This window comes from Mesoplodon bidens (genome assembly GCF_964165515.1).
Source record: "Mesoplodon bidens genome assembly, chromosome: 8".
Taxonomy (NCBI): Eukaryota; Metazoa; Chordata; class Mammalia; order Artiodactyla; family Ziphiidae; genus Mesoplodon; species Mesoplodon bidens.
The window spans coordinates 64048137-64624852 of record NC_138165.1 but is presented as its reverse complement, the minus strand read 5'-3'; the positions used below and the strand labels follow the sequence as shown (position 1 = coordinate 64624852).

Sequence of the window (576716 nt, the reverse complement as noted above, 5' to 3'; positions counted from 1 at the left end):
CATAGAGGGAACTTTCCTCAACATAATAAAAGCCATATATGACAAACCAACAGCCAACATCATTCTCAATGGTGAAAAACTGAAAACATTTCCACTAAGATCAGGAACAAGACAAGGTTGCCCACTATCACCACTATTATTCAACATAGTTTTGGAAGTTTTAGCCACAGCAATCATAGAAGAAATAGAAATAAAAGGAATCCAAATTGGAAAAGAAGAAGTGAAGTTGTCATGGTTTGCAGGTGACATGATACTATACATAGAGGATCCTAAAGATGCTACCAGAAAACTACTAGAGCTAATCAATGAATTTGGTAAAATAGCAGGATACAAAATTAATGCAGATAAATCTCTTGCATTCCTATATACTAATCATGAAAAATCTGAAATTGAAATTAAGAAAACACTCCCATTTACCATTGCAACAAATAGGATAAAATATCTAGGAATAAACCTACCTAAGGAGAAAAAAGACCTGTATGCAGAAAATTATAAGACACTGATGAAAGAAATTAAAGGTGATACAAAGACATGGAGAGATATACCATGTTCTTGGATTGGAAGAATCAACATTTTGAAAATGACTCTATTACCCAAAGCAATCTACAGATTCAATGCAATCCCTATCAAACTACCACTGGCATTTTTCACAGAACGAGAACAAAAAATTTCACAATTTGTGTGGAAAAACAAAAGACCCCAAATAGCCAAAGCAATCTTGAGAAAGAAAAACGGAGCTGGAGGAATCAGGCTCCCTGACTTCAGTGTATACTACAAATATACAGTAATTAAGACAGTATGGTACTGGCACAAACACAGAAATATAGATCAATGGAACAGGATAGAAAGCTCAGAGATAAACCCACACACATATGGTCACCTTATCTTTGATAAAGGAGGCAAGAATATATAGTGGAGGAAAGACAGTCTCTTAAATAAGTGGTGATGGGAAAACTAGACAGCTACATGTAAAAGAATGACATTAGAACACTCCCTAACACCATACACAAAAATAAACTCAAAATGGATTAAAGACCTAAATGTAAGGCCTGACACCATCAAACTCTTAGAGGAAAACACAGGGAGAACACTCTATGACATAAATCACAGCAAGATCCTTTTTGACCCACCTCCTAGAGAAATGGAAATAAAAATAAATAAAGAAATGGGACCTAATGAAACTTAAAAGCTTTTGCACAGCAAAGGAAATCATAAACAAGAAGAAAAGACAACCCTCAGAATGGGAGAAAATATTTGCAAATGAAGCAACTGACAAAGGATTAATCTCCAAAATTTAGAAGCAACTCATACAGCTCAATATCAAAAAAACAAACAACGTAATCCAAAAATGGGCAGAATGCCTTAATAGGCATTTCTTCAAAGAAGATATACAGATTGCCAACAAACACATGAAAGAATGCTCAACATCATTAATTATTAGAGAAATTCAAATCAAAACTGCAATGAGGGTGCTTCCCTGGTGGCACAGTAGTTGATAGTCCGCCTGCCGATGCAGGGGACACGGGTTCCTGACCTGGTCCCGGAAGATCCCACATGCCGCGGAGTGGCTGGGCCCGTGAGCCACGGCCGCTAAGCCTGCACATCCGGAGCCTGTGCTCTGCAATTGGAGAGGCCACAACAGTGAGAGGCCCATGTACAACAAAGAAAACAAAAACAAAAACAAAAAACTACAATGAGATATCATCTCACAGCGGTCAGAATGGCCATCATCAAAAAATCTACAAACAATAAATGCTGGAGAGGGTGTGGAAAAAAGGGAACCCTCTTGCACTGCTGGTGGGAATGTAAATTGATACAGCCACTATGGAGAACAGTATGGAAGTTCCTTAAAAGACTAAAAATAGAACTACCATACGACACTGCAATCCGACTACTGGGCATATAACCTGAGAAATCCATAATTCAAAAAGAGTCCTGTACCAAAATGTTCATTGCAGCTCTATTTACAATAGCCAGTACATGGAAGCAACATAAGTGTCCATCAACAGATGAATGGATAAAGAAGATGTGGCACATATATATTATGGAATATTATTCAACCATAAAAAGGAATGAAAGTGAGTTATTTGTAGTGAGGTGGATGGACCTAGAGACTGTCATACAGTGAAGTAAGTCAGAAAGAGAAAAACAAATATCATATGCTAACACATATATATTGGATCTAAAAAAAAAAAAGGAAAATGATCAGAATAACCTAGGGGCAAGACGGGAATAAAGATGCAGACCTACTAGAGAATGGACTTGAGGATATGCGGAGGGGGAAGTGTAAGCTGGGACAAAGTAAGAGAGTGGCATGGACATATATACAGTACCAAATGTAAAATAGATAGTTAGTGGGAAGCAGCCACAGAGCACAGGGGGATCAGCTCGGTGCTTTGTGACCACCTAGAGGGGTGGGATAGGGAGGGTGGGAGGGAGGGAGTTGCAAGAGGGAAGAGATATGGGGACATATGTATCTGTATAACTGATTCACTTTGTTATAGAGCCAAAACTGACACACCATTGTAAAGCAATTATACACTAATAAAGATGTTAAAAAAAAACATAGTCTATACAATGTCCTCCACACCCCACATCAGCCATAATGAAAGGAAATAAAATCTAACAATGCCCAGCTAGACTTTGGTTCACACAAAAAACATATTTTTTAGTGAGCTTTCCTGATACTCTCTTGCATAACTCCAATCTATTTGCTCTCCTCCTATCTGCCATTGAGCATGTGGCTCTCGCCACTGGTACGGTTCCTCTTGACAGGTGCAACAGTCTCTTTCTAAACACCATTGTTATTCTTTTCTAGATGACAACACTCATTCTTTCTCCCCTCTCTCTCTTTTTCCCTCCTTCCTCTCCCTCTTCTCCTCCCCTTTCCTATCTCTCACCTCCCTGTCATTACATTCTTCTATCAGGAATAGAAAATCCACTGTAGTCTCTTAAAGGACAGTTAAGTCTCCCATTGTTGACTACTGCTATGTCACTGTCCATTGATGACAATGGCATCATGGTATCCAGGTTGTATGGTAGTTCTCAGAGAAATAAGAAAGTGTATCTTTACTTTTTATTTTTCTCAGGCAGTTCCAACATAGTATGTTTTTATGAGTGGCTAAGGGTTTATAGTTTTATTTTTGTGTGTGTGTTTTTTTTAAAGTTTTGCTTACATATACCCCTGTATCCCAGTATGATTTTTGCTGAATTACTGATTTACTCATAGGTCTCAGGTCTTTATTTCCTGGGTGGGTCCTTTCCTAAGAGACAGCACATTTGCAGTCACATCAACTTTCTTAGATCAATATACCAGTTTAGCAACAAGCCTCGATATACCTAAATCCTACTATTGGACATAACTGACTCAATTTTTAACCTTTTCCAACATACTGTTTTTTGGAAGGGGGAGATATCAAAATATATCAATGTCAAATAGAGGATATGCCTATGTATATTTCTTTAGAGATTTACTCATTTGTAATGCTCCAAACTGGTAGTTATCATTTCCTAAAGAGTTTTCAATCCTTGTTATATATTATAGCTATTTCTTGGGGCATAATAGAACATCACTGGTTTATAATATAATCAATGTCAAATTTGTCTTAATATTTTCATTATCTTCTCAATAATGATATTCTGTTTCAACTTGAATTTTAACTACTGAAAAGTAATGTTAGTGGTATTCATAGAAAAGTAAAATTTCCCATTTTCTCAGTAATATGAATTCTGATAGCAATAACATGGCATATAAGTCACTAGAAAATTATAAAGAAGATTCAGAGGTAAAGAAAAAAACCTAAAATTCCTTAAATATAAATTATAATAATTGATGGACATTGGTGTATACAAGTTACATTTGTTTGAACAATGACATTTTAATATTTATATGTTCAACATTTGTTATACTGCTTATATCTCAGTATAAAAAGAAATCATTCTAAGCTGCCTGTTTTTCTCCCACAATGGTATATCATATTACAATGTCTTTAATTTTTTTAATCAAACACCCTGCTACGGAGTTTTATAAAGCAATCCTTTTATTTAAAGTTTCTTACTAGTGAATATTGTAGCCATCTCAAACTTTTTTTTTTAGTTTCTCCTTGAACCTTTAACAGCACCAAAAACAAAAAAGGAAAATGCAAAAACAACAACAACACACTTCAGTTACAACAGCATAATTTACACAGACTCTCAGGAAAAATATTAATAAAAAATCTACTCTGTGAAAATAATTGGTTTTGTAAATGTTTATGGCACTTGTTACCTAAGAGTCTACACATAATGGTCATGTATTTTAATTCATATAAATATATGTTTGTTTGTGTTGATGTTTTCATCATTTCTTCATTTTTATTTGTTTCAAATCGATGTTCTTATACAGAATCTCTAAGGATAACAACTAAAGATAAATGTAAAGTGAAAAGAAAGTATGGATGTAAAGAAAGAAACCTAGGTATACGAGTGCATTAAGGAGACTTGGGAGGAATAAAGGGATCATTTATGGGCAGTAGAGAACCCATGGCATTGCACGTTTATGCTCTGCTAAACTGCACAGTGTTGAAAAGGATTTTCAAACAAATTCTTGTATCAACTTTGAACTAATGTTTATATTAATTCTTCTTTTTTCAGGGTACTTGGAAAATGAATTTTTCATTAACATTAATACAGACTGTTTAGAATAGTTGTTAAATTGACAGGTACTACATTTTGTCTTTTATAATGTGCCTTTCCTAGAACAGTTATTTTGTTTAGTATTTTACAGTATTCTATTCTTTCTTTTTCCCATTGGCCAGCCTGGTATAATAAACTTAATTTGTCCTAATTCTAATTGTGTTTGAACTTAATTTGTCCTAATTTTAATTGGGTTTGAACGTTTCAGTACTATATCACTTTCCTTTAAAAAACATATGTTTATTATAACAAGGCACTGCTTGCCATTTAGTTTCAACAGAAGAAAACATTTACTGTATCAGATTTTACACTATGAACACCTGCCAAATTGTTTGTGTACAAAATATCAGTTTTTTAAAAAAATCTTAAATAATAATGTATATTAAATCTCTCAATTCCATAATAGGTGGGTGGTTGTTCTTAAATTTTCTCTCCACAATAGCTTAAAAAAGCATTTGAGCAAAGATCCAGTTACATCCAGTTTAAACGTGATTGTTTGAAATTATTTCATTCTTTCTTCACATCTCTTGTACATCATGATGTTGATCCTACTGTTTCATTGTCAGGATATGGCTTGATACTTTAAGAAGCAGTGTGTGATGAAAATTTTTTTAAAAAGAGAGAATAATTTAAATGACATATTTCCATCAAGGCAAACATGGTGTATGTGTATGTGTATATATATATGACTTATTTTATATACATAAAATAAATTTGTATATGACTATATACAGATATGAATTTATACTGTATTAATCAATGATTATGTATTCAAATTAATTTTAAATTATGAGGGATACTTAAAGATAAGTTAGAAATGTAAGTTAATAAAAAAATTTACTGAAAAATACCCCATAGAAATAGAAGAGAAAGACTTAAGTCTTTAATTGTCCTCTATCTCCAATAATTAAAAATTCTATAGCTTTGCTACAGGACTTTCTTCTGAGTCCCAATGATATATAATCAACTATCACTGGATATACCACATAAAACTCAAAATAAATTTGTAAGAGACCACTGCATGTATTGGCACATTTTATACTTTATTATACCTATTCCTTATTATGAACTTACATTTAAAAAAGAGCTTACATTGTAAAGCATTTACTAACTTGAAAGCATTCTTTTAACCAATGTTAGAAATGTTCAACCCCATGAGATCAGTCCTCTTATTATCTATATTTAATTGATGTGGAAATTGATTTAAAGATATATTAATTAATTTGCCCCAAACTACACAACCAGTAATCTTTAGGAAGATAGCAGTAGTCTCTAAGGAGAAAAATTAAATATCCCCTTTGTTCCTTGCTTTTGTTCTAAACCAAGTGACCACTAAGGCAAAAGGATGCTAGACAGATGCTACATCATTGATTTTGTTCATGATTAAAGCCTAAGTTGGAGGACATGGCTTATGTTTACAGGCAAGTAGATATACTCATAATAAACTCCAGGGTTGGGCAGTAATGTACTAAGGCAGATCTCAACTTTGAAGGAACTTTAACCCAGTTAAACTGATGTCAGGTCATGGAGGAATGAAGGAGACAGCTTGCTCATTTCAAAAAAATTACTGCCAAGAGGAAACTTAGGTGCAACCAAACTATATATTCCCACTGTATCATTTCAAAATTTGCCAATATGATTTTCTACCTCTCTAGGGACAAAATGAGTAAAGGATCAGAGAAAGGTTAAAGGAGTCAAACAAATAAGGTTCTTTTCACATGGGAGAGGGGCGGATCTCCAGAAGTAAAGAAGAGTTGTTTCCTAAGTATGATTATTTCACATTGTTTTTCCTTTTTACACTTTTCTGCCCTCCCTTTATGTTCAGGTGATGACTCCACCTCATACTTCATCAAGAAATATTAATAGCTAACACTTACACTTACCTGGGGCCAGACACTGAGCTTTGCATACATTAAGTCTTTAATGCAGTGGGAGCACTCAGGCAGAAACTGCATAATGCCAAATCTGCAAACTTCCCTTCCTACTTAACGTAATCTTCGTTCTTTAATGTTGCAGTTTATAAACTTTTCTGCTTCTATAACAGGTCAAACATACCCCTCCAAAGCCATGCTCATGCTTTGGATCAATCTGCCTTTATTTTCTCCAGAACTTTGCTCCTGAAACTATGTTATTTTTATGACTAAATCTTTAATAATGTCCTTACTCCTCAGTCACAAATATCACATCTCCATTCATAAAAATAATTTCCCTCAGATTTTATCATTGAAGGGGTGACAGAACTCTGTTGCCATTTCCTCATCTCTTTTTTGGCATTGATGTAGCCCCAAATAACTTCCCTGTCAGCCACCTTAGTAAAACTAATCCTGTCAGATGTGTCAGGGTGTCAGCTTCCATAATGTAAAACCCTGTGAATATTTTTCTTTTGGCATGTTCCTTAAACTTAGCATGTCTCTTTAGAACTTTATGTCTCTTGGTACAGGTCTCTTTCTTGATGTGATGTGTTGACGTGACAGTATTTTCTTTTTTTTTTCTTTTCACTAACCATTTCTTAAACCTCTTTGCTGAATCCTCTATCTCATAATTAAAACTCAATGTTGAGATGTTCCAGAACACACTTCTAGGCCCTCCTCCTAAAGGCATCTAGGTACATGTGTTTTTAAACTATTTGTCTCTTGAAGCCTTCTACTATATGTTTCAAAACACTTTTTCTAGCTATTTCCTTTGATATTAGCACACATCATACATCATATGTGATTGCCCTTCCCTCAGACCTGCTTGTCCCCACATTCTTCCTATATTACCAGATGGCTCTACCATCTACACAGACGCCAAAGCAAAAGCTCATGAGGTCTTGATTCTTCTTTTTAACTAAACTATCATGCCCAGTACAAACGCAAGTCCTTTCAGTTCTATCAAAACATAACTCCAACCCATCTTCCTTCCATCTGCACTGCCACCTTTTTGGTCTATGTGACATGAATTACTGCAATAGCCACATAACTGGATTCTCTGCTGTCCTCCCTATTTTTGCAATCAGTCAGTCCTTCACAGGATTTTAAGAATGACCATTTAAAAATGTATTTTGTTACTTCTGTCTTAAAAATCCTGCTAATTAGAGAAAAATATAGACAACTTTTTAAGAGTTATATGATTCCAGTTATTTAGCCGCTGAGTAAATTTGGGTTTTCACATGACCTCATATTCTTTGGCACCCATATATGTTCATATAGGCCTTCCCTGGCCACCCATTCTATAGTATTCCACCCATCAAGTCACTCTAATACATCATTAAGTTTCTTCATAGCTCTTATTTACTCTCTGAAGTTAGTGTTTTGGTGTATTTTCCTTTGTTTACATATTTTGTTTGTCTCTTCCCACTAGAATATAAGATCTAAAATGGCAACAACATTATCTGCTTTCTACATTACCATATCTCCAGTGGTAAAACAGAGCTTGACAGGTGATAGGTACTAAATAATATTTTATTGGGCAAATGGATGAATATGCGTATAACAGTAATTGGAAGAGCATCCACCAAAATAGCTTCACTTTTGCTAGTGTTGTGCAAAAATAATTATTGATCTTTTAGCAATGCACTAATGTTTTTAGAGTGAAGGTGTTAACACTCTACTCATGTGCAGCTGGAAGGCATATAATACATGTACTTATAATATTAATTTTTGAAAAAAAATTATTTTAACTAAGATGAGGGATTACATGAAAGGATGTATAAAAAATGAAAAAAATCAAACAAGATCAATAAGGTTATTAAGTTCTTGAAGAAAAAAAACACTGGAACATAAGATATTTATTTATTGGGTATATGCTTTGAGCCTTCTGAGAAGATTTTTATGAGTTATTCATCATAAACACAATGATGGACAATGTTAAGCTGACATCCACAAATTGTAGGTGTTTCTAGTGCTAGTGATACTTAAAGACAGTATGAAAAATATTTAATATATTAATATTTGTGATATGCAATATGAATTTATAATAGTAATTCCATATAAAAGCCAATATGGGACTTTCTGAAACCATATTTCAACAAAACTGAACATAACCAAAATTTTAAGATTAAAAATTAAATTGAGATTTCTTCCATTACTTCTATTTTCATTTCTTACACATATAGTTAAAAAAAACACTGATTAAATCATAGCTTTGTTTATGTAAATTGCTGTAATAAACAAACATGTCTCTATTATCTAATTATCTATCTACTATTTGCCTATCTATAATCTGTCTGTATACTTATCTATATTTTTTCTCATTCTCATCCCTGTTTTTAAATAACATATTATATTAACACAAATGATATTGCCAAAGGGGGAAACTACTGATTTATGATTGACTGTAATGCTCAGTTTTTGTTTGCTCCCCTTTCTTTAGAAATATATTCTCAATTTCCTCTCGGGAATATCACCCCCATGCACGCTCACACTTTGAATTTTTAGGTAGAGATAACCCTAGGAGTAGACTCAAATGGCTTATTCCATCAGTATATCCCGTCCTCTGGACAAAAATGATTGGAATGAATTAAAATCCAATCAGAAGCAAAGACCCCCTATGATGAAAAAATAGTTTTTATTTGGAAAAGGAGCATAAAAATAGGAGATACATGGAAGTTTCGGTTCCTTTGCTTCCAGGATATAGAGAAAAAATATCAAGTGCTGGAGGAGCTTGATTATAAATTTTCAAAGAATCCAGGATGAAATGATGGAGGGAAACTTAGCTGCAAAAATAATTCTCACAGACAAACTAGTGAAAATGAAAGTTGAGGAAGTAACAGTAATATAAGCATATGGAAAATGAAGTAAAATTTCCTTATAGAATAATCTTTGAAGTTCCATGCTGTAATGGAATTTAGTGCAACATGTAACTAGCAACTGCATATTCCATAATATTTTCATCAATATTTCTTCTACATAGCTAATTATCCATGCAAATTAGTTAGGATTAGACTAGACTTATAAGAAGGATTAGACTAGACTTATAAGAAGGAAGGCAGAAATAAAGAAATAAATATTCCTACTCCCAGAGATAGCTATCAGAGACAATATTCACTCTCTTTTCTAGTAAGAGTATGATACATTCCACTCCACTGTTCTGTGGCTTGCAGTCCATCCCAGTGACATTGGATTTAGCCATGGCTGAGAGCAGATTTAATGTACACAACATCTGAACAGATAATTTAAGAATTGTTGCATGTTTCCACCAGATCTTTTGCTCTTTTTCTTCAGGAATGAAAATATAACATGGAAAGTAGGAGCTTCTAGATTCTAGATAAAAGACACGTGGAGAAGACCAGCAGCTCTTCCAGGGTAACCGTTAGTTGATATGTGACATTTGTCAATATATATTACTGATATTTTAATGTTATGTGTTACCATAGTAGAGATGACTAAATCTAGAGCTTTCTAAGAACTTGATGTAGGCATCTGAATTTTGTTATTGCTTTGCAAGACATTAACTGAAATAGATGACATAGATGGATAGATAGATAGATGAACAGACATATAGATAGATGGCTAGAGACAAAGCTAAATATAATTGTGAATAGAATAAATTTTAACAGGTCAATTTAAATTTTTTTATTGCCATGTTTAATCAGTCACGGATGGCCATCAACTATATTTTCTTGAATACTCCAATGAATTTCTTAATTGTTCTGGAAAACTACATTAAATGAAAGTCATAATTTAGCCATCTGGATGGATCCTATTTTGTATATTCCTGCATTAGTTAGACAGCATGTTTAAAGTAAGAAAGAGACTTTAGATTAACACAGTGGGCTTAAAACCTATCTCTGATGTTTTTGCTTGGACATGTTATTAACCTGCTCTGAGGCAACCTTGTCATTTCTGAAATGAGAATAATGTTTACACAGCATAGAGTTGTGAGGCTTCAAGGTCATAAGAGGGGCCACTAGCCTAGAGTTTAGTGTTTCAGGAGTTCTCCCTGGATAAAATGATGTCTAATTTAGGCAGAATGAGTAGGTAGAAATTGGCTGGATGAATATGGAGTAGAAGAGAAGAGGCATGTTCCTGGGAATGGGAAATAGATGGATAAAAGCTTGGGATAAGAGAGAATGAAATCCCCTGTGGTGTGCCTGTAGTGTAAAGTTCAGAAACAGTGAAAAGCAATCAATAGAAGAGGCAGCAAGAATAGAGACTTGTAAGCTAAATTCTAGAGTTTAGACATTAATCTAAGTATAAGTAGATGTCACTGAAGGATTTTAAGCTTCTGACAAGATCAGATTTTTTCAAAGAGCTTTCTCTATTCAAAATGAGAAAAATTAATTCTGAAAAAGAAAGACTAGAGGCTGACAAACTAATTAGAAGCTGCTGCAATGTAAAATTTTCCTGAGCAGCTTCACAACATCACCCCTGGGGAGAGGTAGATGAATTTAAAAGTAATCTAAAAGGTAAGCACTGTGGGAATTTAATTTGTGGGATGGCCCGTGAGGGAGAAGGAGGACTCCATGCACAGTGCCCATGTTTCTAGCTTGAGCAGTAGATTATCTCACTGAGATTATACATTATACATTATGCATTAGGAGAATGATCGTTTGGAAAAGAAGTTAAAAATCTCAGTTGCTTTCCACTTAAATTTGAGGTTCCTGCAAAAGATTCCAGTGGAAATGACTAAAGTTCAGGAGAGAAATCTGGTGAGGACAGATTTGAAGCCATAGGACAGGATTTTATCATCTATGGAGACTGGGTAAACTAGAGTGGAAGGGAAAACACTTTACAATAAAGCAGTTAAGAATAAGTCTGTAATGATTTAAAAGAGGAAAATGGAAATGCAAATAATTATGAAAAGATTCAGGAGAATCAGAAAAAAATCATTCTAATTTGACTTGAAACTAGGATGACTTGTTTTCAGAGGAGATTGGGTAATACTTCAAATGCCGTGAGAGAAACCTGGGAATGTTTTTGGGGTTTGAAATAAGGAGGCCACTGATGGTCTTGCTTACAAACATTTTGGAGGGTGGGAGAAGATGGGTGGGAAGACAGATTACAATGGATTAAAGATTGAGTGTTGCTTGCAAAGTAATTCTGATCTACCAGTTACCAAGGATTCTCAGATATCTTTGCATTTACTTGAGCTCAGATTCTTATGGGTAATTTTTTTTCTTTTACTGTCATAGCACCAATTGACACATAGTTTGCTATTACTCTTAGCATCCATCTTTGTTTCTCTACTTTTATACATACACAAAGTCATATGACTACTTGTGGTTTTGTTCATTGTCTATCTCATCTATCTGTCATCTACCTATAGTCTTTCCATTTGTAATGTAAGTTGTATATAATTAAATTTAATGTATTAAATTATTTTTTAATTGACATGACAAATTTCATAAGTTCATTTGATCACAAATAAATAATAAGTGTTTTGATAGCCTAGGCTTAATACTTTACTTATGTTTTTGAGTATTGTGATTTGTTGCTATCACTGCATTTTATTGCAATTTTCAAATGGTCCTGAGAATTCAAAGCTGGACTAATAAGAATAAAGCATAACTAATAAATAATATGTATTTAAGCAATACACGCAATATGCCAACACATATAGTTTTAAACCAACACTATTTGGTTAATATGAAATAAAGTATAATGGCCATCTCAAGGCATGTGCAGTACCCAATTAATAAAAAGAAAATCAGCCCCATCATGTCTATTGAACTATTGTATTAAAATTGCCTTAATATTGTAAGAGAGACAAAACTTTACCTCTACCTTCTTAGGGTCTCTGACTGGGCCTAAGAAGTAAAGCAACATAAAACAGATTAAGAAAAGAAAAGCATACAGATGTTTACATGTATGATACATGGGATTCCCCATAAAAAAATGAAGACCCAAAGAAGTGGCTCTGCCTAAGTGTTTTTTTATTTTTTATTTTTATGAGGTTAAATGAAGACAGGCAATTGTGGAAAAGTAACTAAAATGTATGAGGAGAGTAAAGAAAGGTATGAGTTATTTTAACAAGCCCTGTTTGCACACATTTCTCAGGGCCTCTACTCCCCATCTCTGGTGATAAAAATGTCTCTTTCTTCCTGGAATAGAGAAGGCATCTTTCACATGGGAGTTTTATCTCCTGCTTTTAGGTAAAAAGACGGAGGTCAGGGTGCTCCTCTTGCATCTGCTGTTTTTCAAGTGTCTTTAACTCAAAATAATCCTTATGCCAAAGGGGCATATATTAAGGTGCCACCCTTCAATATTTAAGCATCGATCACGGAGAAGAGATATTTCTTAAGCTAAATGTTGTTTATTTTTATATTAAACTTTTGAAAGAATGACATTTTCCTGAGAAGTATTTTAAAAAGTGTCCATATTAAATCTCCTGGCTTGTCTCTCATTCTGCCCAACTCTCTTAGGAGAAATCTCATTAAGAAAATGAAATTGCTCTTAATTCTATCACTATAGACAGCTCTGGATGACATAAAATTAATGCTGTCCCAGTACACATCTAAAATGCAAACCAATCAAGCTTTTTTGCTGGTGAGTCATACTTAACTGACAACATTCAGATAGAATGAATGATCTTTGACAACTTTAATGTAATACCTCGACATCCTTCAAGCAAAAGACGTAACTCTGATGGCTTCTTTTTAACGTGAACCGTATTCTAAATATTACCAACATATGTAACTATGCATGGTGACTTCTACATCCTTGGTAAAGTATATTTTGTAGATATTTATTTCATTAATGTTTTTGTTATAGCCATAGATTCAACTGCTAGTAAAGATTATTTTTTAGAAAAACTCTTCTAGAAAATGTTCCACTTTGTCAGTTACACAGGAAAGGGTGATGGGAAGGTTTTGTTTTGTTTTGTTTTGTTTTGCAGTACGCTGGCCTCTCACTGTTGTGGTCTCTCCCGTTGTGGATCACAGGCTCCGGACGTGCAGGCTCAGCAGCCATGGCTCACGGGCCCAGCCGCTCCACGGCATGTGGGATCCTCCCGGACCGGGGCACGAACCCGTGTCCCCTGCATCGGCAGGCAGACTCCCAACCACTGTGCTACCAAGGAAGCCCTGGGAAGGTATTTTTGATTACTCATTCTACAATCCTCCAAAGACTCAGAAGGTTTTCCCAAGTTTCTCAGGTTATATTTATGTACACATGCAATATATATATATATATATATGTGTGTGTGTGTAAAGTATATAGTTTTATTTTAGATAATCATACAAAAAATTCACATGAACATTTCCTGAATCATTTGTATAAGCAATTTAAATCAAATGTTACAAAGCAATTTCTGTTGCTGTGTTGTCTTTTCATTTATAGTTATATTGATCTTATTAGTACCACCTTAGTGTACCTGGTAAAATGTATATGAAAACATAAATGAAAAAAGGACAGAGGTGATTTTTAATGTAAATTATATATTCTGAATGAGTAAGGTCAAAAGAAGCCATGATTTGCTAGACAAACGTTTTGGCTTTGCAATGTTTTAAGTAGAATAAAGGAGTGGGAAAATTAAATCATCACACAATATCAAGAAGTGTAGATATATAAAATTCAATAGAAACTTCATTGCAGACATCAGTGCCATATATACTGTATAAAGAAATGTAATTACAGTAGAACAACACCCTCAGTCCTATTAAATTTATGTTACTTTTATTTTTAGGTTTATTATTTCATGTGTTAATAGTAAGTAAATTAATCATAGTTTTATATTTCTACATAATTAATAAATATTATAATAAAAATAATTTAAAGTCATGCTGATGAGTAACAAAATAGTTATCCCTTTAAAGTGTATTTCATACACTACTCAGTGAAGATAGCTTACATAAATGTCAACATGGAACAGTTTAGCAAATGACCAATAGGCTTGATCTTTCCATTCTGCATTTTTAATAAAAATAAATAAAATAGGATAACAAATGGTGGGGGGTGGAGTGTTTTTTGACCTCATTCTCAACCTTAATATTATGTACCAACATTGGCTAAAATCAATTATTAATGGCCATTTCCACATTATCCAACCAAAAGTTCTCACCTTTGTGAAAAGGCACTACCCATGTTTGAGCTTTGCTAGAGGACATAAAAGTGAAGAAAAGTAAGTGAACTGACTCAGTAAATAAAACATCACAAGGCATTATTCTTCTATTCACATAATTTCAGACTATAATGCTCATGTTAAGATAAAACATTTTTTCTTTTGTTTTGCTTTGTTGCAAGCTCAATTTGTTCCAGAAACAGATTCTGTTCCTCAGCCTTTTATATCAGACTAGCAGAACTCATTCTATATCAAATATATTGAAATTTTATATAGAGGTCATGTTATGATAGACAGAAGAAAATGATATTTCAGGCAATTTCACAAGTGATTCTATAGAGATTTCTCATTTAAAACTCAACCAGAACCATCATGTATACCTGACCTCCCTCCAAGAATCCCATTTGAATGGAGAAAGAAAATTTAAAAATTAATAACACTACAGCACCAAAAAATAAAATAGGAAGTATGCCACTGATAGATGAAAATATTTAAGGAACTTCTGGGAAATAGCAAACAGATGACCCTTGATTGAAAAAAATTAAGATCAAGAAAACTATAATCAAAATTGGCTAGGACATAGTGGAGAATGCTTCCTGCCAGGAGAGCCCCAAAGAAACTCATTGTCAAGAATATAGTGAACAATCAGCCTTAAGTTTATCATCAAGAAATAATGGATGAATGGACAGTTTGAAAAACAGGGTGGGACCTTTGCCGACCCTTCAAACCCAAATCTCCAATTAAAGCAAGCAAAGTCACAGGGAAAAAGGGAAATGTCGGTGAGAAGCAGGAGAAATTGTATAGGCAGTGAGAGAGATTTGTAATCAGGCCTGAGGTAAGTTCCGAATTTTAAAATTGATGTACAATAAAAAAGACAATGGGCTTCCCTGGTGGCGCACTGGTTGAGAGTCCGCCTGACGATGCAGGGGACACGGGTTCGTGCCCCGGTCTGGGAAGATCCCACATGCCGCAGAGTGGCTGGGCCCGTGAGCCATGGCTGCTGAGCCTGTGCTCCACAGCAGGAGAGGCCACAACAGTGAGAAGCCCGCGTACCGCAAAAAAAAAAAAAAAAAAAAAAAAGACATTGTTTCCTGTGCATAAGTAAAACCACAAGGCTTATGAATTAAAGTCTTTGGGGCACTCCTTTTCCTATTATCTGCATATACTTCCTAAAGAGAAGTGTGCTAATCAGAATACCCTAATCACTCCTATGCAGAACCCTACATTTATAATTTACTATTTGGAGGGGCCAGGGTCATGGAATGAGATTTATACACTTGTCAAGAAATTCTTTCCCTCATCCCCATATTGTGTAACCTTATTTATTATCCACAAATAGTATACCAACAATGATTACTAAACATTTGAGGCAAATAAGAACATAAACAAATAATCCATAATAAGAAACTAAACAATCAACCACACAAGAGGGTTTGAAAAGCAGTTATAACATGGAAACAAAAAGTTTTGTAAATAAACTTTCAAGTTTAGAACAGCTTAAGATTTATAGAATTATTGGAAGATAGTGTAGACATTTTCTCTATGGTACACACTCAGTTTCCCTGTTATTAATATCTTATATGAGTATGGTGCATTTGTCACACAATAAGTATATTATTAAAATCCATACTTTATTATAATTTCCTCAGTTTTTTTCCTAATCTATTTGTTTTTTTCTAGGATTCAATTCAGATTGCATTATATTCAGTAGTTATGTGTCCTTAGGCTACTTTAGATTGTGAAACTTTTTCAAAATTTCCTTGACGTTTTGAGTTTTTTTATGACCTTGACGGTGTTGAGTATTACTAGTCAGATGTGTTATAGAATATCTCTCAATTGGGATCTGTATGATGTTTTTCTCAAGATTGAACCCAGGGTGTCTTGGGAGAATGACTATAGATGTACAGTGCATTTTCATCACATCCTATTAAGTATGTATTCTATCAATATGACTTATCACTGTGATGCTAACCTAAATCACGTGGTTTGAGATAGACTTTGTCAGGTGTCTCCACTGTAAAGTTACTTTTATTATTTCTCCTTTCCAAACTGTACTTTTGGGAAGAAAGTCACTATATACAGTTCAAACTTAAGAAGTAAAGACTTATAGTCTAACTCCTAAAGGGAAGAGTATCAGAAAAATTATTCTGCACAGGATATTTATTTATTCTCTCTCATTTATTTATTCTATCATTGATAGATATCAGTAGAGACTCATGGACATTTATTTTGTACATTGGGATATAATCCAATACTACTCATTACTGTTGTTCAAATGGTTACCTATTTGGTCATTGGGGAAAGTTTCGGTGTTCCTGTATCCCTTTGATATGTTTGTTTGTTTGTTTATTTATTTAAACACTTTTATTTGCTGGCATTGCAAGATGGTCTGGTCTCATCCTGAATTACTGCTCTAGTCATAGAAGTAGCCATATTTTCTAAGGAGTTATATGATTGTAAACTTACCCTCATGTATGCATGTTAAATGTTTCTGTATGTAACCAAATGTAGCTATATTAAACTAGAGTTCATGCTAATGACTCCAACTTTAATTCATTACGCCTAAATCTTTTTACCTATTTCCCCTGCTTATCTGTAACCTCCCATTCCAACAGAAAAACGTCTACTGTCACTCCCACCCCTACCCAATTAGTTAATAGTTCAATTCCTTATTCAGGTGTACTGATTTCAGAATTATTATCCCATACTCTGCTGAGGTGGTGGAGGGTTGGGGAAGAGCATTATCCATTAGAGCAGATGTGTTTATGTGCAGTTCCTTTTTCCTTTATTACCACTTATTTCCAAAGTTGCTTAGGTCAGTACCTTATTCCCTCACTGCCTTAGATTAGTTTATTTCATATATTTGTAATACATTTAGATCATTTTGCCACAACCTGTGTCATTCTAGGACACTCTGACCTCTTAAAAAAATATATATATATATTTTAATTTACATGGATTCAGGTTTACACTTTGTACTGTAAATTTCAACATGTTTTGATAAATGCATAGGATAAAAGTATCCACAATTAGAGTATCACACAGGACAGTATTATGACCTTAAAAAAATCCTGTATTTCAGCTATTTAACCCCCTCTTCGACTTCCAAGCCCTTGTTAACACCTGATCTGTTTACTGTCTTTTTGTTTTGCCATTTTCAGAATGTCATATTATTGAAGTTGTAAACTGTGTAGCTTTTTCAGACTGTCTTTTTTCCCTAGCAATATGAATTTAAAGTTTCTCCATGTCTTTTCATGGCTTGATACTTCACTTCTTTTTATTGTTGAATAATATTCCATTGTATAAATGTACCATAGTTTGTTTACCCATTAACCTATTAAAGGACATTGTGGATGCTTCCATTTTGGGTTATTATGGATAAAACTTCAATATATATTTATATACAGACTTTTGTGTGGACATAAGGTTTCAGCAGAATTGGGCAAACACCAAGAATGTGCAATTGTTGGATTATATGGTAAGAGCATGTTTAGTCTTGTAAGAAGCTATCAAAATATCTTCCCGTGTGTCTGTAGCATTTTTCATCCCACCAGCAATGAATGAATTTCCTGTTGCCTGAATCCTTGTCAGCAATTGGTATTAATCAAATTTTGGATTTTAACCAATCTAAATGGTGTGTACTGGTATCTCATTTTAATTTACAATTTTCTAATGACAAATAATATTGAACATTATTTCATATGCTTTGCCATCTTTATACCTTCTCTAGTGAGGGATCTGCTCAAATGTTTTTGCCCATTTTTTAAAATTGAAGTATAGTTGATTTACAATATTGTGTTAGTTTCAGGTGTACAGCAAAGTGATTCATATATATATATATATATATATATATATATATATATATATATATATATATGTCTGTATATTTCCGATTATTTTCCATTATAGGTTATTTACAAGATATTGAATATTTTTCCCTGTGTTATACAGTAAATCCTTGTTGCTTATCTATTTTATGGATAGTAGTTTGTACCTGTTAATCCCATACTCCTAATTTACCCTCCCCATCCTCTCCCCTTTGATAACCATAGTATGTTTTCTATGTCTGTGAATCTGTTTCTGTTTTGTATATGGATTCATTTGTATTATTTTTTAGAGTTCGCATATAAGTGATATCATATAATATTTGTCTTTCTCTGTCTGACTTACTTCACTTAGTATCGTATTTTCTAAGTCCATCCATGTTGCTGCAAAATGGCATCATTTCATTCTTTTTTATGGATGAGTAATATTTCATTATATATATATATAAATATATATGTATATATATATATATATATATATATATATATATATGCCACATCTTCTTAAACCAATCATCTGTTGATGGGCATTTGGGTTGTTTCCATGTCTTGGTTATTGCAAATAGTGTTGCTATGAACATTGGAGTGCATGTATCTTTATGAATTAGAGTTTTCTTCTTTTCTGGATATATGCTTATGAGTGGGATTGATGAATCATATGGTAGCTCTACTTTCAGCTTTTTAAGGAACCTCCATACTGTTTTTCATAGTGGCTGTACCAATTTACATTCCCACCAACAATGTAGGAGGGTTCCTTTTTCTACCCACTCTTTTAAGCACATAGTATTTGTAGACTTTTTAATGATAGCCAATCTGACTGTTGTGAGGTGATACTTCATTGTGGTTTTGATTTGCATTTCTCAAATAATTAGCGATTTTGAGCATCTTTTCATATGCCCATTGGCCATCTATATGTCTTCTTTGGACAAATGTCTATTTAGGCCTTCTGCCCATTTTTCAATTCGGTTGTTCAATTTTTTACTGTTGAGTTGTATGAGCTGTTTGTATATTTTGGAAATTAACCCCCTGTTGGTGATATCATTTGCAAATATTTTCTCCCATTCCGTAGGTTATCTTTTCATTTCGTTTATGGTTTCCTTTGCTGTGCAAAGCTTTTAAGTTTGATTAGGTCCCATTTGTTTACCTTTGCTTTTATTTCTTTTTTATTTCTTTTTCCTTATGAGACTGATCTAAGAAAATATTGCTACAGTTCATGTCTGAGGATATTTTGCCTATGTTCTCTTCTAGGAGTTTTATGGTGTCACGTGCTCTATTTAGGTCTTTAAACCATTTGAGTTTATTTTTGTGTATAGTGTGAGGGAGTGTTTACATGAGACTGTCCAACTTTCTCATTTTTCTCAATTTTTCATTATTGTTTATTTAACACCTTAACAATCAATTGCTTTACAAGCATTATTCTTAACATAGTTTATTACACAAACTATTATTATTTATTCAGAGGAGATTAAAAATGTTAAGGTGTTTCGATCGTTTCATGTCTTTATCTATTAATGCTAAGCCTAGGCTTATGTTCAGAGAATATAAAAAGTATTTCCTGTACTATCTGTATAATTTCTCATTTTTATTATTGATACAAAATGGAATTATGTCTGTATCCAACAAAATTGTGTCTATAAAGTTTACATAACATTTCAGATAAATTGTCAAATGTCTTAATGATTAGCATTCATCACCTCATAGAAGTTAAGACATACCTGATTTGATGTAACAAAAATTGTTCATGATGAAGTTTCTTTGGTACTGAGACTCATTTTTCCTTATGGTTGGTGTTCTTGTTATCTTCCATGGGCATTTCAAGATCCAGTCTCCACTCTGATCTATTTGTGTTGCCTCAACAGCTTTCTTTCCTTCTGGCTTCTGATGTGTTGCCCAATGGAATGCACCTTACTAGGGATTGATTATATACTACTTAGTATCTCTCAGTTCAGACTCAGTTGTCTGTCTGTTCCCCAACCAGAAATCACAGGTTCTGTCAGATAATCCTCTTCACCTCTTCAAACCTCTCTTCTGCTCCCTCCCCTTTTCCCTTTTCTCACATTCTCTCTCATTCTCTCTCTCTCTCTCCTATTTTCTCTCTGTCTCTCTCTCTGTTTCTCTTTCCCTAGTAAAGTGATCTTATTTGTTACCTAGACAAAATTGACTGTAAATGTTTTCAAAAATATTAAACATACTTTCCCACATTTCCATGAAAAAAAGAGGAAATGAATCAAATTTTACTCAGAATAAAGAGTTGACAAAATTCCTCTATATCATAAATATTCTTTTTTTTCTTTTTTCTTTCTTTTTTTTTTTTGCAGTACACGGGCCTCTCACTGCTGTGGCCTCTCCCTTTGCGGAGCACAGTCTCCGAATGTGCAGGCTCAGCGGCCATGGCTCACAGGCCTAGCCACTCCGCAGCATGTGAGATCCTCCCAGACCGGGGCACAAACCCATGTCCCCTGCATCGGCAGGCAGACTCTCAACCACTGCGTCACCAGGGAAGCCCAAATATTATTTTTTATTATTTGGGATTGTAAAAGATCTGTTCAGTTTGCTAAAATTGTCAAAGAATATTTAAAGAAGAAAAGATGTAAATATATATACTTAATTAATTTGCTCCTACTTACTGTAATGATCTTAGTAAGTCACTGTGAAGATGACTTTCTCTACCCATAATGTATGACTGTATAATAATTGCCAATTTACAGCAAAACTATCATTACAAATATAATGATATAAGAATCACAATGCACTGATAATATTTTGATGTATCATACTAGAAAATAGAATATTCTATGTTACTTGCATCTCATGCTTTGTTTACCAGATATAACTCTAAACTAATAAATGTTGACAGTCTTTATGGTAGAAAATGTGTTCATTTAGATTCTAGCATACAGAGAACTTAATATAAAAGGTATATTTAAGCAGTGTAAGTTGTTGGATACTTTCAAATTGATTAAAAACAAAGAACAAATGCAAAAAAGAAAAAATATCATGTGTCATTTGATTGAATAAGCAAAAAGGAATTATACCTCAATTTAAATCAAATCCTATTTGAGATATAAAAATTTCAAATTTTCTTTCTTAGCTGAATTTATTCTTTGTAGTTCTATAGTACTCATATTAACAATTACCTTGAAATTCAGACCCTGAGACTTATGATTCATGCCTTTTATTAGCTACTGAAAATGTAGATTTATATGTAAAATAATGTCTAGATTGAATTTTAACATGAAATATAATTTTGAGTAGTGCTATATAATCTCAGGCTTAGGAAAAACTAAAGGACTTTTAGAAATTGGAAAAACCAAAGTCCCTGTTAAGATTACCAATCTAACTTCAACAACAAACTAAATTTTTATTAACCATTGTCAAACCTTGCCCCAATCATCATTATTACTATAAATCTCTCTTAATTATGGTACATTGGAAATTGGCTGCTGGCTAGTGCCTCCTTCTAATCCTTTTTTTTTTTTTACCATAAAAATAGTTTAAAATCAATTCTTTACATTACTTAATCCTTCAGACTTAATTAAATTCTGAAATACCATTATCTGATTTGTATTATGTTATAACAGTGCTATCCCATGGGTTACATTGCTGCTGGCTATTTTTCCAAAACTATTTTTTATGGATACTTTGAGCTTAATTGCATTGTCAAAAATTGGTTATATCTTATTTTAACACAAATTTGACAAGTGTGATTTTTCTTCACCAATAATGTAACAAAGTAAAAAATGGGAGATAGCCTTCACAGCCACCACAACATTGCCCAGGGGGCATAACAAGTAGAATATCAAAGCCATAGAAATGCAAAGTGTGAATCAGGGAATTGTTTCATCATCAGCTAAATAACTGGCATAGAGAATTAAAATTTATTGTTCTAATTATATTGTTTACACTGAAGACTTTTTAAATATTTTGCATGATCCATAGTTAGTATCAATGACATTTTAGGCTCTTCCGTTTCTTCCAAGACTGCTTTATTTCCAGTGTAAAAAGGTGTTAAGCATCTAATTCGGCAGGTCTCAACTATCTAATTCTCTTCTGTTTACAGTAATGTTGAAAATTTTAAATTTACATTTTATATCACATCTTGAAAATTTTTATTAAATATATCCACATGCATATAGTATTTCATTTAAGTAGTTCTTTTATTTACTATCTAGATTATATTCTCCTAAAATTAGCTCTGGCTATTTGCAATGGTCTATAAATTTTTGTAATCAACATTAAAAATATACTGAAATATTCTCAAGTCATTTGCCATAGAAAAAAGCTAAAACGAAGAAACAGAACAAAAATCTAAATAAGAAATAGAATATACATTTGTTAAACAGAGACTATTTAAGCTGTCTTTGAAGTGATTAAAGTAGCACATGAAAGTGTTTAAAGTAGAAATATTAGAATGTGTTGATATACTATTAGTACTAATATACTATATAATATTGATATACTATATCAATCTATCCATTGATATACTTTTCCCCCTAAATCTTAAATTAGCCTGGTTATAAATATTTAGTTTCCTTTCTTAAATAGATATAGTCATGTTTTTATTTAATTTCAAAAGGAATCATATTTCTTATTCAAGTGTCCTTTGGGAGACCTTTTTGTAATGTCATATTTTTTTTAAATGTGTGTGTTCCAAATTCAGAGACGTTAGCACAATACCAAAAAAAAAATTCCAAACTAGAGATGTAGTGAAAAATAATAACTGAGAGCTGGAAAAAGCCTTAGTGGTCATGTAGCCTACCACCCTCATTTTACAGCCTGAGATTGGAGAACAGCAAGAGTACCTGATGTTCATCAGATCAGGAGAACAAATTAATCATAAATCTAGGACTTGAACTCACATCTCCTAGGGACCTGACACCTAGAACAAGCCCTCCTTCCACTCTACTAGTCAATGATAGTAGTATTTATAGTTATGTATGACTAAATTTATTCTATACATTCTTCTGTCTTTGAATTATATTTTTAATTAGATACCTTAATCACATTATTTTAATATAAATTTGTAATTTAAATTTAACTACAAGAAGCATGAAAGATAGATTGTGTGTTAAAATAAAGGCATATTAGTTTTCAAGAGGGTCATAATTTGAAAATACAGATTTGAGTAAATCAAATATAATCCATGTTAAGGATACAATATGCTAAAGTTCTAATATTCACCAGTAGATCTCCTTGGTTAGTAGTTGTAAGTGGACAGTGGCAAATTTTGGAAACTGTCAAGTCATTCTGTTTATCATTCTCTGCTGAGTCAGTTAGGGGACAAACCAATTTCTATTAATTATAAGTAAAATTAATTTTCTATTAATTATACATAAAATTTTTCAATCTGATACATTTAGGGCAACATATTAAATTTCTTGACATATTTTATGTTCCCTGTGTTTGCATCCCAAATTATTCCAGTCTAGTATCCCACTTTTTGCAATTCCTTTTCAATGTATAAGTACTAATTGCTCCTTTTTTCTTCTTTAAAAGAAAGTCAGCTTTATTAATTTATAATTTGCATACCAGCTCTTTAATGCAGGAAATTTAATGTATATATTAATGGATGAACAGATAAATGGAAAGACATACTTGTGCACATAAGGTAATACTGTATAAATAATTTACTTATTTTTTTATTCTTTCTACATATAAGAATCTTTCTGCCATTAGAGTTTTATCATTCATAATGGCTGCATGTTTTTCCAGTGTATGCATTTACCTAACTTATTCAATTATTTCCTTTTTTTCTGTACTTTTATATTATTTCTAGTTTGAGCAATTGTAAGAAAGTGTTGAATATCTTTGACCCTATGTTGAGGGCAGCATTTTGCATTGTTTTCTTAAAGAAATTCCCAGAAGTAGACATTTGGGTTCAAAGGAATGGTTCATTTAATATTGTTGCTAAATTATGGGAAATGATTATCTCAAGCTATTATTGATACTTTATTTGCCTTAAAGTTGATCTATATTTAGTTTAACATTTAATTTAATTACAAGATAATATTCAATAATTAATTGTTCATTTCTTGGTTACTTATATAGCTGACAGTTTATGAGCTCTTTGAGTTTGTTTATTCACATTTTTCTTTAACATATTGAAAACCCTATTAAGGATCAAGAGATATTTTTAATGTGTGTAAGATGTTGTTTTTCTTTCCTTTACATGTTGTTTGATAACCCCAACTTTTATATCAATACAATGTTATGATCTCTATAATGTCTGTGGGTTTTATAATCATAATTATTTTAAATTTTTGATATTGGTTATTTGTGTCTTATTTTTTTGATCAATTTCTCCAGAGGTATGTTAATTCATCTATCTTTTAAGTAACCTACTGTAAAAATTTGAATCCTTGAGTGAAATTTTTTAACATACTTTTAAGAATTTAACTCAAATTTGGAATATTTCCCTTCTATTTTCTTTAGATCAAATTTCCTGTTCTTTACATTTTTGAGATAGTTGCATAGGTCGCTGATTTTCAGAATTTTTGTCTTTTAATATATAACTGTGTAACTATAAAATTCCCTTCAAGTACTGATTTACTTAAATTTAATGTTTTGATATGTTGTATTTTCATTATCATTTTTTATTTAAAAAAATAAATTTCATTAACACAGGCTTCTATCATCTCTAGTATAGTATTTAACTAACAATGTTCTAATTATTTACATATGTCTATATTTCATTCTATATTATAAATATCTTGAGGACAGTACTATAGAGAGATGCTAGTCCAAACTAGAACCTGTCACATGGAAAATGTTGGGGTGAGACTGGGGGGTCACTCCTTACCCCTTGATTTAGGGTTCCAAATGAAGGACCATCCTTTAAGACAGCCATGTCCGAACTTACAGAATATCCTCTTCACTACACCTCCCACCCTGAGAAAAGAAAATGATTTACATATTTGATGTGTTTTGAGATAGAACTTAAAATGTATGTCTCAGTTCTTTCTCTTTTCTACTTTTACACTTCTCCTGTCAACAGAGAACATATATTCTCACCTCACTGGTATCTTAAAGTTAGGGGTAGACCACTTTGGACAGCTAAACTGTCAAGCTTTTGCTATACTTGGATGCATAAGTCTTCCTATATTAGTTCACAAATTCATGTGCCTAATGTAAAATACACGTTCTCCAGTCAATCTTTATTAGTAATAAAGTTGATATTTTGACCCCATCTGTCTAGACTCAGGGAAGAAAAAGAGGATCATTATTTAATATTAGTCCTATCCAATCATAGTATCCAATGCATCAGGCATGAATATTGAAAAATAGTGAATAGGATTATAGAAATAAAACTTGGAGGATGAATTTAGACTCAGGTTTAGTAACCATATGCTACATGGAATTCTAATATTTTTCAGGTCACTGTAAATCACAGAAGGTTTGTACAAAGTTGAGTGACTATTTTGGTTTAAGAGTACAGCTTTTTAGGTTGTTAGTATGTTGGATGCTGCAGTTGTTACTAAATTATATAGGTACAATTCTTACCAAGACATATACGGATGTGGCAAGAGTTGGGTTCTAAGCAAAAATTAGTTTTCCATTTTCATTGCAGGCAGATAACAAATAAACTTCAACAAAAAATTTCTGTTTTATTGTGTTTCTCATTCACTGTGCAAAATAGAGTCTGAGTATTATTATTTTCCAAATTTGTTGTGTATGCAGCCAATAATGTATTAATCTTATGTAAGTTACATTATAAATTGCTCCTTTATTTTATACATAAACCCTTTATTTATACATAAATTTAAAGTAAATTTATATAAATTGCTCCTTTAGCTATATCACACATGAAAGACTAACTTAAAATTTTAGGTTATGAAAGAACCACAACCAAGGAAACTACATCCATGCACCTAGTTTAAGAAACTCTTATGTATCACCATCAATGTGATACATATGAGTATATATCACATTCTCTCTGGCTGAGGCTAAGCAGAGTAAGAAATTTGGGAGAAGGAATTTTGAACCATATGTGCTATGGGCAACTAAAGGCACAAGATAATTAATTTTGACATCAATTCCCTTGGTCTGTACTTGGGAATTTAAATTTCAAAGAAATTTTTATTTTATCTTTACCATCTCCCTAGGAACTTCATAATGGGAGACAGTCATTTTAAAACGTGGTAAATTCTAATGCCATTTAATCTTATGGCAATCCTCATGATGTACTATGTTCCACATATATGTTGAACCAAATTTGGGGTGAGAAATGGAATAGACTTGAGTATAGAATAACTTTGGAGTTAGTTTATTATTGCTCCTTACTGATTGGTGGCAAAATCGTTTGAAAGCAAAATTTTTATTGCCATCAGCAGTCCCAGAAGGAGCCCAAGAAGAGAAGAGCAGGGCTTTCATTTATTTTCCTACAGCTAGAAGTCAAGTCTATCTAATTCAGCTGGGGATATCTTTAAATAAATGCATCCATTTAATTCAAATTTTCTCCTAAAAGTTACTTTTTTATAAGTAATAAAGCTGATAACTTGTTATCTATCAATTAGATTCCTTTCTCTTTCTCAGAAATTAGGTTAAGAAAATGGGAGTCATGTAGTTATTGACTCTGTTTGATACACAAACATTTGCCTCATCTCAACTTTAAGGAAGTTGTTGAATCACAAATTAAACACTTCAACATAGACTGAAGATTCCCAGATAAAATGTATTTAATGAGAAGACCATGAAAAAAAAACATGGGGTGACACTCATATTTTTGATGTTTGGAATTTGGAAAGCATTGGCTTTTCTACTCCTCAAATCTCCAAATTAATGGACTCCTACTCAATTTTGAGAATGCCTCTGTTAGCACAGTTGTACTTCATTTTACCTATATTTTCTCATTGATTAATTCTTTCCTGAGGTTTTCCTATTTATTTTTCTCTTTCTTTTGTGATAAAGAAACAAGCGTATATTCTGACTTTTCCTAGTTTCTTTTGCTATATCTTCAGGTATTTTAAGCATTTGATCTCCCTTCCAAGCTATTTAAGATAAGCAATTTATTGCATGTTTTGCATAGCACAGCAAGCGTCATCAGATTTCCACCTTCAATATCTATTTGTAAGACACATATTTTAGGATTTTGCTATAGCAGTACCTCAGTACCTCCAATATCAGATTTCTTGTTACATGAAGGAAATGCCATTGTAACAAAAAGATTTCAAATATGACTTAAATAAAATGGAGATTTATTTTTCTCTTGCATGACTATCCATAGGACAGAAATTCAGAGCTTGCCCTACCATCTTCAGCATATGGCAGTCATCTCTGTATACTAAGCATAAGCTCTAGAACACTTCACAGTATCTAGAAAAGGAGAAAGAAAGAGGTATCTAATAGTTTTCTTTTAGAGATTGTGAAGAGATTTGGCATAATTTCTGGTCATAAGCCTGTGGCCAGAACTTGGTCACATGGCCAAAATTAACCATGAGCAGTGCTGAGGCATGCTGTTTCTAGGGAAGCTACCATCTTCCCAGAAAAAACTTGAGGAAAGACGAAGAAAATAGATAATGAGTAGATAATTGGCTGTCTCTGCACATGCTGGAACTCATTTATTTTGAGTTTGTCTTTATACTTCCTTGTTTACAAATGTGATTGTATAAGCATCTTAAAAATTGAATGACAAATAAATACAAATTAACACTATTTATTATGAACAGAAATTCAAAGAAAACTATTTTGAGTTGATATCTTTAGTTATGTATTGGAGCTTGGTGAAAATATTAGTCTTTCTGTAATCAACACAAGTTAATATTATGTAGTCTAATTATTAAAAGTTTCAGTTAATAAATATATTTCATTGTTTTCCCCCACCTTTTTGTAAATATTAAATATTTTGCTTCCCTGGACAAATAGTCACACATCTTTAAATTTTCTCCATATCTTAGTTGACAAACATTGTGACCTCTTTTATTATCAGTATTCCTTTGCAACAGACTTTTTGAAGTTTGTGAACTCTTGACTATAAGGTATACCTACTACTGACAATTTCTCATGTGATGCTTATGCCTCTGTTCTAGGGACCACAGTTTGACAACCACTGACACATAGAATACAATTTCTTCAAAGTTCTACTGGTTGTTACTTTCTCTGTGACTTTTTCCGCAGTCAACTGGCTTCCTCTACATGTTAACCTAACTCTTATAATGTGACAATTTTTCTCTCTCCAAAAGAGGTACTGATATACCTCCTTTGAAGTAAAATTAATTGTAGAGTTTAATAAACAATGAGTTCTAGTACATCTGGGGTCATTTTGTTTGATGTTGCCCATGAAAAAGATTATTTGACATTTTATGATTACTTATTCTTGCAAGCTTATTCTTACTTATTCTTACAAAAAGTGTTTCATTAATTTTGATATAAAAGTAAATTGATTGTTATACCACAATCAAACCATCAGATAGAGTTCTACAAGTAAAAGAAACTGTTAGATGGTTAGTGCTAAAGGGAGCTATGGGAAGAATACAGGAATTGGCACACAAAATCAAGAAGCTTGGAGAACCAAATTTGGATATAGGAAAGAGCCAGCCCATCAGAAGGGTAGATAAAAAAGAGCCATCAGAAAAACCTCATAGCAAGTACACTCATTTCATAACACTGACGCCCTGGAGGGATTAAAGAAGCCTATTGTTTATCAGTCTTTATGTCTCTCTACTTGGATTGAGTAAGAGTGTGGGTAGAAGTGGAAGATGTTTACAAACATACTACCAAAATAAGAGGAAAGAATGAAGCTAAAAATGGTCCAACCACATCGATTATAATTCAAAATGAATTAATTCTAGAGAGTAAATTAGGATAGTTTTAAGGAGGAGGAATGACTTTAAGGCAAACAAAACAAACAAGCAAATAAATAAAACTCAAGTTTCCACTACAGTACATTCTTATGGCTGCTGAACAAATTAACAATCTTTTCCAGCACATATACTTCTGCAATATTCCCGTGTGATACAAGGCACTTATGCCATGTAAAACAAAAAAACATATCCTTTTTATAAAAGAAGACAACCTAAAAATGATATAACTTTGGGATGCTAGTTCCAGGGCTGTCATGTGACAGGATAATGTGGATACTCCTACAGGTCTTCTCATCTAATAGTAATAATAGGTGTAATAAAAATAACCATTATTTACTGAATATTAAAAATTTACCAAGAAATTTTATAGCACTTATTTTTTATTGTAATAATTCTGAATACTATTTTATAGATATAGACTCTGAGATGCAGAAAGTCTCTTCTCAAAATAACTCATTCAAAGTCACATAATTAGTAAGTGGCACGGAAAACATGAGGTAAATTTAATTACTACAATACAGCATATATACACAACAGGATGTGTGGAGAGGTATAGGAGAAGAGAGAGAATAAGTTAAATTTCATGACTAGATAAGTGGCACAGCAAGGTAGTAAATATTAAGTAAATGAGCTAAGACTATACTCTCATGTCTGCAACTGACCATCTAAATATAGCCGATACAGTATTTGTCATATCCTTCATCCACTCCATATCTTCTTTGTCCAGAAAGTGAGAAGATTGAAATGTTTTTGTCTAATACAGTAACCCAAACATTCATTCTTAATGAATCTGAGCCCAAGTTTGTGCTACCTGAGTAGGTTTGAAGAAGCTTCTGATGATTGTTTTCATTGAGTCTTATTATAAAGTGAAACCTAGAGGATGCCTAAATATTCATCCATATCCTTTCTACCCCCAACTCTATAGACATAGCTCTGATAATCAATCACTATAATATAAAGTATAACCCAGTTTTTTGACCCAGGTATCTTGTGGCATATAGCCACTCCAAATAGCCTGGTGATAGCCTTGTCATCTAATCCAATGGAACATACCATAATTTTTTATCTGGTAGAAATATTCCACTTATAAACATTAAATTCTATAATTGACTCAGAGTGACTAGGACAGTTTTTTAAAAAAGAAAAAAGCGGGTGTATTTGAAATATTTAGGACACCCTGCCCTCCATATTATTCAGTGGTTTATGGAATCATTCTTCAGGACAGCATTTGAAACTCACTAAGAGTTGTCTTCCATTTAACACTGTTACTAAAACACTGGGTCATCCAGTGTTTTCGAAAGCATCTGCTTCTGGGTGATGAGATGCATGATAAGGCCATCGCATAGATCACAAACGTATTAATCTATTGGCTTACATTTCGTCACTGTGAATGAGGTTCATGTTTCAATGTTTTGTTGGGTGTAGCATCATAAAGATATATGAGACTGTCAATAAATACATGAATGGCAATACTTGCAAAAGCAAAACGTCTGGCAAAAGCAAACCCAGATTTCTGCTCATTACCAAATTGCTTGCTGGACTTACTGACATCTGATGCCATGCTTACATTTAGAGATATGAGCAATGGTATCTGAAGAAAATTATTAGGGAACATTTTCATGGAGGTCATTATTAAACATTTCCTTATTAACACCCTCATTTTTACAAATGACATTTAGAAAGTTATAAATTTTACTGGCATTGTAATGCAATAACCCTCAAAATTAAACCCTAAATACATTTTTCAGGAATTTTGATATTTATTATGTCTGTAAGACAAGAGATTACTTTAACAAATTCAGAGTTATATCTTAACCTCTCCAGTACGACAGTCTGCTTCATCAAAGCATCTAAGCCAAGAAAGCAATAGAAAGAGTGTACAAGAGGGAAGTCAACACTTTGTAACCTAATCAAAGAAGTGACATCCTATCACTGTTGTTTTCTATTCTTTAAAAGTGAGTCACTAAGTCCAATTCATTCAAATGGAAGAAGTTACACAAGAGTGTGAATATTAGAAGGCAGGGTTATTGTGGTCCATCTTAGAAGCCTGTCTACCACACAAACTGTGCTTCAATCAATAAGGCTAAAGAAACATGGTCCAGTACATCAAACGGCCTGCTAGAGTTACTATAAAATCTTTAAAATGCCTTAATATAGTAGACGAATATGAAGTTATCTCAATCTGCATAGCCATATTAATTAAAAATATATGCATAATGCATTTTAAAGTAGCCTTTACAGTCATTCACACTTTCTATCCCCCCAAAAAATATAGGATAGAGGAAATAATTATTATCTATATATTTTCAGTAGGAGACACTGAAGTCCAAGGATTGACTACGGTTTTAAGCTGAGTGGTGTACAGAACAACAGAGACAAGCTAAAAAAAAATAATAAAACAATTTTTCAGTATCATTACTTGATTATAACCAAATTAATCATGACTAACAGAAACATTAATCAAGCCACATGTAAAACAAATTATATGCTAGAGAGATTTACAAATGAGTCAAGCTTAGACTAGCTTTTCAAAATTCAAATCCTTATTAAAAGATCTTTATCCCAATAGATTTAAGTAAAAGACAAGTAGGACAATAAGTACTTCCTTTATCCTAGAAAGAGTTGAGGGTTAATGGAGGATGGGAGCTATAATTTATTAATTTAACAATATAGGCAAATTAAAATGCTTACTCTTACTTTTTTGGAAATAAATCATATAACCATGCAAAATAAATTTTCCTAGAATTTGTGACAGGAAAATATACCTGTTCTTCCTCAAATATTTTCCTATAGCTTTACCAATATTTTACTCCAAGAAATAGAGAAATATAAAACTTACCTATATAATTTTGTCTTTGGGAATAACAATCTAGGAAATAGTGGTAAATACATGTAAAGTACTTGAAACATCAATTTCTTTTCTAATCGACTTATTTATCACATTCTTAGATTTAAGAAACAATTTTAGATAATATAGATTAATAATTCCTAATAAAAAATTAAAAGCCATTACTTTTAAATAACAGGGATTTTGGTGTTCTGTCATTTTAGATACTGTTTAAAGGTATGTATTATTTCTTATGCAGTAACCTCTTTTCATAGGAGAGATGTTACTACTTATTATTCTGTTTATTCTGAAATTTTTAACCAGATCCCAGGTTGTGAATTATTTTCCTGCCTGGACTACTTTCCTCTTTTTATAGAAAACTAAATCTGTATGTGTGTGTGTGTGTAATACCCCAATATCCCACAGGTTAGAAATGCATTTAGGAAATAGGGTGAGGAAAAACTCAGTCAACTCAAACATACTCTTCATATATGAAAAACATTGTGGCTTTTAGAGATAAGTCTGATTCTCTCTGACTTGATGAAGAAATTGGGCCTTTAAAAACATTACAAAGGGATAGTAATCTTCTAAAGTTTTCTCCAATAAAATCACTTTCAGTTCTTACTCTCCAAAAGGCACATTGCCAAAGGTTGCTGCTCTGTAGAGCCTATCAGAGACCAATTTTCCCCTGATAGTATCTGATACTGGTTGCAGATAAGGAAGAACAGATACTATATAAAGAAATTCATGACATAGGAAAAAATGAGGAAACTCACATGAGAAATCCATATATTTTCCTGCTTCATCTTTCCCAAGTTCAAAAGAAAAAATCATCACTTAGTTTGGGTATCTATCATTTAATTTTCTAAAATATGAATTAACTCCTTGAAATATCTACAGGATAATAATTTAGTTGAAATATTTGTTTTCAGTGTTAAAGTGAGCTTGTATGATAGTACTTGCATGTACCAAAATATGTCCTACTTAAATAAACTGTATTAGTGAATAGAGCTTTGTCTTTAAAATCCAGAAAAGTTTTCATTGTAATAGTGTGTACATACGCCTTCCCTATGAGCAGTCACCTTTCAACAAGTAACACATTGATTTTTATAATAATTATAAATTATTAACAAGTCATAAATCGTTTTTTAAACCTTTCTGAAAATTTGTTGCTTTAAGGAGAAAAAACAGGAAGAATTTTCCAAAATATATTTAGGTTATTGATTAAGAGATCATAAATCATGTTAATAACATGAAGCCTATATTAATATTGTATCTGTGTTTAAGCGTGTATATGTTTATACACACAAATGAATATATATGTATACACATACACAATCCTTGTTTACAAGAAGAGCTGTGCGGTTTTTTTGTTTGTTTGTTTTTGCGGTACGGGGGCCTCTCACTGTTGTGGCCTCTCCCGTTGCAGAGCACAGGCTCTGGACGCGCAGGCTCAGCGGCCATGGCTCACGGGCCCAGCCGCTCCGCGGCATGTGGGATCCTCCCAGACCAGGGCACGAACCCGTGTCCCCTGCATCGGCAGGCGGACTCCCAACCACTGCGCCACCAGGGAAGCCCCGAGCTGTGTGTTTTGAAACTGAAAAGTTTTTAGCTCAATTATATTTTCATTAAATGAATATATTTATAATTAAATTCCATATATTTGCATTTTTCAAAGTGTAGATTCATGCTCAGATAAACACAAAATTAATTTTATTAACAATAATATAAAAACAAATTCATGATTTTGTTACTGGCTTTTTCATTCGTAAATATTAGTCAAATACAAAAATACTTACACTCCTGCTCCCAAGCAAGGATTTACCACGTGTATACAGTGATTAATTTTTTGACGTTACATAATAGATTCCAAGGAAAGTATTAAATTGGGGATTTAAAGTAGATACTAAATAAAATTTTATTTGAATTTTATATGCGTCTTTCACTTTGCAGTGACCTAAAGCTAAAACTTTATATATGTGTGTATTTCTTAGTTGCATGATTATACCTTTGACTCAATTCTGACTTTTAGTCAATATTTAATTTTGATAATATTAAACTTGAAAAAAGCATGGACAAACACAAAAGTAGAAAAAATATTCCACCACATTTAATTATTATAAAAAATGCCTGAACTATTACTATCATAAAACTGAACTTATCTCTTAATGCTATTCTTATTTTTTGAATAAGAAATTATTATATTTATTTAATAATCTTAAGTTAATTGAATGAATTTTGATATTTATTGAAATAATATTTTTCTTTTTATTATATGCACTATTGTATATATTTATTATAATACAGTAAATTAGCTTCAATGCAATTTATATCAAAATTACAATGGCATTTTTCACAGAAATAGAACAAAAATATCCTAAAATTTGTATGAAGCCATAAGATACTCCAAATAGCCAAAGCAATCTTGAGAAAGAAGGACAAAGCTGGAGGCATCATGGGTCCTGATTTCAAACTATATTACAAAGCTATAGTAATTAAAATCTTATAATACTGGCACAAAAACAGATGCATAGGTAAATGGAACAGAATAGACAGCTTAGAATTAAGCCCACACATGTGTGGTTAATTAACTTACAACAAAGGAGCCAAGAATACACAATGGAGAAAGGACAGTCTCTTCAATAAACAGTATTGAGAAACTGGGCAGCCACATAGAGAAGAACGAAACTGGACTATCTTACACCATACACAAAAATTATCTTACACCATACACAAAAATTAACTTAAAATAGATTTAATAGGGCTTCCCTGGTGGAGCAGTGGTTGAGAGTCCGCCTGCCGATGCAGGGGACACGGGTTCGTGCCCCAGTCCAGGAGGATCCCACGTGCCATGGAGCGGCTGGGCCCGTGAGCCATGGCTGCTGAGCCTGCATGTCTGGAGCCTGTGCTTCGCAACGGGAGAGGCTACAACAGTGAGAGGCCTGCGTATCACCAAAAAAAAAAAAAAAAAAAAGATTAAATACTTGAATGTAAATCTGAAACCATAATACTCCTAGAAGAAAACATAGGTGGTAAGCTCCTTGACATTTATCTTAGAGATGATTTTTACACCAAAGCAAAAGCAGTAAAAGCAAAAATAAACAAGTGGAACTACATCAAACTAAAAGCTTTTGCACAGCAAAGGAAACCATTCACAAAATGAAAAGACAACCTGCTGAATGGGAGAAAATATTTGCAAATCATATATCTGGTAAGGACTTAATATCCAAAATATGTAAAGAATCCATACAACTCAACAGTAAACAAACAAATAAACAAAAAAAAGATTTGAAAATGGGCAGAAGATCTGAATAGGCATGTTTCTAAAGAAGACATACTGATGGCCAACAGATGCATGAAAAGATGCTCTAAATCATTTATCATCAGGGAAATTCAAGTCAAAAACCATAATAGATATCATCTCACACCTGTTAGAATGGCTCTTTTCAAAGAAATTAGAATTAGCATGTGTTGGTGAGGATGTGGAGAAAAGAGAACACGTCTACTTTTTATGAGAATATAAATTGGTGCAGCCACTATGGAAAATAGTATGGAGGTTCCTCAAAAAATTAAAAATAAAACTACCATATGATCCAGTAATTCCACTTCTGGTTATTTATCTGAAGAAAACAAAAACACTAATTTGGAAAAGTATATGCACCCCTAAATTCCATTGCAGGATTATTCATAATAGCCAGGATATGGAAACAACCTAAGTGTCCATCAATAGATGAATAAATAAAGAAATTGTGGTGTATATACACAATGGAATATTATTCAGTCATAAAAAATAATGAAATCTTGCCATTTGCAACAACATGGGTGGACTTTATGGATTATGCTAAGTGAAATGTCATACAGAGAAAGATGAATATTTTATGATATTTCTTTTATGTGGAATCTAAAAAATAAAATGAAATAAAATAAAACAAGCTCATAGATACAGAGCATAGATTGGTAGTTACCAGAGGCAGGGGGGTGGGAGGGGGAGAAACTGGTAAACTGTTTTTATTTTTGTTTTTGTTTGTTTTGTTTTTTGCTTAAATAAACTTAATTTAGAAATAAATAAATTGTATTAACAGAGTTCATACTATAAACCAAAGAGTTAGTATCAATACATGCAAGATCTTGGGGTATAATTAATATAAGATATTTAAGATTAAATAGTATTATATTTTATTAAATTAATTTTGAAAATCTATAAGACTATTCCTCAGTCTTATTGTACCACCACACGCTCTATATCCTTTGCTTCTCTCTAGGCTATCTTTTTTCAGAGTTTGCTTTTGGAGCTTTTATCTGTCATTGTCTCTAGAGGAAACAGATCACACTAAAATTAGAATAATTCAAAGAAATGTTAACAAAAAAACTATTTAGAAAATTGTGGGATGGTGTATGAGAACCACAGGTTGTTATCATATTGAGAATTGAAGACCTTAGAGGAAAGAGGGATTATCAGAAACCAAAGAGGATCACCCATTTAAAAATGACATAGCCAACGATGAGACTTACAGGGAAGAATCTAGGGCATTAAGTATCCTGATCTCACTCTGAGCACTCTCTTCAGTTGCATTCTGGGGCTACCTACTGACTGAAATCAACCAGAAGCCTGAGACAATGAGTCAGATGATATAGTTCATACAGATCAGTCACTGTGGCAGAAAGGATAGATCTAGAAATTGTTGGGAAATTTTGCTATCTCACATTTCATTGGAAATTTATAGATAGAAATGTATGTTTCTGAAAATGGTGGTATCAAAGCAAAAATTGCACCAAAATTAAACATGCAGTAGGTGGGAGAAACCAGAATACAGTCTGAACTGAACTCCCCTGAAACAATGGGAGGGAGATATTTTTTAAGAGCTGGAGTGGTTGGGATCATAGGTGATCTGTGTTTGCTAACTGACCTTATCCAAAAGAAAAGTAAGCTTTCTCTAATCTTCATGACCGTGTGAAAGGATGTTAATCTAAAATGGAGCTAGAGTATATGAAATGGAGAATCTCAGGTATGCACCTTCAGAAGAAGGAAACCTAAGAACTGAGAGACAGATTTCCAGTAAATGCCTGATTTACAGAAGACTGAGACCAATACACATCCACCAAGAACCTCTCCCCATCCTCAAGCCAGTGGACTTACTGCTTGCAATCTGGCTGGATTCCCCCTCTTTGCATCCCTTGTCCATGAACACTGTTCACCTCAAACCCTCAATGGACTTTCCTGTAGCCTACTACAGCATGTATTTCCTGAATTGCTGTTTTTCTGCTGTTCCCGAATAAACTTAATTTCTGGTAATTGGAGCTTGCCTCAGTTTACCTTTTATTTAGGTTGACAATAGGGTCAGGTGTCTAGAGGTTGAAGGGGACCTGTCTAATGTTCAACCAAGCTGAGAGAAAGTTTAGGCCTTATTCGTCAATGGCCTCTATTTCTTCAATCGTTACTTTTATTTAAGTTCAGGGAATTTACAAGTATGAACAATTCACTGGGAACTTTTCTGATTTTTCCTGAGCAGGCTGTCTTATGACTGTGCACACCCTTCCAAACTACCAGGGACAAGTGAGATTTTAGCCAGGCCTCGGGATATCCCTTATGCTGGATCTCCCTGTTAAATTTTTGGCCAGTCTGCCTTTGTGTTGCTTGCCCCAGCTAGTACTATGACCTCTAGCTAGCCCATATTAGCCTTTCCTAACTATTTGCCACTGAAGTCTCTATTATTTTTGACAGTGCCCTGGACCTGGACGTTTCCACACTCCACTCCAAATAAAATTAGCCCATCTGGCTGTACAACAGGGCTGCTGGTGCTTAAGGCCTGCCCTACATGTTGGGGGCACAGAAGCAGTCCCTAGCTGAAATGCCATAGACTCCTAATCTTAGCAAGATTTAGTAGGTTTTCTTAAATAAATCATGCTTCTCGATTTGTTAAATCTTGAAATGTTTGTTTTGACAACTTTATCCTGTCTTATCACTGCTTTGGGGGGATAAGACTAACATTAATCAAGCCCCTCCCTCAGCCTTCTGGAAATCTTACCCCCATTCACTTTCTACAGTATTTTCCCAGACTTTTCTTACCTCTAGTTGTACAGGGTATTCCTTATCCCTGAGGTGAGAAAGGCCATTCCTGGGGGTGCTTAAAAAAAGGATAACATTCTTTAATTAGGACTGTAATATTGTGATTTATAATAAGAAATATAACTGTAGCTGGTTAGTCAGAAACAGATGTAACAGCCTAGGTTTATGACTAGCATCTGAAGTAGAGGGCGGTCTTGTGAGGTAGAGCCCTTAACCTGTGGAATGTGTTGCTATCTCCAGGTTAGTAGTGTCAGAATTGAGTTGAATTATAGGACACCGAGCTGGTGTCCATTGAATTGCTAGCTTGTTGGTAGTGTAGGGAAAAACCCCCTCCACACATTGGAATTGGATGCAGAACCCAAAATAAGGACATTTCACTCCATACCATACTGCCTTATTTCAGAAAAGATATAATATCGCCTAACTGATCTCCCTGATTGATCCAACTTAAAACCAATGTTCCACTACACTGCCATCACAGAATCTGACTGAAATGTAATGTGACTATGACACACAAATACTTGCTTAAACATATGACAGGAACCCTAACACCTCTTCAAAATTATAATCTTCTGCCTTATCTAAACCCATCCTACCTCTCTGCCTCATCTTTACTACCCCCTACTTGCACTTTATCTTTCAATAACATGGAACTTCATGTAGTTTTGTGGTACATACCATACTGCTGTGTGTCTCTGCAAATTGGAGTGTATTTAATTATTAAATTACAAATGTATGGATTACGTTTCCCTAATATTTATCTAATTATTATTCAGTTGCCATTTCAGAGTACACACGTTTTTTCAGAGTATACAACCAGACACACAATGAATATTCTCCCATTGCATAATGAAAGAATTGCTTTGTGCTGTTCAAAATATGTCATCTCTTAAATGTACACACATTTTACTTTAGTAGCGATAGTAGTAGCCATGAGTACACACACACACACACACACACACACCTTTTACATTTCTGTTGCAAAATACTCTGGAATATTTTTACAAACATTGGTCGATGAGTAAACAAACATGCTATTTAAGGATGAGAGTTTTAGCTCTTACTTTTAGCCTAATATTTATATTTTATTTATTTTCTTATTGTATTATCTAGAATATCTAATAAAATCTTGAATATTTCACTGTTAGTGTATATCCTTAATTTTGACTTTAATGGGTATGTTTATATGTTATTAATTTGGATTTAATCTGGTAAAATATTACAGGTAGGCCCAAGGAGCTAAGAGAGGGAGAAGGGCTAACCAACCCAGCCTCAAGCGTGGGTGTTCTGACAATGGAACGTGTGTACTCTGAAAAAATTCAAGAAGTACATCTATCAAAAACAAGCATATTTCTAAAGTAGATATAAATATTTTCCTATTCTTAGTGTGTTCCAAAACATTTAAAAGATGTTACTCTTTAATACATAGTTTTTAAACTTGTAGCATGCCTTTTTTTTTTTTTAAGAAGATGTTGGGGGTAGGAGTTTACTAATTAATTTATTTATTTTTGCTGTGTTGGGTCTTCGTTTCTGTGCGAGGGCTTTCTCTAGTTGTGGCAAGCGAGGGCCACTCTTCATCGCGGTGCGCGGGCCTCTCACTATCGCGGCCTCTCTAGTTGCAGAGCACAGGCTCCAGACGCGGAGGCTCAGTAGTTTTGGCTCATGGGCCTAGTTGCTCCACGGCATGTGGGTTCCTCCCAGACCAGGGCTCGAACCCGTGTCCCTTGAATTAGCAGGCAGATTCTCAACCACTGCACCACCAGGGAAGCCCTGTAGCATGTCTTGACATAGGTTATTTTTATATTATGTTTTTTTTTTTTTTTTTACCAGCAAGTCTTATTCATCACACCAACCCCCTAAGATTTTAATAACAATTTTAAAAAAAATCTTACAAATGTACACACTCCCAAGAAGAATAGCACTGGCACTTTTTCACTAGGCCTTTAGTTTCAGTCTCATGATGTTCTTCCCTCTGATATCCATCTGTTAGAGCAGAGTCCAGGATTATTGCTACCCTACCCACATACACAGTAAATTCAATGCTTGAACAGCTTTCTAATATTGTTGATTGTCTTCTCTATTTATGTTTTATTACACTCCAAGAAATTGGAATGGAATGAAGAGCTAAAAGTCTGTAGTGACATATGATATTTTAAAAATGAAGCTTTGTTGGGCCTATTTCTTATATTATTCTTTTTTTTAGATGCTCACAAAATTGTCCATGTAAAGAACTAGTGGTGGGACTTCCCTGGTGCTCCATTGGTAAAGAATCCGCCTTCCAATGAAGGGGATGTGGGCTCAATCCCTGGTTGGGGAGCTAAGATTCCGCATGATGCTGGGGAACTAAGCCTGTGTGCCACAACTACTGAGCTCGCGCACCTCAGTGAGAGAGCCCACGTGCCACAAACTACAGACCCCACGTGCTCTGGACCCCATGTGCCACAACTAGAGAGAAACCCAGTGCCACAATGAAGAGCCCATGCACCATGACAAAAGATCCTGCACACCTCAGTGAAGACCCCAAGTGCCGCAACTAAGGAAACTAAGACCCGATGCAGAGAAAAGAAAAAGAAAAAAAGAACTGGTGGTTTTAGAAGTTGAACTGCCAGGGAAAGAATGTTCCTGTCTATGCAAGAGTGTAAGAGGTTGACATATTCATTTATTTTAAACTTGAAAACTGTTTGTACTTGGTCAAGACTAAAGAAGATTAAAAAATAATTCTGAGCATAGTTTTCATGTTTTAGAATAATCCAAGCATGGTAACAATGAACAGTACAACAAATAGACTCTAATCTATGGCACTAAGTTCAATAACATATTAGGACATAAACAGTTAAGAAGCAAAATCAATTCCTTCTGTCTCCAAATTGTACTTGTTGTTAATATGTGCCTGTTTTTGTGTTAAAGGCTGTGGAAACATGAAGTTTTCTGCCCAGAGTGCATTTTTTTTGCTTTGCTTTCCTTTTCTTTTCTTTTCCCTTCTTTCCTCCCTCCCTTTCTTTCTTTCTTGATGGGGGAGGTAGGAGGAAAGAAGTAAACAAAATACACAAATGTATTTAATTGTAATAGTTGTGCATAACAGGAAACTGTAATAGAGGATGAGGTGGCAGCTATATCAGATGGAGGGGTCTGAGAAATTTGCTCTGAGAATGAGCTTTTGAAGGTGGGGTCTGTTTTACGAGGGAAGAACATGTATGAAAAGGAAGTGGTACAATATTATTGAGAAAAAGAACAACTCTAGGTGTGGTTTTTATGCTTCCAACTATCACAACAATTATGACTACATCTTTTCCAGATGGACATGAAATTTGCTGTTACTCCTTGGTTATATTATGCCCACTTTATTCCAGAGCTCATGATAGTACATTCAATTGATTTCTGAATAATAGTTAATTATGAGAATGACTAGGTTCTTTTTTCTCTTTTTATTTAAAGTGAACTCTAAATGCCACAAATATTTTTACTAAACATGTAACCTCACCAGTCTTCTGTGATAGTTTTCCTTTTTGCAAAACATATTATACATGCTTTCACATTTTATACATGCCATAGCCCATGATGGATATGCCCTGTGGGAATAGAGTATGAAAACAAAGAGCTTAAACTGAAACGTCAAAGAAAGAAGATTTATTTTCTCATATGGTAGTGTTTGGTAGAGAAGATGAGGAATAAAGGAAAATGGCAGGCAACTTCAGAGAAAAGAGGTTTTTCTGCTTGGGTGAATACAAGATAATTCTTCTTATTTGCTTCAATAACTTAGGACATCATCTTGGTAAAGGGCAGATCTTGGAAAGTGAACAAGAAAAGCACACCAAATAGAGCACATTACATTATATATTTCATAGACAACTAACTTACCCAATGGAAATCCAGGACATCTGGGCCAATAAAGTGAAATTTTGAAACAGAATTGTCAGTAAATAGGAGTAGAAAAACAAATGAGAAGAATGGAAAAATTAGAGGTATATTAAGTATGTTCTGGTTTCATTTGCAAATGATACATTTTCAATTGGATATATTTGTTTTAGGGTATGTTTATTCAATTAAATGGATTTATAATATTTTATATTAAAGTGTAAGACATGCTGTGGATATTTTCCAAGCACATGAATTTCAGCTGGCACTAGATTTAGGAGGAACCCGTGTAAGAGAAAAAGGTTTTTTAGAATCCTCTTCCTTATCTAGCCCATATTAGCTGATCAAATTGAGCATTCTCAATACCAGACTCTGGACACTTGTTTTTTAAAGGCTTACTTCATTGCAGGCACAGGCTTAAGTAAAAATACCACAGTGCCATCTTCCCTAAACTCCCACATTTTATCCCAGGGCAAGTCATACTCTTGGTTTGGGTATTCAACATGATGGTGGAGATGCCTGATTATGGTTAGTAATATGTGACTTCTCTTAGATCATAAATTGATCCTTACTTGACAGCTCTCTTCCTTTGCTTCTTCAAAGGGAGAAACCAAAGTGTTGAGTAGGATGTGACATGCCATCTTAACAAGAAGGATGTTCAGACTGAGAACTTGTGAGAGAGAAAATCAGTGAAAACTATCAGAATTAATATGGGAGCCCAGCATGTTAGCATGTTATACAATCAATATACAAAATCCATAGTTTCTCCAATTAATCAGAAAGAGCAAGATAAAAGGTCTCATGGGTAAATACTTTGTTCAGGTATAGCAAAAAAACAAAAACAAAACCACATCTATGAATAAAGTTACCAAGATATGTGTAAAATCTCTATGAAGAAAGTGATGACAGTTTATTTAAGAATACAGAGAAGCTCTAAAATATGCAGAGATGACATGTTAATGAATGAACAGGCTCAGCGTCATGAAGATTTCAGTTCTCTCTAAATCTGCTAATGGAACTATAATAAGTAACCATAATATAATAGTAATAATTACTGAGTAGAAAGAATAATAATATAGTATCACAAAAAAGACATACATATGGTAACTTAATGTATGATGAAGTTATTCTAAATCAATGGATAGAGGATAGATTTTAATGGTATTATAAAAAATAAATATTTATAAAAATATATATCTATCTATATAGAATAAAGAAATCAGAGAGGAAAATTTCAAAACATTTTTTCCTTAGACATTAAAATTGTCATACATAAGACTACAACATGAAAAGAAAAGTAACATACTGGGAAAATAATTGCCATATATGTACATGTATATGTCTGTACATATATATTACATATCATGTCATGAATTAACTTCAAGTAGTATGTAAGGAAATTATGCAAGCATTAAGAGAGTAAGGGCCATCACATAAGTTTGGTTAGGCTGAACCTTGTATAAGCATGATTACTGAGAGGCAAAAGAATTCCACTAGAATTCCAGTCTACACTGTGCTCAACAAACCCTGCCATAATGGGGTTGTATCTAGTTGGAGGAAGACTTCTTTCTATTTTCAACAAAGTGCTCAGTGGCTTATAGTGGTCCTGATGAAGAAAAAGGATATCAACAGACAATTCATAGAAGAAATACAAAATGTTCAAGCTGCATATGCAAAGATTTTCACTGTAATCTAATTAAAATTACTTTGCATTACCTGTAATGCTAAGTAAGACGAGAAAAAAATATGACTACCATAAGTTAAACGATTTAAAATATCCAAAGTTGGTATGGGTAAAAAGAAATGAGTGCCCTCTTTACAATGTTAAAGTATAAATAAGTATAGACTTTTGGAAGATATCTATTAACTTACAAAATATATATGAGCTCAGCAATTCCACTTCTAGATATTTATTTTACAAATACAGATATATATAAAGATTCATGAACAAATATTTTAGTTGCAGCAATGTTTCTAAAATTAAAATAGAAAAATAACTAAGTTTTCATCAATGTAATAAAGGATAAGCAATTATTTTAAAATCATTTCATACAATAATACACATATAACATGTGAACAAATGTTAATAAATTTAACATTTATTAACATTATAATATCATACAGAGTATCATTATAATATCTTACAGAGTATTTTCACAGACCTAAAATTCTCTGTGCTCCACCTGTTATTGCCTTTGCACCCAACCTTCAACAACCACTGATCTTTTTACTGTCTCCATAGTTTTGCCTTTTCTAGAATGTTATATATTTGGAATCATACAGTATGTAGCCTCTTCAGATTGCCTTTTTCTTACTTAGAAATATACATTTAAGGTTCCTTTCTGCCTTTTCATGGCTCGATAGTTCATTTCTTACTAGCACAGAGTAACATTCCATTGTCTGGATGTAACATAGTTTATTTATCTATTAGCCCTTCAAGGACATCTTGATTGCATCCAAGTTTAGCCAATTATGAATAAAGCTGCTCTAAACATACCTGTGGAGATTTATGTGTGGATATAAGTTTTCAGCTCCTTTGGATAAATACCACGAGCATGAACTGTATAGTATGGTAAGAGTATATTTAGTTTTGTAAGAAACTGCCAAAATGTCTTCCAAAGTAGCTGTAGCATTCACATTAGCAATGTCTGAGTTCTTATTGCTTCACATCCAAGCCAGGATTTGATGTCAGTGTTCTGAATTTTGGCCACTCTAACAGGTGTGTAGTGGTATCTTATTGTTATTTTGATTTGCATTTTCCTGAAGGCATACAACGTGGAGTATCTTTTCAAATGCTTATTTTCCAATTGGTGAGGTGTCTCTTAAGGTCTTTGGCCTATTTTTTTAATTGGATTGTTTAGGTTCCTATCGTTGAGTTTTAAGAATTCTTTGTATATTTTGCATAACAGTTCTTTATCAGATGTCTCTTTCACAAATTTTCTCCCAGTTTGACTTGTTTTCTCATTCTCTTGATATGGTCTTTTAAAGAGCAAAATTTTTAATTTTAATGAAGTACAGTTTATCAATTATTTCTTTCATGGATTGTGTCTTTGGTGTTGAATCTAAAAGGTCATCTTCATACTGAAGGTCATCTAAGTTTTATGCTATGTTACCTTCTAGGACTTTTAGAGTTTTGTGTCTTACACATAGGTCTATGCTCTATTTTGGGTTAATTTTTGTGAAAAGTGTATGCTCTCTGTCTAGATTCATTTTTTTCATGTCCTGTTGTTCCAGTGCCATTTGTTGAAGAGAATTTTCTCTATTTTATTGCCTTTGCTCCTTTGTCAAAGATCAATTAATTATATTTATGGAGGTTTATTTCTGAGCTCTCTATTTGTCTATTCTTCAGATATACTCTACTCTCTTGATTACTGTAGATTTATTGTAAGACATGAAGTGGGGTTTTCAGTCCTCCAACCTTGTTCTTCTCCTCAAGCATTATATTGGCTATTCTGAATCTTTTGCCTCTCCATATAAACTCTATAATCAGTTAGTCAATATCCACAGAATAAGACACTGGATAAGAGTTTGTAGTGTATAGACTGTAGTATATATTGATTGGAATTGCATTGAAGCTATAGTCAACATGTGAAGAAATGACATCTTGACAATATTGAGTCTTCTTTTCCATTAACATAGAATATCTGTCCATGTTCTAATGGGTTCTAATTTAAATGACATTGTACTTTTATTTTCAAATTCCACTTGTTCATTATTGGCATATAAGAAAGTAACTGACTTTGTATGTTAACTTTATATCTGTGAACAAAGACAGTTTTATTTCTTTCTTCTCAGTCTGTATATCTTTTATTTCATTCTCTTGTCTCATTGCATTAGCAAGGACTTCCAATACAATGTGTGTGATAAAGGAGTGGTGAAAGGATACATCCTTGCCCTGTACCTGATCTCAGTGGGAAAACTTTGAGTTTCTCTGTTAAATATGATGTTAGTTGTAGGTTCTTTGTGGATGGTCTTTATCAAGTTAAGAAATTTCTTTTCATAATTTACTAAGAGTTATATCATAAATGCGTGCTAAATTGAATATTATGAAGGATAAATAAATATATGTAATAAGATAGAAGTCTTGTTTTAGAACCCAATGGTTTGTTTCCCCATCCATTCCTATGTCCCTTGTACGAGGAGTATACTTCCCCACCATATTAATTTTTTGGCTGGACCATTGTCAATGGAATGTGAGTGAAATATTATATATTATACATGCTATCTCCAAGCACAATATAAAAGTGCATTATTTGGTTACTCCTTTTGCTCCTTATATTACATTTTCCATGAGAATACCATGTTCTAGAAATGGGGGCTGCTCTTTCAGCCTGAGATGTGGAATGAGAACACGTGGTGAGGAAACCTGTAGCATCACCCACAAGCTGAAGCAAAGTCTTGTCCTGGAAGAAAATCTATTGAGTTTATTACTATTGTTCTTGACCCTCTTGGCAAAGAGTAGCACATTCTAGATTTCTTAAGTTAAGAAAAGTGAGTTAAGGAAGACTGAGAATGTTGATGATTCTGATGACCCCTCTATATAAGAAAGTGTTAGAATAGTTTCCCCTCTTATGCAGATAATCTGATACTTAACTTGACAACATAAAACTTATCCTTGTTGTATACATAGAATATCTTGCGACATGGAAATGTTCCTTTAAATGTTATAAAAAATAAAAATGGCCTTTATAGGAACATAAAAAGACAATTAGTTTTATTGTGTATTAGGAAATTTCATAGATCTATTTCTCAAATAAGGAAGATTAGAAAACAAATAAAGGATATGAAAATGTTAACACTTAGATTACTTTCAAAATGTACATATTTTGCCAAATTCAATTCATTTTTAAAAGGTCATCTATTCCAGTTCTTAAATAAATTTACTTTCTTTCTTTGTTTTTGTCTATTCTAGATAATAAAAAGTACCTAGCTATTAATTGGAGTATGTCAGCTGCTATTAGAGGGAGAAAGACGTAGATTAATTTTCTTTACCTGAGAAAGAAAAAAGAGAAAAATACAATTGCATAAATATGTTATTTGATTGATTTACTGATTTCTTCAAGTGATTATTTAGAGAATATTATGAGATGAGTCTGCTATTGGAAACATGAAAGAACTCTTTACAAAACTTAAATATCAGAAAAGCAATGATCAATAGCAGAAATAAATTCATTTTAAAAATCATACATGAATGTGAGATATAAGCTCTAAAGCAAATTAAATTCCAAAGATCTCCTCATCAGCCAGCCACGATAGGTTTGAAGGTCATTGTTGCTGAATATTTGGCTAAATTTCATCTCAATTTGAGCCCTGATCAGTGATTCAAAACTGACCCACACAGATGGGCAACCATGTGGTGCCCCAGTGCATATTAATCAGAAGATTCCTATACTCCAGAAAGGAATAGATGGGATGTTTGAAAAGAAACTGTGTGAGGACAACATGTAGAAAGCTTGAGTGATGTGCCAAACAATTCTGAGACACTTTGCATATTGACTTTTCACTCTGTGAGGCTCTTTTGCCTCTAGGGAGTCGAGACCCTGAATCATTTTTCTGTGTGTGAAAGGAACAATCAAGGAATAAACATTTGGTTCAAAGGATTTACAGAGATATTAGCTCTATAGAACACAAGACTTGGAGTTGCCTGGTGGTCTAGTGGTTAGGATCTGATGCTTTCACTGCTGTGGCTGGGTTCAGTCCCTGGTTGGGGAACTGAGATCTTGCAAGCCACATGGAGCAGTCAAAAAAAAAAAAAATAGAAGACATACTAAATTTCTATGTTTTGATTTTCTTACAGTAAATATAGTTAGTTTTTAGTTATTCATTTATTTTGTGCCTGACCTTCTTGATGCCTTAAAGGTATGGCGAACTGGAAGTGTGAAGTAATCAAAGCATGGATATATGTGACTTTGAGAATTCTGTTTCATTTTGAATCCAAATTTAATAATGTCTACATTGGTTTAAGAGACTTATGTCTTTTTCATTATCTAATTTTGGATATCTGAAAATGGTTCCTATTTTCTCAATATGCTTTGATAAAAATAACTTTGTGTAAACCCAAACAAATTATAGATATAACTGATAATATAAAGTACAGTAAAAGTTACTTGAATATTTTCTATTCCCATATATTCTTTTATTTCCTCAATAGATACATTTATAAGAAAATAAATAACTTGAATAATTTTATGACCAAAATTACCCAATAAGAAAAAAAAGATTGTCTTATCTTCACATTATGAATAGAAAATACAATAAAACAAATATTGATTTTAAAAACTCACTTAACAGTGAGTATCTAATTCTCAGATACTGACAATCCCTTGCATTTAGAAAGAACTTCCTTAAAAATGTCTTATTTGGATAATTTAAATGAGCTCTAGAGAGCAACTTTACTCTTCCTTTTATAACCAAATCAACCTTATCAAATCTTTGCCTCTTTTTAATCATTTCTCTGCAACAACAACAAAACAAAGCAGCATTCTTAAATGTAAATTTCCAACCACTTTAATAAAACCTAGAATTTCTGACTTGGTATTCTATCCTGGACTTTTTTTTCTTGTTATACCCTTTTGTTACAAGTGCAGAATCTGAGGCTAACCAGGTTTCAGTAACTTGCCTACCATCACACAGCTAATCAGTAGCAGAGCTCGGATTCTAAGGTTCATATATATCTCTATACGATCTAGATTAATCTCACTCAAAAGGTCCTAGTCTTACCATCACATTAGTATATGCAGATACAGACCATCTTTCTTAATAATGACTTCTCTCTGTCATAACTATCTAATCAGTTACCAAGCCTCACTCTTTCTTCCTTCTTTAAAGCATATTTTCATCTTATTTTCTTTTTTAATGTCCATTTATCCAATAAGTATTTTATCTCGACAGGTAACTGATTTTTTTTTGCTTTATTTTTCTCACTGATAATATAGCCAAACACAAGCACTAGTTTTAATCACTTAAAATACTTTCATTTTTGTTTTAAAACATAATTTTCATCATAGTGTGTCTTCACACAGGGGTTCCAAATTGTACTCCATCTATGCATAGTGGTTTTCCTGGAGTGTGGTGAGGGGAAGGGCCTGAGGAGGCACAGATATAATTCCTTCATCCCCCAATTTTAACAGAATAGATCTTCTTTTGTCAGTTTTATATATTGGTTTTTCCTCTGTTTTAATTTGAAGAAATGATTCCTTTATTGTCATTAGCACCTCTAGCAGTAGCAGTAGAGAAGTAGTAGCAGTTGCAGTAGTAATAATAGAAATATGTATATTTTAGTTACCCTAATACTTCATAATGCAAACTTCGAGCCAAAGGCTACATTTTAAAATATCAAAGTCATCATTTAAATCATATACATTCTCAAGATTTTAGGATCATTAAATCTGAGCAGATGTCATAAAAACCTATTATTTAACATAGCTCAAATGCAAGGACCCTGAGCAGTCTAAATTCCCTCTACTCACCTAACTTGTACTTTTCCTGAACTGCAGGTTTGGATTGTGGTGTTTTGCTGGTAGGTGCTATTAAAATGGATTTTCCAAGCCCTTGGTGCATTCCCAGGCCCAAATGTAAAACCCTGATAAGCTTCAAGAGTTCTTTTTATTATTTCTCAGACTCCTTTTCCCTCTTTGCTCTTTGAGAGGCAATATGGAGAAGGGTTAATATTTAGATTTTCTTTAGGTGATGATAGATGTTTATGTTATTATTAATTATTAAAAAGTCTCCTTAAGGGACTTTGGTTTGCATTTATTTATTATAACAGATATTATTTAGGCTCTCATTAGAGTGGGATTTTTAAAATTTAATAGTCAATATCTAATTTGAGTGAAGAAATTGCCAATATCTTGTATTCTTCTTTCACTGGGATAAACATGCCTGGTCTTTTGTTTTCATTTTATTACCAACTTATTTTATAATATGAAGATAGAAAAGAAGACTATTAACTGAAATCTTGAACAATCAATTAAAATAATACTGGAAAAAATTGTACCACCCTAAATTACCTACCATTTTGAGATGAAATGCCCAAAATTAGAAGCCTTCCACCTGTGGCCAGATCAACGTATACGAAAACTTTTGTCCTTAAGTTTTCAGCCTCAAGACTTTTTCTCTTCAATACTTTTCCTGCAAGAGTAAGAAGAACCTTCTGTAATACTTGTTCTGAACTTCTGTAGTCCTTGTCTTTAACACCTTTGTGTGTGTATATACATATATATATATAAAATTGGGGGACAATCCTCTCATCTTGGAATATGAGGTTTTATTTTAATATGGAAACTATATATATACTATTGTGTTTATATAACTTTGAGGAAAGTCATAATAAACATGTTTAATTCTCTACTTTGAGGATGATTTTTATTATAACATAGGATGAAGTATTAAAAAGCCAAACCTTTAAACTGGCATATAATACTAGATCACACCAGCATACAGTATGGTAGATAATACTAGTTTCAATTTGCATCTTTAATCAAAGTAAAGCATTTAATAATAATTATGTCCCACTTTTCTGTGTGGGATTTTGGAATAGAGAAGCTAACTGTATATACAATAAACTCTGACATAACATATAATAGACTTGGAAAAGAGATTAAGAAAAACCTTCATTGCTCAGACAGCTTAGAGTAGGTTAGATAAAGAAAATGCAGCAAAAGCGGAGAAGTGCTGTTAAAATACTCCTTCTTGTCACCAGCTGAAAGCTGCCATATTTGGACTACAATTATTCAGAATATGCACTAAAACAACAATCACCAGTAAACAATACCATGCTTTTGATATATTAGGCTGACTAATCACAGCAAGTATGTGAGGAGAAAGTTCAAAGCAAGTCTATTGGAGCCTATTGTCACTTTAAAAAAAATGTAATGTCTTATAATTGGAATTTTTCTTATAACTTTTTTTTTTTTTTTTTTTTTTTTTTGCAGTACGCAGGTCTCTCACTATTGTGGCCTCTCCCGTTGCAGAGCACAGGCTCCAGATGCGCAGGCTCAACGGCCATGGTTCACGGGCCCAGCCGCTCCATGGCATGTGGGATCTTCCCAGACCAGGGCACGAACTCATGTCCCCTGCATCGGCAGGCGGACTCTCAACCATTGTGCCACCAGGGAAGCCCTCTTGTAACTTTTTATTGTGAAATAATTATCAGTTCACAAGAAATTGCAAAGAAATCTACATGGAGATCTTATTCACCACCCTCCTCCAACCATGTTTTCCTCTTGTGTAACTACAGTGCAATCATCAAAACTAGGAGATTGATATTGGTATAAATCACAGAGGTTATTCAGATTTCACAAATTTTTCTTTCATGCATTCATTTGTGTACCCGTGTCTCTGTGTGTATAGCTCTATGTAAGTTTATCATTTTATCACAAGTGTAGTTTCATGTAACTACCACCACAGTCAAGATTCTCAACAGTACCATCATCACAAGACTCCCTGTACTGTCTTAATAACCATATCCTACCCTCCATTCCATCCCTAACCCCCGCAATCACTAATTTGTTCTCCATGTTTATAATTATTTTGTTTCACAGATGTTAGATAAGTTGAGTCATGTAATACCTGTCCTTTTGTGACTGCCTTCAGCATAATATCCTCAAGATTCATTGAAGTTATGTGTATAAATAGTCCATTCCTTTTAATAGCAGAGTATTATTTCATGCTATGTATGCATCACAGTTTTTTTAACCATTTACCCATTGAAAAATATTTGGGGTTTACAGTTTTTGGTTATTACAAATAAAGTTGCTTTAAGTATTCATGTGCAATTTTTGTGTGAAAATAGATCTTCATTTCTCTGAGTTATATGCTCAAGAGTGCAATTGCTGGGTCATTTGGTAAGTCCATTTTTAGTTTAAAGAGGAATTACCAACCATTTTCCAGAAGTCTGTACTTATATAAAACAATTAAGAAAATAGAAAATTTGGGGAACTCAGGACTAGGTGAAGAATTAACACCAAAAGAAAGATCAAATAAAAGTAAAAATATGTAAATTGGACCTCATCACAATTAAAAACTTTTACTCTGTGAAAGATCCTGAGAAGAGAATGAAAAGACAAACTATAGGACTGAGAAAATCTTTGATAATCATATAACTGATCAAGACCTTGCATATAACATATATACAGAATTCTTAAAACTCAGCATTTTTTTTTTTAATCCTTGAGCCACACAAGTGCTTTACTCCTAGGAGGAGTGAGAGAAGCCTTGAGGTTCTCCAGAGAGTACAGGGTGTGACGAGCATACAGTTACACAGTACCATAGCATGGGCTGCCCTCTACTGAATTTATCAGTAAACTTATCTGTTTTAATTAGGCTATGATAAATATAATGGTATATTTATATACATAAAATATGTATGATAAATAAAATATGATCAATAGTATAAAATATGGATGATCATAGTGTTGTGAGATCACTTGCATGCTCTCTTGCCTCTTACTAATTCTAATCTTTAGGAAACTTTCTCCTTTCTTCCTAGGGAACCTACTTATATACCACAAACTGAGGCACAGACTGCAAATGACAATGAAATATTTAAGCAGAAATATTAAGTGCAGAATTTGAAAAAAGAATCCAGTTTGATAAATATATACTGAATTACAGATAAAAAGTGATGTGGGAATTCACTGCATAGATCTAAAGGGAGATTAGATCAGGATAGGAAAATTAATAAAAATCAAGAGGAAAAAAGTCAGGCATCAAGGCTAAAAAGAATGACATAAAAAGGATGTAGATAATTCATATTATGTAAATTATCCAATTTAATCATATATTTGTGCGTGTTGGTAATTTATGACATTATCAAGTAATTCTTGTGAATCTTTTCATGGATCTTTTTTTCACCGTTATGCTGTAATCAAAGTTCTTTGGCAGATGGTGAGCAGGGGAAGGAGTTGGCAGAAGGGAGTATATTTTCCATCATGCAAACCATTGCATATGCAGACAGCCAAATAATTTGCCTCCATATAAGACCAGAAATTCAAGGAAATAAGTTATTTTTAAACCATTAAGTCAAATTATCTTACTAGAATAAAATTACTAACACAAATCACTAACAGAGAGAATGAAACAGTATGAACTAAATTCTCTTTATAAAACTTCTAAATGGTACTTTTTTTTCATTTGTATACATACTCCCACAAATTGGTCTTTTCAAAATGACTTTCTTTTTTCAATATTCTTTACCTATTTTTCACTGAATATCATTAGAGCATACTGACTGTATAGATGAGTTCCATACTTCCCTTTGACTAATTTTCTTACATTCTAAAAAAATGCCATTAAAAAACATGAAATTGCTTGCCATATTAAAGTTGTCCTAAGTAAATATTCCTCAATCAGTTCCACTTTTAGCTTTTTATGTGAGTTTGTAGGAGAGTAAAACATATCACACAATGGTGCAAATATCAATTTTCTCCCACTCAATGACTTTTTGTCTACTCATCTATAATTTATTCAAAGAATTTCATTCTGGCATAGAAAAAATTCATCTGTTCTCTTAACAGTGGTGGAAGATCCTCAACAAAATCATCAGATTGGGATTATTCCCCAAATTGTGAACTTTAAAATGTGTGCAGAAAACTATATCAGAGATAATACTGTTCATTTGATGGTAATTTATCTAATTCTTCATAAATTTGCTTATTCTTCAATTATTTCACATTTGATATTGAATCTAAATGACTACATCTTTTCAAAAATTACTGAAGGTGCTTAAAGGATAAATCAGTGGATAGGTTTAGTGAGTTAAGAATAAATAAGACACTTCCATTATCCTCACATTTCTAAAAATAAGTTATGAGCTTCTTTTTAAAGCAATTTGTTAACAGCTCACACAATTGAAAGGATCATATATTTGACAGAGCAATTCAACTTCTACAAATGTATCCTATAGATATATTCAAACATATATGCAAGACATGCAAAGTAATAGATAGGAAATAGACTTATATAGACCTACAAGTATGTATGTTAGAATAAATTTTCCCAACAAAACAAATATATTTAACAAATGTATGTATAACATTGTAGTGAGTTATCATTGAAAAATTCACATTTTATATTTAATATTCAAAACATCTATATTCCTTCTGCATCTCCCACCTGTCCCTCCTACATACCCCTCTTTACAAATTCATTGTTAATTACTTTCTCCTTACTAATCATTTTTTCATGCTTCCATTCAGATATAGGTACAGGTATAGATATAGATATAGTTACAGTTATAGATACATCCTTCTCAATTTCTCACACAACAGCAGTTTTATCATTACTTTTCATTATTACATATAAAGCACCTCCTTTGAAACCAACTTTGAAACTGAACATTACCAATGTATAATTATTTATCATCTCTTTCAGATTATTTAAACATACTTATTCTTTATATGCTCAAATCATATTTCAGCTTAGGATTGATGACTATTTTCCCACAATAAAGGTCTTCATATTCATTTTTTTGTATAGCAATGCTCTAACTTAGATGGACACCAGATTTTGGAAACCTCAGTAGTTAGTGGAGAGGACTTCCAGAAAGGTGGTAAGAGGAGATTGGTGGGCACTTTCCCCAGCAAAACAATTATTGGTGAAACAAATTATCTGCTGCAAATTATTAAAACAATCTTATAGAAGGTAGACCTTTCACTAATAGCAAGCAGTAAATGGAGAAATATTTATTCAAGAATATATACTAATTCTCATTAAAATAAGTGAGAGTCTGGCATTTGAGCCACAGCCCACTTAAATTTCCTATTCTCCCCTTCCCCCCAGCAGTTCTTCACTGATCAAATGTAACCAACATACCGGACTCCCTTTCTTCACGAACTCCTATTCTAGGGCTATAGTTTCAGTCTAGAGCTACAGTTCTACACTGGGAGGGCCAGGGTGACAATTCTTATCCCCAACTCTGAGTTGCAGGAGCTCTATCCCTAGTAAACATGGATAAGAAGACTCTGGTTCCCTTAACCCACCTTCAAGAACTCATAGGGCAAGAGCTCTACCCAAAACAGGCTGAGAATACTGGGCCCAGATTGCCCTTTCTACACGTTGCTCACAAGGTAGAAGTTCCATATTGGGAGGAACGTCTGCTTGCACCACATTTGGTAATGTCTCATTAATCACACTGCTTTAAAAATTTGAATTTGTTTCCACTTATTTTGATGTTGTTTTGCTACTCAAACTATTCATATGTACATTAGAGTTTGAGAAGAATTGTTTAAGCTTATTAACATAAAAGTGCTTATCTACTTAAAGCTTTTTGATTTGTAGTTAATATAAGAACTGATGCTATAACCATTTATTTTATAAAGAGAGCTATAAATGTGTAATACATTGAGTGGGAAATATGTGAAATTTTAGCATGAAATTTTACAATATACTCAAGCATTACAAATTTAAAATTGTAATATATAAAGTTTATTTTTTCAAGAATATTTAATATAAATTAATATTGAGTTAAATAACTTAGTATTCAAAATATACAATAAAAAAGACACTCTACAAAGCTGCTTCATTACATTATACATTTTTAAAGCACTACCTGATTTATCATTAAGTTAAGCACACTTGATTACTGAAGTATTTCTCTACTATTTTTTCGATCCCACAGCCATCTTTCCAGACCAATTTTTCATTACTACTCACATAAACCATTTTAATTATGTTTATCTAATTTCTCAGTATCTGGAATCAACTTTGAGATCATAGTTCCAGTGCCTTTCTCAGTCTCCAAACAGTGTCTGGGTGATGGCAATGGTTTTTGCATTCCTCTAAATGCCCACCCCTCAAAAATTTATAATCCCTAACCAGATTGCTTCCTTGGGTATCAAAGTCACAACCCAGTGCATTTTGCACATTTTAATTCGAAGTCAAACAGTTCATTACCAAATTCATTTCCCCCCATTTATCTTCCCTAGCAAGTGCCTTGACTGACTTCCTCTTCCTCACTGGAATAAACATATTCCTTTGATGCATATTAATCACAAATATTTCTTTATTACACTATTTTACCATTATCCCTTTCCTTTCCCTTCTACATGATAGGAGAGAAGCTGTTTACATATTCATTAAAACAATACATATTTTTAGTATATAGTATATATTAAAGGTGCTTGCATTATCTTACATATTTTATATCTTCAGTATCAAATACTATACATTTAGTTAGAACTGAATAGAGACGTGGGATAGGGAGGATGGGAGGGAAGCTCAAGAGGGAGGGGATATGGGGATATATGTATGCATATGGCAGATTCACTTTGTTGTACAACAGAAACTAACACAGTATTGTGAAGCAATTATACTCCAATAAAGATCTATTAAAAAAAAACCTGAATAGAGCATACATGCACCTATACAATTCAAAGTTCAAAAACCTTAATGGTTTTGAAGTGCCAGCTGAATAAATTATATACTTTTCTGCCTGTTTTTCTGAATTTTCATGATCTGGTTAAAACCTATTTTTACTTTATATGTTCTATTTATTTTCAATCAGTCCTAATTAAAGTACCTTAATAGCGATTTTCTCTCTATCTTGTTTTCTTTTCTTTATGCCTCATCCATTTTGTTTCCTTGTAATGTGTTCTCTATCTCCCATGTCCTATTCTCTCTTAGGATCTTAGTTCCCCGACTAGGGATCAAACCCATGCCCCCTGCAGTGGAAGCATGGAGTCTTAACTGCTGGACGGCCAGGGAACTCCCTCATTCACTTTTAATCTTAGTAGGAATTTGAAGATTCATCTTTTAACAGCTTACTTTCTAATATACATGCTAAATCTACCCATGAGTGACAGTTGAAACGTTATGAGGCTTTTATTCCTCTCTGTAGAAAGTGTCACACCATTCTTCCCTGTGTTTCTTTCAAAACATTGCGTTTATTTTGATTAGGCTTATATCAGCAATGAGTTTTGCAAGTTTCTTATATTTTAACATATCTGGATCTCTTCATTTTTGTTCATTTCTAAGTCTCCACTTCATATCAATTTTTTTCTTTAATCTTCCTTATAACAGAGATCTGCTGGCAATGAATTCTCTTTTCATATGGCTGAAGGTCTTTTCTTCCTTCATTTTTCAAGATATTTTTGCACAGTATAGAGTTCTGAGTTGAGAATTTTATTTCTTTCAGAATTTTAAAGAAGTCATTCCATTGTCTTATGGTCCCACAGTTTCAAAATGTAAGCCTGACTTCTTTATTATTTATGCATGAAATATGTCTTTTTTGGTCTGGATACCTTCAATACTTTATTTAAATCTTTAATTTTAGCAGTTTAAATGTGAAATGTCTAGGTGCTGTGTGTGCCTGTGTGTGTGTTTGTGTTGTTCATCTTGTTTGGGTTTCACTGTGATTCTTGGATCTGAAGTTTGATGTCTTTTTCTTTACTCTAGGGAAATTTTCGGCCCTTACCTCTTTAAATATTTCTTCTTTCCCATTTTCTCTCTCTTCTCTTTTGGGATTCCAATCGTGTACATTATTTTTTAATTGTTCCGCAATTTTTGAATGCTCTCTTCTATTTTTTTTTTCTACAATCCTTCTTCTCTGTGTAGTTCAGTATAGGTAGTTTCTAATGATCTATCTTCAAGTTTCCTGATTCTTTCCTCAACTGTGATGAGTCCACTCATGGGCTTTACAAAATAATTCTTCACCTTGGTTTCAATAGCTTCAATTTCCAGCATTTCTATGTGAATTTTATTATTTCCATTGCTTTCTGTAATTTCCCATTAGGCTATACACATTTTCCATAAGTCCCACTAGAGACTTTAATGCATGTGTTACACATTATACATTGTATACAGTGTAAGAGTTATTTAAATTCTCTATGTGGTTGTTCGAACAACTGGACCCATATCTGCATCTGGTTTTATTGTTTGCTTTATCTTTTAAAAGTGGATTGACAGTTTTTCTTCTTTTTTATAATTTTATTTGAGTGTTGGACATTGAATTCTGTATATAGAGCAGCAGAGACTGAGGTAAACAGCATTCATGCCTGGAAAAAGGCATACTTTTTTGTTGATGGATATTTCTGGGATTTAGTCAATCTAGTCCAGAGTTGAAATGGGTTTAGTTTTGTTTTGTTTTCCTATGATTACTTTTAATACCTTGGTGGCAGAAAATTCCTCTAGAATTACCTTGTGCAGCTAGAGATACTAAAATATTTTTTAATTAATATTTCCATTCCACCCTGAATATTCAGTCTTCCGTTTACAACTTTGGCCCAGAGTGGGTTTCTGTCTCTGCCTGTGAACTTCTCTCTGGGGTAGAGTGTGATTGCTTGTGACTCTGTTCTTGATAATTTATTGATTAGCCATAGCTGGCATTTTGTGCTGTCCACTTTCATCCTCTGTTTTAGGCAGGTCCTGTTTCCCAAGCCGAATGATTATCCAAAGTCAAAATTAAATGCAAAATTTTCCCCATGAAGATCTTTTTTTCCTTCCTTCAGATGAATTTCCACTTTCCCTTCTTCTTAAATCCCCATAAAACTTAATATATCCCTCTTATTGATGATTTACACTTTTTATTTTGTGATATATATGCATACATTTATCTCTTCTATGAGGTATTGAGACTTTAAGTCTTTGCAATGTCCTATAAATCTTGAAATTCCTAAAGTAGGTAGAACACAGTGAGTTATCAATATTCAAAGAATAAAACCACCTTGTAATATAATCCAATGTGTGATGCATGTTTGGAGTGTATGCATATAGAGCTCAGTATCAATAACTTATAGTTTAAAATAATCATTCTAAAATGAACATTTTCATATATAAAAAAAAATATTAGATGGAAAGGGGTCTGAAGATAGAATCATAGACTTCCCTCCTAAGTTGCTGGCTTCATGTGTCAGGTTAATTATTTCACTAATTAAAACTTCTGGGTCGTTCATGGTAGGATAAAGATCTAATTTTTTAAAAGGTATAGCCTCACAAGGTTTTGCTGACTCTGCAGTGTTAATAAATTTTATTTCTTTAAAGTACATCCTGTTCAATGAAAAAAAAAAGATGATCTAGTGGAGCTACTGGATTGATATTGAAGGGGCACTGGAAATCCCATAACAGTAAGAGTTGAGCACTTTCATTATGATGTAATGCCAGGATTCTGCATAACATATTAGAAATTATGTCTACTTTCTTAGCTCCTTTCCATTAGCATTCTTATACTATTACATTATTCATCATATAGGAAATTTGACTTTAAACTGACAGTGAAGGAATTTTTGGACTATGCACAAACTGCTTATAATTCTTTCACAGTAAATTTTACAAGTCTACATTATTATATTAAGTAATTCTCTCTGCTTTGAAATGCTATGGTTGAAAAATATTAAATATACTTTCCTTTTGTGGAAATTGACAGAGAAAATCCCATGCTTAGAATATTTTCAAAATTAAAACATGAGATCTTTATAAAATAAGAACCAAAATATTTAAAGTAGTCAATTTATAGAATATTATTCTGTTTATTTCTTATGCAAAGTAAATGTATTCCTGGGAAATAAAATGAATGATTCTAATAAAAGAGTGGTATACATGCTAATTATGATAAAAGTTGAACTAATTCCTTTTCAAGACACATGAAAGACAATCTTTTGTGTGAATTTCTCAAGAGAATTTTTAAAAGAATTACAAAATAAATTATACATTATACATAAATTATATTAATTTATTCAGTCTTTTATCTAACTGAGGTTATGTGGAGTGTTTACTTCCAAAAAGTTATTTATATGAACACTCAAACACACTATTTCCCTGAAGAAATGCACACACACACACACATACACATGCACACATATCCTTTTCCCTTTCTTACTATTAAAATATTTACTATAATTATTGGAGTTGCCCCTTGTGGAAAGACGCCATCATTGTATAACAGCTACAACCATAACTTTAATGTTATTTTATATGTATAAATTTACTTTTAATTTCTCCTGCACTTGTTCATCTGTATGTATGCTTCACAAATCCCTTTCAGTTCAAGATTGATATGTAGCCCCAGCAATCCCACTACTAGGCATATACCCAGAGAAAACCATAATTCAAAAAGACACATGCGGGCTTCCCTGGTGGTGCAGTGGTTGATAGTCCACCTGCCGATGCAGGTGATGCGGGTTCGTGCCCCGGTCCCGGAAGATCCCACATGCTGCAGAGCGGCTGGGCCCATGAGCCATGGCTGCTGAGCCTGTGCGTCCGGAGCCTGTGCTCCTCAATGGGAGAGGCCACGACAGTGAGAGGCCCGTGTACTGCAAAAAAAAAAAAAAGACACATGCACCCCAATGTTCGTTGCAGCACTATTTACAATAACCAGGTCATGGAGACAACCTAAATGCCCATTGACAGATGAATGGATAAAGAGGATGTGGTACATATATAATGGAATATTAGTCAGCCATAAAAAGGAATGAAATTGGGTCATTTGTAGAGACATGGATGGACCTAGAGTCTGTCATACAGAGTGAAGTAAGTTAGAAAGAGAAAAACAAATATTGTATATTAATGCATATATGTGGAATCTAGAAAAATGGTACAGATGAACTCATTTGCAAGGCAGAAATAGAGACACAGATGTAGAGAACAAAAGTATGGACACCAAGGGGGGACAGTGGGGGTGGTGGTGGTGGTGTGATGAACTGGGAGATTGGGATTGACATGTATACATTAATATGTATAAAATAGATAACTAACAATAACCTGCTGTATAGAAAAATAAAATAAAATAAAATTCAAAAAAAGATTGATATGGAAATTATTTCAACATCTTGGATAAGCTAAAATGTCTCCATCATGTCTTTCTTTAGGGCACTACTTCAAGTAGATTAGATGGCATCATTATCTGTGACAACAATATAGTAGTGAATGTGAGTTTCCTATAGATGTAGCAGCAGTTGGTGAAATATATAATCTGCTCTTTTGTAGTTATTATTCCTTGGCATTTTTGCCCTGATGAAATGGTCTAACTAATTTATGAATAGGCAGTTTGCCACTCAGACAGATGGCTCTGACTGCAGCCCAGAGACAATGTATAGTCCAAAAATGTTGATGTTGACAGGATTTTCAGGCACAAAAAATCAAATGTCTGTCAATCTCTTCTTAAGATGTGTCATCACTAATCCACTATTTATTGCATTATGTTCTAATACAATTTATTTTCATTTTCATCAGGAGAGATTATAAAAAGAAGCATTTTAATGGGAATTTCAGAGTAAAGCTTCCTGTTCCAAACAACAACAACAACAAAAAAAACAACATTTCTTCTTCACCTTCATCTTCAAAGAATAATAATGTATAATTCTATTCCATGACTTTTATACTGCTGGGCCAAATCTGGCCATGCCACCAAAAAAAAAAAAAAAATAGGCTTATTGACTTGAAGATAAAAATTTCATCATAGCCTCAATAGTTATTTGTTATGATTTTATCAACATCAACAGAACTACTAAGTTTATTTTCTGATCAATCTTCAGTTGAAGCTAAAGCATATCAATCACACACTGATACTATCAATATTATCAAACAGTATTTATAGTGAGTCATATAGACTTAAATGTCTATGTTATGGTACATATAGACACTGATCTTATCTATCATGTTATCTTGATATATTTTGCTAAAAATATCTCTGTTGTGATGTTTGACAAGGGTAACATTAGGCACAAAATTTTATTTTGTCATAGAGTTTTCTTTAAGAAAACTTTTTGTCATGTAATGTTCTAGTGAATTTAGAGGAAATAGCTGTTTTATGGTGCAGAGAAAAAGTTACTCCATCTAAATATTGCCCCATTTAAATCCCAAACTCACTTGCAAAGTCATTTGGTACTGTTAAAGCAGTCGCTTCTTCTTGGTCTTTTTAAAGCTTGATTGAAAACAAAGAGGGGTTAAATTTAAAAAAATATATAATATATTTTATATATATATTAACAATAATTATTTGCAATTTCACTACTAGTTGAACAAAACAAAGAGGACTGAATCCTGGCTTATTTTTTTTGTGGTATGCGGGCCTCTCACTGTTGTGGCCTCTCCCGTTGCGGAGCACAGGCTCCGGACACACAGGCTCAGCGGCCATGGCTCACGGGCCCAGCCGCTCCGCAGCATGTGGGATCTTCCCAGACCGGGGCACGAACCCGCGTCCCCTGCATTGGCAGGCGGACTCTCAACCACTGCGCCACCAGGGAAGCCCCTGCTGGCAAATTTTGAAGTCACATGGTAAGGTTATCAGCATTTATAGACTTGCAGTTTTAGAATAATCATACTAACAGGCAGCAGTTATAGTGACTTCTTTTAAGTAATCACAGTTTGCAGTCTTCTCCAAGAAGCCAAATTGTCAATATGAGCCAGCTTGGGGTTCTTTAGCAAGAACTCTAACATGAAGATATATGGCTAGTTGGTTAGTGATTTACAGATATTCCCACATCATCACTGTGCAGAACCCTGTGTGAGAAGAAAATGATAAATCATAGATCTTATTCTTTAGAAGTTCAGTATACAATTTACGAGAGAGGGCACATATCAAAATGAAGATGTAATAGAACCCAAGTGAAAGAGATATAATATAAAGAGTTTGATAAGAGTTGTATCAAAATAACAGATTGATTAAAACCCAGGTATAAGAAGAAAGGAAATTCAAATATCTTATGAAAAAGAAAATATTAAAAGATATTATTATTATTTTTTTTTGTGGTACGCGGGCCTTTCACTGTTGTGGCCTCTCCCGTTGCGGAGCACAGGCTACGGACGCACAGGTTCAGCGGCCATGGCTCACAGGTCTAGCTGCTCTGTGGCATGTAGGATCTTCCCAGACCGGGGCACGAACCCGTGTCCCCTGCATCGGCAGGCGGACTCTCAACCACAGCGCCACCAGGGAAGCCCAAAAAGATAATTTTTTAGAATTGGCAGTTTACAAACAGTTGTTTAATGTGAGAATGATAAAATTCTTATTTGCAAAAGCAAAATTTCTTTTTTTTATATTAATTACTTTATTTTTGGCTGCATTGGGTTTTTGATACTGAGCACGGGCTTTCTCTAGTTGCGGTGAGTCGAGGTTACTCTTTGTGGCGGTGCCAAGCTTCTCATTATGGTGGCTTCTCTTGTTGTGGAGCACGAGCTTTAGGCACGTGAGCTTCAGTAGTTATGGCATGCGGGCTCAGTAGTTGTAGTATATGGGCTTAGTTGCTCCATGGCATGTGGGATCTTCCTGGACCAGTGATCGGACCCTTGTCCCCTGTATTGGCAGGGGGACTCTCAACCACTGTATCACCAGGGAAGTCCCAAAATCAAAATTTCTGAAAATATCTTTGATACTTCCTTTTCATTCCACATAATATCAGGTTACCATTCTTTACTTTTTTTTAGTTGGAAACTGTTTCAATCTCACAGCAGAGTATAATTATGTAATTTAGATGTACATATTAACTAAGATTTCAAAGAGCATGCAAATCCTACCTAAAAATTCAAGATCAAGAAGGAACCATGCTATAGCTTGTGGGAAAAAGTGGCCTCAGAGACCAATCTTCTGGATGAAATTCCATGCAATGGTAAATCTCAGAAAACTACCAGCCAGCAAGAAATATGCTTACTGAATAAAATGTGCATTATCTAAGGTAGGAAAACAGATACCTTCTTTGCATAAGTTGATTTGGGGTGTGGGGTGAGTAGAACTGTGCCAGTTCTCCACAGACTTGATGGGATTCAAATTATTCCAGGAAACAAAGTTACATAACATAGACCATATTTGCAGAAAGTAGTAAAAGTGGTGACTGCTGATAACCCTTTGCTTTGTGAAACCTATCATAATGCCCGGTGATACCACTCCCTCCCAAAATGGGATATTCTAGCAAATAACTGATTCAGAAAAATCCAACTAATTCAGTTAAAGGTAATGATGAAAGAAACTAGCATAGCATCGTGTACAGATTCAATAATAAAAAAAGTGAGTTAAAGAGCATCAAAGACTACTAATAGATAAATAACATTTACCAGAGGAAATACACCCATCTAACAAATGAGTGTTATGATTAAACATTTCTCATAAATTAGAATTAATCAGTGGAATTATAATCAATTATGCTTCCATATATGTTGGCAGGTACAAGATTCACTTTACTGCAAAAAGAGCTATAAAAAACTTGATAGGGCTTCCCTGGTGGCACAGTGGTTAAGAATCTGCTTGCCAATGCACGGGACATGGGCTCAAGCCCTGGTCGGGAAGATCCTACATGCCGCAGAGCACTAAACTCGTGCGCCACAACTACTGAGCCTGTGCTCTAGAGCCCATGATCCGCAACTACTGAGCCCACGTGCCACAACTACTGAAGACCTTGCACCTAGAGCCTGTGCTCTGCAACAAGAGAAGCCACTGCAATGAGAAGCCCAGGTGCCGCAATGAAGAGTAGCCCCCAATCGCTGCAACTAGAGAAAGCCCACACACAGCAATGAAGACCCAATGCAGCCAAAAATAAATAAATAATTTTTTTTAAAACTTGATAAATTACTAAAACAATAAATCCAATATAAAAGAACAACAAAAACAAAGGACAATTTGAAAGAAAAACCCAATCTATTTGAAGACATTAGAGAACAACCAAAAAAGTCAGGAGTTGAGAAGCCAGCTTAATTAACAAAAGAGAATCACACTGAAATGTGCTGGGCATATTCATAGCCTTCCTCTCTTTTCCTCCAGAGGAAAGAGAATATGCCCATTTGTGAGGCATTCCATAGACTGTTGGGCTGTGCCCCTCAGTTCTGCAGTCTTTGCAACTGCCCAGCCACAAGACCAAAGAAAAAACCTGAAGTCAGTGACAGAGACATCAGTGATTTATTGGACAGAGACTCTTACAAGTCAGAAGCAAAGGTCCTGGAGCAACACCCCACCACATATGGATAAAGGCAGGCAGGGCAGAGCAGCAATCTTCGCTGCATAGGGGAGAAAGAGGTTACCAGTTATAGGGGGCATGACATCCGAAGGGCTCCTTCGTTGGCAGGGGACTGCAGGAACTTGACTTCCACAGCTCTTTGGGTTACCAACCGTTGGGATGGCCACTGTTTCCTGGTGATGACTGAACATACTGGGGCTGTTCTGGTCTGAGGGCTAGAACAATCATTTGCTGGGGTCAGGCCAATCATACAGGCAGCTCTGATTAAACTTTAAGCTTAGGAGGGGGAGGCTATCATGTGCATAAGGGCCAGGTCAGGCAGGGCGTGTCCAGAGAGCAAGGGAGCAGCCATCTTATGGGGCCTGACCATACACTTCACCCCTCCATATGCTGCGTGACTCTCACAATCTATCTGCCTTTCTTCTGCAATATCCCTGGGGTCAGGCATGTAGAGGAATACTGCAATCAGATGCCATAACACAATACGGACAGCAGCAGCTAAAGAGTACTAACAGTAGGATGCCAAATATATTGAAAAGAGTTGTTCTCCAAGAGGTGGATAAATGTAGCTAGACACTAATGGGGTTGATTGAGATGGAATCTATGACAGTGATGTGCCCGTCTAGGGCTTTCATAGCAGAGGAAATATTGTGAGAATTATTGAGTATATGCACACGGCATTGGGCTTTGACAAGGGTACAGCTACCACCTTGTGCCACTGCTAACGTGTCTAGGGCCATCTGGTTTTTTAGAGCAACTTGCCTCATTTGGGTAGTTTCTTTAGATGAGAGGGTGATTGCATGTCTGGTGGTATTGAAGGCAGCAGCACTGTGTTTATCCAGCACCTCCACTTGCCATTCCACATCTATAGCAGCAGGCTGGGGAGCAAAAATGGACCACAGGTAAAATCAACAAGAGGTGCATTATCCATAGGTGTCCACCCTATATTATGTTGAACGTCATTACAGAAAGACCCATTATGTGTCTCTAAACAATAGGCAGTTGGTTCTATTGGTTGAACTTGGGTCATCAGGAGGCAGCCAATCCCATTCTAGACAGCATAACCTAGTGGAGTTGTGTTTACAGTCTCCCAGGTCAGCCAGAGGAGGTGTTATACTGTTTCAGACAGTGGGGAAAGTCCTTCAGTGATGGATGGGATGGCAGGAATGGGGAAAGGGCATGAGCCCTTCCCCCAGGTTACCAGTCGTTACCACATGGCTGGGTTAATCTTCCAGGGAATTCCAGAGGAAGATGACTGTGGTTTTCATTGCAGCTCCAACAGTTGGATTTATTCGGCAGAGATGCCACAGTTGGTTGCTCAATCCACAAACAGGTTTTCTCTGCCTAACATAAGGGTGAAAAGTGAGGTGTTTAACAGGCACTAAACAAGAGAGTTCATGGCCATTAAGTAAAGTACATGCAGTGACTGAGTTTTGAGATAATACCACACCGGCCTATGGCTTTTGTCTGGGTCTACAATACCAAATTGTTTGCCTGCCTTTGTTACCTATGGCAGGTGCTGAGTACTGTAGGGATAGTTTTACAACAGATCACAATGTCAATATAATGGTGCTTTTTGTGAATAGGGGGCCTGGGTTGGTTAGTTTGGTGGTCTCAAACAGAGTAGGATAGAAAACTGGAGAGATCTATGTGTTTCTTTTTAACTTTATTCCCCACAGGGTGGAAAACCTAAACCACGGGGGACCCACTTATTAGTCCCAGAACCATCTTATGATTTTTTGCCCTGGGGGCAGGTCCTGTGGAAAGGGAAAGGGCATATATCGTCCTGACCTAGAGTGGGCAATGATCCTTCTGTGGTTAGCAGTTGAAGATGGAGAGTGTTGACCTGTTGCCGTTGTTAACATGGTATAGGCACTAGGGCAGCTTCTACATGGATGTTCATTAATAGCTTGTAGGGTTTGTGTTAATCTTGGATTCCACAGGCTGAGAGAGTGGGTTTCTTGTCTCAGTTGTTGTTTTAGTAGTCCATTCATTCTCTCAGTCAGGCTGGCAGCCGTAGGGTTACATGACATCTGGAAATGCCAGTGCATGTCATGTTTGTCTGTCCATTCCTGAACTTCACGGGAAGTGAAGTGGGTTCACTGATCACTGTCAATGTCTGTGGGGGTTCCACATGACATGCACGGTTGTTCTACCCCCCAAATAGTTGTTTTCTGTGTTGCCTACCAACTAGGGTAGGCTTGTCGCAAGCCCATATGTGTGTCTACACAGGTGAGGGCAAACTTGCATCCATCAGATAGAGGCAAGGGCCCAATGTAATCCACTTGCCAGTGGCATGCAGGAGCAGAGCCCCATAGAATATGTCCAGTTGATCTAGGAAGAGGGCAGGGTCTTTCTTGATAGCATGTGGGACATTGTTTGCAAGCATTGACAGTATCTGAGTATTGCAGAGGCAGGGCCCATTCCTTTGTTGGCTGCTATAATGTTTGTTGTCCTCTACGGCCAGATTTTTTTATGTAGCCATACTGCCATGTCCTCCATGGGCACTTCTTTTAGGAGGTGAATTCTGGCCAGTTCATCTGCTTGTTGGTTCCCAGGAAGGGAGTATACGTGATTAGCATCCACGTGATACACTCTGATGGTCATCCCTCTGATTCGGGTTAGAATGTCACACAACAAATCCTTTCACCAGAGGGGATGCCCTGCCACTGTACAGTTCTGGGCTTCACATGGCAGGAGCCACATAGTTAAGCCTTTAAAGATAGCCCTGCTATCCATGTACAGAACATGAGATCAGGCTCATGGGTCAGCATCATCCGTACAGCCCCTAATTCAGCCCACTGTATGCTCTACCTGGTACCTGTGTCCATACAGATGCTGTCTGTCAAGGGCTGAATGGCTACTGCAGTCCATCAGCAAGGATTGCCCGGGGCTGATCCATCCGTGTACCAGGCTTTCATAGGAATGGGGCCAGTTCCTTCCTTGACAGACGATGGTATATCAGGAGGATCTGCTATTTCCATTAAGCTGGTGGGCTCAGCAGTGACGTAAGTCACAGGGCCCAGGATAGCATGAAACTTTGCACTCAGAGGGCTAGTAGACAGGGTGCTATGTTGACTTAAATAGGCATGCCATTTGGTGACAGTTTGGAGCTGTGCACGGCCTGACTTAGGTTTCTGGAAGGTATCCATTAGCCATCCTGCTATGGGACATTGGGTGCACAGTCACTGGGGTGCTTTTGGTGATGTCTTCTTCTTGGTGTAATGCATTATACACAGTGCACAGCTGTTGTTCCATAACACTATATCATTGTTCCACCCCCCTTCCATAATTGGGACCAAGACCCCAGTAGCACTCTCTTATTACATTGCCGTTGCTATAGACCCCAGCCAAACCCTTCCAGGTAATTGGCCACACCCAATTCATAAGCCTGTCCTTGACTTAGGACCCCAAAAGCCTGTAATTGTTTTATAACCAATTTCGCTTGGGTGAAGGTGTCTTCTCCTTGTGTCCAATCCCAGTGGGATACCTTTTTTACTAGTCTATACTGGGATTCATAAAGTTTGGGCTAAATGTGAGATAAATGTTGTCCAGTAACCTAAGTGCCCAAGAAAAGTTTGCAACTGCTTGGGAGTAGTGGGCCTCAGATAAGCCTGTACTTTATCAATCACTGCTCAGGGCACCACCTTTGTCTTACCTGACCAAATAACACCTAAATATTTGACAGACAAGACAGGTCCTTGTGTCTTGTCTAAATTTCTTAGCCATCCTTGCACCATCAGGCCACTAATGGGGGAGTGGCTTCTCTTGGGCTGAAAAGAAACTCTGAGGTTAGCATGATATCAACAGTGTAATGGAAGAGGAAAACATTGTAAGGAGGGTCCCACATAGCCAGATCCACAGCTACTAGGCCATGACAAATTGTGGACTTTGTAGATAGCTCTGGGGGAGAACAATGAATGTCCATTCTTTCCCCTTCCAAGTGAAAGCAAACTGGTTTTGGCATTCAGGGGCCAGTGGGATGCTACAGAAGGCATTGGCAATGTGAATAACAAAATGATACATCCCTGAATGTTCATCATCTGGGCTAGTAAAGAGGCAATGTTAGGCATAGCTACATGTAAGGGCAGGGTTACTCTAATCCCCTGTAGTCTACAGTCATTCTCTAGGAGACATCTGGTTTCCCTACTGGCCACACATGGCTATTAAAGGGGCTGAGAGAGCTCCTATGATGCTTACCTATGCTAGTTCTTTTATGATGCCAGTGATTTCCTTCTTTCCTCTTGGAAGCCTATATTGTCTTAAGGCCACACTCTTTGTGGCTGGGGTAGCTTGACTGCTGTCCTGTTGGCAAGGCCTCTTTTGATTTATTTTACCAGGTATACTCCTAGGCCGAATTCTCCTACTATTGTTTATAAGACAAGGCCTGCTACCACGTCCATTCCCAGAATGTATTTTGGAATTGGAGTTATGAACATGGCATATTCCCTGGGGAGTAGTTTTCCAAACTATAACACCAAGGATATTTTATTTACTCTTACTCTTCCACCCCTGTACCCATCAATGACAGAGAGGGAGGCCTCAGAAGTGGTGTACATTGCCATAAATTTGGGTACATTCTGCCTGGTATCTACCAAGTCTAGACAGCCTGCTTATTCTTTGGGGACCAATGAATGGTTAGTTCTATATGAGGCCTCCAGTCCCTGGAAACCCACATCACTGTTGCCCAGGCGGTATCCTGGGACCTTGGTTTCACTCCTAATCCACTGATAGGGATGCTGCCATATCCTTTGGGGGAGTGGGTACATCTCCTTCACTAGGCCAGGCAGCACGGTATGCAGCCGTTGTACAAGAGAGAAGAGAAATTACTTTTTCTTCATTAATGGCCCATATAAGTGCTGCCACAGCACTGGGTGACCAGTCATAGAGGCCAGTTTAGACATTTCTTGACCCATGAGCATGATACACTTTGCTCTGATATCCCATATGTGGAGCAGCCATGTCACTATTCATTCCTTTCCTTTCCTTTTTTTTTTTTTTTTTTTTAATTTATTACTTACTTTTTCCAATCTTGTTGAGGTACAGTCCCTCATGGCAGTTAAACATTTCCACTGGGAGAGGGGTGGGAGCTGATCCTCATTCATTCCCTGTGGTCTGGGTTGGTCTGATTTGTATTTAGCTATTTCACCCAGGTCAGCCCTCTGGGTGAACAGAGGGCCCTGAGGGGCCCGGGACTATTATGACTTCATTCTACTACTCCTCTTCTTTTTCACCAGTGCTCTCGGTGGGGTCCCATTCCTTGAGGTCCCAACTGAGACAGACCATAACCATTTTGATCCTCTGCCTAAGACACTACTGTCCCTTTAGCAGCACTGCATGACAGGACAAGGTCTCTGATTTCTCATCTTGCTCCTACAGCCTAGTCACTGACATTTCAGTACATTCAGTTTGGGTCAGCTGATTTCTCCTAAGTTTTAGATTTTTAAAAAATGTCAAAACAGCCACAGAATGAAAGCCACACTAGAAATAAAACAGGAGACAATAGCTATGTAACAAAATGAGGGGAAACATACAGGTTAGGAAAAGAGAATGAGAAAAAAATATAAAATGTTTTAACAAAAAAAATCATAAATCATTTCAGAAAAAAATTAATAGATAAGAAAAAGACCTAAAATAAATCCTTACTATGTATTAATATTACTTTCTGGTAAAAGAAAACCAAAACAAATAAGGCATAATTTATGGAATGTTTTCTAAAATTGAAGGCTTGAATTTACATATTAAAATGACACTTCTCCTGTGAAAAGACATTCAGACATTGAAAATTGGGAAATAAAAAACACACTACTAGTGGATTTCAAAGTTAAACAAAAGAAGCAGTTGTGAATGAATACATTTTGGATAGCTATGCAGATGTAAATATAAAATCACTTAAAAGGAAACAGTCTGGTGTCTCAGATTTATCCTTGGAATCATTTATCACCAGAAATTTCATTATAAAGGGAAGAGAGCGTAACTTGAGAATTTTGTATTTTACATCCAGTTGATGTGTTCTTAGCGTATAAAGGCATCAAAGCTATGATAATATATTCTTGTCAAAGTTAAAATAATAGCATTCTCCTATGTTGCTGGAGGGAATCAAATTTGGTACCAACATATTAGAAAGTAATTGGGCATTATCTATCAAAATTACAAACAGTTATGCCCCTTGACACTTTACTAATTCCTAGAAATAAATCCTACAGTCTTTTCTAATGAAAGGTAGGCCAGCATAACATAAATTGCTTAAACTCAATTGTTATTAGGGAAATTTCAGAATAACACAGAAGGCATGGTGGTTCACATGCAAGCATGTTAACTTTTTGTGCAATCAGGAACCAGCAGCTGAATGCCAAATATTCTCTGATGACTGAACACGTCAAGTGCCAAAGAAACACAGAATTAAACACAATGCCCATTCATTCTGGATCCTTCCTCTTGTTTCATTTTGTGTAGTACATGTCTAATTTGCAATTTGCTCATTTTGCCCATTTATTTTTGTCTCAGTAACTGAATAGCCTCAATTCTTTCTTACACTCCTTCCCATTTTTCTAACTTTTTCTATATCTTAATAGGTAAAGTTATCAATTTACCATTTCCTAATTAGAGTTTTAAAAACTTCTAAATTGTATTAATATGTGGATTGTTGTTTTTAATCTTAGCACTTTATTTTTTTATTTTTATTTTTTTTAAGTGAAAAATTTTTTATTTTTTTTATTAGTTTCTGCTTTATAACAAAGTGAATCAGTCATACATATACATCTGTTCCCACATCCCTTCCCTCATGCATCTCCCTCCCTCCCACCTTCCCTATCCCACCCCTCCAGGCGGTCACAAAGCACCGAGGTGATCTCCCTGTGCTATGCGGCTGCTTCCCACTATCTATCTACCTTACGTTTGGTACTGTATATATGTCCCTGCCTCTCTTTTGCTTTGTCACAGCTTACCCTTCCCCCTCCCCATATCCTCAAGTCCATTCTCAAGTAGGTCTGTGTCTTTATTCCTCTTTTACCCCTAGGTTCTTCATGACATTTTTTTTCTTAAATTCCATATATATGTGTTAGCATACGGTATTTGTCTTTCTCTTTCTGACTTACTTCACTCTGTATGACAGACTCTACGTCTATCCACCTCATTACAAATAGCTCAGTTTCGTTTCTTTTTATGGCTGAGTAATATTCCATTGTATATATGTGCCACATCTTCTTTATCCATTCATCCGATGATGGACACTTAGGTTGCTTCCAGCTCCGGGCTATTGTGAATAGAGCTGTAATGAACATTTTGGTACATGTCTCTTTTTGAATTATGGTTTTCTCAGGGTATATGCCCAGTAGTGGGATTGCTGGGTCATATGGTAGTTCTATTTGTAGTTTTTTAAGGAACCTCCATACTGTTCTCCATAGTGGCTGTACCAATTCACATTCCCACCAGCAGTGCAAGAGTGTTCCCTTTTCTCCACACCCTCTCCAGCATTTATTGTTTCTAGATTTCTTGATGGCCATTCTGACTGGTGTGAGATGATATCTCATTGTAGTTTTGATTTGCATTTCTCTAATGATTAATGATGTTGAGCATTCTTTCATGTGTTTGTTGGCAGTCTGTATATCTTCTTTGGAGAAATGCCTATTTAAGTCTTCTGCCCATTTTTGGATTGGGTTGTTTGTTTTTTTGCTATTGAGCTGCATGAGCTGTTTATAAATTTTGGAGATTAATCCTTTGTCAGTTGCTTCATTGGCAAATATTTTCTCCCATTCTGAGGGTTGTCTTTTGGTCTTGTTTATGGTTTCCTTTGCTGTGCAAAAGCTTTGAAGTTTCATTAGGTCCCATTTGTTTATCTTTGTTTTTATTTCCATTTCTCTAGGAGGTGGGTCCAAAAGTCTTAGCACTTTAGATAAGAAGTTGAGTCACTTTTGAGTAGTTTGTCCTTAAAGCTGTTTTTCCCATGAGCCCTGTTACTTTCAGTGTGCAATGTTGTAGAGCATCAGGTTCTTCAAGAGTCATACATTGCACCACAACAAAAATAGTTCTAGTTTTAAATGTGTGAAATTATGTATATGAAATTTTATCCTTTTTTCCCAATACAGTAATCATAAATATGGGTCAGCTTAAGTCAATTTTGTTACCCCCAAGAAAGAAACATCATACCACTGATAAAACAAACAAATAAGCAAGCAAAGCCCTACAATTCAATAGCAGAAAAAAAGTCTAGTGAAAAATAGGAAAAGGTTCTAAATAGACATTTCTCCAAAGAAGAAATGCAGATGGCCAACAGGCATGTAAAAAGGTGCTCAACATCACTAATCATTGGGGAAATGCAAATCAAGCCCATAATGAGACATCATCTCACATCTGTTAAGATGATTATTATTTAAAAAGAAAAAAGATAAATGTTGGTGAGAATGTGGAGAAAATGGGACCTTTGTACACTGTTGGTGGGAATATAAAATGGTGCAGCAGCGATGAAAACAGTATGGAGAGTCCTCAAAAAATTAAAAATAGAACTGCCATATGATCTAGCAAGCCCACCTCTGGGTATATATCTGAAGGAACTGAAATCAGGATATCAAAGAGATAGCTGCACTCTCATGTTCACTGTAGCACTATTCATAATAGCCAAGACATGGAAGCAACCTGAATGTCCATTTATGGATGAATGGATAAAGAAGATGAGGTACTTACACATAATGGAATACTATTCAGCCTTGAAGAAGAAGGTTATCCTGCCATTTGCAACAACATAGATGAAGTTGGGGGACATTATGCTAAGTGAGATGTCAGTCATACCTCAATAATGTGTTTCTTTAAATAAAAAAAAAACTTATGTACTTATAAAAACAATATCTTTAAGCTGTATTTTAATTGATAAATGTTAATTGAGGGACAGTATGTACATCATGTGCCTATATGTCGAATGTGAAAAATTATATATATATAGCTAAACCTTTTCAAAAAAGACACAGGAGAAAGCAATATGCCAAACTATGCTGAAAACCAAATAAACATATAAAAAATAAACTAAGTTCAAATATTAGCATTAATCATCTCTTAAAGATTTGAATTTTTAGCTTTGAGATTTTCATTGTTGCTCTGTGCTTTTATAATGTGAAATATTACAACATACCATTTAAAATAAATAAAGTCAAGATTAGTCAGAGTTGAATTCTTAAAGGACTCTCAAATTTGAAATCCCAAGCTTAGACCAGGGATCTCTTCTTGTATATAGTATGCATTCTCATGCTGCATAAGTCTAAATTGGAAAGAGTGTGCAATATCTTTTCATGTATGAATTGTACCCTCTTCACTCCTCCATCCCCATATGATCAGTCCTCTATGCTTTCTTGTATTGTTTCAAGCTAGAGACATTTGTTTTCAATCCCACTTCAATTAAAACCATCAGGTCATGTCTCTTTCTCCAGGGGTTTTGTTCTAGTGTATCTAACCTTTGAAACAGTTTGTAAAAGTTTTCTCACAATTCAGAAATATTAAAAAAGCAATGAAATCCAGAAATCTGAGTTTGGGGCACGTTTCTGGGCAGATGTATCACTTTACTTCAAATCTCTGTATTTGGACTGTACTACTTCCTGCACTGTCATTTATATTAATTCCCAAAAAAACATGCTTAGTCAAATGTGAGGAAGAAATATGGCAACTAGCTTTTGGCTAAATTTCTCTTTGTTCACATTTAGAAATTCTACTTAATCAAGAAAGGCAAACTATCTCAGTGTGAGGTCCAATTTTGCACTAAGGAATTTGAGCAACATAATAGTTTAATTCAAACAGTGACATACAAATGTTGAAGGACAACCAAGTGCATAATAGTACATTAACTTAGATGTATTGATAGACAGGGAAAGATATTTTTATACTTTAACACTTAATTTTACTGAAATTAATGCTGACTTCCTTTGTGTTGCTTTGAATCTTTTAATTCTTCAGTTAGGCACTCAAATTCTTGTATTTAAAATTGTGTCAAAAACACAAAAAAGATTGATTACCACCAGTGGATAATCAGCATCTTCCTGTTTGAATGTGAATTCTGAGAACATGATTCAGAATTTATTTGAAATCTCCAGACCAATTCCATATTGTTTGGATAATTAAAGTCTCAATAGCTGTGGAATATCAAAAGCCCTGTGCATCTGTGATTTAGGTTCTTAATATGGGGTTATAAGCCTGTTCCTCATATCCACACCAGCAAAATACCACTATCACGAAAAGTAAATCTGCCAGCTTTTATCATTGTTCTAATAACTTTGAAATCTCTTCTAACAAAAACGTCATTGGATGGTAAAGAGGACAATTAACCAAAATCCCTGTAACTGTGAACACAGTTAGATATATTCCAAGACTCCAAAAGTAAAAAGAATCCCTGAGCTATTTATATGTACTCTTGGATGCTCATCAATTAGTTTACTATACCACATTATGCTTTGGTTGACATTTGTGTAAACTTCTGGTGCTCATAAGCACATTTCCTCTGCGTTTGTGGCTATGACCTCATTTATATTTTCAGCAGTACAGAATGGATACTGACTGAAACTTCTCCCTCACTCTAAGATATCCTTAGCAAAAGTTACACATATCTCATATATGTCCCCTACTCCTATCACATTATGTATGTAAAACATTTCTAACGTTCTAATGTAAATCATTTCTAATGATGCATGTATCCTGCTACAAAAACAGTGCTATTGAGATTCTATTGTCTATGTGATTTATCTTTTATTTAGGCCATTCTCATAACTGATATTCCCTTACTCTTTTTATCTTTCACAAAGATGAAAAATGTTTGGAAAAGTTGCATCTTGTCTGAGCTATTAAGTTTTACAATCATGTGAAAAAACAGCTTTTGACTTTGAGTCAAACTTTCATATATTAACTTTTAATAGAATTATACAGAATTTAAAGTAAACTGTATTTAAATTGCTTTTTAATGTGGTTTCACATTTTCTCTGAAAAACAGAAATTAAAAGAACACATTTCAAATGTTTTTCAAAGGTAGGCATTTTATCATGCTTCTTGAATAAGATTAATAGCACTATGTTCTACCTAGTGTGACTTCATTTTAAAGATAATATTAAATGTGCATATATATTCAGATGAATTCCCTGTCAATACTGATTATGTTTTCAGAATTCCCAAAAGGTTACATCACCTTTTATGAACCAAACTATAACTCAGATAGTTTTATAAATCTACAATATATATGATAATACCCAAATGCATGAGGTGAAAACAAAACACTTCAAATTTATCTAGGGATGTTATGAGAGTTTTTGAACAATATGGAAACACCAATTTATTATATTTCTGTAGGTATTTTAGTCAAGGACTTCAGTATAACACATTTGACAAATATTATGATGGCTAATGTTATTTTACTGTTATACTTAAGCATATGCCACCGTTCATGTATTATTTTAAAGTAAAGGGACTTCCTTAGCTGTGCAGTGGTTAAGACTCCATGCTTCCAGTGCAGGGGGTGCAAGTTCAATCCTTAGTCCTGGAATTAAGATCTCACATGCCCCATGCAGCGTGGCCAAAAAAATAATAATAATAAAATAAAATACACTTAAATGTGTACAAACACACAGAAAATAAACTAAAAGTTGTTGAGCCTAACTAATTGCTGATTATATTTTTAGAGTGATACTTTGGAAATAAAATCCCAGATGATATCAAAATAAAAATAAGTAGGACAAAGGGGAAAAACATTTCTAAAAATGTTGTTAGTGCTCTTGACTAGTGTTTATATGTAGTGAGGAAACACATACATACATACATACACACACATCTTGACTAATTCTAGAGATCATTAAAGAAACAAAAGTTAAAATGTCTTAAAGTGTTAAATACAACTAACAAAAAAGTAGAAATAACATACATTACTTTCAACTACTTGAGGAAAACAACAGTACATAAACAAACAAAGCTAAGTCAATCCAGTGAAAAGTATTTTAAGAAAAGAGTCTAGAAAAATAAAAACATCAGAGTGAGAGCAAACTAAAACTGAAATATACCAGTGACATACAATGAATATGGATGAATTAAATTTGTCACTTAAATATAAAGGCTTTAGTTTATATAAAATAAGAAAATCAATATGCTACTTTCAAGAGAAATTCTGAAAGCAATAGAAAGGTAATGTAATAAAGATAACTATGAAAATGCAACAAAAATCATTCTAATTCTAATAACTAATTGTAGTAATTCAAATATCAGACATGATATTATTTGATTCTATTTATTCAAATATTTCTAATATCATACAGAATAGTAGTAACTTTAACATCAAATAGAATAGAATTCAAGGTTAAAAAAACTGTCAAAGAGCAAAATATAGATATTAAACTTTGGTAAATATAAGGGCTGAAATAGGGGAAATTATAAAACTGATGATAAAAAGTTAGGACACTAATAAGAATAGGTACAGTGCACAGGTAGATACAAATAACTAATAAATATTCAATATAATCTTTGGTAATAAAGCTACACAATTAGATTGAAGCTTAGCATAGGTAGATTTGTTTGTTTGTTTTCTTATTAAAAACTTGGCAAAGTGAATTAGCTAACATAAAAGATTAGTCAACATACAGCCTACTCCACTACTTCAACTGTAAAATATAATTGCACTCACTGAATGAAGAATAATCATGGTTAATATGCTAAGCACTAGAATGATTCATTAAGTGGTATGCTTATCAGTGGTCAGCATATTTTATCTCAAATACACATGGAAATGATATACATTGATTAACGATTATATTAGCAGTGATCTATAACTGAGGTAAGAGAGCTTTGTAGCTTTGTTTCTATGAAAACTGAGTAAAATTCTGATTAATTTTTTAAAGGTTTTGAACAAGATTTGGTCAGAAGAATTGTGAAGATTTTACAATAAAATTCAAATTATTTTAAAACTAAGATTGCTTCAGATGTATATTCAAGTGTTAACTCCACTGGGGAGAAAATGTAATTGGAAATTGTAGGTAATGTATTTAGGATATTTTTATGGAAAGTAGACAAACAAAACTATAATCATAGATCAGGTAATTGCCTGAACCAAATTAAAATGTTGGTGAATAATACATGACTATTAAATTTCTGGAAAAATAGACAAGTTATATAAATATTATATTTCTATGATTTTTCAGTTTAAATTACATTTACATTAACTAAAACACCATACCATTTGAATGAGTGTTTTTATTATAATAATACTCATTGCTGAAAACAATGTAGATGATTTCTTAATATTTATAGGACTGCTGATGAGAAACACACAGGAATAACACATGTAGAAATTAACTTAGTAATATATCCCCAGAAACTTTATGTGATGTGTCGTTTGTTCTAATGCTATCCTTCTTAGAATCTATTCCTAGGAAAGTATTATGAACTTTAGACCAAATCTCATGAGTAAAGTGGTAAAATATAAAAATTAAAAACAACCTCCATAATTTGGGAAATAACTAGATAAATTCTAGATGGTAAAATAAGATGCAGTCAAATTAAACATATTTATGAAAATACACATGATATAATTCCATTTAATAAAGAAAATAAAAGAAAAAGAAAGAATTGAATGTACAGTAGCTGTTGACAAACTTTTTCTGTAAAGAACCAGATAATAAAAATTTTATGCTTTGCAGACTGTACAGTATGTTTTGCAACTACTCAACTTTACTGTTGTATTACAAAATTAGCCAAAAATAATACATAAACACACGGTACAGCTGTGTTCTAATAAAACTTTAGTAACAGAAAAAAAGTCAGTGACAGGATTTAGCTCCAGTCCTTAGTTTGCTATCCTCTGATGATGATTATTATTTATACTATAAAAAAAATCATAGAAAAACACCAGTTATCAATTGTGACTGTTCTGAGCTGTGAAGTTAGTATTGATTATTTAAATGTTTATTGACATGTAATACACATTTTAAAATGTGCACTTATCATAAGTACAGAGCTTGATAAACTCACAAGCTAAATACATCTATGTAATCAATTAATACCCAGATCAAGGAACAGAATGGATCAATATTTGTTGTTTATATTTGCAGAACTTTCCAAAATTTCCATATTGTGCATGTATTGCCCATGTATGATGCAAAATAAAATAAGAAAAATAAATATACTTTTAAAATTTCCCTCCTAAGTTATATAATATTTCTATTATTCATTCCCTCAACATTTTTTTTTCTTTTTTTAGACTGGAAGATATTCTAATGAGAATTAATGGCATTTTTTTTAAAGAATATATTAGTAAATAGCCTCAGTATCATAAGATGGATTTGGGTGACTTCTGTATTTCCTGGACACCACAAAATCAAATATATTCGCTATGTGTAAAATCTTTCAAATTTGACTACAACACTACAAACTTGCCTATACTTAAACCCACCCTGCTATCTCCTGTAATGACAATAAATTCATATCTATTTCCTGTAATTTTTTTTCATGGCTTCTCAGAAACCTTAATTAACAAATAATCTCTTATTCCACTTGAATATTCAAAATCTCTCTTAATTGCATCTTTCTCATTAGCTCTTAGGCACGACTAATTCTCTCCTGAATTAAATAAAATATTTATCTTTATTCAACCCCTAACCCAACCTACCTTACAGATACCACCTTATTTCTTGCTTTCTATTCAAAACATTTTCCTACAGTTGTCTCAGAGAGGTATAACTTGTTCATTCACTAATTCAGATTTAAAAAATAGGCTACTCTTTATTTTTAGAACTGATTTCTAATGTCTGACTGAGTCCCCAGCCTGTCTAATGACAGATAACTTAACTGCTTTCAGTTAAATTTAGTCCAAACCAGTGATTAATGAACCAATTTGAGATGTATAAATTAGTCACAGTCTAGTTAAAAATTTCCATTTTTATTCTCTTCCTCAGGTTCTGGGTTTTATATTCAGGAGCAAGGGAATTAGGTAGGAAGGGAAGTCATGCTCCCACTGCTGACAGCAGCACAGTGTCTGAGTAGTGTTTGGCCCATTTTATATGCTATAACTTATTACTGACGTCATCCTCTTCCAAAAACAGAAAAAGCTCTAAGGCATCTGTAGAGTATCGAGTCCCATGTAGTCTTCTGGACAAGGTCATCCCACAGATATGCATACTACTCCTTGTCCCTGCCAGCTAACCCTGTTACATTATCTTTTAACTTAGAAGAGCTCTTGAGCCCATGGAGACTTCTCAATTGCTCTCCCGGCGCCAGGGCCCTCTTATGACTAAGTGCACCATGCCAACATCTCTTGTATTTCCTTCATCTACTAATGTGCTATGCATATAATAGTTACTGTTTTCTAATTGCTACCTGAAAAATAGTGGCAGTGCCGTGGGGGAGGGATTCCTTTTAGTTCAGAGATTCTAAATTTGGAAGGCAGGTGTGTGAAAAAAATCAAATCGATCCTCTGTTTATCTTTTTTTCTAAAAGTGTGCTCTGCTTTCCCCAGCCAGAAAGTAGGGAATAGGCATTGAAATAAAATCCATTCTTCTGGCTAATATAAGATATACAGTCATCCTGTCTATCATCTCAAAGTCAACATGTTAACATCTTTGTTTTCTGGTCTTTAGCAAGCATACATGCCAACTCACGCACATGGTGAACATATATCTTGTGCTCTGCGTGGATATTGGTTACAGGAATAAAAGCAATTTAAGGCACATTCCTGAAGTGCCATGTTGCCTCATTTATCTACTCTTTCTTTCTTTTTTTTCCTTTACCATTTGCGTCTTATTAACTTGAAATGCAGCCACTGCTCTATTATATAACTGCTATAAGATGACATGAAATACAGTGCATATATTTCGGTGTCCCTGAATATATTTTGGTTGAACATTCATCATCCCCTCTTCCATATTTTCAACTTTTATTATGGAAAATTTCCAACATATGCAAAAATATGGTAGTGTAATAAATCTTCTATTATCCAGCTTCAACAATTACCAACTCATGGTCAGTCTTGTTTCATATACGTCCTCAGTGCTACCTCCTGCCACTGTCTTATTTTAAAGTAAATTGCAGAGATCATATAATTTTAGCAGTAAATATTTTCACATATATCTCTAGAACAAAAAGACTCCTTCTGTAAACATAACTACAACATTCTTTTATTATATTATAAATTTTTAAGATTTCTTTTGAATCCGAAGCCAAGAAAGGGACCTATTTTTCAGTTTGTTGATCCATCCCTTAAGTTTTTATTAATTTATATGTTTTCTTGTCTTTAAATTTTCTTTTGCAATTTATTTATTGTGGAAACTGGTCACCTTCCCTCCTTTTTTTTTTTTTTTTTTGTGGTATGCGGGCCTCTTACTGTTGTGGCCTCTCCCGTTGTGGAGCACAGGCTCCGGACGCACAGGCTCAGTGGCCATGGCTCACGGGCCTAGCCACTCTGCGGCATGTGGGATCTTCCCAGACCGGGGCACGAACCCGTGTCCCCTGCATCGGCAGGCTGATTCTCAACCACTGCGCCACCAGGGAAGCCCTTCCCTCCATTTTTAAGCAATATTTTCCCTTAGATTCTTGGCACATTAGTCATTTGGGTTTCCTCCTATTTTCTGACCACTCCTTCTCTTTGCAATCTTGGTATTTTTCCACCTATGCTTATAGGACATTACTATTAGCATAGTAAAAGGGGTTGCAATCATATCCAGGATCCAGGTAACAAAAAGTTGAATATGCATGTAAATGAAGCAAAAAATGCAGGCTACTCAGCAACCATGAGCCCAGGAACGAAGAAAAACAAATGGTTTTGTGGACAAATCAGCAACATTCACTGTCTGCCAAATTTCAGCCAAGACTATCTATATATACCTCTCTTCTCACACACAGATGACAAAATAGAAAAATATATGTATGCCTCACAATGTTTATATTTCTTCTCCAAGAACAATTCAAACTAAAAAGCAAAAACATGTGGTGTATAGATGAGTACAATGGAGAAAAATAATTCAAGACAAATATAGAAATGACAGTGGGGAGAGAAGTTCTCACAGAGAATTTGGCATTTGAGTAGAGACCTAGAAACAGGTGAGAGAGCGAGACAGTGTAAATCTACATAAACTGTATTCCAGCCAGAAAGTAAGACCACACTGGACATGTTTAAAGAATAACAAGGTGGCCAACCTATTAGTAAACAATTAATGAGGAGGAAAGTCTTGGGATAAGAGATCCAAGAGGTAATTAATAGAGCAGATTTTAGGGAGAAAAAGCAGGTTCTGGATTTTGGTACTAAGTTCAGGTTGTCTATTAGATATCCAAGTGAAGAAATCAAGTAGGCAATTAGACTTTTCTTGGCTGCAGATATCAGTTTGGAAGCTGTCAGCATATAGATGTTATTTAGAGCCAAGAAACTGGTCAAGATCACAAATAAATTGGGGGGAGAAAGGAGAAGAGGTCTAATGACTTATTCCCAGGGTAGTGCAGGGGCTGAAAGGCCTGAGAGATAAAGAAGAAACAGCAAAGAATACCGAGGAATAATTAAGTAAGAAGAAAAATTAAAAATCGCTTTGTTCTGGAGGCAAAAAGGAAGAAAAATATGTTTCAAAGCACGCGCACCTGCAAGATAAACAAATACAAAGAGAGAAGTCGATACCCTGTGTCAAATGCTGTTGTGAATTTTCCTGACTAGAGTACTGAGAATTGACTATGTGGTTTAGCAATATGGAGATTTACTTTTTTAAGACATTAAGAACAATTTCAGCAGCTTCATGCATGAGTGTGAATGGCTATTTGGAGTGGGTTCAAGTGAAAGTAGAAAAGGAATAGAAAAGCGTGAATACAGAAAATTCCTTTGAAGAGTCGTTTTCTATAAACAGAATTGAGAAATAGAGTAGTAGTTACAGAAGCTGGTGGGATGAAGTGGATTTTCATTTTAAGTCAGGAGTTTATTGTATAATAATATGAAAGGTCTAGTGGAGAAGGAAAAGTTGATGATTCAAAAGAGAAAAGTCATAAAATTTTTGTTCAAGTCTTTGAGTAAATGATAAAGAATGGTTTCTAGTAACCAAATGAAAGGTTTGGCATCAGTTTTGAGCATAGAGAGTTCATCCATAGTAACAGAAGAGAAAGCAGAACTTTCATGCAAGTGGGCTGATAGATCTGGTGGGGGAAATGATTCAAAATTCTTTTCTGATTGCTTTTATTTTCAGAGTGAAATAAGTCAAGAGACGAACAGAAGTTTGAGGAATTTGGATAACATATGTAAAAGTTATCCAAAAGAGTGACAAGGTGAATGGACTACAGGAATAGAATAGATTGTGAGTCATCATGAAAGATCCACCTGAAATTAGGGGTCACAGAATAATGTATAAGCAGTTAGTACGGTTGGACAGTTTTGTCCAGCTTGGACAGCTACATAGTTCAAGTGTAGATAAAGGCAGAGTTGGATAATTACAACTGTAGTTTTCAAGCTAATTCTGAAAGCAAAGAAACAATACATGGACACAAAGAAGTTCAGGGCACCCTCAGTACATGAGTACAATTGACCATAAATATTTAACCTGGGAAAGAAAGAAAAATATGGCATAAGGAAAGTAGAGGATTGTATAAAAGCAAGAAGATTAATGTGTTGTAAGTCCCAATAAAATGGAAAGACTGTTAGATACTAAAGCAAGGACTCAATGAGAAAGTTGATTGGTAATTGAGATTATACAGAGGTTACAATGATAAATTTTAGGGCAAACTGTCAAAAAGTACTTTCTATAATGATGGAAATGCTCTATATCTGTGGTGCCCAATACATTAGCCATTAGCCATATATGACTACTGAAAACTGAAATATGCAATAACAATTTTTAAAACCAAAACTGAGGACTCTCTTTGGCCCCTTATTCAATGGCTTTGCACATGATGAAACCTGTCCTAGAACAGCTTTCCTTCTTTTTCTACACACTTTCAGAGTAAGTCTCAAGCTGTAACACAGGCACAACTTTGATTTCTCTTCTCCCCTTTTTCACAAGTGAGTTACCTGCTTTTCCATTGTGCTCACAGGGCATCTGTAAAATGCACTGTATTTTACCCATCATTTGTCTCTCTCCTCAACTGGGCTGAAATTCTTGGAAACAGAGGTTCTATTTCAATCACAATGTACATATCATGGTGCCTTATACCTAGGAAGCTTTATATATATATATATATATACATATATATATATATATATATATACACACACACACATATATAAAATAAAACATATATTTTATAATATATATATATATATATATATATGGGAGAAAGACAAAAGAAAGAATAATAAAAGAAGGAAGAGGGAAGGATGGAAAAATGGAGGGAAGGAGGGAGGAAATGAAAGAGGAAATAAAGGAAGGAAAAATGTAAAAATGTTAGTGCTGGGGAAGAAAAGGAAAAATAAGAGAAGGAAATTATGGGCACTTCATTACAAAAATGAAATATCCTTTGAAAATCAGAATATGTCAACACACAGACTAGACTGTTCTGTGAAGGAGTAGTTTTGTCACTGACTAAGGTATTTTAAAAGAAAGTATGTGAGTGACTGTAAGGAATATATACAAGATAGTTCTGCACTAGGCGATAGGCTTAACTGAATAAATTCCAAGGTCCTGGAAGACTCAATATTTCATAATTCCTTTTTGAAAGTTGCCCATTTTGAATGAGAGGTTATTATGCAAATTAAGAAATTCTTAGAAAATCTATTGCTTTTTTTTTTTTTTTACTTTCCTATTTTGCTACACATGAAGGTGATATACATTCTTATTTATCAATGACCAGCTATAAGAGTGTAGTTCAAACTAATTGGTAAAATGATAATTTAAGCTTCACTGGTATGCATTTTAATAAATGACATGAAGTACTAGAAAAATAATTGCATATAACTTTTCTGGGTATGAAATATTAAAATATTTTAATACACCTATAAGATAATTTTTCATCATTAGAATTTAGCTAAATTTCTGACATTAAGGTTCTTATGACTCATAAATAAGTGGTTCTACACAGCTACTGTCAGTCAAACATTTAAGTCATTGGAAATTATTGAGTAGAATGCCAAGGAAAAGGAATTTTTATAAAGGTTGATGATTACACTAATTTTAACATCAGAATGACAGGCATTGGAACATTTGCACTCACAAAGTAGCTGAAATATCAGAAAAACATGTGCATAGAAACAACAGAGGGATCAAGTAGGAAGAGCAGCTCTAAACGAAGTTGAGAATTTATAAGGAACGGGGTAACCTCTATTAAAATCTTCTAAGCTTTATAAGTTTGTAGCAAAAAATATTCTCTTTAGTGCAGTGAGATATTGAAAGGGGTGCTTACTAAAGACAATCAGTTTTAATATGATAATTTTACATTTGTTATTAAATTTAATGCTACTGACCTATTTGTGATGGAGACTAAAATTACTTTTTGAATGGAGGAAATGGCATTGTCCAAAACACTCTACATTCACCTTTTCATTCTTCTTATAATTATTGGAATATGTTTGTGATAGATTCTGGAAAAGGTAAAAGTGACACAAAATGGAAAACCAAAAGACCAGTTAAACCCATTACTGTGGTCGTATCAGTGACATGTTCTCACCGACGTGTGTGTGTGAGATCATATAATCATGTAGTTTTAAGATGTATGTATATATATTAAATTAGCATTAAGTGAAAATGCTGAGTATTGTCTCAGGGTTTTATCATAACATACATGCATTCTAAAACTTTTCATTCTGAGAGCCACTACTAATATCAGAACTTTGTGCTCCATCAGCATGTGATTATAGGGTGAAAAGTACTCTTAGAACCAGGGTGAGCTTGGGGGCAAAGCATGGACAAGGATGTTAGCAGGGAAGATAGTCCAGGTAAGTCAGATCCTGGAAATCATCTGAAGTTTGGGCCATTGAGTGTTGCTGATGGATTGAATGTAATGTGTTAGAGAAAGTGAGAAAACAAGAATAAATCCAATATATTAGGCCCTTGTGATGATAACTTTAAAAAAGTACTACTCAAAGAGTTACCATTATCAAAAATAATAAAGAAACCCAGTCTAAATAAACATTTTAAATGTTGACTTACTGAACATGTTCTCAGAAAATATCCTTAAATGAAGTTCAATATAATTCTTATGCTATAGGTAAGGGTTTTTTTTTGTTTTTTGATTTGTTGTTTCCCTCTGTCTTCTTCCCAGATATTCTTTTTGTCCTTGGTACCCTAAAGTTTGAATATGACATGCCTAGTGTAGTTTTTTGTATTTATGCTCCTTGTTCACTGAGTTTCCTGGATCTGTGGTGTGGTGTCTATCATTAATTTTGGAAAATTCTTGGCCTTTAGTATTTCAACTATTTCTTCTGTTTTTTTCTCTCTTTCTTCTCTCTGTATTCCAAATACATATAGGTTATACCTTTTAAAATTTTCCCATAGTTTCTTTTTTTTCTTTGCCTTTCATTTTCCTAAGTACCTATTGACATCTTCAAGTTCACTGATTCATTTCTCATTCATGTCCAGTGTACTGATGAGGCCATTAAAGACACTTTAAATTTTTGTTACAGTGTTTTTTTTTTTCTAGCATTTTCTTTTGATTCTTTTTTAGAGTTTCCACCTCTCTGCTTAAAATATCTATATTTTTTGTATGTTTTCTACTTTTTCAATTAAAGGTCTTATCATAATCATAATTATTTTCAATTCCCTATCTGATTGTCCCAAAATCTGTGTCACAACTGTGTCTGGTTCTGATCCATGTTTGTCTCTTCAGACTGTGTTTTTTCTTTGCCTTTTAACATGCCTTGTTTTGCCTTTGTTTTGTTTCATTTCATTTTTTAAAGCCAAACATGATGTATTGGGTATAGGAACCAGAGAGAATGAGCCTCTAGTGTAAGGTTTTATGTTCCTATCACTAGCAGTTAGCTGTTTAAAGTTCTTTGTAACTCTATGTGCCAAAGACTTCAACTTTGTCTCCTGTCCTAGGTTTTATCTCTCCTACTGTCTTTGGCCTCTGTGAAGAACTCTTACTTAGAATCTGAATCATATAGAACATTCAGCTTTACTCCACTGTTTTATAGGATCCTCTTTTTGTGGGGTACTGTGTAGGGAGGAGAGCTTTCTGTAATATTATGATTAAATAATATTTTTTAAATGAAGTGGTGTCCTTGGGCAGTGATCATCACAAATTTTCTCAGGTTTTGTTCACCCCTTAAATGAGATAACAAGACTGGAGGGGACTGGAGTCAGGAAAATGCTCTTCCTTCAGGTGAGATAAGGCCCTGGTAAAGGGTTTTTTTTGGGGGGCGGGCGCTTTTTTCTTTTCTTCCCCTGGAGAATTGGCCTTTTTTATGGAGAACATTCTGGGTCTATTTCAACGACATTTTCTCTTCTGTCACAGCCACGAGGGGATCTCGTTGGTGCTTCACCATGACAACCTAGCGTGCATCGTTCCTGGATACAAAAGCCATTAAAGTGTGCCACTTGCCCATCTTTTTCCCACTCCCTCCCATCATAAGACTGCAGCCCGTGTTCCTGGTGAATTTAAGGTTCTTGCCCCATGGAGAAAGAATTCCTGACAGGTGAGAGGCGGCTGCCCTGGGCTTTTTTGGCAAGCCGGTTATGAGGGGCATACAAATGAAGGGGCAGAATATTCATTGAGGAAGGAGGAGTTTGGGGGTTGTATTCCTTGATTTTCATCCCAGCTCCATCTTCCCGAGGGGAGGAGGGATTTTTGTCCTTATTTAGCTTAGATCAGATATGTCATGGCCTCGGTGCATGCTGGGTACTTCTTATCTACAAGGCTAACTGTATTGTAATGAGAGCATAATGAGCAATGGGCTGCGTTAGGACCCAGGAGGTTCCCACCTTTCCTCGCCTTTCTTTGTGTGCCTCCAGGACACTTATCAGCCAAAGTGTGGTTTCCTGTCTGTCTGGAGGTTCCTGTTTTCTTTGCCCATGGACCCAGCTGTTTACAAGATGCGTGATTTCCTGCCACCTGACCCCTCTCTCCATTTCTCTGCTCATATCTGGCTACCTGCCTGCTGTAACATCCCCAGAATTTATCATTCTCATGCCAGTCCACACTCAGCCTCCAGCAATTTGTCACAACTAACATGTAATTTTTTTTTTTTTTTTACCAGTTTATGGCTCTAGCAGCTTCTCTTACAGGTAAGCATATATCAGCTGTGACTCTCCAGGTTTACCTGTCTCTCCTGATTTCAGAGTGCTGTGCTCTGCAACCTGAGTTCTCTGAGATATCCTAGAAAAGTTGTTAATTTTCAGTCTGTTCCACTTTATTCCTGTTCTAAGACTGGGAGAGATGGCTTCCAAGCTCTTTACATGCTGGAGCTGAGTCAGGAAGTCTGTGCACACTACTTCATCCAGCATTTCCAAATCCAGGAATTTATCTTTAGAACATCAATGTAGGGATACACAAACATGCAGATAAGCAATTTATATTGTAGTATTATTTAAAATAGAGATAAATAGGAAATAATCTAAAGATCAAGAAAGGGAAGTGAAGCTCCTGCAATACAAATATGACATACTATGTATCAGTTAGCATCAAATATGTGTGATAAGGCTCATTATATCCTGTTAATGCTTTAAAAAATCACTTATAAAACGATATTTTTAATATCATATTACTTGCCTTAAAAAAGTGTGAGTAGGGCTTCCCTGGTGGTGCAGTGGTTGAGAGTCCGCCTGCCGATGCAGGGGACACGGGTTCGTGCCCCGGTCCGGGAAGATCCCACATGCCGTGGAGCTGCTGGGCCCGTGAGCCATGGCTGCTGAGCCTGCGCGTCCGGAGCCTGTGCTCCACAATGGGAGAGGCCACAACAGTGAGAGGCCCGCGTACCACACACACAAAACAAAAAGTGTGAGTGGTCCAAAAAAAAAGTACAAATGAACTTATTTACAAAACAAAAGTAGAGTCAAGGATGTAGAAAACAAACTTATGGTTACCAGGCGATAGGGGGTGAGGAGGGATAAATTGGGAGATTGGAACTGACATATACACACTACCATATGTAAAATAGATAACTAATAAGAACCCGCTGTACAGCACAAGGAACTCTACTCAATACTCTGTAATGGCCTATTTGGGAAGAGAACCTAAAAAAAAAAAAAGAGTGGATATATGTATATGTATATGTATAACTGATTCACTTTGCTGTACACCTGAAACTAACATAACATTGTGTCGACTTAAAAGAATGCACAATGTGAGAGTTGCAAGTTAAGTTTTATTTGAGGCAAAATTAGGACTGCAGCCTGGGAGAGAGCATCCCAGAGAGCTCTGAGAAACTGCTCCAAAGAGGCAGGGGGGGAAGGTCAGTATATATGTGATTTTGGTGAAGGGGGGAGTACATGCAATCAAGCACATATTTTTTCACAGAAGGTTTCTGCTAGTCTCATGTAGGTTACTCCTAGTTACAAGGAGTAGACGTCACAATGAAGGATGTTAGTGCTTTTCTAGATATGAGAAGATACAAATTGGGCTCATAAAATCGGCTACTGAAAATATTTAACTATCTGAAGACCTGTTCTGCCAGTTTTTCCCAGAGAACAGAGTACCTCATTTCTGCTCTCCACCTGAACTCCTTTCAGGGGGTGTTGAAAGTCAGCAGCTACAACAGCACATGATTTAATCCTTGTAGAGGTAGCTGGCAAGTGCCAATGGAAAATGCCAATTTGTAGTTGACAATTGTAAGTCAACTATACTCCAAAACAAACAAACAAACAAACAAAAGACAGGAAGGGCATTCCTGAATAGAAGTTGTTTCTTTTTTTGTCTTTTATGCTTTTCTATTCCACTAGCTTGTTATAAACATGGATTTTTTTTTTTTTTGGAAATTAGGAAAATAGAATGATTAAAAATTGAATTAGTATGAAACTCAGGAAGATTGCATTACATTCAATAGTTCATTTAGGCTATATATTAATTCTCCTTTTCAAAATCATGTTTTTAAAATAATAATTTAGAGCTCCCGGTGTAGGTGTCCTTTCATCTTATCCAATATAAATCATAAAACAAATTATTGGTTCAAGAATAAGTAGAAGATATAATAAAACTATATTATTTCTCAAGATACAATGAATTGAAATTTTACATATGAATAGTAAATAAAATTTCAGTTAAGCTGGTTTTGAAATAAAAGGCCATTAAATTTTCTAATAAATCTTTTCCATTCATATGGCTCATAATTACTAATTTAAGGACTTACAGATTATTTTCACTCTACATATTTTATAATTTTCATAGCTATGAAATGGTACTTGAATACTTCAGTGTCTGAGGGAAATCATTCGTGGCCTTGATTATTTTTTAAAATTAATTAATTAATTTATTTTTGGCTGCATTGGGTCTTTGTTGCTGCATGCAGGCTTATTCTAGTTGCAGGGAGAGGGGGCTACTCTTCTTTGTGGTGCAGCGGCTTCTCATTGCAGTGGCTTCTCTTGTTGCAGAGCATGGGCTTCAGTAGTTGTGGTACAGGGGCTCAGTAGTTGTGGCTTGCAGGCTCTAGAATGCAGGCTCAGTAGTTGTGGCACAAGGGCTTAGTTGCTCCGTGGCATGTGAGATCTTCCTGGACCAGGGCTTGAACCCGTGTCTCCTGCATTGGCAGGCAGATTCTTAACCACTGCTCCACCAGGGAAGTCCCATGGCCTTGATTATTATTCTTCAAATTATCATCACGACCATCATCATAAACATTCATACTTTTAAAAATCAAGTCAGTTAATAATATAGGACCATTTTCCCCAAACTAGTACAGTTGTAATTCACATCAACATAATATTAGTAAATTGATCACTTATCATGGCAGCCATTTAATACATTACAAAAGATGTTATTTTTAAAACTATCATATAATCAAAAGTTAGATTTCTTTTCTTTTTTTAAAATTGAAATTAAGTATTGAAGACCTCAGCATTTTTGTTTTATCTGTTCTTTTTGCATTTATAGATAAAATAAGGCACTGAAATATTTCAAACACCAAGTTTTATATAAGTTTACTTAAATATTTTCAATTCAGAGGACAGAAACCCTCTAGCTAAAATTCAGTGTTTATACATTCTATGGACATATTTATGCAAACATTTGCAAAGCACAAGCATTAGAAAATAATTTACTGTTAGTGAACTTTTGGTGAGGCATATTACAATCACTGTTTTCATTTTTAGACCATTATTGCAAGAGTAATTTAACTAAGGAAATTTTTTTTTCTAGTGGCCTGAAGGAGTGAAAGGTTAATGGAGTAATGAAGGCTTACAGAATAAACAGTAAGACTTTTACCATCTTTCTTCAACCAGTATGTGGTAAATTAACAGGTAACAATGTTTCCATATAATATGCATTCACATGTCAATAAGCTGTATTAAGGAATTACTTTGACAGCATGATTAATTGAACTGTATGGTCTCTGTGCAACTAACCAAGCAAAAAATATTGGACAGGCAAGAATTAACACCATTATACCACTACACTCTACATAGTTATTTCATGACATGGGCATGTATTTCATATCATGTGAGGTGAAGTTGGGTATATGTGACAAAGTCATGGAAGGACAGAAAACCTGAGGTTGAAAGGAAGGAGAGATCAGAGACCAAAAGGGTGTTAGTTTAAGACCTGTGCTGGTAAGACTGCAGGCTCAAATATCAGCTAGTTTAAACTTGGACTTAATATCACAAAAACTCTACAGGATACAGCAAAAACTAGAATCTGAAGTGTTAAGGTTTAGCCAGAGAAGCAAAATGTTCTTGCTTTATATAGCTATATAGCAATTTGTAGCCCTTAAAGATATAAGGTTCCAATTAAGTCTCTTGGAAGGTTTGGGAGAGATATATTAGTAAAAGCTCTTAGGTGGGTATTTTTTTTTTAAAGGCTGCCCTAGCAAGAGTGCTTATATAATTGTATTAATAGTGACTTTTGAATCTGAAGGATACTGAAAGACCAAGAATCAGTGACCTGCAGGGTCACTGCTAAATTCTGTGTTAAATTAGAACATATAGACCAAAAAAAAAAAAAAAAAAAAAGGACATATAGACAAGACTTGGATAAACTGGAGAAGATGATGAGATTTGGATGGGATGGAATTGGACGCCTTGGTTAATTCCAAGGGCATTAAAAAGGGGCAATGTCATATTTTTGTCTAAAAGATTGCTATGGGGTCTCATTGTATGTGGACTTTGGGTCACCACAGATCAAGCCCAAAGGTAAATCTTACTATTGGTTTACATAGTAAAATTATAAATTTAATATATGGTACAATAATTTCTATAGGAGAAATTTTTGTTTTGGTTACAATGCTAGCCTACTCTTTTTGAGTGTTTATGTGTTAGATTCTTATACAGAGACTATTACTAATTAATATTTAATGAAAAGAGAAGAAGAAATCCTGAGGATTTTGAAAGTGTTTAGGAATCTGGAATGCTGTGTTTTCAAAGAAGAAAGTTGTGAAAAGTTTGTATGTGAAAAGGAGCTATTTTTTTAAATTTAAATATATTAGATTGTGTTTTATGTAAGAAAGACCATAGAAATAAACAAACAGGGGAGACCTTCAAGATGGTGGAGGAGTGAGACGTGGAGATCACCTTCCTTCCCACAAATACATCAGAAATACATCTACACGTGGAACCACTCCCACAGAACACCTACTGAACGCTGGCAGAAGACCTCAGACCTCCCAAAAGATTCCTTTGGGATGGACGGAGGAAGATGGCGGAAGAGTAAGACGAGGAGATCACCTTCCTCCCTATAGATACATCAGAAATTCATCTACACGTGGAACCACTCCTACAGAACACCTACTGAACGCTGACAGAGACCTCAGACCCCCCAAAAGGCAAGAAACTCCCCACATACCTGGGTAGGGCAAAAGAAAAAAGAATAAACAGAGACAAAAGGATAGGGATGGGACCTGCACCATTGGGAGGAAGCCGTGAAGGAGGAAAGGTTTCCACACACTACAAGCCCCTTCGCGGGCGGAGACTGTGGGTGGCAGAGGGGGAAAGCTTCGGAGTAGCGGAGGAGAGCACAGCAATAGGGGTGTGGAGGGCAAAGCAGAGAGATTCTGGCACAGAGGATCGGTGCCCTCAGGCACACACCACCCCGAGAGGCTTGTCTGCTTGGCCGCCGGGGCGGGCGGGGCTGGGAGCTGAGGCTCGGGTATCGGCTTTCAGTCGGAGCGCAGGGAGAGGACTGGGGCTGGCGGCAGGAAGAGAGCCTGAAGGGGTTAGAGCACCACGGCTAGCCCGGAGGGAGTCCGGGGAAAAAGTTTGGAGCTGCCGAAGAGGCAAGAGACTTTTTCTTCCCTTTTGTTTCCTGGTGCGCGAGGAGAGGGCATTAAGAGCGCTGCTTAAAGAAGCGCCAGAGACGGGCGCGAGCGGCGGCTAAAGACGCGGACCCCGGAGACGGGCGTGGGACGCTGGGGCTGCTGCTGCCGCTGCCACAAGGCCTGTGTGCGAGCGCAGGTCACTGTCCACCCCCGCTTCCAGGGAGCCTGTGCAGCCCGCCACTGCCGGGGTCCCGGAACCCAAGGACGGCTTACACGGGAAAGCGCACGGAGTGCCTCGGGCCAGTGCAACGTCATGCCGGCCTCTGCCGCCGCAGGCCCGCCCCGCACTGCGCGCCCCTCCCTCCCCTCGGCCTGAGTGAGCCAGAGCCCCCGAATCAGCGGCTCCTTTAAACCCATCCTGTCTGAGCGAAGAACGGACGCCCTCCGGCGACCTACGCGCAGAGGCGGGGCCAGGTCCAAGGCTGAGAGCCGGGAGCTGTGAGAGCAGAGAAAAGACAGGGAAATCTCTCTGTGCAGCCTCGGAGGCAGCGGATTAAAGCTTCATGGTCCGCTTGATGTGCCCTGCGTCTGTGGAGGGCATGAATGGACAGCGAATCATCCCAAATTGAGGAGGTGGACTTTGAGGACAAGATTTAAGATTTTTTCCCCTTTTCCTCTTTTTACAACGAATTATCCCAAAGTAAGGAGATGGACTTTGAGAGCAAGATTTCAGACTTTTCCGCCTTTTCCTCTTTTTACAACGAATTATCCCAAATTGAGGAGGTGGACTTTGAGAGAAAGATTTTCGATTTTTTCCCCCTGATCTCTTTTTGTGAATGTGTATGTGTATGCTTCTGTGTGAGATTTTCTCTGTATAGCTTTGCTTCCACCATATGTCCCAGGGTTCTATCTGTCCGTTTTTTTTTTCAATAATTACTTTTTTATTTTAATAACGTTACTATATTTTATACTTTATTCTATTTTACTTTATCTTCTCTCTTTCTTTTTTTCCTGCCTCCCTTCCTCCCTTCCTCCCTCCGGCCCTCCTTTCTTTCTTTCTCCCTTTCTCTCCTTCCTCCCTCCCTCCCTCCTGTCTTTCTTTCCTTCTTTCTTTCTTTCTTTTTTTCTTTCCTTCCTCCCACCCTCCCTCCTGTCTTTCTTTTTTTCCTTCCTCCCTCCCTCCCTCCCTTCTTTTCACTCTTTCTTTTTCTTTCCTTCCTCCCTCCCTCCTTTCTTTCTTTCTATCCTTCCTCCCTCCCTCCCTCCTTTCTTTTCTTCTTTCCTTCTTCCTTTCTTTCTCTCTCTCTTTCTTTCTTCTACTAATTCTTTCTTTCTATTTTTTATCCCTTTTACTCTGAGCCGGGGAGATGAAAGGCTCTTGGTGCTGCAACCAGAAGTCAGTGCTGTGCCTCTGAAGTGGTAGAGCCAACTTCAGGACACGGGTCCACAAGAGACTTCCGAGATCCACATAATATCAAGCAGCAAAAATCTCCCAGAGATCTCCATCTCAACACCACCAACCAGGTCAGTCAACGACCAGCAAGCTACAGTGCTGGTCACCCTATGCTAAGCAACTAGCAAGACAGGAGCAAAACCCCACCCATTAGCAGAGAGGTTGCCTAAAAACATAATAAGGCCACAGGCACCCCAAAACACACCACCAGACGTGGACCTGTCCACCAGAAAGACAAGATCGAGCCTCAACCACCAGAACACAGGCACTAGTCCCCTCCACCAGGAAACCTACACAACCTACTGAAACAACCTTAGCCACTGGGGACAGACACCAAAAACAATGGGAACTACGAATTTGCAGCCTGCAAAAAGGAGACCCCAAACACAGTAACATAAGCAAAATGAGAAGACAGAAAACACACAGCAGGTGAAGGAGCAAGATAAAAACCTACCAGACCTAACAAATGAAGAGGTAATAGGCAGTCTACCTGAAAAAGAATTCAGAATAATGATGGTAAAGATGATCCAAGATTCTATTTCCAGGATCCAAAATCTTGGAAATAGAATAGACAAAATGCAAGAAACAGTTAACAAGGACCTAGAAGAACTAAAGATGAATCAAGCATCGATTAAAAATACAATAAATGAAATGAAAAATACTCTAGATGGGATCAATAGCAGAATAACTGAGGCAGAAGAGTGGATAAGTGAGGTGGAAGATAAAATAGTGGAAATAACTGATGCAGAGCAAAATAAAGAAAAAAGAATGAAAAGAACAGAGGACAGTCTCAGAGACCTCTGGGAAAACATTAAATGCACCAATATTTGAATTATAGGGGTTCCAGAAGTAGAAGAGAAAAAGAAAGGGACTGAGAAAATATTTGAAGAGATTATAGTTGAAAACTTCGCTAATATGGGAAAGGAAATAGTTAATCAAGTCCAGGAGGCACAGAGAGTCCCATACAGAATAAATCCAAGGAGAAATACGCCAAGACATATATTAATCAAACTGTCAAAAATTAAACACAAAGAAATCATATTAAAAGCAGCAAGGGAAAAACAACAAATAACACACAAGGGAACCCCCAACCCCCATCAGGATAACAGCTGATCTCTCAGCAGAAACTCTACAAGCCAGAAAGGAGAGGCAGGATATAATTAAAGTGATGAAGGAGAAAAACCTGCAACCAAGATTACTCTACCCAGCAAGGATCTCATTCAGATTTGGTGGAGAAATTAAAATGTTTACAGACAAGCAAAAGCTGAGAGAGTTCAGCACCACCAAACCAGCTTTACAACAAATGCTAAAGGAACTTCTCTAGGCAAGAAACACAACAGAAGGAAAAGACCTACAATAACGTACCCAAAACAATTAAGGAAATGGGAATAGGAACATACATATCGATAATTACCTTAAATGTAAATGGACTAAATGCTCCCACCAAAAGATACAGATGGGCTGAATGGATAAAAAAAACAAGACCCATATATATGCTGTCTACAAGAGACCACTTCAGACCTAGAGACACATACAGATTGAAAGTAAGGGGATAGAAAAAGTTATTCCATGAAAATGGAAATCAAAAGAAAGCTGGAGTAGCAATTCTCATATAAGACAAAATACACTTTAAAATAAAGGCTATTAGAAGAGACCAAGAAGGACACTACATAATGATAAAGGGATCGATCCAAGCAGAAGATAAAACAATTGTAAATATTTATGCACCCAACATAGGAGCACCTCAATACATAAGGCAAATACTAACAGCCATAAAAGGGGAAATCGACAGTAACACACTCATAGTAGGGGACTTTAACACCCCACTTTCACCAATGGACAGATCATCCAAAATGAAAATAAATAAGGAAACACAAGCTTTAAATGATACAATAAACAAGATGGACTTAATTGATATTTATAGGACATTCCATCCAAAAACAACAGAATACACATTTTTCTCAAGTGCTCATGGAACATTCTCCAGGATAGATCATATCTTGGGTCACAAATCAAGCCTTGGTAAATTTAAGAAAATTGAAATTGTATCAAGTATCTTTTCCAACCACAATGCTATGAGACTAGACATCAATTACAGGAAAAGAGCTGTAAAAAATACAAACACATGGAGGCTAAATAATACACTACTTAATAACGAAGTGATCACTGAAGAAATCAAAGAGGAAATTAAAAAATACCTAGAAACAAATGACGATGGAGACACGATGACCCAAAACCTATGGGACGCAGCAAAATCAGATCTAAGGGGGAAGTTTATAGCAATACAATCCCACCTTAAGAAACAGGAAACATCTTGAGTAAACAACCTGACCCTGCACCTAAAGCCATTAGAGAAAGAAGAACAAAAACCCCCCAAAGTTAGCAGAAGGAAAGAAATCATAAAGATCAGGTCAGAAATAAATGAAAAAGAAATGAAGGAAATGATAGCAAAGATCAATAAAACTAAAAGCTGGTTCTTTGAAAAGATAAACAAAATTGATAAACCATTAGCCATACTCATCAAGAAAAAAAGGGAGAAGACTCAAATCAATAGAGTTAGAAATGAAAAAGGAGAAGTAACAACTGGCACTGCAGAAATACAAAAGATCATGAGAGATTACTACAAGCAACTCTATGCCAATAAAATGGACAACCTGGAAGAAATGAACAAATTGTTAGAAATGCACAACCTGCCAAGACTGAATCAGGAAGAAATAGAAAATATGAATAGACCAATCACAAGCACTGAAATTGAAACTGTGATAAAAAATCTTCCAACAAACAAAAGCCCAGGACCAGATGGCTTCACAGGCGAATTCTATCAAACATTTAGAGAAGAGCTAACACCTATCCTTCTCAAACTCTTCCAAAATATAGCAGAGGGAGGAGCACTCCCAAAACTCATTCTATGAGGCCAAAATAACCTTGATACGAAAACCAGGCAAGGATGTCATAAAGAAAGAAAACTACAGACCAATATCACTGATGAACATAGATGCAAAAATCCTCAACAAAATACTAGCAAACAGAATCCAACAGCACATTCAAAGGATCATACACCATGATCAAGTGGGGTTTATTCCAGGAATGCAAGGATTCTTCAATATACGCAAATCAATCAATGTGATACACCATATTAACAAATTGAAGGAGAAAACCCATATGATCGTCTCAATAAATGCAGAGAAAGCTTTCGACAAAATTCAACACCCATTTATGATAAAAACCCTGCAGAAAGTAGGCATAGAGGGAACTTTCCTCAACATAATAAAGGCCATATATGACAAACCCACAGCTAACATCGTCCTCAATGGTGAAAAACTGAAACCATTTCCACTAAGATCAGGAACAAGACAAGGCTGCCCACTCTCACCACTCTTATTCAACCTAGTTTTGGAAGTTTTAGCCACAGCAATCAGAGAAGAAAAGGAAATAAAAGGAATCCAAATTGGAAAAGAAGAAGTAAAGCTGTCACTGTTTGCAGATGACATGATACTATATATAGAGAATGCTAAAGATGCTACCAGAAAACTACTAAGGCTAATCAATGAATTTGGTAAAGTAGCAGGATACAAAATTAATGCACAGAAATGTCTGGCATTCCTGTACACTTATGATGAAAAATCTGAAAGTGAAGTCAAGAAAACACTCCCATTTACCATTGCAACAAAAAGAATAAAATATCTAGGAATAAACCTACCTAAGGAGACAAAAGACCTGTATGCAGAAAATTATAAGACACTGATGAAAGAAATTAAAGATGATACAAATAGATGGAGAGATATACCATGCTCCTGGATTGGAAGAATCAATATTGTGAAAATGACTCTACTACCCAAAGCAATCTACAAATTCAATGCAATCCCTATCAAACTACCGCTGGCATTTTTCACAGAACTACAACAAAAAATTTCACAATTTGTATGGAAATAAAAAAGACCCCGAATAGCCAAAGCAATCTTGAGAACGAAAACGGAGCTGGAGGAATCAGGCTCCTTGCCTTCAGACTATACTACAAAGCTACAGTAATCAAGACAGTGTGGTACTGGCACAAAAACAGAAAGATAAATCAATGGAACAGGATAGAAAGCCCAGAGATAAACCCACGCACATATGGTCAACTTATCTTTGATAAAGGAGGCAGGAATGTACAGTGGAGAAAGGACAGCCTCTTCAACAAGTGGTGCTGGGAAAACTGAACAGGGACATGTAAAAGTTTGAGATTAGATCATTCCCTAACACCATACACAAAAATAAGCTCAAAATGGATTAAAGACCTAAATGTAAGGCCAGAAACTATCAAACTCTTAGAGGAAAACATAGGCAGAACACTCTATGACATAAATCACAGCAAGATCCTTTTGGACCCACCTCCTAGAGAAATGGAAATAAAAACAAAGATAAACAAATGGGACCTAATGAAACTTCAGAGCTTTCGCACAGCAAAGGAAACCATAAGCAAGACCAAAAAACAACCCTCAGAATGGGAGAAAATATTTGCCAATGAAGCAACTGACAAAGGATTAATCTCCAAAATTTATAAGCAGCTCATGCAGCTCAATAGCAAAAATCAAACAACCCAATCCAAAAATGGGCAGAAGACTTAAATAGGCATTTCTCCAAAGAAGATATACAGACTGCCAACAAACACATGAAAGAATGCTCAACATCATTAATCATTAGAGAAATGCAAATCAAAACTACAATGAGATATCATCTCACACCAGTCAGAATGGCCATCATCAAGAAATCTAGAAACAATAAATGCTGGAGAGGGTGTGGAGAAAAGGAACACTCTTGCACTGCTAGTGGGAATGTGAATTGGTACAGCCACTATGGAGAACAGTATGGAGCTTCCTTAAAAAACTAAAAATAGAACTACCATATGACCCAGCAATCCCACTACTAGGCATATACTCTGAGAAAACCATAATTCAAAAAGAGACATGTACCAAAATGTCCATTGCAGCTCTATTCACAATAGCCCGGAGCTGGAAACAACCTAAGTGTCCATCATCGGATGAATGGATAAAGAAGATGTGGCACATATATACAATGGAATATTACTCAGTCATAAAAAGAAATGAAACTGAGCTATTTGTAATGAGGTGGATAGACCTAGAGTCTGTCATACAGAGTGAAGTAAGTCAGAAAGAGAAAGACAAATACCGTATGCTAACACATATATATGAAATTTAAGAAAAAAAAAATGTCATGAAGAACCTAGGGGTAAAACAGGAATAAAGACACAGACCTACTGAGAATGGACTTGAGGATATGTGGAGGGGGAAGGGTAAGCTGTGACAAAGTGAAAGAGAGGCATGGACATATATACAGTACCAAACATAAGGTAGATAGATAGTGGGAAGCAGCTGCAGAGCACAGGGAGATCAGCTCGGTGCTTTGTGACCGCCTGGAGTGGTGGGATAGGGAGGGTGGGAGGGAGAGAGCGGCAAGAGGGAAGGGATGTGGGAACAGATGTATATGTATGACTGATTTACTTTGTTATAAAGCAGAAACTAAAAAAAAAAAAAAGAAAAGAAATAAACAAACAAAAGTATTCTTATCCATTCTCCTGTTTCTAATGATAAATGAAACAACTAAGAAGGAATAAAGAATCTATGTGGAATAGGTCTCAACTTCTCATGATATAAGGGAGAGCAAACATCATATACAGACTGATTCATGGTGGCATGATCCTGCTTGTTCAGATGGTACTTTCAGTCCCAGCACAACTCCGTGTTTTCTTCTATATTCCATGTTTACAGGGAAGCACCACTGTAGTATATACATCACAATCTATACCTATCTGGAGACAGGATACCCAGGCAGGAGGATATTCCAGGCTAGAACCAAGGAATGTAGATTAGGTGGAGTGTATGTTCGCTGCCTTTACTTTTTCCTTTATGCTATGCACTCTCGATAGTTAAACTTTGTCTTAAGAGCCTACATTTTCAATGCACTTTATTTGATGAGCCCATATAGATGGCCAAGAAAGAGTAAGATAAAGTTTATTCCCCCAAATTTATATTTAGACTACTCTGTTCCCATCCATGTATATTCATATTTAATCCACTAAGCAGTCCTATAAGGTAAGCACAAGAACTAGTTCTGTTTAGCTAAGGACACTGAGGATTAGAGAATTTAAGTAACTTGCCCATGTCCCAACTAACTAATAGTAGATCTGGGATTTGAAGTCATCCTTGTGCCTCTGTGCTCTTAACATGTGGTTTATTGCCCTTTTGTTAATTAATTCACTCACTTATGAAGTCATGTGAAAGCCAGAAAAATAAAAATAGCACTCAGGTATTGTTCAAGACACAAAAGTGGACTAGAAATAAACCCATTCTAAGAGAAGCATGAAGACTCATTGAGGATAAATGTGGATTGTCAAATGATGTGGGAGGGCAAAAACAAAAAAAGAAAACATTTCGTGTTGTTACAAACTGATTTATAATGTGTTAACGCAACTTAACATACAGAATATTAAATAATTTAAATAATAAGTTGTCAATTACTTAAGAGAACATCAAGATTATTTTTTTAAAACACAGGTGGTAACGATACACATTGGTTTTTAGAGCTACAAAATTGAAAATAAATAGTATTCAGAAATGTAAAATGCATTTTCTGTAATTAAATCAAAAGCCCCTATTAATTAGTATTCTTTTCTTACATTTCTGGAAATGAACTATTGCATTGGTATCCATTATTTATATTTGTAAAATAGAGTATACATTTAGAAGTACCTTAGAAACCTTTGTGCCCAGTCTGACACAATGTATGAGTGACTTCTACAATATCCCAGAAGTGTGTCCTTGGGGAGATAAGGGAAGATAAGATTTGTGAGTAGGAGCTGTCATTCCATCTCTTTCTTAATAACATAAACTTGAAAGCTTCAAATGAAAACTGATTACAATCTCAGTCATAAAATTGCAAAAAATTCTTTTTCATAATGAACCAAAAAATGTTTCTGTGAAACTTATAACCATTGTCCCTTATTCTGCCCTTTGGAGTTAAAAAAACAATCTAATCTCTCTTCATATGATTCTAATAAAAGTATTTATTAAAAAGTGGGAAATTTTTATTTTCTTGTAATATAAGGGAATAGAGAGAAGAGCCCAAGGGAATTTCTTTCAGTTGTTTGCCTGCATTCAAACACAAACTGTTTTTAAAAACTGTGCTGTAACATGGTCAGGGAGCAATGTAATGAATACTGCCGCTATAAAAATGACTAGTATACAGGAAACAAAAAATAAAATGCAGAGGATATTATCTGGGGAATTCAAACTAAAAGGAATTCTGGCTACTGAAGAAAATTTAAGATTTCTTCAGGGGATCCATACAAAATTTCTCTTACTTTTTCAGAGACAGAAAATCAGGGAAAGTTTATAAGAAAAGTTTAACAGGGCACATTTTTTAAAAATCACTGAAACAAAATAAATCTAAATAATTACTGAAAAATCTGTGTAGATATAACTTACCTGGGTTGTAAGTAATATTTTTAATGTTTTATTTGAAGGACCACCAATTATAGGAAAAGTACACAAAACCAGAAAAGAAGACAATAATGTGCAAATATGACATATCTAGATGCGATTAATATTAACATTTTGTCACATTTGCTTCATATTAGGAGTACAATATTATGAATACAGTTTACTTCCCATGGTATTCTACTATCATCTTACTTCGCTTCCTTCTCCCAAAGTGACCAAAAACAAGTACTTTGAAGTTTGTTATAATTATTCAAAAGCATATTATTACATGTTATTTGTATATTTATATGTCTATTAAACTACATATTTTGGGGACTTCCCTGGTGGCACAGTGGTTAAGAATCAACCTGCCAATGAAGAGAACACGGGTTCGATCCTGTGGAGCAACTAAGCCCATGTGCCAGAACTACTGAGCCTGTGCTCTAGAGCCCATGAGCCACAACTACTGAGCCCGCATGCCACAAATACTGAAGCCTGTGGGTCTAGAGCCTGTGCTCCGCAACAAGAGAAGCCATCATAATAAGAAGCCCGTGATTAGCAATGAAGTCCCAATGCAGCCATAAATAAATAAATTTATTTTTAAAAATGCATATTTTGACATCTTAATTGAGTGGTATCAAAGGCACTATCTTTATTCAATATTCCCTTTGCATGATTTATGAATATTGGTACATTTGCTCTAGTTCATTTATTTTCACTATCCCACATAATTATAATAAATGGATTTTTTATCCATCTATTTTGTTATGCATGGACAATTGTTTCTAAAATATTGCCACTACAGATAAGGCTGCAATAAAATTTTTCTAGGTTATATTTTCATATTGATCAATAAATTTCTTACTATAGAAATTTTTTTACAAAACATTTCTTGTAGTTTTTAACATGAGTTAGGTAATATGCACTATAAAAGATATGGTTATACATTTATTTGCACAGAAATGATTATATTAATATTTTTATGAAATATTCTATACAATATGGAAATTTCTATCTAGGCAAGATAAACCTTCAACAACCCTAATTATCCTGGTTTTGCAGTTATGAAATTGTAGTATGTTAGTAATTCTCACATGCCTTTTGCATAGAGTGTTCTACTTCTACATTTTATGCATACTAGATTATCAAGTTCATTTTATCTTATATGCTAATCTAGACCATGTGCAGAGAAGTGAATGGATTTTATGTAACTGAGGGCAAAAGCAGCATGATTTGAGAAATGTTCATCCTCATTTTTGGTGATTTCTGGACTTGAACCTCTGCATCTGGCACAATCTGGGACATGAACCAGGCAAATCCACTTAGAATAGCTTATGGGTTAGGTTCCCTGGAGCAACATAAATAGCTTGAAGTGAGTTGGAGGGAAATAGACCTTGTAGTTGATGGAGAAGAAGGTATAGCATAATCTTTGAAGTCAATTATTTCATTGTTCAAATTATGGCCCTAGCAATTATTCATTGTGTGACCTGGGGTAAATCATTTAATTTCAAACGTTTAGTTTCCTTATATAGGAAATAGGGATAAGAGTCTCAAGTTTAGCTCATTGGTAAATTGTAATGATGGAGAACATATATTGAAAGTTCATTTGTTCCAGGCACTGTAATATATGCTTCTAATGCAAATATTCATTTAATGCTCTTGTAACTCGATGAAGTAAATGCATCTAAAGTCCTCATTTAACATATAAGGGAAAGGAAATACATACAAATGAAATAAATTGGAGAAAGTTACAAAGCAACTATATGGCAGAGGTGAGATATGACCCAAGTCATTTTGGATTCATGGCCATCACTCTTAACCCACTGAGGAATGTTACCTCTTAACTTGTAACTTGAATTTCATTTTTTATATTGAAATAAATTGCCTCCATCTGCTGCCTGCAGAAATCTCAAAAGTAGAGGTCTACAAAGTATGTTTTAGTTATTCAAATAACATTGGGAAAATTATTTTGGTAGTCATAAACCAGGTGTTAGCCTCAGGATTGCTCTAATTCACAGAGGCCTTGAGAAATCTTCTTTGCATTTGTGAACCTCAGATTTTCTCATTTATAAAAAGCACAAGTTGAAAATTTCTTTTGTTACCTAAAAATTGTTCAATAAAGTTATATCTATTCATAAAAATATGTACTCTATGTGATCTTTCTGTTGTGTTTTTTAAAAATCCTCATAATTCACAAACATACAGACAACAAAAATCATTATTATATTTTGAAAATTATCTTTAAGTTTTATATGACACATATAAAATTTTTATCAATTTCTTTGTCAAAACAATCATTTGTCTTATGTGAACAAATTCCATTAATAAAAAGGTCTTTATACTGAGATGTTAAAAAATGAAAAGCTTTTTTTTAAAAAAAAATGTATAGATAAAGAATGTGAGGTTAGTTTAATATTTTCTATATTATGCTGTTTATTATGAAGGATTTTGCTCACCTCTTTACTGCTCCGGATTTGACAAGTTCTCTGACACTGAGGTACAGATATTCAAGAAAGATAACAACCTCAGCATTCTTGGCCTGAAGTTCTACTCTCAGACATACATACTTGATGCTCATCTATGGTCTTTTGGATGCCTGTACATGAATACCATCTGTTAAGTGATAACATATTAAACAAAATGAATTTATATTTTGGCAATTTACACAGCAACAGGAGTAACGTTTTGAAACAAGCTTTAAGTGTTCTATAATATTGAAGTCATATTTTTTAAATTTGATGACATCTGCAGATTCTGAAGAAAATGATGCCTTACAGTTGGAGAGAAAGAAAGATGTGATTTGGTTGCCAGAAATCAGGTTATAAATATGCATAAAATTGTTAAAGTTGCATAAAGTGTCAAATAACAAGAACATAATAAATCAAATTTTTAAAACATGTAACTTGGGTGAATTTCTAAAATTGGGACTTCTAACTAAATAATAAAAACAAAATAAATCCAAATGCATGATAAAAGGAAATAAAAATAATGAAATATTTTAACAAGAACCACATATTTTGAAGCAGAGATGCTTTGGCATTATAAAAATATCATCAGGCTTCCCTGGTGGTGCAGTGGTTGAGAGTCTGTCTGCCAATGCAGGGGACACGGGTTCAAGTCCTGGTCTGGGAGGATCCCACATGCCATGGAGCAACTGGGCCCGTGAGCCACAACTACTGAAACTGCACATCTGGAGCCTGTGCTCCACAATGAGAGGCCACGACAGTGAGAAGCCCATGCACCACGATGAAGAGTAGCCCCCACTCGCTACAACTGGAGAAAACCCTCGCACAGAAACGAAGACCCAACACAGCCAAAAATAATAAATAAATTATTTTTTTTAAAAAGCGGATGGAGCTACAGATAAAATAAAAATAAATTTTAAAAAATATCACTTTGGGAGACATCACCAAAATGGCAGAATAGAAGTTTTCCTCCTTCCATCGAGGTACCAGATATACAGCTACACATGAATCAATTCCCTCTGAAAGTAACCCACAAACTAGTTGAGTTACTTCTATACATTGGGCAACTGAGAAAATACATGAAAGCAGGTAAGAAAGGATGAGACACAGTCTTATAAATACCTTCCCCAGCACGGTGCCTTACAATCAGGAAGGAATCCTGGTCTCCCAGTTTTCCCCTGAGGAACAAAGGATTTATATCACACATCTAGCACCTGAATTTTTGAGGCTGCACCCAAAGAACAGGCCCCCAGATCACCTAAATCTGAGAGGCAGCTGAGCTCAGTATTCATGAGTTCCACAGAACTATAGTAAACAAAGAAGTAGTTTTTTAAAATAGGTGTGTGAACATTTCCCATTGCTTTCCCTTCCAGACTCATACTTACCAATAATTACCTTAAATGTAAATGAACTAAACTCTCTAATCAAAAACATTGAGTGGCTTCGTGGATAAAAAACAAAACAAGACCCAACACTCTACTGCCTACAAGAAACTCACTTCAGTTTTAGGAAATCACATAGCCTAAATTAAGGGATATAAAATATATTCTGTGCAAATATAAACCAAAATAAAACAGAGGGAGCTATATTTATGTCAGTCAAAGAGACTTGAAGCCAAAAAAATGTAACAAGAGACAAAGAAGGTTATTATGATATAGGATATATCATATCATATAAGATATATAATGATAAAGGAGTCAATTAGTCAAGAAAATATAGCATTTGTAAATATTTGTGCACCCAACATCAGAGCATCTAAATATATAAATTAAATATCAATATGTATGAAGGAAGAAATAGACAGCAATACAATAATAGTAGAAGGTTTCATTACCCCACATTTAACAATAGATTGAACATTGAGACAGAAAATCAATATGGAAATATTTGACTTAAACTACACGTTAGACCAGATGGACCTAACAGACAAATATAGAAAATCTTACCCAACAGTAACAGAGTACACATTCTTCTCAAGTACAGGTGAAAATTCTCCAGGATAGATCATGCGTTTGGCCACAAATCAAGTCTTAACAAATTTAAGAAGATTGAAATTATATCAAGCATCTTTCTGACCACAGTGGTATAAAATTAGAAATTAATTACAAGAGAAAAACTAGAAAATTTACAAATGCGTGTAAATTAAGAATTAAGAATCAAAGAATAAACAAAAAGGCAAATCAAAAACATCTTGAAATAAATGGAAACACAATAACAAAACATTATGAGAAATAATGAAGATTAAAATAAATAATGTATGTAAAGCTCTTCAGCACTTAGTAGGTGTTCCATAAATATTATTTTCTTTTTCAATTAAAAAAAAACACACTCTACAATTTGAAGTTTTTACCTCAGAAGAATTAGACTTCGGGTGTATTAATGTACATCTTTCTAGCCAAACAGAGAATAACTTCAAAGACAACATAGGGTGGCTGTCAGCGAGCAAAGAAGTACCAGGCTTGTGCAGAAAGGGTGCCCCCTTCCTGATACAAAGACTGAAAATATACAAAATGCATCAGTAAACATGAGGCCACCTCTGACTGGCAACTACCCCTGCAGCATAGGTCTCCTGCCCAAATCCCAGAAACATCAAACATCATGATTGTGTTTGATTTTTACCTTAAAGAATCTTTATAACTCAACAAAGTATTAAGGCATGAGAACTAAGGTAGAACTTCCAAGTTCTCAGAAAACTGAAAGGGTCTGCTTAGAAATGGACAGATGATTCAGTCTCTCTCAGTGGAGTTCACTAGCAGAGAAAATGGTTCAAGGGAGATGTAAGACAATGTACTGCTGGGGAGCTGTTTCTACCACTGGTTAACAATGAAAATGGAAAATTATTATAACTATTGAGTGTGTGACTATAAAGATTTTTTAAAACATTATGAATGCACTTGGATACTCTCAAAATTTCTAAACATTGTAATGTTCCTGTTTTATGTAAGGAATAATTTTCTATCATAAAGGGTGTCAAAACCAGATATACACTAATGGAAAAATACTTTCAAAAATAAATAAGTGACAAAAATAAAAATAAAAAACATTATGAGAAATAGCAAAAGCAGTTTAACAAGGGAAGTTGATGGCAATAAATACCTACATGAAGAAAAAGAACTCAAATAAATGACAAATTTACACTTCAAGGAACCAGAAGGAGAAAAAAAACTAAGCTGAAAATTTGTAGGAGTAAATAAATAAAATCAGAGTGAAAATACATGAAATAGAGAAAGACAATACAAAAGAGAAATAAAATTAAGAGCTTTTAAAGAAATGATAAAATTGACAAATCTTTATCTAGAGTGACTTAGATAAATAAAATCAGAAATGAAAGAGGAGACATTACAAATGATACTACAGAATACAAAATATAATAAAAATTATTATGAACAATTACATGGCAACAACATGGATAACTAGAAGTTGAATAAACATATAAGCTAAAAAGACTGAGTCATGAAGAAGTAGAAAATTGAACAGACCAATGAGTAAGAATATTTAAGTAGCAATCAAAAACCTCCAAACAAAGAAAAGCTCAGGACCAGATGGCTGCACTGGTCTATTCCACCAACCTTTAAAAAGGAACTAATATCAATCTTTCTCAAACTTTTCCCAAAAATTGAAGAGGGAGGAACAATTCCAAACTCATTTTACAGGAACAGCATTACTCTGATACCAAGACCAGACAAGGACTCTACAAGAAAAGAAAATTATCAGCCAAGATCCTTAATGAACATAGATGCAGAAATCCTCAACAAAATATTAACAATGGCAACAAAATAATTAACAGCACATTAAAAGGATCATACACCAGGATCAAGTGGGATTTTATCCTGGGGTACAGGATAGTTCAACGTACACAAATCAATAAATGTGATACATCACATTAACAGAACTGGGAAACAAATCATAAGATCATTTTAATAGATGCAAAAAAGGCACTTGAAAAAATTGAACAACTTTTCATGATAAAAACTGTTAATAAATTTCATACAAGTGAAATATAACACAGCCATAATAAAGGCCACATATGACAAGCCACCAGCTAGCAAAATATTCAGCAGTGAAAAGTTTCTAACATCAGGAAGATCAGAAAAAAAGATAAGGATGCCCACTCTTGCCACTTCAATTCAACATAGTACTAAAAGACCTAGGCAGAGCAATTAGGCAGAAAAAAAAAGGCATCCAAATCAAAAAGGAAGGATAAATATTGTCTCTGTTTGCAGATGGCATGATCTTATATATAGAAAACCCTAAAGACTCCACAAAAAAAACTGGTAAAACTAATAAATAAATTCAGTAAAATTGTGGGAAATAAAATCTCTTATACAAACATCAGCTGTGTTTCTATACAGTAACAATGACCTATGGAAAGAGAAATTAAAAGAACAATCCCACTTAGAATGCATCAAAAAGAAAAAATAGGATAAATTTAGCCAAGGAAGTGAAAGATCTATTCACTGAAAACTATAAATCATTGATGAAAGAAATTGGAGAAGACAAAAATAACTGGAAAGATAGCCCATGTTCATGGATTGAAAGTATTAGTCTTGTTAAAATGTGATACTACACAAAGTGATCTATAGATTCTCTATCTCTATCTCTATCTATACCTAGATCTAGATATAGATATAATAGAATATTATTCAATCTTAAAAAAGAAGAAAATCCTGCCTTTTGTGACAACATAGATGAATGTGGAGAGTCAAACAGAGAAAGACAAATACTGTATGATATTATATATATATGTGGAATTAAAATTTAAAAAGTCAAACTCATAGAAACAGAGAGTATAATCATGGTTACCAGGGGCAAGGGAGTGGGGAAAATGGGGAGGCAGTAAAAGGTACAAATTTTCAGTTATAAGATGAATAAGTTGTAAAGATCTAGTGTATAGCTATAGTTAACAAGATTGTATTGTATGATTGAAATTTGCTGAGAGTGGATATTAAACATTCTCACCAACAAAAAAATAGTTAACTATGTGAGGTGATAGATGTTTAACAATTTGTGCAAATCTTTTCACAATGTATACCTATAGCAAAATATCACAGTGTACACTTTAAATATAGTACAATTTTATTTGTCTATTTTACCTCAATAAAACTGGAGAAAAACATGTAAAAATTTTGTCACTTTGATTATATATTCAAATTCATTTATTTCTGGCTTATTTTTTTTCTGATTAGTCTAGTGATCCATGGGTAAATCACCACCATATTAAGCTATACTGAAGTGTTAGTTTTTGAAGTAATATGTCCTGTTGCTCTAAGGAAAAATTGTTATCCAATATATCCATCAGCTAGCTGATAATATATTTTTTAGCTATATTTGGTGACTAGTCAGAATTCAGAGTTTATGATGCCAGAAATATAATAAGAAAGTGTGAAAATCAGTTTATATTATTACCATATGCTTATGATATCATAACTACTCTTGATGGGTTTTAGTTTTATTTACAAATATTAAGATAAGTAAAGGTGCAGTGAGAATGATTAAGTAATTACTAACACATTGTATAAAATTCAATGTTTCTTATGATTCAAGTATTTGGAAAACTTCAACAGCTGTAAATTATGCTTCTTTTAGTTTTATATAGTCAGTATTAATTAAACATGCTAATGTATTTTCCCCTAGATAACCATTTTGGAATGTATAATTGGTTAATAGTCTTTATTAAGAGATATTAGTATAATCATTGTTACAGTAAAATCATAATCGAGACACCACTACCTTTCCTTTGCAGATGGCCTTATTTTCAGACTCTCTTCAAATATGTCACTTCATAAATTTAATTTCAAAGCCAGTCTGACCAGTACGGAATTATTTGGTAATATTTTTATAACCAGTGTGGAGCCCTTAGTACATGTGCGTGTGTGAAAAATTACATCAAAATGCTAATCATATTCTATCTTTCCAAATGCTTCAGGACATATTAAGAGTGACCACAGGTTTCTGGGGTGTATTCTTTCAAACTGGATATTAAAAAATTGAATAAGGAATATAACTTTGCCTCATTCCTTACTGCTTTTTATAAATCTAAGTTAACTTCAACTGTGGGAATGTTGATAGAAGAAAAATCATCTGTAAATTTTTTTCCACCATATGCCTGTAGTTCTCACAATTGTTTCCAGACCAGCAACATCTCCATCACTTGGGAACTGGCTGGAAAAGAAAATTTTGGGGCCTTAACCACAGCCCTTCTGAATCAGAATGTTTGGAAATGGATTCAGCAATCTATGCTTTAACAAGCACTATATATATATTTCTTAGGTCTGTTTAAGAATCACTGCCCTATTCAATTCCCTAACCTCAGAGATAACAATTTTCAAAAGGGGACCTCCTCAATAATTTTGATATACTAATCATGAAATAGAAATGTTATACAAATATCTTAGTTTTGCTACTCATTTTCATAAAAAGAAGATTATTTTTCCTTATTTTATATTTATTAACACATTTGAGGGTATATGTATGAAAATTTGAACTTTGTGTCTGTTTACTTTCAAATCAGAGTTCTTTCTGAATACAGGTCCTATTAGATAATACTAAAGCCATGAATACTGCACTTAAGAAAGTGAAATATGACAATTTATGGTCATTCAGGTGATATATGAAAACTCTCAGCATAAGACAACTTTAATAAGGAGTTTGAACAGATATGGCTGAGAATATTTTCTATAGACACAGGCTGTAAATCAAACAGTCAGGAGCATTGCTCGGTCCTCCTTTCCTTCCAATCACGCTTTTATCAACTGAAAAAAAAATTTCCTCCACAGTAGCCTAACCAGTTAATTTCACACCTGGCCACATAGAAAATGCAAGAATAATAGAAAGGACCTCTTTAAACAGTAAGTACAACAAATAAAACCATACTGGCAATTGGTGTCATTTTCCTTAGCCAGAAGAAATGGAGCATGACTTTGCAAGAAAAGTTTGGGTTATCATTTATATAACATGGTACCATAACCTGGGGTATGTAAAAAATTAATAAACAGAAACCTCAAAGAGATAGAATCAGTAGACAAGAAAGGGGAGCTCTCACAGGGCATGATAGCAGAGCCCACAAGGACTAAGCCAATAAAAAGCTACAAATCCTTTGTTTACTACAGCTCCCTACTTCCTTTTTCCCTCTATAAAAGAGTTCTCCTTCCCTTGCCCTGAAGGGACTTACAGGTGGCTCACCATGGTTGCAGACACCGAATTGTCATTCTCTGCTGATCCCAACTAAACCCATCTTTGCTGGAGAAATATCTGGCAGTCAATGTTTTTAGGTTAACAGTTTGTAACACCAATGATGAGGCAATGAACATTGAAGATGAATGGCAAGTGTAGTTTAGCCAGCCATATGTGAAAGCATTATTTTTCCAATAAATCTGAAAGATTGATTAAGCCATATGTGAACATCTATTTCTTATGTCACACATGTTAATGGTTAAGTATATTAATAGAGAATACATGCTCATTATTAAAATAAATGGAGAATATTTTAAATATTGAGTGTATTCAGGAATATCTAATAATGTTTTAGAAATCATTTGCTTTAGCTCAGTGACTATATCACACTGTATGTATACACATAAAATAAGAATGAAAATTCAAGAGGCTATAAAATACTTGCAAGTCATTCACATCTGTGTTGGCATGAAACTCACCCTAGAGAAGAACACACATGAATTGGATTACCCTTGCTTCCCATTCTCATCATTTGCTTGATCAGCCACTGGATGTTGCCCACAGTAATCCACAGAAACACACTCTTACTAAGTACTTCATTTCACTGCAAGTGATGTGAGTGAAAAGAAAAACTCTTAGCAGATGTCACAAAATGACTTAAAACCATAATTCAGAATACTTGATATTCTTGACATGACAGATTCTAGGATGGTAAGGAAATAAGCAAAAGTGTTAGACAAGTTTCTTCCAACAGTGTATGAACCTCTAAACAGTTATGTGAAGAAGGATTTTTAATCAACAGAAGAAACTAATGACAATGGTATACACTGACAAAATATACATATACTTGAAAAAATAGAATATGCTTGAATTTATAAAGAATTTTATAATGCCTAAGTCATTTGTAATGTTCTCAGAAAAATCAATTACCTTATAAGGTATTCATAATTTTTAGTCACTGAAAATTAGTGTAATCATACAGACAAATCAAAATCACCGGCAATGTACTTTTAAAAGGAAAATGTAACATAGTGGAATTACTTTTATTTTTCTGCCCTTGGTATGGCAGTCTGCTTATGAAATCAGAATTAATACATCAATGTGTTATTTATTCAAAAATTTCTTGACATATGGAAACAAAGCCTGGGTAAAAATGCATTTCAGTCACCTGGAGAGAAATCTATGAGCTAATAGAATAATCTGTTAATTAAAATCTCTAAAATGTCTAGCAAAGTTATTTAGATCTAAATTATTTAGTTTCTAGAATTGAGCAACATTCTAAATGCAGTATTATTAGAAATTCTCTTTATTTAGTGTCTCAGTTGTTTCTGAACACAATTTGACAAGTATCCCAGGAGTTACTCCTCCAGCAGATGCTCTCTGTACCATCTCTATCAGCTGTCCAGAGCTCCAAAAAATGAAGATAAAACAATTTCACACTTGTCCTTAAGAATCTCAGACACAATGTTCTATTGAATTATTTTCAAGTGTAGGTTATTATTTTCATGAAACAGATGTCCTAATAAAAATATATAGATGTATGAATAATTGCATAGGGTGTCAAAGACTGTATTATTGCTTTTAAAAAAGTTTTTTGGATTCCTTTTATTTCCTTTTCTTCTCTGATTGCTGTGGCTAAAACTTCCAAAACTATGTTGAATAAGAGTGGTGAGAGTGGGCAGCCTTGTCTTGTTCCTGATCTTAGTGGAAATGGTTTCAGTTTTTTACCATTGAGGACAATGTTGGCTGTGGGTTTGTCATATATGGCCTTTATTATGTTGAGGAAAGTTCCCTCTATGCCTACTTTCTGCAGGGTTTTTATCATAAATGGATGTTGAATTTTGTCAAAAGCTTTCTCTGCATCTATTGAGATGATCATATGGTTTTTCTCCTTCAACTTGTTAATATGGTGTATCACATTGATTGATTTGCGTATATTGAAGAATCCTTGCATTCCTGAAATAAACCCCACTTGATCATGGTGTATGATCCTTTGAATGTGCTGTTGGATTCTGTTTGCTAGTATTTTGTTGAGGATTTTTGCATCTATGTTCATCAGTGATATTGGCCTGTAGTTTTCTTTCTTTGTGACATCCTTGCCTGGTTTTAGTATCAAGGTGATGGTGGCCTCGTAGAATGAGTTTGGGAGTGTTCCTTCCTCTGATATTGTTTGGAAGAGTTTGAGAAGGATGGGAGTTAGCTCTTCTCTAAATGTTTGATAGAATTCACCTGTGAAGCCATCTGGTCCTGGGCTTTTGTTTGTTGGAAGATTTTAAATCACAGTTTAAATTTCAGTGCTTGTGATTGGTCTGTTCACATTTTCTATTTCTTCTTGGTTCAGACTTGGAAGGTTATACCTTTCTAAGAATTTGTTCATTTCTTCCAGGTTGTCCATTTTATTGGCATAGAGTTGCTTGTAGTAGTCTCTTATGATGCTTTGTATTTCTGCTGTGTCCATTGTAACTTCTTCTTTTTCATTTCTAATTTTATTGATTTGAGTCCTCTCCCTCTTTTTCTTGATGAGTCTACAGGTTTATCAATTTTGTTTGTCTTCTCAAGGAACCAGCTTTTAGTTTTATTGATTTTTGCTATTGTTTTCTTTGTTTCTATTTCATTTATTTCTGCCCTGATTTTATGATTTCTTTCCTTCTATTAACTTTGGGTTTTGTTTGTTCTTCTTTTTCTACTTCCTTTAGGTGTAAGATTAGGTTGTTTATTTGTGGTGTTTGTTTCTTGCGGTAGGATTGTATTGCTATAAACTTCCCTCTTGAAACTGTTTTGCTGCATGCCATAGGTTTTGGATCATCTTGTTTTCATTGTCATTTGTCTCTAGGTATTTTTTGGTTTCCTCTTTGATTTCTTCAGTGGTCTCTTGGTTATTTAGTAAGGTATTGTTTAGCCTCCATGTGTTTGTAATTTTTACATTTTTCCCCCTGTAATTCATTTCTAATCTCATATTGTTTTGGCCAGAAAAGATGCTTGATATAATTTCAATTTTCTTAAATTTAGCAAGGCTTGATTTGTGACCCTAGGTGTGATTTATCCTGGAGAATGTTCCATGTGCCCTTGAGAAGAAAGTGTAATCTGCTGTTTTCAGATGGAATGTCTTGTAAATATCAATTAAAGCTATCTGGTCTATTGTGTCATTTAAAGCTTCTGTTTCATTATTAAGTTTCTGCCTGGATGATTTGCCCATTGGTGTAGGTGAGGTGTTAAAGACCCCAACTATTATTGTGTTGCTGTCGATTTCCTCTTTTATAGGCTTTAGCATTTGCCTTATGTATTGAAGTGTCCCTATGTTTGGTGTATATATATTTATAATTGTTATATCTTCTTCTTGGATTGATCCCTTGATCATTATGTAGTGTCCTTCCTTGTCTCTTGTAACAGTCTATATTTTAAAGTCTGTTTTATCTGATATGAGTATTGCTACTCCAGCTTTCTTTTGATTTCCATTTGCATGGAGTATTTTTTCCATCCCCTTACTTTCAGTCTGTATGTGTCCCTAGGTCTGAAGTGAGTGTCTTGTAGACAGCTTATATACAAGTTTGTTTTTGTATCCATTCAGCAAGCTTGTATCTTTTGGTTGGAGCTTTAATCCATTCACTTTTAAGGTAATTATCGATATGTATGTTCCTATTACCATTTTCTTAATTGTTTTGGGTTTGTTTTTGTAGGTCCTTTTCTTCTCTTGTGTTTCCCACTTAGAGAAGTTCCTTTAGCATTTGTTGAAGAGCTGGTTTGGTGCTGCTGACTTCTCTTAGCTTTTGCTTGTCTGTAAAGCTTTTGATTTCTCTGTCCAATCTGAATGACATCCTTGCTGAGTAGAGTAATCTTGGTTGTATGTTCTTCCCTTTTATCACTTTAAATGTCATGCCACTCGCTTCTGTCTTGTAGAGTTTCTGCTGAGAAATCAGCTTTTAATGTTATGGGAGTTCCCTTGTATGTTATTTGTCATTTTTCCTTTGTTGCTTTTAATAATTTTTTTTGTCTTTAATTTTTGTCAATTTGATTATTATTTGATTACTCAGCATGTTTCTCCTTGGGTTTATCCTTCCTGGGACTCTCTGCACTTCCTGGACTTGGGTGGCTATTTCCTTTCCCATGTTAGGGAAGTTTTTTACTATAATCTCTTCAAATATTTCCTTGGGTCCTTTCTCTCTCTCTTCTCCTTCTGGGACCCCTATAATGCGAATGTTGTTGCATTTAATATTGTCCCAGAGGTCGCTTAGTCTGTCTTCATTTCTTTTCATTGTTTCTTCTTTATTCTGCCCCACAGCAGTGAATTCCACCATTCTGTCTTCCAGGTCACTTATCCATTTTTCTACCTCAGTTATTCTGCTATTGATTCCTTCTAGTTTATTTTTAATTTCAGTTATTGTATTATTTATCTGTGTTTGTTTGTCCTTTAATTCTTCTAGGTGTTTTTTCTTTAATTCTTCTAGGTCTTTGTTAAACATTTCTTGCATCTTCTTGATCTTTGCCTCCATTCTTTTTCCGAGGTCCTGAACCATCTTAACTATCATTATTCTGAATTCTTTTTCTGGAAGGTTACCTATCTCCACTTCATTTAATTGTTTTTCTGGGGTTTTATCCTGTTCCTTCATCTTATACATAGTCCTCTGCCTTTTCATTTTGTCTGTCTTTCTGTGAATGTGGTTTTTGTTCCACAGGCTGCAGAATGTAGTTTTTCTTTCTTCTGCTGTCTGCCCTCTGGTGGATGAGGCTATCTAAGAGGCTTGTACAAGCTTCCTGATGGGAGGGACTCATGGTGGGTAGAGCTGGATGTTGCTCTGGTGGGCAGAGTTCAGTAAAACTTTAATCCACTTGTCTGCTGATGAGTGGGTCTGGGTTCCCTTCCTGTTGGTTGTTTTACCTGAGGTGACACAGCAGTGGAGCCTATCTGGCTCTTTGGTGGGGCTAATGGTGGACTCTGGGAGGGCTCATGCCAAGGAGTACTTCCCAGAACTTCTGATGCCAGTGTCCGTGTCCCCATAGTGAGCCACAGCCACCCCCCACCTCTGCAGGAGAAGCTCCAACACTAGCAGGTAGGTCTGGTTCAGTCTCCTATGGCGTCACTGCTCTTTCCCCTAGGGTCCTCATGTGCACATTACTTTGTGTGTGCCCTCCAACAGTGGAGTCTCTTTCCCCCAGTCCTGTCATTGTCCTGCAATCAAATCTCACTAGCCTTCAAAGTCTGATTCTCTGGGAATTCCTCCTCCCATTTCCGGACCCTCAGGTTGGGAAGCCTGATGTGGGGCTCAGAACCTTTACTCCAGTGGGTGGATTTCTGTGGAATAATTGTTCTCCAGTTTGTGAGTCACCCACACAGCAGTTATGGGATTTGATTTTATTGTGATTGCACTCCTCTTATAGTTTCACTGCAGCTTCTCCTTTGTCTTTGGATGTGGGATATCTTTTTTGGTGAGTTCCAGTGTCTTCCTGTGGATGATTATTCAGAAGTTAGTTGTGATTCTGGTTCTCTCTCAAGAGGGAGTGTGTGCACATCCTTCTAATCCACCATCTTGAACCAATCCCCTAAATACTTTATTTCTTTGAAATGATTTTTATTTTGTTACATTTTTGGCAGTTCTAAAAAAGTTTTCTCTCACAAATCATCTTTTATTTGAGCTAATTCATGAAACAATTTGAATAAGTCAGCACACTTAATGATCTCAAGATGTCAAATAACTGAGATGTTTAGTGAATGACGAGTTCCTTGAGAAGCCTTATAGCATAAGATAGAATGGTTTAGATTATTCAATTCTATGCTATTACTTAATATAGCTATGTGAAAAATATTGTCAAAAGCTGAATCTTCTGAAGCAGTAAACACTCAGAAACGGTTGCATAAATCCATTAGATTTACAGATCTAAAATGTAGAAAAATTTAGTGAAATGAATTTTAATCACATTTCCTCCAAACAGCAAATATAAATAATTGTGGGTCAAAAATTAGTGCCCAACTAGCAGATAATGCAATATCATCACTAGTTATCTTAAATTAATATCATTTGATAATAATCTAAGTGCAAAAAACAGACTTGTATAAATCTATAGTAAAATGAGTTTTATACTCCATATTACATATAGAAATACTTTTTGATTATTTATAAATGCCTGATTTTTAAAAAGTGTAAAATTATGGAAAAAATATAAAGACATTTTAAAAAGTCACCTATTCATAAAATCAAAAAGACAAGTTTTTAGCAAAATACCCATAGAAAAAAATGCATTTAAGTTGTTCTAAAAAATAAAAGCTAAGTTATTATAAGACAAAGAATTGGTAGAACTGATATTAAATATACACTTTGAGCTGTTCAATATGCTCCAATTTCTTACATAGCTGGTGGTAGTTATATGTCTCAATCATGACTAACAAATTAAAAAAAAAATAGTCTAATGGAATTAAAACAAAATTGAAACTCATGTGATTGAACAAAGACCTGGAATTGTCTTGCCAATGTAATTGCAGAATACACTAAGTTACTTGAAGGATGAAATAATTCTAATAAGTTGTGACTCATTCTATCTGGAAACAAATATAAATTAGCATTGAGATTCCAGATTAAAAGTTATAATTGCCTTAATATCTGCAACAAAAATATGTTGTCAAGAGAAAAATAGTTTTTTCTCTAATTTAAAAGGAAAATTGAATAAATATATATTATTAAATATTAACTATCCAAATATTATAATAATTATAAATGAAAACTTGGTTATATTTTCACAAGTAATAAAAAATGCAATAATGAAAGTTTAGAATTATGTAGTCTTTATCAGGGATTTGGTAACTTTTTTTAAAAAGACAAATCTAGTTTATCCTGAAGTACAAATAACAGGCTCTAATGACAGCTAGTCAGGATGTTTTTGAATAAATACATGATTGGCCTTTAAGAGGCACTCGAGTCTTCTCTTTCATCTTCCCCCACTCCTCATAAATTGCCCCCACTCTAATTCATCCCCAGTGAAGATCAAAGACAAATCCTCTCCATTTTAAAATAGGAGAAGTGAAGAATAACTAACTTTGATCAATTTGATTCAAGCACACAGGGTTGAACCAATTTTTTAAAAGGTAGAGATATTGAATTTGTTACAAAGTCAACATATATTAGTAACACATCTTTTCTTTGCTCTCTTCCTTCAATGTATCCATGATAAAAGATCTTGGTTCAGGCCCATATGTTTTTTCCCTCCTTCTTTGGATTTTGTGTCATTCAAGGAGCTACTGGGGTATGCCTGCTGCATATACTTCGTTGAAGATTAGTGCTGATATCTTAGTTATTCATTTGGAAGCATTAAAACTACTACATGCCCACTCATTCTTCCCCTACCTCTTTCTGATTTCACTGCCTTTTTATTAATAGGCATGCTTTTTTTCATTGAATAAGTTTTAAGTCTCATGTTTGGACTTAGGAAAATCTATAAATTGGGGAATTGTACTACTTTTAGTTTTAGGACATGCAAACTGATTAAGTTAGCTAAGTAAGGTTTTCTTGAAATGGCCTACAAAAGTTTACAGTGTTCTGGAATTGGATTATGAGGCCAAGAGCAAACAAGTAATATAGTGTTCTTTGACTTGTTTTGCCATTGCTCTCATCCTATATTTTCCTTTAACTGTAGAAAGAGGGGGACATGGTTGAAATCACATTAGGAATGTATCTTGAATTCTTGCAAATATTTAGGAATAACTATATAAATATCTTACTGGAATGTAATAAATAATATTTATAGGGAAAAGTGATATTTACCACTGACTTTCAGAAATTTATTGAGCATTTACTACATTTAAGGTACTGTTCTAAGACAAATAATACAAGCAGTATAAGAGAAGTACTGTTCTTATAGATCACAATTATGAAGATGAGATAATAAAAAATAAGTAAAATAGAAAGTGATAAATGTTTATACACATCTCTATTATCAGTGCTTTATGTTCACAGTGGAGGCTCAAGACCCTGAAAGATCACATAGAATATTCTGAATTATAGAAAGATGATATCCTCCTTAAGATAATTTTAATAGATTATTTTATGTAAAGTGATGATTATTTGTTTTCCATTCAAGAAAGTTATAAAAACTCTCTAGTCTCCAAAATGCTACCATCCACCAGGTTTAAAGAAAAATAAGAGATTCAAATTTAAAAAACAGAGAACAAGACAGGACTCAGCTATAACACTGCCAATGATGGAAGGAAGGGAACATGAGAAATAAAACTAAGGTTAGAAATCCAGTATTGAAGGAGAAGCACCAGTGAGATTCTGACCTAGGAAATAGCATAAGGGGAAAATAGAATTTCTTTTAATGCAGTCATAAAATTTTAGCTGAACTTTTCAATAAATGTCTTTATTGACTAAGGCATTACTTAAAATGCTGTATTTGTTTTACTGATATGTAATCTCAATTTGAAAATAAGGTTGTTTCATTATAGCTCTTAATATTATATTATTTAAATAAGACCAGGAATGTATTTAGCACAATGAAATACTTCTTAATGCTGTTAATTAATTTTAAAATTTAATTTTAAACAAGGACATTTCATCCTTTTCTTTCTCTCTTTCTCAGCAGCCAGAATGAAAATGACCCATCCAACCTCTTCTAGTTTTAAAAATTCTTTCAAGGCATGCAATATAATGCTTACAAGTGCATGCCAGGCATATAGAATCCAGAGAGCTTCCATAGTCTATAAGCCCCAGCCAGAAAGGCAATGATTTAAAACAATTAATTGGCCTGAGCCAAGGGACATTGGCTGCAGTGGAACCAGGGAAGACTAATGCTTTCTTGGCCTCGCTCTCCTTATATCTAAAATGAAGAAGTTCATAACTTAAATAGCATGCTTCATAACGAAGGTATTGGTGGATTCTCCTCACTGTAACGTAGGAAGCCTATGATTTCTGTTTCGCCCCTTTTGCTATTACATCAAACTAGATTTTCCCCCTTAGGATTTACTACACTATACGTTTCCCCTCATAAGAAATACTTTAAGAGAAATAATTTATACTATGAATAGTTATGAAAACTTAGATAGCATATGACAGTAAAATTAAAAATGTGGCATAAAATTGACAATTTTGTGAAGTTATTCAGAACATCTTAAAAGGAGTTCAGCAGATGCTGTGCTTGCTCACTGTCTACAAGAACCAGACATTATGGAAGATGGTCGTCCATGTTGAAACAAGAAAAATAGCTTGAACAGTTGATTTCCCTAATTTATTTTAGTGATGTGTATGTTGTCTTTTGAATGCTGAAGTGTTAAGAAAGAGAGAGGGAGAAAGGTATAATGTAGAATCTCTTAAATTAAAGGAAATGTTGGGGCAATCAATGAGAATTTATCTCAAAATTCTTGCTGCAAAAATTTTAGTTCACCAGGAGTCATTATTTAATGCTACTTATTACTTATAATTTTGAGAAAATATGAATGGGTTCAGATAAAATGCAAATTAAAACTAACACATAAAATATTCAGCCAAATAAAATATATTTGTTAATATGTGGGATGTGATATTTAGCTATTTTAAAAGATTTAGAGATATCTGACCTTTGCTTCCTCAGTGTGCATATCTGAGGCATTCAATGAAATGTGTTATTTTGATAAATGAAAACTTGCTTATTTCCACAGGGTATCAAGATCACAGGGTATCTTCCCACACAACCTCATTTCCACATTGCTCACCATCCCTGGCATCCCAAACCATCCATTCTTTTCCTGGGAATTGAAGAGTTTGTAATACATACATAAGATAAATATTACCCTGAGTATCCATTAAAACCAACCAATATTGGAGTTGAGCTCTCAGCAGGGGAATTAAATTCTGAAATTTAAGGATTTAGACATATGTTTGAACAAAAACAGGAAAGAATTCTCTGGGACTAACACAATAACTAATTTAAGGGCAGCATCTTTGGCTGCAGGGAAAACTATAACTTGCTCTCAGAAGGTAAATGTTTAAGGGTCTTTAGAAAGGGAAAAACTGCTAAAACCTGTCATAATGCATCAAGAAATCAAGCCTGTCTTAGCCAATTTTATGTACTGGATCCATGAGGAAACAAGGTGCCAATATAACAAATTATACTGAACTTGTACTCTCTTACCTCTTATCAGGCTACCCTCACTTTACCTGGAACGAGACCTAGATTAATATTCTAAATCATGAATTTTATCATTCCCAATCCTTTCTAACTTCTTTATAAGTAACATAGTAATGTTTAAAAAAATAGAGAGTATGATTAATCTTGTAATTAGTATCCCATCTGTTAGCAGATATAATATTAGGAGTTGGTTCTATTTGCAAATGCCCCAACATACATGTTGTAGAAATGGTTTCCACACTACCTCTTTTCTATCAAGGCAGAAAAGTCATAAAAATATATGTTTAATATTTTTCTTTACAGTCAGATCTAAAGTTGCTAGTTAAGGAGTCTAGGTACTTTAACTTTCCATTTATTCCTGAAAGTCACCATCAGGAAAAGATCACTTATATATTCTCTGGAAAGTCTAACCCTGACTGGACTTGTAAAGAATTGGTAGCATCAAAGAGATGTTCAAATCCTTCTGCTTGAAGAGAATTATCACTCTAGAAAAGAGAAAAAAATGAAAGCAATCTCAATGCTTCCAGGGATCTTGGTCATCGCCCCGAGCTGGTTAGATTCTCCTGAAATTCTGTAGGCCCATGGGTCTTTTTAAAGTCCTAATATGACATACATCCAATCCCTGTGCCCCAAATTAAACCTGAGACAGAAGCCTCTCACGTTTTGCTTTTCATTTTCTCTTTTTGTTTTTCTTCCCTAAGAGTCACATTCTCCAGGTTCAATGCCACAGTAAAAGAGCTGTGAGAGAGAAGAGGAAATTTTTAATTTTAATTAAAATTAAATGTTTTTAATTCTTTACTTTCTTCCACTCCAAAGGATCTCCTTTTTCCCCTTCCAATTTTGGATTAACTCTGATTGCTCTTTTTTTAGATATGGTAATAGGTTATATCCATTTTCTCTGGTGACACTAAGCCTCATGTCTCATTCCAAATGATAGGCAGGTAAACAGGAATGATATCTATGGTGAAGGTGAGTGAAAAATACAAAGCTAAAAATTTTCAAACTACAATACTCCTTATTTTATAAAATAATATAATTGACAGATTATTCAAATTATTTACAATTCTTTATTGCTACTTGATTTTAAATTATATTTTAACATCAATTTCTATGTCTTGCTAGTTTTCAGTTTCTATACTTAAGAATAATCATTGAGAATTCCCACTCTTCAAATATACTCCTTCTTCTTTTTTTTATAATTAATGAATATATTGTTATTTGAACTTTGTTAGAACCCAACCCTTTTTTTTTAGATTCTTTTCTTATTCTGTTTCTTTCATATTACTAAAGCCTCATATGGATTAACATCAACTTAAATCTTTGCTGCAGTTCAATAACTACACCTCTGTTAAGTCCACATAAATCCTATCTACTATTAATGTGCCAACAAATAACTGCTTGTTTATCCTAAGATTTCCAATTTTTTTATATTTGATTTTTAATCATTATCTTCTCAAATTTAGTGAGTTCTCTTCAGGCACTCTTCTTAAGAAGCAGTCAAGCTATTATTTAGGTGAATGGACAGAAAATTTAAAGTATTTCTTAATTATAACTATGCACATTTGATACATTATAAAATTCCCACACCCTTTAACATGGTGTAAGTTGGGGAATACAAATGCTGGTAAGGTAAATGGTTTCTGAACAAGAATGACTTAAAGATATACTCACTGTATTAGTCAAGGCTCTTCAGAGAAAGAGAACCAACAGGATGTGTTTTAATAGAGAGATTTATTTAAGGAATTGGATGCTCACATAATTGTGGAGGTACAGGTCTAAAATCTTCAGGGTACAATGGCAGTCTTGAGACCCAAGGAAGACCTTCAGTCTGAGTCCAAAGTCATTTTGCAGGCAGAATTCCCTCTTGTTTGGGAGAGAACAGTCTATATTCTATTAAGGGCTTCATCTGATTGGATGAGGCCCACCCACACTATGGAGGCTAATCTCCTTTATTCAAGGTCCACCTATTTAAATGTTAATCTCACTTGCAAACACTTTCACAGCAACATCCAGAATAATGTTTGACCAATATTTGGCAACATGGCCCAGGTAAGTTGGCATATAAAATTAACCATCACACTCACACTCTTCTGAAAAGCTTTACCTTAAATATGAACTGTGTAGACAATTACATAAATATGGCAATCATGTGTATCTACACACATTAGTTATTCAAATAATGTGAATTATAAGACATAACCAAATAGTTCGTCTTTACAATCTTAAAATGACAAAGACGCTTTGTTCACAGTCACACCAGGCACCATTTACGTGTGTTAGACTGCAGGCTATATTGGATGACCAGGTAATAGGTAACATCACAAGTAGAAGATTGTAGAGAACTACACTGCTGCCTTCTCTATCTCTTCTCATGAAAATGACTCAAACATAAGCATCTGCTATTTGAAAGCTTAGGAAATGAATACCTTTGAAAGCTTAGGAAATGTATACCATTAGAATCTACATTGTGATGGCATTTGATAAATTTTTACTACTTTATTTTTTTCAATAACCATCAGGATTCAGCCCAGGTGAAGGTTTAAGAAGTAATGTGATTGAACAATCATCAAGGTAATTGATAGGAATAGTCTCAGGTAAAACCATGACTTAGAAGTTTCAAAAATAAAACAAAATATCATTATGTAATACTGCTGTTTTGATATATAATTCTTATATATTGCCATATATACTTACTGCCTAGATGATTCTTATTTAAATCATCAAGTTATATTGTTGATGTCAATGGATTTCAGTGATTTTCACTGAGTTTTTTCACTCAGTGAAAAAGCTGAGTGGTTTCATTGAGGTTTTCACTGAGTGGTTTTCTCTTGACACTGTAAATTCTGTGTCCCAGGAAACCACTCAGTCCTGGGCAAACAAGAGGGTTTGTCACCATAGGACAAGTGACTGATTAAGACAGTGACTCTCAATATGAAAGGTGTTTATAGGAGTGGGGAGAACATTGAGCTGTAGTACCCAACCTTAAGTTTCACAGCTTTTGAAAAAAAGATTAAAAGATTGAGCATGGCCTTTCTTTAGAATTTTACCATGTAAGATTACAAAAACAAACAAAAACCTATAGAGCTATTTCCACTATCATTCAATAAAGGAAATCAGAGTTTAAATTTTAAATATAGCACAATATAATCTCAGATTAGAAGACAATCCTTAAAATTGAGAACGCTGTATTATTTTATCACAGGATGTTAAAAAATTCCCCCACTGACATTATTGACCTGTATTGGTGAATTCTGCCTTACGTAACTAGTAAGCGCTCTCTCCTCCTTTCCATCAGGTGAGCCCGCTCATTCCCCTCAAGAATATGTGTCACATCTATTTTTTTTCTTCTTTGAAAATACAAGTAACTTTTCTCTAATTTGAAAGAATAAGAAACAACAATGTGAGCGGTCCTTAATACTTGGAGGATGGTAGGGTATGAGACAGTAATACTTATTTGGGGGCATCCTAATACTTTGGGATGCACATAATTCAAGAGAATCTACTCCTTCTGAAAAACAAAAATGGACGTATGTACATACACACAAAATATTACCTATAATTTCAGGAGTTTCACAGAGCCTCTGGAGCCCAGGGACCCTGGGACCAGACATCTTGTTCAAACTTGGCTGACAAATGTTTAATTATCTTCTAGTCATATACGTTCAAATGGCTTCCTTGTGCCTCACAACAGTAGTGATGAGAAAATGCATGTGCCTCTCTGAGGTCTCTGCTGACATATCCCTGAGATCTGCCACATCAAATACACCAGCCAGATTAAGCTCATAATACCACAAGATAAGACAGAGGGAATGAGGCAACTGGCCTGTATAGATTTTATCACAGGGTAGCATTACAACGAAGAGACTTTAAAACACTTAAATTTCAAACAAATATTAGTCTTAGGCATACAGGGGCTTTACATGTGGGTTAACAAAGCCTTGCTTTCTGTGAGAAAGTTTCTGGTAGGTATTTGCTATTTAAATCTTTTCAGGTAATTAGTCCCTGTGGTGCCTTCCATTTCAGGCTCCAGCTGTTCATGCTAATGAGATGTCACTTGGTGTCAGGAATTCCCATCCTCCAGCATTAGGCAGTTAACCAATAATGGGGTGCTTGAGAAGCTGCACACATAAAGGGAGGTGATGAACAGCTTAAACTTAATTATCACTGCTTTTATCCACCAAAAAAAAAAAAAAGGCAAGTGATATCTACAGTATTAGTATTAGTAGAAAGTTCCTCTCTGATGAAGCAATTTCAAAGAGAAGAAAAGGGAAAAGGTTAACATTTCAGCCATAATCAGAAACAAGTTATTTCTTTAGATGTACAATCTGATTTCTGAAAATATCAAACCCACAAAAATGATCAAATGTTTATCAAACATCACCTCTTATCTCTCACGTTTACAATATTTACGTGAAAAGTTCTAGTTGGCCAACATAAAGATAGCGTAAGTTAGGAGTTCCACATTTTTGTACATTGTACCTTTGCAACATTGTTTTGCCTGACTTGGCATAGGATTGAGTGCATCTTAGCTTTAGAAATTGATTATCTATGTAAAAAGTCTTGAATTTGATATTTAATTTATAATTTAAAGATAATGCACTGTCACAAAGACACATTTAGTAAGTTCCAAATAAACATGTGGCAGAGAACATTCTGATCAAAATGTGATAAGAAGTGAAGTTCACTTTAAAGATATAGGAAAAAATGAACATCTTTGTTCTAAAATAATTACTAAATGAAAGAATAAATCAAAAGTAAAAACACAAAAAGAAAGTTGGAAATTATAGTGCCTTAAATCCAATTTATGGATGTCGTGAGAACTGTTTTTATTACTAAACAATAACATTTAAATAAATTCATTAAATTTTAAATGAAAGAAACAGAAAAATCAAAATTTATGAAACTAATTAATACAAAAGAAAAGCTAGCAAATTACAATATATAGAAAAATTGACAAAAAAGAGATAGAGATCCTCAAAGCTGATCGTAAAAAGATACAGATGTTCGCAAACTCAAGTTCGTGTATCCAGTGCACAGTGAGGCCAAACAAACCAAAACTTAGACATTTGGAACAGAGAAAGGTTTATTGCAGGGTCAAGCAAAGAGAGCGGGTGGCTCCTGCTCAAAACCCCCCAAACTCCATGATGGTTTTGGGGAGAAATTTTTTATAGGCAAAATCTGTGGTGAGGGCTGCAAGGTGTGTGACTTTTTTCTGATTGGTTGGTGGTGAGGTAACAGGCGATGCGCCATGAATCTTGAGCTCAGGCTGAAATTACCCTCCTCCACTTGGGTGGGAGCCTTAGTTCTGGCAGAAGAACTCAAAGATATTGTTATGTATATCCCTTCAAGAGGTAGCAGGATCCTTCTTTACTCTCTGCGCTAACATTTCTTGATTGTTCCTCCTTTGTTTCTGCATTCCCTATTTCCCTGATCAGTAGCTGTTTGACTCTGCCCTTTGGAATTCAGGGAAAGTCTAGGAGGCTGAAGTCTTTATCCTGGAAATAAGAAATGGGGGACCTAGAAAGGCTTTTGTGCCCAGGAGGGCCTCAGAGGGTCCTACTCAATTTCATAGAGATTACATAGAAAAGAACATTACTTCTTAGAGAGCATTACCAATGAAAGAAAAGAAAGCAAGAGAGAGAGAAAGCAAATTACCTAAGGCTAGAGAATGGGATTAAACTACATATATAAGTAAAAATAAAATATTTACAATGAAAGTAGATGAGAAAATTTTGTCAGTAAATTAAAAATGTAAATAAGTTATTAAAAAGTTACAAAGTATGAAAAGATATTTGCTGTAAAATTAAGTATGATAAATATTTGTAGACCAGTGTACTATTAATTAAATAATGCATTTTTGTGTGGAGATTATATATATGTATATGTGTGTCTTGTATATCTTCAGGTACAGATATAGATATATATGCACAAAAACAATACAAGTTAATCTTAAATACTTGACACGTGGTAGGTTTTGATAAGGAGAAGATTTGACCATTACATTTTATTTTCTATTTTAAATGGAAAATGTATTTTAATTTTATTTTTTTCTTTTTTTATTTTGCAATTCATAAAAAGCCACATTAACAACAAAAAGTAAATCTAAAAATTGTAGCTAAATTACTCAGCTACATTTTATATGTTTGGAGGTGTTACTTCTAATTATTACTAATATTATTATTATTTTATAGTTACTATACTGCATATAGAATAACTAGCAAAAACCTCTAAAACAAATTAGAAAACCTTTACAATGACACTATAATTTAGGAAGAAAGTATATAGTAAAATTATAGGCATCTCACTATTTCTTAAGTATCCAGGGGAAACTCCATTTAAAAAAAAATCAACTGTTATTTTTCTAAGTGATAGATCTGACTAATATCATTATAATGTTTGCTATAGAAATCTGTAGTTCATTCACAAGGTAAATTCTACAAAATACTCTTATTCAAAACTCTTTCAAACGCAAGAAACTCACCTGCTGAATTTGAGGCCAAGAGCCAAACAAAAAGACTCATGTCTTACAGGAGAACATTCAGATGTTTACTGCTAGGTAATTGACTTATAGCTGTCCTTTTATTAAAAACAAAACAAAACAAACAAACCGTATAGTTGGAAAATTCTGTCTTTGGGAACTGCAGCATCACCCTTCTATTTACCTGTCCTCGTTTGGTTGTATTCTAATGTAGAGGTTCTCAATCCACATTGTGTATTAGAATTATATGGGCAAAATGTAAAAAAATTACTTAGTCAAATCATATGAGGATTTTACGATTTCAGAAAAATTGAGTACTCAATGTCTACAGTAACCAGTCAGTCCTAGAAATTCCCTTAGCTGTTATTGGTTTTGGATAATTTTGAATAGCCAGTGCTCTTTAACTAATGTACCATCTTTAACTAACGTACCATCTTCCATGAAGAGGAGATTAGCTGGAGATTGAGTTAATGATTGATCATGGGTACATGATGAAGCCTCCATAAAAATCCCGTAAGAATGGGGTTCAGAGAGCTTTTGAGTTGGTGAACACATCTACTTGTAGGAGGGTTGGTGCACCCCAATTCCATGGGTACAGAAGATCCTGCATTCAGGACCCTTCTGAACTTCACACTGTGTATCTCTTCATCTGATTCTTCATTCATATCATTTAACATCCTTTATTGTAAATGGTAATCTAATAAGTAGACTGTTTTCCTGAGTTTTCTGAGACGCTCTAGCAAATTAATCAAACCCAAGTAGGGGGTTGTGGGAACCTCTGATTTATAACCAGTCTGTCAGAAACACAGATAAAAACCTGGACTTGCAATTGGCATCTGAAGTGATGGTGGTAGGGGGGCAGTCTTAGGGGTCCTCACTAACTCCAGTTAGTGTCAGAACTGAATTGTATTATAAGACACCAGGCTGGTGTTTGAGACTTGGTCGGTGTGGGAATAAACTCACACATTTGGTGATGAGAGGTGAAGTAGTGTTGAGTGTACAGAAGTATTCTGTGAGTAGTGAGTAAATGAGAAGCAGGGAGTTTTCCTATACAGTAGGCTTTGTGTCATTATACCTTTGTGTTTTGTTTTTCTAATATAGGGTATTCCTTAGCAGGAAATGTTTGTTTCTGGAAAGATGATCTTTTGATATTGTTTCTATTTAAGAGTTGTTTTTCTGTTGTCCAGAGTTTGATTTTGTTCTTAGTTTGTCAGTTTTCTAAACCCTTCTGAAAATATTTGGCTTTATGAGAGAGGCTGATTATTCAAGTCTGAACATTTCCATTCCAAATCATTTTTTCTGTTAAATACATAATTTCTGGTCTTAGTCCATTTATGAAAACAGAGGACAGTGATTATTTTTACATCAGCTGTCAGAGACACTTTAAATATTTTTTTGAAAGTCTTTTGAAGCCAGTCACTAAAATGGGATCACTCGTAAAAAATCTTGAGTAAAAGAGTTGTTCCCATATATGTTTAGGAGAGTAGATGGGAGGTAAGCTATAAATAGGTGAAGTTAAAGTAGGATATAGAACTTGGAGCACAAGAGAGAAATGTTCCAGATGACTTAAAGGGTAGTGGTTTCTTTTCTTTGGTCTTTACTAGAAAGTCTTTGAGGGAAGATATTCTGGAATCAGAATTTCATTTTAAGGCCTCAGCATAGTAATAAAAAAAATATTTATTGTTGGATATTTGCCCTCCCTTCTTTTCTAGGGCTTCTGTTAGATGTATTATATGTAAGATGCCAAAGACTTCCCAGGATGGCCACTGAAATTTTAATTTATTCTTGTGCCATGTGGCAAGATAATTACTGAATTTGGATTACAGTGAGAAAGCATCTTGGAATGGACATTCTGTAGGAGTAGGAGAATGCCTATAAGTTAGAGACAAAAGGAATCACTTTCTCTTTCACACACCCGTGCACACATCATGACAGCCAGTTTCTGATAATATTTTATGAGACAACATCTTGGAATCTTGATTATTTCTATCAAGACTATATGACTAATAACCCAGAAACTATTAATCTACAAGATATTGAAATGGAGAAGAAAAACCTCATATGTTAAACAGAATAAACTTTCTTTGGACAGTGAAGGCAGAGAATTTCCTCATTAGATTTTGTAAGGGACCCAAGTAATGTTTATAAATCATTATTACACATATTTGTAATGTTTGTAATTCATTATTACATATGTGATAACTTCTTATCATAGAAATCCTCTTAATATTAAAAAACAAAAATTTCTTTTTTTTTTAGAGGTTATTTTCACAGCACTGCCCTAGCATCAAGTGCACAGCAAAACGATCCAGCCATTCTTTCTTCAAATCACACTCCATTGTAGGTCATCACAAGATATTGAATACAATTTCCTGTACTATACAGGAAATCCCGCACCACCCATCCACCCTACGTACAGTAGTCTACATCTGTCAATCCCACACTCCCAATCTCTCCCTCCCTCCTTCTCCCTCCCCCTTAACAACAAGACTGTCCTTCAAGTCTCCAAGTCCACCCTTAACCAGTACACACATTCATGTGTATCATTCTTAGACCACACACACACTAACTACATCACACAACCTGAGTCCCTCTCTGTCTGACCTACCTCACCAAGCAAATACCCTCCAGGTCCATACATGCCACTGCAAACAGCAATACCCCATTCCTTCCCATGGCCGAGTAACATTCCACTGTACACCCACACCACATCCTCCCCAGCAAATCATCTGCTGATGAGCACCTGGGCTGTGCCCATGCCTCGGCCACTGCAAACAGTGCCACAGGGCACATGCATTCCCTCGAAGTAGAGTCCTTGCTCTTTCGGGATATAGACCAAGGAGTGGGACTGCTGGCCACATAGCAGTTTCACCTTCAGCCTTCTAAGGAACCTCCACACTGCCCTCCACAGTGACTGCACCAGTCCTCACCTCCACCAGCAGCGCACGACCCCCCCAACCCCCGTCCTTCCCAGCACTTATCATCTGTAGACCCCTAGATGACAGCTACCCTGACCTGTGCGAGGCAGTACCCCATGGGTACTTTTCCAAATATCATCAATGCTGAGCATTCCCTCATGTACCTGCCGGCCGTCCTCACGTACCCGCCCTCCCGGAAAAATGCCCACCCGGGTCTCCCGCCCACCCTCCAACCGGGCTGTCTGCCCCTTTGCCACAGAAAGGCACAACACAACAGGTTCATACATTCTCGACACCAAGCCCCTGACAGTGGCACAGCCCTCATTCTCTCCTTCTCTGCAGGCCATCCCTCATGGGGGTGGGAATGGGATACACAGTTTTCTTTATTTTAAAATGGTCACCAGAGAATATCTAATTACAAGACTGGTAATAAAAGTAATGAGATAACAAAAAAGTCTAAGGAACAGCTGGTTCTTAGACATACAATAAAAATTTGGTATAAATGTAAAGGGAACAGTGAAAAATTTAGCAATGGCATAAAAGTGCATTGCTCACTCTGTCAGGAATTAAGGAAAAGTAATTTGTGAAACTATTCAACAAAATAGCCAGTGACAAGAAACAAAACGTGCGAAAATTGATAAATAGATGATTCTCAACAGAATTGTCAAGCTAGGTATGGATTTATATGAACATGCCGACTTTCACAAATTTAGAGATTCTCAACTATTTCTTCCATACATACCTTTCATAAACGTTTATGTCTAGCTCTGAATAAATATTGATCAGATGTTGTGAGCATGCCCTTCTTTCTTTCTTTCTTTATAGCGGATACAGCAGCAAGGAACATTGTTAAACATGTTATCCACAGGAGAAGAGGTATTTAAAAACATCTGATTTTAGCACTGAAAAACCAGAATTATGTTTAAAATATAGTAATGGGGAGGGGGAAACAATATATGAAGGAAATAATATAATATTCCTTTATATATAATCTAATAATTTCATATAATGGTGACTTTCAAATCAGGAATTATGTAATAATTACATTAGAGTTTCCCTGAACTTATCCTTTAGGAACTACTTCATCCTCATGATACATTGTATCAATGAAGATACAACCAGGAGACATAAATCACAAATTCATATGGGGGTAGTTTAATATGAAAAATTATTAGCTATAGTGTGAGTTGACTATGAAGTTTCTGTAGGGGTCTAATGAACAGCCTAGAAATGCCAGAGAGTACTCTAGAAAAGTCCCATTGGAGAAGTGTGGCTGCAACCCACTGGAAGCTCTCTGAGTTGTTCCAGGTAAGAGCTGGTAAGCAGTCATCAAGAAAGTAGGAAATATCCCTCCAGGATGCAGTTGGGTCAAGGCTAGTGGACAAGAAACTGATTGGAAAATAGGAAACAACTTTCAGGGCATGGGTGGATTGTTGCTGGCATGCAAGTGGGGAGGAAATTTATGGCTGAGACTGGCAAGGAGAAAACACTTCCAGGCTGGAGGGCAAGCCAAGGTTGGAGGGCAGATGCAGGAAAGAAATAGAAGCATCAAGAGCTCATGTGCTGGCTGAGTAGTTTAGGTGTGTGGTGTCGGTTCAGGGACAGCTTCATTGATATTGTCACTGAGCTAAGGCCGAGGCTGTAAACTCACTGAGGGGCTACTTTCTCCAGGCTTCTAGCTGGGCAGAATGTAACTGAATGTAACACACAATGTAACACACAATACTGGCAGCCATGAGAGGAGCAGATAAAATAAAAATGGAGCTACACTGGAACGGGAAGAGATGTCCTTTTCTCTAATTCTGTATCTACATCACACTGTGCTGAAAAAAGTAAACATCTTGCTCTCTGCCAAGGAAAAATGCTCAGAATCCAGCTCCATTATTGCAGAACAGGGGGAAACAAAACCACTGGATTTGAAGCTGAGATAATAAATTAATAGTTCCTTGCACGTGGTCCTTTTGGGATGCCAAACATCATGCTTTACTTCCCATTCTACTGCGATGGCAGGAAGAAATCCCTGACTATGGTTTTTGAGACAATGACTCCAGTCAAGCCCAATATAAGCTTAGCCCTGGGACTTCCAAGTCATATGAGTAATATTGACCTTTGGCTCTAGCTAACTGAATTGTCTTTTGACAATTTGTATGTGGAAAACTCCTGATTGGTACAAAAATGCCCTCAAAAACAAATTTACAAGACAGAAAGAAAGATGCTTTCCTTAATAAGTACATCTAGGTAGTATAAGATTTCTTTACAATCTTTCACATTGTGATTATTTAGATACTTCATTGCTCATATATAATTTCTTCATGAGTTATTGGGTATAGTTTCATCATTTGTAAACAGAACTGAGATTAAAACACTCTTTTACAGACTTCTGGCTTGAGCTCCATCATTTAAAATTTGGAAATTCTTGTGGTTTGATGATCATCTTTAGCGTTGGGTTTGGGTTGCTTTTACTTTTTTGTGTGTGTATCATCACTCTCATCCTCAGAACAAGATGAAAATTTAGCAACCCCCAAATCACCGACTTTGTTTATATCCTCCAGGGAATTGAGGCCATAGGACAAGCGGCCTTCCAGAAATCTAGAGAGAGAGGCAGATAAAGACAATCACAGCCATGATCAGGATTAGCTTACCTGGAGCTGAAGCAACTGAGGCCATTAACTGGTAGGAATACTTGAAGAGTCATGTCGATGAATTTCTGCAGGCTGAGTATGTACTAGCTTTACAGTAGCTTGACTAAAATCTCCTGGGAGCCCAATCTTAGAGGGGTCACCCTGAATTTTCATGAATTTTACCTACAGCAACCCCAACCCCACCAGGTGCCCACTGTAACAACTGTGAGGGGAAGGAGAAAAGTACCCATTTTGAAATACACCTAGAAAATAAGAAAGCATTGGAAATAAGCCCAGAGCTGTCTCTATAACAAAAGTTTGCCCTTCAGGGGAAATGACTTTACCAGTGCATTATCTATCCCGGGGGCAGAACAATTAGACAGCTCCTGACTCCCTATCCATTAAATCTTATGCTCGGGGGTTAAAAAAAAAAAGGTTATGAAATGTTTCTGAATCACAGCCCAGTGACTCAGGCCAACGAAAACTGAGATTTAACTGTAAGACATTTGAATGCTTCCCTTCCCCCATATCTTAACATCACATCAGGAGGCATCAGAATAATAACAGTAGATTATAACTGAAAGAGCTGCAAGACACAGACTCCATTGAGTTCTTAAGGAAACCCAAAGAAAACAGGGGAGAAAAAAATACAAATGAGGAAACTGAAGCCTCTGGCACCTATATCTATAGAAAATATTATACACAGTCCAGCACCAAGCCAGATTAACATAAAACCTCACATTATGTGATATATCATGCCCAGTTTTCAACAATAACAGCAAAAACAAAATATAACACATGCTAAAAGACATGGACAAAGCATCAGAACCAAAGTGAGATATGAAACTGATTTTAGAATGAAGTTAGAGAATTTAAAATCACTATGATTAATATGATAAATGTACTCATGCAAAAAGTAGGCAGCATGCAAACAGATGGGTAATGTTAAGCAGAGAGATGGTACCACAAAGCAAAAATCAGGAGGAAATGCTAAAAAAAAAAAAAAAAAAAAAACTTTAGCAGAAATGAAAAATGACATTGATAAGCACATTAGCAGGCTGGATGTGGCCAAAGAGAGTATCACTGAGCTTGAAAACTTGTCAATAGAAAATTTCCAACCTGAATTACAAACAGATAAAAGGTGAAAAAAAAATGAAGATTATATCCAAGAACTGTAGGACAATTATTTAAAATAAAGTAGGTATCATCATACTTAAGGTGGGAAACTAGATGCTTTAGCCCTGAGATGAGGAACAAGGCAAGGATGCCCCCTCTTAGTACTCTTATTCAACATTGTACTAGTAGTCCTAGTTAATGCAATAAGGCAAAGAGAGGAAGTTAAGGTATGAAGCTTGGGGAAGAAGAAATAAAACATCTTATTCACAAATGACATGATTGTGTATGTAGAAACTCCTTAACAATCACAAAGAATTCCTGATTCTAATAAATGATTGTAACAAGGTTGTGGTGTACAATGTTAGTATATAAAAGTCAATTGCTTTTCTAAATATGAGCAATGAATAATTGGAATTTGAAATTAAGAGCACAACACCATTGTATTAGGCTGCTCAGGCCGCTGTAACAAAATACCACACATAGAGTGGCTTAAACAACAGAAATGTACTTTCTTACAGTTTTGGAAGCTGTTAAGACCAAGATCAAGGTACCAGGAGGGTTGGTTTCTCCTGAGAACTCTCTCCTTGCCTAGCAAACAGCTGTCTTCTCCTTGTGTCTTCACATGGCCTTTTCTCTTTGTGTACACACTCCTGGTGTTTCTTCCTTTTTTTATAAGGGCATCAATTCTATTGGATTAGGACCCAATCCTTATAACCTCATTTAACCTTCATTAATTCCTTAAAGGCCCCATCTCCAAATGCAGTCACAGTGGGAGTTAGGGCTTCAACCTATGAATTTTGGAGAGACAATAACAGCCACTTACATTAGCACAATAAAAATTGAAATATTTATGTATAAATCTAACAAATAAATACAGGATTTATAGATGGGAATTACAAAGCCCAGTTGAAAAAACCAAAGGTGGTCTAAATAAATAGATTTTTTATGTTCATAGGTAGGAAGACAAAATATTAAGATGTGAATTTTCCCACCTTGATCTATAGTCTCAATACCTTGCAATCAAAATCCCAGCAAGCTATTTTGTGAGTATTGACAAACTTATTCTAAAATTTATATGGAAAGCAAAAGATCCAGGAGAGTCAGCACAATCCTGAAGAAGAAATGAGTTGGAGGACTGACACTACTTGACTTTAAGACTTACTATAAGGCTATGATAATCTAGATAATGTAGTACTGGTGAAAGAATAGATCAATAGATCAATAGAACAGAATAGAGAGCCAATTGAATTGAAAACCTATGTTTATACAAAAACCTCCACATGACTGCTTATAGCAGCTCTATTCATAATCACCAAAAGCAGGAAGCAACTAATGTGCCCTTAAATATATGAACAGACTGTGGTATATTCAAATAATGGACTGTAATTGAGTATTAAAAAGAATGAGCTATCAAGCCACAGAAATACACTAATGAAACTTAAATGCACATGGGTATGTGAAGAAGCCAGTATTGAAAAGCCACATACTGTATGCTTCCAATTATGTGACATTCTGGAAAAGGCAAAACTGTATTGAAAGTAAAAAGATCAGTTGTTGTCAGTGGTTCAGAGGGAGAGAGGAAGGGATCAATAGATAAAAATGGGATTTTTAGAGCACTGAAACTATTATGTATATACTGTAACAGTGGTTACATGGTATTTTGCATTTGTCAAAATCCATCGAATTATACAATACAGAGAATGAACCTTATTATAAACTATGGACTTTTGTTAATGATGGTGTGTCAATATTGATTCATCAGTTGTAACAAGTATACCACACTAATGCAAGATATTAATAATAGGGAAATTGCGTGATAGGGAAGGGATGTATATGAGAACTCTCTGAATTACCTGCTCAATATTTCTGTAATTATTTAACTGTTTTATAAAAAGTCCATTAATTAAGTACATACAAACAAACACACACACCCCACGCATCTTTTACTACTTATTTAGCATGTGGTCCTGGAAAAATACTCCCTTAACTGTGGTTTACTTGTCAATAAAATGGGATTATTAAAACAGATTTCAGGGCTTCCCTGGTGGCGCAGTGGTTGAGAGTCTGCCTGCCGATGCAGGGGACACGGGTTCATGCCCCGGTCCGGGAAGATCCCACATGCCGTGGAGCAGCTAGGCCTGTGAGCCATGGTCGCTGAGCCTGTGCATCCGGAGCCTGTGCTCCACAACAGGAGAGGCCACAGCAGTGAGAGGCCCGCGTACAGCAAAAAAAAAAAAAAAAAAATGAAAAAAACAAACAAACAAAAAAAACAGATTTCATATGAGGATTAATTTAACATGTAAGAATGCTAAATATGTCAATGTAATAGAATATAAAATTACTGAGCTTCAGTTAATAAAAATTCACTCCATACATGTCCATATACTTATTACACAGATTTAACTCTATCAAGGAGCATTTCATGCAACTGAAAGTTACCATAAATAAAAAACTCAATTTCATAATATACAAACAATAAGGAAGATTTATTATCTCATAAAGCAGAGTTTACATGGATAAGAAGTGGCCACCTTAAAAAAATGGCTATTGGATAGACATCCAGGAACTGTCCTATAATAATTTTTGTTTTATCCAACATTTTGGTGTTATGTGAAATATGGTCTTATCACTATAATTTGTTTTAAAACTGGCTCAAGAATGAATATATTTTGCCCCTTGCTTGACAACTTTGTAGAGTCACAATGTCTATAATGCTCTTTATTTTAATCTCCTCATCCATTTTTGCCACCAGAGAAAGAACAGTGTTTTTGTTGACACACAGTAGTACCTGATTTTCAGTCATATTATTTCTGCAATATCACATTTGGGGTGCTAGAGATTTATGGCAAAGGAAGAACACTATTATTAAATCCAGTCTACTTTTCTAAGAACATCATGAGACTGAAGCTACAAAGAATAAGGCTATATTGCTTTTCTTATAAACACTCATTTTTCTCAGTGATTATTCCCATTCATTCATAACATATTTTTATGTCCAGACTGACTGTCAAGGTACAAAATTGCTTCAGGTCAAAGTTAATAAATTAGAATTTTGGAAAACATTTATATTTCAGATGAACTGAACCACTATTAAATTCTATATTTATAATTTATAAATTATAATGGTCAACAAAGAATCACTTAATACCTACTCTGGACAAGTAATCAGTGTATAAATCATCTAAGGTACCCCATATTTTGAATCTGGAGGGTACCAGAATGTAATACATATTATGTACTAATTACTATTCCAGACATATGTTCTCTTCAATCAATTATTTTAAATTGAGTACGATTTAAAATTTCTTATTAACTGTTCCAGGACCAGGACATACAGTGATGGATGGAGATATAATTTAGAACAAATAATGTAATTCCTTACCAAATACGGTCATTCATTTAATTAAAGATTATTTAATTCAGCTTCTTAATTATAATGGGGAAATCTCTAAATCACAGGACGATGTCCTTGTTAAAGATCATGTTCCAAATTACTGTAATAGCTAGAAAATAAACATTATGCTCTGACCAACACCCAAGTTAAGATTTTGTTTCCCTACAAGAAGATTGTCTTCTTGTAGTCTACTATCTTCTTATACATGTTAGTTTGTGTACATGTTAGTTTGTGGTCAGTAAAGGAACTTTATTGTAAAGGAACTTTCCAAACATCTCAACTGCTTTGCCCTTTCTTTCATCATTTTTATGTGCTATTTCCTCTTTCTGTCTGTCTCTGTTCTAATTGTTTTTATTGGAATTTTAAAAATGAGAGCTCCCCAATAGGTTTCAGAAGCAATAGTTACAAAAGAGGATCTATACACAACCTGTTCTGACATGTCTGCTAACCTCTATGTAGTAGTGGACACCAAGGTCTTATTTATCTACATGGATCAATACCTTTGCTGTGACCTCAACATTCCTTAACACCTTGGAATTATTATTCCTGTTATGTATAAACATATAAATACAATTAAAGAAAAATGTTATGTTCAATAAACAAAGTTATTTTTGTAAGTTTTTTTTCCTGTTGTGAATAAGCAATGTATTCTAAGACATAGAACTAATTTTTGATCAGATATTTTAGGGTAATATTTTCTTTATTTTAATTGTACATTATTCATGGAAAAGGAGCAAAGATGTTTAGAGAAATTAACTAAAATAAACAGATTAAAGTAAACCAACAATATAATATTTTATATGAAATCCTTTCAGTCAAGGGCTGTGATGGGTCTGAGATTTAACCTACTTAAAAAATAGCAGGTTAGCCTGCCACGGGTTCATGGATTCTGGTAGAAGACATGAGACTCTTAGGTTAGAGATGAACGACAGTGCTTCTTATTCAGGACAGTAACATTAGCCTGAGTATCAGCATTTTGGTGCAAGCTCTCTTACCCCCAATTCTGGCTGGTTCATGTGAAAAGAACCAGGTGGCATCTGCACATAGTTGGTTGCATTAAAGAAGAGGAATGCTGAGCTTACAGAGCCCAATTTTCTCTTAATGATGGACATCAAGCCTGCTTAACCTTTCTTCCAGAGAGAGAAACTATCATTCTTTTCCAAGGCTGTTCACTATTCAAACATTATTAAAAATAATTCAGAACCAAAAGCAGTCAGTGCCTCACTTAGAAGGCATATAGAAATGTGAGAGACACTTGGAGAATTGTCTTTCAACACCTCCTACCTTATAAAAATGTTTTCTTAATATCTCCTTCTAAGGTAGAGGAATTTTTTGTAACTTTTGGAGGTGGAGAGGGGAAAAGTCAAAGAAATCTCATTTGAAAACAAGAGTGTTATATGATTCTAATGAGGTAAACTACAAAAGAAAAGAAAGTCGGTGTTGCAGACACTGGGATTTCTTCTTTTAATCTTTGTGTGTACCAGTCCCCTGGCTTCTCTGTAATTTCATTTCTAAAGATCTGCACTAGCAACTCTCTTCAGATAACTTCCCTTGGGATACTGATGCCACTTTGCCTACACTTGCAGAGTTGCAAGAAGCTGAGAGTTTATGTTTCTTGATGGCTGTTCTTAGCTAGTGACTGATTGGTGCTTGAATTGATAGCTCACTATGTTTCTATTCAAGAAAAACACTGAAGTGAAGCTTACACTTCCAAGTTTCCCTGAGGGATCAGCTATATTTACCCTCCGTAAGACTTTCTGGAAATAATATTCTGTTTAACTTCTATTTCTTCTTCTGTTTTCCCTATTACCTTCCTAGGTTCTCCTGAAAGCACTTTTTTTTTTTTTCGGTACGCGGGCCTCTCACTGTTGTGGCCTCTCCCGTTGCGAAGCACAGGCTCCGGACGCGCAGGCTCAGCGGCCATGGCTCACGGGCCCAGCTGCTCCGCGGCATGTGGGATCTTCCCGGACCGGGGCATGAACCCGTGTCCCCTGCATCGGCAGGCTGACCCTCAACTGCGCCACCAGGGAAGCCCTGAAAGCACTTTTTTAGTAAATCATTTTCACAAAAATTCTTGTTTCAGATTCTGCTTCTCATTAACTATGCAAAAACAGGCAGGAAAGATGAAAGAAAATGATAGCTACCACTATTGCCTGCTTATTATATTCCAACACTGTGTAAGCCCTTGATTTCATCCTCATAACAACTCTGTGAGGTAGGTATTGTTATTCCATTTTAGTTAGGAGAAAGAGAGCTTCAAAGAGGTTAATTAATTTGCCCAAGTCCTATTGAAAGTAAGTGGCAGAGCTCAGTTCTGGCACCATCGCCATCCAAAGACTACATGTCTAAATACTACAGAGATTAGGAAATCTAGTTTAACTTTTACTCTTCTGAACTTAACTCTTGAACTAAAAAAGCAGCTCTGAAGAATATTTTCATGAGCCTTTTCGTTAAAATGTTAACAGTCAAGAATATGCGCATGGAGATATTTAAGCAGTGACCATGTACATGGATAATGCTTCCCAGATGCTACTGAGGTCACACTATTCTATAGTTGCATACTCCAACTAAAAGTAAGTTTGTAATCACTGTTCCTCAAATGTTAGGATGAATGAAAATGTAAGAATTCTCAGGTCCACAGAGTTAGGAATTCTTGAGTAAAGCTTATAGAAAATCCAGATCCACTGGTGTCAAATCCAGAGTTTTTTGTTTTTTGTGTTTTTTTTTTTACTGTTTTTATTGGCGTATAATTTCTTTACAATGGTGTGTTAGTTTCTGCTTTATAACGAAGTGAATCAGTTATACATATACATATATCCCCATATCTCTTCCCTCTTGTGTCTCCCTCCCTCCCACCCTCCCTATCCCACTCTTCTAGCTGGTCACAAAGCACCGAGCTGATCTCCCTGTGCTATGCGGCTGCTTCCCACTAGCTATCTATTTTACATTTGGTAGTGTATATATGTCCATATACACTACCACTCTCTCACTTTGTCCCAGCTTACCCTTCCCCTCCCCATGTCCTCAAGTCCATTCTCTAGTAAGTCTGTGTCTTTATTCCCATCCTGCCCCTAGGTTCTTCATGACCTTTTTTTTTTTTTTTAGATTCCATATATATGTGTTAGCATACAGTATTTGTTTTTCTCTTTCTGACTTACTTACTCTGTATGACAGACTCTAGGTCCATCCACCTCACTACAAATAACTCAATTTCATTCCTTTTTTATGGCTGAGTAATATTCCATTGTATATATATGCCACATGATATAATGAGTCTGCTATATAGTTCAGGCAACTGTAATTGCATTATGGAACGGAATTATGGAAAGTCAAAGGAGGTGAAAGAGAACTGCAATTAATACTTAAAAATAGACATTAATTCATCCTAACGTAGTGATGTACTGTCAAATATTTGTAAATTCAGTTTTAATATTCCAAAAGCGTTCTTTTTTTTCTTTTGCTCTATATTCACATTGTCTTTTTCTTCTTTTTCCCTTATTTCCAGTGTAGATACACTTCGGTAGGGGGTGCAAGAGCTCATCCTTAGAAACTGTTAGATTAGCTAAGCTATGATATTTGAAAGCCTCTAATGAGGCTCCCAACTTTCCTGCATAGGCTGCAATAGATGTACCTCTGTGAATAGAGGCTATGGAGACAAGCCATTGTAAAGTGTCCAAGAACACAGACTTTGAGGACAGGAGATGCTGTGAGCATACATTCATATCTCTAAATTAGTATGTAGGGAATATAAATTGCAAATAATTAATTGACTAATTGTCAAATTTTCATGTATTTACCATAGTGTTGGATTTAGTCTTTTATAAAATTTAAAACAATTTTTATAGTCTTTACAACCATAGTTGCATCTTTTTTTGTACCTCATAGATATTCTAAAAAAGTTTGCTTACACTTTCTTGCCCATGATTCTCTCTTAAACTCAGTGAAATGTGGTTTCTAAGCTCACCTTTCTAGTAAAGTTACTATATCAAAATTGATAAACAAAAATGATTTAGGTCATTAAATGAAAAATGAATAGTTCTTGTTTACTTAACTACCTTATGATATTGACAACTCTTAATATACTCTTTTTACTTAAAACTATCTCTTGCCATTATTTCCACAGTACTATAATTCTCTAGTTTATACTCTAGCTCTATGGAAACTTCCCTGTGTCCTCCATAGTTTCTCTCTCCTCTTTCCAAGCTTAAATATTGCTTGTATTTTTAGGATCCATTTCTCTCTTTATACATTCTCCTTGGGGCTTTTCTCAAGCCTTCTAAGACTTTAATTTAAATGATCAGGGTGATGATTTCAGGATAATTTTTTTAGTATATATCTCTTTTGAACTTTAGACCTGTGCAGTAGTTTCTCTTTCAAAAGATCTGTATTTCCATCTCAGAGTGATTGAATTCTTATTTTCTATGAAACTGAAGCCCAAGACATAGTGTGAAGCTACTGAGTTATTATGTGTGATGCCATTGTAGTTATCTTCACTGCAGCTAATAATTTGCTGGCCAAGATTCAAATTCGTTTGTTCTCAAATCACTTTGTGCATGTTGCATTTATTACTACAAGCACATAATTTAATTCAGTGTTAAGTCAAGTGATGAAATGTGAGTACCAGGAGATCAAGTTTATTCCTACAACAATGAAGTTTAATGCTTTAGAAATTCTAAATTAGGCTGAGTTGCTAAATAAATGATGTCAACTATGGCATGGGTATGGCAACAAATAAGACTGGAGAAAAATAAATAAGTAAATTTTTTTTTGATTTGTTCAGTAGTGCACTTTAAATTAGTCTGGAAGTCATATATTATTTGAGTGCAGATTATATAAGAAAAAATGACTAACAACTTCAATGGGTAAATAGATATTCAAAGAAAAGGCCTTGGGCTTATAGCACAATATTGGTGAATTTAATACACAATAAGATAATGAGTTAATATACAATGTTTAGACTGTCCCATTGTGCTTACATGCCATGATGTGTGCTTTCTCACTTTATTCAAATAACTAACAACAAACCAGTTCTGGTTGTTTCAGATAAGAGAGTTTTTACTACATATTCATGTCTTTGCAAGATAGCTCTATTTGGATATATTCTAGGTGCCTCAAGTTTAATGTATAAACAAATTGAACATATTATCTTCCATTCCCTTAAACTTTCCAACTTTTATAAACTTTCTTCCACTCTTGTCTTCAGTCTTTTCATTATTAGTAAATAATCACATTGGCCAAATGGACCAGACCTGAAACTCAAATTTCATTTTTAAATCCTCTCTTACTCTCTTCAAAAACTTTTACTATAAAATCTACTCTTAAATAGCCCTAGATTATCTAATTTATAGATTATCAAAGCAACATTATAGTTATTTACTTGCTTCTGCTTGAAACTCTTTTTACTTTTCTGACATCCTCAACACTCTTAAACAAATGCACACATACTAGTTAATTCTTCCTTATGTAATCCTAGTGATATTTCTAATCTGCAACTCTGATAAAGGCCAGTTATCTCACTATTTAAAAACTGTTAATGACTATCATCCTAACTATAAATTCCTAATGATCTGCTTCTGTCTTGTTTATCTCTCAGCCTCATCTATCAAAAAGAACCCATTTTACTCTTTTGTTTCCTTAATGTGGCATATTCTCTTTCATAACATATTGTTTATCACATTTATTATCTTATGCAGCCCATCATATTAAAATTGCCAATTTAATTATCTATTTCCTCCCAATTCTAAATTTATTATTGATAGGTTTTATTTCTAGCTCTGTCTCTCCAGAGCCTAGTAGAACCCTGGAACATAGTAGACATAAATGATCATAAGAGACAAGTTTTCCTAAATAATTTAACAAATTGAAGGGGTGTCTCAACATGAGAATAGTGTAGTCATCACCTGAAATTACATTATTAGACATAAATTGTTTATTCGGTCCTCTCATTGCTGATCAAAACTGAGGACAGGCACCTCACCAGCCAGTTATTCAATAATTTACTAGAATAGTTATCATGGCATTTTCCATGCAAGACCTAAAGAAATATAAGATTTATTGATGACATGGAAAAGGAAGGCATCTTACAGTTTTCCAAGCAGTTAAGAAAATTTTTTCACATCTTCGACTCTATGTACCTGAGAATATAGCCCATTCCATCTCCTGACTGTGTCTGTGGAGAGACAGAGGGTAGCATCTTGTTTAGGGAAAGACATCCAGGAACTCCAGGCAGCAACAATTAGGCAGTTCTTGGAAAGGGTGTGTGTGTGTGTTTGTGTGTGTGTGTGTGTATGTGTTCCACAAAGTATATTTGGAGAGACAAAACTCATTCTGCAGACTTAGAATTTGGAATACCAATGCCTCAGTCTCTGTGTTCTGGTGGAATTAGGAGTGATGACCAGCTGAAAACGGTCTGCCAGTACCCTCCCCGGGTGCTAATCTTAACTGAATGATTTGGGCTTCAGAAAATGTATTATTTGCTGAAGCAAGAATGACAGTATCTCTCAAAATAAGATGAAGACTTGAAGGGAGTTGGAGAGGGACGCAGCACATCTGAGTGCAAAGAGCCCGATTAGGTACTAAAACATTCACTTCTTGTGAATGGCTGAATTTATTACCAAGGAAAGTCTGTGTTCAGTGCCTGATTTTTAACATTTACATTCTCACTTTGTAATCCCTTCACTCCCCTCAAAATGTCCCAATACTTCCATTTAGAAAGTTCCATGTGTTCTTCTTGGAAGGCATTACGGGTCATTATGACATAGAAGCAGTGTGGCCTGTTCCACTCATTCTCTTGACTGTGACTGTAAAGAGAGAGCAGCATTGGGCTTCCCTGGGTGCGCAGTGGTTGAGAGTCCGCCTGCCGATGCAGGGGACACGGGTTCGTGCCCCGGTCCGGGAAGATCCCACATGCCGCAGAGTGGCTGGGCCCGTGAGCTATGGCCGCTGAGCCTGCGCATCTGGAGCCTGTGCTCCACAACGGGAGAGGCCACAACAGTGAGAGGCCCGCGTACTGCAAAAAAAAAAAAAAAAAAAAAATTGAGAGAGAGCAGCATTGTCAAAGGGAAAATGTCCAGGACTTCCGGGCAGTGACTAGCATGCGGTACAATGAGACTGGGCCTTGGGAGGGAAGGGAAAATCATTCAGTATAGTACTGTAAATAGCTTCCAAGTAACAATGCAGGAGATGAAAAAACAAAAACAAAAACACTTTCCCTCACTAAGCTCTGAGCTCACTGTTTATAGGGGGATTCAATTTAAATTTGTGTATGGAAATACTATAATGTACTATTTTTCATGTAGAGAGAGTATTGTATTTCTATTCCATCTAAAACTCTATATTCATAGCCATTAAAAAAATTCTTTACTGTCAGTAAAGTATCATTGCAGTCAAAACGCATAACACACTTCTTAACATAGATGGGGACTCTAACAACTTGAAAGTACAACTATAATGAGTTTTAATAGTCACCTCCAATTGTAGCTAGATTTATAGGTATAATGGATTTCTGTAGAGTCCTTTCTATGCTGGCACGTTTAGGCAAAGATTATTTATATGAAAGAATAATGTTATATGAATACTGGAGAAACACTGCTTCTCAATTTTACTAATAAATCTTTGTTTAGCAATTGAAGAAGATCGTGTCAAACTATTATTACATATTAGAATAGCAGATAAGCAAGCACCCTAGCAATTTTTGGATATGCAAAGTGCAATTATAATTGCTAATGGCTAAAATGTATTTAAAATATTACATTATATTTCACACTACCTAACAAATGTTATGGCTTCACATAGGTCATGGTCAGGACCGCTGCACTTCAGGACAGAAAATAGATTTCTCATCTCAGTAGAATATATTAATATTTCTATCACTTTTGTTTCAGTACAACTGTTCTGGAGGTAGAAACCATTTAATAAAATCTATACTTAGTTTTAGGCTTACTAGTTTAATGTGAAGATTAATGACTTACCAACTTTATATACGTTAAAATAAGAGCTACTTGTAAAATCATTTAGATTAAAAATAGTAAAAAGATAAGCAGATTACCTGAAATTCAAAACATTAATTTGAAACTTAGTTGTTTTCAATAGTGTGTGGGAAATTTAATACAGTCCACAATATTAAGGCAGCTGAAATGTTGGATTTTTAAAAACTCACTCTCCTTGAATTTAAAATGTCACAACTTGGGCCGGCTCAGACCAGGGATATAATAGGAATTTGTCACAAAGAAGGGAACATGTCATGTAAGTCGATAAGCATTTTGGACCCACATAATTAACTCAAGTACAGAGGTTAGCTTCAACAAGTACAACTAGGAGGATTAAGACACAGTGTCCAGGTAGCAAGTTTAGGCAAAATGAAATGTTGAATTAATTGGTGCAACAGAAAAGGGGAAACACCAGAACACAATGTAGTTCTGACGAGTGCTAGGAAGGAGCTGAGATCTAGTTTTGTCCTAAAGGGGATTGTGGACTAAGTAGGGTAACCAATGAGTTTATGCATTGAGAGGGTTTTCCGGTTAGAAGCCCAGTTGTTGAACTAAACCTGTGAAGCAAGATGAAATGGGCTATTTAGATGAGCATTACATCCTAGTTCTTGTAGGTAAAATGAAAATTTAGTTCTGGGTATAATTCCTGGTTATAGGAATTAAGTAGTGAAAAGAATAGGAGAACCTTTTGGAGAAGACTGAAGGGTTAATGTAAGCATGTCATCAAAGATCATTTACTTAATATGTGGGCACCTCCCCAAAACTTATGCTTTCTGCCTGTACCATCAATAAATATACTGAGGAATGAAGTGAAATTAATATTCAATGAGGGAATTAAAATAGTCTTAGAGATAATCAATACAAGCTAGATATGGAAGGTAATAATACTAAACCACAAAGTATGATAAATTCCACTGAATATTATGAGACCTACTTCTTAAAATTAAAATATATAATATAATATTCTAAATAGTATGAAGATAGTAAATACATAAAAAATATAACCCATAAAAATGTTAGGAAGTAATTTATAAAAAGTTAAAATGTAGCAGTTAAAACCAGAATCCTAAAAAAGGGAAATATTAATAAAATATGTAAATAATATATTCAAAATATTACCACAAAAAGGTAAAAAAATTAAAAATAATTCAGTTACTTAAAAATAAGATTTTAGGAGATTAAAAGAAAAGAAAAAGCTTGTTATGCTCAGAGTTTTCTACCAGGAGCTTCCGGTTCAAGTAGATTTCATATCCTATATTCCCAAGCATTGAAAGCTCAGGGCAGGTGCTAGTCTGTAAGATGCCTCTGCGAATAACTAAAAGGATATTGCTCTAGGCATTTGGCTTAGTGATCAATGGTGCCTTTGAGCAAAGGAAAAATAGTCGCTTTCTCTGTACCAATGTAGCATATGCTGGGTCTGGGGGGAGGGGGACACAATCCACAGGGCTGCCAGTTGGTGAGCTAGATTTCAGTCATACTCAGCAACTCAGAACAAATTGCATAGCATTTTACTGCAGGCTTTAAATCAACACTTGAACCTCAACTGATAATATAAGTAAGCTTTAAGCCTTTATCATCTTATTTGTGAGAGAAAGTAAACAACTTATTGGAAAGCATCCCTGGTGGCAACTTTCACTCCCAAGGACAGTACCTTAGCTAGGCAAATAAATGGAGGGAAAAAAAATAGAAACAAGACTGAGAAATGGAGAATACAGTAGTGTGGTATAAAAAGACTTTGGTGAATATAAATCAATACATAATGAAAGAGCAAACTTTAGATAGCTAAATATAAGATTTTGCATGTCTGCCTCTTTTACTGGACTTGAATATCTGAGTAGTAGGTGTGTTCTATTTATTCATTTATCCCAATATCTAGCTTAATGTCAGACACATAATATGCTAATGTTTGGTGACAAGTACTAATAGAAAGATGAAAAATAGATGATAGATAAATAGATATATAGACAAGTAGACAGATGATAGATAAGAGCTTGTGCTTTTCTTCAAGGACAGCGGAAAGGGTTCAAATCATGCTTTGAGGATTACTTGCTCACTAAGCTTTATTTTGTTTCACTTTTTAATAAATTTATTTATTTATTTATTTATTTGTGGCTGCATTGGGTCTTCGTTGCTGCACATAGGCTTTCTCTAGTTACGGCGAGCGGGGGCTACTCTTCGTTGTGGTGTGTGGGCTTCTCATTGCAGTGGCTTCTCTTGTTGCAGAGCATGGGCTCTAGGTGCATGGGCTTCAGTAGTTTTGGCTTATGGGTTCAGTAGTTGTGATTCACAGGCTCTAGAGCGCAGGCTCAGTAGTTGTGGTGCACGGGCTTAGTTGCCCCGTGGCATGTGAGATCTTTCCTGACCAGGGCTCAAACCCGTGTCCCCTGCATTGACAGGTGGATTCTTAACCACTGTGCCACTAGAGAAGTCCCCCACTGAGTTCTATTTTAAATAATTCATAATTCCATTAAAAAATAAGTTATTCATGCTAAATGGTGTTTTGAAGCCCTAATTATTTTGGAAAATTATATATTTTTCCAGACTGATTTAGAAAAAGTTTGGAGTAAAAATGGTGAACAATTCTGAAACTTTGTAATACAATCTGCATAGTTTTTAATTACATTTTCCTAACTCATTCTATCTTCTCATTTAACAAACTTATTGAGTGTTTACTATGCATCAAATGCTACTTTGACTCAAGGAGCTCTTAATTTAGTGAATTTGAAGAACAGACCATATATTCAACACAGAGAATACTTCATAACAATATTTGAGCACAGTATTCCAGGTGAAAATAGGGGACAGGAAGCTAACATCTGGAGACAGAGGGAATCGGAGTAAGAATTCCTAGAAAACAAAACTTGACATTAGTTGAATTGTGACGCATTAGTAGTCAAGTGAAGAAACATAGGGAGGAAAGAATTGCAGGATAACAGAACATGCTCACACAAACTTGAAGTTGATTGTAAGTAGATTAGAGTGATTGGCCTAGAGGAATTCTGGAATGGATCGTCCTGACTAGGGAGGCTGGCATCTACTTCACCATAGATTTTCCATGACTTGCTAAGAACTTTGATGTTTATCTTGAGAATAATTGAGTACCCATAATAGGCTTTAAAGTAGAGGAGTGTCAAAATAAGGTTACATTTAAAAAAATGGAGCCTTGGCAGCAGTGGGGAGGATAGAGTGTATGAATTGGAAATTGGGAAAAGAGACATTAATTTATAACAGCAACTCAGCAATTCAGATTATGAACTACTAGGACTAGAACTATATAGAGTATACTGGTGAGGAATATCTGAGAAAAACTTAAGGAAATAGAGCCAAAAGTGTTCATTGATTAATTTTTATGTGGGCATAATACCCTGGCTTCTGACTTGGAACAGTTTTTAATTTTTTTTTTGTTATTATAATGACATTCACAGAGCTTTGAAACAAAGGACAAATAATAGGTTTCAGTGGTACCTATAAAGAAAGATCACAGATTTGAGTTTGGGGTTCAAAATACATAAAGGATATCTAGGTTGAGATGTCCTGTGGACAGTTTATACAGGACTTCAACACATGAAAGGACTCGGATATACATATATATGAGAGAGAGAAGGGAGAGAGAGAGAGAGAGAGAGAAGTTGAAGTAGTAGTTAGATGAGTTTCCTTGTTTCCTTCTTGTCATCCAATGTGAGTACCTTTGTTACTTGGCTACAGTAGTTACTTGTTACTTTCTACATTCAGGTTTTATTCTATATTCCAAACCACTCAGATTTACAATAACAAATCTATAGCAATGCCTATAACTAGCAGACCAGAGATGGTGGGTAAGAGATAGTGTTAGAATCATTTAAATTCCCCAATTATATAGAATGTACAATAATTTACGTCTGGATGGGACTGGGATTTTAGCTCCAGCACTTATGGACAAGCCATTGGCTGTCCCTAAACCTACTTCCAGTGTATGAGTGCTACACTGGCCTGACTCCTGCTGCCACTAATATGAGCTTGACTGGTGGTCCTCTGACAGCCTCACTGCTTGATGAGTCCACCCTGACTTACCTGTCTAATTGCTCTGCTTATTATTGATCTTCAGCCCATTGGCCTGATTCCCTTGATTCTGGAGGTGGTGTTATCAGAATAGATGAACAAGTGTGTCATCATACATTCATTTTGAGTCCCGAACTTATAACAGATGCCCAGACTATGTGAGCAATATCTTATCAAAGATATCAAATATCTAAATGAATTGTTTGTAATAAAAATGGCTTCAACATACTCAGCTAACATTCTTTTCTTGTCCAGCCACTGGTATCCACAAAAACCAATCAATTTATCTAGCAAGTTGAGTTTCAGTTACTCTTAAGTGAAAACTTTCCTCCTCAAACTTTCTAGAAATTTCTATTATATAGTTACTAAGCAAGTATATTCTACTACAACTAAAAACTTAAGCATACCTAAATGCATTATTTTAACAAAAACTAAATGTAGGAGAGCAACAGAATTGAAGACAAAATAAAAGGAATGATAGCATGGAGAAAGAAACAGAGGTTCCACACAAATGATGTATACAGTGAAATTAAGAAGGAAAAGATCAACAGAAAAAGGAATTAAAGAATAAGAACAAGAGGTAAGAGGTGAACATGTGGCATGATAGTCAGAAGATGACAAAAAGAGAGGGAAAATCTGCATATTTTAAAGTGAAACACTTGGTTTGATTTTAAACAGCAGAAACAATCCTGCTCTGACATTAAAAACAAACTGGGTAAGCATTCCTCAGTAGATATTCCCATCTATATTATCTTCAAAGATAGTTTCAAATATTTTACTTGGGGAAAAATCACCCATTCCAATTTTAATTACCATTTTTGGAACATGTTATCTTAGTGTTTGAAATAAAATTTCTTCTTTTATTATTTTTTCTTCTTATTTGTCAATCATGCAGTCTTTCACAACCATTTTTCAGGAAAACCTTTAAATCAATGATCATTATGGCACATAATCAAGAAAGTATACAACATAGATTTTTCCCCTTATTACTCTACTTAAAATAGAATTCAATATATTATTCTGCTATGGGAATATATGCTTATGCTCAATATTTTTAGGGTAACCCAGTTCTTACAGTAAGCTTATGAAAAAACATTTCTTCAATACAGCATCACTTAAAAGTTGTTCTTCCTTTAGAAGGACTCAGTTGGCCTCTCTTTTGCCTGGATTCATTGTTAGGCTACCATAATCCTTTATCATTTGCACATGGTGAGTTGAATCCTCTCCACCAGGCATGCAGACTATGTCTTAACCAGTGGCATGGACTGAGGCAGGTACACATTAGAAACTCTTGTGGGAAGTGTGATGTTCCCTAGTTTTCTATTAAATAATTATATTCTTTAGTACACATAGAAGCAGCACTTGAGTGAACAAGAATGTAGTGGTCATTAAAAATATAGCAGAATCTGGAAGGGTGATATGGATGGGGACTTTCTAATTGTTCCTGCGTGATTTGGAAATATGATAGAAACATGACTACTAGAAAGATTTGTAGAAGGAACAGTTATTTATTCACTCTCTTTCCCACTTCCAGATTCTCAATTAAGAGTATATCCAGATTGTATTTATGCCATTCTTCCCAAGATGTTATATAATGGTTAGTGATTAATTAATTAAACCTATTCCTTAATCCATGCCAACATTCTTATATATGTATATTCTCCGCAACAATTGGAAATAAACACAATACATTTGATAATTTTGACATACAAAAATGTTATAAGAACTTATATTGGTTACTTACTATTTCTTATCTATTAGTACTGCTTAATAGTTCCTCCTGGAATGACACTAAATACTTTGCACGTTTTGTAGTTATTCGCCCCCCCCACCACACCAAATGCTAACATTATTTTAACAAGAATTTCCATGGTTTATTATCTAGAGGGCCAAGTGTTCATGAAATATAGTAAATTTTGAGTATAAGCAACATTATGACAAACAGAAAAGCAAACGGACTTAAACTTATTCTGAAAGATAGTATTACAGTTTAAGTATTGACAGTGCCAAAGATATTTTGCTGATCCTCTGAGGTTCAGAGATGCCAATAAATAGAAGAAACAATATAAATTCAAAACCTATTGTTACGATACAGTCTCAAAATAGTGAAAACCAACTAAAAACAAGGGTTTGATTTACTTAAATATTTAACAAAAATTTATTGCAAGAGAGATTTTTCACTGAATTTACAGTTTCAAGGAACATGGTACAAAACATAGTGCCATCAGCTTTGTCTAAACATTAAATAGGTGCAAATACACAAAGGTTAAAAAAAAAACAAAGAGCATACTTTACAACATAAAGTACAGTACTATAAATATATTTTATATACATTATACATACTCTTAAGACATCATTTTGATATACAGCATATATTATATTGATTTTCAAACTATTCAGTGCCTTACTAATATTATATATCAGAAACTTAAGGATTTATTTGCATCATTACACTTACAGTAAATGATTTCATATCAATGAGGCCATATTTTGCCTAGTTTATTTCCACCATTTAAATAGGCAATTATCCACTTAGATGAGCATTAACATGTATAGCCATATTTTTCTCATGAATATTTTCTTTCCCTTTCATAGTGATGACTAGAAGAGGGGCTGCAGTGGGATGACCGATGGGTGGGGGGACAGCAGTGAAGGAAAGAGTGCATGGGGTAAAGGTGAGAGAGCCAGATGGCTAGGATGGAGAACTGAGGCTGGAATGACTGGCATCTGAGGAGGAGCAACAAAAGTTGGCTGATTCCCAGGACAAAGCCTTGGTCCTACTGGTCCTACTGAGATCTGAGGTAACGATGTTCTGGTGAGAGCTGGGACTTGGGACAGAAACTGTTGGTGTGGTTGAAGCACTTTAAAGGTTCCTGCAGCTGCAGCTGCTGCCGTGGCTGCAGCAGCTGCTGCATGCTGCTGCAAAACAGTATGGTGGATAGCGGTTACAGAGGTAGAACACAAGGGCTGCTGCAAAGGCAGAGGCTGCAGAGGTGTGCTAGGGGGTGGGAGGGCAGCTGGAGGAAAAGTGAATTTGACCTTGTTGGCCAGCATGCTCGGTGGAATGATGTGCTGGTAGACTTCACATGGTAGATTTTTGAACTTGTCATGGTTTTCTATTGGAATCAATAATGCTTGTTCTGGTAAAGCTAACGGAGCCAGGATCTGCTCTGTTGTTACAAAGGTATGGCCACTGACATGTGCTTCTTTGAATGGTAATGGTGGTTGTGCATTAAGGATGCCTGAATTAAAACACAGCCACTCAGTTGATGCCTCATTCATCTTTACTTGTGGAAGGGCCTCAGCCAGTTCATAATGACAAAGGTATGATTTAGGTTGTGACTGTCTAAAGTTCCTTTCAGTACTAGGCACCTTGAAAGGAATTTGCTTCTCATTAATATTTGTATTCTCACTTCTTTCTTTGTGTTCAAGCAAGGTACTGTCCACTTCTTCTTTTGTTGGGGCACTAGCTATGTAGACTGATGTGGTGGGTTCATTGGAAATCTCTGACAATTCACCAGAAGTGGTCTCCATTACCACCTGCTCAGTTTCACCATTGGTTTCAGAAGGAAGGGGACTGCTAGCGGACAAAGCCAGTTTATTTTCTACTTGGTCCATTTGTTCTGAGTTCCTTTTGACATTTGCAGTTTCTTGTGGTTTTATTTCCTCTTTTCTGTCTTCACTTATTATTTCATCCTGGTGATGTAAGGAAGAATTACCTTTCCTGGGATAATCTGTCTTCTCTTTGAGTTCCAAAGCTTCAAAACTGGTGTGGAATCTACTTTTTCTCCTCCGTTTCCTTTTAGGTTTACAAGGAGCAGAAGCATGGGTTGGCCTCAAAAATTCTTCTGGTAGATAGTTTTGTTGATCTAAACTTTCATCTGAAGAATAAGAATATGAATGTTGTCTACGTTTTTGATGGCATCTTTCTGATTCATTAATGAGAGAATTATAACCTCTTTTAACTGCCTGGTTCTGACTCATGCATTTAATTTCATTTTGAAGAACTAGGCATCTGTGATCTTGACTACAGCTGGACGTTTTGGCTTTCCAACTACAGTAAGTTCTGGAGTATGTTAAATTATGTTTCACAGAATGTATAATTGTTGAATTGGATTGTCCATTTAAAACAACTGAGCTCTTTTTATGGTGGTTTTTAGAACTGATAATAATATTCTTATTATTATTGTATTCAGTGATCTGGGTTTTACACATTTCTTCATTTTCACTTAAGTATATGGATGCTGATTTGGGCCTTTTATCAGGTAATTGCTGTGAGTCCAATAATTGCTCTGTAGCTAAATACTGTTTTTCTGAAATTGTTTCCAGTAGATTTTTCCTAGTTTTATCAGTGTAACTATGTTCTCTTTCCCTTTTGAAATAAGTTTCTGATTCTTTGGTTTTCTTTCCATAATTATCGTGACATAACTTTCTTCTTTTTTTCTTTCTTCCACTTTTATGGAACCAGAGTTCATGAGTATCTTTCAATCTTATTTTGTTGTATTTGCCACCAAGAACATCCTGTTTTATCTGATTTTTAGTAAAAGTATATTTTTTTGTTTTTCTGATCCTACAGGAAATATTTTTATACCTCTGACTCATACTCTCATTTTTTCCAGAATCACAGCTATTGGAGAGCGTATCATCAGCCAAAAGAGGAGTGACTTGGGTATATCCATTTCTGCTACCTCCAATTTCATGATCAGTAAGTCCTGTCACAGTTGTGTCCTTGCAATCTAAAACTGGTCTCTTGCAAATGTCTTCTCCCTTCTGATAAGAAGAAGGATCATTTAAGGGCAGCTTATTTTTATCTAGATTGTTGTTTAATTTAGTGGACTTGAAGTCAAAACAGAGAGGATTACAGCTATAGGAAATTGATGGTTGAGTAGTTGTGTAAATCAGCATTTCTGATGGCCACTGAAGAACTGTGGATCCATCTTTGTTAAGTACGGGTACAAATGGTTCACATGGTCTTTTATATAAATCCATTTTTTTATGTAGGGTTATATTATCCTCTTCAGAATTTAAAGGGGCCAAAATGTCAGGGCTGTGATTTTTATATTCAGCTTCAATTGTGGATGCATCATTGTCCTTAACACTTTCTTCTATGGTAGCTTGCAAAGACAAGCAGTCATTAGCCATATCAAGAACTATGGATTTATTTCCTAGCAAGTCAGAAGTGTTACCACTTACAGGTATGTCTTCATTAATAATAACATCCTCCAGTGGAATTTGATCTGCTAAAGGGACTGAATTTTGACAATTATCTGCATCAGATGATGAAGGGAGTTGAAACTGGCAAAACGGAGGTAATAGTAATGTATCTTTTTCACTAGAAACTTCTTTCATCTCTTGAGTTTGAGCAGTTTTTTTGTCAGTGCACCTTCCTTCTGGTGGATTAAAAGAATTAGCTTTCTCTTCAGAACTCAAAAGCACATCTGTTGATGAAGAGAGTTGAAGATGACAAGCGCCGGGCACAAATCTACTTTTTCTGCTAAATCCTTTTTCCACAGAGGCATCATCATTGTATTCAGAGAAGGCTGCAGCTGAGGACTCCAGCTTCACCGATGCTTTCTTTGGAAATGCAAAAGAAAAGCCAATTTTGTGTCTGTGAATCCCCTGGGCTTGATCTCCAAGTTGGCTCTTTTTGGCGGTATAAGTTTTCACGCTTTCTGGATCTGTAGCAACAGTGGTAACACCTTTAGCATTCTCTTGGCTATGAATCAAAGTACATTTGAAATCTTCTTGGTTATTAACTGAATCCACAACAACTCTTTGGGAAATTTCATTACAATTTTCTCTCACAGTAACAGTTGTTGACTTGAACATAGGGCCACTTCCAGGAGCACTACAAAAAGAAACAAAAGTGTGTTTTCATAAAAGACACTTGAGGAAAAATACTCAAACACTTACAACTTAGAAATGTCAGCGTAAGATTTTTTGCAAGTTTTAAAATCTTTGTAAGATAATTACTTTCATGTAGTGCAATTGCCTTCCATAGAACTACAGTTTAATTTAGTTATTGGATATTGTTTGGGATAACTTGGAGATGATGTCGTGAAGTTACTTTTATAGCTATTAACAGCAACGGTCAAAGACATTTCTATGCTCTCAGCCAGTGTTTCCAGACCAAGAATTTTTTTACCCCCATGGCCTCTTCAGTGAGATTTTAGAATACAAAACTCTCTAAAATAAAATTACTTTTAATTCACAAATACTCAACATCATTGATCTCATATGGAGAATATGAAGGAAGTTAAAGAAAAACTCTCAGTCATGATGTAAGCAGGGCTGGGAATTCATTTCAACAATTCAATTCAGACAGTGTTCACTGAGCAACTACCACAGGCCAGGTGATATGTTCAATGAGAGCTCTGAGTCTTTTGGAATGGTTGTTTGTAATATTTAAAAATTATCCTGAAGTTATCCATTATATCATTATATAGAGTGAATATAGGAAAAGACTATACTTACGATGTGGTTTCCATTTATTTGGAATTACAGTATACCATAAATAGTGAGCTCTTATTAAAAGAATGATACTGTCCAGCACATAAACAAAGAACTACCTAAGTATCATCTTTACCCCAAAAGAATTATGCTGTGCAGAATTTTCCATGCTTTTCTAAAAAGTTAGTTTCTCAGAAGTTATAAATGGTCCAAATTTTTTTAATCGAATAATTTCTTCAATATCTAACACAGTGGACTGTTTTATTACCTTGTTTGATATTAAGAAGCAACACTACTTAATTTACACCTCATTAGAGGCACCAAATTACTGGGAAAATCATGTGTCTGGGGGAGCAGTGTAATGTGAAATATTTATGTATGCTAAGAAAAGTAATTTAGATAAGAAGTTTTGCTTCTTTTGTATATATCTTATACTCAGCTCTACTTCTCTTAATATATTAGACTTTACATTTGCAAATGAATTAAATTACACAGGTCCGAGATAATATGAAATGTAAACTTGCACTTGTATAACTTTTCATTTTTTACTACACAGAATAAAAATATCTGGTTGGTATAATTCAACAGAGGTTATGTTTGATATTAACAGTACACTATAGGGTTCAAGATATGTTTGAATTTTATTTTGACTTTTCTAAAGCTGACATCTCAAACAATGTTTTGATATGTCAATATCCCCTAACATTATTCTGTATAAAATAAATTTGGCATAAAATAGCTTTGTTTTAAACAATAATCAGACAGGCCTATTTAATGGGGGGGGTAACTTAAGGGTGGCTGTCTTTTCATAACATTGCCCTGGCCTGAATTTTTAAGTTCTGATTTATAACATTATAGGTGCTCTCTGTTAGAAGCAGGTCAAAGTGTAAGAGTTGTCAAGTTTTAATAGTCCAGTTAGAGTTCATTCACAGTGAAACTAATTTCAACCTACCTCTGACATGCATAGGGCCTTCCTGACCTTTATATATTAAGACTACATATGGAGCAAGGAACCTCTCTTTTTCACTCCATATGTGTTCTAAAGACCATTGCAAATAAAAGTTCTCCAAATTTTCAATGAAAAAATAAGTTCCTCCTAAAACTTCATTTCTAACAAAGGCTATGAGATGGTGCTTTGGTCTCTTCTTCAATCAAATGGTTTTTTTTCATTTGTTTTGTTTTTTGCGGTACGCGGGCCTCTCACTGTTGTGGCCTCTCCCATTGCGGAGCACAGGCTCCGGACGTGCAGGCTCAAGTGGCCATGACTCACGGGCCTAGCCGCTCCACGGCATGTGGGATCCTCCCGGACTGGGGCACGAACCCACATCCCTTGAATCGGCAGGCAGACTCTCAACCACTGTGGCACCAGGGAAGCCCAATCAAATGTTTTGAATTTCACCAAGAAATATAATAGCTTTCAACTAAGATAGCTTAAAGAGAAGAATAATGTAAAATTAATTTTTTTACAAACTAAAATTATAGTAATTTGGCTTTTTATTGAAATGCGCATTAAACAGGTGTTTGCATAAAACTCAATTTCAATTTACTGTTTACTGCTCACAGAAAGCCATGAAAATGTGAGCGTCTTATTCTGGGTACAGAAATAGATAGATTTGTGCCCTTTATTCAGTTCCTTTTTCTTGTTGTCATGTTTAAAGAAAACTTAACATTTTACTGTAGACTCACCATACAGTTTCCTTTCTTAGCTCGGCCAGCTTGTGCAGGCGTTGGAGTGCCTTTTCCTGTTTTCTTTCATCTTTCCTGGATTTAGATGCTACATTTCGAGCAAATTCCCTTTGTTTTAGTTCTTTGAGTCTCTATTAAAAAATACAAAAATAATTAACAGTATTTAGGTCTATGGCAATGTCAAAGTTACTATTGTTGTTGTTGGAATTTTCCAGTACATCAGCTTTGATCTCATCTAAGGAAAACACAGCATTTGTGACCATCCACTTCTAACAAAATATTTTCTTGCACTTTTGGCTTGTAAAAAATGCCAAAACATATTATTACACTATATCAAAAGATATACCTATACCCTGGTAAATTGGAAAGGAAAAATTTCTTCTTTACTTATTGATTGTTTCCTGCCAAGGTTCTCTGCCTAATTTATTTATTTATTTATTTATTTATTATTATTATTTTTTTTTGTATTTTTTTAAAATTTTTTGCTTTATAACAAATTTAATCAGTTATACATATACATATGTTTCCATATCCCCTCCCTTTTGCGTCTCCCTCCCACCCTCCCTATCCCACCCCTCCAGGCGGTCACAAAGCACCGAGCTGATCTCCCTGTGCTCTGCAGCTGCTTCCCACTAGCTATCTACCTTACGTTTGGTAGTGTATATATGTCCATGCCGCTCTTTCACTTTGTCACAGCTTACCCTTCCCCCTCCCCATATCCTCAAGTCCATTCTCTAGTAGGTCTGTGTCTTTATTCCTGTCTTACCCCTAGGTTCTTCATGACATTTTTTTTTCTTAAATTCCATATATATGTGTTAGCATACATTATTTGTCTTTCTCTTTCTGACTTACTTCACTCTGTATGACAGACTCTAGGTCCATCCACCTCATTACAAATAGCTCAATTTCATTTCTTTTTATGGCTGAGTAATATTCCATTGTATATATGTGCCACATCTTCTTTACCCATTCATCCGATGATGGACACTTAGGTTGTTTCCATCTCTGGGCTATTGTAAATAGGGCTGCTATGAACATTTTGGTACATGTCTCTTTTTGAATTATGGTTTTCTCAGGGTATATGCCTAGTAGTGGGATTGCTGGGTCATATGGTAGTTCTATTTGTAGTTTTTTAAGGAACCTCCATACCGTTCTCCATAGCGGCTGTACCAATTCACATTCCCACCAGCAGTGCAAGAGTGTTCCCTTTTTTCCACACCCTCTCCAGCATTTATTGTTTCTAGATTTTTTGATGATGGCCATTCTGACTGGTGTGAGATGATATCTCATTGTAGTTTTGATTTGCATTTCTCTAATGAGTAAAGATGTTGAGCATCCTTTCATGTGTTTGTTGGCAGTCTGTATATCTTCTGTGGAGAAATGTCTGTTTAGATCTTCTGCCCATTTTTGGATTGGGTTGTTTGTTTTTTTGTTATTGAGCTGCATGAGCTGCTTATAAATTTTGGAGATTAATCCTTTGTCAGTTGCTTCATTTGCAAATATTTCCCCCATTCTGAGGGTTGTCTTTTGGTCTTGTTTATGGTTTCCTTTGCTGTGCAAAAGCTTTGAAGTATCATTAGGTCCCATGTGTTTATTTTTGTCTTTATTTCCATTTCTCTAGGAGATGGGTCAAAAAGGATCTTGCTGTGATTTATGTCATAGAGTGTTCTGCCTATGTTTTCCTCTAAGAGTTTGATAGTTTCTGGCCTTACATTTAGGTCTTTAGTCCATTTTGAGCTTATTTTTGTGTATGGTGTTAGGGAATGATCTAATCTCATACTGTTACATGTCCCTATCCAGTTTTCCCAGCACCACTTATTGAAGAGACTGTCCTTTCTCCACTGTACATTCCTGCCTCCTTTATCAAAGATAAGGTGACCATATGTCCGTGGGTTTAACTCTGGGCTTTCTCTCCTGTTCCATTGATCTATCTTTCTGTTTTTGTGCCAGTACCATACTGTCTTGATTACTGTAGCTTTGTAGTATAGTCTGAAGTCAGGGAGCCTGATTCCTCCAGCTCCATTTTTCGTTCTCAAGATTGCTTTGGCTATTCGGGGTCTTATGTGTTTCCATACAAATTGTGAAATTTTTTGTTCTAGTTCTGTGAAAAATGCCAGTGGTAGTTTGATAGGGGTTGCATTGAATCTGTAGATTGCTTTGGGTAGTAGAGTCATTTTCACAATGTTGATTCTTCCAATCCAAGAACATGGTACATCTCTCCAACTATGTGTATCATCTTTAATTTCTTTCATCAGTGTCTTATAATTTTCTGCATACAGGTCTTTTGTCTCCTTAGGTAGGTTTATTCCTAGGTATTTTATTCTTTTTGTTGCAATGGTAAATGGGAGTGTTTCCTTGATTTCACTTTCAGATTTTTCATCATTAGTATATAGGACTGCCAGAGATTTCTGTGCATTAATTTTGTATCCTGCAACTTTACCAAATTCATTGATTAACTCTAGTAGTTCTCTGGTACCATCTTTAGGATTCTCTATGTATAGTATCATTTCATTTGCAAACAGTGACAGCTTTACTTCTTCTTTTCCGATTTGGATTCCTTTTATTTCCTTTTCTTCTCTGATTGCTGTGGCTAAAACTTCCAAAACTAGGTTGAATAAGAGTGGTGAGAGTGGGCAACCTTGTCTTGTTCCTGATCTTAGTGGAAATGGTTTCAGTTTTTCACCATTGAGGACGATGCTGGCTGTGGGTTTGTCATATATGGCCTTTATTATGTTGAGGAAAGTTCCCTCTATGCCTACTTTCTGCAGGGTTTTTATCATAAATGGATGTTGAATTTTGTCGAAAGCTTTCTCTGCATCTATTGAGAGGATCATATGGTTTTTCTCCTTCAATTTGTTAATAAGGTGTATCACGTTGATTGATTTGCGTATATTGAAGAATCCTTGCATTCCTGAAATAAACCCCACTTGATCATGGTGTATGATCCTTTGAATGTGCTGTTGGATTCTGTTTGCTAGTATTTTGTTGAGGATTTTTGCATCTATGTTCATCAGTGATATTGGCCTGTAGTTTTCTTTCTTTGTGACATCCTTGTCTGGTTTTGGTATCAAGGTGATGGTGGCCTCGTAGAATGAGTTTGGGAGTGTTCCTCCCTCTGCTATATTTTGGAAGAGTTTGAGAAGGATAGGTGTTAGCTCTTCTCTAAATGCTTGATAGAATTCGCCTGTGAAGCCATCTGGTCCTGGGCTTTTGTTTGTTGGAAGATTTTTTATCACAGTTTCAATTTCAGTGCTTGTGATTGGTCTATTCATATTTTCTATTTCTTCCTGATTCAGTCTTGGCAGGTTGTGCATTTCTAAGAATTTGTCCATTTCTTCCAGGTTGTCCATTTAATTGGCATAGAGTTGCTTGTAGTAATCTCTCATGATCTTTTGTATTTCTGCAGTGTCAGTTGTTACTTCTCCTTTTTCATTTGTAATTCTATTGATTTGAGTCTTCTCCCTTTTTTTCTTGATGAGTCTGGCTATGGTTTATCAATTTTGTTTATCTTCTCAAAGAACCAACTTTTAGTTTTATTGATCTTTGCTATCGTTTCCTTCATTTCTTTTTCATTTATTTCTGATCTGATTTTTATGATTTCTTTCCTTCTGCTAACTTTGGGATGTTTTTGTTCTTCTTTCTCTAATTGCTTTAGGTGCAAGTTTAGGTTGTTTATTCGAGATGTTTCCTGTTTCTTAAGGTGGGATTGTATTGCTATAAACTTCCCTCTTAGAACTGTTTTTGCTGCATCCCATAGGTTTTGGGTCGTCGTGTCTCCATTGTCATTTGTTTCTAGGTATTTTTTAATTTCCTCTTTGATTTCTTCAGTGATCACTTCGTTATTAAGTAGTGTATTGTTTAGCCTCCATGTGTTTGTATTTTTTACAGCTCTTTTCCTGTAATTGATATCTAGTCTCATAGCATTGTGTTCGGAAAAGATACTTGATACAATTTCAATTTTCTTAAATTTACCAAGGCTTGATTTGTGACCCAAGATATGATCTATCCTGGAGAATGTTCCATGAGCACTTGAGAAAAATGTGTATTCTGTTGTTTTTGGATGGAATGTCCTATAAATATCAATTAAGTCCATCTTGTTTAATGTATCATTTAAAGCTTGTGTGTCCTTATTTATTTTCATTTTGGATGATCTGTCCATTGGTGAAAGTGGGGTGTTAAAGTCCCCTACTATGAGTGTGTTACTGTCGATTTCTCCTTTTATGGCTGTTAGTATTTGCCTTATGTATTGAGGTGCTCCTATGTTGGGTGCATAAATATTTACAATTGTTATATCTTCGTCTTGGATCGATCCCTTGATCATTATGTAGTGTCCTTCTTTGTCTCTTCTAGTAGTCTTTATTTTAAAGTCTATTTTGTCTGATATGAGAATTGCTACTCCAGCTTTCTTTTGGTTTCCATTTGCATGGAATATCTTTTTCCATCCCCTTACTTTCAGTCTGTATGTGTCTCTAGGTCTGAAGTGGGTCTCTTGTAGACAGCATATATATGGGTCTTGTTTTTGTATCCATTCAGCCAATCTGTATCTTTTGGTGGGAGCATTTAGTCCATTTACATTTAAGGTAATTATCGATATGTATGTTCCTATTCCCATTTTCTTAATTGTTTTTGGTTCGTTATTGTAGGTCTTTTCCTTCTGTTGTGTTTCTTGCCTAGAGAAGTTCCTTTAGCATTTGTTGTAAAGCTGGTTTGGTGGTGCTGAACTCTCTCAGCTTTTGCTTGTCTGTAAAGGTTTTAATTTCTCCATCAAATCTGAATGAGATCCTTGCTGGGTAGAGTAATCTTGGTTGCAGGTTTTTCTCCTTCATCACTTTAATTATGTCCTGCCACTCCCTTCTGGCTTGTAGAGTTTCTGCTGAGAGATCAGCTGTTATACTGATGGGGATTCCCTTGTGTGTTATTTGTTGTTTTTGCCTTGCTGCTTTAATAGGATTTCTTTGTGTTTAATTTTTGACAGTTTGATTAATATGTGTCTTGGCGTATTTCTCCTTGGATTTATACTGAATGGGACTCTCTGTGCCTCCTGGTCTTGATAAACTATTTCCTTTCCCATATTAGGGAAGTTTTCAAACTATAGTCTTTTCAAATATTTTCTCAGTCCCTTTCTTTTTCTCTTCTTCTTCTGGAACCCCTATCATTTGAATGTTGGTGCGTTTAATGTTGTCCCAGAGGTCTCTGAGACTGTCCTCTGTTCTTTTCATTCTTTTTTCTTTATTTTGCTCTGCATCAGTTATTTCCACTATTTTATCTTCCACCTCACTTATCCGTTCTTCTGCCTCAGTTATTCTGCTATTGATCCCATCTAGAGTATTTTTTATTTCATTTATTGTGTTTTTAATCGATGCTTGATTCATCTTTAGTTCTTCTAGGTCCTTGTTAACTGTTTCTTGCATTTTGTCTATTCTATTTCCAAGATTTTGGATCTAGGAAATAGAATCTTGGATCATCTTTACCATCATTATTCTGTATTCTTTTTCTGGTAGACAGCCTATTACCTCTTCATTTGTTAGATCTGGTGAGTTTTTATCTTGCTCCTTCTCCTGCTGTGTGTTTTTGTGTCTTCTCATTTTGTTTATGTTACTGTGTTTGGGGTCTCCTTTTTGCAGGCTGCAGGTTCGTAGTTCCCGTTGTTTTTGGTGTCTGTCCCCAGTGGCTAAGGTTGGTTTAGTGGGTTGTGTAGGCTTCCTGGTGGAGGGGACTAGTGCCTGTGTTCTGATGGATGAGGCTGGATCTTGTCTTTCTTGTGGGCAGGTCCACGTCTGGTGGTGTGTTTTGGGGTGTCTGCAGACTTTTTATGATTTTAGGCCACCTCTCTGCTAATGGGTGGCGTTGTGTTCCTGTCTTGCTAGTTGTTTGGCATAGGGTGTCCAGCACTGTAGCTTGCTGGTCGTTGAGTGAAGCTGCGTGCTGGTGTTGAGATGGAGATCTCTGGAAGATTTTTGCCGTTTGATATTATGTGGAGCTGGGAGGTCTCTTGTGGACCAGTGTCCTGAAGTTGGCTCTCCCACCTCAGAGGCACAGCACTGACTCCTGGCTCCTCAATTTGGGATGATGTGTTGTCTATTCATGTATTCCACAGATGCAGGGTACATCAAGTTGATTGTGGAGCTTTAGTCCGCTGCTTCTGAGGCTGCTGGGAGAGGTTTCCCTTTCTCTTCTTTGTTCTCACAGCTCCTGGGTCTCAGCTTTGGATTTGGCCCCGCCTCTACGTGTAGGTCGCTGGAGGGCGTCTGTTCTTCTCTCAGACAGGACAGGGTTAAAGGAGCAGCCTCTTCGGGGACTCTGGCTCACTCAGGCCGGGCGGGAGGGAGGGGCACGGATTGCGGGGTGAGCCTGCAGCTGCAGAGGTCAGCGTGACGTTGCACCAGCCCAAGGCGCGCCGTGCGTTCTCCCAGGGAAGCCGCCCCTGGATCCCGGGACCCCGGCAGTGGTGGGCTGCACAGGCTCCCGGAAGGGCGGTGTGGGCAGTGACCTGCGCTCGCACACAGGCTTCTTGGTGGCGGCAGCAGCAGCCCCAGCGTCCCACGCCCGTCACTGGGCTCCGCGCTTTCAGTCGCGACTCGCCCCCGTCTGTGGAGCCCCTTTAAGCAGCGCTCTTAATCCCCTCTCCTCGCGCACCAGGAAACCAAGAGGGAAGAAAAAGTCTCTTGCCTCTTAGGCAGCTCCAGAGTTTTCCCGGACTCCCTGCCGGCTAGCTGTGGCACATTAGCCCCCTTCACGCTGAGTTCTCGCCGCCAGCCCCAGTCCTCTCCCTGCGCTCTGACCAAAGCCCGAGCCTCAGCTTCCAGCGCTGCGTGCCCCGGCGGGCGAGCAGACAAGCCTCTCGGGCTGGTGAGTGTCGCTCGGCACCGATCCTCTGTGTGGGGATCTCTCCGCTTTGCCCTACCCAGGTATGTGGGGAGTTTCTTGCCTTTTGGGAGGTCTGGGGTCTTCTGCCAGCGTTCAATAGGTGTTCTGTAGGAGTTGTTCCACGTGTAGCTGTATTTCTGGTGTATCCATGGGGTCTCTGCCTAATTTAGATGAAGTGTTGGAGTCTTATAAACCCCTAATTTTTAAATAAATTCAATTAAGCTTCTGTATTTCAGTTATATATGATAAATTCCATCATATTTTGATGTGCTCTATATTAGAAAGGTGTCTGATCCTTTTCATATTTTTTTAAGAGTAAATGTCTTATGTTAATCCATAAGGCAAATGCCCTCTACTAATGTGATTTAAAATAATCCCTCCTCTCAAATACCAGGCATATTTCCCAAGTAATTCAAGATCTGGGAAGAAAATTAAGTGTCTTTGTGTAAATTCTTTTTATATTGAGCATATGTTTCATCTATATTAAAGGAGCTCAGTTTGGGGGCTGAAGGCCAGAAAAAGAACATGTCAACTTGAATAGAATTGATAAATAGCCACATATGTAGCATGATTTAAGATACACCAAAGTGGTCCCATGCCCCAAATATTTTCACTATAGTCTTTCACAGAGAGAGTATATAGTCATTAAAAATGATTAAAGTACTGTTTTTTTTCTCATGGAGCTCATGTTGTTATGCAATCGTGATACATCAGAGTCTTAGAATGGGACTTTATGAGAATAAAACATATACTAATCACATTTTTATGAAGTGGTTGAACAAAATCTTAATAAATGCCTTATGTGTGTACACTGATTTATACCAGGGTCTTAGAACAATGTCTGATCTATAAAAGACTACTCAGTAAATATTTGTTGATTTATGTAGGATCACTTAGATCCTCCAAATTAAGTATTTTCCTACTACAAAAATAGTTACGCTAGGGAATTCCCTGGTGGTCCAGTGGTTAGGACTCTATGCTTTCACTGGCAAGGGCTCGGGTTCAATATCTGGTCAGGGAACTAAGATCCCACAAGCTGTGCAGCACCGCCAAAAAAAAAAAAAGTCATGCTAATGAAATAATATTAGATTCTTGGTCAACCTAGATTGTGTCTGCTCAATTTCTCCTATATAGAACCATAACTTAAACTTCAAATGATCTCTAATACTTTAATTAATGGGATTTATATAAGGTATATATACATATATATGCATATATATGTATGAGATTACTCTAGAATATTTATTTTAACATAACACAAAGATATTTTGAGATCATTTACATTGACATATTTGTGAAGGAGTTTATTTAGAGTTGAATTTAAATAAAAGATAACCCATGTCATAAATAGCTAAATTGTACTAGTATTTCATAGAAAGTAAAACTTTGACATATATCATTGCATATATCATTGCATCATAACAATTAAATGCAGCTACAATTTTATAATACATATTAAATTATTTGTTATTAAAAATATGTAGAATTAGAGATACTATGGCAAGAAAATTTTAATTCTAGATTTTAAATATTCATAGCCTTGGTCATCTCTATTTCCTAAAATCTTGAAATCATATCAAGACTCATTTAACAACTTATTGATCACCAGCAACAGTCATTCTGTTAAATGGCTGGGATATTTTTCAAAGAGTAAAGAAAATGTTTTTACTTTTATCTGGTGTGTGTCTTTGTGTCTGTGACTATATGTGTGGGCAAGTGTCTGTGAGTGTATGTTTATATGCATTTTACAGAAATAGGGAGAAAAGACACACAGGAAGAGATAATGGCAATCAGTGGTTGAGGTATTCTTATTGTGCCATACGAGGACAGAACAGGGGTGGCCCAACAATCTCCAGATAGGCTACCTGGGGAAAGTCACATCTGATCTGGGTCTTAAAGGATATAAAAGAGCATGAAGAAGAAGGGTTGGATGTTGGAAGTGAGAGGATATTTGGGGGAAAAAAAGACAGTTTTGTATAAACATAGAAATAAAAGCATGCATACTCTAAAAGAAAAATGCACGATGTAAAGAAGGATGGCTAGAGCAGAGTGTATTTGTGGAAGTAATGAGAATTGATGAATTATGGGATCCAACCAAATCATGGGGAACCCTGTCTATCATATGACTAAATGTGACTGTAGGAAACATTGAAGGAGCTAAACAATGCAGTGCCACAGTAGGACTTTTATTTTATTAAGATTCTTTTGGCGTCAGTATGCATGAAACATTGCCATGGAACAAGATTAAAGACAAAGCAACCAATAAATAGAATATTACAATGAACCAGGTAAGAAACAATAAAAGCTTTTTCTAAGGGAGTTGCAGTGGAGAGGAAAAGTAAAATTAGTGATTTATTGGATGTGCATAATTGAGTGACCTAAAGGATATGCATTACCTTTACTGAGAAATACCACCTGCCACTGTAAGAAACATATTCAATCAAGAGAGGGTTTGGGTTAGGAGGAGGATGCTGACAGAGAATTTGAAAGGAAATAGAAGATAAATTCTCTAAAATAAACATTTAAAAGAATCAAAATGTCAAGTAAAATAAAGCAAGAAAGTTGCAATACTAATAAAAGAACTAACATTCAAAGATTTTTTTAAAATTCTATTTTTAAATGGGCCTCTCACTGTTGAGGCCTCTCCCGTGGTGGAGCACAGGCTCCGGACGTGCAGGCTCAGCAGCCATGGCTTACGGGCCCAGCCGCTCCGTGGCATGTGGGATCTTCCCGGACCGGGGCACGAATCCGTGTCCCCTGCATCGGCAGGCGGACTCTCAATCACTGTGCCACCAGGGAAGACCTAAATAGTGATATTTTAAGAAGCAGACATAATTTTTTTCCTACTAGATTCTTTGGGTAATTGGAGACAACAATCAAGAAAGATAGACTTGACTGTTTTAAATAAAATTTTTAGAATAAATGTTAATTTCTATTATATAAATATGCATATATATGCAAGTTAAAAGTACAGTGCTTCTAACAAAAAGCTAAGCTTTTCTAAAGCAAGTATATGAAACGCCAAGAATTTCACTATTTACTGTTTCAAATTAACCATTATGATTTGACCTAATCCATTTCCACTGACATAATAGTTAAAAAGCAAGGAGTCTGTCAATTATCAAGTGCCAGTAATGTTGTATTATCTGTGATATAACCGAGTGATTGATATGGTGGGAATCGGCCCCTAAATGATGATTTAGGGACATGTGTACATTTATTTATTAATTTTTAATTTTATTGGAGTATAGTCAACTTACAATGTTGTGTTAGTTTCAGGTGTACAGCAAAGTGAAGAATGCAAATGTTGTTTTAGTCTTGTAGAGGTTGTCAAGAAGCACCAAACTACATTCAAGTGTTCCTATTGATCTCAATCTCCCTCTATGCACACATAATTTTCTTATCTCAGTGACAGACTTCCGGATACCAAGGTAACTAAACTTGACTAACATTTAGGGACTATTTAGTTGCAGAGATTATAAGCCTGGTCAAATACTCTGGTCAGTTTTAGGATAAAATTTATCAGTCTTTATATCATTGCTTGCATTTTTCTGCAGAAAAATAAAGTCCTACATCATATTTTATATCAAGTAGAGTTATTTTGAAAGGCAAAAAATAGAAACCAAGTAAATTCTTTTGAGAATGCCAAATGGAAAGAAAACTTAAGTTCCACACAAATGAATATACAAGATAATACCTGTGAGGCTCATGGAAATATCAACACTATTTCAAAAGCTTCCTCAACAATTTACTGAGAATCACTCAAAAGAAATTCTTAGTGATAAATGTCAAGACAAGAATGACAGTCAGCAAGAATTAGAAAATTAAAAGTACGTTAAAAGGAAATTGTGTGGCCTAGCTACTGCATTGCAAAACAAATTATAATGTACGCTCACATATAATTCAATGTATACTTTGAAAATATGCAATAAGGAATGAAAAAACAAAGAATCAATATTCTTTGGTTATGACACCATTTCAGAGGGTCCACTCTACTTTCCCACTGATTTACTTCTCTTAGTCTATAGTGAAACAGAATGTCACAAGGGCAACACAGGTCATTAATCCTCAGATATGGTCTCAGGAAAACCCATTGAGTTGGATGGTTGGGAAAGTTATAATGATCCTAGCCTCAGGTTAATGGTGGTGTTCAGACAGTGGCAAGGGTTTATTCAATGTAAAAAAGAGAGATGGAGAAAAAGAGAGAGAGAGAGAAAGATACCATTTAAATAACACATCAGTTTGTGTTTAAACATTTAGGTAAATTACATCATTTTACAATTGCAAACAAAACTTTTATGAACATTCTTATATCTGTATATTGTACACCTGTCTAGTCTAATTACACTCAAAAGACAGGCTCCTACAAGAAAAACTGCTAGAATAAAAGATAAACATGCACTTTTTTGATGTTTTCCAAACTGCTATTCATAGTTTTATACCATCATTTCACTTTTCCCAAAGGTATATTGGGAATATACACAATATTGGGTAGCATCCCTGCTAAATTTGTTTAATTGACAGTCAATACGTGATATATCATTAATGTTTTGCCTATTATTCATTTGTTTACTAGGAAGCAGAAACATTTTTACATATGTATTGGTCACCTGTATTTCTTCATTTAGAATTAATATTGTTCCTTAAAATTTATTAAGCAATATTGCATACATTACTTTGACTCTGAAAATAAGCATGTGAGCAAATAGGTCTAGCATTATTGTCCATACTCAGAGATGACAAAACTGAAGTTAAGTAAGTTTTAGACTTGTTCAGAGTTGCGTACAAGTGGTAGAACCAGACTGGAATCAGGATTTCCAGGAACGCTTCCTGTGACTTATCTCTTATATTTACTCTTCTATATGTTATTCAAGCTTTCTAACTCTTTAGGACAGGCTTATTGGGACATGATACAGATTTTCATTTGTCTTTCAGCCAATACTCCTTGAGTGTCCATTACTTGTCAGCTGCTATTCTAAGCACAGTTGATATATCTGTGACAAAGGAGGAAAAATCTCTGTTTGTTTCATGAAATTTTCACCATAGTTGAGAGAAATGGACATTAAAACATGTAAATAAGTTGTATAGTATAGTAGATAGTGAAAAGTGCTGTGGATGAAGTGAATTTAAGCTGAGGGTGCAGGAAGTAAGGGGAGGGATAGCAATTTCAAATAGAGTGATTAGGTAAGGTTTTTTATTAGGCTTATTTTCTATTTCTGTTTAACAAATTACCATAAACTTAGCAGCTTTCAACAGCACACATTATTATCTCACAGTTTCTGTAAGTCAGTATGCCTGTTCTTTGCTCAGTCAAGGTGCTGGCCAGGATTTTTTCTCATCTGGAGGCTTGTCTTGGAAAAAATCAACTCACAATCTCCCTAAGGTTGTTGGTAGAGTTTATTTCCTTCTGGTTGTAGGATTGAGAGCTGAAGCTTCCTACTGATTGTCAGCCAGGACTACTCTCTGAGTGCCCAATCTGCCAGCAACAGAAATCAACACTGTGCCCCCAATATGGCACCATCCCCAGGTGTGATCAGCCATTGCCTGGTGGCAGGTTGATTACGATGGAGAGCTTCCTTGAAAAAAGAAAAAAAAAAAGGCAGTGTTTTGTTCTTCCTGAAATAAACCTTTACTCTGGATGTGAACTTAACTTCCCTCCATGCAACACTTCTATCAAAACTACAATCTATGGACTTACCCACTGCCATTTCTACCATCATGATACTCCACATTTACGATCATTGTTCTGATCAAGGAACTCACTTCACAGCAAAAAAAGAAAAATGTGGAAATGGGCCCATTCTCACGGAATTCATTGGTCTTACCATGTTCTCTATCATTCTGAAGTAGCTGGTTTGATAGAATGGTAGAATGACCTTTGGACGACTCAGTTATACCTCCAACTAGGTGGCAATACCTAGCAGGGCTGGAGCAAAGTTCTCTAGGAGGCGGTATATGCTCTGAATTAGTGTCCAATATATGACGCTATTTTTTCTCATAAACAGGATAGAAGGGTTCAAACATCCAGGGGTGGCAACTGAGGTGGCACCATTCACTATTACCCCTAGTGGTCCACTAGCAAAATTTTTGCTTTCTGTACCCACAACCTTATGCTTTTCTGACCTAGAAGTCTTAGTTCCAAATTGCAGAAAAATTCCACCAGGAGACACATCAAGTATTCCACTGAGTTGGAAGTTATATCTGCTACCTTGCTGCTTTGGGCTTCTTATGCCACTGAATCAATAGACAATGAAGGGAGGTGCTGTGCTAGATGAGATGATTGATCCTGATTACCAAGGAAACAATGAACTGGTAGCCACAGTGGAGGTAAGGAAGATTATGTCTGGAATACAGGAGATCCCTTTGGTGTCTCTTAGAGTTATCATGCTCTGTAATTAAAGTCAATGGAAAAACTACAATCCAATTCAGGCAGTATTACTAATGGCCCAGACCCCTCAGGAATGAAGGTTTGAGTCACTTCATCATGGAAAGAACCATGACCAGCTAAGGTGCTTGCTGCGGACAAAGAGAATGAGTAGTAGAATAAAGCAGTAATAAATACCAACTATGACCACAACTAGTTATAGAAATGAGAACTGTAATTGTCATGGGTAGTTCTTCCTCATTTAATTATGAAAAAAATTATATATTTTCTTTTGTCTCTTATTCTCTTATCATATATGATGTGTTGAATTTACATCATAGTATTTAAGTGACAGGATATCAAAGAGAAGAGTGAACATCACGCAACAACTTTGTATCCTTTTCTGGGGAGCAAGTCAGTGTATTTTCAATTGTATACAGGATAGTTGTATCATGTTAGGAAGCATATCACCTGTTGTTGTCTTTTTTTGGAGATTGAGTATAGTTTAAGGAGACATCTATGCATGCCAAATTGATGAGAGACACACTTATGATGGTTAACTGTATGTGTCAACTTGCCTAGGCCACAATACCCAGATATTTGGGCAAACACCAGACAACATGTCACTGTAAAGGAATTTTTTAGATGAGAGTAATATTTAAATCAGTAGATTTTAGATACTAATCTCATCTAAGATCATTTTTAGATGAGACTAACATTAAATCAGATGAGTAAGCAGGTTTACTCCTTAAATCCTAGTAAAGCAGATTACTCTCCATAATGTGGGTGGGCCTCATTCAATCTGTTGAAGGCCTTAACAGATGAGACAAGTCCCTCAGGAAAAAAGAATTATACCTCCAGACAGCCTTTGGACTTGAGACTGCAACATCAACTCTTTCTTGGGTTTCCAATCTGGCAGTCTGCCCTGCAGATTTTGTACTTGTCAGCTCCCACAATGTGTGAGCCAATTCTTGAAAACAAGTCAACAGATAGAGAGATAAACAGACAGATTGATAACAGATAAATAGATAAATAAATATTCTATTATCTCTGTTTCTCTGGAGAACTCTGGTTAATACAGGTTTTCACCAGAAGATGGGTATCTAGTTATGATGTTTGTGGTGAACAATGCAAATTGCCTTCACATTATCAATTACATCCTTCTAATTCATTAGTAGAATTCCAGTTTGGGGGGGTGGGGTGGGCAGAAAGATATTCAATTAAAATAATAAAAATTTCAGCCTCCCTGTAATAAGAGTGGATATGTGACACAGACCTCACTAATTGAATTGTAAGCAGGTGTCTCTGAGGAGGATATGCCTACAAAAAAATAAACCTCATTAAAGAAAAATTCTTTATGTTTTTTTAGCCATGTTTTCCATTTCCTACCCATGTGTAATTGGGAGTCTTAGGTGGGAAGCAACCATCTTTCAATCGTAAGGTTGTCAGCTTGGCAGAGAAGGCCTAGATACTAAAGATAGCAAAGCAAAAAATGAAAAGATCCCCATTCCCAATAGCATCATTGAATTACTGCATTATTCTAGGACTGATTACCTATGTAGTTTGGAAAAAAATAAATAAAAGCCAACTTTATCTGAGTTTACTTTTATTTGCTGCTGAGTGTAATCTTGGCTTATATACCTACTTACTAGATGTGTGACTGGATAATTAACAACAAATTCTTAGAACCTTGTTTCCTCAGATGAAGATGCTGATGATATATAAAGTTTCTTCGAGTTTTTGCACCCTAAGATTGATGCTTTCAATGTCATCTTTTAAGATGGAGTTAGTTTTTACTAAATAAAATATGTATTTAGAACATTAATAATAATTACCTTCTTAAATGTTTTCTCTACTACAAGTAAATCCATTACTCCTTTGAATTGGTCCAATACTTCTGTTCCTATTTTCATATATCTTAGTAAGTTAATATGTTACCCACTATTACTGTTTCCACAGGCTAAAAATTTCCTTTAAATTCCCAATGGTTGTTTCTATCAAGAACTGCTTTCAGTGATTTTTGAAAAATCTAAGTATGCTTTCTATCTTAGACAGCAATATCTTCAAAGAATTACAACTAAATCACCATCTCTATTTCTTGAATCAATTTAACTCTCTTGGAAGACAATATGCACTGGGTTCTATTAGAATGTTAGCAAATATATTTCTTCAGGGAAGGTTGTTATTCAAGTGAATGGTATCACACTTCAATGTGTAATTTCCTTCTAGTCATTATTTAATCAATGGCTTTATGCTGAGTGAATCTGTGGAAGATTCTTTTTTAAATTTCTTTTCCCATTACTATCATGAATGTGTATCATTTGGACTTTTCTCTTGGCAGCTTTAAAAGCATCTAATCTCTTAATGGCATATCAGATCTGAACAATATCTTTCCCCAAGGCCTCTCATTCTTTAGATTCCATTAACTCAAGTTTCTTTTTGTGGACAAAAAAACTCATTCTAGTTCTAATATAAAAGTCTTTGCAATCTGTATGTGTTATGTCTAAAACTGATTTTCCAACCATTCAGTTCATTTTCTTAAGTGCTGGATCAGAAGTGTCTCATGCATTTTAAGTGCTCATGAATGCCTCTCAAATTGAATTGGCACAAGATGGCAGTGATTAACTTCCTCATACAATAGGAAGCTTTGAAAATTTGCTAACAAAAATCTTACTAAGATCTTTAGTATACAGGGAAAGCAATGGAAACTTGAGTCTAAGAAATATTGATACTTCTATTTAAAAAAACATACAAACAACTTGAGTGGCCTAAAGTGAAGAATAGTTAAGAATTATGGTTCAATTTTATAAGGAAATACTATGCAGCTACTACCAATAATGTTAAGAGTTTAAAATATTAGGGATATTGTTGTATTATAATGCTAGTTTTAAAAATAACATGCTAATAATTTTATAATATAATTAAATGTATCTGCATCTATAGAAATAGACTAAAAATGCTAGAAAATACACAAATGTCAATGAATATTTCTCTTCATAAGGTAAAATCAGAAGAATTATACTTTTGTTTTCCATTATATGGTATTTTTCCATTTTTTTCTTACTAGCATGTTTTACTTTGAGAAGAGATTTTTAAATTTCAATTTGAAATATAAAAATTAGATATATTTTAAAACTGGAACAAAAATTACCATTGTATGGCTCTTCCTATCACACATTCATATTTATGGCCTAATAAATAACTAGACTGTTCCAAATACTTCCAAGCTCTCTAAACATGTATAAGTAAATCCTTATAGACAATACAAAGGGATAGAATAAATCTGGTGAATTTTTTCACACATGATCTTTAACAACATGGAATGATTGTGGGTTGGTTAATATTTTAATCATCTTTTTGTCATAAGTATAGTGGGAAAATAATATACAGGGACAATAGTAGTCAAAGTCTATGAGAAATATAATATCACATTATATAGAAATAGATATATTCTTTTTCTCTCTCAAAATTATCTTTATATATGTAATTATGAATGAGTTATCATGTATATGTAATGAAATAACGAGTAATGGATTAGCAAACATCTTCTCTATAGAGTAATTTAACCTTGGTGTAACTTATAGCTGTTTCTTAGGCATGTAATAAAGATGGAATATTAGTTGTGTTATTAGGCAATTTTGCTTATGACTGAAAATAACTCCTCTTTTGCAAACTGCATTTGGGCTGGGAAGAGTGTGAAGGATTTATTAATACTTGGTGGGAAGCCCTAACTCGTGACTTCCCTGAGTGCAAACTAGGTTTGTCCCTTGTCAGGACCATAGACGTTATACTCACAGAACATTTTGCAAGATATAATTGCTCCTATTTGTGAGATAAGACAAACTTCTAAGCCACAGTGGCTCCCACATCCATCCTTGTGATCTCGTCTCTTGGCAACTAAATTGTAAGTTGAAATGCCAAGGGAAAGACCCCCTGAACTGTTGTGGGAACGTAAGGACTCCTGCTGGAGAGAAAAAAATCTTGTGTGTGATGCTGGCCTATAACTTTCTAAGTGAATTCTAATGTTGAATAATCATTCAGAGATGCACATGTGGCAGGAAGGGCCAGGTCAAGGTGAGCTGTGTCCTCTAGGCACTGAGACCAGAGCTGGGCATGGTGATGATGCAGACCTTCATCCTGGAGGCTGCTGGAATTCTGCTTCACACCTTGAGAACATGGAGATCTTGACACAGGCAGCCAAGAGCCAGAAGAGCAAACATGAATGTGATATTTGAGCATTTGGAATGAAATCAGCCTAGGGAGTCTGAAGGGGAGGGATCTATGAAACCAGAAATGAGCACTGGCCATAATTAGATCATCAGAAGAAACATTACAGGAATGTGATGTTGGGAATCTAAAATTACATGGCTACATGAAGATATCAAATGTTTAGAAACTATTATTGTGTGATGTCAGTTAAAATGACAGAGTAGAGAGTTCCAAGAACCTGACCCTCCATAGAAACAAAAAAATAAGTAAAAATTATCAGAATCAACTTGTCAAAACTCTAGAAAATAATCAAGCATTTATAGCAACCAAGCAATTGCTGAATCAAGGAAAGATGAGTTAAACACAGTAGGAGAGCTTTGTGGCACTTTAATTCACCCTTGTCTTTCCTACCTAACTGGGGAAAAAACAAACTGTAAATCAAGAATACTATAACTGGCAAAACTACATTTCAGAAACAAAAGTAAAATTAAGATATTACCAAATAAACAAAAGCTAAGGGAGTTGTTGCCAGTAGACTTGTCTTATAAGAAATGCTAAAGGGAGCACTTCAGGCTAAAATTAAAGGACACTTGAGAGTAACCTGAAGCCATACAAAGAAATAAAGTACACTGGTAAAGGTAACTCCATAGGTAAATATAAAAGTCAGTATTACTGTATTTTACTTTGTAGCTCCTCTTTTACTCCTATGTGATTTAAAACATAAGTGTATCATTCAATAATTATAAATCTATGCATTGTGCATACAATGTACAAAAATGTAATTTATAACAATAACTACATGAAGGGTAAGGCACAAAAGTATAGCAGGGCAGAGTTTGCAATGCAACAAAAGCTAAGTTTGCAAAAGAATGATGTCAGGCACCCAACCCTAATAAAAATTCGTTCAATATGGATCAAAAACTAAGTAGAAAAGCTAAATCTACAAAACTCTGCAGGGAATCATAGGTCTAAATCTTCACAACCACAGATTTGGCAATGGTTTTTGCATATGACACCAAAAGCATGAGCAAAAAAAGAAAAAAATAGAAAAATGGAAATTCATTAAAATTAAATAATTGTGTGCATCAGAATAAGTGAAAAGATAACCTACAGTATAGAATAAAATATCTGCAAATAAAATATCTTATAAGGGTCAAGTATCCAATTATATGTGGCATCTAAAAATACAACAAACTAGTGAATATAACAAAAAAGAAGACTCACAGATATAGAGAACAAATTAGTGGTTACCAGTGGGGAGCAGTGGAGGGGCGATATAGGGTGCAGGGAATGGAAGGCACAAACTATTGGGTGTAAGATAGGCTCAAAGATGTATTGTACAACACATATAGCCAATATTTTGTAATAACTGTAAAATTTCAACAATTAAATTTTTTAAATGGACAAAATGTTTGAACAGACCTTTCTCCAAAGAAGATATACAAATGGCAAACAAGGACAAGAAAGTATGCTTAGTACAATGAGATGCCATTTCATACTTACTAGCATGGCTAATTTTTTTTAAAGGAAAATAACATATGTTGGCAAGGATATGGAGAACTTGGAAGTCACGTTAATTGCTGTTGGCAATGTAAAATGGACAGCTGTTATTGAACATAGTTTGGCAGATGTTCAAAAATTAAACATATAATTACCATATAACCTAGCAATTCCATTCCTAGGTATATACCCAAAGTGTTTGAAAACAAATATTCAAACAAATACTTGTACACAAATGAACATCGAAGCACTATTTGCAATAGCCCAAAGATGAAAACAATCCAAATGTCTATCAATAATAAATGGACAAATTGTCATATATCCATACAGTGGAATATTATTCAGCCACGAAAAGGAATGTGCAACATAGATGTACTTCGAAAATATTATGCTAAGTGAAATAAGCCAGACATAAAAGGTCATATATTGTATGATTTCATTTATATGAAATAGTTAGAATAGCAAAATCGGTAGATATAGAAAGCAGAGTGGCTTCGGGTTGGGGTAGGGAGAAATGGGGAGTGACTCTATAAAGGGTATGGGGTCTCTTTCTGGGTGATGAAAATGTTGTGGAGCTAGATAGAGATGGTAGTTTCACAACATTGTGAATGTGCTAAATGCCACTGAATGACTCACTTTACTATGGTGAATTTTATGTTATGTGAATTTCACCTTAAAAAGTAAAATATGCATGGATTTTTCTCATATTTTCTAATATAATCAGCATTTTATCCAAGATTTTCTTTAATTGGTTAAAACAAAATGAGTTAGTTTTGAGACCTTCAAGCAAAATTGCCAGTTGGGAGAATGTAGAAGTATGAGGGGCAAAAGGTGTAAGAAAGTTATAATAGACATAAAATAAAAATTTTTTGGCTTACACATTTAGTTGAATCTGATCTATTTAAAATCATTGACATTAAAACTACTACATTGTTTTCTTTCTCTCTTTTTAATAAGTAAGTATTGTGCATTCCAAAGAATTGATTTTACTGGCCTATGGCCAGTGTAATTTAAAATGCCTATGATAATATCTAACCTAATAACTATAGGTATTTCTTAGTGGTTTTCAGAAGACTCCTAAGAGCTACAGACATATTTTAGGGACTTTCTTTCCTGCCACTTTGTCCTCAGGAATATGTGGGATATCTCCAGGAGGCTAGATTTTCAGTATTTTTGTATATTACTATCCCAAATAAAACTGGAATTGAAGGTATATCCAGAAAACTTCCCAAATTCTACACTCCATGGTAATATGTTGACATTAGTTTCCACTAAAAAATTATGTCATTAAAATTAAACCTATAAGAAGACAGTGTTTATAATGGACAAATTATTAATTTGGGAACACTTCAAGAGAGGAAATTTGACTCCACCATTTGCTGTCGGTGTGACCCTTAGTGATCCTTCCCCCATTTGTAAAATGTGGAAGAAAACAATGATTTAAAGCACATACACTTCCTTCTACTCAGTAAATATCGGTTTCTTTCTCTTCCTTATTCTAACCCAAAAGTTAAAAGGTAGAAGCTTATGTATTGTATACAGATCCCACCTGAGAGTGAATTCACTGACTCAGAGGCTACTTTATCTTGTAAGCCTAGACAAAAAAATCCTCTTTTTCAAAAATGCTAATTAATCAAGAGGCATAATTTTGTAAAGAAATAAAAATCAGAAACATTTTGATTTAAGCCAGTTTAATGTGTAAATAAATATGTTTTATTAATAAATATGATGACATTTCATTTGTGTAACATACAGATACTAAATAATTTCTGAGGGCTGGAAGACATTTTAGAATGCACTTTATACCTTACATTTTAGAAAATCAACATCATATTTCATTTGTGTTAATTTGTCAATTTGATTCTTATATATATTTTTGCAGCAATGATCCATACAGGTAGATTCTAAGAAATTAAAAATAAAATTATTTTTTAAATGCATCTAATATTTTCTGTTGCCTATCCATATAAATCATTATAAATAAATAAATGCTCTCAGTAACTACCTATAAAGCATTTAATTTTTCTTCTTAATTTAGCTGGTAGTTTTGCTACATTTTCTTAATGAAACCAACTGGGATTGAGCCAGTATTACTTCACTGATGTTGTCTGTTGAAAACAGACTTGTGGTGATAGAACAGTATTTAATTGTTCACAGATGAGTTCTAAAAATCTCTAATTAAAAGATAGCAGTTTATATTTTAATCAGTTTGAGCATTTTCCAAAGGAATTATCATGTAAAATTTTCTAATTATAGAATTGTAAGTATGAAAAAAGACGGTGATGATATTTCACCTCCAAAAACTAAAATTAGCTGTAAACTTGCTCAGTTATAGAACAAAGGCAAGTGATGTTTTTACTTTTATTTTTTATGACTCTGATGCTAATCTGACCTCTTTTATTGGGTATCTATTTAAAAATATTCACTTTAGGGACTTCCCTGGCAGTCTAGTGGTTAAGACCTCGCCTTCCAATGCAGGGGGTGAGGGTTCAATCCCTGATAGGGGACATAAGATCCCACATGCCTCGTGGCCAAAAAACCAAAACATGAAACAGAAGCAGTATTGTAGTAAATTCAATAAAGACTTTAAAAATGGTCCATATCAAAAAAATCTTTAAAAAATATTCACTTTAAATTCAAACAAAAGAGTGGCAATTTGCATTCTGTTTGTAATCCAATTTTGTGCCATGATGGAAAAACTGTAAAGAGCTGTTTATTAGAAACATGAATTATACTAGGTAAACAAAGTTCATTCAATAAAGTAAAATTTCCATACTTTTCTACTGTTTTTCTTTAATTATAACACGTGAAACTGTTTAAATTTAGTGGTTTAAGTAAAGAACTGTCTTTCTAAAGTCTGCTAATCTTAATACTAGATAAAACCTACTGATGTAGCTCTCTTAGAGTTCTAAGCAAAGGTATATTTGATAGAGAGGAAACTGGTTCCCCTAAGGTGTTTATGTCTTAATCCCCAGAAGCTGCAAATATATTACCTTGCATGGCAAAGGGACTTTGCAAATGTCCTTAACCTAAGGACCCGGGCGGGGGAGATATGTTCCTGGATCAGCCAGGTAGGGCCAGATGTGATCACAAGCATCCTTATAAATTAAAGTGGGAGCAGGAGAGTCAGAGTCAGAAGAGATGTGATGACAGAAGCAGAGGTAACAGAGAGGGAGGGGGAGAGAGAGAGAGAGAAAGGGAGAAATTTAAAGATGCTGTACTGTTGTTGACTTTGAAGATGAGGGAAGGGGTTATGAGCCAAAGAATGAAGGCAGCTTCTTAAAGCTGGAAAAGGCAAGAAAATTGATTCTCTCCCATAACCTCCAGAAGAAACACAGTCCTGCTGACATCTTGCTTTCAGGACTCCTGACATTCAGAGCTATAAGGTAAATTTGTGTTGTTTTAAGCCACTAAATTTATAGTAATTTGTTACAGCAGCAATAGAAAGTTAATACAGTACCTAGGAAATAGGTAACTGACAATACCAAATATTGGCAAGGATATAGAACAACAGAACCTCTTTTTTTTTTACTGCTGGTTGGAATTTACAATGGTGTAGCCACTTTGGAAGGCAGTTCAGTGGTTTCTTATAACACTAAAGACACTCTTACCATACAATCTAGCAATTGTGTTCCTTGGTATTTAGCCAAAAGACTTGGAACTCTTATTCACTACTGATGGGAATGCACTATTGTACAGCCACTTTGGAATATAGTTTGCAGTTTCTTAGAGATTTAAACATAGTCTTACTTTACAGTTCAGCAATCACACTCTTAGGTATTTAACAATTCAATTGCAATATATGTCCACATAAAAATCTGCACACAGATATTTGTAAGGAACTTTACTCATAAGTGCCAAAAACTAGAAGCAACCAAAATGCCCTTCTCTAGCTGGATGGATGAAAAACTCTGTTATGTCCATACAACAGAATATTATTTTGCAATAAAAAGAAATGAGTCATCAGGTCACTAAAAAATATGGAGGAAACTTAAATGTATATTAGTAAGTGAAAGAAGTCAGTTAGAAAAAGCTATATACTGTTTGATTCTAATTATATGACATGTAAAAGATAAAACTACAGAAATAGTAAAAAAAAAATCAGTGGTCACCCGGCATTCAAGGGGAGGAGGAGAGGGATGAATAGATGGCACATAGGGGATTTTTAGTGCAATGAACTAGTCTGTGTGATACTATAATGGTGGATACATGACATTGTGTATTTTCTAAAACCCATAGAACTTTACAACATAAAGAATAAAATTTAACATACACAAATTTTAAAAAATCATTTGGGAAGTTAGAGATATTATAGAAGAATACAGACTGTGATAAGAAAATCTAATTGTATTATAAATATATGAAACAATCTCACTGAAGGGGTGTGAGAAAACGTGCTGACCTAAATAACTGTGATAATTGATGAAGTCTGTAAGCCTAAAGGTAAAAGAAAATGCATAAGTACTGTATTCCAGTTAATAGAGTTCCCCACGGAGTATAAGTTAGCAATTCTGACACTGCCATACTTGTATTTTGGAATTGAGCAATTACATAAATAGATTACAGATAATGGGGAGCAAATTTCTCAATGTGGAGTGGGAATATACAGATAAACACGAGGAATAGTCTAGAATAATCTACCTCTTAATAGATCATAATTGGAGAGCAGCATAAACATATATTCAGCTTAACCTAAATATAGATGGTTTTATAAAGAGAGTATGGTACAGATGAACTTATTTGCAGGGCAGGAGTAGAAACACAGACATAGAGAACAGACGTGTGGACACAGGGTGGGAAGGGGAGGGTGGGATGAACTGGGAGATTAAGTTTGACATAAATACACTACCATGTGTAAAATAGATAGCTAGTGGGAACCTGCTGTAGAGCACAGGGAGCTCAGGTTAGTGCTCTGTGACGACCTAGATGGGTGGGATTGGGGTGGGGGGAGGTCCAAGAAGCGGTTATAGGGATACATATAGCTGATTCACTTCATTGCACAGCAGAAACTAACACAACATTGTAAAGCAATTATACTCTAATAAAAATTATTTTAAGGGTATGAAAAAGTATAGGAATTTATACTTACATAAATAAACATGGGTTACTATATACATACATATCTCCTTGTTCTGTCAGCTGAAAAGGCTAGGAGCATTGACACTCATCTGGCAAGGAGCAGAACAAGAGCCCAGACCTTGCTTTATGATGCTATTCCCCAATAAAACTAATCAGGGCCCCTTGGGGCAAATGGCTGATTCTAGGTCTGGGGCAGTAAATATAAAAGAAAAACATGGACCATTAGAAGGTTAGGTAGTGCTAAAAACAAAGGAAGAAATACACGAAAAAATAAACAACAACGAAGGGAACATGGGGGTATGTGAGTGGAACACAAGAGCCAACTGAAAGAGTTCCTAATCGCCAAAGCTGGAATAACTTGAGCGAGAACATAAGACAGTATTAGATTACAACCCAAAGTATAAAACTAATATCCATACTGATGTAAATACATGACTGAATAAATGAATGTGGAAGAAGGCTCAAGTGTCCCAACTAGTAAAATTCCAAAATAATTTATGTAGATACTTTCTCCAAGGAGGTGGATCATAATACCTCATTCATTAGATGTGAGCTGCACAGAGTGATTCCATCCAAAAAAAATTAAGGTATAGGAAGGGGAAAAAGCAGAGTAAATTTACATTGGAGAAACCTGACAAACTTCACTCAGGTGATCAAGTCAAAATCAACTCATGATAATTTATGATGATAGTATGTACCCTTGAAATGATGTAACAAAAATGACAATTTTCCTCTGTTATATACCCCTCCCAAACATAACCCAGTGTAATCACGAAAAAGAAGAATAAGGCAAATCCCAGTGGAGGGGCATTATACAAAATACCTAATCAGTACTCTTCAAAACTATAAAGATCATCATAAACAAGGAAAGTCTAACAAACTGTCACAGCCAAGTGATGCCTAGGAGACATGACAATTAAATGTAACGTGGTATCTTGGATTTCCAAGACCCTGGAACAGAAAAGTAACATTAGGTGAAAACTAAAGAAATATGAATAAACTAGCATATCCAGTGCCAAGATTTTTAGTTAATAACAATATACCAACATTGATTCATTAATTGTAGCAAATGTACCATACCAATGTAAGATGTTAATAATAGGAGAAATTGTGAGGATAATGCATGTATATGGGAATACACTGTACTATCTGCTCAATTTTCTTTGTAAATCTAAAACTGTGTTATGAATAAAATATATTAATAACAGGTGAGGGAAAAGATAATCAGAAGAAAATATATCATGTGCAGAAATTGCAAAACATATAAATAACAAAAAATTATAAAAATAATTTTATTAGAAAATATTCAGAAATGAAATGAAAATGCTACATAACAAGTAGCAAAATCTACAGTATGAAGCAAAAACAGGAAGATAGTTTTTTTTTTACCTAAATGTGTATATTAGAAACTGAGAAAGGCTAAAACTTTCTAAGAATTTTCTAGGAAAGTGGTAAAAGGTAAAGAAAGTAAATTCAAGAAAACAGAAGAAAGAAAATAATAAGTATGTAGGAAGAAATTAAAGATGCAGCATACAATCATACAGTGGTGGCGGGTGGTGGGGAGGTGTTGTCAGAGAAGCCAAAACTGGTTCTTTGAAAGGCCTAATGAACTGACAAACATGGTAAGCTTGTCAAAATGAGAGTGATAATTCATAAGAAAAACGTTACAAACAGCTCTACACAGGTGAAATGTATACAAAATGGACACATTTCAGGCAATGCCACTTAAACTAACCTGTAGCAAATGAATGTTTGAACAGATTTATAACCATTCAACATATTGAGTAGGTAATTAAAATTCCCTCCCTGCCATTCACAAACGTGAAAAACCATAAACAAATAAGTTAACAAACAAACAGTATATTTTTAAAGTCCAAATGTCAAAGGAACAAACAATTCCAATCTTGCACAATTATTCTGGAGTACAGACAAATAGGGACCATTTCCCATCACCATCCTAAAACCTATCTAGATCAGTTTGGGGAAGGAAATTACAAGCTAATCATATGCATAATCATAGCTGAAAATATCCTAAAAAATGTTTACTAGCATATATTAAAAACAATGCAACATGAATAATTTTAGTTATTCTAGGATTTCAAGTTAGAATTAACATAAAGCAATCAATTAATAAAACAGTACATTTAGAAATTAGTTGAGATAAATAATAATCAACTCAAGAAATATAAAGTGCAGATAAAATTTACCAGCCATTTTTAATAAAACTCTTAGCCAGAAAGGAATTAAAGAATACTACCTTAGTCTGATAAAGGGTATCAAATGCAAACTAATAGCATACATCAGATGTAATGGTAAATTTAGATGTTTCTCCCATATTTTATGAGTGAGGGTTACTTTTATTCCACACTGCACTCTATTAACTAGCTAGATTGATAAGCAAAAAAAAAAATGCATTTTTTTCAAGAAAAATGAAAACTGTCATTGATGGATCATATTTTGTCTATGTGGTAAATAAATGGTTAAGTGGTAGGTTTTCAGAATAAAGGAACTTGTCACCCAGACAAACCTTCTTATAAACATGTTAATAATAGACCTCTTGGCAAACAAGCTTATAGTATTTATTAGTAGTAGAGTTCTTATTTACAGAATGCTTTTAGGAGGATATACCTGGTTGTTGAGTATCAGTTATGGCAAACAAAGCAGGAATCTATTGATTTAAGAGGAATGACTCTCTGGAAAATGTCAGGTAAGGTCTGTCACTATCTGAGTACAACATGAAGATGTTTCATGACCTGAATGGTCCTTTTTGTGTAAGTGATGTGAATCGCACATATTACTTAGACCTCATGTGTAAATTTGGGACATGGATGCATCTTGACATGTAAATAGAAGACCTGGGAAGCCATGTTTCGGGCCCCAGACCTCTGTTTCATCTATTGTACATGAGTATTTGTATTCCTGAAATTCCTGATGTATACTACGTAAGACTTCTGTTTTGTGTGAATCTGATTTGACAATCCAGTCATTTTTATTATCTCAAACACTCAAAATTCTTCATAAAACTTAGGAAAATTAATAAGATATTGCAAATGGCATTGCACAATATCTCATTTTTAATAGACTATAGTTCTTCGATATTCTAATCATATGTGCTCATAGTAGTAATAACTCAATGCATTTTTATATTACCACAATGTGTATTTCTAATTGACCTTTCTTACATTCCTAAAGAATAGAGAATTACAGATTTAAAAGAAGAGGGATTTAATGTCCATATAGACTAAAGTGTATAGTAAAAACATATATACTTTGTGAAGAGGACGTTTATTAAGGAGTTGAACTGAAGATGAAATTTAAGATTTACTTGCTTTTTCATAATGAGATTACCGAACACTTTAAAATTGGACAGAAGAAAATGAAAGTGTAAGTTAAGTTCCATGGTGTTTCTTTGTGAGAGCTGAAAACTTTAAGAACACTTCCTTCTCCTAGTTCAGAATCATTTTAATTAAATGGCCTGAGAGCTTTCTGGGAAAGTTTAGCTGCAGAATTAAAACTGCTTTTAGACTAGTATTGGGTGAGAAAACAGTCAGCAAAATTCTCTTTGAATGAATCTATCTTGTTGCTTATATCTGTTTCTGTTTTAATGAACACCTAGCTGCATAATTTTTTTTAGTAATCTCTCTGCTTTTGCTAATGATTCAGTATTCAATATGAACATCTCACTGGGATGTTCTAACTTAACAAACCTCTGCAATGATTTAGTAGTATTTTTAGCTCATCATTATTGCTATGTGTCAAACATAGCATCTGGAAAGATTGCTTAATTCTCATTTTAATCATGTTTCTGTTTAGTTTGATGTCATTTTAAAAATTCAAATGAAATCATATTTTATCCACATTAAGACTCTACAAAAGGAAATGGGGGTCATTACCAGGGTAGAAGAGATTCTGTGTGAATAGGAAATTAGCTAAATCCAATATGTATTTACATGAATCCTTTTATTTTAAAAGTTAGGTAAGAGGTACTCTGGTAAGAGACAGAAGGGAAAAAAATGATCTGCATTTTTACTACCAGATTATTAATTTTTTTACTACAGTCACCATACTGTACATTACATCTTCAGGACTCCTTTGTTTTATAACTGGAAGAAACATTTGAGATATTTAATGATCTAGTGAATTAATGAAGAAAAAGAGGTAATTAAAAACCACATTGTAAAAAATTATGGAAATAATTTGAAAGAGTCGATTTCAGAAGTTTGCAGAAATATTTTGATCAGTTCATAGGTTAAAGAAGGATAAACAATGGAAGACTTTAGAAAACAGCAAGTTAAAACATATTTGAATCAATTGTTATGTGTTAAATGTAAGGCTCTCTTTTAGCTTAGTTGACTCATCAGAATACTTCTCAGTGTCATGATAGAGAGGCAGGATCAAGACTGTGTAGTAGGAAGACCCAGAGTTCACATGCTCCCATGAACACGTAAAAACTACAACATAAAGAATAACTCTCAGAACGATCTAAAGATTAGCAGAATGGCTCTTCTACAACTGAGGGTATAAAGAAAATAACACACCCAGACGGGTAGGAGGGGAAGAGAAGCAATCTAGTCAGGACCCACAACCCCAGCAGGCAACCCAAAAGAGGACGGGAAATCACAAACTCAGAGGTCCTCCCTAAGAAGTGAGAAGTTCGAGACCCACATTGGGCACCTGGCATCCAGCACTGTGAAGGTGAATTCCCTTAACTGGTTTTGAAAACCAGCAGGGCTTAGGATCTGGAGAACGGAAGGTCTTGTAGGAAATTGAGTCTCAACTCTTAAAGGGCACATGCACAAATCTACTTCCTGCAAGTCCCAGCACAGAGACAGCAGATTGAAAAGGCCCTGGTGCTCTAGCCAAGACTGCCTCCAGCAGCCCTCAGCCTTTACCAGGCTCCAGCTCCAACCCCCCCACCCCCACCCCTAGCAAGGAGGCAGCCCTCCAGGCCCCAGGAAAAGCTTTACCCCACACCTGTCTCTGGCTCCACTCCACCCACCTTCAAGGCAGCTGCTACCAGTTTACCTTGGGAGAAGCCCTGGCCAGTGCTGGGTTCCAGTTGTAGTCCCTCTGGCTCCAGCCCCACCATGCTCCAGGAAGCAGCTGCCAACATGTCCCAGGAGAAGTCCCCACCAGGCCAAGCTCTGGCTCCAACCCCTCCAGTTCCATCCCCACCAGCTCCAAGCACTCCAAGGGGACAACCTAGGCACATTCTGCAAAAAGCCCCGGCCTGTGCTCACTTCAGCTCCAACCCACCTGAGAAAACCACTATGCACACACAGACTGCGTAGGGACCCTCCTACATAAGGTAACAGTTTTGGCTAATTTCATTCAAACAAAGTCAGTCAAAAAAATCAGAAAGCAGAGAATTATGAAAGAACAAGGTAAAACTCCATAAAAACCCTAATGAAACAGAGATAAGTAATTTACCAGATAATTTAGAATTTTCTTGAAATGCATTATAAATAATAGAGAGCTCCTGTTTTGTAAAACCTTCATCCTATTTATTCATGCTCAAAATGATGGATGAAACGAGAGAAAAATCCCATCCCAGGTCATAGTACTTAACAATAAATGATGTATAATCAATTTTTTTTTTTACTACACATATCATGTGATGAAATGGCTTAATTTTAATTAGGGGCTATAAAATTACTGTGTCCTATAATCAAAGTTTCTCTGTGATCTCAACTATGAATCTTTGTGAGTAAAAAACAGTCAGTCCAAACTTCAACTATTTGGAATATTTATATTGGTTTCAATAAAATTCTACACAGGGTACTTTTTCAATATTGAGTCTACTAAACAGACAAATATAAAGAGAATGGGTAGTTTAACACATTAACTCACTTGATAATAAGTAAAGAATAAAAATTTTAGTCTAAGAAGTAGTTGCAAATGATAAAGCCTAAATGATAGCTTTATTAGTATTGTAAAATATTTTTAAGATATTCTCCCAAAAGTTTGATTAACACAAATTGTCTCTAATTCTTATTCCTTAGTCTCCATTTTAGCTAATTGTTCAAGCTGTGAATGAAATGATCAAATGATTTCAAGAGATTAAAATGACCAATATTATCTTTTGTAAATCAGCTTTATAAAGCCAACTCTAAATTAATTAATTACCTCATAATCTAAACAAACATGATATAATGAAAAGCTTTCCAAATGTCTACTCTAAATCTGTATTTCATTTATCTCTCTGCTCTAAAGCACTTTTTTTTTTTTTTTGGTATGCATGGTTAATACTGAATACTTTTCCCCCTAAATGGATATAATAATAAATCTAATATCTAAAATATTTTGAATTAAATGATTTCCCAAATTAAATTAATACATTTATTCCTTTTTTCATGATAATTAAACTCACCCCAAAAAGTTCATTACAAACCTGTTAATAGCAAAATAATCAAAGCTACTGTCTGATAATACTAAACAATAACATGAAGCAAAACATAATGAAAGAAAAAAGGGTGGGGATAAGAGGAAGGAGGGAGGAAAAGAGGAAGAGAGAGGAAGGAAGAAAGGAAGGAAGGTTAAAGAATAAACTTTTGTCTAATGGACGAATTCTATGGACACAGTATTATGGACTGTAGTTAACCACCCTGAAACTACTGCTGTTTCATAATCAAAGATTACTCAACCTTTTGGTAACATGAAGGATTATAGAATTAGTCACCATCAGTTAGACACTACTCCAGGGAAAAAAATAAACTACATTGAAGACATCTTATAAATGACAAAAAATTATCATCATAATATTAAATAATTGGTACATTCTCATTAAATAACATTTCAAATTAATGTTTATAAAGACTCATACAATATACTATTACCAATTCAACACTTCTTTTAATGGCTTATAAGTCAAAGGAATCTTCAAACATTTTATCTGTTATCATTTAGTTGTTTTAAAATTAAACTGTAATGAAGTTATTAGATGGTCAAGAATATCTTTTATTGGTAAAACTTATTCCCTTGGGGTTCTTAGAAGCCATGTTGGACAAAGGTTTAGAAGAGTATGAGCTTATAAATAATTAATGTGCATTTGAAAATTTAACATGATACATGTTATGCTTTTAGAAGAGTTCTAGGATTTAACTCATCTCAGCAATTTATAGACAATAAAAACAATTATATGGTATAACAATAATCTCAGTGTTTGAAAAGTTAGGATGTAAATTAAGAAATACTTTTAAATAATCTAAACATTTAAACTATAACACTAACAACTGAGTATGTAAATAAGTAGCAAGTAACTTTGAGTACATTATTTCTAATGTTAAATCATGTTACATTATTGCCAAATTTTTCACATATTCTGATACAAACACATAATATACTCAGACAAATATATTTATTTATTATTGTACAACATGTAGTATTATAGTAGATTATTTTAAGATAATAATTATTGATAGTGTCCCTTACATATTAAATTGAAAACAAATAAAAAATGAAAATGGGGCCTTCCTGGTGGTGCAGTGGTTGAGAGTCCGCCTGCCGATGCAGGGGATACGGGTTCGTGCCCCAGTCTGGGAGGATCCCATATGCCGCGGAGCGGCTGGGCCCGTGAGCCATGGCCACTGAGCCTGCGCATCCAGAGCCTGTGCTCCACAATGGGAGAGGCCACAACAGTGAGAGGCCCCCGTACTGCAAAAAAAAAAAAAAAAAAGAAAATGTATCCTCAACTGCCTATTGGGGCATTTAAAAAAAGTGTTTCTGAACTTTAAACTAGGTATGAAAAGTTATATTTAGTAAAGCTACAGTTATCAAGACAGTGTGGTATTGGTGAAAGAATAGACAAATAGATCAATAGAACATAATAGAGAGCCCAGAAACCGAGCCTTCTAAACATAGTCAACTGATCCTTGAAAAAGAATAAAGGCAGTATGTTGGAACAAAGATAATCTTTTCAACAAATGATGCTGGAACAACTGGACATTCACATGTTTAAAAAACAAAACAAAACAAAACTCTAGACACACCTTTTACAAAAATTTACCCAAAATGAAACATAGACCTAAATGTAAAATGCAAAATATAAAACTCCTAGAAGATAACAAGAGAAAACCTAGATGACCCTGGGTATGGTAATGCTTTTTTTTTTTTTTTTTTTTTTTGTGGTACGTGGGCCTCTCACTATTGTGGCCTCTCCTGTTGTGGAGCACAGGCTCCGGACGCACAGGCCCAGCGGCTATGGCTCACGGGCCTAGCCGCTCCGCGGCATGTGGGATCCTCCCGGACTGGGGCACGAACCCATGTCCCCTGCATCGGCAGGTGGACTCTCAACCACTGCGCCACCAGGGAAGCCCTGGTAATGCCTTTTTAGATACAACGTCAAAGACACGATCTATGAAAGAAATAATTGATAAGCTGAACTTTATTAAAATGAAAATCTTTTGCTCTGCAAAAAGACAATATCAAGAGTATTAGAAAGCAAATCACATACTGGGAGAAAATATTTGCAAAAGACATCTGATAAGGGACTGTTATCCAACATATACAAAGAAATCTTAAAACTCAACAATATGAATACAACCAATCAACCAAAGAGTTTAACAGACAGTCTACCAAAGGTATATAGATGGCAGATAAGCATATGAAAAGATGCTCTACATCATATGTCATCATGGCAATACAAACTAAAATGAGATACCACTACATAACTATTAGAATGGCCAAAACCCAAAACACTGACACCTCCAAAAGGTGGTGATGTGGAGCAACAGGAACTCTCATTCATTGCTGGTGGGAATGCAAAATGGTACAGCCACTTTGGAAGACAGTTTGTTAGTTTCCTACAAAACTAAACATATTCTTACTATACGATCCAGAAATCACACTCTGAATTATTTACTCAAAGGAGTTGAAAACTTATATCCACACAAAAATGTGCCTACACATGTTTATAACTTCTTTATCATAATTGCTGAAACTTGGAAGTAACCAAGATGTCTTTCAGTGAGTGAATGGATAAATAAACTGTAATACATCCAGACAATGGAATATTATTCAATGCTGAAAATAAATGAGCTATCAAGCCATGAAAAGACATGGAGGAATCATAAATGCACATTACCAAGTGAAAGAAGCCAATCTGAGAAGGCTTCATAATGTATGATTCAAACTATATGGCATTCTGGAAAAAGCAAAATTATTGAGACAGTAAAAAGATAAGTGGTTGTTAGGAATGGGGTGAGAGAAGAATAGGCAGAGCAAAGAGAAATTTTAGGGCAGTGAAAATATTCTATATGATATTATAAGGATGAATATGTGTCATTACACTTTTTTCCAAACCCACAGAATGCATAACACCAATAGTAAACCCTAATGTATAAATTATGGACTTTGGGTGATTATGATGTATCAATCCTTGGTAGAAAATGTACCATTGTGAGTAATGTTGATATAGGGAAGGCTATGCATGTGTATGGGCAGCAATACCTGAGAAATCTCTGTACCTTCCTCTCAGTTTTATTGTAAACTTAAAACTGCTCTAATGAAAATAGTCTTAAAAATTATATTTATTCAATCAAAATGAAAAATAATATGTTAGTTGCTTTAACTCAATAGGTTTGTCTGTAGCCTTCCTGTGGGTCATTTTTACTCTAAAAAGAAACAATGAAACCATCATTATTGATTACAACACAGGCAATAGTGAATTAAATATAATCAGAAATATAACCAGGTAGAATCTAAATCCCCTTAGAATTGCAGGCAAATATATGAGACAAGAATTCCAAGTTTGTTTGTTTGGTTTCAAAGAAACAATATAAGAAGCAGAAGGTGGAGAAAAAAATTCTTATGGCATCTTTCCTCTTCCATCATTTCATATCCTCTTTCATTCAGTTCATACAGCTTTTCAATCAACAAAGAACTGTACATTAACCTTGTCTTTCTCTGACTCTGGCTACTGGCACACCATGTGGCTTGGCTCCACTAATGGTAATGTGATGGAAATTTGAGAGAAAATGCCCTTACATGTCAAATGTCAATATTCTTTGCAATAGAATCCCATTAAAGAACAAAATTTGTGTAAAAATATTGCTTTGATGTCCAAAACTAATGATTATGAAATAAACTGATAAAAAGAAGTAAAGAAGTTCCTTCAGAGAAAGATGACCTTCCAAGAGTTCACGAGTAATCTGTCAAATATTGTGTTTGTTTTTTCTCTTTCTTTCTGTTATATCCAGAATTTCAGCAAATTTCTCATCTGTTAGCAGTTTGAGTTTTCCTAGATGTATCGATTTCAAGTCATATTTTGTTTTAAGGAAAACACTGCAATGTGCCATGTGTTTTGTCAAGGTCATACAATTTATAATTTTGAATTAGTGAGCTTCTAGACGACAAAAAGAATACTACTCTGCATATCAATGTATATTGTTAATCTTAGTTATATCTTTGCAGGTTGTTAAGTATATGTACAGTCTGAATAGAACTAATTAATAAGAAGAAAATTTCCAACCATTATAGTTTCAGTACCCTAGATTCTAGATACAAAGAACATGGGAAAATGCCTTGAAATTAGAAAAAAAAATGGACCCCTTGCCTGAAAATAGAGTCCAAGAAAACAAACAAACAAACAAAAAACAATAGGTCTCCTACAGAGGAGAATGACTTATAGACATCAGGAATTTTGTGTCAGATAGACATACGAGGACTCAAAATATGGCTTAGTTTACTCTATCTAAGGCTAGTGAAGTCTAAAACTGCACTGAAACTTCGAAAATCCCTTTGTGTTTTCATTCTATCTCTTTACTGCTAATATATTCTCCATGCCATTCAGTTCTCAGAAGCATTTGCTTCTGAACAGCATTAACTGAACTTACTTTCTTTTATATATTCCTACTTAAACCTACTGGAGTCAGGTATTTGTCTTCAACCATTCCACAAAACCTCTCTTGTCAAGTTTTTCACATTTCCAAATCCAAAATCAAGTAAGCATCTCTCTTTGATTCAGTTGTTCAGCCCTACTCCTTGACTGTCTTATTTTCCTTTGGCCTCACTGTCACATTTGTTCAAGCCCCAGAGCGAGGTCCTCTTCATTATCTCAACTTCTAAATCTGTACTAAGGGCTCATTCCTCTCACCACATTTCCCTACATCACCATCAGTTTTATGGTTTTAAACTCCAGGTTACTATGTCTAACTACATAATCATCATCCCGATTTAGATGCTTAGTAGGCATCTCAAACCTAACCTGTCCACAATGGAATGCCTGACTCTAACCCCACACACATTTTTTTTGGTCAGGTTTCCTTAACACCATTCACTTCAATGCTCTCACAAGAATCTTAAACCTTTCTTGAACTCTTTCTTTCTTTTACACCCAAAATCTAATCCATCAACATATCTCCTGGCACTTCCATGTCATTCAAATATTCATATTCTGACCACTTCTCACCATGAGTACCATTATACCCTAACTCAAGTAACTGTTATCTGTACCCTGAATTGCAGCATTAGCCTCCCACTGGTTTCCTTTCTACCATTATTTTTTTCAAAAAAGCAAATCACATGATCTGACTTTCCAGATGGAAAATTTTTCATCATTCTACAGCATTTAGAATAAATCCCATAATCTGCACTATGGCCTACCAAATTCTTTTTCTTTTTTTTAAATTGATTTTTTATTGGAGTATAGTTGATTCACAATGTTGTGTTAGTTTCTGCTATACAGCAAAGTGATCATTTATACATATATATATATCCACTCTTTTTAAAACTCTTTTCCCATGTAGGTCATTTGTGGAGTATTTGAGTAGAGTTCCCCGTGCTATACAGTAGGTTCTTATTAGTTATTTATTTTACATATATAGTAGTGTGTATATGTCAATCCCAATCTCCCAATTTATCCTCCCCCTTCCCTGCTTGGTAACCATATATTTGTTTACTACATCTGTGACTCCATTTCTGTTTTGTAAGTAAGTTCATTTGTATCATTTTTTTTTTTTAGATTCCACATAGAAGTGATATCATATGATATTTGTCTTTCTCTGTCTGACTTACTTCACTCAGTATGGCAATCTCTAGGTCCATCCATGTAGCTGCAAATGGCCTACCAAAATTTACCTAATCTGGCCCTAAGCATCTTTTCCAAATTCATCTCCTATAGATTTCCTTAACTTACACTTTTGCCAGTCACATAGCTTCCTTTTTTCTTGAAAGAATCCAAACACAATCCTGCCCCAGTATATTTTGGTTAGTATTCCCACAGATATCTCTATTACCTGCTCACTCAATTTAAATTTCTGCTTAACCGCCACCTCCTCAGAGAGGCCTTTACTCATTTTCTTATCTAAAATAACAGATGTTTCTCATTTAACTTCTTTTTATCTTTCTTCCAAGATGTAAATATCTAAACTTAATTATTGAGTTTTAAGTCTGCTTACTGATTCACCAAAACTAAGTTCTGTGAAAGAAAAATCTTTTTTTTTCACTATTGATATTCACCTAGATTAGTTCCTCATGTGTATGCATACTTACAATCTGAACCATTTATGATTAAATCATTGCATAGTTCCTTTTTTCCCCCTGCCAGTTACTTTTATAATTTCAGGAAATGCATATAATCAATATAATTACAATAAATTTATTAGATGCATGTATTGTATTTAGAGCAATAAACTAAATGAAATCCTATATAAATTATATTTCCTTCTCTCTTCTTCCCCAATGACAGTCTTAATATTACTGTTCTTACATGAAAGAAAAAGAAAATTCCCTTAACAGTTGTCACAGTGTAAAATTATTATAAAAGCTCAATTTCAAAAAGAAGTTTCCTGAATTACAGCACAGCTTTCACTACACTGGAGCTTTGTGATATGTTACTGATCTGAGACACATTGCACATACCATGAGTGAGGAGCATTATAAAAACTTACAGTAAATTTTTTCTTCAATTACTTGAAAAGCCTATAATGTGGGTGTTAATGTCACTCTTGTACTCAAAGTTATAATTTTCAAAACTGGGAAATAGTCAAAAGACTGTACAGTATTTTCAGTTAAGTGCTGGTCATTATCTAGGAAACCTTCCAGGAATGATCTGATGTATCTACAAGCGTGGTCATCTATGTTTTTGTTTCCATTAATAAGGTTATTTTAGAGCTCAGGAAATTAAGCTGTAGAAAATGGAGAGTAATGTCAATTATTATTGTCCACTGAAATGAAAATATATTTTATCCAGTAGAGATACAATTGAATTTTGTCCTTTAAAAAATATAACCCAAAATATTACATTTTATTGTCCTACAGGGTATAAACCAGTTTAGATGTATTAAAATATTAATATCAGCATTCCTGACTAACTATATAGCATTCAACTATATAGAAAAACAGTATACTTGTTCTTTAAATTATCCTTTGAACCAATCTTAGTTTCTTATTGCTTTCTTAATTAATTAGCTGAATAAAATGTTTAAACATATCATGTTATATTTTATGATGGTCATGATTTTATTTTTTGAGGGAAAGAAGGTAACAGATATCCATATCTATATACACATATACATGCATATGTTAATTTATATATGACACTTCCAAAGTAATTTTTTTGTAATTTTGTTTGCTATATTTCTTTCTTAACTCTCTAGAAATATTGTGACCAATGATAAGCTAAATAAATACAGTGTGGTATTTTCTTTAAAACATTTTGTCCTGACACTTTTTGACAAACTGCCATATTTTTTTTTCTTTATCTTTCCCCTTATGTGAATCACACTTGCATTGCAACACTAATAATAACCTTTCTTACAGATTCAAGGGCAAAAGAGCTTCTGTAGCCCACAGAAATATTTGGGGTGAAAATAAAATTGGGTTTAATATCTAGCATATCTTCTTTTATCAGACATGTCACTTAAGCTTTTAGCACACATCTTTGTTGATGTAAGACAACAGTGACATATTTTTATATTAAAAAAACACACTAGGGCTTCCCTGGTGGCACAGTGGTTGAGAGTCCGCCTGCCGATGCAGGGGACACGGGTTCGTGCCATGGTCCGGGAAGATCCCACATGCCGTGGAGCGGCTGGGCCCATGAGCCATGGCCACTGAGCCTGTGCCTCCGGAGCCTGTGCTCCGCCACGGGAGAGGCCACAACAGTGAGAGGCCCGCGTACCGCAAAAAACAAAACAAAGATAAAACAAACAAAAAAAAACACTGATCTGTTGAGAAAAGCAGTTTTTCATATTGTGTAGAAGATTTTGTTAACAGATTGTGTGACGTGAATCATGCTTCCCTGGTTGGAAAACATCGTGCTAATGATTTGTAGCTTACCTTTGGTTGCCTTGGAGAATATCAATAAGAGGTGTCAAATGTTTCCCCATTAATATCCCTGTTTATCCTATGAAGATAAGCAAGTTGTCTCTGACTGAGTACATAGGCAGAATCTTCCAAATTGCTATAAATACATTGAGGTAAATTTTGAACAGGAGTAAAGTTGAGGGGGTATTTTACCATATCACATCAAAGTTTCCTAAAGAGTAAAATCTGTATGAAAAAAATAATTTTTGGATTAATATATTTATTTTGACAGATTTTTGAATTAAATGTATTTTATATACATTATACTGCATATTGGGTACAATGTATTTAGTTAGGCATGAAACTGAATATGAAGCAATATTAAATAATAGTGACAATGGTTTGCCCATCAAAACAAACAAAAAAAACATACATAGAGATATATGTATTTGTGTGTGTGCACCTTTAGTATACATTGATATATATCTGTACTTAAATGTAAAAATATATATGCATATCAGAATACATATCTTTAATACACAGTACCATTAATATAAAGATACAAATGCTGTAGAATACAAAATTGTATCTATCTACAAATATGCATACACATGAAGAAAGTTAGGAAAAAACCATTTTGTTACTAGGGTAAACAAATGTGGGAATTTTTTCCATATCCTAAAATGTTTATATATGTATATATGGTATTGATCTCTTTTTGTAAGGCAGCTATTAGAACCTGTAAGAAGCTCTGGACCCCATGTTTCTGACATGCTGTTAAACTATAAAGCAACACACCACAGGTTAAAGTTAACCTCTTGAAAATTTGTGTACTTCATTTTGGATATAGGTAATTCTGAACTTATGCTCAGAATACACATCAACCAACAGAAAAGCAGAGAATCAACAAACAGAAAAGTTAAACAAAAGACTTGAAATAGCAGGTTGTTGTAGTGGGGCTAGGAACATAGAAGACCGTGTCTTAAAAATGCGTTCTGCATAAGAAATTATGCATTTGATATTCAACAATTGGGCAGGAGATGGAGATGAGAGGTAGGATATAGGGGGGAGGTTGAGGAGAAATCCATGAATAGTTTTATTTGAAATTCTGCTTTACTTAGAGCAAATTTCAGCATTACTTTTATGTACTAATTATCATAATGTAATGCTAAATAATGGCATCTGGATATATTCCAAGGTACATTCTATGCAGAACTATCTTTACATAGCATCAACTATTTTTAAATTGTCCTTAGACAATCTTTTACATCCTAGGAAAAAGATTTTGCATACTACTGATTACACTCAGAGAAACCAAGGCAAAGCCATAGTGACACACGTAGCACAGAACAAGGAGGTGTTAAAAAAAATCATTATCTCCCACTAGGAACAGAATATCATCATTAGTGAAAAGTGCTATTTTCAAGTAGATTAGATAATATTGAAATTAGAAGGAAGAATATTGGAAAATAGAAAGTGTTAAAACACCCAATGATTAGCTTTGTGTGTTTTAGAAGGAAAAGATCTACTTAAGTGCTTAGGATAAAATGGCGAGAAAATGCCTAGAACCCTGTTTTATGGAATATGAAAACAGTGACTACTATTTGCAAGTCATAGTCATTTGAAAGTTGCTAGCATTCTGAGATACAATCATGGAAAATCTATATTATTTTAAGCCTGTTTCTTGCCTTCCTTAGAATAAACATTTCTATCAGTGTCACTGTAAGGTTTACATAACAATATTGTGATAATTGTGCATGACATCTCAGAAGTTGTCTGTCCACAGCATAATGATCATAGTGACACAATAGAATTTCAACATATGAAGAACTGATGATACCAGGTTACACAATAACTTGTGTTAGGCAATGTTATGACTTCTCCAAAGTCCATATTAAAAAAAAAAGTGTCATAATTTGGCAACTTGAAAAAGCAGAGATGATCCAAATATGCATTAAAAGGAAGAGCCATTTATTTCAAAAAAGGAAATATTTCTTAGAGGTGAGGTTGCAAACATCACCACGTTCTGCTATCAGAAGGTGTGAGCATAATAAAGAAACCAATCTTACAAAAATTCAGTGAAGTAAAGATTGCCAGAATTATTCTTTGTCAAAGCTGCTCATAGAGATTTAATTACTTATAGGGATACCAACCTCAAATAAACAAGACAGCAAATATTTATATTCCTGGATAAGAGCAGAATGCAGAGGAATTGAAATATATATATAATAATCATATATATACAAATATATATGTAAATATATACATTTTTTGCCCCTCTCATCTTATTTGCTATTTTGAGTTATCCACAAGACATTATTGTCTATTTGTGCAACTATAGAAATAATTTGTCCTTATACAAATTATCCAGATTATTGAAATTGACTTATGTTTAAAGTACTAGCTGGTGACTTCTAAATGTACTAGTCCATTTTATTCTTTTTCTTTTTTTAACATCTTTATTGGAGTATAAGTGCTTTACAATGTTGTGCTAGTTTCTGCTGCATAAAAAAGTGAATCAATATATATATATATATATATATATATATATATATATATATATATATATATATATCTCCCCATATCCCCTCCCTCTTGCATCTCCCTCCCACCCTCCCTATCCCACCCCTCTAGATGGTCACAAAGCATGGACCTGATCTCCCTGTGCTATGCAGCTGCTTCCCACTAGCTATCTATTTTACATTTGGTAGTGTATATATGTCAATGCCATGCTCTCACTTCGTCCCAGGTTACCCTTTCCCCTCCCAGTGTCCTCAAGTCCATTTTCTACGTCTGCATCTTTACTGCTGTCCTGCCCCTAGGTTCTTCTGAACCTTTCATTTTTTTTTTTTAGATTCCATATATATGTATTAGTATATGGTATTTGTTTTTCTCTTTCTGACTTACTTCACTCTGTATGACAGACTCTAGGTCTACTCACCTCATGACAAATAACTCAATTTCATTTCTTTTTATGGCTCAGTAATGTTCCATTGTATATATGTGCCACATCTTCTTTATCCATTCATCTGTCAGTGGACACTTACATTGCTTCCAAGTCCTGGCTATTGTAAATAGTGCTGCAATGAACATTGTGGTACATGACTCTTTTTGAATTATGGTTTTCTCAGGGAATATGCCCAGTAGTGGGATTGCTGGGTCGTATGGTAGTTCTATTTTTAGTTTTATAAGGAACCTACATACTGTTCTCCCCACTGGCTGTATCAATTTACATTCCCACCAACAGTGCAAGAGGGTTCCCTTTACTCCACACCCCCTCTAGCATTTATTTTTTGTAGATTTTTTGATGATGACCATTCTGACTGGGGTGAGGTGATACCTCATTGTGGTTTTGATTTGCATTTCTCTAATGATTAGTGATGTTGAACATCCTTTCATATGTTTGTTGGCAATCTGTATATCTTCTTTGTCTATTTAGGTCTTCTGCCCACTTTTGGATTGGGTTGCTTGATTTTTTGATATTGCACTGCATGAGCTGCTTGCATATTTTGGAGATAATCCTTTGTCAGTTGCTGAGGTCTCTGAGACTGTCTTCAATTCTTTTTTTTTTTTTTTTTTTTTTGCGGTACGCGGGCCTCTCATTGTTGTGACCTCTCCCCTTGCGGAGCACAGGCTCCGGACGCGCAGGCTCAGCGGCCGTGGCTCACGGGCCCAGCCGCTCCGCGTCATATGGGATCTTCCCGGACCGGGGCACAAACCTGTGTCCTCTGCATCGGCAGGCGGACTCTCAACCACTGCGCCACCAGGGAAGCCCCCTCAATTCTTTTCTTTTCTTTTTTCTTAATTCTGCTCTGCAGTAGTTATTTCCACTATTTTATCTTTCAGGTCATTTATCCATTCTTCTGCCTCAGTTATTCTGCTATTGATCCCTTCTAGAGAGTTTTTCATTTCATTTATTGTGTTGCCCTGATTGTTTGTTTGCTCCTTAGTTCTTCTAGGTCCTTGTGAAACGTTTCTTGTATTTTCTCTATTCTATTTCCAAGATTTTGGATCATCTTTACTATCATTATTCTGATTTCTTTTTCAGGTAGATTGCCTATTTCCCCTTCATTTGTTTGGTTTGGTGGGTGTTTACCTTGCTCCTTCGACTGCTGTGTGTTTCTTTGTCTTCTCATTTTGCTTAACTTACTGTGTTTGGGGTCTCCTTTTCACAGGCTGCTGGTTCGTAGTTCCTGTGGTTTTTGGTGTCTGCCCCCAGTGGGTAAGGTTGGTTCAGTGGGCTGTGTAGGCCTCCTGGTGCAGGGGACTGGTGCCTGTATTCTGGTGTGTGAGCCTGGATGCTGTCTTTCTGGTGGACCTGACCTCATCCGCTGGTGTATTTTGGGGTGTCTATGAACTAATTATGATTTTAGGCAGAGTCTCTGCTAATCGGTGAGGTTGTGTTCCTGTGTTTCTAGTCGTTTGGCATGGGGTGTCCAGCACTGGAGCTTGCTGGTCATAAAGTGGAGCTGGGTCTTAGCATTTAGATGGAGATCTCTGGGAGAGCTATCACCGATTGATATTACATGTGGCCAGGAGGTCTCTGCTGGTCCAATGTCCTGAACTTGGCTCTCCCACCTCAGAGGCTCAGGCCTGACACCTGGCTGGAGTACCAGGACCCTGTCAGCCACATGGTCAGGTACGTGGGGAGTTTCTTGCCTTTTGGGAAGTCTTTGGTCAGCGTTCAGTAGGTGTTCTGTAGGAGTTGTTCCACATGTAGATGTGTTTTTGATGTATTTGTGGGTAAGAAGGTAATCTCCACGTCTTACTCCTCTGTCATCTTTAAGGTCCTCTTATTCTAAAATATACGTAAATACAAAAGCTTTCTCTCATATTCGGTGCATTTCTCTACTGTATCTTACTTTTTTAATTTTTTTAGCATAATTATATGTAGATAACATGGAATAAAACACTTTGCTTAAAGTTGTAGTATTTTTCACTTCCCCTGAACATTAATTGACTCAATAGACAGCCATCAACCTAATAGATGTTGGAAGATGGGAGGGAAGGAGACTTCAACTCCACTGGGGAAAGCTTAAGACAATGGCATGAGTTCAGATACTAGAAATGAATATTTTATCCAGGCTGGCTCAGACTCAAGAATGGACAAAACCTTCAGTTTAATTCTATTCAAATCATGGTTTGAATATGAAATGTCAAAGCAGTACAGTTCATTGAAGATGAAGACATATGTGTGTGCTTCTCTTGGAGCCGTCATTTGGGGCAGTGGGGATGCTCTATAAGAGGAAATTTTTAAGTTTTCCCCTTGTTCTGATCCTCCAAATGGTTAAAAAATAAACACAACAAAACAGTACAGTTAGATGAATACACACCCCAGGAAAAATTCCAGGAAAGATGTTTGAAATGGACTGAATCATTAATTGCTTTACCTGTATCTCATATTTTCTTATTAACCTTTAAATATTATTTTGCAGATGAAAATTTACACCCAAATATCAAGAAGTGATTTCTTGCTCAAGTATCACTTTACTGAACAGAAGCTTAAATGATTAGGAAATGTTCAAATTTGAGAATAAAGCTGCTCCATTTCTATAGCACTACAAGTCCCTGCAGGACAGCAAATTCCAACAATCTGGCCTGACAGTGACTTCCTCTGGAGCAGAACAAAACAGCATGCCATAAAGCACAGAATCTTGACCTGCTGGGTTAAGGTCACTTCGGTGCCTTTTGGGAGATATTTCAGCCTCACTGAAACTGTTAAAGTGAAAAACAAAATGTTTGAGGGGCAGCAACAATAAGGCAATCATTCCCTTTTCTATCTTTTCATAGTATCAGCATGACAAATCTCTTACAGTGAAAATAACTCTGAATTGTCCATAGGCTACCAGGTGAGAAGACAGACACGGTGTGGCTTTGGTTCAGGGCAGATGTACAGGTAAAAGAGTTTACAGGAAAATCTTTTCTTTTTCCTGATAGTGAGTTTGCCACTTAAAAAAAAATAATTTCAGTGACTAGAATTCAGAATGACAACTTCACTGGAAAATATTCTAATACTCTTTTTACATGAGAGAATCACTTAGAAAATGTGGAATTGAGAATGAAGTACATATGACTATTTATGACGAACACATAAGCTTTAACCTGTGTTATACTTGATGATATAGAATCCTTAAAATCTAGACCCAGATAGGCCAATGAAGTCATCTGGTCTAAACTCTCTGTATATAGATGCGGAAATAGAGCTCTGGGAAGGCGAAGATAAAAAGCTTTGCCTTAAAAGAAGTTTGTGATAGAGCCTGCCTGGTCTCTTGACTCTTAAGTCCATTTGCTACATAATGAAATGTATGTTTACATAGTTTCCTCAAGCAAAAAATGTATATAAGTATGTGATTTTTTTTAGACTTTTAAAAAAGTTCCCTTTGACATTTCTAAGTTTGGGCAAATATATAACTTACATGAAGGATCAGGCTTACTATGCCATTTCTTTAAATTTTCATCTTTCTAAAATGTAGCGAAAAATATTGCTGTTTTTCAAGAAACATATCTATTGCAACCATGTTATTTATTACTTAAATAAGGACTCTATTAATAATTAAACCAGGATGATGGATATAAATTGAGACTGTCGTAGGATATTGGGATGTATAGTTAAAATACTGTATGTTCTGTTATGAAAAACTAATTCTGTTTTTAAAATAATAAATTAACTATTATTTTGTATGTTTATGTAGGTTAAAATAATGATTTGCGTTTAAACTGTCACTTATCTGCATATAATTAGATTTTATGCATGTTAATAAAATCCTGTGCTTCTCTGGGCTTTTGAATAAAGAATTCTATAAAAACATAAATATGATAAAACATTATGCACTTATTATGTTAATATTAAGGGCTCATCTGGTCAAATGATAATAAGAGAGAAAGAGCAATGGAAATGTATCTCTACCTTTTTTATCTTTTCCTGGAAAACTTTATTTTCCCATATTGGTTGAAGTTTAACAAACAAGATGATCCTGATAAACAGGGAAGATGTGCTTTCTTAATAAAATGGTGAAATATTTGAATGGCACATGGAAAAGCTAATAATAACTTCAATTATAATTCTCCATTTAATACTGAATTACTACTTCACTGCAATTAAGACAGCTTCTATAATTATGACAGAATAGTTTGAGACTTTGAGAACATATTTGTTTGACTATGATATTTCTTTGTTTAATGATTCAGTCTATAGTATTTTATATGTGCAATTGTATGAAGCATTATATTAAATTGAATAACCCTGACCTCATTCTCCAGTTTAAGAATTAGAACATATTTCATATACTCAAGTGATCCTTTGGTATCACATCACCCTACTTCACTCCTTGAAGTAACCACCATCTTGAGTTTCATATTCACCATTTTCCATTTCCCAAAGAGGGATAGATCACATGTTTATAATCTTAAAAACAATAGCATTAAGTTTTTTTTCTGGACAAAATAAAAAGTGTGCAGTCTTTCACAACTTTTTGTTCAATCAATATTACATTTCTAAGATTCTTTCATGTTATATTTACCTAGAGTTAGTTTATTTGAACTACAGAATAATTTTGCATTGCGTGAATACATCACAATTTATTTTCAAATTTTGTTGTTCATAGCTATTATTATTAAGAGGTTTGGTTTTGTTTCAGTATGTTGATATATAAATTTGTAAGATTGTTTTCCTGAGTTGCCAGATCAATTCATACTTTCACAAATGATGTGTAAGATTTTCCATTGATACACATCATTATCAACTGAGATCATCAAATTTTATTTTTTCCAATTTGGTGGGTACAAAATTATTGCTCATTTTTGACCAATTTGTAATATATTTTTGGGTCTTTAGTGTTTCTTCTTCTGTAAATTTCCACCATATTTTTTCCAGTTTTCTACTGGGTTGTTTTTATTTTTCTCATGAATTCATATTTTTAATAAGATCCGAACACAAAGTCTTTCTTGGTATATATATTACAAATATATTTTCCCAATTTCTGGCTTGTGGTTTTACTTTCTTTACTGAAAATTTCTTGTGATAAAATGTTATTTTTGATGTAGTTAAACTTACCAATCTTTTCTACAATGCTTTGTGCTTTCAATGCCTTATTTAACATATACTTGTGTATTTCTCTGGTCATAAAAATAGTTTCCACAATACTGTTCTAAATTTTTACAAGTTTTTATTTTTATTTTACTGTTCTAAATTTTTACAAGTTTTTATTTTTATTTTAAACTCTTTAATTCATCTGACATTGATATTGCTTGATTGTTCATTTATTGTGTGAAGAAGGAGTCAATCTCTTTTTAAAAAAAAAATATAGATAACTAATCATCACATACCTTTTTACCACTGAGATGCTTTCTGTCTCTGTTATTGAACAAATTTCCAAACATAAGTGGATTTTTACGTCACAGCTCTAGATTCTGCTCCATTAATCAATCTGTCCAAGTCTGTGACAATAAAGCTGTATATAATAGTCTTGGCATCCAGCAGGACAAATCTTCCGACTTTTAGTTGCCTTTTTAGAATTGTATTCATTCTTACATATAAATTGTGCAATCAGTTTGTAAAGTTCAATATTAAAAAATATTGAGATTTTGATTAGAGTTTTTGATCTTTGATTATGATCCCTGATTTTGTTAATCACATTCAATGGAAAATCTAAATCAAGGTTGCTATTTTTTTCAAGAGTAATTTGTATATGTTTCAGTCAAGAACTAGGGGCAATATTCATTTTAATCCAGAAGTCTTAGTCAAAGTTTACCAACCACTGACCATGGTTCATTTCCAAACTACAAAGCTCATAGTGTGATTTACTCTTCATTCAGTTCCACATTTTGTACTTTATTATTACTGCATGCCCAGGTTTTAGCCAGTAGCTTCCCACTCCTCAACACTTCCTCACCCCATGGTCTTTAGAGATATCATCCTTCCTAGAAACTCAGCAATTCAATTAAAAATTTGTATTGTAGAGGATCTATTTGTTTTAGAGTACAAGGGTCCTTTGAAGCATCTTGTGTGTTACCCTACTGAAAGTGAAACCTCTGAGGTAGTTCTAAAAGTGCTATTTGCTTTTAATAATTTTCTCACATAAAAAAACACTCACAATATAAATCCAAAATACATTGATGTTAAAAAGATATGAAACACTTTGAAGAATACACAAAATACATGCTATTTAAATTGTTGCTATATTATAATCAGTAAAACTTCTTTATAAAAGAAAAATACTCATGAATGTGGAAGCGTTCAAAATACTCATCCAACTTAGTCACTTCATCCTCATAAATAATATTCTCCTCACAATTAGTTTCATCTAAGTATAAATCTATAAATAAATAATTTTATTCTTTTGGAACTCTTACCTACCTCGAAGCTGCGGTTTATTACAAAACCTCAAAAGGAATTTGACTCTGGCCTTTTTACATTTATTTATATGGGAAGCATTGATTTGGTGTGTAAACTGTGAAAAATGCTGCATTAGATGTTGTGAGGGATGAAGACATAAAGGAAACAATCCTTGTCATTAAAATATTACAATCCAAAGGCTTTCAAGTTTTAAGGTAAAAAGAAAATATTGCAAAAATGAAGTCTAAATTGTGAACTACCGTGATCACCTCCATACACCTGAGTCTCCTCCTCTTTTTAACTCTCTGTTATCAAGTCTTAGTGATAAAAGCACGAGAGAGATTCTGAAGTTACCAAGGAACATGTGGATGAGAGAAACAGATTTTTCTTTGAAGCTTAGAATTCAAATGCAACACATACTCTGCCATACACGAATTTGCAAAGATACATGAGGCAGGCAAAACAGCTCATAGGTCAAGATTATCTGTCTACATTTCAGACTCTATTAGGCTTTTTGAAGTAAAAATAGATACTTTGGGGAAGCCTACATAAAAGAAGTCTCAGAGGCAAGCTGTCAGTGTCCCAAACATTTTAGGAGAAAAATTTTAGTACGTAGTATAATAAAAACTAATTAAATACTGAACTTCTTCTATTTTTTTACACTTTGCAAAGTGTGTTCATGTGCATTCTCTCATTTATTCCTCTTAAGAATGAGTAATAGAATTAAATGAGCCTTTGCTCATTTTAACAAAGGCAAATAGTGGCAGGACTAGGGTTCATTCCACCAGTAACCCACCCTCCCTTTTGCCCTGTATCAGGAGGCCCTTAGAATCATATCTCTGGAGGTAAAGAATGTGTGAGACGAGTGGTCTCTTTGTCTTTTTCTAATTCCATGCAAGAATTGTCCTAATCACAAGTAGGTTTTCTTACTGAAAGTTAAGTTATATGGACTTTGAGTATAAATATTTCTTATGTAGGCGTTTTCTATAGGAGACCAGAAACGTTGCTTTGCTACTGAGATAGGTTAGTATTTTACTAAGAGTTTATTTTTGTTTTGCTTTTTAGGTCACAAGTAAAAAGAAGTATTAAGCTAGGGTTTGGTTTTATTTTTCCTTTTAAGTTCATTTATTAATACCAAGCTGAAATATCTCTCAGAATCCAAGGAAAGGATCTGTATATCAGTTAAAGCAAATACTGCTTATTTTTCTGAAAGCCATTCAAAATGAAAATTCCTATTACCATACTGTTTCCTTCAATTGTCACATGGCCACATAGACCTCATTTTCTGTGTGTTTATTTTGTCCTCTATTTAAGCAAACCAGTTTTCTCAACTTTTCAATGCATTTAGCCACAGCAGAGGATTACATATGTAAAGTGTTAGGTTCAGACATAATCAGAGAGTAGACAGGCTTTTTTTTGTTTTGTTTTTTTAACATCTTTATGGAGTAAAATTGCTTTACAATGTTGTGTTAGTTTCTGCTTTAAAACAAAATGAATCAGCCATACATATACATATATCCCCATATCTCCTCCCTCTTGTGTCTCCCTCTCACCCTCCCTATCCCACTGCTTTAGGTGGTCACAAAGCACTGAGCTGATCTCCCTGTGCTATGTAGCTGCTTCCTACCACCTATTAATTTTACATTTGATAGTGTATGTATGTTCATGCCACTCTCTCACTTTGTCCCAGCTTACCCTTTCCTCTCCTGGTGTACTCAAGTCCATTTTCTACATCTGCGTCTTTATTCCTGTTGTGCCCCTAGGTTCTTCAGAAGCATTTTTCTTTCTTTTTTTTTTTTTTAGATTCCATATATATGTGTTAGCATAAGGTATTTGTTTCTCACTTTCTGACTTACTTCACTCTGTATGACAGACTCTAGGTCCATCCAGCTCACTATAAATAACTCAATTTCATTTCTTTTTATGGCTCAGTAATATTCCATTGTATATATGTACCACATCTTCTTTATTCATTTATCTGTTGATAGACACTTAGGTTGCTTCCATGTCCTGGCGATTGTAAACAGTGCTGCAATAAACATTGTGGTTCATGTCTCTTTTTGAATTATGGTTTTCTCAGGGTATATGACCAGTAGTGGGAGTGCTGGGTCATATGGTAGTTCTATTTTTAGTTTTTCAAGGAACCTACATACTATTCTCCATAGTGGCTGTATCAATTTACATTCCCACCAACAGTGCAAGAGGGTTCCCTTTTCCCCACACACTATCTAGCATTTACTGTTTGTAGATTTTTTGATGATGGCCATCCTGACCAGTTTGAGGTGATACCTCATTGTAGCTTTGATTTGCATTTCTCTGATGATTAGTGATGTTGAGCATCCTTTCATGTGTCTGTTGGTAATCTGTATATCTTTGTCTATTTAGGTCTTCTGCCCATTTTTAGATTGGGTTGTTTTTTTTTTTTTTTGATATTGCACTGCATGAGCTGCTTGCATATTTTGGAGATTAATCCTTTGCCAGTTGCTTTATTTATAAATATTTTCTCCCATTCTGAGGGTTGTCTTTTCATCGTGTTTAAGTTTTCCTTTGCTGTGTAAAAGCTTTTAATTTTCATTTGGTCCCATTTATTTAATTTTCTTCTTATTTCCATTTCTCTAGGAGATGGGTCAAAAAGGATCTTGCTGTGATTTATGTCATAGAGTGGTCTGCCTATGTTTTCCTCTAAGAGTATTATAGTGTCTGGCATTAAATTTAGATCTTTAATATATTTTAAGTTTATTTTTGTGTATGGTGCTAGGGAGTGTTCTAATTTCATTCTTTTACCTGTAGCTGTCCACTTTTCTCAGCACGAGTTATTGAAGGGGCTGTATTTTCTCCACTGTATATTCTTGCCTCCTTTAACAAAAATCAGGTGACCATATCTGCATGGGTTTATCTCTGGGCTTTCTATCCTGTTCCATTGATCTATCTTTCTGTTTTTATGCCAGTACCGTACTGTCTTGACTTCTGTAGCTTTGTAGTATAGTGCAAAGTCAGGGAACCTGATTCCTCCACCTCCATATTTCTTTATCAAGATTCCTTTGGCTAAATGTGGTCTTTTGTGTTTCCATCCAAATTGTGAAATTTTTTGCTCTAGTTCTGTGAAAAATGCCAGCAGTGGTTTGATAAAGATTGCATTGAATCTGTAGATTACTTTGGGTAATATAGTCATTTTCACAATGTTGATTCTTCCAATCCAAGAACATGGTATATCTCTCAATCTCTTTGTATCAACTTTAATTTCTTTCATCAGTGTGTTATAGTTTTCTGCATGCAGGTCTTTTCTCTCCTTAGGTAGGTTTATCCCTAGGTATTTTATTGTTATTTTTGCAATGGTAAATGGGAGAGTTTCTTAATTTCACTTTCAGATTTTTCATCATTAGTGCATAGGAATGCAAGAGATTTCTGTGCATTAATTTTGTATCCTGCTACTTTACCAAATTCATTGATTAGCTCTAGTAGTTTTCTGGTAACATCTTTAGGATTCTCTATGTATAGTATCATGTCATCTGCAAACAGTGACAGCTTTACTTCTTCTTTTCCGATTTGGATTCCTTTTATTTCTTTTTCGTCTCTGGTTGCAGGGGCTAAAACTTCCAAAACTATGTTGAATAATAGTGGTGAGAATAGACAATCTTGTCTTGTTCCTGATCTTAGAGGAAATGGTTTCAGTTTTTTACCATTGAGAATGATATTGGGTGTGGGCTTGTCATATGTGGCCTTTATTATGTTGAGGTAAGTTCCCTCTATGCTTACTTTCTGGAAGGTTTTTATCATATATGGGTGTTGAATTTTGTCAAAAGCTTTTTCTGCATCTATTGAGATGATCATATGGTTTTTCTCCTTCAATTTTCTAATATGGTTTATCATATTGATTGATTTGTGTATATTGAAGAATTCTTGCATGCCTGAGATAAACCCCACTCGCTCATGGTGTATGATTCTTTTAATGTACTGTCGGATTCTGTTTGGTACTATCTTGTTGAGAATTTTTGCATCTATGTTCATCAGTGCTATTGGCCTGTAGTTTTCTTTCTTTGTGACATCATTATCTGGTTTTGGTATCAAAGTGATGGTGGCGTTGCAGAATGAGTTTGGGAGTGTTCCTCCCTCTGTTATATTTTGGAAGAGTTTGAGAAGGATAGGTGTTAGCCCTTCTCTAAATGTTTGATAGAATTCGCCTGTGAATGCTTCTGGTCCTGGGCTTTTGTTTGTTGGAAGATTTTTAATCACAGTCTCAATTTCAGTGCTTGTGATTTGTCTCTTTCTATTTTCTATTTCTTCCTGGTTCAGTCTCAGAAGGTTGTGAATTTCTAAGAATTTGTCCATTTCTTTAAGGTTGTCCATTTTATTGGCATATAGTTCCTTGTAGTAATCTCTCATGACCCTTTGTATTTCTGCAGTGTCAGTTGTTACTTCTCCATTTTCATTTCCAATTCTATTGATTTGAGTCTTCTTCCTTTTTTTCTTGATGAGTCTGGCTAATGGTTAATCAATTTTGTTTATCTTCCCAAAGAACCAGCTTTTAGTTTTATTGATCTTTGCTCTTGTTTCCTTCATTTCTTTTTCATTTACTTCTGATCTGATCTTTATGACTCCTTTCCTTCTGCTAACTTTGGGGGTTTCTTGTTCTTCTTTCTCTAATTGATTTAGGTGTAAGGTTAGGTTGTTTATTTGAGATGCTTCTTGTTTCTTGAGGTAGGATTGTATTGCTATAAACTTCCATCCTAGAACTGCTTTTCCTGCATCCCATAGGATTTGGGTCATCATGTTTTCATTGTATTTGTTTCTATGTATGTTTTGATTTCCTCTTTGATTCCTTCAGTGATCTCTTTGTTATTAAGTAGTATATTGTTTAGTCTTCATGTGTTTGTACTTTTTACAGATTTTTTCCTGTAATTGATATCTACTCTCATAGCATTGTGAAAGATACTTGATACGATTTTAATTTTTCTGAAATTTACCAAGGCTTGATGTGTGACCCAAGATATGATCTATCCTGGAGAATGTTCCATGAGCACTTGAGAAGAAGGTGTATTCTGTTGTTTTTGGATGAAATGTCCTATAAATATCAATTAAGTCCATCTTGTTTAATGTGTCATTTCAAAGATGTGTTTCCTTATTTTTTTTTTCATTTTGGATGATCTGTCCATTGGTGAAAGTGGGGTGTTAAAGTCTCCTACTATTGTTGTGTTACTGTCAATTTCCCCTTTTATGGCTGTTAGAATTTGTCTTATGTAATGAGGTGCTCCTATGTTGGGTGCATAAATATTTGTAATTGTTATAGTTTCTTCTTGGATTGATCCCTAGATCATTATGTAGTGCCCTTCTTTGTCTCTTTTAATAGTCTTTATTTTAAATTCCATTTTGTCTGATATGTGAATTGCTCCTTCAGCTGTATTTTGATTTCCATTTTCATGGAATATCTTTTTCCAGCCCCTCACTTTCAGTTTGTATGTGTCCCTAGATCTGAAGTGGGTCTCTTGCAGACAGCATATATATGGGTCTTGTTTTTGTATCCATTCAGCCAGTCTATGTCTTTTGCTTGGAGCATTTAATCCATTTACATTTAATGCAGTTATTGATAGGTATGTTCCTATTATCATTTTCTTGATTGTTTGGGGTTTGTTATTGTAGGTCTTTTCCTTCTCTTGTGTTTCTTGCCTGGAGAAGTTCTTTTAACACTTTTTGTAAAGCTGGTTTGGTGGTACTGAATTCTCTTAGCTGTTGCTTCTCTGTAATGGTTTTAATTTCTCTGTCAAATCTGAATGAGATCCTTGCTGGGTACAGTAATCTTGGTTGTAGGTTCTTCCCTTTCATCACTTTAAATATTTCCTGCCACTCCCTTCTGGCTTGCAGAGTTTCTGCTGAAAGATCAGCTGTTAGCCTTATGGAGATTCCCTTGTATGTCATTTGTTGTTTTTCCCTCACTGCTTTTAATATTTTTTCTTTGTATTTAATTTTTGATCGTTTGATTAATATGTGTCTTGGCGTGTTTCTCCTTGGATTTATCCTGTATGGGGCTCTCTGTTCTTCTGGGACTTGACTATTTCCTTTCTCATATTAGGGAAGTTTTCAACTATAATCTCTTCAAATATTTTCTCAGTCCCTTACTTTTCCTCTTCTTCTTCTGGGACCCCTATAATTTGAATGTTGGTATGTTTAATAATGTTCCAGGGGTCTCTGAGACTGTCCTCAATTCTTTTCATTCTTTTTTCTTTATTCTGCTCTGTGATAGTTATTTCCACTATTTTATCTTTCAGGTCACTTATCCCTTCTTCTGTCTCAGTTATTCTGCTATTAATTCCTTCTGGAGAATTTTAAATTTCATTTATTGTGTTGTTCATGATTGTTTGCTTGCTGTTTAGTTCTTCTAGGTCCTTGTTAAACATTTCATGTATTTTCTCCATTCTATTTCCAAGTTTTTGGATCATCTTAACTATGATTACTTTGAACTCTTTTTCAGGTAGACTGCCTATTTCCTCTTCATTTGTTTTGTCTGGTGGGTTTTTACCTTGCTCCTTCATCTGCTGTGTGTTTCTCTGTGTTCTCATTTTGCTTAACTTACTGTGTTTGGGGTCTCCCTTTTGCAGGCTGCTGGTTTGTAGTTCCTGTTGTTTTTGGTGTCTGCCCCCAGTGGGTAAGGTTGGTTCAGTGGGTTGTGTAGCCCTCCTGGTGCAGGGGACTGGTGCCTGTGTTCTGGTGGATGAGGCTGGATCTTGTCCTTCTGGCAGGAAGGACCGTGTCCAGTGGTGTTTTGGGGTGTCTGTGACCTTATGATTTTAGGCAGCCTCTCTGCTAATGGGTGAGTTGTGCTCCTGTCTTTGCAGTTGTTTGGCATAGGGTGCCTAGCACTGTAGCTTGCTGTTCGTTGAGTGGAGCTGGGTCTTAGTGTTGAGATGGAGATATCTGGGAGAGCTTTCACTATTTGATATTACTTGGTGCTGGGAGGTCTCTGGTGGACCAATGTCCTGAACCCGGCTCTCCCACCTCAGAGGCACAGGCCTGACACACGGCTGGAGCACCAAGAACCTGTCAACCACACAGCTCAGAAGAAAAGGGAGAAAAAAAGAAAGAAAAGAAAGGAAGAGCAAAAGGAAGGAAGGAAGGAAGACAGAAAGAAAGAAGGAAAAAAAGAAAAAAGATAAAATAAAGTTATTAAAATAAAAATAAAAATAATAATTAAAAATTTAAAAAAGTCATTGAAAAAAGAAAAAAAAAAGAAAGAGAGAGAGAAGAAAGTTACCAAACCAAAAAACAAATCCACCAATGATAAGAAGCATTAAAAACAATACTAAAAAAAGGAAAAAAAAAGGACAGTCAGAACCCTAGGACAAATGGTAAAAGCAAAGCTATACAGACAAAATCACACAAAGAAGCATACACATACACACTCACAAAAATAGAAAAAGGAAATATATATATATATATATATATATATATATATATTAAAAAAAAGGAAGAGAGCAACCAAATCAATAAACAAATCTACCAATGATAATAAACTCTAAATACTAAACTGAGATAAACATAAATCCAGAAACAAATTATGTACAGAAAGCAAACCACAAATCTACAGTTGCTCCCAATGTCCACCACCTCAATTTTGGGATGATTCGTTGTGTATTCGGGTATTCCACAAATTCAGGGTACATCAAGATGATTGTGGAGATTTAATCCGCTGTTCCTGAGGCTGCTCAGGGAAATTTCCCTTTCTCTTCTTTGTTAGCACAGCTCCTGGTGTTGAGCTTTGGATTTGACCCTGCCTCTGTAGGTAGGTCGCTTGAGGGTGTCTGTTCTTTGCTCAGACAGGGTGGGATTAAAATAGCAGCTGACTAGGGGGCTCTGCTCACTCAGGCTGGGTGGAGGGAGGGGTACAGAATGCAGGGCGAGCCTGTGGTGGCAGAGGCTGATGTGACGTTGCACTAGCCTGAGCAGTGCTGTGTGTTCTCCCGGGGAAGCCCTCTCTGGATCACGGGACCCTGGCAGTGGTGGGCTGCACAGGCTCCTGGGTGGGTAGGTGTGGATAGTGAGCTGTGCTTGCACACAGGTTTCTTGGTGGCTGCAGCGGCAGCCTTAGCATTTCATGTCCGTCTCTGGTATCCACGATGATAGCCATGGCTCACGCCCCATCTCTGGAGCTCGTTTAGGCATTGCTCTGAATCCCCTCTCCTCGTGCACCCTGAAACAATGGCTTCTTGCCTCTTAGTCAGTTCCAGACTTTTCCTGGACTCCCTCCCAGCTAGTTGTGGTGCACCAGCCCTCTTCAGGCTGTGATCACGCAGCCAACCCCAGTCCTCTCTCTGGGATCTGACCTCCAAAATCTGAGCCTCAGCTACCAGCCCCCACCCACCCAGGCAGGTGAGCAGACAAGCCTCTCAGGTTGATGAGTGGTGGTCAGCACCAATCCTCTGTGGAGGAATCTCTCCGCTTTGCCATCTGCACCCCTGTTGCTGAGATCTCCTCTGTGGCTCCAAAGCTTCCCCAGCACCAACCCCCATCTCCACCAGTGAAGGGGCTTCCTAGTGTATAGAAACTTTACCCCTTCTCAGCTCCCACTCACTGGTGCAGGTCCCGTCCCTATTCTTTTGTTTCTGATTTTTCTTCTTTCTTTTGCCCTACCCAGGTACATGGGGAGTTTCTTGCCTTTTGGGAGGTCTGAGGTCTTCTGCCAGTGTTCAGTAGGTGTTCTGTAGGAGTTGTTCCACATGTAGATGTATTTCTGATGTATTTGTTGGAGGGGGAGGGGATCTCCACGTCTTACTCCTCTGCCATCTTGAAGGTCTTGTGTGATACTTTTTTTGGTTTGTATTTTGTTTGTTTACCTTGGTTCCAGTTCTCAGGAGAAAAATATCTGAATTGCCCACCTCCAAATTTTGTTCCCCTCTACTTAATTCGAAGTGGCCAAGGTTTGGGAATCCTGTGGTAAAAACAGAGCTAACTGTAATTGGGATAAAATGTCTGTTCAGAAAAGGGAGTGCATTCTTTAGGAAGACAGTCTCAAACATGTGCCACAATCCTATGGAGAGGGAATACAATGATCATATAGATTTAAAGTACTTTCAGCTACTGTAACTTAGTCTCATGTTAAATTAATCAGTTAAGGCTCTGCTATTTACCAGAATTCATGGCCATTTAGATAGTCTGTCTCCAGAGCCTGATGCCCCTGATAGTATCAAGTGACCATACCTTCAAAAGAACAAACCAAATTTATCCTGAATTCCCTTAGCTTATCTGTGTACAGTGTATAGTATCTTAACTTCATTCAGAATATGGAAATGGAAAGGTCCTCTGATAATCTAAGTTAATTTGATCCTCCAGACAACCTATGGTTGAACAAAGCATTCTTTGGCAAAGGACATTAAGATGTAGCTGGTAAGATAATCTTAAAATACACGTATACATACACACACACATTTCCAAATACCTAGTTTACACCATGAAACATACATGTTTGTTTTTAGTTGCTAATAGGAAATGTTTATTCATGAGTGAAGCCAAAAAGAAATTATAAATGCATTTTAATACCTTGATGATAAAATAACACTCCTTCTTTGCACTCTTGTAAGGAATACAGGAAGATATTAGGAAAAATCAGAGGAACAACTTTCTTAGAATTACCACATCGGGAGCAGAATTCCAGAATCTTTTTATAAAACACATGCAAGTTACCATAGAATGAAATCAATACTATTTCCTGCTGGATTTAATGTTCAAATCAAGCAATGATATACTTATATGAATGTGTTTTTATGTAAGAAAAGGAATGATATTTCCATCAAAACCTTTTCATTAACTGGTGTGCCTGTGGATCTACTACCAGGAAAAGAAAGGCAAGGGCAGATCATTAAATTTACTCAGCATTAATCAGTGACACATGTATGCAGAGGGTAATGTTCTCCCTGCAACAGCCTCCCCAAGCACAGTTTTGTTGGTATGAGAGAATGGAAAAACTGACAACAAAAGAAAATACTTGTCATTGGTCCGTATGTAATTAATGTAATCATTTCCCCCTACTCTTTCATACTTATGGTAAATGTTAATGGAAAGTAAATGTAAGTTCATGGGTAAAAAATGTACCTTTTATTAATACCAAAATGACATTTGGATGATATTTATGAGTGATGGCTAAAAAGGAAAGTATTTATAAGTTGACAATAACTAAGCAACTGAATCATGTCAAGTAAGCTAAACAATGTATGCAGTTGCATTGATATAAGTAAAGCATATGAGTAAAACAGGATCTATATTATTAATGTCACTTCTGATGTCACTATTTTAAACTAATCTTTACATACAGTGTTGAAAAAATCAATCTTGGATTTTCAATCAATAGGGAAATGAAATAGTATTAAAATAAACTAAATCATATACATATTATTTATTTAACCAGCAACCCTAGATTGGTTTTACCATAACAGAACTGGTTTCTCATACGTTTATGGTAGTTTAAATGGGAAATGCCTTCCATAAAGAACCATGAATAAATTCATTTATATCTGGTAAATATCTTTTGTTGATTAACATATTTTGAAATTAATAAATTTGAAATATAGAGGATCACCACTTGAAGAATGTAATTTTCAAATTACTGTCAGTTACTAAAAGGCAACTGAATGATATTTCTTTATATTGGTTATTTACTTCTGCCTTTACTTTTGGTGCTTTTTAAAGAATGTCTTTCATTGTAAGTCATCAAATTATCACCCCAGATTGACATCTTTAAAAACTGCACAGCAAAGAAAAAATATTATATTCATACAGTCTACACATTTCAAATTACTACAAAAGTTCAGAAATATTAGAGGTTTTTTGATACCTCTTTCTTACCTGCTTGTGGGCATGGTCATATGAATTAATGTGATTGTCAAACTCCTGATGCTTATAGTACTGCTTGTCACAGAGTTCACAGTAAAAATTGGCCTTCAGATCTTCCAGAGCTTTTGCTATGCTGTTCTCCTTCTCAGCATAATCCTGCAAAATAAATTTTCAAGGAAGGAAGCAATTAGTTTTCCTCTGGATTTCCTTTCTTCTGACAGTTGACAACTTTAGTATAGTAATTAAAATTTAAAATAATATAACTGAGAAAGAGAAAATAAAGCAAATAGCAGCAAACCAAATTAGGAGAAATTATCAGTTAAAGAAAATTAAAGATTAACAGAAGAAGTCAAAATAAATGATGAAAGAATAGTAGAAATATGGAGAGGAAAAACAAATCACAGAAAGAAATAGAAGCCCTTGCTTAAAGAAGTTCCTATGCTATGTTAGCATAGAAAAAAATGAAACTCGTATAGCTGTTGATTCAACTGTCGATTTCTGGCAATGACTTAGCTAACATAAAAATTTTAAATTCTGAACAACATCTAAAATATGTCCTTTATGAAGAGGTCCATATTGGTATGCAAATATTCAAGATTGGTTTTTTTGTTTGCTCGTTTGCAACTTATTCATCCCAAGTAGCTTTCATTTGACTAATGTTTTCATCTTGACCCATATCAATTTAGGTTGAACTTTAAAAAATTCTCTCATCTTTGGAAAATGAGATTCTTTTCTGCAAGTTATTTACCTAAACTGAAAAGACTTAAACTGTATAACAGATGGCTTTCATCATGCTGATAGTAAATAAAGATGACTATGCAATCAAACTCCTGAAAAATGCAGTGATTATCATTAGCTTTCATTTACAAAGCATAAAATAGCAAAATATTTGTAGGTCTCAGGTTTTCTTAAATCTAAATATACTTGCTATTTCATGCTTCCTTAAATGTTGATGTTGCCAGACATGAATAAACATTACATGTTGAAACACTGCCCAAGTCTTTCACTGAAGTGCTGATATAAAGAAGACCTAAACTTCGATCCCTACCTTAGAATATATTACGTTTCTAATTTACATATTGTCTCAGGCTCAACTTCTTTAAAATTCAAAATAACTACATATTCAGGCCTCTTATGTGCTACCATAAGACACTCACTTGTTCAGGCACAAGGATTTCGGGATGAAATGGCACAGTCTTCTCTATGTCAATGACAATCGTCCTCTCACTAAATATATAGGCTAGAAAGAACTCATAGTTTGAATGTTTAAATTGCTTCTACAAAATTTGCAAGTGGTTTACTAATTGTAATTTAATAAATGGTTAATACTTTCCTTACTTTATTGTGCTATATATTTGTGTTCACATCATATCACAATGTACACCATCATTCATATGTATAACCTGTAGTATATCTTGTAGTAATGCATAATGCATTTGCAATAGTCTGTATATACATAGCCCTCTTTCTCACTTTAAAGACAGTGATTCATCATTATCTTTGATTAGTTTTATCAACTGCACAGCAAGAGGTGATAAATTGCAAAATCATTCAAATTGTTCATATATGAGTTGTCAATTTGAAAAATTTACCATTTCTCAGCAGATTTGTGAAATATTCCCCATTATTCTTTTTTTTTTTTTTTTTTTTTGCGGTACGTGGGCCTCTCACTGTTGTGGCCTCTCCCGTTGCAGAGCACAGGCTCCGGACGGGCAGGCTCAGTGGCTATGGCTCATGGGCCTAGCTGCTCCGCGGCATGTGGGATCTTCCCGGACCACGTCACGAGCCCGTGTCCCCTGCATCGGCAGGCAGACTCTCAACCACTGTGCCACCAGGGAAGGCCCCATTATTCTTTTTGATTGCATCCAATATGTTTAAAAAAAAAGTTACTTTAAAAAGATGAAAATGAGTCTCATAGATCTAAACTGCTTACCGAATTTTTATAAAATGTTCAAAGTAATACTTTGTGGATTATCCAATTTAAATGAAACAATAATTAAGTACTATGATTTCATGGCTAAAGCGTACAACGCAGAGATAAAATTCTAATCAATGTGAGTTTATTATAATGGCAACAGTCTTTGGTTCAAACAGAATTAGCTTTCAAAACAATATTTTAGAATAGTAACTTCTTTGCAAACTAGTTGATTCTCCCCATTAATTATAATTACAGTTAAGCTACTTTGTCTCTCTAAATGTTTGGTTATTTCTTATTTTAGTGTAAGGGTTTTTTGTTTGTTTGTTTGTTTGTTTTGGGTTTATTTTGTCCTCCTAAGATTGATATTCCTCCAGAGAAGCAATAATTGTTTCTTAAATTTTCATTCCACAAAAGTGGGAAAATTTTGAGGAAAGCAAACTGAGATTCTTAGGTAAATTGCATTCTTCAAAATCATTAGCCTTAGCCTAGATTTGAAAGGAAAAACAAATCTAAAAATAATAGCTGACATTTATTCAGTGCTTGTTTAGGGTCAGTCACAAATTAAGAGTTTGTATGTATTAACTCATTCAATCATGATTAAAATAATAGAGATGTGTAGTCTAGACATTTCCTCATTTTACATGTGAGAGTACTAAATCACAGGAAAGTTTAATATATAGCTCAAGGATATATAATGAATAAATGTGCAGCTCATATTTGAACCCAAATAATCTGATCCATAGCACTCCATTATGTTTAAATTTTTAAGCAGAAAACAAAGTACAGAGTACAATATAATAACCCCCACATACACATCACTCAGCTTCAATAATTATCACCTTAGGGTCAACTTTCTTTTATTTTATCCTCTCCTACCTCATATCCTTTCCCCTGCCTCAGATAATTTTTAAAGACATTCCTAAGTTCATACAATGTTTTCTGTACATCATTCAGTATGTATCTCTAAAATAGAAGAACTTTTAAAAAACATCATCATGCAATCAGTATCAGACCTAAACAAACAAACAAAGTCCCACAGTCATTCCTTACTATCATCAAATATCCAGTTAGTGTGTTCAAATAACTCTAATTTTCTAATATTTTAAAAGAGTTTGTTCAAATAAGGCCCATATGTTACCATCATCTCATATGATTCTTAGTCTCTTTTGTGCTATAGGTCTTCCCTCTCTTTGTTTTAATCCTCATTGAATTTTAGTTTTCTGAATTTTTTTGATTATACCTCACATTCTGAAAAATGTTCAGAACTATAGAAACATTACAAGATGACAATAAACTCTTATAAAGCCTTCACTTTAATGAAATCATTGTTAATATTTTCACGTGTTTTTGCCCTCTTGCTTTATCTCTGTATCTTCCTCTAAGATATTAAAAGAAACATGGCATAGTTGACGTTAAGGTTGCAAATAATTTCACAGTAAGGATCATTTTTAGGCTAGAATTTTCAACTTTATATAAACTGCAAGAAGAAGTAAGGGCTGTGTTCTAGAAAACATTAGTAGAATAGAAGGACTGGTTATTGAATGTGTCATAAGGAAAAGAGCCATATGTATTGTCATTGATTATACACTTTAAAAAATGTTTGTAAACTGGAGGATCCTGGAAGGTGAGGAAAGGGTAGCTGTTGTGTGTGTGAAGGGGGAGAAGGGGCTTAGGAACCAAGGCTTTCAACGCCAAGAAAAACATTTTTTTAAGTTTGTATGTAGGCAAAATTAGCCCTCACTAGGCTGACATGCCCAGTGTCCCTGGGCCCCTCTCCTTCTCCACTGTGGATGGTGTTGAAAGAAGCATGGACTGGTATTGTAAAGCACAATATACACATATTCAACACAGCCATCCCTCTGCAGAAGGTAAGAAATACATTTGAATAAGATGAAAGAGGAACACAGCTGCTCATATATCCTCCTCAACCTCAAATTTTTCCCTTCTATCAGGCAAACGCATTCTGTTCAATTATGTACACACTTCCGAATGCTCCACTGAGTGTGATGGCAGAGAGTGAAGAAGGGGTGAACTTCTTGTAGCTGGTCAAGTCATCCAAACCCATCACATTTTACATATATATAAAAACAGTAAAGCTTGAATCCTTATTTTCAGGAAAGCAGTATGTAATTCCAAAGTTATAAAGTCAAGAATCTTTTAATATGCAACCTTATCAACTGTGCAGTGCAATAATTTTTGCAGAACAGCGAATTGAAACGGAAGTTAATGGTTTATCCAGTCACAGGGCCATTCCATCTACCCTATATTTAAAATGAATAGTATTGAAGTAGAACTTTGAAGGGAGAAAACTTTCTTTTCCAAAATGATGCATTTCATGTTGGCATTGGCATAACATATTGCGCCAAATGAGGGTCAGCCTCTCTTAAAAGTCAACCATAACTCGGTGCCATAGAGTAACCTTCCCTGAGGACTGTGAGCTCCAGGAGGGCAGCAATTCACACCTGCTTTGCTGACTGTGATATCTCCAGAGCTTTTAACATAGCTCAGCACTGCCAGACACTTGACAAATAATAATAAATAAAGAATATTAGCACTGCCATTTTTGCTTTGCATGTGTATGAAAAACAAATATAACAGAAACCAGCAGCACTAGAGATACACTATGATTAAAGTAGCTGTGCTCATGTTTGGGCTTGTGGTACCCAGTCATTTGGGGGACAGCTTTAGAGCTAATACCAAATTACATATAAATTATCATTGCTAAATAGTAGTTGTAATCATATATTACATCCAATATTTCTGCTAGAAATACTCTATTTAAAGTAGCTAAAATTGCAAAGATATAAATAGATTGGGCACTGTTAGTATATAATTATTTTCAATGCTAAAAAATATTTGTATGTAATTAACACTTAAAATACTTTGGAAAATCTCTCTTCTCCTTCTGCCTCTGTCTCTGTCTCTCCTATTGCTCCATCAAGAATAAAAGAATCCTTGTGATTTATATGCAGGATAAATTTCATTATAGTTTCTATAAAGAGAGAAAGCGAAAAAAAAGTCTTTGTTAAAATTTGATTGTAATGAAAAGATTAATCAAGGAAGAGATCACAAAATTGTTCTCTTCTAAGAGGATATCTAGATAGAAGACATTTCATCTGGAAATCCATAGTCTACACATTCTATAAAATACCACACATCTTCTGGGCTGTATCTCTTGTTCCAGTTATTACCGAAGTGACAGGTTCTGAGACATTCTCCAGCAGCCTCATGTGGTTCCACTTGACTGCAGTTTGCCCCAGGCTGTGTGGAGGCATCTTTCCCTTACCATCCAGGGGCTTCTCTGACTCATGATATGGGAGCTTGTGGATTCCCACTCAGCACTAATAAATGTACCACCCAGGAGTGCTGAGGAGTTAATACCATTTAGGTCCACCCTTGACCACTGTGGAGGGTAAGAACTCAAGGATAAATTATTTCCCCTTTTATCTACCAGGCAGACACCTCTGAGACACATTTCTAAGATTCCACAGAGATTCCCAGTGAGAAGGAGCACCACTTACTTGCACTAGTGGCAAACAGTAAGTATATCCTTATATTAGCTTTTCTTATCTGTTCTACTTTTCTGGAACTTCAGTTTTGCTCCCTGGGATCATTCCCCAAATAAATAAACTACTTGTATAGTCGTCTTTGTCCTGGACTTGATTTTTCAGATGAACTGGGAGAAGATTACCAGTTTTTCTGGTACTTTCTATGAATGTCTTTCTGACAAGATACATTTTCTAGAATAATTTTAGATGATATCATTTTTCAGTTCAAAATTCTCTAATAGTACATTGTCATTATCAGAATAAATATTTTTATAATGACCTACAAGTCCTACTCTACGTGTTACTCACACTACATCTCTGTTATCATCTTCTATCAGTCTTTCTCTCTCTCTCACTTTAGCCACCTTTATTTCCTTAAAGTTTTTGAAACTTTCTTAATTATACATTCACTTTGACCCTTGGACTTGTTACTTACTTTCCCTGGAATGTTTTTATAGCAGACGTTTGCATGAAACACTCATTCACTTCTGGCAGATCTCTAATAAAATGTTCGTTCCTCAAAGATGACTTCCCTTATCATCCTTCTAGAAGACAAACACATTATTCTGTATTTTTTCCCTCTTTTATCTTTTTTTTAATGTTAAGAAGAGAAAGTTTATTCAGGAAGAAAACAGTTATAGAACACCTTTGGGCCCTGGAGTCTGAAAGCTATATTAACAATAAGGGAGAGATAGGGTACAAATGAAACATGTAGAAAAACTGATGTTATTATTATCTGGTTTAAATCCTTTCCCTATTAGGCAAGAGGGTAACCACTTTCTGGGTGATAAAACTCTATGCTATTGTCTCAAAATATATGTCATTCTGTTCTGAAGGGCTAGGCTCTATTACCTCAAAGGCTAAGGAATGGATAACAAGACAATTCTAAGGAATAGAGAGACAACTAAGGGTTGAGTCAGAAAGTCACAATTTTATCAAAAGTCACAGGTTCAATGAACAGAATTATAGTTTAAAATGTGCATTTAAATGTAAGGTTTTTCCAAGGATTCCACAGAAATGCAAACTCATCTATACCACCATCAAAGGTGAAGGCAGAGACTGACTACTAAAAAGACTGTGTATTGAACAGCATATCCCTAGAGACAGCTCTGGTGAGATAACTCAAGTACAACCTAACAATAAAGAAAATGTATATTTTAATGTCCACGTTTATAAGAATGGGAGCAAATAAAACTGTTTTTCAAAATTGACAACTTCTTTCAGAATTACAATAGTTTCAAGGCAAGAGGGTTCATTCATAAGGTTTTATCTACTTCCATGCTGTGATTATTTAGCTGATAACAACCACTGGATAAACAGTATGATTTCTAACCTTAGGACCTGTTCAGGTAAAAGAAGTATGGATCCCTAAGCCTCAGTCAAAGTATAATCTTGTCTATCTCACTTGGCTATCTTCCTCCTCATCAAGACAATGTCTCTTTGGAGACATCTGTTTCTTTTCCATCCATGGATCCTACTGGAAGCCCTGGCCTATGGCTAGTCCTTTTTAGACCCTCTGGCTAATTTAAGCTAGTATTTAGTACAACTTGAGGCAATACCAGAAGACTGAGTTAGAATTTTCTATTCATATTTGGAGAAGTCTGAGGGACAGCATGTTTTAATAGTTGGCTGAAAGTTAACATCACACTGCTGTCTCCCTGTGCAGAAAGCAAGGCTGTGGGGAAATCTCATTTCGAGGCAGAAAATGTATATCAGGTGTACTGAAGCTGAATGCTAGCTGAGGTGCATAGCACTCTAGTTCAAATATAGATAGATAGATAGATAGATAGATAGATAGATAGATAGATATAATGTAATTCATATATATAAAATTCCAACAAGGGGCTTCTATATTAGTAGATTCCACAAAGGGTCCCAGTGTAGAATATGAGTGGTAGTAATTTAGAGTACTTTGTTCATTTTAGAAATCTCTTGAATTGACAGGCAACAGCCATTTTCTCTGAGAGGTAGGAGAAAGACATGGAATGGTGGCCTGGTGCATACGTTATGTCTCAGTTGTGAGAATAATCTAAAGGAAGACAGAGCAGTTTCTCTAGTAAATTGTCCCAGTGATTTTCCTAACTTAGGTTCTCCCAGAAATAGACACCGAGACAAAGAGGTGAGATCAAGGGGTTTATTTGAGATCTCAGGAAACAATAGTAGAAGTTGATAAAGATTTCTGGTTTCAGCTCTGACATGTACAGAGCTTGAAAGTCATCACTCTTGTCCTCACAACAAGAATAATCTATGGAAAATGAAAATCAATTATTTTTCTTGGAACTGTCAAAGAACAGAAGCCACAGGGCAAAATACCACTTCGAAATCTGAAGAGACAGGCACATTCAGAGATAGATCAACTAGCATCTGCTTACTTGGCTTAGAAGCTGCTGAGCCACGAGCTGCTAGGAACTCTTAAATGTTAACTTTGATGAATTTCCATGGGCTGATTATACAGTGTGTGAGACAGAAACCTGGTGTGAGAAAGAAACTCTTGGTGGCTGCAATCTTATAGGGACCACCAAACAGGCTTTCCTTTCATGAACTTCACCAGGTTTTCATGATGGTAATTTGAGAAAGCATCCCTTGTGTCCCTGGAAGGTGAATGAGAAGAATAACTGTTGTGAAATAAGCCAAGAACCTTCTCTATAACTGAAGACTACTCCCAAAGGACAGAGTATTTCCACATCTCAATTGAAAAACCTTATTCCATCCAAGGAAGGAATGTGCTCTCCCTACAATCTTTCTGTATCACATAAGTTGTAGGGGCACAATTGTCAACACAGGTCATGGCTTTGAGTAAACAGAGTGAGAATTCTATAGCTGAAAGATGGAGTGGGGGGCCTGGAGTGAGAGAAAAGAAAGAAGCTTTACCACAGGAGAACCACATATGATGGTCACAGCTCTGAGACACAGACACCTTAAAGGATTAATGTCTAATCAAAAGGTTTAGGAATACTCCTTCTCTCTCACACTTCACCAACCCAGCTATAGGGCTCCAGTGTAATAGTGAATTAGCTCTGAAAAGATGGCAGGATACTCTCTCTGAGGAGGTGTATACAGAAGAGTAGAAAATTAAACAGGCACATACAACCAAGGGCAGTGGAGGAACTCCAGGCCTCTTGGGCTTATAACTACAGAAAACAGACACAGTCCAACGCTTAGACAGATTAATAGAAATATTCACAATAAACGTCTATTTATCTCAGGACCTATTATTTGATACATGTCTAGCTTTCAATAAAAAATTACAACTCATCTTAAAAGATAAGAAAAAACAGTCTGAAGGGAAAAAACAACCACTAGAACAAGCCTTGGATCTCAGATACTACCTAGATGTTGGAATTATTGGGGAATTCAAAAGAACTCTGATTAATGCATTAAGGTCTCTAATGGAAAAGTAGACAACATGCAAGAGTAGATGGGTTATGTAAACAAAGAAATGGGAATTCTGCGAAAGAATCAAAGGAAAATGCTAGAAATAAAAAAACACTCTAAACCTGCTATATTAAAAAAAAAAACACTCTAACTGAAATGAAGAATACTTTCAGTGGACTCATCAGTAGACAAGGTACAGCTGAGGAAAGTGAACTTGAAGATGTGCCAATGTAATCTTACCAAATTGAAATGCAAAGAGGAAGGAAGGAAAGAAGAAACCAGAACAGAAGGACATCCAAGAACTATGGGCTAATACCACAAGGTATAACATAAGTGTATTTGAAATACCAGAAGGAGAAGAGAGAGAGATTTGAGCAGAAGAAATATTTGAAGCAAAAATGGGTGGATTTTTTCCTAATTAACAGCAGATGCCAAATTACAGATCTAGGAAGCTCAGAGAACACCAAAAGGATATAAATAACAATACAACAACAAACATCTAGACATATCATATTTATACAGCAGAAAGACAAAGAGAAAATCTTCAGATTTTGCCTTTATCAGATAAACAAAAACTCATCAAATTAATCATCAACAAATCTTCCCTGTAAGAAACATTGAAGGGAGTACTTCAGGAAGAAAAGTATATAGGAAAAGTGTTATAGTAGGAATAAATTAAGGTAAAATGGATATATCTAAATTTACTTAAAAGTTAACTTTTTTTTTAAAACAATAATACCAAAACTGAATTGGGTAGTTATAGCATATAAATAAGTAAAATGAATCACAGCAATGTCAGAAAGGACAGGGGAATAAGAATACTCTCTTAAAAGGCACCTACACTACATATGAAATGGTATAGTGGTATGTAAAGGTGGACTTAGATTAGTAAATATGTATGTTATAAACTCCAGATAGACCACTAAAAAAGTATTAAAATGAAGTATAATTGATACAATGAGAGGAGATAAAATTGAATCATATACATTGTTCACTTAAAACCTGAAAAGGCAGAAAAAGACCAGGAGAGAGAGAAAAAAAGAACAAATTTAACAAATAGAAAACGATGACAAACATGGTGGTTATTACATCAATTATATCAATAATCACTTTAATTACATCGATTATAAGACAAAAACTGTCACAGTGGATAAAAAAACATGTTATGTATCATCTACAAGAAAGCTGCTTTAAATATAAAGACTCAGGATAAAAGTTAAGGAGTGGAAGTCAGTAAAGATTATGTTACGAAGGAGGTTGCTACAGAGGGAAATGAAGCTTGTTCATGGTGGAAACTCTGGACCCTAGTGGAGAACACAAACCTCAGAGTTTTGTATTCATGGAGTCAGGGGGCCATGTTATTTATCTAACAAATCCTTTTGAGTACTGGCCTATGGCAGTTTCCAGAGGGCATTTACACCCGGCACTATATATTTATAACACTATACATATATTACAAACATATGTATGCATATACATATATATATATATATATATATATATATATATATATTCACTACTTGTAATTACATTATGTATCTGTTGTAAATTCTCACCATTATACATTCTATGAAGGCAGGATCTTTATATTCTTTGTTCATTGTCATATCCCCAATGCCTAAAAGAATGCCTAGGACAAACAGGTGTTTAAAAAACATTTCTTTAATAAATGAATGAATAAACTATATTTTTGGAGGTTGTACATATCATTTATTGTTTATAGTCTTGAACCATGTTAGTGGTGTGCACTATTTGACTGGATAGAAAAAAAAAAAAACATGTTTGAAATACCCAAAACACACATATTAGTTTTCTACTGTGATTCATACTCATAATCCTTGCTATCTAAGCACATGTGCAAAATTCAGTGCATTCTATACAATAATTTTCTGAAGGATGATTTGTAACACTGTAATATAAATCAACACCATCAATTCTACATGAAGTTATGGCTCATTCTTTGGTCTTCTGCAATAGAGAGAAGAAATGATGCACCCAGAGGTAAAAATATCTGCCCTTCATGATTAGCAAAAACTAGTTTCAGGTAGTGTAAAACATAAGTATCTTCATTCAACAATTATTTATGGAGTTCCTATAGGTATTATGTACATCCTAGAGACACAATATGTGTAAAAGAAATCTGTTTTCTATTAACACCACTATGATGAAGATGCAAAAGGACAGCTTTTGTTTATTATATATATATATATATATATATATATATATATATATATATATATATATGTTTTATAATAATTTAGACTTCTAAAGAAGGTTATTGTGGGTGCACAGTGGTAGGCAAATTCTTCCATTGAGGGCATAAGTAGGGTCTTTCAAATAATGCCTAATTCATTGAAAACTGAATAGGTGTCAGTGGATGAAAGAAGGGTGCAGTGTATTATATATTCCAGAAAAATAATTATATGTAGAGCCATGAAATGTTAGAATTTTGAAAAATTGCAAGCCACTTGGTGTGGCTGGAGAATTTGGTACATGGTGTGCAGCAGGAACTATAATTGGTGGCAACAATAGAAAGGTGAGGCAGAGGTCAGATCATGAAGACATCTTACTTCTATGTATGCTAAGAAGTCTGAATGTTTATAAAAGCTGATGGGAAGTTATTAAAGATTTTTAAGCAAGGAAATAAGCTGATCAGATTTGCATTTAGGAAACAGATATGACTAGAGAATGAAAGAAGTATGAAGTTAAGACTGGACGTTAGGATAGTATTTTCCAGATGGGAAAAGGTAAAATCCTTAATGGAAAGAGCAGCAACCAGGGCAGAGATGATGCGAAGGCACTGAAAGATGTGAGACAACACCACAAGAGATTTTGACTGATGATATGAAGGATACAGAAGAGAATGGTTCCAGTTGGGTGATGGAGATGGAAGCCAAGTTCTTCCATAGCAATGAGTGACTGGAAGGTAAGAAGTAGATATTCTGAGTATCTTTCTTTAAAAGGGAAAGAAATTAGCTCTTCATTTCTGAGATGACCATTTTGTTGAATCATTGGAATTGTTCTCGAGTTTTTCACCAAGACAAATTCCCTAGAGCCTAGATATGAGTTATTTAATATTTTCTGTTACGCAGATTTAATTTCTTTCAATTATAATGCTTTCCTATGTCAGGTTTTTTTCTGTTTTCATTGTTAGCTACTTTAAACATAGCATTATACAATAGATCAAAAAATTCAGAACTATGGTTTTATTATTATGTAATAATAACATTGAAAGGAAATGATAAACATTTTGAAATTCAAAGTACCCTGAAGCTTGTAATACCCATTCAGTAAAGATAGCTAGTCTCCCTCTAGTAACCTGAACTGGAAGGGTCCATGACTAAATTCAGCAAGGCTACTTAGAAGCCAAGATGGTATTATGAGTTCTTTTGGATTAGATGAGAAATTTGCACATTTTCTAATTTGTACATATTCTAATTGTACTGCATTTTGAGAATGGAAGATCTACGAAATTTTACATATTTGTTAAAAGATACATTACTTTAAAAGATGGTCACATGGAAAAGAGGACATAAAAAGAGCTCCTAAGAGTGTATGTATATGTGTATATTGCATACAGATATGTATAAACCACAGATTTCAAAAAATGAAAAAGATGGATACTGAATTCATTTTAGACTAGTTCTACTTCTTCCTAAAGTCATACAGTTCTTTCTTTCCTTTTTTTTTTTTCATTTCCTGCCTACAAAATGATACTGCCTTGCTGAGAACAAAATAAGGTAAAATAATAGTCTTTGAAACTTTTAGCCTTATACATTTTTAGAAAACATTTTCTCAAAAAGCAAGCATGACACTGTAGGTGTCCCATCAGAGGAGTTCCCCAGATGCCTTGCAAAGATCATAATGCAACCATAGCCTCCATAATAAGAGGAACAATATATGGAGACCTGCTGTCTCTCCCATTAGTGCCAGTGGCCTCTGCCCCTGTGGTTAATTCTGCTTTGTCTTGAACTCCAAATGGGAGTCATATTCTGTGGATTTGATACATTGTAAGCACAGCAGGGAAAGCCCATTTGAAAATAATCATATGTTTCAGGTATCCAAAAGAAAAGGGACATTTTGCAAAGAGCAGCATTTTAACTTGAAAAACATACAACTAAAATTTGGGTGGAGAAGGGAAGGACATTAGCATGTATTGATTGCCTCAAATGAGCACTACACTCAGATTATCTCAGGCCTGACAATATTAATCCTCAGATGAATATTATTAGCCCCATGTTACATATGATGAAAATGAGACTAGAAGGGTAAGGATAAATGGCCTGCAATCTTATACCATGCAGTGGTGAGTCTGACTTTGTTGGCTCTTGCTGAGCTACCCTCGAACTTTCTTTCCATGCCTGACATTGTTTTCTGTTAGGAGGAATCAATAGTGGCCTAAAAGAATCAAAACAGCAAAAAGATATTTGTGAAACACAGATTTTAAAAGAAAGTAAAAGTGTAAGAAGAAAGTATATTTTGTTAAAATACAAATTTAATTAAAATTTAAACATATGATAATGTAAAACACTTAATACTACTTGAATTATTTAGTGAGCATATAACATAAAATATGAGAACGCTAGTTTGAATAACAAAATGAGAAGGGTATGATTCTTCAATGATCAATGCTCTGAACAATGTAAGAAATGGGGAAGGAAGTGACCATGTAACCTACATAAAACCTTAAGCCAGGTGGATTCATCACTCACTGGGTAAAGTTTATACTCTCGTTTTCTCATATAGGGGGAAAAAACTATGAAAACAATGTTTTTGATATATTCAATTTCTAGAAAATATAATTTGAGTGCATTTTAAGAACAAATAGTGAATTACCTAGTCAATATTGAAATTTTTCTACCATTGAGATAATGCCTCTGTTTTTTATTTTAAAAATCCCATGCTTCTGTTTATGGTTGTAATTTGATAAATGTGTCTGTAGGGTTCATACTCATGCTAGGACAAACCATTTGAATAAGGCAAAGAGAAAGTATATCAAAATATTATAAATTATATTTAATGAGAATATGAACTTATATATTCCAGGATAGCCTATCCTTTGATATGACTTTGTGGAAGAAAAATTCAATTAACAAAATAGAGAAACTTTCCAGAGATATCTTCAGAATAAATAATCACAATACTAATAACCATGAATATTTCTATATTACTTACTGCATGCCAGGATCACTTCAGGGTACTTCGTACATATCACATCATGTAATTCTCACAACTTAATGTGCTTGGTCCTATTATTATTGCTGACTCACATATGAAGGCACTGGGACACATAGAATTTAAGAACTTGCCCAAGGTCATACAGTTAGTGGGTGGCAAAATCTGAATTTGAACATAGGCAGATTGATTGAATCTATGTGCAATCAATTTGGACATAGGCAAGCTGGCTGCAGTGTTGTGCTATAATGATGGAAGCTGATGACAATGAATTATAATAACAAAAAGCAGCACAATTCATGATTGCCCAAATGACTGTATTCTAGGACTAAAAATGAGATCATAAGAACAGTAATAAAAAAAGTATTTTTGTTTTAAACTCCTACCTGCTATTTCGGTAGCCTTGACTCCCTGGAAATGCCCCCCATAGAGGACCTCCTGTGTGCTCAGGCACACTCTTTCTCCACTACCCAGTCCTGCCTCCAGAAATGTCTGCTGCTAGGGCTCTGCTGCCCACGGAGCCGTGTGTCCAGCTTTTTCCTGCTCTTCTTCCCCAGGCAGGCTCCCAAAGGCCCTGGTGAGCATACTAAGGGCAATAACTCCCATCATGACCAAAGCCACTGTGGAGGCCTCCGCTGCTGTGATTAGAGCAGAGTCAGATGTCCCAGGCACCCCATAAATGTACAAATGTTTTTATATCTTGTAAAATATGCTCTGAGCTTTTATCTACAAACTTTTTTTTAATGCATAGATGACATTCAAATACAAGTAAGTATTTACAAGGAAATTCTACATGAAAAGTATATAACATAATATTTTTCTTCAGACCATTTTTGTTTTTTCTAATTTACAACATTTTAGCATATTAAATCTTTCTGTAGAAAATTGCTATCAACCTAGCTCTCTCTGTCTCTGTCTCTCTCTGTCTTTAGGAATAGTCACTACTAGGATTATATCTTTTATTATATCAGTATGTGCCACAAATAATTTTAACCTTCTCTTTTTAAATACCAAGACTATCCGACTGAAAAATCATAGAAGTCTGAAAAAAAATATATGAGAATGGTAGTCAATATGAAATGTGAAGTGAATACTATTTCTAAAAGAACATAAATGATTATATCTGATGTAACCATAAGAAACATTAAAATAAGTCAAACTAAGGCTGCAACATATGGTATAATTTGGAGACTGAATTAGGTAATATTTTACCTCTTAAGCTATATTATTCAGGACACAGAGGTGATCAACCAGTTCCGTGCTTGACCCACTGTTTACCAAGGAGTATGCTAGATTCTTTGCTTACGAAGAAGGATAAACAGGGTTCCTGGAATAGAGGAATATGAGAGCTAGTGAGCTAGAAGGCCAATTAAAGAGATGGTGTCAACCTAGTAACATGAAGTGCTATGGTAAAGATTTCACAGGATCCTTTGGAGTACTTCAGGGTCAAGGGATGCTTCTGGAGAAGATGACAACTGAACTGAGCTGCAAAGAAGCAGTAGCAATTATCTAAGAAAAGAAATGTCTGAAGAGGTTCCCCGCAAAAAGAGATACAATGTACATAGTCACAGAGGCTTGAACAAACTTGCTGAGGTCAGGGAACAAAAGCAGGACGACATTATTAGGGTTTAAAGTACTAGGCATACTGTATAAAAAAAAGCACAGAGAGGGAGGTAAAAGCATGATCACAAAGTGTGTGGCACACAAAGGAGTTGGCAGTTGTTTGGGTTACTTATGATAATTAAGAAGAGATTGGGAATAGGGAAGCTTGTTAAAACAGTTTTACAATTGCTCAAGCAGAGATGGTGACAGCCTGTGTCACAAAACCTATAGGTTAAAAAAATTTTTTCCATTCTAAGATCAAAAGTCACATTGATTTTAATAAAACAATTCTATCATATATCTATACTTAAATAATTTATAAAGAATGAGTTTATCAAATCTTACTTTGAGGACTCCATCTAAAAGTTCTATAGAATTAATGTATATAGTCACTGATTTTAACCATAAATCCCCACTATAAATCAACTCTACTTATTAATTTTCTCTCTGAAGCACTGACTCTACCTCTTGCCCTCCATGAGTTATTACCCAGTGTCTGTAACTGGACGTGTGCACAAGCAGCTCCCCCAGCTTTGTGAACATGGATGGATTTCTGGCCTGGGTGGCTGCCCCTGCTTATTAAGCTCCTTATTTTCAGTAACAGGCATCCCATGAAGAAGAGTCTCTGCCACACTGTCACTCATTGTCTGTCCTTGTTTTCTTTCCCCAGGAGATATTTCACTGTTATTAAACAACTATAGTGTGCTAAGAACCATGCTAGGCATTTCTGAATTATATTCCTTGTGAAAATCCTCCAGGATAGGTATTCTTATTCCTAATTTATAGATTAGGGGAAGGAGACACAAAGAGATTAAGAAGCTCTTCCAAATTTCAGAGGTACTGGGTAGCAACATTAAGATTTAAAACCACATCTGGTTATCCCAGCTTTGAAGCCCTGACCATTAATTTATAAGCCTGAAGGTATGCGGTTCAATTTAACTCAAAAAATTGAGTACCTGCTATGTGTTAAGAACAAAAGGAGGTGTGGAATGCAAACATGAAAACCAAATAGTTCCTTTCTCAGCAAACTAGTAGGGTAGGAGAAAATCCGGGGAGATGGTTATAATGCCATGCCATAACTACTATCAGACCACAAATGAGAGAGAAATCATTCATGTAACTCAACAAGGAAAAAAAAAAATCAGGGAAGAATGAAAAGAGATGGCAGCAAGTGGAACTTTAAAGAATTAACAGACTCCAACTAAGGAGGAGAACATTTGTCAGAAGGAACAGTAGGAATTAAGACATGAACCTGAAAATTCCTGGAGTGTGCTGGGAATGGCAAGTTGTTGAGAGCTGCAGAGAGTTTGTGAAGAAATACTCAGAAAACAAAACTGGGGAGACCCCCTGGTCTGAGGCTGGGAAGGCTTGTATGTCATGATAATAAAGAAGATCTTTGTTCTATAGACAATGGGAAGCCATCAGAAGTTTTAAACTGGAAAAAGAAATTGATTAGAGCCATCTGGGCAGTTAATATATAATAACTCCCTCAACACTTCTTTCTTCAAGGTAATTTTTAAAATGAAAATGTATCCTTAAGATAATTCAATATATATATGTGAAAATCATTTTTTTGACTATGGTTTCAAACTTAATTCATTCTATTGTCAATGGACAGAAAGTGTGTCATAATAATTACAGTTCAAGGGAGGGGAAGTAGCAGAGAGGAGCTAAGTGCTTCCTCATCTTTGGGTTCAGTTGCATCCAACATTTTTTTTGCAAGGAGAATGAATGGATAACTCATATGCTTAAGTTTTATTTTCCTTTTATATCAATACATCATCTTCAAAAAATTTCATGTGTCTGCCTCAGCAGAGCATGGTTTTACAGTTTTATGTTTTTAAATTAGAAGGGAAAAACACTGAAAGCAATTCTTTGATGAGCAAATCATTAAGTAATGTTACTATTATATGACCCAATCTCTTTATTTTAAAGAGGAAGACATAAATCTAGAGATGTAAAAGGATTTTTCAAAGGTCATTATGTCTCTCTAGTTACATAGCTCCAAAGGGCTCTCAGTTATTCATTCACTAAACAAATATTTACTAAAGGCTTATACTATGAGGTACTCTCCTCCTCAACAGCATCCCTGAATATTTTCCAACAACCTCAAGTTATAAATTTTCCTCTTAAAGTGAGGCAGAGAGAACCAATAAACTTTGCCTCTTGTCAACTTACAAGAAAAGTAAACAAGAACACAATGCTTTGTCAAGGCAATAGACTATAAAACATAATAGTTATGAAGAAGTTTTAAAGAAGAGAAAATAGTTATAAAGCAGAAAGAAGGTATGAAATGCCTGAAAATTTCCTGATAAAGGTACTTGTTTTTCTTTTTACTTTTTTTTTAAGAAATTCTGCTAGTTTATTTGCTAGGTTTCCATCTTAGAAAAATAGGACACTTGCCCCATAATGTCCCCAGTGAGTTAAGAGAGTTGTGATTGTGTTACCAAACACTCACAGTTTCTGACCTGTGTAATGGAAGAGTCAGAACTTCTCCCCATTTGGACTACAGGGACTGAATTGCGAGGTATAGGTAACCTTTTTTCTTTGCCAGCTTTTGCTTACCAAGCAGCAATGAGATCTTGAGGCCTCAAACTATCAGAGGTCTGGAAAGATGAATTAAGAAATATTGCTTAGTGTTACATTTGTTGTGAAGAAAAGATCAATGAAATCTTTTGCTCCAGTCTATTCCTTAGTATTTTGAATTTTCCTCTCACTGAAATATAAAAAATGGAGAAAAAGTTATATGTTTTCCTTGTCTTCATGGAGCTTACAATCTGGTGGGGTTGGATGAACAATAAAGAAGAAAATAAGCACAAAATTACAAGCATATAAAATAATTACAAACCATGCTATGTTTTCTAAAGAAAAAACAAGAGGCTGTAAGGGAGAAAAATGTTAAACCAGACAGATATGAGGAAACAGCAAAGATTAATGCAGAATTAAATAAATAGAAAATAGATAAATCATAGACAAAATCCAAAAAAAAATGAGTTCTTTGAAAAAATATCAATGAAATTGGCAAACTTTTAGTTAGATTTACCAAGAAAATGGAGAAGAGGATCAAATTACTAAATCAGGAATGAAAGAGAAGACATCACTATCAATTTACAGAAATATTAAAGTTTACGAAGTCATACAATATGTTAACATATTAGGTAACTTTGCTGAAATGGACAAATCTCATGAAGACACAAACTGCTACAACTCACTCAAGAAGAAATAGAAAATTCGGATATATGTAAAACATATAAAGAGATTAATTAGTAATTTTCAAACAATGAACAAAGAAAAGCCCAGACTCCGATGGTCTCCTGGTGAAGGCTACCGAACATTGAAAGAATTAACACTACTTCTTCACAAACTGTTCCAAAAAATTGAAGAGAAGTGAAAACTTCCCAACTTACTGCATGAGGCCAGTATCACTCAGATCCTATACCAGACAAAGACATAAAATAAAAGTACAGACCAATATTTCTTAGGAATATAGATGTAAAATTCCCCAACAAACTATAAGTAAACAGAATCAAGTAACATATAAAATGTATTGGACAATATGACCAAGTACTAGGATATATCTTGGGAATGTAAGAGTGGTTTATCATCATAAAACCAATCAGTGTAATACATCATTTTAACAGAATAAATGACAAAAAGCACAAGATCATCTCAACAATGCAGAACAAGTATTTGACAAAATTCCATACTTCTTCATCATAAGTACACTACCCAGATTAAGAATAGAGGGAGACTTCCTTACCTTGATTTTCTACATGGGTGCAAAAACAATTCAGTGGAGAAAAAAAGTCTTTTCAAGAAACCAAACTACCAGATATTCACATGCAAATCAGTGAAGTAGTACCTCTATATTACATCATACACAACAATTAACTAAAAATAAATCATAAACCATAATGTAAGAGCTAAAATTATAAAGTCTTAGAAGAAAACAGAAGAATAAATCTCTGTGATCTTGATTAAAGCCTTCTTAGGTAGAACACTAAAAACTCAAGTAACAAGAAAAAGATAGGTAAACTGAACATCAATGGAATTTTTAAAAATTCACCTTTATTATGAAAATGATAACCTAAGTAAAAATGTGAGAAGAGACCCTATGGAATGGGAGAAAATGTTTGCTAAGCAAAATAAGTCAGTCACAAAAAAACAACATATTGTACAATTTGATTTATATGACAAGTCTAGAATAGACAAATCTACAGAGAAAGAAAGTGGGTTGTGATTGCCTAGGGCTGGGTAACTAGTGGGAGGGAATACCTGCTAATATGATTTCTTTTTTGGAGGTAAATCAAAAGTTCTAAAATTAGATTATGGTGATGGTTGTACAACATTGTGAATATACTAAAAACTACTCAATATAAACTATAAATGTGTGGATTGTATGGTATACAAAGTATAACTCAATGAAACTATTAAAATGACAATATAACTTTAAAGTATCACTTTGGTTCTACTGTTAGAAACCTTATTGTATAAGATGAAAATCAAAGTATAGCCAAATATCTTGGATTGTGTAGGAATCTAGTTTCATTCAGAGGTAATTTATAAGTTCATGTAAATAGAACCTCTTACAAGAAAAAATTATATTGGAGAATTGAGATCAAAACCTCTATTTCTTTGAATGAGATTATCAAATTATTAAGGCTAATGCTTCCACTGGAAATGAACTTAAAAGTTGGATAAAATATCAAAACCTCCTCTCAAAAGCATTGCAAAGGTGATAAGATGGTAAGAAATCTACAGAAAAATAAATAAAGTAGCAAAAGAACCCAGAGAGGAAATAAATGTAAAAAGCAACTTTTGCCATGAGTGCTTTTTGGATATTTCACAAACTTAGATTTAGTCTCTGACCCCTTAGTAAGATGTGCAGGTAGAAATCACAGCTCTGGGCCTGCCCAGTTGAAAGTCTCACAGGTTACCCTCCACCCACAAAGACTGGATCGAAAAAAACTTTTATTATCAGGGTCAGAGTAAGCCAGAGGTGATCTCAGTCTTGACACCACCAACAAAAAAGTTTCCTTAAGAGGACTGGGATTTAAAATTTTCCTTAGAAATTTTAATGACAAACCTGAAGAAGGCACAAGTAAATGGAAAGATATTCCATGCTTATGGATAGAAAGAACAAATATTGTTAAAATGTCCATACCACCCAAAGCCATCTATAGGTTCAATGCAATCCCTACAAAAATCCCAATGGCATTTTTCACAGAAATACAACAAATAATCCTAAAATTTGTGTGGAACCACAAAAGACTCTGAATAGCCAGAGCAATACTGAGAGGGAAGAATAAAGCTGGAGGCATCACATGTCCTGATTTCAAACTATTTTACAAAGCTATAGTAATTGAAACAGTATGGTATTGGCATAAAAACAGACACATAGGTAAATGGAACAGAATAGAGAGCCCAGATATAAACCCACAGATATATGGTCAATTAATTTATGACAAAGGAGCCAAAAATACTCAATGGGGAAAGGACAGTCTCTTCAATAAATGATGTTAGGAAAATTGGACACCACATGCAAAAGAATAAAACTGGGCCATATCTTAAGCTACACACAAAAAATTAACTCAAAATGGATTAAAGAGTTGAATGTAAGACCTTAAACCATAAAACTCCTAGAAGAAAACATAGGCACTAAGTTCCTTGACATAGGTCTTGGCAATAATATTTTGAATCTGATATCAAAAGCTAAAGAAACAAAAGCAAAAATAAACAAGTGGGACTATATCAAACTTAAAAGCTTTTGCACAGCAAAGGAAACCATCAACAAATTAAAAGGGAATCTACTGAATAGGAGAAAACATTTGCAAATCATATATCTGATAAGGCGCTACTATCCACAATACATAAGAAACTCAAACAAGTCAATACCAAAACAACAAACAATCTGATTAAAAAATGGGCAGAAGATCTAAATAGACATTTTTTCAAAGAAGACATACAGATGGCCAACAGGTACATGAAAAGATGATCAACATCATTAATTATCAGGGAAATGTAAATCAAAACCACAATGAGATATCACCTCTCACTTATTAGAAAGGCTATTATCAAAAAGACAAGAAATAACAAGTGTTTGCAAGGATGTGGAGAAAAGGGAATCCTTCTGCATTGTTCTTGGGGATGTAATTTGGTAAAGCCACTGTAGAAGACAGTATGGAATTTCCTCCAAAAAATAAAAAATAGAACTACCATATGATCTAGCAATTCCACTTCTGGGCATTTATTTGAAGAAAAACAAAAACACTAACTCTAAAGATATATACAACCCCATGTTTACTGAAACCTTATTTACAATAGTGAAGATATGGAAATTACCTAAGTGTCCAATGAGGAGAAAATGGATGAAAATAATTGTGATATATAATACTATTTATATAATGCAATCTTGCCATTTGTGACAACACAGATGGACCTTGAGGACATTATGCTAAGTAAGTCAGACAGAGAAAAACAAATACCATATGATCTCTTTTATATGTGGAATCCAAAAAAAAAAAAAAAAAAAAAAAGAAAAAAAGAAAAAGAAAAAGAAAGGAAAAAAGCTCATAGTTACAGAGACCAGATTAATGGTTGTCAGAGGCAGGAATTCAGAGGTGGGAGAAATGGGTGAAGGGAGGGAGTCAAAAGTAAAAAATATAATAATAAATTTATAAATTTAAAAAATAGTAACAGTAGTTGTAATAACAATTGTTGCTTTTGTTATTATTATTATAAAAATCATAATGATGTTACAAATATATTTATTGTGTATATAGTATTCTAGTGGGTATGCCATAATTAATATCTCCATTTCTTTGTGACAGCATTTAGATTTTGCCAATCTTTTATTTTTAATTAATATATAATTAATAAATTTATGCATATGTCTTCCCCATTGGGTTAAGCTTATTGAATACTATTTGATAAAAGAGTGGAAATCTGCATTAAAAGAAAAAGACAACTAAAGTTTTTCTAGATATGCTTTAATACACACATACTTAATTGCTTAATGGGAAAACAAATGTTTATTTCTTATTGCCATACTCTTTAGCATGATTTTAATATCAAGAATTAAAACTGTTGATTTATGATTTACATGTTTCAAGCAATGTATATGTTAATGATCTAATTTTTATTGACATCCAGCTTAACATTCCAATTATAAATCTTAGAAATTAATAAAAATAACAAGCCATTAGAAATGCTTCCAAGTCTACCTTAAACATGTTTTATCTCATAAGAGGCATGATTACAAGAAGAGACCGCTTCCCTTCAAGTATGCCACCAATGGTGAATTCAGAAATAGATATATCCAGAAGACCAAGGAAATAGAGCACGAGAGGGAAAATACAGTGTGTTTCCTTCCTCTCATTCATTCAAAGGCTGTTTATCCAATAACAAAAGAACAAAAATACTTTGTCTGCAACAAATATCTCATTAAGGTGTGATATATATATATATATATATATATATATATATATATATTTGGACAAAAGGATTTAATAAACATGGGTAATATATCACATGTTACAGACTAATGTTTTCTCTTTGGCTATACCCTACATGTCAGTGATTCTGGGACATATCAATTGTTTTGGGTGAGGTGCTAGAATAATCAGCATCAAGTGATCAGAACCTCCTAATTTTGAGAATCATGGCTCTCTGATCAGAAGACTTCAATTACTATTTCCATTATTTTGCTCTTCTAAAACACAGGTATTCTTCTCATATAAACTACTAGAACACACACACTTACACTTACTTTGGATCAAGCTGAATTATCTTAAACAATCTTTATGAATAGAGATATTACTGTGACTTTAGGGTAATCTGAGATATAATGGTTGGTTGAAGCAGTAATGAATTCATTTATCATTAAATGCACAAATATATCTAGTTGCTTGATAAATATTTACTCTTCTATGTTCCACAAGACTATTAAATATAAATGCTACTAACTAGAATTTATCACCTTCCTTCACCCAAATATCTATCCCATCCTCTAAAATAGGTTTTTAGTGAAAATCCACAAAATCTGCCCAAGAGTTTAAGCAAGAATCAAGAGGTAATCCTAGCTACTACTCTTTCACTTACCTCTTTGAGTCTGATTTCATATATTCAACCTACTTAATCTCTCTCCATTCAACTTCCTCCTTTCCCTCCCTACTTGCCATGGCCACTTTTCCACTTCTCTCTTGGATTAATTGGTTTTATAAACTCTCCTTTTTCTTCCAAACACAGTATTGACAATGTTGCCAGTGCCCTTTCTTAACTGCAAATCTTAATTATTCACTGCTCTTTATAATTTTTTAGTTATCCAAAATATTAAAAATAAATTTCAAGATCATTAGTTTATCATGAAAATAGTCTATAATCTCACTCCTCCTGGTCTGAACTCCCCCTCTAAACACTAACTACTTATGTTCCAATGACAAGAATGTACTTGTAGCTACTCAAGCTGATTCATGCATCCATCATGTCCTCATCCGAGTAGAAGACTGAGGGAGAGATTTTAAAAACGAAACAAAACAAAAAACAAGAAAACACAGGACACAGCATGGGGAGACAATATTTTCAAAAGTTTAGTAAAAGATTGGTAAAATAGTAACACTGGGAATCTAAGTAGGGCTTGACTGATAAATGAGACAAATCTGAGCACATTTAGATCTGGCATAAGTTAATCAATTTAAAGATCGAACTCTAGAGAAGTCATGAAGAATTTAAGAAGGATCACATTTGCCAGTATGTAACCATGTTAAGTGATGGTTTTGTGCATCGAAGACTGAATAATTGAAAAAATATAGTCAGAAAAGGAGAAATTTCTGAACTTATGAGAGAACATTATATTATTATGTTTTCACAATCCTACAAGTACATAGAAAGAAACAGAACTCACTTCTCTCTCTTTATTTTTTTACATTTTTCTGTACAGCTTTTTGTTTGAATACCTGTCTTCTTTTTTTTTTAATTAATTTATTTTTTATTTGTTTATTTTTTTTTGGCTGTGTTGGGTCTTCATTGCTGTGTGCGGGCTTTCTCTAGTTGCAGCGAGGTGTGGGGGGGGACAGCTACTCTTCGCTGTGGTGTGTGGGGTTCTCATTGTGGTGGTTTCTCTTGTTGCAGAGCATGGGTTCTAGGCACACGGGCTTCAGTAGTTGTGGTACGTGGGCTCAGTAGTTGTGGCTCGTAGGCTCAGTAATTGTGGCCCATGGGCTTAGTTGCTCCGTGGCATGTGGGATTTTCCCAGACCATGGATTGAACCCTTGTCCCCTGCATTGGCAGGTGGATTCTGAACCACTGTGCCACCAGGGAAGTCTGAGAACTCACTTCTCTTAAGCCTTGAAATTCTCTGGAGAAGGTGCCAATCTACAGCTGCTGCCTCTCCAAGAGCAGAACTATAACACAGGACTGATAGCCCAATTCCCTGTGTAAAAAGCAATTGGATCTTAAAAGAGACATCAAACAGTCACTTGGGGGAATTAGGTATCATTTCTGCCTGGTGGCTTGCTGAATCCATCTGGGAACAATTTCCATGTTCTTTGTTTAAGCTAATAAGGTTATGACCTAATGTTGTATTCCATTAAGGAATCTCTAGAGTTTTTTATTGCCTGAGGGGACCTAGAATCAGCAGTGAGGAAAATGGGATGGTGAAAGATGTTATGTTCCTGGATCTGTGTTCACAATGCATTTGTCAAATGACAGCTTGTGTACTGTACTTGAATATTTTAAAATGACATTTTACAGATTTAAGGCACTTGGTGTTCATATGTATCAAAACAAGAAAAGTTGACAAGGGGCCATAAACTAACATGCTATAGTGACACAACAACAAAAATCAAAAGTCTGACTTTCTTTTACATGCACCCAGATCTCATGTCCTCATCTTGGTAAAGTCAGTGTGACAGCATTTCATTCATTGTGAGGTGTTGGCTACCTGTATTATATGGTAGAATTACTTTAAGATTAGATTAATTTTATATAGCAGACACTGTCATGGTTTCTGTCCCTGAGAATTATCATTGTATCCGACGTTCTGAACACTAGCCAATTGAAAATGAGTAAATTAATGACTGCTTTAAAATGAGCAAATTAATAATTGCTTTTACATTGGATATTAGATAATAAACTACCATACACACTGATTTTATAACATCCTTATTTTAGAAATATTTTTGAAAATATGAATTGTGAAAATAAGATCAAGTAGCAATACAGGCATACTTTGTTTTATTTTACTTTGCTATTTTGCACTTTGCAGATACTGTGTTTCTTACAGATTGAAGGATTGTGGTAACCCTGCATCAAGCAAGTTTATTGGTGCAATTTTCCAACATCATTTGCTCACTTCCTGTCTCTGTGTCACATTTAGTAATTCTTGCAATATTTCAAACCCTCCACCAGCAAAAAGATTATGACTCACTGAAGGATCAGATGACAGTTAGCATTTTTAAGCAATAAAGTACTTTTAATGAAAGTATGTACATTGCTTTTTGGACAGAATATTATTTCACACTTAATAGACTACAGTATATTGTTAACAGAACTTCTTTTTTTTTTTCTTGTGTGAAATTTTTTTAACATTTTTATTGGAGTATAATTTCTTTACAATGGTGTGTTACTTTCTGCTTTGTAACAAAGTGAATCAGTTATTCATATACATATATCCTCATATCTCTTCCCTCTTGCATCTCCCTCCCTCCGACCATCCCTATGCCACCCCTCTAAGTGGTCACAAAGCACCGAGCTGATCTCCCTGTGCTATGCGGTTGCTTCCCACTAGTTATCTATTTTACATTTGGTAGTGTATATATGTCCATGCCACTCTCTCTTTGTCGCAGCTTACCCTTCCCCCTCCCCATATCCTCAAGTCCATTCTCTAGTAGGTCTGCGTCTTTATTCCCGTCTTGCCCCTAGGTTCTTCATGATCTTTTTTTTTTTTTTAGATTCCATATATATGAGTTAGCATACGGTATTTCTTTTTCTCTTTCTGACTTACTTCACTCTGTATGACAGGCTCTAGGTTCATCCACCTCACTACAAATAATTCAATTTCGGTTTCTTTATGGCTGAGTAATATTCCATTGTATATATGAACCACACCTTCTTTATCCATTCATCTGTTGATGGACATTTAGGTTGCTTCCATGTCCTTGCTATTGTAAATAGAGCTGCAATGAACATTGTGGTACATGACTCTTTTTGAATTATGGCATTCCCAGGGAATATGCCCAGTAGTGGGATTGCTAGGTCATATGGTAGTTCTATTTTTAGATTTTTAAGGAACCTCCATACTGTTCTCCCCAGTGGCTGTATCAATTTACATTTCCACCAACAGGGCAAGAGGGCTCCCTTTTCTCCATACCCTCTCCAGCATTTATTGTTTGTAGATTTTTTAATGATGGCCATTCTGACTGGTGTGAGATGATATCTCATTGTAGTTTTGATTTGCATTTCTATAATGGTTAATGATGTTGAGCATTCTTTCATGCGTTTGTTGGCAATCTGCATATCTTCTTTGGAGAAATGTCTATTTAGGTCTTCTGCCCATTTTGGATTTGGTTGTTTGTTTTTCTGATATTGAGCTGCATGAGCTGCTTGTATATTTTGGAGATTAATCCTTTGACAGTTGCTTCATTTGCAAATATTTTCTTCCTTTCTGAGGGTTGTATTTTCGTCTTGTTTATGGTTTCCTTTGCTGTGCAAAAGCTTTTAAGTTTCATTAGGTCCCATTTGTTTATTTATGTGTTTATTTCCATTTCTCTAAGAGGTGGATCAAAAAGGATCTTGCTGTGATTTATGTCATGGAGAGTTCTGCCTATGTTTTCCTCTAAGAGTTTGATGGTGTCTGGCTTTACATTTAGGTGTTTAATCCATTTTGAGTTTATTTCTGTGTATGGTGTTAGGGAGTGTTCTAATTTATTTCTCTTACATGAAGCTGTCCAGTTTTCCCAGCGCCACTTATTGAAGAGGCAGTCTTTTCTCCACTGTTTATTCTTGCCTCCTTTATCAAAGATAAGGTGACCATATGTGCATGGGTTAATCTCTGGACTCTCTATCCTGTTCCACTGATCTATATTTCTGTTTTTGTGCCAGTACCATATTGTCTTGATTACTGTAGCTTTGTAGTATAGTCTGAAGTCAGGGAGCCCTATTCCTCCATCTCCGTTTTTCTTTCCCAAGATTGCTTTGGCTATTCAGGGTCTTTTTTGTTTCCATACAAATTTGTAGATTTTTTGTTCTAGTTCTGTGAAAAATGCCAGTGGTAGCTTGATAGGGATTGCATTGAATCTGTAGATTGCTTTGGGTAGTAGAGTCATTTTCACAATGTTGATTCTTCCAATCCAAGAACATGGTATATCTCTCCATCTATTTGTATCATCTTTAATTTCTTTCATCAGTGTCTTATAATTTTCTGCATAGAGGTCTTTTGTCTCCTTAGGTAGGTTTATTCCTAGATATTTTATTCTTTTTGTTGCAATGGTAATTGGGAGTGTTTTCTTAATTTCACTTTCAGATTTTTTCATCATTAGTGTATAGGAATGCAAGAGATTTATGTGCATTGATTTTGTATCCTGCTATTTTACCAAATTCCTTGATTAGCTCTAGTAGTTTTCTGGTAGCATCTTTAGGATTCTCTATGTATAGTATCATGTCATCTGCAAACAGTGACAGTTTTACTTCTTCTTTTCCAATTTGGATTCCTTTTATTTCTTTTTCTTCTCTGATTGTTGTAGCTAAAACTTCCAAAACTATGTCGAATAATAGTGGTGAGGGTGGGCAACCTTGTCTTGTTCCTGATCTTAGTGGAAATAGTTTCTATTTTTGACCATTGAGGACAATGTTAGCTGTGGGTTTGTCATATGTGGCCTTTATTATGTTGAGGTAAGTTCCCTCTATGCCTACTTTCTGGAGGGTTTGAATCATAAATGGGTGTTGAATTTTGTCAAAACTTTTTCTACATCTATTGAGATGATCATATGGTTTTTTTCCTTCAATTTGTTAATATGGTGTATCACATTGATTGATTTGTGTATGTTGAAGAATCCTTGCAATCCTGGGATAAACCCTACTTTATCATGATCTGTGATCCTTTTAATGTGCTGTTGGATTCTGTTTGCCAGTATTTTGTGTAAACAGAACTTTTATATGCATTGGGAAAGCAAAGAAATTTGTATAAATTGCTTTATTGCAGTAGTCGCTTTATTGCAGTGTTCTGTGACCAATCCCATGAAATCTCTGATGTATACATGTATGTTATATTGTTCTTATTTTGATAACACGTTACTGCCATAATATCATAATCTGTAATTATGTTTTATTCTAATAAATAATAAAATGCATATAATTATGAACATAGCAAGATACCATCATAATTTATTTACTTTACACTCAATACTTTAAACTCAATACTTTGAGGAACACAGGAACTCAATACTTTAAAATAAAATAAGGACTACCTAGGAGTAGCAAATATTTTGTGTGGTCCAAATAAGGGTTTTACTCTTAACATGTACAATTTGAGAAAATATTAGATGACAAGATCTAATATGGATTTAATAATTATAATGTAATTTGCTATTTTTAACAGCATCTATAGATATCTAAAAAAAGATGAATTTAGATAATTATTTTGTCTGTGGATTATATGGATTTCCAGACTTCTTACAATAACTGCAGTGTGCCACTGACTTTTAAATTCTATTAGTTGGTAACCACTAATCAGAACACTAACATTTGTACCAAAATACTTTAAAATGTTACATTGTTTGGATTGGAAAATTTCTTCTTTAAGCATAATTTTAATTTTGTAAAGAGAACCTCCTATACCTCTCAAAGTAGAGCTCAGGGCTGAGTCTAATAAATATCTGTCCTTGACATAATGATTTGGTGTAGACAGGCACTACAGGATGTTAAAATGTCAGGTCCTCAATAGAAGAGATTAACCCTTATACTCAAAATTCTACCTAAGGTAAAGAAATGCTCAAAGCCATGCCTATTAAACCAACAGATATGCAAGAGCAACTACCCAGGTGAAGGGGATCTCATTTACATATGTCAAATTAAGTCCCCATGTTCCAAAAAAGATGCCAGAAATTTAAGTGAGTTTTAAATAGGTCAGAAAAATCTACTCAAGTTTAGAAGGGCCTCTCAGCTACTAGAGTAGTGATTATATCCCAGGCAGCACTTGAAAGCCAGAAACTGCCATGCTGTGCTGAATAAATTCTCATCAATGACCTTTCCATGACAACTTTCTCATTTCCTATAATGTGGAGACAATTAGGTATTAAATTACGTGTTTGTGGAGCAAAGAAGCAATCTTTGAAGCAGAGGTTTTGCTGAAGAATGTGTTGTGTGAATGTGTAAAAATAGCTCCTAACAAGTAATGTAGTTGTACAATGTCCAGCTCCTTAATTTAACAAATGAGAAAACTGACATGCAAATAACTTCACTGACTTGATGAGTGTGACTCAGCAATTTTGAGTCAGAATCGTACTGAACTCACAGTTAGATGCACAAGCTAGTGATCTTTCCATCGAAATGTTAGTTTTGTACTTTTAAATGATTCAAGTTAGCTATCTGTCTTTCTAATTATTCATCCACTTAACAGCAATTTATTGATGTTTGTGAGACACACCCCAAACAAAGAAACCTATGGAACTGCATGGAAGTTTCTAGCTTTCCAGAGATTAATAAAACACACTCCCTACCCAGAAGGAGGTCACAGTCATTAGTCAATACACAGATTTTGAGAAATTTCTATGTTTAAGTACTGTTTTATGTGCTGGGCATACAGCAGTGCACAAGACAAAAAGTATCCCTTTCTTATTGAGCATAACCAATAATTACAAGGGTGTAAAACGTGCTATATTTAAAGTGTATACTACATGTTTCAAGCACATATATGCATATACTTCAGCATCTGAGAAGGCAAAGGGTCAGAGTAAAGCTTCATCTTGGTGGGACCAATAGTAGAGGCTAAATGAAGAAGACAACCTAAACAAAAGCAAAGCCAGGAAGAAGATAAAGTATGATTTGGGGCTTATTACATGTTTTGGATGGTTAGCATAGGAGAAAGTGGAGGATTCTTGGAGACAGACCTGTAGAGTTAGGCAGGTGTCATTTAACATTGAATTTTGCTTTAAAAAATCCTTACAGATTGTTAAATAAAACATGATCAGTGACAAAGTAAAACTAGATATTTTCATTCACTTCATAAACTCATATTTCAATGTGAATAAAAAAGATCTTTGCTCAGTCCTTTAATTTTACCCCTAGTATATATATATATATATATATATATATATATATATATATATATATATATATATATATATATATATATATATATATATATATATATATTTTTATTCAGGAAGACTCAAGGAAATACAAAACCATAGGGCTCTCAGTATCTGAGGTAGACATCCATGCAATTAATAGAGAACATAGACAAATACAAGATAATTGAGGCTTTGCCTAAAATTTTCCTATGGCTTTCTATCTCCTAAGACCTAAAATGTGACCCTATCTCTTGTATATACATGTGAATTTACCAATGTGATTATTTAATTCATTATAGTTTTGTATTGCATTATATTTAGATGAATACAGTTATTCATTCTTTCAGTTAATTAGCCAGAATAATGCTACGTAGCTTAACACAACAAACGTTTATTTCCCACTCATAGTTCATACCTACCATGGGTCAGTGGGAGTTATGCTTCACATGGTTACTCGGGACCCAGGCCGGCACAAAGTCTACCATCTTGAAGCTATACCATCTGGAGTATTTGGCATATGCAGTCACTTTAGTAGGGAAGAAAAGAGCTGCTTTGTCATGTCCTGGCTCTACAATGCTTTGTCTCAGAAAGGATATGAAACACTTTGAGTCATAGCCCTTTGGCGAAGAATTTTACCTCTAGTAGTTTTTACTACATTATTAAAAATAAAACAAACTTTCAATTTAGGCAAAATCTACTAGAAGGTGGCCAACTAAAATTTGTTACAATGTTTCTCCTTCCATAAACATGCTATTTTCTATTAATTAAGTTCTACCAAACTTTCAACACCCAACTCAAATCCTAATTTTCCCAAGAATTCCTGATCTCACCATTCAGAAATGAGCATTTGACAGTTTTGTTACAGGTCTTTTAATATTGGTTATTTTTACTTCCCCAAATAAATAATAAGCACCTGGAAATTAGAGGCTAATATTATACTTATTTTTTCCTTTTGCATTCTCATAGAAGCTACGAGAGTGTCTTAGAATGGTTAAAAAGTAAAAATAAAAAACAAGTAATTCTTTATAAATAATTTGCTGGCTAAAATGAACATGGAAATATAGTAAAACACAACAATAATGTGATTTCGGATGTTATTCCCTGTCAATTGACTCTCAGACTTCTGGGTCTTTCATCCAGCTTCACTGATGTTTTTCACCTCACAATAACACAAACATGAAGTTTACATGATTGAATATTTATATTAGGGCTCACTTATATATTGCTGGCAAGGTGAGTTGCTTGGTAAAAACACTAGTGCCTCATTTTATGTTACTCTTTTTATTATTTATTTATTTCTATTTATTATTCCACCAATGATAGTAAACATAATAAATCAATGTTGCTTGCATTTTCTGGAGAATGGGAGAAACAAAATAGCAACCAGTATAGTCAGGGCAAAACCTCATAATCAACGATACTCTTCTTAGTTTTTGTTAATCACGTTTTACCTCTTCTTCCTAGGAAAAAAATATACCATAGAATGACAAGGACAGACCCACCTCCAGAAAGAAAAAACATGGGCTTGCCCTGATTTTGGATGATACTGCTAGAAACTGTATTCCCTTTGTTCCTTGTCAGTGAAGGCTTTGCTGGCTGCTGCCTACATACTTTCCTAAAGAGTATCCTTCCTCCACGCTTTCCCTCGTGATAGTCAAAGGTCAAATCTGACACAGGGAGCTGTCAGAGAAGAGAAGGGGAAAATATTTATTTGATTGTGGGTTTTTTTCTGTTTTTTTTTTTTTCCTGGCTGGATCTTATTTCCCCAGTCAGGGATCAAACCGGCACCTCCTGCAGTGGAAGTGTCTTAACCACTGGACTGCCAGGGAAGTGCCTCCATTGTGTTTTTTTTCTTCATGTGAGCTAGAAGTATTAAGAGGGGAGGGGATTATTTTGTTCTCTTTTTTTTGGCTGAGTAATATTCCACTGTATATATGAACCACATCTTCTTTATATATTCCTCTGTTGAAGGACATTTAGGTTGCTTCCATGACCTGGCTATTGTAAATAGTGCTGCAATGAACATTGGGGTGCATGTATCTTTTCGAATTATGGTTTTCTTTGGATTTTGCCCAGAAGTGGGATTGCTGAATCATATGGTGGCTCTATCTTTAGATTTTTAAGGAACCTCCATACTGTTCTCCATAGTGGTTGTAACAATTTACATTCCCACCAACAGTGTAGGCAGGTTCCCTTTCCTCCCCACCCTCTCCAGCATTTATTGTTTGTAGATTTTTTTTTTGATGATGGCCATTCTGACTGGTGTGAGGTGATACCTCATTGTAGTTTTGATTTGCATTTCTCTGATAATTAGTGATGTTGAGCACCTTTTCATGTGCTTTTTAGCCATCTGTATGTCTTCTTTGGAGAAATGTCTATTTAGATCTTCTGCCATTTTTTTGATTGGGTTGTTTGGTTTTTTGATATTGAGCTGCATGAGCTGTTTGTATATTTTGGAGATTAACCCCTTGTTGGTTGTTTCATTTGCAAATATTTTCTCCCATCCTGAGGGTTGTCACTTTGTTTATGGTTTCCTTTGCTGTGCAAAACTTTAAAGTTTAATTAGGTCCCATTTGTTTATTTTTGTTTTTTATTTTCATTACTCTAGGATGTGGATCAAAAAAGATCTTGCTGGGCTTCCCTGGTGGCGCAGTGGTTGAGAGTCCGCCTGCCGATGCAGGGGACACGGGTTCGTGCCCCGGTCTGGGAAGATCCCACATGCCGCAGAGCAGCTGGGCCCGTGAGCTGGGCCCGTGAGCTGGGCCCGTGAGCCATGGCCGCTGAGCCTGCGTGTCCAGAGCCTGTGCTCCGCAAGGGGAGAGACCATAACAGTGAGAGGCCCGCGTACCACACACACAAAAAAAAAACAAAAAAAAACAAAAAAAAAAAAAGATCTTGCTGCGACATGGATGGAGCTAGAGGTTATCATACTGAACTATTGATAAGTTAGACATAGAAAGACAAACATCATATGATATTGCTTATATGTGGAATCTAAAAAAAGTGTACAAATGAACTTATCTACAAAACAGAAATAGAGTTACAGGTGTAGAAAAAAACTTATGGTTACTGGGGGGGGTAAGGAGAGGAAGGGATAAATTGGAAGTTTGGAATTGACATATACACACTACTATATATAAAAGAGATAACTAATAAGGACCTAGTGTATAGCACAGGGAACTCTATTCAGTACTGTGTAATGGCCTATATAGGAAGAGAATCTAAAAAAGAGTGGATATATGTATATGTATAAATGATTCACTTTGCTGTACACCTGAAACTAACACATTGTAAATCAACTATACTCCAATAAATATGAAAAAATAAATAAATTTTAAAAAGAGGGAAGGGGGGAAAAAGGTAAATACTTGTTTTCTGTTTTATTTGACTTCTTCCTCACGACCCAGAGGCCCTCTACTTTCTCCTCTCTCAGTATCCAACCAGATTCCACAGAAACTGTCAACTCTGACAGTGTGTGGCTGTAGCATTAGGGTCAGCAGAACTAGAATTTTCTTGTGGTTCAATCACACTGCCATTTTCCCTTATAGTTAGATATTAGCTGTTCTCAGAAATATGCAGCTTGTGGGGCCAGGCAGCTGATAAATCTACATGCAAGTGAATTTAGAACAGGTTTCCTATACACAGATTTAAAAAAATTGAATATCTTAAAGGTTTGTGGCTACTACGATTAGAATTCAGAGGTCTTGATTTGCATTTTATTTAGATATTGAAATAAGCTATGGATGACTCAAACTACATAAAACAATTGATAACTTGGTCCAAATTTGAGTGATTCCGTGGTGATGGGTGATTATATTCTTAACTTTTCTAAAAGAATAACAACCTATTTGTAATGCTTTTCTGTAACTCTCTGCTAAATTATTCTGCAAAGCTAGAAAACAAATTCTTTTTTTTTGGCGGTACACGGGCCTCTCACCGTTGCGGCCTCTCCCGTTGAGGAGCACAGGCTCCAGATGCGCAGGCTCAGCGGCCATGGCTCACAGGCCCAGCTGCTCCACGGCATGTGGGATCTTCCCAGACTGGGGCACGAACCCACGTCCCCTGCATTGGCAGGCGGACTCTCAACCACTGAGCCAACAGGGAAGACCCAAGAAAACAAATTCTTAAGATAATTATTTTCACTGCTACGTTGTAATTTTTTTAATTGAAGTATAGTTGATATACAATATTAGTTTCAGTTGTACAACATAGTGATTCAATACTTTTATGGATTATGCTCCATTTAAAGTTCTTAGAAAATATTGACTATATTCCCTGTGCTGTAAAATATATATCCTCATAGCTTATTTATTTTATACATAGTAGTTTGTACCTCTTAATTTCCTACCCCTATCTTGCTACTCCTCCCTTCCTTCTCCCAACAGGTAACTACTAGTTTGTTCTCTATATGTGTGAATCTATTTCTATTTTTTTTATATACGTTCATTTGTCTTATTTTTTAAGATTCCACATATGTGATATCATACAGTATTTGTCTTTTTCTGTCTGACTTATTTCACTAAGCGTAATGTTGTGTAGGTCCATCCACATTCTTGCAAATGGCAGGATTTCATTCTTTTTATAGCTGAGTAATATTCCATTGTATATACATACCACATCTTCTTTATTCATTCATCTTTTGTTGGACACTGGGTTTCTTCAATATCTTGGCTATTATAAACAGTGCTGTTATGAACATTGGAGTGCATGTATCTTTTCAAATTAGTGTTTTTATTTTCTTTGGATATATACAGGAGTGGAATTGCTGGATCATATGGTAGTTCTATTTTTAGTTTTCTGAGGACCCTCCATAGTGTTTTCCATAGTGGCTGAGGCAATTTACATTCCCACCAACTAGGGTTCCACTTTCTCTACATCCTTGCTATATTTTGCATATCTTTTATTGTTAAATATACAGATTTACTTATACTAAATCAGATTCAGTTATACTAAATGGTTAGTTAATTTCTAATATAATCATGGTACTACAATGTATATATTATTATGCTCTATAAATCACAATAAAATAAAAGGGAAAGGAAGGAAGTTAGTTGTAGATTAAGTATCTAGAAAATGATACTCATATACCCAGCAATGTATATATTTGACCAGTTTATTAAAAAGCTGAAAAGAGATGGTTATCATTTGCTCTTGATCCAATTTACTAATAAATCGAATTAAATAAGTGATTTTATTGGTGAACAACATAGAAAGCAAATTACTATGTGAGGTTACTGACAATATAAAGGAATAAAGAGCATGACATTGGTATGCAGTACAGCTGATGCTAATGTGTCCTTTCCTTGTCAATGATTTTGATTCTACATAACTGATGTGCTGGCTGAATCCTGGCATTTAATTGTAATCATAATTTGCCATCTCTATAGTATGCTATCCTTAAAATGCAACATCCAACAAATGAAAAAGCAGATTTTTTACTGCAAATTTGTAACACCTCAATGCCTATCATTGGGAAATTCATCTGCAAATCCAGTATCTTATTATTCTCTAATTTGAAAGAGTCTAGGAAAAAATAACATTGTGTGAGGAAGAATTATATTGTAAAGAAAGTATTAGTAACATTTGACACTTAATGAAAATTTCCTTTACATATGAAGACACATTTCAGAGATTTTTTTTTGCAAATAAACAGTATTTCTACATTTCTTATTCTGGTAGAAATTTATACAGTGGAATAGTTTGCAGTATATTTGATCAACTTTATGGGAAAAGAATATTTCCAATTTTAGGGAAAACTAGTGATAATGACTATTATCATAATGAAATAGTTATATGTTTGCCCAGATTGAGTGTTAAATTAAAAAAAAAATAGAGCTTGTTTGTGTTGATATGACTGTGTGACTATGTATATGAATGTGTACACTGAGTACAAGAAACAGCTGTGAACATATATGATTGACTTGTTAATAACCTAAAAACCGGATGAATCTTACAACCCTGTATGATAATCATCTGTAGCAGAGGCTGGCAAGCTCTGTAAAAATAGTAAGCATTTAGACTTTATGGACCATACAGTATTTGTTGCAACTCCTCAACTCTGTTATTGTCAGGGGAAGAGCACTCATAGGTAATAGAGACAAATGGGTATGGCTGTGCTTTAGTAAGATTTTATTTACCCAAACAGTTGTCTGGTTGGATTTGGCTAATGAGCCAAAGTTTGCCCATTTTTGATCTATGAACAAAAAAAGTAATACGTGTTTGACTTAACAACTGACTCAAGCTGAATGCTTATGAGAACCAATTGCCTTAATCCATTTCACTATTTTAATTCACTGGGGAAGTTAATGGGAGATTTATCAGAAATCAAAACGTTTATATTTTGCAAAGAAATTTTGGGTTTATATACTACTCCTGACATGTAAAGTAAAAAATATAAAAGAATACCTGTAGAATCAAAGTATTGATGTTATTTGAATAGTTTATATACTGTATATATAAATAAGTATATATACATATAAATACAAATTCATACACATGTATATACATATGTGGATGATTTTATTAGCATACATTTAACCTCCACCTTAAAAACTAAACACTCAATTAACTGTATTACTATGCATATAGTATAGGTATTAAATGCATATATATTTTTAAAAGGCCCCACCATAACACTTACAAAGAAGATATTGACTTATAAAAGAGAACTAAATGGCTATATCTTGATATTTGTAGAATACTTTAAGTGTGTCTCTTAAGTTACTAAAAGGTATCTAAGACAATATTTTATAATCCCCTAAAAGAGTCAAACTTCAGGAATTCAGCGTACTATTATCTTTCCAGAGAAAAACACATGTCTAGAGTGGATTGTGTTAAGGGACATGCTTATAAACACAAACACCAGAGGTAGAAAATAAAAATTGACTATTATAAATAATGTTTTATACGTTAAAAGTCATTGTGTTGCATTTTGTAAAGCATTTTATTAAATTTTAATGTTTACTTCTGGATTTTAGAACAAGTTTCTACTAAATATGTAGGCTTCACATTTCTACTTAACTCTTCAAATATTGCATTTGAATAAAGTATTATATTCAAATATTTAGTATTTAATGCCCATTCAGCCATAAAAATGTATTAATGCACAAAATGTGAGTTATAAGGTATAATCTGCTTAAATAATTTGCAAACAAACCATATATGCTTTAGCACTAAGCTACAATACACAGTTTCATACCTGCATTATCTATACCTGAACATTAAATTCAAGTTTTTATCTTGCTTTAAATATATGGGTTTCATATTTTTCCCTCTTCAACTTTTAATTATTTAGCATCACTTCTGCCAGAAAAAAAATATATGGATTTGTGCACATATCAATTCAATCTCTCAATGAATAAAAATTAGACAAAAAATAAGATTTTTTTAAAATAAAAGTTTTAGCTATCAGTGAGCAGAGGAAATATATATATTTAAATGATTCCAAAGCATACTACAAAATAAAAATATAACCTACATTATAAAATAAAATATTGTATAAAAATATGAGATCATATATAATAAACTGATAATATATATTCACTTACATTAACAATTCTGTAACATTTAAATAAATTAAAAGAACTGAACTACCTGATAGCCTCATATTATCTGGAAACATTAGTATTGATTTAAACTCTTCCCATAGAGTTAAGGTTTTAATTGGTAATTCTGCAATTTAAATGCATTTTTCACATATTTAGATATATATATAATTATAAAATATAAATTTTCAATTTTAAATGAAAATATAAAAGAATGAAAAAGCAACAATAATCCCAAATTCATACTTGAATTCTAAATCTAATAGTGAATTCAAGTTTATTTCTTTCCCTTTCTCACTAAGTAATATTGATCTCTGCACAAATATTCAAGGCCAGAAGAAGCAGCTGGAAAATTGAATAATTTAATAAGTGTTTTTCCTAGGCTGCACTGTTATATTGGATACTTAATTACAAACAACACAAGTTATACTCTACAGGGACAATCCTATTCATCAATCATTGAAACAGACTGAAAAAAAAAAAAAAGAATCTGTGGGATCTTTTTCCTCTTTAATTTTAAAAGTAGAAATATACAATATCAAGGTAGCTGTCTTGCACTTTTCATTTAGCATTTTCTGAGCTTTCCTTCAAGCTGTGAAGGTAATTAGGTACTTTTTTTCCCACTTGTGAAGACAATAAGAAATCTAAGTTCAACAAACTCGATTTCACTTTTGCTATATTCATGCTGAGAATTATTTTTTCATCTCATTTTGATAGAAGGAGGCCTTTACAACTATCTTTCAAACATGCAGCTTTACCCACCCTCATCTCCCCCTCCTTTTCTTTCACTCAAAATAAAATGGTGAGCAATTAAACCAGGCTGCTATATTTGGTGCATCCAAACTTCAGGAGTTGATAGCATAATGATTTTAATAACTACTTTAAGTGTAACATGGTGACAAGTTGACACCTGACGTTTGTGTCCTGCAATTTTATTTTCCAGTATTCTATTGTTACACTACAGGAATAGTAATATGATTAGAATGAATATTACAATGTTTTCTTTACCTCTGATTTAGATCTGATATACATATGTTGCATATATTTTTTTAGGACAGTCAAGGTAAAGCACGCACTAAATTGTAAGGGGACTATCTGGAAAGAACACAGGTAATATTTTGTTATAAGACCACTCAAACTACTGTTTCCTCACCATTGAAAGCAAAACATATAAACATATGATGTCCTTCATGGTTTTGATAATTCATTAGAATTTCATTCAAACGCAAAATACAATTTTGTTCTATTTAAATAAAGGCTTTAATATATTTGACCTTTACTTTCCTTTTTTAGTCATTAATAATCTTAGAGGCAAATTTGATATTTTCATTGAGAAAAAAGTATTTTTAACCATCTTAGAACTCAGGTTTAGTACAATAAGCTTGTTCTTTTAATACCTTAAAAAAATAAAAATAGCAATTTTGCCTAAATGTACATCAACTATAAAGATGGTATATAACATCTACATATATGTTAAATTACATATACAACATAAATTTAAAAATATGTCTGCAATTATTACATATATGACATGGCAATTTGTCCTATTTTTTAATCTTGGTTTTTTGTTTGTTTGTTTGTTTGTTTGTTTTGCCATACACGGGCCTCTCACTGTTGTGTCCTCTCCTGTTGCGGAGCACAGGCTCCAGACGCGCAGGCTCAGTGGCCATGGCTCACGGGCCTAGCCACTCCACGGCGTGTGGGATCTTCCCGGACCGGGGCACGAACCCGTGTCCCCTGCATCGGCAGGCGTACTCTAACCACTGCGCCACCAGGGAAGCCCCTATTTTTTAATCTTGTTTGAAAATCCTTTCTCATCATCCTGATCATGATCATATATTAGTAGCACTTACCAAAAAATCAGTAAAAGTATTCCTATGTGAAATATAATTTTAAAAAATCTTTTAAAAATGTTGATAAATTCCATCCCCATTAAATATATACACACGTTTATTTATTTCACTAAAATTGTGTGCATTACAAGGGATAATAATATTGAAATTTAATATTTCTATTAATAGTTCTCCATTAGAGAGAAATGAACTCATTAAAAACAAAGGGGCTTATGAATGGATACATGCAGCAGTGGCCTTATAAGTGTTTCTTTTTTGTATTGTGTTGGAGAGCTCATTCTATTCTGAATTGCTCAGAAATTGCCCACTTACTCATTCAATGACGTTTATTAAATGACTTCTAAACTTGGTAGTGATGGATACACAAAATAATTACTGTAAACATTCCAGGGAACCAAGGTGGACATTTTCTAATTCCCTGTGATATAAATGTATCTTCTGTGTTTGTTTGGTTCAGAAATGATTAAACATTTTCAAAGTCTTTGTTCAGCTTCTTGATTCTCTATAGAACTGTAGATGATATATGCAAATACTAAAAACCTAATTATTGATATACTTCTATATATTGGTTAGAAACATAATTTCTTGTAAGAGACATTTATTTCCTAGATGTTTCAGGGAGAACAAATTCCTTGGTTTAAAAATTCACTGACTCAGTGTTTTTTAAATCCCTGTTCCAAATGTGAATAAATGTCAAAATTTCAAATTCAACAAATATTTGCACATCTCTCCTTAGTTCAATTGCTAATGGCTTCTTATTTTGAAGTCTGAACTATCTTTACTGAAATAAAGGCTAAAACCTTTTTGACAAACAGAATGTCTTTTTGATTTCAAAACAATTCAAATATTTTGACCAAAATAATAAAGTGCCTACATTTTTTCCCCTGAGATCTCTTCAACTTGCTATTAGTGACATCTTTGAAGGAGGTTCTGAAATATTTAGAAAAAATCTGGAAATATATCTCTGAAGGCTTGAATTATCTGCTATGGCTAACTAAACTATGGTAGGTGATTTAAGATTATATTCAGTAACATTTCACTGTCCAAGGCTAGGTCTCCAGCTATAAGTATCTGACAATATCATTTAAGCATTTACCATGACATTATGACAATTTTTAAAATGAAAGACAGAAAGCACTGTTGAACTATTAACAATTTTAAGATTGCTCAAGAAAGTTATAACTTTATAAGCCCAGATAATCCACATCTACAACCACCAATTTCTCTTATAAGTAGGGAAAAATGTTGATATGTTATATTTTGTTTAAAAGGAATCTGAGAAGAAGGAGGCAATTGAGGAAATTTGGAACTCAAGAACCTTAGACGTTTTTTCTTTCCAAGCATATCTATCTAAATGCTCTAAGCAGCTCTAAGGAGAAGTTTTTTAAGTGTGCTCCCTGCACCAGCAGCATCAACTTGACCTGGGACCATTTTAGAACAGAAACTTCTGGGGCCTGCTCCATGTCTACTAAATCAGAAACTCTGAGAGTACACATCAAAATATCTGTTTTACCAAGATCTCCAGGTGGTTCTGATGCACTCCAGATCTGAATGGAGTTAAAGAAGATGTAGCTGAACCCAGCAAAGTGTACTGCTTTATTTATAGGATGGTTTTCTTGTTCTTGTATAACTCAGTTGATCAAGTTTTCCTTCCTCTATAGATTGCCTGAGTTCTCTGTTGTGAATTCATTAAACTACTCACCTTCCTTTGCTTTTCAATCTGTGTAAATTGCCTGTCACTTACTTTCATAAAACTTGTAACACTTATCTTCTTTTGGTTTCTAATTTATATAGCTCCCAAGTTTCTCTGTTTATCCAGTTTCTGTTCCATTCTTTTCTACATCATGACTTTTTGAACTTGATTGTACATATGAAACATGTAAAGATCTTGTTAACATACAGATTTAATTCAATTACATGAGTGCAGGACCTGAGATTCTGCATTTCTAAAGTGGTCCTGGAGGATGTTCATGCTGCTGACACAGAGACCAGACTTAGAATAGCAGAGCAATTATTTCTAATACATCTAGACACAATTCAGCAAGTGTTTAAACAGTGACACTGGTGATAGTAATACTATCTATAGTGGATTGAGTGGTAGTCCCCCATAAGATACATCCATCACCAACCTGTGAATTGACCTTATTTGGAAAAAGGGTTTTTGCAGATATAATTAAGTTACTTATCACAAGTTGAGATCATCTAGAATTACCCAGGTAGGACCTAAATCTGATATAAGAGACAGAAAGGAAGACATAAACACAAAGAAGAAAGCTACATGAAGACAGAGGCAGAGTCTGGAGTTATGATGGCCCAAACAAGGAATGCCTGAAGCCACTAGAAGGTGAAAGACGCAAGAAAGAATTTTCCTCTTTGGAAGAGTATGATCCTGCCGACACCTTGATTTTGGACATCTGGCCTCCATAACCGAAAATAAATTGCTATTTTAAGCCACCAAGTTTGTAGTTATTTGTTATAGAAGCCCTAGGAAACTAAAACATTATCACATGCCCAGATTCTGTAAAAGAATGCTCCTTTCTGGGCTTCCCTGGTGGCGCAGTGGTTGAAAGTCCGCCTGCCGATGAAGGGGACACGGGTTCGTGCCCCGGTCTGGGAAGATCCCACATGCCGTGGAGTGGCTGGGCCCGTGAGCCATGGCCACAGAGCCTGTGCATCCGGAGCCTGTGCTCCGTGACGGGAGAGGCCACAACAGTGAGAGGCCCGCGTACTGCAAAAAAAAAAAAAAAAAAGAATGCTCCTTTCTTATGCAATTATTAGACAGCAGTATTCAAACTTTTAAGAAGTTACTGAGCACATACAATAGATAAGATATTGTTTTGGAAAATATTTAGAGAATTTTAGACAATACAGACAACCCCATACTCACTGAATTTAAATAAAGAGGGAAGAGTTAGAAAAAAATTAAAAATAAATAATATATAATGTTAGAAGAAAATAATGTTATGGGAAAATAGAAAAAGGTCAAGAGTGTAATAGAGGGTGGTGGATGTTGGTTGCAATTTTAAATATAACAAAATGATACATCATGACTAAGTAGGATTTATTCCAGGTATGAAAGGCTGGCTTGACATTCAAAAATCAATCAGTGAACCTCACTATATCAATAGGCTAAGAAAGAAAAATAAACTTATTGTAGCAAGTGATGCCAAAAACATATTTGAAAAAACCCAAAAGGATTCATGTTAAAAACTCTCACCAAACTAAGAATACAGGAGAATTTCCTCACTGATAAATATCATCTACAAAAATTCCTGTGGCTATCATACACAATGGAGAAAAACTGGATGCTTTCCCTCTAAGGTTGGTAACATAGCAAGGATATTCACTCTCACCACTCATATTCAATATTGTATTGAAAATCATAGTGCAAAAAATACAAGAAAAGGAATTAAAAGGTATGCAAATTGGAGAAGGAGGAAATAAAACTGTCTTTTTTCTCAGATGACGATTGTCTACATAGAAAAACACAAATAATCAACTGAAAGTATCCCGGAACTAATAAGTGAGTATAGCAAGGTCACATGATACAAGATCAATTGTTTTATTATTTACTAGCATGAAAATTAGAATATCAAATTAAGAAAGCAGTACCATTTACAATAACACACACACAAAATGAGATATTTAAGTATAAGTCTAACAAAGTATACTCTGAATCTATATGCAGGAAATTATAAGCACTGATTAAACACCCAAAAAGATATAAACAAATAAAGAAATATTTCATGCTCACGAGTTGAAAGGCTCACAATTGTTAAGATGTCAATTACTGCAAATTTGTCAATTATTGATTAGATTCAGCAAAATCTCTTTTAAATCTTTTTTAAAATTAGAGCAAACAATTATTTAGGTTTCAACAAGCTCATCAGGTGTCTATGTGGAAAAGCAGAAGAATGAGAATAGCCATCTTATTACTGAAGATGAAGAGTAATGTTGGAGAACACATATTGCCTGATTTTTATACTCACCATAAAAGTAAAGTAATCAAGATAACATGGTATTAGTAAATATCTATATATTTATATGTATTTATATATGTAAAATTATATATAGAGAGAGAACATAATAGAACAGAAATAAAGGCAAACAAAAATATAGTCATTTCAACTTTGTTAAAGGAGCAATGACAATTCAATGGAGTAGGATAGTGATGTATGTCTAAACTAGATGAGAGGAATCTTTTCACAATGTATATGTATATCAAATAATCATGATTTAATGAATCATGATGAATGATAAAATCTTAAAATTGTATTTGTCAATTATACTTCAGTAAAGCTGAAAAAATGGAGGATAGACTTTTGGAGGATAGTATACATACATATATTTTCTTGCTCTGTCAGCTTAGAAGACCAAGAAGCAATGACAACCCAAGAGCAACACATACACCTAGATCCCAGATCTTGGCTTCTAATGCCATTTTCCAATAAAAGGAATCAGGGTTCCTTTAAAAAAATAGCTGATTCTAGGATGGTAGAGGAAATATATAAAATGAGATTTGACCATATTGTAGTGACAGAAAGTAAGGAAGTGCTTAAAAACAAACAAAAGAACCCCACAATGATATAGGTATATCAGAGACATTCAGAAGCCAATTGAAAGAATTCCCATGGTAAAGGTACAATAATTTGAGCAACAAAATAAATAAAGAAGTATTGACTATAACCCAAAGCATAAAATAAGTATTGAGCCTATGCTGCTATAAATAACTGATTAAATAAATAACTGGGGGAGAAGAGACAAATCTCCTATGCTGAACAATTCCATATATTTTATGTAGATACTTGACCCTCCAGGAGGTAGAGTATAACTAAACAGTCTTTAAGCATGTACTGTGCATAGTAATTTTTTCTGCAATATTGAATAGCAGAAGATGAGGAAATGTACAGTAGAGAAACTTGACAATCATTACTTCAGGCAGTTGACCAAGGAATATATCAACAGAGATGTCATGATAACAGCATGTAGCCTTGTGCTGATGTGATGAAAATGGCACTTTACCTTGGTGTTATTCCTCCCGTAAAACCATAACCCCAGTCTAATCATGAGGACAGCATCACACTAATTCCAACTGAGGTGCATTCTACAAATGGATAAATAAATGTAATACATTATTCTGGATGATATCTTGGGATAAAAGAAGTAAATTAAGTAAAGGCTGAGGAAACTTGAATAAAGAGTGGACTTTAGTCAATAATGATGCATCAATATTGGTTCATCTGCTGTGCTCATACGGACCATGTTAATGTTGGATAATAGCTGAAATTGGTTGTGAGGTATTTAAGGACTCTCTGTACTCTCACTGAAAATTTTCTCTCAGTCTAAAACTATTCAAAAAATAGTTAATTAAATAAATACATTAAAAATATGACCAGATTTGTAAGTACCTAGGATGCAGATAGTTCAACATACACAAATCAATAAATGTGCTTCACCACATCAACAAAATGAAGAATGGAACCAGAGATTATCATACTAAATGAAGTAAGACAAATAAAGACAAATATCATATGATATCACTTTTATGTGGAATCTAAAAAAAATGATACAAATGAACTTATATACACAACAGAAATAGACCCACAGGCATAGAAAACACACTTACAGTTACCAAAGGGGAAGGCGGGGGAGGATAAATTAGGAGATTAGGATTAACATATACACACTACTATATATAATATAGATAATGAATAAGGACCTTCTGTATAGCACAGGGAACTATAATCAATATTTTGTAATAACTTATAAGGGAAAAGAACCTGAAAAAATACACATATGTATGTATAACTGAATCACTTTGAAGTATATCTGAAACTAACACAACATTGTAAATCAACTCTACTTCAATGAAAAAAACCCACAAAAGTTAATGTAGAACTTAACATAAAAGAGTAGACTGTCTTCATTTGAAATTTTAATAAAATGTTAATAAATTTTATTTCTCCATAATAATGAGACCCAATGATGTGAATGATAAATGTGGTTTTAACAAATGAAAAGTTATAGTTATTCTGGGCACATTACACCATCCAAATGTGGTGGTTAGATTTCATTAGTACTTAGTTACATTAAGTGTACTTAAGAGCACTTAAAATAATAGCAGACTATTCAGACTTGGAAAGCTCTTTTGAGTCTTAAAATAAATTACTATTAATTTATGAAGATTGGTGTATCAAATAGTTTATGACATATTACTGGTCCAGGAACTATATTCCTGATAAACTTAGACAAGTAAATTAGTAAATAGGGGATAAGGAGGTTGTAGGGTCAATTGTAGATATTTGAGAATATATGTACTGAATGGTTGTGTCCCTGCCAAGATTCATATTCCAAAGCCCTAACCCCCCAAAGTGATCATATTTGGAGGTGGGGCCTTTGGGAGGTAATAGTGGTTAGATTAGGTCATGAAAGTGGGAGCCTTATGGGAGGATTAGTTCTTTTACAAAAAGAGTAGGAGACCCTAGACCTCCCTCTGTGCAAACAAAGCAGCATGGCAATCATCTACAAACCAGGAAGAGGGTTCTCACCAGAATCCAACCATGCTGGCACTCTGATCTTGGATTATCAGTTTCTAGAAATGTGAAAAATAAATTTCTAATGTTTAAGCCATATAGTCTATGGTGTTTTGCTGTGGCAGCCTGAGCTAACTAAGACAGGGAGTTTTGTTTATAAGGAAAGAAGTGGTAAGCTAAGAAACTGAAAATAAATTCCAATCATTTCAGAGATAAAAACCTGACAACATGTGTCTCAGGAGGGCAAAATTTAGAGCAAAATACAACAGGTTCACAAAAGTGGAAAACTGGGGTGCTGAGAAACTTTCTCTTACTCTACATTTTTTGCCTGCTTCCAACTTAGAATCACAAGGGCATGCTACCATGTTGGGACAATAGATTTTCTTACAAGCTGTTACAACACAGAGTTTCAGCTGCTGAGAGTGAAACCTATCCCCCACAGCCATGGATATTTGAAAAAAAGACTTTTCAGAGATCACAATGGCGAATGAAATAAAGGGCAATGAAGTGTGTGCACAGTAGAACTTCAAGGAGAATGTTCCATATTTTTATTATAAATGTAATACACAATATAATATATATTCCTATAGTGGGATATAAATAGATATTAATGTCTGTTTATCTAAGATTTCATGCAGCAAAAATCTTTTGCTGTTAAAAAGAAGTTTGAAACCCAATATATCTTTGGAATTATCATCTTAGGCCGCTCAGGCTAAAACTGTCTTCAATGCTTAAAAGACAATGTATAATAGCTAACCTTTCCAAAACTGTACTGAGCCACTTGGAAGTATTTATAACGAGCACCTTTTCATTTGTATTTCTTTGTGAATCTGTATAATAGTACCTTTCTGATAACCAAACTGGCCATTTTCATTATGAGAATTTCACTCGTAAACATGATTTTGAAAGAAAACTAGAAAAATGATGTCCTAGTTCTGGCAATAATGTGAAAAAACACTTAATGCTTTATTCCATCTAAATGAAGCAGTTGCCTTAACATTATTTATTAAGGCAGTATGATACTGTTGAAGACGAAACCTGCTATTTTAGAAACTGACAAAACACTTCTTGTAATTTCAACAGGGAGAGACAGCTTCGTGCCTAAAGAGAGGAAGAGCAATAGTGAAGTGGACTCTTGAGGACCCACATGTGGAAAATAAATGAGAGACTCTGACTCCCAGAGCTGAGACATGCACTGGTGAGGACACTGTGGGAGAGGTGGGCTATCCTAGAGTTAAAGAGATGCTCAAATTTTAAGGCGGGATTTTATTGACTTACAAGGAAAAATAGAGAAGCTGACTTATGAGAAGGTTTCCTATCCAGAGGTATCAGAAACACCTAGGGGAGAAACAGCAGAAGATGAAAAAGAGAAAAGAAATGGAAAGGGAGAGAGACTGGCTACTAAATTTAATTGCATTTATTATGTAACAAGAACCTGTAACTCTGTAGACCTACCTCACGGTCTGAAAGAGAGGGAAATAGAAATAACAAAACTAATGATTTATTTTATAATGATTGTTCAGTGTATCATAAGTCTTCTATTGCTTTTCTAAAAATATTCCCTAGAAATGTATTATCTTTAATTGTCATGGTGATCACATTTTAAAGGATATTTAAGATTTAACATATAAGATAAAAACATGATATTTAACATTAAAAACTTGGAAGGTTGTGGTAATCGCTGACTGTATTTATTTTTATATGGATTTCTTGAACTTTAGGGCCATGGTATTTTTCTGACCCATCTTGTTCCTAAGCCCCACACTCTACCACTCACTGTGGAAGTTTACCTACTTACAGTGTAGGATTATCCACCTTTAAAAATGTATTACCTTAAAAAAATCACTCTTCTTACAGAACATATTTTTTTAAACATGGAATAAGTCATTATATATTTAAATTTTTTTTTTAAGATTTTGGACACAAATATCACACTCGGGGACAAAAATCCAGTACTACTATAAAAACAAATTTGAACAAAAAAATAAATGGGGTAGGTGGAGAGAATGCTAGGTTGTCTACAAGGTAATAAATGCAATTTAAATTTTTATGCTTACTCTAAACTTGAGACCAAGACTAGAAAGAAGGAGAAGGGTCCAGGAAAAAAAAAAATCTCTTTATTGTAAAACCAAATGTCAAAGGCTTATTGTAGAAGAATTCTGTTGTAAGCTAACTTGTGTGGCCTCTCCAATTCATATGTTGAAGTTCTAACCCCTATGCCTCAAAATGTGACTATTTAAGACAGAGCCTTAAATGACTCAAAAAGGAGACATGTACCACAATGTTCATTGCAGCACTATTTACAATAGTCAGGACATGGGAAGCAACCTAAGTGTCCATCAACAGATGAATGGATAAAGAAGATGTGGCACATATATACAATGGAATATTACTCAGCCATAAAAAGAAACAAAATTGAGTTATTTGTAGTGAGGTGGGTGGACCTAGAGTCTGCCATACAGAGTGAAGTAAGTCAGAAAGAGAAAAACAAATACCGTATGATAACACATATATATGGAATTAAAAAAAATGGTTCTCTTTAACCTAGGGGAAGGACAGGAATAAAGACACAGAGAATGGACTTGAGGACACTGGGTGGGGGGGAAGGGGAAGCTGGGACGAAGTGAGAGAGTAGCGTTGACACATATACACTACCAAATGTAAAATAGATAGCTAGTGGGAAGCAGCTGCATAGCACAAGGAGATCAGCTCGGTCTCTGATGCTCTGTTACCACCTAGAGGAGTGCAATAGGGAGGGTGGGAGGGAGAGGCAAGAGGGAGGGGATATGGGGATATATGTATACATATAGTTGATTCACTTTGTTACACAGCAGAAACTAACACAACATTGTAAAGCAATTATACTCCAATAAAGATGTAAATAAATAAAATAAAATAAAGTTAAATGAGTTCATTGGTGTGGGCCCTAATCCAATATGACTGGTATCCTTATAAGAAGAGAACAGAATACGGACAGACACAAAGTGAAGCTGCTGTGAAGATACAGGGAGAAGATGCCCATCTATACACTGAGAGAGAGGCCTCAGAAAAAACAACCCTGCTGACATCTTGATCTTGGACTTCAAACTTCCAGAACTGTGAGGAAATACATTTCTATTGTTTAAGCCATCCAGTCTGTACTTTGTTTTGGCAGCCCTAGAAAACTAATACAAGTTCTTTCATGTTTCTTATCTCTCTGCTCTGATTATGAAAAGGGAATGTTTCAGAAAGATCTCTCTTGCACAAAGATGATACGAGGAAGCAGAATTTAGAGTGAGCTGAAGCCCTTTTTAAACTTACCACTATGTAGTCACTGATGAGCTTAGTTTGACAGAGAAAGTAGAGTCAGTAATAGAAAACCTCTCAACTCCAGGCAGCCAGGGTGTAGTGTGGTACCCAGAGAAACGTAGATAATGCAAAGGTCCAGAGAATATTTTAAAATTTTTCCTTAAAGCAGAATGCGTACCTAAACCAGTGTGGTATTATCAAAGATCATTAATAGTTGAAATTTACTGAAGTGGTACTTCATCTTTTTTTTAAGGTGCAATTTTGTAGGAAAATATAAACAAATTAAATATGTGTTAAATATTATTTAACAGTTATTCCCTCCTAAGGAAAAGCATAGTCAGGTGTCCTTTACTGCCCAAGTGAGGTATCGTATGACATAGGCATAGTGTCCAGAGAAAATAAAGCAGGATTTACCTGGACCATTACAGAATCAAAATATAATAGAAATTGCCCAAGTTATTAAGATAAAATAATGCACATTAATATGCATGTGTTCACTTCCTGTAATTACGTTTCTATTTTCTCAAAATCCTTAGAATTCTGGAGGGAACAAAATGTATATTCTGATGGTCAAGATCTAACTATCTGTGAGCAGGGCTTCCACTAACCTCCAAGGATGAGTGGTTGTACATTTCCAAGACTCCCACAAAGAGAAAGCCAAGGACATAGAAAACACCTACCCAATCACAGTTTACGGAATTTATGTTTTTCACCTCCTACCTTTATCTGGAAAGAACATAGGCTACTGAAATTTCAAAATTTCAGAACACCAGCCCTCTCCTAGGGCGGAATTTGAGATGCAAGGAATGAAAAATATTAATAGTTCGTGTTTGAGAGAAGGCCAGAGCTGTGACTGAAATCTCTACCTTTTAGCTCTCTTTTCATTATATTACCTTTGCACTTAAGCCACCGTTTAAGAGAATTTTTAAAGCATATCAGAGTTTTAAGACTTGGACTCCTGGATTCATGATTACTGGGGAAGGACACAGTTTCTCCACAACAGGCTTTTCTTAGTTCCACTTCAGTCAGTACAAGAAAATCTGGTGTTAAAACCTTGCCCAGAGTTTGCCTTGGCTCCTTATCAATGTTTAACCTCTGAATTTTGAGTCATTTTTTGCTTTCCTTCGATTCCATTACCTCATCTATTATTAAGCTTTAATTTTGCTCTGGAAAGCAATAAACACCAATAGAAAATAAAATAAAACCAGGAACCACTCTCCTGAATTCTTCTTCAAGTTTTTCACATTTAAAACAGAGGTAATAATTTCCAACCTCATCATCATCCAAGTCTATTTTAGTTAAATAAAAATGTTTTAAAATGCAGTATATAAACGATTGTCTGCTAATTCCACTAAGAATTAAATCCTTTCAGTGATGATTTAGCCTTGGCTTTGTCAGCAACTTTTAACCCATACCTTTGATGGTATCAACATGACTTTTGGCGTGAAATTTTTCCTCGGATACCACATAATACAACAAGTTCTTCTAAAACTTGACACACTCTGTGGGAACCCTTTACTGGGCTTGTTCTTAATCAGGATTAAACTCGATTTTGTCGAATTTAATGGAGACGTCACAGCCTAAGCTCTACGCACACTGTGAACACATCCACATTTGGGGATGTCTAGAATGGTAAAGCATAAACCTATGGAGGCTTATTTGCCTGGGGAACCACTGTATCTAATGGGAAAAATTACTGCAAAATTTATTTATACTGAAGACTGCTTCTCAGAATTAAGACCCTTGAAACCTTTGGTACTGCATTGGTTTCCTATCTACTGCTGTAACTAATTACCATAAATTTAGTAGCTTAAGGCAACACAAGTATATTATCTCACAGCTCTAGAGGTCAGAAGTCCAAAATGGGTCTCACCAGGCTAAAATCAAGGTGTCTGCAGGGCTGTATCCTTTTGTTGAAGCTCTAACAGAGAGTCTAATTTCCCGTCTCTTCCAGTTTCTAGAGGCTTCCTGCATTCCTTGGCTGTGGCTGCGTTCCTTCAAAGGTAGCAATGGCTGTTCAAGTTTTTCACACTTCGCATCCTCTGACATTGACTCTTCTCCCTCTTCCATATTTAAAGACCCTTGTGATTATAATGAACTCACCTGGATAATACAAGCTAATCTCCCTATCTAAATGTCAGCTAATTAGCAACCTAATTCCATCTGCAACCTTAATTTCCCTTTGCCAGGTAACCTAACATATTCACAGGTTCTTGGAATTAAGACATAGGCATCATGGGGAGTCATTCTTCCTTACACGTGTGGAAGAATCTCGGTAAAAAGAGAACAAACACAACAAATAAATAAATAAATCAGTAGCTATGATACTAAACATTTTGCTTGAAAAAAAACCAAAAATGAAAACAAAGAGTGGCAGTAGAAGTTGTCTGTGGCCCAGTAACCACAGATGAAAGGCCAATCTGACTTCATAGTGACACAGGTTGTCATGTCAACACCAGGAAAGCCTGCCTATACAACCCCCATTTGCAGCTATAGAATATGACATTCTAGTGACCTGAAAATCACCAGGTTATTTTTAGAAGAGCAGCAGAAAGGAGAATGATGTGTTATGGTAGCCCTAGGAAGTACAAGTGAGAAACACTGATGAAATTGTGTTGGTAGATGCTGAAATTGAAATTTACTATTTTATTCCTCTCCTGGTTATTCATTCTTAACTCTGACTCCACAGCCAAATAACCTACAGGGACTTTGAAATGTAGAAGACTTAACTCCTTTCCCAAAGATGTTGATTCAGTAGTCCTGGGATGCTGAGATGTACATGCCAACTTTGTAAAGCTCTGTCCAAACTGTTCAGTCCCTGAGCTTCCTAAGTTTAAGGTTTATATTGTTTTCCTCTGTACTTCCAGCATCAATCACAGTGCCCAGCATATTACACATACCAAGGAATGTTTGTGCAATGACTATATGTAGAAGCACATTATTATAGAAAGTCTCGTGTGGCCTTAGAAGCAGGTTTCACTTTGAAAGGTAATTTCTGGCCACAGTGCTTCTCATTAACTAGCAGGGATCCTAGCTATTAGCAAAGACTTGTCAATTTTGAGTTTTTTTTTTTAAATGGTGTCAGAATTATGAAGGTGGTACAAACAGCAGGTGTTCCCTGGCACTCCATCTACGGTAACACCCATAACCTAGTCCCTCTCATTCCCTTTTTCTGCTCTATTTTATCTTATAAACATCTGACACATATGAGTTAGTTGATGGACTTTCTCTCATCACTACAATGTAAGCACAACAGAAGGTGGGATATTATTAGTCTTCTTTACTACAACTTTCTTAGCCTCTAGAACAGTGCCTCCTGGAAGCTATGTGCTCAATAATATTTATCAAATGAGGAAATTATATAATATGAAAGTAACAAATCATTATAACAAAAAGAATCCACCCCTCATTTGTTCATGTCAAAAGCTTTTTATCTGAAGGCAAAGCAAGAACATACTCAGGAGTCATGGGAGCTTTAACATAGTTGCTTGGCAGCATAATGCTAGAATTAGTCAGAAGCAAGGGGTGCATATTTTTTATTCGAATGTAGATTCCTCTAAACTGCAGGGGGAAAGTCACGTTAGAGAAGCTAACATAATCCTTTAAAACACAGGACTTCGATTATAATTTTGTAAATGAATTATTAATCACATACACCACAATATGTTGTTGAGTCTATTGTATTTTAATGCTCACTGAATATACTCAAAGATTTTAGCTACTATTTTAATCAACTCATCAACAACATTTTTAGGGAAATGACTGGATGAGATTTTGAAAATATTTCTTTTTCAAAGGGAAATTTTAAAAAGAAGTGGGTATCAGTTTTTCCTAAAATTAGATACTCTCCTCCCCCAAATTAGAGAAAACTAATTTTATTATAAGTTTACATATTTTATTTTGTGAAGCTTTAACAGAGTTTTGCAGCTAATGTTGAATATTTAAGTTCTGTGAGGTTAAGGTCTGCAGTTCTGAAGCTGAATTAGAGTTATCAGCATAATTTACACCGTATTTAATTTTCAAAAAGAAACCAAATAAAACATATATGCTAACTCCGCCCATTTAAAAGCCTAGAAACATTTAAAAAAATATCCAGTAGCAATCAGAAGCACTGAAGTCCCAGACTGTGGTCTCTAAACGTTATTTCCATTAATAATAACCTCAAAATGAATCTGTAGTATACTAGAATAGCAGAAAGCAGAAAAGCTGTCAAATACTCTCAGGGTCATGTCAAAAAAACTCAGCATCCATTTAAAAGAGTCTCCCACTGGCCAGAGATTTTTTAAATGAGCATAAAAACTTCAGTGGATTTAAACATATCTCATATGTACAAATTCATGAGTTCATAATGACACACACACACACACACACACACACACACAGCCCCATCATCCCCTTTGAAGGATGCAAGGGAACCAAATGATAACTCTGGAAACTGGTAAATAAAAGGGGAAAATGTTGCATTTATTCCACCTTTCCTATATGAAATGCCTCTAGGTAACAAAACAGCTAGTGAAGAAAATTTACTTTTTAAAAGTATTCCAAATAATAAATGAGGAAGTGATGGTAAAACTAGAGTATTACCATTTTGAAACCTCTAGTTAATTGGTATATTTAGACAGTCATCATGAATGGGTAAAACAACAGAGAAAGACAGACACCATCCAGGTGCCTCCTAATGGAAGACACATCAATGAAGTAGTCTTGAACTGCAAGCTTTCACATCCAATTTGCAATACAGTGAACAGGGGACCACGTTAAACAACACCACAGAAATATAAGAAGGCATTCAAAAAGAAAGAAAAAAGATGATGGGAAACTCTGTATGTGAAATAACTCAAAGATAAAATATGTTTTATGAAATTATTCAGCAAATAAACTAATGAAAAGGGAAAGATGGAGAGTGAAACTATAGATTAAAACAAACTTTAGAAACATATAAACAAATACATCGTTCTTATTTGGATTCTCGTCTAATCAAATAAGTTAATTATAGTTGTATGAGGTTGTTTTTTTAAAATTTTTGTTTTGTTTTTAAACTAGGGCTTACATCGCAGTAAAGAAAGTGAATACATAATTATTTTGGATTAGGATCTTGTTGGCTGGTATGGGGCAAAGATACAAGTTCAAGGAAGGGAATTAAGGTGATCGTGAGAAAGCAGTTCAGACACTTCATCAAGTCATTTCAACCATGTAGACAAAGAAAACACAGCAGAAACGGTAAAAGGGAGTCAATAATCTAGAAGGAAAATATTAAAGTGTAGAAGTCTTTCTGAGGTTCAGAAACAGGTACAGTGGCACTATAAACTGAGACTATGAGAACTTGTTATCAGATATTAGAATGAATGACTTTAAGATTTCTGAGTTAGTACATCTGTGGGTCCAGTTGGCTATTATGTGAATGGGTGACTGAGAATGCAGAAGCAGATTTTATTACAGTTTAGGGGATGAAAGAACTAGGAAGTGCCTTTTGGGTAATGAGGATGTCCCATGAAATCAGACAGCAAATGTAATGAAAATGAAAACATTTTTTACAAACATGCTGGAATAATTCTTAGATCAGAGAAGTTCTCCGCTTTCTCTTACATCAGGATAAGAAAGGAAGGAGAGAGCTATGGATACTGTTGACATAGCAACCAAGATTTAGTTGTGTCTCACATATCAAAATGTAATTTTTAAAAAGTTAAAACCATCAATCCAACTCCAATATAAAATAAACATGTCAAAGAATTTTTCTACTCATTAATTAATCAGGGAAACAGATGTTAAAAACAGTCCAAACAGCATTTACAAAGCTAGGCAATTTTAGAATAACTGGGTAATTTCCAATAGAGCCATAAACTCTAATCTCTGAGGTTATCAGTTCGATCTGGAGCAATATGCAAATTAGTATACAGCTTCACTAAGTCTGGAGCCTTTAATCAATAGTAATAATGAGTGAAATAATTACATTTTCCTAGATAATCCTCAGGTGACTTTTGCTCCTTTTTATGATATTGGAAGGTGTGTATCTCAGATATACCTTATTTCAAGAGGTATGAATACTTTTTTTGACAAATGGAGAAAATAATTACTCATTCTGAAGAACTAGCTTTTATATAGAGGTTTATAAAAAATAATGAGGTTTATATAAAACAGCCAACAAAATTTGGACCTCAAAAGTGTCATCTATTTACTCAGAATGACAAGAGCTTGTCAATAGAACAAAATTACGAACAAAATTTTTAGACTGTCTCCATCTCTGCTACTCCAAGCTACTATTAACTCATTCTATACTGGTTCTTCTTCCCATTCCAATACTTGTTCAAGGCCTGATTCCTTATTCCTCTCTCAGATCAACTTTTCGTGAACTATTATGTGTCCACTAGGCACTTTCTACCACAGAATGCTGTTTCATTTTATTTATTGCACATATTACCGTATATTTCCCCATTTGTGTGTATATTTACTTGTTGTTTAACTATTCTCCTCACTCCCCCAAAAGTAAACCACTTTGGAGCATAAACATATTTTCTTTTTATTTTCCTACTGTATTTTCAGGGTTGTCTAAAATAGTACCTGGCACAGAGAAGATGATTAATAAATATTTGTAGAAAAAAGAGCAATCCTAATTCTACCAATTTTGTAAACACCATCAATATTTATGATGAGATGTAATAATATTTCCAAAACAATTATTCTGGAGGGTTGTTAAAGTTTTACAATTTTTTCATTTGATGACTCATCCATGAAATACTAATATCTAGCTAAGTAAAGATTCGATCTCATATCCAAACATCTATCCATACCATTTACCCATCTTCATTTTTGGTAATGAGACTTAGTGCAATTTTATCTTGCTTCATGGCTAAGAATTGCTTTAGCAGTACAAATCCTTCACCATGTCATTATAAATAACCAAGCATTCAAGCTTCTGTGGACAGTTAAATTATAGAGAATAGCATCAACGAAGTTATCTGAGAATATGGAAAGGAGAACAATTTGTTTTTTACCAATATTCCTAACTCCCAAAGAAGAGAAGTTCCTTGTACAAACATTTACAAAACCAACTCAGGAGTCGGTGATTGTAGGACATTCATATAGGATAACACTGTTTTCTCTAAAGTAGGAGTTTAGGACCCAAGAATGTCAGCCTCCACTGTACAGCCTCATAGCTGGCAGTTAAGATTAATGTGGAGAATAACATGGTTTCACTATCTAAGCTGTGACATTGCTTCCAAATGACTGTCTCTACACTTGGCCCTAGTTTATGAAAATTAGAGTCTCTGCTTTCTTAGTTGTTATCATGGTTTCATATCATGGCTTTCCAAATTGGGTAGATAACCTGTCTTTCTTAAGATAATCATAACCATCTTGATTTTCAAAAGATTCTATGAGTTCTCAGTGAGCTGTTTATAAATTTGAACGATATTTTAGAAATTTTGCCTAAATACATATTTAGAGTTCATAAAGGCTCAAAAATGATTTTAGAGACTTCTGAGGAAATTGTACACACTAAACATGCTCATAATTACATATTTACATAATTTTTTACAATAGATCAGAAGGAAATACTTGGAAATGCAGATTAAAATAACTATCTCAAAATCATTATTTCCCAGGTAGTAAGGCAATTCTGTTGTAAAACAAATAAATAGATTTTTATTTTGTTTTCATGTAGAATGTAAAAACATAAAATCTGGTGTTAAGGAGAAAAAGAGAGAGAGTAATCAACCCCTTACCTCATAACGTGTAGTCACTTTCTTTTTGATTATAGGTCATGTTTAAGGATCAATAATGATATCATTGACATCCAGCAGGCACATGCTGCATGCGTTAACTTTCTCACTCTGATTTTCTCCACACATCTTTATACTCACTGACCCTTTTCTCTTTCATTACCACCACCTCAAATGAGGCAAAAATGTATTGCTGAGATCAGATGTAAGATCTGCCCTAGAGCAAGTATTTTGAATAAAGGAATTAAAATAGAACTTATCCTTCTTCAAAAACCCTTCATGAATGATGAAATGATATGCACTGTTTATTCATCTTAACATGCAAACTACCTTCATGAACTGCAGGAATGAACCTGGAGAGAGGTATCAATATAAAAGAGTACATTTTGCCACAGATGGATTAAGGAAGAATAGAGGCACTGAAGTCCAAGCATGTGTTAAGGAGGAAAGATTCCCCTTTCACAATCTCTGACCAAACCAATAAAGCAAAAACTTTAAAAGTTCTACTTTCTCCACTTCTTTTCTGTCAAGAATTTTTTTTTCTCTTATCCCTGAGAACTATCCACAAAGAAAGAAATATTTTCAAAACACAATCCTATATACTCCCAGTAAAAAAAGCTTATGGTAACATTATATGTTCTTCCTTTATGTCCACAAGAGAAAGACATATGTGTATACATGATTTTCATTTGCTAACCTTGACACGAGTTGTCGCTGCATTATATATTTTACCAATTACCTTGTGGTAGATGTTAATTATGTATATTTTTATTATGTTTAAGATTTATCAGCAAAAAACAGTTTAGCTATCACCAGCAAAGACACAGAATTAAATTTTGTGTATTCTTCATAGCATTTACTTTAAGAAAAAGTAGTTAGTACTTTCCTAACATTTACCTAATACCCAAATTACATCAAAGCAGCAAGATTTCAGAAAAGTTGATTGCACAGAGACCTCTGAATAAATATCTATGAACTATGGTAGACCATGTAAGTATTTTCCTCACTTTTATTGATACAGCTTTCTATACAGATTCAATATGTACATATGAACTGAATGATCAATATTTCCCTAAATTCTGCCATTTTCCTCTGGATTTTGTGTTAACATTTAATACTAAACTCAGATAAGGTGTTTTCTGCTTGCTTGCAGACTACATTGTTACAGTTATAAGTCTTGATCAGTTACTTGGTTTCCTCTCCTGATTATTACTAGGTGTTAGGTAATGATGTAGGTACCAGTTCCCTCTCTGTCTCTTTCTCTTTCTCCTCTCTTTCTGTCCTCTCTATCTCCTCTCTCTCTCTCACACACATATACCCACACACATCTCTATCTCTATCTCTATCTCTATGTCTATCTCTATATCTATCTCTACTTCTCTGTTTTGCTGGAGCATCAATTGGAATAGAGACCAGGGACAATGATTCACCAAGATTTCTATTTGAATTAGTGTATTCACTTTGCACAGGCGAGATAATGTTGTTGGCTCTTGTAAGGAGAATTGATGGCACAGCCAAGATGAACTGAAATAACTGCTTTACATCCATACGGACTGAGTCAGAGGAATTGTATTTTTCTGTTCCTCTGCACATCATAGTGCAGCACCATCAACGCTTTTTAAAATAACCTACTGAATAACAGCACACAGAAAAGTAGGTAAATCACAGGGTATAGCTCAATGAATTTTCACTTAGTAAACACATCCATATAAAAAATTATCACTCATAAGGGTAATGCAACTTAAAACCACAATGAGAGTCACTTCAAACCCACTAGAATGGTCATAACCAAAAAGACAGATAATAACAAATGTTGTCAAGGATATGGAGAAATTGCAACCCTTGCATATTGCTGGTGGGAATGCAAAATGATGCAGCCACTTTGGAAATGGTATGACAGTTCCTCAGAGGTTCAAACGTAGCTTTACCATTTGACTCAGAAATTCCACTTCTAGCAAAATACCCAACAAAAATATGTACACACACACACACACACACACACATGCACACACACAGACAAAACTTGTACATAAATATTATAGCAGCATTATTCAAAATAGCCCCAAAGAGGAAACAACACAAATATCTACCAGCTGATGATATATAAACAAATCTGATATATCCATTCAATGTAATATTATTATATGTAAATATAATATTTATTATATTAAAGGAATGGTGGCCTGATAAATACTACAGCCTGGATGAACCTTGAAAACACTAAGCGAAGTGAAAGAAGCAAATCACCAAAGGCAATGTATTGTATAATTCAATTAACATGAAAAGTCCAGAATAGACAAATCTATAGAGAGAAAATAGAATAGTGGTACCTAAGAGCTGAGGTGAGAGAGGAAAAAAATGACTGCTGCTGGGTATGCATTTTTTGGAGGGGGTGATGAAAATGTCCTAAAATTGACTGTGGTTATGACTGCACAAATCTGTGAATACTATGTGAGTTACATCTCAATAAAGTGTTATTTAAAAAAACCAAAGTTATGTTTTGAAGCAATTATAATACCTTGTATTTTTATACAATAAAGGAAAATAACAAAAAAACCCATCAAGAAATAGAACATTTCATTGAGCAGACAGACCCTAAGCTGTCTCCCAGTGATTTTATCTACTTGTGTTCACACTTTTGTGTATCCCCCCTCCTCTGGAAAGTGAGTGAGACATTTGGTTTGCTGATAACCAATAGAACAGGACAAAGGACATGGGACATGATTCACAATTTGGTTACATGTTATGGCTTATATGATGAGGTATCACTCCACTGATTATATCATGTTATATCAGACTCTATCTTGTTAAAGTTTTCTCATTTTCTATAGGCTCTGTAGGAGCTGAGGGGCTCAGTCCTTCAATTGTAAACTACTGAACACTGCCAATTTGAGTGGGCTTGAGAGTAGACTCTTCCCCAGTTGATCCTTCAAATGAGAATTCAGTTCAGCTGACACCTTGATTGCAGCCTGGTGACATCCTAAAGCAGAGAACGCAACTAAACCCTGCCAGACTCCTGACTCACAGAAACTGAGATATTTAATATGTGTTTTTTTTTTCTTAAAGCCACTTAAGTTTGTGGTGGTTTGTTATATAGCAACAGATCACTAATAACACCATTATATGAGAAGATTCCTTTTTCCCCTCCCAGGCACTACAGCCCCATTCCCAAAGGTAACCAGCACCTTCATTTCTAACATGTTGAAATAGTACTGCCTATGTTAAATATATATAATTGGAATCAGAGTATACCCTTGTGCCTGGTTTCCCATCTCCAACATCTTGGTTGTGTGGCATTTTCTTGTGTGGAGCATTACATTGTTCATCTTCATTACTGTATAGTGTTCCACTGTGTGAATATACCATAATTTATCTAATTTTTTTTATTTAAATGAGAGCTGTTTCCAGTGTTCGAGTTATCCTGCTCTGAGCATTCTTATTCAGATACATGTCTTTGGATGTAATACACACAAACACACATATATTTCTATTGCGTATACCTACAGATGGGATTTTTGGGTCATAGAATATAGAGGATTCATATACTCAGAATTTTAGACACGGCCAAACAGTTGTCCACAGTAGTTATACTCTCACCATGAGAGTCAAAAACTTTCAGTTGCTTTACCTTTTTTTTTCCCCCAGATAAGCTCAATTTTAGATATTTGGCAATGGAAATCTATAGTTCCTACTAAATAACTTGTTATCACATTATACTACTTTAATTCTCTGACATTTTTCATATTAACTTGTTTATTATTTATCTTCCTTTACTAAAAATATATATTTCTTGAGATAGTAATTTTGTTTGTTTTTTCTACACCTACTTAGCATCTCTCATACAATGGCTTCAAAAACAGCATAAATATTTATTAAATAAATAAACTACTCACACAGTTAGTCATTTTCCCTCACCATGTACTTTTTAAAAAGTACTTCTAAAGGGAGAACAACAACAACATACTAATGCCATTGCAACTAAGTTTACTGAAATTATTTCTCACCAATTTGTGAAAATCTTATAACCCATCCTATCTCATAAAATTTTAAATTTAGATCAATAATTTATCAAATTACACCAAAATATGTGTTTCATAGTACTCTTGGCAGTTTGTGTTTGAGAAGTAGTTGCATTCTAAATATGAAAGAAAAAGTAAGTATAAAAACTACCACATATTTTATTATTGTAGCTTTCCTAAATCCTCAAGCAAGTGGGTCACACATTTCTTAGTCATAAAATTAATAGTCCTTAAACCAAATGGTAGCAGTGTGTTCATTCCTTAAAGGAAGAAGAGCCTTGCAATGAGAATGTGCGCAAATAGTTTAGGTCATTCCCTGTTATGCACTTACCAATTGGAAGGAACATTTAGTGACTGTGAAACAGAGGCAATGTGATGGGAGAAATATCCCTACCCTCTATTCAAGGCATGGAAGTACAATAAATATTTTCATAAAAGCATGTTCAGAATAAGAATACAATAGCTGAAATCTGATACATCAATCCTAGATACAGCATATTCCTCATTCTGTAAATCATGGTGATGATTTGATTCTTGTGTTTATATGCATGCAGTTAAAAGAAGGTCATTAATTAAAACAATGTAGACTACAGGATACATTAATTAGTGCACTATATACTTTTTATCAATATTTATGGAACATTTGATCTATATAAAATGCTGTTATAATTACTAAATTCATGTGTAAATGTAAAGATAACGGTAGTATGAGAATTGTAGTATTTTAATTCTATAAGATATATTCCAATTTTCATGACTAAAAAACTACCTCTTAAGATTCCTCCATATATTCTCTGACAGTGGCTCTCAAAATGTGGTCCCTAGACCAGCAGCGTCAGCATCACTTGGAAATTTCTTAGAAATACAGACCTACTGAAACATAAATTGTGTTGGCCCAGTAATCTGTGCTTTAACAAGCTCTCCAGATGACTCGCAATATAATACCCTAATGTTTACAAACCACTATTCTTTGAAATTAAATTTCACCTTCCTTAATATGTGCCAAAATCTCAACTACAGACCTTCAAAGGATGTATTTTCAATATTTTATAGAATCCATTGGTTTTATATTAGGTGTGATTAAAATGTATTGCATAGTAGCACCGATTACTTTGTGCCAGTTCTATATTTGTTTAATATTTATGTGGTTATGATTACTAGAAAATAACTTTTAAAAAATTGCTCTTAATATACAACAGCTTATAATGCACGCCAAAAGGAGTTGAAAAGACACTTTAGCAGTGAACACATTTGAAACCACTTTTAAGTGCCTTATTTATTTGCAACAGTTGGATTACTTAGAATTACCATTTGCATTTTTCCCCTTGGATTTTCTTTTAAGGTTTGAGCTTTTGGACAAGGTGGACTCCTTACAGTTCCTTACATTTCAAATAAAGTACTTTTGACTCCTTATGACTTAAATTATCATTTCTCTCTTAAATTTCAAAAGGAAAAATGAAAACTATTTTAATGAGATCTTTATCTTATAGCATGGCATTGTTATAAAGTGAACGTTTTTTCTTTGATTTTTAAAATTGCAGCAAAAACACATAGAATTTTGGTGGAACAAAATTCAGTCCATTACCAGACACTTCTATCACTTGATTATTGTGAATAATACTGCAATGAATATGAGTTTGCAAATATCTCTTCAATTCTTTTAAAGTTATTATTTAATTCTTTTGGACACATGGTCAGAAGTGGAACTACTGGATCATATGGTAACTCTATTTTCAATTTTTTGAGGAACTTCTATACTGTTTTCATTTTTTTACATTCCCACCAACAGTGCACAAGGGCTCCAATATTCTACATCCTCACCAACACTTGTTGCTTTCTGCTTTTGTTTTTGTTTCTTGATATTAGCCATCCTAATAGATGTGAGGTGATATCTTATTATGGTTTTGATTTGCATTTCCCTAATAAAGTATTTGAAAAATAGTTTTTATTGAACTTTAAGTGAAAAAGAGTGATTGATGTCACTGTCAAACAAAGATAATTGTTCTGAATTAAAATTCAGTATTTTATGCAACTCACTATGGACTGATTTCATCAGTCAGTGCAAGTGGTGAATTCAATATAAACTTTGTTGTGAGCATGACACATCTAGAATGCCTTCAGCAAACTTCAATTTCCAACCTCCACTGAATCCATACCATTAATATCTTGTTTCTTTTTTTTTTTACAACTTTATTGGAGTATAATTTCTTCACAATGGTGTGTTAGTTTCTGCTTTATAACAAAGTGAATCAGTTATACATATACATCTGTTCCCATATCCCTTCCCTCTTGCATCTCCCTCCCTCCCCATCTCACCCCTCCAGGCAGTCACAAAGCACCAATCTGATCTCCCTGTGCTATGCGGCTGTTTCCCACTAGCTATCTACCTTACGTTTGGTAGTGTATATATGTCCATGCCTCTCTCTCGCTTTTTCACAGTTTACCCTTCCCCCTCCCCATATCCTCAAGTCCATTCTCAAGTAGGTCTATGTCTTTATTCCTGTTTTACCCCTAGGTTCTTCATGACATTTTTTTCCCCTTGAATTCCATATATATGTGTTAGCATACGGTACTTGTCTTTCTCTTTCTGACTTACTTCACTCTGTATGACAGACTCTAGGTCTATCCACCTCATTACAAATGGCTCAACTTTGGAAACCATAAACAAGACCGAAAGACAACCCTCAGAATGGGAGAAAATATTTACAAATGAAGCAACTGACAAAGGATTTATCTCCAAAATTTATAAGCAGCTCATGCAGCTCAATAACAAAAAAACAAACAACCCAATCCAAAATTGAGCAGAAGACCTAAATAGACATTTCTCCAAAGAAGATATACAGACTGCCAACAAACACATGAAAGAATGCTCAACATTATTAATCATTAGAGAAATGCAAATCAAAACTACAATGAGATATCATCTCACACCAGTCAGAATGGCCATCATCAAAAAATCTAGAAACAATAAATGCTGGAGAGGGTGTGGAAAAAAAGGAACACTCTTGCACTGCTGGTGGGAATGTGAATTGGTACAGCCACTATGGAGAACAGTATGCAGGTTCCTTAAAAAACTACAAATAGAACGACCATATGACCCAGCAATCCCACTACTGGGCATATACCCTGAGAAAACCATAATTCAAAAAGTGTCATGTACCAAAATGTTCATTGCAGCACTATTTACAATAGCCCGGAGATGGAAACAACCTAAGTGTCCATCATCAGATGAATGGATAAAGAAGATGTGGCACATATATACAATGGAATATTACTCAGCCATAAAAAGAAACGAAATTGAGCTATCTTGTTTCTTATAATTAGATTCTCAAGAAGTTTTACTAGTCCCGAGTGATTGACTGAAGACTGAATTATTAAAGATCAATTTCTAATTTTATAATTAAGAATCCATAGACTACTGTATAATCTGTGTTAAAATATCATCTTTTAGTGAATTGACTGTTTACATAGAAATTTTAAATATAATATAATTTAAAATATATAGATCTAATTACTGCATTTTATGCTATTTAAGCATGTTATAAAGTTTTTGATATATATTTGAATTGTCTTTCCCCCAAAGGTGATTTATAATTATAATAACATTTATTTGAGAAAAGAAATAGTGGATTGCCTACAGAAGAAAGTCAGAGATATAATTTATTTTCATTTGCTTAGTCGATAAAGATAATTCATATAGTAAAGGAAGTGAAAGGAGTGGCAGCAATAAATGATGAATTTTATGTTTTTCTCACTTCCAGTTACCATAATACTGTATCTAATTATGCATATTTCGATTTCGTGTGTGTGTGTGTGTGTGTGTGTGTGTATGGTATGTGAAGACTGAGACTACAGGTAAAATTGACTTTATTAATTCACTTAATTAAAGAACAATTAACACTTAACCTTTATAGGATATGTATGGCAGCTATAGTCAAAACCTACTTCAGTCTTTGTTTGAGACCCTTTTTCTAATTACATTTTGTTACTCATGCTTTTGAGCATACATACTGTTCTTCTAGAGATTTTGCTTCACTTTATAAAATTCTTCAGTTTCCAAATAGCCATTATGGCCTGTCTTATATTAGTTTTTTGGGTTTTTTTTTTTCCTTTTTCACCAGTTATTCAGAAGTGCTCTAACTACAAATCATAGAAATATCTGCAAGGCTGGCATTAAGATAGAGTATGCTTTCTCTGAATAAAATTAAATTTCCATGACAATTAAGTCAAAGTTGCTCAGGTATTATTTTATAGCCACTATATGATGCATTTAGTTGGATAAACTTGCTAGTTCCCAAGTACTCCAAGGCAAGATTAAGCACTCACTTTGAAATTGAAGCTTTGATTAGCCTATTCAATATTTATATATTTCCTAATCAAAAATCATATCAGAAAAAAATAATCTTAAAAACCTTCTTTGGTATATTTACAGTTTTTGATCTGTGTTTAGTCCTAGAATCAAGGGATTATCATCTAAGTGATATAATGATTCTATTGACATATAAAGGCTTCAGGATGTTAACTGTATTACCTATTAAGTTTCAAAACCTCTAAATAGACATCTTATAACCAAAAGGTGATTCGGTATTAAACTAGAAAAATGATTTACCAGTGAATGATTTTGACTTACCAATATACGAATTCCAGTAAAGTGAACTTAACAGTAAGTTAATAAACAAGTTTATATGTATAAATCCTTTTTAAGTGATATATTGTATATTGATATGTATTTTGGAGGAAAAATAATGGCCCACTTTCCTTTAAATTAGAAACATGTTCGTATTTCATTTCTACAAGAAGAATTTTGTTTTGCTGCTCTAGACAAATGACAGAGGCAAGTGTTATATTGATTTTTCTAAGTAATGTTTCAGTAGAAAATACAATGGATATATTACTCTACTTGAAAGTGGTAAATACACAGAGACCTATAGGCACTATTATTGGTGGGAAATATTTTAGGGTCTCCTCGATAGTACGAGAAAGTGATGGAGGTGTAAGAATTGACTCCTTTTTCAGATTTGATCTCTAATGTGGCAGTGTGGCTCAGCAGAGTGTTCCAACTTAGTCCTGTTTGCTTGTTCCACCAAGTCAGTTATTCACATGCTACTGAGGTAAGAGACAAAATTGGCTTATTCACAACCGTTTCATGATTCTCTACAAAAAATTTTCAGAAAGCAATGACATCAACAAAACTATATTGTTATAAATGCTGTTAACGGACAATTCTAAACCTGGCTTAAGATCACTTACTTATACACTTGTAAGAATTTTCAAAATCAAATTCAACTTATAGACTTTTTTTTAAAGCCAGAACATTTTTTTGACAGTTTTGTTTTCCTTAAATAAAAACGTTACCAATTTACTTTAGTAGCTTTAAAATTTCCTTGGAAATGTTATATTTTATTTTTTTTATTTTTATTTTTTTTTGTGGTACGCAGGCCTCTCACTGCTGTGGCCTCTCCCATTGTGGAGCACAGGCTCCGGACGCGCAGGCTCAGCAGCCATGGCTCACGGGCCCAGCTGCTCCGCGGCATGTGGGATCCTCCCGGACCGGGGCACGAACCCGTGTCCCCTGCATCGGCAGGCGGACTCTCAACCACTGCGCCACCAGGGAAGCCCAAATGTTATATTTTAAATGAGTATCATAAATTATATGAATTATAGAATTCAGAAATTTGAAACAGAATAAACTAAACACGTCTTTGTAAAATAAATTATTACATTGATTTAATTTCAACTCATTTATAATTGACAAGCGTCAAGGGAATGATTTGATGCTATGAAAACAGCTTTATTGTCTTATGCTTTTATATTGTACATAGTCTATTAATAGATGTGACAATTCTGACTGGCAGTGTAGATGTACCTATATAAATTGTGGTTGTGGCTCTTTTCTAAAAGGAAGTGAAAAATCATGCATGTGGATCATACAACAAATAGCTAACGAATGTTCTCGGATTCATGGAAGGTTCAAAGCCCAGTTGCTGGCCAGTTTCTTATGTCCAGTTTAAACCCTGAAAATCAAGTCACAATTTTTCCTAAGAATGTGTTTGATGGTTAATGGCTCAAGAAAATAAAGGTGGCATGTTCATAATGAGAAAATGAGAAATGCAGTATGAAACACTAAAATTCCTTGGGTTGATTTTATGAGTCTTAACTCAAATCATCAATTTAGACAAACTTTTGGCTACACCTAATGAGCCAACTAATCAAAACACTCTATCACATACCCCCAACTAAAGATAGTTTAATGATTATTTTAGCAAGGATACCTTCAGTGTGACCAGAAAAATGAAAAGAATAACATGGCTTTTACGTTTTTATTTATTCAAAAGGTGTTTTGATTTTAACAAAAGCTTCCATATTTAATTGGGTTTTATACCACAGATTCACTGAACTATTCAAAAAATAATTGAGTACTGATTATGGGTTTCAGGGATAGATTCAGAGTAGCAAAAAACAAGTCCCAGTTTTTGTGGGAGGGGACAAATATGAATTTGAGATATACAAAATTAAAGGCAAAAGTTCTTTGAAGAAAAAAAGTAAAGTGATAGAGGCGGAGAGGTACCTTACATTAAGTATTCAGGAAAGGTAATTAATGAGCTTAATAAGTGGTGGGTTTGGCTGGGAAGAGCCTGATTTTATAGGGCCTGGAGAGAATGAGAGGGGAGAAAGGCATAACAGTGATGTTAAGAGAAAATGTGCTTCACAGGAAAGCAGTGAAATACAATAATTAAGGAGATATATTGAGTCAGGGTGGTAAGCCTTGTGTTCTTCATTTTTTCCCTCATCAATATGGCATTGACCAGAATGCATGGTTTTAAAATAAATTATAACCACTAAGAAAACAAGTATAAGTTTAAACATTAATTGCCATTTAATAGTCATTTAATTGCCAAATTTAATCAAAAAGTCGCTATTTCTTTTTTTTTGTACATCCTACTTGAAATTGTTTATCTTAGTTATATACAATTTTATAATTTACCTATTCTGTATGTTTTTAACTTCTACTTTGGTTAGACACAGTATGCTTACATTTATGGTTTAGTTAAATTGTTATTCAATATTATATTATTTTTGGATAGTTAACATGTACAACTACAGTATGTATTTTTTTAAAATTACCATAACTATAAAAAGAAACATTATTATAAATACTTTTGAAATGGTGAGTTATTAATTTTACTACTTTGTCTACTTTATAATGATAATAAGTTATGAGAAATAATTTGTCAACTACATATCCTCAAGCAGCTATACTCTAATTACCAAAATGTTTTAGTAGCTTTACTATTTTTCCATCTGGATGGAGACCCTATATCCTATACTTCTTGATAAATATCTGGACTATATCCTGACTATATCCTGACTTCTTGGTAAATCATATATCCTGCTTCTCATCTTAACTATATATATTGTTAATTACTCTAGATTTTCAGAAAATTTCAAGAATTTTCAAAAATTTTATAGGAGTGTTTGTTTCTCTTTTTAAACTCAATTCAATCTTGCTATTGCTAAGTCTTGCCTGACATCTTAATTGAAAACAGATCTTATAAAATTATAGCTTTATGAGCAATCATTTTTTATTCCCCTTTTCTCTGTCTACTTTGGGCAATTCAGAATATACTGTATATATTTACTGTATATATAAACTGTTTCCTAAGAAGATATTAAAGGCCATACACAATATATACCATTTAGTAACTATTATATTGTCATCACATTTCCCCAACAGTGATGGCCTGATGGCTTATCTGTTAGTTTTCTAGAGCTGCTGTAACAGAATACAATAACCTGTTAAAACAACAGAAAAGTCTTGTCTCTCATTTCTAGAGTCTAGAATTCTGAAATCAAGATGTTATAGAGCAGTGCTTCCTCTGAGACTCTGGATGGAATCCTTCCTTGTTTTTCCCAGCTTCTCGTGATGGGCAGCAATCCTTGGTGCTTTTTGCTTGTAGCTGCATCAATCCAATGTCGGCCTCTGTCATCCTATGGTGGTCTTTACATTGTCTTCTCACTGTGTGTGTCTGTCTCCACTTTTTTGTTTTTAAATAGATCTTTACTGGAGTATAGTTGCTTCATAATACTGTATTAATTTCTGTTGTACAACAAAGTGAATCAGCCATATGCATACATATGTCCCCATATCCCCTCTCTCTTAAGCCTCCCTCCCACCCTCTCTATCCCACCCTCTAGGTCATCACAAAGAACTGAGCTGATCTCCCTGTGCTATGCTGCTGCTTTCCACTAGCTTTACATTTGGTAGTGAATACATGTGGATGCTACTCTCACTTCACCCCAGCTTCCCCCTCCCACCCCGTGTCCTCAAGTCCATTCTCTATGTCTACATCTTTATTCCATATATATATGTTAGCTTATGGTATTGTTTTTCTCTTTCTGACTTATTTCACTCTGTATGACAAACTCTAGGTCCATTCACCTCACTACAAATAACTCAATTTCATTTCTTTTTATGGCTGAGTAATATTCCATTGTATATATGTGCCACATCTTCTTTATCCATTCATCTGTTGATGGACATTTAGGTTAATTCCATGTCCTGGCTATTGTAAATAGTGCTGCAATGAACATTGTGGTACATATCTCGTTTTGAGTTATGGTTTTCTCAGGGTATATGCCCAGTAGTGGGATGGCTGGGCAGAAGACCTAAATAGACATTTCACCAAGAAAGACATACAGATGGCCAAGAGGCACATGAAAAGATGCTCAACATCACTAATTATTAGAGAAATGAACACCAAAGCTACAATGAGGTACCACCTCATGCTGGTCAGAATGGCCATTATCAAAAACTCTAGAAACAATAATGCTGGAAAGGGTGTGGTGAAAGGCAACCCTCCAGCATGGGAATTGATACAACCACTATGGAAAACAGTATGTAGGTTCCTTAAAAATCTAAAAATAGAACTACCATATGTCTCCAGTTTTTATATGGACTCTAGTCACATTGAAATAAGACCCACCCTCATGTCCTCCTTTTAACTTGAGAACCTCTCTAAAAGCCTTATTTTCAAATAAGGTTACAATCTGAAGAACCGGGGGCTAGGACTTCAACCTATCATTTTGGAGAGCACAATTTAACCCCTAACAACTTAGATCTAGATAGCAGGCATAAGAATTGAGATAAATGAAAAGATTTGAGAAATACTTAGCCAGAAGGCATAATTTCATACACATTTTAAAAAGACAACATTTTAACTTATATGATATAATAAAATTTTAACATACTCTAATGATTCAACGTCTAAAAATAACATTTCTGATTGAAAAAGAGCAAAAAATGTCTGGACTCCCTTCACAGCAATTTAACAGCTAAATAGATACGCTTGCAACTTGCTCCCTTGCAACTGTGAGCATTAGACTCATTCGTTATATTATTACGTTGTGAATATTAATTTGCGATTTCATTCCCTTCTTGGTTAGAAAAAAACTGGAATTTGGAATTGAAAGATCATGATTAATAACAAATTAACATAAACAAATACTTGTCATACTTAATGGATCACTGCCTTCCCTTAGCGTTTGATAGAATTTAGAACACATACACATATTTCCAAAATTTTATGTATAATTTAGGAAGGACATCTTATAGACCACTCACTAATCTCATACGTATAACACATTTATGAGTTCACTGGCTTGCATCAATGTATGGAGATTATTTAGTTGTAAGTGACTGAGACCATTCCAAAAAGCATTTTTTTTTAGTAAAAAAAATCCTTTAGAGTGTAATTTCGAGAGACTCAGACATTCTATGATTCTTTTAAAAAGACGAATTACATTTGACTTGATCTAAGACAGTTAAATACCACCACCTATAAGTCACTCTTTCTTAAATGAGACCTCAAAGAAACAGGGACATTTCAGAAATTTTTCTCAAAAGTGGCAGTGTGGGCTTCCCTGGTGGCGCAGTGGTTGAGAGTTCACCTGCCAATGCAGGGGACACGGGTTCATGCCCCGGTCCACGAAGATCCCACATGCCGTGGAGCGGCTGGGCCCGTGAGCCATGGCCGCTGAGCCTGAGCGTCCGGAGCCTGTGCTCCGCAACAGGAGAGGCCACAACAGTGAGAGGCCCGCGTACCGCAAAAAAAAAAGAAAAAAGAAAAAAAGAAAAAAGTGGCAGTGTGGCGTAGGAAACTCCAGCAGCAGCAGTGTCAAGTGTCCTGCAGCTGTACTGTCCAAAAGCTTCTTGGCAACATGGTAATGTGCAGCCTTATAACTAGATGTTTAGGCTCATTTTTCCTTCATTCCTGCCAGTTTTCTACCCTCTTCTTTATTCCAAGTCTATTAGCTACCTCTTGTATTCCCATTAATTTCCTTTTCCTGCTTAGGTGAGAATCAGTTTTTATTGCTTATAAATAAGAACTCTGATTGGTGCAGATAAAATTTCAATATTTGAGACTTCATCTTTTCCTGTTAAATGTTCATTTATTTTCTGCTCTCTAAAAACCAACCTCTTTCTCTCCTGCCCAGGAAGCTCTCGAATACTTGATATAATTGATATAATTATTTGGTCTCCTTTTAGTTTTCTCTTGTTTAACATTCTCAGACACGCTCAGTCACTCCCCTTACTATCTCCTCACAGTTTGAAAAGTCAGTGATTTGTTGGTATTCTTAAAATGTGATACTACAAAAGTCTCAAATTGTCTTTTTCCCTGCCAACAGAAAAAAATCATTATTTAAGTCTAGATTTATGTACCAATTTATTTCTTCTTCAAAGGTTTTCTTTAAAAACACCTCAGATCAAAATAACTTCCTTCTTTGCATGTATACTCTTATTTTTTTTATTTTATTTTTTTTGTGGTACACGGGCCTCTCACTGTTGTGGCTTCTCCCGTTGCGGAGCACAGGTTCCGGATGCACAGGCTCAGCAGCCATGCCTCACGGGCCCAGCCGCTCCGCGGCATGTGGGGTCTTCCTGGACCGGGGCACGGACCCGTGTCCCCTGCATCGACAGGTTGACTCTCAACCACTGCGCCACCAGGGAAGCCCACATGTATGCTCATTTTAATTCATATTAATTTACTTATATTGTATAAATACTTTATTCATAAGTTTCTCTCTCCCAGTAGATGACAAAATTATTTGGTAAGAATCATACCTCACTTTTCCTCTGTCGCCCAGCCCTAGTGTTTTATGAAGGGATCATCTCTAAAAGATCTTTGATAAACAAGATGTTTCAGATGTAGTCTGAAAATTAAGCAATTTATCAATCAAATAAATGAACATCATTTTATCTATGATTAGGGTCTTCCACATGTGTCTTTACTACAACTATACACATCTTTTTGCATTCCTTGCTTTCTGGGGATCAGCCAGGGATATTCAGCAAAAGGACCTATCTTCCAGTTAATTCTAAGTCTTTCTCCCCTCTAATTATGCCATTTCCCTGGGGATTACCTACATCTTGGCTAATATATTTATAGTTTTAAAAGTATGGCTCTTTCATTAAACTATTACCATTCATGTGAAGTATTAATATTTTTTTAGGCAGTTTCTATAGGGCTCACAAAACAATTCATAAAAGGAAACTGAGGCATCCAAAACAAAAGCCTAGTCTTGTCTTTAAATGGTCATGCCCTTAAGCAGTCATGTCTAATACAAAAGCTAATAAATAGGTAGACAAATAAATCATTTAATAAATTAATTGTTCTTGGAAATAAGACGTTTTAGACTTGTTAGCAGTAGATGATACCCTGTGAAATATAGTATCAGTGGGAAAATAAAATCAGACCCTGTTCCTTGACATTTTTTTGTAACTTGTATTACCTTATAAGATGTACTCTTTTAAACCCAGAAGTGTAAAGAGTTTTTGTATGTTTTGTATGCCATTGTATTCCTAGCACTGAGAACAATGCTCCGCAAATAGTAGGTGCTCAATAAAAATTTGTTGAAGGAAAGAAGAAGACTGCAGGCAAAGTTAGCATTACAACAACACTGCTTTCCAAGGGAGGGGGACAGGACTCTCAAGAGACTGAGAATGCTGAAGGAGATACTGTGAAAAAAGGAAGAGACATCATGGAATGTAATAGAAATATTTCTTCTAAGCATCTAAGCTGTATATTGACAGTTTGAGGAGTAACACCTGCAGAATATGCTTCCATTGGGTCGCAAGGGTTGAGGATACAGTCTTCGTGAGAAAGGCATGTCAGAAGCTTAGTCTAATAATTCCAATCTTAGAATCACACTGGGGTCCAAGATAACTAGCAGCCAGAAACACTGTCAGATCCACACAAGATCCCCGAAGTCCATCTCATGTTCTGGTTAACAGATACGACCTTGACACCCTTGAACAGCCTCAGATAATTCTCTTGTATATGTTTTGTGCATAAACACATTTTCATTGTGGCATTTAAAAATATTAACTCAAATTTATTTGCCCATCTTTGGTGATATATGGAGAGTTGAGAACTTGTTTTCATTTTATTTAATTATGGTGTTATTTCCTATTTGCCTTTCCTATTTGCCTTCCTCTTACACAGTGACTAGCATGTAAAGAACTCGATAAATAATTGCCGGATTGATTTTTCCCATTACATTGAAAAATATGTACCTGAATAGACCATTATTAGTAGTAAACTGTATTCCCAGTATTGCCTTGAAAACTCACAATTCTCATTTAATCACTTTCTGTACAACAAACTAACCTATGAAAGTGCCAAAAAAAAAATCCTTAAACCTTTAAGATTCTGGTTTGAGCATTATCTGGCTGAGCACAATTTGATTTACAAATGTATCCTGATATTCAGAGAAAGAGATAACAAAACTAGGGAAAAGCAAAATATTTTTTCATAAAGCCTTACTACATTTTTTAAAATGCAAACTTGACAGACTGAAAATACCCCAACTGTGCTTGCCTGTATCCATAATGGTTTTATGCCCCTTTTATGTTTGGCAAAATTTCTATAGAAATCACAAACCAGCTTTATCTCTTGATTTTCTAACATATCTCAAGCAAAATGTGCTGAAGTAGTAAACTTAATTTAAGTTCTGTGAAAAGTATTTCCAGTAAGAACTCAAAAAGGAAAACATTATTTGGCTCAATAAAGCTTACTAACAGCTCTGACACTAACAAAAATAAAAAACAGTTTAATTAATATGGCAAAGAGAAAAGTAAATGGAATGGAAGTTTATAACAATTGCTAACATTTGTCAAATTTGCCATGTGCTAGGCAGTGAGTCAAGCCCTTCACAGATGAGAACACTGAAGCTGGCAGAGTAAAAGGTCTCACACATTTGATGAGACCATGGGGTTTGAAGTCAAGATAATCAATATGGTATGCTGAGAGAAACTCCAAAAAAAAAAAAAATCCACGAAAACAGAAAACTAAACGGCAGGGAAAAACCCTGCTGGGGCCTTATTATAGCATCCATTTAGCCTCAGTCATCTCTCTTTTCCAAGCATGTAGCCAAATGCAGCCAACCTGTGGTAAAATATCTTTCAGTCTGTTGAGGCAGGACAGGGAGACAGGGGCTTTGAGATATCTTTGTATGACCAAACGTTAAAGAAATGTTATAATGTTTGGTCAGTATAAGATATAGCACCTTAAAATTCATACATGCCCACCTAAACTCTGCCATAAACATACATTATGACTTTCTAAAACTCTTCCCAATAGAGACACAGTACAGAAATTAATTTTTTTCATGATGAAAATATCTGAGATTTAATTTAGTTCTACTCTATTATCTCAATAGAAATTTCTATATTTTTTAATAAAAACATATATATATAATTTCGGACATATATACATATGACTCTTTAGGGCATTTTGTAAAGTCATAACTTAGTGATTTTTTATTTCAACTTTACATGATATATAATATTATTCATAGAGAATGAATACAAATATTACTTAATATCTCTATTGGGTCAAGTTATTTATATATTTTATCTTTCCCAACCATAGGTAGATTCACTATTTAGTATTTAGTATTTATGTAATGTTTCCTTTAAACTTGTTTTTTTGGTTCAGAATAATTGTATATTTACAAAAAAGAGACAAAGGTAGTATGCAGAGTATCCATGTACTCTTCACACTTTTTCTTTAATATTAATAACTTCCATAATCATAGTACATTTGGGAAAGCTAAGTAATTAATATTAATACATTACTATTAACTAAACTACAGACTTTATCTGGATTTCATCAGTTTTTCCACTAATGTCCTGACTTTGTCTACAGTTCAATCTGGGGTACATTGCATTTAGCATGCTATGCTTTTTATTTGTTCTATAGATTTATAATATAATATTTTGTTAGTTGTTCATATTTTATTTTCAATTACAAATACTATTCTTAATAATTAGTTCCCAAAGGACATTATAAGAATAACAATACCTTCATAGGTATTATTGAATATTATTATACATTTTTCATGAGTATACCTTACATATTGTATGTTATATATAATCTATTGTATATAACTAATATATAGCTTAAATATTTTATATATATGTTACATGTGTAAGAACTATAGCACTAACATATACATATAAAATATTGTGTACATATATATTTTATACATATGTATAATAATACATGCTTGTGTCTGAGTTAGTATTAGCTGCCAACTAAGATGGAAAAAATTGTATTCTATAGTACTGTCTTGCAGAGACACAATTTAAATAAACATCAATATACAGGCTAAGCAGTCAAATAGTTAAACATTTTTAATTTCTTAAAATTCATAGTTCCTTTTACCTAAATTCAATTTTTAAGTTGTAAATATAAATACTTATTTAGTTTGTGGTCCTAAGTTACAATGAAGAGACAACATTCTATTTTAATAATATATTGTATCATATCATTTTTATGTCATAATACAGAGGCATGTGAATAAGTTTAAATCCATTTTAAAATTTTTAAATCATTTTAAGTGAATGATAGCATTATTTGAAGATGTTCCCATAAAATATTAGATTAAATTAAAAGATAATTACTTGTAACTTTGTGATTAATTTCATGGATACAAGGGCTGACAATCTGTTTGGAACACCAGCATTATCATTTAAAAGTAACCTTGGTATTGTCATACTGAGTGAAGTAAGTCAGATAGAGAAAGAGAGATATCGTATGATATCCCTTATATGTGGAATCTAAAAAGAAGTGATACAAATGAGCTTATTTACAAAACAGAAACAGACTCACAGACTTAGAGGATGAACTTATGGTTACCAGGGGGGAAGGGTGGGAAAAGGGATAGTCAGGGAGTTTGACATGTACACACTGTTATATTTAAAATGTACAAACAACAAGGACCTACTGTACAGCACAGGGAACTCTGCTCAATGTTATGTGGTAGCCTGGATGAGAGGGGATTTTAAGGGACAAAAGATACATGTATATGTATGGCTGAGTCCCTTTGCTGTGCAACTGAAATTATAACAACATTGTTAATCGGCTATACTCCAATATAAAATAGAAGGCTAAAAAAAAAAAGGGGGACCTTGGGAAAATTAATCTCTTTAAGCCTTGGTCGCCTTACCTGTATAATTGAGTTCATTATAGTATTATCTACTTTACAGGATTATTGGAAGGATTAGAACAGTGAATTTATATGACACTAAAATCATGACTTGTAAATAATGGATACTCTTAGTTATCATTTTTATATATCAATTTTATATATAAATACTATTAATGATCAGTTTTTATGATCATCAGAACACTCCCATATTATATTTGCTATCTCAAATGATATGTTGTTTTTCATTTCTATGTCATAAAACTAAAGGTAAGTTAAATTGACATATTTAACTGAAGCTTAATATTTATTTTCATGTGATTCTTTAATAATACCCCAAAATAAGTAGCAATATACAAAAACAGATTACAAATTTCCAAATAGCAGTGATTAAAAGGACTTATTACAATTCTTTCTTAAAAAATTCTCAATTATAATAAATAGCTCTTCCTGTACAATGCTAAGCAGTGATGCATTTCAGACTTTGCAATGTTTGAAATAGAGTCAACAAAATAAAAGAAGGCTACACAGTAGGGGGAGTCTTCAAGAAGTTTCTAAATTTGTATAATTCTCTTCAAGAAAGTTATGGAAACCTTAAACAGAAAGAGACACACTGTTTTTATTTGTATTCTAGAGAGATAAAAAATTCACCCTGCTTACATTAGTTTTTTTAGTTTGTTCATTTTGCTCCTTTCCCACCTTTACAAATAGTCATTTTGGGACTCATGGTAAGAATGGAAGAATAAGTAGGACATCCTCTGAGAACATTTTCTTACACAAATTCAAGATAATTTCAGAACAGGCCTAGTTTTTTTTTTTTTAAATTAACATTCCCCTCTTCAAACTATGAAAAACAACTTATTGAATAACAACTCTTCCAATCATTTGATTGCAGAGTGTCACCATTTTCCATGAAAACATAAGGCATTTAAATGTAAAATGTAAAAATAAAAGGTCTTTATTTTTTAATTAAATTTTATTGGAGTATAGTTGATTTACAATGTTCTGTTAGTTTTTGCTGTACAGCAAAGTGATCAGTTATACATATACCTATATCCACTCTTTTAGATTCTTTTCCCATATAGGCCATTACAGAGTATTCCCTGTGTTATACAGTAGGTTCTTCTTAGTTATCTATTTTATATATAGTAGTGTGTATATGTCGACCCCAATTGCCCAATTTATCCCTCCCCTCCATTCCCCCTTGGTGACCATAAGTTTGTTTTCTGCATCTGTGACTCTATTTCTGTTTCATAAATAGGTTCATTTGTACCATGTTTTTTAGATTCCACATGTAAGCTATATCATATACTTGTCTTTCTCTGTCTGACTTACTTCACTCTGTATGACAATCTCTAGATTCATCCATGTTGCTGCAAATGGCATTATTTGGTCCCATTCTTCAACATACATAAATCAATGTGATACACCACATTAATAAACTGAAGAATAAAAACCATATTATCATTTCAATAGATGCAGAAAAAGATTTTGACAAAATTCAACTCCCATTTATAATAGAAACACTCCAGAAAATAGGCATAGAGGGAACATACCTCAACATAATAAGGCTGTATACAACAAACACACAGCAAACATCATTCGCAATATTGAGAAACTGAAAGCATTTCCTCTAAGATCAGGAAGAAGAAAAAGATGTCCACTCTCTCCACTCTTATTCAGCATAGCTTTGGAAGTCTTAGCCATGGCAATCAGAGAAGAAAAAGAAATAAAAGGAATCCAAATTGGAAAGGAAGAATTAAAATTGTCACTGTTTGTAGATGACATGACACTATACATAGAAAATCCTAAAGATGCTACCAGAAAACTAATAGAGCTCATCAATGAATTTGGTGAAGTTGCAGGATACAAAATGAATATGCTGAAATCTCTTGCATTCCTATGCACTAACAGCAACAGTTCAGAAAATGAAATTAAAGAAATAATCCCATTTACCATCACATCAAAAAGAATAAAATACCTAGGGATAAACCTACCTAAAGAAGCAAAAGACCTGTACTCAGAAAACTATAAAATACTGATGAAAGAAATCAAAGATGACACAAACAGATGGAGATATATACCATGTTCTTGGATTGGAAGAATCAATACTATCAAAATGACTGTATGACCCAAAGTAATCTACAGATTCAGTACAATCCTTATCAAATTACCAGTAGCATTTTTCACAGAATTAGAACAAAAAATTTTACAATTTTCATGGAAACACAAAAGACCCCAAAGAACCAATGCAATCTTGGAAAGAAAAACAGAACTGGAGGAATCAGGCTCCCTGACTTCAGACTATACTACAAAGCTACAGTAATCAAGACAGTATGGTACTGGCACAAAAACAGTAATACCGATCAATAGAACAGGATAGAAAGTCCAGAGATAAACCCATGCACCTGTGGTCACTTAATATATGACAAAGGAGGCAAGAATATACAATGGAGAAAAGACAGGCTCTTCAATAAATGGTGGTGGGAAAACTGGACAGCTACATGTAAATGAATGAAATTAGAACATTCTCTAACTCCATACACAAAAATAAACTCAAAATGGATTAAAGACCTAAACATAAGACCAGACACTACAAAACTCCTGGAGGAAAACATAGGCAGAACACTCTGTGACATAAATCACAGCAAGATCTTTTTCAATCCACCTCCTAGAGTAATGAAAATAAAAACAAAAATAAACAAATGGGAACTAATTAAACTTAAAAGCTTTTGCACAACAAAGGAAACCATACACAAAATGAAAAAACATAAATAAAATGAATGGGAGAAAATATCTGCAAATGAAGCAACTGACAAGGGATTAATCTCCAAAATATACAAATAGCACATGCAGCTCAATATCAAAAAAACAAACAACCTAATCAAAAAATGGGCAGAAGATCTAAATAGACATTTCTCCAAACAAGACATACAGAGGGCCAAGAGACAAATGAAAATATGCTCAACATCATTAATTATCAGAGAAATGCAAATCAAAACTACAGTGAGGTATCACCTCACATCAGTTAGAATGGGCATCATTAAAAAAGCTACAGACAATAAATTCTGGAGAGGGTGTGGAGAAAAGGGGACCCTCCTAACACTGTTGGTGGGAGTGTATATTGATACAGCCACTATGGAGAAAAGTATGGAGGTTCTTTAAAAAACTAAAAATACAGCTACCATATGATCCAGCAATCCCACTCCTGGGCATACATCCAGAGAAAACCATAATTTGAAAAGATACCTGTACGCCAATGTTCACTGCAGCACTATTTACAATAGCCAGGACATGGAAGAAACCTAAATATCCATCAATGGAAGAATGGATAAAGAAGATGTGTATATATATACAATGGAATATTACTCAGCCATAATTAAGAATGAAATAATGTCATTTGCAGATTATCTGATTTTTAAATAAAAGGCCACAGTTAAAAAATCACTAGTAATATAGAACACTGATTTGAGAGAAACAGATCTCTCAAGGAACCAGAAAGACCAATGTGGAGGTCACTGAAGTAATTCAGGCAGAAGGCGATGAAGGAATTTCAGTGTTTTTAAGAGGTGTGACTTGATGACTAGAATTGGTACAGTGTAGGAAAAAGAAAAATACAGACTGCATGAAAGGATTCATGTGTGATTTTACCTTTGATGCAGGGAACAAAACCTGGAGTTGATAGTGACATCAATTGCAGTGATCCTATGAAAGTCACTTTCCTGATTCTCCACTATATTATGAGAGTAGGAAGTTGTGTTTACAATATTTAAGGATATGGATGTGTATTCAGATGATGAGATTGTATACTTTTGGATTTCAAAGAGTTTGTAGTGAAAGAGGAAGCAAGATGTGGGCTCAGGACCAGGGTGCAAGAATTTAGAAGGGGACATGAGAGCTGTTGAATATCTAGACTAGACTTTGAAGGAAACTGGAGACGTTGTTTATTAAACCTATATAAAAGGACTGTTAAGAAAGACTGAAGACAGAAATAAGTTTTAAATTCCTAAATTTTATGGCACTAAGCTATTCAATTTTCTATTTTCTCTAGTGTGTTCAACATACCAAATATAAAAGCAGAGAAAAAAATTAAGAATTGTGTTCAGCAAAAATACAAAGATAGAAATATATAAAAGAGGTGCTTTATACACACACAACACATATATACAAATATATATTTAAATACTTATGTATATATATATATATATATATATATATATATATATATATATATATATATATACACATTCAAATCACTCAGTAATTTTCTGGAGTATTATTTAAAATGTACACATGAAATAATCCATAGACATTTTAACCTTGTTTTCCAAGTTAAGCAGTTTTTTATGGATATTAGATATTTAGAATCATATTGTCTTTCCAAAAATAATTGAATAAAAGTAGAATTGTTCTACAAACCTGGAAAATTTATACTTAAAATGAAAAAAGAATCTCAAGGTACAAGGGCCTATATTAAAGTATTCTGTAAGTATATAAATCTGATATAAGTGAAAGCTCAAAATATCATAATCACATACACATAGTCACTATATCAAATTTACCAAAATATTTTATTAAATAATGAATACACAGCTTCAACCAAGAAGTAAAAATTATAGTACAAAAACCTGTTGAATTAGAAGGCAGGACTAGGAAATGAATACTCATGAACACTGGAAACTATATTTCCTTGGGCCTTACAGTAAAAATGTGCTTACATTTACTCAGTTTGTTTTTTGTAAAGGTTAAATAAATACAATCAAACAAACTAGTCTTTCATTAAACATCAAATAAATGATTTATGTGCTATGAAGAAACTGTAAACATTTTAATTTTTATAATGGCAAAATTTAAATAAATGGCATGATGTTTCAAATATAATCTCTCCTTTTCTAAGGGCAACTTCAAAATAAAATTAGGTTAAAGCATTATAGGCCATTCTAAAACAAAGCAACTAATCAGGAATGCGTTTGAAGTGAATAAAGTCAGAGGAGGTACATAAATCTTTTTCAAATGCATCCAGAATTGGTTATTTTACATTAATACATGCTTTTAAAATATTTATTGCTAAGAATTAGGTGTGTTAAGATTCACTTTATCTACAAATCTGTAGCTATCTATCAATAAATCTTTAAATCACAGCACTACATCTCTCAATATTATTTTAAGAACACTATAAGAGTAATGAACCAATTTTTATGGCCTTCTAGAATCTACCAGTTATATTCAAGAAAGAAAAAAAAAACAATACAGGAAGCATAGGGTTCATCCCACAGCCTCATAAGTATATGGAGAACACAGTACAATAATAACAAACAGGCAAAGAAATATAAAATATGAATATGATTGCCTTAGGGGCAGAGTTGGTTGCATTGCTGGAGTTACGTGAGGCTCCTGTGAACTATGGAAGGTAAATAGACAGAGACAAGCACCCAGTTCATAGGAAGGATTCCCATTATAGAAAGTTGGCCAAAGTTGACTCTATATTCTAAGGAGAAGCCTTGATATTTTCCAGTAGGTCAACAATATTTGCCTGTATTAAACCTCTATGGATCATGCTCATATATTATGGACCTACAGATCATAGTTCGTATTCCCCAGAGAAAGAAGGGCCATTTTGTGCATGAGGAAGCCAACCTCAAAGACCAGGTTTGGCTGATCTTTCAAATTTTTCCTATTATAAATTGAGGGTCCTCTTTAACATTGAGATAATTCTGCTATTAACTGTTTCTCTTGGCATTTCCACAACTATGTTATTATTTCTAAGATATTATACTAAGGGAAAAATTAGACTTAAAATGTAAACACAACGGGAGAGGCCACAACAGTGAGAGGCCCGCATACCGCAAAAAGAAAAAAAAAAAAATGTAAACAAATAGTAGAAATAGAGAATGCTTTGAAATTTATTTCTTTTAAAGATCCATGAATAAGTGACCATGAATGACAGATACTGGAAAGGACAATGTGCAGAAGGAAGGCACTAGACACTTGAAAGGGAAAAAAACTGACAAAAGGGTTACATAAAGGTTATATGAGTTCAGATATAAGTACACATTTTTCTAATCATAAATTTTTTTACAGTTGGTATTTTCTAATCCTTCATGTTTCACACGTTGGTACTGGCCTATAAGTGAAAGAAATTATTGCTAAGCATAAATATGCTAACTGAAACATTACAACTAAGCTGTAAGAGATCCACCAAGGCTATTTTTCCAATGTTTAGCAGAGAAGGAGCACTTAACTTTGCTTAGATAAACCACGGACACAAACTGGGTACAGGACATAAGATAAATAGTACTGAGGATACACTTAAACCATGCAAGCTTATGTCTCAAGTAAGGCTGCCAGTTAGAATATAGACTGCTAAATTAAATTTCATTCAGACATGTATCTACACGTATACATATATATATATATATATATATATATATATATATATATATATATATATATCTGATATCTATATTGACATCTACCAGTATCGATATAGATATAGATATCAATGTAGTGTGTGCCTGGTGTGCCCCGTGCAATATTTTGGATATACTTATACTAAAAAATATGTTTATCTACATTTCAAGTTTAACTGGGTATCTTGTATTTTAATTTGATAATCTGGCAACTCTAGTCCCAGAATACTTAGCAAGGAAGAAAATTAAAATTTTATCCTTCCTCCATATGTTAGCTTAAGACTTACTTCCTTCATGAAGACTTTGTACAATATCCCTCTAAGCATCTTCTCCTTTTTAAAAATTTATGTCAAAATAAGGCTGGAGATTACTAAACTGGATTTAGGACGATATTCAAAGAGAAGTTGCTAACATTCCTGAGTTATCACACGAATAATCCACGACAGGCTTCCACTGCCACAGGTAAAACTAGATTGTCAAGACACCTCTCTGCCATGTATTAGACTTCAACCAGAGAATACAAAGTGGCAGTGGTGGAGTATCACATGCCACTTGAGAAAGGCAATCTTAGCCCTAGAAGATAATGTATAGCTGCTTTCATCACATTTTTAAAAATGATGGACAGAGCTACATTTTCTAAGTTAATAAGAGGATTGATATTGCATAGACTAAGAGACTTGTGCAAGATGTAGACTCATGCCACTCAGCATTATTTTCTAGATTATATGTATGGTTATGTTTAAATTCTGCTGTCATTTTAGGAGGCCATGGAAGGAGGAACCCTCCAACCTACTGCCTTCAGAATCAAACTTCACCAGATTCATTCCTTAAATTTATAATAAGCATCAAATTTTAAAATATTTTTTCTTGAAATAAGAAAATATGATATTAAACAAATATGAAACTATAAGGGCAAATATCAGAACCCCAATCAAATCATTTCATCAGTTAATCTTCTATCCCAGATTTCCAAATCATGGAATCATTACTTCTACCTAATCAACATGACATGGAATATTTCTTTGTGGTCCTCTCCATCCTTTTTTTTTTTTTTTTTTTTGGTGGTACATGGGCCTCTCACTGCTGTGGCCTCTCCCCTTGCAAAGCACAGGCGCTGGACACGCAGGCTCAGCAGCCATGGCTCATGGGCCCAGCCGCTCTGCGACATGAGGGATCTTCCCGTATTGGGGCACAAACCCGTGTCCCCTGCATCGGCAGGTGGACTCTCAACCACTGCGCAACCAGGGCAGCCCCATCCATCTTTTTTACCCCAGTTTAGGCCATCATTACCTTATACCATGATTTATATTATTGGCTCTGGGAATTAACTCTCCTGATCATGTCTCCAATAGCAATTCATCACAAATAAAACCCAATTAGTTTTTCAAAATGAAGCATAATGTAGTGATTTGCATAGTGCAGGACATACTACTGGACAAATAATTTTTTTCACTATAAGACAAATAATGTTCATTGCTAAGGTGAGCCCAGCCACACAACTATGCAGAGTTGTGAATAAGATCATTTTCTTTGTCATTATCATTTATCCGCATTAGTTTACAGAATCATTTAAATAAATTAATAAGGATAAGTTATCAGTAATGACATATATACACTACCAAATGTAAAATAGATAGCTAGTGGGAAGCAGCTGCATAGCACAGGGATATCAGCTCAGTGTTTTGCGACCACCTCGAGGGGTGGGATAAGGAGGTTGGGAGGGAGACGCAAGAGGGAGGGGATATGGGGATATAAGTATGCATATAGCTGATTCACTTTGTTATACAGCAGAAACTAACACACTATTGTAAAGCCATTATACTCCAATAAAGATGTTAAAAAAAATTACAAACAAGTATAAAACATTAAAATTTAATAAAAAGAAAGAACAGCTCATTCTGTACAGTCTTAAACTTTTGTAATCGCCAAACTCAAACTTGAACTTAACTATCATGTATTAGAAATAATTTAAGGACTAAGAAATTGTATAAATATTCATTACCTTTGTAAAAATCCTAGTAAAACTCTTTGACAACCATGAGAATTAATATCTTCTTTATACTTTTATGGGACCTTAAATCTTTTGCAAGAGTTACTTAGTATTAAAATAATCAATGAGTGATAATCTCAAGTGAAGGCTAAATACACGAAAAATCAATAAGTTTTATTTGAATACAATGTTACTTAACTTCAGCGGAACCTATGAAACAAATGAAATACAAGAAATGCCTTAAACTCAAAAAGTGGCTGGTCTATTACAAAAGTTAGTAATAAATAATTAGAATTGTTCCTTATATATAAGCTTCTTAAAATATAACAGATACAATTTATTTAAATGTAGGTATTAATAACAAGAGCAGTATGCAGTTGTAGATAAGTTCCTAAGTAAATTAGTGGTATTCACTATTTGATATGGAAATATTTTGTGCTTAAAATAAATAAGAATTTATATATTAAATTTAAACCTATTTTTAAACATTCCCTTTTTCCATTTCTACTTATGTTAGATAAAAGATCATTAAGCTGTTCACTAAATATGTAAAGATATGATTAATTTATTTCATATGTAAAAAGTTATTCTAAATGTAAAATTTAAATACATATTATAAATTTGCTTCTTTTTATATGTTTCAAAAGGTGAAAGAAAATTATTCTATTTTGAAAGCATTTACATGTTTAAAAGTGTTTCTCTACTCAAACATTATATATGTGTATTTCTAATTAGTTTCCTATGTATTTAATTCTTCACAGATGCAAGCAGAAAGGGCTGGACTGTGAAACTTTTCCACTCTTTAAAATGTCTAACTGAATTTTACTAATGTTACTGCTGAACTAGTTTAAAAAAAATGCTAACAAAGGAAAGTTACTGAAAATATCTTGAAGGCTATAAAAAATAGATTTCTGTGTGATTCTGGTAGGGGGATTTGGGTTTATTCAGACAAGCTTTCAGTAACCTTGTAATCCTTTGCGTGCTTGTCTGAAATGTAATAAAAAACCTTTTCAGGTTGATTCATCAAAAATACAGTTTTTTGGATTCATGATCTTTATTGGAAAAAAAACTGATTCACAAAAGCATAAGAACAAATCTTTTATTTAATAATGTCAGAGTTTCTTATATTTGTGACAGAAAAAAATACATATATTCTTTGAATAATTCATACACCATTTGATATTTTATATAATATAAATTGATCTTATTCCTTGTTATAATTAATTTTTCAATAAACATGTTACATTATCTACTCTGTCCCAGGTATTATGCCCAGTGACAAAGAAAAAAACATGGTTAAGTCATGATTTTGCCCATGAGAAGTTATAATCCAAGTAAACTATTTGCTTCTGATATTGGCTCCACATTGTGCTAAGTAAATGAAACATTCTAACAATGGGATATTTGCTAATGCCTAGAGAAAAGAAAAAAAAAACTAAATATTCATGAGTTTATGTTCTGTTTGTAAGTACATTTGGTTGGAGGACATTTTTTTCATATAAATAACACTTTAGGATTTTTTTCTTGATATCTCAACACAAATAAGTTACTTTAAATATGATTCCTGAGGGATAGTGATAATTTGGCATTCTTGAAAAAACATGCCAGTAGAACTTTGACTTAAATAAGAATATTAAAACAAGTAAATACTTGTTTTTGAAAAAATTATTGAATCTTCAAATTGCTCTCTATACTGAGAACTTTAGCTAGTGTACATGGTAAATAGTACAGCCAAACTCATATTTATGGAATATCCATCCATATGATTACCCCAATCTCATCATTTGGATCAAATTTACTTTTTCTTTTAATATAAGGCATAATCTCAGATTGAATAGTTTTACTTTTTATATTGAATAGTTTTGAGCAAATACTATGCATCTTATATGTTAGCTTTGTTGTACTACTCCAGCATATAAAACAGCTATAATATACTAAGCACACGTTTATGCAGCAGACACAATGAAGTAATATAAAATGTTACATAAAAATTCTTTTAACCTTTAAAATAACAAAGCAAAAAAATATGTTTATCATCTCCATTGAATATATTTGTAAATAACTTGCCTACAGTCAAAAACCACTTAAATAGCAGACACAAGATTATAATCCAGTGCTTTCTTAGTGTATTGACTGAGCTATTAACAATTTTATTTTTCTTCCTCCAGATGATTATTTAAGCTTGGGATTAGGTAGGGAAAATCTACCTGAAAAAAATAATGGGAGTTGATTTTTTAAAAATAACTATGTGTATTTATGCAAACATTTGTTTGGTGGATGGTTAATAAAATGTTAGTTTCATGTTTGTAATTACTTAATTCAATTTTATACATTCTTGTAAATTAATGCTGACTTTGGTTGTTAGTACTTCTTCAAGGAAGCCATTTTACCATATTTGAAAATATTCTATAATATCTAACATTTGCAATTGCACTGCACTTAATAAAAGTAATGGTAATGTGTTGGTTTTGGTCTTTGCAATAATCTGTAATCTACAAAGGGCAGATATGACTAGCCCTAATTAGTTGATAAAGAAAATGATGACTGGAAAGGAAAAGACATTTGTCTAGGCTCACATGACTAGGAAGTGGTAAAGCAGAAACAGAAACAGTTGTCTACTTCCTGTTATTTTTGCCCATTAACAAGTGAATGTTTCAAGCAGCATTAAATAAATTCACTAGGATATTTGTTCATAATTATATATTACTATATAATTTTGACATTAGTTCTGGCAGCTGAGTTCTGTAGGGTCTATTCCACTCTGGCCACTTATGCTCTTGGCACATTCCAGAACTAGTATACAGATGCCAGAATAATGATGACCACACATTACTTATAGGATTCCCCAGGCAGCTAATCATGCTTCTAAATTCCCTTCACCTTAGACTGTTATAATCCATGCCTATTTTGAATGTTACTACTCTTGTTTCTCAAAATATTCTTATCAAATTTGCAGCATTTCCTATTTTATTCTACTATACATTAGCAGAAATCTCATTAAGAATAAACTAAGGAGAGATATATACATAATATGCTATCCTTAAATATTAATATTCTGTGGGTTAGAAGCCTCTTATTTCTCTCATTTTAATATTTTATTTAATACATATTATACATAGATATATAATATTTACTTATATATAGATTTAATAATTAAATTAAATTTAATAATTTAATAATAATTTATATAATTTTAATAATTTTGAATTTCAAATTCAAAATTGTGAAACATATTTAATATTTTTTATTTGATATTGATCCTATTAAATATGGTGCCATCCATTGGATTCCAGTGATACAATTTTATTTTTAATTTTAAAGTATTTGCTTTTAACTTTCTCCATCTTTCATCTATTTCAAATACTACTGCACTTCAAGGAAAACATTAATATAATAGTAGTGTCACTTAGAAAGCTCCCAAGAAAGAATCTAGGTTGTAATTGTTTCCAGTTATCAAAATTAATGCCTAAGCAACCAAAGCTCAATGAGACATTGGCTATGAAAAATATAAAGAAGTAAGTCAGGAACACCATCATTTCTGTTAGAGATAAATAAAAACAAATAGATGCATTCAGGAAACGCTGCTGATTCATTGGATATGTCGAGTGATGGAAAGATAAGAATTAAAGATAATTTAGAAATTGTAGACTTGAACCATTGGGTCAATACTGGTGCTCCTTACTGAGCTAGGGAAAGTTGGAAAACATTCAAATTTGATGATATAAAGAGGAGAAAGAGAGGCAGATATAAAGTTCTACCCTAGGTCATGTTAAGATCAGGTAATATTAGTGAATGTGATCAAAAAAACCCATATCTGTCAACCATAGCTCATAGATCCAAACTACATGGCAAAGATAGGTACTAGAAATTGTCAGTGCCTGAAAGAGAAAAGCTTTCAAACAGAAAAAGACTCAGTATTAGACCGATTGGCAGATAGTAACATCTATGAATCTGAAACTGGGAGCTATAGAATATTTTTTATTTGTATACAACTTGGCTCACTTTCACCAGATTGTTTTAAATCTGTTCCAATGAGACTCATGTCCTGGAAGTTGGAAACTATATCTATAGTCTTTACCACTAGATTTCAAGGACCTAGTAGATTCTGATCAATAAATGTTCAGAAATGTTTATTGACCAAGTAGCTGCCAAGCAGGTTCAGAGGCAGTTAAATTCAATGTGGAAAAAAAGAAAAAAAAAAAAAAAACCTTAAAAAACAAAGTAGTTTTACTGCAAATTCATGCTATTTTTATAAAAGTACCATGTAATATGCAAAAATATCTTGTTTTTTCTTAACACATGATAGGTTGTCAGAATCAGCTTTGTTCTAGCCTTTTTTCAGTCCCACCCTACGCTTGTCTCTTTTCAAATGCCTACAAAACATATTCAAAAGCAGCTGTCAGGTATTTTAGACTGAATTCAAAAAATAAAATTGAATACAAGAAAGGGAATATATTACCTTAAAATTTTAAGGCATAAAAATTTTCAGAATTATGGTAATTGAAACACTTGCACAGGTTTAACAATGCAGCATAAGAAATAGAACAGCTTTTATGTCTTTAAGCTTATTATCATAATGATTGAAATGAATGCACAAAAATACTTGTAGAGTTACACACCACATCTGAGACTAACTGTTAAAACGAAAGGTTACTTCTTTCAAAATGATATGTAAATTTGTACTTTGCATTTATGCCAACAGTGCTACTTTTTTAAAAGCACAGTCTGCATCTTATTGATAAAAATCATTACCTAAAACTCAACATAGACAGACTAAAAAAATAAAGACTAGAAAACATGTAAATTAAAATGCTAATATGTTTTTTATACATAAACACAAAATGGTGACTATATTCCTCATCTGTAATTTGAAAAGTGTCACTTGCTATCCAGAGGGCAAATAAAATTCTAGTTAGTTGTAAGCCAAAACAAAAACTATTTTAATGCAATTAACATTTTGCTTCTAAAAATATTACCAGTTTACTTCAATGCCAAACCTATGATAAACTTTACACTATTAACTCTTTTACAGAATGGGCAGCTGCAATTCCTACCTCTATTTCGTCTATACATTTGAATTTCTCTTTGAAATACTGATATTAGCAATCAGAAAGTCAACAGTGTATAGTGAAGAATTATCCTTGCCCAAAGAGATATCTGGCCTTTATCTTCAGCTCCTGAGTGGCAGTCTCTAAATTCTTGGAATGTCTTGCTGGATTAAAGTAACTTTGTTTAGCTAAGGGCCTGGGGTCATGCTAGATAATCTACTGAAGTGATTTATGATGGAGAGTTCAGGTCTTGCAGTATTAGTTCTACCTCCAGATGGTCTGGAGACTGAAGTTAGCTACATGTGGGTCAACCATGTTTACATGACAGTGAAGGGTCTGGAAATCAAGGCTCCAGTGAGCTATCCTGGTTGACAATATTGTTAGTGTTGTCAAACATCATTACCAGGAAAGTTAGTGTTGTCCATGACTCTGGGGAGAGGACAACTGGAAGCTCTACTTGCATATATGTTACTTTCCTGGACTCTGTCTCAGACACCTCCTCTCTTGGATGATTCTTAACCTGTATCCTTCCACTGAAATAAACTGTAACTGTGAGTACCACGGCTTTCAGTCAGTTCAATGAGTCCTTCTGGCAAATTATTAAAATCTAGGGTGGTTTTGGGAACCCCTAAAGTTGCATTTTGTGTCAGAAGTGGTGATCCTGAGGACCCCTGAATTTTCAGTGGGTATCAGAAGTGAGGATGGTATTGTAAATTGTTTCCTAATTTTGCAAATATTAAAAGTACTTTAATCCTCATATTTATAACCTTATAACTAATATTTATTAACTACATCCATTGGTCATTTAATCCTTGCAATATGCTGCTGAATTAAGTATTATTATTAAGCCCATTTTACAGATGAAGCAACTGAAGTGGCCAAGTAATTTTTTTTTGTGGCTGAAATCCCCCATACCAACTTAATGATGCTATTCAATTCAGATAATAAAAATTCTTGAGTTAGGAACAAGTAGAATATAAGACATAGAATATTACTGAATTTTTTTAAAAAAAGAATATCACTGAATTTTAAAATTTACAAACAAAAATAAAACATTTTAATATAGAAACTCCTCTCTTTTGCCCTAATAAAGAAATGAACATGTGACTCAACTCTGCTTTTAAAAGATATCATTTTTAAAGTAAGTTTTCTGAGGTTTTACTTAATCTTAAGGGAATAGAATTTCGAGAAAAAAATAAAACTTTGGTGTTACGCTTGGGAAACAAAAGATTTGGCTTCTGAAATATTCCATGTATTGAGATCTGTTCTCCAGAGTCATCAGGAAGTCAGAGTGCAGTCTTTGGGTAGTACTCAATAAACATATAATATAAGCACCATCAAGATGCATGTGCTTCTTAACATCCTCGCAACTCCTGCATCTCCCTTGTTTATAATGATCTTGTGAATCAACTGGGTATATCTAGAAAACATTCACCTGGTATTAATCACAGTGCATATCTCTAGCAGAATGCACATGAGCCCTATTCTAAAAGAAGGTAACCAGGGGAGTCCTAAGAATATATACTACATAAGAAATTTCACTTAAGATTTGACTGAGAATTACTAATCATGGCACTACTGCGGCAACAGTTTGAGCCTACAAGCCCCTTGAAAAATTGACATGAAAAAAGTATTGAATGAATGTCAGAATTCATTTCCCAAGATATGAACACAATTATTACAGTGTTGGCTAAATAAGGGAAAAATAACAGTGATATATCTTAGAAGAAAATTGTCTTTCACCTCCTAGTTCAACTAATTCAACAACTGAGTTAATGGTCTAAAGGAAAACTGTATTTGAATATGGCAGTGGATGTTGGAGAATGTCTTCACTGACTCTAATAATATTCTGATTTTCATTATTTGATTATGCTTGACTTAGAAAGGACTGAGGCATTCAGAGAGAGACAAAAAGGCTAAAACATACAAAGTGTGCAAAGTAGGAGAGATGAAGTAGGGACATTGAGTGGGGGAGATTGGCTATTGTATTTCTATACTTGACAATACTTTGGTGCAAAGAATATTTAGGAAATAGTATATTTTACTGGTAATCACACAACATAAGTCAATTAATAGCAAATAATGTCTAAACCTTTCAAATCAGCATATAACTACAGTACAGAGTAAATTGTTATTCTTATTTGGTGAATGAATAAATGGCTGTTTTTTTCACTGAGTGTGTAATTAATTATATAAGTAGCATATACAATCAAGGACAAAATCAACCTAATTAAATTAAAAAATTTAATTTTCTTTTAATACAACTATTTTCCGTGTTAATCATGTTAGCTAAAATAAGATCTCAAGCTTTGAATATAGTAAGCACAATAAAAAGTTTACTGTATCAAATTCTTATTGTTTATACTATAACCAAATTGGAGAATCATGTGTGAAATTTTAGACACATATTTATTTATGAATTTTTACTAATGATCCTCCAAACTAGAGATAATAAATAAACGGAGTGTTTTGATAATATGTTAATTGAATTTCAATTAACAATTATTTTCATTGTTCTTTCTCTGTAGAAATTTGTCTCATATGTTGTATCTGCAAAACATACATAAAATTATAACGAACTCAGGTCTCTCTTTTTCCTGCCCATAGTGGTTTTTAAAAAGTGTTGCTTCAATTTTTTCTTTTTATCACACAGTTCTCCACATTGTGTTTTCCAAATTTTATATGGACAAATCATTTTAAAGGTACTTTGGAGTCCTAGATTGTATTTCTTCCTGAGCTCCACTTGCTATTTTGATAAATCTTTGGGGTACTTGCAAAGGTAGGATCCTTGGAATCACCAGTCCTTCAGATGCACAGAGGAAAGTAAATGCAGCAAATGGAGCATAAAAGGACTAAAAAGAATACATTAAAGCTAAGTTGGTCAAGGGGTGCATAATGAAGTATGTTCTGATTTACTACAATGCCACAATACATTTGTACAGTAACCATTTAATTATCCTTAGGTAATCTAATTTACCTATAGAAGGACATCAGAGATAATTTGATGTCAACATAGTCCATGAATTTTCAGTTCTCCAAACTTCCTAAAAACTCCTACAACCACTCCTGAATCTGGGCAACCTAGATAGATAAACCCAAGCTTTTACCTTTAGAGTCTTCAACTTGAGTGATGCTCATCCATCAATTTCTCAAAGTCTATTTTACCCTTCTTTCAACTTTCCTTGCTATGGATCTCTATTGCTTATTTTCCCAATATAACTTTCACTTTGCTATCTTTCATTCCTTTTTGGATCTAATTTTCTTGTTTTTGAAAAAATATATTTGCTCTTCTCAAAAACAATTCCAGTCCCTTACCCAGTAAGTACTAATTCAGGTCAAGAAATCCATTTGTCTAGGCTAAGCAAATGGACTTTATCACTCTGGAGGCCCAAGTTTTGTGAGTAAATACTTGCTACACCTTAGTATTTAGATACGCCATGGACCAATAAAATTTGAAGTAAATATTAGAGAGAAAAATGGACATATTTATTAATTAAAATCAAGTCTACACTTGGGTAATCAAAGCATATATTTATTCAATTTAGTTTTTAGAGTTATTAATGATGATCATATAAAAATGTGGTTAAAATCACAAAGTAAGTTTCTACGTCAGAAAAAGAACTATCATTGTAATTTACTGCATTGATAAAGAAGAAAACAAATACAATTTATCAGTTGTTACAGAAAACTCACATGACAAAGTTTAATACCATTTAATATTTTTTAAAAAAATAGCTAACTTAGTGGTAAATGGGACTTTTCACAATTTAATATATGTAATACCAAAACATATAAAAACCTTAGGCTTAATGAATAAATGTTTAATACATTCTCTTTAAAAGACAAAGCAAAAGACAAAGATGTTCATTAACACCACAGATGTTTAATTTAATAATGGGGGTGTTGGCCATCACTACGGAAAAACAAAAAGAAATAAGGGGTCTAAATATTAGAAGGGAAGGTATAGCTCTTATGATTTGTAACTGATAAAAGCACCTTACTAGAAAATGGATTAATCAATATTGATTTAAAAATACAAAGACACACTAGAATACTAAGTATTATTACTTATACTATAAGCAATAATAGTATCAGTATATTATTTATACTGTATTAGAATATTAATTATACTAAGTAGAATACAAAGTATATTCTAGTACTAGAATATTAAGTATTATTTTATTAAAATATAGAGGTAATCGATAATAAGCATTATTATCGATTACCTCTATATTTTCATTAAAAAATGGTCCTTTTAATTTTAAAACTAGCAAGGATAAAATATCTTAAAAATATTATCAAGAAAGGGCAGCTAGCAAGATTGTCTCCCCCTCACTATACTAGGAAATTCGTAAGGTTGGGATTACATCTAAATCACCTCTGTTGCCTTGGGCTGTGTTTTTCATCCTGTAAGTAATCAATAAAAAGCTGAAGCATAGCCTAGACATCAAGGGGCAAATGAATGTGTTGGAATCAATTGGAGGGGAGAATGAGCATCAGAACTGCAAGACATGAAAAGTTCTACATAATCAGTCAGCCAAGCTGTCACTCAGAATCTGGTACCTTTCCCAACTTGCAGGCTATTTATATCTCATAAGATTGCAATGAACTACAATGATATAGAAAAGAGTAGGAATGTTTATTCATACCACTCTCTGTCCCTGTGCCTGGGTAGTGGTGGAGGCTAAAAGCATACAAAGAAATATTTTTAAGTCTTTTGCTTCATTATTTCTCACAAACTTCTGCCATATTCTAGGTTCTGCCAGTAATAACATGTATATATTTTCTTGTTACTTTCCTCATTTTAATTTATTTGCTTAGAAAAGGAAACATGAATCAGCACTAATCTGAAGACTGCCTTAAGAGCACTTTCTCCAGTCAATCTACAAATACCATTATTTTTACCTTCAACTCTGAGAACTACAAAATTTACTTAATAATATGTGTATAAGTCATAAAATTTATTTTTGTGGATAACATAAATATTCCTTTTACTGACCAGGCTGTTAGTCGTATTTAAAACCTAATTTTGGACCTATAGGAGAAAGAAAAAGAATCATTTTTTAAAATGCATTTTAAAGTAACCAAGTCAAGGAAAACTATCTTTTCTAGTCAGTTACCTAGAAAGCAGTCTAAGCTTCTGGAACTATAAACTTCTTTAAATGAGTAACTGAAATAATTCCTGAAGTTTAACTGAATCTTGATATCAAGATTTTCAAGATTTGGGCAAGTAAAGGTAACCATGTTGCTGGTTACATTAATAGTACTAGTTACTATTTATAAGCCAGGTCCAATGGTAGTAATTTCCATGAAATATCTTAATTGCATTAGTATTTAAGACAAACGTGAAGGGAAAGTCACATCATCAAAATCTAATAATAACATCCAATGTCTGATTATGCAGGGTGATTTATTTTTGTGTTTGCTTTTCAATAACTTCAATGCCATATGGTTTTCCTATAGGTTTGGCCAGAAAATATAGTGTTTTATATTGGCATGGAACATTTGTTAAGACGTCTAGACACTATAGTAATAAGTGCTATATAAATACATAGAGTTGAGAGGGAAAAAATGTGCCAGTAATAAAGTGATTTCTACATTCTACATGCAACATTCAATTAAGCATCTCATTTCCATCAGACAAGTAAATCTGATTTTTTTCAGTTTTGCATTCAATAATTTGCACAGCAACATGATTTTTCAATTACTTGAGCTTTATAAATTGGCTTACAAAGAATAAAATTGAGAAAATTAAAATACTTTAAAAATAATTTTGAAAACAACAAGCTGAGAGATGAACTGAACCAACTGAATGATTTGAAATCATGGATTCCATTTCAAATATACTATTTTTAAAGATGGTTTCATTATTGACATTTACTAATATGTCTTTTATGGGAGATCATCAAGTACTGCTTCCTAGCCTGAGGTCCTCTCATTCCATACAGTAACATCCTACCAAAGGGAAACAAAGGAGATTAACACATTGTGATTATTTTCTATTTTTCTTAAGCAAGCTAATCAAGATCTCTATGCCTCTTTCCAAGAACTCAGAGGTACAAAGAAAGCATTAGCCACTTAACTTACTCAATTCCTTTTTGGAAATTATGCTGCTTATTTTTCATGTTTCTATTGCAAAATAGAAAGAAACTTTTCTTTCCGTGTCACAAAGGAAGTAAGAGTTATGGCAGTTATCTACATGGCTCAGACTTCTGCACTGAAGGATCAGAACAACATCCATCTTTGGAAAGTATTTTGTCATACAGAAGAAATCTCCAGGTACAAAGTCCTTGCAGGTTTTTTTTTCAGTTTTATTGAGATATAATTGATATACAGCATTTTATAAGTTTAAGGTGTACAACATAATGACTGGATAGCATCCAGACTGCCTGACTAGGAAGTCTAACCGGAAATCTGGGCAGCCACAGAGCCCATCCTACAGCTGTGCTTGGACAGGGAACTAGCAGTCCTTGCACTTTTTTATTCCCCACTCTGAAATAACAGCCTTAAAGCTGGAAGCAGAATGCATATTTCCTATTACCGGGAACTAGTTTGATAAGCCATACAAGCAATAATATATATTGACTGATCTCTATCATCTAGTGATTTGAGTTTTCCCTTTTATTGTAATTAAAAGCATCCAACTATGGCATAGCTTCAGGTGGGGAATCAGCTTTAAATTTTGTATATCCCCACATAACATTTTATTAATATTGGCATCACAGATGCTTATTCATATTGGTATTGAGAAAAATTTGTTGAGTTATTTATATTTCTGGTGGTTTCATGTATCATGTGTTTCCTTTCCATAAGAGCAGTATATTTAAATACATAGCTAAATTCATCTCTTTTTTAAAATGACTACTTATTTTATTTGAGGACTCTATTCAAAAGCTTTACTCAAGGAGAATAATTTTAGGTATGGGAATCCTGACTGCTATATATTGGTTATTTCCTGTCATGGTATTTGATGATCATCCAAGGTTATTTTTAATAGATTCTCAATTCACAGATTGTGTTTGTTATTGACTAGTTGCATGTTCTTTGGTAAGTTATTCTGTTTCATTTGCAAATGTCCATAATAACAATACCAAAAGATATTCTGAATATAAACTATCTAGCATGAGGTATGGCACATTGTAGATGCTCACAAACTGATTACTCCTGTCATCATATTTGACTATAAGCAAAACTCTTTAGTGTAATTACAAAACAGCATTTGGCATTCAAATAGATACTATAAAATCATAAAGCATTGCATGCAATAATTTTTTTTCTGAAAAATTTTAATATCATGGTATATAAACTCATTTCTATTTATGCTTAAAATATTTCCTCTGGCATATTATCATAGTAGATCTGTAAAGCAATTCTAAAATAAATAGTGACTTAGAAATGAGTTATCAACTATAGACACAATAGAAGATAATATAAAGTTCACAGTGTCTTATGCACAGGTACTTGGAATAAATTCAGCATCATGATTTAGTACAAAAATGATGAGACGTAATAAAAGTTCAGATGAGTAGTTGAAGTAGGAGTCTATTTCATTCCTGAAGGAAAAGTTCAACAATATTTGATGACTGTAATATGTCTAGCTATATATTAACACCTTTGACTTTAATTGCTTTGATTAAATTTTAGTGCTCAGACAATTCTTTCATATTGCTTCTACTATTTACTTAATGAATAATACATTCTCCTGGAAGAATATATCTTCTGTGTCATATCAAGCTCTGTTAGAAAGGTTAATGCGATATTTTATAATGCTTAAGATGTGTGAGGTAGTGAAATTCTATTCAGACAAGCAGAAATGCCAGGGCATTTTTAATAAGACCCTAAATGAAATGCTAACATATGTTCTGAAAAAAAATTAAAAATAATTCCTTTTAAGAAAATGCAAAGGAAATGTTATGGGTTTGTGTGTGTGTGTGTTATTTCAGTTACAGATAGGATTTACTTTGGTTAAATTACCAAGGAAACTAGTTTCCAGTGCCACATAATTTCTTAACGTTACTAATGCTAGAGAACCTAAATTCTGAGTTTTACTCTGTATCTGATATTATGTTATATTCACACATTTTTTACTAAAAACAATTGTTCTTTTAATATATTTTGCACATAGACCCTTTTTTTTTAAATTTAGGGAATATGAAGCTGAGATCCTTAAAATTCTTAACTGTTACTAGGCATATAAGACTTAGTCATACACAAGGAACACTACTGTATTTTTTCAAAAGTATTCTTTTTTCAGAACTATATTTAGGTAATGACTATAAGTTCTCGGGATGGTACAGCAGGAAGATGGATAACGGACATGATTTGTATTATTATTTTCAATAATGATTGTTTAAGGTGTACAACATGCTGAGTTGATATACATATACACAGTTATATGATTACTAAAGTCAAGCTAATTAACATACTCATCTCTTCACACAGTCACTATTTTTTGTGTGTAGTGGGAGCACTTGAAATCTATCCTCTTAGCAAATTTCCAGTATCCACTATAGTATTATTAACTATAATCATCATGCTGAACATTATATCTTTAGACTTATTCATCCTAAGTAATTGCAAATTTGTACTCTTTGACCAGCATCTCCCCATTTCCTCACCTTCTAGTCCTTCGCAATCACCATCTACTACATTTGCTTCTATGTTAGACTTTTTTAATATAGATTCCACATATAAGTGAGATAAGTTCATCTTTTTTTTTTTCCTTTGGTGAATGCGTTTCTTGAAAATCATTGATAAAATTATGTATTTTCTCATGGAAATGTGGAATTTTTTTCACTCTAGTCCCAATGTCTGGTTTCAGTCTCAACCAACTTGAAATAGATTTTGTTTTCCTTGTATTTCTTCAGTTGCCTAATAACTTATAGCAAAATTAACTCCTTTTTTCCCCAAATGTCAATTCCGTACTTTACTTTAGAAAGACAAAGAATTTATTACCTATTTAGAAATATGTTTCTATGAAAATGAATATTATCTTCTGATAGAAAATATATTAAGACCATAATGAGGTATCAGTAAACATTTATTAGAACAGTTAAAATAAAACAATCGTGACAATATTAAATGTTGGTGAGGATGTGAAAAAACTCATATATTGCTGGTGTGAATGTAAAATGGTATAAGCACTCTAAAAAATAATTTGACAAATTCTTAAAACTCTAAAAATATACATTTCACACAATCTTCGATTGCACTTCGAGGCATTTATGAAAATTATGTCCCCATGAAACATGTAAATGACTGTTCACTACAGTTTCATTTGTGATAGCCCCCAAACTAGAAACAATCAAAACGTCCTATAATAGGTGAGTGGTTAAGCAAACTGTAGTACAGCCATACCATGGAATACTACTCAGTAAAGAAAGCTATGTACTATTGATAAACACCAACAACTTTAGTAAATCTCAGAGGCATTATGCTGAATGCAAAAGCCAATATCAAAAGGTCACATAATATATGATTTCATTTATATAACATTCTTGAAATAAATGATAGAGATGGAAAACACATTATTGGTTTCCAAGAATTAGGGATAGTGGGTGAGGGAGCGGGTGAGTGTGACTATAAAGGAGCAGCATGAGGGAGATCTTTTGGTGACTGAATAATACTACATATTGATTGCAGTGGTGGTTACACACATTTACCCACATGTGGTAAAATGACACAGAACTGTATATTACATCTTTGTCATATTCTGGTTTTAATATCATACTATGGTTATGGAAGATGCAACTAATGAGGGCAAATGGGTGAAGAGTATACAGGAAATCTCTGTAATGGTTTTGTAACTTCCTGTGAATCTATAAATATTTAAAAATAAAAAAAATTCTAGAAATTCTAATAAAAAATATTGGGCAGTGGAAGATTATGCCTGTAGGCAGGAGAAGTTTACTCAAATTGATGTCAGTGTCATTAGATTTATACCTATTTTGCTCCCCTGGGTAATAAAAATCTTATCATGCATTATGATGAGCACAGTATATTTAACTTTTATTAAAGAATAGAGAAGATAATACTGATGCTTGCAGACAGAATTATGTTTTCAACATCTTCCTCACAATAATAATAACAAGCTAATAGTTATATCTTAACATTTATCAATTCTTACATAATCCAATGGCACTTTTTATGTATACTTATAGCAAATTTATGGGTAAGTACTGTTATTTCCATTTTACAGAAGATGAAAGTGAATTTAGAAAAGCTAAAAAATTTCCAAAAGTCATTCTATTTTTAACAGGCAAATCCAGAATTGAAATGCAAGACTGTCTGATTCCAAAGTCCTACCAGCTAACCACTGTGTGTTATTTCTATGTTGGTGATGAACATTTTAATCCTTAAAAAATTCTAAATGTTCCTAGGAAAAATTCCATGTATTCAATAAATTTAAAAAGTTATCTGTATAGAGAAATGTGACTGTTTCACTTTATTCTTATCTTATAATTTAGGCTTTAGCCTAGTGTCCTAAAACCACCACATTGTATATTTCTCTAACTAAACCTTTTCAAATTATTGTTATTCCTGCTTGTAAAATTACCTTCCTATCTTTCTGACAAACTCTCATCCATCTTTCCACCCCTTCTTTATCTGTGCTGTCCCTGTACAAAGTACACATTTCCAGTAGTGCTCTAACTGTATTGTAATTCATTTATTCACATGCCCTCTATGAATAGATAGTGAGCTCCCTTAGGGGTGGAATTACTTCCTATTCACATTTGTACAATCTGCACCAGGTATGTATTTAGCAAGAGTTTTGTGAATAACACAGTGACTGTTACTCAGTTGACCACTGAAGGGGTCCACAACAAACCTTCTCAACATGTGCCACTTTGGCATATGGATTACTTTGAACTAAAGGCAGTTGAGAACAGCAGGCTCCAGAGAAACTTCTGCCCCTCCCTTAATTACCTAGAAGAATTTAAATTGAAAGTCTTTCCCAGAATGAAAATTATCTCCAGAGATAAATATGACCTGAGTGGCCCATCTGTATGGCAGGGAAAACATCCAGTTACTAAATATCTGCTCTTATTCTTATTGCTCTGTGAATTGCCCTCCACCCCTTTGAAGCCCCACATCTCTTTCCATTTAGTGTGGCATATAGATACCTCATTTTACCTTTCTGTCTTTGAATCTCTCATGTATGTGGGGTTCCTATACATACAAAATTAATGTGAATTTCTTCTGTTACTCTGCTTCATGTTGATTTCATCAGACCAGCCAAAAGAACCTTTAAAGGGTAGAGGAAAATTCTTTCTCTCCAATACCAGTGTCAGTGTTAGTACCTCTTTTTAATTTGAGTTGTTTCCCAGGCAATTTTATTTAACATGCATCCTCCTAAATTTTCTCTTGCTTCTATGTAGTACTGTATTAGGAGATTCTCTGATTATTTGCCTGATTTCCATTATTTTGTAATCCCATCAGACCCATAATGCCCTCTTCCACTTTCTAGGACACTTACCATGATTTCAAACTCATAAATATCATTTTAAATTGTGGCAACTGTAGTTTCCCCTCCACTTAAAACAAATAAATGTGCATAGAGCATTACATGCATATATTCTATATACTTCAATTACTTATATAAAGTAATAAATGTAATTCTAAGTCGTTTCTTGTTCCATCTTTAAGAATTTATGAACATCATTTATTAGTATGTTTCTTTTACTGAAAGCTGCTTGAGGCATGATTATAATGGCCTTTTCCTGGTACATAACTTAGCAAAAATTTAATTTCTATAAAAGTGTTGAGAGATTTTGAGAAGGAAAAGTAAAACTAGAACAATAAGAATAAACATATATGTATGAGGGATATAAAACCACTGCCAAAAGTATGTTGCACCTCACAAGTTCAACATTATATAAAGATTTTGTCAATTTGTAATACTACACAGTGATTTATGTTCATTTTCAAGACAATGTGCCAATTAATGATTTTGCAGAATAAAAGAACTAAAAAATCTATCTATCCATCCATTCATCTAGTCTATCATTTATAAATATTTGAACAAAAGCAAAACAATTTCTTGAATATAGAAATCCTCAAACTTCTAGTCCATTACAAGCCAACCTAGTGCACAAAGTATTATTGGAAAACACTGAAAGTATTAATGCTAATCATTGCAGTTTTTCTCTGCATTATATAAACTGCCACTTAACTATGGAAAGCAGCTGTTGTTTTCATAGTGATTAAAATGTGCATTTAACAGAGTAATATGTGAGCTGAAAGCAATAAGGAAGATGTGTTTGAAATAAACAGCTTACTTAAACAAATATCCTCATAAAAGTATATCAGGGTTTTTACAATTTCAAATCAAAATACTAAAGTGTACTGTTGAGAGGTAAGATGTCTATAAAATAATGAGACTGATATTCATGCAAGATTATAGTCCCAATACTTGTAGTTATACTATGCCTAAAGTAACTTTTATAATCTATGTAAAATAAAATGAGCTTTTAATCCATGTATACCTGTTTTAATTTCTTCTTTGCAGATAGGTTTTATCTTTAAACATTTTCAAAAATCATTTTATGGAAATATCAAAGTATAAAATGACTGTTTCTTCTGTAGGGAAGAAAAAATAAATTTCCCTCTACACTTCTAGGTTCTTGGCTGAGAATAAAAGACAGACTAACAGGGGAAAAACAAACAGAAGTTTTACAATATGTATACCTCCTGTATACATGGGAGATACCCAAAACTGAGTACAGTCATACCTCAGAGATAATGTGGGCTGGGTTCCAGACCACTGCAATAAAGCGCATAATGAAATAAGGAGAGTCACACAAATTTTTTTCCCAGTGCATATAAAATTTATGTTTACACTATAGTGTAGTCTATTAGTGTGCAATAGCATTATGTCTAAAAATAAAACAACACACATAACTTCATTAAAAATACTTTATTGCTAAAAAATGCTAACCTTCATCTGAGTCTTCAGTGAGTCATGGTAATAACAAATGGTCCAAGCCATCACCTTAAGTACCATCTCCTCCTAAAGACGGAAGAAGATGTTGTGGAGGGTAGGGAACTAGTTATGGGAAGTTATAAGAAAAGCATAGCACAGTAAATAAGGATAAGGTTTTTAAGCAGATTTAGGTCTGCTGCCCTCTCCATTGATGAGAGTTTCTAGAGATCTAGTCATCCTCCTCTTCTTGGTACTGAGAGGGAGACACCTTTGCAAATGGAGATTTTCCTTATAAAGGTAAATTTATCTTACAAAAGGGTAATTTCTACTAATTTTTCAGAGCTTCTCTTGTATCTGATGTTTCTTCAAAAATAACCAGCTCAAGATAATCCTTAAGAGGCATATTTTGGGGTGGTATATTGTGCTACCCTTCAGTTCCTTTTGGAGAATATCCTCATCTGCCAATTACAGTGTAATATGCAGGTATGTTGCTAAGCATGTAACATATGTCAGAAAATACAGTTTTAAAAAATTCCTAACATGTAGACCATTTTCCACTTAAATGTATGTAAACACAGTTTTAGAATGAGTTTTTATTTAAAAAGAAGAAATATTCTTTAATGTGCTTTTGTGCCTACCTCCTGAGCTTGTGATAATTTTTAATATTGAACAGGGCTACTTAACAGATTATCCATGTTATTTTATACTTTCTCTAAAAATCCATAGTAAAACCAATTCTTCCCTCTAGATTCTGAATTATGACAGATGGTATCTTCAAAGTAATATGTTCTTAAATTGGATGATTACTTTAATAGCATAGCAAAGTTATGCTTTGAATGGTTGCACACTGTAAATGAAGCCTAAACTTTCCTGTAGGGTAAATACTGTTAATATGAGGCAGTTTTACCACTATTTTATGATGTCTCTCAATGCCAAAGTTTTGCACTCTGATGAAACTTTTTTTGGGGGGAGTTATTTTTATAGAATTGATGATCACATGTAGGAAAGACAAAACAGCATTTCACCTTAATTACGTGTATAGAGCTATAGAAACCAAAAGTGATAATTTCTATTGCTAAAGTATTTCAATGACATTATTTGACTTTCAGAATTTATGTTTAATCATTTCATGTTCAGTAGTGACTAAAGCATTCTCATTTTAAATTCTCTGGAAGGTAATTCTGGGCAATTTTGAAATAATTATAATTGGTAAGTTAAATATACTCCACTTTAGTTATAAATGTGAAAATTCAGTACCTAGCTTCAGTTTTTGGTAACATTCACAGTAGCTTCTATTATACACTCACATTTTCTAAACTATCAACTTTAACACAAAATTCCTAAAACCTAAACTTTTCAAATGGAACGTTTCTGTATACACCATTTATTTTCCAGTCATTTAAAACAAAGCACACGTACAGAAGAAAATTTAAACTTCTCTGAGGGTTCATTTATACTGTCCTAAGTATTAATTACAATGCAACGTTTAAGATTGTTGCTGCAGAGATAGACCTACAAATAGATTACAGTTGACCCTCCTTATACATGAGTTCTACATCCTCCAATTCCACCAATGCAGATTGAAAATATTCGAAAAATTCCAGAAAAGTCCAAAAAGCAAAACTTGAATTTGCAACACCAACAACACTGGAAACTATTTACATAGCATTTATACTGTTTCATGTATTATAAGTAATCTAGAGGTGATTTAAAGTAAACAGGAGGATTGGGGTGGGTTGAATGCAAATACCATGCTATTTCACATAAGAGAATTGATCATCCATGGGTTTTGGTACCTGTGTAGGGGGGTTGGTCCTGGAACAAATCCGCCTCGGATACCAATGAATGATTGTACTTAAGCATAGGATGACTGGGACAGCTGTGGTGAGCCTCGGTTTATTTTCACACAGCATTTTGATGGCAAATTGACTTTTTTTTTTTTTTTTTGTGGTATGCGGGCCTCTCACTGTTGTGGCCTCTCCCATTGCGGAGCACAGGTTCCGGATGCGCAGGCTCAGCGGCCATGGCTCACGGGCCTAGCCGTTCCGCGGCATGTGGGATCTTCCCAGACCGGGGCACGAACCCACATCCCCTGCATCGGCAGGCGGACTCTCAACCACTGCGCCACCAGGGAAGCCCGCAAATTGACTTTTGAACAGCTCTTTTCTCTGAAACTTAAAATTAACTGTTGTACACCAAAGCAGCCACATTTTACTATCTAGAAAAGATAATCTTTACCTTTGCTGTCAGTATCTCCCTGGTTTTTCAACTTATTAATAAATACATATAATTAAATATACTAAGAAAAAGGACCATAGGTTTCTTTGACACCTTATATGTAAGGTGATAGCCCCTTTTCACCAGTTCCTGGGACGTAGGGCAGCAAAAGAGAATCTTACTTGTGTGAATTCACAGTCTCTCTCTTCTCTCCCATATCATTCTCTTGGGGCTTGGACATTTACTGTGAAGAATTTGACAACTGGATGAGGTGAAACTCTGAGATACCATAAAAGGACCCTGACTTCATTATTTTGGAAAGCCAGTACAGGGTTACAGGTGAAAACAACAACAAACAGATCTAGCAGGAAGGGGATATGGAGAAAGATCAGAACATTCAAAATAACAGAGATCTACTATACACCATAGTTCCTATAGCTATCAATACTGTGTTGTATACTTAAACAATTGCTAAGGGGGTATATTTTATGTTAAGAGATATTATCACAAAAAATAAAATGAAGAAGGCAGGAGGAAAATATAATTATTGGACAAAATTTAGGAATTTGCAGATAAATAAAAAGATTCCATGGCAGCTAAAGGACAAGAAAGATCTTGAGAGAGATGAATATAAAAAATCATTTTAAGAATCTTTATAGGGACTTCCCTGGCAGTCCAGTGGTTAAGACTTTGACTTCCAATGCAGGAGGTGTGGGTTTGATCCCTGGTTGGGGAGTTAGGATCCCACATGCTTTGCAGTCAAAAACACAAGGCATAAAACACAGGTAGTGAAAAGGAAGACCCCACCTGACAAACACAGGTGAATGGGGTGCGAATGGTCATGTCTCAAGTTGCAGCCATGTGGCTGACAGGGTCTTGGTGCTCTGGCTGGGTATCAGACTAGAACCTCTAAGATGGGAGAGCCAAGTTCAAGACATTGATCCACCAGAGACCTCACAGCTCCATGTACTATCAAGCAGCAAAAGCTCTCTCAGAGATCTTCATCTCAATGCTAAGACCCAGCTCTACTCAACGACCAGCAAGCTACAGTGCTGGACACCTAGGCCAAACAACTAGCAAGAGAGGAACACACTCAACCCATTAGCAAAGAGGCTGCCTAAAATCATAATAAGATCATAGGCACCCCTAAACACACCACTGGACGCGGTCCTGCCCACCAGAAAGACAAGACCAAGCCATATCCACCAGAACACAGGCACAATTCCCCTCCACCAGGAAGCCTACACAACCCACAGAACCAACCTTAGCCACTGGGGGCAGACACCGAAAACAACAGGAACTATGAACTTGCAGCCTGCGAAAAGGAGATGCCAAACATAGTAGTTAAGCAAAATGAGAAGACAGAGAAACACACAGCAGATGAAGAAGCAAGGCAAAAAACCAACAAACCAAACAAATGAAAAGGAAATAAGCAGTCTATATGAAAAAGAATTCAGAGTAATGATAGTAAAGATGATCCAAAATCTTGGAAATCGAATGGAGAAAGTACAAGAAACGTTTAACAAGGACCTAGAAGAACTAAAGAGCAAAAAACCAATGATAAACAACACAATAAATGAAATTTAAAATTCTATGGGGGTTTCTCTGGTGGCGCAGTGGTTGAGAGTCCGCCTGCCGATGCAGGGGACACCAGTTCACGCCTCGGTCCGGGAAGATCCCACATGCTGTAGAATGGCTGGGCCCATGAGCCATGGCCACTGAGCCTGCATGTCTGGAGCCTGTGCTCCACAACGGGAGTGGCCACAACAGTGAGAGGCCCGCATACCGCAAAAAAAAAAAAAAAAAAAAAAAAAAAATCTCTAGAAGGAGTCAATAGCACAATAACTGAGGCAGAAGAACAGATAAGTGACCTGGAAGATAAAATACTAGAAATAACTACCACAGAGCAGAATAAACAAAAAAGAATGAAAAGATTTGAGGACAGTCTTAGACCCCTGGGACAACATTAAACATACCAACATTCGAATGATAGGGCATCCCAGAAGAAGAAGAGAAAGAAAGGGATTGAGAAAATATTTGATGAGATTATAGTTGAAACCTTCCCTAATATGGGAAAGGAAATAGTCAGTCAAGTCCCGGAAGTGCAGAGAATCCCATACAGTATAAATCCAAGGAGAAACACTGCAAGACACATATTAAGAAAACTATCAAAAATTAAATACCAAGAAAAAATATTAAAAGCAGCAAGGGAAAAACAACAAATAGCATACAAGGGAATCCCCATAAAGTTAACAGCTGATCGTTCAGCAGAAACTCTGCAAGCCAGAAGGGAGAGGAAGGACATATATAAAGTGATGAAAGGGAAAAACCTACAATCAAGATTACTCTACCCAGCAAGGATCTTATTCAAATTCGACAGGTAAATTAAAAACTTTACAGACGAGAAAAAGATACGAGAATTCAGCACCACCAAACCAGCTTTACAACAAATGCTAAAGGAACTTCTCTAAGTAGGAAATGCAAGAGAAGGAAAAGACCTTCAATAACAAACCCAAAACAATTAAGAAAATGGTAAGAGGAACATACATATCAATAACTACCTTAAATGTAAATGGATTAAATGCTCCACACAAAAGACAGAGACTGGCTGAATGGATACAAAAACAAGACCCATATATATGATGTCTACAGGAGACACACTTCAGACTTAGGGACACATACAGACTGAAAGTGAGGCAATGGAAAAAGGTATTTCATGCAAATGCAAATCAAAAGAAACCTGGAGTGGCAATTCTCATACCAAACAAAATAGACTTTAAAATAAAGACTATTACAAGATACAAAGAAGGACTCTACATAATGATCAAGGGATCAATCTAAGAAGAAGATATAACAATTGTAAATATTTATGCACCCAAAATAGGAGCACCTCATTACATAAGGCAAATGCTAACAGCCATAAAAGGGGAAATTGACAGTAACAGAGTCATAAAAAGGGACTTTAACACCACACTTTCACCAATGGACAGATCATCCAAAAGGAAAATAAATAAGAAAACACTGCTTTAAATGATATATTAAACAAGATGGACTTAATTGATATTTACAGGACATTCCAACCAAAAACAACAGAATACACTTTCTTCTCAAGTGCTCATGGAACATTCTCCAGGATAGATCATATCTCGGGTCACAAATCAAGCCTAGGTAAATTTAAGAAAACTGAAATCATATCAAGTATCTTTTCCATCCACAATGCTATGAGATAGATATCAATTACAGGAATAAATCTGTAAAAAATACAAACACATGAAAGCTAAACCATACACTACTAAATAACCAAGAGATCACTGAAGAAATCAAAGGGGAAATCAAAAAATATCTAGAAACAAATGACAGTGAAAACACAATGACCCAAAACCTGTGGGATGCACCAAAAGCAGCTCTAAGGGGAAGTTTATAGCAATAATATCCTACCTCAAGAAACAAGAAACATCTCAAATAAACAAACTAACATTACACCTAAAAGGGCTTCCCTGGTGGCGCAGTGGTTGAGAGTCCGCCTGCCGATGCAGGGGACACGGGTTCGTGCCCCGGTCTGGGAGGATCCCACATGACGCGGAGCGGCTGGGCCCGTGAGCCATGGCTGTTGAGCCTGCGCGTCCGGAGCCTGTGCTCTGCAACGGGAGAGGCCACAACAGTGAGAGGCCCGCATACCGCAAAAAAAAAAATAAAAAAAAATAACATTACACCTAAAGCAATTAGAGAAAGAACACAAAAACCCCAAAGTTACCAGAAGGAAAGAAATCATAAAGATCAGATCAGAAATGAATGAAAAAGAAATGAAGGAAACAAGAGCAAAGATCATCAACACTAAAAGGTGGTTCTTTGAGAAGATAAACAAAATTGATAAACCATTAACCAGAGTTATCAAGAAAAAAAGGGAGAAGACTTAAATGAAGAGAATTAGAAATGAAAAAGGAGAAGTAACAACTGACACTGGAGAAATAAAAAGGATCATGAGAGATTACTACAAGCAGCTATAAACTAATAAAATGGACAACCTGGAAGAAATTCTTAGAAAAGCACAATCTTCCAAGACTGAACCAGGAAGAAATAGAAAATATGAATGGACCAATCACAAGGACTGAAATTGAAACTGTGATTAAAAATCTTCCAACAAACAAAAGCTCAGGACCAGATGGCTTCACAGGCGAATTCTATCAAACATTCAGAAAAGAGTTAAAAACTATCCTTCTCAAACTCTTCCAAAATATAGCAGGTGGAGGAGCATTTGCCAACTCATTTTATGAGGCCATGATGACCCTGATACCAAAACCAGACAAAGACATCACAAAAAAAGAAAACTACAGGCCAATATCGCTGATGAACATAGATGCAAAACTTCTCAACAAAATACTAGCAAACAGAATCCAACAGCACATGAAAAGGATGATACAGCATGATCAAGTGAGATTTATCCCAGGAATGCAAGGATTCTTCAATATATGCAAATCAATCAATGTGATAAACCATATTAACAAATTGAAGGAGAAAAACCATATGATCATCTCAATAGATACAGAAAAAGCTTTCAAGAAAATTCAACACACACTTATGATTAAAAGTCTTCAGAAAGTAGGCATAGAGGGAACTTACCACAACACAATAAAGGCCACATATGACAAGCCCACAGCCAATATCATTCTCAATGGTGAAAACCTGAAACCATTTCCACTAAGATCAGGAACAAGACAAGGTTGCCTACTCTCACCACTATTACTCAACATAGTTTTGGAAGTTTTAGCCACAGCAGTTAGAAAAGAAAAAGAAATAAAAGTAATCCAAATTGGAAAAGAAGAACTAAAACTGTTACTGTTTGCAGATGACATGATACTATACATAGAGAATCCTAAAGATGCTACCAGAAAACCACTAGATCTAATCAATGAATATGGTAAAGTAGCAGGATGCAAAATTAATGCACAGAAATCTCTTGCAGTCCTATGCACTAATGATGAAAAATCTGAAAGAAAAACTAAAGAAACACTCCCATTTACCATTGCAACAAAAAGAATAGAATACCTAGGAATAAACCTACTGAAGGAGACAAAAGACCTGTATGCAGAAAACTATAAGACACTGTTGAAAAAGTCAAAGACAATACAAACCAATGGAGAAATATGCCATGTTCTTGGATTGGAAGAATAAACATTGTGAAAATGACTATACTACTCAAAGCAATCTACAGATTCATTGAAATCCCTATCAAAATACCAGTGGCATTTTTCACAGAACTAGAACAAAAAATTTCACAATTTGTATGGAAACACAAAAGACCCCGAATAGGCAAAGCATTCTTGAGAAAGAAAAATGGAGATGGAGGAATCAGGCTCCAGGACTTCAGACTATATTACAAACCTACAGCAATCAAGACAGTATGGTAGTGGCAGAAAAACAGAAATATGGATCAATGGAACAGGATAGAAAGCCCAGAGATAAACCCACACACGTATGGTCACCTTATTTTTGATAAAGGAGGCAAGAATATACAATGAAGAAAAGACAGCCTCTTCAATAAGTGGTGCTGGGAAAACTGGACAGCTACATGTAAGAGAATGAAATTAGAACACTCCCTAACACCATACACAGAAATAAACACAAAATGGATTAAAGACCTAAATGTAAGGCCAGACACTATAAAACCCTTAGAGGAAAACATAGGCAGAACACTTTATGACATAAATCACAAAAAGATCCTTTTGACCCACCTCCTAGAAAAATGGAAATAAAAAGAAAAATAAGCAAATTGGACCGAATGAAACTTAAAAGCTTTTGCACAGCAAAGGAAAACAGAAGATGAAAAGAGAACCCTCAGATTCAGAGAAAATATTTGCAAATGAAGCAGCTGACAAAGGATTAACCTGTAAAATATAAAAGCAGCTCATGCAGTTCAATATCAAAAAACAAACAACCCAATCCAAAAATGGGCAGAAGACTTAAATAGACATTTCTCCAAAGAAGATATACAGATTACCAAGAAACACATGAAAGAATGCTCAACATCATTAATAATTAGAGAAATGCAAATCAAAACTACAATGAGGTATCCCCTCACACTGGTCAAAATGGCCATCAGCAAAAAATCTACAAACAATAAATGCTGGAGAGGGTGTGGAGAAAAGGGAACCCTCTTGCACTCTTGGTGGGAATGTAAATTGATACAGCCATTATGGAGAACAGTATGGAAGTTCCTTAAAAAACTAAAAATAGAACTACCATACGACACAGCAATCCCACTACTGGGCATATACCCTGAGAAAACCATAATTCACAAAGAGTCATGTACCACAATGTTCATTGCAGATCTATTTACAATAGCCAGGACATGGAAGCAACCTAAGTATCCATTGACAGAAGAATGGGTAAAGAAGAAGTGGTACCTATATACAATGGAATATTACTCAGCCATAAAGAAATGAAATTGAGTTATTTGTAGTGAGGTGGATTGACCTAGAGTCTGTCATGCAGAGTGAAGTGACTCAGAGTGAGAAAAACGAATACCATATGCTAACACATATATATGGAATCTAAAAAAAAAAAAAAAATGGTTGTGGAGAAGTTCGGGGCAGTACAGGAATAAAGACTCAGATGAAGAGAATGGACTTGAGGACATGGGGAGTGGGAAATGTTAGCTTGGACAAAGTGAGAGAGTGGCAAGGACATATATACACTACCAAATGTAAAATAGATAGGCAATGGGAAGGAGGCGCATAGCACAGGGAGATCAGTTCAGTACTTTGTGACCAACTAGAGGGGTGGGATAGGGAGGGTGGGAGGAAGACACAAGAGGGAGGAGATATGGGGATATATGTATACATATAGCTGATTCTCTTTGTTATAAAGCAGGAACTAACACACCATTGTAAAACAATTATACTCCAATAAAGATGTTAGAAAAAAAAAAAACAGAGGCAGTACTATGACAAATTCAATAAGGACTTTAAAAAAAAGGTTCACATCAAAAAAAATCTTTAAAAAAACAAAAAGAACCTTTATAGTATTATATGAATAGATTTTTGGGGTAATTTTTCAGCAAGTTACAGTAAACTGTTATTCACATTATTTCATGATGTCTAATTGTTTTGTCTTTAAGTCTGACACCCTGACACGCTGAGATGCCTGCAGTGTTTGGGGTTTACGTGTTATGATTTTAGAGGAGTTATGATAGCCTTTCCACATAGGTTCTTCCAGAGTGTCCCCTACTATAGTCAGAAGAGGACAGTTGTGGCAGTAGAAATTTTACTAACATACATAAAACACAAAGGATCACACCTCACATTTCTAATCACTTAACAATTATTCCCCCTCTCCATTTATACTAGTTACACCACTCAATATTTTTGCATGCATATGCACACACACACACATACACACACATGCACGCAGCAACCACAACTTGTTTTAAATCCACTTCTTCTGGGTGAGATTTTATCGGGTCTAGTAATAGAATATGGGCAACTGAAGTGAGTGGCTCCAATCTCCACACATCTAAATATCCAATAACTCATTTGCTTTAAAGCTACATGATATCTTTACCTCACAACTAAGATCTTTATGCAATTCTGCCTTTTTATATTATGAACCTTTATTTTTATTGATCTTAATTTTTAGTGATTTTACTGCTCCATTAATCATGAGGTATTATGTAACTATTACATTGATAATTCAAGTATCATAGCATTATTAAAAGAAAATGTAACATGATTAAAATGTTTGTATTAAATGTTAGCTAGAAAAAACAGAATATGAAATACTATTTGCAAAACCATCACAACAATGTAAAAGCACTGCCTGGGGAAAATGCATGAGGAAATACTCTCAAATATTAATAATCGTGAACAAGAGTAAGGTATATGAAAATATGTTTTTATTCCTCAGTTAAATGTCTAGTGACTCCAGAGGCATAGTATTTCTTTGGCTTTTGATATAATTATTTCCCCATTTACTAAAATTAATAGTTAAATAATACTTTCTGATAATTATGTCAAAGTGAAGTGATTTAAATTAAACACACAATTCACTTATAAGTTACAAAGCTTAAAGGCATCATGGAATTTTAATGGGTTTGTTCACAACAATGTAACCCTCAGATTCAATAGTCCTATTGGCAAAAAACAATGTTTGAGCTCCTGCTTGAAACCTGTATTCTTTAAATGAATGCCTATTATAGGCCAGTATCTATGCAAGGCAAAGCAGATTCAGTGAAGAACTACCAAAGTAAAAATCTTCTGATGGTCCAAATTCAATCTATACACAGTTTTTCTTTTATAAATACAATTTAATATTTATTAAAATGACTATAAAATATTGATGAACTTACAGAAATATTTCAGAGAATTACATACCAATTACCTTTTTAAAAGTATTGTGCTTATGTCATTTATTCCTCTTTATAGTAGGTATAAAGAACTACAAAGCTCAGTTCCAAATTGGGGCATATTTTCGTATAGGTGGACACTTTACACGTTCAACAGCTTGGGTGCTCAACCACATTGCCTGTATCACCTAGTTCCATTGCCCAATAATAATATGTCCTCCAGTTTCCACTCATAGTACAGAGCATTCAGTCTAGCAGAAGCATTAGCATTTGAGGCCTCAAACATTTTTGACTCTTAGGGGCTAGAAAAACTTTTCCTCTGGAGACATCTGTAATTTTGCTTAAAAAATGTCCAAAGTTTTCCTTAGCCCACTCCGTCTGGCCATTGATCATATAACAGGCCCTTAGTCTGGCTACTAGTCTTATGTGGAAGCATGCCAAAGCCAGAGAGATGCATTTAGTAACTCTGACCCCTTCCAACACTCATCCTTCAATATTTCCTTCATTTTTGTATAAAGAAGGCACAGAGAGAGCAAATAATGCTGCTTTATCTATGTTCTTTATAAAATTTATCCAAACTTGGTTTATCTTCCAGATGAAGACATATTTACCTGCATCTCCTTACTATAAAAGTTGAATGGGCCTTATTATTTCTTTCAGTGCTCATCCTTAACACCACAGCCACAAACCCACTCTTTACATTCACTTTTTTTTTTCAGGGTTACAGATATTTATCCTGCAGTGTCATCATCTATAAAATAAAACTCTAGAAAGCAAGGATCATTAAGACCTATTTAAAGAGGAAAACTTTTGAGGCTATACAAAACAGTAATGTATCTATTATTTTATCTCAGAGTAAGTTGTTCTTTCCCAAGAACACCATGGAAAAACTCAAATTAAAAAAAAAAAAAGATTCAAATTCAGATAGACCAGAATATGAACCACTCATTGCCTTAACAAAAAGGAAAAAAATAGAAAGAGTTTATGGTCCTGTTGGCGTGCTTTGATGATTCTAATAGATAACAGGTAGAACTTGTGATTTCCGTTTGTGTTTAAAAGAATGATGACATTCAATTTTCTATGAACAGATTTGTTATCAATTTTGGTGTGTGCGGGGGCGGTCTTTACTGAATGTACCCTCTCAGCTCTTTGGAACAGTTCACAAGTTGTGGAAGTCCTTTGAAAATGTGCAGTGTTAGCTTTTTTTTTGTTCAAACTTAAGTGCATTTTAACATACAAAATAAAACAAAACATGGCAACAATTATAAAACTTACATATGTAGCTTCTAGACATACAAATGCTAATGCATATTTAATAATTCACAAACATTAAAATATAATAGAGAAATTTAAATGTTACCAGTAAGGGAATAGTGTATACGTGTGCCTGTGACTTTTCTTTTGCTAATTTGAGACTGTCAGAGAGAATGAGATAAACAGTAAGTGATGAAAAAAGAAGACATCTGAATCCTTCTGGATGGCTTTTATATTTTAAGTCCAAAAAGACAACCATTCAGAACAGATAACCCATTTTCTGACAGGATTTAATAATAAACCATGATATAGTGTACAAGGAATTCTAGTTAATCAGAAGTATTTAGAGTTAAAATATTAAAATACCATGGAATAATTTATTATGCCTTTTAAAGATATCCATTAAATTGCTACTCTGGTGTTTTCTAAAAATCTTTTTGTTTTGCTTATTCTATAGTAAATGTCTGTACATCACTAAAATGTCTCAAAATGACCTTATTTAATTCCTCATGTGTATTAACTTAAATATGCAATAACCCAAGTAAAAAATTAATTTCCATATCAAAAGGCACATGAGTTCCTCTTTTGCATTAAGGACAACTTTTCATTACCTTGTCCTGAATATCAATATATATATATATATATATCATATATATATATGAAGAACAATAACAGTATAAAGGCAATATTTACTAGTTGATTATTATAAGTAATACCTTTTACAATAAAATAAGAAAAATGCATCATTAACACTTACATTGTCTAGGATTTTAGTAATACTCCTGCAAAATAATCTATTTATACTTTCATTTCCTCTCAAAATATTATCCAAATATGAGAAATAGATACTGTAAAGTATACAGAGGTGTGTGATACATAGTTACTCTTTTGAGGAGTTTATGATATAGAGGGGAAAATATGAAATACCAGGATGGCTATGTAGAAAAGTTTCATAAAGGTGCCATACACAATCTACTACCATTCATAGAAAAAAGAGGGTTTTTGAGAAGTTTCATCAAGAGAGATTCCTACATAATTGTGGGACTTGAAGGATGGGTTGAATCCTTTTATAAGCTTAAGTTTCAGAGAATAAAATCCAACCTAGCTTATTAAGCAAATAGGGCTTCTAACGGAGGGAAGTAGAGACACATATAGTCAGTGGAGAGTATGGAAAATGGGCTTGCCCAGGAGTGGTTCCTAGAACAGCATACACAGTTGGCACATAAAGAAACAGCAATCTTTATCACAATCAAAAAGCTGGGAAATCAAGAAGTGGTACCCTAGCTACTGGCACAACCATACCACTTCAGAGCCTAAGAAGACCACTCTGAAGGTAATAACATAAAGATTCTTTCACTGTGTTATGAAAAAGATGGAATGACAGATATAAATTAGCTACAGATGTCTTATTCCCACTAATAAATGCTATTTGAACTTCTAGTGGCATACCCTGATTTTTGGTAGACTGAGATTATTTACTCAGTCTAGTAAATAGTTTTATTTGAAACTATTGATATACATACATAAACTATGCCTGGCTTGCTGCCAAGATATACATGTAGTTCTAGTTCCATTTTGTAAAGGAACTTTAGTAAATGTATAGTAGTAATGGGGCACATTTTCCACAAAAGTTCCAAATACTTAAACACATACAGGACTCGGTGACATACACAAAGTTGGACATTGTGTATACCAGATATCCCACAGACACTGGGCGCAGAATACAAACAAAATTATTTCAGTACACCTCTGTGACAAGAGACACGGTCCGATACTTAGCTCTAAAATATAGCAGTCCTGCTGGTCAGGTGTTACCAAAGATAGGAGATAATCATCGAAGTCTCTCTGGGCTCTCACTGATATTATCAGGCCAGGCAACTCTCAGTCATCTACAAGTCATTAAAGCCAGATGCTCAGTTATCTGTCTCAGTCATCTGACTCAGCAAGCCACAAAGCTGGGCATGCACAGCAGCCCTACAACATGAAATGAAAGTGGTACATATGAGAGAGGCTCAAAGAGTCCCTGAAGGCACAAGTAAACTACATGAATCGCATGACAAAGTGGCCCAAATGCCCGTGGTCTGTATTCCTTCTCTACTATCTTCTCTCTCCCAGCCTGAACATATGGTCTCCTGGAAAGTTCTGTTTGATCAGTTGACAAAGGAAGAGAAGACTTGGGTCTGGTTTACAGATGGTTCTTCACGATATGCAAGCATCATATGAAAGTAGACGGCTGTACAACAGTCTTTTTCTGGAGCATCCCTGAAGGGCAGTGCTGAAGTGAAGTCCTCCCAATGGATAAAACTTTGAGCAAAGAACCTGGCTGTTCATTTTGCATGGATGGAGAAAGGGCCCGACCTCTGATTATATACCAATTCATGGATTGTGGTCAATGGTTTGACTGGATGGTCAGGGATTTGGAAGAAACATGATTGGAAAATTGGTGACAAGGAAGTCTGGGGAAAACATATGTGGATAGACATCTCTAATTGGATGAAAAATGTGAAGATATTTGTGTCCCAAATACATGCTCACCAAAGAATCACCTCAGCAGATGAGGATTTTAATAATGAAGTGCATAGGATGACCCGTTCTGTGAATACCAGTCTGTCTCTTTCCCCAACCATCCCTGTCATTGCCCAACAGGCTCATGAAAAAAGTGGCCATGTTGGCAGGAATGGAGGTTATGGCAGTTATCAGTTTGTTGTTCAGCTAATATCTATGCAATACTAGCCATTATTTTCTGTTTTTACGCCCTGAACCATATTTTCTTCCACCCCAACACATGAAATATCCACATGCCAAAATGCATGGTTATTGTGTGTGGGGGTGGGGTGGAGATATATTTTTGTATAAAAAATTCCATGGAAACTCTCTGAAATGATCTTTTGATCATCTAGCATAATCTTACATTTCTTTCTGGGAAACTGAAATAATAGATATCATTGTTCTTTGGGAGAAAAAGTCATTCCCTGACCCCTTAGATTACTGCAAAAATGATTAAGGTTGTAACTGTAGTTGTACTCTGAGATAGGAAGCAGAAAATATATTTACTAAATGTGAAAATCAGAATATATTCTACATTATCTGTTTAGCTACACTTTCTATATGCATGGTTAGACAATCCTTACCAATTAAATCAATGCATTTTGAATTCTATGTCTAAGCATATTTACCATTAAAACCTGCTCAGAAAAAAAAAGTGAACAACAAAAATCATTTCCTATGCAAATGGTATTACCATTCAAATCAGGCTAAGAAATGTAATATCATGTTTTTTGCCCTTTATCATCCCATATCCAGTCACCTGCTAAGCCCTGACATATTTTTTTCCTATATTTTCTTAGAGTCATTCTTTTATTCCCACTCCAAATACTACTATGCTAAGGAAAGTCTTTGCTATGTTTACCTAAACTATTTAAATTTGTTTTCTAATTGGGCATCCTGTCTTTAATATATTTTTCTTAATTATGTTGTCATGCAAGTTTTCCTAAAACAGCACTGTATCAGAAATCTCCTAAACATTTCTATGCATCACTTGCTTCTAGTTCCAACTCTGCCTGGCCTCTGATCAACCACATATAGATGCAATCTGACATTGCCTCAATTTTTTGCCCAATTTACAATTCAAAAGAGCAGGGGTATTAACTGTTCATGGGGTGAATGTTTAACTAATGTAACTTGAGAAGAAATGGTTAAATTATTCTAACTTTCTCCTTTCTCTCCATGAGGAACAGTCCTGGCACAGTTTATATGGTTTCTCGGGGCGCCCTATCAAGGACTGAGCATCAGTCACATTTAGAAGTGACCAACTTAGTTCCTGCTCTTTCTCCTCCCCAGCTTCAATCCCTTGTCCCTCACTTCTGTACTTTGAGATGTACTTTCTAAGAAAAGAGGAACATATAAGCTTATGCTTCAGGATCTGCTTTCTTAGGAACCCAGGCTAAGATACTAGATTTGGGCTTTTCATTCTCTCTTAAAAAAAAAAAAAAAAAACTTTATTAACAAAAATCCAAACCCCTTAAGTCTTTAATTCAAAGGATTTCACCAACTGAAGACTTCTGACATTTCTGATATACTTTTCCACATAAACTTAACCTGAACTATTAGTTTGAGCATCTTTCCAATACCCTCTATGTTATTCTACCCTCTCAATGTCTTTCCTGTCCCTTTCTTCTTTGGAAATCTTACCTATCCTTCAGGATTCATTTGCACCTCTTTTATGAATACTTCCTGAAACTCAGTCTGCAAGTGTTCTCTCTCTTCTCTATATTCCAATAAATACTGTAAATTCACTTATCAACTGGGATCTTATCTTGAATGTATTAACACTGGGGGAGATGTCACCTCTATATCTCTCTTTAAAGTCCTTAATGTGATGAATCGTAGTTCATATTTTTTCACATTTTTGAAATAAAACAAGTAGTTTATACTGAAAATTGTGTGATTTTGAAACAAGCATGAGCTTCTGAGTTTTATCATGATGATTCCCTGGATTTTTTTGGAATCAACAAACTTATCTTCAAAAAGCACTATTCCAGATTTTATATAAACATTATTTTAAATTTGGCATTTGCTTCTGTAAGTTAAATGCACACCTGATCGCTCTATGTTGTACCATTCATTCAAAATTTACAGCTCCTGTTTGGAAGCGATTCTTCTACTAATATATTTCATGCAAAGAGATTTTAATTCTAATGATTTTTAACTATAGCTACATTGTATATGTTCATTATGAATATTTTATGTAACAGTACATAGTGATATGTTGTTTACGGTTGTGTTTATTTTAAATGAGACTAATGGATCTCATTCATATCAGGTAGGTTCTCAAGAGTAAATAAGACAATACAGAAGCTACTTTTTACCTACAGTGATTATTGTTCTGAAAAAATATACATGACACTCAGAATTTTAATAGTAAATAGTAGAATTTTCCCCTTAAATGTATTTACTTTGTAAGCTCTTCATGAACATGTAATAAAAAGAAGTTATCATGGTAAGTTGTAATGTTTATGCAACAGTCTAATTGCTCATAATCAAACGGGAACAACTGTGAAAAGAAAAAGAGCCAGACAGAATATTCTGATACTCATATTATGACATAAGCATAGCAATTAAAAACCCCAGAGATTCAAATAATGTTCACCAAGATATTACATATCAATATGTTTATAAAATTGGCAAAGGAGTAAGGGATAAATTTGCCATTACTTAATAAGTTTCTTTAAAAAATATATCTGTATCTATATAAATATACATATAGGTAAAGCAAGTAATTAATGGATCTAAATATGAATCCTCAAAGAAGTCATATAATTGTGCCTCAAATATTAACCACTTCTAATACTAACTATGTAAATTGTTACTTCTCTAAGCTTTTCTAGTCAGTGTAATAGATGAGATGGCTTTTTTTACATATCCATAAGACTGTGAAGCAAAATAATATTAAATTTATTGCTAAGCAAGATAATGTCTTTCTTAATAAGCAGAACAATTCTGAAATCAGTTTCAAGTATATAATACTGTTTTGTTCAGCATACAATTCATCGTACTGATTTCATAAACACATAAGTAAAGAAGGGTAAGTAAAAAATATATAGACGAATAGAGAATGTAAGGAATAGAGAATAAAGCATATGACAGGATTGGAGACTTAAATCGGCAGAACCAGAGGAACCAAAGGGATACTAGGCTTCAAAGTCAGAACCTGAAGAGTACGTTTGAGAAATTACATGCCAAGGGATGGCTACTGAAAGACCTAAAATATGAAATGCCCCTAACTTCCATCCTAATCCTAGCTTCAATTGTCATTATATCTCCTTCAGCCTTAATCCAAACACCAGTGTTTCTTAGTGTTATTGACATTTTCAGCGGAAGTGTTCTTTGTTGAGTGAGAATGTCGTGCACCTGTGGGTCTTTCACTTACCCAGTCCTTCCCACTAAATGTCTGCAGTAGCCCCCAATCACTGAAGACCTCAAGCATGCCCATTTCCAGATGCTATCTTAGAGATGGTACAGTCTCTAGTTGAGAACCATTGCCAATAAAAAGCACTTCTCATATGTCAACTGCATAGCTAATCCAGATTTCTGAACTTTTTTGTTTCTCCATGGCAGTATCTATTTCGTTAGAGTAGGGGAACAGTGGAGAAGTGTATAACTCCTACTATTGGCAAGTGACTTAGAACTGAAGAAAAAATTTCTGAAAACTTTTTTAAAGAATGACTATTTCAAATATATATATATATATATATATATATATATATATATATATATACATATATATGTATGTATAAAGTATGTACACGGACAGACACCTGTAGATATATTATATATATATAATATATCTGTGTGTGTATATCTGTATATACACACAAACATATTTATCACAATGATGCTAATGATAGTAAATACATAGTTATTAGAACTTTTTGTTGAATTTTCTAATTACCATCAGATTGCACATTTACACCAGAATGGTAGCCTGTGCCTTGTAGAGTCAACATAGATTTCTTGAGTATGTATACACAATGCAGTGCTGTTCAAACTCTTTAATTCAGTGTGGTACTACATGGACTCCATAATATATCTAATCCAGTTACAAGTAATTTTTCACCTGTAGACTCCCAAAGATCTGGTGGTTCAGCCTCTCAGCCTTTTCCTTTTTCCTTGAAAAGTGAGCTCCAGCAGCACTTAGCAGGAACCACAAAAAACAAAAACAAAACAAAACAAAAACAAAAAACAGTTTCAAAGTACCAGTCTAGATTAGATCATTGAAGCAAAAATAACATGGTGCACTTTCTTCTATGAATAAAAGTGAAATTACAACACACAGATACATGACAGTACGAAATATTTGAATACATTAAAGATGTAAGTATTTTTTTTCCAGTCTCTTATAATTTTGGACTCCTTAAAAACCCTAGTGTCTCTCCACACTCTGTTTTATACTGTACTCTGTTTCTAAAGCAACCTTTCTAAAATACACACTTGTCATTTCACAGCTTAAATATCACAACAGCTTTTTCAGCACACACAGAATAAAGGCCAACATCTTCAGCATTCCATACTGGGACTCTGATGATCAATGACCTCTCTACTTTCCCAGCTTTAGCTCCCATTTGTCTCTTCCATATATCTTATCATGCAGCCAAGAAACACTATTAAAATACAGTTTATGTGTCTTCACTCTCATAAGGCATTTCTTTTTGCTGCCAATCAGGGTGAGGTGTGCCTTCTCTACTTATGAATCTGATTATATCACAGTCATGGACATACTACACTGTTATCATCATTTTATCTTCATATCCTCCAATAGATTATAAGCTAATTAAGGGCAGGGGGTGCCATATATACGTATACCTGTATCACATATAGTAGGTACAAAATTTATTAACTTAATTATTTACCTTCCATAAATGTTGGTCATGTATTTTAATTGGAAAAAGCCATTTTTTATCCAGCACATTATACTCTTTATTTAAATTGAATTTATGATAGCCTAAGTCATAAAACTAATTTATTGAAGCAAAATACTGACATTATATTTATTCTTGTTAAAATTTACCATATTGAGTTGGTTTTTTTTTGTTGTTGCTGTTGTTGTCTTTCGAGATACTCTTTGATTCTAACTCTGTCATCTCTTGTACAATTCTTCCTGAAAAGTTTGGTGAAAATTGATTTTAGTTAATAACTCAAATCTAAGTTATTACTTAAGAATTTCAAATTTTAAGGATAGTTTCAAAGACTTAGATTTGAGAAGCTACCAAGTACCATAAGAGAAATTATTTTTAAAATAATAATCTAAATTTTAAAGAATTTCTTGAAAGAAATTTTAAAGTATTGTAAATAATTATTGTTTCCTCTAAGATTTTTGTAATTCTGCACTAACTTTAGTTCAGTATAAATTTCATTGTTGAAGGTTTAGCTAAAATGAGTTAAATACTAAATATTTATATCTATCTCTATCTCTTTAGAGATATACAGATGGATAGATAGGGAAAGAGAGAGAGAGAAATAAAGAGAGAGCATTGTATGAACGTCAGAGAGCTCTCACTCTCCTTTTATCCTCATTGGAGCCTAGAAATGTCTTGATTTCTGTAGTACTTCTGATTTGTTCCTGAATACTTCAGTTTCTTGCCTATAAATTCATATTTCTATGTTATGTAACAGTTTTTAAGCAGTTTTATTTCAATTATCTCATTAAACCAAACGACTAAGACTCTTGAAGGAGATTATGTTGGATTAAGGGTCCATACAATTCTTAATTATAATTAAAATATATTGACACATATGGATTTCTGTAGACATATCAGAGCGAAGAATTCAAGATTCTTTTTTAAAAGCACAGTTTTTATTCTACAACTAGCTTATAAAGAGTGATTTTTCCTTATAGGTCTTATTTAAATATAGAAATGTAGTTTAATTTCCCAGAGGACCTATAATTGCTCTAGATGTACAAGAGTCTAAAGTCTGAAGAACTCCTTCTTACACCAAACCACCTTATCAAATGAATAATCATTAAATATCTTTCTTTATTCACTCAGAGAGTTTTAAGATTAATTTAAGGAACACAAATTCTGGGTTCAAATAACTTTTGTGAGGTAGAGTGGCCTTACAATGCCACTCAGGTAACTCTAATTGCAGTAATTTGTTCGTGGTTAGCAATTCTGTGCTAATAGTATTTTCCCAGGGAGACTGTTCTATGAATTTATAACATTTCACTTGCCTTTAGATTTTTATGAATTAAATTGGAGAAAAAAATAAAACTGATTTCTCAGAAAATCAAGCTGCTAATGCCACTTGATTATTCTAGAAATCCAGTGGCACTAAGTCTTTTTTTCCCCTTTAGATAAAATGTTTCTAAGGTGTAATAAAATGACTGAAAGGGCTGGCAGGCAAAGTAACTAACCTCATTTGAATCATGTTAGATGTTTATTTACCCTCTTACCAATGATTTCATGAAACAATATAAAATAACTAAAATATAATTTGAAGGAAGAAAGCATACATTCAAATTATTTTGGAAAAATTTTGTAATGGAGAGAAATAGAACATTTATTTCAGCAGAATGTAAAGGGCTCTGCTGCTTTTCTATATTGTCTTATAAGATACGTTTCTAGTTATTCCCTAAAATTTTACCCTAGAAATGCTGCATGTCTTTGACTATATTCTGTTGTACTATCATTTTTGTGACTGATGGTATTTTATTCACTATAAAACTGTTAATTTTAGGAGGATTTAATCATTGTTTTACCTTATTATATATGCCAATATAAAAGTACAAACACTGAGAAAACATTCCCTTCATTATCTCCCTTTTAAACAGTGACCAAGGGTCCTTTTCCAATACACACACATATTCACCTACTGTTTAGGATAATTACAGGTTCTTTGCTCATGAAATTCTGACTTGGTACAGACAATGCCCCATGTCAAGTGAGAATTTACTCCTTCTCACTCTCAATACATTTCCAATGGCAGTTCAGTCTTTTTGTTGATTTTATTTTCCAGAAATTGCTGTCTTCAGGTTGCCTGTATGTCATCTAAGGCTTCCTTGGAAAGGATTTACAGGCAGACCTCAGAGATATTGCAGGTTCAATTCCAGATCACCACAATAAAGCAAATATCACAATAAAGCGAATCACAATTTTTTTTTGGTTTTCCAGTGCCTATAAAAGTTATGTTTACACTATACTGTACTCTGTTAAGTGTGCAATAGCATTGTCTTAAAAAATGTACATACCTTAATTAAAATAATTCTAACCATCAACTGAGCCATCAGATAGTCCTTGTAGTAACACCAAAGATCACTGATCAGAGATCACCACAGTAAATAAAGTTTGAAATATTGCAAGAATTACTGAAATGTGACACAGAGACCGAAAGTGAGCAAATGCTTTTGGAAAAATGACACAATAGACTTGCTCAATGCAGACTTGCCACAAACCTTCAATTTGTAAAAAACGTAGTATCTACAAAATGCAGTAAAGGGAAGCACAATATAACGAGGTAAGCCTGAAACTTGTGGCTACTCTGATGTCATTTCTTTAATCTTTCCTTCATGATTTAAGCCTATATCAAATGTGTGTTGTTTATTATTTTGCTGTCAACCACTTTAACTTTTATCACCTTAAAATGGACTTCATATGATTCTTAATATTTTATTTTGGTTACAGGTGGCTCTCTGTATCCACGGGATTCTGCATCTGCAGATTCAACAAATTGCAGATGAAAAAATACTAGAAAAAAAATCCAGAAGTTCCAAAAAGTAACACTTGAAATTTCCACACACCAGTAGCTATATATTTACATAGCATTTTCATTGTATTTACAACTGTTTACATAGCATTTTCATTATATTTACAACTATTTATATAACATTTACCTTGCATTAAGTATTAAAAATAATCTAGAGATGATTTAAAGTATACAGAAGGATGTGCATAGGTTATATGCAAATAGTATGCCATTTTTTAATATGCCATTTTATATGTGACTTGAGCGTCTTCAGATTTTGGTATCTGCAGGGGGTCCTGGAACCAATCCCCTACAAGTACCAAGAGGTTACTGTATAGGCTGCTTAGAACTTTGGAATGCTTATGGCCTTATATAAGTTCCAAGTATCCTGAAAATCAGTTTTTGTACAGAAAATATTTTTCAGTAATACAAGGAAAATGTAGGACTGACAGAAGTATTTCTACCAATCTATTAAGCTAAATTTATTTACTCATTCAGTCATTCATGCATTTAAGAACACTTTTTTATTCATTAGGCCAACTGTACAACTAATAAAGACGTTGGACATTATTTTTAGGAGAAAAAATTGACCCAGATTTAAAATAAGTTTGTAAATTTGATTTTGGAATTCTGGTGTTATTCTTATGAAATTACACCAAATGCATTTCCAGATTCTCTAAGTACTATGTAATCTGGAAATGAATGGAAGCCACATGGTCTTAAAATATTTCACAGTGATATAAATAAGCATATACTATACTGCAAACAGAAAAATAAGTCACTATTTATATACTAAAATAATTTATATACATTCATTTTATATCTTCTAGAATGATAAAATATTTAAAATTTGCCAAATCCTTTCTTAAGTAACTCAATAAATGTCTTTTTCTTCTCAGCAATAAAGCCAGTTTTTCATATTAAAGTTATATATTTCTTCCCTCTTATAACTCTATTAGAAAAGATGCTATAGTACTAGCAGGATAGCATAAAATTTAATAGTACATCGGCTCTCGTGCCATGTTGCTTGGGTGGTATTACCAGCTCTGCTACTTACTAAACACATGACTTTTTCATCCTTTCTATGACTCACTGGTTTTCTCATCTATGAACTGAGGGTAACAACAATAATAACAGCACCTGCCTTCTATATTTGTTGCAGAACTTTAGTTCACTTAAAATATCACCTGGCACCACACAATAAGGATTCAATAAATATTGTCTACCATTGCTTAAAATTGTCTATTTTATACCTTACTTGCTCTCATCCAATCTGCTCAGTTAAATTATTTTGTATGATCATGGCAACATTAGCTTCATTTTCAGGACTACATTTTTGGTTTCCGGACATGCCACTCGGTGTCATACAGGGTTCCCTGCTAGCACTACTTAAGTAATGGTAACACGAGAGCTGGCTCAAGCCTTCAAGTCCTCAAAGACAGGGAAAGTCTGAAGTTTGGCAAAGGCTTTGGTCATTATCTATGCCAATTTCCTGAGGTCATTTGGTTACTTGGATTCAGCACTTAATTTTCTCTCTAATCGATGCATCATTAAGCATCATGATGCCTAAATATTTAACTCATTGAAAGTATTCAGACTAGTATTACCAATGCAAATCTGTTCTGTTATTTTTAAGCTGATTTCTAACAAAGGTTTAAACGGTTAGGGAAGGCTTGGGTAGGAATGCCTAGAGTGGTATTTGAGAACTATTCAAATTCAGATTAGTTTTACTTTGTCTGATCTCATTACCATTCATAATTGCTGATTATACACATAGCCATATGTTGTGGGCATTGGGTAGTGGACATGGATATTTGCCTAATAATCATCCATTCCTGCTCCCTCTTTAGCCATAGATTCCCAATTTTATCCAGGTGGCCACCCCCATGCACCATGCACACAATTATACATTTCATGGTAAACTGAACCTATATGCTGTCCCAAGAGAGGGCATAGTTGGCTCAGTTCATCTTCCTTGCCATTGATTGGTACAAGACTATTCATGTGAGCCAACTCTAATCCATCAGACATGAGAGCAAGTCAGCTGGATTGCCTCTACAAAAACATTCATAGACTCTATGAGAAAGTCATAGGAAGTTAAAATTTTTTCCCTCTCTCTATCTATAGACAGACATCCCTGGGTCTGGATATAATGCTAGAACTTCTTCAGACATCTTGAATGTCTTAAAAAATGTCATCAACCCTGAGAGTACTAGACTGAAATGGAAAGATCTTGGGTCATACAAGACATACTTGAACTGCTGAATCAATAAACCTCAGATTCTACCATATTTCTGCAATTACTATATGTGTGGTAATAAATTTCCTCATAGATTAAACCAATTCAAACGAGCATTTACTGCCATTTGCAGGGCAAAGCATCCTAAATGATACAGGATAGAAAAGATTATTTTATATTAATTAATCCTTGCCTCACAAAACATTTGAAGGTACAAAGATTCTGGCAGGGCAGTTTAACTCAGCCAAAAACATATTATTTTTAGGCTGCTGAGTGATTATATATTTTAAATGGTAGTAGTGATATATTTCACTTTCAGTAATTAGATTGAAACATTTTTTTTTTTAGCTTTAAAGGAGAAGTTATCAAGGTTAGAATGTCCCAATCCAAATAAATGAATTCTGAGGATTAAAATTTAATGTAAAAATTTTAAGAATTTTACCTTTGTTTTTACATCTTTATTGGACTATCACCGTTTTACAATGTTGTGTTAGTTTCTGCTGTATAACAAATTGAATCAGCTATATGTATATATATATATATCCCCATATCCCCTCCCTCTTGTGCTTCCCTCCCATCCTCCCTATCCCACTCCTCTAGGTGGTCACAAAGCATGAGCTGATCTCCCTGTGCTATGCAGCTTCTTCCCACTAACTTTCTACTTTACATTTGGTAGTGTATATATGTCAGTGCTACTCTCTCACTTCCTCCCAGCTTCGCATTCTACACCTGCCCCATATCCTAAAGTCCATTCTCTATATCTGCATCTTTATTCCTGTCATGTCCCTAGGTTCATCAGAACCATTTTTTTTTTTAGATTCAATATATACATGTTAGCAGAGGGTATTTGTTTTTCTTTTTCTGACTTACTTCATTCTGTATGACAGACTCTAGGTCCATCCACCTCACTCCAAATAACTCAATTTCGTTTCTTTTTATGGCTCAGTAATATTCTATTGTATATATGTGCCATAACTTCTTTATCCATTCATCTGTCGATGGACACTTATATTGCTTCCATGTCCTGGCTATTGTAAATAGTGCTGGAATGAACACTGGGGTGCATGTCTCTTTTTGAAATATGGTTTTCTCAGGGTATATGCCCAAGTGAGATTGCTGGGTCATATGGTATTTCTATTTTTAGTTTTTTAATGAACCTCCATACAGTTCTCCATAGTGGCTGTAGCAATTTACATTCTCACCAACATGGCAAGAGGGTTCCCTTTTCTCCACACCTCTCCAGCATTTATTGTTTGTAGATTTTTTGATGATGGCCATTCTGACTGGTGTGAGGCGATACCTCATTGTAGTTTTGATTTGTATCTCTCTGATGATTAGTGATGTTGAGCATCCTTTCATGTGTTTGTTGGCAATCTCTATATCTTCTTTGGAGAAATGTCTATTTAGGTCTTCCACTCATTTTTGGATGGGTTTTTTTGTTTTTTGATATTGAGCTGCAAGAGCTGCTTGTATATTTTTGAGATTAATTCCTTGTCACTTGCTTCATTTGCAAATATTTACTCCCACTCTGAGGGTTGGCTTTTCATATTGTTTTTCATTTCCTTTGCTGTTCAAAACCTTTTAAGTTTCATTTGGTCCCATTTTTTTATTTTTGTTTTTATTTCCATTTCTCTAGGAGGTGGGTCAAAAAGGATCTTGCGGTCATTTATGTCATAGAGTGTTCTGCCTACATTTTCCTCTAAGGGTTTTATAGTGTCTGGCCTTATATTTAGGTCTTTAATCCATTTTGAGTTTATTTTCATGTATGGTGTTAGGGAGTGTTCTACTTTCATTCTCTTACATGTAGCTGTCCAGTTTTCCCAGCGCCACTTATTGAAGAGACTGTCTTTTCTCCATTGTGTATCCTTCTATCCTTTGTCAAAGGTAAGGTGACCATACATGCATGGGTTTATCTCTGGATTTCTATCCTGTTCCATTGATCTATATTTCTCTTTTTCTGCTAGTACCATACTGTCTTGATTACTGTAACTTTATAGTATAATCTGTAGTCAGGGAGCCTGATTCCTCCAGCTCCATTTTTCGTTCTCAAGATTGCTTCACCTATTTGGGGTCTTATGTGTTTCCATATAAATTGTAAAATTGTTTGTTCTAGTTCTGTGAAAAATGCCATTGGTAGTTTGATAGGGATTGCATTGAATCTGTAGATTGCTTTGGGGAATATAGTCATTTTCACAATGTTGATTCTTCCAATCCAAGAACATGGCATATCTCTCCATCTGTTTGTATCATCTTTGATTTCCATCATCAGTGTCTTATAGTTTTCTGCATACAGGTCTTTTGTCTCCTTAGGTAGGTTTATTCCTAAGTATTTTATTCTTTTTGTTGCAATGGTAAATGGGAGTGTTTCTTAATTTCACTTTCAGATTTTTCATCATTAGTGTATAGGACTGCAAGAGATTTCTGTGCATTAATTTTGTATCCTGCTACTTTACCAAATTCATTGATTAACTCTATTAGTTTTCTGGTAGCATCTTTAGGATTCTCTATGCATAGTATCATGTCATCTGCAAACAGTGACAGTTTTAGTTCTTCCTTTCCAATTTGGATTCCTTTTATTTCTTTTTCTTCTCTCATTGCCAGGGCTAAAACTTCCAAAACTATGTTGAATAATAGTGGTGAGAGTCGACAACCTTGTCTTGTTCCTGATCTTAGAGGAAATGGCTTCAGTTTTTCACCATTGAGAATGATGCTGGCTATAGGTTTCTCATCTATGGCTTTTATTGTGCTGAGGTAGGTTCCCTCTATGCCCACTTTATCATAAATCGTTGTTGAATTTTGTCAAAAGCTTTTTCTGCATCTATTGAGATGATCATATGGTTTTTATCCTTCAGTTTGTTAATATGCTGTATCACATGGTTTGATTTGCATCTACTGAAGAATCTTTGCATTCCTGGGATAGGTCCTACTTGATCATGGTGTATCATCCTTTTAATGTGCTGTTGGATTCTGTTTGCTAGTGTTTCGTTGAGGATTTTTGCATCTATGTTAATCAGTGATATTAGCCTGTAGCTTTCTTTTTTGTGACATCTTTGTTGGCTTTTGGTATCAGGGTGATGGTGGCCTCATAGAATAAGTTTGGGAGTGTTCCTCCCTCCGCTATATTTTGGAAGAGTTTGAGAAGGATAGGTGTTAGCTCTTCTCTAAATGTTTGATAGAATTCGACTTTGAGGCCATTTGATCCTGAGCTTTTGTATGTTAGAAGATTTTTAAGCACAGTTTCAATTTCAGTGCTTGTGATTGTTCTGTCCATATTTTCTATTTCTTCCTGGTTCAGTCTTGGAAGGTTGTGCTTTTCTAAGAATTTGTCCATTCCTTCCAGCTTGTCCATTTTATTGGCATATAGTTGCTTATAGTAGTCTCTCATGATCCTTTGTATTTCTACAGTGTCAGTTGTTACTTCTCCTTTTTCATTTCTAATGTTGTTGATTTGAGTCTTCTCCATTTTTTTTCTTGATGAGCCTGGTTAATTGTTTATCAATTTTGTTTATTTTCTCAAAGAACCAGCTTTTAATCTTATTGATATTTGCTAATCTTTCCTTCACTTCTTTTTCATTTATTTCTGATCTGATCTTTATTATTTCTTTCCTTCTGTTAACTTTGGGTTTTTTTTGTTCTTCTTTCTCTGATTGGTTTATGTTTAAAGTTAGGTTGTTTGAGATTTTTCTTGTTCCTGACGTAGGACTGTATTGCTCTGAACTTCCCTCTTAGAACCACCTGTGCTGTATCCCATAGGTTTTGGGTCGTCAGGTTTTCATTGTCATTTATTTCTAGGTATTTTTTGATTTTCTCTTTGATTTCTTTAGTGATCTCTTGGTTATTTAGTAATATATTGTTTAGTTTCCATGTGTTTGTATTTTTTACAGTTTTTTTGTTTGTTTTTACTGTAATTGATATCTAGTCTCATAGTGTTGTGGTCGGAAAAGATACTTAAGACGATTTCAATTTTCTTAAATTTACTAAGGCTTGATTTGTGACAGAGATATGATCTATTCTGGAGAATGTTCCATGTGCACTTGAGAAGAAGTGTATTGTGTTGTTTTTGGATGGAATGTCCTATAAATATCAATTACATCCATCTGGTCTAATGTGTTATTTAAAGCTTCTGTTTCCTTATTTATTTGCATTTTGGATGATCTGTCTATTGATGAAAGTGGGGTATTAAAATTCCCTACTATTATTGTTACTGTCAATTTCCCCTTTTATGGCTCTTACCATTTGCCTTATGTATTGCGGTGCTCCTATGTTGGGTGCATAAATATTTACAATTGTTATATCTTCTTCTTGGATTGATCCCTTGATCATTATGTACTGTCCTTCTTTGTCTTTTGTAATACTCTTTATTTTAAAGTGTATTTTGTCTGATATGAGAATTGTTACTCCATCTTTCTTTTGATTTCCATTTTCATGGAATATCTTTTTCCATTCCCTCACTTTCAGTCTGTATGTGTCCCTAGGTCTGAAGTGGGTCTCTTGTAGACATAATATATATGGGTCTTGTTTTTGTTTCCATTCAGCCAGTCTGTGTCTTTTGGTTGGAGCATTTAATCCATTTATATTTAAGGTAATTATCGATATGTATGCTCTTATTGCCACATTCTTAATTGTTTTGTGTTTGTTATTGTAGTTGTTTTCTTTCTCTACTGTTTCCCACTGAGAGAATTTCCTTTAGCATTATTTGTAAAGTTTCTTTGGTTGTGCTGAATTCTCTTAACTTTTGCTTGTCTGTAAAGCTTCTGATTTCTCTGTTGAATCTGAATGAGATCCTTGCTGGGTAGAGTAAACTTGGTTGTAGGTTTTTTCCTTTCAGCACTTTAAATATGTCTGGCTACTCCCTCCTGGCTTGAAGTTTCTGCTGAAGCATCAGCTGTTAACATTATGGGGATTCCCTTGTATGTTATTTGTTGCTTTTCCCTTGCTTTTTATATTTTTTCCTTGTATTTAGTTTTTGATAGTTTGATTAATATGTGTCTTGGAGTGTTTCTCCTTGGATTTATCCTGTATGGGACTCTCTGTACTTCCTGGACTTGACTATTTCCTTTCCCATGTTAGAGAAGTTTTCAACTATAATCTCCTCAAATATTTTCTTAGACCTTTTCTTTTTCTCTTCTTCTTCTGGGACCCCTATAATTCAAATGTTGGTGCATTTAATGTTGTCCCAGATGCCTCTCAGACTGTCCTCAATTATTTTCCTCTTTTTTCTTTATTCTGCTCTGCATCAGTTATTTCCACTATTTTATCTTCCAGGTCACTTATCCATTCTTCTGTCTCAGCTATTCTGCTATTGGTTCCTTCTAGAGAATTTTTAATTTCATTTATTGTGTTGTTCATCATTGTTTGTTTGCTCCTAGTTCTTCTAGGTCCTTGTTAAACGTTCTTGTATTTCTCCATTCTATTTCTGAAGTTTTGGGTCATCTTTACTATCATTACTCTGAGCTTTTTTTTCAGGTGGACTGCCTATTTCCTCTTCATTTGTTTGTTCTGGTGGGTTTTTACCCTCCTCCTTCATATGCTGCATATTTCTGTCTTCTCATTTTGTTTAGCTTACTATGTTTGAGGTCTCCGTTTCACAGGCTACATGTTCATAGTTCCTCTTATTTTTGGTGTCTGCCCCCAGTAGGTGAGTTTTGTCAGTGGCTTGTGTAAGCTTCCTGGTGGGAGAGACCGGTGCCTATGTTCTATTGGGTGGGGCTAGATCTTGTCCCTCTGGTGGGCAGGGTCATGTCTGGTGGTGTGTTTTGGGGTGGCTGTGAACTTAGTATGACTTTAGGCAGCCTCTCTCCTAATGGTTGGGGTTGTGTTCCCATCTTGCTAGTTGTTTGGCATGGGGTGTCCAGCACTGGAGCTTGATGGTCAATGGGTAGAGCTGAGTCTTAGTGTTGAGATGGAGATCTCTGGTAGAGCTCTCACCGATTAATATCACATGGGGCCAGGAGGTCTCTGGTGGTCTAATGTCCTGGTCGTAGCTCTCACACCTCGGATGTTCAGGCCAACACCCACCCAGAGCAACAAGACTCTGTCAGCCTCACAGCACAGAAGAAAAGGAAGAAAATAACAACAACAACAACAACAACAACAAAAGACAGAACCCCAAACAAATGGTAAAAGCAAAACTAAACAGACAAAATCACAGAAGGAAACACACTCTCATAAACATAAAAAACAAAATGAAAAACGGACAGAACCCTAAGACGAATGGTAAAAGGAAACCTAAACAGACAAAATCACACAAAGAAACATACACACACACACTCACAAAAAGATTAAAAAAAAGAGAACAACCAAACTGAAGAACAAACCCACCAATGAAAACATGCACTAAAACCTAAACTAAGATAAATATAAAACCAAACACAAATCAAATGCAAAAAGAAAACCGTACGTCTACAGTTGCTCCCAAAGTTCACTGCCTCAGTTTTGGGAACATTCATTGTCTATTCAGGCATTCCACAGATGCAGAGTTTATCAAGTTGATTGAGGGATTTAATCCATTGCTCCTAAGGCTGCACAGAGAGATTTCCCTTTCTCCTGTTTATTCACACAGCTCCTGGTATTCTGTTTTAGTTTTGGTCCCACCTCTGTGTGTAGGCCACACTCAGTTTGCTGTTCTCTGCCCAGACAGGAGGAGGTTAAAGCAGCGGCTGATTAGGACTCACTCACTCAGGCTGGGGAGAGGGAGGGGTAGAGTAGTCATAAGTGGAATGTGGATCATGTCTGCAGTGGCAGAGTCCAACCTGATGTTGCAATAGCCTGAGGTGCACCTGTTTTCTCCTGCTGAAGTTTTTCCTGGAACATGGGACCCTGGCAATGGTGTGCTACACAGGCTTCTGGAAGGGGTGTGGGTAGTGACCTGCACTTGCACACAGGATTCTTTGTGGCAGCGGCGGCTGCCCCACTCTGGGGTCCAAAATGATAGCGACAGCTCACGCCCATCTCTGGAGCTTACTTAGGCAGTGCTCTGCTGTCCGTGGACACATGGAACAGGAAGCCCCTCTCCTTGCGCACCCTGAAACAATGATCTCCTGCCTCTCTGGCAGGTCCAGACTTTTTCACAGGCTCTCTCATGGCTAGTTGTGCTCACTAGCCCCCTTCAGCCCGTGTTCATGCAGCCAACTCCAGTCCTCTCCCTGGGGTCTGACCTCCAAAGCCCAAGCCTCAGCTCCCACCCTCCCTCCACCCCAGCAGGTGAGCAGACAAGCATCTCACCCTGGTGAGTGCTGGTTGGCACCAATCCTCTGTGCGGGAATCTATCTGCTTTGCTCTCTGCACCCCTGTTGCTGCACTCTCCTCCATGACTCTGCTGCATCTCTTTAAGTTCTGTTCCTTTGAAGCAAGCTACAGAAATTCAATACAGGTAAGTCCCAGACATATGTAAACCTCCCAATGATGACCCTACACTTTCATAATTTATTTCTAACCTGCCCTCACCTGTGTACATTTTTTCCTCTAGATTCCATACTTGATTCTATGTGCCTGAGGCTTCAATCTTAGCTTGAACTTGATGTTGTTTCCTGTTTCTATCATTTGAAATCAATCATTTTCTAACATAATTCATTTGGTCTTCTTTTGTTTTTCTTAACCCAATCTTGCCTTTGTTGTAAAGTATTCTTTGACCTGTTTTTAGCAGCTTAGATACTATTTTGTCCTTTGACCAGGCAGGTGTCACTTGGCACAGAAGAACCATATATGTAGCATATTCTGGTAAAAGCTGAAATATCTTTGAAATTAACATTATATAAGTAGTACAGAGATGAACTTTCTCCATCAGTAGTAATATAACAACCCAACAGCTATTATAATGTAATTGGTTACTCCAGTTAGAACTCTTACATAGGGTTTTATACAAATTTCAACTGATTTAGAGAGTATAACTCTTGGGAACAGATAATAAACAAGTCATCTCACTCTGTTCAACAAATCATGCAATCTGAGTTTTGTAAGAATAATAAGCAGAGGATGCAACAGTCTTAATTATGAGTAAAAGATATTAAAATCCTAAAAGACAAAGAGATGATACTATGTAAAACAGGAAAAACCTAAATCCACCTTTTAATTATGAGATGCCTTAGGTGTCTGCTATAAGAAGGCATTCCTTATGCTTTCTTGATAATAAAATTCCATTTGATAGGATAAACCTTTTGTAGGTATATATGCCTGAACCCATAAACATGTCTGTATTTAATGTGATTGCTGACCACTAACCAATCAAATCTACCACTTTCTCTGGAGAATTACCCTGTTGAAATGAGAGTTACCCATCCAGGAGGTTAGTTTCCCCCTAATCCCACCTCTGCCTACACAGCCTGCAGCCACTCACTGAGCAATGCTGGTAGAAAAGGTCAGCTCTAGTGTGGGACCAACTTCATAGTGTAATTCATACCTCCTATAGAATCAGCACTGTCCAAAAACTCAGGCTGAAGCTTGGATCCAACTGACATCATACCTTTGCTTAGCTCCTTCCCTTACCCCATCTTTCTTTACTCCCTGTCTCTTAAGTAGGGTCATCAGATTAAAAAAACGGACTCATATAAATTTGAATTTCAAAAAAAGAATGAATATTATTTTAGTATAAGTATGCCCTGAATATTTCAAACAAATATTCACTGTTTATCTGAAATTCAAATTTCATTAGGCATGCCATGTTTTTATTTGCTAAATCTCATAATCCTATTCGTGGGAGCATTTCTTCAATAAATTATGTGCACTTGAAATCTTGCTTCAGAATCTGCTTCCAGGAAATCCAACCTTAGATAATGCCAATTATATAGTGATAGGTTATTAAACATATATTTCAAAACTATATAACTCTATGTCACATATATATATATATATATATATATATATATATATATATATATATATATATATATACTGATCAATGTAAAATATGTGTGTGTTATGTAACAATAGCAATGAATATAAAGAATATATGCATTATACAATAAATTATTCCTGGAATGGTGAACACTAGCCTCTAAAAGAAGTTACCCATGAACAAGAGAACAGGATTTGTGAAAGAACTTTTTGTGGTAATCTCCACTTTACACTGAAATTCTCATATTATTTGCAGTTTACAACAGAATGCTATAATTCCAGTATACAATAATAAAGATAAAGTTTGTTGTATCATTGATTTTCTCCCCATAACAGTTGAACACTCATGAGATTTCTTTTTCTTATTTTGTTTTCCTGTTGATATCCACAGACTCCAAGCTGACATCATATGTAGCAAAGTGAGAAGGGGTTGAGGAAGATTAAAAAGGTGTAGGAAAATAATTTATCAATAGGAAAACAAAGCTAGCTACATGCACATTTCAAAAAGAAAGAAAAATGAAAACAGAAGAAGCAATCATAGACATAGATGGGAACTACTGTTTTTTAGGTAGGCTTAAAATTAAATATACATCAGAGCTAAGGCATAAGCTCACTGGAAGTCAATATAAGGCAAAGTTGAATTTTCCTCCTATGAATATAGGTAAGTAACAGCAGCAAACTGTAATGTATCCTGCACGTATGAATATTTATAGTGAAATTAGGCTTCAGAGAAAACAGCATGTGAATGTAACAACAAAAAAAGATAAATTATGAGTGTGGGGTTACAAAATACAAGTAGAAATAACCTTGGACTAAGAGGCAAAAGGGTATGAGATCTAACTCTCATATTATTAACATAGGTTACCTTGGACAAGCCATTATGGGCATTTGTTTTTTTTATAATTGAAGTGCATGTAATATATGATTTTTAAAAGCTCTCTAATTCATAAATTCTATGACCCTTTAAAAAAGATAGTTGAGACTGCCTTATTCTAATAAATTATTTTAATCTCATATTTTACTCTAGCAATAAAAGGAATATAATAATACAAAGAAATAAGAACCCTACATTTTAGTAAACATGTTTGCACGATAAGCAGAAATAATATGTGTTCTGACTTTGTAGTGAATTATTATTGTACTGCCTCCTGTAATCTTGTGTGATCATACTTTTTCTAAGACTTGTAATATCAATCTGAAGATTTCCACTCCTATAAGTGTATTTTCCTTTATTAATATTTATATGAATGTCAAAAAGGCATACAGTTTTATAATACTTTAATCTTTAAACTATTAATTCTTTGTACGGTGATAGCTATGTATATATTTCACTGTTTGGCAGGAAGCATACTTATTTTAGATCTTTATATGCACTGTAGGATAGAGAATCACAGTACTAGGTACTTGCTGGCCAAATGCCATGAAACATTCTATTATTAGAATGGTATTGGTAAATCTTTAATGTGAACTTAATTGGTTAAAAATAGATGAGATTGTTAAATGGATCCTTCACTGAATAATTAAATACACTTATTGGAAAATCAATAAACTAGACATATCTATGGTGCCAGCATCCTTCAGCTTTCTTTGAAACTGTAAAAACTCAGGCTCTACTGTGACATTGAAAAGACATGTGAAATTACACATAAATCCTAGGGGTTGCCACAAAACCAGAGTTAAGTGTCAGAAACTATAAACCTCCAGCATCTCTGACTAGTAATAATGCTTATTATTATTATTATTTTTTTTTATTATTTTTTATTTTTTAGTATGTGGACCTCTCACTGTTGTGGCCTCTCCCGTTGTGGAGCACAGGCTCCGGAAGCACAGGCTCAGCTGCCATGGCTCACGTGCCCAGCCGCTCCACGGCATGTGGGATCCTCCCGGACCGGGGCATGAACCCGTGTCCCCTGCATTGGCAGGCGGACTCTCAACCACTGTGCCACCAGGGAAGCCCAATGCTTATTATTTTTAATACACTGCTATGAATTATTTCCAATGGATAATTTCTTGCCTTTGTGCTCACAGTGAAGGCCAAACAGAGAGTTATGGGTGGTTGGCAGTAAATCTACATCTGTGAATAAACTCTCCTGGGACCCTATGAAAGACTGTAATGAATTCAACACATGGTGCTAGTCCTAGAGGCAGACACAATCACACGGTGAGAGAAGACTGTTAGGGTTTTCTAATAAAAATTAAGCACCAAATCAGTCTGTGTGAACACTGCTGCTATTAACTGCTGTGCCCTGGATTGAAACACACACACAAACACACACACACACCAGTTAAAGTGTATGAAGACACACACTGTTAAACAACTGTTACTTGTCTGATTTTGTCTCCAAAAATATATGTCTCTGCACAGTTATTTTTTTCCAGACAAAACCTACATAATTGAATATCAACTTTTAGTAGGCTATGTAGTTCAATTGCCTTTTTAAAAAAAATAACATCAAAAATATACATTTAGAAACTATTTTTCACTTATAAATCAATTTACCTGCAGGTTATCTAATGAGGAAATTATAAAAAATTTCTCACTGTTTCTCTCATCAGAAAGCATGGATCATTTCTCTGAGTTCTGTTCTATTTCCTCCAACTGTTATTTCCAAGCATATAGGGGTAACTATGCTTGCACTTACAGTTCCTGGAGAGATACAGTTATCCTTTGGTATTTGCAGGGAATTGGTTCTGGGACACCCCCTGCAGATAACAAAATCTCCCCCATGCTCAAGTCCCTTACACAAAATCTATAGTAGAATATTAAAACATGTATATTGAAAAATAAAATAAGTTGAAAATAAAATAACTAATAAAATAGAAATATGCATCCTTTAATTATGCTATACCTCCTTAGCCTATATTAAGAGACAAAAATAAGTGCTGTTTCAAGATAGCATAGTCAGATTAAAAGTGAAAGTTCATGTAAATGTTATATCCAAATCAGATTACTGCAATTTGTTTTTAGAAACACTACATATTTCACATAGAAGTATAAGTTTGTGATTATAGTTACATATGTTTATATATAGACTCACATTTGTAAATTAATTTGTAGAAATAGAGAAGACATTTCATAAATAAAATGTAAAAGTAAATACAATCGAACTATGTACCTTAACTCTTAACATTTAGAATATATCTTTTTGTATATAGTTTTATATCTCAGGGCAATTAACTCAGAACAAAGGGAGAATGAATCTTGTAGTACATTAGCATATTCTAGTACGGGTAATTTTTTTTCCAGTTTATTATGAACAGTGGTACTTCTGGTAAAAAGAGATAGGCAATTCTTTTGAGGATTCTGTGCTGAGCAAGTTGAAAGATCAGAATGAATGTCTCTTCTCCTGTCATTTTACATAAACATGTAGATACTAACATAGGCCCTAAATATCACACAGAAAGAGTGAACCTCACTAAATATATCTTACTTTAACAAATAATTGTCACTAAATATATCTTACCTAAAAGATTGTACTCACTAAATGTATCTTACATTAACAAATCACTAAGGGTTTTTTTGGTATACAAAATAGGTATTATATATTTCCACGAATTGCTTTCAAAGATTTGGTAGAATCTGTTTTTATATGTCTGATTACACAATGTAGTTTAACATGTATGTTTACAGAAGTAAATACAGAAGAAAATGAGGAGTGATACTTTTCTAAACCACCACAGTAAATTTGACATGTTTCCAGAGAGATATTTGGTTTCAGTAGATGGTCAATTTTGGTAATAACATTACTAACCACTGAACCTTAACAGACGATTATGTAAGGGAAGACTATACAGTTATTTCACAAAGGTGACATTCTGTAAATATCTGTTGATTTCATATGGCTTACTAGAGGTGTGCTAACAACTTTTCTCTGGCATAATATGAGTAACACTTCACACACTAGCCTGCAATATCATAAGACTTTTCCATCATGAGAATTTCTCTTCTGAATAAAAATGTTTTACTAAAAAGCAATTGTAAATCTTGTATCTTAACAGATTATTGCCAACTCACCCAAACTCATTAAAGAGTAGTTTATCAAATTATTCATAAATCACAATACAAGGATTATAACTGAATCAGTAAACTATAAGGCATGTATAGTTTGATGGATGACTAGAAAGGTAATTGCAATCACATTGTATAATCAAGCTTTCCTTGATGACTTTTCATGTAATTAATTAGAAAATCTATACATCTCCTTATTTCCACTGATTTTTTAAACATCTCTAATGAAGTATAATTGCTTTACAATGGTGTGTTAGTTTCTGCTGTATAACAAAGTGAATCAACTATACATATACATATATCCCCATATCCCGTCCCTCTTGCATCTCCCTCTCACCCTCCCTACCCTACCCATCTAGGTGGTCACAAAGCACTGAGTAGATCTACCTGTGCTATGTGGCTGCTTCCCACTAGCTATCTATTTGACATTTGGTACTGTATATATGTCCATGATACTATCTCATTTCATCCCAGGTTACCCTTCCTCTTCCCCGTGTCTTCAAGTCCATTCTCTATGTATTCGTCTTTATTCCTGTCCTGACCCTAGGTTCTTCAGACCATCTTTTTTTTTATTATTATTCTATATAAGTGTGTTAGCATACAGTATTTGTTTTTCTCTTTCTGACTTACTTCACTCTGTATGACACACTCTAGGTCCATTCACCTCACTACAAATTACTCAATTTTCTTTCTTTTTATGCCTGAGTAATATTCCATTGTATATATGTGCTACATCTTCTTTATCTATTCATCTGTCGATGAACACTTAGGTTGCTTCCATGTCCTTGCTATTGTAAATAGACCTGCAATGAACATTGTGGTACATGACTCTTTTTGAATTATGGTTTTCTCAGGGTATATGCCCAGTAGTGGGATTGCTGGGTCATATGGTAGTTCTATTTTTAGTTCTTTAAGGAACCTCCATAACATTCTCCATAGTGGTTGTATCAAATTACATTCCACCAACAGTGCAAGAGTGTTCCCTTTTCTCCACAATCTCTCCAGCATTTATAGTTTGTAGATTTTTTGATGATGGCCATTCTGACTGGTGTGAGATGAGATCTACAATAGATGATATCTATTGTAGTTTTGACTTGCATTTCTCTGATGATTAGTGATGTTGAGCATCCTTTCATGTGTTTGTTGGCAGTCTGCATATCTTCTTTCAAGAAATGTCTATTTAGGTCTTCTGCCCATTTTTGGATTGGGTTGTTTGTTTTTTTGATATTGAGCTGCATAAGCTGGTTGTAAATTTTGGATATTAATCCTTTGTCAGTTGCTTCATTTGAAAATATTCTCTCCCATTCTGAGGGTTGTCTTTTCATCTTGTTTATGGTTTCCTTTGCTGTGTAAAACCTTTTAAGTTTCATTAGGTCCCAGTTGTTTATTTTTGTTTTTATTTCCATTTCTCTAGGAGGTGGGTCAAAAAGGATCTTGCTGCGATTTATGTGATGGAATGTTCTGCCTATGTTTTCCTCAACAGTTTTATAGTGTCTGGCCTTGCATTTAGGTCTTAATCCATTTTGAGTTTTTTTGTGTGTATGGTGTTAGGGAGAGTTCTAATTTCATTCTTTTACTTGTAGCTATCCAGCTTCCCAGCACCATTTATTAAAGAGGCTGTCTTTTCTCCATTGTACATTTTGCCTCCTTTATCAAAAATAAGGTGACCATATGTGTGTGGGTTTATCTCTAGGCTTTCTATCCTGTTCCATTGATCTATATTTCTGTTTGTGTGCCACTACCATACTGTCTTGATTACTGTAGCTTTATAGTATAGTCTTAAGTCAGGGAGACTGATGCCTCCTGCTCTGTTTTTCTTTCTCAAGATTGCTTTGGCTATTCGGGGTCTTGTGTGTTTCCATACAAATTGTGTAATTTATTGTTCTGGTTCTGTGAAAAATGTCATTGGTAGTTTGATAGGGATTGCATTGATTCTGTAGATTGCTTTCAGTAGTGTAGCCATTTTCACAATGTTGATTCTTCCAATCCAAGAACATGGTATATCTCTCCATCTGCTTGCATCATCATTGATTTCTTTAATCAGTGTCTCATAGTTTTCTGCATATAGACCTTTTGTCTCCTTAGGTAGGTTTATTCCTAGGTATTTTATTCTTTTTGTTGCAGTGGTAAAAGGGAGTGTTTCCTTAATTTGTCTTTCAGATTTTTCATCATTAATGTATAGGAATGCAAGAGATTTCTGTGCATTAATTTTGTATCCTGCTACTTTAACAAATTCATTGATTAACTCTGCTAGTTTTCTGGAAGCATCTTTAGGATTCTCTGCGTATAGCATCATGTCTTCGGCAACATTGACAGTTTTACTTCTTCTTTTCTGATTTGGATTCCTTTCATTTCTTTTACTTCTCTGATTTCTGTGGCTAAAACTTCCAAAACAATGTTGAATAATAGTGGTGAGAGTGGGCTCCCTTGTTTTGTACATGATCTTAGTGGAAAAGGTTTCAGTTTTTCACCATTGAGAACAATGTTGGCTGTGGGTTTGTCATATATCGCATTTATCATTTTGAGGTAACTTCCCTCTATGCCTACTTTCTGGATGGTTTTTATCATAAATGGTTGTTGAATTTTGTCAAAGGCTTTTTCTCCCTCTATTGAGATGATCATATGGTATTTATCCTTCAACTTGTTAATATGGTTCATCACATTGATTGATTTGCATATGCTGAAGAATCCTTGCATTCCTGGGATAAACCCCACTTGATCATGGTGTATGATCCTTTTAATGTGCTGTTGGATTCTGTTTGCTAACATTTTCTTCAGGATTTTTGCATCTATATTTATCAGTGATTTTGGCCTGTAGTTTTCTTTTTTGTGGCATCTTTGTCTAGTTTTGGTATCAAGATGATGGTAGCCTCATAGAATGAGTTTGGGAGTGTTCCACCCTCTGCTGTATTTTGGAAGAGTTTGAGAAGGATAGGTGTTAGCTCTTCTCTAAATGTTAGATTGAATTCGCCTGCGAAGCCATCTGGTCCTGGGCTTTTGTTTGTTGGAAGATTTTTAATCACAGTCTTAATTTCAGTGCTTGTGATTGGTCTGTTTGTATATTCTATTTTTCCTGGCTCAGTCTCGGAATGTTGTGCATTTCTAAGAATTTGTCCATTTCTTCCAGGTTGTCCATTTTATAGGCATATAGTTGCTTATAGTAGTCTCTCATGATCCTTTGTATTTCTGTAGTGTCATTTGTTACTTTTCCTTTTTCGTTTCTAATTCTACTGATTTGAGTCCTCTCCCTTTTTACTTGATGAGTCTGGTTAATAGTTTATCAATTTTGTTTATCTTCTCAAAGAACCAGCTTTTAGGTTTATTGATATTTGTTATCATTTCCTTCATTTGTTTTTCATTTATTTCTGATCTGATCTTTATGATTTCTTTCCTTCAGCTAACGTTGGGGGCTTTCTGTTCTTCTTTCTCTAATTGCTTTAGATGTAAGGTTAGGTTGTTTATTTGAGATGTTACTTGTTTTCTGTGGTAGGATTTTATTGCTATAAACTTTCATCATAGAACTGCTTTTGCTGCACCCCATAGGCTTTGTGTTGCTGTGTTTTCATTGTCATCTGTTTCTAGATATTTTTTGATTTCCTCTTTGATGTCTTCAGTGATCTCTTTAGTTATTAAGTAGTGCATTGTTTAGCCTCCAGTTGTTTGTAGTTTTTAGAGATTTTTTTGTATAATTGATATCTAGTCTCATAGTGTTGTGGTCAAAAAAGATACTTGATATGGTTTCAGTTTCTTAAATTTACCAAGGCTTGATTTGTGACCCAAGATATGATCTATCCTGGAGAATGTTCCATGTGCATTTGAGAAGAAAGTGTAATCTGCTGTTTTTGGATGGAATGTCCTATAAATATCAATTAAGTTCATCTTGTTTAATGTATCATTTAAAACTTGTGTTTCCTTATTTATTTCCATTTTGGATGATCTGTCCATTGGTGAAACTGGAGTGTTAAAGTCCCTTAGTACTACTGTGTTACTGTCAATTTCCCTTTCATGGCTGTTAGCATTTGCCTTATGTATTGAGGTGCTCTTATGTTGGGTGCATAAACATTTATAATGTTATATATTCTTCTTTGATTGATCCCTTGATCATTATGTAGTGTCCTTCTTTGTCTCTTGTAATAGTCTTTATTTTAAAGCCTATTTTGTCTGATATGAGAATTGCTACTCCAGCTTTCTTTTGATTTCCATTTGCATGGAATATCTTTTTCCATTCCCTCACTTTCAGTCTGTACGTGTCCCTAGGTCTGAAGTGGGGCTCTTGTAGACAGAATATATACGGGTCTTGTTATTGTATCCATTCAGCGAGTCTATGTCTTTTGGTTGGAGCATTTAATCCATTTACATTTAAGGTAGTTATCGATATGTATGTTCCTATTACCATTTTCTTAATTGTTTTGGGTTTGTTATTGTAAGTCTTTTCCTTCTCTTGTATTTTCTGCCTGGAGAAGTTCCTTTAGCATTTGTTGTAGAGCTGGTTTGATGGTGCTGAATTTCTTAGTTTTTGCTTGTCTGTAAAGGTTTTAATTTTCCATCGAATCTGAATGAGATCCTTGCTGGGTAGAGTAATCTTTGTTGTAGGTTTTCCCCTTCCTTCACTTTAAATATATATTGCCACTCCCTTCTGGCATGCAGGGTTTCTGCTGAAAGATCAGCTGTTAACCTTATGGGGATTCCCTTGTATGTTATGTGTTGTTTTTCTCTTGCTGTTTTTAATATTTTTTCTTTGTATTTAATGTTTGATAGTTTGATTAATATGTGTCTTGGCATGTTTCTCCTTGGATTTATCGTGTATGGGACTCTGCACTTCTGGGACTTGATTGACTATTTCTTTCCCATATTAGGGAGTTTTCAACTATAATCTCTTCAGATATTTTCTCAGTCCCTTTTTCTTTTCTCTTCTTCTTCTGGGATCCCTATAATTTGAATGTTCATGCATTTAATGTTGTCCCAGAGGTCTCTGAGATTGTCCTTAATTCTTTTCATTCTTTTTTCTTTATTCTGCTCTGCAATAGTTATTTCCACTATTTTATCTTTCATGTTACTTATTCCTTCTTCTGCCTCAGTTATTCTGCTATGGATTCCTTCTAAAGAATTTTTAATTTCATTTATTGTGTTGTTCATCATTGTTTGTTTGCCCTTTAGTTCTTCTAAGTCCTTGTTAAACATTTCTTATATTTTCTCCATTCTATTTCCAAGATTTTGGATCATCTTTACTATCATTACTCTGAATTGTTTTTCTGGTAGACTGCCTATTTCCTCTTCATTTGTTTGGTCTGGTGCGTTTTTACCTTGCCCCTTTATCTGCTGTGTATTTCTCTGTCTTCTCATTTTGCTTAACTTACTGTGTTTGGGGTCTCCTTTTCACAGGCTGCAGATTCGTAGTTCCCATTGTTTTTGGTGTCTGCCCCCAGTGGGTAAGGTTAGTTCAGTGCATTGTGTAGCCTTCCTGGTAGGGGGGACTGGTGCCTCTGTTCTGGTGGATGAGGCTGGATCTTATCTTTCTGGTGGGTGGACCACATCCAGTCGTGTGTTTTGGGGTGTCTGTGAACTTATTATGATTTTAGGCAGCCTCTCTGCTAATGGGTGGCATTGTGTTCCTGTCTTGCTAGTTGTTTTGCATAAGGTGTCCAGCACTGTAGCTTGCTGGTTGTTGAGTAGAGCTGGCTTTTAGCATTGAGATGGAGATCTCTGGGAGTGCATTCACTGTTTGATATTACGTGGGGCTTGGAGGTCCCTGGTGGACTAATGTCCTGTACTTTGATCTCTGACCTCAGAGACTCAGGCCTGACACCCGGCCGGAGCACCAAGACCCTGTCAGTCACACAGCTCAGAAGAAAAGGAGAAAAAAAAGTAAAGAGAGAAAAAAATTAATAAATAAAATAAAGTTATTAAAGTAGAAAAACTTTATTAAAAATAAACAAATTTAAAAGTAATAAAAAATGAGAGAAAGAAAGAAGAGAGCATCCAAACCAAGAAACAAATCCACCAATGATAATGAGCCCTAGAAACTACACTAAAAAAAATAAAAACAAAAAACCAAAACAGACAGTCAGAATCCTAGGACAAATGGCAAAAGCAAAGCTATACAGACAAAATCACACTAAGAAACATACACATACACACTCACAAAAAGAGAAAAAGGGAAAATATATATATATATATATATATATATATATATATATATATATATATAAAGGAAGAGAGCAACCAAATCAATAAACAAAACTAGCAATTAATCTTTGTTTGCACAGCTCCTGGGGTTCAGGTTTGGATTTGTCCCCATCTCTGCATGCAGGTCGCCTGAGCGCGTCTGTTCTTCACCCAGAGAGGACAGAGTAAAGGAGTGGCTGATTAGGGGGCTCTGGCTCCGTCAGGCTGAGGGGAGGGAGGGGTACAGAATGTTGGGTGAGCCTGCAGCAGCAGAGGCCAGCGTGATGTTGCACCAGCCTGAGGCGTACTGTGTGTTCTCCTGGGGAAGTTGTCCCTGGACCACGGGACACTGGCAGTGGCAGGTTGTACAGGCTCCTGTGAGGGGAAGTGTGGATAGTGACCTGTGTTTGCACACAAGCTTCTTGGTGGCTGAGCAGCAGCCTTAGCATCTCATGCCCGTCTCTAGTGTCTGTGCTGATAGCTGCAGCTCATGCACATCTCTGGAGCTCTTTTAGGCGGTGCTCTGAATCCCCTCTCCTCGTGCACCCTGAAACATTGGTCTCTTACCTCTTAGGCAGTTCCAGACTTTTTCCTGGACTCCCTCCCTCATAGCTGTCATACACTAGCCCCCTTCAGGCTGTTTTCACAGCCAACCCCAGTTCTCTCTCTGGGGCCTGACCTCCTAAGCCCAAGCCTCAGCTCCCTGCCCCCACCCACCTCAGTGGGTGAGCAGACTAGCTTCTCAGGATGGTGGGTGCTGGTCAGCACCAATCCTCTGTGCAGGAATCTCTCCACCTTGCCCTCTGCACCCCTTTTGCTGCGCTCTCCTCTGGGGCTCTGAAGCTTCCCCCCCACCCCCGTCTCCATCAATGAAGGGACTTCCTAGTGTGTGAAACTTTTCCTCCTTCACAGCTCCCTCCTAGAGATGCAGGTCCCGTTCCTAATCTTTTGTCTCTATTTTTCTTTTTTCTTTTGCCTTACCCAGGTATGTGGGGAGTTTCTTGCCTTTTGGGAAGTTTGAGTTCTTCTGCCAGCATTCAGTAGGTGTTCTGTAGGAGTTGTTTCACATGTAGATATAGTTTTGATGTATTTGTGTGGAGGAAGGTGATCTCCATGTCTTACTCCTCCGTTATCTTGAAGGCACCTCTCTTGTGATTTTTGAATTATGTTTTATTAGTAGATGAGTTGTTCTTTTAGGAAAATTGTTCTGTTAATATCTGAGATATTCCACATCTATATATATATTTCCAAGAAAAAGAAAAATCATGCCATCTAATGGCTAACTGCTCAATTCTTTTATTCTTATGTTACATGTTGTTTTTCATTCAGCCATGGGTTTTATACCACAGAGTGTATTCCAAGGCTACACAGATAATATGAGAGAAGAAAAAGAATCTGGAAAAATTCTAAGGAGTCACCTGCACATACCAGGTTTTGTTATGGAAGTCATGTGGAAGGGCAGGTCTTTATTTCTAAACAGGATGCATAAAGAGCTGAAGATTTTATGTTTAAAAAATATCATTAAATAAATCTTATTGTATCACATATTCAAATATAGTAAAGATTAAATAACCTATCTAGAACTAAGTGATATCTTGTCCTAAACTGTGGCCCTAATGTTATGACAAAACTTTTAATATTACTCTATATTGTTGCTCAACAGTAGCTTCCAAATGCATTTTCTTTTAAATTCTTTCAGCAACTTTCAGCAACTCTAGCTATTTTATTAGTATATATATTTAATAGATGCAGTAACTGTAGAGACCAAATGCATTTCCAATGGTCACATAATTATTAAAGTGTAAGACTAAAACTTGAACACCAACCTGTTAATTCCAAGCTTATTTTTATTTTATTACAAGAAAATATAGGTAATTTTTTTTTTTTTTTTTTTTTTTTTTTTTGCGGTACGCGGGCCTCTCACTGCCGCGGCCTCTCCCATTGCGGAGCACAGGCTCCAGATGTGCAGGCTCAGTGGCCATGGCTCATGGGCCCAGCCTCTCCGCGGCATGTGGGATCCTCCCGGACCGGGGCACGAACCCGTGTCCCCTGTATCGGCAGGCGGACCCCCAACCACTGTGCCACCAGGGAAGCCCAATATAGGTAAATTTTGAAAATGAATCATGTATGATAAAATTGTATAAGAAATTTCATATTTGGAGTATTGCTCAATATATGAACATTCTGAAGTGAGAGTTGTTTTGACTTTGAGAATTAACATTATAAAGCAACAATCAGTTCAATGCTTGAGAGGATGGCTTACTACCTGATGCATGCCATATTCCTTATATCAATCGGTGTATACAAGTGTCTATTTGAGTTTAGTATTTGTTTATACTAACCTATTAGTTTATACTAATAGATTCATATCCATGTATATGACTCTAAATTTTTATAAATTTGTTGGTTATTAGAGACAAAAGATCTAGATCTTCCCTCCTTAAAAATTAGAAGTGGTTTAGTGGTATCAGATTTACACTGCAGTTTATAATTTATTTGTCTTCTTTTGTGTTTTCTTAGAATAGGCAGATATGTAGCATACTTCAAAGGGAGATTTTTAAAAGTAGATTTAAGAGTATCATTAAGTACATTTTACTTGTTAACTTTTAAAATTGTTCCTTTTAGCACAAAGATGAATGATTATTTCATTTAATTGTTCATGATGCTTTATCCATTAAAATGATTTTTCCAGATACCAAAAATAATTTTACACCCCTAGGGAATTAAACATTAAAAACAGTTTTGAAGCATTATGTATTGAGGATAATTTAAAGCACAAAATTATTGATAACAGTTAAAATACTGAAATAAGCAAGAATGACAAAGTAATCCTAATCTTCAGCTTGAGTTTTACTGATAGGTTAGGAGAAAATATGCCTGAAGAAAAGAAAGAGGTTTAGTAACCTGAAAATCATTTTTGTAAAGAATTTTTGAGCTTATTATTAAAAGTAAGATGGATTATGTATACCAGGTATTAAAACATATTGTTAAATATACTTTGGACAGAGAGGACACACACACGTCCCCCAACACAGAGTGAGAGAGAGAGAGAGTACTCCATTTGTACATATATTTTGCCTACAAACCCTGCCTAAAATCCTCAACAGAGAAGAATAGGGGGAAAATGTACCTGATTCATCCTATCATTATATTAAAAATTATTTATTTTATATTGGATTTATTCTATGACTTAGAAGTGTTTATTGACTATATATTCATAAATTTGTCTTCACATTTGTTATGCTTGTCTGAATATTTTTACTGTGCTAAAGTATGCATAAACATAAACATCTACCTTTTAAACTCTCTTTAAGTATAAAATTCAGTGATATTAATTACATTCACAATGTTATACAGTCATCACCAGTATATATTTCTAAAACTTTTTCATTACCACAAGCAGAAACTTATAACCATTAAATAATGTTTCCTATTTTCCACTCCTCCCAGTCCCTGGTATGATAGGCTGCATTTTAAATTTTCACTTTCAAAACAAGACAGTGAATTTTAATACTTGTAATAATTTCTTTAAATGAGTCTGAATCACAATTCCTCAAAGACTTCAACATACAGACATCTATCAACATGCATCATTGCCTCACATGTTATCCTGACTTGATCTTCAATAAATCTTTTACAGTGATAATGAGTGCTGAATAAGTCAAATATAAGTAGGTATTGATCTTTGACAACATCTAGCAATATATGTACTATCATTCTTCATGTGTAAATACACAATATTTACTAAAAAAAAAAAGAAAATACAGATTTTATAAGTATGATGGACTTCAGAGTTTATATGGAATTTGTAAAGTCCCCAATAAAATCACGTGGAGTTCCATTAACCCTGTACAAAATAAATTTAGCTTCAGGATTTCAATTTTCTCATATCTGTACTAACTGGATAGTTATTAACAGTGATATTCCATTTCTTCAAATTAACTCAATTTTCTACTCCTATATGTTATTTATGTATCCCCACTGCCAGGAATGCAATATTCACATAGAAATGCAGGTTCTTTTTTCTTAAATATCAGTGTTTATGTTCAATTTTTTTCTATCATCATAAGATTAAAAAACATCCTGTACAAGCTTACAAATCATAAATTGTGCCTTGGACCAGGATGGTTGTAGAGCCACATCTTCAAAGGAAGCTACTTCCTTATCAGAAAAGAATTACTCTAGAGCCATCTGCCTGCTTATCATTACATCTGGCCAGACTTATGTTTTAAAGGAATAGCTAACTAAATAAGGAAGAGAACATCAAGCTAATAGACATTTCTGGCAGTCAATAAAATGTTACTGAGAAAAAATAACCACACATGCCACAAAAGCAACTCATGAGTACAGGATGTTATCTAGAGCAAAGGACAATGATAAGGCCCTAATTAGATAGTACTGAAGACATTAAATGGCAAATATGATAAGAGTACTGACAATTTTACAAATGAAATAAACTCCTTGCTATATTAACAAGAAAATGATATTTTATCGAATATAATTATTTTTAAAATAATTATCTATATTCATATATACTTGGATATATTACCATGCTTCTAAATTCAGCATTCTATAATTTTGTTTTATTTTTTCACCCCCTCCCTACCTTGCCTCTATATGTATACATTTTTCCATTTATCAACTCTGGTATAGGAACTGTTCTAGCCATTGAAGCTGAAGGAGAAAAAGTGATGAAGGTCAATTTCTGAAAAATCAAAGTCTTTGGGGCAGTGATTCAGGAAAATAAATAAGTACAATAAATTATGGAAAGGTATTGCCATGGAAGTAAGTCCAAAATGGCTGTGTTTGGGCTTATCATTTATTTGACTGCCAACATCCAGAACACATGATATAGGTAGGAAAAAACGTACTGAAATCACATGCAAAATTTTAGTTAATAATTTTAGGTTAAAGTTGCATAGGACAACAGTTTATCTAGCATATTGAAACCTAGAGAAAACAATTTTTCATATTCCTTGGAAAACTAAATTATTTTCAAGAGTAATCATAAAGTGAAACCAAAAAAACGTGAATAAAATGTGTACATTTTGAAAGACACATTAGAGAGATTTACTCCTTCAATAAAACCATTTTGGATTTTTCTATTTGTAATTTCTTTTGTATACATAATGTTTGGCATTGTAGCTAATTCCCCAAACCCCTTCCATGTAGATGATTGTGTACATTGCTCATTATAATCCCATTTCTCTTTTTCAGGAATTGGTTTATCCACCCAACTCTGACAAATGAGATGTGAGGGTGAGTCTGCTGCTAATAGGAAAAGATGATTCCTTGTCATCCTCTAGATATTATTATTTAAATGTTGTGTTTACAATTACCACAATCAACTTCAAGAATGGCAGACTAGAAAACTAGAAGAAAATTATGTTATTGGTGATATCTCAATCAAGCATACCTGAAATCCCTCTGAGCTCTAATATTCCTGTTATGTGAGATGATAAATCATGTATACTTTGAACCAGATTGATTTTGCATTTCTATTGGTTGTAGCCCAAATTATTGGATTGGATATATCTAGTAATAATAGAGAAAATTATTTTTATTTTCTGTTTACTACATTAATAGAACCAGTGTTTAGGCAGAGGCCATTCATTTTTATCACCTTATATTTATGCATCTAGTAAGTGTATCTGTAAACATACAAGTTTTCACTTCAGTTATAAAAAGCTAACAGATGTTTAATACCAAGTGTTATAGATTTATCCCATCCTTAACACTACTGTCAAAATAATTAAGTACATAACTTATTTGTTAATAAAATCAGTTATACATATACTTGTTATTAATGTTTTTAAAATGCTTGTAAAGATATTTCCAATGTTTGATCTTTAAAGTTTGAAAAAAAGTGAAGCAAAATAAATTTATTCTTACTAAAGAATTCATATAATATACATTGCAGAATATTTAATAAAATGGTAACTTGACTCGATATATTTTTTTCAGCATATTTTCATTAAAAACAAACTTTTAAACAGTCTCAGGGGATGGAACTATATTAGCTTTAGTTTAACAAACTAAATGATTTATGAAGAATCATTATAATGGATATAGCTAACAGGCTTTGTTTGCTTTCATGTTATTATGAAATTAATTGTATAAGTGTTATGAGTATAAGCCATAAATATACATATTGTCACTCTTTCCAGTATTTTTTACTTACTAGTTATAAAACCATCAGAATATTATTAAATTTCTCTTAACTTACTTTCTTATTCTATAAAATAAAGATTAAAATAGTAACTATCAAATGGATTGTGACTTAATGCAAGTCAAAATTAACTCCAATAGTATCTGACATAAAACTAAGGTTCAAAATGTTTTTAATTTTATAAACAATATCAAAAACAATGTAGGGATAAGGATAAGTGAATACTTATCCTTTTTTCTTTTCTTTTTTTTTTTTTTAATGATCTGGCCACTCCTAACTCCAACCTCATATCCCTCATTGACTGTCCTTTAGGGACAGTATCAAGTACTTTCTTGTCCCAGAGCCATCTTGTAAACAAGCAGAGGCCTTCCTGGGGTACACCCTCATGCCCCCGTCATGTCCTCCACCTGCATTTTTTTTTTTTTTTTTTGGCTGCATTGGGTCTTCACTGCTGTACACGGGCTCTCTCTAGCTGCGGCGAGTGAGGGCCACTCTTGGTAATTTGAGATATAAACATATTTCAAAGTGAATGAAACAAGGATACGAGAATGCAGAATTAGTAAATATTATGTTTATATTTCAATAAATGTAATCTTGGTAATTTGTCTTATTTTTACATTTTTACTTAAGTGATTTTCTAATAGCTCATCATTATTTTTGAGGAAAACAATATTTTGTATGTGTGTTGGGGTTCTTTAAAATTTAGGTTTACTAACTTCAGACATACTCTTATTCCTTCAACAAAAATTTTGCTTGAGAGTTCTAGATTGTGGAGATACGACACGAGATAAGAATAGAAAGAGTAGTAGCATTAATAATGTCATTAGTAATGACAGTGCCATCAGCAAATACATATTCAATGTTTTCTATATGCTAAATATCTTACATATTTTATATATTTAGTTGCCACAATAATTATATAGGTGAGTATGATTGTTATTCCTTATTAGAGATGAGTATATTGAAGCAATGGAAACTGAATAACTTGCCAAGTTCACACAACTAGCAACAGGTTTACTAATGTATTAATTTCAACTCAAGTATTGTGATTGTGGAGTCAGTCATTTAGTCTAAACCTCTATTTAATGAAACATCCAGAAATTAATGCATTATACTTAGTTGCAATCTCATGCAGCTAAAAATGTAAATAGCATTTTTTATTGCAATTAAACATATAGTTTATTAAATTTAATTAAAATAATGATAACTTGTCACAATATAATTATAAATAGATTTTAAATAAATATACTATTTATAGTTTTCATTATGTATGCATGTATGTGCATCATATATGTGTGTGCATACAAACATACCTATAATCTCTCTCCATACATAAACACATGCACATATATAAATATACACACATGCAAAAATACATGTATCTATCTTCTATTTATCTACCTTTTTCTATCTAACTATCTATCTATCTATCATCTATCCTTACATACATATATGCACATATACCCACATGTACCCATATACACACTTACATGGTTAAGATTCCTGTGTGGCTTTTAGTGGGTGGGTGGGTAAGGACCACTGATGTTATTTTATTATGTTCATGACTGACTCAGCAAACATTAGATTAAAATGTATAAGAATTTTTTTTTAATTTAAATTTATTTATTTATTTATTTATTTATTTATTTATTTATGTCTGCATTGGGTCTTCTGTTGTTGTGCATGGGCTTTCTCTAGTTGTGGTGAGTGGGGAATACTCTTTGCTGCGGTGCACGGTCTTCTCACTGCGGTGGCCACTCTTGTTGTAGAGCATGGGTTCTAGGGCGCACAGGCTTCAGTAGTTGTGGCTCATGGGCTCTAGAGTTCAGGCTCAGTAGTTCTGCTGCATGGGCTTAGTTGCTCCGTGGCTTGTGGGATCTTCCCAGACCAGGGCTCGAATCCATATCCCCTGCACTGGCAGACGGATTCTCAACCACTGAGCCACCATGGAAACCCAAAAATGTATAAGATTTTTTTTTTATCCACATAATATATAAAGAGTTACTGACATGTGGGATTTTATTTTATTTTTTTAACAGTGTGCTCTTTCTATCTTCTTACTTAGATCTTAGTGAGGATTTTTTTAGATTCAGAATGTTTTCTATAAGTTTATGTAAATTCATGTTGGTATTCCTGTCTTTCTGGTCTCTAACTCAGGAAACACATGATTTTTAGGTTGAATCAGCATTCTCTTTCCTCCACACTTATCTTTTAATTCTCTAGTTATATCCATCCTACAGCCCATCTTATCTTCCTTGTCTCCCCCTCAGAGTCTTCATCTTATACTTGTATATAGTTAAATTATCCTGTTACTCCTCCACATCCTAAAATTAATTTCCCACAATCTCAATTTTCATTACGATTTCCAATTCAATTTTAATTTTCTCTTTCAAATTTAGACTCTTTTCTCCTTTATGTTATGTTGCTTTGTAAAAAAAATTATATTTCCTTTTCTTTGTGTACTTATGGTTTTCTGCTTCTGTTTCTTCATTTTCATGCCTTCATACATCGTAGTGATGCATTTTCTTCTAATTCTTGTAAGCTAATTTGAAATATATGGTTTTTCTCATATGCTTCAGAATTATTGTGTTTCTACCACCTTTTGACAAAGATGAAGCCAGCCAATATAGAAAGAGCAGAATAGATAATTGCATAAAAATCTAAAATTTTGACAATGTAATATTTTACTATGTATTTAAACTGTTGCTCTGAGATGCAGCAATATATACATTAAGGGAACATACACACGACAATATCAAAATATTTGTTAACTCTTCACATTTTAACAAAAAAAATATGAGTTGAAGCTTAGGATGGTGGGAGTTAAACTCTAAAGGTGTCTTCTTTGAATTCACACATAAAATTTCAGATCAACAATGAAGAAATGAATAAAACTACAATACTGTCAAAAGTGGGTAAAATAAATTGTGTTGATTATAAAATGTCAAAGTAAAACTATTGATTTTAGAATAGAATTCAAGTCATACTATTACCTACTTTTCTATAAGATATTTTAATACAATCCTTTTTAATTATTTTATTTACAGTCTTTTCTTGGAGGTAGTGGCAAAAATTCAGTTTTACCTAATAAAGTCATTTTATTTCCCTCCCAATTGTGGTGCTACCACTAAATTTTCCCTTTACTCATTTTTCTTTGATAATGTCTTTTAAATGTAGTAAAACATAAAGGAGTAAAATAAACAAATAAATAAAATCAATAATGAGGGAAGAGACACACAAGGTAATACTTAATGGAATTGTCAGCTCATGAAGGCAATTGACAAGGTGAAGTAAAATGAATTCTATGTATGAAAGAAATCAATACTTATCCTAGCATCATTCCTGCTACACTGCAATTTATCAGTAAACTAGATGCTGTCACATATCATAGACCTTAGAAAACTAGTTGCTCTCACAAGTAATATTTATTCTGCATAAGTTTCACCACACCTGAATTTATTTAAGCAAAGCAAAGCTTTCCTGGCAACTAAAGAACCAGGATATGATAATACACAAATACACAAATATGATTTGTGACCAAGGTACCTGAATTAAAGACAAAAGCCATATGGAGCTACGGAGATTCTAAACATTGGGAAGGGGAAGACATAGGTTAATTACAAAGCATAAAAATGAGCTATCAAGTGCATTTGAACACTAAACACAAGCAACGTCTTTTTTATTTAGGAAGAATGTACAAACAGGAGTATTAAGTTGACTCTGAATTTTCTTGTTTCTTCTCCTGCCTTCCTTCCTTCTTTCCCCCCAGCTCATCTTTGTCTTTTTCTTTCTTTATTTTTATTTCCTCCTTCTTTTCTTTCTTCCTTCTCTATATTTTTCTTCTTTATACTATGGTGAGATTTAAAAACATCGGTAGAAGTTAAGTTTACCCTTTTGCCCATCTGGCAAATCTCCATACTTGCTTTCTGTGTCATGAAAAAAAAAAACAAAACTTTATTCTTACAAAACTACTGTGCACCTGAAATTAAAGAAGTGAATTTAATAAACTTTAATGCTTAGTCATCATCTAGAATCCAGATTTTCTTTAATAATAATACTTTTTATGTCATTATCACAAAATAAATTATTTAAATACATTTCCATTGATGTTTCCAGGGCATCTATGTACCTCGGTGCAGGTTTATACACATTATCCTAATTTAAATGTCCAACTGTTAGGACTTTAAGGCATGGAGTAATCACAGCAAGCAAGGATGTTACAGGAACAGCCCAAGAGTTGCTGATTGATGAGCCATCTCTCTGAGGGAGCTCACTACTCTCTCTTTGCCTCATTCTGGAGCCATGGTCCAATTCGTCTACCAGTTCCTCATACTACTTATCTGATTTTCTGTTCTGAATCTGTTAGGACCCTAGGGAATAAAATACATGCAAGAAACAAGGATATTACAAAAGTAGCCTACATTTATCTTTATAACTGTACTCTCCCCATACCGTTTTAGGAGTTCTAGTGTTATCACTGACTGGGCCTTTAGAAACACTCATTTAACCTTCATTCCCATAAATGGCTCCTTGGATAATTTGAAGGTATTTCCCCCCACCTATCACAGGTGCAATATCTTAAGCTTTTCCTGCCTCGAAAATGTTAACATTGCATACATAGAGGGACTCAAGACATCAGTCACTATAATATTTTAATTTCATTTTATGAACAACTAACTTGCTCTAGGCCCTGTTCAAAGCACATAGCAATGATAGAGGAATTATTTTAGGAAATGAATAACAGCATACTATAATAAATCTCACAAACTGAGTTAAATATTGTAATGGACAAATATAGAAGAGAAAAACAAAGAGGTAAGTGGACCTGAATCTGCAATGAGTGAGACTACTGTTTTAGAATCAAGCAAGGGATACTGGAGAATTCCTGCAGAGAGATGGCTCATCAATCAATCAGCAGGAAAATGGTGGCACAGTGATATAAAGATAATTCAGGAAGGTCTAATAAAGGGACAGATTGCCAAGCAATGTCAAGACATAGCAAAAAAAAAAAATAGGAGGGCTCCTGCTGTACCCCAGGGGAAAGCTGCTATCTGTCTAGACTCCAAGTTATGAAAAGGAACAGTGGTTACCCGAACATAGAATATAGGGTCATACAATAAAATGTAGGTCAGTTGAGTTGAGATAAAGAGCCAATCTCTCTGCAAAACCTCTCCAGTCTCTTCTGACAACTCAGGAAAGTATCCAAAGCAATAATACCTCAGCCATTCTCTCTTTCTTTCCATTCAACTCTGGCTGGGTCTTCCTATGTCTGAACCCAGTTAGTAGTTAGAGGACATGGAAGACCACTGATAGGCTCTAAACAGTATTAGTATCCTTGAATAAGATCATAATGAGAACCACAATAGTGAATGGGGGGGCAACATAATATCTACAAAGATGGGGAATGAAAGTGTCTGGACTCACTGACTCAAAACAAAACCTGAGGTGACCTACCCCCATCCAAGAAAACAGTTGAAAAGCCTGGACTGATCACTGTTTGGGCCCTGACTTATATGAACCTGATCACTTTATAGAGGCTGGTGAACCCGTTCTAAGTCCATAATTAAGAGCTGAAAACTTGATTATTGATCAGATATAAATCTATAATACATCTAATATTACCACAGGAAAGGATTCCCAGGTAGACAGTATAACCTGGTTTAATTGAGAACCACAGGGGGTCAGAAGAAGTCAACTAAAAATCTACCAGACAAGGAAGAAGGGAGCTGAAAGTGAAGGTGGGAGACACATACATATACACACACATACAGAGAAGAATTCAAGGTGAAGCTACAACTAGCATTCCCAAATCCAAAAATTAAAGAAAAACTAACAAATAAGCAATAGCATATGTGTTTATTCTAGAAAATATTTGAGTGCAATGTCAAATGCTATAAAGTAAGTAAATTTAGAGTCATCAAAGAGATAAAGTATAGTATCCATACAAATAAGAAAATACTGAATTCTATTCAACTGATATTGATTAATAAGTGGAAATGTTAAATTGCAGTAAAAATATATGTAGCCATTTAAATAACTCAATAGACACTACAATATCTAAAACAGTCACAGTCATATACGGAATTAGAGAACTAAACTAGAGACTATAACCCAGAATGCAATATAAAAATAGAAAAGACGGAATAAAACCAGAAAAGAGCCATCAAATGACATAATAGTTAATTTGGCAAACTCTAACATGACGAAGTTCCAGACAAAGAAAATAAAAGAAGTGATAGGGAAGCTCTTTTTTTTTTTCGTGGGCCTCTCACTGTTGTGGCCTCTCCCTTTGCGGAGCACAGGCTCCGGATGCACAGAGTCAGCAGCCGTGGTTCACGGGCCCAGCTGCTCCGCGGCATGTGGGATCTTCCCGGAATGGGGCACGAACCCGTGTCCCCTGCATTGACAGGCGGACTCTCAACCACTGCGCCACCAGGGAAGCTCAGGGAAGCTCTTTTTTAGAGAAAAAAAATTAAGATTTTCCAGGAAAATAATGACAAAGTACTCTGATTAAAGGTACACACTATGTGATGTGAAGGTAAATTAAAACAAATCAACAACTGAATGCATTGGGCTGATAATACATAACATTCAGAATAAAGAGAAAATATAAAGCTATTTGATAGAAAAGGTACATTTATCTAAAAAGTAATAGCAAATAGGCTAACAACAGACTTCTCTTGCAATACAAACAATGCAGCATTGCAGAAAATTATGGAGTAAAACCTTCATAATGCTGCATAAAACTAAATGTTAAACTAGAATTCTAACGCTGCTGAGTTATCACCCAAAAATTAGGGAAAATAAACACTTTCATATGAACAAACAATAGGATAGTTTAAAAGCCATAGACCATAACTGAAATAATTAACAAAGATACAACTTAGAAGATAGGAGGTGAGAAAAAATTATTGAGCCTAGAAGTTATTCATACTTGTCACAGAGATGTAATTAACTCAAATATTTTAAAAAATCATATTTTTTTTCCTTAAAAAGTTGAAATCAATTTAGAGAAACATTTTTAAAATTCTGATTGTGTGTGTGCATATGTGCATACCTAGGTTGAGTACTTTATCACTAGTAGGATTGCAATTAATAACAGAATGTTCTTCACAAAATTTTGTGAATGTTAAATGAGACAACTGTGCATTTAGAATAGTTCCTAAGATCAAACAAGAAGTGGATGATAACTTTCAAATATTCTCTATTTTCTAGTTATTCAGGAAGGGTCCATTTTTGTTGGAATGTGGGATGGAATGTATTATTCACTTAACTCAAAGTTGTTTTATTGTATTTACTTCTTTCTTATCAAGAATCATGTCCAGTTTTATTCACAAATTCCCTGATATATGAAACAAGACTTGGTAACCAAATCATCTAGCAGGATCACTGATGCATGATTTCAAGATAATGTTATTTTTAAATATTTAGTTATAAAATGATTTGAAAATAACTCCCTTATTTATGTATTTATTGATCTATTCAGTTATTTTGTGACTACTTGTGTCATTTTCAATGTTTCAGTATGGATAGTGAATAGGAGAATGTTGACAAAGAAGGAAATTAGTAATCATTAGAATTACGTTTGTCAGTCATACCCTACACATTTAAATTTAAGAAATATATATTATTAATTCTATTCAATAAGAGAGAAAACTGAAAACTCAGATTTTTTTAAATCAATAATTTGTCTAAGGAACTAGAGCTAATAAGAGGTAGAGTGTAATTTGAAAATGTCTCCTATTTTAGAACCCACACTCAAGAAAGATAGACCTATAATCAATAAACAATTATACTATGTGTAAGACCTTCATTTGTATGAACTGATTTATATGTCACTTAATCAATAAAGACCCCCAAATCTCATGTAATTGCATTTCCAGGAAAAAAAAAAAAAAAAAAACTGTTCCCAGTGTATCTGCATGAACATAGAAATGGTTATTTATCCTTTGGAGACTCTGCCGTGATTGCTAATACATGAATTGTTTTATATACAGTTGACCCTTGAACAACTGGGTCATTAATCTGTGTATAATTTATAGTTGGTCCTCTGGTATCCATGCTTCCTCCACATCTGTGGATTCAACCAACTGCAGACGGTGTAGTACTATAGTATTTACTACTGAAAAATATCCCCATATAAGTGGACCTGCATAGTTCAAACACAGTTGTTCAAGGGTCAACTGTAGTTTATTTTTTGTCTCATAATCCTCTTTTCATACAATAAAAGGGAGAGGCTAGTTGTTACTTTTGTTTTCAGCAGCCACCAGTAGAGAACCCTCACAAGGCTCGGGAAAGTAGGTACACGCTGGAGACCAGGTATAGGGCTCAGTATCTCTTCAGCAAACCAGTAGTAAATAAGGAATGGTGTCCCTTAGATAGTCCACTGATCAGGAAAGAAGCTTACTTAACAAAATCCACAGTCTAACCCTAGGCTCATCAATCTTAGGGCAATAGTAATTCCAATGTTAATGACTTAAATTCAAAAATTAGACTTATTATTTCTATTGACATAATATATCCTCTTTTTGTCTGTAGATACGTTGTTCTCTCTAGCCATTTTAAATAATAAGCAACTTCAATTAGGAAGGGAATTCGACCTTTGGTTGATCTTGTACAATCTTGATCACTTCAGTCAAGTAGTATAACTTTCCAAATAGCTCTTGAAACAAATATTTTTCCTTTATTCAAGGACCGAAATAACATATTTCATGATTCTTCAAACCTTCTGAGTGGCTCCTGTTGCTTCTAGCAACTAAATTTCCTGCCAAGCTTTTATTGTGAAAGAAAAAAACCCAGAAAACCACAGGTTTTGTTTTGAAAATTGGTGGGTGAAGGAAGTAATAATGGTATCTCAATTATGTAATCAAATAAAGGTTGATGTTCTGTTTAAATGCAATTGTAAGGAAAAAGTTAAAAAAGTCATTGTATTTGATTTATAATTTATTATAAACTCATAGAAATTAATGTATTTGAATTGCTATGGGAGCTCATAAATGTTCTAATTAATCTTCCTTAATTTACATCTGAGATAATTGGAGCTCATTTTTTCTAAAATTGATTCTTTTACCTTTTGTTAATCATTTTTGAAAAGATAACACTAAAAATTAGTTCACATTCCAAGAGATCACATTGCCTTAAAGCAATGAGTACTGATTTTAAGACTGCTTAATCTTTCGACATTTTTAAAGACTGTTTTTGATAATTTGAAGATATTTTGAAAAGAATATATTTTTAATTTTGGTTGGATGAATTATACGATAACTTTTTAGAAACTTTAAAGGATTTTCATATGAAAAACATATTTTAGTTAATGCTCAAGAATTCCCTGATATGTGAATTAACATATGTATCCCCATATGAAAACACTGAGATTTATAGAGATTTGCTAACTGTATTAAATTACAGTTAAAAACCTAAGAAGAGATCTAACTCAAATAAATTGTCGATCTTAACTCTGCAAAATTTTTTCTTCTTCTAATATGTACATGAATGTTTGAGGGCCCTTTTTTATATGTAATCCTCCCAGAAGGCAATGCTTCTATGCAAGGCACTATTATATCCTTATTGCTCTCAGGATAGTGCCTTGGACACAGACCTTCAACCATAATTTCAGATGAAATAAATCATTATATGTCAGTATGTGTGTGATGTTTTGTCAAAGATAAAAATCTAATGCTGGCTAACTGGTCAAAGGAAGAATAGAGACCTAAAAAAACATTAATTACTCACTGGTGTTTCACAAATGCTGAACATCCATTGAATCAAAGAAATAATGTTACTGAAAGTTAATGTAAGTCAGTACTGTAGACCTGAATCTTGAAATGTCATGAAAAATTAGAATATTTGTTTAATAACTAAAGATGATATTAATTAATGAATAATATAAAACAATAGTATAGCCTTAAAAAACTACATTTATTGAAAATTCAATATATAACACTAAAATATAAATTATAGTCAAACTCTTAGATTTTCTACCTCATACTATGCATTTTAAGGTTAGCATGTTTTACAAAAGAATTCGAGTTATCTACTACTTTGGATTATTTGCCTTCCTAGACCCTCAATGTTATAAACATTTAAAAGTTAAATGTATCATTATTACAATCACAACCAAAATTTATATGTGGTTAACAAAACCTATGTTCTATGCAATTATCTTGTGGAACTACTTCCTAGATGGCCAGTTTTCTGTAATTCAATTTGTGTTTCAATGTATTTTGTGAACAAATATTTTCTTCCAGTTAAGATACCCAAGGAAGTAAATTTTGACATTGATGCAAAGGGAATAACTAATAAATTTCACATGCACATGAACATTATGATAGACTACTGTAAATGCAAAATTAATGTGTCAAGTTAATTTCCCTCCCTCACTTCTGGCTAATTGGCACTAATTAAAGTTTATGCTCATCTTCCTGAGATGATAGCATACAATTTGGAAATTTAGAATTTTTGCTGACATGAGAAAACATATTCATACAACTGCTTCAATACAAAATAACCACAAAACCATTTTACCATAGTGTTTAATTGTATTATAACATATAGTTAAAATTGGGAGTGTATGGATACCATTTTTCATCCTAGATATTGATCAATTATTCATTTTTCTATTTGTACATTTTTTCCATTGAATTTGGTTAGTTAAAAATTTAGTGTACGTGTATTTTGAATCTGGTGTAATAGGTTATAATACTGTACTTGCAGATATAACATACTTCTTAGTATTTCTGTGTTTACTTTGGAATGACTACGTCTTCCTAGATTCTGAAGAACGAATACATTGTGAAGTTAATTTAAAAGACCACCTATTTTGATTTTTTTAAATTTTTATTTATTTATTTATTTATTTTTGGCCGTGTTGGGTCTTCGTTTCTGTGTGAGAGCTTTCTCTAGTTGTGGCAAGAGGAGGCCACTCTTCATCACAGTGCGCGGGCCTCTCACTATCACGGCCTCTCTTGTTGCGGAGCACAGGCTCCAGATGCGCAGGCTCAGTAGTTGTGGCTCAAGGATCTAGTTGCTCTGCAGCATGTGGGATCTCCCCAGACCAGGGCTTGAACCCGTGTCGCCTGCATTGGCAGGCAGATTCTCAACCACTGCGCCACCAGGGAAGCCCTATTTTGATATTTTGAAATAAATAAAATTTATGACATACAATACTAAAGTCTGCAATAAATGAAATGTATATTCTCATTCAATTGTATTTCCTTACACACTGAAATTGCTCTGTACATATTTGTTATTGGGAATAAGAAACTTTTCAAAATAAATGAACATTTTGTTAAACGTACACATCTTTGAAAAGTAACTGTGATAGGCAGAATTTTGGCCTCCATCATCTCCACTTCTTGGTGTAACTCCTGTTATTATATTTTATGTTACATTACAAAATGGACTTTGCAGATGTAACTAAGTATACTAACCAGCTGATCTTAAAATAAGGAAATCATTCTGTATTATTTAGGTGAGTAATTACATGAGCCCTTAATGGTAGAAGGGGGAAGCAGAAAAGGAAACCAGAAAGATATGTGACAGAGGGGGAAGTCATTAAATTCAAAGCATGAGGACTCATGATGCACCTTTTCTGAGTTGAATTATAACATTGCAGGTCTAGGAAGGCAAGTAATCTAGCCACATGAGAAAAAAATGCAGGCAACTCCAGAAACAGAGTGGCCCCTGACTGACAATCAGCAAAGAAACGGGGACCTGAGTCCAACAACCTCAAGGAACTGAATTTAACCAACAACGTGAGTGAGTTTGAAAGTAGATTAATTCCCTAGATCATTCAGACAAGAGCCCAGCCCTTCTGACACCTTGATTAGACTCTTGTGAGAACCTGCACAGAGAATCCAGCCATGCCATGCCAGACTTCTGACAAACAGAGCTGTGAGATAATAAATGTGTGTTGTCTTAAGCTTTCAAATGTGTAGTAATTTGTTACACAGAGAGAGAAAATGAATATAGTAATTCAAGTCAATATCTCCAAATCAAAATTCCCATCTTTATGAGTTCTTTCCACGTGTGAGCTGCTTAGGTGAAGAGAATGGGATTTTTTTTTCTCAAAAGATCCTTGAGCAAATGTACTAAAATGTTATGGATTAGAGAATCTGAGTTATGAAAGTGTTCACTGTAATACTAATGCATTCAAATGTTTTCAAAATATGTTTGGGTAAATTAATAAAATGAGTATTATATAGATTTTCTACAAATAGCATTCTAAATACCTCTCTTGAATTTTTCAAATATTATAAGATTACAAATAAATTGAGAGACTTCCCTGGTGGCACAGTGGTTAAGAATCCGCCTGCTAATGCAAGGGACACAGGTTTGAGCCCTGGTCTGGGAAGATCCCACATGCCGCAGAGCAACTAAGGCTATGCGCCACAACTACTAAGCCTGCGCTCTAGAGCCCACAAGCCACAACTACTGAGCCCACGTGCTGCAACCACTGAACCCCACGCACCTAGAGCCTGTGCTCTGCAACCAGAAGCCACTGCAGTGAAAAGCCAACGCACCACAACTAAGAGTAGTCCCTGCTCGCCACAACTAGAGAAAGCTCGTGCCCAGCAATGAAGACCCAATGCAGCCAAAATAAATAAATAAATAAAATTAATTTATTAAAAAATAAATTGTTGGTTAAATAAATAAATTGAAAGGAAAAAGTAATGCATTATTCAAAAAGACTTAGTGGATCAAATTAAGGGTTGTCCCATGGTTAAATGGCATGACATATCTAACATCACTTTCCATCTTTATAAAGCCCTTATTTGATTTTTTCAGAAATTATATGTGTCGTGATCCTGAATTATGATGTAAATTTAAAATGATTTTCCATAGTCACATTTATTATTTACTACTCTGTATTTTCACATAACTGCTAAAATTATTTTGGTCTGAGCTTCAGGTAAGATGAATTAAGCTTCAGCATAGATAATGATAGAAACTTCTAATGAATATTTTCTTTAATTAAAAGTGCAATAAATGAAACATTATTAAGTATCCTAATTGTAGTGAATTCTCATCCATATATCATGCAAATATTTAACAACACTATTCAACAGATGATGCATTTCTCAAATAACCAAAATACTATAAGGAATCAATAAGCTTTACTTCAATAACATTATGTAGGCAAATAACAAAATTATTTAATAATTATATAGCATATCCTCAGTTGAATAATTAGGTTATTTTAGTACGTAAATCTACATGTGTAAATATAAATATTTTCAGAAATATTCATATTTTCATTTCCTTTCCTCTTCTTTTTGCCTTAAGTTTAAGCTGCAAATTGGTCTTATTTCCTCTTTTATTTTTCTGTGCCTTTGTAACTTCAAGTCTCCGAACAACTTTTCTGACAAAGTTTCTCACCCCAAATTTGCAGCAAGAAATTTAGTTTGGGGAAACATACACACAAAAGCATATAAACAACATCTTTTCTTGTTTATTGAGTTTGAGCTGAGAAAGAGAAAAATAGCCCCTGGCATCTTGGAACTAGTGTGGCATTCACAGCTGAGCCTTCTAGTTCTCCTGCTGAACATAAGCAATTTCACAAATCATCAATACCAAGTAAGGCCACTTTATCACCATTATGGGCCAAACAAACATGAGAACTATCTATAGTCATATCTGAACACAGACAGAATCATGTACATTGTCTAAAACACAAAATGATCAGCATCCTCCAGCTAATAGGCATCATGGCTGCTGCTTTACTAATTACAGATTTATCCTCTAATTTTCCCTTCTTCTTGATAAGATTTATAATAACCAATCATAACAACACCCTGCTTCTTAATTTGAATAAAGACCTCTTCCTAAGTCTTTCCATAAATCATCTAACACAAGCCCAAATCCTATAATAAGTCTCTCTAACACTCTGTTACTTATACACCTCACATTTTCCCATGGTCAGGTGTTTCAGTGAGTTGCATGAGCAATAAAGGATGCTTGCTCAAGCTCATATGTGTTCCTGGTAGTGTTTGGCAGAAAGGCAATAACAGACAAGTTGGAAGTTCAGATAATAAATTACTAAGAGTATTTCTTCTATGAACTTTTGGTTTATGATAGCCAGAGACTCCCTGGAATTTTATATTCGAACAACAGCAATAACAAATGAAGAAAGGGCTACATGGGAAAACATAATACAATATATTAAAGTACAACAAAGGAAAACAATTGGAAGTTGCAACACACATAAATAGTTTAAGATACAGCTTATTTTAGATTTGATTCAATAGTGGCAATACCACTAAAAATGTGTCTATTAAGCAGTAGACACATTCTATCTTAATGAGGCACTTCTGCTTGATTGGATAAGAACCATACTAAGAAATTTTCATAAGACTCCTTCTTTGGTTTCCTTTTTGTTTTGTTTACCCATCTGTGGATTTTTGTGTGAAAATTAATTTGAAGAAAAACATCAGTTAAAAACTGCATGAAAATGCCATTTAAACTCTATATTCAAATGGCATTGAAAGAAAAATCTAACAATGGCATTATTAAAGCCAAACAGCAAGCTTAAGGAAACTTCACATTCAACAATGGAAATGGTTTGAAGTTTCAATTTGCTATAATTGTATAATATAAATTATAATTTATAAATTTTATGTTATAAAATTTTAATTTATTATTGGCATAAATGATGAAGGGAATCTTCTGAACTTCTCTTTTAGGTAAGTGTACAGTAATTTGAACACATATCCACCTATTATAAAGAGGTGAATATTAAGTTAAAAAAATTTAAAAATCAGAAAAACATAATATTTTATCTCCAATTGCATCCCCAGGAGGTTAAACCACCAGAAAAAAATCTAATAAAAATAAAAATCAATGTCATCTGATTAAGGTGGCTTTCAATTCAGTAAAATGAGCAGTCCTGCATTAGGCAAGACTTGTGCTTTATTTGTGGCAAAGTAAGTTTTGTGTGTGTGTGTGAAAATAAAGGCATCGTATAAAGAAAATCTATATCACTTGTACCACTGTAAATATGACTCTATTTCATGTGCTGTGAAATTAAATGTGAAATTTAATATTTATTTTTTATAACTTTAATAACCAGGAATATCTTACTACCTTGGAAAGTATTGTTCCTTTTAGCATCATCACCCAAGATCAGTTTTCTCACCAGAAAATATTTATCAATTTATAAGTTTAATTTTAAGTTGTGAAATCTAACACTTATTTGGAAGTGTATTTTATTAACTGGGATGGAAATATCATATTATATTGAAAAGAACTATTGCTTCTTTTAGCATCATCACCTACAATTAGTTTTTATCACCAGAAAACATGTATCATCTTAGTAAGTTTAAGTTTGCACTACATCTAGAAAATGTGTTCTCCTGGCTTACAAATATTGAGATAACTTTTACTGGTAGTGCATTTTTGATACTGGAAGCTACTTAAGATAGGACTGATTAGTGGATATTTGGTCATGTTCCACATTCCAGTGCTCTTTAAGTGTTAAAATGGAGAAATATTTTACTACTTCTTAAAATTCCTGATGTCCCTTTAAAAATAAAGACAAAAACAAACATACAAAAGCCTTTTCCATCAAACTTCCCTTATCTAGACTTGAGAATATAAATCATTAATAAAAAAGCTTTCTTGAATGTTTGATCATTTAAAATATTTTTTCTCTGTGTTCTTCAATTATTTGTATGTATTGGTAAATGAAATAAAGCATAAAGATTTGAACAAATTTTAAAGAGAAGAAATGATAAAAACTAAGTCTTATTTTATTGAAAAATACTAACTAAGTCTTTTGTAATGGAAAGATAGGTAAATATAAGACATATATATATATATATATATATATATATATATATATATATATGCTAAAATACATGTATAAAAGATGAAGGCAGGTTTAGCTTAGAGAAAATAAATGTCCTGTGAAAGTGTTCAATATAGAATGGATTCATTTTATTAAAAGTTTGTAATCCCTTGATAAAAAGGAAAAAGACATGACCTCATTGAAACAGAAGACAAAAGCCTAAGATGAAAGAAAAAAAAAAAGACTAAAGAAATGGGACTCAGATAATATTTAAAATATAATTGAGGATTAAAATGCAGCTAGATGCACAAGAACTGTGGAAATGTAGAAGAAAATGAATAATTAAAAATAATAATTATGGAGAGGAGCTTCAAGATGGTTGAAGAGTAAGACATGGAGATCACCTTCCTCCCCACAGATACATCAGAAATATATCTACACGTGGAACAGCTCCTATAGAACACTTACTGAATGATGGCAGAAGACCTCAGACCTCCCAAAAGGCAAGAAACTCCCCACATACCTGGGTAGGGCAAAATAAAAAACAAAGACAAAAGAATAGGGACAGGACCTGCACCAGTGGGAGGGAGCTGTGAAGGAGGAAAGGTATCCACACACTAGGAAGCCCCTTCATGGGCGGAGACTGAGGGTGGCAGAGGGGGGAAGCTTTGGAGTCATGGAGGAGAGCGCAGCAACAAGGGTGCGGAGGGCAAAGCAGAGAGATTCCCGCACAGAGGATCGATGCCGACTAGCACTCACCAGCCCGAGAGGCTTGTCTGCTCACCCACCAGGGCGGGTGGGGGTTGGGAGCTGAGGCTCATGCTTCTATCGGATCCCAGGGAGAGGACTGGGGTTGGCGGCGTGAACACAGCCTGAAGGGGGTTAATGCGCCATGGCTGGCCGGGAGGGAGTCCGGGAAAAAGTATGGATCTGCCCAGGAAGCAAGAGACTTTTTCTTGCCTCTTTGTTTCCTGGTGCCTGAGGAGAGGGGATTAAGTGCACGGCTTAAAGGAGCTCCAGAGATGGGCGCGAGACGCAGCTATCAGCTCGAGCCCCAGGGATGGGCATGGGATGCTAAGATTGCTGCTGCCGCCACCAAGAAGCCTCTGTGCAAGCACAGGTCACTGTCCACACTTCCCCTCCGGGGAGCCTGTGCAGCCCACCACTGCCAGAGTCCCATGATCCAGGGACAACTTCCCCGGGAGAACACACGGCTCACCTCAGGCTGGTGCAACGTCACACCGCACTCTCACCCCGCCTCCGTGCCCCTCTGTCCCCCCGGCCTGAGTGAGCAAGAGCCCCTGAATAAGCTGCTCATTTAACCCCGTCATGTCTGAGCAAAGAAAAGACGGCTTCAGGAGACCTACACGCAGAGGCGGGTCCAAATCCAAAGCTGAACCCTGGGAGCTGTGTGAACAAAGAAGAGAAAGGGAAATTTCTCCCAGGAGCCTCAGGAGCAGTGGATTAAATCTCTACAATCAACTTGATGTACCCTGCATCTGCTGAATACCTGAATAGAAAACACATCATCCCAAATTGAGGAGGTGGACTTTGGGAGCAAAGATATATATTTTTTCCCCATTTTTCTCTTTTTGTGAGTGTGTATGTGTATGCTTCTGTGTGAGATTTTGTCTGTATAGTTTTGCTTTTACCATTTGTCTTAGGGCTCTGTCTGTCCCTTTTTTTTTTTTTTTTTTTTTACTTTAAAAAATTTTTTTCTTCATAATTATTTTTTCTTTTAATAACTTTTTATTTTATTTTATTTAACGTTCTTCCTTCCTAGGTTTTCTCCCTTTTATTCTGAGCCATGTGGATGAAAGGCTCTTGGTGCTCCAGCAATGAGTCAGTGCTGTGCCTCTGAGGTGGGAGAGCCAACTTCAGAACACTGGTGCACAACACACCTCCCAGCTCCACATAATATCAAATGGCAAAGATCTCCCAGAGATCTCCATCTCAATGCCAAGACCCAGTTTCACTCAACGATCAACAAGCTACAGTACTGGACACCCTATGCCAAACGACTAGCAAGACAGGAACACAACCCCATCAATTAGAAGAGAGGATGCCTAAGATCATAATAAGGCCACAGACACCCCAAATCACACCACAACATGTGGACCTGCCCACAAGAAAGACAAGATCCAGGCTCATCCACAAGGACACAGGCAGTAGTCCCCTCCACCAGGAAGCCTACACAACCCTCTGAACCATCCTTAGCCACTGGGGACAGACACCAAAAACAACGGGAACTACGAACCAGCAGCCTGAGAAAAGGAGACCCCAAATAAAGTAAGTTAAGCAAAATGAGAAGACAGAAAAACACACAGCAGATGAAGGAGCGAGGTAAAAACCCACCAGACCTAACAAATGAAGAGGAAATAGACAGTCTACCTGAAAAACACTTCAGAATAATGATAGTAAAGATGATCCAAAATCTTGGAAATAGAACAGAGAAAATACAAGAAATGTTTACAAGGACATAGAAGAACTAAAGATGAAACAAACAATAATGAACAACACAATAAATGAAATTAAAAATTCTCTGGAAGGGATCAACAGCAGAATAACAGAGGCATAAGAACGGATAAGTGAGGTGGAAGATAAAATAGTGGAAATAACTGATGCAGAGCAAAATAAAGAAAAAAGAATGAAAAGAACAGAGGACAGTCTCAGAGACCTCTGGGACAACATTAAACGCACCAACATTCGAATTATACGGGTTCCAGAAGAAGAAGAGAAAAAGAAAGGGACAGAGAAAATATTTGAAGAGATTATAGTTGAAAACTTCCCTAATATGGGAAAGGAAATATTTAATCAAGTCCAGGAGGCACAGAGAGTCCTATACAGAATAAATCCAAGGAGAAATATGCCAAGACACATAGTAATCAAACTGTCAACAATTAAACACAAAGAAATCATATTAAAAGCAGCAAGGGAAAAACAACAAATAACACACAAGGGAATCCACATAAGGTTAACAGCTGAATTCTTAGCAGAAACTCTGCAAGCCAGAAGGGAGTAGCAGAACATATTTAAAGTGACGAAGGAGAAAAAACTACAACCAAGATTACTCTACCTAGCAAGAATCTCATTCAGATTTGATGGAGAAATTAAAACTTTTACAGAAAAGCAAAAGCTAAGAGAATTCAGCACCAGCAAACCAGCTTTGCAACAAATGATAAAAGAACTTCTCTAGGCAGGAAACACAAGAGAAGGAAAAGACTTACAATAACAAACCCAAAATGATTAAGAAAATGGTAACAGGAAGATACATATTGATAATTACCTTAAATGTAAATGGATTGAATACTCCAACCAAAAGACATAGACTGGCTGAATGGATAAAAAAAACAAGACACGTATATATGCAGTCTATATGCAGAAGGAAAGAAATCATAAAGATCAGATAAGAAATAAATGAAAAAGAAATGAAGGAAACAATAGCAAAGATCAATAAAACTAAAAGCTAGTTCTTTGAGAAGAAAAAAAAATTGATAAACCATTAGCCAGACTCATCAAGAAAAAAAGGGAGAAGACTCAAATCAATAGAATTAGAAATGAAAAAGGAGAAGTAAGAAATGACACTGCAGAAATACAAAGGATCATGAGAGATTACTACAAGAAACTATATGTCAATAAAATGGACAACCTGGAAGGAATGGACAAATTCTTAGAAAAGCACAAACTTACGAGACTGAACCAGGAAGAAATAGAAAAGATGAAAGGTCCAATCACAAGCACTGAAATTGCAATGGTGATTAAAAATCTTCCAACAAACAGAAGCCAAGGGCCAGATGGCTTTACAGGTGAATTCTCTCAAACTTTTAGAGAAGAGCTAACACTTATCCTTCTCAAACTCTTCCAAAATATAGCAGAGGGAGGAACACTCCCAAACTTATTCTATGAGGCCACCATCACCATGATACCAAAACCAGACAAAGTTGTCACAAAGAAAGAAAACTACAGGCCAATATCACTTACGAACATAGATGCAAAAATGCTCAACAAAATACTAGCAAACAGAATCCAACAGCACATTAAAGGGATCACACACCACGATCAAGTGGGGTTTATTCCTGGAATGCAAGGAATCTTCCATATACGCAAACCAATCAATGTGATACACCCCATTAACAAAGTGAAGAATAAAAAACATATGATCATCTCAGTCAATGCAGATAAAGCTTTTGACAAAATTCAACCCCCATTTATGATAAAAACCCTCCAGAAAGTACGCATAGAGGGAACTTTCCTCAACATGATGAAGGCCATATATGAAAAACCGAAGCCAACATCGTTCTCAATGCTGAACAACTGAAACCATTTCCACTAAGATCAGGAACAAGACAAGGGGGCCCACTTTCACCACTATTAGTCAACACAGTTTTGGAAGTTTTAGCCACAGCAATCAGAGAAGAAAAAGAAATAAAAGGAATCCAAATTGGAAAAGAAGAAATAAAGGTGTCACTGTTTGCAGATGACATGATACTATACATAGAGAATCCTAAAGATGCTACCAGAAAAGAACTAGAGATAATCAATGAATTTGGTAAAGTTGCAGGATACAAAATTAATGCACAGAAATCTCTGGCATTCCTATACACTAATGATGAAATATCTGAAAATGAAATTAAGGAAACACTCCCATTTAGCATTGCAACAAAAAGAATAAAATACCTAGGAATAAACACCCTAAGGAGACAAAAGACCTGTATGTAGACACTGATGAAAGAAATTAAAGATGATACAAATAGATGGATAGATATACCATGTTCTTGAATTAGAAGAATCAACATTGTGAAAATGACTCTATTACCCAAAGCAATCTACAGATTCAGTGCAATCCCTATCAAACTACCACTGGCATTTTTCACAGAACTAGAACAAAAAATTTCACAATTTGTATGGAAACAAAAAACACCCCAAATAGCCAAAGCAATCTTGAGAATGAAAAATGGAGCTGGAGGAATCAGGCTCCCTGAATTCAGACTATACTACAAAGCTACAGTAATCAAGAAAGTATTGTACTGGCACAAAAACAGAAATATAGATCAAGGGAAGAGGATAGAAATCCCAGAGATAAACCCACGCACATATGGTCACTTTATCTTTGATAAAAGAGGAAAGAATATACAATGGAGAAAAATAAGCCTCTTCAATAAGTGGTACGGAGAAAACTCGACAGGTACAGGTAAAGGTATTAAATTAGAACACTCCCTAACACTATACACAGAAATAAACTCAAAGTGGATTAAGGACCTAAATGTAAGGCCAAACACTATCAAACCCTTAGAGGAAAACATAGGCAGAACACTCTATAACATAAATCACAGCAAGATCCTTTCTGATCCTCCTCCTAGAGAAATGGAAATAAAAACAAAAATAAACAAATGGGACCCAATGAAACTTAAAAGCTTTTGCACAGCAAAGGAAAACATAAGCAAGATGAAAAGACAACCCTCAGAATGGGAGAAAATATTTGCAAATGAAGCAAATGACAAAGGATTAATATCCAAAATTTGCAAGCAGCTTAAGCAGCTCAATATCAAAAAAACAGATAACCTAATCCACATATGGTCAGAAGACCTAAATAGACATTTCTCCAAAGAATATATACAGATTGCCAACAAACACAGGAAAGAATGTTCAACATCATTAATCATTAGAGAAATGCAAATCAAAACTACAATGAGATATCATCTCACACCAGTTAGAATGGCCATCATCAAACAATCTGCAAACAATAAATGCTGGAGAGGGTGTGGAGAAAAGGGAAGCCTCTTGCACTGTTGGTGGGAATGTAAATTGATACAGCCACCATGGAGAACAGTATGGAGGGTCCTTAAAAGCTAAAATTAGAACTACCATACGACCCAGGAATCCCACTACTGGGCATATACCCTGAGAAAACCATAATTCAAAAAGAGTCATGTACCAAAATATTCACTGCAGCTCTATTTGCAATAGCCAGGATATGGAAGCAACTTAAGTGTCCATCAAAAGACGAATGGATAAAGAAGATGTAGCACATATGCACAATGGAATATTACTCAGCCCTATAAGAAATGAAGTTGAGTTATTTATAGTGAGGTGGATGGACTTAGAGTCTGTCATACAGAGTGAAATAAGTCAGAAAGAGAAAAACAAATACCGTATGCTAACACATATACATGGAATCTAAGTGAAAAAAAAAAAAGGTCATGAAGAACCTAGGGGCAAGACGGTAATAAAGACACAGACCTACTAGAGAATGGAGTTGAGGATATGGGGAAGGGGAAGGGTAAGGTGTGACAAAGTGAGAGAGTGGCATGGACATATATACACTGCCAAACATAAAATAGATAGCTAGTGGGAAGCAGCCGCATAGCACAGGGAGATCAGCTCGGTGCTTTGTGACCACCTAGAGGGGTGGGATAGGAAAGGTCGGAGGGAGGGAGACACAAGAGGGAAGAGATATGGGAACATACGTATATTTATGTATAACTGATTCACTTTGTTATAAAGCAGAAACTAACACACCATTGTAAAGCAATTATACTCCAATAAAGATGTTTAAAAAATAACAATTAAAATAAAATAAAAATAATAAAAATAATCATTATATATACTATAATATATAAGTAAAAGCACAGCAATTAGAATAGAAATAAAGTCCAAAATCATAAGTAAAGATAATTTTTTTAAATTAATTAATTAATTTATTTATTTTGGCCACTCCACGTGGCTTGTGGGATTTTAGTTCCCTAGCCAGGGATCGAACCTGGGTGCTGGCAGCAAGAGCAAGGAGTCCTAATCACTGGACCATCAGGGTATTCCCTGTAGATAATTTTCTGATCAAAAAAGAGACTTGAAATTGAAAATGGTAAAGGTATACTGTGTTCCCAGCAAAAGAGTTTAAAAAAAAACTTCCAGCAAGCAGCAAGCATTTGGAAAGTTAAATAATTCTGACATCAAAAACATTAGATAATTTAGAAACAGTAATTTTATTCTTCAACCACAGATTATATTGATTACTGGGTGGAAGAGAGGAAAACCTTGCAGATGGGATAAAAGCACAATAAATCCACCACCTTACACAGGGAGACAATTAAAGATATCTTTTTTTGTAACAAATAATTGGGACATAGAAACTGAATCATACCTTTTGTAAAGTTGCAAGGCAATTAGAATCAGGAATGTTTTAAAGATTTTTACTTTCAAAAATATTGAATAAATTAAAACAGTAAAATAAAACATTATATGGCAAATGAAAGACTAAAAAAGCATTTACAAATATAATAAAATACTAAGATAATACTATGATCAGCAGAATAAGAAGAAAAATTAACAGTTTTGTAAATTTATAAAAATATGTAAAACTCCCAAATGAAAAGATGTTTACATTGAGTTTTTAAAAGAGAGTTAAATAGCTCTTGTCTGTTGAATCATTTGCAAATATTTTCTCCCTTTCTGTAGGCTGTCTTTTCATTTCTTTTTATGGTTTCCTTTGCTGTGCAAAAACTTGTAAGTTTGATTAGGTCCATTTGTTTATTTATTTTTTTATTTCTATTGCCTTGGGAGACTGACCTAAGAAAACACTGGTACAACTATGTCACAGAATATTTTGCCTATGCTCTCTTCTAGGAGTTTTATAGTGTCATGTCTTATGTTTAAGTCTTTAAGCCATTTTGAGTTTATTTTTGTGCATGGTGTGAGGGTGTGTTCTCACATGATTTACATGTGGCTGTCCAACCTTCCCAGCACCACTTGCTGAAGAGACTGTCTTTTTGCCATTTTATATTCTTGCCTCTTTTGTCAAAGATTAATTGACCGTAGGTTTGTGGGTTTATTTCTGGGCTCTCTCTTCTTTTCCATTGATCTATATGTCTGTTTTTGTACCAATAACCCACTGCAACAAAAAGAATAAAATACCTAGGAATAAACGTTCCTAGGGAGACAAAAGATCGGTATGCAGAAAACTGTAAGACACTGATGAAAGAAATTAAAGATGATACCAACAGATGGAGAGATATATCATGTTCTTGGATTGGAAGAATCAATATTGTGGAAATGACTATAGTACCCAAAGCAATCTACAGATTCAATGCAATCCCCATCAAATTACCAATGGCATTTTTTATGGAAATGGAACAAAAAATCTTAAAATCTTTATGGAGACACAAAAGACTCCACATAGCCAAAGAAGTCTTGAGGGGAAAAAACAGAGCTGGAGGAATCAGACTCCCTGACTTCAGACTATACTACAAAGCTACAGTAATCAAGACAATATGGTACTGGCACATAAACAGAAACATAGATCAATGGAACAGGATAGAAAGCACAGAGATAAACCCATGTACCTATGGTCAACTAATCTATGACAAAGGGGGCAAGGATATACAATGAAGAAAAGACACTCTCTTCAATAAGTGGTGCTGGGAAAACTGGACAGCTACATGTAAAAGAAGGAAATTAGAACACACCCTAACACCATACACAAAAATAAACTCACAATGGATTGGAGACCTAAGTGTAAGACTGGACACTATAAAACTCTTAGAGGAAAACATAGGAAGAACACTCTTTGGCATAAATCACAGCAAGATCTTTTTTGATCCACCTCCTAGAGTAATGGAATTAAAAACAAAAATAAACAAATGGGACATAATGAAACTTAAAAGCTTTTGCACAGCAAAGGAAACCATAAACAAGACAAAAAAACAACCCTCAGAATGGGAGAAAATATTTGCAAATGAATCAATGGACAAAGGATTAATCTCCAAAATATATAAACAGCTCATGCAGCTCAATATTAAAAAAACAAACAACCCAATCCAAAAATGGGCAGAAGACCTAAACAGACATTTCTCCAAAGAAGACATACAGATGGCCAAGAAGCACATGAAAAGCTGCTCAATATCACTAATTATTAGAGAAATGCAAATCAAAACTACAATGAGGTATCACCTCGCACCAGATAGAATGGGCATCATCAGAAAATCTACAAACAACAAATGCTGGAGAGGGTGTGGAGAAACGGGAACCCTCTTGCACTGTTGGTGGGAATGTAAGTTGATACAGCCATTGTGGAGAACAGTATGGACCTTCCTTAAAAAGCTAAAAATAGAACTACCATACGACCCAGCAATCCCACTACTGAGCATATACCCTGAGAAAACCATAATTCAAAAAGAGTCATGTACCACAATGTTCATTGCAGCTCTATTTACAATAGCCAGGTCATGGAAGCAACCTAAATGCCCATCAAGAGACGAATGGATAAAGAAGATGTGGTACGTATATACAATAGAATATTACTCAACCATAAAAAGCAACAAAATTCAGTCATTTGTGGAAATGTGGATGGATCTAGAGATGGTCATACAGAGTGAAATATGTCAGAAAGAGAAAAACAAATATCGTATATTAACGCATATATGTGGAACCTAGAAAAATGGTACAGATGAACCCGTTTGCAGGGCAAAAATTGAGACACAGATGTAGAGAACAAATGTATGGACACCAAGGGGGGAAAGTGGCCTGGGAGTGGGGGAGTGGTGGTTTGATGAATTGGGTGATTAAGATTGACATGTATACACTGATGTGTATAAAATTGATGACTAATAAGAACGTGCTGTATAAAAAAATAAAATTCAAAAATTTTTTTAAAAAAGAGAAAAGAAAAAGAAAAAAATTTTTTTAAAGCTACATGCACCCCTATGTTCATAGCAGCATTATTCACGATAGCCCAAACATACTAACAACCTAAATGTCCATTGACAGAGGAATGGATAAGAAGATGTAGTACATATATACAACGGAATACTACTCAGCCATAAAAGAATGAAATAATGCCATTTGAAGCAACATGGATGTAACTTAAGATTATGATACTAAGTGTAGTAAGTCAGAAAGAGAAAGACAAATACCATATGAGATCACTTATACGTGGAGTCTAAAATATGGCACAAATGAACCTATCTACAAAACAGAAACAGACTCACAGACATAGAGAAGAGACTTGTGGTTGGCAAGGGGGAGGTGGGTGGGGGAGGGAAGGATTGGGAGTTTGGAGTTAGCAGGTGCAAGCTATTATATAGTGGATGGATAAACAACAAGTTCCTACTGTATAGCACAGGGAACTATATTCAATATCCTGTGATAAACCATAATGGAAAAGAACATTAAAAAAAAGTCTATATGTGTATAACTGAGTCACTTTGCTGCACAGCAGAGGTTGGCACAACACTGTAAATCAACACACTTAAATAAAAAAAATAAAATTATAAAAACAGAGTTAAATAAAGCACAAGTAAAATAGGTTTACTTTATTAGTCAAATCAGAGTTTTAACAAAAATGTTTGACAAGTTGAATTCAGTTCATAAAGTAATCTGGAAAAAACTTAATTATATAATAAATAAAATGTATAACACCTTATAGAATTATAATGGTACTAAATGGTAATGTATTGCTTACTGGCATTAGCTATGTAACAAAATCACTGTAACAAGTGCTTATAGAAAACATTTACATAAAGCATTTAATAATTTATTTGAAAACTGAGTAGAGATAACTTGAATAATGGAACTAGTTGTGTTTGTGTGTGTGTGTGACTAGTTTTAATTCTCCAAAGAAATACACCTTCTTTTCAAGTAGCTATGGAATAAAATTAATCAAATACTTTTCCAACCCCCCAAATACACTAAAATTTGCCAAATCAGAAATTGTAAAAGGAGCGATACTAATGAACTAGACTTCAATAACCCCAATGTAGCAATAACTACTGCCACCTCCCACTAACTGAAAATTATTAAAATAATTATCACAATATTACTTAAAGAAAGGAAAAGTGACAAACTACAACTGTGTAAGAATGAGCGATATGATACATTTATGCTAAGAGATATTATGCAACCACTAACAACCTATTTCTAAAAATCATTGCCTATCATTGGACATATTGATGATGCTATATTACTTGAAGATGAAATTTTGTATACAACATGATTTCAACTTTACAAAAAATATGTATACTGCATAGAAAAGTGTAAAGTAATACTTTACCATTTGTTGTTATTTTAGTAGTCTTAGTTTATATCCAAAATGGCTTTGTATTAAGGGAGTAAACTGTACACATTTGAGTGTTGAGGAAATTTGTTTATATAAATATTTAATTTTTACTTTATTTTATGGACCATTAAATGAGAACATCTAACTGCTGTTTGACTCAGCAACCAAACGAAATGACTTTAATTGTCATTGTATCGATTCACACCATAATGAGGAAACATGCAAGAACAAAACAGAAAGAAGACCAAAAGAAAAATCTACACTAAACAAAGCAATAGGAAAAAGTTCTTACAAAGATATACTATTTAACAAAGTAATGCAAGAGGCCCCTTTTCATAAATAATTTATTTTAACTGCCTAGAAATTAACCAATCAAGGATTTCATCAAAATTCCACAATCTCAAACTCCAATGAATGAAATAATTTTAAAAGGTTTAAATATAGTTTATTAAATGACGTTAGTGTCTTGCTGTCACAGTTTGTAACACTCCCTATCTGTTATGCCCCTTTAATGTCATAAGCATTTCTTTTTAAATTCAGTGTAAAGCCCTTTTTTACAATGATTTTACCAAAAGAACTTATTTTTTAAAAAATATATACAGCTATATCTAAGAAATGAATACTTTAAAATAATTATAGTCTTCCTCTATGAAAAATAAAAGGTCACTTTAATTATCTTGTTAATAAACCAGCTTTTCTGGGTCATCACATCCTTAGCAGTAAATCAGAGACAACCAAATATCTTCAATATAAGATTTCAATGTAAAATTACATATCATGCCAATAAGTATCACTGGTGTTAAGAAAAGTGTATTTGGAGCTAACTACTCCAAATAATACTATCCATATTCCACATGGATAGTATTGCTTTAATACATGAAATGTTGACAGAGGAGACAGTAACAAAAGACTCAGGTTAATATAATCTCATTAATATAATGATTGTGGCCTTAGATCTCTTTTCTTTAAACACTCCAGTTACTGACAGAGCACACACACACACAAATATAATTAGCATTTTATTTGAAAGCAAAAGAATATGTAATATGTATATTGGAGAAAGATATGAATTGTTTTAACAGAAATGAAAATGCAGAAATCATGCAGAAAGTAGTAAACATGAAAATATTGCAACCACGGTAATGCCTTTCATCATTAATTTTAAAATAAATATTCAAGAGATATATTAATGTGCTTGTATCATGTACAGCATTTTAGAGGATGATCTGGTGCACAATTCTTTGATGAATAAAGGATGTCTCTGTATTAGATTCTCACAATTAAACTACAAACAGGTAATCTTTTTGAAGCCAAATATATGAAGAAAAAAATGTAAATCTCCCATTACACTTTTAAATAAAAGCCAAACACCAGGTACTTGTGATAGACTTTTATTTAAGAAAACTAATCTTGCCATCTGCTGCCCCAGTGTGGTGCAATGTTACACATCAGGGACTGGAATAGAATAAGAAGAAAAATATCTGCCCAGCACATTTCCCTAACACAGTACTTTCAATAGTTTAAGAAATGAAGAGCAAGTTGAGAAGTTAAGTTTTATACATTTTTGAGAAGTCTGCATCTTGTCTACCTTTTCAGAGTATTGAAACACTTTCATATAATGAGAGTGTTTACATAACAGATTAAAAAGGAACATTTCCTATATCAGATGTAAAAGTTAAATATTAGTATAGGATTTAATGAATACATTATTATAGGACATAAAATGTATTTAGAGATTTTTTTCTGAAAAATATAAAATTTTATATTATTTTCCAGGCATACACTTGTAGATTTTATTATTTTATAAAGCAAGATGAATTTGTATGCCTTTTAATATTTTACTTTGCAATCAGTTCACTTATACTTAGGAATCAAAAGACTGGTTAACAAAATACTTGCTAAAACTCAAGAAGGTAAATTTATATACACACAAATATTTTTATTTATGCATTAGTACAGACTATAAGTGATATTTAAATAATCTACTTAATTATTCCTTTCAAAATGCAATTGATCATATGATGTGTTTTTTATAAACTTTTTAGTTGTACTGCAATTTTCACATCCCTCCTTGGTTCTTGCCTTTCTGCCAATGATTATCATAATACTTCTAACCCTGACAGTTAAATTTCTGTATATTTACTTCACTATTTCTTTTTCTGAAAGTAGGACAAGGGGTTCCTAATGCCTTACTCCACTCCCTCCACTAAAAACAAATAAGTAGATTAACATGATTCACTTTAAGGGCACTTTAAGATGTCTTCAGAATTTTATGGTAAAATATTTTTAGAATCATGCTAATAATGGAAGCTATTTTGCATGGGTTATTCTTGACTCCAGGGAACCTATACTGCTGTAACAGAGAACAAACCTGAATCCCTGTTGGATCTATTCCTATATCTGGCTCTGCACCTTTGTTTTCCTCAATAAGTAAAAGAATGTTGCTTATAACCTGAAATATACATAACAGTCCTTTCTCAAGGCTCTGCCTCCCAGGCCTGACCTTTAAAGCCATAACACTTTTCATTCACATAGAGATAAAAAGTTGCAGAACAGAAAATAACAATTTTCTTATTGGAGGTTTACAGAAATGTCCTCACCAGACCTCTGTGGACAGCAGCAAGAACAAAGGATTATCACATCCCCTCCAGGCAGGGTCTGGCCAACACCAAGAAGTTTGAAACCAGTAGCCACAAACCCTCCTCTTTTAGTATAAAAGAAGCCTGAATTCTAACTCGGGTATGATGGTTCTTTGGGACAGTAGTCCACCATCTTCTCAGTCTGCTGGCTTTCTGAATAAAGTTGCTATTCCTTGCCCCAACACCTCATCTCTTTATTGGCCTGTCATGCGGAGAGCAGTATAACCCTGAACGTTGTTAGTTAGATTGTACTGTTTCCCAATGCTTTCTTTTGCATGTGTTGTTTATATTTTACTTCAACATATATGCTTACTTTCTACAAGATTAGTCACTTTCTCAATAAGCAATATTAAAATTAGAAGAATTGGAAATAAAATGATTCTTCTTGGTGCTATGTTCTTCACTATGGGAAGAGCCAGAAAATTTATAAATAGAATTTTATTTGAAGTTTTAGTAAAATATGCTTATTAAACCTGAGTAATTTATCACAAGTATATTATAAAAATAAGATAAAATCAGAAAAGTAAATTACACCCGAGTAATTTATCACAAATATATTATAAAAATAAGATAAAATCAGAAAAGTAATGGTACCTAAAATGTGTATATCTCCTAGTTATTCAAAGCAAACTTATGGAGTATATTTTATGTTCTATATAAATTCACTGTGAGAAAAAGGCTCTTAGCAAGTATTTGAATTTTCATTTATAAAAGAGAAAGTTCAAAGTTCATAATATTTAGAGGACTTGATCAAAATCATGACAAAACAGAACTATCATCTAGGTTTTATTCTTTCTACTTCACTATTCCCTGTATACTAACATGTTGCACTTCATCACAGAAAGAAAAGAAGTGAAAAAGAAAAGTATTCAATGCTTAAAGGAAAATAAACAAGGCCTTAAGTGATATTTTCAACTGGGATATCATCCTCTATGCTATGTCAGAAAAAATGGATAGATGTGTTTTTCTAATGTGAAATTCTGTGTCTATAATTTTTCATCTGGTATTACCATTCTAGATAAATATCTGATGCTCATTATAGAAATAGTAAACCAATAAAACAGAACTATACGTGTTTTTATATTTATTTTAATATCAGACAAGGTAAATTCTCTTAAATACATCACACCATCATCAACTATTGTATCAAGAAAATGTGAAGGCCATCATTCTAAAAGATCTTGATTTTAACATGCTAAGAATCCAACTTTATAAGATATAGGAACAAGAATTGAAAGTGTGCTCTCAGGTATGAGCTCTTCAGACTTCTTCCATCTTTGACACACAAGAGCTTCTATAATTATTATGCCTAAGTTGTATGTATAGGGCTTGGGTAGTAAGAAGAATGAGTTGGGGATGTTGCCAGATTCACTAATGAAACTTGGCTCCCTAAGCAACTGACTGCCATATGCCTACACAAGATAATGTAGAAAGAGGGGAAAAAAAGAAAACAGAAAAGGGGGGCAAAGAAGTAAATATATTATCTGACTTCTACAGTTCTTTTTCCTGTTATATCTTAAGTAATGTGTTTTGAAAACTATTAGTTTAAGTAAACATTGGCCTAAAGAACCAAGCAAACCTTATCTTTAAAAAGGATATTTAAAAGCAGATATGAAGCATCATCCTGTTATAGAGAATAGTAATATACCCTTAGCTAGCATGTTTTAGATTCAATAAGCGTGAAAATATTCTTTGAAAGGGAAGTAAAAATAATGGAGGGGAGAGGCTTTGGGTGTATTGCAAGAATGTTAAATGATGGGCACTTGAGGACAGATTAAGAACAAACTAAAATAAAAATAAAAGAAACACTGTTTCTCCTAAGTAATGAAGTTAGAGAACCCATTAAAACAGTTTAATATGGGGCTTCCCTGGTGGAGCAGTGGTTGAGAATCCACCTGCCGATGCAGGGGACACGGGTTCGTGCCCCGGTCCGGGAAGATCCCACATGCCACGCAGTGGCTAGGCCCATGAGTCATGGCCGCTGAGCCTGTGCGTCCAGAGCCTGTGCTCCGCAACGGGAGAGGCCACAGCAGTGAGAGGCCCGCGTACCACACACACACACAAAAAAAAAAAACAAGAAAAAAAAAACAGTTGAATACCATAAAAAAATCAGTAAGAAAAATAATAGTATGGGATTACCTAATTAAACTTAGTATCGAGAAAAAGCAACAGTGCCTTCAAACATTGCAATGTGTAGGTTATTTGAGGCCATTCTGCACTGGAAGAGAAACCCTAGCCACATGAATGAGAAGCATATCAAGTGTGTGTGTGTGTGTGTGTGTGTGTGTGTGTACATATTGAAAAGACAGACTTTTAAGAGTTAAAAGGTTAAAGGAGGTGACATCTCAGATTATAAGATCAATCAGAGAGAAGTGTGACTCTGATTTATTCTTTCAGTGTTCTGTTTTACCCCAACAAATTTGTTGGGGTAAAAGATCTAATTTACATTCATACAGAATATTTGATTTCTAATCCTAGGCAGTCAACAAAGGCAGAAAACATAACACAAAGAGCTTATCTATAATGAAGGAAAATATTCTCACTTACTGCATATGTTGCAATTAAAGTCTAGAAAAGTAATGTGAAATACTATAAAGATAAGACACATGCTGGAAATTTTCATGACAGAATTACAAATCCCTAATATTTAGGAAACAATTGGCTATGTTCTTTAAGGAATAATTTGTTATTAAATACAATGATATACATTTTCTATACCATAATAATACAATGTACTTTCTTTTTAAAAATAAACATTTTGAGGTATAACTTACATAGGATAAAACATACTTGGTTCAAGTATATGTGTTTATGAGTTTGACAAATGTATACATCCACTTGATGGTGACCACAATCAAAATATAAAACATCTTCATAACTCTAAAAAGCTCCTTTGTTTCTCTTCCTAGTCAACTCTACCCCTGGCCTCAGGCAAAACCTGATCTGCTTTCTGTCACTATACATTATACTTCTTTGTCTAGATGCTTTTGCCAGCATAATATTTTGAGATCTATGCCTGCTGTTCCACGTATCTGTTGTTTATAATTTGATACCAAGTTTATAATTTGTTACAACTGGTCATTCTTTTCTTATTCTCAAACTTAGAAGGAAACAAGTCAGACTTTCATCTGTGTGGATGACGTTAATTGTGGATTGTTCATAAATGTCCTTTTCAGGATAGGGAATTTCCTTTTAGTTTGTTTAGAGCCATTATCACACATGAATATTGAACTTCATCCAAATCTTTTTTCTATGTCTATAATAATAATCATATGTAATCATGTTTTTTCTAATAAAGTGAATTAAATGATTTTTATTTGTTAAATCAATCTCACATTCCCAGGATAAATCCCACTTAGTCACAGTCATGATGTCTTATCCTTTTTATTTATTGATTTATTCAACTGCTAGTATTTTGTTTAAAATATTTGTATCCATGTTCATGAGAAAGATTGGGCTGTACTTATCTTGTATTGCTTTTGCCTAGTTTTGATATCAAGACAACACTGGCTACTAAAAATAAGTTGAGAAGCATTTACTCCTTTACTTAGAAAGAAATTGTGTGGTGTTGGTACTATTTCTTTCTTAAATATTTGTAGAATTCACCAATGAAGCTACCTATAAATCATTTTTTTTTAAAATTGGACACCCTGAACCAAAGCACTTTATGTAAAAATGTAATGTTTTAATAATGACATATGAAATAAAGGTTATCATCTCTTTTCTTTTTTGTAGAAAATGTTAATGATGTTCATTTCTTAGAAATGTGTTCATTTATTTGTATTTTGACACATACTTGAGTTCAGATCTATGAAATTACCAAGGCAAAATGTATATGCTTACTCAGTTACTTTGAACTCTCCTTTTTCTCTCCTCTCCCAAAATAAAAATCTAAGAACTTCAAAACTTAAAATACAGATGAATTTTAAATGTGTCAAATCTGACAACTTTTTATTATTTGTAAAATATCTCCTGCCTTGTCCTTTTTCATCCACTCACTTTAAAGCATTTCTTGATAACTGTGATACTTGCCAGAAATCTAAAAATAAATTCAACTACTCAGTATGCAAGAATACCAATATCCAATGGAGCAAGAAAATTAAAGAACCATAAAACTATATATTAAGAGTAGTGATAGAGTTTTAAAAAGTACATTTTGGTGTTCCTGAGGAGGTTCATCTCATGAATCTTCAAAATTTAAAAAAAGACTTTCTAGAGAAGATGGTGCCTGTGCTGAGTTCTGAAAGATACCAAACAAATAGGTAAAAGTAAAGTTTGTGTGTGTTTCAGTGAGAAAGAACAATATAAACAAGACCATGAAGAAAAGGAATAACATGAGGTAGGTACACAAAGAACTACAAAAAGTGTTAACATACTTATGGTTCAGAGTTTCCTAAAGATCTTTCAAAACAGTGTTAGAGAAACTCTGCCCTATAGAAGCATCATACTTCCTTAGGGTTAGCTTACACTTCAAGAATAGATGACTCAATCTCCTCAGCCTTGAGGGCTCCTCAGGAGGCTGTCATGGCTGAAGCCCCATAGTCAGTCACCTAGTGCAGTAAGCATCTGTTATCCAAGGATGCAGTTAAATATTACTTCATGTAAATTTATACAAAAAGTGGCTAGAATACTGTAAAGATGAAATATAAAGGTGGGAAAGGAAAGAAGTGGGTCTAAAGAGATAACATTTTCCAAATCATTGGAAACCACATTACAAAACCTGGGCTTAGTCCTCCTAGTGACAGTGAAAATGGAAGACATACATGAGTTTCAGATCAAACACTCTTTCAGCTAGGAAAGGCTAGAAGCAGGGGTGCTATTTAGACCACCTTCTTTCTAGGAAATGACAAGCAGTACAATTTTCTCATACACAACTCAACTATGAACGTATCATGTTTTACTGTTTGGAGAACATGAGTTGCAATTGTGTGAAATTTATTTCACTTAAAGCACTTCATCTTCTAAAGATCTTAACCTTAAAAAAGTGCATATTAAAAGTGCAATCTTCCAAGTTAAATAATACAGGTGACATTATTATTCATCATTCCCAGTTTTTCTTAAAGTACTTTTTTTATATGACATAAGATTTTCAAACATCGCCATGAAAGAGTTCCTTTGGTCCATTAGTACTTGTAAAATTTAAATATTTGATTATGATGAAGAAATATCCTGTCAAGAAATGGAACTTATTAGGGGGAAACACGTTTTGAAATATAAAAATGAAATAGTGATTCTAGCATCAGATCACTCAATCGACTACTAAGATTCCCTTTCTTAGAAAGTCTATATTCAAAAGGTATAAGCTATAACTTAAAAGTGGAATTTGATGTCTATGATTAAATCTTCTTGTTCTGAGTTGACTTTGCTGGAATTAAGGACTCATGAAGAAGAGTACAGGAAGATAATTGTGAGCATGTAGCCTTTGAGTATATGTATGGTGGATGGTAAGCAATAATGATGATAAAAAGGTAGAAATATCAATCATTATTATACCTTTGTAGCATCCATTCTTCTTTTTTCTCACAAAACAATAAGAAAAATGGAGGCAGAAAATTGGAAATAGTGAATTTTATCTATCACATTCAGTGGTAATAGATAAAATAAATCCCCCTTAGTTTATAAACATCAAATCTATTAAGTTCTATAGTGTGACCAAACTTATATACTCAGCAATTATGTAAATGTAACTAAAATATGATAGAAATTATTTTGAACTTCAAATTTTGAAGTTTGTACTGATTTTAAGGAATACCCACAAAATGATCAAAAACATATCCAAAGATCTCACATATTTTGTACACTACTCATTATGATGTCTCTGTGAACCAAGGACCCAGAATAGGAACCTCAACTTTGCAGCCCTCAAAATTTTTGTACATAACTGTTGGGTCATGGGTACACCAATGGACCCTGATGTTAACTTCATCCACCTACAAAGTCTGCTTGTCATCAGATAGGAGTGATTTTTGAAGCACCAAGTCTATCATTCAGATTGTTCCTTAATCATACCTCAAGGGATTCACATCCATGAGTGGAGGGGATGAAATAAATAATAAGATGAAGAGTTGTGTTGTCAAAATCCCTGTGAGACCTGAACAAATCTAGCAGCCCTATACAGTTGGGCAGGAGGAAGCAGACAACATTTGACTGCCAGGGGGACAATAATTAGCACACAGCAACGGGGAGCAATGGCAAGTTCTACAGGATGCAGGGCATCTATACAGCCAATTCTAGACAAGGAAGATCCTTAATAGGCTCTTTTCAATACTCACAAGCCTAACCGTCTAGGAGTGCACATGACCATCATTGGAAGTGGTAGAGAAGGACACCATTCTCTGGTTTCCCATGGGTCCAGAATTAAGTGGTATGGAGTAGGATGGAAGAGTAGGGATTTATCAACTTTTTGTGTGAGAACTAGATTAGAAAATTTGTTTGATTCCTGCTTTTAAGATTTTTTTTTCATCCTTAGGTTACTGTGTCCCAGAAAAACATTGGCTACAACTTTGTAAAAGTTATATTAAAATGGTTAGTTCAAACTAAATAGCTTAATTATTGTTAAGCACAATAATTCTGAAATTCATTAAAACTGTTATTTTCTAAAAATACAGGGAAGAATTTGTTATGCCTACAGAATATTTTGTAACATATTAATTCTGGGTAGAAATGTACATAACATACATCCATTTTAAGTTACTGCATTGTTCCCATTCCTGCTTTAAACAAAATTATTAGCACGTTTGGCCTCACTATAACTCATTTCAGTTGATAATACTATATTTCATGTTTTGTATATGAAATATAGTAATAAAATGTTAACTAGTTATTAAACTGAAACAATATTTTTCAGAAAATATGGAAACATTTAAAATATAAGCATTAGGACTTTACTGGAAATGCTCTCCTCTGTCTCTTTCTCCAGCAAGTCTCAAGTTATCATTGTAAACATAATGCATTTTTCAGTGTAGTTCTAAATTTCCTTCTGCCTAAAATATCTTCCAAGGTTGGGGAAAATACTTCATGAAATAATTCACATCTTATCTTCTCCTCATTTACTATATAATTATCATGGGTTCCAAAATAACCACCTACAGCAGATTAAAACTGTTCTCCTAAAAGTGAAAAATGCCCCAAGTTCTAAAAGTAGTTTTAATTTTAAACTCCATTCACTGCAATTAAATAACCCATTTTAGATGGTGGTTTGTTTAAGAACTAGCATGCAAGAAAACAAAGTCAGGGCAGGAGGATGAAATGGCATTATAATTCACACTAAGAAAACTCTTGCACACTTTTACTCTGGGCATTTTGATAAAGCTAATAGGATATATACAAAAATTTTAATTGTGCTTGAATATTCCAGCAATTAGGAATGAGATACTGACTTGTTAAATTAATCAATACCCATTGAGCTCAACTTATTATAAACTAATTCAGATTTAGTTAATTTACGAAAGTATAAAAGGTAAGACTGTGGAGAACATATTTTATTTGCTTTCTTTAATAATACTTTCACCATATACAATTCATTATTATTATCTCCCATTCTTGACTCTCTATGCAAGGTGATTATAGTACCTCAAACAGTGGTAGTTAGTTACTTTGCTGTAGTGCATAATGACTTCTAAACAAAAACAAGTAGACAGGTGTATAATGTTACTGACAAGCTACTCCTTATTCTTGAAGTGGAGCATCTGGTGTGACTTAATTGCTAAACTTCTAAAGGAAGTCCTTTCCGGTGTTAGATAAACGATACGTGGTTGCTTTAGATAAGAAAGTGGTTGTATTGTCAAAGAAGAGAAACTATCTTGTTGAATGTGTATATAGCATCTTCCCAACAGGTATACGAAATTAAAGAAGCAAATGAATTCCAAAAGCTTTATAGGTCTCTGCCAAAGTACTTCCTAAAGTATAAAAATCTATTTGATAAACAGAACACTATATTTAATTATTTCAAAAGAAGAAAATGATGCTGTAAAATTTAACCACTCTTCTATGCAAGGGAAGATCCACTTTCTGTTGGTCTCGTGTTTACACAGCATTTCTTTTATTTTCTTAAAGTAAAAGAATAGAAAATGACTAATAAACTTTAAACAAAATGGATATTAGTCTTCAGAAGAATATAAACAATAAATGAAATTTAATGCTGACAAATACCACAAATATTTTCTTTCAATTTTTATTAGTTTCCTGTTGCTGCTGCAACAAATTACCACAATCTTAGTTGCTTGAAACAACACAAATGTATTACCTCACAATTCTGGAAGTCAGAAGTCCAAAGTAGGTTTATTTAGCTTATATCAAAATGTTGGCACAGCTGTGTTCTTTCCAAAAGCTTGGGGAGAACCCATTTCCTTGTGTTTTCCTGTTTTTAGAGGAAACATGTCACCTGAACCCCTTGTCTCTATCTTTAAAACCAGCAGTTCAGCATCTTCAATATTCTCTCTGTCGCTCTATCTCTGTCTCTCTCTCTCCTTCACTCACATCTGCTTGTGTCACTTATCTCCTTCTCTGCCTCTGATTCTCCTGTCTCCTTTTCCTATAAGGACCATTGTGATCACATTGGGCCCACCCAGATATTCCAGGACAATCTCCCATCTGAAGATCATTAATCTAATCACATATGTAAAGTCACTTTTCTTATACAAGGTAATATATTCACAGGTTTCAGGGATTAATACGTGGACATCTGTGAGGCTATTATTATTCCTAACACACAGATTAAGTGTTCTCTTTCTCTTCCACCAGATTAAGGCTGTTCTATTGTAACTGAATTTGGGTATGATCGATAATTGTTTAAAATATACAAAATTTATCAGAAATAAGGGATAATTTAAATGAATTAAAGAGTAATTAAAATGAATACAAAAGAGTAATTAAAGTTAATTTGTAAATTATTGCTACATTGTGTTGAACTACACAATTCTGTAAGCAATTTATTCTTATCAACTGACTTATTGAAGAATTTGAAATTTGGGGAATATCAGTTTTATAATTTCAATACTTTATCCTCAGTCCATTTAGCTATTATTGATGATTGTTCATGTTGTTTTTTCCAGAACCATCAGACTTTACACAGCACAAGAAATGTCAGATATACCAAGGTACTACCTATATTTTTGGGAAGTTGAAAACAAAAAATAGTCTTAACCAACTGCAGTTAAATAGTTTACTATTGAAAATTTTACAGACATATGGCTATATGAACACATTGCTAGGGTCCATCCTAGAGCTTGGATGGGACACATTCAAATGGGGATGAGGGGGTAATTCCAAAGTTAGGAGTAAAGCTAACTCCAACTCATCCTCTCATATTAAATATTCAGGTTATTTTTACTTTACATTATTTTATTTTACTTGTTTTGTTTTTACAAAAATATGTTAAAATGTATAGATTTGTATCAATATCTTTGTGTACATGTGTGGTTATATTCCTAGGTTAGGTTGCAAGAGTAGTATCAGGATGAGTAGGATTTTTAGTCCTCAAAACAAGAAACATAACAACCTTATAATCTGAAGGATAACCAACATGTAAGGTTACATGTAGCCATTCAAGGCCACTACTTGAATAAGTTTATTTTGTTATTCAAACCCACATTTACCCCTTTCCATTCATCCAGTTTACCTAAATGAAGAACTGAGGAAGGGAGGAAATGTTGTGGTCTCCTATGCCTGGTGGGAAATACTGTAATCCTAATGAGGGGATTCCCAACTAGCTCTTCTGTAGCATCTCACTTTAAGGAAAAATCCCAAAAGAATCACTTACACAGATTGGGGATATTTGCGAGATGGAAGAACTGACACTCTCTTCCCAGATGAGAATCTGCTTAAGCAGTAGAACCATTTATTTGTCCCTGATTACAGAAAGTAGAGTTAAGAAAGTTAGCAGAATAGAAAGGGGGGGCAGAGCAGACGTAGTTTTACAAGCTTACTTTTGGGAATAGCAATGCAGGATAAGTTTCCTGTTAGTCCAGTAGACACCATGGAAGGAAATGGGACTTGAGCCACCTTTCTGAAACTTTACCCAAGAAGGTTGTCTATAGGAAGATGTTTCAGGAAGGGCTCCAGGTAAGCAAAGCTGAGGTCAGGTAAAAAAGGTTAAGATTCATTTGGATGTCCCATATCAGAAGCTCATGCAATAAAACAACTAAACATTATCTTTCTAAGAGTTCAGTCCCAATATCCAGTGTATCTGCTACACAGAGGCATGTTATAGGTAGTCAATGTTAGACTAAAAAGAGAGTCATATGTGACTAAAAGGCTACAATTTTGGCCCGACAAGGAAAGGGATACTTTTTCTTTTCCCCTTCCCTTCTCCTACTCAATTGAATTGGATCTGCTAAGGTTTAGTAAGATGAAATAAGGTAGTCTGGAGATTTTATGTGAACATAAGATTGACAATAAAAACCAAATGGTATTTAGTATAACTACAAGTTACCAAACGTAGTAGAATCTGCCAGCGTAGTCATTAAAGGGGAGTGAAGACTAATACAGCAGAATATAGTTGAACTCACTGGTTAAAAATATTAAACTATGTAGTATGTATACCTTGCTAGAGAATACTAGTCAAAATTTGTTACAAATAGAATTACTGTAGTAAAGTGTATGAACATTTAACATTTTTGATAGATACTTCTTAATTTGATTGCAAAAATTATGTATCATTATATATTCCTACTAACCATCTGTAAAAGTATCCAGTTTCTAACGCCAGTGTGGATATTTAACTGTCTTGTCAAGTCTGATATTCTATTACTTAGTAATGTTTCTAAGGCAAGCAGTGAGCTTTTGTATCTTTATATTTTACTTGACTTTATATGCCTGCTTCTATGTGCTAGTGCTTCATCTACTTCAATCCTTTTCATAGGAATCTATTTTCTTGATCTAAATAACTTTGTATCTATATTCTCCAAATCCAAGTGTCCTGTCTCAGATGTTTAACAAGTTAAATTCTTGCTAGTTTAATATACTATTTGCCTTTATTTCAATACAGAAAACTGTTTTGTTTTGGTTTGGTTTTGGCTTTTTGTTTCATAAGCCAAAATTATCCATTTTTTGGATGGGAAAAATAGAAATCTGTAGATTAAAATTCAACTTATCAATTTAACAATGTGATTACTATTTCCCAAATTTCATTTAATTTATCTGGAAAAATGTGGATAAATCTCTACCTTCAACCTTGATATTAACTATGTACCAAGCATAGGTTATAATGTTGACTATATCTATTTTATTTGACCAGTGACAGTGTTATCCTAATTGTTCAATATATTGAAAAAGCCCCCAAATTTAGCATTAAATAAGTCTTATTAAATAATGCAGAATCAGTTATAGTTAAAGTGGCTGTTAGTATTATTACCTAGAATAACATACTAATGAAGCAGGCACCATATTTTGCACTTTAACATATTTACAGTATTGAAAGCTAGTGCAATAATGGGTAACTCCAAAGCTCCTATATTTAGTTTGGAATATATTCCTGATGTTTGTTTTCCAGTATTGTTTTGTTTTCCCTGGGAGACAGGGAAGTGGAAGGAGGTGCAGACTCCTTCCACGCTCTGCTTAGATAAATAGTTTGTTTTCACTGCCTAGAGACACAATATTTCACAGAAATCCAGCTATGTACAAGGCTTACAGGTTGGTCTGAGATACTTGGATGGCTGCTAATATTTTTAAAATATATATTCAATATATTAACATAGAATCCAGCACTACTTTTAAAAATTATCTAAGGTCATATCAAATTTCAGTATGTTTTAATTCAACAATGATACAGTTATTAGAATGTTTCCACAGGCTAAAAATATATCTTCATAACATTGTATCACATATTTCTTAAATCTAATTTGTAAAGAATACCATAAAATACTTCTCTTTCATGTTTTAATTAATTTTAGTCAAACATTTTAAAAATTATTTTTAAATGGGTTATTTCATTTATGTATTATGTGTTTTAAAATGTACTTATAAATTCCTCAATAGCTCTTGAAAATTTTAAAGACTTTATTTTTCGCACTTTCCAACTTTAAAGTACTTTATTTTAATACAATAACCTCATTCCAGTCCCTTGGATCTTGAGGCATTTAGCAGCCTAATATACTGGAAGTAGATTTTCAAAATGATGAATGGATCATTAGTTTCACTGCTTCCATTATAAGTGATAGATACGTAGACTAAACCTTGGATTTTTATATCTTTAGAATTTTCTTTTAATGTTACTTTTGTGTAGGGTTGCATTTAAAACCAATTGTTTTGTAATGGAAAGAATTTTGGATCACTTTTTTTTTTTAACCTGGAACAGAAAACACATTAAGTGTTATGTTACACCTTCCTATATTTCTATACATTATTCCTTTGAAGAAGTAAGAAGTTAAAGAAAGTGTCTGGCATCAAGAGGTTCTTGTAAATAATCAGGAGGAGGTGTTTAGCTTAGTTTTCTAACCCATATTAAAATGCAGAATGGAGAGTTCCTCATTCTATGACTTAATAGCTAATGACCTTGGACAGGTCACACCCTCTCTCTGGACCTCAGTATTCAAATTTCTGAATAGAAGTTGAAAAAATTATCCCAGGATCTTGTTTAGTTGTAAAAAAAAAAATCTATAAATCTAGGAGAAGTAAAAAAATCCCTTAGGAATGTAACATACCAGTCCTTATCAGTCACTTAGATTTTATCTTGAGTTCACTGGCACCTGCTGCAGTGCAGAGAACCTGATAATTTAAAGTGAGAGACTGAAAGAACCACTAAGCAATAAAGAAGTGATTCAAAAAAGACTAAATGTGTCCTGAAAGACCAACACTGCTTTTCAGTCATTATTTTAGCCAGAAATTGCTTGAAAACATTTTTTAATATATTAATTTCAGACCAAATATTATTCCTATTTTGTGACTGCTTCCTACTTGTAAATTCCTTAAGAGATAATTTACCCTCATATTCACAGCACCCATCATAATGCCAACATCATAAATGTTCAGTAAACCAAAACTAATAATCACACTACACACCCTACACATATTCTTTCCTTCTGTGCTCAAAAGAACACACATATTCAGTAAAGTCATTTGATATTTAGTCCAAGAAGCAACTTCAGAATATTCAATGCAGTTGTTATCAACAGACATATTCAAGATTAATGTTCTGAATTTATTTTTTTTAATATTGATGCTTTGAATAATATTATAATAGTTTATAGCAATTATGATTAATGGACATCAATAGGTTTTCCATTTTAATGGTACATAAAATTGAAATTGTACTTTGAAGTAAGAGTTTTATATTTTTATACAACTCTTTTCTATTTTTTGCTCATCTAACAACTCCCAGTATCCTGAATTCATTTCTTTTGGTCCTCTATTTATTTTTAAATTTCAACATATAGTTTTGAAAATGAAGGAAAATTTCCCTAGACCTTTAATTTTGGAAATTTGATTTTATGAGTTGGCCTGAAGACCATATATTCTAGAAATGATAGCTGGTTCACATGTAAAATTATGCTACATCATCATATAAATTTGTAAGCTAACCAATTTAGAATAGATGTTTATAATTCTATGTGGATATTTAATAAAACAGTAAATCTTGATTAAGTTTCTCTTGATTTAGACATAACATGCTAAGGTTGTCCTGATTATAAGAACAGAATAAAAATACATGAAGCATGCTTTAAAAGCATACACAATTTCACTGCGCCAACATAAATATTTTCACTCCTTTTTGTTTTCTTCTTGTCAGTTCATATGCAAGCATATCTTACATTTTAAATGTTTCCTCTTTCCTAAATATTATATTACTAACATTATATAACTGTTCAGGTTGCTACATATTCGTTACACATAAAATTTTCATGGCTAAATTTAAATTTGATGTGTTAAGGGATACTTAATGATACCGCTGGCATACAGATTCTTTTTCAGGTATGCTAATATAGTTAATACTACACCTCTGTTTATGCATAAAATTTAATGTTTTCAATTCTTTACTTCTGAAAAGTTCTTGCAAGTGAGATCCTTGGGTTAACAAATTACAAAATTATTAATTTAACTGAACTGATATGCATTGGAAATTAAGGTTTTGAAAATAATTCTCATTCAATTTTTTCCCATAACATGACACATGGTTCAATATGAAAAGTATTTAGTGCAAATTATAAAATTTAGCATGAGACTAATTATTTTGATTTTGCTATTTATTTTATTCCTCACAATTTATCTGGCAATTTATTTTGTGGACGATTTTAATGGTTAGTCTCTTGAGTACAACCTATTGTGATGGCTTCAGTAACTTATATTTTTAAATTTTCTAAGTATCTCTTTGCCATAGGGATCATGTAATGTAAGTTAGTATAGTAAAAATAACAAAATATAGGGCCAAATTTTTAAAAGTCAATGTTTAAATTGTGTCTCTAAATTCACATGTTTCTCTGGACTTGGGGAAAAAACTTCAAGAATCACCCCATAACTTGCAAAGAGAAAATCAATTTTCTCAAAAAATGGATTAAATTTTTAAATTTTGTTTTCAATAACAATGTCTACATCACATATTTTTTTAAATGTTTATTTGTAGGTTTGATACATGCAATAAGTGTAAGCATACAATTGAAACAGGAAAAGTCTAGTATAAAAATTTTAGATAGTGGAATTTATGTTATAATTTCTGTTATAGGAAAATACATATTTAGAGATTAATGTTAATTAGTGGCTGAGGTAACTAAAACACTGGATAAAATTTTTTAAATTGGAAATAATTTTAAATTCATTGATGAATTACCATGAACATAAAGACAGTAAAGAGATAAAAAAACTGGAAACCAGGTACCCAGGAAGTAAGCAAGTACCAATGCCAGCATTCTCACTGAGTGTTTTTTACAAAACCTAAGATATGAGCCACAGCTTTAACACCATATAGATTACAGAAGACAGAAACTGTAGCACCCAAGGTGTGGAACATAACAAGAAATTTTCAGTTGAGCTGGAACGTATTTAGTTTATTTTATATTTAGTTTAGTCCAGCTGGACTAAAACAAACAAACAAGGGAGCACAAGAAATACAATATTCTTTTCCCAACCCTTCTCAAACTGACACTTCTAAATATTGACAGACTGGAATACTGCCAATATCTGTCTTGACACTGCAAGAAGGGGAAAAGAAAAATTATATGTATTATTTGAAACTTTAATCCTCCAAAAGTGTCAATATTCACTTTACAGGGCATGTTCCAAAACTAAGCTATTTGAAATAATTTAATTTAAAATTGTCCCAAGTTGGCAGACAGAAGCAAACACCATACAAGTTCAACTTCAACTCAGGACATAAAAAATGCCAATAAATGAAGTTCAAAAGAAAATTAGTGCCTCATTATAATAGGAAACAAATCAACAGAGAAAAAAAGAATACCTTCATACATATATACACATGCACACAAATAGAGAAGGCACCATGCATAAAAATTAATATAAACAACAGCAGAAATAGACATACTAAGATTTCAACTACTGCAATTATTAGAAACAAATTTAATAAAAATAAACAGATTTTTTTCTAAAGAAATAAAGCAAAATTTCAAAACAAATGCATCTTCTATATCTTTAAATTATAACTAGATATTTTTAATGGATATATGAAGAAGTAGTTTACATAGAACTGATGAACGAATCAGTGAACTGGAAAAATGACCCAAAGAAATTATTTATATTTCTGCCTAGACATATAAAGACAGACTACATTACATTGAAGAAATAGTGAGAAGTCTTAACATACATCTAAACAGAGCTCCAGAAGGCAATAACAAGGCAATATTCAAAGAGATAATAACTGAATGCTTTCCAGGAAATTTGAAAGATGTCAATCAGATCTGGGAGTCATTCATTCCCAATCAGGCTAATTAATGAGAAATCCACATCTAAACATATCATAGTGAAATGGCAGAAAAGCAGAGGCAAAGAGACATTAAGAAAAGCCAATAAGAAAATATAAAGCATCTTCAAAGAGAAAGTAATTAAACTGGCCAGTGATTTGTCACTAGGAACAACAGAAGGTAGAAGACATTGAAGAAATATCCTTAATGAGATGAGGTAAATAACTGTCAATCAAAAATATTTACATAGCAAAATTACCTTTATGGATGACTTAAATATAAAGATATTTTCAGACAAAAATGGAAAAAAATAGAGTTTAATTAAACAATATACTCACTAAACTAAATTTTAAGAAGCATTTTTCAGGAAGAGAAAAACTGGCCACAAGTTAAGCTATTAAATGCAAGAAGAAATCTTGAGTTAACAGATAGGAAAATGTGTCTGTAAATAATTTAAACAATCGTTTATTTTATGAAGCAATACTCATGTCTAATTTGGAGAAACAGGTTAGAACGTAAATCCTAGACAGCAATAACAGACAATCGAGATGGGGGCCAGGATGAGGGCTAAAGGGCAAAGTTAAATGATTCTAAGATGCTTTTATTATCTGAGATGAAGAAAAACCATTAGTTACATTTGGATGTGTTAAGTAAATCAGGGTATAATGTACCTAGAAAAACCAACAAAATAATAAAAGAAATACATAACTTCTAGATAATTAGATAAATAATATAAAAATACATTTAAAAAACTTACCCAATGCAAAACAAAGCAAGAGGAAGTAGGAGGAGGACTAGAAAAATTTTAAAAAAGAAATAGCACATTATAAGATTATAGAAATAAGTTCAAATATAACATTAGTCACCCTAAATGTAAGTGGACAAACATAATTTCTATTGGAATGTTGAAAAATGTTGTTTCAGGTCCAAGAAACAGACCAGAAAGGAAAAAGTTTAACACAGTAATGGTCTTTAAATGTGTGCGTGCACACACACACACACACACACAGCAACTACCAAAAATATATTTTATGTTGAAGTCAAAGTCTTTTATATTCGTTCTCTCACAACCTTTTTTGAACATGACTGATAGTCCTAAGGAGTGAGCTATATAGAGATTCAATGAAGTTCCACATAACTGTGAAGGCAAAAAATAAATAAAACAAAAGAAAATGAAATTCTGACAAGATAGAATAAAACGGCTCTGCTCAATAGAATTTTTCTGTGGTAATGGAAATATTCTAATTTACTCTGCTCAATATGGTAAACACTAACCACAGGCTACTAGGCACTTGAAATGTGGCTAGTGCTACTAAGAATAGATATTCCATTTTACTTTAGTTTACTTAAATTTAAATTTAAGTAGTTACATATGCTAGCGGTTACTATATTAGACAATGCAGATATGGAAGACCCTATTACTTCTGGTTAGGGAATAATTTTTCAATCAACTTGCAGAAAGCAAGAAATACAAGAAAAATATTTGTAAATATAAGCACAATAAAGCAAATAATAATGCAGAAATTAGTGAATATATTTTCAACACATAAAATCAACAAAGAATTATAACATGAGCATTTAAAGGATGCCTCTAGGTCAACAGCAACAAGACATAACTCAATATGGCAATGAACAAGTGAATAATATCAATAGGCAAAATACATTTATTTTCACAAATTAGGGACACTCAAATATACAATAAATATAAATGTCAAACAATCAAGATAATGTAAATATGGGAAAGGAAAATTAAAACCAAGATGGGGGCTTCCCTGGTGGCGCAGGGGTTGTGAGTCTGCCTGCCGATGCAGGGGACACGGATTCGTGACCCGGTCCGGGAAGATCCCACATGCCATAGGGCGGCTGGGCCCGTGAGCCATGGCTGCTGGGCCTGCGCGTCCGGAGCCTGTGCTCCATGGCGGGGGAGGCCATGGCAGTGAGAGGTCCGCGTACCGCAAAAAAAAACAAAAACAAAAAAAAACAAGATGGGATTCCGATCCACATATACCAAATAAGGAAAAATTCAAATATATAACAAGTGTTAGTAGATATATAATACCACAAAGACTCCAACCTACTGTAGTTTAGAGAGTAGCTAGTACATCCTCTTTGGAAAACACTGCCTCATAAACTTGAATGTGTACATACCCTGCACTGAGCCATTATATTTCTAGGTATACACCAAAAAGAAACTCATGTGTATGTACCACCAACATGCAATAGAAATGTCACGATTCTGTACCATTAATTCTAATGAGATAAACTGGACTAAGAGGACTTTGAAAATAGGATTACCAAAGATACGTATTTACCATTAAAATACAAATATTAACAATAATGTTTCCATTGAAAATTAATTTTGAGTAAGAGGCTAAAATTAATCTATTAGAAGAAGAGTTTCACTCCTTTGATCAGGATGCAAAAGTCTATTTTCCAGATTTGAAAACTTTGAGTTTAGCATATGATAATAGTTTTTTGAAAATTTTGAGGTTTAGACAAATATTTTGTTATAATATTTATAATTTTCCATAAGTGCTTTTCAAAAATAAATATTTTATGTAATTATGTGAGCATCTACTAGGTCAACCTTAAAATTGTGTTCTTTAAATCTTTTATATACCTACTAACTTTTTTGTTGTTGTTGCTTGATTTATCAGTGTCTGAATGAAACATGTTAAAAATGCCCACTGTGATTGTCCAGCTCATCAGTTTCTTCTTTAATTTTCAGCTTTATGTGACTATCTTGTTAGATGAAATTGTATTAATGATTATTGTTGGTGTTTTGTTACTTTCATCATTAGTAATATTGCCTTAAATACTATTTTGTATGAAAACAATATTGATATATGAGTTACTTCTGGTTATGTTTGCCTGAAGTAGCTTTTTTCTGTCCTTTGTTTTCAATATTTCTACTTGACATTATTTCAGGTGTAGCTAAACTATTATACATTAAAAAAATTAAAACTGTGGCTTTATTTATGAGTTACTTTTACAATTAGTGGAATTACTAATATACTTCTAGTATTTCTACCACCTTATTTGTAGTGCTCATGTAGTAACTATGCTTGATTTACATTTTCTTTCTTGCCTTCCATTGGTTTTGTTATATCTATCTACCTACCTACCTACCTACCTACCTATATAAATACCTCCTTACCTATGTAAGTATTCTCCTTTGCTTATTTGAAATTTATTTGAAATAAAATGCCTATTTTTCTCTATGTAATATGCATACTCGGCTATTTTATTTTTCTGCACCTTTTAGAATAATTCTGTATACTACTAGAAAACAAACTAAACATGTTACAGTATTTTAACTAGACTTGGAACTTGCTCATTGTTCTATTGCATTGTGTTATACAATTTTAAGCAAAACTACAATATCTGAACATAAAACTTAATTAAATTTACCAATGTATTAATTCCTTAAGTTTATTAATTTTATTTTCTTTTTGCATTCCACTCCTTTGACCTAGATACCTTTTTCCCACATCCTTTTAGAAGTAAAAATAGCTTTCTTCCTTGAAACCTAAGGAATGATGTACATGGAAACATGGGGTAAAATCAAGAATTTGCCAAATTTTTCTGGATCCTTCTACATAATCCACTACTTTTGCCACCTTCAAACACTATGCAAAAACAAAACAAATAAAGCTACTATTTTGAGACAAATCAAAGTATTTATAACATAGTAAACTCAGATTAGTCCTCTTTCAGTGTTGATTGTCTCAGGTCACAGGCACTGCTATACACAGGAAATAATGAAAATCATCCTTGACACCTTTTCCACCTTTACTCTCCAGTTCTACTTATCCCCAGTCATGATGACTACCCCTATCCCCGAATTCATGGTCTTCTGTCCATCTTGAACATCCTTACTCAAGTTCAAACTTCCCTCATTATGGGTCTGAACTACTGCAATAGCTTTATATATAGCCAAATCACATACACTGAATATCTTCTATTCTTTATTCCGTAGTGACAAAGAAGTTTTAAAAACACAAATATAGTGGTTTCACAATCATGCCCATAACCATTCAGAACTGGCTTATATGAACACATTGCTTTTAGGGAAAAGTAAAACTTTGTATAGTCCTTTGTGAATAGTTTTGCATATCTGGTTCTTAACCTAGTTTGGGGATTTCATATTAAACAAGACTCTTCATTTGATTCTATATATGTCTTTTTCAGGCTTCTCAAATAAACCATGCTCTCTTTCTGATACGGGACATTCAGTGATACTTTGCCCCACCCCCAATCCTTCACTCCACTTTAAATTAACTACTACTTATCCTTATGATATTATCTAAAGTGTATCTGGAAGAGAATTTCATTATGTCCCTGCTACAGCAAATCCTATTAGAGGTTCTCATAGAACAAATCTCTTCTCTTATAAAGCTCTTATAACAACAGCAAGGCTAGATTTGCTTTGGTAACTGTTTGGATTAGTGCCTAATTCAGCAGGTGCAAGTTCCATGAAGTAAAAAGTGGGGCTATTTGTGTTCACCATTTTTTCCAGAGCCTGTGACAAGTACATGTGGGAAACTCCATATTAAATAAATATTGAATGAACCAGTTCTCCTTTCTCTGTTTACATTTCCTCTAAACTCTGCTGGGAAGTTGAAGGTCACTTCACTACCATATTGGTTTAATGAATTCAGAATTCCAAGTATGGCAGTTCTCAAGAACTGGGCTTTTGACCCAGTTGAGACAATAACTTGAATAGCTTCCTAGAATGAATCCATCCCTAATCTTTTTTAGTTATCTAGGAAATTTAAACAATGCTTAATAATCAGAGCAAATTTTGAAATCATGATACTTAACACAAATTATTTAAATACCTTATTTTCCCCTTCCTTATACATGTAAGATTTATATCATATATTTATTCATATGTTCAATAATATCTAACAAATGTCAAGCTCACACTAATTATTAGACTGGCTCAGTGTGGGAATGTTGTAGATGCAATTCATTTCAAGGCAAGATCTCTGAAAAATAATACAATTTGTTTAGGGAAAAATGGAACACAGATGTGAAAGTTTTCAGTAAAAATGTAAAGTGTTTAAGTAACAAAACAGCTCTCAAAAGCAAATTAATTAGAGAGATATATAATTAAAATGAAATATAAATTCATCTTCATTCTAGATAGCAATAAGTCAACATATTTACGCTTTCTAGAAAAGGCACAAATAAAAAATTTTGATATACTGATTAAATTCAATTGTATTATGATTCACTTCCATGCAGTAAGTAGAGTAGTCAAGATAGATCATCTTAATGATAAGAGTTGACAATAAAATGGTAAACAGAGCATAATTAATGAACTTCCTTTTTAGGCTTCTCTGCTTCTGGCATTATACCAGACTAGATTGCTAGCATTAAGCACCATCTTAAAGCACATGTTTTGTTTAACTGAATGTTTATTCACTGTAATTGGGGCTAAATTAGACACTGGGAGAGATTTCATGTAGAGCCCCATCTGAGATACTATAACTTTATCTATTGATAAAGAAGTATGCATTTATTGTTAATGGGTTTTAATTCTCATATTCTGTTGTTACATAATACAGATATATGATTGTATTTGAATGTCTTGTTTTTCTGCTGATATTCATCTTAATTTTTACAACATAAAACTGTTTATTTGTATAAATGACCAATTGAAGGAAAGAAAAATAACTCCTATTAGTATAATTTCTTTCTACCAAAATAATTTTAAGGTACACTAGTTGTTTAATTCTACATTGTGGATCTGTTTTAAAAATGACCTTTTGGCAATCAGATACCGTGGCTAGGGTCTATGCTCTCATTTTCAGTCATAAAGACGTCATATCCGGATTTGTGACACTACAAAAAACTGTAAAGAGAACAGCATTAATAGATAAACATAATAATTTCTTAACTGTTGAGTACATATTCTGAACATTGGAGGTATTCTATTTCTATGTAATTCAGATGCAGAAATAATTTTTATGGTAAAATATATATATCTTTTCACATGGCTAAAGAAAAACTATTTTCCAAGCTTATTAAGTTTAGGATGAAACTGTGGATTTTAAGTTATATCAGGTATTAAGTATCCGAAATAGCTTTAAAAATTCTAAAGGCACAAATTCACTCAATAGTGAATTTTATAGTCTTTAATAGAGTTTAAAACAGAAGAATGCCATGTAGAGATCTGTTAAATGAACATTTTTACTTCATCTACAATGCTGGCAATACACTACTGAAGATGAACTCAAAATACAACTTAATCACTACAACAGAAACTAGGCCACTATAAGCAAAAAGACTGTAAAACTATTCAGCCCTCCAAGTATTGTATATTAAGAAATCCTCATTGTTAGACCTGCTGTTGTTTAGCTGTATGAAAATTCAAATAAAATAAGTTGTATTTAATTTTTATTTAAATTCATCTCAAGGAATAATATTAATGGTAAATACTAGCAATATTGCTCAAAATAAATTGATGCAAGATTATACATATTAATAACTGATAAAATGGTAATAAAATAATATCATTTACATTAACTTCTTCCACTCAACCCTATACTATAAAAGCTAAGTAGTTTGAAACAAGTTTTATGAAAATCTGTTCACCTTAAAATTGTGCCTTTTTATCTAGCTATTTATCTACTTCTACATCCATCTGTGTGTTCTATTTTTCATTATAAATAACAACTTATTTATGTTGTATTCATCTTTATGTAACAAGAATAATAAGTCACTTTCTAGGTTATCTTGATAAGATCCAGATGATAACTGTTCTTTATCAACCTGAATGTAAAATATTACATTATATAGTAATTTTAAAGCTTCAAGTTTACTATACTTTTCCAATGAATTTTAACACATAGAATCTCTTGTGGAAAAAAGAAAGGTAGAAAAGCAATAATAAGCACTTAACGATTTTTTTATAATCTGGCAACTGACATTTTTATAAAATATAAATTTAAAAATTATATTCCTCACACTGTATTATTAGAATTAACACACGTTTATTATCATGTTTGTCCTCCCACCCCTCTCAGCTTGATCCTTAACAGTTTCATCTGGATGGTCTTGAATTAAAAACTCAGACATCTGAAAGATTGAATTGTTCTGCTAATACCATAAGTATCATTTGCTATAATAAAAGTATCCTGCTTATTTTAATGATTAGAAGCAATAGGAGAACATTCCCAACACAGATGGAACAATCACTTAGTGCTATAAGTAATAAAATACTGAAATCCAATATATAGAAGCAGTTTGCATGCCATTCACCCAACCCCATTCACCAAAGTGGTAGATTTTTCAAACTTTACAGTGCAGCATTACTTATCATTAATTAAATCAGCTGCTATTCTTCCTTGTTATAAATGTCAGAAGTTATTTCTGAATGGTACCAACATTTCATGATGAATGTTGCATAATTAAAACAAACGGGAAATAGATGTTTAGGAAGAAAAATTATAGCAGTTCCTCGTAGAAGGAAATAAATCTACTATAGAATTCTACAAGTTAGAACACTACAGATGGAGTCCCATTTTTTAATCACAACCTGGAACTTACATTATGAATAATTCAAAAACATATGAAAGTATGTGTTTTCTCCAGATTGTAAGTAATCCCAGCTGGCACATTAACTCAGTCTTTTATATTCACTGCTGGTCTCTGCAAAAATATGACACAGACTTACTACATCCCTCACATGGAGACATGTATGTATATTTTCATGGGAATACTGGAATTTAGATACTTAAGATTATATTTGTACCAAAGTGAGATGAGAAACTTCTACAGAAGGCTAGAAGCATTGTATTTACAGCTAAACTACATATTTATAGCACTTTTAGGCCTATTTTTTTATTGTGGTAAAATATACAAAACTCACAGGCATTAAGTGCATTAACATTGTTGTACAACCATTCTTATAGTATTGAATAAAACGGGAGCCCAAACTGCTTTAATCTACAATTACCTAATCTGATAATTACAAATGGTCAATGGACCAGCATTATTTTAACTACTCTTATCAATCAATTACAGGGAATCCTGGCATGACTGTCAAGACTCTGGAACAACCAGACATATCTAAGAATCCTCAGCCTGTTTGGCTGATTGTCTAAATAAACATATTGATTTCTTGATACTGTTCTGTAAGTGTCTCCTGATTATGTTTTCCCCTTAAAATCAGATTCTTTACTTAACTTTTGGGGCCTAATGGAATGTCATAATCTGAGTAATGATTTGCATTTAACCTATTCACCGTTCATAATCCAACATTCATAATTTTGCTATTGACATTTGTCACATATTCCATATGGGGGGTGTGTGTGTGTGTGTGTGTGTGTGTGTGTGTGTGTGTGTGTGTGTGTTTAAGATCATGGACACCATAATGACAATCATGCTTTCAAATGTAATGGCCTTCCACTTGTGTTAAATGATGGGTTTGGACATCATCTTTTAAAAATGTGTATTATTGGACTTCCCTGGTGGCGTAGTGGTTAAGAATCTGCCTGCCAATGCAGGGGACATGGGTTCGAGCCCTGGTCGGGGAAGATCCCACATGCTGCAGAGCAACTAAGCCCGTGTGCCACAACTACTGAGCCTGCGCTCTACAGCCCACGAAAAACAACTACTGAGCCGCGTGCTGCAACTACTGAAGCCCGTGTGCCTAGAGCCCGTGCTCTGCAACAAGAGAAGCCACCACAATAAGAAGCCCGTGCACCACAACAAAGAGTAGCCCCCGTTCGCCACAACTAGAGAAAGTCTGAGCACAGCAACAAAGACACAACCCAGACACAAATAAATAAATAAATAAAATATTAAATTACTTTAAAAAATGTGTATCATTGTAATGCTCAGCAGGCTAAATTATGAAAACTTGGCATGTTTTTTTTGACAACCATTAATCTGATCCTAAGAAATACACAAAAGTCAATAAAACAAATGTTTCTTGGAACAACTAACGTAAAGAAAATAAAAAATGTGGCATGTCCTTGTTTAGAGTTTACATATATTTAGTAGAACAACACAAAATACTTGAGAAGTCTTGAATAATTTCTGGATTTTTTCCAAATCCTGTTAACTATTCTTCTGAATACAATAGTTTTATCCAAAGCAAAAGGTGTACAGTTAGGGAATATTTCTCTGTTTATTTTATATTTGAGAGCTTGTTTTTTCTTTTATGCAGGCATTAAAGTACACATTTGTTTCTTATTTCCTGTCAGGCTTTTACTTTAAAAAATTTATTTCTAACATCTTCTAACGCCCGCAGTATTTCATTCTCTTAATATTTTATAAATATTAACCTTTTATTTACTTCTGAATTTTGAGTGTGAAGTCTTACATACACAATATTATATGGGTTTAGATTAAGGAACAGCTGATAATGTTTTGACATTTTTGGTTACCTCTTCCATGGCTAGAATAAAGAACAGAACACTACAAAGTACTCTCTGCTCACATACCCACTACTCACTTTTCCAGCAAATAAAGAGAATGACTTTTTCTATCTGTCTAATAGCATATGACTTTTAGTTTGTGTAGTACTGCTATTGATGGGGGAACAGATTGTTCCAATTCCTGGTTTCTCAATGCAGTATCACATATTTGTCATGTGGGTACCCCCTTCTTCAAATGCTGCTTTCTAGTTTGCTCTATAGGCAATAATTGAATGGCGTTCAATTTACTAAAGATTTTCTTTAGAATATGTTTCCTAGTTCTAGATCCTTTTCCTTCCTTGGTTTTCTTTTATGCTTATTTATTTAAATTAGTCTCTAAGAATAATTTAAAGTGAATCACTCTTAGTTGATCTTAAAATACACACACAAACACACACACATCCTCTACAAATCAATTAGATCTTTCATTTATAGTGTGTTTGTATTGTTCATATACACTTAGTATCACAGAACTGAAAAGCATCCTCCAAAAAGGATTTGTTTTTGAAAGTCACTGGTAATCTCTACAGATACAGCATAAATGAATGTCCATGGGAAGACATCATATTTCCTCTTTTAGAATTTAAGACAAAAGTGAATAAGATAATAATGAATTTAAGAATTAACTGAAAAAGAAGAGTCAACTTACAACTCAAAGTGGAAAAAAATAGCAGAATTATCTTTTCTACTAAAAACTTATAATGATGGTGGAATTAATTTCACTAAAGAAGTAAAGGTCTAACTTTGTGTCCAAAGATTATCCAATAGTGCACATCATAAGTCCTTTCTAAATCCCAGGCCTTGTCCTCAGGTAGAGATGGGAAAGCATAAAAAACTGGAATGAGAAAAAAATGATCAGTGACTACCAACATATATCTCATCACCCAGGCCTTATTTGTGACCTCTAAATCTGTGTATCTAACTACATGCCTGAAATATTAGTGAAAAGTACTTCTTGTTTAACATGTTTAAAAACACACTTATAATATTCATAATATTTGTATCACTAGCTCTTATGCCAGTGAGCGGTATTCATACTTGTATATGCTATAAAAGTGTAATTTAGGAGCATTCTCAGCACATCTTGTGATTTCATTCCTCACACACCATTAATTATACATCCTACTGATTTTGTTTAGTATATGTATCTTAAAGCTGTACACATCTCTCAGAACATGTTCTTCTAATCCAAGCTATTTTAGCTTAGACTGCTGCAATTGCTCCTTAGCTGCTGTGTCTGCATACATTACTGTACCCTTCTCATGCTATCTTTCCCAACACTGAGCTGAATCAATATTTTCAAAATGCAATTAGATCATTTGCTCAGTTCACCTTCATAAGGAAACCCGTATCTTGCTTTTTCTCGACTTATGCACTGCTATTGTCTCATCTCCACCACCTCCTCACCAAGACCTCAATCTCTAGTCATAGTGGTTTTCCTCCAGTTTCTTAAAGATGCTGAGCTTCCTCTCTCCAAAAGTCACATGCCCATTCTGTTTTCTCTGACTGAATCCCACATTCCTTACATTCCACACTAGATCCATTCCCCATTGCACATGCTCTCATTCTGCTTGTACCTTTCCTTCATGGCACTTAAGATAGTTTTCAACGATAAGTATTATGGGTTGAATTGTGTTCTCCAAAAAGATATGTTTAAGTCCTAACCCTCAGTATCTCAGAATGACCTTATTTGGAAATAGGGTCTTTGTAGATGTAATTATTTAAGATGATTAAGATGGAATAGGTTGGGCTTTTAATCCAATAATGACATGTATTTTCATACACACAGAGAAACAAAGACATCACATGAAGATGAAGGCAGATATTGAAGATCTGCTACCATAAGCCAAGGAATGCCTGAAGCTACCATGAGCTAGAAGAGGAAAGGAACACCCGTCCCCTAGAGATTCAGAGGGAGCATGCCTTTGCCGATATCTTGATTTCGTACTTCTAGCCTTGAACTGTGAGAGAATAAACTCTGTTGTTATAAGTTACCCAGGTTGTGGTTCTGTGTTATGGCAGTTCAAGGGACCTAATACAACACACTTAGTGATCAACACCTACCTTTCCTGCTAGACCATAAGTTTTATGAGGGCAGAAAACTTGTGTGCTTTTAGTCACTATTACATTTCTAGCACCTAACCCACAATAGGTACTTATAACTTAACCCAAATAAAACACTTGTCAATATTTGGTTTCAATACAAAATATATAAAATTCTCAGTGCTTTCTGAAAGCAACTTAAACACTGATTTAATAATACTTTATGTACTATTGAAATTGACATAAAAACCAAAATAAGTTTGATATACCCCAAAGTATATAAAATATAAATCAGTTTTAATAAACAGAGTGAAATTTTACTGAAGGAGGGGTCAGGTTTTTCATTCAGCATTTTACATATGATTTTAAATGTTATATTAATATTCAGTGCAACGTTGAGGTTCCTATTGGTGTAGAGAAGTTATCTCAATAGGCTCCATTTTCCCAGGTCTTGATGCAGTGCTCAGCACACTGTAAGGTTTAAATCTGACTCAATCTCTGATGACCGTTCAAATAGCATTTCAAAAGAACACAATCAGAAAACCATAAATTAATGCTGTGGGGAAAGATGTACTTCACAAGAATAGAAAGACTGCCTATCTCATGACATAATATAAATATGCAATAATGAAAAATAGATTAAAACTACAAATAGTATACTTATTTCCAGATCTGCTATTATCACTGCACTCTATCAATAAACTTGACATGTGAGAGACAGGCTCCCATAGCGAATATGAGTTCTTGCTCTGGAGACAGATTACCTGAATTTGAATGACACTTATAAGTCAGATGAAAATCAGAATACCTTCCAAACAGGGTTGCTGTGAAGATTAAATGTGTTAATTCAAACAAATTTCTTGGAAATGTGTCTAGAACATACTATGTATAAACTGATGCTTAATTGTAAAACTACAGGGGACATCAAGTGTGTGATGTTTCAAAACATCCAAGCCAAAAAAATTTTCAGTCCTTCTTTAAAAATTATATTGTCCTTGGCTATAATAAAATTTTTCATTTCATTCAACTCTTTTCTTGATACTAATCCAGTCTCTGAATTTGTTTGATAACACAATCTTATTAACAAAAGACTTTCAAGCTAATATACCAATACAAACATGTATTTCTACATAGTGTAAAACATTTAAAAATGAGATAACCACAAATATAAAGATTATTTTTCATATTCCTACTTGTTCCCTATAAAGTATATTGCACACTTTCTAGGGTGCATGCACCCCACTTTAGAGACCACTGTATTAGACAGTTCTAGAAGCAAAGAACCAAGTCTTCAAATTGCCTTCCATTGTATTAATAGTGCCTAGTACAGAATCTGATATATAGAGGTAATCAATATGTATTACAGGAATATAGAAATAAATGAATACATGTACCTCAGAGCAGATAAATACTTTTTCAGTTATCACATATAATTATCCAGAAACTAAGTCTTAGTTAATTAGACAGAATAATTAGACAGGAACTTGGTCTTCAAAACCTAAATCCAATTCTCTTTGACTTATGTCAACTTGTCCATCTAGAAATATAGATGAAAGATATACAATTTATGCAAATATATGGACAATGTAATTATTAATGTAAATGCTGATAATGGAAAATAATGTGTTACTGAGATTAATACACAAATTTATAAGGTATTTTACCAGAAAATTGTCAGCGTTCTAAATTTTGATCCTAAGCACCTAAATATTTTTTAAAAATTATCTGATAGTGTTGTTAAAAATAGAAAGAAAAATATTTAATTTGGAAAGTAGTTTTCTAAATGATTCTAAATAAAATTAAACATGGAAAAAAATGTCTGGGGAAATAGAACAAAATTTCAAGAGTATTTTATATGGGTATATATGATATTTACTTTCTAATTTTTCTAAAATTTCAAAATTGACAGAAATTAATAGCAGTGTATTCTGTTCCTTCTGTCTATGTCATTATCTATTATCTACCTACTTATGTGCCAATCATCTATTCATTGTTTTTGATAACAAGAAATTAAATTTATAGAAAAATAAAATCCATTAAAATCCAAATACTCAATTGTGAAATCAATGACAACTACTCTCTTCTAAAATATTTACTATAACTAAAAATAATAGTCTACCCTTTTCCTTGGATTCTGAAATTATAACAATATCTGTAGGGTGTTCATGTTCATAGCTAACGAAGTTGATAGAGTAATTATGATACTTTTTATCTTACCAATAATTTCAACTCTTCCCTGCAGAATGTGTATTATATCTCTTATTTTATTTACTATTTGTTGTCTTCCATTTGAAATTCTGTTTTCCTATCTCTCCACTTAAGATGTTTTCATCCTCTCCTTGAGGATAACTTTCAACTGGCTCAAGCAAGGAAAATAGGTGTGATTCCACACCCTGATGACTAAGCAACTACTAGAGAAGAAAGGGAAAAATCTCCAGATCGTGTTACTACCCTGCTTAATTCATATTTGATGAATAAATACATGAGTCCATTTGCAAATTTTTAACGAGAGAGATATTGCCAAAATAAAAATCAAATCACTTAGCTTCCTATCTACTGGCAAAATGCAACCTTATTTTCACAGATAGTCTTCCTTCCAGTGAAAATCATAGCTTGTCCCTTTCTCCGTTTTTGTGAATCAATTTGCAAAACTAGCAATTTTTTAACAGAAAATAAAGCAATGTATTTTCCTTTATATTTGTAGAGATCTCTGTCACACAGTTTGTCCCTCTGAATTTGTATTAAAGTTAATGAATTCTAAATTAATTGTGTACAATATTTGGCATGCAAGATAGATATCAGGGTTTATAGACAATAGCTCAACAAATTATGATTAAACCCAAGATAGATATCAGGGTTTATAGACAATAGCTCAACAAATTATGATTAAATGTGATTATTCTGTTCTTCAAATGTTTCTATACAAACTGTCTTTAATAGTTTGTATTTTTAATTTAGCAGAGTAAGTATTCACTATTGATTCTCTAACAAACCTATATAATTATGTGATATAAAATTAAAATTTAGGGGCTTCCCCAGTGGTCCAGTGGTTGAGAGTCCACCTGCCGATGCAGGGGACACGGGTTCGTGCCCCGGTCCGGGAAGATCCCACATGCCGCAGAGCGGCTGGGCCCGTGAGCCATGGCCGCTGAGCCTGTGCGTCCGGAGCCTGTGTTCCGCAACAGGAGAGGCCACAACAGTGAGAGGCCCGCATACCGCAAAAAAAACAAAAAACAACAACAACAAAAAATTAAAATTTATAAAAGCTACAATATATGCTCCCCTGGGAATACTTGTATACTTACTTTTGGAAATGTATATTTGATTTCTAATTTGAGATATCTTTGTTATTATGTATAGATTTAATCATAAACAGTTTTAAAGGTAGAATGTAGAATATGTACTTTGCAAATAATATATAAAATTGGCATTGTATACTTAACTGACCTTCCGGTTATAGTATTCTCTGTAAAACGGAAGTGCTTACAGTATTACGGTTATAAAGATTTATATAAATAGCTACCACTTATTGTGGTTGTGACTGTAACACAACTTAAGACAAAATTAGACTGAACCACTCATAAGCTTCTATAATCTCTGGCAGGATCCATAGATTCTCTTCAATTTTTCATAAGTAAAATGGAGATAATAATGGTACCTGCCTGATTAAAAATCATATGCTTTTTATATTACAAATACATATTTATATAAAAATGAACTTAAAAGAAATGTGATATAGGGATATGTTATTATCTTGTGAGTCTCCACTCTAAGGATACTACTTATTATCAGTTTTACTTCTAGCCATACAGTTTTTGTTTCTAGCTTCTGTTTTGTAATGAACTAGGTTGACTTCCTTTATTCTCTATATCAAAAAGTTATTATAATGTTTTCTCAGCATAAAGACATCATTAATCCTTAAAAATGTTCCTATTCTCTTCAGATCCCAGATACCCCAGAAGAGCTTATAACAACATTTAATTTGAAAACACACACACACACACACACACACACACACACACAGTTTAGTTAGTCTTGGACCAAATAGGCGAGGATTGAGTAGAAAGGTCTTTACAAATCATACCAAAGGGCCGCTGAGAGGCTCCTTTCTGTTCACACATCACAGGGTACTTTTCTCATTGCCCCTCCATCCCCTGTTCCTCTCCTCTGCAGCATGCCAGCAATTAAGGGAAAATAAATTTAGAAGCACCAGCATTTCACCAAAAAATATATTAAAAGGCTTCAGATCCTTTCATTTTCTTGTACTCTCCCTGAAAATAATCTTCTCAGAAAGATGGGAGGATAACCTACACATTATGAACTGTCTAAAGCTGAAAGCCAACCCTCTACAAACGTTTGCTGCAAAGCCCAGTGATTAGAAAATATACAGCTTCTCTTATCTAATTCCTATAAATGAAAAACCCAATAATACAGGCTGGAAAATGATGGTGCTCTTTCAGCTATAAACGACGTGCAAATAATTTATTATCTGCTTTAATTTGAGAACTTTTATTACTCTTAATAGTTAGTAAATAGAAGATTGCAAACACTAGGAATGAACAAAGTTGGGGGTGGAAATTGCAAAGTGAATTGAAAGTATAAAAAAAAACTTAAGCCCTGAATTTTACTAAAACCATATCTTTTACTAAATAATCTCTTTTCTTCTGCCTTTGTGCGCTATATAATATATACAAAAACAGAAACATACCATCTGACACTTAAATTATTTAATCTAATTAACTAGCTTCTGTTCAGTTACTTATAAGAAGAAAAAGGAATATGAAATTATCTTCATTGAACACAATTGATAAGCAAACAAATGGACAATAATGCAAATTAAAACAATTAGAGAGATGAAAGAAAAAAGCATTATTGAGAATAAAACCATAATATTTGGGGAAATAGTTAAGGATTTATATATAGATTTCCTAATTCTGAATCTCTATAACTGGGCATATTTATTCTAGGATATGAGAATGAGGTGTTCATTATTTCTGTGCTAAACTAAATGAAATGGAATAGACATGGACATACATATGTTAAATCTCAGTGTTCATATCCATTAAGATCTACAGTGTTCACAAGACAGCTGTAAATTAAAAACAACACAGATGGACTTGATAAGTTCTAAAAACTAAGTCTTCTTATTTGTAAATGGCAATTGTAATAGTACCAAATTAAAGAGTTTCTGAAATAATTAAATGAAATATTTTCTATAAGTTTTAGCACTAGACCTAAGAGAATAAGTGCTCAAAAATTGAAAACTTTCATTAAATGAGTTGATTTCTTCTTAGGATTTGAAAATACAATTTGAAAACATGTTTTAGATAAGATTAATCATAGATATTGAGATGATTTATCAAAACTATATTAAATAACTGACTCAATCACACAACTGCAGTTGTAAAAATTGATTCTGATGGTATCATAATCACATTACAAATAAAAATTCTAAACAATGATAAACATGGATTACATGTATGAAATCCCATACATGTAAGAAATAACTTAAGAATACCTATGCAAAATTTAGAAATAAAATATGTAATTGAATTCTAATCTCAAAGGTAATTGAGGTATATCATCTGATTTAATAAGAATGTGATTATGATATATGATTTTATTTATAAATCCAAGCTATCAATGTTAAATCTTTGATATACTTTTCATAAAAGTATATAGTATCACCCTGCATTTCATAAAACTATTTACCTTTACATCTTTTATTTTGTGCCTGATGTTCATCTGTTTACTAGCTCAACCATTTGCTTTGCTACTCAACACAATGATTAAAAAAAAAGCATACATGGAAAACTATTAAATACTATGAAATGCATTATTACCACTACTTTCTACATGAATTAATATATTCAAAGCATAGTTGAAAAGGGAATCGGCCAAGTTAACTAAATTGTCTCATGAGGCTGAACCTAGAACTAGAATTTTTTCTGCTTATGACATAAAGTCTTACATTTCATCCCTTCTATAGATGTTGTACTCTATTAAATTTAAAGATTACATCCGTTAACCATTTTCTAACTAAACTTTTATTCTAATTTTATTTTCCTTTACAATTAAACAAATTCATTTTTGCTAGCTTTCCAGAGGATCTATTTGAGGGCAGGGGTGGGATGAGGAGGAGTGTTGGCAGAGAACCTAAGAAAGGATGAGAACAGGGCCTCATCTCTCATACTAAGTATGAATGAATGACATCCGAACATCCTTCTGGAACAAGACCATTGACACCAAGCCAGATGCAGTTTACCTTAGAACAGTGAGAGTCACCTGGTGGCTCTTAGGAAAGCTAGATTCCAGGACCTAACCATTGATATTAAGATTTAGTAGCTATGAAGTGAAGTCCAGGATTTTGTTATTTTCTAAATCTTCAGGTGATAATTATGATAGTCTAGTTTGGCATCTGCATGCCAGAGAACTTCAGTTTTCCTGCATAGGATAAACTAGACAACCCATTCATAGGCCATATATAGATGCTAAATTGTATGATCAATTCTCTGGACTATTTTTCTTTGGAATCCCTAAAGCACCTATACTCTCTATTATTCATTTGGCATCTCTCATGTTCTGTCTGAAAATCACAAGTCCATGTATTGGCTTTGAAAAGGAGGAAGGACAAGTCTTCTTTAAGTATCAGTAATGGTAAAAATAATAACTAATTATGTGCCAATCACTGTAGTAGAGAATTCCCTTATATTATTTTATCCTTAGAGCAATCCTGTTCACATGTACCCATTTCAAAGCATTTCAGCAGAAATTATGTATAATTTATGTAATATGTTTAAAATAACACTTGGTGTATAGCAGGAGCTAAATTAATTACAATTTTTGTTATCTGTAGATATAGATATAGAAACAGAACCTGGGAGGTTAAATAACTGGCCCAGGTTACAAAGCCAGAAGTTAAACCTAGGTCTCTCTAGTTCCAGAGGCTGAACCCCTTCCATAAAAAGGAAGGAGAATGATGGGAAGCAAAGGAGAGAGTGAAACACTGTCAAAATTCTCTAGATGTAAAACCCAGCAAAATGTTTCACATCCTTGGGAAAAAAAAAAACTGTAGTTCTACAGTTGTCCTAATTCTAGTCAGGTTTCTCAGCTAAAAATAACCAAAATTAACTCATTAAATGAAGCATAAAATACATTTATTGGAAGAGTATTAGGTAGCTGACAGATTCAAAGGTGACCCTGTTGAATGAGGCTTGTCGAGGAACCAAAACTGGCAATGCTTGGGCAAAATTCTGCCACTAAAATAGTCAACTTGGAACAATGCAGTTGGCTCTTCAGTCCCAGGCACTTTTCACTGACAAGGCTTGGCTGGTATGTGGCCAGTGGAAACTCACTGTGGCTCCCTTCACCTCTTCACTGTACTGCAGCTGCCTCAAGGGATCTCCAATTGACCCTGTGCCTTTGCATCCTCCTGCCTCTGAAAAATCCCTTCTTCCATGATGTGGCTAAACTCAAACTGCCAAAAGGTGGGGAGAAATAATAACTACATTTCTTTTATCACTGCATATAATAGGACTTAGGGTTGTTGAAAAAATAGCAAAGTAGCACATTAAACACATCATCCGTAGATACCATTCTCATAAGAATCAACAAATTCTAAAAGAATGCAGGTTTTAAGACAGGATAGACAATGGGGAATCAATTCAGGCAGATTCCTGTCACTCTGGAGGTTTCTGTATTTAGCAGAATGCCCATATAGATTACCACCCAAATCAGAATAACTCTAAGAGTTAAAGGTGGTACCATGCCAGGACAACAGTCTAAACTGGGATTATCCCAGGCAAACCCGAATGTACCATCATATAATTATTTAAATTGATATACATTTATATATTAGCTTATATTCTTTACTGCTTAAGAAGAACTAATGATCTTTCTTTCCCTCTCTTCCTTCCTTCCTTTTTCCTTTCTTTCTCCGTCTCTCTCTCTCTCTCTCTCTCTCTCCTCTATTTATTTTTAATTCCTAGGATTGTGGCCATACAGTGGAACTTTGACCACTGAGTTGCTTCAGATTTCTCAAAATCTTACCAGTATTATTTTCAGATCTCTGATATTATATTCGGTGGCTGAGGTAGGGGGAAGAGGAGTTCTTAATTGCTTTTCAAATAAATAATTGTTTTGCTCTCTGGACATGTCCAGAACTACTAGTAGAATTCTATGTACTTCCTGAGAAACAAACATGCAGACAGGCTGAAACTGGAAAAACAATGTGCTCTCTGATTTTCTAGACTACAGTGGGGGTGTAGCAAGAGAGTAGTTAGAGAGAGAGAAAGAGGAAGAGAAGGAAGGGGGGAGGCGGGGAGGGGGCAGAGAGAGAGAGAGACAGAGACAGAGAGAGCGTACCTGTAGATCATTTTGCTGTGTGTGTACATGTCTATTTTGCCTGTGTCCAAGAATAGATATTGCACTTATTTTATGTAGGGTACTGAGAGAAAAGAGAGAAGAATTTCTCACATGACCTATAGTTTCTGTAGTTGACATAATTGTATTGGCACTTTATTAATAAGTCAAAATAGTTGGCATGTTTAATGCCTAGAAGGTGAATAATTACTCAGACTATAGCATATCTGAACTGAATTATTGATGTAGTATTTTAATTACAGTAATTTAATATTATAAGTAAACAATATCTTCTGTCTCTAGTTTTTTTCTTACATCATCAAATTATGCTTACAGCTATGCTAGGCACTGTACAAAGAGGATCAATTTGTTTTGATTCATTATTATTGTTATTATTATTATTACTACTATTTACTTCACTAACACTTTACTGTGGAATAATATGGTAACAGATTGTCTTAAATGTGGCTCTCTAGGACAGCAATATGTACCATGAAACATCTGAAATTTTATTAATATTATTCTACCTAGAAAAAGCCTTGTGAGTTTTTGAGTAGTAGCATGTATCATAATATCAACTCCTCTAAGTCCTGATCCATGAAAAATTGCATCTTTCATGTTGTATCAATAATTTCACAGTGATTAGTAACACAAGCAGAACAGTTTGTGTTATTTTATGCAATGTATGCGTTTTCCTTAAGAAATCTAATCCCAATTTCTGTGGAGGAAATTCCATTAAATTTTAATAGAATTGGGAAATTTGAGTCTCAGATATTTTTTAACTATCCTGTAATATCACATGTGGCAATCATGAAAATAAGGGTTAGATTTCACAATTTCACATATTTTTTATTTTGCGTTATAGCTATTCTTGTTTTAACAAATGTTCATCACCATCCACTTTTATTTTGCTTAATAATGAAGTCCATGAAAATGTCAATCAAATTTAATTATAAATTAACTAATGACAATTATAAAATAACTATGACATAAATTGGGCATTAAGAATCATAAATCTGGGGCTTCCCTGGTGGCGCAGTGGTTGAGAGTCCGCCTGCCGATTCAGGGGACACGGGTTCGTGTCCCGTTCCGGGAAGATCCCACATTCCGCGGAGCGGCTGGGCCCGTGAGCCATGGCCGCTGAGCCTGTGCATCCAGAGCCTGTGCTCCGCAACGGGAGAGGCCACAACAGTGAGAGGCCCGCGTATGGCAAAAAAAAAAAAAAAAAGAATCATAAATCTAGTATGTTGAAGGTACTCAGAAGAAATAAAAAATATCCACTTCAAGAGTGAAAACTGATACTTTTACAGCCAAGAGTGATAATCTAGTAAGGCATGGTTACACATATGTGACTGAGGTAGAAAATGGCCAAGAATAATTACTTGGGGAAGTACACAAAGTATATAGCAAACACATCACATCTAGTTTGCATTTCCATATTGATTTCTTGGTCGGTAAAATTTTAAAGTGACTTTCAGTTAGTAAAACTGTGGTAACCCTATAGTTGACAAATTTATTAATGCATGATTATTTACTATACCTGTGTATAGGAGAGCAAGAGGAAATGTTATGCCGTCCCCTAGTGTAAATATTAATTTTGTAATACCAGAACTGCAGTGATCCAAGACATTGCAAGGGAATCACAGCTACTGAAATCATTCTTGAAGAGAATTAAAAGAAATTCTAAGCTTTCCTAAAGAGCCAGCTTCCTAGGAGTACAGAGTATAGTTCCACAAAATTTATGAGACAAAAGAATGTCTTATATCTTAAGGTTTCCATAAGATTTTCATTTCTTTATCTACTGTAATATCTAGAGCCCAATCCCTCCTCTAAGGGAAGAGATTTTATGAACCTTGGGTGGAGATAAATATGTAAGGAGTGCCATGGGTAAACAGGAAAACAAAAAGGAAACGTTGATATTGTTCAACACTAAAAGTGTCCAAATTATGTAAATTTATACATATTGAATAGATGAGATTCTAGATATGAATGTTCCAGTATGAAATACTGTCAATAGCTACCCTCATTTATTGGGAGTTTATCAGGGTCAAACCTTGTGCAAATTACTTTACTTGCACATCTCACTTGATGTGCAAAACTGTTTTCTAGGTAGGTTATTATGCATCACCTCCATTTAAGAATAATATAACTGATAGAAAGGTGAACTTGACCAAGGTCATAAAGCTAGTGACCAGTTGTGGTAGACTTCTCTTGTCTGATCAGTTATCTCTTTCTCTTACTAACATAACACTGATTTTATTGAGCTTAGCAATGTGCCTGGCTTAATTAATCATGTTCCCACTCTTCCCTGCACTTAGGAGTGGTCCTATGACACAACTCCAGCAGAAGAGATATAAGCAACACTGTTGAGTGGGACTTCTTAAAAAAAAAAAAGAACATTCAACTTTTTGTCCTTCCTCTTTACTCATTTTTTCTAGCTTAGAATGTGGATGTGATGGCTGGAGCACTAACCACCTTACAACTGCAGGAAAAATACAAATAAAATCAGAGTCTTTAGTTTTGACATTACTGAGCCACTTAATGTCAAAAAATATCTAGTTGCATATTTCTGTTACACTAAAAATTTGATATAAAATATTATATAGGTACAGAGTTGATATTTGGGATCCTGGTTACAAAAAGTTTTCCTCATTATTGATACAGAGGTCTATTTAGGATTTGGGCTCAGGTCCATCTGGTTATAAAGTGTGCTTTCAACCACTGTGTAAGTATGACAGTAAATATTTTGACAAAGGCATGCTAAACGATGCAAGAACACAATCCTGGAGTGAAAGTAGTCATTCTCTTCCCTACTATGAAGGAACTTTGTCTCATTTCAGCAAAGAGAGGTGAATTGCTAAATATCAGGTTTTGAAGGAAGTACCACAAAGATTACGGTATTTCCGCTGACACTTCCTTGGAAGCCACTAGACCATGTCACTTGAGACCTTTCATTAAACAAGGAGAGAATCCATATTTTATCCCATCTTTCTGTCCTTGACAACTTGTAAGTAAAATCATTTAGTTCAAACCCCTCATCATTAAATCCCTTCCTTCTTTGTAACTGGCCTCACTTCCTCCTCAGTTACTTATTGTCCAAAACTTCCATGCTTTCCATAATCCAAAGTGTTTGGCAATTACCTAAATTCTCTCCAAACAAAATTTGCTTGCTCCACATCAAATTCTTTAGGTGTTTCCTATCTGAAGGACATAAACAAGGCAATTTGAATGGGTTAACCTTTGAATCACTGTTAATACACTGGCCTTCCCCACCTGCCCCCCGCCCCCAAGGGATGAATATGGGAGGAAATCTGTGCACTAGAACTAACCATGCCCCTCTGGCATGATAATTCAGCAAGGGTCAGGAGAAAGCTCTCAGGCTCACAATAGGGCTGTGCATAATTCAGTCTCATAGGAGGCGTCTAAGATGATCCCAAGAACTCTGAGCGCTCCCCGCAAGACTCCTCCTCTCTGTCGTGGTTCACCACTCCACTGCTACCACTGCCTGCACTAGGATTATAGGAACCAGTTTTATCCTACCCTGTATCCCCAGTAATGTCAGTTGCCACAGGAAGTCCAGAACTCCCAAATTTTTCTTCATTTTCTGGACTTCAATATCCATGAGATTTTATGTTACAACCTCTTTTATGACAGAATTCTCTATATTCCTACATGTCCTAAAACACTTGAACTGTGTCTTGAATTCAGAAGTGTCCCTTATCAATGAAATCTCTATAGCTTTAGACTTTTCGTTGAAGTTTTACTTCAGCATTTTGCGCCAACTAAAGTTTCTCTCTCTTGAAAAGCCTTTCCCCTGTATCTCTCTCAAGAGATGGGAGACTGTTTTATCTCCCCAGAGTCCTCCTAAGAATGTGCCAGTGCAGAGCACATGTCCTCTACGCTCCACCTTGTTAATCTTCAACCATTCTCCTTCCCTCCCTCATCCCTAAAACTCCCCGGCTTTGGGTCTCAGTTCCTTGAAATTCTCTGATGGTCTTGCCTCCCTTTTCTTTGCAACCATCCATGTCATATCTGAGAAAGAAAAAAGCAGCCCCTGGGAACTGTCAGCTACGAACTTGTCTAGATCAAAAAGTAAGGTATGGGGCTTCCCTGGTGGCACAGTGGGTAAGAATCCGTCTGCTACAGGGGACACGGGTTCGAGCCCTGGTCCAGAAAGATCCCACATGTCACAGAGCAATGAAGCCTCTGCCCCACAAGTACTCAAGCCCGCACACCTAGAGCCCAGGAGCCACAACTACTGAGCTTACACTCTAGAGCCCATGAGACACAACTACTGAGCCTGATGAGACACAACTACTGAGCCTGCACTCTAGAGCCCGTGCTCTGCAACAAGAGAAGCCACCGCAATGAGAAGCCCACACACCGCAATGGAGAGTACTCCCCGCTCACCGCAACTAGAGAAAGCCCATGTACAGCAATGAAGACCCCATGTAGCCAAAAATAAAATAAATAAATAAATAGAAAAAAAAGTAAGGTATGGTTTTGTTATCAAAGATAAACAGTTTCACAGTCCCCTAACATCAGACAAGGTCATTGATGAGCATGAAGGAAGCAGGAAAAAACAAGACCACTTCACAGTCATGTTTGGGGACAGACAAAAACAAACCTACTGTTTTTGTTATGAAACATCCCCATCTGACAGCCAACATGAACAAAAGCTGCTTCTCTACCAACTACAGCTTTGCCCCTACTCCGTTCCTCTTGCCTCCTAGAGAAAAAGCACTAAAAATAACCAATTGTAGAATGGCCCTCCTTTCTCACAGGATAATCCAGAATAAAACAATGTTTCAATAAACTCCACAAAATCACCTTACACAATCTCAAAACCTATAAAACTCTCCCTTATTTTCTCTTCATGAGATGCATCAAGGTTCCCCATGATGTGCAGTTTATCTTGTTCCAACAAGTTCTAATAGGTCCAACTTGGTTCAACTAGAGCTCTGTTCCTGGAGGTTTCTGGCTGGTGGTTACTGACACCATTCTGTGCATTTTTCATGAAAACATTTTTGTTTTGTAAAATTTAAGTCCTTCATTTTACATAGCCACCCATTAAAGCCAACTTTCTTAAATTTGGGTTACCAAATTGTACACTTTTGATATTAAGTTTAAAAATATTTTCTCTCATTTAAAGATAGCCTGATTTTCTTCAAGTACAATAAATGTATGTATGATTAGCTATTGGAGATGAACAGATAAGAATAACTATATTTTACAGTTTTATAAAAGTTTTTTGAGGAGGAGCCAGGGAGATTGATTGAGAGATACACAGTAATCCAGGTAAATATTTAAAATAAAGTTATTATACATTCCTTTATAAAACAACAAAAACATTCCACATTAAGGTCTATCAATTTTAACCCTAAATAAGTTTGACAATGTCAATTTCACCTATTTCCAATTAAATCCAACTGGAATTAGATATGATTTATATTTCGAATATTGAGTTGTCTTATTGTAAGAGAGATGTAATAACTGATCCTTAGTGTACTGTTTGGGGTCTAGATCAACAGAACCAACAGGAGAGATGGAGAGAGAATTGGGGCGGTCATGGGGAGGCAGGTGGAATACATGGAGAGGAAGGGGAGAGAGGGAGGAAAAGAGAGTTTTAAGGAATTGGGGATTGACTCTGTTTGTGGGTTTGTGGGGCTTCTGTAGGACAGGTCAGTAGGCTAGAAACTCAGGGCAGGGTTTGATGCTGCAGTCATGAGGCAGAATTTCTTCTTCACCAAGAAATCTCAGTTTTTTCTCTTACAGTCTTTCAACTGATGGCATGAGATCCATCCACATTATAGATGGTAATCTCCTTTACTTGAGGTCAACTGATTACAGACATTAACTATATCTACAAAATACCTTCAGAGCACCTAGATTAGTGTTTGTTTAAATAACTGGATACTATTCTGGTTGACACATAAAACCAGTCATCACACTCAGCATAGCTCATTTTTCTAAAGCTATGTACGTTTAAAGTGTTTTCTTATAATTTGAATATGGCACGGTCATCATAAACATTTAATACATTAAATGTACTTACATTTAGAAAAGTACATAACTTTCTTCTAATGGTGCCAAACCATTATGAAAGAGTCCAGAGTACTATATCAGGTAATGGACTTTGTTATTTTGACAGCTAGGATTGAGTTTTAATTATTTACTACCCCACTTTATATTATACTGTGCTAGGAAGTGTACTGTAATACATTTATAAAATTAATGAAACCTTGCTAGTTGAAAACATCATAATATTGTATATATGTTAATAATTTTCTCAGAGACAAAGGATAATCTGAGATAAAACAGATCAAATGGTTTCAGACTAAGATTTTTAGAGAACAGAATTAATAAAATTATTAATATTGTAGTTTGCAATATAAAAAAGTGAAAAATAAATATAAAATTTCTTTATGAATTTTGGCTGCAGTATACCACAGATTAAAACTACTATTTTTTTCTCTCTGGAAGGATTACTCAAACTCCTAATTACAACAATTGCCTACAATAGTAATATCTCAGTTAAACAGGATCACTGAGAAAATTATTTCAACACTGTATTATGATTACATTTATTAAAAAGTATGATTTCCCCTATGTATAATACTTTCAAAAAACTATTTTCTAAGTATGTTACATGAACTAAACATGTTTACCAAAAGTATAAAGACTAAAATTACATTCAAAATTAATTTTTAAAAAGACCAAAAACAACAAGAAATTACTACAAACCTGTGGTCTGAGCGAAAGTCTGCAATTTTAAAATGCAAAAATGCATCATCCTCAAATCCACGTTTCTATATTATAATTATTATGATAGATCATAATATCCTAGATATATGATCTGGAAAATACTGTTAAGCAGTTCAACCAATACATAATAAACTGTATAGAAACATACAAATATGCAGAAAACTTTTTGGAAGACTGCTGTCTATCTAAAAGTTGGCATCATGAAGGGTAGAATGACGAAACTGTTTCTGTCTCCCCGTATGTAAAATTTGGTTCTCGGACTAAACAAGAAGTGGAAAATTCAAGTGCCTTCATTGGTCAGGAAGGTATTATAAATAAGTGAAAACTTATGTAACAGTAAAAAATAGTATAGACAGTAACAAACTGTGAAGTGTATTCCCCTTTGAATGGCATTGAAGCCCAAATACTTTAAAACACAGTGCACACTAAACAAACTACTTCTGCAACCTGAATTTGGTCTGAATACAAATACAACTATATGAAACCTTTGGATTAGTGGTCTCCAACGCTCTTGTTGATCTGTATTTTCAGCAAAAACGTAATCGCAGTCATCAATAAACTAGAAAATATTGGTGCATAATTGAAAAGGAAAAACAAGATAGTATGTCACTATTTGACTTTCAACTATCAAAAATAACTTAAATAATATTTGATAAACTAAAAAAGATATGTTAGAATCACGGATGTTACTTGACAACATTTGCCTTAAAATACTGCTTACATTTTTGAGTAGGTCATAATATCAGTATTTCAATCTTATTTTCCTTACTCCAATAATGTGTTCTGAAAACACATATGTTGTAAAGTTTTGCTAGAATAAAAAACAAGTACAGCAAAGAATATATGTCACCTTAAGTTCAGGAAAGTGAGACACAAGATGGTCTTTAATACTGAATGTATAATAATGTAAAAGAAACTTGTAAAAATATATAACTGATTACATGACCAAATTTTTAAAGTGGGGAAATTTAGCCATATATTATTCACCTTAACCCACCCTCACCCCTGACCTTTCTTGAGGATATTAATCTAACAATGATAACATTTCAGCAGCACTAATTCAACAGCTTGTTTCTTTAGTCTTATGCACAACCCTAAATGTGCCACATAAATGGGTTTTAGTGAGTGGAGAAACCTTTTAAATTATATACTGTAGGAGATAAAGAAATGTGTAAGGGAATGACATGAAAAATACTGTTATATTAGATAATGATAATTAGAACAAAAGTCCATATAGTATATTTCAAAGACCTACCTAATTTTAGTGAGTTCCTATATACAAAAGGAAAAAACTCAGAATTTTTTCATACTTTCAAAATGAATACATATGAAAATATCTTGAGTGACAAGAAACCTGCAAACTTGTCAAAATATGTGAATATTTTTTCAACATATTCAAAATGAATGGCGCATCCATGAATACATCTTAACATAATATTTAGTGCATAATACTTAGCACAAAGCCTGTGGTGCCTAGAATAGTGCTTTGCAATTAAAGCATCTCAATAAATCTGAACGAACTAAATAACAAATATGTTGATAACTGATTAATAAATCAATACATCTTTTCTTGTCAAACCTGGTACTTAATATTTTGGAAATGGAGGACAGCCTTCAGGAACAGGGCTTAGGCAAGACAAAAATTATTGATGTTCGCATATTGGAGGATAAGAAATAAAATAAATTTGAATTCAAATTATTCTGTGAGTCTGGCACTATTTCTCCACACCTAAAGGCAAGTGGAAAAGTAGAGTGCCTTCAAACAACAGATGACAACAATACCATCTCTTTATCAGTATCTATATTATCATATGAATTTCTATGGATTCCCTAATTTAGTATATAAATTATAAAGGAAATATGTCTAGAGTCAGGAAATCTGAATTATAATATTGACTCACTGCCTGACCTCAAATCAGCACTCCTTCTTTTTGAATGTCATAGTCTTTAAACAGACATAATACTCTTGTGAAATATAAAAATGCTGACCAACTAACAGAAGTAATAAACAAATTATTAATGATTTCCAAAGTTCCACAAACTCCAAATTCCATATTAAAAGTGATTAAATATATGGTTAAATTCTGCATTCAAGAATATAAATTTTAATATTTTGTATTAAAACTTTAAAATATATAATTAGGGCAAAAAAACTTTTGTGGATCAACTGCAAAACATAAATATAACAAAATGTCTTTATCTAATAAACAGATGCATACACAATGGTGGTTTGGGATAATCAAAAGAAAAACAATAAGAATACATGGATTGTAAACTTTATTCATTGTCATTAAACCACATAACTTATTCAGACATATTCTGGAGCACTAATAAAATATTAGCTTATTTCTTATTCAATGGAATTAAAGCTATATCACACATATGATGCTATTTATAACAGAAATCATCACAAGTAGAGTGAACTTTCTCTTTGATGGTAAGACCTTGCAAAATGGAGATTTGTATATTTTCAGTTAAAATTGTGAAAAGGAGTATATTTAAAAGCCCAAGAATAGGATCAAGATTAACAATAGGCTTAATCTTTAAGTATCCTTAAAATTTTATTGTGTGAGTGACATAATATGATCTATGGAAAGGTCTGTACATTTTGATAATATCCTCAGTATGAGTAGCAGGATTACATTCTGGATTTAGGACTAAAGCAATTAACCAAGGTCAGTAAACAATGAGTTTTATTCTGTAAGTAAATTTATTCTATAGGTAACTTCTAATTCTTGAAAGAACACTGTGTTAACAGTTATAGCCTATATTAAATCAGTTCAAAAATTTTAAAGACTAGAAAATAATGTTTTAAAAATATGAATTTTAAAATGTTCAGAATATCCATTAGTTATCCAGTGGTTGAAAACTAACTGGAATTTCTTTGGAAAAATCCCTCAATGGATTTTATGTTTTAAGTTGTGCTTTCCTGAAATAAGGAAAAAAAAAAAAAAAAAACACTCACTAAAATTTTTTTAACTTAATACACATTTCAAAATGCAAAAATGTGATGATGTCTTCAAAGGCAAAGTTCACAATATGTCAAAAGCAAATAGATAAGAAAGTAAAAAAGATCTCATAACTACTACTCTATAAAACTGGGATTAAAAACATGACAACCATAAATCCTTACTTGAAAATATTCAAATAGTGGAATATATATATATATTTTAAGATAATATTTGTGTTTCTTATTAAGGTTGCTATTTCTGAGAAGTTTCAGGTTCAGTTTTCTGTTTTTAACTTATAGTAAGTTTTAGCTTATAATAAATCTTCACAGCATCCTATTTGCTGTAAAAAATACATTTTTAGATAAGTATAGAAAATTATTTAATTAAAAAATTCATTTATGAATATATTTAGAATCTCTTCTGTTATAGACAGGCATAAATCTCATTCTCTTCAATAACAGAATCATCAAAAGACATAGAAAAGCCACACATGACATATATTACTTTTTAAAGTAATAGTTTCAAATATAGTGGAACCATACATGAAAAATCTACATCATTTCAGTCAGTGTAAATCTCTTGCATAGGAAACACTAACTTGGGCAGTTTGTAAACACAATCTTGAAGGATTAGCTATGAAGCCCCTATAAGTCATTTTACCATAAATAAAACATGATAGGAACTATTTCTAAGCCTTTTTATCCCAGTTTGTTGCTTCTGACATTTGCATATATTTAGATTCATTCATCTCATTTAGGTAGCTGCTCTTTAACACCTATTTTAATTTGAAGATTAAACTGGCAGATCTACAGTTTAACCTACCTTTTGTCAATATGAGTGATAAAGAACTAATCAACTTCAAACCGACAACAAACATCAGCTTAAGCAAGTTCAATCATTTATGGAAGCCCAAGGTTGACTTAAGAATCAAGATTACCAGAATTGTAACAAGTTGAGGTTTGGCAAATAAATATGTTTTCTTCTATGAACTTTATTCTGTGGCTTTATTACCTACACCATTATTATAACTATGGAGATGAGATCTTGTTCAGTCAATAAGTTTGCCTTTTCTCATAAGTGAAACTTGATTTAAAAAACAAACCAGTGCACACTTTTTTCAAAATGAAGCGCTTCCCCTCCCCCAAATTACCTTCACATATAGTCGACTTCTCTAAGTCTAGCCAGAACATTTTCCATAATTACCTTAGCCTGTGCCTATTGCTCTGTATAGTACTCCACTAAGGAAGACCACAGAAGAGTATTTGCTTTGATCAACAACAACAGTAAACAATCTTATCCAGGACAATAATAAAAGCGATAAATTAACCCTATTTCTTTGAATCTGAAATGAGCTGAGAGTAAGATGTCCAAGAGATTCAAGGGAAAAAAGAAAATAATCAAATGAATCACATCAATGTCAGAATTCACTTAAAACTTCAGAAGAGAACTTTTCATTCTTGGAAGACAGATGCACAGCACATTTAGAAAAAAATTTATGTAGAATCATATTTTAAGATATATAAAGAAAGTAGATTAAGAATACTGTTTTTACTTTTGGACTAATTGACTCTGTCCTTAAACTTCTACTCTCCCTATTCAGAGCTCAGTAATCACTTTGTTAAATAGGGGGCACCGGGTGCTGCTTGCTAATAGACCCAGACTTTAGTGATGCATACATTTGCATATTACCACCTTACTCGGCTCTACTCTGCAGTACTTAGCCTAATGAGCCTTCTCTCTACTTTCCTTTTTCGTTATTGGGTGTATAGTTCTCAGGAGATACCAAGACTTGGGAGTCAGTTCTGCAGGGAGGTTCTGTAGCTAAGAGGGGATACGAAAGAAAAAGTAAGGGCCATCACCCTGTACTATCTCAATGCTCAGCACATCTCTCACCAGTCAGGAGTCCTTTTCCTACTAGAATGCTGAAAGAGAAGCTCGGTGGTCCAGTGAGAACCTCCCAGGACTGCACGGGCTCTGTTTGTCTAGCACGTTTTTCCTTGTGGCTCTGACTGTGTCAGAGTGCTCACCCGTCACACTTATCTCCAACCTCTTCTGAGTGAATAGCTTAAAGCTGGCGGCATGGGGTTCTGGAGTCACTCAGTTAAGCTCTGTACTGACAACTTCTCACTAGAGAAGTTTGCTGCCAGTCCTTCCGGAGACAGCCGGAACACAAACTCCTTCTGAGACCCTCCCTCAGTCCCGCCGCTTGCCCCGCACCACCAGTCACGTGGCTCCCGCCTCCACGAGAGGCACCACATCCTCATTACCTTCAGCTTCCTAAAGTGACAGAGGCTATAGGGTCACTTGGGGTGACACAATTTGTTTCAAATAAAGAGAAACCGTGGTAATCTTCACCAGGACGGAGTGAGTTGGAGGGTCCCGAGCGTTGGGAAAGTGTCAACCAAAGCCATGGATCTCAGCTTCCCTGAGATTCCTGCCTTTTTCTACACCAAATTCTCACCTCACGCCCACAAGACAAATAAATGAATATATTATAAACCAAATTGAATTGTGACACCCCCAAACCCTCACAATAACCTCAATCCTCCAAATGTCCTCTTAGACAGGAGACAGAGAGAGAGACAGACAGAGAGAGGAAAACAGAAGCGATTACCAGAGTTTTGTTCCCGTTCTTGCTGAGAGGGCCCCGAAAAACTCCCTTTATGTTGCGAAAGTGTCCGTTGCTGAGATGCGTGGAGCTGATGACAATGTAGTAACACTCCATGGAGCAGCCGCCGCCTCCTCCACCGCAGCCGCCGCTTCCAGGCACTCCGCGCCTGCAGCCGCAGCGCGCCGGGGCCTGGGGAGGTTGGGCTACGGACCCGCCGCGAGGGCGAACCGCCGCCTCTCTCGCACGCCCGCCGGAGACAGGCTCACTACGCGCCTCTGCTGTGCGCGCCGAGGTTCCTCCGCCTCCGCATGCTCGCCGCGCTGTCCGTCTCAGGCTCTGCTTCTTTCCTAATTCGCCTTAGGGCGATTCGCCCCGCAGGAGGATCCCGGGCTGGGAGGGGCCGGCCAGGCAGCCGGGAGCGGAGCGCGAGTCAATGCCCGCGGCGCGGCCGAGCGGAGCCGGGCAGCGGGAGCCGCCCGAGCGGCAGCGGCGGTGGCAGCAGCATCCCCCGCTCTCGGTGCCAGCACTCGGAGTTGCTGCTGCTGGCAGTCATGAGTGTTATTATATGGAGCGGCGTTGCCGGTCCATTGCACTGAGCCAATGGCAGGGAGCCACTGGGCTGGTACTGAGAGCTGTCAGAGGAGTACATCTGTCACCCGCGGCCTCCCTCCGCCCTCCCCCGCCGCCTCCGGGACCCACGGCAGCGCCGGTCTGGGCGCGAGTGGGAGCGCGCGGAGAGCGGGACGCCCCCCAGCGCAGCGCCGCGGCGGCAGAGGGCCAGGGACTCGAAGGCCACCGCGGGCGGGCGGCAGAGCGGCCCGAGACCGAGAAGTGGGAGACTCCTGTAAGGTGGGGGCGGAGGGGAAAATGTAGAGACACGGAGATTTCTTGCCTAGCAGTCGGGGAAGGGGGAGGGGACGATGCGGGGGGGGGGCGGGGTAAATAAATTAATAATTCAGCACGAAAAGCCAACAGCTTGCAACTGCCTGGTATCCAGGCAGGTGCCAGCAGCTGCTTCTCTCTTGAGATAGTTACTACCCATTGCGTTTAGCGTATTTGATCTTATTTGTTTTTAATGTGGTTTTAGTATGGAGGCTGGATTCTGTTCCGAATCTTAGAGGAAGAAAATACCCCTCCACCCACCACCCATTTGTAGAGATCATAAAGGTTTGTGTTGATAGTTTGGGGGGCGGGGAGGGGTAGTTGTGGGGATACGAGTGAAATGGATAGAAGGTAAAAACAGAGATTCTTGGCTTATGTGGTTCCTCGACCCGGAGTTCCCCTCACCCACGTACCCTGAGAACCTAGGTTCCTGCTAAATTGCCAAAGCTGAATGGAAAGGGATGCTTTGCCGCAAAGAAGCTGCTGCCACGAGCTTGCTCTGCGTTTCTCTACAGTTCTTTTCCCACCACAGAGAGTGGTAGCGAACAAAAGCGTTTGCCCTAGAAGCGACCTGAAAGGAAAATCTCCCGCAAAGGAACTAATGGGCTCGTTAGGAAAGTAGGGGATGGGGTCTGCTGCGTTCACTGAAGAGAAACCATCGCGCTGGGCTTTAAGGGACCAAGGTAGCCATCGGCCTAGATGTGCCCTGCCAGCCTCCCTCTCACCCAGTTGATTCTTTGTGTAAGTTTAACTCCTCGGAGGTGGTAGGGTGAGAGCATCCCATCAGGTGTATATGCGACTCATTAGTCCGCAGTTAAAAAGATCGATAACAGGGAGTGGGAGGCTGGGAGATGGTGGCTTCAATGGATTTACTGAAGGCTTTATTTTCCTCTTGCCTAGAATGGCTTAATTGGTTAAAGCAGATTCCAGGCATTCTGATGCTCCTGCGTCAGAGCATACTGCACTTTGATGTAAATTGTGTTGATCGTGTTTATTTGAAGGTCAAGATTTCAAGACAGTCCATTCTGAGTGTCCCATATATATGATTTTACATAGCAGTGACTCTGCAAACCACAATATGGTCCTTAAATGAATCTGCCAGTTCGATTTCACTCTTTGAAAGAGGAAGAACAAAGAGGGAAAAAAAGTATTTATAAGAGACAATAGTCATGTGAGTAATTTGTAACTTACAGGGGTGGAAGAGGGAAGTGCTAGATTCATCTAAGGAAAATTCTCCATGTGTCTTGCTTCAATTCAAACAAAGAAAAAAAGTTGGTATGGATTTATCAAAGCTCATTATGAAGTGTCAGTTATTTAGAGGCAATTGGCTAAATTTCTCAGATATCCACTTGGGGGAGTCTGGAAGTCTTGGGATAAAGAGAAAGCAAGAATTTACAAAACTTCTATACTCTGTGGAACAGATCACCTAATAATTTGTTACAATTCAGTATGAACACAATCTTATTAGAAAAAATTTTTAAGTGGTCTCCACCAGATACTGTGTGCAAATCAAATCCATTTTGGCTCCTTTCATTAGAGTTATTTTTAATTTATATTTTGAGACTGTAGTGATTCTCTGTACATATCACCTTGGGAACAACTCATGACCTGTATGATTTTCATTATGTCGTTTGAAGTTTTGGAAACTTGCAATTATTAGACAGGAGATAAAACCTTCATTTTTACTGAACCAAACCACGGAATCTCCTAAGGAAATGGAAGATGGCCCATATGTGAAAGAATCAGATAATATAGATTTCTTGTGTGTATAAGTCGTAATAATCTAAGCTAGGTTTTTTGCAATATTTTTCTTTCAAAATACTTCTGACAAAATGTTCAGATCTGTATCTACATCATGAAGCTCAATTTCCAGTTCAGGAAACAGGAACCACAGTTACCTGAATTGTCCCATGGAACAGAATATCGACTATATGGGATGCTATATTGTGTTTCTACTGGCAAAGTTGATATATAATATATACTATATATATGATATACATACATGTATATGATGATGTATATATCCTAGAAAACAACTTTAGTGAAATAACCTCTGAAAAGATTCACTTTACTATCAGAATAGTCTACCTTTGCCACTTACAAGCTTGATGATATGACGGGGTAGCTTTTGACTGCAATATCTAAACCTGTGTATAAGTGGTAGTAAACACACCATAGGTCTGTTGCTAATACATGAAGGATGCTGACAGTTAAAAAAGGAATGTAAATTTTTTTACATAAAATTTATTCTCATTGTTTCACTACACATGAAGTAATCTATCTCAACATTACCTAACGCTGAGTGTAATCAGCAAGATTCTATACCTACACCTTGAACTTGCACAGACATATATCAGAAGAGAATGCAGATTCCTTTTGTTTACCCTCATTTCAATTGAGTAGCCATATCTATACTGTAATGGTCATTCAAATAAAACTACTAATCACACTATATGATATTCATTATGCCATTACCAATGAGCTCTGCTGCTAGTGGACTCTTCATTACATCAACCTTAAAATCCAAGAGAAAAATAAGCCACCACCATGTGCGTTCTGGCTTCTAATTACAACAAACAACTCCTAGGCATAATGGAATTCTTCTATTAAAATATGAAATATTTTTTTCATTTGAATTTTGCTAAAAATTAAGAGAGAAGTCAAGTAGGAAATCACGACTTCCCCATTATCTCAGAGATAAATCATACCTTTCTGTGGCAATAAATTAAAATCAGTAAACAGTGACAAATTATTGTGACCTTCCATCTTGTTGTTCCCATGTCTTTCCTTTTGTCATGATGCAAAGGAAGTAAGTACATAAGTAAGCATCTTCAAATTTCCTGTTGTGTTACAATCTCTTTGATATCCATGGACTGTTCCCATTATTTCAAGCAATTCTGATTTATGTTATTAGTAACCATTTTGGCATTGATTATTTCTATGGAACAATGCCACCCTTAATTTAAAATATAAAAGATTTCCCTTTCAAAAACTTAGAAAATTTATATTAGGTTAAACATCTAACTGCTATTGTAAACATGCAGAATCAATCTTTCTTAATCATAAAATTAAAAAAAAAAATATTTTATGGGATCATTATAGATCACTTGGGTTTAATTACCAGCTGAAAAAATTACAATTAATAAATTAAACATAAATGTTTTAAGTAACTGACATTACTCTAAAAAAAAATTGCAGTTCATTTTTTGCCACCACTACACTTCAATTTTCCCTTTCTACTGGTGCAATTTCCCCTTCAATTTTCCCCTTTCTACCATTGTGATTCAATCAAGATCCCATATGCTCTGTGCTTACACTAATTTACCTCACTTCTTGTTCCTCATTTTACTTTGCTTAGCACAAAGCTGGGTACCAGGTTTCTGCACAGCAACTGAGCATTGTTCCTGACCTGTTGCTGGCTCACACAGAATTTCAGGATAAAGTTATTGCCGTGAAATGTAAAACCAAGGTCCTGCCTTCTTTCCCAGACCAGCAGCTGGACCCCTCCATCCTGAATCCCTGTTGTGATTCCCTCTGTCCAGTTCTTCCAGAGGGAAGTAAAACTTCCCTGAGTTTGCCTACTGATGTTTGAGACCACACGTTGCTACCTTCGCATGACTGGACTTCCTATTTCCTGTCATTACAATCTCTGAATGCTTTTACTCTATCTGGATAACTTACCACTGCTAAAGTGAACTATCCACAAATTAACTTCTGGCTCCCAGAAACTCAGTCTTACCTGAGCTTCTGAGTTTCTGTGAACCAAGTGCCCGTTCTTATATCATCTGAAAAAATATAAATAGATAAAAAGCATATTCCAGTGTTATTCAAATGTGTCTGTGATGTAATCTTAGTGGTTACAGAGTATATTATTGGGATTCAGAACTTTCCTTTTTATTACTATAATAATCTAACAATAATCTGTAACACTTCTGTCACTATATATCTCTTGTGTTTGCATTCATATTTGTGATCACATTGGTGTCAAGTATTATTGCTTTTATCGTTTTGGACTAATGAGGAAAAATCTAGGAACTTAACATATAAATATTTTGTTTGTTTTAAAATGTGTTCAAATGATGTCATGACATGCTGTATGAACAAAGGTGTGGCATAAAATGGAGAAAAGTGGTGGGAGAACTATGTCACCATACAGTACCCATATCACTATAATCATCAGGCATACTTAGATCAGTATTGACACAAATACTCATAAACACATTCATGTTTTGAGATAGGATTTGGTTTCAGCAAAGCAACATCGTCTGTTGTATTAAATTAAGATTGCATATTTGGATATTTTGTCTGTTGTATTTTTATTTGATTTCTATTTTTTGTTTTGTATTTACATAAGAGTTATAAGCATATGGGGTTTTATAATTAGTTTGATGTTAACATATTTCAGTGTGTCACTAGTGAAATTAATTTATGCTAGAGAATCTTTAAAAAGGATCTATATGTTATTCAAATATGAGAAAACTGGTATATGCTAGTCATGGGATAAGTATTGAATGACCATTACTGACCTTATCTGAAGCTGATACTATTATGGTATGATTTGAAAAGAGATGGTGACTCTTTAAGGTAATTATTAGTTAATTATTACCTAAAAGTAGTCCAATCTCCTTATTCCTGTTTCTGTATCTCAGATCTGCTGGATTTAAATGTGGGGCCTGTTAAAAACAAATACAGTATTTTGAGAAATCTGATATCCTGTCAATTGTAAGATATATTCTTTTTATCTCCACTATAAATAAAACACACTGCCAATTAACTGTAAGAAGCCACTGATTATAAGACATATGAATTACAGAGTTGTTAAAAACAAAAAGGCACCTAATAATCAATGATATATTGAACCTAAATTTGGGTAGACACTATCACAGTTAATACCTAACTAGAAACCATTTTAAGATATGTCCAACTAAAGCAACCATGGAATATGGTCAAGGAGTGATTCAACTTCCTTAACTTCAATTATTTCACCTCTAAAAGAAAGGGAATAAGCCAAATATGATCTTATGTATTTTCAAGCTTTAATTTCTCTGATTCTTTGCAACTTCTCTAGAGCTGATATTGATCAGCCCTGGCAGAACAGAGCACCATTTTAATTTCCTACTTCAGGATGTATGTCTTAAATAGCTGGGGGACATGCAGAAATTGTGGAAATGTGGAAATTGATACCAATGTAAACAATCAGAGAGAACTTTTATAATTTTGCTTGGGTTTAACCCTAGGAAGTAAATTAAACAATTTATATTATGCAATTCTTTCACATGTCTTAAAATAATGGTAGGTCACCTATTGACCAGTCTATTTATCTGATTCTGATAATGGATTTTACCTTTTTATTCCTTTACTTTTCAATTCTAATTAGTGAAATTGAGATGCCAGAAAAATGCTAATTTTAGAGTCAAAGACACATTTCTAATATGTTGCCAAAGAAATTAATATAATTGGATCCTCTACATCTAATTTACCAGAAGGAATAACATTAAGATATATTATTGTAAGTCAAGAAAAAGTTGAGCAATCATTACCTTCCTGTGTTTTACAGGACAAACAGTGTCAGGGACTCAGGCTCTTCTGCCTTGGTGTTCTGCCAAGCTACACATGCAGCTTCCATCTTGTAATCTAGGATGACTGCTCTTGCTTCCATCACTGCATACATGTTTCAGCAAATTCAAAGGTGAGAAGGGCAAATGGAGGGCATTGCCCTTCCCTTTAAGAGAATGGCTCTTAACATATGATGCTTCTCTTCTCATATTTAATTGGCTATAATTTTGTCATATAGTCACACAAAGCTGCAATAGGAGGTTTGAGAATGTAGTGCTTGGCTATATACCTAACTAAAATTCAAGAGCTGTATTATTAAAGAAAGAAACGAGAATTAGAATTGGTATCACAACATCAAATTCCTAAAATTGATGGAGCAATTTATTTTAGAGATATGTAATTGCGAGGAACTGATTTTTTTTAATTCTATGACTTATGCTAATGTGTGGGTTTCATGATTGACTAATAGAAACAATTTACCCATTCATCTTCCCCCTTTCATAAGAGTAAGTGTTATATAGGAAATGAATTTAAGCCTTGAAAACTTATATCCTAATATCACTGATTGATTTTAATATTTTAACTTTTAGGGATACTATTCTGATGGGAATTTGTTTTGTGGCAAAGATGTTTGCTGGATCCAGCTATCTTTGATTGCAAGCCCTACTGGGAAGATTTCTCACTACTATTGCCCAACCTTAATCATAAGTCATTAAAAAAAAAAGAGTACCTGAAGTATACTAAGCTATATGAAACATTTGTCTTAATTTTAATAATCAGTGTTTTAGCTTTAACTAAGGGTCACTACTCTTTGCAATAATTTGTTTTACTTTGACTCATAGCCTCAGAGATGAGACTAAAAGCTATACTCCAAACTGTAGATTAGTGGTTCTCAAACTTTAACCTGCATCAGAATCACATGGAGGACTTGTGAAAACACAGATTTCTGGATCCAACCACAGAGTTTCTGATTCAGTAGGTAGGTCCTAGGTAAGGCTCAATAATTTGCATTTCTAGCAGGTTCCCAGATGATGCTGAGGCTGCTGATTCCTAGTCTGGGGAGCACATTCTGAGAACCTTACATCTGCACAGCCAGAGTTCTGACTGTGGCAAATTCTTTCTCTGAACAAAGCTACCGTGTCTAAGAACTCTGCAACTGAAGTCATAACCATAGTCTTTTCAAGGTGAGCAAAGAGATTTTGATTGTTGTCACCACTCCATAATACACACATGGCATAGTATCCCCTGATCATTTAAGCTCACTTTCTCACTTTTTGGTCAAATAATGATGATCGTTAAGACAACTTAAGTAAACTGTTTCAAATTTTATCCTTTTATACAAAATTAGCCTACAAGAGTACAGTATCTTAAGTAAATAATAATAATGAGAGGACTCATTATAAGGATACTGATAAACAGTACGGTGTCAAATCAAAATACTATAATATAAATGCTGTTTTAAAATTCAATATCAAAATATCTGACACATATGTACAATTACACAAAAACTTCATTTAAATTTAAGAAAATGATCACAGTAATAATACAAAAGACTTAGGTATAAAAGTAAGCATTAAGGCCAAGTGCAGAATTTATGGAGAAAGCACTTAAATAGTCAAATAAACAAGTTTTAAAAAGATAAATGCTTGTAATAACTACCAATAATAAATGAAGAAAATAGATTGAAAAGCATGAAAGAAAATAAGGTATTTTAGATACTCATTTTGCCGAGTGTTTTCACTGTGTTCGTTATTAATGGAAAGAAGTATATATCTACAAATTTCATTAAGCCATTCTTTGCAGCATTCATTTTCTCTGACCAGTTGTGAGAAAAAAAGAAAGCTATTAAGTTTTCCAGATGATTAAGAAATTGTTTTATACATTTTGCTTTTATTTTAAGGCAGTTTTCTCTTTTATATTAACTTGTACATGCAAATCTAAAACAGTGTATAAGTTACGTTGGGGGTTGCCTACATGATAATTATAGGACAATAGTGTGGCAAACACATTAGGTAAGAATTTGAAACTAATCAGTGTTTTTTTTAATTTTAATTAATATACTTCATTTTTTAGAGTAATTTTAAGTTTACAGAAAAAGCGAGCAAAAAGTACAGAGTTCTCATCAAACCTTCCCCACTACCCACTGTCCCTGCACAGAGTTTCCCTATTAGACTATTTTGCATTAGTGTAGTTTATTTGTTGGGACTGATGAACCAATATTAATGCATTATTATTAACTAAGTCTCCATTTATATTAAGGTTCACTCTGTGCTGTATAGTTTTATGTGTTTTGTCAAACACATGATGTCATGTACCCATGATTACAGTATCATATAGAATAGTTCCACTCCCCAAAACACTCCCTGTGCTCCACCTATTTACCCCTTCCTCCTTATCTTCAAGCCCCTAGAGACCCCTATTTTTTTTATTGCCTTTATAGTTCTTTTGACTTTTCCAGAATATCACATAGTTGAAATCATATAATATATAGCCTTTCAGACAGGTATCTTTCACTTAGCAATATGCACTTAAGTTTCTTCCATGTCTTTTTATGGCTTGGTGGCTCATTTCTTATTTTTTATTACTGAATAATATTCCATTGTAGTGATATATCACAGTTTGTTTATTCATTCAACTACTGAAGGACATCTTGGTTGCTTTCAGGTTTTGGCAATTTTGAATAAAGAAGCTATAAACATTTGTGTGCAAGTTTTTTTGTGTGGACATTAGTTTTCAACTCTTTTGGGTAAATGCCTAGGGGCATGATTGTTGGATCACATGCTAAGACTACATTTAGTTTTCATAAGAAACTGCCTAACTGTCTTATTCCCAGTAACAATGAATGAGATTTCCTGTTGTTCCACATCCTTGCCAGTGTTTATTTTTGTTAATATTTTGGATTTCAGCCATTTTGATAGGTGTATAGGGGTATCTCTTTTTAAAATTATTGGTTCCCTAATTACATATGATATGGAGTGTCTTTTCATATGCTTATTTATTAACTGCAAAACTTCTTTGGGGAGGTGTCCAGAGCATATTATTATCTGAACCATAACCTCAATGAACAAATGAAAAGTTTATTGTCTTTAAATTACTATTTTCCTCTCATGTGATCTCAGTGGAAACTCTCAAATTCAGCATGTTATTGCATCTACTTCCTAAGATTATTCATTCAAAATATCAAACAAAAATACTTTCAAAATTATCTACTTAAAATAAAGTTGGGCTTCCCTGGTGGCGCAGTGGTTGAGAGTTCACCTGCCGATGCAGGGGACACGGGTTCGTGCCCCGGTCCGGGAAGATCCCACATGCCGCGGAGCGGCTGGGCCTGTGAGCCATGGCCATTGGGCCTGCGCGTCCAGAGCCTGTGCTCCACAAGGGGAGAGGCCACAACAGTGAGAGGCCCGTGTACTGCAAAAATAAATAAATAAATAAATAAATTTTAAAAAGGAGTATGTTTTGCTAACAATCAATTACTTTATAGAGAATTTCTGAAATGCTCCTGCAAAAAGTGAAATAAAGTTTGTTAAGAGATTAAGTTCCAATAACAAAATCATCCTCATGTTCTAATCAATTTTTCATTTGTAATACATATATAATATATATATAGTATATATAGTCCATGTGGAGATAAATGTAATATATTCATATAAACATCCCTAGATTTATTTCTATAATTGTATAGAAAAAATTAAATTATTAATTTCTCTCATCTTATGGGAAATTCAGTCATCTCCTAATAGAAATATATATTTAATGAAATTATATTATTTTAATTGATGTACCTATGTGCTGCTATTGGCATTTGTTTTGCTAATAAAATTAAACTTTATCCATTCCAGAAAATGACTGGGAGGCAATTTTAACAATGTATTTTTGTGGACAACTGAGAAGTTTGTTCATATAGAACACTCTGTGTTTTACAACCAGGTAACCAACTAGTCATATTGCACTTTCTAAGTCTCTGCTAATAATTTATCCATATATAATACTTGAAGACAATGAAGAAAGTTATCATTTTAATATCTGCTTCATCAATAAAAATTATTAGCTTAAAGTGAAGTTATAAAAATCACATGAACTACTGATCCTTTCTATTAGGAAATTTTGTTGGGTAACTAACTGGACAGGGACACATTTGTTCGGTGTTATGAAATAATATACCTCCCTCAATGACTGATGCTATTCATCCTTCATATGTATTCATAGCTACATATTTACATTGTTGCTGTTCAGCTCTCTTGTAAAGAAAAGGCTGGAACATTGTCACTATCTCCTATCCCATGTCGAATTTAAAATATAAGAAAACATATACCCTTTCAAATAGTCATGTTGAAAAAATTATTATAAAATAAAGCTTGGCTTTCAGTGAAAGCTTGGCTTTCACTTTCAGTAAGTCTAGATCAGAAAGTCAGACTTAATACCAACACCAAACACGGTGAAGCCAGTGCTAGAACCCAATTTGGTATTCTAAGGCCATAGGTATATTCTAAGTAAATAAGTACATGAGTATGAAAGCAAAGACCTTTACAACTATGGACCTAGGAAACACTTCCATGGCTCATCCTTCATAAAATGTGACGTTGAGAATGATTGCCAACTGGCAGAAGATACATTCATACAAGCAGCAGCTGACAGAGATAGGAGTGATGATTAACAAGGGAATGAGACTGGGGAAAGCAGGAGGTTCTCTGAGACCACTTCTTCCCTCAGCTTTTAGTATGGCACTTTGTTCAAGCATCTGGCTTTTTCAGCTCTACCAGGCAGCTGCAGGAGTATGGGCAGCAATTGAGATAAATACACAATAGAGAGGCAATTGAGATAGCTGTCCATTGATCAGCACTTATAGTTTAGTCTGAAAGAGTGAATTGGAGTTACTTGTGCTACTCTAAGCAGCAGCAGTTGAACTAAAAAGGAATTATTTTTCATAAAAGTATATTAACAAACCTGGGGATTCATAGAAATAGGTAGACTGTGACACTTGCAAAATACTGGAATGCTTTTTAGCAAGTGGGAGATTGCTTGTATTACCATTTGGACAGAACTGTAAATGTGACCTTCTGCTAATGAACCAGAGAAGCATAGGGAGATATAAATGAAATATATATCATAGAGACCTAAGCCTTCTATCAAATTGCACCTCCTCTCTCTATGGTTTATATATATATCATTCTGAAGTGACTGGCCTCTTGGTAATTCTATGAAAGAACAGATAGTATTAATAGTAAAAATGATGGTACTGATTATGTTACGTTTGGATGCTTACTATGTAATATACACTGTGCCTAAACCTAAATATGCATCATCTCATTTAATTTTCACAATAACACTAAGAATTAACGTTACTTTTTGTATTTTATAAGTAGAAAACACTGATATTCAAATAATTGGTATAATTAAGATTGATAGCTTGGAGTTCAAACTCTCAAGTACTGCTACAATCATATCTCAGAAATGATGTTTAATATCACAAAATATTAATATGCTTGATAATTTTAGTTTGGCAATTGATTAATTTTATTACTCTTCATGTCAATAGCATACTTTTCCCAATACATGTAATTGTGCTCGATCATAGTGGATTATCATTATAGAAGATCACATAAGTAAATATGTTACTCCAAACTAGCACAAATATATACATACATACTGGACTAACTTAGTCCATTAATATAAAATCATACTTGAGAAAATGTACATGAATACACAGTATTATTTTATAACTTAGTCAAGTGGTTAGTTCATTTTAATTGATTCTTACAGTTGCTTTTTCTGATCATATAAAAAGTGAGAAGCCCATATGATTTTGCAGCTACTCTATAATTCACAATAATGTGAACAATTTCTATGTTAAAAATTGAACAGGACTGAATTAAAATGAAACAGCCACATTAAGTCTTAATCAACTAAAATTATCACAGTTGAAATAAGATAAATTTAATATCCTTATTTTAGATCCTATAGCAAAATTAATTATACTTATATTAACATATTTTATACAATGAAAATCTGAAATGCCACTAAAATACAGAATGACACACAAAAAGAGCAACGGATATTGGCTACACAGATTGTTTTAATTGAAACCAAAATACTTTACACTCTAAGTTTTAATTTGGATATTTCCAGTGTGATAAGATTTTTACATAGCTAGAAATGAAAAGACAAGTTTAATACATTGTCTCAGTTTCAAATTTTCTAGGTTACAGATTCTATCCAGCTGCTTATAAAAGAAAACATCTTAGTGACTATATAGGGGGCTTAATTGTGCTATCAGAGTACGAATAGAGAATTGCACGTTCACAGCATGTCATTAAGTAATAATAGGATTAGACAAGTCAGAGGATACAAAGGCTGGGAGACTATTTAGACAAGAGGAATTCAAAGGGATATCACAAATATAAGTAGTCAGCAGGTTTGAAGTCAAAGTTCTAGATCCAGGAAATGCAGAAAATAGGATCAGCCATAATATGAATTAGGAAGGCATGGTAGTTTGGGGTTTAAATCCAAGGGCTAGAAATCCATCAATATAGAATAGATAGGTCAGGAATGTATAGTTAGGTGAGTGCAGATAGATGAACATTAGAATGATTATGGGGTAGGAGGGTAAGAAGGGAGAGGGGAGGAAAAATACCTGAATATCAGGGAGTCTAGACAAAGAATTTCTTTCTGCTGAGTAGAACTGAGGTTCTTTCCTGATAGTTATAACAATATTATTAAAAATGCAAAGGCAATAAAGACCTCACAGGTTTATAACCAAGGGTTATATAAAGGTTCTAGATCCTTGTCAGCTTGTATAAATTTTCAAAGCTCTCAAGTAAAATAGGATGAAATACACAACCTATGACTTCCTCATGTGGTGTAGAAATAACTCGTGTTTTCACTCTAATGAAATACACGTGGAGTAGAGTGTGATGGGTGTTATTTATCTTCCCATTTGTGATTGTGTTATGCTGAAACAGAGGTGTTATTTACAAGTAAACTCTGTTACAATTGATAGGTTAAATGACTGATCTGTCATATTTCCCATAAATACTTGAGGAATTTTTCAAGTGTCTGGTTTAACGCTGTCTATTTGATAATTTGAGCATGATAGAAGAGGCCTTATTTTCAGCTGCAAAACACTTGGTTGAAATGAAGCCTTATGCTATGTAAGCTAATCCAGTTGAAGCTTGGAATTAACACCCAGAGTTCCTCCAAGTAAAGGCTCAGCATTCTACAAAGCCCATTTTAAAGTCCACTGGTCTAAGAAATACAGAGGATCATCAAGAAATTGTTGCTGAATTGAAAAAGCTCATGGAATCGAAAGTCTTAAGAGGTCTGAATAGTCACCAAGAGTTAAAAGTAAAACATTCAGTCAAAAAAATATTTATCACAATGTCATTATTTTTGTTTGTTTATATTATTTGTTTTGTTTATTTTTATTGTCTTTTTAAAATTGGTAGCCTCTTTCTAAACTGAGGCAGCAATATACTGAAATGGTATCCAGGTTTTTAAAAAATGTTGAAACTGAAATTTTTCAAAATTATAAGAAAAATATTGCTAAATGACTGAGAAAAGTGTCCAAAGGATCAAAGGTAGTACTGAATATTAAGATACTTTAATCAAAAAAATGTAATTCTTCAACATAAGTTAAAACAAAAATCACCAGTAATGACACACCTGTGATTGTGGCTTATTTGATGCCATTATACAGTATAAAGTTGCTGATATTAGTGAGGAAGAATGTTAGAATAGCACATATCTGAGTTGTCATACTGTTTATTGAAAAGATAGAAAATATGGAAGTATTCTAATAAAAAATTAAATAAAAACTAAGACTAATTAAAATAATGTGGGTCAAATCTCACACACATACAGAATAAAAAGCAGTAGACAGAATAAAAAGCAGGAGGAATCTTCAAGCTAGGACAGGAGAGGTAGCTGAAAACCAACCTGCATTTTCCATGCAAATGTAATAGATGCAAATGCTGTGGTGAAAAGTCATGCATTAGCCAGAAGATCTATGGCAGGTTTGATGGCTTCTAGGTAATGAAAGGAACTGATAATGAAGGAGCCAAGATCCAAAGATAGGGCTTTGAAGAGTCAGCCTACAAAATTCTATTTTAGAGTAACAACGTGTAGATCAATGTGGATATTCAAGGTAGTGCAAAATTAACACTCATTGTCATATTAGCAGTGCTTGAATATGCCTCTCCAACTTCTCATTAAAACACACAAAATAAGAACAATAAAGAACAAATTGATTCAAACTAGCAAATGCACCAAATATTGAGTCATAAAGCTGACCAGGAAAGTATGAAAGCGCTCATTTTACACCCTCGAATACTGTTAAAAACATACAGATTGCCTGTGATACAGGCTAAATTCATAAAGTAACCTACAATTAAACAATGGCGAATGACATTTCAAAATTTTCTGTATGAAGAAAGAAAGCATCACAAATATCTTCCAGTGAATATCACTCTACAGAGAAGGAGGAAAAAGGTTTTCCTCAAATTTTTCATTGCAATGTTACGTAAACCCTTAGGAAGTTATTGTTTTCTTAAATGAGAAAATTTTTGACATAATATTTCCATATGAAGATAAAATAGTCAGGCGAAATGGCAATAGAAAGTCATTTTAATTTATGCAAGAGCATAATAGTCCATTTATTAAACCAGAAATACAAGACAGTTTAATATTAGGAATCAAACGATGTATTGTATCAAAAGGTCAAATGAGAATATACGTTTTATACAATGCAGCTTCATCCCTAGGAGATTTGTTAATGGAAACATCATTTATATATAATCTAATTGCTGTTATAGAATTCAGGACATATAATTTACCATATAGTTAAGAAATAATTTACCTGCATCCATTAGGGATTTAAGTGTTCTAGTTAATTCCCAATACCCTTAAAAATTTTAAAACTCATTAATTTTAAATATGTTACATACTTCACCGACTTAGTAAACAGTGTATTCTAATACAATTTGGTATCTTAATAAATTTATGGTTGTCATTATGAATATCAATTACTATGCTCTATTACAATGACAGCTTTGGGCTGTTTGTTCAAGACTTAATTGAGAGCTGCTCTGTAAAATAAACACAGTTTAGCAGAAGAATGAGAAATAGATATTTGATGCTGGACGTCCGTATCCTTTCTCTTTATGTTTCTCTCTTTAGTCCACTTCTAATTCAAAAGTGTATCTATATTGCTTCCTCTGTTTTCCTCAAATCTGTTGATCTCTAGTTTTAAGAGAAAAAAACTAATGGCTTTAATAGGCAAAGAGAAAACTGTTATAATTTTTAAATAAACTTTCTAATTTTAAAGTCGATCATCATTTACAGAAAAAAATTGAAAATACTATAGAGTTTCCATATACCACATATCTAGCTTCTTTTACTATTAAAACCTTACATTATATGGTCTTTGTGTCACAATTAATGAACAAATATTGATACATTATTATTAAATAAAATTTAAAGAATGATTTCCTAAAAAATTCCCTGTGCTTTATGTAGTCAACTCTTCTCCCACCAAACCCCTGGAAACCATTGAACTGTTTATTTTCTCTATAGTTTTACCTTTTCCAGAATTTCAGGTGAATTGAATGATACAGCATATAGCCTTTTCAGGCTAGCTTCTTTCACTTAGCAATATGTATTTAAGATTCATCCATGTCCCTGCATGTCTTGATAGTTCATTCTCTGTTTTCACCTAATAATATTCTATTGTATGGGTGTATCACAATTTGTTTATCCATGCACCGACTGAAAGACATTTTAGTTGTTTCCAGTCTTTGGTAATTATAAATAAAGCTGTTATAAACATTCTTAGGCAGGTTTTTATGTGGATATACATTTTCAAATCAACTGGACAAATAGCTAGGATTATTCCATAAGTGACAATTCATTCACATTGATTGATATTGCTGTCCCAGACTTCTGTATACTTACTGATTTTCCGTCAGCTTGATCTATCAATTATTAAAGGATGGGTTTTGAAGTCTCCAACTATAAGCATGGATTTGTTTATTTCACCTTCAGTTGTATCAGTTTGCTTCACATATTTTGACACTGATATTAGTTGCATATATGTTTAGGGTTTTTTGTATTCTTGGATGATATATTCCTTCATCATGTGCCTTTTTAAAATTCTTGATAATTTCTCTTGATCTGAAGACCATTTTGTCTGAAATTAGTAGAGCTACACCAAATTTCTTTTGATTTGTGTTATCATGTTATCTCTCTCTCTTTACTTTCAACCTATCAGACTATATACTTAAAAGTATGTTTATTCTAAACAACATACAGTATATTCTTGTTTTTTTAATGCACTGAAAATTTGCTTTTCTTTCTAATTTATTTTTTTAAATTAAAGTATAGTTGCTATACAATATTATGTAAGTTACAGGTGTACAATATAGTCATTCTCAACTTTTAAAGATTATACTCCATTTATGTTATTATAAAATATTGGCTATATTGCCAGTGTTGTACAATATATTCTTGTAGCTTACTTTATACCCAATGGTTTGTACCTCTTACTCCCTACCCCTCCCTATACTATCCCTCACCCCTTCCCTCTCCCCACTGGTAACCTCTAGTTTGTTCTCTATATCTGTGAGTTTGCTTCTTTTTCGTTATATTTACTAGTTTGTTGTCTATTTTAGACATATAAGTGATATCATACAGTATTTGTCTTTCTTTGTCTGACTTATTTCTCTTAGTGTGATGCCCTCCAAGTCCACACAATTTGTTTTTCAATTCGCATACTTGGATCATTATATTTAAAATTATTTTTCACATACTCGGGTTAATATCCAACACCACAGTTAATGTTTTTCTTATATCTCATTTATTTCTTGTTTATTTTTCTTACTCATTTTCTTCCTTCTCTGATAGTAACTAACATTTTAAATGATTACATTTTATCTTCTATCATTATATGAAGTATATTTCTTTCTAAATTTTTTTCCAGTAATTATGACTCCAGTGGTAAAACTCTTCTTTATATAGATCCATTTCTGACTATGCCATATTTCTTCTGCCTGAAAACCTCTTTTACCATTTCTTTTATTTTCTTTCTTTTTTTTTTTTTTTTTTTTTCGGTACACGGGCCTCTCACTGTTGTGGCCTCTCCCATTGAGGAGCACAGGCTCTGGATGCTCAGGCTCAGCAGCCATGGCTCACGGGCCTAGCCACTCTGCGGCATGTGGGATCTTCCTGGACCGGGGCACGAACTCGTATCCCTTGCATTAGCAGGCAGACTCTCAACCACTGTGCCACCAGGGAAGCCCTCTTTTACCATTTCTTGCTGGGAAGGTCTGCTGGCAGTGAAGTCCCATAAGTTTTGTATGTCTCAGAAAGTTTTTACTACTCTTTTATACTTTGAAGAATACTTTTACTGTGTATAGTATTCTATATTAGTGGTCTTCTTTCACTTCATTTTCTTTTTTTTTTTTTTTTGCCTAGTTTTTCTTGAGAATTTGCTATAATTCTTATTCTTGTACATCTATAAATAATCCCCCCTTGACTTCTTTCAAAATATTTTTTGTTGATGGCTTATTGGAGTTTGCATATAATATGCCTAAGTTTGTTTATTGGTATTTATTCTACTTGGTTATGCTCTCTGAGATTCAGACACCTGAGGTTTGGTTTGGTGTCTGTCATTAATTTTGGAAAGTTTTCAGTCATTATTACTTCAAATATTTCTTATGTTCTCTTGTTGCTCTCTTTCATTGTTGCAATTACATGTACTTTACATCTTTTGATCTACAGTTTTTGGATGTTTTATATATTTTTTCATTCTTTTTTTCTATATGCATTTTAGTTTGGTGTGGTGATATTATAGTTATTTTAAGTCCCCTGCTGGTTAATTTCAACATCTGTGTCAAATTTAAGTATGTTTCTGATGATTGCTTTGTTTTTTCAGAATATGCTTTTGCCCCTTGCCTTTTTTGGCATACCTTCTGATTTTGTTGCTGTTGTTAAAATCTAGGCATGTTGTAATGTCCTGTAATAGGCAATGTCAGGTAATTGGACTTGAGGTAAATAGGCCTCTAGCATGAGCAATTATGTTAATTATGCTGAGTTGGACTGTGTGTAATGTTTGCTGTAGCTGTGGATGCCTAAGGAGACACTATTCCTCTAGTGCTCTTGGTTTTATCTGCCTCCTCATTTTAGGCTTCCCTAAGTATTCCTCCTCAAAGAAAGTCTGTATCTTGCAGGCTTTTTAGCTATAATCTCTTGTTCTTGTGCTAGAGCACTCACTGTTGGTATAGTGGTAAGATGAGTCAGAGGAAAAGACTATAATGTTTTAATTACATCTCCATCTTTTAGTAGACCCATGTCTCAGCATTCTGATCTTCACAAGGGTTTCTCCAGTGATATAGGTTTATTTTCTCTTTTCCCCACTCCCTTACTAGGCAACAGTGTTCCCAATCTATTTTCCTAAAACCCTAACCCTTGTGGACTCTTCCCTGCCCCTTATGTGATATTAGAAGGGTGGAGGGAGGTGGAGGGAGAAAAGTGCTCTCCTCTGGCTGGCATAAGGCTCTAGTAAATTATTTTCCCTTAGAGAGTGGGCTTTTGTTACAGAGAAGTCTCTGGGTGTATTTCACAATTATTACCCCTTTTCTTCCCATGCACATTCCATAAGGAACTCTTTCTCAGATCTTCATCATGAGAAACTAGTGGGGTTATTGGAGGTAAGGCCTATAAACATATGAGGGCCCACTGAAGACTGCAGGCCCTCAGGAGTTTCTCATTCTTGAGCTATTCTACTCTGTCACACTTCAGTGGTTTATGACAATTACTATTTATATGTTCCTGTCAGCTTATGGCTCAAGTCGTTTTTTCTTCAAATAAGAAGATCTCAGCTGTGACTCTCTGAATGCATCTCTCTCTCTCTAGTTTTCATGGTGATGATTTGTCCTGCAGTCTCATTTCTCTGATGGGTCCAAGAAAAGTCAGAGTTTTTTTCTTTTCTTTTCTTTTTTTTTTTAGCTTAACCTTGTTGTAAAAATGGATTCATCAACTTCCACACTCTTTACTCATTGGAAATGAAGCAAGAAATTTGTTATTTTTTTTACGATTCAATGTCATTTTCCTTGAGTGTCTAAGGTATGTGTATTGTGTGTATGGGGATGAGTTAGGGCATGGCAGGAACGGGAACCAATGTTACAGTACTTATTTTTGTTGACTTTTAAATTTTTTTGACTTCATTTTTAGATAATAGCCATTCTGGAACAATGAGGAATTCTGAAGTCTAGTCATCAAAAGCAAATAATTATACATAAAAATTTTACACACAGAAAAAATTAAAAACCCACAAATGTTTTTTGTTTGTTTGTTTTGTTTTTTGTTTTTTATTTTTCTAATAAGGCCATGAATATCTCCAGGGATATGAAAAGCCACTGGATGAAAGTGGCACATCTTCCTTGAGTATCAGTTATACTGGAAGGTTTGGTAAAAATCTCCTTCATAAAACATGATAAAATTGCCTACTAAAAGAATGCAAAAATTAATGTAAACATTGAAAATAAGACATGAGCTTGGGTAAACTGTTCACTTTGAGTTCTGCTCCCCAGATCCTCAGTATGTACTTTACTCTCTTTGTTATTAAGGACACTTTGACAAACATTTTGCAGACTATTAGTTTACAAAATTAAAATAGAAAAGTTTTTGAGAGGAGATTATTTTTCAGATGAAGTTTCTTAAGTGTTTCTAATTACCTTCTCTCTCCCTTTCTGAAAACCTGAATTATTGTTTTTACTCTAGAAGAGAGTGGGATATATAGAATTATTTTAGAATTATGCTTTTTAAAAGTAAAAATATGCATTCAAAACACCCTTTGCTTCTTTGCCAGTTATTCCTCTTGAAAGCCTTTTGACCAAATATTTTGTTTAGCGGTTCAATTCATAACAGAATCTTAAACAGGTAAAATAGAATTTTTTTTTACTTTTCAATTTTTTTTTGGTCTCAATACAAAACATCAGAGACATAAGATACTATATCCAGTGACACTTCAGTTGAGATGTTTGCTCATTTGCCCTGTTATGAAAATGTGTTCCCATCTGTTTGAGATCACTAGCAGAAGTCTTGCTTTCTACAAAGATGTGGTAAAAACTTTCTTGAATTTTATCTACTAAGGAATGAAAGTAAATATTTTAATGACAAGAACAAGACACTCTTTTCCCAGTAATTTGGTGCATTTCAAAAACGGCTCAATTTTTGAAATTTTCCTACTTAATAAAAAGAGATATGTGACTTATTTGTCTTTTAGTTATTTCTTGTTCCTTATTACTCACAAAATATAGGGAAGGAGCACTCTACCAGTATCTTCATTTCCAAGCCTTCAAAAAAAATTAAGAATTATATTGGCTTTTATAAACCTGTATGGTTTTTTTTTGTTTTCTTTTTTTTTTTTTTTTTTTTTTTGCAGTACGTGGGTCTCTCACTGTTGTGGCCTCTCCCATTCTGGAGCACAGGCTCCAGACGTGCAGGCTCAGTGGCCATGGCTCACAGGCCCAGCCACTCCATGGCATGTGGGATCTCCCTTGACCGGGGCACGAACCCATGTTCCCTGCATCGTCAGGCGGACTCTCAACCACTGCACCACCAGGGAAGCCCCAAACCTGTATGTATTTTATAGTTTATTTAATTTTCTTTTTATGTTTTCACTTAACCTATATGTTAATCTTTAAAAAGTGTAATAAGGCAATTTTTAGGTCTAAATAATGGTCTCTTTAAACATTCTGGAATACTTATAGGCTTGATTTTAAAAATTTACAGAACTATTTGTATACAAGATATATTCCTCTTGCAGAATAAACATTTGTATTATTATTTTAGACATATTTAACAGAAGTTGTAGTCTTTCACAAATTACTTGGCCTGGCAGTCCTAGGAGAGGATAAGCATCTCTGAAATGGAGTGCTAGAAGAAGAAAGTTTCTACCATAAACCCTTGGTAAAAAGAGATTGAAGCTCTTTTGTGGTTGTTTAGAAGTCATAAGTACTGGTGTTTCATAATAACAAAATTTAACCCTTGAGTTTTACATGTGAGTATCAAGGATACAAATAAACAATTGTTAAATTCTGCTTCTTCTGCATTTTATTGAAACTAGGGACTTTCTCTAAGGCTATAATAGATATGATGCTAAAAGGCTCTTTTAGCAAATTAGGCCAATGTTTAGTAGAGAGTAAATTAAGATTAAGCATCATTATTTGCAGTTAAATGGTTTTGAGAGATATCTAGCAATAACATATGAAAAGTGTGACTGCATCTAAACTGAATCTCCACCATCTAAATGATGCATTAGAACTGTGAAAAATAATACAATTCTAGAATTCTTTCCTAAAAGTAGAAAAGAATTGCATCAAAGAAATGAGATTTTTTTTCTGAATATAGAGTTGTTATTTTAATCATTACATTGATTTCAAAGGAGTGCTAAACCTGTGATAGTATTTGGATGTTTCAACTAGGCTAGTCTATAGTTCTCAGTTATCCAAACACTAATCTAGGTGTTGATGTGAAGGTATTTTGTCAATGTGATTAGAGTACATACTCAGTTGATGCTAAGTAAGGGAGATTATTTTAGGTTACCTGGTGGGTCTGATCTTCCAGTTGAAAAGCCTTAAGAGGTGAGGTTTCCCTGATATAGGATAAATTCTGCCCATGGACAGCAACTTCAGCCTATGACTGAGAGTTCTAGCCAGCCCTTCTTGACAGCCTGGATTTTGAATTTACAAAACCAGCTCCACAATTGCTTACACCGATTCCATGCAGTAAATCTCTTAACATGTATCCTCTTCTGGGTCTCTTCTGAGCCCTTAATGATATACTACCAAAACAAAAAATATAAATTACCAACACATATTAAATATCAATTTAACTTAAGTAAATATCAATTTAACTTAAATTTTGTAGTTAATAATCAGTGTAATTCTTTTTTTTTTTTTTTTTTTGCGGTACATGGGCGTCTCACTGTTGTGGCCTCTCCCATTGTGGAGCACAGGCTCCGGACGCACAAGCTCGGCAGACATGGCTCACGGGCCCAGCCGCTCCATGGCATGTGGGATCTTCCCAGACCGGGACACAAACCCGTGCCCCCTGCATCGGCAGGTGGCCTCTCAACCACTGCGCCACCAGGGAAGCCCCCTCAGTGTAATTCTTGAATAAACTTTTTACTATGACCTCTAAGATAAATATTGTAAAATAACAAAGATGTTTTCTTTATTTTAAAATTCTTTAACTGAGTTATAATGCTTATAGGGTATGTTCACTCTTTTTTGTGTGTGTACAGTTCTACAACATTTGAGAAATGAATAAAGTAGTGTAATCACCACGACAATCAAGATATAAAATTGTCACATCCCCAAATTTCCCCTTACTCTTCCTTAATCAACCACCACCCCCACTACCAGCCTGTAAAAACCACTGATTTGTTTTCTGTTCTTATAATTTTGTCTTTTCAAGAAATGTTAAAAAAAAAAAAAGACATCATGCAATATGTCACCTTTTATATCTGGACTATTTTACTTACATTAAAGCATTTGTGCTTCATTCATATTTTTGTGTATATTAGCTCTTTCCATTTTATTGTAGAGTAGTATTCAATTACATGGGTGTACCACAGTTTGTTTAGACATTCTCCAGTTGAAAGATATTTTACTTGTTTCACATTTTTTGTGTAATTATAAATGAGGACTTACAGGATATTTTTCATTGCCTCTTGAATGTATTCATTTAAAAGATATTTACCAAACTCCTATTTTGTGAATGGGTTTATGGTACCCCAAATAAGATAATATATAAAGTAGTCATAGTTTGAGCTCTACAAGTTTATAAAATTGTGATAAAAATGAATAATTAAACAATGACTTTGAAAGCAGTAGATACATCTGTGCATGAAGATCACACAGCTATAGCACACAGTGTAGTTCGTGGAATCAGGGAATAATTTCTAAATTCTGTGATCTTTAACTTGGTGCCTAAAGAATCCAGACGTGATTCTTAAAATCAAGAAATCATAGTTTAATCCTTGGCCCTACCAGATCTTATTTTGTCAAGTCCTGAAAACTGACTGGATCTTAGATTTCTCATCTGTAAAAGAACACTGAATAAGATTAATTCTATAGTGCCTTTAATAGCACTAATTTTTGTAAAAAAATTTATAAATCTATTATGCAAGCAATAAATTAAATGAATGTGAATTCAAAACCATTTGTCAACAAGCAAAATAAAAGTACTATAAATTTTGTAGAACATAAAAATTATGGTATTAAAGTTCCAAAAACATTAGAAAATTAATGTTTTCCAAGAAAATTAATGTTTTAGTGTGCTGTTACAGATCTTTGAATCCAGTTCAACTTTTAAATCTCTGCCTCCTGAGTTGGTTCATTGATTACTTGATCTATAGATGAACACATGCAACTATTTTGGGGTAATTGGTTTTCTAGATTTTAAAAATGTCTTTCCAGGGAAAGAAAAATTAATAGAACCTTAAAATGCACTCTGAACCAATTTTTTTTTTTTTTCGGTATGCGGGCTTCTCACTGTTGTGGCCTCTCCCGTTGCAGAGCACAGGCTCTGGACGCGTAGGCTCAGCGACCATGGCTCCCGGGCCCATCCGCTTCGTGGCATGTGGGATCCTCCTGGACCGGGGCACGAACCCGTGTCCCCTGCATTGACAGGCGAACTCTCAACCACTGCGCCACCAGGGAAGCCCTGAACCAAATTTTTGAAGTAAAAAAAAATTAGTGCAGAGGTTCTGGCTATAGGAAATAGAGATAATATCTATTTTATCTGTGTGGAGAATCACGTTGTCAAAGATTGTCTTTGCCATAAGCTAATGTATGGAGGCATTCCATTCAAAACAATTCTGGTATGGCCTTCAAATTACTATGTATGAGCCAAAGAAAAGAAAATGCTTTTCAGGAACAATTATTTCTTGCCTAGTGATATTCATCCTGCTACAATAACTTTTTTTCCTGATATCTCTATGACAAAAGTAGTTTGCCAATAGCTTCAGACATGTTCTTTTCAAGCTAGGCCTCAAGAGGAAAATTTTAGATAGAAGAAAAGGAAACTCCACCACTTATATTTTAATATGTCTAGGAGGGTATATGCAAATCGCCTAATAGACTTTACTAATATATCTCAATTTCATTAAAAGATTGCTGGTGTAAAATTTAAAATTAATTATGTATATTGTAATTTCTGGATATAATAAATTTAATCAAAAGTTATTATGAATTAAAAATGTATGTTTAATCTATATTTTAAAAATAACTCAAATATGTATAGACAATTAGAATGCATTTTTCCAGACTGGAATTTATGGTTTCATCAGGTAATAATTGGGTTTTTAATTAAAATCCTCAAGGTCTATATTATTCATTTCTTCCCAACATTTTTCATGGCCTGTGTTTAAATGTCTATTTTAAAATATTTGTTTAGAACCTGAAACCCGTTTTCACTTGGAAACAATGTTATACTTGTTAAAAAGAAAATAAAATGGTGTCTGACAAAAACGTTTGAGCCATAACATTCATTTATCCTTTTCATAAATATTTAGTATTCCATGTAGTATTCTATATTAAGCACTGAAAATAAAAGAGTGAACAATATCATGTCTTCCTTGAAGAAACTCATACTTGAATGAGAGAAAGTATCCTAATCTGAGAATCTCTTTAATTTTTCTCCATTCAAAGATATTCAGCACTATATCAGTTAAATTCGCAGTTCTATGTCTCTTAGGTACAATTTGGTATATTTATCAGGAAAGTATAGGTTTCAGAGGATGTGTACTTGCCAAACCTATAGCCTCTCCTCATTTCTGTGAAAGCACAACTCCTCTTCCATTAAACGACAAGGTGATGGTTCATCTCACTCTCCTAAGACAGTTACTCAAATGGGAAAGCCAGTTTTTTCTTGTATTTCACATTCCTACACCTCACTGTTCCTGGTCTCTAACTAGGATTGGGTTTCAGCATGACCTAGGGAGACAATGGGAACAAGATATTTCCCAATTTCTGAATGTCTAGTTACAATAGCTATCATAAGAAATTGAATCTTTACTTTGACTCTGACACATGGAGAGAAAGCTATTACGGCAAGAACAGCAAAGTGGAAGAAAATAGAGTTTCTCCTCTTTGCCAAATAAGATACCAATAAACAGTGCAATATCCCTCAGGGGATAACAGAGAATAGCACTACATTTAAAATTTTGAAAGGCACAGAAGTGACAATACATGCTAAATTTCTCTTTTATTCCCCTGCTTGTTAATGGTAAAGTGAATGCATCTTGGATATCAAAGTAGGTTAATGTAAACTATGATGTGATATAGTCTTCTTACGAGTAATTCAATATAATACTTGGCCCCCTGGTATGTGGATGTTAAACTGGACAATATTTACCTTTGCACCAGTAAAATTTGATGTACCTACTAACATATGTTCAAAATATGGAAAACAAAATAAAAATTGACAGAACCAAAGGGCAAAGTTGACACAAAATCATAGTTAAAGTGTTTAATACAAATTGTTCAGTGCTTGAAAGAGCAGAAAAATAAATAATATAGATTTGAAGAACACAGTTAACTACCTTGAGTTAATTAAATATATATACATGTGTTTTTGTGAGTGTGTGTGTTTAGTCGTTGGGAAAACAACTGCAGAACACACATGGTTTTCAATTTCAAAGAACTTCCATAATATAAACTTAATTTGCTCAGTGGATTTAAATGAATTATAATAAAGGAAAACAAGAAATCAATAACATAAAGATGATTAGATAAACCTCAAATGTTTGGAAATTAAGCATCCCAGTATCCCCGAGTATGTCAGTCATTGAACTTAAAACTTAACATGTGAGTGTCTAATTTAGTTCTCACAACATCTCTATGAGAAAAATTTTATTATCCCTATTCTACATAGAATAAGACTGAGGTTGTGATATTATAAATGACTCTGCTAATGTCATATAGCCGGTAAGTGGTAGATCTTGGATTTGAACTTTGGGATACTAGGCTTAACTGCAAGTGGAGAGCCTCCCATATAGATTCCACTTCTAGCAAAGTATTTTAAATAATTGTTTACATGTTCATGTGGCCTGCAATGTTTGTGAAGTATACAAAACCAACATTCACATCTTTCTCATGTTTCTCATATAACCTCTACATAATGTCTTGCCACATGGTAACTGATTAACAAATGTTAGCTGAATTGAATATTATTTGTGGTTCAACAGCAGACAATCCAGCATCTGAAGCTATCTATACCTGTTCTTCCAAGGCAGAGCATTCATCAAACATCTACTATGTGTTTTCCTATGACAAAATGATTCTACAATAGTAACAAGAAATTGGATAAATATACAGATATGTTTCTTTCTATTAATGGACTGATATGTTGATGATATTTTACAGCTGGCACAATTAAGTAATTTCCTTCAACTCAAGAGCTAAGCCTTAATAAACCAGGAAACCAAAGTCAATTTAATGACGTATTAAAATAGATCAAGTAAGGAGTAAAATGTCAAATTTATAGTGAAACAAACACACATACAAACAAAAATATATTTTTAAAGTTACCAATAATTGATAGTGTTGGCTCTAACATGACCTCTCAAGACTCCTTAACCATGAATATTGATGGTGGGTATATTATTATATTAAAACAACTCTTTATAAGTAGAACCTGAATCTTTACTTTTTTAGTACTCTTTAAACATTTACTTTAATTACTGTGTAATTATCTTTTATCATTTTCTCTCCCTTGATTATTTGAGCATTCCTCATGTATATGCCATGTATCCACAATGATATATCTGAAGATCTGCATGTGGGTGACATCATATAACATATGCAGTGTAAGGGACCTAGAAAATACCAATGAAAAATGTGTCCTATAATAGTTCAATGATTGCCTTTAAAAGAAAACTTATTGCCTAATAGTATTGCCTGTTAGTTTTAAATAGTTGAAACAATAGCCATTGTCTGAGGAATAAACTAAGATCTTCTACTTCGTGGAGTTTAATAATATTAAAATTAAAAAAAAAAACAGATTTCTGTTTTAATCCATTTAATTTTTTATAAGACAAAAGGGATGTTAAGTTCCCCAAACAGTGATTTAAATCATAAATTTCCAAATGTCTGAAGATTGTAATCAATATATTTTAACAATTACAAATCCTCTTTAGTTGCTAGAGTGTAAATCTGGTGAATTAAATGACTATATAACATTTTGTTGTTACTGTTACTTTTACACAATCATCTTTAGTTAATGAAATCCTTGCTTTTTTCTATCTCTTATAGTATTATTTTATGTATGAAAATTATCCTAAAGAGAAAAATATAGAACATGTTTATAAAAATACTACTCCCTCGCCTTTACTTTTAAACTACATATAAAAGGAACAGATAGTACTCAAGGGCTTTTGAATAGAAGAATTATCCTGAAAAGTGCACCAAGTGGCTCATGTATGTGCAGTAAACAATTTTACCCATTTAATGGATGGCAAGAGGGAAAGGAATTCCCAAATTTATTTTTAGCATGTTTTAGTGTCAATGAGTTCTGTAAAATTGTGAATCATGCTTCATATCCCATTTTTATGGTGCCGAATCTGTTCAGATATTAAAGTTAGCTCTCCGAGGCATCCTGAAAATGTTTACCCTATAGCTCAGATTGTGTCCATATGCTAGTAAAGTACTGTTTAAATTGGTAGTGAACATAACCTTTCCATCTACAACAAAAATATGCAACTAAAAAAATCCTCAGTACAATGTTAAAAAAAGTGATAGCTTTTAATGTTAGCTTTCTGTTCCTTCTTCATTCTAAAATTTTATGTTACTATATTTTACTACCATGAGACTGTATGTCCTTGAAATCCAAATTCTCTAGTTAACACTATAAAGCAAGATCCAGAGACTACTGAGCAATTCCTGAAGTTAAAATATCAGATCATTTGGTTCAAACAACTGTCATTATTATAATTTTTTTAAGAAAAATATGCTTTTGAGATCATGGTTACAGAACATACTCATGATTTCAATCCCACACAATACTTTAACTCCATAAGGTGTGTGGGTGGCTATTTCAAATTGACATAGTTTTGTGTTATTTTTTATATGCAAAATTATTATCAGATGGAAGGGAAATTAAATATTCTGAATGTGATAAAAAACCTCAGTGTTCTTGACTTAAATCACCAACTGCTAACTACTGCTAAAATTTATCCATTTTTGGAAAATGAACAAACTTGACAACATCAGTAGTCTTAACAAAAAATAAAAATAGAACATTGTCAAAATATCTGAACAAATTCTTGTGTGAAATGGCTGGATGTATAAAGATGAGAAAAATTGATAAATGAGCCATACTTTATCATGGCATTTACTGATACTTACTAAAATATTTTCCAAAATGTAATCATTGACATTAATATGAATATTTTTAGATTGACTTTATGAAACATGTTATGATATACATTTTAATAATGGAATAAATATAACACTTTACAGAAAATTCTATCCCTGTTTTTCAGTCACTGGTTACTTCAACTGATAGGAAATTAAGCCTCTTGTCAAATAAGAACATCACAATATGCTTACCAATGATGTAATATAATGTAGGATCAAGTCAATAACCTCAGTAATCCATATTATAAGGCAAATTAAATATATTATGTCAGTTATTTTGTCAGGTTATCATGGATATATAAATAATTTTTCGAATATTAGTGGATTTCTGAAATAATGAAGTTTATAAACTAACATTATAAACACTTTTATGAAAGAGTTTGCATGGCATCGTAGGCAGAAATGGTAGCTGAATGTTCGCTGTGCTCCTCCATGTTAGAGGTTTTTGATTTTTTTTCCTAATCTAATATGGGAAAATATAGCATATCATTAGTGCTTTATTTTTCATTTTCCCTGAGTTCTAATGTGAAGGGAATGGGTGCCTTGACATCCAGTATTTTGGAATTTGTTTGCAAAGCTTACTTTTGTTCTCTCCTCTATGAATATTTCTCTTATATCTCTAATGTGATTTTCCATTAACTTGTTTTATCACTACATTGTATTCTTTCTATATTACTGATTTTAACTCCTTGTCTATCAACATTATCCAGCTTTGGAATAATTATTTTTCAGTCTGTTACAGTGATAAACAGCAAGCAAAACAGAGCAGTTCATCTCCCTGTGCATGGAGAACTCTTACTAGTCAGCTAAATCACACCATAATACATCTACTTTAAGATGATTTCTGGGCAGCAATGCCACCAGAGATCCTAGCTCCAAGTACCCTGGGAGATATGAGAGTCCTCTAAGCCCTCAGATTATCTATTATCTCCTCAACTCCTCTCCACCAAAAAAACAATCTGTAGTTGCATCTTCAAGAAGGAGGAAGGTATGATCCAAATTTCAAATTTCCAAAGTTCCTTACAAGATGACCAGCCATCTTTGATCTAGTGGCTAAATTGCTCCCCCTGCAAGTTGATAGATCTCAGTAAGATGTACTCAGATCATCACCTTTAACGAAACCCCCATCATCTTTATTATTTTAAAAATAAGTTTAAATTCTTGCTGTACAAAACAAGAAAAAAGATTAAACCCTTTCTTTTCACTCTTACATCATGACTGTATCTTATATTACATTATTAAACATAAATCAGCTTTCAGGACTGAAGAATATATTCCCCCCGGGAGTGTCAGTTGCCTGCACCTCTCAGCTAAGTCCCTTTCTTTTAATTAACCTTTGTTGCAGAAATCCATTTTGTCTATGCTTATGTCTAATCCTAGTGTCTGTTTACCTTCAATGGCCAGTGGATGTGGGGCCCCATTTCAGTATAACACTGAACCATCAAAGCCTCAAGACTCCCTGTGGGATTGGCTGAGGACTTTGTTGTGATTACTTTGCACCCCAAATTCTCTCTTTGCTCAGTCCTATTTGTAACTCCTCCTCATATGTATTGATATTGAGATCCCTTCCCAGTGAATTCCTGAACTCAAATCTCTACCTCAGTCTATTTCTTGGAAACATAGCTGCATATTGCCCATTACCAATCTTAAAATACACTAACATATCTTACAAACTATACTATTATTCTTCCCCTAAATAAATCATGTTTTGAAGCAGAGAAAGTAGTAAACAAAGGGAATACTGAGTTAGCCAAATAGCCTCATGAAACAAACAAATAAAAAATTAGAAATCACTACGAAGAATAGAAAGAACAATAATCACACTTTATAACCTAGTTGGGAGTCAAATAGCTAATTGGCATTGTTGTGAAACCACAGATAGAAGGAGCATTCAAGGCTACATTTTAAACAATGATTTATCCAAATACCCTAAAACAAGACCTGACTACAAGGAATAAAACCCTTATCATCTGGAAGATGATTTTTATATGGCTCCTCAAACTGTAATAAAATTCAAATTAGGCATACACAATTTTTAGTAATACTAACAAAACAAAATGAAAGGATCATTATGACAGCACTGTGGGTGATATAATACTGACCTATCTGGTCTAAAAGAATTCATGGTTTAAGGAGTCGATAAAGTGTTTCCATATCATAAAATGTATGTGAAAGTCATGGGGGATTAAAAAGTCTCTGACTTAACAAGTATAACTTTGAAAAATTAAGCAAAGTCTGAGCCTAATTACAAATGCTATTAAAAAAAAAAAAACTTAATCTCCTGAGAGAAGCAATGAGTCCCAGACGCTGACCAAAATTCATTGACTTGATAATCCATGTCCTATAAAGCTGACTGCTCTGAGGCAGTTATCTTTTTCTTGTTGATTTTATAGGATCACAACAAACCAAAAGTATCAAAATAAATGTCTTTATAAACTTAAGAATCTTTATAAACCCATTCAAAACAGTCATATATAATATCAAATTGAATTGTAAATGACTTAAGATGAGCTAAATGTTTAAAGTTCATATTTCTAAAAATTAATTTTTGAATTTTATTATATTGATATATTTACATTTAATAAATTCTACATTGGAATGCATTAAACATAGGATTGTAAGGGATTTTCTCCAAGTACATAACTTCTTATTTATTAAAGAGAAGAACAGAAAACTCTTGAATCATTTTTATAAATTCTCTGTATGTTCACATTATTAGCAGCAGTTTGCAGGGCAATTATTATAATACTAATAACATAGTAGGATTTTTTTCAAAGCCCACTTTTAAATGTTGCACAGAGAGAAACTTCATACCCTGTAGTAATGCTGAGTAATGTAGTCCTCATCTGAATTGGAGGTACTCATTCATTAGTCCCACCACATACTCTGACATCTCTTGTCCAAGAACTGCACCTTTTCTGATATTCAGTTTCTAAGACATGATAATAAGAGCTAACTGAGATATCATCTCACACTGGTCAGAATGGCCATCATCAAAAAATCTAGGAACAATAAATGCTGGAGAGGGTGTGGAGAAAAGGGAACACTCTTGCACTGCTGGTGGGAATGTAAATTGATACAGCCACTATGGAGAACAGTACGGAGGTTCCTTAAAAAACTACAAATAGAACCAGCATACGACCCAGCAATCCCACTACTGGGCATATATCCTGAGAATACCATAATTCAAAAAGAGTCATGTACCACAATGTTCATTGCAGCTCTATTTACAATAGCCAGGATATGGAAGCAACCTAAGTATCCATCATCGGATGAATGGATAAAGAAGATGTGGCACATATGTACAATGGAATATTACTCAGCCATAAAAAGAAATGAAATTGAGTTATTTGTAGTCAGGTGGATGGACCTAGAGTCTGTCATACAGAGTGAAGTAAGTCAGAAAGCGAAAGACAAATACCATATGCTAACACATATATATGGAAACTAAGGAAAAAAAATGTCATGAAGAACCTAGGGGTAAGATGGGAATAAAGACACAGACCTACTAGAGAATGGACTTGAGGGTATGGGGAGGGGGAATGTAAGCTGGGACAAAGTGAGAGAGTGTCATGGACATATATACACTACCAAACGTAAAATAGATAGCTAGTGGGAAGCAGCCGCATAGTACAGGGAGATCAGCTCGGTGCTTTGTGACCGCCTGGAGGGGTGGGATAGGGAGGGTGGGAGGGAGGGAGAGACAAGAGGGAAGAGATATGGGAACATATGTATATGTATAACTGATTCACTTTGTTATAAAGCAGAAACTAACACACCATTGTAAAGCAATTATACTCCAATAAAGATGTTAAAAATAATATAAAAAATAATAAAAAAATAAAGATTCATATAAAAAAAGAGTTAACTGAACAATTTCCCATTTAGCTGTTGCCAAAACTCACCCCTCTTTCATTTTTATATTTGCTATAGAAATGAAAGGATTACCAGTTTGCTTTTAAATGAGTGCTTTACCATTAGGCACATTAAAATGTATGAGTATATTGGGATCATTTTTTTTTTAAATAAAGAGAGTATAAGCACACCTTTTTTTTCATATAACAATTCAGTCACAGCTTATGAGCTAAAAATAAGTTCTAATTCAGACAGCTTTATAAAACTTTATCTATTCTTTATTACATCCTGTTAACATCATGCTCATTCCTGCCTCTCTAACAGAGATAACTATATATTTTATCCTAACTATCACTGGAATTTAATGAATCATGTTATTTATATTTTGTCAAAGAGGCTGTCCTGTTTTTGGAGAAATATAATATCATAGTTTATAATTAAACTGATGCTTTAATTAAAGTAAAATTCTGGTAATTTATGTATTGAAATACAATCCAAACTAAATTATTCTCATTCCAAGTAACCTTGATTGCTGAAATCTGTTCCTCTTAGAGTCAATCTTCTCTGCATTGCCCTGATCAGACACACATGTTGTCAGCCACCCTCCCCCAACTCATGGGCAGTTCTGCCCATTAAAATCATTAGTAAATTTGATTTTAAAGGCAGGTGACTTCAAAAGTCTTTTTAAGAAAAGGCAATCTCTTTTTTTTTTTTTTTTCGGTACGCGGGCCTCTCACTGTTGTGGCCTCTCCCGTTGCGGAGCACAGGTTCCGGACACGCAGGCTCAGCGGCTATGGCTCACGGGCCCAGCTGCTCCGCGGCATGTGGGATCTCCCCGGACCAGGGTACGAACCCATGTCCCCTTCATTGGCAGGGACTCTCAACCACTGCGCCACCAGGGAAGCCCCGAGGCAATCTCTTTTAAGAAACACAACTGCAGATAACATGTTTGGAGCCAGAAGACATTAATTTGAATCCTGGCTTTAACCTCTATTACTTTAGACAAATTACTAAACATCTCTTAGCCTTAAGATATTTCCTTAGAATGGGAAATATAATAATAATAGCTAACATATATTAGGCACTTACTATCTTTCGGGAAATCCTCTAAACAATTTACATGCTTGTATCATTTAAATGCACAACAACCATATAAGATTGGCATTAATAAATCCCCATTTTCCAAATAAGTAAACTGGAGATAATAATACTTGTCTCTCTTATTCTTTAGGGCTGCAGAGAAGATAAATTTGGTTAATGTAAATGAGAATGTCTCCTGATAAAAGTTACTGTTCTCCTCCTGCCCCCTTCTCTGTTCTAGACCACCTGTCCTCTTCATGAAATTACTGATATATACATTTACCTGCTTAACCTGTGAAACTACTTCAGTCTTCAGAGAGTCACAGGTTCAAGGTATCTTAGCAGCACAATTTTGCAAAACAATCCTGGAACTTAAGAGAAAGTGAAAAAAATTGGAGGAAGGAATAGCTTGAACACTTCAGAAGAAGGTAAATATAGAGTTCTTCAGGTTGTGGGAGTGAAAGGAGCAGAGATATATACCAGTGCTACTCTTCTCAGAGACACCCCATCCTTCATAGTGATGGTAAAAAGACTGTTTAGGGTGAGACTTTAATATGTGATATTTTTATTTATTATATATACTATACATTATATTCACATATATAAGATTATTCAGGTGACCAAATTATATTTCTCATGTATATTTGGTCTTCATCCATGGAGTCTCACTCACAGCCCTGATATCCACTGGAAATTCCGAAGTGTTGAGAGTGATTTAAATGTCTTTTGTTATGTTAATGAGGCAGCTTTGGAAAACACGTAAGCCTGTGGGTTGGTTACCAATGGTGTGATTAGAGAGTTGGAACTTTCAGTCTCACCCTGACCTCAGAGAGGGGAAAGGCCCCGGTGGTAGAATTCAATGATTTAATCAAATGTGCCCTTGTGATGAAGCCTGAGTAAAAATCCGAAACAGGGACTTCCCTGGAAGTCCAGTGACTAAGACATCGCGCTCCCAATGCAGGAGGACTGCGTTCAACCACTGATCAGGGAACTAGATCCTGCAGGCTGCAACGAAGATTCCGCGTGCTTCAACTAAGACCCGGCACAGCCAAATAAATAAATAAATATTTTAAAAAAAATCCAAAACCTTTGTTTTGCATCTGGAGAGTTTCTGGGTTGGTGAACTTGTGGAGAAAGCAGTGCACCTGGAGAGAGCACAGCAGCCCCTCGCCCTGTGCATCTCTTCCATCTGGCTCTTCCTGAGTTCTAACCTTTTATAATACACCAGTGATCTAGTAAGTAAAATGTTTCTCTGAGTTTTGCGAGCTCTAGAAAATTAATTGAACCTGAGGAGGAAGTCAGTCAATCAGAAGTATGGGTAGCAATTCGGCCAGCCTAATGACTGAAGTTGGAAGTCCAGGAATCATGTGAACCTTCAGCCTGTAGTCAGTGTGTCAGAAGCATAGGTAACAACCTTGGTTTGTGACTGGCGTCTGAAATAGGTGGGAAGATGGTCTTATAGAACTGGACACTTAACCTGTGGAATCTGATTCTATCTCTGGGTAGATAGTGTGAGAATTGAGTTATATTGTAGACACAAAGGTGGTGTCATGAAGACCTGCTTGGTTGTGTGAGGGCGCCCCCCACCCACCAATAGTGGAATTGGGTCCAGAACCCTTTTAAATACTATTGCGAGCAGATAGAAATTATAACACAATGTATGTATTTGAATTCCTTCCAAGTGAACATATTGACCATAACCCCAAATAATGGTGTTTTATTTGCCATCATCTTAATTTTCAATGAATATGTTTTACAGCACACATACACTGCAGATAAGAACAATTCCTCCACTTCAGATAGTCTGAGGTGCACGTAGCTTTTAATAAATAAGAGGACTGATAAAGAAATTGTTTATTATTAGAAAGCATCTTCAGCAGAAATTCCTGACAGTTCAGCTTCTAAGATAATTCGCCTTCACTAGTGCTAAAGAGATTCAGTAGTTGTGTCAAAACACTTTCATCAAACTATACCAATGGTGTTCGTAAGCCAGGATACTGTACTTAAAAGTTTAAAAGTACAATTTTATACCATTTTTCTCCTACGAAATTTCGAAGTCACCGACAGATTGGTACATTAATGTAATATGTTAAAACTAGATTTACAAAAACTCAATATGACCAATATTCATTCATTCACCACCTGTTTATAGAGTCATTATCTGTGCCAAGCCATTTTCTGGGTGTTAGGAAAATAAACTTGAGTAAGTCACCTTCCTGGCTTCAGGGAGCTCCAAGTCTACTGGAGGAGGCAAATATAAAAACAGAAAATACAAAATAAGGAGGAAAAAAGCAAAGTAGAAGTATGTACAGTCTGAGATACAATATTTTTGTAACCATGACTGAGGGTATGCAGTTGACTTTAGGAAAGGCACCATAAAGTTTCTCCATATGCTGCATCAAAGGATGCTTGTGATTAAGGCAGGTGAGGTCTGCAGAGGATGTAGAGTAGGGCAAGAAGTGCAGTGGATGTAGAGACAAGAATATCACTCTGTGTATGGAATTATAAAAATAATGATAAAATATGAAGCAGGGGAGTGGTGACACTCAGTGCCTATAAGGTAATTGTATAATCCCTTAACATTGCTGAAAAGGTCTTTTAGGGTCTGTTATGATCTACCATTCAGCCTCCTTTACCTTGCTGCCCTTAGCCCTTTTACTCCAATCTCACCAGTTATATTGTTTCTCCCTCTGTCCACAGGGTTTGTGTCCACTGTGTTCTCTCTATCTAGAAACATTCCCAACACTTAACATCTATCGTCTTTCAGATCTCAGCTCAAGTGCCAGTTTCACAGTGAATATTCAGATGATTCTCTCCCCATTTTAAGTCAGATTCCTTACTTAGTTATTCATCAGTTTATACTTGAATACTTATTTGTAAGTTTATTGGATTAAAGAATGTTTCCCTCACTTGACTGTTCCCTAAGAATAGGAACTGAGCCTGATTTTTGCTTTTCAGTGTTTAGTTTAGGGCCAAAACTCAGTAGGTAGGCAAAAAAATACTTATTTAATGAATAAAATTATAATTTGTGATATAGTATTAATACCTGGTATAGTTCACATGGACACATAAGGCATAATATATAACATAAAATACATAATGTAAACTAATATATTTAATATGTATATACCATTTAATATGCAAAAGGAAGAGATTGCTGACTACCTGCCTGATAGACATTTTTCTTTCAATTTAATGACAAAAACTCCAATTTTATTCAGGGCAGTGATTGTCTGATTAAAAGATTTTATTCCCTTGAATCTCTCACAGTTAGTTGTGACCAGTGAGATAGAAGTAGATGTATTCTCTGAGATTTTGTGGAAAATTTCCTAAAGAGAGCTGACTCAACTGAGTAGTGTCTGTATTTTTCTGACTCCATGTGCTTTTTTTTTTTTAGAGCTGCTTAAAACTTGAACAAGATGCTTTGAGATAAGCTGGACTGTGAAGTGACCTTAAGGATGGAAGCCATGGGTTACAATTAGGTATCAGAAAGATACAAGGAAGTTGGGTCCACTAATCATTCTACTTTGTAATTTTTTCTTTACCTGAGAAACAAGATTATACTATATATGATAATAAATATATTACTTGGTAAACTTATTGTAGTTGCAATGAATAGATATTCTGTAACAGGGAAAAAGTGGAGGAGTAACTAGTCAGGGATTATTTGAATTGTCAACTAGTAAAAGAATGATGCGCTAACTGCAAAAGCTATTGTGAAGGAATGATAAATAATATGGGAATGTAAATTTGTACAGTCACCATGGAAAACAGTATGGAGTTTCCTCAAAACAAAAATAGAACTATCATATGATCCAACAATTTCACTCTTGGGTATATATCCAAAGAAAACAAAAAACACTAATTTGAAAAGATACACGTACCCCAGTGTTCATAGCAGCATTATTTTGAAAAGTCAAGATATGGAAGCAAACTAAGTGTCCATCAACAGATGAATGGATAAAGAAGATGTAATATATACATCTATCTATCTATCTATATACAAAGGAATATTATTCAGCCATAAAATATGAAATTCTGCCATTTGCAACAACATGAATGGACCTAGAGAGTATTATGCCAAGTGAAATAAGTCAGATAAAGACAAATACTATATGTTATCACTTATATGTAGAATCTGAAAAAAATAAGACAAATGAATATATATACAAAACAAAAACAGACTCACAGATATAGAGAACAAACTAGTTGTTACCAGAGGGGAGAGCAATGGGAGGAAGGGGCAAGATAGGAGTAGGGGATTAAGAGATACAAACTACTATGTATAAAACAGATAAGCTACAAGGATATATTGTACAGCACAGGGAAATACAGTCATTGTTTTATAATAACTGTAAATGGATTATAATATCTAAAATTATTGAGTCACTATGTTGTACACCTGAAACTAGTATAATACTGTAAATCAACTATACTTCAATAAAAAGAGAAGTGATCAGTAATAAACTGTGATTGAATTTGGCAAAAGGGAGACATTACATTGTTGTCTAGGAGAATGATTGCAACAATAGGAACTTCTGAGGATGTGTACTTTTAGGTAAATATGAGATTTTTAAAAGATATGTTGAAATTAAGCTAATAGGATGAGAGGTTAATGTATTTAATGTGTACAGCTGGAATACTAGAACTCACTGAATATGACACATCAGTTTATGAAAATATTTCCCAAATATTTTTGGCAGTGTACTTGGAGGGAATTTAGTTCCTGTAAATACTCTGCTCATCAGGGTATTTATATAAACAGGTATTATATAAATGGGTATTTATATAAACAGGGTATTTATATATTCCTATAAACAGTGTTCACCAGCCCACTCTGGAAACTGTTCCTTCATTTTTTTCTTTTTCTTTTCCTTTAGGGGAAATTCATATAAAATAAAATTAAGCATTTAACACGAAAAATTCAGTGGTGTTTAGTACATTCACAGTGTTATGCAACCACCACTTCTATCTAGTTCCAAAACGTTTTCATCACCCCCAAATAAAACCCCATACTCATTGAGCAGTTGCTCCTCATTTTCCCCTTCTCCTGACCACAAGTCTGCTTCTGTCTCTATGGACTTATCTGTTCTAGATATTTCATATGAATGGAATAATATAATATGTGACTTTTTGTGTCTTCTTTCACTTTGCATATTTTTGAGGTTCATCCTCATTGTAACATATATTAGTACTCCATTCCTTTTTATGGCTGCCTGTTTCTTATTCTTTAAACTCTTTTTTTTTACAGTGGGATAATGTATTAGTTTTCCTTAAAGTGATTTTATGTTCCCTATTTCACCTAGATCCACCAGGTTCCCTGCTGCCCTAGAAATAAACCATGCTTGTCTCCAACTTTGATGTCTTTGCTAGCACAGTTCCAATTACTAAAGCTCTCTTCCTCCCCAACCCCATATATTCAAATTCTTATGTCGCCTAGCCAACTCCTATCCTACTTTATCCGTTAAATTCACTTACCATCCCTCAGAAGAAAAGTTTCTTGGAAATTAGTCTTATAATAACTTGTTTTGTGAATTAAATATTATTGAGAATATGTCAATCGCCATGTAGATTGAAAGCTTAAGGGCAGAAGTCATATAATTTATTTCTACATCATACTATACAGAGTCTCCAATACATTGCAAATGATTGAAAGAAAAGGTACAATTTATAGACTTAAAAAATATTAAAGTTGCATTGTCATTGTACTTTCCTATTTACAAGGTGGTTGCTTATACATTACCTCAGTTTACTTGTAGAGGACCCAGCTTCCTGGATATCAGAGTAGAGGTTACTAATCCTGAGTTTTGGACTAAAAATTTTCTCCCAAAGACTCTTTTACTATAATTAATTGGCAGGGCAGAGCCTGAAAAATAAGCTTTTAAGTGTAGAGTGGGTATGTATCTCAGTCTAAAAAATTAGGGTAGAAGATACATATTTTTTTTTAATTTTTTTATAACTGAATTTACTTTGAAGCCTATTTGGCCTGAATGCTATAAACTTAATTATTTTGAGATCAGTGGGGTTTGTCTAGTGACAAGATATATATGGTGGTGGTGGTGAATTGCTACTTGTTCTCAATTTCACAACCATGATTACAGCTGCAGTGACTTCCATCATTTTATTGATGGGCTCCAAAAACTGTTGGTTAGTTATTCTCATTCCTATTGACAAAGTTTCTTTCAATTCCTATGGTTCTGTCTGTGATAAGTGACTTTTTCATTCTTGGAAAACTGTGACCTTTTTGGTGCCCACAGCATGCGGCAGCACAGAGAAGATTTTGCAAGCACCTCAGTTGCCTGTATATCTGATGTGGCCAATTTTCTTTCAGTGTCTTGCAGCCTTGATTGAATTTGCCTAGTAAAGTGGGGAAAGGATTTCTCCTCTGAGAGTTCATAAACTTAAAAAAAAAAACAAAACAGCTTTTATTGAGGTATAATTGACATATAAAATTAGATATTTAAAGTATACATTGTGGTGAGTTAACACACATATATTTTGTGAAAGGATTCACACTCGCATGACTGACTTTCCTACATATTGTGCCCCAGCCCCAACTAATGATTGTTTTAACCTTTAGATCAGAACATCTTCACCTGGATAGCATATCAAAGGGGCAGTGAGAGGCCTTCAGCCTCTGCCAGTTTCCCTGGTAACTGATGAGCCAACCTGATTTCAATTCCCCCTATAACTACTAACCTCTTACTCCTCCCCGGATGTGAAGTCTCCTGCCATGTCTTGCTCACCGTCTGCTGCACAGAGTAGGGTGTTGCTCCAGAACCTCACTTCAGACAGGTAAGCGCCCCCTGTCCATTAAACCATTGATGTCTCTGTTGATGACTCAGGGTTCTTTCTTCAGTCTTGAAGCTGGGCATGTACGGAGCTTGCAGGCCTGTGGAGTGCACCCAAACAACTGTCAGAACAGCCAGGAAACAGGAAACTCCCGTGAGCTCCAAGATGTCGGGAAATAAGGATGGGGATAGAAAGTTGTGGGAGCCGTCCACTAACATGTGAAAGTTATGGGTGAAATCCTGGGGTGGCGGTCCACTAAAGTGGGGTCCAAAAGTTGTGGGAGTAATCCTGAAAGTTGCGGGAGAAATCCTCGGGTGGCTTTCCACTCATATCTGGGGCCCTGTGGTGGCTGTTCTTGATGAATGGGGGCCTCCAAGAGAGAACGGGGAACTCATAGACACCCCTAAGGCTGTTGCAGAAATATTGGCCACTGTTACAATGGGGGAAAAGAAGCTACACAATAAGGCAGTAGCCGCAGCTGTGGTCTGGTTGTTGCTTTTTGTATTAAGAAAGGCCACAGAGGCTGAGCTAACAGCTGAGGCGAGGTTAACTTGAATGCTGATTCCTGTTCATCTGAAAGTGAGGCATGTGACTGTGAGTGGATGATATGTATTATTGTCTATTACTGTTATTTGTTTAAACTGAATTTGCTATTTAGAAACTGAGAAAAATATTTCCTGAAAATGGCCTAAATTGGAATCTTTTGACATTATAAAACTGGTTTTGCATACACCCTTAGAGGAAGTTAGCTTTCTAGAAGGAATTGTTATTTCTCTTCTTGTGCCTTTAAGATGTAAGTGATCTACCTGGGCTCTCAGGAACTTTAATCCCTAAGAGTGAAAAGGAAAAAAAGGCCTTAAACTTTAGTAGGAAAACAGTGAGGTCTCTGCATCTATATAGATATATGCACTTCTATGTGTAATTTATAAACATGAGGTGTCTCTGCCTCCAAATGACATTGTCAAGATTGGTTTGTGGATGAGCTCTGTTTAACTGGCTTAAAAGAAATTATGTGCTTATGTGAATTCTCAGAAATATAAAAGAATGAATTTCAGGTTAATGTGATTTGGGAAATATTTAGTACTGAATCAATATCTGGTATTGTAGCTACTTAAGCTCCTTGGTTTGATTAATATAGACATGTGTTTAGAGTCATCAATATTAAGTATAATACTTTTGTTGTATCTAGGTTTACTAGAAATCAAATTAGACATTATTATATCTGTTGAAAATTTGTCGCAGGGAAAATGACATAATGAAACTAAGTAAATGTAAATGAGATAAGACCTTTTAAGTAAACTCTATAGGAATAATTATGTTTTGGGAATGTCTGTCTAAAACAGTCTCTCCAGATTTTGGTAACTTGAAACTAAACTAAGTTAAATGAAGAGAATTCATTGACTATCTGGGTCATTTCAAATAGGATAAAATATTGGAACATTAATTGCTGGGCGGGTCTAAGTTTACCCACCTTTGTCTTCTTAGCAGAGGAAAACTAAAGCATAAGTTCCAATCAGGAAATGCTGATATGACAAACAGTTCACAATTATTTGCTTCTTGGTTTTTGCCAGAGATTAAGGTTTTTAAGCCTTAAGATTATAATCGGTCATAATTCTGGTTATTGTAACCAAGTTTCTTTACCAATTACATTGTGATCAGGTGTTTAACCATGACTGTTTAAGTTTTGCTCTGATGCTTTTGCAAAAGTGCTTCACCTTCAAGAAGATTCATAGGAAGGACCTTTAGACAAATACAGGTGTCTGATAAATTTCAGATCATACACTAGCCATTCAGTATGAAGGTAGTTGTAGGATTTTGTAAATGTCCTTTATAAAGTTGAAGAACTTTCCCTGTATTCCTAGTTTGAGAGTTTTTACCATGAATAGATGTTGGATATTTTTCAAATGATTTTCTGCATCATTTGAGATGATATATTTTTATTTATCCTGTTGATGTGGCATACATTGATATTTCAAATGTTAAACCAACCTTGCATACCTGAGGATCTGATATTAAGTGTCCTTGGTTGTGATGTATAACCCTTTTATACATTGTTGGATTCAATTTGCTATTATTTTGGAGGAATATTTCATTGATGGTAATAAGATATATAAGTCTGTAGCTTTCCTCTCTTGTATTTTTTCTGTTTTAGTATTAAGATAATTCTGGTGTTATTGAATTATTTAGGAAATATTCTCTCTGCTTCTGTTTTTTGGAAGAGATTGCAGATCATTAGCATCATTTCTTAAATATTTGGGAAAATGACCAGTAAAACCACTGGACTGCATTATGTTTTTAGAATTTTGTTAATTATTAATACAATGTTCCAGTAGATAGAGCTATTCAGATTATCTACTACTCCTGTGTGAGTCTTCGTAGTTTGTGTCTTTCAAGTTACTGGTTTATTTCATCAAAGTGCTCAAATTTGTGGGCATATAGTTTTCACAGCATTTCTTTATTATCCTTCCCTTCTAATATTCATGGGATCAGTAGTGATGTCCCTCTTTCACTTGAGAAAGAGGAAATATTGGTAATATGTGTCTTCTCTCCGTTTCTTGGTTAGCATTGGTTATTTAGTTTTAATAATATTTTTGAAAGACCAGTTTTTGGTTTCATTAATATTCAACATTGTTTTATCAATCTTTATTGATTTCTGCTGAAATTACTTCTTTTCTTCAGCTTTCTTTTTGCTTAAGTTTTCTTTCTCTAGTTTCCTAAGGACACTAGAGACACTTAGGACACTTAGTTAATATTTTCCTTCTATTCTAATGTATGCTTTATAAACTTCCCTCTAAACATTGCTTTCACTGCATCTGATTTTGATAAACTATATTTCTATATTTATTTACCTCAAAGTATTTGTAAAGTTCTCTTGAGACTTTTTCTTTGGTTCATATGCTATTTAGAAGTGTTCTTTCTGCAAATATTTAGAAATTTTCTATCTTTTTTCCTGGTTTTGATTTCAGTTTAATTACCTTATAGTCTGAGAACATATATAGTATTTCTATTATTTTAAATTTATTAAAGTGTGTTTTGACCCAAAAATGTGATATCTTTTGCTAACTATTCCATATAAGTTTGAGAAGAATGTGCATTCTCTTGTTGGGTGAAATATTCCACAAATGTCAATTAGATCAAGTTGAATGCTATTCATGTCAGATATATCCTTACTGATTTTCTGCTTTCTAGATAATTACTGACAGACGGGTGTTGAAGTCTCCACTTATAATAGTGGATTTGTTTATTTCTCTATTAAGTTTTATTACTTTTGCTTCATGTATTTTGACTCTCTGTTGTTGTTAGCTGCATATATATATGTATATATATGTATAGATATATTACATTTTCTTAGATAATTGATCCCTTTGTCATTATGTAATTCTTTTTGTTTAATTTTAACAAATAATAAAGTCTATGTTAGCCACATTGACTATTTTTAGAATAAAGACTGATATTTTCTTTCAGTATTATTAGCATTTTAAATACATTAAATTAATGTAAGCAAGCTAGGCTAATTATATTATTCATTATTTCAACATCATTTTTTTTTCTCCAAAGAATTTTATGACTCAATATCATAGTTACTTCACTCTCATCTTTACTTAAATTCCAGTTGTAGGCATCCTCAAAAAAAAAAAAAAAATACTGGGGCTTCTCATTTTCCATGCCTATCTAAAATATGTTTTTATGAAATAAAACCTCTAAATATGCAGCTTTCTAACAATGCATATTCTAACATTTAGAACATAGCCTTAGAAATGGGTTAATATTCCAATTTATATTAATTTCCCTAATTAGGGAGTCCAGAGACCCCTAATATCTCAACAGTTAGTATGAAAAAGGCTGACAATGGATAGATAACAAGACATACTAGTTATTTGTGAGTACTGATGTGTGATGCCTCAAGCTATTTTATTCTTTCACAAGATTACTTTGACAACTCGGAGTGTTTTTTAATTCCATATGAATTTTAGGATTTTTTTCTATTTCTGTGAAATATGACATTGGAATTTTGATAGATGACTTTGGGTAGTATGAACATTTTAACAGTATTCCATTCTATGAACACAGAATATACTTCCATTAATTTACATCTTCAATTTTTTTCATCAATGTTGTATAGTTTTCAGTGTATAGATTTTTCACCTCCTTGGTTAAATTTATTCCTAAGTGTTTTATTCTTTTTAATGTTATTGCAAGTGAGATTGTTCTCTTAAATTTTTTTTTGGGGGGGGGAACATCCATCAGTAGTATATAAAAATGCAACTGATTTTTCTATGTTGATTTTGATCCTAAAACTTTAATATATTTATTTGAAGTTTTTTAGTGGAGTCTTTAGGATTTTCTATGTATAAGATATTGTCATCTGCAAACAGACAATTTTATTTCTTTTTTATTTGGATGTCTTTTATTTCTTTTTCTTGCCTAATTGTTCTGGCTAGAACTTCCAGTGTTATATTGGATTTTATTTCAAATCATAGTTATTCATACAGTTTAATTATATGCCCTGTCCGCCCTTTCATATCCACTCTGCACTAAGCTCAACCCTGCTTTGACTGATGAGCAAACTCCATGGTCTGAATTATCCAGATTTCTGTTTCTCTCTGCTTTCAATTCTGTTGGCCTCAGAAATTCTTAAAAAGTACTTAGTTTTTTTAAAAACGTTCTATATATATTTCAACTTGAAGAAGTTAGTTAAATATGTTTGAGCGTTTAACATGTTCCTGAAATATGCTTTAAATAAATTTAAGTTATGCAGTTGGCAATTTGGGGGGTTAACTTGTATCCTATTGCAGATGTGAGTTGACTTCTCATTATTTATTCATTCAAAATATTATTAACCATGTAGTGTGTGCCAGGTGAGGTTCTAGTCAAGAGTATAAAAGTATCCCTCAATAATATAAAATATAATTGTATGAGATTCTCTTTTTATGAAACACCAAAAATTAATATTTCAGGAGTGAAGCCTCAAGTCAATGGGTATAAGATAGCTGGCATCACAGAACTATTTAAACAATAAACAGAAGTGGGAAACTTTCCCAAAGACAAGCTAAATATCCACTCTACTAGTGATATCTAAATTTCCCTGAAAAATCAATTTATGTCAGTTTATAATTCTGTATTTCTAGTTCCCTAAAGAAATGACTTTTTTGAATTTTAACAGTATTATTACCTCTGCTTTTATTTTGGAGTGGAGAAGCTTTAAATATATTGTCTTAGAGAACATTAGTAACTTCTGTAAGACATAGATTTAAGGCTTCTTTTTACTTTTCTGACATGTCTCATATATTGGCCAAGTAATTATTTGTATAGTTTAGTTTCAAAGATTTGTTTTCTTTACCTGTGAATTTTACCTTTTCTTTTAAATTAAACTCTATAAATTGCATCACTTCTCCCACCCCCAGGGGATATCAAGAGCTTAGAGATGAATTTAAAGTTAAATATAATAGGATTAATTAGCTACTCTTGTTTACTTATGTTTTTAATCTTTTAAATAAAATTTGTTTTATTGCTTATGTGGTTATTGGCAAGTGTTAAGGAACACTTGACAGCTTTTCTTTTGTAAAAATATTTATTGTCATGAATCAAGTTTGGAAAAAACATGGATTTGTATTAGAATAAATGATATTTATAAAATTATCAATTCTGTGCATCTAGGATACCAGTTCTAGTATTTGCAAAAATGGGACAAAATCAACATAAACAAGAAAAATATAGTTGAGGCTTAGGGACCTGCTAATAGTTAAAATAAGATGCTGAAATCTCTGGGTTCACTTTTTACTCCTAATAGTGTTATCTTCTGCTATACTCACTTACTCTACATTAGGGTATAGAGTAAGATTTTAATACCTTTCATAGAAATACCACATACAAAAAGAAAAAAAAATGTGAACAGAGTTTAAGTGTTCTAGCTTAAGAATAAAAGTAAAATTTAACTGAACTACAAGTTGTTACATGTTTAATTAAAGTTTCCAATTTTCCCTCCAAAGAGGCAAAAATTTGAGACATTTATTAGACTTCTTCATATTAAACTAACAATATAAATAGGAATTATTGATATCTGCTTTTCCTACCAAAGAGCTGTGGACCTAAATTATGACATTGCATCTGTTATAAGGAAATTTCCAAGGAATTTTGAAATTCAAGAAAGTCTAAAGAGCAGTAAAATATTTCATAAATGTACTGAAGTAGGTTCCATACTGCCACTAAATTGATGAGAATATTCAAGAACACAAGATTTTATGCTCACATAATTTTAAAATTGAAATAGATCTTATAAATCACAGTCGAGTTGTAAAGTACATGTCATTTTGGTCCCTTCTTCCCTCTACAAAGAACAGTCTAATCTCGCACAATCCTTTTATGAAACTATTCTTACATTTTCTGGATGCTAACTGAAGCATATGGCCACCACTTCTCCTTTCCCTTCTTCAGGGGAAGACTTATGAATCAGATCTGATTAACCAATACTGTGCCTATCACTTGGCTAATTGGAATATATATATATATATTCTAAGATATTATAATAGATCATTATAAAATATATATATATACATTCCAATATATTTTATAAATATAAATATACACATATACACACATTCCAATATATTATATATTTATAAAACATTGGAATGTGTTTATATATGTATGTGAATATGTGTGTGTATATATATTTGTGTGTATATATATATATATATATATATATAAAATCAATGATAGAGAAGTCCTTTGGTATATATAGGTTAATGATAACTTCCTGGTATTGTAAAATTTTGGAAATGTTTGTAGTTTATCTGCTGTATGAGATAATAAGGTGGACACCAAATGAATCAAGTGATTAGGTAGACCAACCTGATGATAATATCTAAGTCTTTGGGTCAGTTTGTTTCACATTGGGTCTTCTTAGTTATATGAACAATACATTTGTTTTGTCCAAGCCAATTGGACTTCAAGTTCACTAACTTTTGGTTAAATAAACAAATTTTTCTTCTGATTATTTTAAGCAGTAGAGTCCCTACCCATTTTCTTTTCTAAAAATATGTTACCCAGGACTCGTTCACTGTTCATTTATTTCATTCTTACAGGACAGGAGTCTTTCAGGTAACTTGGCAAAGTCCCATCTAAGTTTAGATATTGGGTGCTTAAACATTATTTGTTCATTTTAAAATAAAGTGACATCGAAGTCAATTTTTATTTCTGCCTAGGACCTGGGAAGAATTTTCTTGTTAGAGGGAATAATGAGGGTAAGTGTTCTGAAACAGGATGTTTGACTAAGAGCTAGGTGGCCCATGACGCTTTTGTGGAGGAAGGAAGGAGAGGGCGGTAAAAGTTGAGGTAAGTTTTGAGGACCCTGAATTTGGTTCTTACTCTATGTGAGCTGGGAATCCAGCCCAGGTTTTTGATCAGAGTCTTAACATATTCTGACTTATATTTTGAAAGCACCACCCTCATAGTTTCAGCAAATATAAAGTGTGGAAAATAATACCATTAATAACTAAAACATGTGCTTACTATGTGCCAGGTACCATCTAAGTGGTTTCTATTTGTTAGTTCACATAATCCTCACAATATAACAATCAAGTAGATGGCTTGCCATTATCTCATTTTACAGATGAGGAAACTAAGGCATAGAGAGGTTAAATAACTTCCCTAGAGTTGCACAGCTAATAGCTGGTAGGCAATATAGCTGCCAAACCATGTCTTACCAACTATAATATGTTGTTGAGCATATAATATTTACTGAACATATGTGGTTTCCCTAAAAATTTAATCAAAATGAGAAATTGTGCAAAAATATTACAGAAAGTATGAGACAATATATTTTTAAAACATCAAAATTAACAATTTTTCTTCAGTTTCCCAAAAACTAAGACTAAGAAAATCATCATGATGCAACAAATATATAACAAAATTTTAAGTCAATCATTTGAGATTTACATTATCACACTACCACTTATCTTCAGAAGTCACTTAATTACCCTATGCTGAGGTTTTATTCAAGTGAACATATCTCTTTTGAACATGACCTATATCAGCTACTTCATAATATTTGTAAAAATCAAATAGTGTAATGTGATTTAAAGTGCCTTGAGCATTTAGGCAAATGTAAATTCTCCTTTATACTAAAGAGCTGATACATATTTGCATGTCTCACCATTCAAATATTGTTGTCATTATAACCAAACAGACAAACATATATACATAAAATATGCAAATTCAAAAATATGAAATATATCACATTTGTGTACAAGAAACATTTTTATTTCCTCTAGAGTGATAATTTATGAAAGCAGGGATTATAACTAGCATTAACTTACTTTAAGTTAGACCTCCTTATTTACATCTTTATTTTATACTATTTGCCCCCTTTTAACACTTATCAATTTAATATGTGTCTTCCTGGCTGTACTGTAAGTTCTATTTGGGAGGTCAGTGCTATTTAACATAGTATCCTAGCACTAAACAGAGGGCCTGGCTCATAGCAGATCCTTCATAAATGCATTGAGTAAGTGTACAAATGAAAATATATACCATTGTTACAATATGAACAGTGTGCCCCCTCAAATTCATATTTTGCAGTCCTAACCCTTAATGTGACTGTATTTGGAGATAGGACCTTTATGTAGGTAATTAAGATTAAAACAGGTCATAAGGGTGGGACATAATCCAATAGGGCATGTATCCTTATAGGAAGAGGAAGAGATACCAGGTCTCTCTCCCTATGCCTCTCCTTCCTCTCTGTGAATGCACAAAGAAAAAGTCATGTGACAACACAGTGAGGTAGCAATATACAAACCAGGAAGAGAGGGCTCACCAGAAGACAACTCTGACTTTGATCTTGGATTTCTAGCCTCCAGAACAGTGAGAAAATAGATAAATAAATATCTGTTGTTCAAGCCCACAGTCTGTGGTATTTTTTATGAAGAAGAATAATACAGCCATCATCAACATATAATACATATCTTTTTAACCCTTAGGAATAATATTATTCTTAGTGTATAAGGCTAAGGACATAATAATTTTTTAAATAAAAAATATATCCATATATATAGATATGTATTAGGTATGTTCACATTTACCTAGAATTTATAAACAAAATTGTTATAAAAACAATATGAATGACAATAACACTTCTCCAGATACTTTGTATACTCATTAAACCATTCTCAAAAAATTCCTAAGCATTACTATTTAATAAGAACTTTGGTTACTTGAATCCGGTGTAATAGACAATGACCCAGTCTATAAAGAAAAACAAAAACAATAGTTAATCTTTTTATTTTGTGTTGCTTGTAACTTCTAGTTTTATTTTCTTTCTGAACTGCAATGGACCATAAACTAAAAAGGAGTAATATTTTCTAAAAATGGACTGCAATATGATATAGAGTTTATGCTAAAATCCCAAGAGACCTACAGATAAAGGTAACGATTTTCATATAATAAAATGGAATTTATATGAAACAATCACCAAACCTATTGTATTTTTTAAAAATGTATTTCACATTTAAATAACAAAACCCTCAGTAATCATGACAGTTAAAAAGCAAAATGTTGCTCTCGAGCAATGAAGTAATTCTCAGAATGAGTTTAGGCCAAGAGCATGTGAGTAAAGTTTATTGCTCTAGGGATACAAAAGGAATATTATTTTATTCCACTTTTATAGAAAGGCCATTTTCTATTGAAATATTTGCCATGGCTGTTAGAGCTGGAAAATCTTAGTTATTTGTATGTTTTTCCCTAAAAGAAAAAAAAATCAAAATCAGTGGCCTTTTTTTTTTTTTTTTTTGTGGTACGCGGGCCTCTCACCACTGTGGCCCCTCCCGCCATGAGCACAGGCTCCAGACGCGCAGGTTCAGCGGCCACGACTCACGGGCCCAGCTGCTCTGCGGCATGTGGGATCCTCCCAGACCGGGGCACGAACCCGTGTCCCCTGCATTGGCAGGCGGACCCCCAACTGGGTGTTTTAAGATCCTTTCTATTCAATAAAGAAATATCTTCATTATGTAACCATAAAATCCGTATTGGTTATAGAAATGATATTCTTCAATTTTGAGTGAGTCATGTTTAACCAATAAAGTGTCTTTCTATTTTACGTATGTTACGATTCTGCTCCCTACCGTACACCATCTGAACCAGTTTACGCATATCTCAAATCTCTACCAAAAATGCACAGGGTAGGAGTTATCCTCATTGCACATATAAGGCCACTGGGGTAATATACTCAGGCTGGAAACCTGTTCAGCTGTTGAACTGAGATTAGACCTATGTGTGTACCATATCATAGTGATTATCACAAGATGGTAAACATTTATATGTTACCTCATATTTCAGTTGAAGATTTATCATCATGACCAGTAGGTAAACCTACAATTTCTTCAAAATTAAATAACTTATTTTATATATTTTAAAAATAAGAACAAACGTCTCAAACTACTCCTATTCTACATGCACATTTTGATTTTTTTTCCTGTCTTGAATTTCCTTCTTCTTATGGCAAATACAAGGGTAAGTGCTCTACCTCCTTTTAATTTTCATATGTATTCTTTGTTATTTTACTACATATACCCATGCATGTTTGTGTGCATTTATCATTTATAATTGAGTATAAATTCAGTAAAAAGAAATTCACATTTATAGGACATTAGTCAAAAAAATGAGTTGTGTAAAATATAATAAGCTGGTTGTATTGCTAAGCAGAACTAGGATTTTTCTTTCACTTGAACTATTCCCCCAGGCTACTTTGACATTATTAAACACTACTTAGATCCTGGAAAGATGTGAGGTATTTAAATATTGTAACAGATGAGAACATATTTTGGGAACTTAGTTCGTATTAATAATTTCTTCCATTTAAAAATCTATGTTATTTTGTTCCTCTGGTTTCTTAATAGATTGCTTGGAATTTAGAAAAGGCTTTGCTTTTGTAATGATGCTTCAAAATGAAAAACTTCCTTGTTAACAGTGCAATCACACCATGTGGGCATGCCTTTTTGCCATTTTCATTTCCTGTCTGTAGGGTAACCACATTTGAAAATAGGCATTTTGAAGGATTTATTCAATGTCTCCTATGGTTTAAAAAAAAAAAAGCATACTTTAAAAGTCCAGTTGGAAATATAATTGCATTGATCCATAACTTTCTATGTCTGACTTATAAATTATAGCATCCTTGAAAATACATTAAAAACCTAACATCCCCAAATATTTTTATCAATTTAAAATATTTTAGTCTAGAGGTATTATAGCAGTGCAAATCATAGTTATCTAAAATAGCTGTTTCCACCAGAAGCTGAACTTGTTCCTAATGCCATAAGAGTCTTAGGAGTCTTAGATATCTGTTCCTTAGATGACAACCTGTGACATCCAGTGAATCATTTTGATGTCTTTAATTTCGAATTTAAATCTGGATTTTTTTTTCCTCCTGATGATGGCTATGTATTTCCTGGACATCATCCAGGAGAGGCTACAGAATATTAGTCTCTAGCTTCTTTGTCATTTGGCACAGAACCAACTTAACCCAGTGGGTTTTTTTTGTTTTTTTCTTTTTGTTGGTTTGTTTTTATAAGATAGAAGTTTTACTATCCAGAACATTCAGAAAATGAAAGACCTCAATAATACTGAAACCTCATTCTACAACAGAAACCTTTCATTAAGCAAATATTCATTGATGCCTACTCTACCAAAAAGCCTGGGCTCTAGAGATAAAATAATGAAAATAAACATTCACGAACTCTGCTTCCATTGAGTTTATGATATACTGAGAAAAATAGACATCAATCAATTAACAAAAAATGCATCAAAACTTAAACGCTCTGAAATGATTTAATAACTTCTAAACTTTAGTATAATTGGAGAGATTAAAAGCATATAATAAATAGCAAACTGCAGATTGATTAAATAATGAAGATATTTCTTCTACAAATATGTATTTTCTTCTTTTAAAGAAAGCTGATCTGATTTTACGAAGTTCACACACCATGCAATTCTGTATCTATGTAATATATAGCCAAATATTTTCTTTCATGAAACCACCTTATTTTTGCCATGGACATGTGCTTTTGTGTGTATGTGCACACATGTGCATTCTTAGATGCATATAATTTTGAAGACAATATTTTGTGTTGGTTACTTTAATTTTATGATTTTATCCAACTTGTTTTAAAAGTCCCTAGTTTGTTAGTAGTAATATTCATAAAAAATGTGCTTTAGAGAATCACCTAATGAAATTATAGAGGAATCTTAAAGATTCTTACATTCTTTGAATGTTCAATTTTTGAATGGTTAGCAACTTGCATAAGCAATAAAGTGATTCATATTGATTAGCAATAGAATTGCCAAGGAAGAAGTCATCTTAAGTAAATGTCTTAGAAAAGGCATAAAGCAATTGTTTTGCCTCTCTTCTCATTTGGTCATTTTATCAAAGTGAATGCACTTGCCATAGTAAAAGACATCTGTTTGCACAATCTGACAACTATGGTGCTCAATTCATATCATTGTCAACAATAGTTTTACACAAAAAACATGTTTATTTTGTTATGGGGCTAATAATACAAACTAATATCGTTTGTATCAGTTTTTTGTGACAGCTTAAATTAAAGACAACAAATGTAGTGAATTAAAACAACACAAATTTACTACATTTCAGGAGGTCAGCAATCTGAAATAAGTCTCAATCAGGTTGGGCTAAAATCAGGTTGGTGTCAGGGCTGCATTCCTCCTGCAGGTTCTAACAGAGACTCCAATTCCTGTCCCCTTTCAGCTTGCAGCCCACTCACATGCTCTAATGGCAGCATTCCTCAGTCCAATCAGCTTCCTCTAACTGGTTGCACTCGCATTGAATCATTGTGACTCTAACTCTTCCACCTACCTCCTTCTTCAACTTTTAAGGACCATTGTGATTACACTGGGCCCACCTGGGTAATTCAGGGTAATTTCCCTATTTTAAGGTCTGCTGATAAGCAGCCTTGATTTGCTCTGCCTTAATTCCCCTCTGCCATGTAGCCTAACATATTCACAGATCCAGGGGATTAAGAGGTGGACGTCTTTGAGGATATTTATTATTCTTACCAAATAGAGTAGCTGTTAAATCCTGAATGAATTATTCATATTAATTCAGTGTTCTGATCAATTAATTTTTTATTGGTCTAATTATGTGTCTAGTTATATGATAGATAATAAAGCAAATTAAGAGTTTGATAACCTACATATTGATGTTTAAGTGTGTTCCACATGGTAAAAGAAATTAAGAGAGTTCTGATTTTGTAGGATTTGTGGCCCAAATAAAGTCATTTTCAAAAAGCACACATAAAATAAAATCCATAGCACATTTTTAGAGGACTTTTCAAGATTTTCAAGTTATTTTAACATTCTTCTGTTGATCGTTCTGTTGAACATTCTTCTGTTGATTTAGTTCTTGAAAAATGTAAAATGGACTAGCAAGAGAAAGTGTCACTATCTCATATTATAGATAAGGAAAAGAAGCAGAGTTTAAAGAACTGACAATATTATAGAGGTAAGATTTAATCTTCCAGACCTTCAACAAAACTCATTCTGTTAAAACCTAGGTCTGGTAAATACTTGGCTGGTCTTACTGTCACCTTAATCTCTTAGAAGCCAGAGAGAATGATGAGAGGAATTGCTATTCTGTACTTAATTCCAACCAATAAAAAGTAACTGACTGGCACAGAAGTTGAAGTGATAAAAAATCTGGAAGAGATTCAGTTTGAACTCTTAGAATTTACTATTGTCAAGGCTGGTTACTTGAGTCTAGTCAAATATACACCCTTCAAAAGGGAAAGGTTTTTTTTAAATTATAAGAAAACGATAAAAAAAACATTGAAGTTTTAGCATTTACAGGGCAATATAATATAGGATTCATTAACAGGAAACATAATAATGGATTGCTTTCAGAAATAAATTCTGAAGATACAGTTATAAATGATCTAAGAGGAGAAATTAGTAAGGGTGTCTGAAGAGTTCAGTTATTGAAATTAAATCTATAAAAGAATAGAGAACAAGACAACATAATTATAACAAATTGACATGAACTTGTAAAGATCGAGTTTTAAAGCAAAATTAGTATGAAATGATCCTTGTGAGAAAATATTAAGTGGTCTAAAATGATCTTTTATATTTACTATGAAACAAAAAATACTGAAAAGAAAGCCCAGGTTACTTTAAGATAATGGTTTATTGCTAATGTATGAGTAAAAACTTCAGTTTTTAGCTTTTTCTGGCCAGATGGATGGCCACCCAGACAATAAAAGGCAGACTCTACATTGGTAAAAGTGATATGAAGCCTAAGATAGAAGAGAAGATTTTAAAAAGGATATTTTTAGAGAACACTTATTTGCTCTATAAAAATGCAAATCTCCTGGCCTGGATGACATCCATTCAAAAATGGTGAGAAAGAAATTGAAGATGAAATCTCTGAATAGCTGTCACTTTCTTGGAAATATTGAGAAGATAAAGAGAAGGGCTGGGAGACAGGATAAAATGATGTCACAACTTTCAAACAGAAATAAGGTGACTTTTCCTAAATTATAGAATGTGATGTAGGTTAGTGTAACATACTAAAGTATTAATTATTTAATTTGATTTTTTAATCATTTAGAAAACCATATTTCATTTAAAGACAAACTTAAATTAGTAACAGAAAATGAAGATTAACTACATACTCTTTAGGAGTAATCCACTCAAAATAAAATAATGTAGAAGTGTGGGGAAAGAGATGGTAATAAATATACCATGAAAAAAAATCTAACACAAATAATACACATTGGTGTACCAACATGATTACTGGGTAAAACAGAGTACAAGTCAGAATGTATTCCATGGGAAAAACATGGTATAAAAAGCACAATTCAAATACATGTCTTTAATTTTTCATTCTATATGCCTCTAGTTGAATTGTGCCACTTACCATTTACTCATGTTTAGTTATTTAAAATAAATGGAAAAAAATGGCAGAAAGTATCACAGTAAAATGTTTAATAAAATACAGTGATTAATTCTGTATTATTCTGGCAAGAGAAAAGGCAAACAATTACAAAATTGCAAATAATGAAATGTGCCATATTAATATATTATAAGAATGTCATTTGAAATCAGTGGAGATATTGTGATTATTCAAAAAATAGTGTTTGAAATACTGGTTATGTATTTAGAAAAAAGTACTTAGCTACTTCTCAAATACCACACCAAAATCACATTCTAGATTTGTTAAGATGTTAATGTACATTGAATGAATAAATATTAGTTGCAAAATAAAATACACATGAGTATTTTTATTAAGTTAGAATAAGGGGAATTTTTCGAAAATGACAGTAAAAGTAGAAGTAGCAATTATATCTATAGAAAATAAGTTTCGCTGCGTTCCCATGATTAATTGTCCAGGAAACCTCAGAGGTGCTCCCGCTTTTGGCTTTTATGTATACCTGGGGTGTTTTGCTCTCCAGAGGGTACCTTTGGTCTCATGTCCCTTCTCTGTGCTATGGGCGTCTAAGAGGTCAGGAGATGGGCAAGGAAAAAATCAAGACTATAGCCAAGGGGTGGGATAGGGGGATTACAAGGAAGAGGAGAGGCTACCCCTCACATCTGCCTGCACAGGTGGCAACTGCCCAGAGCTTCCAGAAGACAGTCTCAGAGACCTCTGGGACAACATTAAATGCACCAACATTCAAATTATAGGGGTCTCAGAAGAAGAAGAGAAAAGGAAAGAAACTGAGAAAATATTTGAAGAGATTATAGTTGAAAACTTCCCTAATATGGGAAAGAAAATAGTCAATCAAGTCCAGGAAGCAGAGGGTCCCATACAGGATAAATCCAAGGAGAAACATGCCAAGACACATATTATTCAAACTATCAAAAATTAAATACAAAGAAAAAATATTAAAAGCAGCAAGGGAAAAGCAACAAATAACATACAAGGGAATCCCCATAAGGTTAATAGCTGATCTTTCAGCAGAAACTGCAAGCCAGAAGGGAGTGGCAGGACATATTTAAAGTGATGAAAAGGAAAAACATACAACCTAGATTACTCTACCCAGCAAAGATCTCACTCAGATTGATGGAGAAATTAAAACCTTTACAGACAAGCAAAAGCTAAGAGAATTTGGCACCACCAAACCAGCTTTCAACAAATGCTAAAGGAACTTCTCTGGGCAGGAAACACAAGAGAAAGAAAAGACCTACAATAACAAACCCCAAACAATTAAGAAAATGGTAATAGGAACATACATATCAATAACTATCTTAAACGTAAATGGATTAAATGCTCCAACTAAAAGACATAGACTGGCTGAATGGATACAAAAACAAGACCTGTATATATGCTGTGTACAAGAGACCCACTCCAGACCTAGGGACACATACAGACTGAAAGTGGGGGAATGGAAAAAGATATTCCATGCAAATGGAAATCAAAAGAAAGCTGGAGTAGCAATTCTCATATCAGACAAAATAGACTTTAAAAGTCTATTACAAGAGACAAAGAAGGACACTACATAATGATCAAGGGATCAATCTAAGAAGAAGATGTAACAATTGTAAGTATTTATGAAGCTAACATAGGAGCACTTCAATACATAAGGCAAATGCTAACAGCTATAAAAGGGGAAATTGACAGTAACACAATAATTGGGGACTTTAACCCCCCACTTTCACCAACGGACAGTCATCCAAAATGAAAATAAATTAGGAAACACAAGCTTTAAATGATACATTAAACAAGATGGATTTAATCGATATTTATAGGACATTCCATCTAAAAACAACAGAATACACTTTCTTCTCAATTGCTCATGGAACATTCTCCAGGATAATTCATATCTTGGGTCACAAATCAAGCCTTGGTAAATTTAAGAAAATTGAGATCATATCAAATATATCTTCCGACCACAATGTTATGAGACTAGATATCAATTACAGGAAAAAAATCTGTAACAAATACAAACAAATGGAGGCTAAATAATACATTACTAAATAACCAAGAGATCACTGAAGAAATCAAAGAGGAAATCAAATAATACCTAGAAACAAATGACAGTGAAAGCATGGCAACCGAAATCCTATGGGATGAAGCAAAAGCAGTTCTAAGAAGGAAGTTTATAGGAGTACAATCCTACCTCAAGAAACAAGAAACATTTCAAATAAACAACCTAACCTTACACCTAAACCAATTAGAGAAAGAAGAGCAAAAAACCCTCAAAGTTAGCAGAAGGAAATAAATCATAAAGATCAGATCAGAAATAAATGAAAAAGAAATGAAGGAAACAGTAGCAAAGATCAGTAAAACTAAAAGCTGGTTCTTTGAGAAGATAAACAAAATTGATAAACCATTAGCTAGACTCATCAAGAAAAAAAGGGAAAAGACTCAATTCAAAAGAATTAGAAATGAAAAAGTAGAAGTAACAACTGACACTGCAGAAATACAAAGGATCATGAGAGATTAGTACAAGAAACTATATCCCAATAAAATGGACAACCTGGAAGAAGTGGACACATTTTAAGAAAAGCACAACCTTCTGAGACTGAACCAGGAAGAAATAGAAAATATAAACAGACCAATCACAAGTTCTGAAATTGAGACTGTGATTAAAAATCTTCCAACAAATAAAAGCCCAGGACCAGATGGCTTCACAAGCGAATTCTATCAAACATTTAGAGAAGAGCTAACACCTATCCTCAAACTCTTCCAAAATATAGCAGATGGAGGAACACTCCCAAACTCATTCTATGAGGCCACCATCACCTTGATACCAAAACCAGACAATGATGTCACAAAGAAAACTACAGGCCAATATCACTGATGTACATAGATGCAAAAATCCTCAGCAAGATACTAGCAAACAGAATACGACAGCACATTAAAAGGGTCATACACCATGATCAAGTGGGGTTTATCCCAGGAATGCAAAGATTCTTCAATATACACAAGTCAATAAATGTGATACACCATATTAACAAACAGAAGGATAAAAATCATATGATCATCTCAATAGATGCAGGAAAAACTTTTGACAAAATTAAACACCGATTTATATAGTGTAGGAGGGTTCCTTTTTCTCCACACCCTCTCCAGCATTATTATTTGTAGACATTTTGATCATGGCCATTTTGACTGGTGTGTGGTGATACCTCATTGTAGCTTTGATTTGTATTTCTCTAAGAATTAGCAATGTTGAGCATCTTTGCATGTGCCTTTTGGCCATCTATACATCTTCTCTGAGAAATGTCTTTTTAGATCTTCTGAACATTTTTTGATTTGTTTGTTTTTTTGTTATTGAGCTGCATGAGCTGTTTGTATATTTTGGAGATTCATCCTTCGTTGGTTGTTTAATTTGCAAATATTTTCTCCCATTCTGTGGGTTGTCCTTTCATTCTGTCTCTGGTTTCCTTTGCTCTGCAAAAGCTTTTAAGTTTAATTAGTTCCCATTTGTTTATTTTTGTTTTTAATTTCCATTATTCTAGGAGATGGTTTCAAAGATATTGCTGTGATTTATGTCAAAGAGTGTTCTGTCTGTCTGTGTTTTCCTCTAGGGGTTTTATAGTATTCTGTTTTATATTTAGGTCTTTAATCCTTGGGGGTTTATTTTTGTGTATGATGTAATTTCATTCTTTTACATATAGCTGTCCAGTTTTCCCAGCTCCACTTATTGAAGAGACTGCCTTTTCTCCATTGTATATTTTTGCCTCCTTTGTCATAGGCTAATTGTACATAGGTGTGTGGGTTTATTTCTGGGCTGCCTATTATGTTCCATTGATCTATACATCTGTTTTTGTTCCAGTACCATACTGTAGCTTTGTAGTATAGTCTGAAGTCAGGGAACCTGATTCCTCCAGCTACGTTTTTCTTTCTCAAGATTGCTTTGGCTATTTGGGGTCTTGTATGTTTCCATACAAACTTTAAAATTTTTTGTTCAAGTTCTGTGTAAAATGCCATTGGTAATTTGATAGGGATTACATTGAATCTGTAGATTGCCTGGGGTAGTACAGTCACTTTGACGATGTTGATTCCTCCAATCCAAGAGCACAGTATATCTTTCTGTCTGTTTGTGTTCTCTTTGATATCTTTCATCAGCATCTTATAGGTTTTGGTGTACAGTTTTTTGCCTCCTTAGTTTTATTCTTAGGTATTTTATTATTTTTATGCAATCATAGATAGGATTGTTTCCTTTATTTCTTTTTCTGATCTTTCATTGTTAGTTTATAGAAATGCAACAGATTTCTGTGTATCAATTTCTTTTTTTAATTTATTTTTGGCTGCTTTGGGTCTTCGTTGCTGTGCATGGGCTTTCTCTATGGCAAGCAGGGGCTACTCTTCGTTGCGGTGCCTGGGCTTCTCATAGTGGTGGTTTCTCTCTGTTTCAGAGCATGGGCTCTAGGCACGTGGCCTTCAGTTGTTGTGGCACACAGGCTCAGTAGTTGTGGCTCATGGGATCTAGAGTGCAGGCTCAGTAGTTGTGGTGCACAGGCTAAGTTGTTCCATGGCATGTGGGATCTTCCTGGACCAGGGCTTGAACCCATGTCCCCTGAATTGGCAGGCAGATTCTTAACCACTGCACCACCAGGGAAGTCCTGTGTATTAATTTTGTATCCTGCAACTGTACTGAATTCATTGAGTTCTAGTAGTTTTCTGTTAGGGTCTTTAGGATTTTCTATGTATAGTATCTGTCACCTGCAAACAGTGACAGCTTTGCTTCTTCTTTTCCAATTTGGATTCCTTTTAGTTCTTTTTCTTCTCTGATTGCTGTGCCTAGGATTTCCAAAACTGTTTTGAATAAAAGTGGTGAGAGTGGACATCCTTGTCTTGTTCTTGATCTTAGAGGATATACTTTCAGCCTATCACCATTGAGTATGATGTTAGCTGTGGGGTTGTCATATATGGCCTTTATTATGTTGCAGTAAGTTCCCTCTATGCCCACTTTCTGGAGAGTTTTTATCATAAATGGATGTTGAATTTTGTCAAAAGCTTTTTCTGCATCTATTGAGATGATCATATATTTTTATTCTTTAGTTTGTTGAGGTGGCATATCGGAATGATTGATTTGTGGATATTGTAAAAATCCTTGCATCCCTGGGATAAATTCCAATTGATCATGGTGTATGATCCCTTTAAAGTATTGTTAGATTTGATTTGCTAGTAATTTGTTGAGATATTTTTGCATCTATGTTCATCAGTAGTATTGGCCTCTATTTTCTTTTTTTGTGGTATCATTTTCAGGTTTTAGTATCAGAGTGGTGATGATGGCCTCACAGAGTAAGTTTCAAAGTGTTCCTACCTCTACAATTTTTTGGAATAGTTTCAGAAGGACAGGTGTTAACTCTTCTCTAAATGTCTGGTAGAATTCACATGTGAAGGCATCTGGTCCTGGACTTTTGTCCAGCACTGGAGACTATAGGCTGTTGGGTGGGGCCAGGTCTTGGTGCCAATGACCCAAGCAAGATGTCTGCTTCAGCCAGATTTCAAGTAGATGGACACTCCACGATATTTCCACCACCAATTTTTATAACCCCAGAGAGGGACAACATAGCTGGTCCCTGCCTCCACAGGAGACCCTCCAAGACCAGCAAGTAATTCCGGCCCAGGTTCATATGAAGTCACTGCTTTTACCCTGGGTCCTGGTGTGCATGAGAACTTTTGTGCACCCTCCAAGAGCGGAATCTCTGTTTCCCCCAGTTCCGTAGGGCTCATGCAATCAAACCCCACTGGCCTTCAAAGCCAAATGCTCTGAGGGATCCTCTTCCTGATGCCAGAACCCCCCAAGGCTGGTGGCCTGACATGGGGCTCAGAACTCTCCCTCCTTTGGGAGAACTTGTGTGATATAATTATTCTCCAGTTGGTGGGTCACTCCACAAACTGGAGAGTAATTGGTCTTGGTTATATCGTGAGTGCACACCTGCTACCGTCTGGCTGGGTTTCTTCTTTATGTCTTTGGTTGTAGAATATTTCTTGATAGGTTCCAGTCTTTTTTTTATCAATGGTTGTTCAGCAGTTAGTTGTGATTTTGGTGTTCTTGTGAGAGGAGGTGAGCTCAGGGTCTTTCTACTCTGCCACCTTGTCTCCCATCAGATATTTACTTTAAAACATGAGCTTTTACAACCTGCTCTTTTGCTTAATGTTTACATCATCTTTTACTTTCCTTAATATGTTAACTTTTAATATTAACAAGGTGCAATGATTTATAATTTAAAAATAACAACAAAGCCTAAGATTGAAGATAGCTATTTTCTGCCTTTCCTAACACTGAACCAAAATCCCTCTTCCCAGGCACAAGCACTTTTATCTCCTCAACTATTATTGTTAGTAGTTAATTCCATTTATCTAGTAGCATCATTATATATCCCTTAATTACATTTCATTTTTATATGGTATTGTTCAACTTCCCATATTGTACATAAACCTATGTAACTTATATACCTCCCCTGTATACACATTCTCTCTCTCTCTCACAGTTTACATTCCATAACTTTCTTCCCAATTATGACAATATAAATATTTTGTGAAGCTGCACCAGAAGGTAAACTGCCTTCATTTAAAAAAAATAATAAATTGAAACTTTCGTTGATACAGCTGTATGTTACATGCAACTATCAGAAATAATACAAAGACATCTTATATAAATTTTGCCCAGTTTTCCCCAATGGTAACATTTTGCAAATCTATAGTATCTTACCATAAACTGTACATTGATCTGCGTATAATCCACCCAGGTTATTCAGGTTTCCCCAGTGTGTAATTCTTAGTGTATAGTTCTTGAGCCAGTCAGCTCACTTCTTGCTTGCTCCCTATCCTATGATGGAATAAATCAGTTAGTACTTGTTCACATGCTTTCTAACTTGTAACATTTTAATAAAGGTCTTTTTTGTGTGTTTTGGTCTGATGAACTGACACCATTCTTGATCCTTTACAATTAATGTAGGATGTTACAAGGAGTAGAGAGAAATGTGTACATTCAATTCTGTGTAACCAGAAGTTATCTGCTATTTTTGTAGAATCCGCATTGTACATTGAGAATTATAAATCATCTTTTTTTATATAAAATATAGACTTTCATGCCCTATTTCATGTATCTTGATCTTGGTTACTGCATGGTGCCACTACCTGTTAGGTAACATTTAAGTTTCAGTTTTAATATCAAGATTCCAAAGATATTTCCAGTAATTGAGGTTAAGGGTATCTGGTTTGTTTTGTTTTTTATTTACTTATTTTAAGTCATTTGAGAAAAAGCTTAGAACAAGAAGCAACCAATATGATATTCTGTAATTGGTAACAAGTCACACTTCAGATTGACAGATTTAAGGAAATGCATGTTTTCATAATGCTAAGATCTATTTGAAAAATGTGTGGACAAGGCAAAACTCTAGAGACGGTAAAAAGATCAGCGGTTACCAGGGGATGGGATGGGAGGGGAGGAATGAGTCGGCAGAGCACAGAGGATTTTTAGAGCAGTGAAAATACTCTGTATGATATTATAATGATGGATACCTTTGTCCAAACCCATAAAATGTACAACACCAAGAGCAATCCCTTGGTAAACTATGGATTCTGGGTGATTTTGATGTATCAATGTAACTTCATCAATTGTAACAAATGTACCACTCTGATGGGGAATGTTGATCGTGGGGGAGACTGTGCATGTGGGGGAGCATGGAGAATAAGGGAAATCTCTGTAACTTCCTCTTAATTTTACTGTGAACCTAAAACTACTCTAAAAATATTCTTTTAAATGTATGGACAGTGAACCAAAAGGGCAGATTAATAATATGTCCCTAGTTTTCTTCCTGCTTAAACTTCTAAAAATAACAAAAACGATATAGAATTAAAGATTAAATCCATAACAGTATTAGATAGCCAGAACAATGATATTAGAAGGCCAGACATTTGGAAAATTTCTGAAATATTAAAAAATGATTAAATCGAAGAGTTAGAGGAAGCCTGAGACCAAACCTAGCCCAGAAGAGAATTTCCATTGAGTTAGAGCATAGGAAGCCAATTATGAGAGTGCTGAAAGCCTAAAGTAATGATCAACAGGAGATCAACAGATCAACCTCTCCCTTTACCTTATTGAGCAGCCAAATCATACAAAATCCTGTCTGGCTTAGAGAACACGAGGAGTGATAGAATTCTGCCTCCTCTGAACCTTAGGAGACAAATTGCTGAGACTACATGCCTGGCAACACATCCTGTTTCTCTTCTGTGGGAGACACATGCTATAATATGAATCGCATTCCAGATACATACCAACCAAATACGATTCTGAACAACCAACACACCAGTGTTAAGATTTAGCATCTATAATATTAAAGTAACATTTATGAATCTTTTAGAAAACCAAAAAAAGGAAGAAGAAAGAATTAACATAGGCAAAAGTCTGGAAAAGGTGTTTCAAAAAAGAGAAAGCCAGAATGACCATAGATATAAGATGTTTCACTTTATTAGTAACCAGAAATATAAAGTAATATCTATCATCTGTAAGTTGAAGAAAATTTGAAAGTTTGACAGTCTTAAGCATAAGAATGGATTTGCAGAAAAGAGGAATTTCATACAAATGGTGAGAAAATAAACTGTTAACAATCACTCTTTTTTTAGAAGAGAATTTAATTTTTATTAGACCAGTAAATAAATAAATGCTGAATTTCTTTAATACAGGCTGCCCACCCACACAAAATTCTATAAATTAGATTTTCATTTTCTTGTTTTCATTTTGATTATGAAGTCAGATTAAATCTACTGAGTGAGACCCTGTTTTACCTGTATAAATCAAACTAGAAATTTGATTCCTCGGGAACTTGATATAATTTAGTGATAGTACCATATCAGCTCAAGTATTAAGGAATGAAACACCAGAACATACTGGCAGCATTTATGAGAAACACCATGCTTTATACAATCACTCTTGAGAGCTATGCAACATCTAGTAAACCAGTAGATGTACATACGGTGCAATATAGCAATTCTATTAAGGACATGCTCTAGAGGAACTCTTATACCTGTGAACATGAATACAAGCTTCAGGATGTCCTTTGTAGGATTGTTTTTTCATAGCAAACCTATTGAGAACAACTTTTAATTATTAATTATATGTAGTAATGATCAACATACAGCTAGTGAAAACATAGTAATGAGTTGAAAAAGCAAGTTACACTTGGTTCTGTAGAATAACTTTTAAAAGCACATAAATATATGCAATATTATCAATGCTCATGTATATGAAAAAGTATAAACCCTTGAGCAGGAATGATGGTGATATCTAGGAAAATAAGGGTAATGGTATTAGGATAGGATTAAAATAGTACTTCAACTATTTCTATGACATTTATTTCTTTAAAATTTTTTTTCTGAAAAAAAATGTGGCAAATACTAACATTTATCAAATAAGCATGGTGGCTACATGGGTGTTTAAAATTATTTTCTGTTCTCTATATTTGATATATTTCCTAGTAAAATTACATTAGAAATTTAAAAGATGTCCACACAGAAACCTTCACAAGGACATTTATAGCAGCTTTATGCATAATTGTCAGAACTTGGAAGCAACCAAGATATCCTTCAGAAGGTGAGTGCATAATAAATTGTGGTATATCCAGACAATGGAAATTTGTTTGGTGTTAAAAAGAAATGTGCTATCATGTCACGGAAAGATATGGAGGAAAGTTAAATGCTTATTACCAAGTGAAAGACCCCAGTCTAGAAAATCTACATACTGTATGATTCTAATTATATGACGTTCTGGAAAAAGCAGAAATGTAAAGACAGTAGAAAGATCAGTGGTTATCAGGGGTTGGTGTGGGGTCAGAAGGAAGAATAAGCTGAACACAGAAGATTTTTAGGGCAGTGAAAATACTCTGTGTGGTATTATAATGATGGATACATTTCACTATATATTTGTCCAAACCCATAGAATGTACACCATCGAGAGTGAACCTTAAGGTAAACTATTTCTATGGTGATTATGATGTGTCAGTGTTACTTCATCAGTTGTAGCAAATGTACAACTCTGGTGGGGAATGTTGATAATGGGGAAGGCTATGCATGTGTGGCAGTAGAGGGTGACATATGCATAGCCCCCTTCTTTTTTTTTTTTTTTTTTTTGCTGTGAACCTAAAGTGCTCTAAAAAAATAAAACATTTTTAAAAACATCCCCCCATCATATTAAAAACACTGCAACATTAAAAACAAAATTTTCAAAATTGCTCTTGAAAAAAAGCAAAGATGAAAGTAATAAATGAGGACACTGTGAGCACTATGACAAATCATGTTGGATATAGCCAAAGAGACGTTCAGAAGAAAATGTATTGCCTTAAAAGCACTCTTTATAAAATGAGAAATTATATTTGTAAGTGAAATAAGCATTTAGCTCTAAAAGTTAGAATTACGCATAATAATGGAAATCCAAACAACACAAAGGAGACAGCTTCCTGAATCAGGCTACCTCGATTTTGAGTTCAGGTTCTTCCACCCACCAGCTGTAAAACATTGGGAAAGTTACTTAACTCACTTTTCCTCAGTTTCCCCATCTTTTAAATGGAATTATAATAGTATCTTCTTCATAGAACTAATTTCAGAATTAAATGTGTTTATCTTGTGAGAGCACTTAAAACATTGGCGCATAGAGCCAATTCTATAAAAGGACAATGTAATGCTATGTAAGTTTGATTAATAAAAATTTTTAAAATGATTTAATAGAGAAGAAAATAGAAGTTAACTAAGTGAAATCGAAAAACATACTGAGTTGACTGAATAAATAAAACCAAATGCTGAAATTTGATAAGATAATGAACATTTGGCAAGTTCAATTGAAAACAAAAAAGATAGCTAAGAAAGATAAAATTAAGGAGGCTGATATAACTTTTTAATATTGAAAGAATGAGACAAGGAGTTGCTATAGATATATTATATATTGGCAGCTCAATGAACATTTGGTGGATTCTCTTATTATGGTTTTTTGAAACAAAGCAAATGCAGAACTAATTAGAGCACTATCAGGTAGTACACTATTTGCCTTTTAAAACTTTAGTGATGATTGGGTGAAATAAATTTAATTTTTTTCTATGCAACTCAAGGAAAATTAATATCAGTGGGAAAACATAATAAAAAGACATCTTATTTAATATAATTTTAAGGGTCTCATTTCCTCATCACCGAACAAGACACCCAACTTGTTCAGAGCTGTGATCCCAGTTCCATATGTTCTGTAGCAAGTTTCTTTTTGCAAAAAATATGGCCTTGAAAATACAATGGAACAAAGTTAGGATCTCTCCCAAAATGAATAATTGTTTCTGTTCACATCATGAAGCATAGGAGTGGTACAGTTTTTGATGCATATGAGAGTCAATTTCAGTGTATGCATTGAGCAGGCAAATTGAGTTTTTAGAGATAATCCCATCTGAGGAAACAATAAAATCAATTCCTGTGTTACGTTCCACATGGCCCAGCAGAGAAAGAGCCATTTGCTGATGGTCACATGCAATGAGCATAAGTAGTGTTTGGGATATTGACTTTCAGAATTCATTTATAAAGACACACTAATTTGAAAAGTTATTAGACTACTAAAACAACAACCATTGGTTTATGGCTAATAGTAGAAAATGAAATGATAGGAGTAGACATATGAAATTACATAAGGAAAAATAACTAAAAGTAAGAGGATCAAGAACAGAAACTTGGAATCGACTAAGTTTAAACAGAAGATATAGGAAATAAATATGGTGATGGAGACTGAATGGAATTGTGAGTCCTATCAAAGAGGGAGGGAAGACTGGTATTTGGAAAGAGACCATAAGTAATGGGTAGGGTGAAAAGATTCATATAATTGAATAACTATTATGTTACAGACACTGAGATAAGGAAGAGAAAATCAAGAGGGGGATTACCAGTAATGTCAAAGGCCACAGATACGTCTAATAGGGGAAATGAAAGGGCCTTAAGGGAATTTAAGAGGTGGTGTTTATTCATAAGGAGAATAATATCATCCACCAACACTTACACTAAATGTTGTTTTATATACAGCCGTCTTGTCCTCCAGAGATTCAGTCTTACTGGGAGACTGGAATGACTTTGATGAGTCCATACTAATATGGACTAGGAACTGTGGAACCTTGGACACAGAATATCAGGAGACTATTTCTCACAGATTAGAAAGATTTATAAGTGTACTTGATTTGTCCTATATGCCCCTCATCCATAATCACCATTTATGTCCATTTTGGTCACCTAAATATATTTGGTATTTTTTCTCTCATTTCCACACTGAATCTGTCACCACTTCTTACCTGTACTACTACAGTGGCCTCCAAAGCAGTATGTCTGCTTCAGTTTTACCTCATTGTCATCTAATCTTCAAGAACTGCCAGAATGTTCTTTCCATAATAAGGCTGAATATAAAATACCCTTAATTAAAACCATAGACTTCAAACTAATTACCGTAATACAAAAAAGCCTTTAATTACCTTGTCTTCATCTATGAAATCAAGAAAATCTGAGCAGCTATCATAGCACTTGCTGCACTCTTTTGACTTTTCTATCTACTTTAGTTAGATAGTTAGATGTTGTTCTGTTCTAGCTCCTTAGGGTTTAAAACAGTGCTTGGCATATATAACCATGCATTTAAAAAATTCCCCACACTGTATATTTCATCCCTATAACTCATTTATTTTGTAACTGGAAGTTTGTACATCTTAATAGTTTTTGATGGATTGAATATATAAGTACATAAAAACTAGTAGGAATGTTACTTTTGTCTACCTGTCCATACACTATTTAAATAAAATTATAAAATTTATTGATTAAACAATGAAAAAGTTAAATACTTTATAAACTTTCCATTGTACATAATTTTTCATAGCCTATATCCCTCCACAAAATTTTGAATGATAAATATACACATTACTTATTTTTTACTTAAGACTTACAGCAGAGGGCTTCCCTGGTGGCGCAGTGGTTGAGAGTCCGCCTGCCGATGCAGGGGACATGGGTTTGTGCCCTGGTCTGGGAAGATCCCACATGCCGCGGAGCGGCTGGGCCCGGGAGCCATGGCCGCTGAGCCTGCGCGTCTGGAGCCTGTGCTCCGCAACGGGAGAGGCCACAACAGTGAGAGGCCCTCGTACCGAAAAAAAAAAAAAAAAAAACTTACAGCAGAAAAATAAATGAAAGGCAGTATCCCTTTTAAACCATATTCTTCCTGGAACATGGGCTTTAGAGACACACATTATTATCCAGATTTTAGTCAGCAGATTAATTTAGCTGAAGCCTCCCAGAGGACTCTGGTGTGCAACTCTGTCCCTGGAGAGAATTTTGGAACCACAATTGCAACTCTAAGTAAAAAGAAGATACTTTCTCAGATCTTTATATCCACAGTACCACAACTTCCAACTAATTAAGGAACAGGGCAACTCTGAATTGTTTATCCTAGAATGTACATGTGCTGCTTTCTCTTCATCCTCTAAAGTCACAGTGTTCTTTAAGATTTCTAAGCAGATAGTTTGGAAGGCAAAAGATCACACTCAGCCCCATCTACTTCCCTCTCTCTCATTCAAATAAAGACAAATTAATTCTATTTACTATGTTACATCAATAGTTATTTAGCCAGACATAAATAAATATAGAAACATAAAAGATTTAGGTAATTTCCACTGATTATATCAGTAGCTGCAGACCTAAGATAAGCAACTTTATTAATTCTTATAACTTTCCCAGTTAACTTTCTTAGACAGATGTCTCAAAATAAGGTTTGATATATTACCAGAAACTAGCCATTTCTGGGTATGATCACTCAGAATGCTTATGGAATTTCTCCTAAGATTTTTAAGAGTTAAGAAATAAAACCACAAATACATACAAATGCAATAAATTAAATACAATTTTTAAATGTATAATGTACACATAATGTTGCAACCACTATGGAAAAATTCTGGTAGTTCAAAAATTAGAATTGCCGTATACCTAGCAATCTCACTTCTGGGTATACATTCAAAAGAATTGAAAGCAGGGTCTAGAAGAGATATTTGTACATCCAAATATTGGTATAAAGCTCTTTGTATCTCACTAAAATGGCAGTTCCTTCTTTTAGGTAATTTTAATATTTACACTAAATAAGCAGTATGTATGTAGCTTTCTATTTTAAATAGTTATTCTTCTAGCATATTAAATATATTTTATTTAATTCTTTGCTTCTTAAGTAAAAATATTTGTAAATTATCTCTACTTATTTTTCTACACTTTCTGTGTAATGTGAAGAGCATTTTTTTTGTTGTTGTTTGTTTGTTTGTTTGTTTGTTTTTGGTGGTACGTGGGCCTCTCACTGTTGTGACCTCTCCCGTTGCGGAGCACAGGCTCCAGACGCGCAGGCTCAGCGGCCATGGCTCCCGAGCCCAGCCGCTCCGCGGCATGTGGGATTTTCCCGGACCGGGGCACGAACCCATGTCCCCTGCATCGGCAGGTGGACTCTCAACCACTGTGCCACCAGGGAAGCCCAAGAGCAGTTAGCAATTTTGCAGAAGTCATTGCTTTTTTGGACATAAGTTTGTTCTTAGTTAATTATTTCTATCCTTTTGGCATAATTCATAAGAAAACGAGCTTCATCATGTCAGGTGTTTACCTAGTGAAGCTCATTTCCCTCACTCTTCCCTAACTGCAGCAGACATAATTCAACACCAGGAGTTTGAAATTTGTACTGCATGGAAAAGTTGGAGGAAAAAATCTCCCTCTTATGAAAGAAGGTATCACTACAAATTACAAAAGCAAGAGGCCTATAGAACTTGATTGGGTTTGGATTTACAACAGCTGCTGTAGTTAACAATAACAAGTCCTTGACCAAAGGCTAAATGGGAGATTAAGTAATATAAACCCCTAGGATTTTACGATTTATTTCTAAGATTTTTTAGATATATAGATTTAATTTTAAGATTACAAACAAGTATTATTCATATCGTGCAATCTCTCTTTTAGACTACTCACTTGATACCCTCTTCTACTCAATTAGTTTGTCAAGTCATAAATGGGAAGCACTGTAGACTCCAGGAAGTAGGAATGTTTGGATAAGTGAATGGATAACTGTAGAAGATGGTACTTCCTTTTCTTCTTGCCTTAAATTTCAAAGACATTTTACATTCTATTTCTCAATAGAATGTTATATATGATTAAGCTATTTTCCCTCAACAAGAATTTTCTCTTCATGCCTTCTTCATTCCTTTTCTCATTAACAGAATAAGAAAAGACAGTGTAGAAATAGATGCTTTTGTTCCTGAGAAAGTTGTACATATCACTAAAGATCCATACAGATAGAATTAATGCCAGACTTAGGTGGAGACAATGCCTTTGAATTTGGACTATTCTTAGGGAACCAAAGGGAGTAGGAAGATTTATTAGTATTAAATATGGTCATTAACAAGTTACTACTTATTAAAGCAGCATAGCCCCGTTAGGAAACAGTTGAAATTTTATAATCAAATGTAATTGAAATTTAGCTGCAATTTTCTGAAAAAATACCTATAGAGTTATGGTGTTGGTTTGAACATTTAGTTAGAAACCTGATTTGTACTTTAATGGGGACATTCCACAAAAGTTAACATCTTTTTTCATAGGTCCAAGCAGGCAGTGGAAAGGTTGGGATAGTAGAGGGTGACCTGAGATAAAAATAAGTGCTGGAGCAGGGAGAGGAGAAAAAATGATCACAAAATAATGAAATTGTATAATTTTTCAATGAGTGTCTCCAAATTCTTGTCACCATTTTTTCAATGTCCAAACAACAATTATCTCAGAATCTATATATGTTAACTTCTTTGTTCCTCAGAACAAGGGCATTAGCTTTAATTATTTTCTAAAGCTTACCTATCAAGTTTAACTTAATATAAAAATATGTTTTTTATGGCTCTCAGTGATAATCACAGGTACCATTCACAGGTATTTCCCAACTGTACATCTCTCCCCAAGGAAATCAGTCTTCCATTTTGGTCTGGGAAAACATTATTTTCTCTTTACAGTCGTGAGTCTGCTTTTTGTCTCCTTCTTTCATCAAGTTCAGGGTCTCAACCATGGTCTTTATTCCACTACTAGTGAAAAAAAAATGTACTTTCAAAATATAATAATCATTTTAGAATTGCATGCTGCCCTCAGTGGTGACAGAGCTTATTACATGATTAAACATATTAATTAACAAACATTTAAGTATGTATGGTAGGATTATTCCCCAAGTTCAGGATTTGACAAAGGTTAATGAGTAGATCCTAGCCTTATATTTACAAAACTAAAATAGTTCATAGGTGTATAGATGTGGCCTCTCTTGTCAAAGCAAATTTAAGCCTCCACTATAAAATATACAAAATATATAAATATACATAGGCATAATTATTCTCATTGCTATCCCTGAGAAGCAGGATAAAAATATTTCACAGATGATTCCAAAGAAGTGAACATGTTTAAAAAAAATTTAGGAAAGAAGTAAGTTCAAAAGAGCATAATATAATCACTCATAAAGCATGATCTCTAAATCAACAGGTTCTATGATGACTTGATTAAAAATGCATTGAAGTCATCTGAAAAATAACAAAATTATTTAAAAACAAAAGAAGCAGAAAGCTTAGACATTTGGGAAAGACAACATGTGTTTTAAATTTCTGTACCTCTGTCTTATTAAAATGGGTAACAATGATTACTCTTTTTTCAACGTCATGCGAAGTGATTGAGTTTGCTTCTCTTTATTTATTGCAAACACTTTGTCAGGTACTTTTTTAAATGTGAGAAAGAGACTTAGTCTCCAGTGTGTGGCTTTGAACTTATTCATTCTTGCAGGGACCTACTTCAGGGAAGTCTGGGTTTGACCAGAAGACACTAGTCCCAAGGTCAGGAGTAGCAGCAGCAGGAACAGGGACAATAATAGGTAGGCTCTAGACTTAGACCATGCCTGGAGACATTTGGACTTAGTCTCTGATGCAAAAACTCCTCTCTTCTGCTCCATTGGTTTTTGTTCCCTGAGTCCTTTGACTTACACTGCACTCATTCCCACTTGACTCCCCTTTCTGGAGTGCTCATTCCAATGTTCATGCTCTTCCTGTTCAATTATTTGTTTTTCCCAGTCCTGGGAACACTACATATAGCTTGTTTGGCATAAATATAAAAAATACCTAAAAGAAAGAACTGCCATCTTAGTGAGATACAGAGAGATCTACACCAAGTCAAGAAATCTCATTTTGTTGAAAGGATAAAGGAAACCACTCTAGTTGTTAGGGAATTGAGAATGAAATACTAGGGACTCAAGTTTTAAAAGACAGTTGGTAAAACAGAAACCCTGGAAGAAATGAAGATAGCACGTGTTTCTATTATTCTATCTCTAGATTGAGATTCCATCTCAATATTACAAGAGAATGGTGTATGAATTCACTGTAATTAAATATTCTGTAATATAAAAGTGATTTTTTAAAAAAGGCATTTGAAATGTGGTTATAAAATCCAAGGTCATGGTTAATTATTCAAAGGGTGAGCGAATCTGAGGTAAGCTAAAACACTGAATGCCATTTTAAGAATACTTCCTCTAGCTGAGTCTTAGTTTTATTTAAAACTCAGGAAGGAAAACAGGAACTAATACAAAGTGCTGATTCTTTAAAGAAAACCAATTAAAAATAAACATTAAAATAAAATTAGAAATAAACCTATAAAACTCTAACAGGTTTACATAATGTGCTAGCATTTTGATAAATAACTGACTTCCCATCTTCCTTCTTCAGGTGATAACAACCCTTTTGTATTTTTTGTTTTATATTTTATAAAGTACTTTGACTCATAGTGATGTCTGTGGTGAATATAAGAGCTAATGAAGAGAAGGGGTATATGAACTCCCTTGCTTAAATCTAGCTTAATTGAAAACAATTAATAGTCAAAACAAAAAAATTAAGTAAAAATGACTGTGAGATGAGAGCATGAGGATTGTTGAAAGGGCAGAGGGGGAAGAAGAAGCATCAATAGTTGCAGAAATATTCAAGCTATATTCATATTAATCTATAGAGCTGCATTTCTGAGATCACTATTTGTAAAATAGTGCTTTGTGTGAATAATTCCAGTTCCTTAATTTGAGCTACTCTTGTTGGACACAATTTTGGACATACTTTTTAAAAAACTGAGGATAAATTTTAATTTTTTAAAAGTTTCATGTCTGTATTTACAAATACCTTCTAAAATGCATACCCCATTAAGAAATGTGAACAGTTGGGGATTGTACTCTCTTCATTCCCCTCTTCACATAAGTGCATTTTCCCAAGGCAGTGACTCACATCAACTACTATTACAATGTATTTCATAAAATTAGACTCACTTGGGGTAGTTTTTCTCTTTCATTCAGAAAGCACTGACAGGTGCTCACCATGTGACAGATACTAAGAATTCAGAGATGAAAGAGCAAAATCTAAAGGCATATGAGACTATGACTATATGAATTGCAATAAAGTGTTTGGTTGTAAACCGATATAATCGTAGCGTCAGTATGGACCTCTGATTTACCTTCCTCTGGAAAATGGTTATGAGTATTATTGTTTCAAATTCAACTCTACATTCTTTTAAGGGATCCAATTTTAATTGGGTAATGTACTAAAAATCAAATATATAACAATATAGTCTATGGGTTCTTTAGTATCCTTGTAGAAAAGCTGTGAAGCTGTGTTGAGACTGCTGATAACTGATTCTAAGAGCAGTATGTAGGCTGTGACTAGGATTCTTAGGAATCTCTTTAGATAGATAGATGATAAATACATAACAGACACAAATCTTATGAGTGGGAATTTTTTTTCACCTACCTATTGCTTATAAGAGATACATATAAAACATTAAAAACAGAAAATATTGAATATAAAATTATGGGAAAGTTTATACAAAGCAAATATTAATCAATAAAACCTAGTGGCTACATCATTATCAGAAGAAATAGACTTTAGGCAAAACTAAATGTGACAAATCAATCAACATATAACAAGATCTTAGTAATTAGAGAAATACAAACTAAAACCACAGTGAAATTTGTACTCAACACCACCCCTCGCACACACACATCGCCCAACATTAAGGTAGCAAAGTAATAAAGTCTGATAACACCACTTATTTGTGAAGATGCAGAGCAGCCGAGTTGTAGCAGGAAAAGAAATTTATACCACTTCAGAAAATAACTGGGAATTATTAAGTAAAGTAGAAAATGAACATACCCATGTCTCATCAATTCTATTTATTCTAGAGAACTCCTTGTACTTGTGCAATACTAGACATGTAAATACCATATCCTGTGTTGTTCATAATATCAACAGCTCTTAAGCCCCCAAATACCCAAATGTCCATTTGACAGAGTAAATAAATACATTGTAACTGTTTTTTTTTTTGCTTGTACTATATGGGATATCCTGCAGCAGTGAAAATAAAGGTGAGGTACAGGTATCCCTTTGGAGGAGCAGGAATTTAATTATTAATCTAAAAACAAACTGTCAGAAATACAAAGTTATTCCCTATAGGTATGTTAAAAAAATTAAATACTATATATGTGAAAGTATAATACAATTTTGAGTAAAGGAAAGGAATAATAAACAAAAGTTTATATTGGTTACTTTTGGAGAGGAGGGAGGATGGGGGTGAAAATGGAGACTAGCACATGGTAACTATGGTAAATTGATATAACAATATTTACAATGTTCACTTTCCCATGTGAAATGTTGAATAGAAATACATTAGTTTTCTGATTCTTAAATCATTCATATATGTATAGGATCTTTTATATGTTCAATATATTCCATAATAAATATTCTATAAAGAGTTAATAAATATACAGATGCTGAATAACTAAAAGAGAGTCTGACCAGTTAGAGTGTTGATGGAAGGATGTGTTTCAAACTCTGTCCTCAAGAAAGTTAACACTATTTCTCCAGTCTGGGCTCTGGGAAGAAAATTATGACTTAAAATCATTTCCTAATTGGTATATCCTGGCTTTGATAGTATGTCTCTCGCATACAAATGTCTATTCTTAACACAGTATTGAAATTCATTTTGCTCTTGTAGAATGTTGGTGGTGATGCCTCTTTTTCCTACAGCCAGACCACTGTCTCCATGCTGACTATCATGTATCCAGTCTTGAAAAGTCCCAGTGAAATCTGACAGATTAAAACCAACATTAACAAAAACAAATAGCAAAGTTGAAAATAGTTATAACTTTTGAATATCTGTGACAGAAATAAACATGTTAAAAATATGGAGTTTTATAAAACCTCCTTAGAAAAATAAATTGCTTTTGGCAATTGAAACAAGCAATGATCTTGCAAAATAAAATTTTATAGTGACATTTGAAAGGGGTTCTCCAAATAGAACTTCTCTTTTACAAGTGGCTAATTGTAGTTTTGGATGGACAGTTTGGCATTTAAAATTGAAGGTAAAATAGTTTATGAAACCAATTATACCCACAATTTTTTTAATGTACAGTTTTACTCTAGTAAGTGATGTAGAGGATATAAAGAGCTTATAAACAACAAGTATATATAAACATTCTAATAAAGCAAGATTCCTGTGGGCACAAGAGTATTGTGGGCCTCCCATGTCCGTCATACATAGCTACTGCTAAAAAAATGCAAGGGCACAGTGAGATGTTTTTCTCTTTTTTCCACTTTGATGTTATACTTAAATATACAGTGATTTCTTAATCTCTACCACAATTTTCAAATTTAGCTATATTGACACAAAATAAGTTACTATGTTGACAAATAAGATATAACTTTGTATTGACCTGGTAGCCAAACTTCAATACTTAAATTGAAGAAAATGGACAATTTTGAGGATTTTTAGGTGGAATATTTCCTTAAGAATGCTATCATATATTCATTCATCCCCATATAACTCTGGGAACAAACATCGTTCCCTTCCTTCTGGTAGGTACTTAATAAAGATTTATTAGATTATTTTAAATTGAAAAAATAAAATCATTTACACACTTTCCCATGATATGGTTATTTTACATAAATTTCACTTCACTCTGACTAGAACATCAATACAAACATAAAATTAAAATCATAATTTACTTAATTCAAATAAGTGAAGAGTTGGAGGAGAGAGGTTCAGAAAACGGAAACCCATTACTGTTTTGGCATGAACCTAAATACCTGTTTCCTTTAACATTTACTTGTTAAGAACTTACTGCATTAGGTGTCAAGAAAATTACAGAGATAGATAATATAAAGTCCTTGGCCTTAATGTGTTTACTCTTTAGAGAGAGAGAAAAAATGAGAATAAGTAAATATATGTGAAAGTATATAAAATACGTACAGTGAACTGTATCGACATCTCCACACTTTAAATCATGGTGAAACTAAACTAAATTCTTTTCCTTGGGCTTCCATTCATTGAGGCTTTTGCAGAGGTGGTTCCATCTGTTCATGAGGACCTCATCCTCTTACACAATCACCTGGTAAACAGCTCCCCATCCAATCAGTCCTCTGGAGAAGACTCCATTTACTTCCTAGATGGTCTTATATGCTCTGCATGTTCCCACTGCACTTTGCATATCCTTCCCTTATTGCATTTGTTTCTATTCCTGTATGATGATTGCAAAAATGGATTGAGTATGTATACTTTTTATATCCTCCAACAATTAATGGGCATTTAAAAACAATGTGAATAACTTAGTCAATTGTATAAAAACCTAAATTTCTAATAAAATAAACTCTGCTGGATTTTAAATCAAGAAATAAAATTAAATACCTGTTTGGATAAAGGAGATTTCTGCAACTTTAAGAGTTGAGGCAGATTTGACCTTACAGAATTTAATAAAAAGTAGCCTATAATAACAGACAAAGTCCTTGGATTCAAAAGAAAAACTAGATTCAAGGTTAAAATTCACACATTACTCCCTGTCTGATCCTGGACAATGTTGTAATCTAAGTGTTCATTTCCTAAAGGGTAAAAAGGAATAGATTTCTGACCTACTTATGATAGGATTATTGTGATAAAAGAGAAATATGGTACAGTCACTGGGAAAATAAAGAGAATTATACAAATGCAGAGTATTAATAAATTATGAAATGGAAATTTAATATAGTGTGGATATATCAAACAAAGAAATGGCCTGGTGTCTCAGATTTCTTAAGAAACTATTCGGAAAATATAAATGGAATGCATGAAGATAGGGAAGAACGGATGCATTTTTAACTACATAGCAGTAAAATGGAATTTTCCTAAGCATTAAATTTGGAGTTAAAATGAATGTTTTATAAGTCATTTTGTGAAGTTTTTGCTTTGCATATATATTAGAAAAACATTTCTAGGTGTATTAACTATTTTTAAAACCAGAAAATCCCTTCCCAGTAGCTAGCACCCATCACCTAGTGGAAAACATAGATTTCTTACATAACTATAATGCTTATTTGTTAAAAGTCACTTGGGTTCTTCAGAATAGCAAGTTGCCTCAATAGATAATAGTCTTACCAAGGAACAACCAGGCCTCCATAAATATTTATTTTTTAAAACTTAATTATTATACATTGTACACAAACTTTTAATAAACACCTTCACTGCAACCAATTTGAAATAATTTAGGACCACATATAAGTGAATTAAGATATAAAAGAATCAGGAACATAATGGAATATCCACATATTGTAAGTAAGTATGACACTAAAATTTAGCTAGCAGTCATCAAAATCTTTTATTTACTGTTTAGTCTCTAGAATCTGATATTTTACAAATGTTATTATTTTGAAGTCAGAAAACATAAATTGATTATTTAAAAATAAAATTCAATTTTAATGAGACATGAATCAAATACCAATGGTAATATTTGTCATAGGAACACATTTTAACATTGCTGTCTAGCTGACAACAGTAAGTATAACTTATTATCTACAAATTATTTTAGCATTTTCGCCTTTCCCTTTTGCAACCAAAGTGAAAAGATTAGTTATGCTTACTTTTGGCAGGGTTGGGGAGGTGAAATAAAGTGTGATTTAAACATCAAATTATCATTAAAAATTCCATGTACCAGTGTACCATTAACAAATTATACCAACTAAATTGATGATGCACTATGATATCTACCTGGCACCTAATACACATATTTAGAATACCAGGGTTTGAGTTTCCGCTGAACCAATATTGTGATTTTGGGTAAAACTTTGACGTTTCTGAACCAGAAATTTCTCACCTAAAAGGGAGGTAAAATACACACATTAAAGAGTTATATTAAAACAGGTAATGCATGCGTGCCTGCACACATGCACACACACACACACACACACACCAAGACAAAATTAACTTAGAGCGTGTTTTAGTAATTTAGAAAAATCCTTTTGTTATTAAGAATTTTTAAAACTTCTGTGCTTATTTCTGGTTGATGCTTTTAAGACAGTGCTGCCATATTTGATGCCTTAAAGTTATCCTGAATTTTTCCAGGAATCATCTGGAAAAATGAATGGAATTGCTTTAGAAGTTATTTTCTTGACTGCTTTTCCTGGTTATGCATTATCAGCTTTTATTTCTATATTCACATTCAGCATCTCCCCACTATGTTTTGTTCAATTAATCATTAATTAGAATATACTGTGTGCCAAGAAATATTCTAGGTCCTGGAGAATATTGAGAAAGTGAAAGACAAAAAAAGAAAACATAATGTCTAACCTCCTAAAAATTATAGAACCGTGAGGGAGACAACCATTAATTACAGAAACAAACAAATGTTGAATTGCAACTATAGTCAATATATGGCTATAACTATTAAATAAAATCTTATTTCTAATGAATCTTACTTGGTTAGAAAGGTTAGAGAATTCCAGAGGATAGACTATTAGAGCTGAGATTTAAATGATGTACAGCAATCACATAGGTGAAAAGGAATGGATGGTAAAGAGTATTACAAATAGAAAGAACAGCACATGGAGGCTTCCTCAACCTGGGAAAGCTGTATGTTTGATGAACTGAAAGATCACTGTGGCAGGGGTGTGACAAGCAAAGGGAGGAATACTACAAAGGGAGAATGTTTTATTCTATTACAGTCCTTTATACTATTCTAACTCAATATCTCTCATTTCTAGGCCACTAAGTTCTGCCAGTTATTCACTTTTCATTGTTGCTTGGCTTCGTTTCCTGGCACAATGTTTCAATCATGTTTGATTTATGCCGTATTCCAGTCACAGCCTAGTATTAGACCTTCTATATTGAGTGACTCCTCTAAATTTTGGATCAAGAAGGGAAACAAGTTTCTTCTCCTCTCCACTACCCCAACACGTGCCAGTGCACATACTCCATGTAGTATTTCCTTAGCCTTACATCATGATAGTACCAGTACGTTTTTACCAGACAAACTCATTTCTTAAAATGCAATAAATTTTATCTGCCTGTCTCTTTAAAGAACAGATGACAAAGATGGCAAACTTGTCTCTCCAAGAAAAAAATGCACACTTTTTCTTACACTCACATCAGGTGATCAAAGAACACCCTTTGTCTTTATATAGACATGGTCTACACACCTATCAGAAAAGCTCTTATGTCCTACAGACTTCTATTTTTAGTAAATTTGATTAGATCCTAGGAACCCACTAGTTCTCAGTGAAAGCCAGTAGGTATCCATTATCCGTGGAAGTAATGTTCTCTTTCTCACTATAGGAATAGAATAAGAGAGGATCGTTTTACACTTGTATACTTGCATATTAACCTTACCTGCTGGAAGAGTATGACAGTGATTCTAAGAGTTCTACTAGGTTTGTGAGGTCTTGTTACTTGGAAAACAACCAACTGTATCATCCTTGACGGTTTTCCATTGAAGTCCATTCTCTGTTTTCCTGGTTATGACTCGGCATACTTTTAGGTTACACTTTATTTAACTTCAAACCAGGCAAGGAATGACATTCCAAATTAGATCTGTACCTGGAACAGAATTTATTTTAGACAAAATGGTAAAGCACAAGAAGTTCTTCTTTGGTGACCCTATAATCCAACATCTGCAGAATTTAGATTTTTGATGGTAATCTCTTTCTTTCTCTGAAGCCCTAGCATGGATTCTGTTCCTTATTAAAACTCTTTTCATGAGGTGACTTTTCAATTCCATCATTTTTTCTAGATTTAATGATTGAATATCTTCTGTAAGGAAAAGCTTTCTCTTGATTAATTTGTTTCAGAATGGTCTCACTGATTCTTATTTTAGTCAATGAGTTATAATTTTTCACTAGTATTATTTCGATGCTCAGATTGCACCAAATTAGGCCAGTGGAGTCCCTTTAAATTGCTTCTGTGTTCGTTGACATGCCTTCATTAATCTCTAAGTGCTACCTTGCTTTCTGTCACTACAAAGATATTCCAGGCATATCTTTTACTTTTCCTGCCCTTGGTCTAAAATCACTTGGTTCTCATAATAATTGATTTAGGCAATAGTCACTAATGAATGTTAAACCTAGTGCTGAATGTTTGAAGAGTAATCAGATATTTACATAGTCTCAAAGTTCCTCCCACAGCATCCTACCACAAGGTGCTTTTAATTACAATGAGAAAAATAGTCATTTTACAATGAAGAAAACTAGCAAACACCATCTTAATCAAGTGATCAAAGCTGGACGATCACCAGTAAGTGATAAAACAAAATTATGTTCCTCCTGATATGATGCACATAAAAGGAACCGGCACTGGGAATGTGGTACTTTTCAAAAATATATATAAGCATAATCTAAACATCAAACCCTGTCTAAGGGATACTCTGCAAAATAATTGACTTACTCTTTGAGAAGTCAGTCTCAGAAACTGTTGTAGATTAAAGAGACTAAAAAGACATGACAACTGAATTTAATTCATAGTCTGGGATTTTCTTTTCTATAAAAATATTATTGAGACAATTATCAAACTGTCAAATCTCATTAAATACTGAAGATTATATATTATCTTCAATGTTAATTTTGATTATGATAACTGGTCTGAATTTATCTTAAAGTGTATCTTGGTTTTAGAAAATATACAACAAAGCATTTAGGAATAAATAGGCACCTTGACTGCAACTTCCTTTCAAGTGATTCAGAAAAAAAACTATCTTAAGAGTAAATATGATAAAACTATGAACATTTGGGAAATCTGGGTAAAGAGATACAGAAATTCTTTGTACTACTCTTGTAACATTTTGTAAGTCTGAAATTGAATATTGTGCTACTATAATCAAAGAAAAATACAAAGGAAACTAATGTCAACATCTTGAAATTTACATAGTCTCAAAATTCCTCCCACAGCATACTACCATCTTTAAAGAGTGTGATTGCTACTTGGAATGACATGTACTGTGGTGCTGGGCATCCCAGAAGTGATCTTTGTTTTTTTCCTTCCTTTAAATAAGTAAAAATCCCCAAAGGTAGCTAATCATTAATTTATTTAATATTAAAAAATTCTATTGATCATAGTACTCATTTAAATTTTATGTTTTAATTGGAACAATATTGGAATATCAGAGATTTTAAAAAAGAGAAGTTTCACGAACTCAGAAAAAATAATTGGACTCGGTGACAAATTAAAAATGAAGGAAACAGAGGAAATCACTGCCTCCTAACTGATTCTAGCATCTTACTGACATTAGCAGAAAGAAGAACTCAGAAGGACTTTTTCTATTAATTATTCACAGCCCAAGACTGCAAAGCTTTAAAAAAGGAACTTAAGATCAACTTAAATCAGGTCATATTTCTCATTAGGCTTTCTTCCTCCACTAATGCTGGGGTGTATTTTTTTTTCTACTTCTACCTCTACATTTATTGGGACCTAAGGGTCCCTGATGATTTTCTCCAGAGTAATCTGGCAAAAAAAAAAAAAAAAAAATTGCTGAACTTTAACAAATGATTTACTACAATTTTTTTTTTTTTTTTTTGGTACGCGGGCCTCTCACTGCTGTGGCCTCTCCCGTTGCGGAGCACAGGCTCCGGACACGCAGGCCCAGCGGCCATGGCTCACGGGCCCAGCCGCTCCGCGGCATGTGGGATCTTCCCAGAACGGGGCATGAACCCGCATCCCCTGCATCGGCAGGCGGACTCTCAACCACTGCGCCACCAGGGAAGCCCTACTACATTTTTTTAACATAGAAAAATATCTAATTCATTTATGTTTTTTCCTTTGTTTTTGGATATTTCTATAAGCATTGCCAGTCATGAAATAAACACACCCTAGTATTTTGTACTTTGATATATAATTAGAGGATTTTTCCACATACCATTTGGTATAGCAAAATATGAGAGTTTTTTTTTTTAATTCTTAGAAAATTTATGGAATTAAAAAAAATCAGCCAATATGGTTCCAAAGTAATTATATAATAGAACGTCTATTACTAAAATTAAATTTAAAAATATTATATACTACCTATAATGGCCCAAAATAGGCTTATTTCCTCTGGTGGCTATGTGAGCAATTAATATTAATATATTCTCTGTTTATTTAACTAGTTACTGTTCCCTGGCTATTTTTCTCCTGTACAAATTTAAATATTAACTAATTCTAATCTCTTTAGAATACAACTGATAAGTATGTTCTGAAGTTATACTACCAAGACTTTTCCTAAGATCTATGTAAATTGAAACCACTTCCCAGCACCTTGGCTCCATTTATTTAGCTTTATATATTTTTTAAAATTTTGTTTTAATTTTTAAACATATGTCAGTTTGGAATATAATTAAAAACACACTACATCCTTATGGAATTTAGTGTTCAAATTCAAATATGTTCCTATGCATTTTGTATTCTACCCTACAAATTCAATGGAATGAAATTTTGGTCAGGTGCTTTTCTTAAGTTATTTCCTAGTTTCCTTCTAATTTGGCCAAGTTGGGCCAAACTGTTTCATAGTACACCCTGTGAGGAAATGCTCTGTTTTCCCAGTATTCTTTGTCTTCACCATACTGTTTGGCACAATTTCATCTCCCTTCCATCTTCATAATCATACTATTTTTTTTTTAGGTTTTAGTTGTCTGGGGATCTTATAGTTATCCAGCCAACCTATAAGAATTGTTTTATAGTGTCAATCAAGCCAATGTTAGCTTATGACACAGAACATACTGTTGCCTCCTACTCAGATTAGGGATTACTGATAGAACTGCTCTGTAAATAACAGCAAAAGATGGATCATGGAACTTTAGCTGGACAGAGAAGGACATAAGCCATAATGGGCAGGGTAAAAATATAAATCAGTGGAGTCGATATTGGCTGTTTCCAAAAGGTCTAAATATTGTTAAAGTAAAGATATTAAAGACAGTAAGTTACAGGGAAAGAGACTGGAAAATGAAGTTGGAAAATTGGGACTTCAGAAGTGGTACAGCAAGTTCTAGTAGCAGTAATTTTCAGAGTTCGGCCATGGGAGAAGGTAACTAACTGACAGTGGTAAACAAGATTTTGAAAAATGCGGTAGTCATACACAGCAAGTTTAAGATGTTCTACAGGTCATGAGAATCTGATGTTCTTGAGTCTTAAGAGAAAACAACACTGAAAGAATAACTGTGAGTCAGGAAAATGATGATCAGCTTGTTGAGGTTTTATAAGTGGAAGTCCCTTGTCCGTGGCACCCCCCACAGTCCCAGGCAAATTGGAACAGTTGGTCACCTTAGGTGAATGAGTGTGAGACCAGGAGTGAAGAAGGTAGCAGTTGCATAAGGACCAAAAATTTTGTAGGAAAAAGAAGGTATGACTGCCAGGAAGTGGCAATGAAAGTGAGGAGGGAATCTTCTCTCTCTTGATATGTAACACTTGGGAGGAAAAAAAGCAAACCAATGTTGAGAAGGCAGTGAAGGAGTGTTTGCAAAGGATAATGTGATTTAGTTCAGACAAAGCTATCTAGGGATACACTGTGTTGGTGTTGAAGAAAAAGTGATTGTGCTAGGAGCAGAAGTTGATGAGCCCATAGCACAAAGGTAGTGGAGAGAGAGAAAGGAATGGAGGACAAGGAGACACCATAAATGAATTTATGGAAAATTGTGGGGTTTAGATCAGATGACATATAATGAGCAAAATGATAAATGATGACTTTTATGGTGACTGAGATACATAGGGAGAAGCAATGGAATCAATTATTATAGACTCTTTAGAAAAGTAGGCCATAAAACTATGGAATGTTTTATTTGGTAGTATGTTGACTTCTGGGCCTCTACCCCTTGGGCTGCACAAGATATTTCAGCATAATAAGAGTTTCTTCCAACTCCCCAGATGGTGTGATTAAGATGCGAGGGGCTGCTTCCCAAGTCTGCTGTTCCAAGGTGTAGGGAGGAAGCTGCTGCCTCAGTTTTGCTGCAGAAGTTCTTTTTTGCTCTGACCTATGTCTACCAGTTGGGCTGAATTAGGTACCAAGGTGTACTTCCCTGCCTGGAATTAAGCATAGGGCTTATAGTGGATTCCCGCTGTTGTACTCTGCTCACTCCCTTTGTTTGAATCTCTAGGATCTGATCCACAAGAAGTTGCTATGTATAGATACTTTTCTGTTTTCTTTGTCCAGCTGATGTTGGAAACAACAGAAATAAATGACCATGTTACAGTTTGCTCTTTAAAATATAATTTTATACAGTAGAGATCTCACACAGTTTAAATTTGTGAGAATAATTGAGAAAGGCTTGGCCTTCAAACACTTACAATGACTTTTATAGGTGTATTCCACCATTCATCTAAATGCCGTAAGGGAAACCATTGCTGTTTTATGGTTGGTTCAGCTTTTAACAGCTTTGGATTTTGTTTTGAAAATGAGTGCTAGGGAAATCACTTGTTAACTACTGCATATTTATCAATATTGATTTTCATGGTGCAGACACAATAGGTAAAAACAGTGCTTGTTGGTCTAGCTGCTTCCAGAGCATTATTATAAATTCCTTCTCACATTAGCTTGAATTAATGCTTGGTATCCACACTTGACATTTCCTGGAAATTTAAATGTTATCTTCTTCTTATTAGATGTATTAGATGTAGTCAGATACCACAAAATCATTTACTAATAAAACTAAGTAGATAGATTTTTCCACTAGCTGAGGATAAGATTAAGGAGCAATTGTTCAATAACAGGAAATAGAACTTACTTGAGTCATCACCTTTTTATTTTTATTTTCCTAAATAGAACAAGTCCCTGGTAGACACTAGATTGAGAGAGAGCTTAATATAATTATGTACCTGTGAAATTATTACCAGCTTTGACAGAAATGCCTCTGAGAAATTTAATAACTCAATGTCAAGGGATCTTATATGCCTTTTATAAGCAGAGAAAAATCCAGGAAAGAAAATCTGTGCACATTAATATCTTTGCATTTGATATAAATATGCACAACAAACATACAATAGATGCTTATTGTTACTATTATTAGGGAAATACAAATCAAAACCATAGGGAGATACCATTTCATACCCATTAGGTTAGCTATTATTGAGATAATAGAAAATAACAAGTGATGGTGAGGATGTGGAGAAATTGGAACCCTTGTGCAACTCCTGGTGGGAATGTCAAATGGTGCAGCCCCTATGGAAAACAGTATGGTGGTTTCTCAAATAATTAAAAATACAGTTACCATATGGTACAGTAATTCCACTTCTGGGTTTATGCAAACAAAACAAAACAAAACAAAATCCTGAAAGCAGGGACTCTAATAGATATTTGTACATCCATGCTCATAGCAGTATTTTTCACAATAGGCAGAAGACGGATTTAACCCAAGTATTGATCACTGGATGAAGGGATAAACAAATGTGGTCTATCTATACAGTGGAGTGTTATTCAGACTTAAAAAGGAAGGAAATTCTTTCACATGCTACAACATGGACGAATCTTCAAGACACTGTGCTAAGTGAAATAAGTCAGTTCCAAAAAGACAAATACTATATGATTCCTCTTATATAAGGTACCTAGAGTAGGCTACTTCATAGAGACAGAAACTCAATGGTGGTTATCAGAGGTTGGGAGAGTGAAAACTGGGGAGTTATTGTTTGATAAGTACAGAGTTTCAGTCTGGGATGACAAAAACGTAATGGAGATGGATAGTGGTGATGATTGCACAGCAATGTGAACTTAATTGTACTGAATTGTACACTTAAAAATAGTTAAGGGCTTCCCTGGTGGCGCAGTGGTTGAGAGTCCGCCTGCCGATGCAGGGGACACGGGTTTGTGCCCCGGTCCGGGAAGATCCCATATGCCATGGAGCAGCTGGGCCCGTGAGCCATAGCTGCCGAGCCTGCGTGTCCGGAGCCTGTGCTCCGCAATGGGAGAGGTCACAACAGTTGGAGGCCCATGTGTCGAAAAAAAAAAAAAAAGTTAAAATGGTAAACTTTGTGATGTATATTTTACCATAATTAAAAAATAGAATGGCAAAAAAATAAAATAAAATTACTAACATATTAATGTTTCTCCTGAAGCCATGATAGGATACACACACACACACGTGTGTGTGTGTATATATATGTATATACATATGTACAGAGAACATGAATAAAGCAGAGATTTTAAAAGAACTATCTGTGGAAATTTAAAGAACATGATTGGTTAAGACAGTGAAATCAAAGAGCAATTGACTGTCTCCAAAAAAGGTTACATCTGTTTCCTGGGTGAAGTTTGTATGGCCCAGAGTTTGGACATGACCATTAAAGTTTCAGAAGCGTGACTGTCTCAGCTCTTTGAGAGTTGATGCAGTTTTCAAAGATGGATGTGACTTAACCAATACAAGATACTGACATGGATGACTAGAACAACATTTTAAAAATAGCACAAAATATGGACAGTAATCTTTATAAGAATATGGTCAAAAATGTTCTACCTAACATAGTGAAGTTGTATGGATAACAGTTTATATAATACAAAATCACAATTTATATGGTTAAATTAATAAATTTAACAGTTACCAGAACCAGGATATCTGTGTAGATATGATGAATGTATATTCTTCCTATGGTTTGTAATCTCCCATGGGAAGCCAATTCACAATCTAAATGTAGATTGAGGACTAAGAAATCAGAACAATGGGAGTGTTAGCTAAACTACATGTGCCCAGGATAACACAGTTGATTGACTCCCTCTCTCTAGAGAGGTGGCCTTACTAGTAGGAGGTAAGTCTACTGGGAAAGGCCCCCTCCCTTCTGGACCGTTGTGGTAGTCACTGTCAACATTGGTTTTGAAGATCTCTCATTTCTACAAGCCTGAGACTCACCACCCCTCCTCTTGAGGGACACAGTCTCTCTTTTGATAGACATTGAATATGGTTAGAGTTTAATCTTAAGAATGTTGAAGTTATTTTAACCTCTTATTGACTTTCTGTATATTAAACCAAGGTTTTTCAGACTCAGTACTACTGACATATGGGGCTAGATTATTCTTTGTTGTGAGAGATTCTGTGCTTTGTGGGATGTTTAGCAGCCTCCCTGGACCCTACTAGATGCCTGTAGCACCCTCTCCCCACTTGTGACATTGAAACTGCCTCTCGACATTGTCAGATGTCCCATGGTAGGGCCAATGCATCTCTGGTTGAGGACTGCTTATGTTTGTTTCTAAGTTTAGAAAGCAAAAAAAAAAAAAAAAAACCCCAATTTCCAATTTTTTTGACTTACAATTATAGTTGCCATATACTAACAGTACATGTGTGATGGCCTTTTCTAAACTGTGTGGTTTTGTCTTAGCACAAAAGTTGCTCTATACTTCTATGAAAGAGAAATTTGTGGCATCTAGTTGTTAAGATGACTTCTTTAAAAAGCCATTTCCTACACTGATTACCAGAAAGACACTTTAAAATAAGCTATTAATTTCCCCTTAATGTTTTCTATTTTTTTTTTTCTTGTCCCTACTCCCCGCTGCAGCTACTGGCCCATTCCTCTACGAGCTCTTAATGTAAAATTGCTTCAGGCACTTTTCCTTATTTGCTGTCTTCAGTTTCTTTCCTCCCAGTTTCTGGCCAGGCTTTTGCTCTTATTTCACTAAAAATGCTGTAAATCATCAGTCATCTCCAATGTCAGTTTTTCTATTCTCAACTCACTTGACTCATCAGCAGTGTAGAACACACATAAATTCTCTCATTCATAAAACAATCTCTTTGTTTTCCTGGATACTTCCTTGGTTTTCCTTCCTTACAGCCCTCTTCTTACTTCCCTTTGCCTCTTCCTCCAAATTCCCCAGACCACTTTTCCTGCACACAAAATCTCAGTCCTTGGACATCTCTCTCTCTTTTTTTAATCCACACTCCTGTGTTAATTATCCCTTTTATTATCCTCACATCAAAATAAAATTGACTCTCAAACATAAATATTTAGCCACGCATCTCTTCTAAACTTCAAACATGGAATTTAAATGCTTAATGCATTTAAATGTTTAACTTCACTTGGATATCTAAAAAATATTTCAAACTTCACCTAGCCAAAGTTAAATTCCTGAAGATCTCCCCACCGCACACCAACCATCCTCTGTCTTTCTCTCTCTTCAAATCAGTAGATAAGAACTCTAGGCATCTACTTACTCAGGAGGAAAAAAAAAAGGAATTAATTTTGATTCTTCTCTTTTTCTCACACCTCACTTCTAAGGTGTTGGCAGATTCTGTCATTTTTAATTCCAAAATATATTAAGGTTATATCCATTTACCAAAATCTGCACTGCTCTCAGTTTTCTGTAATTTACCCTAATCTCTTCTGGAATATTGGAATAGCTTCCCATTAAGTTTCTTTGTTTTAGCCTCTGAGTCTGTGCAGTCTAGTTTCAGCACAGAAGTCAGAGTGATCCTGTTAAGTATAGATCACTGCATTTCATTCATTTAAAGGATAATTTTTTCCTTGGACCTGTTAAACCTAAAAGATTTGACATCCAATTAACCTTCCGACCTAAGCCCCCAAACACTCATTTTCCCCTAGTTCTCTCAAGCAAAAACACTTCCTCACTGTTTCTCAAACACCCTGAACATGCCTCTGCTTCAGGCTTGTGGCATTTTGCTGTTCTCTCTACCTTGAATGAACTTTCCCTGATAAATTGGTATATTTACAGGGCCCGTTCGTTCTCTCATTTCCTTGAGGTCAATCCTTAAATATCATCTTTTCAATGAATCCTATCAGGCCACATTATCTGAAATTTCAACAGCCTCCTACCCACTCACCAGCACATCGTACCTCTTCTCTGCTTTATTTTACTTCTTTGCACTATTTAACATGCAAAATGTTATACATATTAATTATGTTTATTGACTCTATTCTTCACTAGAATATAAAATCCACGAGGTCAGGAATTTTGTATCTCTTGTTTACTGCTTGGAAAACTGTGTTTAAGATAATAATCTTTGGCACATAGTTGACCCTTGGACAATACGAGCTTTGAACAGTGCAGGTCCACTTACACATAGATTTTTTCATTAGTAAATACTACAGTACTGCACGATCTGCATGTGGTTGGTTGAATGCAAGGATATGGAACCGGTTATACACAGGGTCAACTATAATTTATGCTCAGATTTTTGACTATGCAAAGGGTTGGTGCCCCTAATCCTTGAGTTGTCATGGGTCAACTGTATATGATTTAATGAGTGAACAGATGGAGACTACATTATGATTGAATGACTAAATGAATTTTCAAACTTAGTGTTAGAAAATTGTTCCAGTCTTATTTTTAATTCTCTTAGTACCTGTAGTTACTTTCATGTTACATATCTTTTTCTGTTTTTTTTTTTCTAGACTAGAATTTCCAGATATATTTTATTTTATAGGTCTTTTGAAATATTTTGTTTGTGTATCACTTTGTATGACCAGAAGCTTGTTGATATTTGTGTTAGTCTGCAGAGAAGCAGACACCAAAACCAGGTTAGCAGTGCAAGAGATTATAAAGCCTGTGAAGGGAAATGGGAGGAAGCCGGGAGTCTGGGAGAACCATCAGATCGTGATGCAGTTTTAATCCCAAGTGGAGGAGAAAATGAGAGGAAGCTTGGGTGGAAGTATCTTAGACTGCAATGCAATTCTAAGGAAAGTATTGCAAGATTATCATACAGTTCTTGAGCCAAAGTCACCCCTCAGAGGAGTACTACCACCCTCCAGAAGAGGTCTTAGGATCCCTGGTCACACTGGGGCATTGGTTAGGAGCAGCTCCTATAAAGTGTAGCTTCAGACTGAACACAGTTAGCGATTTCAAAAAGCAGCAATTCAGCCATTGGGAATTACACTCCTGGCAGGGATTCAGAAATCATTAAGGCACATTTTCATGACCACAATGTATTGGTTTTCTATTACAGTGTATTTTGCTTTTTAAACATCAATAGATTTCTTCAAATTTATTTTGTTGTTAGTTTCCTATGTATTTGAGTTAATATCTTAGAATTGAAGGGGAAAAGTTGTCATATCACATTACTCTAGGTCTCTGAAAGGCTCCTTTTTTGAATAAAAAATAAGCTAAGACAGGTTGCTCAACTGCCACCCCCAAACAGCTCTACACTGCTTTCCTGGCTCTTTGTCCTTTCTCCATATCCTGTCAAGTCTCGAGGTCCCAGTAAGAACTCTGTGTCTGCTGTGTGCTGGTGGATGTCTAGCCTGCACAGTGTAGCCTCCATTTTCTGACCACAAAACCCCACTGCCATCTGGATGACTCAGCTCCTATACTGTCCCTTTTCCCAGCTCACACTGACATGGCACTGCCAGTAGCTGCTGGAGCCACCAAGTTACTCCCCAGTTCATTGCTGCTTTCTGTATAGGGACAGCAATTTAACCTTTGAGCCTATTGTGAGAGTCTTTCCTCAGCCCCTACAATGGGAGGCAGTGTGATGTCGTGGAACCAGCATTGACTTTGAAGCCAGATGAGCTTCTATTCTACTATGTCTTAGCAAATGCTTTAACCTCTCTATTCAACTTCCTCACATGGAGATTCAGGCTAAAATCTTCAATACTTACCTCACAGGGTTGCTGAGAGGATCAAATGAGATAACCTAGGAGAAAGAACTTTATAAACAAAGTTAAATATTCTTAATATGTGAATAACATTATGTTAAGGGATCTGACCCATGGAAAATTATAATATGGTCTCTTATGATGTTTATTATATAATCTCATTGGGGAACAGAGCAATGCACATGAAATAACAGAAGGTTGATAAGGAAGAGCCTGTTCACTGTCTATCCAAAGCCATCTCCTTGCTTTCCTGCTAAGAGCGGCCCTATATTTACTAGTACACACAGGCATCTCTTGATCTCAGAGAACAATGCTAACCCAAGGAGGATATGTTTGAGATTTATACGTTTTTTGGTCAAGATCTGACTCCAGCTTTAATTACTGCATTTCTAACTCAACAACATACTAGGGTTTATCAAAGGTTCAGGAATAAAAAGTAGGGAAAAAAAATCATCATACGATATTTACATATACTGATAAATCCACTGTGCTTAGATATTGGAAAGATTCATTAATGTATTAGGGTTCCCCAGAGAAACAGAACCAACAGTTTGTTGTTATGGAAGTTTATTATAGTCATTGGCTCATGGGATTATGGAGGCCCACAATCTGCTGCCTGCAAGCTAGAGGATCAGGAAAGCCAGTGGTGTAATTTAGTCCAAGTCCAAAGACCCAGGAGTGGGGGTGAGGGGGAGTGGGTATTGGTTTAAATTCTGGTTCGAGTAGAAAGACCCAAGAACCATGGGTGCTGATTTCCAAGGGCAGAAGAAGATGAATGTCCCAGCTCAAGCAGACAGCAAATTTGCCCCTTTTCTACTATTTGTTCTACTTAGGCCCTCAAAGAATTGGGTGATGCCCACTCGTATTGATGAGGGTGATCTTCTTTATTCAGTCTTTAAATTCAAATTATAATCTCTTCTGTAAATACCCTCACAGACACACTCAGAAATAATGTTTTATCAGTTATCTGGCCATCCCTTAGCCCAGCCAAGTTGACATATAAAATAAACCATCACAATTAACAATATAACTTTAACTAATTTTTCAGGAAAATGCATCAGAGTCACTATACAGTAAAAATTGATGATTTGCTAGATTTTCTGGGTCAGGACCATATCAATCTATATATGCTAGAAAACCAAGTTCACATGTTGTTGTTTACCGTTTAATAAATTCATTGAAGGCTGTATTTTTTTTCTCTATTTACTGTTTCCTGTGTTTACTAATATTTGGATGCAACTACTCTCAGTTTTTGTCTTTTTCACATAATTTAATATTCTTTTATTTCCTTTATAGTAAAATAACTATTTGAACATATGTATTACAATTTCCAAATTAAGTTTTTTTTTTAATGGAGGTAGGAGAGTTAAAAATTTTGTTTGTAACTTTCATTTTACTGCATTATTGTCAGATAATATGGATACTATGATTGCTGCTTTGTAAAAAGTAATATATTATTATGGCATATTACACTGGCAATTTATGTGAAAATTCCATGCATTTTTGGAGACAATATTGTTTCCAATGTTCATTGGATATACAGTTTAAAATATGTGAGGTGGATATGAATCTCAGGCTGTAAAAGTCAAGTGTGCAAGAAATGTCATTTTATTTATTAACTGTGACAGCTGGATTTTGGATTTAAGCTCCTGTTCTGTCAGGCTAGAGTAGAAATATCAATCTCTATTTTGGTGTTTTTCTCCCCCACCTCTAGGTCTTGGGAACTTAGCTACTACCAAGATATTGGCAGTATAGAGTGGGGACGATTGTCCTTTGTTCATTGGTTGTTAATATAAACAGAGGGGATGCCTATCATTCCATTTCAGGACTGCGCTCCCCACCCCCTTTCATGTCACACAGGAAGTAAGAATGTGAGGGTGACGATGCTTCAGTGTAGCCATTTCTCTGACAACATGTTGGTTCAGTCTCCTCTACTTCAGGACACAAAGATGTGTCCTACTTCTCCTTCAGTCCTGCATCCCTTTATCCTGTGTAATACTCCGAATTGTCTGGGTGAAGAAATTTACCATCTGCTAGAGCAGGGGATGGAGGAGAATAAGAACATATAAGGAATAAAATGTAAAGATTAACACCTCATAATATTATGTCACATAATCCCTACTAAGTTCATATTCCTGTAAAAAAACAAATTTTACATGTTTTCCAGATGCAGCTAAACACCAAACTATCTTATGCAATGTATCAGCCTTCTTATACACTCCATCAAAGATAAGACACAAAATTGGCCTCATAGAAATTTCACTAAGACAAATGAAATCTAAAAAATGTTTTGGGGGAAGGAAATGTTACCTGGTTTAAAGACAGCTAGATGAAGTCAATTACTGTAGTAAACGTACTCTGATTACTTCCTCATTGTTCTAACCCCTGTTTAGACAGTCTTTAGTCCTCACAGTTCAGATGGTGGCCCTTGAACAAATGTGGCCATGCTAAATGATAGATCAGTAGAATGGTCACTATACTGTATTGTTGACCAGCCTTCACACTCAATCTTGTGTTTGCAGCTGGCATGTGAGAAGAACTGGAAGCCTATGAACTATTGTGGGTCCACAAGCACTTCACTCCTCATTGCTCTCTGATTCGACAAGACCCTTTAAATGTGGCCTAACCTGTGCATTTACAATCTGTAGATTTTTTCCCAGTGGTTTCAGTCCATCATGACATTTTCATTTTTCACAGAAGCATGGCAAAAAGAACATGTGATATTCAAAATTCCTAATGGGGAAGAACTGTTTCATTCTGATGAAGGCAATCCACTTTCCAGAGTTGCTATAAAGTTGGTTTTCTTTTTCTAAGAGTCAGTTTCTCTTTTTGGACCTAAGAATGGCATATGGGAGACATACGAGGGGAGTGAGTGGTGGCTGGTTTGGCATTTTGGAGTTCCTTCAATTTCATATCTGATTCTCGAAGCCATTTGGCTCCTCTGAAGTCTGCAAAGTTTTGGTCAGGATTTCTAATTCCTGAAACAAATCTCTGTCTGTCTCAGCCATTGCTGCTGCAATACCTCCATCTGTTCCTAGCTTCTCTTGTTAATGGAGTTAAGAAATCAACCCAACTTAATTCCTTTCTTTACTCAGTCACTGAGAAAAATCTGTGTGGGTTGTGCTTGTTTAGGATAAGTTCAAAGCAGAGCTTGCCAGAGCCTGTTCTGAATATTTCAGATCCAGGCATCATGAGTCAAAAGCACCTCAGATCAGGGTCCTTGCCACTCCAGAAAAGCATTTAGTTCTTTTGGGAATCATTGAGAAGCCGACCTTAAAATTCACCTTCTACATCAGTGTCTTTCCAGATATTCTGCCAGGAATGGAAAAAAACTATTGTAGCTACTCCAGCAGGGCTGTGATTTTCTTTTTTCCCTCTTCTTTTCATTTTTGCCAAATCCTGCTTCACCTGCTCAGGAGGTTTAAAATATTTACTAGTATTCATTCACAGTAATTCTCATAACAATCCCTTAGATTCATCAAATGTAGAAGTGACTTAAAGATTCGACCTCAGAGCTGGGTTTTGTTTTCTTTTCTTTTTTTTTAATCTTCTCCAGTAATCTCTTTTATTATTATTTTTTTAGTAGGAGAATTCAGCTCTTTCACATTTGATGCAACCATTAATAAAATTGATTTTATTCATATTATCCTCTTTTATGTTTACTTATTTTATATATTTTTATTTTCCCTTCTATTAGCTTGTTTGGTCAATGTGTTAGTCATCTCCTTTTGCTTTCTTTTCTTTCTTTTCCTCTTTTTTTTTTTTAATTTGGAAGTTCTACTGTACTTTCCCATTCCTCCACTGACAGCATCTTAAAAGATGAAAACTTTGAAGTATTTTTACTTTCCCATTCTCACTGCACACTAACAAATACCAGTGAAGCATTTAAATTTCCCTTATGAGTCAATTTTATCTCTTCAATTACACTTTCTCTTCCATGCTAACATAATCCACTTAAAGTAAACTATAAATAGTTATAAATTTTGTTTCCTTTCCTTTGTGTCAGTTTAGTCAGATTCATTCTCAAGTCTCTTTCTCAGAAAGGAAATGAGAGAAATATATTTTTAGAATCCTCATATTTACCCACAGAACTTTCTTTCATCTGAATGGAAGAATAATAGCTTAGCTGGGTATGAGATCCCTGCATTGCTATAGTAGTCTCTCTAATCTATAGATTTTTCCCCATCTCATCACTTAACTTTCAATTTAGAAATAAAATATCTAATGCTGGTCTGATTCTTTTATTTAAGTAACATGTTATGAAATCCTAAATGGTTGTGAAAAAAAGAAACCCACTCTTTTTGTTCTTTGAATTTATGAATTACACAATTATATACATATATCATATCCAGGTATGAGCATATATATCTTTAAGTTGGTGAACATTTACTTTCAATTAATTTAAATCTTTTTTTGAGTGCAGGAAAATTTCTTCTAGTATAATATATTTTATTCTTTATTTAATTAGCAACTTGATTAGCATGACTTACTTATCTCAATGTGTTATTTCCTTTTTTGAAACTACTGTTACTGTTGTCCTAGATCTGTTTTTAAATGCACATATGTTTGCCCATGCACTATATTTTAAGTAATTTTATTTTGTCTTCTAGTTTGCTAATTCAAGTTAACTATAACCTTCCTCCATGTCAGCCAAAATGCTAAATGCAAAATTTTTATAGATCATAAATAGTTCGAGTTCCAGAAAGTCTTTGCTTGTGTGTGTACACTATTGCAGTCTCCTAAATTCTCATATTATATCTGGTCAAGGTATCATTGTCTAATGATAACAGTTTATTTCTTATTAACCAGCTCTTCGGTGTGGTCAGTTTGATCTTTCTGTCTGTGGTTGTTGAATCCCAAAGATGAATTTTGTTTTCCTTAATTCTGCTTCCCTGGGACCAGATTTTGCTGCTAAAAGTACCTTATGTCTGAGCAGTTTGGGAAACACAGCGTCTCTGCCTATATAGGTCAACAGTGCTCTAGATGGTAAGATGTGGCCCCCCATCTAAGCATTTGTACTTCTCCACTAAAAATGTTTCAAAGTCTATATATCAGTCAGCATCCAATCAGTAAAATAGAATTCATACTGGCTATTTCAAAATAAGGGATTTAATACACCAAATTTATTGACTGGTAATAGAAGGCTGAAAGACCCACAAGACAGTGGGATAGTTCAGAGTGGGGACTTTGGAGATGAAGCTGCTATGGCTGGGATGGTTGAGTAGGGGTTTTTCTTACAGCAGAACATGGGGAGCTAAATGGTACTGAATCCTTAGATGTCTGTTACTAATGTGAAAAGGAATTGCAAATAGGAATAGAGTAACTCTCCTCTTCTTCAAACTTCTAATATCTGACCAGTGCCTTACAATGGCTAAACACACCTGAAAGCAAGCTGGCAAGGGAGTCTATAGTTAGCAATTTGTCAGTTTCAATACTTTAAGCCAGTGTAGAAAAGTAGTCTTGGTACTAAGAGACAAGAAATTAATTAATTGTATGTACTTATCTTTCCCACTCTTCATCTCAGATAACCAAGGAAGTAAAAAGGATTTTTGGTGTCTTACTCTTGGACAAATGTAAAGAATGGTGATAAGTCCTTTTCTAACATGCATATCTGGATGCTCTTTTAATTTGTAAGAATAGTTTGTACTGGAGTTTATGAAAAATCTCAAGATAACTGACAACTGCTATTTGTTTTTGCTGTTTGCAGATCACTTACATGTCATTTTTATAGTTTGTATAGTTCAGCAATAGTTCTAATATTATATTTTAAATTATTTTATGTATGAATTATTAGTATAAACCAATATCTGGTGCTCCTCAGGGGGAATGGATGAATGAATAGATGAAAAGATTAAAAACAATACATGCTAGAATAAATTAAGTGCATTTTTCAGGTAGCTAAAATTCTAGGGAAATTTAAAGACTAAAAGGGCATCGCAGCCTAAAAAGACTTCTTAACAATCTGAATATTTAAACTTGACCTCTTTTAAAACCTATTTTAGTATAATTCAGCTTAAAATATTAGTCTAAGATTTGATCAGAAACTGCTGATTAAAAAGAACCACTTTAATCATTTGTATTAAGCAAACCACTTTAATCATTGTATTAAGCAAACAATACATATTCATTGAAGTTATCTATTTTGTGAATATAAAGGTAACACCTACTTTTACAAAAAATTAACCATTATAATGTGCTAAGATAAAGATTTTTAAAATTCCCTATTTCACAACCCTGAACTAAACATTGCTTTCAATTCGGCAAACATGTCTATACATTTCCGTATGCAAACTTGTATGTATATTGCAATATTTATATTTTTTATCAATGATATATGAACTCCTGATATACATGTATCAAATATTTATTTCATTCTGTTTATATGCCGTGGCTTTCTTTCTGTACCTCTTAAGGGATATAGACTAGTTTCTAATGTCTGTACAGTGCTCTATTGGGTATATTTTATCATGATTTTAATAAGTATTCCCATATGCAGATAATCACTTTGTAGTGTTTAGCAATATTATATGCAATGCTGTGATGAACAAATCTATACACAATTTTTAAGTTCTTGTCCAATTATATACTTACAATAATTTCTAGAAGTAAAGCTAGAAAATCAGGCCATCATCAAAAAAATCTACAAACAATAAATGCTGGAGAAGATGTGGAGAAAAGGGAACCCTCTTGCACTCTTGGTGGGAATGTAAGCTGATACAGCCACTATGGAGAACAGTATGGAGGTTCCTTAAAAAACTAAAAATAGAACTACCATATGACCCAATAATCCCACTACTGGGCATATACCGTGAGAAAACCATAATTCATAAAGACTGATGTACCACAATGTTCATTGCAGCACTATTTACAACAGCCAGAACATGGAAGCAACCTAAGTGTCCATCGACAGATGAATAGATAAAGAAGATGTGGCACATATATACAATGGAATATTACTCAGCCATAAAAATAAATGAAATTGAGTTATTTGTAGTGAGGTGGATAGACTTAGAGTCTGTCATACAGAGTGAAGTCAGAAAGAGAAACAAATACTGTATGTTAACACATATATATGGAATAATAATAAAAAAAGGTTCTGAAGAACCTAGGGACAGGACAGAAATAAACACTCAGACATAGAGAGTGAACATCAGTACACGGGGAGGTGGAAGGGTAAACTGAGGTGAACTGAGAGAGTGACATTGACATATATCCACTATCAAATGTAAAATAGCTAGTGGGAAGCAGCCGCATAGTACAGGGAGATCAGCTCGGTGTTTTGTGACCACCTAGAGGGGTGGGATAGGGAGGGTGGGAGGGAGACATGCAAGAGGGAGGGGATATGGACATTATAAGTATACATATAGCTGATTCAGTTTGTTATACAGCAGCAACTAACACAGCAATGTAAAGCAATTATACTCCAATAAAGATGTTTAAAAAAAAAAAAAGAAAATCAGGTATATATACAACTATTGATAGCATGTCATTAAACTATTTTAAGGAAGAGCTTTACAAGTTTAATATTCAGAAAATGGTACATGGAATGCTCATTTCACTCAACCCTCAACAATATTCACTATGGTTAATTCTTAAGACTGGGTTTCCTCAATCTGGACACTATTGATATTTTGGACCAGATAATTCTTTATTATAACTTGGAGAAAAGCATGTAAATATTTTAAACTTGTCTGTGGTAACTTTTATCAGTTTTTCTTACTTTTCTATGATTATCTTTTCATATACATATATAAATACACACATATATAACTCAAAATTATAAAAATATCATGTATTTTATAATATTTAATGGTTTTACTTGTTTCAGTAGCACTGACATATTTGGATTTTTCTTTTTGGTAAGGACAATATTTAAGTATCCCAATATACTTTATTGACACACCAAAAATCTAGTCAATTTAACCAGTATTTATTGAAGAAGTATTATTCTCAATCATGATTGAAAATGGAAATACAATCACATTCCATATACTTAGGACTATATTTTAACTACATACTTGTATTCATTAAATTGTTTGCCTATTCTGGCAGAACTACTGAAATTTAACATTTTATTAAAAATTTAACATTTATTAAAAATTTAACATTTTACTGATAGATTTATGTTTTATTATCTATTTTGAGATTTTGAATACTGGAAGATAGTTTATTCAACTCGTATTGGTTTAACCCCCATTCTTATAGAGAAAAGAGGATTATTTCCATTTTCCATATATGTGGGTGTATACAGTTTTTGTTTTGTTTTGTTTTGTTTTTGTTTTTTGTGGTATGCGGGCCTCTCACTCTTGTGGTCTCTCCCGTTGCGGAGCACAGGCTCTGGACGTGCAGGCTCAGCGGCCATGTCTCATGGACCCAGCCGCTCCGCGGCATGTGAGATCTTCCTGGACCGGGCCACGAACCCGCGTCCCCTGCATTGGCAGGCGGACTCTCAACCACTGCACCACCAGGGAAGCCCAGTTTTGATTACCTTATATGTTGATGTTGGAAAGAGCTTACTTATTGTTACAGAAAGATAATTGTGAAATATCAAGAGTTTAAATAGTATTTTACTTTGCTGTGTATTCAAGAAAGAACACTTTTAATATAGCAGTCCAAAAAAAGAAAACAAAAGTAGAAAGACAATAAATTTTCTTCACACTAGTCTAATAATTTTGGTGAAAGGTCAGAAACAAGAATATCATCTACCCAAGGGAAAAAGTATCTGGATAAACCAAAAGAGGAAGACAAGAAAAGAAGTCTGGTTTTAAATGTAATTTTGGAGGAAGAATTTTGGAGATAGTTTTCAGAATTTATAAAGTAATTGAATAGCTTACAGACCAAAGATAGTAGTACTGAAATTTAATTATCACAAATTAAGAAATTATAAAATAATGATGATATGGATGCAAAATAATAAAGTCATAATTTCATATGCTTAGTACCCTGTCATCAGGCATTTGCCGATTTGAGAATGTATATTTTGCCAGGAATCACTGATTTATTTAATTAGAATGGCTGCCCTCCTCATGAGGGAAAATGTTTATAATCTCACAAGTTTTTCAATTTCTAAGTAGTCAAATTGATGAATGATAAAAAGCTGTCAGAATGAATAATTTTTAAAGTTTTAAAACTTTTAAAAGATACAGATACTTCTATCTATATTCTAATTGCACCGAAACATATATGTATATATATAATTTTAAATAATTATGATATATTGTTGACAGAGAAAAACTGTACTTGATTAACATGACTAGCATATTCATTATTCCCACATATGTACATATCTCAAGCACTTATTTTCCAGAACTCTTTCTTCTTCAGGAAAATCTATACACTAAAAATACAAACTATAATCTCAAGATTTACTTGTTCTAGATTTAACTTTTTTTTTCTTTTTTTTTTCTTTTTTTTTTTTTTTTGCGGTACGTGGGCCTCTCACTGTTGTGGCCTCTCCCGTTGCAGAGCACAGGCTCCGGACGTGCAGGCTCAGCGGCCATGGCTCACGGGCCCAGCCGGTCCGCGGCATGTGGGATCTTCCTGGACCGGGGCACGAACCCGTGTCCCCTGCATTGGCAGGCAGACTCTCAACCACTGTGCCATCAGGGAAGCCCTAGATTTAACTTTTTATGTATATATCTGTACCAGCATATTTGCCTTTTACTTTCACCAAAATATATCTGTATTTGTATCTATGATGCTTGTATATCAATTAACAAAACCTATATATATTTTTTAACATCTTTATTGGAGTATAATTGCTTTATGATGGTGTGTTAGTTTCTGTTTATAACAAAGTGAATCAGCTATACATATACATATATCCCCATAACTCCTCCCTCTGGCATCTCCCTCCCACCCTCCCTATCCCACCCTTCTAGGTGGTCACAAAGCACCGAGCTGATCTCCCTGTGCTATGTGGCTGCTTCCTACTGGCTATCTATTTTACATTTGGTAGTATATACAAGTCCCTGCCACTCTCTCACTTTGTCCCAGCTTACCCTTCCCCCTCCCCATGTCCTCAAGTCCATTCTCTACATCTGCGTCTTTATCAAAACATATATTTTGATAATGTGAAAAATGTTCCTCAATATTAAATTTAGGACTGTGGCTCTCTTTTGAAGATTCTTCTCTTTATCTTTGGTTTTGGGCATATTATATGCCTAAGGGTGATTGTGTGTGTGTGTGTGTGTGTGTGTGTGTGTGTGTGTGTGAGAATGTGTGTATGTTTTGATCTTTATTCTGCTAGGTATGCTCTGAGCTTCCTAAATCTGAGAGTTGGTATCTGTCATTAACTATAGAAAGTCCTCAACCATTATTACTTCAATTATTTCTTCTGCTCCATTCAATCTTTCTTTTCCTGCTAATATTCCATTTACACATGAGACCTTTTTATATTTTCCCACATTTCTCAAAAATGCTGTTTCATTAGTTTTTATTTTTTTAGACTTTGCATTTCATTTTAGGAAGCTTTTATTGACCTACCTTCAAGTTCACTCTTAACGTTCCTTGGCTGTGTTGAATCTACATGAGCTCACCAATCTTTCTTTCCGTTACTTTGTTTTTCACTTCTAGCTTTTCCTTTTTATATTTTCTTAGTGCTTCTGTCTCACTGCTTATATTACCCATCTGTTCTCCTGTGTTGTCTACTGTTTCCATTAGAGCCCTTAACATATTAATCATAGTTATTTTAAATGACCTGTCTGATAATTCTAGCATTTGTGTCATATCTAATTCTTGTTCCAATGATTGTTTTGTCTCTTCAGAGTGTGTTTTTCCTTGTCTTCTGACATGCTTTATAATTTTTTTGTTGAAAGCCAGACATGTATTGGGTAATATATACTGAATTAAATAGACCTTAGTGTGAAGATTTATATTAATCTGGCTAGGAATTGGGCTGTGTGTAATGTCTGTTGTAGCTATAGGTTTCAGAATCTTCTACTTCCTTTGGTGTCCTTGCTTGTCTGTGCTTGACTTTAAACTCCCCTACTGACACCCCTTAGAGAGATTCTGTGCCTTGCAGCTCTGTCATCTAAAATGCACTGCTATTGTATTAGTTCCCTGTTGGTATGGTGGTAAAGTATAGGAAACGGTGAGCATTTTATAATCTTCTGGTTAAATGACAGTCTTTTAATAGGTCTGCATCTCAGGGCTGTGACCTTCTTAAATGTTTCTCCACTGGCATAGCTTATTTTCCCTTGACCTCTACTCCTGGTTCCAAATTCCTAATATGCTTCCTTGAAGGTCTGCTCCTGTTGACTGCTTCACAACCACATTATGTAAGACAGAAAGAAAAGATGGGAATGGACTGGGGAGGAATTCCCTTTCCCCAGCTGGCTAAAGTTTCAGAATTTAGCTCTGGCAAAGTCCTTTTCCCTGAAATATAGACCTTTTTTATGGAGAAGGTTCGGCCTATATCACTATAATATTCTTCTGCCTAGCCAGAGCCACAGAGAATTTTTTTCAGAGCCCCATTTTGAGAACATGGTAGAGCTGATGGGAGAAAAGCCCATGAAAGTGTTGGGGTTCCCACTAAGATTGAAGCCCCTGGTAGTTTTTCTCTCACACACTAGTCTGCACTCAGACTCCAGCAATTCATAGGGGTTACCATTTAAATGTTCATACCCTTTCATGGCCTCAGTGGCTTCTGCTGCAGGTAAGCAGATCTTAGCTATAACTCTGCATTTCTAGTCTCTCTGTGTTCAGGTTGTATACAATTTGCCCTGCAACCTCATTTCTCTGATGGGTCTGAGAAAAGTTATGGATTTTCATAGTTTTTTCTTATTGTTGGTATAGAAGTAATGACTCCCAAGCTCTTTACACCTGAAAGCTGAAAATGTGGATCTCTTTTTGGAGGCTTTTGACTCTTTTGATAATTTGATAAATTAAAGTAGTCTTTACTCTTGGGCAAAAATGCCCATATCATAAATTTTTCTGTAAATCTGAAACTGCTCTAAAAATTTATTAAATTGAAAACAATAAAATTGAAAGTATATATCACATGTTTCCAATAAGAATTAAAATATTACTTTCTTACAGATTACTGAATAGAGTTTATTAGCAAAATAAAACATTTTGCATGTAACGCAACTAATGTAGGTAGGTAATGTAGGGCATTTTAGATACTCATGTCTGACAAATACACAGCTAACATCACACTCAACAGTGAAAAGCTGAAAAACTTTCCTCTAAATTCAGGGACAAGACAGTGATGCCCAATCATGCCACTTCTATTAACACAGTATTGGAAATCCTAGCTACATCAATCAGACAAGAAAAATAAATAAAAGGCATCAAAATTGTAAGGGAAGAAGTAAAACTGTCACTGTTTCCAGGTAACATGATACTATATATAGAAAACCCTAAAGTCCCCACCAAAAAACCTATAAAAACTAATAAATGAATTCAGTAAAGTTGTAGTATACAAGATTAATATGCAGAAATCTGTTGCATTTCTATAGACTAATAATGAACTATCAGAAAGAGAAAACAAAAAAAAAACATTTAAAGTCACATCAAAAAGAATAAAATACCTAGGAATAAACTTAATCAAGGAGGTGAAAGATCTATATTCTGAAATTTATAAAACATTGAAGGAAATTGAAGAATATACAAAGAAATAGAATGATGTACTGTACTCTTGCACTGGAAGAATTAATATTGTTAAAATGACCATACTACAGTCTTAATGAAATCCCTATCAAAAAAAAAACCCATGACATTTTTCACAGACCTAGGACAAATAATCCTAAAATTCATATGGAACCACAGAAGACCCCGAATAGCTAAAGCAGTCTTGAGAGGAAAGAATGAAGCTGGAGATATCACACTCCCTGGTTTCAGACAATACTACAAAGATACAGTAATCAAAACAGCACAGTACTGGCACAAAAACAGATGCATAGATAAATGGAAAAGAATGAAGAGCCCAGAAAGAAGCCCACACACCTGTGATAAATTAGTTTATGAGAAAGGAGTGAGAATATACAATGGAGAAAAGACTTCAATAAATCTTTCTGGGAAAACCAGACAGCTACACATAAAAGAAAGGGATTAGAACCTTTCTTTACACCATATACAAAAATAAACTCAAAATGGATTAAGAGCTTAAATATAAGACCTGAAACTAAAAAACTCCTAGAAGAGAACATAGGCAGAACACTCTTTGACATAAACTGTAGCACTGTTTTGTTTTTTTGGATCTGTCTCCTTTGACAAAAGAAATAAAAGCAAAAATAAAGTGGGCCTAATTAAACTTAAAATCTTTTTCACTGCAAAGGAAACAATTGACAAAATTAAATGACAACCTTCTGAATGGGAGAAAATATTTGCCAATGACATGGTTGACAAGGGGTTAATAATCAAAATATATAAATAGCTCATACAACACAATATCAAAAAAATAAACCAATCAAAAAATGGGCAGAAGACCTGAATAGACATTTTTCCAAAGAAGATATACAGATGGCTAACAGGCACATGAAAATGTGCTCTACATCTCTCTGATTATTAGAGAAATGCAAATCAAAACTATAATAAGGTATCATTACATACCAGTCAGAATAGCTACCCTCAAAAAGTCTACAAATAATAAATGCTGGAGCAGGTGTGGAGAAAGGGGAAACTTCACATACTATTGGTGGGAATTAAATTGGTGCAACCACTCTGGAACATAGTAAGGAGATTCCTTAAAAAAAATAAAAGTAGAGCTACCATATGATCCAGTAATCCCACTCCTGGGCCTATACCTGGGAAAGATGAAAACTCTAATTCAAAAAGATACATGCACCTCAATGTTCATAGCAGCATTAGTAACAATAGCAAAGACATGGAAACAGCCCAAGTGTCCATCAACAGACAATTGGTTTATAGAAGAAGTAATATATATATACAACATGGAATATTACTCAGCCATAAAAAAAGAATGAAATCAACAGACAAATTGATAAAGAAGTTGTAATATATATAATATATATAAATTATATATATAATTTGTAATATATATAATATGTATAATATATTAATATGCAATATGTATATTAATATGTAATATGCATAACATGTAATATATATTATATATATTCTATATATGTAATATGTATATATATATATAGTATAATGGAATATTTCTCAGCCATAACAATGATTGAAATGCTGCCATTTGCAGCAATATGGAAGGACCTAAAGAATATTATGTTTAGTGAAATGTCAGACAGAGAAGGACAAATCCTCTATGATATCACTTATTTGTATAATCTAAGAAAATAAAAGAATGTATATAGCAAAACAAACAGACTCACAGATATAGAAAACAAAATAGCTGTTACCAATGGGGAAAGGGATGTGGGGAGAGGTAAGACAGGGCTATGTGATTAAGAGATACAAATGCCTTTAGTTTTTTTATATACTATTCAGTTGGTATGCAAAGTTTATTTAACTATTTTTATTATTGGGAATGTATGAATTATTTTTGTCATAAATAGTTGAATTTTTGTGTATATAATATTAATTTATATATACATATATACATAATGTATACATAATATAATTTTTGTATGTATATCATATATACAAAATCAAGGAAGTTAATTATTAATTATATATGTGTATATAATATAAATTTTTACATGCATTTATTTTATTCTATTCACATTGACAATTGTCATACAACCCACAAAATGTACAAAAGCCTAATCCATTTTTCAGTACCAGGTCAGAGCCAAGTTGCAGAAAAGAACTGTACAGGAAATTACAAGAAGAGTTTGGGTGTTCTGTACAAATCATACTGCCTGTCACATGATGTATTTAAAGCTGAAATGCTGCCACAGGAGAATCTCATGGCTTTGCAATGGCCACACAGTTCCTGACAATGAGGTCTCCTTAGATTGATGCGTCTTTTCTTTTGAGGACAGGAGCAATGAGACTTTGAACAGATCTGGCCTTGGATTGCTTCTACTCAATAAGGGTTAAAAGTCTTTGGCATTTGCAACAGCATTGTTTGAAATAAACCTTATTAGTTCCAAAAATGCACCACGCATAATCACTCTCCCATCTGGTCTTTATATATATATATATATATATATATATATATATGTAAAATTATTTATGTGGTACAGAGTCTTCAAGTGAGAATATTAAAGCAAATGGAACATATATTTTGATATATTCTCAAATTACTTCCTGGAGTTTCTTTCTATTTATAATGTTACATGCAACATATGTCAATTTTAGATAAAATATATATGCATAAAAATTAGCATATTAAAATATTTCAAATTTGATGCATAACAGGTAAGATATAGTGTGTATACCCACACACCCTCCCCTCAAGGGGGACAATTAAAAGTCTCATCCACTAAGTAAATCCTGCTCAAAGCCAAGGTTGCCTGTGTAAATTTGCCTGGGCAAGGTTGGATCAGGCTTCTCAAGGTTGAGAGACCTAAAAGGAAAACGATGAATATTCTGTTCTCCTGCTTTTCCCATGCTCCCTTTCTGACACATATAAAACGAATGGAAATAGAAACACAGTGAATGTCCTTCCTGTCCAGAAATATAAACATTCACTCTAATTTTTTCCCTATCTTCACAGTAAGTTTAAAAAAAATAGTATTAAAAAAGAAAAGTCATTTTTTTACTCATAAAATTTAATGGACAGAGTTCATCTCACTGGACCACAGAATATTTTGAGGCTGTGGGCTGCGTTTTGAAGCTCTCTCATTTCTCAGCATTGGGGAGAATATTTTGTCCTGATTCTCTTACTTCTCTGAGACTACAGCTTAGTCATCATGGTGCATTCTTCTTTCAATATCAGCCAGTGGGTTTTCCAGGATTTTGTTCTCATTTCTCTTTTCTTCACATTCAAAGATTTTTCTGACTCAAACTACAATCTATATGCTAATGATTCTCAAATCTGTAACTTCAGGTCTCCTGTGTACAATGGATTATTGGACATAGCTACTTGAAAATCACAATAGTGGCTAAAAATGGAACATGATTAAAATTTTAAAACTGCACCAGTGTCTTTTAAGCTGCTTCTTATCCTGTCATCATTTCCATATCCCCAGCCCCACTCCTAGTCACCATCTGCTCTACCTGCTTATTCTTCTACATTCCCAGCATGGTAAATGACTTAACAATTCACCTTGTCTATCAAGTCAGAGACTTGGAAGTCAGTCTCAATGATCATTTTCCCCTATATGACTATATTCAGTTAGGTATATTTTTTATCATTTCTATTTCCTACATATCTCTTGTTCTGCTCTGACCAGCACCAATAGCTAAGATTTAGGTGTTAGTTTTTCTCTTGGCTAATTGTCACAGTATCTTAAACTGTCTTTTTGTCTACATTTTTAATTCTCTTTCCCACCCATCCTAATTCTACATGGGCAAGTCTAAAAAATTCCAACTTAATCAGGCTATATTTTGTCTGCCTGAAATTCTTTAATATATTCAAGCACATAGGTCACATATAACTTACTTTTCTCTGACCCTTTTATCTTTTTCTCGAAATATATCTTTATTCCAGATACATCCTGCAAAATGTCCAACTCCTGGACCATTCAAAATCTTTTTCTGGATTTTTTCACATGGTTTATTGTGTTTAAAATGTCCAATCTGATCCCATCCATCCCATTAATTCCTATTCTTCAAGACACAGTTAATGCATTACTATCCTGCTATCCTGTAAACATTACTCTGAAACCTGTACCCAATTTCCAACTTGCTTTAGCTTCTGTATTTGTGTGTGTGTGTGTGTGTATGTATGTGTATGTGGGGAAGGAGGGAAAAATAGAGAGGTGGATTTAGCTAAAGGAATTGACTCATGTGATTGTGAAGGTGCATGTCCAAAATTTTCAGGTTAGACCAACAGGCTTGAGACTCAGGGAAGAGTCCAAAGAAGTTGGCTGGCAGAATTCTTTCTTTCTCAGGGGACGTCAATCTTTGTTTTATTAAGGCCTTCAATTTATTGGATGAAACCCAACCACATTATGAAGGGCAGTCAGCTTTAGTCAAAGGCCATTGATTTAAATGTTAATCTCATCCAAAAACACCTTCAAAGAAACATCCAAAATAATGTTTGACCAAATATCTGGGCACCCTAGCCCATCAATGTTGACACATAAAATTATCCATCACAAGTCCCGATTTCTGTGCTTCTATTTTATAATTCTATAACACTCTGGCTAATTTTTAAAAGATAGATGATTTTATTTAATAAAAGAAATCCACAAGCATAGCATAAAAATCAAATCATACATAGAGGCTTATAATGAAGAGCAAGAGTCTTCCATCCTTTCCTTCCTTTCTTCCTGATCCAATGCCCTAGAGAAAGCCACTTTTACTCTTTTCTGCTCGTAGAACTTCTCGTAGTACTTCTCGTAGTAACTTGCATATTCCAAACAGTATTTTGTATAGCTCTTTCATGTATTGTCAGCTTTAGATATTGTCTCTCTGTTTTCAAACTTAGAGCAACTCCAATACAAATTGGCCTGTCTCCAAAGATAATTTTAGATCCTCTTTATCTTTACTTGTAATTAAAACAATATGCTTAGGATTTTATGTATTGGCTTTGTGATTACCTGCTTTATAAGATGAGGATATTTGTACATTTTCCTTCTCTGTACTATTTCCTTTTTAACATCTCCCCATGTCTAGTAAATATCATATTATTGTTGCATTGTAAAATTTACATAAACTATTCATTTTTTCTTTAAACATAAAGAAACCTGTAATGTACTTTCCATATGAGTGTATTAAATACTCACTTAGAGAGCCAAGGCAGAAGTTATATTATATTTGTGACTTAGCTACAGAGGTTATATATTGGGTTTGCCAAAATGGTCATTCGTTTTTTTCTGTAAGATGGCTCTAGTAGCACTTAACTCTCTTTAACTTCATTTGAAACCATTTTGTTAGATTGTATGTGACAGCTGTCATATCTGCGTGCATTTAAAAAAAAGATATCAAAATTAGTGAATTTTTGTGTAGTCATTTTAATATTGAAGATTAAAAACAACATTTTTGGCATATTATGCTTTACTATTTCAAGAAAGGTAAAAATGCAACTGAAACGCAAAAAAAAAAAAAAAAAAAAAAAAAAAAGATTTGTGCAGTGTATGGAGAAGGTGCCGTGACTGTTCAAACGTGTCAAAAGTGGTTTGAGAAGTTTCATGCTGGAGATTTCTTGCTGGACGAAGCTCCACGGTCAGGTAGACCAGTTGAAGTTGATAGTGATCAAATCAAGACATTAACTGAGAACAATCAGTGTTATACCATGAGGGAGATAGTCAACATACTCAAAATATCCAAATCAAACGTTGAAAATCATTTGTACCAGCTTGGTTATGTGAATTGCTTTGATGTTTGGGTTCCACATAAGTTAAGCAAAAAAAAAAAAAAAATCCTTCCTGACCATATTTCCGCATGCCATCCTCTACTGAGACATAATGAAAACGTTCGTTTTTAAAACAAATTGTGATGGGCAATGAAAAGTGGATACTGTACAATAATGTGGAATGGAAGAGATTGTGGGGCAAAAGCAAAATGAACCACCAAAGGCTGGTTTTCATCCAAAGGTGATGTTGTGTATATGGTGGGATTGGAAGGGAGTCCTGTATTATGAGCTCCTTCTGGAAGAATAATTCCAACAAATACTGCTCCCAGTTAGACCAAGTGAAAGCAGCACTCGACGAAAAGCACCCAGACTTAGTCAACAGAGAGCGCATAATCTTCCATCAGGATAATGCAAGACTGCATGTTTCTTTGATGACCAGGCAAAAACTGTCACAGCTTGGCTGGGAAGTTCTGATTCATCTGCCATATTCACCAGACATTGCACCTTCGGATTTCCATATATTTAGGTCTTTACAAAATTCTCTTAATGGAAAAAAATTCAATTCCCTGGAAGAATGTAAAAGGCACCTGGAACAGTTCTTTGCTCAAAAAGATAAAAAGTTTTGGGAAGATGGAATTATGAAGTTGCCTGAAAAATAGCAGAAGGTAGTGGAACAAAAGAGTGAATATGTTGTTCAATAAAGATCTTGATGAAAATGAAAAATCTCTTTTATTTTTACTTAAAAATTGAAGGCACTTTTTGGCCAACCCAATAGCATTAGTTCTGCCATGTTCTATTCATAAATAGTGGATCATTAGGCCTAACCCACATTCAAGGAAAGGGGAAATATTCATCACCTTTTGAAGGGGGAATATCAAATAATTACAGGCATATTTTAAAATTATTCCACTTTCCTTACAGTATTACAAGAGTTTTATTCTATTGTAGTATTTAATTCATATCACAGTAATGAATCTTAAATTTTTTCTAATTGCATTTTATTATTTCCCCTATGGTAGACTTAATATATGAGGCAGATTCATTGCTAATGGCTATTCACACACTATTCTCCCACGCCTCCTTTCTTACATTTTTCAAGTTTGGTCCTTCCAATCTCCTGAGCAACCAGCAAAGACTTCTGGCACTGCCTTTGAGTTCACATATATCCTTTTTTGAGTCATTCTCTCTCCACAGAGAGTTGATAACCAGGTACACTACCTACAGCTGCAATCATTGGAGAAATATTTCTTCTCACCATTGTATTTTAGGGTCAATACTGAGTGTGTCTCTACTGCAGGAGTAGTTCATTTTCAGCTTTTACTTATATAGCAAATTGACACATTCATGATGTGTTTCATTTCCTATTAACTAGCTCTGGGAAACCACCCATAAGGCCTTTTGTGTTACTAGATTTAAAGACTTAAATGTAACAGTGATAGTGACATGTGGTTTGTGTCAATGGTTAGTAAAGCTTCTGTATGCCTTCTAGATATCCTTGTGTCCAGTGCTGAATGTGACACCTACGTTTTAGGATGGATTGTTGTCGGGTCCCTTTTATCTGGGTCTGGCAGTATCCAGTTCATGATGTTCTTGGTCAGAAGCTCAGTATTTACTGGGACCCTTTATATGCTAAAAGCTGCCTTGCGAATGGTATAAAGTTCTTTGCTGCAGGGATCATGGCTTTGCTACTGAATGTTAGGAGTCTGCACTTCAGCTTTCCTATTGGAGCTTGCCAGAGATTCCACATCTTTCTCTCCCACAAATGCCTCTATTAACTTGGGATCTGTTGAGTCATGTGCTGTAGAGTTTTTTGTACCTTAACTTGGACCTGCTGGAATACACCTCCTTGAAGCTGTCTCCAAATTAATGGATCACAGTATAACCTCTAAGAGCGGAATATGCAGCCATCAAAACCCAAAAGGTGTTATGCTTCTTTCTTTTTTTTCTCTAGGATGTGATAGTGTAATAAATTGTCGTGTACTTTGTGGGGAGTTTTCTACATGTCTCAGACGACTAGAACCTCAAAATGTCACAAGTGGGGGAGTCTCTGAATCTCTTTGGGGTAATCTCCCACTAACTGGAGCACATTTGTCTTACCAAGTTGTCAAGAACACCTACCACGTGTCATTTTGTGCTTATAAGGCCCTATTAACAAGTCATCAATATAGTGGAACTGTAAGATGTTCTGCATAATGCCCTTTGCTCTTCTGGGATTTTATCATCTGCATTGTTACTGGGAAGTCAGTTCCATACCTGGATAACCTACAGTCAACCCCAGCCTATAAATGGCAGCCCTTAGTGAGATTCTTAGTGAGGATTGTGCACTACTGTCCCTCAGTCCCCTAACCCTATCACTATACCTTATTATCCAGCTAAACAAAGTGTCCTCTAGACTGCTCAGAAGATGCAGTTGCTCTGTTTCCTTGCTTTATGTGGTAAATCAATTTTATCACACTGAACTCTCAGTCTATTTAGCAGTTTTGGCTTCTCTACTTACTCTGTCGTGGGCTATTGCTTTTCCAAGCTTACTAGGGCCTGACCAGAAGCATATCAGGACTGACTGAGGGCTCTTACCTCATGTCAAATGAGAGAGTCCTCATATCAACAAACTCTCCTATATCCAGTTTTGTAATAGTTTAAGCTGAGTGCAGAAATAATGGAAGATAAAAATACACATTTAATAAATAAAGGATAAAACTCTGTAAGGTCTTATATGTTAGGGAAAGTAATAAATTAGATGGTGGTTTGAAGAGAGATTACCTAAATTCAAAAAGTGTACATTTTTAGTTCTCTTAATGATATACATTTTTAGCTTATGACACATAGACCTTTTAGTCTAGTTTTTAGGCCACTTTTTATTATCTGCAGTATTTAGTATATTCATAATTAAATAAAATTGATATTGTATCTTCCATTTCTTACTCAACTAATGGTTATTCTGGCTTTATTAGAAAAAGGTAATTCTGCTACCCAATAAAAGGAGGAGTGCTTATTGAAATGGTCAGTATCACCTGATTGTAGATATTATATATAATCAGGATGCATCCTTTCCTGATAATGTAATTTAAGTTATATATTCATAATGAAAGCCTCCGTGGTACAGATTGCTTTTATTCGATTTGATAAGGCCTTTAATGTTGGGTCTCTTGTTTAATTTGCAAAGATCTGTTCACTAATGCATGGCTGGGGAATGGCTCAGATAATAAGAGTCTAGGATGTATGTGTAACCAAGATTATTCTTATCCTCCTGATGTTTAATTATGGCAGGATAGCAATTCCTTCAATTATATTGTCATGCTAACAACCAGGTACTTAGGTAGCCATCATTAACTATTTAATAGCTTACTGCTGTTGTCTCAGGAAGTTAGGAAATAGAGTAAACAGTGGGTGGCTGGAGGCCAACTAAAGAAATGGAAATAAATTAGAAGAAGGGTGAAACTGCCAGAATCAAGCATATGGGTGTAAATACTTAAGTAATAGATATCAATTAACCTAAGTCTTAATCTTTTCCTTTTTTACCTTTATACAATGTCTATTTTTTTTACTGAAGTATAGTTGATTTAAATATTATATTAGTTTCAAGTGTACAGCATAGTGGTTTGTTAATTTTATAGATTATATTCCTTTAAAAGTTATTACAAAATAATAGCTACAGTTCCTTATGCTCTACAGTATGTCCTTGCTGTCTATTTATTTTGTACATAGTAGTTTGTATCTCTTAATCACATAGCCCTCTCTTGCCCGTCCCCACTTCCCTTTCCCCACTACTAACCATTCGTTTGTTTTCCATATCTGTGAGTCTCTTTTTGTTTTGCTATATACATTTATTTGTTTTATTTTCTTAGATTCCACAAATAAGTGATATCATAGAGTATTTGTCTTACTTATTTAACTAAGCATAATATTCTCTAGGTCCATCCACATTGCTGCAAATTGCAGCATTTCACTTTTGTTATGGCTGAATAATATCCCATTATATATATTTTATATATATAAATATATATATGTAATATATAATCCCATCTTCTTTATCCATTTGCCTGTTGATTTCATTCTTTTTTATGGCTGAGTAATATTCCATGTTATATATAAACCACATCTTCTTAAACCAATTGTCCGTTAATGGGCACTTGGGTTGTTTTCATGTCTTTGTTATTGTAAATAGTGCTGCAGTGAACATTGGGATGCATGTATCTTTTTGAATTACAGTTTTTTGTTTTTTGGATATACACCTAGGAGTGGAATTGCTGGATCATATGGCAGTCTTAGTTTTAGGTTTCTGAGAAACCTCTATGCTCTTTTCCACAATGGCTGCACCAATTTACATTCCCACCAACAGTATATGAGGGTTCCCTTTTCTCCACATCCTCACCAACATTTGTTATTTGTGTTCTTTTTGATGATACCCATTCTGACAGGTGTGAAGTGAGATCTCATTGAGGTTTTGATTGCATTTCCAATAAATACTAATTAACTGGATCAAAGGAAGCATGATAAATTTTTTTGCTCATCTTGGGAAAAGTTATAACATGAATTATAAAACTTTTTTTTTTTTTTTTTGCGGCACACGGGCCTCTCACTGTTGTGGCCTCTCCTGTTGTGGAGCACAGGCTCCAGACACGCAGGCTCAGTGGCCATGGCTCATGGGCCCAGCCACTCCGCGGCATGTGGGATCTTCCTGGACCGGGGCATGAACCCATGTCCCCTGCATCGGCAGGTGGACTCTCAACCACTGTGCTACCAGGGAAGCCCTAAAACAACGTTTTATGAAATAAAATTCTCCTTTCAAAGTTCTTAGATAAACTAAAAACATCATAACCACTATTACAATAGATTTAATTTAATTATGATTATATACTCTATTTAAAATGTTTGATTTTTAGTTATAAGGAAATCATACTCCATTGAAGATATATTTGGTTATTTAAATACTATGAAGTTTGCAGCAATTTTATTAGAAATGACTTGAAATTTAGTCTTTGTTACAGACTTAGTAAATACTTATGCAAATTAAATGTTCAACCTTATTTAAAATTTTCTTTACCAATAACATCATTCCCTACTTTAATGAAAGATGAAAAATGAAATGAATAAATTTCTGGCCACCTGGATTTCTGGTTTTACAGTTGCTTACTGCATAAATAAATTTTCTGAAACTTATATATACATTTTCACTTAATTGCCGATAATCTGATACTAATCTTCTAGATCATTAAACTTTATTACCAGAAGAATTAGACTGCTTAGATCATCCTTAGCAATTCATAGGAAATAGTAAACATATAACATCACAACGTCATCCATTTCAAAAATTAGAAACTGTAGAGCATGGTGGCTATACTTAATAATACTGTATTGCAAATTTGAAATATGTTATGAGAGTAGGTATTAAAAGTCATTATTACAAGAAAAAAAATTTTTAACCATGTATGATGATGAATGTTAACCAGACTTATCATGGTGATCATTTTGCAATATGTACAAATGTCAAATCATTATGTTCTACACCAGAAACTAATATACTGTTTTATGTCAACTATACCTCAATAAAAAAATTATAAACAAACACAAAAATAGAATGTAATTTGGTATAGACATCTGGAGAAAATTTGGCAATAACTACTAAATTTGAAAATGTTTATACTCTAAGAGTTTACCGCTAAGCACATTTCCTAGACTTGTATGTGCACTTAATATTATTACAATAGAGCTACATGTAACAATAAAAATAAATATCAAAATATTTGGGTGAAAATTGAGTTGAAAAAAGACATGTTTACTATTGTGTTATTTATGAAACTGTAGAGAAATTATGCAATGATATTTACATATATCTATAAATACATACAGTGATGTTTAAACATTTTAATGAATAATTAATAGTTACTTTAAGTGGTAACTAAACTCTAGGAAAAAAGTTCTAGTAAAGAATCCATCATCTTCTACAATGATCCTACACCTTACCCCCATGATGCTTCTCCTGAACTTATCCTATAAATGACACTTTCTTAACATAGCTGCCCAAGCCAGAGATCAGGGTATCATCTCAGATCACTCTTTCTCCTTTAAAGCTCATATCATGTCAATCCCTATATTCTATTGATCCTGCCTCCTAAATAATTCTCATTTTAGGCTCCCATCTCTATTACCATGGCCACCTGTATAGTTCATGACCTTGCCCATTTGTCATTATATATTTGAAACATATATGGAAAAATGCTAAGCTATACTGATCATTGAGGTATTAAGAATGTCTCTTTTTAAAATTAATTGTCCTTTTTGGTATATTTCACAAACTGTATAAACAAAGTAATGTAACATTGTATGTATTTAAATATAGTGAAAAGGACAAAACTAGGGACATTTAATTTTCATACTTTGGCATGTTTCTATGTGGCTTACTTCTGTGTGATGTGTGAAATTTAAATTAAATTTACTCAGATTATCTTTGATATTTCCCTCTTTGATATAAAGCTACACCAGAAATATTAACAAGCATAGGATATACGGGCAGTGACTCAGATATTAAAGGTGCTTCTTTTCCTTGCATGTAAGGACATGTGATCACGTTTTGCTCTTTGATATTGAGTAGCTACATTAATTGGACTTAGTGCTGGAAAACTAATAAAGTGCATGCTATTTGGCCTGGATTCCCAACAGTTTCCACTGTACTTAGAACAGTGCCTGGCATACAGCAAGGGTCTAAATACATACATATATAAATTAATATCTCGATGTCATTTCAGAGCTGGTACAAATCACATATTTAGAGATCTTCACTGCCAAAAAGCATCTATTTCTGTTCTTTAATAAAGGAAAGTTTGAGAGATCAACAGCCAAAATATTCATGCAAGTTATTACAGAGTAAAAGAGGGCAACTGCAGATTAGTGGTGAGAAGGGAGAAACTGCAGCAATTTGATTTATTATCCAGCTTATGACATGTGATTTAATATAGGGTATAAACAAAAGAAAGAGAGATAACTGGATAAATAGAAAATAGAAGTAGTTACTCAGGGATGACAGGATATGTTTTATGTTTCTGCCATGTTTAGTTTCATATGGTGTCTCATTTCATGGGAGAAAATTACAGTGTGTCAACTTCCCAAATGATACCATCATATGCCTGATATATTTGCAGCACTTGATGTCTATATGAGTCACTGTATAAACGATTTTAACCTTTACTTATTATAAGATATGGTTATTTTGGGTTGCATATATTAACTTTTTATCTTTTTTGGGACATAGGAACATAGAAAAGGAGACAGTGACTTATATGCTTTAAAAATAAGTACACGAAAAAATGGATAGGGAGACAGAACATACTGAGATTTTACCAGAGTGAATTGGAGTTGAACATTTTTAAACTGAGCATAACCTCAAGTTAAATTTCATGACCATCATCTGGCATTCATTTCTCTTAAGGAAAGAGCATATAATTAATGATTTCTACTTGTCTTTTTATATTTTATTGCTACTGATAATTTATTGAAAAGACAGCACAACACATTTGGCCTTTTAAGCTATTTTAGTACAAAATTGAAGAGTAGTTCTTCAATCTAATGCCCCTATTCTAGTTAGTAACTTTCACTAACATGCTACTGTCCTCCAAATGTATATTTGTGTGCAATTGTGTGTGTGTGTGAGTGAGTGTTTGGATACAGCTGGGGAAGGGAGAAATCCACTTTTGACAAGAAAGAAACAGCAGCTACATTTGCTAAGTTCTGTTTCTATAAAAAGAATACCTGCTAGCCTGCTGACATGATGCAGACTAAACTGCAGTGTTGAATGATTAAGGCCAGCTGGTGTTTTTCCAGTTGATTTGCATTTCTGGAGTTCAAGGTGATCCCCCTTTATTTTCACTGATGTTCATGACTCAAAAAGTTGGCATCTTATGAGGATAGTAAAGTGACTACTGTTAAAGACATAAGAAGTGAAGGCTGAAAAACACAAATAGAAATGATTAACATCAAAGTGGCTAATTTGCAATAATTTCTATATGAATGTTTACCTTGTTGATTAAATCTAACTATTCATAAATGGCCTAAGTGTAATCTGTATTGTGAAGTTGTGTGGGAAGGGTGCAGGAATGTAGAGAAAAAAAATATGTCCCTGTGTTGGAAGGAAACTTTCCAATTAAATATAAATGAAATTTGCAATAAAAATTGGATTGGATTCAAGAAAGAACTAGCTCTGCAAATCTATTAGGGAAAACATTATCTTAATGTCATATCTTATATACAATAAAGACAATTATTTCCTGTTCCCTTCACATTTACCCTGCTCCCCATTACCACCACCACCACTTTTAGGCCTTAACTCCACTCTTAATTTTCCCAGATCTTATTTAACTTCACAATTTCAGGCTAATGTTTTCTGAGAGATGGATATGATTTCTCAATATTCATGTATTTATAGAGGCTATTTGTTGTATGGCTGACCTGTACTTAACCGTATTTTATTACTGTATGTTGTTATTATCTAGTGACATAAAGCGAACAATTGTAAAGTTTTAATTACATTTATTTTACTCAAGTATGAGTCTTATATCTTCTTCATATAAAATCTATAAAGCCTTTAAAACATTTCAATCTTAAGCTGTGGATTGAAAAACTTAAATTAGATCAATATTAACAATTTACACATAAAATAAAAACTGCTTAAAAGGATTTTTAAAGAAAAATAATTTCTGTAAATAGTGTAAAGAATCTCATCTTAAACATCAAAAGCATAGACCTGGGATAACATTAAATAAATTGATTTAATTCTTACTTTATTGGGGTAATGTACCTAGCTACCAAAATTATGCTTACCTAATATTCTGTGATTCCTAGTTAGGAAAACATAGAATGAATTTTCTATTTACTATGAACATGTTTAATTAAATAATTAAAAAGTGGAAAATATGTTAGTGGCAATTTTACTATAGAAACCAGGTAGAAAAAGACATCAGTTAAATTTTATTTCTTCCTATTATACATTTCATAATTTGGTTTTGTCAAGTAATATTCTTATGCCTAATATTTTAAGTACTTAAAAGCAAAGTGAGGCACAGGAGAATTATTCTTGAACCACAATTTATTGTTGGGCTATCAAAACATATATTGTTTGTGCAGAGAATATTTTTTGCTTGTAACTGGGGAATTTACTTTTCCCATCTGTTTGTCAGGTGTCTTATCTATGCATGGGATGCTTTTGTCTGTTAGATGCAAAATCTTATGAAGTCATTAAATTCCATGATTCCAACAAACATATGACATACTTTCTATATAAATTGTGCCTTGGAAATAAAGCCAGCTCATTGAAAATGCTATAAAAATATTTTGCCAGCCACTTATCCTGATGAACACAGGTACCTTCAAGTTGTAAATTATTTTTAGGCTGAAAGACCGAAGAAACATTGTCAAGGCATATACAATGAACTTCTTAAAAAAATTGATGTGAGGAGCTTCCCTGGTGGTGCAGTGGTTGAGAGTTCGCCTGCAATTGCAGGGGACACAGGTTCGTGCCCCGGTCCGGGAGGATCCCACATGCCGTGGAGCAGCTAGGCCCATGAGCCATGGCCGCTGAGCCTGTGCATCCGGAGCCTGCGCTCCGCAAGGGGAGAGGCCCGCATACCGCCAAAAAAAAAAAAAAAGAAAAACAAAATTGATGTGAAATATAATTATGATGGATGAAATACTTTAAAAATAATCATAAATGGAATAATACTCTAAAAAATTTACTGAACAGACAAGCATGGCTTTATCTTTGAAAGCAGTGTTTCAAGTACAACAGATTTATAAATTCAAGAAATGATAAGTACCTACTATGTGCTTAGCTCCATAGATACAATAAAGGATAAAACTGGCAGCTCTTCTTAAAAACCATGGTTTTATGTGATTTAAGGTCACTTTAAGGAATAGAGTGGTTAAAACAACTTAACAATAACACAGAAAACTTAATGTCAGACACTGGAATAATTACTTTATTTAGTTTGGAGATTGTCTCTTGCTAGATTAAATCTGTATTCACTTGTTTCAAGAATATTAAATCAAAAAGTGAAAAAAATTTCTTGATTCTAGTAATTATTTAGTCTATGTAAGAACTTTCATTCCATACATGTAATGTATGTTAGATACCTATATACTGATAAACTGAATGTCATCTCAAAAAAATGCTAGAATTAATTAAATTAATTTATGATAAAAGTGAAGATGGAGCAGATGAATTTACCCAGAAATGTTTTATGATCTAGCTTTGAATAATCATATATTTTTGTGGATTCACAAAAATTATATCTGAAATATTAATAAGGTGCTTGAAGTCTTCTTAAAAATAGCCTTGTGATAATCTCAAAATAGAATTATCTGAAGATCTGGGACTATTTACTCTGAAGGAAAGCAACTTTGAAATACAACATTGAGTCTATAATGTTCCTTAGTTATAAGTGGAAATTCACTATGCACATAATAAAACCATGACTTTCTTCAGTATAAAATTTAGCCAAGTAATCATGTGAGTATTTTATGTACTAATGAACTATTTAAAACTGAATATATGTAAATATGTATTAAGGGATGCATAAAAGTGAAAAGATTGCTGAGAAAAGAGACTTTAATTGCTATTAAGAAACCATTTTTGTTTATTAGGTAAATATAGATATTAAAAATACCATTAATGTATACTGGTAAAAAGATGAAAATGAGAATATTTTGTAGCACTCTGGTGTAATGGAAACATGGGCAAGATAGTCTGACTTGGTTTTGAATTTAAGTTCCTCAAATTGCCAACTATAAGCCTAGAGACATTACACATTCCTGAGTTACAATTTTGTGGTCTACAATGTGGAATAATAGTATTTTCTCATAAAGTTGTGAGTATAAAATGAGATGAAATTTAAAAGTGCTTACCTCACTGTTGGCAAAATAGCAGATGCTTAATAAATATTAGTTCCTAAACTAGTTAACAGCATTACTTTTAATGTGGACATTATTAAGAGTAGACTGAATGAAAATTTATGATAGACTAACAGATAGAGAGGTGGATAGATAGTGCTGTGTAAATCTCCTTTGTCTTGCTACATCATCATACCAAAATCAGTTACAAGGTAAAATCAGAAAGAAAACAAATAGATAACTGTTGAGGATAAAAATTTATCAGAATATTCTTTTAATCTAACATGGTTGTTATTAGATCCTGATATTCTGAGAGTGGCAAAGGGGATGCTGATAAAAGTAACATAATAGAAAGTTTTGACAACATTACAATATGTGTTATCTTTGAATTCATGTTATCAAATTTTTAGAGAAGAGGATTTTCAACTTGAAACTGAAGAGTAGCTGTACCTTTGGCTTCAAAACTGGGAGGTGTGACATTGATATTTATTTAGTAGCAGATTTATGCTACCACAAATTCAAACTATTAATAAATACAAAGAGCTTAAAAATCCTCACCATTCGTTTTAAAATTATGTGACTATATATTCCCCTTTGAAGGTCTGAGAAAATTCCTGTGCTTGCCTCTTAACTTTTATTTTTTAATTCAGGCAAAATTTGCAAAACATTAAAATTCACAGATCTTAAGTGTAAAATTTGATGTTTGGAAATGTATGGACTTATATAAACAACACTCTATCCATAGTACAGAACACTTCATCACTCCAGACAGTTCCCTCATGGGACCTTCCAAAAAATCCCCATCTGCCATAGGTAAATCCTATAGTGATATCTTTCATAACATATTCCATTTGTGTCGACCAATTTTCATATAAATGGAATCAAATAATATGTACCTAATTGATATTTATAGAACTCTCTACAAAAGAACAGTAAAATAAACATTCCTTACAAGTTAGCATGAAGATAGACAATAATCCTGTCTGTACAGCAAACCTTAAGTAATTTAGAAGAGTAGAAACAATATAAACTATGTCCTTGGACAATAATAGAATTAAATTGGAAATCAATAACTAAAGACATTAGAAAATCCCAAATATTTGGATATGACAGAACATACATTAAAATAACCTGTAGGTAAAAGTTGAAGTTTTAAGAAAAAATAAAAACAATATTTTGAAATTAATTAGATTGAAATTATAGAAAAATTTATGAGATATCACTAAAATACAGCTTATAGGGAAATAGGTGGCATTAAATATTTATATTAGACAATAATAAAGGTCTCAATATTATAACCTAAACTTTTATATTATAAAAATAAAGCAATAAATTGAGAAAGAAAAACAAAATAGACACAAAGCACACAGAAGTAAAGAAAAAATAGTGTGGAAATCAATGAATTTGAAAACAAAAAATTAAGAAAAGTCAAACCAAAAGTTGATTTGTTTAAAAATTATAAAAAAGTTAAGACAAATTTACCAATACTAGGAATGAAAGAGGAGATATCACTATGGATCTAAGGGACATTAAAAGAGTAATAAGGGAATACTACAAAGAATTCTTTCCCATAAAATCCACAACTTAGAACAAATGGACCAACAATTCCTTGAAAAATATAATCAAAGTTCACTCAAGAAAAAGTAGATAATCAGATTTGTCCTATATCTATTTAAAAAGTGATTTTTAGATCCATCTACCTCTCTACAAATGACACAATTTCATTATTTTTAGGGCTGAGTAATATTCCATTGTATATATGTACCACATCTTCTTTATCCATTCCTCTGTCGATGGACATTTAGGTTGCTTCCATGATGTGGCTATTGTAAATAGTGCTGCAATGAACATTGGGGTGCATGACTCTTTTTGAATTATGGTTTTCTCAGGGTGTATGCCTAGTAGTGGGATAGCTGGGTCATATGGTTGTTCTAGTTTTAGATTTTTAAGGAACTGTCATACAGAGTGAAGTAAATCAGAAAGAGAAAAACAAATATCATATATTAATGCACATATGTAGAATCTAGAAAAATGGTATAGATGATATTATTTGCAAAGCAGAAATAGAGACAGAGACATAGAGAACAATGTATGGATACCAAGGGGGAAAGGGGGGTGGTGGGAGGAATTGAGAGATTGGGATTGACACATATACACTATTGATGCTATGCATAAAATGAACAACTGATGAGAACATACTGTATAGCACAGGGAACTCTACTTAATGCACTGTGGTGACCTAAATGGGAAGGAAATCCAAAAAAAGGGGTATATATGTTTATGTATAGCTGATTCATTTTGCTGTACAGTAGAAAGTAACACAACATTGTAAAGCAACTATACTCCAATAAAAATTAATAAAAACCATTTTCTTAAAAAATGATTTTTAAATCAAAAGTATCCCAAGAAATAAACTTCCAGTCCCATTTGTTTTCACTGGAAAATTTTTACCAATGTTGTGAAAAATCCTCAGCAACTATTATTGAATAATATTCAAAACATATAAAAAGAATTATACATCATGACAAGTGGGGTTCACTTTAGAAATGGAAGGATTGGTCAACATTCAAGAATCAATCAATGCAATTCACCATATTAACTAGAATAAAAAGCTCAATGATTATTTTAATAAATTCATAAAGTTATTTTGACAAAATTCAACACCCATTCATGATTTAAAAAAAGAAGTGGAAAATAATCTCTGCACACTAAGGATGGAAGTGTCCTAACCTGACAAAGGATATCTAAAGTAAATAATACAACTACAGCTAACATCATATTTAATTTGTTGACTGAACAAATATTTCTCCTTTAAGATTGGGAATAATATAATGAAATAGTGTCCACTCCCACCAACCCTATGCAACATGGTACTGGAAGACCTAGCCAGTGCAATAATATAAGAAAAAGAAGTAAAAGGCTTAAGATTTGAGCATAAAAAATGCAACTATTTATGTAGATGATGACTTTCTACTTAGAAAACTCAAAGGACTCTACATAAAAGATACAGAAATAATTTTCATCGGTGTATATATTTCTTAGTGCTTATCACATTTACACTTTATAAATATGTACACCATTATACATAAATTGCAGCTCAATAAACTAAAAATATAAATACCATAAACTATCAAACTACAGTTAGAAATAACAGAAAAATCAGCCAAGGAGATTGAAATACAGTTCTCAATAAAACAAAATGGCTCTGAAGTATATAAAAATAATTTTGTCTTACTAAATTAATGGAATTCATTTTACTATATGATTTTCATGTTAATATACAGTTTTGAAATATAGCATAATAAGGAAAAGAAAAAGAATTTTAAGTGGGACTTTGATGCATCATCAAGTAAAACAACCCCATTTAACTACCAGTCAAACCAAGAGCAGGAAGATGGCGGAAGAGTAAGACGTGGAGATCATCGTCCTCCCCACGGATACACCAGAAATACAGCTACACGTGGAACAACTCCTACAGAACACCTACTGAATGCTGGCAGAAGACCCCAGACCTCCCAAAAGGCAAGAAACTCCCCACATACCTGGGTAGGGCAAAGCGGAGAGATTCCCGCACAGAGGATCGGTGCCGAGCGGCACTCACCAGCCCAAGAGGCTTGTCTGCTCGCCCCGGCAGCACTGGAAGCTGAGGCTCGGGCTTCGGTCAGAGCGCAGGGAGAAGACTGGGGCTGGCGGCGAGAACTCAGCCGGAAGGGGGCTAATGAGCCACAGCTAGCTGGCAGGGAGTCCGGGAAAACTCTGGAGCTGCCGAAGAGGCAAGAGACTTTTTCTTCCCTCTTGGTTTCCTGGTGCGCGAGGAGAGGGGATTAAGAGCGCTGCTTAAAGGGGTTCCACAGACGGGCGCGAGTCACGACCGAAAGCACAGAGCCCAGTGACGGGCGTGGGACGCTGGGGCTGCTGCTGCCGCCGCCAAGAAGCCTGTGTGCGAGCGCAGGTCACTGTCCACACCGCCCTTCAGGGAGCCTGTGCAGCCCGCCACTGCCAGGGTCCCGGGATCCAGGGGCGGCTTCCCTGGGAGAACGCACCGCGTGCCTCGGGCTGGTGCAACGTCACGCCGACCTCTGCCGCTGCAGGCTCGCCCCGCACTCCGTGCCCCTCCCTCCCGCCCGGCCTGAGTGAGCCAGAGTCCCCGAAGAGGCTGCTCCTTTAACCCTGTCCTGTCTGAGCGAAGAACAGACGCCCTCCGGAGACCTACATGCAGAGGCGGGGCCAAATCCAAAGCTGAGACCCAGGAGCTGTGAGAACAAAGAAGAGAAAGGGAAACCTCTCCCAGCAGCCTCAGAAGCAGCGGATTAAAGCTCCACAATCAACTTGATGTACCCTGCATCTGTGGAATACATGAATAGACAACAAATCATCCCAAATTGAGGAGCCAGGAGTCAGTGCTGTGCCTCTGAGGTGGGAGAGCCAACTTCAGGACACTGGTCCACAAGAGACCTCCCAGCTCCACATAATATCAAACGGCGAAAATCTTCCAGAGATCTCCATCTCAACACCAGCACCCAGCTTCACTCAACGACCAGCAAGCTACAGTGCTGGACACCCTATGCCATACAACTAGCAAGACAGGAACACAACGCCACCCATTAACAGAGAGGCTGCCTAAAGTCATAAAAAGTACGCAGACACCCCAAAACACACCACCAAACGTGGACCTGCCCACCAGAAAGACAAGATCCAGCCTCACCCACCAGAACACAGACACTAGTCCCCTCCACCAGGAAGCCTACACAACCCACTAAACCAACCTTAGCCACTGGGGACAGACACCAAAAACAACGGGAACTACGAACCTGCAGCCTGCAAAAAGGAGACCACAAACACAGTAACATAAGCAAAATTAGAAGACAGAAAAACACACAGCAGGAGAAGGAGCAAGAAAAAAACCCACCACACCTAACAAATGAAGAGGTAATAGGCAGTCTGCCTGAAAAAGAATTCAGAATAATGATGGTAAAGATGATCCAAGATTCTATTTCCCAGATCCAAAATCTTGGAAATAGAATAGACAAAATGCAAGAAACAGTTAACGAGGACCTAGAAGAACTAAAGATGAATCAAGCATCGATTAAAAACACAATAAATGAAATAAAAAATACTCTAGATGGGATCAATAGCAGAATAACTGAGGCAGAAGAACGGATAAGTGAGGTGGAAGATAAAATAGTGGAAATAACTGCTGCAGAGCAAAATAAAGAAAAAAGAATGAAAAGAACAGAGGACAGTCTCAGAGACCTCTGGGACAACATTAAATGCACCAACATTCGAATTATAGGGGTTCCAGAAGAAGAAGAGAAAAAGAAAGGGACTGAGAAAATATTTGAAGAGATTATAGTTGAAAACTTCGCTAATATGGGAAAGGAAATAGTTAATCAAGTCCAGGAGGCACAGAGAGTCCCATACAGAATAAATCCAAGGAGAAATACGCCAAGACACATATTAATCAAACTGTCAAAAATTAAACACAAAGAAATCATATTAAAAGCAGCAAGGCAAAAACAACAAATAACACACAAGGGAATCCCCATCAGGATAACAGCTGATCTCTCAGCAGAAACTCTACAAGCCAGAAGGGAGTGGCAGGGCATAATTAAAGTGATGAAGGAGAAAAACCTGCAACTAAGATTACTCTACCCAGCAAGGATCTCATTCAGATTTGATGGAGAAATTAAAATGATTACAGACAAGCAAAATCTGAGAGAGTTCAGCACCACCAAACCAGCTTTACAACAAATGCTAAAGGGACTTCTCTAGGCAAGAAACACAACAGAAGGAAAAGACCTACAATAACGAACCCAAAACAGTTAAGAAAATGGGAATAGGAACATACATATCGATAATTACCTTAAATGTAAATGAACTAAATGCTCCCACCAAAAGACTCAGATTGGCTGAATGGATACAAAAACAAGACCCATATATATGCTGTCTACAAGAGACCCACTTCAGACCTAGAGACACATACAGACTGAAAGTAAGGGGATGGAAAAAGATATTCCATGCAAATGGAAACCAAAAGAAAGCTGGAGTAGCAATTCTCATATCAGACAAAATAGACTTTAAAATAAAGACTACTAGAAGAGACAAAGAAGGCCACTACATAACGATAAAGGGATCGATCCAAGAAGAAGATATAACAATTGTAAATATTTATGCACCAAACATAGGAGCACCTCAATACATAAGGCAAATACTAACAGCCATAAAAGGGGAAATCGACAGTAACACAATCATAGTAGGGGACTTTAACACCCCACTTTCACCAATGGACAGATCATCCAAAATGAAAATAAATAAGGAAACACAAGCTTTAAATGATACATTAAACAAGATGGACTTAATTGATATTTATAGGACATTCCATCCAAAAACAACAGAATACACATTTTTCTCAAGTGCTCATGGAACATTCTCCAGGATAGATCATATCTTGGGTCACAAATCAAGCCTTGGTAAATTTAAGAAAATTGAAATTGTATCAAGTATCTTTTCTGACCACAATGCTATGAGACTAGATATCAATTACATGAAAAGAGCTGTAAAAAATACAAACACATGGAGGCTAAACAATACACTACTTAATAACAAAGTGATCACTGAAGAAATCAAAGGGGAAATTAAAAAATACCTAGAAACAAATGACAGTGGAGACACAATGACCCAAAACCTATGGGATGCAGCAAAAGCAGTTGTAAGGGGGAAGTTTATAGCAATACAATCCCACCTTAAGAAACAGGAAACATCTCGAATAAACAACCTAACCTTGCACCTAAAGCAATTAGAGAAAGAAGAACAAAAACATCCCAAAGTTAGCAGAAGGAAAGATCTCATAAAAGTCAGATCAGAAATAAATGAAAAAGAAATGAAGGAAACGATAGCAAAGATCAATAAAACTAAAAGTTGGTTCTTTGAGAAGATAAACAAAATTGATAAACCATTAGCCAGACTCATCAAGAAAAAAAGGGAGAAGACTCAAATCAATAGAATTAGAAATGAAAAAGGAGAAGTAACAACTGACACTGCAGAAATACAAAAGATCATGAGAGATTACTACAAGCAACTCTATGCCAATAAAATGGACAACCTGGAAGAAATGGACAAATTCTTAGAAATGCACAACCTGCCAAGACTGAATCAGGAAGAAACAGAAAATATGAACAGACCAATCACAAGCACTGAAATTGAAACTGTGATAAAAAATCTTCCAACAAACAAAAGCCCAGGACCAGATGGCTTCACAGGCGAATTCTATCAAGCATTTAGAGAAGAGCTAACACCTATCCTTCTCAAACTCTTCCAATATATAGTTGAGGGAGGAACACTCCCAAACTCATTCTACGAGGCCACCATCACCTTGATACCAAAACCAGACAAGGAGGTCACAAAGAAAGAAAACTACAGGCCAATATCACTGATGAACATAGATGCAAAAATCCTCCACAAAATACTAGCAAACAGAATCCAACAGCACATTCAAAGGATCATACACCATGATCAAGTGGGGTTTATTCCAGGAATGCAAGGATTCTTCAATATACGCAAATCAATCAACGTGATACACCATATTAACAAATTGAAGGAGCAAAACCATATGATCATCTCAATAGATGCAGAGAAAGCTTTCGACAAAATTCAACACCCATTTATGATAAAAACCCTGCAGAAAGTAGGCATAGAGGGAACTTTCCTCAACATAATAAAGGCCATATATGACAAACCCACAGCCAGCATCGTCCTCAATGGTGAAAAACTGAAACCATTTCCTCTAAGATCAGGGACAAGACAAGGTTGCCCACTCTCACCAGTCTTATTCAACATAGTTTTGGAAGTTTTAGCCACAGCAATCAGAGAAGAAAAGGAAATAAAAGGAATCCAAATCGGAAAAGAAGAAGTAAAGCTGTCACTGTTTGCAGATGACATGATACTTTACATAGAAAATCCTAAAGATGCTACCAGAAAACTAATAGAGCTAATCAACGAATTTGGTAAAGTTGCAGGATACAAAATTAATGCACAGAAATCTTTGGCATTCCTATATACTACTGATGAAAAATCTGAAAGTGAAATCAAGAAAACACTCCCATTTACCATTTCAACAAAAAGAATAAAATATCTAGGAATAAACCTACCTAAGGATACAAAAGACCTGTATGCAGAAAATTATAAGACACTGATGAAAGAAATTAAAGATGATACAAATAGATGGAGAGATGTACCATGTTCTTGGATTGGAAGAATCAACATTGTGAAAATGACTCTACTACCCAAAGCAATCTACAGTTTCAATGCAATCCCTATCAAACTACCACTGGCATTTTTCACAGAACTAGAGCAAAAAATTTCACAATTTGTATGGAAACACAAAAGGCCCCGAATAGCCAAAGCAATCTTGAGAACAAAAAATGGAGCTGGAGGAATCAGGCTCCCTGACTTCAGACTATACTACAAAGCTACAGTAATCAAGACAGTATGGTACTGGCACAAAAACAGAAAGATCAGTGGAACA

The 576716-nt window shown here is 34.4% G+C and overlaps 1 protein-coding gene across 1 annotated transcript; it reads right to left on the bottom strand.

Annotated features, from left to right (window-relative positions):
• Window positions 1–152930: 152930 nt before the first annotated feature.
• ZNF804A (zinc finger protein 804A) lies at window positions 152931–447690 on the bottom strand (the record flags this gene model as incomplete). The annotated part of the gene is made up of 4 exons (XM_081242785.1): window positions 152931–156206; window positions 158495–158625; window positions 216922–217065; window positions 447580–447690. The coding sequence occupies 4 exons, from the start codon at window positions 447688–447690 to the stop codon at window positions 152960–152962; spliced, it is 3633 nt and encodes a 1210-aa protein (XP_081098911.1). The 3' UTR covers window positions 152931–152959.
• Between the last annotated feature and the right edge of the window lie 129026 nt (window positions 447691–576716).